General features: G+C 42.5%; 1 protein-coding gene across 1 annotated transcript; it reads left to right on the top strand.

Annotated features, from left to right (window-relative positions):
• Positions 1-108,708: 108,708 nt before the first annotated feature.
• On the top strand, positions 108,709-417,774 carry SORCS3 (sortilin related VPS10 domain containing receptor 3). The gene is given in 28 exon segments (XM_086616318.1): positions 108,709-109,302; positions 208,156-208,223; positions 254,529-254,628; positions 277,287-277,445; positions 305,187-305,260; positions 324,652-324,716; positions 331,543-331,661; positions 343,954-344,043; positions 347,017-347,196; positions 352,022-352,142; positions 352,145-352,167; positions 352,855-352,957; positions 357,084-357,160; positions 357,266-357,357; positions 362,023-362,130; positions 380,410-380,527; positions 382,072-382,205; positions 386,435-386,548; positions 388,483-388,654; positions 395,871-396,057; positions 399,420-399,553; positions 403,604-403,727; positions 406,365-406,477; positions 408,392-408,523; positions 410,405-410,504; positions 412,683-412,788; positions 416,946-417,106; positions 417,710-417,774. Coding segments are annotated over 28 exon segments (3,633 nt in total).
• The last annotated feature ends 156,188 nt before the right edge of the window (positions 417,775-573,962 follow it).

Raw genomic sequence — 573,962 nt, 5'->3', positions numbered from 1 at the left:
GAAGCTGGGCAGTGAAACCAGTGCCTGCCAGCTCTAAAGTGTTAATGACTCTTCCTGAAAGTTGGCCCATCCCAACTATCTCTACCCAAATCGGAGCCTCTAAATCATGTACATTTGTATTTAGGCACTTCAGCAATTGAGTATTATTTTCCTAGCAGGTGGTTTAGCTGTTGTGCCATCTCCTCCAGCAGAGTGTATTTTTAGTGTGTTTCTAAAAGCAGGAGCTTGATTTTGATGCTCTTTCTGTTCCCTACTTGGGCGGTTTTTAAGCAGCCCCACACACATCAGCTACTTACGCTGTTCAGCGTATAGAAAGATGTCAAGATCCCATCCTACGGGCTTTCTTGAGGAGCCTCACTTTCCAAGGGAGGGTGAAGCTGTGCCTATGGCTCGTATGAGTGCAAGAGAACAGAGTAGGACGTGCTGCACGTGGCTGAGGTGAAAGCAGCTGCCTGCTCCTTTGCTCAGCCTCACCCTTCATTTTGCTTTCTCCCTGAATTGGAGCACATATGCAGGTTTATTGAACCCATATACTTTTTAAACCCACTGAGGTCAGCAGGATTATGTATCTCATCCCAGGTGAATAGAGCCATCCAGACTGTGGGAATGCAGCTCTGGGGCTGGAATAGGTTCCAAACCTGCTGAGATCCTCCCTGCCCCTTCGCTGCCTCTCTGCTGATGAGTGCAGGGTGCTGAGCTTTCTCTTGGGGCCTGCCCTGTCTTCAGCAGCCAGGTCCTACCAGGCAGCTGCAGGAGCAAGGTTTGGAGGTGAAGCTGCAGTCTTGCCCTTGGTTCACCCCAATGTGAAGAGGCCGAGTAGGGGTCTTGAAATATTGAGCAACTGCTGTACTGTGGCCATCCCCAGGGTAGGAGCTACACCATGGCTCTGTTGTGACACAGCTGGGGAGGTGGGTGCCTCCACAGAGTGTTAAGTGGGTAGTGAGTGACCACAAGCAGGATGCCCGGGAGGGGAAGAGGCATTGATTCTTAGGGTAAAGGGAGTGTTATTGAAGGGGAGGAATCAAGTGCTAAATTCTGCAGATTGCCCTGAAACAAAGGTGAAGGTATGCTTTGCTCTTGTGGTCTACCTTGGCTAGAAGCAGCTTGTTTCTTAGGCTGTTGCATCTAATTACAGGGCTGGGATGCCCACCATCAGTGCTGGCCTTCTGCAGGTTGGCTGCTGTCAGCCAAGGCTTTGGCAGTACAGGGGGCACTTCCTGAGAGATGGCTTTAAGTTAATTTTCAAGAATTGGTACTGTCAGTGCCTTTGTACATCTGATAGCCCTTGCTCTAATTGTTGTTGGGTCTTCTAGTTTCTCTACTGCCTTGGCTTGTGTGGTGCTCGTTTCTTTTGCAGTGCCTCCTCTGAGAGGGGCAACAATGAACTCAAATCTGTAAGTCACGGGCAAATTGTGGAACTGTTTCTTAATCGGGGTATATTTGTGGATTTTCTATTTGGGATCCTTCTTGTCTTACAGCCTGAGTGCTTTCAAGGAGAATCCATGGTTTTCAAGGAGGTACTCTGTCCTCCAGGGATGATAAAAAGCTGGCCAGGCTGACCTTGTCATGGCCGGTCAGAGGTCTCTCCTAACAGTGAATATCCCAGTTGCACATCCTATGCTGGCTTTAAGGGCAGTTTTGCTCCCTTTCTGTGAATCCCAGACCAGCCATTTTCTTTACTCTTTGCTGTTTTGCAGCTATTGTCAGAATTTTCTCTCTCTCCTTCTTTCCCCTCCCCGCATCCCGCCCCCCGTGTATGTGAGCTCTTCAGCTTACCTAACATCCAGAGAGAAAAAAAGGGTGCAAAGATTGTTTTGAAGGATGTTATTTTTGCAGGCTGGATCTGGGCAGATCTGAGTTCCCCTCCAAGGCTCCAGGAGCCTCCTTTTCTGATGGTGGGCACTTTAATCTGCCCAGGTGTGAAGTGGATATAACAACTACGCTTTCAGCCAGTCTTGACTATTTAAACTTCACAGTTCTTCCCAGCAAGAACCATTTCTCAGGGCTTTTTCTTGGCAGAAGACTAAGCAGTAATTTAAAGCCATTTTAATCTGAAATGAGAATCTCTACATGGGGTTTGAATGCACTTCAAGTGAAGTATGTATTTGCAACTTTTGTTGATCCCTCTTAATTTTCCGAGTACCCCTGTAGAAGCAAGGTATGTTTGTGTAGTGGCAAAACACACTGATAGCTCAGCCTCGTTGAGAGCTGTAGGGTGATAACCCCAAAATAATCAGGGAGTGGTGTATTTGGGATCAACACTAGAATGCAGGTGATTAACCATCCCTCTCTACAGAAAACATAAAGAAACTGGATAACATGTTCTCCTGTGTTTTCTCCCCGGGAAATTTATCCTGAGCACAGAGTATTTCTGAAGGAAAAAATGCATGTTTTGTTTCAAAAGAAAAAAAAAATTAAAGTGCTGTGCCCACCTCCTGTGGGAAAGTGCAATTTTCTAGAACTGCTTTGACATTTGTGTGATCACAAGTGATCATGCCAGAGGCTACCCTGTGGCAGCTGAGCTGCAGGAATCGACCACAGGTACGTTCTCAGCTGGCCCCAATTGAAGAGTAAAATGTGTTTGCTTAAACCAGCTTTGTCACTTCAAATGAAAAGGTGCCTGAAGCAGCAGTTTAAATCAGCCTGTCTTACCGTGCAGTCAGGGCAGGCTATGAGCAAACACACGCTCAGTTACCACGTCTCACCCAAAGGGTGGTGACTTGCAAATTTGTGAACATCCTCAGAATCGCTCGGTTTTGCTCTGCAAAATCCGTGCCTCTGCAGCCCCTCGCGATGACGGGTGCGCAGAGGCACGTGGTGCAGCCGAACGGCAGGGCGAACTCTGGGGGCCGGCTGGCTAATAAATGCTCTCGCTTCCAAGTCCCAGTTCAAGCCACCTCATCCCCTGCAATTTCCGTGTTATCATTCAGATGTATTCCCTCCTGGCCAGTTAGGAAAACTCATCACCAGAGTTTTATTTTAACTGAGTGCACACGAGTCTTCCGGAAATTACCAAGTCCCTCGCTGTCTCAGATGCTGTAGAGGAGAAAGACAAGCAGACGTGAAAAGTCTCAGACCAGCCTTCTTTAGCAGCCCTGCATCGCTCTGCGTGCGTGGTGGTGAGCTATTTGCTAAGCCCTGATGCTTGCGCCAGTCCTGAACTTGGAGCAGCTTCAATGTTCAGCTTTTCTTGCCAAAGTTGCCTTCAAAATTCCTTGCAGCAATCTCTGTTGTGGTTTGGTTTCCTGCTGTCCTTGTTGCAGAATTGAGTGTTTCAACTGGTGTGTGGTGCAGCAGACGTGTTAGAGCTACACGTATCAACTGGAAGAAGTGAGCAACTAAGTGCTTTGGTTACACAAGTCAACAGATATCTGCTCAAGTACGTTAGCTGAGGGTTTAGCGTATTTCCATTGGTATCTAATCAGGTGCAATTCCTTCTTTGCTTTTAATATGATGTGTGCTTACTGGATCCAAGTCTGATTTTATTTTATTTATTTTTTTTTTTTCTCTGACTTTTACCATTGATATTGAATGTTGATGGCAAGCAAACTGTTCCCAGGCTAATTGCTGTCCTGTGGTCAGTAGTACAAGACAAAGAGCCTGATGCTCTGGATGGATACATGGGAGGTTGTCTTCAAAAATCTGATGATGCTGTCTTACAAGAGCATGGAGGCTCTGATGGTGGTGGGGTTTCTGGTGGGTTTAGTGGTTAATAGACCCCATAGTGGATCCTTCAGTGGTGAGGGAGGATGTATGTCCAAGAGACTATTTCTTTGGTACTGGGCCAATGCTTGAGCGCACACTCCCCTCTGTCTCTGCAGCTCCTGCCCAGCTCTCATGGTGTGGGGAGGTGTCAGAAACTGGCAGTCTGTGCTGGTCTGCGGGGACAAGAATGTGACTCAAAACCCCAGAAGATCTTATGTTTCTGGTGGCAAAATATGATTTCTGCCCGTCTCGTATGGGGCAGGTGAGTGTCCCCATAAGGTACCAGCTGCTCCCTGCGTGCCCAGCTCTGGCTGGGGTGTGCAAGGACTCAATGGAGCAGGGGATGAGCTCTGTCCTCCTTCCGCAGCTGTGCAGCCTCACCCCGCGGCTCCAGCCAGCAGCGGAGCGGGTGTGAGGCCACTCGTGCCTGGGGCTGTGCGCTCCCCTCCGTCTGCACGGGAACAGATGCCTGTGTTTCGCAGAGCTGTCAGTCATGCACCCTTCACAAGCACTAAAATTCAAATCTGGTGATATCAAGGGGAATTACATGCCAGCATCGCTTGTCTGATCAAGAGCTTCACCTTGTGCTCTTGAGGGATGCGTCTGGTAATTTACTTCAGGCTGAGGGATAACTGAATTTTTTTTTTTTCTATCTGCATTAGTGCAAGCTGGCAGCAAGCTATCCAAGCCCTCTGCCACCCAGCGCGTATGCCCTGTCTGTTTCCTTTGCTGGCAGCGTGCAGGTTTCTGCCGGGCTTTGATCAAGTTTTGCAGCTGCGACCTTGCGTTCTTCCCTCGCTTTTAGTCCATGCGCTGGCAACTCTAGTTTCCCCATTACCACCCCATGTCCCAGGACTCTATCTGCTTTGCCCTTGGTTGCCTCCAGCCCTGAAGCTGATGCATCCAAACAGCCCAGGGTCTGCCTGGGGGAAAAGTGGTGGCACTTGCTGCCATACCATGGGTCCTGGCCTCTGCTTTCATCCAGGTACCTGCACTGCCGGGGTTGAAGCTGAATTTGAGGAAAGCAGAGAAGCAGGAGGTGGTGGCCGTGTCCTGCCTCTGGTGCTCTGCAGGCAAAACAGGTCACAGAGGGTGTTTTTTCCTTTTGCTGGAGCTGAAGATGGGAACCTGAAACTTTGAGTGCCAAATCTTGAGCTAAAATTCACCTGAGCACAGCACAGAGGAATACTGGGGTCTGTGTTACAGCCCTGCCTCGTGCCATCAGACAAAACAGCTTTCTTCTGCTCTCGTGACACTGTAACCTGCCCGGGTCTCTCCCGTCACCTCCACCCGCAGCCCAGTGCATGCATGGACAAACCCTTCCCAGTGAGCCAGGCAGGGCTGCTGGAGCGTTTTCCAGTGTGTCTTTCTCCTACCCAATGCCCCCAGCTCATGGGAGAGGCTGGGTTTGCTGAGCAGTCGGTGGGGTTGGATCAAACAGGCCGTAAGTGGAGCGCTGGGAAAGGCTTTCTCCGGGACTGGAATAGCACGGGGCAGCTGCCCTTGGGAAACAGCCTTTGGAGCCACCTGACAGGAGAGCCAGACATTGGGAATTCTAGGGGGAAAAAATCAACCCTTCCATGGGTTTTATTGGACTCTTGGAAAAACAGTAAGACTGGGGCTTGCTGAACAATGTTTCCACTAGGAAATGCTGCTGTTTAATGCACAGTCCATGGAGTGATATGCCGTGGGCAAAACGTTGCTCAGGGAGCTGGTGAGTGTTGGGAGCAGAGATCCTTGGGGTTGCTGGGAGGCTGAAGTGTTGTCCCTAATTTAAATGTATGGTACCTTCATCCCTCTCCTCTCTGAACTCCTGCAAGGCAGAGAAAGGCAAGAGTGTGTTACCACACAAGGCTTCCAGACCACGGCTCGCATCTTCTCTGATCTTGTCCTGGGCTCACGCTGAGGCTGAAGGAGAACAGAATTAGGAATAAAGGTGTTGGGTTAATCAGCTGCTTGGAGGATGGCTCTTGCCTAAGACCGCAGCATGCTATCGCCACCAAGTTGTTCACCTGGCCCAGCAAAGTGCTTGAGCTCTGCTGAGCTTTGTCTGCCCCTCGGGTTGCCCAGGGAAACCTGCCCACCCCACTGTCCTCTGGCTCAATGGTGCTGAGATACTGTGGATTTCACAGAGCACATCTGGCTCCAGACATGGTGAGATCTGTAACAGTATTTCACCTTTCTCTAGCATGTTCCAGGTGAAGACTGCAAAGAACATGGCCAATGCTAACCACATCATAACAACCTTCCTCAGGAGAAATAACCCACATCACATCTCGATCAGGCAGCTGGAAGCACAAGGTGATTTCTTCCAGTCAAGTCTATAGCAGAGTCCCTCAGAGAAGCGTTTAAGGTGTGTGGGATCTTTGTATCGGGATCCAAGCATCTCCCAACTTTTAACCATCTCCTGGCACAGCAGTGATGGGGACAGGCCTCCCTGGTGCACAGACAGGGCAGCGGAGCAGAGCTGGGGAGGGCAGCTGGGAGATGCTTCCAAGGCAGGACCTGAGCCAGGTCCCCCATACTAAGAATCCTTGTTCTGGGCATTTTTTCTCTTCGATTTGTTCCTGAAAGAACCCACTTCCAACTCCGAGCCCTGGGCAATCCTGTTCTGGGTTAGGATATTACAAGCATAGCTGCAAATCTGCCGAGAAGTTTTTCAAGTCGCTGCTTTCCCCATGGAGCTGGCACAGCAAAAGCCATGTCTAGGTGAGATGCTTCATCCCTTTCTTGATTTTTTTTTTTTTTTTTCCTATCCAATACCCTTGTCAAAGACTTGTAGGCAGCTGCAGCTCAAATAATCCTGCATTTTTCTTGTGATTGTTTTGCCTGATATCATGGTGAGTATTTGTATCAAGTCAGGGCATGATAGATGGTTAGATTTATGCTGTATGTTGTGATCTGGAGGTATAAATGTATTTAAGTGACTTATTCAGCTTAAACATCAGCACTGTCTGCTGCTCCCTCGTCAGCATTACAGGCAGAGAGAGATGAAATAGTATTGTCACTGGCAAATAACATGAGCACAAAGACCATTTTCAGAGACAGATGGAGTATAACTCCTCTGTAATTCTCTTGAATTATTTTTAGAGCAGGACAGACTGAAAGCTTCTTGAGGACAAGGGCAGCATGAAAGGTGGGACAGGCTGGGAGCCTGAGCAAACATCAGGACTTCCAAAGAGTTTGATGCTTATTAAAAATACAAAGGCAAAGAGAGAAGAAACCTGAAAGTGAAAGATGCCGTGATCTCAGAAGCATGAGCTATTTTCCAGGGAAACTGCTCCCAGAACTGGAGCAGGTTAGTGAGGGCCATGATGATAAATGCGGCCGGCTGGATCATGGGGTTGTAACCACAGCTCAGGGCTGGGGCTGTGCATAAATCACTGTGGTGCATTTATGGCCCTTTTATGCCATCTCCCTCCTTTAAAATTAATTTACTGTGCAGATCAGGTGCCAAAGCCCCTTTGCCTTCAGCTTCACGGGCTTCCCTGCTCTGCTTGCAGAGTTTGGAGGTGGCAGAAGCTGTCTGTCCTCTAAAAGGACTTCACCCAGTATCCACCTTGCCTCCAGGCTGGTGTGTCTGCCAGAGGGGTTTGGGCCATCTGTCTTTTGACTGCCTTTAGCAGCTCTGCTGCTCCTTGCCTTGGTGCTTCCTCAAGGGCAGTGAGCTCTGCAAACTGGGGATGTTGGGAAAGGGCCTCGCTTGGTGCAGTGGGTGTGAAGCTGCCCTGGTGCCCGTGTAATGGGAAGATCTCTGGGATCCCCCTCTTTGGCTGCATGGTGGTCACATCTTGCTCCACAGAGCGCTAATAACCCAGCCTGTGGCTTTGTGCTGACCCAGGGCCAAACCTTGCACTACTGAAGTGCACTGAAGGTTTCGTTTTGGTTTGGGTTTTTTTTTGTGAGTTTAGGGTTTTGTTTTCCAAGCTATGCCTGTTGCTGTGGCTGGTGAGTACCACATGGGGAAAGTTTCTATGTGGTGTTGGTGCAAAGTTTTTCCTATGGCTCAGTGTGTATCCATGTGCTGAGAGGGTGGAGGGAGCGCATGGAGCCAGGCTGTGCAGAAGCAGCATTGGAGAACAAACAGCTCCCCAAGTCTAAATGGTGTCAATTGGGAAATTAAAATAACGAATGAGAAGGACAGGTACAATCAGTCTTTCTGGTACAGAGAGTGAGCATGAGGGAGAAAACACGTTTCCTTTGTGATACGTGGTAGCTCTTTGATAACAAAATGAAATTTTGGCTTGTTTGGTGAGCAGGGGATAGAGATAGACTAATGAGGAACTGGAAGAACTTGGGATGCAAAGCCAGAGACTCCTGGGAGACCCGCAAGGAACACTTGCATAATCTTAATGTTTTTCTTTGGCCCAAATCCCCAAAGTCTCCTTCCTGGGAACTTCACAAACTCTTCCTCTGAACACTGCTGTAGCAACACCTGCCTCTCCCCTCCCCTCCAGCCCCTCTTTGCACTTCCACAGAGCAGCAGTGTTGCGTTTGTGTAAGGGACTCTACTGCTCTGCTTGCCCACTGCTTCTCCAGGTCTGCTGGAGAGGAGGCAGGATTGTGCCTGTGACACAGCCTGGTGCGTGCTGTTGATCCAGCTGTGTGTGTTGGGATGCCAGGCTCTGGACAGGAGTGTGGAGCCAGGGCTAGTGCTGCCTTGGTGTAAGCTGGGTCTGCTGGGGTGCTCTTAGCTGTTACTGCTCCTCTCTGGAGCCTCTCGTGATGATGCTGGCAGGGTTCTGCCTGTGTGATGGGTGCCCTCACCATTACACCAGGTCCTCAGCCGCTCAAGCTGCAATCACATGGATGAGGGCAGGCCTTCACTTTGCTGGAGTCTATTGCCATTTCTGGGCAGGCAGGCATCTGGTGCAATATGATAGTTCCTGAGTTATTCCCAAGTTTATGGCACTTGGTAATACCACCTTTAGGCAGGGAGAGCTACAGCTGTACCTCTGCAATATCTGAATTTGATGGCAGCATTAGCAGGGCCATGTTATAGGAAGCGGTGGTGGAGCACTGGAAGTCCTCCCCTGGGCAGGGGGAGGAGCAGAGCATGTTGCTCAGTGTGTGATGTGCTTGTCATGGGCTGAGTTTTGAACAAAAGAGGGGCTGGTCTTCTTGCAGCCACCCTGTGCCCTCTCCCCCGTGTCCGAGCTCAAGTGTCCTGGGCTGACACCTGCAAGCACAGAGCCTGCAGCCCTGCTCACGTAATGCCAGAGCTTTCCCATCTCTGCTTAATCCACAGTGCTTTTCTTGTGATAGTGCTTATGGGCTATTATTAAAGGTTTGGTGCAAGCTGCCAGTCCCTGAGGAACTGGTTAGGAGTTTTTCCAGTACAAAACTGGGTTCCTCATTTATAGTGTGATGTGTGAGTGTAATGATTGTGTCCTGCACAGGAAAATTAATCAGTGATCTTTCTTGGGACAGAAGAGGAAGGAGGAAAGAAGTGTACAGCAGGTCTAGTGCAAAGAGTGGGCTGTCTTTCTTTGTTCTGAGACTGCAAAGCTTTACCCCATTTGTGATGTACTGGCCAAATGTACAGCTAAGGGGTAGTCTCACCCACAAGGACCTTACGGTCTCAAAGACTTAAAATTATGCTCAGGAGAGCACGGACTAAAAAGAGTGAACAACAGGTCATGGGCGATGACTGAGCCACCAGGACAGACCTTCCCTGGTCACAAGCAAGTCTGAGGTGTCCAGATGAGTTGCAAGGACTCTGCTTTTTGAGTTTGAGAAGAGCATCATCGCCCTTCTCTCTGAAAACATCAGGCTCCGGTGAGGGCTCTGACTTGCAGAATTTCTGTGGACATTAAATGTCTCCATTCCATATGGCCCTTCATTGCTGTGTCCTAACTCCCCTTCTGTGCCAGGAGGCCTCTGGTCCTGCAGGGGAGCTGTGTGAGTGATGGGACTTCGAGTGCTGGAGCATCCTCCTGGATCTGCTCTACTCTCTCGGGGCAGATTCACTGCTTTGGAGGCCTCTGCGGGTAGGAACAAATCGGCTTTTCTGCACCGCTTATCTTTGTTACTGATACACAAGCACTGTGATCCTCTCCTAGAGGGTCCTCTTTCCATCCTTCATCCAAGAGTGGCCCTACATGTAACCAGATATGATGGGATGGGAAATAACAGAGAAGTTGATTCTTGAAGCAAACAGCATCATTCTTTATCATTTGAGAAATAATATCAGTGAAAGTCCTAAATTGCCTCACATGAGAGCTGCTGTGCCAGGGCAGGCTCCTCCCTTGCTCTGGGGCTCATATCTCCCTGGTTGTTGTGTCTGGGTGAGTGGTGGCAACTGGGGACTTCAAGGCACCCAGGACCACTGTACACTCTCAGATGAGAAAGGACCTCACTCTGTTGCTATACTGACAGTACTCCTCCGCCTCGGCTGTTTGGCCAGGGACACAGCACACACTTGCTCTGAAAGTCACTTTTCTTAATTTAACCAAAAGTAGTCTTAAGAATGCAAGGAAAGCAGCACAGCTGGGCCAACGTGCTGCTCCTTAGTGCTGCTGTGTGTTCAGGAGGGGAAAGCTGCTCTGACTTACAGAGCTGAAGGTATCTTTTCCCCTCTTCTTCCTAATTTTATTTTATTTTGTTACACTTTTGCAATTATCCCCTCCGGGGCTATAATTTTTGTTTAATATTTAATTCATTTTTAAAGGCAAAGTCATTACTGTTTTGGAAATATGGGTAGGTATTATTTTTTATTGTTTTTTTTTTAATACAGCAGCCGTAAGCAATTTTAAAGCACTACTTTACTATATAAAACGATCTTCCCTTACGATTTGACGTTGATACTGCATCCTGATTTATTGTGGAAGACTGCAGCAAATGGCATGAATGCTTAAAAGATAATCATGTTGGTGATGGACGTATGGGTAGCGTGCGTGCAGCACGTTTAAATGACAGGATGGCAAGGCTAGTATTGTTCTGCTGCCAAGATTCCCTGGTGTATACGGGGTGTAGTGGTAACTACATTAGCCTGGAGGGATTGTGATCTTCCAGCCTTGATTTAGGTGCTCGACCCAAGGTCAACCTGGCACCAGACTTAAAGCAGATTGGCAAAAAATTTGAATCCCATCTCAGTAATAGGCTGTGTAGGTGGCTATAAGGGCTTAACTCAGGCCCAGATATGGAGAATCTAGAGGAAGAGATGGGAAGGGCAGAGCTGTGGGAGCATGGAGGTGCATCAGTAGACATTCAGGGCCTATGGTAGGAACCAGGGCTGCAGGAGAAACCATCCACATAAGGAGGGGTCCTGGACTTGGTCGCTCATCTCCTCCTCTGTTGCTTCCCGTTGCTGTGCTGCCTCCTGTGCAGCAAGGCTGTCGCAGAAATGCTGCACGTGTGTGAGGGGTCCCACCAGTTCTAAGGCTATGTGTAGGACCTATGTGTGACCTCTTTGTGCCGAGCTGTCTGCGATATGTTCATACCAAATGTGATGCGTTTTAGCACTGGGGGCTCAGCATGTTCCTTCTCTAATACATAACTGGAATTTGGCTTAGGGAGGGGAGCCTTTATCTCTGCATCTAAACCAATGAGGACAACTTAGCAGGTTAAAGCCCAGCAAAGTGTTTAGAAACCAAATCCTGACATCCAAAAAGAAGCAGCAGGCCTGGCTGGACAACAGAGGTTTAGGTCAGGACAACATAACTCGTTGGGGAAGTCCTACTTCTGGTGGCTATGCGAACCTCTCTGCTCCTGTAAGGGCAGGAAGGCTGGTTTTATTTCTTCCTTTTGGAGCAGGAGCCATGTCCTTGTTCTCTGGCTCTTTCGTCATTAATGCACAACAAAATGTAGTTAGTTGTGTGGAATCTGCCACAAAGAGGGTTCAGGGAGGAGAGGAAAAGAGATGGTGTGAAGTGGGGTAGGAGAGCAGAGAGGAGCACCAGGGGAAGAAAAGGGGATGAAGGTGTATTTAAGTGAGTGGGAAGGCTGCTTTATGCCTTCCCAGTCTGACTGGAGAGATGGGAGGGAGACTAGCCCTCCAACAGCACTGCGACAGGACGCCGAATATTGCTGCCCCTTGCAGGGTAGGGTTGTGCCACCGCTGTGGTTGGGAGCTGGCTGTGGACCAGCTCTGGAGGGTTTCGCTGTATCAGGTGGCTCTTGGCCAGGGGAGGGGTCAATGCTCTGCCATTTGATCCCTACTGAAGTTGTTTCTTGTGAGGTTCTGGAAGCCTCTCAAGTTGAGAATCTTAAATATATTTTTTTTATTTCCCTCCTGGTGGGTGAAATGCGGACTGGGAGACGAATGTGCTGGTGATGTGCGTGTTTGAAGTCTACATCAAACCTCTTGGTCTGGAAATCTCAGGCTCCTCTCTGGCCCTGCTTTTGCCTCTCAAGCTCCCCAGCTTGGAGCAGGGCAAACTGCACTGAGGTAAATTAGAAAGGTTTGGGTGACTGCACTCAGCTCGGCATCTCCCAGCCTCAGCTGCCTCCTGCTCTGGCATCCCCAGAGAGCCCCAGTGGGGGGAATGGGCTGACCTCTTCTTCAAAGAGCTGCACTCCTGCAGCTTTGCTGGCTCTTGTCTCCCATAACTCCATCTTGTCTCCCTGTGTTGAACACCCAGCTGCTGCACTGAATATCTTCCGAGCTTTATCTGCTACAGCCTTGTCTCCAGCTTCTGTGGTGTGATGAATTTAGCAGGGAGTTAACCTCCCCTGCCTCCACCCCAGCCCTAAACATCCCCTGAATGGAAGATCTGTGCAAGGAATTGGATATGTCTCCTGCAGCTGACATAACCCTGGGCAAAATCTGTTTTATAGCCAAAGGGCACCTTTAAAAACTTTTAATGTATGTATTCAGGGCTTTTCCATTGGTAATAGGGAATTTGCATAGGGCAGTAATGGACACTTTCCTGTCTTTTTGTAGAGGATTTATTTTTTTTTGTAATGCTTCAGACTCTTACACTATGATAAGGGGCAAGACTGTTGAAACAGAAGGACGATTTTTTGGCTGCCTCCCTGTGAGGTACTTCAGGTTCAGTACAAACTGTTTAAGTAATGGGACATCTCACACAGCTGCTTCATTTTCCTGACTCCCAATGAGGTGAGACAGCAAATACCTCACCAACCGTGGAGGCTATGGCAGTCTAACGCAACATACCTAAGGATGATTAATCCAGAGCAATAGCCTGGCTTTTTAGCTAGCTCAGGTTTCTGTTGCTGTAGTGGTTTGTCTGGGGTGTGCAAAACCCAGTGCAATGTGACCATAGGCAGGGCGGGACACTCGCCCTGGTGTCAGCACAGCTCTGCTGACTTGCATCGGTGTAAACCCCAGAGCAGAAGGATGTTGGTCAAAGAGCAGGGAATGATGGTGGTGTGGTGTCAGGAGTGGGCAACCTGCCCAGTGTCCTGCCCGAATCAGCCCAAGCCCAGGAGCCGGGGCAAATAGTGGGGAGCAGCCATGGAGGAGCTCCTCTCCATCCTCTATCAAACAGTGCCAAAGTGTGTCAGCACATCACTGTCCAGCTCTTCCAGATACCTGATTTAGCTCAAGGCACTTATTTAACCCCTATCGGACTGAAGTAAAACCTGTAGTGCTCTGTTCTGTCCTTTTTTCCTCTCCTTCTCCTGACCTGGTGCAGCTGGACTGTCCTTTCTCATGTCCTGCCCAGTATGTCCACCAAGCAGGATTTTCACAGAGGTGATGGATAGTGCTTTCTAAACAAGGCACCCGAGCCCAGGCAGATCATGAGCTTTACCCTGAAGCCGACGTATGCACGCTGGTGAACGGGTCATGAGGTGACACATCCAGGAGAGGTGCTTATGGTGTATTGCTGGAGCACCCTGAATCCTGGGCCTGCAGCAGGAGTGAGAGGCAAACAGGCACAACACGTGTTGTCCCTAGATGCTCCAGGTTTCTTTCCCCTCTGGTGACACCATGTACAAGCAGAGGGGACTGGTGCTGCAGCAGATCTGCCTGTTGCCAGGCTCAAGGCAGGTGCTGATCTCACTCCTCCAGTAGAATTGGAGTCCACCGTGCTGGTTTTGATGTTAAAGATGTGACAGGACACATCACAGGGAGCCTGGGTGCTACGGGCGCGGCAGGCAAGGAACGGCTGAGAAAGGCCGTGTGCTGGGGAAGGAAATAGCTGCTCTCTGAGCAGCTGCTGCTTTTTCCCTTCATCGCTGGCTCAGGAGCTGCTCTCCGTTGACATGTAGTGCAGCGGACATGTGCTGAGCATCCCTGTGCTGTGCTCAGCCCTAAGTGCATGGGGGGCTGAGCCCTTCTTTGTCAGGCTGAGAGGAGAACTAACTCCAAGAGGGCTCCTGTCTTCTTCTGGCTTTATTCTCTTACGTGCCTTGTAGGGGAGCTGTTGGCAGATTAGACTGAGCTGCTAAAGCAGACAATTCCATAACTCCTACAGCACCTTGCTCTTTACTTTGATTTCCTCCACCTGACCTGTCTGGGGAGAGGCTATTCAGCTGTTCGAACCACTGTTTTGATCTGTTGTGTCAATGCCTTGGCTGATAACAGTTGTTTCTGTGATATGAGCGCAGAGAGAAAGCAGAACCACTCCTCTGCTTCCCTCTGCAACCGACCCAAAGAAGCAAAATGCCTCTATCTAACTGGTAGAGATGAGTTTATTCCAGGTACTTGTGGGGGCTTGTGAACTTCTGGAGAGTCCTCCAAATGTCTGTGCACTCACAGAGACCAGGAAAGCTTAAAGCAAAACAGGAGCCAGAGAAAATGAGTGAACCAGAACAACCTGCAAACGTGGGCAAACTCTGGAGAGGAGGCTCTGCCACTAAGCTGTGTGCTGTGGTGTGAAGGAGGACTAAGCCGCTTTCTCCAAGCAGTTTGACTGTGTTGATTTGTTACTGGCTTAGCTGGAAGAGCCTGCAGAAAGCTTTTGGGTGCAGACGGGAGCTAATTGTGCTGTTTTTCTCCCCAGCCCACCTAATCTTCTCCATTGATGTTCCTGCAGCCTTCCCTTTCTCTTTTAAAATTAAAGCTATTGTTTTTCCTTTTGAGGAGCTGCCACTAAAGAATGTGATCTTGGAGGCATATAAACTTTTCTCTGTCACTTTCTAACTTAAAAATACAGACAGTCTTTATGAATGAAAAAGAAATTTTGTAGAAACGTTGAATGCTATTACAGCTGGCTGGGAGTTTTCTAACTAAATGCTTTTTAGCAGAATATGCTGACTTGTTGAAACCGAAACTCTTCACATACTTGTTTTAACAAAACTTGCGATGGCAAGTTGGTCTTGGCACCATGACAAAATTTCTGGATAGAAATGGAGGAGAAGGAGGTGGGGTAGCTATCAATGCCCTGGTACTGGGGTGTTTGCTTCTGATGGGGGATGCTCCAGCCAGACCAACCACTAACTCAGGATGCCTTGAGGAACTTACTTGGTGGTGGAAGAGAAATGTCCCCTTCGGCTGTCATTGAGCCTAAGTCCCGTCTCAGGACTTGTCTCTTCGCACAGCATCCGTGGTAACGTAAGCTGAACCAGGACACCTCAGTCCCTGGAGTCCCTGTGGGTCTTGTGGGGTGAGCAATCAGTGGGTCACGTGCAGCTGCCTTTCAACGTGCCGGTTTCTATAAAACAAAGATGCTTTTTAAGGCCATATCAGATTCCCTTGTGAAAGAGGAATGAAAAGGAGGCAGGGGGCAGCAGCAGAGAGAATGCCACCAGAAAGGCTCTTCTTTGATTTGGGGTTAAAAGCAGATTTCTGTGCATTTGGACTGTAAGCCCCATTAAGTGCAGCTCTAGGCAGTCTGGAGCTCTGTGACAAGCACTAATTTTGAGAGATTGTTCTTTGCTGGTGGACAATTACACACCGATAGCAGCAGGAATCTGAGCATGGCTAATCTAAATGGCCTGGCATTTTGCTATTCAGGAAGCAATGTTTTTTGATTTGTTAATGTTATAGAGCATTTACCCTGTACAATAAAAGTTCAAGTGTTCTCCCCAGGTTTCATTATTTCTCAGGTTTACTCAGTAAAGGCAGGAATGAAATACACGGGCACCAACGTTGTTTACAATTAGCAGAAAATTGCCATTTTACTGTAGTTAACCACTCTCAAGCTTGCCACCTATAGCACTTGGAAGCAGACAGGCTCTTGTCTGATGCCTGTTCCTGGTGGGTCTTGAATCTCTAAATCCCTGTGCTGAGCTCTGCTGAGTCTCAGAGACCAACAGGACCTGGCGATGGCTGACACCCCAAGGGACCTGCATCTCAAACAGGCTCTTTGTGAACGTGGTGTCCTTGGGACTGCGCATTTGTCATCATCAGATGGAAGCTGTAGGGTAAGTGACGGAAAAAGAAATTAAGATGTGCTGAGGCATATTTTTTTTCCCTGGTAACATAGTGTAGGAATGAGAGGTTCTGGGCAAAGATCTGAATGAGCTGTTTGCTGTCTGTCTGTCACAGCTGAGAGCAGTTTTGACACTCAGAGGTTGCTCTGTGTGCGGATAGTACTGCTGCTCTCATGGAGCAGCATTCCCCAATGGACAGTGCTATCTGCCACAAGATCTCAGCCAATTTATGATGTCGCTGCTGGGTGCTGTGAATTCAGCTACAAAGAGATCATTGATATTTGGTAGGTATTTGACTGGACAGTTGCCTGGAAATCAGCTCCCCTTCTCTCCCTCTCTCCAGAGAATTCGTGCTTGGATCAAGCATCTGAAAACTTGGTTTGAGCTGTTCCCAGCCCTGCTGAAGGCAATGATGACACTTGGAGGTGTCCCACTGCAGAATTGGCCCTGGATCCTCTGGTGGCAAGTGCAGAAGTGTTGGAGGTGTGTCTAAGGGCAGCCACTGTTGTGCTGTGCAATACAGTGCCTTATTCCTGCTGTTTCTACATCCCAGTACTGAATGAACTGGGATCCAGCATGACCATGCATGATTAAGGAGGTTAGTCGATAAATCCTTGGCTAGTGAAAAACAGCTGACTTCGAGGGAGTTGCACTTCCTTGCACCAAAGAATCCAGTCACGAGCATCCAAATTCATCTGAAAGCAGCTTGTTAGTAGCACCTAGATACTACCATAATTGGTGAGCTATAAATACCAAAGGCAGACATAATATTAAACAGGCTGTGTCATCAATTAGCTAATGACAGAAGCATAGAAATGTTGAATAAAAATAACCTGTAATAGCACAATCCTTTCTTCTTACCCCCTCCTACTCTCCCTCGCCCAGAAATGAGCAGCTCTGGGACACCTCATTTTTTACTATTAATAATTTAGGAGCTGTAACATTCTGTGATGAGCAGTGTCTGATCTGCACAACGTTCACTTTTTCAGATTGCTTTGCATTTCCAATCATTTGGAAGAAGCAAAGTCGGTAAAAACAAGAGGATTTGATGCACAGGATTCTTTCAGATAATGAGGCGATGCATGTGGCGCAGCTTCTAAACAGAGTTTGTTCAGTTCAGTGACATTATTGTGACGGCAAGAGCTGCCCATCGTGCTTCAGTGTGGCACAATAAAGAGCAGACAAAGGCACAAGGCGTGGAGGGGGCTTCCAGAAAAGAAACTTAGCGTTACATTAATTTGTAGGCTTGGATTTGTAATTGTGGACCAGACCCCACAAATGCAGCTCAGATGAATAGAAACCTTGACTAACCCTGTCAGAGGTGATGCGGTGTCAGAGTCCACCTTGTGCTTTCACTGCACGTGGTGCAGCAGAGCCCAGATCCACTGCCCGATGTCATGAGCTGGCTAATGCTGTTATGGGTGGAGAAATCTGGCTCCCTGCAGAGCACTGACAGTAGCCCCATGTTTCTCCTCACCCATGCCCCTGAGGAGAGGATGAGACTGTGGTCCTCACCGCACGTCAGCCCTGGACAGAACTGTGACAGTTTCTTGACCCGTTGAAATGCAGAGGGATCGAGGCCACTGACCTGCCCATCACAAACAAAGCCCCTTTCCCTCTGGATGTGCCTGTTGTAGGTGAGCACAGGCTTCGTGAGGCATGGATAACTGGAGTTATAACCACACGCTTTGGTAAGGGCAGAGAGCAGATTTCCTTCATCAGTTTTGTTCAAAACTGCCTGCCAAGCTTAAAAGGTCGTGGAGGAGGAGGATGCAGGGAAAGGGGGATGCAGACAGACTGACCACAGGCAGTGTGAGCATTCAAACCCTGTTCCGGAAGTTTATCAGCCTGAGAAAACCCCTTGGCAGGTTTCCAGAAAAAAATGGAAACACAGAGAGCTCCCCTGAGTCTGTGTCCCAGCTATTAGCCCCCTTATCAAGATTTTTCTTTTTGGCTAGGAAATGTTCTGGATGAGAGAGGCTGACCTGAGAGCTGGAGTCTGGGAACCTTTTTTCCCCTCTTCTGTTTCTCTCTGTGATTTAATAATAGCTCACAGGATATAGGATCCTTTATACAAAACAGCAGGACAAACGAGCCCTGACTTTCTGTAGGTTTTCAAGTGGGCACGGAGCTGACGGGCAGGTTGCTGGGTTGCTCCCCGGCTCTGCAAGCAAACATCGTGTGACACCGGGGACTGGGATTCGCGGAGGCAAACTTTCTGCCAATCTTTCCTGGTTCCTTTTGTAGTCAGAGTGCAGCCATCTCCTCTGCAGGGTGATTCAGAGAGGCTAAATTAAGCTCTCTCTCTGAATCAGCCTCCTGGGCAACTCACTTTGCAGTTCCCATCTCTACAGCAGCCTCGAGTGCTACAGCTGGGATGGAGCTCAAAGCCCAGAGAATGCTGCGACAAACAGGGGTCTTGGGATGCTCCAGCCCTGGTCCCATGGACCTGGAGTGCCCCAAGGGAGGCACCTGCCCCACAACGGGAAGGTCTCTCCACTGCCACTGTCTGTGTCATGCACTGGTGATTTGGGGAATCTGGGATTCCCTAGAAAATCTGTGATTTGGGAAAACTCCTGATAATCCTGCTTTATATCTGGAAGCAGTTATGAGGTGGGAAACCCCTGCAGAGCCTGCTGTGTGGTCTGTGCTCCCCTGAGCTTGGCGGCTGAGGAGCCAAAGGATGGCAAGAGGGAGGAATGCTGAACCTAATCTTGAGCAGAGAGGTGAAACTGTTGTGATGCAGCTCTCATTTCTGCTGAAACCACCTGCTGTTTTTTAACAAAGTCAAAACTAGTTTGTTCCTATTTAAACAACAAAATTGCATTGCAAATGTTGAAATTCAAACATTTTGAGTTTTCTGTTTTGTTTGTTTTTTTTTTTTTCAGGTTCATTTCCTGCCTTTCTGTTCACCTCACTTTCTCTCTTTCAGGTTGTGAAGATTAGGATAGGGTTTGATGGGGATATCCTGATATACCTCGTCTTTTGAAAGTGGAAATAAAATGGGTTTATTTTTTGTTTATTTGTTTTCTTCTGTGGGAAATTCTGTTAGTCTTTAGGAAAAAAAAAATCAACCTCCATATATTTCATACTAAATGCTTTGTTTCCTTTTTTTTTTTTTTTTTTTTTTTGGCAGTGACACATACCTGTGTGCAAGAAGCAATGCCCTTGTCTAGTTGCAGGGAGTTTGTGCTCACTGATGGGCCAGCTGGAAAGGCCCTAAAGAAAGGCTTTGTCTGACTTCTGCTGTTGGGGATGCCCAGGCTCACAGCAGATGAAACTAAGACAGGGAAAACAGTGGTGGACAAGTGGGAGAAAAAGAGCAGTGATGGGCACAGACAATGAGGATGAGAGGATGGAGCTGGTCTGGAGGGAAGGCTGGGAGGAGTGCCAGGGACCTGTTGGGACTCACCTCTCTGCAACAGTGGGAGCTGCAGCTCGTTCCCCAGTGAGAAGGCAGTGACTCCTCCTTCTCGCCTCTGGCTTTTGTGAAGCTCTAGAAATTGCAAGCGGGGGTGATTTAGCATGTCGCTGCTGAACGCAGGAGGCTTTGTGGTAATTAGCTTACTGATAATTAGGAATATCTTTGAGTATTTCTCTGGAAGAAAACACTGATCCATTTATAACAAGCCACCACTTGCAAAGCAGTTACCTGAAGTATGTTTTTCTCTTTTTACGTAAAGAATTAACTTGTTTTAACTTTTTAATCCAAATATGTCAAAGATGCCTGTCAAGAATGATTGGTCTTTGTAACTTAAATGTTGCGAATGTATCCTGTGAAATGTCTGCAATAGGTCTTGGTTTTGCTGGTTTAAAAAAATAATTAAAAAACTAAAACAAACCACAAAAGCAAGCATGACTGACTCCTCAGAGTATAAAAGGGACATTTAATTTTCCTAAAGCAGTGACACACTTCTGAAATTTGAAGGCCTCTGTGCACACACACACTTGCATGTAAATACTATGATACTCCTGGATTTTTGCCTCGTTCTTTTTTACTGTTGACTTCCCTGACTGGCTGCGCGTACAAGTGATGGAGGTGACTCTGGCCTCTTCCTTGCTTTGTTCCGAGAAACAGATATAACACAGGAGCTGCTCAGGTGTGATACCTGTGACCTTTGGGTGCCTGGCTTGTTGCCTGCTATGTTGGGCTGTTAAACTGTGGATGTTTTATACGGAGCCGAAAGATGGAAACAGAGCTGGTGTCAAAATTATTTTATGTGCAGTGAGTATAAATGACTTCAGTGAACTCTTACGGTAAAGCAGAAAGCAACGGTTGAAGTGAGGGACCAAGACGGATTTTAAGCAACAGAGCTTCACAGTAGAGCTGAAAACTGATCTGAGATGTCGTGTGCTCAGTGTCTGAGCCTTGTTTATTCTTAGATATCTCAGTTATGTTTCAAATGTCCTGATCGCAGAGGTCTCTGCCCTGCTAGTCAGCACGGTGCGAGGGCAGTCACTGTGCTGTGGCCACTGCCAGTCCGTGCTGTGGCCACTGCCAGTCCGTGCTGTGGCCACTGCCAGTCCGTGCTGTGGCCACTGCCAGTCTGTGCTGCCTCTTTTTTGCTGTGCATCCCCAACCCCTCTGCTTGTGGCAGCAGGTTACTATTTCTCACTTGGTTCGTGGTCTGCAGAGCCAGCCAGAGCAAGGTCCAAGTCTTTGGTACAACCCTCACCCTCTTCAAACTAAGCAGAGGAGGACAGTGTGAGGTTTGCTGGGGTCAGAGAGGTGTCTCGTGCTTCCAGCTCTGCACTGGGAGTATTGCTCCCTGTGACTTGAAGGGAGGAAGTCAAATGCCATTTTGTTTTACAAACCTATCTAACAGTGATGATGGTGAGTTTGACTGAATAAATTAGACTTGAGAGCTTTAAAGGAGGATGAAATGTTACTTGTGTTTATTTTTAAAAATACATACCACTTTTTACGATATTTTCACGGCTCATTAAGCTCTCTTTTATTTTAATTTCCTTCCTAGAAACTGTATGATGTGCTGCTCATTGCTCAAACTCAAAATGGGATTTTTATCATTGGTACTATCTGCTTAAAATATATTTGAAGGATAAATTCCTCTTATTTCCCCTTTTCTATCCACCCTAGGGCTTAAATAGCTCATAAACAACAACATCAACAAAAATTGTTTTGTTATTCAAATGAGACTTCTTTTCCCCACTGCAAATTTCTTCCTCCCCGCAAACTGTGTTTTTAACGATAACAACTGCCTAAAGCTCTCTGATTTTCTTCATAGGCAATCATTCTGGCCAAAACCAAACAAAATAGGGAGCCCATTAAGCTAGAACCTTTTTTTTGCATACACCTGTAATAATTACTTAGATATGGACATCAAAGTGAATAAGCTGTTGCAGAAAATAATTGGTTAATTTTGATTATGCAGGAGCATCATCTTACTGCATTGATAAAGGAAGCTCTTGCTTGTAGGCTGGACAGTCACCAATTAGAGATGGGCAGGGTAGTTCTCAAATACAGGACAGGTACCTGTGAGGATGGAGGGGCTTTGCCATCTGTCCGCAGACACTTTTGGTACTTTCCTACTTGCTAACCACCTGCCTGTTGCTAGAGACTTCTTGACATACTTAATTGAGAGCTGGCGCTCACAGAATTACCAGTGTTTCGCCTATGTGCGTGCATGTAACAAATGTCTAGAAGTCTTCAAGTGCATTAAAATAATTAACTAAGCCTCACTGCAACCTAGTGAGATATTAGCAACATTATTTGACAGATCATTGAATTAGATGTGGAGAGTTCCAGTGATTTGACCAATGTTGACCCACTCTTGCAGCAGACTTGAGTTCAGAGCTGTAGTGTGATGTCGAGACAGCGACTGTCTCACAGCATCTTTCTGTGCTTCTGGAGCAGAAAAAAACTGAAACAGTAAAGTGAACCTTGTGCAGATGGACTCTTCTGGTGGCCAGGTGGTGCCCTGGCAGCTGCAAAACTGAGTAGGAGAGGAAGATCTTTGCAGGCAGTGCTGAGGATTTCGGGCAGATGGGCTGACTGCTCTGCTTGCCTGGCCTCTGCAATGGTGTGTTTCGAGGGATAAGGGGTAGCACAGAACTGGTGTTCTCTAAGGGAAAACCCTGCCGATGCCATGCTGTCTGCCCTGCTATGGCCCCAGGCTGTCATAAGAAGCTGGAGTATAGCACCAGGTGGCATAAGAGGTGTCCCCTCAGGTGGTAGTTGCTGGTGTTGGAGGTGGAGAACGCAAGTTGCTGATGTGAGTCTGCACAGGGATGTTGGCTATGGCAAGGCTTGGTGCCACAGTCACAGGCAGCAGAGAGTGAATGAGTTTCATCGCAGCCAGTTGTATGAGGAGGGCCTGAGTTACTATTTTCGAAACAGGTTGAAGAGTTCAAAGTGCCTTCTGGATAGGGAAATGCTTTCCTTTACATCTACTAGTCTGAGCAGCAGGTGCTACCCACCCTGTTGTCTGCCCTTTGGAAGGATGTAACTGCCCCAGCCTTGCTGATCGAAGGGCTCGCTTGAGCTCTCACTAATCTGCTGCATGGAAAGTCTACCAGCCTGAGAAAACACAGCCACAAAATGGGCTTGAAACTCCTCAGGCTGATTTTCCTTCAATTGGGCTGAGTAAAAAGCACAGAGACTCCTCTGCTGACAGTATTGTGCAGGCAAGAGAGCTGGCAGGCAGCAACATGGCCATGGGATTGGAATCTTTTTAATCAGCACGTCTGTCTGCAGAAAGCACCTGTGTCTTTCCCTTCCGTAGCTCCTATAACCACTGCAATTCATTTCCTGGCAGTCGGAAACTCTTGAACTCAAGCTCTTAATAAGCCAAAGCAGAGCACGGCATCAGGTAAGGGGTGTTGATTGACCAAACTGTCCTTGGGGAACTGCTATATGAACAGCAACCATTGATAACAACCATGTCACCAAGAGATGGGGTGGGGGTAGCCCAACCCTGAACAAGGCAAAGGCAGTTGATACAAAAGGCGGCAATACTAAAACAGATGGTGAAATCGGTGGCTATAGTTCACTGGCGTTTGGCAAGTGAATAAAGTTTCCCATCACAGACTCATCTCCTGGGATGGAGCTGTGTGATGATTTTAGTTGCTGGCTGGTCCAAGGGTGTCATGCTGAAGCCCAGCTCTGGGCAAGATTTTGGCTGCTGCTGGGCAGAGGAGCAGATGACTCCTTTGTACCTGTGAGGGAGGTCTGGAGGCTCGATTGAACAGATCCTGAGCAGGGAGAGCTGAAGTACGTGGTTCACTTTTCCATGTGTTTGAACCCTTTTCCCTTTCCTTGGGTTTTTTTTGTTTTGTTTTGTTTCTTTTTCAGAAAAGGAGAGCTCTCCCTTGCTCTGTGGACAAATGGCTTCTGCTACACACAAATCCAGGGGCTTTTGGATGCCCATTGCCAAGGCTTTGCAGAACTGTGGGATGTGGGGACAGGCAAACACACCAAGCCACTGACTTCACCAGTACAGTGATTTTCCCTGTGCCTTTATGTCCCCAGCCCCATTGGTTGTTATGTGCTGGGACATGTGGAAAGCGTTTTTCCTGGACCCGAGGAGCATGTTTTGACCAAGAAGAATGTGATGGCATTGCTGAAAGGATGGAGAAAGGGAAATCTTTCCCTGACTTGCCATATGTGTTGCCTCAGCTGTGAGGGACACGTGGCAGTCCTCTTAGTCTGGACTAATCTGTGAGAAGAAAGTCATGCTCTGCATCCCTTTAATGTACTGGTTTTGCCCTGAATGGCAGTGGCATGGAGGAGAGGCCTGGTGGATGAGAAAGGAGGGCTTTTTGATGGCAACCCAGAAGGCAACTGCCAACTCATGTCATCTTTTGTGTTCTGGTTATTAAAGCCATATGTGGCAGTGGGGCGGATCATGAGGAGTGTGAACATCTGGGAAGAGAGTTTCCATCAGGTGTTGCACCAGCTGCTCTTGAATGTGCATTGTGGAATCTGGGAAACAAGAACTGGGAAAGGGAACTGAAATTCCCCAGTGTGCATGCTGACCCTGCAGCATAAGCATCTCTGCACAGTACTTTGAGCTTTCTCCATTGACTATTAGCACAGCCCTGGACCTTGTTATAACTCTCTTTGAGCTATTCTGTGTAAAATACCTTGATCTATGGCTAAAAAGCACTATTTAAGAGGCTAGGTATTAGCATGATGTAGTTTGGTTTTTTTATGTGCTCTAATCTAGTCTTGAAGTGGAAGATCTGAAGTATGACATGAGAAGCAGTACTGCAGGAATTACTCTCGACAAGTCTGGATTTGCAGAAGAGAGCATATCTGGATAGCTGAGCCCTGTGGGCTTCTCCAAGGGGGACTTTTAGGCTATCTGAGGTTTTCCCACCACTCGCTCGTTGGACTCCCTTGTTCACTGCATGGTTAATCAGTGAAGGTGAGTCTTTTATTTCGTTTTTGATCATTGTGCTTTCCTGCGAGGTTTGGGGTGTGTGGGAAGGTAGGACTCCAAAAACCTGCAGTAAAGGAATGTGACAGGAGGCAGGGTCTATGGTGAGAAAGTAGAGCTGACTTTGAGGCATAAGGGAGTATGGACGTGCAATCCTTGGGCATTGCTCCTGGGAGTTAGATGGGTTTTGCAGTCTGGCAGGGAGAAATGTTTGTTTTCTCTCTTCCTCAGCTGATCCTACCACTGACACTATTGCACGAGTTGTCCTGTTTTCTTGAAGGAGCTGGCTAGTCTCCCTAATTGGTGAGGGAGGGAAATGGCACAGCCTGTGACTGCTGAAAGAAAAGGTCTCAGCTCAGGCTGTGGAGTTACGTGGCCTGGGAAATGGAGCTCTTCAGCTTTATCCCTGCCAGTTGGCAGCTTTTCCACTGCTCCTTTTCTCTTTTGTGCCCCGAATCCACAAAGCACATCAGCCTGTCCATTGTCCACAGCCTCCAAAGACTGGCATGCGCACTCAAAGCGGTGCACGTAGCTGGGTGTGAAGCCACATGTGCGCTGGAGGACTTTGATGGAGCTGTGAGTCCCCAATGCCAAATGCTTGTCTGCTGCTTGGCGGCTCTCTAGATTGGCTGCAGCATTCAAGGAGCGGGTGGTGAGAGGAGAAACAAGGCTGGTGTTTATTCCAGAATTGTACAAAATAGGGCTGGAAGGGGCCTTGAGGGTCATCTAACCTTTCTTGTGCAAGATCAGTTTGACCTAAAGCACCAGCTGTGTCTGAACTGAAAACAAGTCACGTTTACATATAAAGAAGCTTGCTGAGAGCCAGAATTTCATTGTCTGAACGCAGGCAGAGACCCAGATCTACTCTGAAAAAGGCAAACTGTATTTAAAGACTTGTTCTTGAAAATTTAGGCAATTTTCTCAATGCTGTGCAATGTCTCAGTGTAACTTCAAAAATCAATTACTTTTACACTAAACAATGATTAAGCTGTTCAAATCACTTGGCAAACAAACAGCTGCAACATCCAGAAAATGAGAACTTCTGGAAGGGACCATAGTGATTGCTTAGATACTTGCCTTTGATGAAATTATAAGTATAGATTATTTTTCCCCCCCTTCTTTCCTCCAGTTCTAAAATGAGTAACGCAGGAGGCTCTGAACTTGAATTTTACATTCTGTTGCCTACCTCTGAATTCATCTTGTAATAAAAATTTGAAAGTTTGACTTAAACTGCTCCAAATGGTTTCTAGATTCCCATACGAAACACTAAATTGCATACAAGAGGAGCCTGAAGATGAAACAAACTCTGCAGTAGCAAAGCAGACCTGAAGATTATGTATTTCAGTAATTGACAAAAGTCTCACTTTTTTAGACCCTTCATAAAAGAAAGAATCTGTGTATTAAAGCCTCAGATTATCTGGGCAGACTCTGTAGCCATAGAAATCAAAGGCAAACTGTCAGTTCTCCCTGTTTCCCTCTCCTTTCTTCAAAAGGAAAAAATTTTTCCATGGGAACCTAGAAGGAAATTCTAGAAAATAGATAGAGATTATATATCCTTGATTTGCAACAGAAAAAGTGGGGTCAGAAAGCAAGATATTTAATTTATGCAAGGCTGAGTAGTCTGCAGGCAGCAGGGTGACAGTTTGACCAGACATCAGGAAAGTAATTCTTAATTCCTCACCTCATTTCTCTTGCTTTTTTGGGAGATGAGATGTGTCTCTTTTCCTTCTGCAAGAAGCTTGCCTCCCTGCATAAATCAACTCCATCCTTTTTTTGAGCGCCATGGTTGTGTTCCTTTTGGTTCATACTGGGCTACAAGCTTGGGTTGAAAGTTTAGGTAGTTCAGCTACATATATGGGAGACTCAACAGCACGTAAGAGTGCTGCCGCCCAGGGGCTGGAGCAAAGCCCGGGCTGTGCGGGGGTTTGTTTGGAGTAGTCAAGACGGGATGTGTAAGTTGGCATTTGTGTGACACGACCTGTCATTTTTAACATGCAACATGGTCTCACCCACAAACTTAATTCTCGCTAAGAGGTGGGGTCTGCTTTAGTCAGGGCGTTTTGAAAGCCCTGTTGCTGCATACGATCTTCCTAGAGAAGTGTTTGGGAGTGGTTTTCTGTTATTTTTATGATCTTGCTGGTCTCTAGCTGGGTGGGATGTCCTGGCTGTGTGCAGCAGGGGTTGAATACAGTGAGTCCCATAACACTCTGGATCCAGAGGGGTCAGCATCCCTGTGGGACTGGCTGCTTGGGACAGCTGAATACCCACTCTCTGCGCATGACAGCCCACCCGGTCCCCACACTCAGACCGTTGGTGGTTTCAGGATACCTTTGTGCCTTCTCTGCCCTGGGGTGGGCTGGAGGGCTGCCTGCCCTTCTCTGCACTTCAGAGTAACCTCAATAGCAGAGCAGAGCTGTGGTACGGAACTGGGCTGCTGTGGGAGACCCAGACCCTGTACTGCAGCTCAGCAGAGCAGTGCCCGATATCTGTGAAAGGCAAACGTGGTCTGGTTGTGTGTTACATGATGATGCGTATCCCCCGAAAGCTTATTCTTTTTGTCAGTTCTTTTTTCCCCTCTGGGTTTTAATTTTCTGGTGCTACTTAACTTTGTAAAATAATAAATGGCAAAAAATATGTTCTTAGAAATTCATGCCTGAGGCTGGGGCTTTTTCTAAGTAGTTTTGACTTTTCAGAGGGAAGCTACTGCTAAGCAAAAATTACCATAATTAACTACAGTAAACTGCCTGCCATTTGATGTCTGAGACTTAAAAGCTTCTGTTGGGATCCAGACAGTTTTTGAAAACAAGGCCTCAATGGCCTAATTAAAAAAGAAAGGAGAGAGAGAGGGGAGCAGGAAAGACTGGTGATAAATCTAAACAAATCACAATTTGCTGACAAGAGGAAAGGTAAATGCAGCCTCAGGATTTCGTCTTGTCCCAACATGCTTTTCCTCTGAAGCGAATGGTCCCTGTTGCTCTGGATTTCACACGGACTCCAGTGGCAGGAGATTTTGGATCGGGGTGCAGCGTTTCTCAGAGCGTGCAAAATAGACACATTCCCTTTAAGGTTTCCACTCTTGGGAAAACACATCAGATTTTGAGTAAGTTCAGCCCCAGGCAGCAGCAGCAGCAGCCTTGTGATGAATGTGGGCAGCACAAATATTTGTATAGCAATTAGCTGCGCAGTGCAATGATAATAACACAAATATGCTTTTAGTAAGATAGTGCTCACAGCAGTTTAAATTGGGGCTGTAAATACATTGATTTCCTGGGAAGCAGGAGGATTTACACCAGTAGAAGCGCTCTCTGAGCTTGTAAGCTGTTCTACTGGTCCTGCCTTGGTGGGGAACAAGCCGATTTCAAAGGGGCAGTGCTGATCACGCAGGCACATCTGCAGCACGGCAGAGGTCAGGCACATTGCACCAGGGAAGGGTTTTCCCTTGTTCTTCTGCATCCTCAGACTGCTTAGCTGCCCAACGAAATGAGAGGGGATGAGGCTGTTTTTCCATCTTCCTGTGCTGGAAGGAGCCTGGAAAAGGAGTCCATGTGGACAGCAACTCCTAAAAGTGTGTAGTGGACTCCTCTTGCTTTCGAGATGTTTTCCAAGGGCTCTGACTGATGAAATCAGCTCGTGTTCTGGTGTTGGAGGGGGTTTCCATTCCAATGCGGATAGAGAAGCTTACAGAGCACTTCCTGAACTTGGCTCACAGACTCCAGCCTCAGGGGAACAGTTTGTGTCTAGCTGTACAGGTATACCATGCTGGGCTGATGGTGGTGGTCTTGCATGGAAGAATAGAGCTGTTTGTACGTGCAAGGACGTCATTCCTTCTCAACAGTGGAGAGGGAAGCACTGCCCGAAGGGGCAGCCAGGACATGGCTGCCCTTCTCAGCTGCTGCACCTGGTACCTGGTCACGCAGCACACGCAGGGTTGTGCTGTGACTGTGTCATGTCCCACTGTGAGTCGGAGGCTGACACAGGTGAGCTGTATCTCCCAGGTTGAGTTCTACCTTGAGCTCCTCTTGCAGCATCCTTCGGTGCTGCTGCAAGCAAAGATGCTAGGAGGCACATGGGGCCTTTACCTCCTCAGAACTTTTGGCTGAAACAAAATTAGGAGCAAAGAGAACTGCTTGAGGGAGTTTGCACTTCTAAGAGAATAACCAGACTTTGCCCTCAAGGAGGAAGTTCACTGAATTGCAATTGCCTGCCCGCTCTGATGATGCCTAGATTTCTCAAGCTTTTTAATAAGAGTAATTGTGCTCACCTTTCTCAAAGCCCTGATGATGCTGGGTTTCCTGCCTGTCCCTTTTGGCATTTTGTGTGGCGGGAGAAGCAATTTCTTTTCCTTCTGATATTGACTCTCCTCCAGTTGCTGCTCTCTGATGTACAAATTAGCTTTTGAGTTTGGCTCCATGAATCCTGCTGTTCTCCCTAAGACCATGGATGATGCTGTAACCATGGCAATCTTCTTCTGTTGCTGCTCCAACAAACCATCAATGTGGAAGACTCTCGGTCTGACATCCTTAAAAGAAAAGCAAAGGTTTTGTTGCTCTGAGAGCTCAAAGCAGAAGAGAAGGAAGAAGTAAAGAAAGGTTTCTAGCCACTGTTTGGCTGTGGTTGCAGATGTCTAGGCTAGACATGAAGACAGTCCTGGTGGATCAGAGCAGAGATCTGCAATGATGCTGTGCTGTGACCAGCAGCAAACACCTGTGCAAGAATAGGGCGAGCAAAGAGTAATCTGCTCTCCTCACCACTGTACTGTGCTTGTGGTGATCTCAGAGACTTCCAGAACCAGATGTGGTGTGTCTGTGTGCAATAGCCCTACCATATTGGCTAAGTTACATTCCAGCTACAGCCAGTTTGCAAAAGCTTTGACAAATGCTTCAAGCCTCCATTTATCTATACACTACAATCCTGGACCAGGTTACAGTTTCTTTAAGGCTATGTAAGTCCAGTGTGATTCCACTTACTAGAACAGGATCACTCTGTCAGTCACCAGTGCTGCCACCATTACAGATGTCATAGCTGCATCCTGGCAAACTTCCTCAGGGCAAACTCCAAGCATAAATGAGAAAAAGCTACTTTTTTTGGTCAGCAGAGCCAAGATATCTGGCAACTAGAATAAACTAACCAGTGAGAATATGATTTCTTGTATCCTGTGGGCTGTAGGAGAGTTATCACCTATTTGTCTAACACAAGGAAGTCTAAAACGAGATGCTCCATGCTTAATGGAGGGTGCAGCTCGGTAGCGCAGCTGAGCTGATCCAATGTCTTCCTGATCCTGAACATTTTGACTTTCTGTTTGTATGTCTTTGGCGGTACAGCTATTGTTTTGCTAGCCAGCTCCTGCTGAGATGATTAAACTCACTAAGTTGGCAGAAAAATAAACTTGGCCGAAAGTTTTCTCCCTGGATAGAATAAAGGAAGCACTTTCTGTCAGATTAGTGAGCTGAATTGGCTCTATGAAGGTTCTGACACAAGGACAAGAGAGTGAGTGGGACCATGTGGCTGATAACCAGGGCGGGGAAAGGGAGGAGGAAGGGTAAGAAAACTAGGACCGACTTTTCTGGTGACAGAAAACTTTTAAATAATCTTGTGTGCAGCTGAAATGTGCCATTAGCTGTGACACCTAGCATTATGAGAGCTTCATCCTGTCCACAGGTTTTTGGCCACAGTGATTGGGTCAGGCAGTCTGTGTTAAATGCAGTGCAAAATCCCAGCGTAAGGATGTCATCTCTGCTTGCTGGGGAATGGATGCACTTGGAGTTATGAATGATTTGGTCTGAAATTTCTGCCAGAAAGCCTCTACAAGACTGTTTACATGATTGTGCCTTCTTTAACCTAGTTATTCAGCAGAAGCCCCACGTGGAGCTGCAGCGTATGCTAGCAGAAGCAGGCGCACTGCTGGTAGACTTATTTTACCTCCCCAAATAGCGTTAGACATGGCAAAGAAAACAGCTGTCTATGCTACAGTTGTTACAAGCTGTTACTCCCACCTCCTACATACCCTTTGAGATGACAATGTTGTCTGCAAAACACTGCAGTACATATACAGTGTTTATGTTCTATAAATTGTGATGCTTACTGTGAGATGCGCTGTGGTGATGGAACTCCCTTTTCTCATTCACTGTCTATCTGGGAGATGTATTGCATAGCTTGGTGGAAAGGCCTAGCAGCAGCTTACACCTGCAGCAGAAATTTCTCCCAGGAAGCCAGACACAGCTCCAGCTTCAGTTACAAGTGACTTGGTAGCTAGAGAAAGTACTTTGGGGTGATGGTGATGGTGGTAATCACCGAATCCTTGTGATAGCCCTTGATCCTGGAGACCACTCATCTTTTTACTGGGATGGGTCAACCCTCTAGAGCTGCCCCTAGCATTGCATGAAGAACAATGTGGTCTCCTTGTTGCATTCATGCTTCCTTGTGGTCCTGATGAGCTGTCTGGTAAAGAAGGCCCTTCCATGAATAGTAAAGTTAGTGCTTCCCATTCTGATGCCCTTGATGGCTGCAGAAATGAAGCAACAAGGAGGCCTTGCAGTGTGATGCTATTGCCTGAGGAAGGACAAAGGGAGGGATATATGCTGGTGAAAGAGCAGGCCAGGGAGCTGTACAGGCAGAAGAGGCTCAGTGTAGTTGTAGGTAATCCCGAGATTATTTGGGTGTTTTTCCCTAACAAGATCCTTGTTGTTGAAGGGAATTGGGCACAGGAGGGAGCATGGCTCTTGCTTTCTCCTATTGCCTTCTGGAGGCTGAGTACATTTCTCTGGCTTTTAGCCTGGCATGCTAACAGTCTCAAGCTGACCAGCTTGTGATGGGCAGTGTCAGGAGCTCTGTGAGATGTCTGTGTGTGATCTTGCAGAGTAGATGTTCTGTGGGTCTGCTTGTAAGACCCAAACAAGGCATCCAGGGGTGGAAATGCGGTCACCACACGTTCCACAGAGAGGAAATGGTGGGAAAGGGTCATACCTTAGGCACCTTAGTCAGGCATCTGGACCTGAATAGCCATCGTATGACTGCTCAGTATAGCAGAGTGTTAGATGTTCCTGCGAATGTAGTGCTTACCCTGTGCCTTACTGTTATGATCTGCCCATGCCTTGCATTGGAAGAGGACCTATCTTGTGCTTTGTGCCAGCAGATGCCCGATTACAGAACACAACATAAACTGCAGGTTATTAATGTCAGCTGGCTGCAATTTCACCAAATTTGAAACTTCAGGAGCCAGGTGCTGGGCTGCCATCTCCACATGGCTCTGCCAAAGCACCTGTTTCTGAGCGCCATCTCTTCCCTTCCCCCGCACCTCGTGCCAAAGGCCATGCAACCCCTGCAGCAGCTCCCTGAGATGCAGACTGTGTGTGGATCTGTCTGGACACCTCCTCTTGCTCCTCTTCTAACTTTATGCAACTCCCTACCCTTATCTCCTCTCACGCTGCTGGTCCTCTCAGCAGCTGAAATAAATAGCAGGAGTGAGTGGTTTGTGAACTCTGGCTGAACTGATGGGATCTCTTCATAACACTCCACATTTCTGCAATTAGTTGTGGGTTTTTTTTTCATTTAATTTTATTTATTTTTAACAGGCTATGCTTCCAGATTTACTGAGCTGAATGCAATTGCTTAGCATCATTATTCTGTTGTAATAGGTCTGCTGGCAAGTTTATTAAGCAATAAGGGATGAAAGGCAGCAAGTTTCTAGGTGGTTATAGTGTGTGTTGTGTAGTGTTGATAAGACACAAGGTCGAAGGCTCACAGCTTTAATCACCAGAGAAAAACACCCTGGAGAGACAGGATCTTATTGGTATAATGACATGGAAGTGAGTCATAAAAAAGGGAACTGCTATAAAAACTGTCCATTTCTCTTTGCCTGGAGAAACTGATGCTTAGGAGAGATCATTTGTAGAATTGCTCTAATGCCACATCTACGTCTATCTTCCCCTCAAGGATTAAGGACCAGGTGTGAGCTTGAAATGGAAATCCCCTGAACTAGCTCCTTTCTTTATCTGTAAGTCAGAGAAAGCTCCAGTTTTGTTGATGAAGTTCATGCTGAGGGGCTTTCTCCCCCAGCAGAACCCTGGAGCTTTCTGTGTCTGCAGGGGACTTGTGAGATCTCGTGAAGTCTGGCAAACTGCTGCTGGTGGCCCTGCCAGTGCCGTTGTAGCTTCACCCTCTGGTGCTGCTGCTTCTCACCCACCGGGTTCCCATGGTTGTTCTGCATGACTGTAAACAAACAGCATCTTCCTTGGGCCTGAATATAGCTGAAACCACACCACAGCGTGTGGACTCTGTTTTCCCTAACCACGCAGGTCATGGACTGCTGTCTCTCATTCTTTCTTATCCTTACCTACTGGTGTGATATCTAACATTAAAATCTCTGCTCATGCGTCTACTTTGTCACTGGTCATCATTGTAATGTCTGGCAAGTCAGGTCATTGCTACCAGTCTCCTGGCCTTACACATACCTTGTAAATCTGGGCTGATAGTACAACCCAGAACAATACAGTAATTTCAGGGTGAATTAACAAATTTTGGAGGATTACAGACGTATCCTTTAGAAATGCTAAGTAATAATGTTGTGTCCCTGTGGAGGCTGTTAGAAGTTGAAAGATGACGTCTGACGGAAAGATACCATTATAACAACGTAGAGTAGCCAGATGGGCAAGTGATCCACGCAGCTTATGTCAAGAAAATGGGAAGCATCTGTCTCTGTGGGGAATGGAAGAAATAATTATTGTATCCATGTACAGCCTGGGAGATTGATAGCTGTAATTTAGCAGTGGCTGTTCAGCTCTTCTATCAGCAATGATGAAGTGGCCTGCAGTGTTACCTGTTTCTTAATCAATCTCTCGATTGCAATGTGGAAGGGGCTGGAGTTACTCTCTGAAGATAGAGATCTCGCAGAGTGAAGCAGCAGTGACACACAGCCATATGGGACACCATATGTGAGGAAAACATCTGCAAAGAACTTTATCTTTTCTTTCTCTTCCTCCCTACTCCTTCTCATCTTATTTAATTACAAAGGGTTATTGGATTAATATGCAGATCAGCTCAACAGCCATAGCTGAAGAGCCCAGTACTGTGAATCAGACTCCTGTGGCAGGGAAACCTGAGCAGCAGAGTCCCGTGACATCAGAGAAGTAGCAGATTGCTGATTTAACACCCCATTGTTAAGACACAACCTAAAAGGCTTGCTGAGGACCAGCTGTAGAAGAAGCAAGGATGAAGCTCCGGCCTTCAAAATCCTATACCTGTGCTGCAGTCCATGGAGATGGCTTTGCATCTGGAGAGAGGACTTAAATGATGGGCTGAGAGGGGCTGGGCCCATTGATCTATGGGCCACGCTTCCTGATATGACAAGTGGGTTATATCTGGCAGGCCTCATCAGGCTATGTCCTTTTTTTTATGTAAGTCAGCAAATAGGAGGCTTTGCTTTTCGCCTGACACAGCCCTCAGATTTGAAATGCAGTGTGGGAGATTACTTTAAGGACAGAAAAGTGTGTGTTACTGTTTTATAAGTCTGATTCTGTTTATAGCCCTTTCTTGTTCTGTTCAACTTACTGAAACAGATTTTCATCTGGAGTAAATAATGTAACTGTTCCCTCCAGCGGAACTGCGATGATTCACACCAGCTTGGGTTTGCTTCCACTAACCTTAACTCGTCGACGTAATTAACTAACATGATTGCCCTCTCATACCCATGTTTCACATCTCTGAGACTACTGCGATGTTTTTATGTAACCTGGGATAAATTCAACCCTGATAAAACTTCTTAAAGGTCATCTTGCTTGTGTTAGGGATGGAGATGCTCCTTTGATATTCATGATTTGTCAAGCATGATTTTTGTATGACTCAAACAGGCCAAGTGCATAAGGTTTTAATCAGCATAGTGGTACCTGACATTCCTTTGCTTTAGGAGCCCGATGGCACTGGTAGTTCAGCGTGGTGCCCAGGCTTTGGCAGCGTTACTCCAGTGAGAGCCCCTAGGCAGGGCCATGGCGATGGCTTTCTGGTTAAGCTGCACCGGGGACAGGTAAGCGGAAGGCAGTTTGGAAACAGCCTCAGCACCTGCTGAGCATCTTTTCTTTTGGTGTAACGCTTTGCTGCTGTGGTTAAACTGCAGGGATTTCTGGACAGAGGTTATACAGAAATGTGGTCATTTGTCCTGCACTGATCATAGTAAGACAGCTGGAGCTAACTGAGGGTAATGGGGAAACACAATGTTTTCTGGATGCAGCTTGAACAGTAGTTGAACTACATCAATCAGTTCACTTTTCTTTAATGTCTTGAGTGACTAGACAGGAAGGAATATGAAAGAAAGAGGGAATGAACTGACGTTATTGTAATAGATACTTTATTGCCCCATCATCTGGTTCCTGCATACTGCTCAAGGTCTGGTTGCTCATACAGGCCTTTAACCAAAAGCTTGCCACATCCTAGCCTGATGGGTTTGTTGTACAGTGAGGATATACACCCAATCCTTCCATAGCTGCTGCGGCGGCTCTGGCCAGGGTGGCCCATGCCATAGCACTCTCACCCCTAGAAAAGTTTAGAGTGAGCCAGGGAGAGGCAATAAGCATCAGTAAATTGAGCCTGTGATGCACTACAGAGCTCTGTTTGAACATCCTTCCTTCACTGAGGAAGGCAAAATAGTTTGTTATGGATTTCATGGAATGGGGCACCTGAGAGTAACAGCTATTTGAGCACCGGCATGTGCTCTATGGAGAGATTATGTTATTGTTTAAGCTTGCTTGGATGTTGAGATGACAGCTGTGTAGAGATCGTGTGGACAAATGAGGTGAGAGCTAATGCTCAGCAAGAGGGATGCAAGCTTCCCAGGGGGTATGGATTTGCAGTACAACACAAAATCAGATTTCAGAGATCAGCCATGCTGAAAAGATATTGACCAAAGATAAAATGCAAGTACTTACCTGCTCATTTTCTGCAGTGCTTTATTGCTCACTTTTGTTTAGTTTTGCACTAAGTAAAGGTATCTTTGTCTTATCTCTCAGGCAGAGCTACCCTTTGCAGGCCCACAGAGCTCATCACTTTTTTGTCATATAGGAAAGCCTGGAATAAGGGAGAAGGCAAGGATTTATTTTCTGAGTACACCAACAAACAACTTTTCGTGATTTGGCCGTATCTACTGTGGACTGATGTGATCCCCTCCACCTGTTGAAGATTTTTGGCCTCATTTCCCATTATGAGGTGAGAAAAGAAATGAGGACAAGGAAATTCTGTTGACCGAGTGCTACCAGCTGTACTGTCCCTGGCAGCGTTAGGAGGATCATCTGGTCCCTCACTCAGTTCTGACCATGGACAAGCACTGTAAAGCGAGCTGCGTGGGTGCAAGCTGTTCTGTACCATGAAGGCCCTAAACGTTTAAGTTGGTTTAAATGAAAATCCAAAGGTCAAGAATTCTCAGGATGATCTGCTGAGGAACCTTTCCTATGCCACAAGTGACCACAGGCATATGTTAGCCATGGACCACTCAGCTGGTAAAGGCTGGACTGCTGGAGATTCAGAAACCAGGGGAGATGGCCTGACAGGAACTAGGGAATTTGGGCTCTCAGGTTTTTAGCCCCTCATTAATACTCAGGTGGGTGAAAATTGGAAAGTTTTTGAGATCTTCCCTGTTCCTATCACAATCTATCTGAAACTAGAGAAAACGAACTGTCTGGTTGTGTTGAGCAGATAGATCTCGTGGCCCTATGCTGCTGGGTCTCATGCATTCAGGAGTAAAAGTCACTGTGGTTTAAAGCCTTTCTGTGACCTATGCGGTCCCAGTTCAACTCTTTCTGATGAAGGTCTCCTTTCCAAACACTTCTGGGGTTGAATGGAGATGGAAATTGAGATTGTCCCCAATCTGTCAGGGTGAATGGACAGCATGGGCTAAGGTTGTCCTGTACCCCTGTTGCAAGGACAGAGATTGCTTCCTCATGCTTTCAGCAGGCACCTTCCACTACCAATAAATTCCCTTTGTGAAACACTGGAGAAAAGCAGACTTGTTGCCACTTCATATAGGCTGTGAAATCAAACTGATTCCTTTGTAAAGGAAAGCAAAGATACGGGCACAGGTGTTCAGGGGGCTGCAACATGCTCCCTGCCTCTTCCAAGGCCTCTGGGTGAGAAATGCCAGAAGGAGGACAGAAATCCAGAGCTGCGGAAGCAGCTACAAAGGAAATCATGTGCCTGTGCATGTGTGCATTTACCTCTCTGGATGTCTGTTTCCCTGGACTTTCCTTCTCTTTCTGTATTCAGAGCTGTTTTTTTTTTTAAAAAAAAAAAAATGCATAAGTGATTTGCCGATCAAAAATTACAAATTATTTATCTAGAGAATGTTATTTGTCTCTTTGTGGAGCTAGCCAAATTGCTGGAAAATGGGTTTCCCACAAAATTAGTTGACCTATCCACAGTTTAAATGCTGAGGAGACACTACTGGTGTGTGCCAGCAGGCAAGCTGCTGTGCGCTGCTGGTGAAAGGATGGTAAAAGCAAAGTAAAAAAACAAGTGAGAGGGTGTATGATGATGTGCTTAGTAAGTGATTCTCTCACTATTATACTTTCCAATCTTTTTAATGATTCCTTTGCTTGTTTAGTATATAATCCTAAGGTACCAGATATAGATAAATGAATACTGGGAAAAACAATATTAAGCTGCAGGAATGTGCCTAGAGAAACTGTGAGGCAGTTGTGTCTATAACAAAATCCAGCACATTGGGCAGAGTTCTGTCTGCTGGAAGTGTGTGGCATGCACAGCCGCAGCATCACATAACTGTGGAGTGTTCCTAGGAATGTAATAGCTTGAACTGTACAAGGGATCTGTAAATCCCCTAATGCCTTGGACAGATGAGATCTACTGGTAGCATTCCTGCCTGGGAGATGGTGAAGTGGTGGCTGACACTAGTATCAGCAGCATCCTGCCACTGGTGGCAAAGCTGAGGAGTAGTTCTATGTCTGAGAGTAGCTTCTCCCCTGGGCTACGTTGCTCTCCATCCCCAGGGAGAAAAAATGTGTTCATGAAGACTATATCACAGGGCACAGCCTTGCTTTGCACAGAGAGGGAAGTCTCTATGGCTGTCTGGACCATGAGGTCACTCACATCAGGGTTGTCTTGCAGTAGGAACTATAAGATGTTCTGGGTAGTGCAGAAGACTGGTCATCCTCCATGTGCGCATCTGGGAAGCATAAGATCCTGCCTATGTTTCTGCATTTGTTGATCTCCTTTAAGTTCCGCTGGAGCTGACAGGAAGAGAGTCATGACTCTATTTCCCTCGAAGCTAAAGGAAGGCTCCTGCTGACCCTGATAATTGTGGATCAGGTGCTTCTTTGTTCCATTCCTGCAATCAGGGCTTCCGTCTGCTTTTCCATAAATAGAAAGCACCAACCACCTCAGAAACCCCTGTCCCCACTCTCGACAGCCGGGGTCATGCAGGACTCATTAAAGAAAGTAAATAAAGGATGTGGGCAGGCCTGGCAGTGACAGCTTTCTCATGGTGCCAGCAGGCCCTCTGCCAGGTAAAGCTGAACTCCCGGCGAGAGCTTCTCGGGGCGCCTTTGGGATGTGTACAGAAGAGTTCTGTGGTGAGATGAAATATTTAAAACCGCTTTGGGTTGAAGCGAGGTAGGGGAGCAGCAGCCTCTTTAATCTGTGCACAGTTTTAAGACTGTGTGTGAATCATTGATGAGGAGGGCAGAGTGTTTCTAAAGCTCTGGCAGGTCATTAAACCTGGTGATGGACTCATTAAACAGGGAGCTGCATGGAAAGCCCTGGACAAAAGTACTGGAGTATTCCACACGCATTGCCCTGTGGAGCACCAGCACTTTCTACCTGTGACTTTCAGAGTATTTTGCAGTGTTTATTAATAAACGAAAATGTCTTAGGCCAGTGGATTGTGTTGCATAAGAGGAAATATATGAAAGAAGCTCTTTGATCTGTCAGGCAAATGCAAAAGAAGATACAATAGTTGAAATTCAGGGCTTGGGGTGTTTCTAACCACCAGATTGTGTTGCACATGGGGGTTGAGTGAATCCCTTCTGCCAACTTTTTAACTAGGACTTAACTGGGGTAGAGCAGGGGGGTGGAAAGTGTTGCAGTGTTAGTGTTCCCATGGCTTCAGTGGAGGAAAAGTAGAAAATGTCACTTTGCCAAGCAGTGTCCTCAAACCCATGTTTGTTCACAGCTTCTGCTGGCCTCAGTGCCCACACCACAGCGCTGCTGACCTCTACTGTACCTGCTGTTCTGTGCCTTAGGCTTTTTCTGACCCACCTGCAAAGATCATGCATGCTGTAGATCGGGTTGGATAATTTTTTCCAGCCATTGCAATGACAAATACAGTGTCAGATGATCCCTTCAACTGGTTTGAACTTTGTTTTCTTCTGAGACAACTTTGCTTTTCAGTAAAACTGTGCTTACAGAATTTTGCTTTTCAGTAAAACTATGCACAGTAAAACTGTGCTTAAGTTCTAGGCATAGACCTGAGTAAACCTGGCCTTACTGCTTACAGTCCCTTGTGCTCCATCTCTAATTGTTAATTACACAGACCTAGATACTTGAATGGTGTAAACTGACATTACTCTCTTGGCTTCAGATGGGTTCACAGAATTTGAGCAATATCCCCTGATTCTCTTACATTTACATAGCTGCGTTCCAAAGCACTGTGCAAATGTCACTGAAGAGATTATGATATCTGTCTTCCTCAGGGGGCTGGACATTGTCCCTCAGCTGGCAAGCAAGCAGCAAATGCCCTTTTCTGCAGAAAGGCCGCAGCTGTCTGCCCTTGCTTCCCTGGCCCTCAGGAGAGAGTGGAAACAGCTGCAAAGGAAAAGATCCTTCGAATTTGCAACGTGGAGGAGGAGCAAGGGGTTAGCATTGCAGAGGAGGCTTCTGGCTTGAGAGCTCTGAGTTCCTTTTCCCTCTCTCTCTTGGTTGGGCTGAGAACGAAAGAAGCTGGCGGCAGCAGCTTGGAGGAAGGGCAGAGGTGTGGGGATTTCTCACTTGGATGCTGGGCTCATGGCTCGGGTAAGTCCACACGTTGCTTGAAGCCATAGGTGGCAATGAGGTGGGAAACAGCTCTAATCCCTTTTGCTGGGCACAGTAGTTGTGTCTTGGTGTTTATGTTTCTACTTAAACTTTTGTTGGGACAGCTTACTTCTAAAATGCAACAGCTTCTGACAGAAAGAGAGTTGATTACCTCTCACTGTTGCTTAGGAATCCAGAAAAGAAAGTGAAGGTGACTTAAATATGAAATTTGCGTTCTGCTACACACAAAGGTATCCAAGATGCTCTAATTTTGTCCTCAAGTAAACAGTAATTGAGTTGTTCCTTTTGCTTGCTTTGGTTTATTGCTTGAAACAAATAAGCCCTCCCTTGAATGATCCATTTCCAGAAATCTTGTAAGCAGTATGCTCAGTGGAGGTGGGAAGATGGATGTGTGTGAGCGCTTGGGAATGCACAATTGGTAAGACGGAGTGCAGTGGGAAAGAACAAATGAATTCTGACACTGTAAGTGAAGATTAAGCAGTGAAGAGAGTGAGGCTTCAGCTGGCAGTCATTGCGTTAACAGCTTGGATATTTCAATAATCAGTTTAAAGTCGAGTTTATCAGGCATGCAGAAAGCTCAGCTCTTCAAGGTGTGCGGTTGTAGCTCAAAGCCACTGAAAGTCAAGCGAGATTATGATGGTGTGGTGTAAAAACGCATTAATGAGATCTCTTCCATCCATTGGAGGAAGAGTCAGAGCTGGCATAGTCAAGAGCAGATTTCTGTTGCTTGTGATCCCAAACTCCTGTTCAACTAGGAGCAGAGAAGGAGGCAGCTGGTTTTTACCCTCTGTAGAAAGCTCAGTCACTACCTGAGGCTGAACCACCTCTGGACTTTCCTAGTAGCCTGTGGCTCTCCAGTCACATGAAATGTGCCTCTTTTTTTCCTTCCAGTTGAACGAAGTGGCCTGTAGTGGACAGACACAGCAGCATGAGTTTGTTATCCTGCTCATCCTTGCCCAGATTTGCTCTGACTGGTGCATGCCAGTCCCTCCGAAGTCGGTAGCGTTGTAGGAATGACCTGTGTGACTGTGCTTTCCTGGCCAGACCTTTATCAGATATAAATCTGTACAAGCTTCTGGATTCAATGATGCTGCAGTAATTTGTGGTGTATTTTGCAATATTTCTACTTGGGCAAGTCAGCCAACAATTGCCTTGTGAAAAACTGGCTACCTTAGGAACCTCCACCTGGGGATATCCAGTGGCCATGCTGTGCTGCCTGGGTATTCCTCTGCCTGTAATTACAGGTGGCCACTGTCAGATGCTGCACTAAGAAATTACTCTTTGTACCCAACTTAAGAATTGTTTATTCAGTTCTGGAGTGTGTGATCCCTCTGTTATCATCAGTTTCTCTCTAATTTCCAGCCCTCAGACTGGAAGGCACTCTGTCTCCATTGATTCCCTTAGTGTGTAGCCAGTTTTTGGCTGTGCTTTTTGGCATCTAGTAAAGGGCGGCCTGGGCCCTGACTGCCGTCAGCTGTCCCACAAGCAATTACTGCAGCTGCTTTCCATTTCAGCACATGGAGAGGCTGAGACTGGACTCAGAGACAGTAGTGGTGCTCTGAGATCCAAACCTCTGCTGTGGCTGGCTGTAGTAATGGTGTCAATATGGAATGTGTTTGCCTGGATGTGAGGTTTTTTTCTGTGCTTATGCTTGCCTCTTTTTCTCTGTACCAGAGGTTAGCCTGAACCTTCTGCTAGGCAGGTAAAAGTGCATTCAAAGGATAGCTCTTACTGATAGAGGAGTGAAAAGCCAGCCAATCCCCTGTGCCATTGCTTCACCAGAGAAGAAAAATGTGTGCTACGTTTTCCCCTCTGGAAAGGATTTAATGCAATTGATACAATTCCGTAGTCTACTGTGTCTTTTTGTCCTATTTCTTTCAGCAACTCAGTGTGCCAGTCCGACCTTTTCAAATATGGCAGGATAGCAGAAAATAGACAAAAGTGGGAGGGAAGTTCAGGAAAAATCATCCCAAAAGAAGATACCACTTTTCCCCAAATCTAAAGGGCTGAAAGAAGATGTGTTTGGAAAGGTCGAACATGCTGAGTACATCTTACATGGCTAGAGGATAAGGAAGGATGCACACGTACATGCAGAACACGTGCTGGGGAATGGCCTACAAAGCAGGCCACGGAAGGATGCTGAGAGCAGTAACATAAAATTAAGAAAAGGGAAACTGTAGGCTGGGAAGAATTGAAACTGTCCTGGTGAGGGATCTTTAACAAGCTGTGGGTAATTTCCTCAAGAGAGGTGATAGACTCTCCATTGCCAGAGTTGTTTAAAAAGTAAACGATAAAACAGTAAGAAATATGCTCTAAGGACTAATCTTCTGTCAACTTGATGGATTAATGACCTAATTGGTCCTTTGGTTTCCTTCCATCTCTCATGCCTACTGTTTTGTGAGCAGCAGCTTCTAGTCATTAGGAATAAGACTAGGTGGAAGGAGCAGTGTTACTGGAAATACTCACTTACTTTCAGTGATTTGGTCTTCTTCCAGACCTATTGGTCATAAGAAAGCTTTGGTGCTGTAGGAGATAGAATAGGTGTGGGACTCCGAGTCTCAAACTGAAACTTGCTTTCTGCATTCCCTATAATGCCTTGAATTGTTTCTGTTTCTCAGACAGGATATTCTTCTGAGACCTGACCCAAAGCAAACTATTCTTACAAAGCTATAGTAATTCATTGTCATTCCTACGTGTATGGGCTGGGTTGTGTCAACCGACTGTTCCTGTATGCTCCTTGGGGCTTTTTTCAAGGCACAAATGGGCAGATAGATTGTTTTCACATCAGAGCTCATGGTTTTGGTCTATCTGGTGATGCAAAACAGACTGGAAGCTTTGTGAAAGTCCTTCTCCCTTCCCCATGTTTTCCATCTACCAAGTTTTCTATGCTGCTTAACTTCCCAAATGTCCCACCTAGGAATCAGGCGTTTGATTATGGAAAGAGAAAAAGCACAATGACTGTGTTTTGGTATTCGCAGTGCCTGGAAAATACTTTCCATGCATTGGAGGAAACTTCAGGATGCTCAAGATACTCAAGAGACCAGAACCTGCCCTGCACTGAGAAAATCACGGTGGTTGGAGGTAAACGCAGCAAGACACAAATACAGCTGGGTCTTGCACTTATCTCGCTTTATCCTAGTAACGATGAAGGGCATCCTTTTTTCTTCCCTTTCTCCTTGACTGTTTACCCTTCCCTGTACCTCTTTTAGGATGTATGGACCATCACTGCGTCTACTGTGCTGTTGTTCTCAGGATTTCAAGTGCTGAGAAAACTGTCCTACTGTAGTTTCCTTCTCATCCCTTTCCCTTTGTACATCTGCTGGTAAAGCAGCCTGGCAGTAGATGAAGCTTTATATACATTAGACATGTGTTTGCATTTGAAGTGGGAAATAAAATATGCACAACTCATTCTAATTCAGACTTGTAAACTGTTTTCAAATTACCAAATCAAAATTTGACTTTTTGAAATAATTTTAATCGCTGTAGGGTTTTTTTTTCAGGTTTAAATGGTGGCATTCCTAGGGCATTTATAGAACCACAGAATAGCTTGGGTTGGAAGGGACTTCAAAGATCATCTAGCTCCAAACCTCCTGCCATGGACAGAGACACCTTCCACTAGATCAGATTGCTCAAAGCCTCATCCAGCCTGGCGTTGAATGCTTCCAGGGATGGGGTAGCCACGGCTCCTCTGGGCAGCCTGTTCTGGTGCCTCACTGCCCTCATTGTAAAAATTTTCTTCCTTATGTTTAATCTAAATCTCCCTTCTTTCAGTTTGAAAGCCATTGTCCCTTGTCCTATCACTTGTAAAAAGTCCCTCTCCAGCTTTCCTGTAGGCCCCCTTTAAGTACTGGAAAGCTGCAATAAGATCACCCCAGAGCCTTCTCTTCTCCAGGCTGAACAGCCCCAACTCTCTCAGCCTGTCTTCATAGGAGAGGTGCTCCAGCCCTCGGATCATCTTCGTGGCCCTTCTCTGGACCCACTCCAGCAGCTCCATGTCCTTCTTGCGCTGGGGACTCCAGAGCTGAATGCAGTATTCCAGGTGGGGTCTCATGAGAGCAGAGTAGAGGGGCAAAACCACCTCCCTTGACCTGCTGGCCACGCTTCCTTGGATGCAGCCCAGGATACGGTTGGCTTTCTGGGCTGCAAGTGCACATTGCTGGCTCATGTTGAGCTTCTCGTCAACCAGCACTCCCAAGTCCTTTTTCTCAGGGCTGCTCTCCATACATTCTCTGCCCAGCCTGTATTTGTACTTGGAATTTCCCCAGCCCATATGCAGGACCTTGCACTTGTCCTTGTTGAACTTTGCGAGGTTTGCACGAGCCCACCTCTCCAGCCTGTCAAGGTCCCTCTGGATGGCATTCCTTCTCTCCTATGTGTTGACCACATTACACAGCTTGGTGTTGTTGGCAAACTCTCTGACGGTGCACTCAATCCCACTGTCCATGTCGCCGACAAAGATGTTAAACAGTTCCAGCCCCACTACTGACCCCTGGGGAACACTACTTGTCACTCGTGTCTGCTTGGACATTGAGCCGTTGACGTAACTCTTTGAGCGTGACCATCCAGTCAATTCCTTATCCATTGAGAGGTTCGTTTGTCAAATCTGTCCTCTCTCCAATTTAGAGACAAAGATGTTGTGCAGGACAGTGTCAAATGCTTTGCACAAATCCTCAATTGATAGAGGTGGCCTCTGGATTTCATGGTTTCTTTTCAGAGTCTTCAGATCCTGGTCCCTGTGAGCTTCTGAGCACCATCAGTCCCTTTAACCTTTGGTAGGTTACATAGGCTGAGCCTTGGTTGGAATTGGTCCCGGTGTTTTCTGTGTGCCTGACCTCACCTCAGCCCTAGTCTTTTTCTTATTTTCGATGGCTTCTCTTCTCAAACTGTTTACAGGTGTCTTTTCCCTTGGAGCTTCTTAGTAGATTGCATTTACTGCTTTTAACTTGGCCAGCACAACCTTGATAAATGCCACTTGAAGCTGCAGCTCCTCTGACTCTCCTTACATTTTACCTTTCATTATTTCAGTGCTTACGCATTCTGTTCAGTATTACCCAGTTGCAAAATTACCAGAAGGAAACAGCAGTGGAGTAGGACCACTGATATTCTGTCTATATTTCAGGCTAAATGTATGTTCATTGGCATATAGAGCACAAACTTTACACTGAAAGATTTCCGCAGACTGCATCCTTAGCTTGTTCAATGCAACTCAAGATTTATGCATGTGTGGGAAGGAATGTGATTGCGCATGTGAAGATTAGTGCAGGTCTTGGAATCCTTTGAGAGGAGTAGTGGGTTTTTTAGCAGTGAAGACCACTGATAGAGATGAAACTGGTGGATGAGTGATCTGTTAATATCAAATGCTGAAAGACTAGAGAAATAATAATGTCTTCTGAAAAAAAGTGTACTAGAGTCACTTGGAGGCGAATGGTACCTAGTCCTGGCTGTGGACGGCAATCTCAGTCTTTGTTATCTCCAAGTATCTGGGAAGGAAATTGAGGAAAGAGGTCTTGGTGTGGAATGAAAAAATTTACTTTAATAAATCTGGAAAGATTTTGAACACCCAGTTATTCAATGTCCGTATGCACTCCTTTCTCCAGCTGTTAAAACTGAGGAAAAGAAGTAGGAAGGCTTTCAACAGAGATTCATTGGCAATTAGAAGGGAAACATCCACTGTGCTGTGTCGATTTCCCTTGGCCACTTCCACTTAATGAATACCCTCAGAAGAGCAGCTCTACTATTGAGCCAAAGCAAATTCTGCACCACGTCGGTTAGTTATGTGTGCCTTGCGGACAGAGAACGAAAGTGCTAATGCATGATTTATGTGTCAAACCAGCACAGTAACATTAACTAGCTAAACTGCACAGCGTGCCTGTTGAATAGAGACTGCATCTCCATAGGCTAAAGTGCTTCTCACCCTGACCCATCTGCTTTACTGAGATTGTTGTAGCTGTTCCTCTCCCCTGCCTTTGGAGGTGAAAGCATCCTCTGTGATGCTCAAGCACAGGGAGGAAGCTTGAGGAGCACTGTGCTTAGCTACTGGGATGCAACACTACTAATCATGAGTGTCACTTAGCCGAATGTACCTGCTGAACTGGGGGATACAGAGAGGTAACAGATAGAGACTCTCTAGGCAGGTTTAGTGCAGTCAGAGCTTCAATTATGTGAATATATCAATTTTGGGGTTAATATTTTCTTTTAGAACCTCATAGCAGATTTGCGGTTCTCCATTCTGGATTCTGCTAAGGCCTGACTGAATGGGAATGAGCAAAGGGGACATGTAAATAGGCCAGATCAGAACAGTAAGCCTAAGAGGGATGGGACAGTTTGACTCAGAAGTAAAAACATTTTCCTTCTCCTGGCTTTTGTATTTTGGTGCTCTCAGCAGCAGCCAAAGGCTGATCATCGTACGCTGGAGCTGGACTCTGTTCTGAATTTGTCTACAGCTCCCAGGTCTGTGTGAAGGTGTTGCCTCTTGGAAAGGCTTCTGGGGCATGGCCAGCTGTAGGCTGTGTCTTCAAACTGTGTAGGTTTCTGGTGCAGGGGTAATAGCACGTGCGAGATGCAAGTAAATGGTATGAGTACCATATGGATAAGAGCTATTTGTTACTAATACCTATTGTCTGGCTGCCATTTGGCAAACACTACAGCTGGACTGCCCTATAAAGAAATTCAAATGACTTCTAGGAATGGAGACATTCACTTGCTCTGTGAACTTTTTGTAGAAGGCACATTACCTGCAAGGGTATGCCATTTTCCACAGATCCTTACCTCTTGTGGTTTTATTTCTATTGTTGATTCATAGTGTGAGGCTTAGGAGAGCCGTGTGTAACCCAGCAGGTGGTTGTCACCTTTATCTTGCTGGCAAGGTGTGGCAACAAGATAAAAGTCAGGAACGATCTTCTCTATTGATTTAACATAACTTCTGTTCAGCAGAGAGCACAGTTAAACGCAGATATACAGCTCTTCCTGGCTGTGTGGACCTACCACCCCCTAACATGGGTGATAGTGAACAGGAATATCAATCCCAGCTGTCAGGGTGCTTCCTCTTTTGAACCTGTGCCATTGTGCCGTGTTTTAAAGAGTGTGAAGGCAGTTCTTTAGTGTCTCTGGTACTGTGTTAGTTCAGTTGGAAATCTCAGCTTTGAGAGTTAATCCACCTGTAAATGGGGAGATTGCAGGAGAAGGGAATAGCTACAAAATGTCTTCCTCTTTCTGTGGGATGAGGATATTCTCTGCTGTGCTTGCTCACCACCCAGTGTTAAGTGGTAGACTTGTTCCCAGCTGAGTTGAAATGGGACAGCGTTGTGCAGAGCTTCTTGATCAAGCAGATCTTCTTGGTATCAATCAGCACTGGGATGTTATGTTTTGAAGCTCCCCAGTTTTATTTCCTAATGCTCTTACTATGGCTGTCCCTGCAAAAGAGCTGTGGTGTGTTTGGAACTGGCACAGTGCTTTTCATGATCTTAAGTGTGCCTATTAAAACAAAAAAAAAGGCCATACTGAAAATCAATTTTCTCCTCTCAGGTCTTGAGCAATTTTGTAAGATATAATAAGATGAGCAATCTGGTTCTGGCAGTGAAAAGAACAGATGCCAAGCTATAATTTCACTTACCAGAAAATGCTGCGGAGTCACTTTGTATTGCAGAAAGAAGAATCTGTTATTAATAGAGGACAGTTAAAACTTGGAGTTCTGAGAGCACACACTTCATCTGGTCTGTGCCATAGGGAGGATGGTAGGCAGGGACACGTCCTGGTCAGCCAGGAGAGAGATGACAAGATCTTGGAGCATAAGAGGTTGTCTGTACCTTGACTGAGCCGCAGAAACTGTTGGTTAACGCATCCCATAGCATCAAGGGGTTGCGTTTCTCACTGTAGGAACTCTTGCTTGTATTTTTTTGTAGGATCACCCTCCATGAAAGAAGGCAGAACAAAGCTGGCATTGCCCCTTTGCACAGAGCTGGTAGCTATCGGGCCCTGACCTGGGTCCTTTGAATACTACTTAGTTGAACAGATTCAAGGAATTGGCCAAAAAGAAAAGAGAAAATATCTTTTAAGAGTGCTGAAATTTGCCTGTGTGAATATATTCCTTCTCTTGTATCTAGAAACATCCTAGGTTTGTTGCCAGCACCACCTCCTCTTCAAGGTCAGACACTAACCATATTCTGGAATGATGCAACACCCCTGCCCATTTATTCTGTGGATACAGATGTGCATTGCTTTTAAAGCAGGCACTGGCTAGTGCAGAGTCACAGGTTTAAAGTCACACCTGAATTTACTGCATTTTTATATCCCTGGGCAAGCAAGCCCTAACTCATCTAAGCAGTCTTCAACTTGTTCCCTATTCTGGCCAGCCTTCTCATCTCCTTATTAAAATTAATTGTGTTAAGTATTGGGTCACAACTAACCTTTTTCTCTGGAGGCTGTGGCAGAGATAATATTGCATTCTCAGCATCATCAGATTTGTTCTTCTCCATTAACTGATGGGCTTATGCTTTTCTCTTTGCTCTCCTCTTACTTTTAATGTATTTATAGAGCCTACTTTGTTGCCTTTATGTCCTTGTTAGTTGTAATTCATCTAATGCCTTAGCCTTTCTGATTTATCCCTGCATGCTTATGCTATTCCTTTATGCTCTTTCTTAGTTGCCCGTCCTTGTTCCCACTTTCTATACAGTTGCTTTTTGATTGTTCAGTCTTTAAAGTGCTCCTAATGTAATCATGTTGGTTTCAAGCTATGTTCGCTATCTTTCCTCTGTACCAGGATAGACTGCTATTGTGCTTTTGATACAGTCCTTTTCAGCGCTACTAGATCTCCTGCATTCCCCTCTACCTTAGATTGTCTTCCCAAGGGACCATGCCTCATGGTTCTGAATGTGTTGAAGTCTGCTGCTTTTTTTTTTCCTCTTCTTTTTCTGAAGTCCATTGTCCTTGTTTTCCTGGTCTCCTTTTCCTTCCTCTGCTGTCTTATGATCACTTCCACCTGCATTGCCTTTCACCTTTCAGTCCTTAACAGTTTCTCCTTATTGGAATCAAATCTAAATGCCCACCTACTTCCTGTGGCTTTCTTCACCTTTTAAGACAAAGACAGGTCACCATCACAAAGAACTTAGTCTCTCTGTGTCTAACTGTACCGTTTCAAGTAGCAAAAATCCTCCAGGAAAGGTGATATCTCTGCTATTCACCCAGAAAAGACTGATCCATTTGCTTTTTTTTTTTTTCTGGATCATCCCACTCCTCCCTACTTTCTCTAACACAAGAGATCTGGAATAGGGCCTGAAGTTTCTCCTGTGCCTGAGCTTCAAGCAAGTGCTGCTGCCATGAAGTGCAGCACCCCTTCCCTGTTTCTATCTTGTTTTTCTCTTAAATATGCATATATATAGCATTCCCTACATTTTTTTCTGTGTGGCCTTGTTTCTGATAACATCATTTTAAATATGGAAAAGCTCCAAAGTTACAGAGCAAGTAAGTGAAAGCAGAGTAGGATCCTTTATAATCTGTTCTAGAAAATGCTTTTTCCTTCACAGTGAGCTTTGAACTACTGTGAAACATCTCACTCATTATTGAGATCCAATAGAAAAGCCAGTAAACTAATGCTGGCCTATGACAGCTTTGCTCTGAGTGCTGTCCTCTTCTCTCCTTAACATGCTGTATTAAAGATGTATTTACTATGCAATTTGAGGCCTCTGATACTACTAAGAGATAGGACAAGAGGAAATGGCCTCAAGTTGCACCAGGGGAGGCTTAGATTGGATATTAGGAAAAGTTTCTTCACCAAAAGGATTGTCAAGCATTGGAACAAGCTGCCCAGGGAAGTGGTGGAGTCACCATCCCTGGAGGTATTTAAAAGAGGTGTAGATGTGGTGCTTAGGGACATGGTTTAGTGGTGGACTTGGCAGTGTCAGATTTAGTCGGACTCAATGATCTCAAAGGTCTTTCCCTGCCTATTATTCTACTTGTTTCTCCAGAGCAGAATTAGCTGGTCAGACAACTCTGGGAATCAAGAGACTACATCAATTCTCATTTGTCTCTTCCCTTCACAGTGTCTACAGTCGGGTCTCTCCTGGCTTTCTGTGAAAATCGTTAGTCTCTTTCCTGAAGAAGGTGTATTTCCAAGCTTTGCTGGTCTTGGCTGAAGACTGGAGCCACTGGTTTAGCAGCAGGAACACATAAAAGTAGATGTGAAAAGAGGTGAGTGTTTTCAGTAGAACTGATGCACAGTTAAATCAAGGAAACAATGCAGATGCAGAACGATAATCACTTTTATTAACCTAGAGCCCCCTGCACTATTCGATATATTCATAAGTGCTATCCACCAGCATAGGACCTATTAGCTAGGTATTTACGTATGTAAGACCCCAAAGTGTTCATGTAACATCTGGAATTTTTACCACCAGAGCAGAAACATATGCCATTCCCTTCTTTGGTAGCAACAATAAGTGATTATTCTGGACCAGTGACAAAAGGTGACATGATGCACACCCTACTAACAAGGGCAAATACATTAAAATAGAAGAGATGAGGCGCTTACAAGCCTCCTATAGCCCTGTGTTTAGGGCTCAATGCTGGTGGTGTGCTTCATTTTTCAGTGAGTCAAATAATTTTCAGAATGATCCTAGTGATAGGAAGGGATTCACAACACAGTTCAGACTCAGGTCTGGAAGGTTTGCATTTTGAACTTCCTTTTCTTTTGGTTCCCTTCCAGAGTTGTTTCAGCTTGTAAGCCATTTGCCAGAAAGCAAGGGGGGAAATGTTTTTCCATTCTCTGCTCCAACAACAGAGTTTACAGATCTGCCCTGTTAGTAAAAAATTATATTTCTAGGTGTTTAAACATTTTGCATATTTCGTAATCTTAACCACAATATAAAGCCATAAACACACATTGTTCCAGTGCTGTTTATTACAATGTCTATAAAACAGCAGAATATTTAATTCAGTGTTTTGCTCATTTTGGACAATTTCAAAAAGAATCCTCTTTTATAGGTTGTGTACTATGGTTTCTTATTATCTAATTGTGAGTCATAAAGCACCCAGAATGGGTTGGTTATATAAGTGTTTCGGCTTTTGTTTCATTTGACAAAAAAAAAAAAAAATCACAGGTGCACAGAGAAGCTTGAAATTAGGAATTCTAACAGGTTCACAGGTCAGAGTAACTAGGAATGTGGGGTGTGTTATCTATTTTTGATCCCATTACTTTTGAAAGCTGCTTTTTTATTTTCCAAGTTCTTAAGCTGCGTGTATTAACTCTTCATATTAGATGATACTGCAGTCTAGCTGACTTAGGATGGTTTCCAAAAGGTTGTTTGCCTCAAGTGAGAAAGAAATGTTTCCACCATAAAAAGTTTAGCAGATCATTAGCAATCATGTTGATTGATTCAGCTAGTGCAGATCACAGACGGGCAAACCGTTTGACTGCCAGCTGGGATAAGAAGGGTAGGTTCAAGTTTCTACCCTGGTCTAGAGTTAATTCATCACCAGAATCAGAGGCGTTCAGTAACATAGCTCTGAAGAGGGGTTGGAGATGCAAGTGTTCGATTTGGACACTACAGTCTGTGAAGTCCTCACTTGTTAAAGGTGTGTGTAAATACGTCTTTCTAGTGTTTGAAGGCTGGAAACTTTAAAGGTTCTCTAGCAATAAGTAGCTGGGACAGAGTTACCTACAGAAGTAAACTCAGAGGAGGTATAGGGTATCAATTATGGGAATGAATTAGTCTCCTAAGCTCACATGAAGACCCTCATTCAGGAACACAGTGGCCTTAGGTTAGCGGAATGAGTGGCAGGGCTTGAAAAGCTTCCAGAACAATGATGTCCATTTTGGAGTTTAAAGAACTTTAACTTATGTGTGCTGCCTCTGTGTCACTTGCTGCTTTGCCTCATCTTTTCTGAGCATTCCCATGATGAAATGGGCCATGGTTAAGTTTCATACTCAATTATCTGAGCATAATCCTAAGGCTTAGATTTCCTTTGCAAACACTGATGGCAACAAATTTCAAAACCTGTTCTCCACAACTGTAACTGTTATCAATATTTCCTGTCTCTGGCAGCGTTCCTGCCTAAAGTCTCATTCCCTCCAGCTGTGCGATTCAACCATCTGTGCCAAGTCAAGAAGAATTCTTTGCATCTCACCACATCTGCGTGTCTCTGCCACACTGACATATTTTGAGCCTCATGCCCTGTCTCAGAGGGACATCCCGGTTGTACTGCACACCTAGGCTGAGAACTGCAGCAGCAGGTTGCATAGATGTTGAACTGAAGTGCAAGGCATATGTAGTGGCCTCTTCCTCAGGGAAAAATTAACAGCAAATTTGTCTTCACATGGCCTTTTGCACACCTGGTAATTTTTAACCCAGACACGAAAACAAAAGCTGCTTTCACACAGGATCTGGACAAACCAAGGTCAGCATTCAGCTCTGAAGGAAGTAATTTGTAGCACTAACAGAGAATTATTAGGGAGGCCTGTATCATTGCACCAAGTATGAGCCTGCCTTCTGTGTGCAACAAGATAACCAGCCATCCAGGCATCTTTAACCTCTAGAGTTGACAGCATGGGGATGAGAACAGAAAAGCCTTCCTGTGAGAGCAGAGGGATCAGAGGAGGCTGTGTAATTACTAGCCATTAAATAAAGTACGCTCCGATGTCTTCAAATGCCAAGGCACATATATAATTAGCTGATGAACTGCAAATAAATAATTATCCAGCAGCAAAACCCAGAGGAGTGGAGGGATGCTGTTCACCTCTCTCTTCTTGCAGGGAAAGGTGCTATGTAAACTGCTTATTTTAGTGAAAAGTTGATTGTGTGGTGTTAAATGGCACAATGACTACCTGAACTGGGAGACAGCATTTCACAGCTGGTCCCAGGTTTCGCTGTTTTATGAACTGCTGGTAGAGATTTGTGTAGTTTGGAGATGGATGGTGGTTGTAACTTCAGTTATTTCATGTGGGCTGTGTTTGGGGCCCCTCAAACAGAAGCTACTGCTGAGCTATCTGGCAGTTGCTCTGCCCAGGGACATTAGCAGCCTGGGGATGTTTGCAGGACTGAAGATCAGGTCCAGATCTGCAGGATGGAGGTTGGATTTTCAGTTGCCTTGTGCTGGTGCAGTGCTTATGATGTGAGGACGGCTCCCAAATGCTTATTTACACCACTTGTGATGTAGCTGTGAGGTATGGATCCTCACTCCAGTGTGTGCTGAGTTACTGCCCTCAGTTACTGCCCTCAGTTACTGCCCTCAGTTACTGCCCTCAGTTACTGCCCTCAGTTACTGCCCTCAGTTACTGCCCTCAGTTACTGCCCTCAGTTACTGCCCTCAGTTACTGCCCTCAGTTACTGCCCTCAGTTACTGCCCTCAGTTACTGCCCTCAGTTACTGCCCTCAGTTACTGCCCTCAGTTACTGCCCTCAGTTACTGCCCTCAGTTACTGCCCTCAATTACTGCTGAGGTGAGCCCCTGACTGCTAGGTCAAAAGAAAAATGCAATTAATTTTAATCTCCTTTCATTGCAGTCTAAGCTGTGCTAGATAATCTTACCCTTTCTGTGATGTGAGAGTGTTTCCATGGACATTTACAATACCTCAGATATGTCATCAATTAAATGTCTCTGTGAGCCTTTCCTATCTTCATAATTACTGAATCTCTAAAAATAGTTTCCTTCTATACACGTCAGTGTTTCTAGATTTGGTAAAAGTGGGAATGAAACAAATAGACACAAGGAACTGAAATCAGATTTTCTTCTAACTCCCCAATTCAGGAATCTTTGAATCAAAGATCATAGAGAGAAAGGTATTGATTGTCCTGAGTACTTCCAAATTTCAACAGGTTTAGTAATGCAAGTCTGTGTCTAATCTGAAGCATACTTATTGTTTTGTGTTCGAGGAGTGGGCTGTTAGATGGAATTACGTGTTTGCTTGCAATATGTTACTCAGCCTTTAGATGTCTCCAGCTGCTGAAAACAGTTTGGAAAGGGCACTCCATGGTTAACAAGAAAAACTCGGGATGTAAGTTCTGCTGAAGCCTCTTTCTGTTATCTTTAATGGGTGGCTTTAAATGTTTTTAGAGAAAAATCTCTAATTCTATATACCATGGCAACTAACAAGGGTGGGTAGTGATGCTTATCGTTTCCAAATCAGTTCACTCATTTCTTCCTAAAGCAGCTTTTTTGAATTTTGAAGATTACAATTAAGTCTAAATATAACACTTCAAGTAAAATACATATGTATTTCTAAAGTTTGAACACACAGAAAGTGATTAACGATCATAGAACAGCAAAGATGTTTTTTAATGTTAGATTAATTTATGATCTAGAAGAAATAGCATTGCCATGCTGGAAGTGACTTTAGAATTTGCCTCTTTAATAAGTACATACATAAAAATTATTTCATACGCATAAGCTTTTCTTCTCAAATAATCCCACAACATTTTGCAGATGGAGGTACTAAATAGAGTCAGTGAAAAATGAAACACTAAAATGCAACCTGAGAAGTGCTAAATCTCGGAAGAGTTTACAGATTTTGAAAAAAACTGAAGGTTTGCTCCAGCAATTGTTTTTAAATGAAGTGGTTTTTATTTTTCTGTCTGTCTGGTTTCCATAAAACTGTTCTCACCAAAAAGACATTTTTCTTTCTCTCTTTTTTTTTTTACAAAAATGTTCTGAGAATCTGTAGTATTTGAATTTTATTTTCTTCAGAAATACACTCGATGAGCTAATGTAAATCTGATAGTGTTGTATATGGCAGCAGCTGAACAGTGAGTGACTCCAGCACACAGATTTAACTCTGGGAATAAAGGCTATGAAGTAACAAGTCAAACTTGGAGGAAACCCAGGAGAGCTGTGGTTTTAAGGGTTAAAATCTGTTTGGGAGAGGAAGGCTTACACCCTGCTTCTTTCAATCAGTGCACTGCAGTTTTGATTACCAGGATTAATTATCTCCAATTTTAGCTCTCAATCAAAGGTCAATGTCTCCAGTGTAATTCATTTCTCCTACTAAATAGTTGGTTTAGAAGCCATTAAACTACCTTCGGAATCTCCAGTGTTGCTAGAAGCAGCTATGATTGAAGTTGGTAGATGTTTTCTGGTGGAGCTGATTAGATAGTTTCCTTATCCCACTATATTTGTAGAAAATTCCGAAGCTTTCTGCTTTGAGAACTTTCAGGATCTTTTGGTGACCGTTTTCTACAGCAGAATGACCAGTGTAACCCGGTGCAAATCGGTGTGTGTGATGGGAAGCCGAGAAAGTTCCCCTCGCAAATCATTGCAGAGTTTATGACCGGAGCCTGTGAGGCTTTAGGTCAAAGGCTTCAGCTGCCACAAGAATTCTACCCTTAGTGTCCTCCATATATGATCCACTTGTAAGGATACAGTTTCAATGTATCTCTGCTTCTCAGACTCTTTCTTCGTATGAAGAATTATATAATCTCTCTGCTGATTCTACAGGTCAGTAGTTGAAGTGTTTACCCGCAACAAAGACAACAAAGGTCCAGGTCTGAAACAGACACAGCAGAGACCTCAGCACATATTTCCCACACATTCTGCCACTGGTAGGTTATGAGGTGTGTTGGGTTGCAAGTACATCCATGTCTAGATACTGACCAGAAATCCTAGCCTTGTCAAGATAAGTTTCTTCTGAAAAGAAAAGAGGTTTGAATTGACAGTTTCTTGTGAAATACAGGTTTTCACCTAAAAATTCCTACCCTGCTTAAGTTTTCACCCTGCTTGCTTGATCAAAGTACATACCGAGGTGGCTGCAAGCACAATATACTCTGGCAAACCTTAAAGTGTACAAAAGAAAGGGAAATGAAATTCATTTTCTTCTCAGTAGGGGTCTTGGAGCACTTTAGTATGTAAAACATGACATTGTTCATAGTCACTCCTTGTATTCAAGGTGCTGGCTCAGAAATTCTGGAGGCCTTCAGAGACAGCGCACAGCACCGTTTGATAAGAGACTTCTCCTTAAAATTTTTGCCTGTGCTCCTCCTACTTATTTCCATTATCAAGTAAAATAAAAGGAAAGAGGGAAATCCAGGCACTGAATTCACTGGGACCAGAAAGGCGATAATAGGAGAAAGCTTTATTGTGAAGCCTTTTGGAACTTTTTGAACTGTGCCCAATTAGGATAGAGAATACTTGGTCTTACTCGAAAGTAGCTAAGTTAATATCCCTCTATGCTAGCATTCAGTATGGAAGAAGCCATTTGGCTGCCAGAGGGTAAGGAGAATAGAAATAGGACTGTAGTACACTGAATAATTTCACAAATTGCAGATTGTGTTCTTGGATGGTACAAAAATGCATTGTCTACTTCGTATCCACAGCACTGCAGTGAGAATTGGCTGCCTGTTACTTTCCTGTCTGCTACTCTTCTTAGGTGTTTGTTCAGTGCCACACTTCTCTGTTTATGAGAGGAAGTTAGGGACGGTACAAGGAAAGTTTCTCATGAACCTCACTGAAAAAAAAAAAAGGCAAGCAGAAATGTTTTTTATGAACAGAGGAATCATTCACTCTTACGCTCTTTCTGATGAAGTTTCCAATACCAGTCAAACCTCTGAGTCTTTATGAACCACTGAAACCATTCCAGAAAAGAAAAAGCAAGTGGAGTAAGGGACTTCTTCAAGCTCAGGAACTGAATGAAGCTGTGAAGAAAGTTCCTATTTCAAGATGTCAGTCTTCACTGGAAGTATGAAATGTTGGAAATCTTACAGGTGGGACAGTTCTTTAGAGGGCTCTGATTCAACTTTTCATTTCCAAAAGCTTTGGAAGATGACCTGTTTCTAAACAATTTGAAAGATGTGATTTTTGAAACACTTAGGAAAAATTAAGATCTATTGGGATTGGCTTAGATCAAAGTGGTCATTCCTGAGGGTACAAAAATAGATTAGACAATGTCTTTTGCTGGCTTTATCTTCTGTAATTCTTTGATTACCTCTCATTTCATACTGTATCCTAGGGTGTGAAAACATTGGGATCTTCTCCTCAGTGATTTTTTTTTTGCTCACTCGTGTTATGGCAACGTTAGCACTAAGAGGCGCATTACAAGAACATGTTACACTGAGATGTTAATCAGCTGACCTCTGCAGAAGACACAATACATGTCACTCACACTACAGTGTTGAAGTTATGCCTAAGTTTTAATTTGCTCTGAAATTAAGACTTAATAAATCAGTCTAAAGAGACATTAAATGCTAATTTTTAATCATACAAGCAGAGGAGAAAGTGCTTAAGTATTTAAAGAGGAGCTGGGTTAACCCATCATACTCCTCATGGCAGCTTGATCTTTTCTGTCACTTAGCGCTCTCTTCCTACTTTTGACTGTACTGGGAAATGGTTGTTGATTCACTTCCTGAATCTTTTCTTATTAAGAGCTTTGTACGGTTCTGAAATATATATGTAGAGAAAGGGAAGACTTCATGCTTAGAAAAACTCGCTTTAAGAAAATCACACTGTTAGATTTATCCTTGCCTTAAGGACTTAAAGGCCAGCATTCTCAGCCCAAGACTCCTAAGATCATGGACTGTATGAACTTTTTTTGATGTTACACAGCCATGAAAAATTGGGGAGTTAAAAGTGAAGATGGGACTGTATTATTCCCTGAAAGTCATAAAAATGAAAAGCTTAATGGACCTTTTAGGATTTCACTCTGAGATTGTGACACCAAGTCATTGCATAAACAAAGTGGCAGGACAGCCAAGTGCTTGGCTGATATTGTGAGCTGCATCAAGTCACATCAGGTCAACAGGATTATTTCCTCTTTAGTGTAATGCGGAACTAAGAATGAGTGTAAATGATTTTTGCCACTGGTTTTCTGTGTGATGCTGGATCAGTTAAAAGTTTTCTGTCTGTAATCTAGTGGGTGGATAATTGAAATCGCCCTTTGTGTCTCAACTCTTTGGCTAGAAAAGAGAAGCTTAGGTTTAGATCTTAACCACAGTCATGAATGTTCCATACTGCTTCCTATGTAATTCTCTTGAAGCAAAGAAGTTTCATCTGTTGGTAGATTGCCTTCCTCCCTCAAAATTGTGGACGGAAAATTACCACAAAACAAGTTTTGTCAGTTCTGGTCTTGTCAGGACCAAATTTCATTCAGGACAGCAACAAACTTTGTTGCCTTTGGCTACAGAGAGTCATACTCTAGCTGGACTGTAGCAAGCATTAGGATTGCCTGGGCAGTAAAGAGAGAAGGATGTGGAAGTTTTGGTGTTACCTGTGTGTATTTAATCATGTGTTGACTCTGTCCTTAAAAGGAAGCACTTCAGAGTTTGACTTAGGGGAAGGTGTCAAACTGCAAGAGGATGATGTCATTGCTGAATAGATTCAAGAATGCTTGGCAGCCACAGGCACTGTAAATGAGAGTGCAAACAGCTTATAGACAAGTGTCAGGGCATTAATGAGTATTGTATGTGCAGAGATGCCAACAACAGGACTCCAGAAGTTGATGGGGGCAGAATCTTCTCTTTTGTAGGTAATGCTCTACAGGGTTTCGTAAATCAAGTAATACATAAATGAGCAGTGAGAGCAAGACTGGGTTCTAAACATCTGGCCTCCTATAGGCCCCAAATTATGAAGGCTGAGAAGAAGAGAAGATTTCATCTTTCTCTTATCTCACCCTGGCTTTGTGCCACACCTAGGTCTCCTGTTTTCCATAGTGTATCTCGTTGATTTGATCATACACCACTTCACAGGCTTCAGGTCTCCTAATCTCTTTTTCTGACTGGAAGAAAATCCCATATTATTATTTTGTTCTTCATTTCTTCACCTAGCTGTAGGGACAGTCAAGCAAACTTAGCTGAGCTCAGCCTATGGTTGCTAGAAGACCTTCTAGCAGCCTTCAGTACTTAAAGGGGGCCTACAAGAAAGCTGGAGAGGAACTTTTTGCAAGGACATGTAGAGATAGGACAAGGGGCAGTGGCTTTGAAGTTAAAGAGGGTAGATTTAGATTAGATATAAGGAAGAAATCACTCTGAGGGTGGTGATGCACTGGAACAGGTTGCCCAGAGAAGTTGTGGGTGCCCCATCCCTGGAAGTGTTCAAGGCCAGGTTGGATGAGGCTTTGAGCAAGCTGGTCTAGTGGAAGGTGTCCCTGCCCATGGCAGGGGGATTGGAACTAGATGATCTTTGAGGTCTTTTCCAACCCAAACCGTTCTATGATTAAAACTACTTTCCCTTTCAACCCTAGCCTGGGGATCTCAGATCTGGCACTAAGCAGAAGATCACAGGTGAAGATGAAAGTCTTTGGAAGACTGAAATGGCTTCTTGTGAGTCCACACTAAGATGTCTTTAGAAATCAAGCCACATGAGGAAAGCAAGCTGAGCTCTCCAACACATTAAATTAACCTAAGCCAGTGCCATGCTTAGGGAATATGAATCTCTGCAAATGGTTCTACTGGAGACTGAGAAACTAGTTGCAGATAACATGATGCATTCATACGTGCACTCTGCTGTTTGCTAACACAGCAGTTTCACAGGGATGGCCCTTCACTGCCTGTCCTCCAGAGAGGCACAAACAGGACAGAAAAGCACGGCACCAAGAGCTACTCAACAGAGGCCCAAAGCTCCAGCTGCCGGAGGAGATTGTTCATCTTTGTGTTTCAGCAGAGTGAGATTTGCATTACAAGGAAAGCTCTGGGAAAGAGCAAGTCTCAGTGGCTTCAAAAGCCCTGCTTCTGTGGAGCTCCTTACAGTGTTTTCAAAGCAAGTTGTCTTAGGCTATTTCATGGGTCCTCATCAGCCTAGAGAAAGGTTTTGGAGAAAGATTTCTGCCTAAATTGCTGTCTTTGTTAGTCTTCTGATTGCAAAAGTCATGTAAGACTCTTCTTGTAAGGCTTTTCTAGAGACAAAGGAAGCCTTAAAAACTCCAAGAAAATGCAGAAATTTGTGAATGAATAAATTACCAAAGATTTAAGATAGCTGGTGTGATTGGACCCTATAAATACACTTTATAACAAGCCCCTGTTATGGCAACAAGCAATCACATACTTCTCTTCCTGAGTTTCTGAGGCTGTCTCTGGAGCTTGGTGGGAACCCATCTGGTGGCTGAATCCCTTCCGAGAGGCTGCAGTGACTCGTTTTGTGTTCGCAGGCTTTTGACCGCTACTAATGGTCAGACAGCAGGGAGTTAAGAGCAGAATGGTGAGGAGGGTGCAAAGGAAAGGTCTTTCACCCTGTGTTCCTGAGGTTATCTTAATTAAAGCATAAAGGGCAAGCAGTTTTTTTCCTCTTATACACATTAAAAACAACTACTTGTATGTGTCAAAAACATTTCATTCCCATCATGGCCTTCTCCGTGTATTGATTTACTCAATTAGTGGTGCATGACATGTTTCTCTCTTTAATAAAACGGTGTGGGATTCTTGACATTTAAAGGGTTCGACAATGCACATGAAACACAGGTGCTGTTTGAGACAGTGTACACATCCCTAGGTCTTTTCTCACCAAATACTTACAGCTTCTATAAAGCACCCCACTCTTCCTGTTTTCGCAAAGTATTTACAGTGATAGAAACATACTTTATTTCCTGTAATTGATGAGACACTTATAATGCCAGTAGCTGCAAGGAAAATAATGAATTATTTTCATTAGAGAGAAAGAAAAAAAACCCTACAACTTTAGTTTTGGGTTTTTTTTGGTGTGTGTTTTTTTTTTTTCTAAAATGTTGACATCAAATACCAGACATCAAATGAAGTGAAACAAAGCCCCTAATGTCTCGGGTTTTTTTAAAGATATAATGATCTCTCCCTCTCTAACAGGCAGTTTATTTTTGGTCAGCTTCAAAGCTCTGTTTCCTTTGCTCCTGGTAATGGCAGGATGTGCCCCTGAAATGTGCCTGTGTGGAACAAGGCTGGAGTTTGAACTGAACGTTTCAAGAAGGATAATCAAACACTTGCGCTGCGTGATGCTGTGTTTTTTCCCACTCTGCCAGCTGCGAGCCAGAGACGCTGCTGGATCAGAGCACAAGGGCCAAGGTCCGGTCTCCTTGCTGACTTACTGATTGCACTGCCATGGCGACTCGAACATGCTACCACTTTGTGCCTCTGTTTTCTCTTGTAATGTTTGGCTGCAATTTGCCATTTTTTCAGCCAGATTCCAGAGGAGCTTTCTGGGCTCCTCTATTTTTTTATTTTTTTTTTTTATTGCCCAGAGCTTGATGCTTTATAGGATTAATATGGTTTCAAACTGGAATGGGCAAAACATTTAAAGAAGCTGTAACAAATGTTGGTCACTCGTTTCTCACTGTTTGCTACATTTCCTTGCTGTATAGGTTTCTCACTTGGAAAATCATGTTAGGGGAGGAATGGAGCCTGGAAGTTTCTGCTCTGAAATGGCAGGCGCTCTATCAGACTAAAGCAGAATCTAATACAGCTCTTAGCAGTATGAGGGCTGTGACATTGCTGGTTGCAAGAAACCGTGCCACTTATGGCACTTGTCAGCTTGACATAATTCAATAGGGCTGGTCCTGTGTAGGTAAAAGTCTATGCAACTCACTAAGCAAATTTTGCCTCAAGGTTAAAGTGCCAAATTCCAATAGAATTTAAGTGTCTCTTCATGGACATCTTCGAAAATCTCAGCCTCAGTGACCTGTTCAGTACCTTCCATTTATTGCACGTTGTTTTACCTCCCGCTCTAATTATTCTACATAAATGAGGCTGACACTCATCAGAAATGAAATATCCAGTTTCTTGACAGAGATGTTGTGATCAGTGATTTAAACATCTTCCTTGAAAGAGATGGGGGAAAAAAATCGATTTTTAAATTTAGTAAGCCTTTGTTAGACACAGTACAAAAATACCGGTGTTGAGAATTTAACTAGTCTAATTTGAGTCTTGTAGGTCTCATGAGATGTTTGTTTATTTCAGGCTGGTCTATACCTGGATTGCTAGTACCTGATTTAGTACTCAGTGTTTAGTATTTGAGGTCTTAAAGATTGTTTGTTAGGTGAAGAAAATGTGAGTGAGACCAAACATTTTCCTGATACAATTATATTAATCCACACTGGCTGTATGCAAGTCTGTCTTTCAGTTAGTCTGCCCCAAAGCTCCCTCTCTCTTTTGGCATATGGACTCACTTGTAGAACCTCTCATGTGGATATACAGTCAGTCTAGTTTCCAAGTCATAACTTCTCTATCTTTCTTTCTCACTAAAGAAAGGGATGTTCCATGGCTCCCTTATTCAACGCAAGTGGAAGAAAGCTAGCAAACCAGTCTCCTGGAAAGTGATGTGAGCACCTGTAGATCAAAACCAGATAGCAGTGGGATGGAGGATATCAAGTATAACCGTATTTGGACCTTGACATGTAGAAAATGAATTTATTTCAAAGGCTTTGTTTAGGCAGCAAATAAAAAATACTCTTCCCCCCCTCAGAATACCCTTTGTTTCAGATGGTTTTTACTGTGCCCTTGCTTTTTGTCACAATATGCTGAATAATATGTGGTCCCCAGCAGAACACAGGACAGACTACTGTTGTCATATGAGCTGTGAAGGAGCCCTGAGATTAAATTTTACAGTTAGAGCTGTTACTGACTGCTGATTGATTTCTGACAGTTTGCTCAGGAAAGGAATACATTTATTGAGGTGTATTAACCTCTTCATCCCTACCTCCCTGCTCTGTTCTTTGAAAGAGTGGTCCTCTTATGACTACTGAAAGACAGGACTGTGAAACGAGGTTGTTGAGTGAGGTAGATACTTGCCCCAGCCATTCACCTGATAGTAGCAGAGCTGCTTGGCTGGGCTTCCCTTGTTCTGCACATCCCACCTCTCAAGGGGGTTCCCTTGTGAATTTGAATGCCAGCAGCTAACTGTTTAAAGTAGAAGGGCTGGAATCCTATACCTGCCACTGCTGGGGTGCTTATAGCAGGACCCTGGTCTGTGTGCAGGATTAAAGTGGCCTCAGGTATTTTACATGGACCCTGTCTTAAACTGCTGTAACTTTGAGAGTCACTGGATCTATCTGATTTATGACATGAGGATCCAGCCCACTCTGTCATCTGAGGCCATTTCTAGCCTGGTGAATGCTCAGAACACAGCAAATTCATACAGAAGCCCATTAACTGCTTCACCAGAGAAAGTCATGTTCTAAAACCAAAACTGTCCCCTGTTTAACTGGCGTACACAATGTCCCTGGTGCTCTTGGGAAGCTCCACTCAATCTTCTGCTAAAGGCAACTATTCATTCAGTCTGCAGCATAATTGCCCTATTTCAAGGCTAGAGCTGCTTTCCCTTGGGACAGGTTTCACCTTTGCTCAGCTGTGCATGTGTAGGAGTGATCCACAGGAGCACATGGAAAGCAATTTAAAGCAGCAAATTCCCTGCTGCTTTTATAAGATTTTAAATCAGGTAGTTCTAGAGTAAAGAGGAGGGTACAATGCAAGAAATTCTCCCACTCTGAATCGGCTTTCTGTTTGAGCTGACATGGTTGTTTTCCTCCAATGCTAAGTTCTTCCAGTATAAATTTTTCAACAAGGGTTTTCTTTTTCCTTAACAGCATTGATAAAAGCCCATGATAAAGGTGAGAATTTTGATGAATATGCTGTGTATTTGTAGCGTGATGTTTTGTCTAGCTGATAAAAAAGAGGTGTGGATAGAGAGAACTAATATATTTCCTACTCGTTTGGCACTGATTGATGGGCAGGCTACGTCTGGCTGTGTATTCTTTCCAGAATGACAGAAATAGGTCATGAGACTGAGTGAAGTTAATAAATGATAAAGGGTACTGGTCGAATTTCTGCATGTATCGTCCCCAGCATGAGAGTTCTAATTCAGGTAATAAACAACGTTTTGGCTGCAGTGGGCTGTGCTGCTGCTTGACCTGCAGAATCAGGCAGCTTATGCTATAGAAATGAAGGTCTTTGTTCTGGAGCCTGCTGCAAGGTGCAGTGGAAGTGATCCTCAGGCACTGCTATAGTGAACTCTGTTGCTTCAGAGTGGTTAAATATTCTTGTCCATTAGTTGAAGGCTTCAGCATCTTTCAGTTTGGGGTTGGTTTTGCAGCTGAGATTCTGCTTGCAGAATTTGAGTCCTCCACAATGCCAACTCAAACAGATCTGGGCAAAATCTCCTTTCTCTTCTATGAAGACAGGCTGAGAGAGTTGGGGCTATTCAGCTTGGAGAAGAGAAGGCTCTGGGGTGATCTTATTGCAGCCTTCCAGTACCTGAAGGTGGCCTACAAGAAAGCTGGGGAGGGACTTTTTACAAGGGCGTGTAGTGATAGGACAAGGGGCAATGGATTTAAACTGAAAGAGGGGAGATTTCGATTAGATATAAGGAAGAAATTTTTTACATTTAGGGTGGTGAGGCACTGGAACAGGTTGCCCAGAGAAGTTGTGAATGCTGCATCCCTGGAAGTGTTCAAGGCCTGGTTGGATGAGGCTTTGAGCAATTTGATGTAGCGGAAGGTGTCCCTGCCCACGGCAGGCAGGTTGGAACTAGATGATCTCTAAGGTCCTTTCCCACTCAAACCATTCTATGATCCTATGATTAAAACATCCTTCAGTTAAAAAACTGGCTTCCTAGGCCTCTTGTTTTGCTGCTTACTGTATGGGCAGCAAAGCTACAGGGCTGGTTTTGTGTATGGCCTGCTGGGTTTAATTGGTTTGATTTTCTGGGGAGCTTGGAATATTTCTACCAACATGAATTAACTCTTTCTGCTCTCTGAGACGCATAACTTTGTTGTGCTTAGGAGAAACACCCCAAATAGTTTGAAAACAGCCATTCATGGAGGACCAGTTTTGGACCAGTTAATATTGTTCATCTCTGCTCAATGGATAAACAGCATTCTGCAAGTCAGTGCTCCCTGTGCTACTTGTAGAAGGCTGTAGAAATCATCTGCTGGATTTTTTGTTTGATCTATTTTACATAAAATTCCCAGGCAATTTAACAGATATTAAACTGATAAAGTTCTGTGCAAATAAAATACCATAAATTCCTCCCAACTTTAATAGGAGAGGGAATCATATTTGGATTTTTAATTTTCTATTTTGCTAGTTGATCGTACTTATTACAGATATCTCTGCTCTAAAATTGGACAGAAGGATATCTTCTTTCAATTATTTTTAATCACACTTCAAGCTTCCATTTGTAAACAGTTTGTAAACAATTTGTTTTAATTAAATGGTTATTAAAATGTTATCTTCCTCCCCAGCAGATCAATAGGACCTTCTCCAGAGGTGTGTGTGTAGCCAGGTGTAACACACAATGTTCATGTCCATAATAGGCTTGTGCTGTCCGTAGCTCAGCTGTGCTTTGCGAGTGGTTAAAGCACACAGCAAAGATACCAGATAAAATCTGACTTGTATTCCCCAACTTGTTGCTGGCCTCCTGTCTATGCCATAATTTTCCCTGTCTTCATTTCAGAGATAAACATATTAATTAACCCTTTATAAAGAAAGCATTAGTTGAGAACTAAGGATTATTATAATAAATTACATATTACAACATTAACAAATACGGCGTGATCTTAATTTAATGAATTTTATGTTTCTCACGGAGTCATTTCTCTCTCTATGCTCCTGCTAGTTTCAGTTATTAATACACTCAAGTCGTCAGCATCTTGCAGTATGGCAGAGGAATTAGCTTGGAAAAATCCTAGCTACCAGTCAGTGGAAAGAGACAGGCACAATACTTAAATTAAGCCCCATGGTAGCTTCTCCTTCACCAATTTGAGACACTACAGTAGAACTCCAAGAATTTCTTTGGTGCTGGAGGAGATAGTATGAACTGGGGCCCATGTGACCCACTTACAAGAAGCCCACGTTATGGCAAGGAGGTGAAACTTGATCTCTCAAGTCCTTGACTGATGGGCTAATAACTGGGAACTTGGAAACGTTTGTGTCAACAACCGGCTTTGGTTGCTGTTTTCCACCGTACAGATAGGAGGAAAGGGAGGTTCACAAAGCAGAAGCCCCAAAACGCTCAAGAAGTCAATGTCAGAGCTGGCACCAGCTGCCAGCCGCAGAGAGCTTTTCATGGGAGATGTTGCCTTGCTGTTTTTAAACGGGTACAGTTAAAACTGCTCCCAGCTTAGTGCACCTTTCTCTTGTCTCCATTATGTGCAGCTTTCTGCTGTAACTGCTGTACAAATTGTCAGCCTGACCTATCCCAGAGGCGGCTCTCTTTGGAAGATGATGTTTTAAAAAAAACCTGCCAGTAAATTCATGCCTGCAAAGCCTTTGGAAACAACAGGCAGTGATACCTGCCCGTGCCTTCCAGACTCACAAACCAGGCAGCTTGTCCTCAGAAGCCCATGTGTGTTTGCGTGTGTGCTCGTTTCTTTGCATACCCAAACCCATGCTGAAGATGCACCTTTGAAATCACTCTTGCAGAAGATGTCTTAACTTTCCAGAAGTTGTACCAGGAGCAGAAGGAACGAAGACTGATTTCCAGTGGGGCTGTGACTCCCTCTTTCTGCCTTTTCCATCCATATGACTGGGGCCAGGGAGAGGAAGGGCTGAATTTTCTGATGCCTAATAGAAAGCCCTTCCCAGGAGGAAATGTTAATTTGAGGGTCTCTCCCCTGTCCTATCACTTGTACCAAAACTCTTTTGAGGGAGTTCATATCTCTGAAGCCTCTGCTGGTTCATGAAACTGGTTTGAAAATGACCAGTTAATTCAAAGGCAAGAGGGTGGCTGGGAGAGACAGCTGGCCAGGCACTCCCTAAGGGATTTTCAAATCGTAATGAGCATGTTGGAGGGCGTATAGATGGGTGAGTTAATACCACTAGCCTGTACTGCTTGGAGCAAGATTTCTATGCAAAGATTACTTTCAAGCCAGGGGATTTTCTTCTCCAAATATACTGATATTAGACTGTGCATGCAGATATTGGAGTTTACGGTACCTGTCTTTGCTTGATGCTTGGGTTTCTGCAATGCATTTACTGCAGAGGTGTTACACGAAACTAAACGGAATTCCTGAGAGCCTCTGCTTGCTGGGATGACATGAAGGCCAACCCTGGCTGTTGTCCCAGGAGATGCATGTGGGAGCAGGCTTTCCTCTATGCTTTTACTGGGTTACTTTGAATTAAGCATTAGAATTCAGTTCATCTTGCTAAAAGCAGAACGTGTTGCAGCACTGCTTTAACTGGAGATATAATAAACAGACTAACTCTCAACACTGGTTGGTTGGGAGATCCCTCCTCTGCCAGAGCAGTCTTTTACTGAGTTGCCCTGGCTGTCTTGCTCCAGAGGGCTCCTCACTGGACTGTTACACTGACTCTTCTACCCTTGGAGTTATGCACCAGACAGAGATGAGTTTGCTTTTGTGAGTATTACTGCTGGAAATGATGGGAAGCTAGGAGACAGGAAGGATGTAGTAGAAACACGTTATGCACATGACTAAACCTTCCCCCTAAAGACGGGGTTTTGGTTACGATCTAAGTAGTTACTCAGTTAATTCCATAAAGGCACTACATTGATGACTGGAGCACTGCCTTTGGTGGTGTTTATAGACTACTCCCAATGTTCAATGGATGCAACAAAAGTGAGGACCAACTTCTTCAAAAAAATTGGCCCTGCTAATCTTTTAAGAGGTGCTTGTGCTTTGGCAGCAGATGTCATCTTTATATACTCACTTTACAACTGACACCCAAGATGGGCAAGGCTGTGGGTAATCAACTTGTGGGTTTTGAAAAGAGTTTTTAAAAAGACGCTAATCAATAGTTCTCGTAGGAGTTCTCACACAGAGCAGAAAGGGACTTCTCACTTGTCTTATTCTGATAACTGTTTCTCCAAACTCTTTCTCAGAATGCTTTTCCATTCCCTACTTAAACCTAATTGGGGAAGGGGATAAGCTTGTGTTAACTAGTCATCTCTTTTTTTTTTTTTTTTAAATCTTTTCCTCATTTGTTTTATTTTAATGAGGACTCTATCTCTCTCCATTTCAATTGTTCATCATTGCTTTATAGTGATACAGCTGTTAATCAGGTGTTTAGCCAGGGGAACATCATTTCCCCCCCATATCTTTATGTTGCAACCTGTTTTGTGTTCTCTGCTCCAAATTCCTACAGCAAACTTCTCCCTCAGCGAATTTTTGCTGTGTTTTTACCTATATGACTTTTTTTTTTCTTTATGTACTAAATTTCTTGCTTAATGGAAATTCTTTTATTAGCAGCACTGAGAATTGGGTTTCTTTACCCTAGGTTAGGGACAGTATTTATTTAAAAAAAAAAATCATCCAAGCAGAAGAAAAGCAACATGTTCACACTCAAAAAGCAGAGACAGTTGGATAACAAGTTTTGCTTGGCACGTGGAGTCCTTCTGCCTGCTACCAGACTGTACTCTGCCTAGAAATAACAATCTCCCTTCCATGTTGCACCCTGATTTGGCTCTGTGACTCTGGTAAGATACTGCTGGAATATCTGACACCACTCTTATGCCTGAGACATAACGCTCCTGTGTGAAATGGCTCTTACTCCCAACTCTTGCTGTACCTGGTCTTTGCTGCCAGGCCATGCACTTGTATTCTGCAACTCACCGCTAAGATCTGTTACTAAATACAGAAAGTTCTGCTTATTGTCCCTCATATAATTATCTTCTGAGCCATTTTTCTTCAGTGCATTTCATAAACAGCATGCCATAAAAGATTAGGAGGATAAGTTTTAATCCCTACTTCCCTTAGAAGTAAAGGGTGATACTCCTAGTGGTGAACAATCCTGACTCTATTAAATTGATCCTATTTTACTTCCTACTGAGTACCCAATGGATAATGAGCACCACTTCTTGATGGCTAAAAATGAAAATTTTATGCTCACACCCTGGAGACATGTTATTCTTCAGTTTCCCTTTAAGAATGATGTGGTTATTGTGTGCCAAGTGTGTGTAATTTATGCTTTCAGAATAGAGGATTATATAAGGCATCCCAGCAGCTGTGTGTGTCCAGCCTGAAGAGACAGGAGCTACTGTAGCAGTGGGGTTTGAAGTTGGACACAACAGATGGAGGGCAAGGGTGGTTCAGATAAAGAGTGGAAACTTGTCATGGGGGAAAGAGCTACCAAGCATCTTGCAGCCTAGCAAGCAATGAGACGAGTCTATAGACTCCTATAGGCTCCTTCATAATACCATGTACTGGTAGAATGCTCCTAGAGTGAACGTAGCTGTATGGGCAATAGTGCACTTGTACAAAGAGTAAAGCAGAATCCCAGAAATGCCTCTGTGCTCAATAACATCTGTTCGCTCTACAGGTTTTTGGTGTTACTGTTATAAGGCAGTCTATGGGACTGGAAAGCCATCTCCTCCTCAGCTGTAGATATTGAAACATGGATGGATCTGCTGGACAGGCTAGCTGCAACAGCATGGCGTTAAGGAAATCAATGTGACCTTGACAAACGCGTGGCCTGGTCAGCCAGTATTGATTCACTAATGAGTTGCCGTTGCGGAATCCTCTCTTACTTGGATCTAATGGTTTCTAGAAGTGATTGATTTCAGTGTTTGCAAGGAAGCACATAACAAAGAAAGAAAATAGAAATTATTCTGTGAAAGTTGATTTTTTGAAAGTAAAAATGTTTTGGACGCTAGAGGGGTAATTCTGTAGCAAACTGGCAGATTTGTGTGTGCTATTGTCAGGCTGTGACTCTTGGTGCTAACTTAGGAACATGTGGCTGAATGGTCATAAAATCTAGTTGCTTCTAGTTATGGCAAACATTTTTACAGTTATGTGCTCTTCAAGGATGATGGAAGACCCATTCTTCCTTCCCACCACATCTCCACAAAGACTCCAATTCCTTGTCACACACTTTTGATACTAATTACCCAATTTTTGGAATTGTGTTTTGGAATGGCAAAGTACTACAAAACACGGGAGACCTCAAGGGCTTTGTTAAACTTCCGTGTGCCTGGAAAAGCCAGGAATCGAAAATGCTCAAAGGACTTCAGGATGAGGACAGCCTCTTATTTAGTGGGCAAGGGGCTGAGGAAAGAGTGGAAAGTGCAAGAGCTGAAGACTGTAAATCTCAAAGGCTTCCTTTCTATTTACTTCAGCAGATTCTAAGAAGTTTTTACCTGGGTTATTTCAAACACTGTGCAGAACTTGGCCTGGCTTAGCAGTTCTTTTCCTGCTTTGTTGCCTTGTACGGATTGAGGAAGATATGACTTGATTCATTTTCCAGGGCATATTTTTCATTCTCAAACTACCTGTCAATTTCTTAGTTTTGTATTGTGTTTTTGAGGAAACTCCCTAATTCAGACTTGTGTAGCCATTCATCAGGTACAGGACACGGATGCAAAATCTATACAGCAAATAGCTTAATGTCTTCCTTTCAGGCACCTCATTAAGAATCTGGTTCTCATACAGGCATGTTCTGCACCTCAGAATTGCTCAGATTTGTATGAGGGTGTGTTGGGAATTCTGCGAAGTTGGAAAGCAGCTGATAAGGGAATATAAAATGGAAATATGTTTGTGATTAAGTGTTTCCAGTGTAACCAGAATCTCAAAAGTGATCACATGCATTCAGTGCAGAATTTGTCTGTATCTGTAACAGCTGAAAGAGCCATTGCTTTCTCAGTTCAAGCCCCAGCCTGGACATTCTTTGACTGTATGAAACTCTTCAAAGCAAATAGGAATGGAAACGTTACATCTTGGTTTAAAAAATTCATTCAAAATGGGTTTCTATTTGTAAAATATTTAAACATTTGCCTGCAGTCACAGGAATACAAGTAAAATTGTGCTACTGCATGAAAATCTTATGAACTAGCACAGAAATGGAGGTCTGGATGCAACTGCAGTTTAGTAGATGACTCATGTACGTAACTGTAAATTATTCTCCAGAAGAATTACTTACTGACAAATACTTTATGACAATTACATAATGGTTGCATAGGGAAGAAATATATATCTCTATACACACACGTGACATTATCACACAAAATATTCTGCAGCAGATTTTTGAACCTGCCAAATCCAGCCCAGACTGCTGCTTCTACTACACCTCTCTTCGCCCTTCCATCCTCCTCCATTTATCTCTTCATCCTTCCATCCATCTCTGTCCCTTTGACCAGGACTGTAGCCTGTGTGCTCTTGTGATGTGTAAAATTTATGGTTTCTATGCTGCCAGCAAATGAAGGCACCCTGCATCCAGGAAATTATTCTATGACTACTGCCTGCCTGAACCAACCCCTTTGCAAAAGTTTCTTTTTGACCTCACTGGGTTTTTTTCCAGCTTCTTGCTTGTTTGCTACCTAAACATGAACACAAGGGAGCACTGGAGGGTCTTAAAAAAAAAAAAAAATTAGGAAAAGAAATAAATCAGTAAGTGGATGTGTTCAGGGAGAGAGTACATCCAACTCCAGAAGTCACAATCGGGGTGAAAAACGTGGCCGAGGGAGGCAGTTAAAGTCTTTTCCTTATGGCCAGGTCTCTTCAGAGCCCCTGACCCGGGCGGCTGTCGGAGGGTCGCGGCACCTCTGAGGGCCACCCCACACCTGCCACCGCCTCCGCTGGCCCCACGCAGCTCAGCGCCAGCCCTGGGCGCGCTGCCATCGTGGTGCGGCTGCTGCGTGATGCCCGCCACGCAGCTGCGGTCGTCGGGGTGGGCAGGGGTGGAACCTGCTCCATCGAGGTGTGAGGGCACGGCTGCGGAGCAGGAGTGGCATGGAGCCGGGTGTACTGATGGATTTACACGGTTCTACAACCCAAAGAAGCGAAACTAGCATGTGCTAAAGCTGCTTATCTGTTGCTTATGACTCCTGTGCCGTTTCTGTGTAATCAGCCAGAAACCTATCTTGGGAAGCCCTGCTTTGCTTCTCTTGATGTCGAGAAGAAAAATCCTGTTTACAGCGGTGGTACAGAAGCAGGAAGGAGCAGATGCTGGAAAAAATTCATTTGAACATTATCTTGAAGAGAGAGAGAGGGTGCAGAAGGGACTATGAAATAAACTTACCAGCTTTGATTAGGTATGTGACACAAAAAGAGCAGAAAAATAAGAAGCCTTTTAAGAGGGGTGCCTATGGGGCTGTAAAAACTGCAGACTAGTTCCTGAGGACCAGGGATGACATTACATAGAGGTTTGAAATACAATGCATCTGGGTCCTCTGGCAGGTGCTACTGGGAATCTGATGATTCTTCAGTGATGTTTGTCCACATAAAGGTGCCAAAGGGCTTAATGTCTTCTTCTCCCAACACATACAGGGATCCTGTGTGTGAAGTGGACAGGGAGCTCCACTAAGCATTATGGCAGGGCATTTCACACTTCACCTGCTTCAGCCTCGGACAGAAGGCTTTGGGATGGAGGTGGCTCTGTGCACAGCTATTGGGAGTGAGCACACAGTTGTCTGATATTTGTCTCCTAGCAGGTAGGTCACTCTGGAGCGGCTCACTTATCTTAGTGGTGTGGGACAGTGGTGGGCCTCCTGGAAGGACAGCTCTTGTTAAGTATGCAGGTTCGTGTCCAAGCTGCATGAGGAATGCTGCGCTCATCCTCACATGGCTCCAGGGAAGCCTCACTGTCTCAGGAGCCGCAGGACATTGCTCTAGATCTGTTTTGTGCTGACGCTGTTGTTTCTAGCTGAGAGGAGAGAGTAGGAAGGGGCCCTGGTGAACGCTACCAGACTTGTAACCTTCAGCTTGGGTCTCCGTAAGCAACAGTCTGTACCTTTTAAATAAAACTCTTGTGTTCTAGATTCAGCCTCGCAGTCCATGCTCCTATTAAAGAGGGTGTTATGAGAACTACATCAAAACAGGGTGATTAGTGGGGATGTGTTGCAGTCCCATTGCTTGCAGCCAGTGCAATTCTCCTTGGCATTCTCCAGGCTTCTGTCTGTTCTTTACTTCTTGTTTGAAAGCTTATAGTTACAGTTCCTTGACCAGGAGGCAGCCTCTGGGCACCCGTAATCATGCAGCTGCATCAGGGCAACAAAACTGGTGCTGCTGTCAGTAATGGCCTGCTATCAAGCTTATAGACTTGAGCTGGGTCCTCTGTTTTGCCTAGGATGGTGGAAGGCTGGGAATCCACCGTGTCCCTCTCCTGCTGAGCAATCTCTTATGCAGCCTGTAGGCTTGCTACCGTGTCTTCTGACTTGCTTGCATGAGACCTGCATGTAGGTAGTTCTCTGGGACTGTGACTCTGGCTTTAAAGAAGCTGGCTACTGGAACGGTTGCTCCTTTGATGCTTATCACCACACTCTGTCTTCAGTGGTATCAAACGTACTGATGCATGTAGAATCAGGTGACTGCTTTTAGCCAGATGACAGCAGCTCACACAGCGTGCGAGGTTCACAATTACACTGTGGCCTGCTGCAAGCTTGAGAGGGGCATTAACTTTGCTGTGAATCTTTTTATTGCGTGAGCGTTGTGCCCTCATCTCATCTGCCTGCTCCTGGGAGCAAGGGGCAGTCCAGCTGTATTTCTTTCACTGTCTGTATTGATTTATAGTTGACCTTTCTCAAGGCTTTTTAAATACAAGTAAAATGTAACTCCTGGGCCTTCTGGGAATACATGTCTGATTTTTCAGGTTTTATCCTTGTCATTGATTCCTTTCCAGTTACTTCAGCCAAAGGTGAGGAACTGATGTGCGAATGATGGAGCCGCTCTTTTTTGTAACTAGGCTGTATGAAAGGGTCACTGGTAAGCTGAGAATCTTACAGAAGCCCCAGAAATAGGTTCTCTCTGCTTTTGTGCAGCCAAGACAATTAATCCAGGGAGAACACTCTTCAATGCACTGAATTCGCCTTTTTGCTCCTATACTTTTTTCTGTTCTCCCCCCGGAGGGTGAACTGGACAAAGACTACATAAGGGATGTGTCCTGTGAGGTCAAACCTATTGTAGGTGTTTAGTATGGCCTCTGCAGTAAGAATTGCTCAACTCAAGTTGCAAGAAAGTAACGATAAATGATTCCTGTACAGGGTTTACTTTAAAAGCATTTGAAATTGATTCTGAGCTGACTTGAAGTAGAGCACAGAAGAGAAGAACAGCTGATGTTTAGTTCCATCTGATAAAGGTCTTCAGGTCATCATGACATAGTAAATGGGCCTATAATTAAATGATGAACATTAACAGAACAGAGAAAGCCTCCTGTCCTTAGTTGTCAGTGACGTTCTAGCATTGCTTGTAGTTACTCTGTTTCTTTTCAGATAGTTGTAACTTGGGCTGATGAAAGGTCCAGTAACTGGGTGGACCAGTTGGTGGTAGGAAATACATCTTTCATGGTGAGGACTGGAAAGGAAATGTAAGTTTTTCTAGAAGTTTTCAGGAAATATTTCCAGGACATCATTATGTTATCTGGAACTATTATCCTTCTTACATACTTCCTAGTTCAGAGAAAGGAGGTACAAGTAAACATGCAAGAAGGTTACCACGCAGTGTTAAGTTCCAGATTTGTTTGGTTAAGCAGGGACCTCACTATCTTCAATATTTTGCACAAAAGTACCTCAATATTTTGCATAAAACCATTATTTCAAATCTAGGAAACGCAACTGCCAGACTTCTGAGCACTATAGAGTGAAGCAGATGTACATAGGTGATCTGCCATCCTGCCGAGGCCAACCTTCGTAAGCAAATCTATCCTTGACAGGGAAGGATCCAGACATGTTAGTTTTCTGGTTTTTGGTGGAACAGCTGGCTCCACGTTTTTGTGCTAATAAAGAAGACCATAACCATTCTATGACCAATTGAGAGGTACAACTGTGGAAGGTCCCTGAACCCAGTGACAAGTCTTTGGGCAGCTGACAAATAGTTTTCAGAGATGCATAAAATCACGTCATGTGCACTGTTATTACCTGCTCCCTGCGTAGCACAAACAGAACACGTTTATGACAAAGCTACAGGTGTGATGTGGGTACACATTAAATCTAGTTACGATGTGGCTCTTCATCAAGTGAGTTTCTTGCAGTGCCTGGACTGCCTCATGTGTTTGATCTCAGAGGACAGCCTGCTACTGCCTAAGCAGGAAACATAATTCTGCTTCTTAAAGCAAAATTCACCACCCTCTGTCTTTGGCCTGCAGCAAACGGAGGCATACTAGTAATGGAAGCCCTTTATTAAAAGAGCTTTCTGGAAAGTATAGGCAAGGGACAACGTATTTAACATTTTTTCCCCTGTGGTGTGTGGGTGCAATGTGAACGCAGATCACACCTGAACAAGGAAGATGGCAGAGTATAATAATATAATGAGGATCTAAGTGCCACACAGTTGGGTAGAAGGGCCCGTTCCTGAGGAGATGAGATCGAGTCTGCTTTTTGCTACATGTCTTGAAATCACTTTTGCAGGTCCAGGTTTACTGGAGTGCGGATTTAATGCTCCCTCACTGAGCCTTTCTGCCAATTGATTGATGAGGTAGTTGACAGACTCTTAAGAAGGAGGTAATGAGTAGAGACGCATGGCAAGGTTTCCCTATGCCAGGTGGACTGGAATGTTGTGTGGGGCAGCAATGCAGGAGATGAGCTCTGGTGATGGATGTTTAGCACCAGGGCTTGCATCATGAGTTCAGGTTCCCTCATACACAACAGCACATGGGCTTAGGGCTTCAAGGACTCAAGGCAAAATCATGCATGCCACATGTAAGTAGGGTACTTGAGATAACCTGCTGTCACCTGTTTGGAAGATTTTTTTTCCCACCTACCCATCAAAATCCATCTTAGACTGAACATTCTGATTCTTCAATGCTTGTTAGCCTACAGAGGGTGGAAGCGGAGACAGATAGCCTGGGAGGAATACAGAGAAGCTGTAAGAGTGACCAGGGATCAAGTGAGGAAGGCTAAAGCCCTAAAGGAATTGAATTTGGCAAGGGATATAAAAAGCAACAAGAAATGCTTCTATAGGTATGTAGGGGACAAAAGGAAGTCCAAGGAGAACATAGGCCCCCTCCGGAAGGATACTGGTGCTCTGGTTACCCGGGACATAGAGAAGGCTGAGGTACTCAATGAATTTTTTGCCTCAGTCTTCACTGGTAAAGCCTCTTGTCTTACCACCCAAGCTGTGGAAAGAACTAGCAGGGACTGTGAGGATGAACCACCGCCCACTGTACTTGAAGACCAGGTTCGAGAACATCTGAGGAACTTGAAGGTGCACAAGTCCATGGGACCTGATGAGATCCATCCGCGGGTCCTGAAGGAACTGGCGGATGAAGTTGCCAAGCCACTGGCTATTGTATTCGAGAAGTCGTGGCGGTCTGGCGAGGTCCCCGATGACTGGAAGAGAGGGAACATAACCCCCATTTTTAAAAAGGGGAACAAGGAGGACCCGGGCAACTACAGACCGGTCAGCCTCACCTCTGTGCCTGGCAAGGTCATGGAGCAGATTCTCCTGGGAACCATGCTAAGGCACATGGAGAGCAAGGAGGTGGTGGGTGACAGCCAACATGGCTTCACCAAAGGCAGATCGTGCCTGACCAACTTGGTGGCCTTTTACGATGGGGTGACAACATCGGTGGACAAGGGTCGACCAATGGATGTCATCTACTTGGACTTGTGCAAAGCTTTTGACACTGTCCCGCACGACATTCTTCTCTCTAAACTAGAGAGGCATGGGTTTGATGGATGGACCACTCGGTGGATAAGGAATTGGCTCAATGGCCGCACTCAGAGAGTAGTGGTCAACGGCTCAATGTCCAAGTGGAGACCGGTCACGAGTGGCGTCCCTCAGGGGTCCGTGTTGGGCCCGGCCCTCTTCAACATCTTTGTCGGTGACGTGGACAGTGGCATGGAGTGCACCCTCAGCAAGTTCGCCGATGACACCAAGCTGTGTGGTGCCGTCGACACGCTGGAAGGGAGGGATGCCATCCAGAGGGACCTCGACAGGCTGGAGAGGTGGGCCCGTACCAACCTCATGAAGTTTAACCAGGCCAAATGCAAGGTCCTACATCTGGGTCGTGGCAATCCCAGGCATAAATACAGACTGGGTGGTGAATGGATCGACAGCAGCCCTGAGGAGAAGGACTTGGGAGTACTGGTGGACGAGAAGCTCAATATGAGCCGGCAATGTGCTCTTGCGGCCCAGAAGGCCAACCGCGTCCTGGGCTGCATCAAGAGGAGCGTGGCCAGCAGGTCGAGGGAGGTGATTCTCCCCCTCTACTCTGCCCTCGTGAGACCTCACTTGGAGTACTGCGTCCAGTTCTGGAGTCCCCAACATAAGAAGGACATGGACCAGTTGGAGAGGGTCCAGAGGAGGGCCACGAAGATGATAAGAGGGCTGGAGCACCTTTCCTATGAGGACAGGCTGAAAGAGTTGGGGCTGTTCAGCCTGGAGAAGAGGAGGCTCCGGGGTGACCTTATAGCGGTCTTCCAGTACCTCAAGGGGGCCTACAGGAAAGATGGGGAGAGGCTGTTCAGGAGGGCCAGTTATGATAGGACAAGGGGTAACGGTTTTAAAATAGAGGGAGGTAGGTTCAGGTTGGATATTAGGAAAAAATTTTTTACCATGAGAGTGGTAGAACACTGGAACAGGTTGCCCAGAGAGGTGGTGGATGCTCCATCCCTGGAGACGTTCAAGGCCAGGTTGGACAAGGCCCTGAGCAACCTGATCTAGTTGGAGATATCCCTGTTCCTTGCAGGGGGGTTGGACTAGATGACCTTTGAAGGTCCCTTCCAGCCCTAACCATTCTATGATTCTATGATTCTATGATTCTCCATTGATCTTTAGGTAGTAGTAATTATCCTGGATGCTGTATGATCATCTGCCTTGTAGAACATTCTCTGACATGAGTATGAGGGCATAGTCAAACAGAAACTTGTTTGGGAATTACAGGCAATCTGTGAAACTGAATCTGAGGTACTAGTTCAGTGTCTTGAACATTGAAGCTGGCTGGTGGGATTTCTGGCCCTTTTTCTCTCACAAAAGGGATATTTTTAATTAGGATAATTTACTTGTTCAGTTTCCAGGAGAGCCCCATGAACAACCTCATTAGCATACCTCAGAAGAAGGTGAACCTCATCAAGAACTGAAAGAAGTAGAATTGGTGGGGGAAAGAGAGGAACGTTTTGAGCCAGCATCATGCCAAAGACGTGATGCTACATCCCAGTATCTCCACAGTCTGTGGAGAGACATAGATGCTTCAAGAGATGCAGAGCGCCTTAATTCAGTGCTTACAGTAGACATCAGTAGAATGTCAACCCAAAAGAGTCTTTGACTCATTCCTTTTTTTTTAAGTATTTGTGCCTGGTTCTCTAGCTGCCCTTTCATTTTCGACTGTGCTTGAAGATGTAATTTGATTGCTAGGGCCAACTCCAATCCCTCCTGTTCTCCTTTATGTGTGTGGAGTTCTTCCACCCCTGTTTGTTCCTCCCACCCATCCCTTTGTATAGAACCAGGCGAGCAGCCTCCAACACAACGTGCCCAAAAAAGGATTGTGCAGTTGTAAGGGTGCTTGTCAGCATCACACCTTGTTCACAGCAGGGAGAACATGACTCAGCTGCCACCCTACATGGCTGGGATGTCTCACCAAGCAAATGATGACATTTTCAAATGCAGTGGAATTTGGAAGTGGAGTAGAGGGAAGAGGAGGAGTTGGGCTATGAAAAGACATTGGGGAACATTGGTGTTTCCAATAATCTGAAACTTTTAGTTAAAGAAATATGCAATTTAGAGAAATATAACAGTTACCTGAGCACATTGCAATCTGGTCTATTGTTTTATTGTACAGTGAAGGAAGGCTGTTCCAGTTGTTAGAGTTTTTGCATGTGACTTGACTAATCTAGTTCAACTCCATGTTCTGCAGTAAATATCTTGCGTTTCTCTTGCCCAAGCTCTAAAACATAGTTGAAAGTAGTGCTCCCCTCATGAGAACATGGAAGGATTTCAGTCTCAGTCTGTACACATTGTGGTCATGGAATAGATCTGATTGATGGACTCCCCCGATGCATCGGTGTTTGTGAGGCATTTGGAGCTCTTGTGATGGATAAAAGCATGAAAGTGTAAAATGTTATTTTAGCTCTTCTGGAGGAAAAAAATACATTCATTACTTGTGGTGGTGTAGTTTGGACTAAAAGTAAGTCTATTGTGTTTAGATGGTACATAGACAAATGACTCAAGGCTCACAGGGAAACTAATCCATGGAGGCAGCTTATTTTGAAAGGACAAGTTTACTTGAGTGCTTCGGATCCTAAAGATGGTGAAACAGATGTTGTTGAAACTCAAGCAGTTAGTTTAGGCTTTTGTGTAGAGATACTTTATAGGTCTGGGAGGTTTTCACTCCTATGAATAAACCTCGTATTTATTCTTCACAGCAATGGGCAGCTTTGTGAACAGCTGAAGAAGGAACAACTGGCGTATAAACTGGGGTTCAGTTCATCACAGACTTCCTTTGCTACTGTGGGGAAGTCACTTAGACACAGTGAGCCTTGGTTTATCTGTAAGTTGGGAAAAATATTCTTATCCTGACTCACAGTGGTCCTAGGTCCTAAAGCTCGTTTATCAGATTGTTTTAAAGACCATTTATGTACCATACTGCTGTCTGGGACACTAAAGAGCCTCATTTGGATGTAGCCTAAAACAAAGTTTCCTGATGCTTCAGAGACATTATGGGACCGTTTGTTGGTGTTAGACATGAAGTCCTGGCCGGAGCCCAAGTTTAGTGTAGTCCTAGCCCATCTACCAGAAATTCTCTTTTGTGTGTTCAGTAGGATATGCTCTTGTCTGTTATGCATGTCTATTGTGTGCTGTTAAAACAGCTGACACATTTCACCCTAGAGGAGCTGCATACCATAATTGGCAAATCTTTTTTTACAGTAAAGCAGTGCGTGACATTTAAGTGTTTTGAGATTCCTTTTAGGAGAAGGAAACTTCTATAAAAGAATGAAAGAGCATTCTGTTTAGATGGGAAGTGCCTAAATATGTTCTTTCTTTGGTAGAACTGTAATCCCATATTCAGTGCTTAATGAACAGATGACAATGATAAATGTTTCAAGGATATCATTATTGAACAAATGTTTCGAGCCAGCAGGTGGAAATATGGATTCAGTTAGTGTTTAGGAGTCCAGAAACATGAAAGCAAAGGTGTGGAATGAATCTCCTGTGTCAAGAAGACCAGGTCTGTGCTGTCAAAGGCATTGACTGTTCCACTAAATGTTTAAACTCACTTTAAAACAAGCTGGGGATCACTGCTACCAAAAAGTTGTTCCATAGTTCAACACTTGTGCTTAGAAATATTTCTTTATTCCCTAGCTTAATTGTCAGTGCATGTTGGTTCTTAGTGTGAAACACCTAAGATTTGTACAGAGAACAATCATAGCCCTTTTCCCTTTTGTTTTTCTAAACTAAGTTCCCCTTGTAGGATAAATTTTTCTCTTCCTGATCATACTGTTAACCCTATTTCATACCACTTCCGATCTTAGTAGATCTTTGTGACCACAGGTGACAGAAACTGTCTGCCTTGTCCCAGGGGAGAGTTCTTGTAATGGTCTAACGGCTTTCTCTCTTACTGGAAAGAAGGCACCTCATATGTTACTACACTATTTTTTCCCATTCCATTTTGTTGGTGTCACCTGCTGAGAAACTAATACAATATGCTCTGTCTTTTCTTTTGATTAGCTCCTGGCTTAAAGCCACAGTTCTTATTAGTCTTTAACTACTTGCCCTGACTGTGATCCTCCAGTGTACTCACGATGATTCCTCCATTCCTGGCATTGGCCAATTTGCATTACTTTTTAAGTGTAATTTTGTAAGTGGAAACACAGAGCAAGACTGTTCCTTATGGGAATCTGTTAGTAAACTCACTCCAACTTCATGTTTTCCTGTTCAGTACTACCTATTGCAATTTTCCCTGTCAGCAGTTCTTGCAATTCCTGACCCAATGCCCGTTTTTTCCATCTTGACTAAAAACTCCCAATTTAGCATGATAGCAGTTGCTTTACTTGGAGTCCAGGTAGATGAGATTTGCTCCGGTTCCTTTGCAGAAGAAGTGGTCACCTTATCAAACACGCTTATTGTAATATTACAGATCTAGCTTCGGGAAAGGCTGCCTTCAATTTATCTCTGTCTTGGATTATTTATTTTTTTATTCAGAAAAGATTGTAAAATCCTGCATATGGGTGAGGCCAAAATAACTGGCCTGTAGCTGTCTAGATGTGATTTTTAAAATCTCCTTGTAGCAGTTAGATTATCAAGAAACCAATTAAAATTCTTTGAAGCCAGGTCTGTGGATTCACATCTGAATTGCCTGGTCTCTCTGAGTTGCACAAGCAGAACAAGCAGAGTTCTACTTCTTTTCTGTGGAACTGGTGACTTCCTCTCCTGTGTGTGTGTATTTTCAAATGTTACTTTGACTCTATTTTCATTATTGTCATCTTTAAGAAAAACTGAGGTAGACTACTTACTCCGTTTTGAGTTCCTATCTCAAACACTGTAAATCTTCACCTCATGTTTGTTGTGAACCTGTTTCTTCCTTCCTTGCTTTCCTTTCAAACATGGGAAAACTCTTTCTGTGAAGTCCTTGGTTTCCATTTCTTTTGCCAAATCTAATCCAGTTTGATTTTGGATAATTCTTGTCTTGTGTTTCTGTACCACACAATCATGGGCTCACCCTTGTTCCTTGTGTCTTTCCTGAAGTACCTGTTCATCTAGCTGTATCCAGAACCCTTCCCTATGAGCCTTTCTCTCCTCTCTGGGGATACATGATCTAGATAATCCTTTCACTTTCAGTTTAAAAAGTAGTTACCAAATCTGATATGGATCCAAGTTCCCGAGTTATCCAGCCCTGGTTACTTTACTTGTTCTCTTTATTTCTCCAAGTAAGATGAAGAAATGTGGTTGGTTGGAAGAGAAATACGCACTGACCCAACAGAAGCTTGTGTGAGCCTGGAATATTTTGCACCTAAATAAAATAGCCTACTTGTGGAAGAAGGATAAGCCTCGTGCTGATGTGAGATCCAGTGACAGGGGAGACCATTTCATACAAGATGCCAATTCAGTACAACCAGAGAAGCCTTCTGTGTGCTCAAAGAGCTAGAGCTGGAGATAAATATTTGAGGAGAGACATGAGCTGTCCAACAGAATGAGCATACAGCAAAATGTACTGAGTTTCCCTCCAGGCATCCCAGCAGCAGTGCAGCAGAATTGCCTTAAAACCTTGATTTCTGGCAAGCTTCCACTGCCAGTCTGGTTATTTTGGGAAGTTTTTTCTGTTGTATATTTCTTTGAGAATGAAATGTGAGAGTCCTCATCTTCGTGTCCCATCAATCCATACGTTAATCTGACAGAGTGGGACCAGCCAAGGAGGAACACCAGTTCATTCTTTTCTGCCTGCAAGAATTCTGTTTGGTTGCTCCTGATTCCATGGTAGCAAACTGACCTGGATCCTGAGCTGGCATGAACTAGGAGAGGTTTGCTGAAGTCAAGGCAATTGTGCTGATTTACACTCATGAGTGTAACAGAGATGGATGTATTCATCTCTATTCGTGTTCCGTGGCTGGTCCAAACCTGCAAACAAATATTGGCCCAATGCTTATTTTGTTTGGAAAGTTTTTTTGATTTGATCATGTTGGATGATGAAGTCATATGTGCCAAATTAAGAGGGCTTAAACTCCGGCATTTCACAGTACGGGAGTACAGATACAGAGTAAAAGATCATCCCCATGTGGAAAAGCTGTAGCAGAATAGAATTCCCTGTGAAGGCAGGCGTTGTTTCCATTTGCAACCTTTTTTGCTGACCAGCCAAATTATTTAGACAAAGGAGTGTTTGTGAAGAAAGCTGATGTGAAATAGTCGTGTCATCAGTTATTCCCCACTACTGCCACGTTTAGGCTATTTCCCCTATAACCTGTCTGTGTTCACTTGTTGTCTTTGGTTTTAGGTTGCAAGGGTACCTATTGCTTGACGTCTGTACAGTGTCTTACACAGTCCACATGCAATGGCAACTGTCTCATTGCTCAAGCAAGCATGGGAGGACAGAGATGAAATATCATATTCTGTAGATTGATACAGGGAAATCTATCAGCCTAGGATGGGAGTTTTGGCCGCAGTGTATATAATTTCATTTTTCTGGTGGACAGTTTCACTTCAAATTTTGTCATAGCTGCTGAAATGCTGTCCTTGGGTTGCAAATTATGACAATGCACATAGACCCACTGAGTACTGCCATGGTTGACAAAGATGTTTCTGTGGACCCTGAGCTCAAGCATAGGATGTTATTTGATTTTGATTTAAAAAGAGAAAGATTAGAAATGATTGGCTGCAGTGCTGGCAGTTCCCTCCCTCTTTCCCCTTCCCCTTCCCTCAGTGTAAGTCACCCTGAGGTTAGGCAAGATGTGGATTTATAGAACATCAACTCCACTTTCACTGTGAGATAAACTACTTCATATCTACCACAAGGTAAAAGTGTGTAGACTGGCAGCAGCAACAGAGTAATCAATGTACAATAAATCTACATATGATAACTGACTTCTGTAGCCACCATATCAGACTCTTATCTCTTTCCCTCTCCTTGGCAAGTAGATTCAGAAATCAAATAGCTGTAATTTTGTAAATGCCCAACAGCTTAACTCAACAAAATCAGTTGTAGACACCTCCAAAGAAAAGCTGGGAGCTGCAACATCACTAATTTGGCTGCTTTAATCCGTAGACTACTCATCCTCCTAATTTATCTATGTGTTTGTCACTCACTAAGAGTGGCTTGCCTGTGGAAGAGTTCCCATCTGGATGCATTGATCACAGCACACATGATAAATTCCAGATAGGAAATTGGCACTGACTGAGAAGTTTAGGGCTTCATACTTCACTAGCAGCTCACACAGGGGAAAGCCATACTATTTGCTTGGTGTCGATGGAAAAAAAAGATGTTCAGCAGGGAAGAAAGCTTCTTTCAGCTACCCTCTTACTCCACTCACAGTGCCGTTTGCTTTCAGGAGGAGACTTGTAGTGTGTGGTTTTTTGTGCTGCATCAGGGCTGCAAATCAAGTCCCTCTGAGGAGGATGAAATTCCTCAGAATGAAGGACGATCCAGGAAAAAAACAACATTGATGACAAGTAGGCCCATTTTGGGACAAGAAATGATTGCTCATACTAAGGAAGAGCTCTGGGTTTGGTGGAGTCCTACCATATGTTCCTGCACTCCATGCTTAGCGGAGCTATTCATAGGAACAGCCCATCTCTCCACTATGGCCCTACAGACAGAAGTTATCTCAGCCTCTCAACTAGGATTGCTATTCAGGAAATGTTTCATTGACCCTGTTCTCTGATCCTTCAAATTACATGGCTCTACTACTCTGTCTGGGAGAGCCTCCAAGACAGCACTTCTGACCCATTTTGCTCTAGGTTATGCTCTCTGGCATATCTCTACTTGCAGCCTTTGCAACTCTGGTACTTCCTGATGAACACTACGGTATTGAGGGAAGCTAAAAGAAAAGGTCAGGAGGGATCCTTGATCTAGTCTACACTACTATGTCGTGCAGAAGTTCACAGTGGATCAAATCTACCTTCACTACCTTCCTGTGTATGTGAAAGTTTGCAGCCTAGTGACTCGATCACTGGGTGGAGCCTGGAAAGATCTGAACTATTTCTGATTTTTTGCTCAGGAGTCTCACCAGCCTGATGGTGACCTGGTGTAGAGCATCTCATACCCCCTTGCCTTCTACAAAATTGAGCTAATAATGCTGAAGAGTGTTTTTCTTTGAAACATAATTTGAGGTTTACTGATAAAAACTGATATTTACTGTCATCTTTGTGACTCATGGTTATTTGCTCAGTATATGTTGCCCACCAGAGTCTTTCAGTGAAGCCATAGGTGGCAGCAAATTTTTCATTCTTCTATGTCTGTCCTTTGTGCTGGCAAAAATGAATAGCCCTTTTTTTCATCACAGTGATTATTATCAGGTCATAGCAAAACTCATGAGGGAGATGGAAGCATCCAACAAACACTATAGTGGTAGAACTCTTGATACGTTTAGAATAGAAATGGCTTTGCATACAGAACAGCCACCACTGGTGGCTTACTTCATGCAGACATAAAAATCCATCTCAGGACTCAAGTAGTTAAATTAAATATAATCTTCCCACCAATTGTCTGCCAGCACCTCACTGTGTATCACTTGTTCCTAAAGACAAGACCTCTATTGGAAGGAAGCCAGTAACATGGCAATAAGTTGTTTCTCATACTGTAAAAAAAAAAGAGAGTAGAAAAAGCTATCCTGACAATTGCTGAGCAAGATTGACACAGTGTAATAATACGTAGCCCCTACTACATCTTGTAGGTTCAAAACACTTTTTAAGAAAATGTGCGGATGTGTCATCAAATTGCCTCAACACCAAACTTCGTGAGCTTCAAGCTGCACACAGCACAGTAGTAAAGACATGTCTGGGGGAGGAACTCAGGTGCTTTTGAGATCACTTAACATAGGTTTGTGTCCACGCACCATCCTGACAGTCAGACTTCAGTGGCTGCTAGTCAAGATTCTTGGAGGGAAAACTTTTTGCTGAATAGTTTTCTTCAAATTTGCTTGTGAAATTTTTAGTCGATTCTAAAAAAACATAAATAAAATGTTGTTTTTCATAAAAGCTTTTAAGTAGGTTCTCATTATCTTCTGAAAAATATGGTTTTTTAAACCTTCTGAGAGGGGCGGGGAGTGCAAGTAACTTTCATGCTTTCCCTATTTGTGTAAGTAGGAACAGACTCCAAGATGTGGTAAAAAATGGAAGCAATCAGAAAAACTTGTTGTAAAATCATTACTATTTTTAAACATGCATAGCTTAGTTTTTAATCTTCTTTATGGGAAAAACAAACTGCTAATGGTTACGAATTTGAAGTGAAAATACGCATTTTTTGTAATATTTTGAAAATACGTTTTCCCAAACCAGTTCTTCTTTTTATCAAAATTTCACATAAAAGGAAGAAAATGTGGCAATCTAGCTCGTCCAAGTAGCACACTGTGAGTTACCAAGAGGCCTGAAGTGCAGAGAGCCCTGAGAAACAGGTAGGAGAGCCTGCTCTGGAAGATGGAAAGCTGTGGTAGAGCCTGAAATCTGAGTGGTCTCTGAGATGTAGCAAGGAAAATGGTCCTTGTAGAGTCTCCTGTCGCTGTTGCAGCTCGGGCTGGCAGGCTGTGGGTTTGTGGCAGCTGTGGCTGAGACGTGCCTGTAGCACGGGGAGCTTCAGAGCTGGAAGGTGTCTCCGGCTGCAGCAGGCAGGCTGGCACAGAGGCAGTTGTGTGCCTTTGCTCTTGGCTTCATCCATGACTGGTTTCAAACTGTAGGGCAAGGAGTTATCAATAAATCTAATAGTGAAATTAATTCAAATTATTAATAATTACATAAAGTAGTTATTCATTTTCCTTCTTCAGACTTTCTAGTAGTCTATAATACTGGTCTTGGACCTCAGGAAAGGGGAGGAAATGACGTAAGTCCTGGTTCTAGAACCTCTGCTTTCTTTGTAGATCCACCACCTCTCCAGCCTTTGCTGACACCTGATGGCAAGCCACAGTGGTGCACGCTTGTAGCAGATGACTGCAAACATCTGGGAAGCGGAGACAGCTGGAGGCTTGGAGTTGCCATTTTGTGTCAGAGTTGTAGGCTGTAATTCTCTGCCTTTGAACATGTGAGTAGGCTTGTTTGGTTCCTGTTATATTCTCTTTACCTCCTTACTGGGGAGGTACAGCATCCTCCTAAGATACACGTTTTCTGAAAATGCTGTTATAGAAACAGTTGCCGTGGTGGAAAACCACTTTGTCCAGCATCCCCACCCTGCTGCTGCTAGAATCTGCCTCCCCTGCTACCACAGACACTGGGAGCTGCAGATGCAGACCTGACATGGAGGTGTGAAGTTCCTCATCCCCTGCCTTTATAGCATGTGCTGCTTAGTTTGCCTGATTGCCCTCCAGGGGTCACAATCAAAGAAGTCAACCTGAGAAGTATGATTCTCCCACCACAAACCTTGCTGACGATGTTGAAGTAGACTCAGAAACTAGTCTACAGGAGCTTAGTTTTAAAGAGTTTTGTGTTTGGATGGCTGAGAATTCACGTCTCTCTCTGATCTGATGAAAAATTTTAACTCTTGTTCTGTGTGATCTGGTATCAGACGCATGGGCTAGTGAAAAGCAGGGTTGCTGATCCTGACCTCTGTGCTGGGGAAGGTTATGGAACAGATCATCTTGAGTACCATCACATGACATGTACAGGACAATCAAAGGATCAGACACAGTCAGCATGGGTTTATGAAAGGCAGGATGTGCTTGACTAACCTAATCTCCTATGACAAGGTGACCCGCTTAGCGGATGAGGGAATGGCTGTGCATGTTGTCTACCTAGACTTTAGTAAAGCCTTTGACACCATTTCCCACGGCATTCTCCTGGAGAAACTGGCTGCTCATGGCTTATATGGATGTACACTTTGTTGGGAAAAAACTGACTGGAAGGCTGGGCCCAAAGAGTTATGGTCAATGGAGTTAAATCCAGTTGGTGGCCGGTCACAAGTGGTGTTCCCTAGGGCTCAGTATTGGGACCAGTTCTGTTTAATATCTTTATCAATAATCTGGACAAGAGGACCAAGTGCATCCTCAGTAAGTTTGCAGATGACACCAAGTTGGGTGGGAGTGTTGATCTACTTGAGGGTAGGAAGGCTCTACAGAGGGATCTGGACAGGCTGGATCGATGGGCTGAGGCCAGTTGTGTGAGGTTCAACAAGGCCAAGTGTTGAGTCCTGCACTTGGGTCACAACAACCCCATGCAACACTACAGGCTTGAGGAAGAGTGGCTGGAAAGCTGCCTGGTGGGGATATTGGTTGATAGCCAGCTGAATATGAGCCAGCAGTGTGCCCAGGTGGCCAAGAAGGCCAAGAGCATCCTGGCTTCTATCAGACATAGTGTGGCCAGCAGGACTAGGGAAGTCTGCCTGAAGGAAGTACCCCTGCACTAGGCACTGATGAGGCCGCACCTCGAATACTGCGCTCAGTTTTAGGCCCCTCACTACAGAAAGACACTGAGGTGCTAGAGAGTGTCCAGAGAAGGGCAACGAAGCTGGTGAAGGGTCTAGAACACAAGTCTTATGAGGAACAGCTGAGGGAACTGAGGTTGTTTAGCCTGGAGAAAAGGAGGCTGAGGCTTATCACTCTCTACAACTACCTGAAAGGAGGTTGTAGCAAGGTGAGTGTTGGTCTCTCCTCTCAAGTAACAAGTGACAGGACAAGAAGGAATGGCCTCAAATTGCACTAGGAAAGGTTTAAATTCGATATTAGGAAAAATATCTTCGTCAATAGGATTGTCAAGCATTGGAACAGGCTGCCTAGGGAAGTCGTGGAGTCACCATCCCTGGAGGTATTTAAAAGAGGTGTAGATGTGCTTAGGGACACGGTGTAGTGGTGGACTTGGCAGTGGCTAACGGTTGGACTCAACAATCTTAAATGTCCTTTCCAACCTGAATGATTCTGTGATTCAATGAAGACTGTGACATTTGATGCTTAATCCCACCCTGACGTGCTGGTTCATGTGCCATGCTAATATGAAGATCTTTAAGCATGGACGCATGGGACTAGGCCCACAGGTAGTGTTCACTGTATCTGATACCTGCTGCTCCCACTGTGCATGCAATATAAAGCTGCATCTCTCTTCCAGCTCTGTTAAGACAGTCCTGGTTTGGTGCCTGCAAATTACTCACATCTCTTCCTACCCTTGGTATTGTGTGCTTGGTGTAACTACAGTTTTTGGCAGTGGGAATCTCTGTACCGTGTCCGATACAACACTCCCAAATGTGGTTGCAATCTTTAAGTGCTGTTGCAGCACCTCTGCTAATCAGCTCTTGCTGCAGCTACTAAACCAAATCCTGTGGCTGTGAGCGGGTTTGTATTAGAAGGAAGTTCTCCTCCTTCTTCTGTCTTAACTCGGTTTCCTATTTCCCAAAGCCAATGCTGACATCAGGTACATGTATCCAGTCACATAGACAATGGGTCCTTCTCTAAGCTGAACTATTCCCATCTCAAAAGAATGGAGAATTTTGTGACTTACCCTGGAGCACTGTGGTGTAGCTGGCAGCAGTAAAAAAAGCTACAGCACTGAATGAAGGAAGGTCTTTTCTAGAGGATTGGGAGTTCAGGATGCAGTCACAATTGAGCTTTTGTTTGCTGTTGTTCTTCTTAAATAACTAAAAATTCAGGGAGTGTGCTGGGGGAAGCTGCTTTGGTATGTTGGGTGCTCGTCTATCCGGGAGGATGTGGTCTGAGCAGGGTGGACAGTTTCCTTCTCTGCGCAGAACAGAGCAAGGATTGTCTGAGTATGAGAAAGGCAAAGCAGTGATCCTTCAGACCACGGCCTTGTTACTCTGGGCTTTTATGTTTGGAATCAGGAGTTTCTTTAGCTCTGCAGTCTGTACTGTGCTGTAAGGCAAAATGGATGAAAACAGAGTCTAGGGAAAAGACTGAGACTTTCTTGGATTTGCACTGATGTCGTGCCCTTGGTATCTTTGGTGGTTTTTTTTCTGAGATTTGCCATTTCTGTGAAAGCGGGTAGGGAGGTCTGGGACTTTGCTTTCAGAACCTGGGAGAGACTGGGCTTTGAAGGAATACATACCATCACCCTTAATGTGTGTAATAATACTAAGCCAAATTTTTCAGCTTTTGACATCATGTATTGTTTGATTGTCACCTCGGTGATGCTCTATTCTTCCACTTAAGAGTGATGCACAACTTAGTGGGGGAGGGAGTGTATTTCCTTATGATGTAGCTGATACTGGCCTTTATCTAGGGGCAGAAGAGCAAGTAGAAGCCCTGGTAGCTTGATCTCATTTGACGGACTCCATATTCCAGTGATTTCAATGAAAAGAGACATGGAACCAGATAGCACCCCTAAATTATCTTCTGTCTATGTCCATATTCATCAGTCCAGTGAGCAAGCTCTCTCTCTCACACCTAAGGGTTGCATTGAACTGCTGCTGTGCTGAGGTCCCCATGTCTCTGTACAAGCTGTCCACCTCTGCAGGATCTCCCCTTGGTTTGCTGGTGAGTGTGTGCTCCTGACCAGTAGCTCAGCCTCAGGCCCCTCCTGTGCTCAGTTCAAATGACTATGAGAAAGGACAGTGGAATTTTTCCAGCACCTTCCTTTTGTCTGGGGGCAATCCTGACTGCAGGGATTTTTAAAGCTCTACTGTTTCTCTTTTTCTCCTGGAAGCCTCTGTGCATGTTTTTCCTGTTTGCAGGGGTTTGGATTTGCTAAATCAGTTCCCTTGATGGTGAGCACACCTTTTTGTGTTTGAAATACAAGCTGCAGGATACATATTCTATATGTTTCACCAGCTTTGTTAACCACACTGCAGGAAGACAAGCTGTGCAGGGGCTGCTGGATGAGGGTAGATGTGACAAATGGCTTTCCCCCCCCTCACATTGAGGCAAACGTTCAGGTTTATTTCATTTTCATGGAAGTAGGAGGGTATGAAGGCAGCTTGAGTGCTGCTTTCTCTTCATTATTCACCTAATTAAGCCCTTATTTTCCCTGGTTTTGCCTTTCTTGTAATTACATGTGTTCTTCTTACCTCCATGCACATTAGATGTGCCTTGACAGATTCAGGTCCTGGTGTAAATTTTGAGTAACTGCCTTGATTTATTGGAGCTGCTTTTTTTGGGGACAACTCTCTTGCAGCTCATGGCGTTAGAACAACGTAAGCCAGAAACAAATCCGGGAAAATTGTTCTTGTAGCTCTTGACCCCCCAGGAACAGACGCTGGCTCCATTGCCTTTCCTGTGTTATTGGCTTAAAGTTGCTCTATTTTACCCCTCCCAATCTGCAGGGATCAGAGCCTGACTCTTTCTGCTGCCTCTTACCTAGGGCTGTTCCAATGCCACAAAAGGGTAAATGGAGGAAAGACAGTTATATCCTGGAAAAACAGTGCGATTCTCTCCAATGTTGAACTTGAAGTCTTTTACCCATGTTTCTAATACAACTTTTAACTTGGTCCCAGCCAGTCACATTAAAGGTGAGCCCATGCCCTGCATATTACACACCCATGAGCTCAGAAGTGACACATCTTCCCGGGACCTTCCAGCAACAGAAAACACAGACCAAACAGAAGCTTATGAATGATTTATTGCAGGGCTGGGTAATGCTGTTATTGTGGCATGGGACAGGAGCATTTGATATTGTGCTGGTCACTAATTCATGTGCAAAGCCTCAAGCGTTGATCTGTGTTGAATTAAATGCATCCTGAAGATGTTTTCTGTACTGTGCCACTTGAAATTCTCTCTCCTGATGCAAAGCTTTTGAAGCAAATAATTTTCTGTTTCCCATTTGCCAGTGAATGTGTGCCGTTTAGTTTGTAATTGGAACACAGCATGCGGCGTGTGTCTTTGCTAGATCATGAAAAGTGGCCCGTTTTCTAAATTGCACAAGTATTTGTCACTTTTGTTTTAAAATGAGAGCCATAAATTCTATGGGCCATGTGAATATATATATTAGTTTTCTTACACAGGTGAATCAGTCGTATTCTGATCTAACATGGGTTTTATGACCCTGCTCGGGTTACATTCTGTACTATATTTTGTCTGTTGCTTCTATATTTAGATTTGAGCTTTGAATTTTTTTAAAAGAAACAAAAATGTGGAAAAAGTAGGCATATCAAAGAGGCTGTGCTTCTACTTGTTACTCATAAGCCAGGAGATTCAATGAGCTGTGCCAATTTGGCATGTTGAAGATGCTTGACAGTCCGTTTCTTATTAAATATGGTACATTTAAAAACTTTGATTTTACAAAACTGCAGATCTGTTTGATTAATGTGTTTTCTAGGGAGTTTTTAAATACTTGTATTGGCTGAGAAAAGTCCACTAATGCTTAATGGGGCATGACAGTAGCCTCAGCCTAGCTGTGATGTGGAATGTCACCTGACAGGGGAGACAGAAGGGGTCATGTTCCTAATGTTATGAGGGATAAAATGCAGATGAATTGATGGAACAGATTTCCTTCACACTTCTGGAAATACAACTTTTTTTCAGGTCAGCAAACATTATGAAAGCCTTGTCATCTCTGCCTCTGAAGAAACACGTGCCTTTCAGAAAGTGAGAATGAAACCCCCCTTATTGTTTTCCTTTTCTGATCCTACTTTTTCCTTGAATAAGTGGTGGGTTTTTTGTTGTTGTTGGGTGGAGGGGCTGAGGGAGGGAAATAGAGGCAGTTTGCAAACAACGTGACTTAACATGACAGGAGTTAATCAGAGATCACGTGCCAAGCCAGCATTAGTCAAAGAAAGCACTGCTGCTCTTTCTGGGAGAATAAACATCTTTGTGCTCTTTAGCTGCCTTTGTATTTTGGCAGGGAGGAGAAAAAGGGTTCAAAGAAATGCTGTAAGATTCCTGCCTGCCTATGATTTGTAATATATGTGGCATTTGTAGTGCAAGGAGGACTGCAAAGTGCAGTGCAGAGGAAAATGCTGGTACAGAGTTGAAGTGTCGCTTCGGTATCTGAAGCAATCTAATACTGCTCTCAGTGCTGCTAGCAAAAATTTTTACTGTTGCTCAAAGAAACTGAATTTAGGCCACTGACAAGAGCTGTTGAAAACCCCATCATGAGCTAAGATCTCTTTCTGAGGTTAACTCAAAAGGAGCTTTGCCATTTAGGATTGAAACCAATGAGGAAACAGGAAATACAAGGAAATCTGGAATTGCTCAGAATGATTAATGGGTCGTGACGTTGGGAGACGGATTGCAGAGGGAAGAAGCTCTCTTTTCAGTCCATTGGACTGAGTGGTGCTAAACTGAGGGTGAGTTGGTTTGCAGGACCTTGGTGTATGTTGGCTGGAATAAGTACAAGAACTACAGACACATCGACCTTGAGCTTAATTAACTTCTGTTCTCACGGACTGAGTACATATGCAGTGGGATCTTCTTCTCTTGTGGATTTGTTGGTCTATTTAAAGCATAACCCTGTACTTACTCCTCTGGGATTCACTAGTCTTACCTCAATATTGTTTTTTATCAGTGAGGAATAAACTTCACTGGAGATATGGATACAATATGCACTCTAACATGACAGCCTTTAGATCAGAATTGTATTATGTGGAAACTACGTTTACATTACATCTAAATAAAATATTGTCAGCGTCTTGCTCTGCCCACACCAGTACATTTTCTAAGATTCAGAGACAATTTCCATCCTGTTCCTATCTCTTCTTGTCACCAATAGCCAGATTTTCACAAGAGATAGTCACTCAGCAGGTCTCATTTTTACATAGACCAGTTTCCTGTGCATTGTTTAGGGTGTCATAGTATGACTGTAATTTATACCCATATTAAGGAGGCTTACGGCAGATTTAAGAAGCTTTAGGATATGGGAGAACCAGACAAACTGAAGATTTGTCTTCTCCTTTTCCAAATACACAATATGCAGAGGATTTTCTGAGCCAGGTGCCCAAGGAATGGTGAAATTCATTCAAGCAATACACCTCTTGACACTCAAAGTGTGAGTCAAGAATTCCTCCACACTCTAACTGGCTTGGAAACAAGCTGTTGTACATAATTTTTTTTCTCCATGATACAAATCAGGTTGTTCATCTCCTCACTTATCAATTAAAGAGTTGCTTCAGAGCACACGGGTCTCATTAGATCTGGAAACTTAATGCCTTGATCTATCATAAATGGTTTAAGATTAATATGGAGGAGGCCAGCTTTCTTCTAGTACTTCACAATTCAATTTAGCCTAGATATTATTTCCCAATAGAGAAGGAGTTGTTTACTCTGGAAATATAATAAAGTGATGGAGCATTGAGAATTGAGCAATCATTGCCTTGATGCTTACACACAGACATCACTGAGATGCATGGATAATTACAAAATGCAACGTTCAGGTAGAGTCACTTAGAGAAGTGGTTTGGTTAAACCTTGGCAACTAATGAAAGGTGAATCCATACCTAGCAGTTACTATGAATGCATTAGGAAGGAGACATTCTAATTTTTGTCTCTGAAACATATTGCATCATTCAGAGATATTAGAGTGTATAAGCTGATGCCACCTTTATTAACACAAAAAAACATATTTGCATGACTCACTTCCATGTGTTGCCAACATTAATTAAAAGCCCACCCTTTGACTCCTGGAGAGTTTCTTTGAAGTGGTGCAACTTAGAACAGGCTGTGGTTCCAAGTTTCTTTCATTCTTGTTTGCTTATATTGACAACCAGTATAAATCTATGAGGGCAAAGAGTAAATTTGTTCTCCCTTTAATGGGACCACTCATGCAAGGGCTTAGTATTAGATCTTAAATTGGCACCTTTTAAATCTCTGATACAGATACAGACTCAGTGAGCCATGTGGATCTCTCACCTTTCCTACAGCTAGAACTAGCTGGAAATTACTTTTCTCCTTTGTCAAATATGTTTTCCGACAAACATTTAGCCTGCGTGCTAAAAACAGTGCAAAACCTGAACAACAATAGTAGTTTAGTTGAAAATATTCAGCTTTATTTCCTTTTCTAGAGAAACAAAACACAGACAAACAAAAAATAGCTGGGAAAATGTAGATGATATCTGGGGATAAAAATCTATTGCTGTGTTTAAAAGAAAATCTTGGGAAGGGGAAGGAAGAGGAAAGGAGGACCAGATAAACAGTTTTATGCTTCTAATCACTCATATGTTTAAAGGTATACCTCCTCTTTGCACCTTCTCCAATGCAAAATGACAAGACAGACTAAAGAGTAAAAAATCTTGTCTCTCCTCTTTGTTCTCAGGTTTCCTTGCATTATCTCTTCCCTATAAGAAGGAAGATAGTCAAAGTCAGGTAGCAGATACGTCCCTACTGTAGTAGCTTTGAGATAACTCCTCTTACGATGCAAGTGTTGTAGTGACAATCTAAGCAAATGCAGTGGGTGTTCTACAAGGAAACGGAGTGCTTCAGTCTCTGATGGGTTTGTCGGGGCTTTGCGCACCTAGGAGTCAAGGTAGCTTGCATGTCTGAATGTATTGTCTCTGGAAGAGTACTTCAGAGCTTCTCCCTGTGAGCAAGGGTGGGCAAGGGGCTGGAGGTAAGTTTGGGTGGCAGGGAAGTGTGCGGTGGAGAAAGTTCATACTGCCATGGCCATGCATGCAACTTCAATAAGCGATCATGAGATGACTTAATTTTTGCATTGTACCCTGGGTCTTTGAGTTGTCAAGGTCTCGAGGCTTCGGTTGGAGCTCGTATATCATTGTGGTCTTGAAATAAATACACTTTTATGTGGAATCATAGAATCATAGAATGGTTAGGGCTGGAAGGGACCTTCAAAGGTCATCTAGTCCAACCCCCCTGCAAGGAACAGGGATATCTCCAACTAGATCAGGTTGCTCAGGGCCTTGTCCAACCTGGCCTTGAACGTCTCCAGGGATGAAGCATCCACCACCTCTCTGGGCAACCTGTTCCAGTGTTCTACAACTCTCATGGTAAAAAAATTTTTCCTAATATCCAATCTGAATCTACCTCCCTCTATTTAAAACCATTACCCCTTGTCCTATCACAACTGGCCCTCCTGAACAGCCTCTCCCCATCTTTCTTGTAGGCCCCCTTGAGGTACTGGAAGACCGCTATAAGGTCACCCCGGAGCCTCCTCTTCTCCAGGCTGAACAGCCCCAACTCTTTCAGCCTGTCCTCATAGGAAAGGTGCTCCAGCCCTCTTGTCATCTTTGTGGCCCTCCTCTGGACCCTCTCCAACTGGTCCACGTCCTTCTTATGTTGGGGGCTCCAGAACAGGATGCAGTACTCCAGGTGAGGGCTCACGAGGGCAGAGTAGAGGGGGAGAATCACCTCTCTCGACCTGCTGGCCACGCTCCTCTTGATGCAGCCCAGGATGCGGTTGGCCTTCTGGGCCGCAAGAGCACATTGCCGGCTCATTCATGGTAAATATTTCAAAGTCTGTGAGGTGGATTCCATGAGTGCTGCTGGAGACAGGATGAACCCTGGAGGGCTTTGCTGGAGGAAGGATCCTCTGCAGGATTCTGAGCGAAGCATCATTGGTGTCAGGATACAACAAGCTGTATGACCATTCCCTGATGGGCAGCTGTTTCTGACCAGGAGTCCAACATCCTAAGAGTTTCTGTGGGACTGATTTCTGCTCAACTGCATTTTGTGCATTGAAGCGTGGGCTGAATGTTAGAAAAGTATCTACTTGTACCCATCTGCTGCTACTGTAAACTACAACAAGGTTTAAGGTGAAATCATGCTCTGTCACTTTTCACAGACCTTCTAGCTGTCTTTGTTGGATTAATGAGGGGTACTGACTTATGTTGGTACCCACAGTGACAAAGATAATGTGATATAAAACCCACAGTTCGGACCTCTGAGATAGTTGCCTCGATTGCTGTTGATTTAAATAGTGGTGCTCAGATATTTAAAAAAGATCCTCGGCAACTTCCAGTATGAGACTCTTTTCTTAGTGAGAATATTGTAAAGATCCAGGCTTTAGTATTACATCTGTTGGGAGATATTGGCAAGGAATTTCTGATCATACTTGCTCTGAGTACACTCTTGTAATTGGTTGCTATGCAAAAGAGTATTAATGCTAGTCCTGCAGGTACCTCTGTCCTTCAGTCTTGGCAAGAATAGATCAATGCACCACGCAAGTTGAGGGGAGTTGTAGAATATGTGGAAAGCCAATTTGCAGGCCTAAGAATGAGTAGGACTTCTCTTCTGAGGCAGCAGATTTGGGAAAGGCAGCATATAAATAAGGAGAAACTCCCTTTTGCGATGAAGTGCAGTCTGTGCCAGAAATAAGTAAGTTTTTGACTCTTCTCAGGGCAGAGAGTGAAATGAATTAAAGATGCAGAAAACCTGACCATGCTTGTGTCAAAAAGCAGAGCAGCATCAAGGATTCTGGGCTTTTAAGTTCGCTTTGCCGTTGATACTATCTCAGTTGCCCAGCTAAGCCTGTTCTAGCTTTATATCCTTTAAATAATTTAAAAAAATGATGTATGACCTGCATTCCACTTCAAGAGTGATATAGTTTGCAAAACCCTCTGGAATCCACTGGAAAAAAGCAGTAAGAATGTCAGACGTGTTCTGTTGGCTCCTCTCGTGGCAAGGTGTATTCAGAACAATTGGGGTTGCTAACTCACGCCTTCGTTCTGGAGGTATTTGTTCAGTAACGAAAGAGGCAGAGGAGCGGACCCTGAGAAATCTGCACTCTCTGATACCCTGCTGAGTCTGCTCAGACGGTAATGTAGAATGTCTGTTCTCTCCAGGGGTGTAAAGTACACCATCAAAATGCAGAAAAACACGCCTCTTAGAAAAATTGTGCCTGTAGATACAAGGAAAATGGAGAAATGAAAAATTAAATGAAGCCAGGCTTTTTTTTCCTCAAATGAAGACAGATCTTACATTGTAAATGAAGAGAAGCCTGCAAGATAATGCACCAGTCGGGGGCTTCTGTATGGGTTTAACTGGAAAGAGGACAACTAGCAGCAGCATCCCAGCACCAGTTTGCAAGAAACTTGCTAATAATCACATCCCTGGGTCAATTGTGAGCAGTAGAAATCAGGAAAAGAAGGAAGAAGTTAAAAGTCAGCAATCTTCCTTACATCTAATGATGTCCTCTTGGACACGTGCTTTCTGCTGACATCTTCTAATACTTCCAGATTCATTCTTGCTGCTGCCGCTGTTACAGACTTACTGCTCTGTTGTTCAAAGACAGTGCCTGAGTTGGGTTTAAAAATATGAGGACTGCAAAGAAAGACAGTAAATAATCACATCCTCCAAAACCTCTTGTGAAGAAGTTAGAACAAAACTAGCTTTCTCTCCAAAATTTCCCTGACACTGCTGATGTTAAAGAAAGAAGGAAAAGAAGGAAAAGCCAGAATAACAGGCTACACTGTCAGTGCCTACTCCATTCTTCATCGAAATATCTGCTGAAATAAAATGATGTCCTCTTTTTGGCAATAGCCTGGCAAATGCGCAAACACTTTATCTGAGTGTCTGCTCAGAGTTACTTGACTTCAAGAGGATTTGATCACAAGCTTTATTTAATTGTATGGCAAGCAGCATCTAGGGCTCCCTGACCTCATGCCTGTGATGTGGAAACAGGTGACGACAGCTGGTGAGGGCTATGTCTGTAGATTCTCCCCTTAGTGAATTAATTTTGTGTGCCTGTAAGAATTTATTTTGGATTCTCATGTACTGCTTCATTTTTAACAAGGAAAGTGAACTTGGGTTAAAGTACCAGAACCAAATTTTTTTATTTTGGTAGATGAAAAACTGTACATGAGCTGGCAATATGTGCTTGCAGCCCAGAAAGCCAACCATATCCTGGGATGTATCAAAACAAGCATGGCCAGCAGATTCAGGAAGGGGATTCTCTGCCTCTATTTTGCTCTCTGAGACCCCACCTGCAGTACTGCATTCAGCTCTGGAGTCCCCAGCACAAGAAGGATATGGAGCTGTTGGAGCGAGTCCAGAGGAGGGCCACAAAAATGATCAGAGGGCTGGAGCACCTCTGCTGTAAGGACAGGCTGAGAGAGTTGGACTTGTTCAGCCTGGAGAAGAGGCAGCTTGGGGAAGGCCTGATTGCAGCCTTTCAATATGTAAAGGGGATTTATAAGAAAGATGGAGAGAGACTTTCTACCAAGGTGGGTAGTGACAGGACAAAGGGAAACAGTTTTAGACTAAAAGAAGGTAGGTTTATAAGGAAGAAATTTTTATGATAAGGGTGGTGAGACAGAGGAACAGGTTGCCCAGAGAAGGTGTGGGTGCTTCATCATTGGAAGTGTTGAAGATCAGGCTGGACAGGGCTTTGAGCAACCTGATCTAGTGAAAGATGTCCCTGCGCATGGCAGGGAGGTTGACTAGATGATCTTCAAAGGTCCCTTCCAACCCAAACCATTCTATGAAGTATAACTCTGAAGGACAATGGGAAAAAGAGACGAAATAAGGAGAATAAAACCTGTTGTAGAAAGGAATATGAAGGGTCAGTGGGCATTTCCTTCAAGAGCCTTGCCTAGGCAGCTGCACAAATTAAAAAAGCCTCCAAATAGAAGGAAGTCCTGCTCCCTCTTTCCCACGAGATGGCTTTTGCTGCACCCATGGACATCTATCTTAGATAGAGCAGGAGGAAGCTAAAGAAGAGAAATTCTTAGGGCTTTCTTTGTGAGGTCTGGCATGGAGAAGGACGTAGAGGACCAGCAGTAAACATCAAATGCAGCTGAAAGTTCAGCCGGCAGTACTAAGAGCAGATCTACATTACAGGTGTGTGTGCAGGCTCTGGTGCACAATCTGGTGAGCAAAGATTTCATCCCTCTGGTGTCAGCTCAGCCAATGCTGCTACAGATTTTTTATTTCTGGTATAGAGGGGGACATATATCAGTTGCTCTGGTACCTAAAAAGGGACACCTCTGTTCTAGCAGGTGTCCAAGACCTCAAGGAACCCTGAATTGACAATTAGAGATGTTAAAACACTTGGGTTGCTGCAGGGAGAGATGTAACCTCAGCGTGAATGGGGGTGTGTGAGCTCCCTCCTGTGTCTACTTGTGTGATAAAGGTGGACCTCAGTGAGAGACCTAGGCAGAGAAGACTCTTTAGTTGCCAGTTTAAAGTATTTCTGAATCTCCTGCGCTGATAATGCGGTGATGATGGCAGTAGAGGGGAAAGTCTAGTGAGAGGAAAAAGAAATATTCTATTCAGTCTGGGCTGGGGAAAGTTAATCACAACATAAAAATGCTATTATGGTATTAATGAGAAATTCACTTCTGGAAAGCATAGTGTCAGGCAGAACCTGCTATTTGGAAAATTTACGCAGCAATCTACTAATTCTAACATGTTTGATTTAATAAAAAACTTCAGTTTAAAAATTCTTTAAAGAAAAAATCTAAAGATTTAAAGAAAAGACTGTCTCTGTTAAAGTCTTTGTGATTTTTTTTTTTTGTCTCTCCTCCCTCTGGTTTTCACTGAGACCAGAAATCTCAGTATTTCAGAATTTCAGATCAGTAGTGTTTGAAGATCATATTTTAACCTCGTTTGTCCCTTTTTTTCTTCAGTGTGTGATAGAATACCAGAATGAATAACTTCCAGCTAGTTTCTTGTTCTGTTTCTGTGTTACTTTCATTGTTTCTTTTGCCACACTGTCAAGCTTCCAGGGGTGAAGAAGTATTGAAAAGGTGCAATGTAAGAAGAGGGAAAACACACATGCTCCACAATGGAAAAAGAACAAAAAAACCCTGAAATCTTTAGTCTCTCTGGGTTAAACTGCAAAACGTAGAAAGGAGGAAAGAGAAGAAGAACCTTTCCTTTCCTCAAAATTAGAAAAGTGAATTTGCAATGATGTGTGGCCAAATGAAGGGTTTGTGTGCTTTTAAGCTCCTCTTTTTCTCAGGGTACCTTGAGTGATCTATGAGAAGCTCCCTTTCCTTTCCAACAAACCTTGCTTTCAAGTCTCAACTGTTTGTAACTTTGAAATGATCTTAAAAAAAGAGTCAACAAAAAGCTGTGAATGGAGAACATGTTTTATCTTGGGATAAAGTGGGGTACAGGTGCCCCAATTTTTCACCCAGATCTGATTCAGTGTTGTGTGGTTGCCAGCCAGAAGGCAAGTGAGTGGCATCAGTCACAAAGTGTAGTCATCAGTCTAGTAACTAAGCTGAGATAAATCCCTCAGGTATCAAGCTTACGTTTCTCAATTCCTTACTCAGGACGCCTCTCTGAAAAAGGAGCAATAGTTTAAGCACAGCTATTGTGAGGAGCAGGAGAGTGAGTGCTTTCTGTGGAATGTATGATTGTGTAAAGGGGTAGGAGGCGTGGGATGGCCAAAACCTTGTTCATAACTTCGCCTTCGAAACGGTGAGGCAACTCCAGTTCTGTTTTACAGATGGAAAACTGGGAAAGAGGTTTTAAATGATTGCCTCCAGGCTCTGAAGGGAAAATCAGTGCTGGTTTGACCACTAGAATGATCACCTCTATCTCTGTTTGGACTACAGTGAACCCCTTACAGATTAATAACTGTAATAGTGGCTTTCATCTTTTATCAGACCCATCTGATCTGATCTAACCTGTGGATGTGAAGATGAAAGGTTAATCCCCCAGGCCATCTGCTTTCCTTTACCTTTTCTGTCTGAATGCATTGTTCCCCCATCTTGCCTGCCCACCGTTGGCATGTCTCCCGCTGTCCTGTCACACTAATACTGGTTTACGTCTGACTCTGTGCAAAGGACTGCAGCCTCTGAACAGCAGCTGCCTATTAGAGATGCTTACGAGTTTCCTTTAGTATTTCCTCTCCCCTCCTGGCAGCTCCTCTCAGTATGATTTATGAGCAGCAAGCATAGCTGAGGGTGATGCGAAGTATCAACACCTCTGAATTCCAGTGATAGGAGCCGGGGTAATTAATAATAACAAACCAGGAGTGTTTGCTTTGTATGGAGATCACGTAGCAGAGAAGTGTTTTTCTGTATTCTTTGGGAATGGGGGAAGTCAGTCCTAGCCCTTCCCAGTGCTGTTAAATCTGCATGTCATTTTCCTTAGATAATTAAGTAATTCCAGCCTTTCAAGGAGAGAGACTCCCTCCTTTTTCCCTGTTAGCTTGCAGATGTAGTACATGTACCTTGCGGCAAATCAATGCTAACTATATTACCATGCATTATTGCAGTAATGGAGTAGAGTAAGCCCAAGGAAAAATGTTCAACCCTTGCCGATTGCATTATGAACATGAGGATCCTTTATGTAGCAGACTTATTAATTGCACTTTCATTTGTGTCCCTGAATTTTAACCCTTTGGAGATTGCTCTTCAGCTCCAGAGTATCACTAAAATTGTGAGGTGTTGGACAGATTCAGAAAAGGGAGAATGACAAGAGCGGTCTCTGCGGTACTGTGCTGGAACATGGACTATCTGTTACAAAGCTGAGGAATAGATTTAAACCACCACCAAAAGAAGGCAGCTGCTAAATTCCTTAATAGAACACAGAGCAAACATAACTTGTGTTTGGAGCAACAGATGTTGTGCTTAGGTGCTCTTTTAAGGGACGGGGAGTGAAGAGTTTTGGTCCCTCACCTGTGCACCCATGGGGCTGCTGCACGATTTGCACTACACAGCGCACCTGCATAGGTTGTTCCTCCTCCCTCCCCAGGTGAACTCCCTGATTTGCCCCAGCAGTGTTTTTATTTTGTGAAGATCAGCCTCCTTATCTCTTCTCATTTAGACTTTGTCTGTCTGAAGGCAGTGACCTTGGGTGTAGTCTGCAAGTCCTAATCTAGACTTCAGAGTGGGGATGTCTCTTTGCTGTGTTTGCAGGCCTTTTCCTGGAGCCTGATAGGATCTCGAGGCATTGCTAGAGTTTAAATGATTAGTAAGTTAGTAATTGGCATTTGCACCATGGAAGTGCACAGCGCAGTGATGCCTGGCCTTTGCCAGCCCCTACTGAGCATGCATTACACTGTGTATGGGTTACGTATTGTTCTCTTCATGGGACCAGTATTCTTTTTCCTAATTTCCTGTGGTTGTGTGAAACTGCAGTTAGTTCCCTGTGAGTTGAAGCTATCAGCCAAGACAGTCTAGCAAAGGCTGTAATAGCTGCCACTTAGTTTTGTCCTACTTATCTTAGAGGTGTTGGGAGCATAACTTTCCCTCAGACTCCTCCTTTTCAGAATGCTTCAAAATCTATTTACATGAGATTTGATTCAACCTGGTTCCTGTTAGGAATACGTTGTTGCTGAATCAGTGCACAGGAGATCTGAGGGACTGCCAGGACTGGCTTGGTAAGAAACACCTGCCTACAGCCAGCTGCTTTCTGCTGTAGTTTTGTGTTATTTTGCTTTATATTTATACTTCCTTTTTGTGTTGTTCTTCCCCACTAAATATACACCCTTCCATTCATGTTGACTAGTATAGTATATATACCTCAGTGCTGTAGTTCAATTTCTCTCTTGTTTGGGGTTGTTCTTAAAAGAAGGGAAGGAAATAGCCATAGGTGAGAATCTTAAAAGGTGGTGTTTGTTGTAAGAGAGAAAACAGCACCAAGCTGTGGCAGGTTGAACATCCTCCTGTGAAGTCCCACCATCAAAGCTGGGGTCCCTGCCAGACTTGTTTCTCTCTGCCTTGCTAAGAAAATTCTGCCTTTGCACACACACACACAAATTGCTTTGGATTTAGCTTGAGCAGACAAGAAACAAAAAAAGCTCCTTCCCCTTCTAGGTCTATGTCAAGCTTGGTGGGAGGGGAGAATGAAAGAGAGAAGGATTTTTCTGGAAGAGGATACAAAGTGGAAAAAGTACCTGGGGCGAGAACGAGTCTTAATTATAGAGAGCTGTTTCTATATCACTGACCACAGCAGCTTCATTCCTTCCGTGTGGGGGTGGGAACAGGCAGTTGGTGTCATTTCTCTGTCTTATTTCTGATTTCTACAGGAGAGTTTTCTAAAACATCTCCTGTGCAGTATCTGGTTGGCTGGAGGCTATCAAGGAAATTTTCCATCCCTGTGGATTTGTGGATTGTTGCTGTTTCTTTTGCCAGTAGCCTGTGGGGACCTGGATGTGGCTGATGTTTGGTGTCCCTCTTTATTTGAAGCTAATAAGTTCTTTTCTCCATGGAACCCACGAGACTGAGGCACACCTTGGAAATGAAGGGAGACGAGGGTCATTTACTCTTTCTGAATCAGTGACCATGCATTAGTCACATTCCCTGTTTTTAATCAGATTTTCTCCAAATGGAATATCTTAGTACTCATAGCATGTTCTTGGATATTAAAACATCTTAAACCATGATTATGCCTCTCTTCTTTATACGTGGCACAGTTGGACCCAGCTTTTTAGATGAACTCTTTGAATTCAGAAGACAAAGAAGGGCTGCAGATTTGGATGTCCTGACGCAGAGCTTTCTAGGTGATGCTAAGGAGGGTACTTTCAAAAACTTGGTGAATGCTGCTGAAGATCTAAGATCTCACTGTGGTCCTGGATGATTTGAAATCTCAGAGACAGGGAGTCCTGTAATTCTGACTGGAGTCTCCAAGATAGAAATATATGCAACCTGTGGTAGATAGTGAATTCAACTCAGTGAACTTTTGTGCTGCACAACTTGTCTTTGTCTATGCTGCAAATCCATGCACTCATTCCACTCTGATAAGCTCTTTGGCATTCCTGATGATACTGATAATCAGCAGAAGGTGATTTTCTTATCTTGGCTTTAGGACCAATAGCAGAACTCAACATTAACTAGGAGCATGATGTAAAACCTGCAGAATCTCCCCAGAGCGTTCAAAACACCTCTGCCTTCTCTGTGTGTCCCAAATCCTTCACCTGTGCTGTGCAGATTGTGCACCTTTTGGGCAGCCTTTACTGTGGGTGAAGATAGTGGAGCTGTCTGAGCATTCCTGAGTGAAAGGGGCTCTTCTGTCTCTCACAAAAGGGAGAAAAAATCAAAAGGAGGGATGGAGATAGGCCGGTCACCAAACCTGGCATTGCATCTGCTCAAGCTGGTGAAGTTCTGAGGTGGAGGGTGAGATTCATAGAAGTGGTTCTTCACCATGCTAAGCTTCTGCCTGCTGCAGTTCCAGCGTGTCCTGTGGCACTTGCTCCTGCTTTGGGGCATTGTGTGGCTGGATGGTGTGGAGCAAGAGGATAGTGGTGCTGATGTGGGGAAGGGACCCATTACTCTGTGAGAACCCTGCTCCATGACTAGCTGTGATCAACTTCTCTCACCACTGCCCCATGACCCAGGATGTGTAAAACACTTTCCTTGACGTGCTGGTATGTGATGCGTGTGTTGCATGCTGTGTGCTGGGCTCCTGGTTCATCGCGTAGCGCAGGAGCTAGATTCCCCCTTGCAGCATCTGCGCAGTGTTTTTTTTTTTGCAGCCCCTGTTTATGAACCTCGCAGCAAGTCTGGCAATGCTAAAGGCTCCCTGCCATGGGCCTGCTGTGATTCAGAGGTAGCCTGCCTGCTGCACACCCCCATGGCTGTGCCAGACGAAAATCTGTCCCACAATGGGGGGTAGTACCCTACCAGAAGAAATGGTGGGGGCCCTGCCTGCAGGTGATATTTACTCTGAGGGTATAGGGACTCTTCAGCTTTTAATGATTTTTGTTTAGGTAGATGCAGGCCTTTCCTTAGTAAACAAGACAGCATTATCACAGAGCTGCTTTGTTTTCCAGTGAGTGGTCTCACACATAATAAATAGGTTAAAGTTAACTGAAGCAAGCATTGATTTTTCTCTTAGTACTTGTGAGATTTCCTCCCTTGGGAGAGTTTGAGTAGTGCGGGAGGCCTTCAGGGGAGGGTGTCTGGGTGTGAAGAGAGTGCATGTAGCTGGGGCATTACTCAAAATTTTCCTCTTATGATCTCTTCCCCAATTCCCTTCCCTCCGCTCCTTTCTTTCAGGTTCCAGCTCCCACTCAGGAATTTCCTGGGGTGATAGTGACTGAGACACACATTCTGGGCCTCCACAGAGGCCGGGGTGTGTGCAGTCCCACCGGGAGGTGAGGGACATGGAGCAACGATGGACAGAGCTGGACAAAGCAGAAGGGATGGGGGAACTGGGGAGCAGGTCTATGACCAGCAGTGGAGGTAGCAATGGTGAAGTTATTGATACGTGTGATAGGAGTTAACTCTTCAGTTTCATAATTATTTTTTCTTTTCCAAATGAAAATCACAGAATAGGAAAAAAAAATAAATAATGAAACCCCCATATGATCAATGCTGCTGTAGAAGGCTTTGGCATAAAATGATTGTCAGGCTCTGTTTCTTTCTTTAGATAATAGTGTCATCAGACTTCTTCCATCCAAATCAACCCCTCTAAACAAACATGACTCCCCCAATTATCTTTCTCTCCTTAATTGAACCAGCTCCCCCTTGGTTATAGGCATGTTCTGCTACTTCGTATTTGTGCCACAATTTGCCTTCCAGAACATTTACTTACTTGCTTACAGAAATCTACTGCATTGCCTGGTGTTATGGCATATGGTTGCCTTACATCAATTAAAAATCAACATGGTCCAACAGAATATAACACCAACCCCTGCTTCTTTGAATGGATGTTTGCAGCTGGGTAGGGATTAAAGCAGATTGTAATGGATTAGACCAGGGATTAAAACAGCCTGTAATGGATACTGTGTTGGACTATTCCATTTCTATTCTTGGATATAGACTGTGCAGATCTAGGGGCTGTCAAATGACATCCTCACTGTCACTGTGTCATGTAAGAAGCCAGGTTTTGATGCAAACCTGATATTCCTGCAACAGGGACTATAGATACAAACTGGAAAAACCCCTTTTCTGCGTGCTGGTGATGGCCACGCAGTTCGCGAATTGTGCAGGAGATGGGGGTGTTGCTCACGTTACCTTTGTCTTCTAGAGAAGGAAAGGGATTAGAGAGCACTGCTGCTTCTCTGACACTGAGGTCTCTGCTAAGCGCTGGGGGATCTGGACCAGGGAGATTTTAATAGATAGTCCCACATCATCAGTGGGACATCAGCTTTGTGTCTTATTATTTAACAGTAATAAGTAGGCACTGGTGAAGGGTTTTTAGGATTTTCTTTGGAAACATTAGCCCTTCCTGTGGATATCTGTCTGAGAAATGAGGGCCTGGGGTAATCTTGCTGACAGAGTATGAACTGAATGTCTGGGATTGTCCCTGCATGTGGCAGGTGTGGATGATCTTCACAGAGGGTGATTTTAGTTGCTAGCAACACCTTTTCAGTCTGCAGGGTAGGAAAGACCTGCTGTTGGGGTGGTGAAAGTACTGCCCTAAAGAAAGTGGTGGTGAACACACCTGTGCATGAAGCTCATCACATTCTGTGCCACGTCCAGCACAGTTGTGTTCTTGTGGTGACAAAGAGTGATATGGCGGACACAAAGCAACACCTTGTGCTGGCCCAATTTGGGAAAGGAGATGTGTTCACAAGTCCTGTATTGATGTGGGTGGGCTTTGGTTGTGAAGTCAGAGATGATGTTACACAAACAAGTGACTGATCCAGGTGTGAACAAGGATGACTAGGTCTGTCTTAAACAGTGTCCAGAAAGGCTGAGAAGGTAAACGAGACTGGGTGGACTGCACAATGGCTAAGCGGTGGCAATTGCTTGCCCCACAGTAGCTTTTACTTTGTGGTGACAGGGATTCTGGACAAGCAGAGATCTTCCGGAGCTTTAATCATAATGTAAGGACAAGTTCTGCATGTCACAGCTGCAGCCTTACTGTAGGAGGATGACATTTGGTGGGCAGCACATCCCTTCGCAGTGCATAGCAATGGCAAGACCCAGGGGTGGCATGCGTGCCGCAGATGCCGCGCACTTGGGGACACTGTTCTTGCAGCAGTCGATCTAGGGGGACAGTTGAGGTCCTGCCCCTTTCCCAAACCAGGTTGTTTCTTTACAAGCAGCAGGAGGGTACAGGCTCAGGGCTGGCCTGGCTCTGTGCCTCCAGAGCAGCACCTGCCACAGGTGTGTGTCACTCGTGCGATCCTCTCGCCCAACGTGTTACAGATCAGCTCTGGCTGAGGCCCACGTCACTGCTCCCACACAAATGAAATGTCATCTCCTAAACATTTTGGCAGCATAGTTTGAAAAAGAACCGATTCCAAGCCAGAAATAACATCCGTTGGGTTGGGGGCGGTGATTTACTTCCCCTGCCCCCACCTCCCACTCTCCCTCTCCGCGTCGGGATTTGCGGCTCACGGGCAGGGCCAGGGCCGTGCCCGTGGATAGCACACCGCCCCCCCCCGAGCTGTTAGCGCTAACCCCGGACCCTCTCCTCACTCCTGCGGGACAGCCACCGAGCGACAGCTCCCCCCGCTTGCAGCAGCCAGCGGTGTTCGCAGTCCACCCTTCCCTCCTCCAACTCGGTTCTCGCCCTCCCCAGCAGCAGCCGGGCCGCGACACCTCCCCAGCCCGTCAGGCGCTTGGCCGCGGGAGGTGGCTGAGCGCGGGGCACCGGCTACGGAACCCCACGGCTCTCCCAGCGCGGGCAGAGCCATCACCGAGCCTTCCTCTGTCCCTCTCTCCCTCCGCTCCCTCCAGGGCTGGAAAACCCGCGTTAGGCGGGAGAGACTGTTGAGCCGTCCCCGCTCCGGGACTGGCGGTGGCGGGGGGAGAGATCGCGGGGGGAGTCGTGTAGTTGGTGGATCCGTCCTTGGACGGCAAAGAATGGCTGATGTGGGAAGTGGGAGGGTGGGACGATTAACATAACTATCGGCACTTTGGAAAGGGAGGAGAACGGGGGAAGGTCGACCGTGGGTTTGATCTGAAGAGAAAGTGCCGATGTGTTGCTGCAGTGAGTCGCTCCGGAGGGACGTGGCACGGGCAGGGGTGGCTGTGACAAGTGTGATCCCCGGGACGGTGGGGGGACGCCCCGCCGCCGTGGGAGGCGGCAGCCTGCCCTCTCCCCTTCGCTCCCTGCGATTACTCGCACCTTGTCCGGGGGCTGAAGCGGCAAAGGCTCCTTGGGCTTTGCCAGCAGAAAGCAGATGTCCTGCCCGGGGGAACGTTACATCCCTGCCATGGGAGCGGGAGCGCTGCGCTGCCACGACCCACAGAAATACACATCTCCCTCGCTCCTTCTCCCGCCACAGTCCCGAGATGCTGCTGCAGTGAGCTGCATGCAGATACTGCCCGCAGATACTGCCCTTTCTTGGTTATTCGTCCTCAGATAAATCCTGCTAGCCTCCCCTCCTGGACAGTGGCAAGCTTCCCGGGATTCTCACGCACACGCGCGAGTTCCCACAGCCGGAAGGCTCCGCTCGGGACGGACACATCCACATGCCCGGAGCCGGCTCTGGAGTGGTGCTGCTGGATGGCCGAGTCCGTGGGGACGCTGTTACTCACGGGGAGTCACCCAGGAGCTACTCATCCCAGCTGCGCTGCCTTACGCCCCTTGCCCATATCCAGCCTTTGTGCATACGTATGCACGCGGATATACAGGGTGAGGAATACCTACGCTGCTGTAAATACGCGTACATGTAAACGTACATCCGGAGAAACAGTGAACGGCGGCTGCTTTGTCTCGGGCAGGAGCACACATACCAAATCAGGAGGAAAGGCTGGGTGATGCTCCAGCTGATTCGGTGCGGCGCGGTGTCCCGCTCCCGCCCCCGGCCCCGCTCCCGGCCCCCGGCGGCGCGGTGCGGCTGGTGACTCGGTGGTGTATTTCAGCGGCGGCGGCGGCTTGGCAAGGCTCGGGGCTCCTCCCCCCGTGTGGTGTTACCCTCTCACTTGATCAAATCCTTGAACGTGAACAGTTTCACTGAAAAGCACTTTTCAAAAAAAAAAAAAAAAATCCACCAACAGTAAGGAACAGAATCCAACTACCGGGGAGAGAGTTGGTTTTTTCTTTTTTCCTTTTTTCCTTCTTTCTTTTTTTTTCTTTTTTCTTTTTTTTTTCCCCCCCGGTCATCGTCTGAGAGGCTGAGAAAGAGGGAAGAGAAGGAAGGAGAACGAGAGAAAGAGAAGCCTTTTGCAAATAATAATTATTATAATTAGAATCCGGCCCCTTTCTCCTTAAAAAAAAAAAAAAGCGCCCTAAACGCAGCGCCTCGTCCCCCCTCCCTCTCCGAGCCCCCCGACTCGCTCCGCAAAGGCATGGAGAAGGGAACTAACTGCTCTCCGACCTGCCACACCGTTTTCCTCGCCTGGACATGGCTCTTACTTCTCTCCTGGTGTTGCACCGGCGCCGAAATAACTTGCGGATCCTGCTCGTCTCCATCGCCCTCCTGGCCGTCCTCCTCGTCTCGCCTTAGGCAGGAGCAGCGACAGCCGCCGCCGCGAGGATTACGGAGCTGGCCGGGCGGCCGAGCGCGGGGCTCGGCCGGGGCGGCGGCCGCCGCGGAGCCGCTGCCGGGCGGGGAGCCGGGGGGCCGAGCGGGGCCGCGGGGAGCGGCGCTCCGCTCGGCGGGGGCGGGCGGCGGCGCGCCCGGGGGCCGGGGCCCGGCGGCGCCGCGGACCCGGCGGAGCAGCGAGGGGCGCCGGGCGCTGCCGGCGGGCGGCGGCCGGGGGGTGCCCGCGGCCGAGGGGCAGCGCGGCGGCCGGGCTCAGCCCCGCGGGCCCCCGGAGGAGGGGAGAGCGGCGCGGCTGCGAGGGGCAGAGGAGCTGAGGCTGAGCAGCACCACCTTCGCGCTCACCGGGGATGCGGCGCACAACCAAGCCATGGTGCACTGGTCCGGGCACAACAGCAGCGTGAGTATCGCCCCCTCGACCCGGCCCGGCTCGGTTTGGCGGGGAGGGAACGGTGCGCACAGCCGCGGGGCGGGATGGTGCCGCGCTTGCCGGGGGCGCGGGGAGGAGAGGGGGGGTTTGGCGGGCACCTTGCTCTTATCGCCAGAAAGAGGGGGGCACGGAGCGCTGGCCGCAGAAAAAAAGAAAAGTTTTCCCGGGGAAAGATGAAGGAGAATGGGGAACACCTTTCTGCCCCCGCCTCCGAGGGCAGAGCTGCGATCGCCGGGGTAGCGCGGCCGGAGAGCCGCCCCGGGGGCCGGGCTGGCCGGAGCCTTCCCTTTGCGGAGGGGAGACCCTCGGCTCCAGCGTGTCCCATGTGCCCGCACAGCTGGGTCCCCTTTACTTTGTGCCTCTTCATATGTAATATACACCTCGGCACGCTTCGCTGTCTCTGTGCCAGGGGATGAATGATGTGCCGTGGTGGTGGGAAAGTCCTCCTGCTCTCCACCCTGCATGCTGGCGACGAGAGAGATCCCATTAATTCATTAAGGGGTGGCAAGCCCCACAGCACGTTAAGGGGCTTTGAAAGGAGGCAGGTAGTGCAAGCACAGGGAAAAGTTTATTAAAAATCGATGGCATCTCACGCCTTTTCTCTGAAGTCAAAAATAACGAGTAGCTGAGGTGTCCCTTAAAACCTGTGGGACTGTGCGGGCATGTGGGGGGTGTCCCAAATGCCCACATGCCATCGTGCCGTGATAGCACAGGGCCCTCCCTCGCACCCTGCTTTGCAACGCCCGGCAGATGGCTGTGGACAGAACTTCAATTTTCTTCTAACTTGGTATCAGAAATACTATTTCCACTCTGATGGAAAGTCTGAGAACAGGCGTAATTTAAAGGACTCCAGGAAACCTTTATGTCTGGTGACAATATTCCCATTATCCTGATGATTATAGCTTGTCACTGCCTTGAAAATGCCTCTTTTATTGTTTTGCCACTATTAGAAATGGACATAAAGCAATTAACAGCGTAAACCAGATTGGCTGGATTTTCAGACACATTCTTCATGAAACTGATTAGTCATTAAAAAGCAAATTGTCTAGATTTATCTATCTGTCCGTCTATCTATCTATGCGTCAGCTGTAGCTTCATAATGTGCAATTCAACCACCCCTTTATTTTTTTTGACTGGAAGTTTTTTTTTCTATTTGTTATTGCTTAGGCAATAATTCTGACAGCAATGTAGATGTTACTTTGATTTAACCAATTTTTAAAGGCAGTTGTGTTTGCCAGACATGAATTCCACTCTCATTAAAGATGAAAGCAAACATTCGAGAGAAAACAGCTGCATGGTATATTCTAGCACTACACTTGTATCCAGGGTTATTTATTTTAATATAACATGGCACGTAATGAAGCAAACAACCTATATGCCCTCTCTTTTGTTTCATTTCGGAGCTGAATCAAGGGGTATTGAGCAAAAGACGCTAAAATCCCCATTATCCCTTCCCAGCATGGATTTCCAATAGTTTTGACTATTTTTGGTTAAAGTAGCAGAGAAAACTCATTCTGCAGGCATTTGCAGGGGCAAGAAAGGTTATTTTTTCTAAAGTACAGGTCAGAAAGTGATTTTCACAAAATTCTCCCTCCTTCCTTGGTTTCTTTACAGAAGTATGCTATTTATATAACTAGTTTCCTTTATTCTTTAACTCCAGGTGACTGAGAAGGGTAACATAGGAAAACGTCTCGATTGTTCACGACTTTGCATTAAGATTTTGCACCTCAAGATGCCGTGCATTGAAAGCTTCCAACTCTAAAGCAAAAGCAAAAGACTGGTGTTTATTGCCAGTGTGGTGCTTGTAGGAAGGAAAAGCAAGCACGTCAATAAATAAACGTGTTATCTTTTCATGATTTTTCTGATATGAGGTTTAGCATCTGGAGACTTTTTGTCTCCTGTCTCTTGGAGAAAACACACTGCATTTAGTGATTAATTGGATTTTTTTTAAAAACAGTGTAGTGGGAAAGTTAAATACTTGAACCTGATCCTTTCATTTATTAGCAGAGAAGGCTGAATCCAATGCCTGTTTTTCTGCTGCAGTTCAGTTTTTACCTAATTCTACTGTTGGGACGGTTGTGGCACAGGAATATCAAGGAATTTGCCCAAGGTCACTCAGGGAAACAGAGTGGCTTCTTTTGCTGGCCACATTGGTTCCTAGTCTTTCACCTCAGCATATGTTTTCTTAGGTCACAGTAGACATAAAGCAGCAGGAAAGCGTATTGAAAATGGACAAAAGATATTAACTCATGTGTCATGATTATGCCAGATGACCTAGGAGAGCAGGTAGGACATGTCTGTATGCTGTTGTTTTCAGCCTGCCAAAGCGGTAAAGAGATGTTCAGCTTGCTTTTACCGATTCCCTGCTACTTGAACAGACTTGAAAACTTAAGCTTTTGCCTCTCATGATTTATGAAAAACATAATCCATCAGATTTCATGCAATGAAGCAGTGTGTTTCAAATCAGGCATTAGTGGTGGGGGATTCCGAACAACTGGATGGATTTGCAAAGAGGATGAAAGCATGGTAATAAAAAAATTGGGTTCTTACTGGGACGTGTAGCTCTACAGGCACTCCACAAAAGGGAGATCTCTGCAGCTGCTGCACGTCCTGTTACCTAGAATGTTTAAAATCTCCTGTGTTGTTTTTTTTTTATTATTTTAGGAAAAATTCCCTCTCCGTCTCCTATCTGCCTTTTCTCCCATGTCCCTCAAATCTCAATTTAACTTACTAAAAAATAATCCCTTCCAGACAACAAACTTTTGTTTTCTCCACTTGCAGATGGTGAGGTCAGGATTAGAATAGAGGCAAAAGGCTGGTGAGATTGGGGAATTTGGGTTCTCGGCTTTGTCCTGCCCAGAGGCTTTTTCTGTGACCTCAGGAAAGACAATTAACCTCTCTGGATCTCCTCTTCCATGTTAAATGAGGATAATACTACTTAGCTACCACAAAGTGGTGGTGTGGAGCAGAAATCATTTCTGCTTTGCACAATACCTGAAGATCTTCAAGTGGAAATTGTTAGGAAAATGCAAAAATACTGTTCTGTGTAGAAATGAGATTTGTGTTTTCTGTGTTCTTGGGAAGAGGACTTGTTTTTGTTCAGTGGGTCCGATGCTAGGAAAAGGAGACTTGTTACTTGGGCTTCAACTATCAATCTGTCCTAACAGACATGTTTATTGGGAGAAGTCACTGAAGCTCTTGAGGGACCTGGTAGAGATCAGATAAAATATTTTCTTGCTAAGGCCTTTCTGAAGGAAGGAGAATTTTTAGTGAAAACCGCTAATATTCCCAGAAGATCTGCAAGCTATCCTTTTTTCAAAGCCATTCCTCTCTGAACACACACTGTGACAAATATGCCATTCACTGAGCAGTTGTATCCTCTGCACTTGTTTTCTCTCTCTCTAGATGGTTATATTATTGCATGGAATTTTTCGTCGTTTTGCTCCACAGATGGTCTCTCCAACCTTCCTGTGAAGATGATCTGATGCCTTAGGTTATCTTTTCTTCCTTCCACTCTCCCTGATTTCTAGGATAAGGACCTGCAAAAATAAGTGGCAGCACCTTTAATGCTGTTACAGCTTTAAATCTCCCTGTCTTGTTTTTGGACAAGAGTTTTTTCAAGATATTTCAACAAGCTACAGTGAATAAAACACACTTAGATTGCTCTCCTGATATGATCACTAGTGGAATAGTAAATGGGGACTGTTGTCATTAGGTTTCAGAGTTGTCACTCTGATGAATGTAGCTGCTTATAGGAAGTACTTAATTCTATCCATGCTTTTTCCGTGATGGAAGTACTACAAATTCTGTGGTGTTGTGGACAGGTTTTTTCAATATGAGACGCAAAGGTGCACATTTTTAGCTTTCTTTTAACCTTTAGAAGACGTTTTCAATCCGTTATCTAGGGAGAGGCCTCAGCCTATGATCAAAGTGTGCTTCAGCTATCCCACATATACATGTCTTTGCCTTTCTAGTAACGAGAGGCAAACTTCAGACATAAAGATGAGAAAACGTACTATAATGCTGTGGTAAGAGCAGGAGAGGGCATTTGTCTAAAGCATGTGCAATACTGCAAGTTTCTTCAGCTGGGCCAAGTTCCTCTGTGTATAGCAGTATAGCGTGTGTAACTGATGTAGGTGCTACTTGTGCAGACTATGCAATTGCGTTGATGCTTATAGTATGATCCAGGCTCTGAAAGTTGGGGAAGGCAGGATGAGAGCTGGTGAGAGACTGGACTGGGGCCTAGTTTTATCTTGTCAGTCATGCTACACTGTTTTGTCCAGAGGTCTTATCAGCCTATGGCCATCATCTCTAGAGTTAACATGGTTGCAAGATTCACTCCCAGACTGGGAATATGAGATGGCTTTGCGAGAAGACTCTGATAAAGAGGAGGCTAATAGCACTACAGTAGCCTACAGCCACCTGAAGTAGAGTTAGAAGGAAGATGCAGCTTATCTTATTGGTTGAAGAGCATATGACATGTGGCAACAGCCACAACATATGTCAGATTGGACACTAGAAAGTGTTTCTTCTCAAAGAAAGTGGTGCAGCAAGGCACCAGAAAGGTTTGGGAATCTCTGTCTTTGGAGATTTTCAAGACTCATGTGGACACGATCTGATGGTAACAACCCTGCTCTGAATGGGCTGCTTTTCCTCCTGCTGCCGCTGATCCTATTCCTTTACCCTGTGCAAGCTGTGAGGGCTGGCAGTGAAAAGCAGGTTGTACGAGTTCTCGCAGTGAAGCCTGTCTCTTCCGGGAATGATTCTTCTGAATGCTGTTGGCAGTGTTCTGGTGTGATCTGCTAATGTACTGGTGGTTTGATGCTGAGACATTACTCACTCCCGTGGTGAATTACAAGCTGGGGAGGCTGATGGGCTTGCTGTGTGCCAGGTAGTTTTTCATTAAGATGCCTAGCAATGCGGTGTGTGTTGGGCAGAATGAGGTGGGCAATATTTGCAATTCCAAATAGACTGCTATGCTTGGAAGGGAGGAAAGGGAGAAAATGAAGCTTTAGGCAGGCAACACTGCATTTAGTTGTCAGCCATGGGTAACTGCTCCAATGGTCCAGTTGGATTTCAGTCTGAAATGTTTACTCCTAGAGTGCAAGATGGTGACAGAGCAATCATATTAATTACACTGCATTTGGAAGATATTTTAGTTTCTATTCTAGACTGTTTCTTTCTCAAATGGCTTTTGGTTGTGGTCTTGTTGCCATGGAAGGTAGGCTGGCTATGTCACAATGTCTTGATGCATTTCCACTTCTCCACTATCTTTGGTAATGGAGTTTGCAACTAAAGTCCTTCTCCACGTTGCCAATCTATTTGTAATTAATATTCAAATAGAAGATGAGGAAATAAAAATGAAACTCTTGCATGGCAATTGCTTTTATGGTTGTGTTGAGTCAGTAGAGCAGGAAAAAGGCGTCTGGAAAATATTTTTTGGGTTATTTCTCTCCAGATAGGTTTCATTGCAAAGTCACTTTGATGTCCAGTGGATGGGCCTTGATGTTGCTTGTGGATCCTGTGAAGCCGGCAGATTCCCCGGGCCATTACCCTGCCTAGCGCAGCAAGCTGTTGATGTTCTTGCAGCTCAGAGCTCAGTAACAACTGCTCCTGTTCTAGGTGCCTGTCAGCAGTTTCCCTTCAGGCCTCAGTGTGCAGACTTTGTCATGCTCAGAAATGAGCCCTAGGATTTGTGGCTAAGCTTTCACAGTGATTTAACTGCAAACAGAAACAGCTATGTGATTCTTTAATTAATTTTTTAATGGAAAACATTCATCCAATTAGATGACAAAGTATTTTGAAAATGGGTTTGAGCAGATAATTGATGTTAGGCAGGAGAGATTCTTCCCAAAAGAGAGGTGAGATAAGACAAATATTTTCTTAAATGCAAGGCTGTGGGAAGATGAAACTTTCAGAGAGTTTTCGAATTTATAGCTGGATTTGTAGTAGAGATTTTAGAAAAAATACGAAAGCAGTCATCTAATGTGCAAAGCGCAGGTTAAGGTGCAAAGATCTTTAATGTTGGTTGTACTGAAGGATACTGGAAACCAGTCTTGCAGTCAAGAATTTACTTAAGTCATACCATAGTGTCATGCTCCTTAAGCTCCGTGGAGGTCTGTAGATAAGGATGGAGGAGAGCAGTACATGCTTCCTGAGTCAGTGCTCTCTCACAAATCCAGATTTGTTTCAGGATTGAAGGCCAAGCCTGAGTTTATGATTGGGATTGGTTCCAGGACAATTGCAAGGAAACCTGTCAGTTATGGAGTTAAAGCTTGGGTTTGACTGGGATCTGGTCAAGTTTAGCTTCTAGTGAGAATCTGTGTTTGAAGGTGTGGAGTCCAACCTGCTTCTAATTAAGACAGAAGATTAAATGACATGTTCCTTGTGAAGCATTGAATGCTGTAAATGCAGAAAGTCCCAAAAGCAGAAAAGTGTAAGCTGATGTAGAATTGATCTAGGCCAATTTACTGTAGTTGAGAATTTGACCTGCAGTATCCTACAGCAGTGAAAAGTGCAAGGTAGGAATGAAAAATGAGTACAGAGGCGAGGAAACATGGGACAGTACAGCAAGGAGACCTGTGGGCTCTTAACATTCTCTGAATTACAGCCACAGGGCTGTGGATGGATGAGCTTCTTTCTCTGTTGTGCACAGCCCTTCCCTCTCTCTTGCTTGGCTCTGGGAGGTGGGAGTTTGACCCACACTCTAAGTCGTACTGGAGACTGGTCTGGTGATGTACCCGGCTGAGCCCTACAGGGATTTTCAGCTGAAATAAACCTTACTTAGCAAATATAGCTTTGCTGAAGCCATACCTTTGTGTGCTAGTTTCTTGGTTTGCTTAAAACTCCCTGCAGGAATCCGAGGCAAACAAATTCCCAAATCCTCATTTTCTGTTAATGCCTAGGGAAAACTGCAGCGTTGTTGTTAACATTTCCTCCATGCAAAAAGAAGGGCATGTCAGTATTTCTTTTCCTACCTGTATGGGGTGTTGCGAGACTGAAGGAACTGAATAAAGTTTGTTGCATGTTTGAAGAGCATGACTGTATGGGTCTTAAACATAATTGATAAATAATCCGCTATGGAAATTTTAGAGTCAATTCCCAGTCCTTGTGGCCAGCAGAGTCCCAGCATACAGTAAAAATCGGAAAATTGATGCCGAATGATCAAACCTCTCTTTTTTCCTCTTCCTCTCGGTCCTGAAGGAGACCGGATTGCTCTCCCACTGGAACAAGCAGCAAAGCCCTCTTCTTCCGGGAGAGTCCCTGACACGGAGGCTGTCGCTCTCTGCTCTCTCCTTCGTGTTCTGACACAGGCCACAAACGCCAGCCAGGCAGATTTGCAGAGCACCACCGTGCCCGAAATAGCATCGCTTTTAATTAGCTCCAGCGTTATTTGGACACCCTGGGGCGCAGGCTGCCCGAAAGGGTGCCGGGCTGCTGGGGTGCGGAGAGCCGAGCTGGGCACTAGAGGGAGCGTGGGCATTTGGGAAAGGAAGCAAAGTGCTGGAGTGGGGGAGCGGAGCTGGAGCCGGAGAAAGGCAGGCAGGGGAGAGAGAGGCTGCTGAAATATTGAGATGAAAACCCGCTTGGAGTCATCGGCTCTGTGAAACTTCTGCTGTCTGGGGTTCCCTCTGCGAGAGGGGAAAGTAGTCGTAGCGTGCGCCGGGCCGTGGCAGAGCACTGCACCCCCTTATCTCCCTGTCGTGTCGTCTCCAATTGCTGCCAGGCTTTTTCCTGACGATGGGAATCCCAACGCCGGGGTCTCTCATCTGCTCCCGTCCCCTCCAGCCTGAGTCATGGACCCGTAAAACCGTCAGCAAACCCCCAGCAACTGCTGGCAGCGCCTGCTGGGTTGGGTGAAGGGGTGATGTTAACCCTTACAGTGCCAGGAAGCAGCAGCCTGGATCCTGGCTGCTCCCGGCTGCGGCGGTGTGTGCTCGGCGTCCCCGCAACCGCCGTGCCCCGTTTTGCCTCCGGCACCTGCCCCCGAGGGTGGCTGTTTACGGACTCGCTGGCTGCCCATCTTCTCCCTCTCCTACACCCGCTCTAGCTGGTGGGTGAGGGCAGGGGAGTTGCGCTTCGTTCCCTCTCTCCCCGGTTCCTGATCTGCAGAGGATATGCTTGTCCTGACCAGTCCCTGCCTCTTGGGACTCCACAACGTTTTGACCAACTTGAGGATGTTGCACAAGTCTTAGTGTTTATGTTCCTCTCCCCTCTTCTTCCTTGTGAGCATGGGGGGACAGAAAGGACTGGGATTCATCCCAGCCACTGCACGGTGGGACAAAATAACATTTCTTCCTGGGAAAAGTGGTTACACTTACTGGTGTATTTGGGAATAAAATGGATATAAGAAAGCCAACCGTATCCTCGGATGCATCCAAAGAAGTGTGGCCAGGAGGTCGAGGGAGCGGATTCTGCCCCTCTACTCTGCTCTCGTGAGACCCCACCTGCAGTACTGCATTCAGCTCTGGAGTCCCCAGCACAAGGAGGACATAGAGCTCTTGGAGTGAGTCCAGAGGAGGGCCATGAAGATGATCTGAGGGCTGGAGCACCTCTCCTATGAAGAGAGGCTGAGAGAGTTGGGGCTGTTCAGCCTGGAGAAGGCTCCAGGGTGATCTTATATTAGCCTTCCAGTACCTTTCAGTACCTAAAGGGGCCTACAAGAAAGCTGGAGAGGGACTTTTTACAAGGGTGTGTAGTGATAGGACAAGGGGCAATGGCTTTAAACTGAAGGAGGGGAGATTTCGATTAGATCTAAGGAAGAAATTCTTCACTCTGAGGGTGGTGAGGCACTGGAACAGGTTGCCCAGAGGACCTGTGGATGCCCTATCCCTGGAGGTGTTCAAGGCCAGGTTGGATGAGGCTTTGAGCAACCTGATATAGTGGAGGGTGTCCCTGCTTGTGGCAGGGCTGTTGGAACTAGATGATCTTTAAGATCCCTTCCAAACCAAACCATTCAACGATTCTATGTTTGGGACTTGGGAAAACTATGACTGAGCCACAGCAAATCACTTAAGTCAATTGTGGACTAAAGGCTTCAGGATCCTAAAAACAGCTGATTTGGCACTGCTTCAGACATGACACCAGTCTATAACACATGGGTCCTGCTGGTACATTCTCAGGGGATGGTGATGGTGCTGATAATGCTCTGGAAACGTGTTGAGCCCCTTGTGGGTTTGGGCAGAGGACTCCAGTGAAGGGATAGTGGAGCAGAAGGCTTGAGCACAGAGCTCCTGCTGACTTTTATGGTGGAGAGAAAAACACGGTTTGAGTTCAGGTGTGCTTTCTTGGTGTGCCAGAGGAGAGCAGGCCATGCAAGCAGGTTGTCTTCATGTTTTTTGGACTTGCCATTGTGCCTAATGAGGGTGTGTGTTGTCCCATGCCTTGCCTTCCCTGTCTCCAAGGAAGAGTTAACTCACACGCAGGCCTGTTGCTGATGCTTAAAATGGACGGATATTTGCAAAAATTATTGAGTGGAAGAGAATGTATAAAACATGATTATTTAGCTCTTGCCAGCTGTGCTTTAAGACCTCATGGGTGCAGGGAGGAAGGAGTGGGAGCTCTAATTTGTTGTTAGCTTTTCCCTGCGGTTTGTGCCTGATTGGAAAATCCCCCCCAGCTGTGATCAATAACATCAGGTGCAGACAAACAGGGCTGCCTGCCTGCAGTCCTTACTTGCCTCTGTCAGAAGACTAGGGGGGTGTGGGAATTCTTTCTGCACAAGCCATGGATGACTGTGTATTTGTGAGTATTTCTCTGTTCTAGGCTTCTTGTCCTTTACCATCAAACCCTGCGAATTTTGTGCTTACAGGGTGACAGACATGACTGTACTCATAAAGCTCTTATGCTGCCTGCTTCAGCTGTGTATTTCAAAGGTCACCAAAAGGAAGGTCAGTAGTATTAGTCTTATTAGGTTGTGGTGTTTTTTTTTGGTTGTGTGTGTGGGTTTTTTTGTGGTTTTTTTTTTTTTTTTTTTTTGAGAAACTAAGGCATGCAAGAGAGAAGAGTTCTGCTCTGGGTTGTACTGCTGATCAGAACTAAAGTTAGAAGGTGAGTTTTCTGACTTCTGTCCCTTATTGATATGGCTTCTTAATGACAAAGGACTTATTTTACTTCAGCTGCCACAGCTCAGATGCTGGGTGTAATTTCTTTTGAAAAGAGATTGCATGAAAGGAAAAATAGGTGAGAAGAGGAGCTAAGAGGGGGAAGAACAGGACCCTCATTAACAATAGAAAAGTGGAACCTGCTCAGCTAAAATCGTTAACAGATTGATCAAGTTAAAGCACAGCAAAGTTCTGGCTGAAAGTGATGTAAGAGAATCTTTGCTGTTCTAATCTGTTTACCAACATAGCTTCCTCGATTGAGTTATTTCAAATTGCAGCTCCTTTTGAGCTGGACGAGAATTGACCCGGTGTGACTGTGGGAGCCATGAATTTGGGCTTCCATTGGAAAGACAGAGACAGGAGAAGGGTCACATCTGTCTGCTGAGGGGGTTGGGAGCAGACTCTGAATTATGTGGCTCATTTGTAATGGTTTGGAATAACTTAGGTTGATAGTCATAGCAGGGAACATGTAGGTCTGTGTGCCTGTTTGTGCAATCTTGTTATGGGATAATGTAGTAGGATGCAAAGTTCAAGAGTCTTGTTAGCTTTTTGGAATCATTGAAGTGGCTTCCCCACTCTTTGTGTTACACTTCACAACCCAAGGGGAAAAGTCTCTATCCCACACCAGGTGCAGCTGAAGGACTCTTGAGTGAGTCAGGGCAATTAAATCTTCCTCCTGCCCCACTGGGCTGGGTCTCCCCATGTTGTTCTTCTGCAAGGCGGAGGGATGGGGCAGTATGTGAAGAGTAATGTCCTTGCTCTGCCACCCACAGTGTCTGCCTAGCTTTGATCCCAATCAGGAAAATGTTGGGAGCACTTGATGCTACATTGGGAGTGTGGATGGGGGTGCAGATGGATATCTGGGGCTGGAGCCCTCCACTCCTGGACAGACCTGCTATCTGAACTGGCGTGGACTCTCCGTTTGCTGTGGGAGAGAGTTTTGCTTCTGTCTGGGTATCGAAAGCCTGGTGCAAGACACAAGTCTGGTGAGCCTGCGTGTAAAGGAGTGTGGTGACCTTGTGCATGGGAAGCCTTGCTCATAGTGTGTGGTGGGAGAAGCAGGCAGGCAGACCTGTGTATCAGGCAGGAGGTCTCTGAAAAACACATTTGCCATCTGGCCTGAAAAAAGGCTTGCATATGAGACAGTGAGATTGCAAACCAATATGATAGCCATGCTACTTGAGAGAACAGTCTCTTTAGAAGAGAGAGGATCTTTATCCAACTGTTGGAGCAACGCCAGGAGGAAGCCCTGTGCAGTCACAGTGTCTGTATCAGGTGTTACAGAGATGTAATAGAAGTGGTTCAACTATCATCGGCGAGAGTCTCCTGGGTAGCTGAGCCTTAAACAGAATGGATTTCAGAAAAGTATGGGATACGGAATATGGCAGAGAAAGATCTAGCCAGGGCACCCCACTGAATTATGATTTCTGCTGAGTGTTTTTGAGGCTCTTCCATACTGAACACTTAGTTATCTGGCCCGTGAGAGCTGCCTGCTCTCCGAAGGATCAGAAAATGAGTAAAATGCCTGTCGTTTTGTTAAGCAGCAGAAGTTAGCCATCACTTACCACTTAACTGCTTTCCCTTCTGGGACTCTTCTATCTCGCAGTGTTTTCTTTAATCTCTGTCCCAATCTCTCATTCTGTTGCCTGTTTGGAGGAGTAAATAGTGGCATGTGGTGTACTTGGCTGAGCATTACAGGTGTGCTGGAGGGCGGCTATGGTTGATACATCAATCAGCCGGAGCCCTGCCAGCCATGAGGATGGACATTGGGTGGCTTATAGTTCTGGCCAGATGTTATTTTGAGACCTTCTTCTTCACTCAGCTTTTGAGACCTGAGCTTCACTCAGAATTTACGGGAACTTGGTATCTCTGTGACTTTTTTCCATGTGGAATTCCGTTCAAATTGGTCAACAGATTCCAAGGTTATCCCTCCCATGCTAACTGACAGACAGCAGGGTCTGTTGTGCCCAAATCTGAAACTTGTTTCTTTCTGAAGGCAACTTGAAACACTGATACAGCATCAGCACTGAGGCAGCCTTAATTTACTTAATTAATATTGTTCACTGTTGTTTTTTGCCAGCCTGCCTGGAAACTCTATTGCTTTAATCAAAAGGCAACATCACTGGCAGTGTAGCATTCTCAGTTTGCTTGTACTGCATCTCTTTGTTCCAGACTCAATTCTACCCTTCCTTGCTTTTAATTAATTGAAGATTATTTTCATTACTTGTTCCTACCTCACATGCTACAAGTAACAAAGCCTGCATTTCTGAGTTGTGCTGAGGTTTTGTTCTGGTGGCTCTTGGCTTTCTATGCGCTTTTAAAAATTTATTTAATAATTCATTTACATTTTTAAAAATTATTTTTATATTTATTTATTTATTTGTGCTTCATGTAGCGCTACTGGAAACAGGCAATAAACTGGGTTGAGGAGAAGATATCTTGGTGAAAACTCACAGAAAGGGGAAAGAGGCAGATCTAACTCCAGCACTGAAGAATGAGATCAAATGTTAGATGGTAAAATAAAATATTGGATCATTTGAGAATGTTAAGTCTTCTGTACCCTTGGAAGCTAACAGATTTATCAGTACAAAACTTGCTACACCTGTGTTTATCAAAATGAGCTGCATGTGGGCACCTGAGAGGAGAATGGGGCGAAGGAGCAGAGTGGAGCTTCCTGGGCTTTTTACATCTTTTAAAATCCTGTTTCAATCACTGTGTGCTTATAAAAAAATGTGGTTTAGAAATGTAGAAGACACTATGCCTATGTTTACTTGTGTGTAATGATATGTGACCTGATAACTATAGAACTAGGTAATAACTATTTAACTAGAGAAAATGTAAGTACCATATAACCAGAGATGATTTGGGGCTGTAGCCTGATTGTGCCTGCTTTTCCTCTGTTCCCTCCCTACACCCTGCTGCTGTATAGCTCATGTGCTCTGATCCCTTTATATGGGATTGCAGGTCCCTTCCTTTTCTTTCCCTTGCCTTTGGATAGTAGTTGTGGGCCTCTGGTATCAGAGTCAGGCGTGACGGTTTTTTCTATGCCTGGCATGGTTGGATATTGGCAGCCCTGTTATAGACCAGTTTCCTCAGGTTGAACGTGGTTGTTCATGTGCAGAATTTGGAGCTGTCATAAACCATGTGCCCTCCCTGGGTTCAGTTCTGCTCTGCTCTCATCTGCAGATCGAACTGATCAGGAGGTGGGAGGGAATGGTAGCAAGGTGGAAAAGAACTGCTGATTAGTTAAGATCTGTCTTTGCAACATTACTGTCCTGAGCTAAAAGCATTTTTTCAGAAAATGCCTGTATATTTTTAGGGTTTTGAGAGATAAGTAGAAAATTGTGCTTAATGGTAAACATTTGGGAGCAAGAATGCCTTTTTTGTTTGTTTCTTTTTTTTAAACCCGGGTGTAGGTACAGCACCTTGCCTAAATCTTGTGTCTTCAATAATAATAATAATTTAGTAATAATCTTGTGTATAATAGGGATAGCATAACCTTGCTGTTTGTTTTCTCCTGCATATATGGAATTTGAACTCCCTGAAGAGGAGGCAGTGTGGGCATTCCCTGTCAGCCTGTTCCTACAGACCACAGATAATCCGTTGTGATGGGAAAGACGTGGCCTCTTCAGTTGTTTCAGTCTTTTTGACATGGGCCTGCGCTAGTCTCTGGGGTGGCATGCTGGTCAGTTTTTGCTCATTTTCTCCCTCCTGAATGTGGGGCCAGAAGATGTTTTGCTCCAGCATGATGGTCTCCTGTGGTGAATTCGTGCTGACAGACAGTGCTGGCTACAGGGAAGCTGGTAGCTATTTCAGGTTCATTCTTTATTTAAATGATCTCCCTCCAGAGGCAGGCTTGTGCTTGACTTGTACTGATGCATTTTCCTTGTGCGCTCTTCTGCTATGGCAGCTCCTGCCCAGGGCAGGGACAGAGATAGAAGCTAATGGAAGGAATTAGCACCAGAAAAAAAAAAAAAAAAAACCCAAAACACCAAAAAGTCCCTTGAGCAAGGCACGCACAACTCCTGGGAACTTCAGCAGTGTTTTGATGCTGTGCTGCTTTGTGGCTAAGTCTAACTCCCACTGGGAGAGAAGGGAGGAAAGCAATTATTTGCAGTCAGTGTCTGGGACATGGTCAATTCAGGTTAGTCATGCCATGGCTGAATGATGTTTGGAGTTGTCTCAGACAAGAACTGGGCAGAGAAATGCTGTCAGGAGGTTTTTCTCCTACTTACTTAGGTCGATGGATTTGAATGGGTCATTCTCACCTGCCAGGGTGCATAAATTGGTGTCATGCAAGCTAAAGCTTTAGACCACTGGTTAAATGGTCTGTCCTGCCATTAACTGAAGGGAGAGGAAGGATGTCAGTAAATACAAATTACCCTTTCAAGGAATGCTGTTCAGCTGATGTTCATGATCCAAAATCCACTCTGGTTTATGGCAATTTTATGCTGGTGTTGGTCCAATAGAGCTTGATTTATTCTAGTGCAAACAGGACCCTAATGTGAATATTTCTGTGTGCAGCCTTAGTTTTGCCAGTGTGGGGCTGTCTCCTTGGCTTTGTGCCCTTGATTTTTATTTTTTTTGTTTAATTCTTCTCAGGTATTTTTTTTTCCATTATCCGGAGCTTGAGACAATGGAAACGAGTTGTCTGATTGTGGGGAATATGACTAAGTCTGCAACTTGAGGGAAGATGCTTGAGGTATTGCCACAGTGTGGGCAAGTATCGCTCTCCCTGTCTTGCATGGGTGGGAAACTTGGATGTTCGAGTGCAAATTTGCTGGAGTGCACTAGCATGTGCCTGTGCTGTCAGCATTAGCAATACAAATGTTGATGTTCTTGACTACCAGTAATTTGGACCCTTTAAAGTGAGAACTGCTGAGCTGGACTTGCCAAGTCTGCGTTCTTTTGGAATACTTCTAATGAAAACCTCAGTGTGAAAATGTATTCTAAATGCTAGTGTGCTGGTTTTGGGAAAAGACGGGTGTCCATTCCTATTGCACACAGTGTCTCTCAAAGTCTTTCAGGCAACTGTGTGCTCTCAGTTCACTGCTTTGCTAAATATCCTCACTGGGGCTGTTGTTTTGAGAGATCACAACTATCTTCCTGAATGGAAGTTGGAGGGAAGGAACAGTTTGTAATAAACTAGCAAACTAGACTTTTAAAAATTGTCCTATGCTGTAGCCTTGAGCTGGGATTGCAGACTCTTCTGGACTTGCTGGAGAAACAGCTGCTGTAAAGAAAATTTTTTTTTTTTTGGCTGGGTAGATCAATAGTACACAGACTTGTCTAGACAGCCCAAGTGCTGTGAGTGATCCCTTTGCTAGACTGGAAATGGTATTCTAGATTCTTGCACGTCTGCTTGGAGTAACTTGTCACTGAAACCCTTTGGTCTCTCTTTTGCTCTCTAATGAAACCGCTGTGCTTGTTTTAAATCATTGGTATTGTTAAAAACACTTGCTTTGATAAGGACCCTAGTTTGATGAAGTGGCTTCTGTCAGAGCAGCATTTCAAGGGCTTATTTTTCATCTTCCTGATGCCAGAGAAGGGCAACAATTATACCTTCAAAGTCAGTGGTGATAAACTAATGGGGTGCCAGTGAGAATTAGACCCACGTGCCTTCCCCTTCCCTGGCTGATGGTGGGCTTGAACAGGATAGAATTTGAAAGCCTCTTCCATCTGCATGGCTGTGCTTCAACCTGTTTCATAACAGGCAGCAACCAGGAAAGCATTAATGCTACGATAAATTGCCAAGTGTCACAAGCCATTGAGCTTGCATGGTGAAGCAGAGGGTTGTCCCTTGAAGGGGTTGAGCAATTCAGGAATACAGTTCTTTAGAAGTATCTTCTAATGATGATGAGGGCTTCAATTGCAAAGTTCCACTGAGCAGTGTCCAAACAGCTTGTCAAACAAAAATGAGGCTTCTTTACTGCCTGGGTGGAGACCATCCTGGTTTGTGGTGTGGCATGTTCTCTTGCTGCATGGCTGGTTGCCTGAGCTTTGAATCACTTTTCCAAGTCCCCATGTTGGCAGTGACCATCTCTAGCTGTGCTATGCTGGTCCTTCACTGGTCCTGGGTTTAGGTTCCCCACTAGCTCAAGCCCTGCTAGCTCATTTGAGGAATACAGCCAGTGCTTTATAGGGTCTTGATGGAAGCCTAGAGAAATCATCTGGGCTTTGGTTTAGGAGTTATGGCTCCGTAGCTCTTAGATTCATAGATTTCTAGGTTGGAAAAGACCTTGTAGATCATCGAGTCCAACCATCCCTAATCCCCATTAAACCATATCCTCAAGTAGATCATCCACCCTATTCTTAAACACATCCAGGGATGGGGACTCAACCACCTCCCTGGGCAGCCTATTCCAGTGGCTGACAACCCTTTCAGAGAATAAATACTTCCTAACATCCAACCTGAATCTCCCCTGACTAAGCTTATACCCATTTCCTCTTGTTCTATCACCCAACACTAATGTAAAGAGCCCTTCACCCACCTCCCCACCATCTTTTCTCAAGTATTTGTAGGCTGTAATCAGGTCTCCCTTCAGCCTCCTCTTCTCCAGGCTAAACAGCCCCAACTAAACTAGCCCCATCTTGAGGCTGAATGACTTAAAGCGTGAACAGACGGTGCAGTAAAGGTGCTGCATTTATTAGAGTAAGTTTCTATTAACTCTTCTTCTTGACAGGTTAAATATCTCTAGCTGTTCCTGTCCGTTGTCATACCAGATCAGACTCAAAGCCAGTGAATTCTTTGCATTTCTATTGAGTTTAATGGGTTTTGGACATGCGCCCAGGAACATGGGATCAGATGTTCTGGATGAGACCAAAAGTCCATCTATTCCCAATGTCACGTATCTGACATTGCTCGGTAGCACAGCTGTATCTGACGTATCTAACACCTATCTGGAATCAAGCAGACGCAGTACACAGAGCTCTGCAAATAACTTAACTGCTCAGCTTGGTGTTTTCAAGTGTGTGTGGTCGTTGACAGAAGGGAAATAATTTGGGCTTAATCCCTCACCCCCATCTCCACCCTGATAGGTCTCCTCAGATTCTGACTCCGACCAAGCATAGACTCTTATTCTGATTTTAAAAAATTGAAGCAACCAAACACATAAAAAAAACCACATCCCCCTCCGTTATTTTTAAAGAATTGTTTAAAGGATTTTTTTTTTAAAAAAAAGCTGAGATTTTTATTTTAAAAGGTTAAAATGAAACATTTATAATTACATACTTATGAAAGCAAATTCAGCACAATTTAGGAGATAAAAAAATATGCTGGCCTTATTAAGTTGCTAGTTTACTGTAAAAAGTCACACTTGAAGACACTACGCTCTCTGATTTTCTGCACTATGCTGTGTCTTGGTATAAAGTCAGTGAAAAGAAGGTCTCAGTGTCTATGTGCTCTTGTTGGAGGAAAGCAGTGAGCTCCATGGATAAAATTAGAGATCACAGTGTCTGATGCAGGACTTGTTAGTGAGATTGTGTTACTTTGTTTTAATTACAGGAATTACCTTGCTGATGTCAGTTAGTCAGTCAGCTGGGTGGATGCTTACTCACATGCTGCTCCGGAGGTGGCCAAAGAGTAACAGTTACTTTTGAGAAGTGTGGGGTTTTTTTTGTGGAAGAAAATTTTAAACTGAAAAACGTGTGTGGTGTTTTTTTGTTTGTTTGTTTTTAAATATGGATTGGGTAACACTTTTTGCTAATAATAGCAATTGACAAAAACTGAAATCAAACTTCCTCTTCTTTGTCTTGGTTAAAAACTCACCAGTTTATGGCTGAGTAGGTTGGGAGGTTGGTGTTTGAGTGGAGCAGGAGTTGCACTTCAGACCTAGACCACTTGGTTCCATTTCTGAGATCCTAAAAAATATTTTGGTGAATGCTTCATTTTACTTAAAGAGCTGATTTTGTGGGGTTTAAATTTTTATTTTCTTTACTCCAAAGTTAAGTTGCAACTGAAATGGAGTCATGAGTGCCTTTGGAGGCAGTGGGATAGAGCTCATAGATACATTACTTGTGCATAATGGAGAAATACATATAAGCTCATCCTTTAGCCTTTACATTAACCACTGACAAGCTGTTTCCCTCTGTGCCTCAGTTTCCCCACCTGCAAGAGCAAACCGACCTCATTTGCAAAGCCCTTTGAGACTGACTGATGAAAAGCACTGGATAATCACTGTTCTCTATAACTCTTGGCAGCTGAGGTTTGGACTAAGATGCTTTTTCTTCCTTCTTCCCACAGAGAATCAGGCCTTGGCCACTGCTTAAGGCAGGCAATAAATGCAAACCATTCTGTTGTATTTTTCCAATCTTAATTTTCTGGGGTTACATAAACAGCATGACAAAGTTGTGAGACTTGTGGCCTGTTTGGTTGTGATCCCATCAGTCTGCAGGGGGTTGTAGTCTAGGAGATGCTGCATAGATGTTCCAGCTGAATTCAATTTATGGTTTGCTTTCTGAAACATAATTTTATTTCTAAATGTGGAAAGTCTATGGAGCTGAAGACTTGTCCTGCTGCTGGGATGAGAGTCCTAGTCTGATTATTTAAAATGAATTAGTTCTGATGAAATATTTAGCCTTTAAACAAGACAGGTAATACAGTGAATTGCATTTTATTTATTAATGGCGGTTGCAATGAGATTTGGAGAGGAGTTCCACTAAAGCACACTATTGTAATATCGCAAAATATAGTAATGACTGTAATATTTTGTTGAATTATTAATATCCACTGTGCCTACAGAACTACATAAGCGTTAGATTTCAAAATTGTTTTTATCCGAAGAGTGATATGTAGGCATTGTTTTGCTTATATTGATAGTTTCTAAAATATTTTTTTTTTTTTAAATTAAAGAGTCAAAACAAAAGCAGGAAGGACAGTCAGGTGTTGCTGCTGTTTAGTTCAGCTCTCTTCTTATTGTCAAAGCACCCCCAGGAAACGTGTCGAAGATTATTTCTGTCTGCCAGAGCCAGACACATTCCTTGTAGTGGAAAGATTGCAGCTAAAGGAAAAAGTGTGGGAAGACCAGGCACGGGGCTGACCGAGATCGCTGCTTTGTTAGCAAAACACCCTTGTCTTACTGCTACCTTCTCTACTGCCAACTGGCTCATTTGTCCACTTCATCCATTGCTTGGTGGTTATTGTCAAAGAAAGCCGGGCAGAGCACATTTAATTTCTGTGGACTACTTTTAATTTCTTTCATTAGGACAGACGCTCATCTGTCAAAGGTTTGGCTTCCAGACAGTGACTCTGCTCATTTCTATTTGTGGCTGTGGCCTTGTCAATGATGGCAAATTCTGCCTGTTGGCCCCCACTGCCCACCTCAGGAGGGATGCTCCTTACCTGTTTTGTTCCTCTTGGTGCCCAGGGAGAACCTGGATGTTGATTGGCCTGTGCTTGGCCTGGTGTGGGAGTGTGATGGTTTTGCCATTGATGTGCCCCCAGCACGGTTGTGAAGGACGTTTAGCCAGATGAAGGTAGACCCTGACGTGCCACGTGCTCTCTGGACCAGCAAATGGGCCCTGGCCTATTTTATTTTCTAATATGGGCATAGAAAATGAAGAGCAAAAGTGCTATGAACGTAAAGGGGTCTCTTCATTTCAGCAATTGTTTTTCCACTATTCCCTTTGAATGAAGTAGGATTTGTCTGAAGTCTCTCTGGACTATATTTGGGGTCTATAATATCAGTACAGGACGGGGAAGATGCGGGAATACGCCAAAGACTTCCCTTATCCACCTAAAACTGCTGCTCTGGAAGCATCCAGTTAAGCCACTTGTCCAATTACTCCTTGCTCTCTGGTGTGACTTTCTGAGTTGCCAAGCAACTGGTGAAAGCATGCAAGGTATACTTGTTAATTACTAGCAACCAGTATGTTTTCCTTCTCTTCCCAGCATCTTTCCTATTGTATTTCATTTCCAACTGAAGCTGTCTATCCAAAGGAAGTCTTTCTGGATATTTGAGTGTATCCTGAGGTACGTTGAAAGATTTAATTGATGAGTCTGCACCTAGAGATGTTGTATTTGGTCTGGCTGGCATGGAGTTAACTTTCCCTGTAGCAGCCCTCATATGCTGTGCTTTGTGTTTGTAGCTAGAAGGGTGTTGGTAACACACCAGTGTTCTGATTACTGCTGACCAGTGTTCGCACAGCGTCGAGGCTGCCTCCCCATGGCTCCCCCAAAGGCCAGTAGACTGGGGGTGTGTGAGAGGCTGGGAAGGGATATAGCCAGAACAGCTGACCCAAACTGACCAAACAGATATTCCATACCATATGATGTAGTGCTCGGTAATAAAAGCAAAGAGAAAGGAAGAGGAGGCATTTGTTATTAAGGCGTTTGTCTTCCAAAGCAACCGCTATGTGTACCGAGGCCCTACTTCCCAGGAAGTGGCTGGACGTAGCCTGCTGATGGGAAGTAGAGAATATGTTTGTTTGTTTTCCTGTGCTTCCATGTGTAGCCTTTGTTTTCCTTTATTAAACTGCCTTTATCTTGACCCACGAGGTTTTTTTCATCTTATTTTCTTCCCCCTGTCCTGCTGAGGAAGGGAGTGATAGAATGGCTTGGTGGGCACCTGCAGCCATCCAAGGGCAACTCACCACAGGTATATGTAATACACATATAGACTCTATTTGATAAGAAATTAGAAACTCTCTGAGAAGGAGATTCAAGTAGGAAGAAACTAAAGTCCTATCAGCATTCTGGGCTTTTGGAGTGCAGATGTTGAGGATAAACTCCTCACTACATGTCTTAGAGTAGAAATCTTTAAGGTGATTCAACAGGTTGCAATGAACAACTTAGACATGTCCAGAGTCACCTGGATTAGGATGACCAACTTTCTTAACTTTAGAAGCCAAATGCCTGAGTCTTTGTTCAGGAGCCAAAGGATACAGATTGCAGAGAACTGATGGGAGAGGGAAGACAGGAATTGCATAACTTTTTGCAGGTCCCGCTGTGAGATGAGGTTGGACTTTATGTGCAGCTCTCAGCTAGTGAAGTCAAGAAAGTAATTCTGAGGAGGATCAGGCAAAACCAGTGGGAGCAGGGGCAAAATAAGTTCAGGCTTCAATATGAATCCCAGGAAGACTGTTAAAACTTTTCCTATATTAACCATTATCTTTCATCTCATATTTGATAATGCTGCTCCTACTCTTTGGCTTCTAGAGAACACGCTTGAGTCTTTCAGCAGAGCTATGTTTATGCAAACTGAAGAACTACTCTTAAAATAGCATCTAGCATTAAACTGTCATAAAAATCTATTAAGTGGTAGTAATACTAAAATGAATAAATACACAACCTTAACCTTGTTAAGAGGGACATTAGTCTCCATGTTCTTTGTCAGACAGCCCTTTATTTGTAGGTAATCTACTGGAAAATAAGGCATTAGTCCAGTCTTGTTTCTAAAATCTTGCTGACATGTTTCCCTCTGTTCCTCCACCGGGGAGGAAGAAGCAGTAACCTAACGGCTGAGTCTGGAAAAGAGGTTTTGCATTAAGAGAGGTGCAGTTGCCCAGGCATCTGTGTTCATATTTTGTTTCTGAAGGATGGAGTAGTTCATTCTTGGACTATTTAATTATCTTTCTTTTACCTTACGTACCAGAGAGGCTTGCTCTGTGCTTGCTGTGATCTGTGGGATTGCAGTTTGTCTTTAAAATGAAAGTTTTGGAAGACATTGATAAAAGGCATAGTCAAGCAGGAGTCTGAATGGTACCAGTCTAAGCTCAATTTTCACTGTTTGCAAGTGGATCAGGAGCACAGTACCACATATCAGGGTGACTAGTTGTTGACTCATGAAGTGCAGGTAGCTCTTGACAGCAGGGTGGAGGTGAACATTTTCTAACTGTAACACCTGAGAGTGTCTATAGCCTGCGGTGTTTTCTCAGGGGATTTTTCCAAGTCAAGGACAGAGTCTCCAGAGAAGGCTTGTGAATTCAAGGCTATTTCTGTTCTAGACAAGAATGTACATTAGCTTGCTCATGGAACAGGAGCCTCCTCAGATATGGAGAACATGCATCTAATTGTGGTGGAAGCGGCAGAGAGAGGAAAATGGGACTCTTATGAGAGAATGATGTTTCAGAGTTTAAAGAATTCTGGAAGGTATATCTATATCTTCAATAGCCCAAGTACCTGGGGCACAAATCCACGATTTGCATTACCTTTGGCATTCTTGACCAAGATGTATTTTTCCTTCTGTTGGCTCTTCCATAAGCCATTGACCTCTGGAATGATTGCCCCCACCATTTCAACAATTGTGTAGATTTGTTTGTGAGTTAACACTTCATACTGTGCTAAATGCCATGAATTGAGCTGCAAAAAGAAAAGCAAATATTTCCACTTCTATAACTCTGTTCTGGTTTATAGCTATTTTTATCTCTTGTACTCCAAATGAGCATACCGGTCTCAGTGTGCGGGGCACCATCCTCTGCAGTCTTGGTCACCAACTTTGCTCTGCAGTGACCCTGCTGATGTAGATGCCGTTACCCTTGTTTATATTAATGTATTTGAAAGCAGTCTGTGGTGCAGAGGATCTCCTGGGCACTGGTGTTTTGCTCCTGGTAGAAGAGTGTGGAAGTGACACCGCTTGGTAGTTGGGAGATTAGTTTCTCTGTTGCTAAGTATCCTGGACAAAGGGGAAGGAGAGCCAGAATTAATAGAAACAGATAGAATTGAAACTCGTCCTTGCTGTGGCACTGAAGAAAATCTGCTTGGTGAAAACCAATCTTTTATTAACCTTTGGGGTCTTTGCTTAGAATGCTCCTTAGTTAGAGAGAAAACAGCAAAGAAACATGGCTTTGTCTTCCAGTGGCTGAGTCTGTGGAGGAATTGAGGACTGGTCCTAGGCAGAATTTTTCAGCCTTCATAGGTGTGCCATCTGTGCCCTGTCTCTTTGTCTACCACAATTGCAAGAAAATGACGGGAGTAGGAAGGAGACATCCAAACTTGCCTGGGAGCTGGCAAGAATCAAGCCTGCATGGGACTGGCTCTTCCTTCTCTGAAGCTCAACATACTTGAGAGATCTGCTGCCAGCAGCCAGCACAGACATCTTCTCTCCCTTGGGCCAGACAGGCCCTTCAGTTAGAGGCCAGTGTGGTCAGCAGAAAGCAGTGGGATTGCATCAGCAAGAGAGAGCTGATGGAAAGGGCAATAGTAGCAGGCAAAAATAGCTTCAGTTGTGAACACTGACAGGTAGCAGATAATTATGGGTGGTTGGAGCGGATGCATGTCCAAAACAGCACCTTTGAACTCTGAAGCATAAGCCTGCTACTTACACAAGCTACAACTGGCTGTAAATTTTGACAACATTCTCAGATGCGTCAATGCCAGCTTCCCGGGCCATGCCTGCAGACAACACAGCAGAGACTGAGCAGGGGCCTGGATTAAACAGGATGGACAGGAGCTTTCTCCAAGGATGGCTCTTAGCTTCCCCAGGGCTTTCCACTGCCTGATGAGTTGATCAGCCTCAAAGCAGTGTCTGGGGAAGAGCTGACGCTGGGCTCCCTGACGGCTGGTGAGAAGGTGCCCTGCCCCGCTGGAGGATTTGGATAAGGCTGGAAGAATGCTGGGGGGGGAGAGGAGGAAGGTGTTTTGGAGGGATAGTGGATCATTTGTCAGTGCCTAAGGGAGCTGCTCTGGAGCTGGCCCGGCGTGCTGCAGAGTGACAGATCTCGGCGCACAGGGGCTTTTCCTGAAGAAGGAAGGACACGCCAGGGGAGAGGAGATGAGGGTAGTTGGTGGCCATCACCCTCTCAGAAGGTGCTCAGCTGTGGTGTCCACCTTGTGGAAGGCCGAGTCCTCTGCACGCAGCAGGAGGGATGTGGCAGCACAGACAGAGCTCCCGCAGAGAGACGTGGCTGTGCGGGTCTTGGGCTGCGGGGAGTGCCAGAGCCTGTCCCTGGCGAGGGATGGCAGTGGTGGGAACAGCTGTTTGAGGGGGGGATCAGGTGGACGATCTGCTCAACGTGGTTGCAGAGCTGCGAGAGGAAGTGGAAAAGTTAAGGAACATCAGGGAGTCTGAGAGAGACTGGTGGTGTCAGGCTCTGCTCAACCTGAGAGAGGAACAGGAAGAGCCAAAAATAAACCCCAAGATGAAGGGAGTTCTGTATCCTCACCCCATCAGGCAGAAGGCAGTAGCCTAAAGGAAAGCCATGAATGGAAACAAGTCCATGCTTGGGGCGGCAGGCGAAGCCCCTCCTTGCCCACCTCGCCTCCCCAGGTGCCCCTGAACAACAGGTATGGAGCTCTGGAGGTGGAAGACCCATCAATGGATGATGTGGCTGATGGTCCATCTGCACTGGAGATATTGTCAGGGTCAGAAAGGACTACCCCCTGTATCACGACTGCCTCCATGAAGAAGAAAAGACGGGTAATAGTTATAGGTGACTCCTATCTGAGGGGAACAGAGGGACTGATGTGCCTGGCAGACCCTCCTCTTACGGAAGTCTGCTGCCTCCCTGGAGCCCGGGTTAAGGACACTGCTAGGAAATGTCCTAGCCTGGTACAGCCCTGAGACTACTACACGTTATTGCTCTTCCATGTGGGTGGCGATGGATGTCATGGATTTCCAGGTTGGAAAAGACCTTAGAGATCATCCAGTCCAACCGTCCCTAATCCTCATTAAACCATATCCCTAAGTAGATCATCCACCCTATTCTTAAAGACATCCAGGGATGGGGACTCAACCACCTGCCTGGGCAGCCTATTCCAGTGGCTGACAACCCTTTCAGAGAAGAAATACTTTCTGAGCTGCAACATGAAGTCCAAGGGCAATCAAGAGAGATGTCAGGGCCCTGGGAAAGCTGGTAAGGGGATCTGGGGAACAGGTTATCTTTTCTTCTATCCTTCCAGTTGCGAGTAGTGACACTGGAAGAAACAGATGTGTCCAGTCTATTAATATGTGGCTCCGTGGCTGGTGTCATCGCCACCATTTTGAGTTTTCTGACAATGGGATGGCCCACATGGCATCAGGCTTACTGGCACCGGATGGGACTTGGCTTTCTCAAGAGGGAATGAAGGTCTTGGCACAACAGCTAGCGGGGCTCATTCAGAGGGCTTTAAACTAGATCTGAAGGGAGATAATATCAAGATTGATTGAGACAAGCTGAGAATACCTGAAGAGCAGCAGAAAAGAATTCCAGCCAGGAAGTCAGATTTATCTGGGGCCCAAATTAAATGCCTCTGTGCAAATAAACGCACAAGTACAGGCTGCGTGGAGAATGGATTGAGAGCAGCCCTGAGGAGAAGGACTTGGGGGCGCTGGTTGATGAGAAGCTCAACATGAGCTGGCAATGTGTGCTGGCAGTCCAGAAAGCCAACCGTATCCTGGGCTGTATCCAAAGAAGTGTAGGATGCGCACAAACAAGACATCATCTAAATGCATTTATGTGGTGATTGCCTGTGCAAAGATACCAATTTTCTGAATTTCCAGATGATGTCTTGTTTGTTTTGTATATTTATACGCATGTTACTGGGAATGTGAAGGAATAAAATGATTCCTGCTTGCTTGTTTTCCCTACTTAGACTGTCAGGGTGTGAACACAGAGGGAAAATGGTCTGCCTGCAGGCATGAAATTGCCTGGGGAGAGGGGGAAGGACCAGCCCCTACTTTGTGTGTAGCCAGTTAGGTCTGATCCGGATCATGTGCTGGGGGATGGCTCTGTCCCTGTGCAGTCCCTTCATCTGTGGTAGAGCTGCAGCAAGCCCTGAGTGCAAAGCGTATGAAAAGGTGACTGTGGATTGTAGCATGACCTGTGCTACTTCTCATCTATTCCCCTGTAAGTTAAGCATCCTCTTTCAGTGGTGTTATCCTGCTATCACTTAAATAAATACTAATTGAGTGCAATCTGTAGAGAGTTTGAAGTATCCAACCTACTGTCTCTTTGCTTTGGTTCAAGCGAGAGCGCTGGGGGAGCTTGAGCTTCCTTGGGGGAAGTCTAGCATCGATCTCTGAGCTGACCGAGAAACGTGAACTGGATTTTGGGCAAAATAAAGCAGAATGAATTTGTCTGGCATGAGCCTGGGCATGTTCTATTGACTCTGGTGTTGACATTCATGAGGAAGTAAACTGCAGTAAGGAGCATGAATATTTTGTGAGGAAACTGCATATTAAAAATTTATGCGTAAGTATTTTCCCGAAAATCACTTGTGCTCTTTTCACAGCTGGAAGAAGAAAAGAGAAAAGGAGGAAGGCACAATGAAAAGCTATTGAAATGCTTTATTAATATATTATCTAAAGTGACTTCTCTTTCAAAAGAAGATTTTTTTCATGTTTCGGTGCTGTCGTTGAAAAATATTAGTCCTAGTAAAAATTTAATTTTAATATTTCATATTACTGTTTACTGGTTTTATGGCAAATGTTAAATTGACCAAGAATTTTTACTTAAAGATTTCAACCACATGTAGTTCTAGTTTTAAAATGAGAATAAAATCAATACCATGAGTCTCCATAAGCCTCATGGGAAAGGAGAGTGATTACAAAATACTATTGATGTGTTTTTCAATGTAATCGGTTCTCCAAGAATATTGAAAATTTCTGAAAAGTTTCAGTTTTAATCAAAGGAGTTTATGACAGAGTAGTCTGATTTATTTATTTATTTATTTATTTTAGGAAATTGCTTTGCTTTTTGGTTGCTTGGTGCGGGGCAAAAATGTTTTAAGTACTTTGAGCAATTTTAAAAATTGATAAATGTTTACAAAAATGGGGAAAATGTTGAAACTTTAAATGGGAGCACAGTTACTTTCCAATCAACTGCAGTCATAGATAAATCTGTCAACATTTATAATCTGAGCTAAGAAGTTTAAATATCAAGTATCATGTGCTGAATGTTTATATTGAACTGCCTACAATCAATCCATAGGGTCAACTTTTAAAATGTCAGAGGTTTAAATAGTACATGTTGACAAGAAGCTGAGATTTGCTCGGAGCACTCACATGCAGACCAAGAGGCCATGTTTCTCAAATTTGGTGCTCATGGCTGATTGGTTACCTGGTTCTTGCTGGCAACATTTCTTAAGTTATTGGAGCTGTCTTTAAAGATTTTTGATATGGTTGGGTTTGGGGCACTGGAGATGATTCTCTGTTAATAATATATCATTAGGAGCTTTGGCCCTTGGTACTTTTGGCCTTGGTGTGGGTTTTTTTTGTTTGTTTTGGTGTTTGTTTTTTTTTTTTCTTAATGCTGCTACAGTGGGCTGTCAGCTGGCATCAGGATCTGGTGCCATCTACTTGGTGTTTTCAGGCTCTCGTTATTGTAGATCTCAGGCTTCTCACAAGGATTGAGGCACCCTGATCCTTTGGGAATTTCGTCCACAGGTGAATACCCCCTCTGAGGCTGAGAGCTTATGATAGATCAGGCATGTTTCAGTCTGGCAATAAAGCATGATTCATTGAAAGTGAAAGCTAAAAGCTTTATGGTGAGAGGAGGGAAAAAGGAGAGGAGAAAACAATGCAGTTAAAATGTTTGCCCGTTTTTTCTGGTTATTGTCAGTATTATATTTTTTACTATGTTGGCAGTTTAAAGCTCTGACTTTGGATCCAGTCCCCTGTGCTTTACTCCTTATGGTGCTAATGATCTGTGCCCAAAGATGCCTCAAACTCAGCATCCTGTGAGTGAGAAGAGATCCCACAGGCCTCGACCACCAGCTCTCCCCAGTGCTCTACGAGGCACGATGTCCCGGGTGGTGGGAGAAGAGCTGCCATTCAGGTATTACTCAGTGTGTCGTGGGCTGTGCACTGAAGGAGTTGAACTGCTCTTCTCTGAGTATCTCGATGTTTGAGAACACGCTGATTAGGAGCAGGTAAAAATAGCAGTGTAGGAGGATGCACGCTGAAAGACTGCCTTAAGTAGGCAGGAAAAAATAGAAACTTTGCTGATTGTCTACATATACATACACACACACACACCCCCCCCACACTAGGAAACTCTGCAGGGAGTTGGAAATGCAGCAGCCTCTTGTAATCTGGAAGCAGCTGGTTGGATTATCCATGAAATATGCTTTATGACTTCAGTCATCAGCTCTAGCATGCCTGGCACTGTCTTCAGGAATTTGTTTCCTCATCTGCCTGGTCTGCCATAACCCTTTTCCCATCCCTAAAAATCTTTGCTTCAGGAAATTGTCTTCCAAGATGTTCCTCCTTCTTTAGTCTTGGAAGCAAACTGTGCAAGGAGCATGTCCTATGCCAACCTTATGCCAATTGTTGCCTATATGTGAGCCGTGTGTGCTCACATCAGCAAGGGTGGTGGCTTTTTCATATAGTGCTGAATGACGCCATGGGGCAGAGGAAGTCCAAAAATTTCAAGATGTATGTTCTTGAGGAAGGGATGTGCCTGGGCTTCTTAGGACTTCAGTGCACTTCAAATACTTCAGATTGACACCTGAACTGCAGATCATAGAATCATAGAGTGGTTAGGGTTGGAAGGGGCCTCAAAGATCATCTAGTTCCAAGCCCCCTGCCATGGGCAGGGAAACCCTCCATTACACCAGGTTGCCCAAAGCCTCATCCAGCCTGGCCTTGAACACCTCCAGGGATGGGGCATCTACAACTTCTCTGGGCAACCTGTTCCAGTGCCTCACCACCCTCAGAGTGAAAAATTTCTTCCTTATATCTAATCTAAATCTCCCCTCTTTCAGTTTAAAGCCATTACCCCTTGTCCTATCACTGCACGCCCTTGTAAAAAGTCCCTCTCCAGCTTTCTTGAAGGCCCCCTTTAAGTACTGGAAGGCTGCAATAAGATCACCCCGGAGCCTTCTCTTGTCCAGGCTGAACAGCCCCAGCTCTCTCAGCCTCTCTTCGTAGCAGAGGTGCTCCAGCCCTCAGATCATCTTTGTGGCCCTCCTCTGGACTTACTCCAACAGCTCCATGTCCTTCTTGTGTTGAGGACTTCAGAGCTGAATGCAATATTCCGGGCTGGGGTCTCACGAGAGCAGATGTTTTAAATTTTTTGGTAATGCCCCTGCTTGTTGTCTTGGGGTAAATCAATCTCTGCATGGATCTCTAGCCATCACTTTTGCTCTCTTGTGGCTGGCAGAGCAGTGTATTGAGCTACAAGGGTAGCTGGCAGAGATGATATGCTGCAAAGCATGGTTCTCCATCCATCACTACCTTCATCCTCTAATCCCTTACCCCTTACCCAGCTGCTATAGCAGCTGGCTGTTGTTTGCCAGTCTCAGCTGTTTTATAACCTAGAGCATCTACACTCCCTTGGTGGATTTTGGTCCTTGGACTCTCACTCTTGATGGGAGCTCTTCGGTAGTTAGAAGGATTCTCTTAGTATGGGTATTAATGAATTTGTCTGGCCAGGGAGGTGTTTAGAGAGAGGCACTTGAAGAGTTAACTGTATTCTAGGCAGTTGTGCTGATTCCCTGCCTCTCCTTCAAGCCTTCAACTCCATAGCAACCACATGTGCATCTCTGCCTCTTCCCCATCTCTCCTCACAGCCTGACTGAAGTGTGCCAAAGGCAGGATGTTACTGAGTGATGAATTTTGTAGAGTTGGTCCTTCTCATGTATTGCTCTAATCCCCTCTTGGGATTAGAGCTGACCCTAAAATAATGCAAAGCCAGTATTTCTGGGGATGTTTCCCCCTGCTCCCATCTGGTTGCTCTCATCTTGTAGCCAAGTATCATACAGTTGGTTTATGGTCATTTTCCTCAAAAATGTGAAATTATTTTCTAGGTAATTTGCTGCAAGCAAGGGAGGCTCTAAGTCTATTTTGACATAAACTAAAGGTATTCATATGCTCTGTATCTGTGTCTTTGAAAAGAAAATGCATACTTTCAGGCATACTTCTGGATAAATTATCTGGAGAAGGAATAATTAGCAAATAATTATGTTTTTTGCCTGCTGCATTTCTTCTCTATGTCTTCAAATAAATAGCAAGGTCTTTGCTTCTGTTTAGAATTAAACTGGTTTTGTTTCTGAAGTGAGAGTTGTTTCCTGAGGTGGGGCTGGGCAACACTGACAAACTCTAAAGATGTCATCATGGGAGTGGACTGATAACTTGTGGGTATCTTAAATCATAGATAACTGATACCTTGAGCTGTGGTAGCTGACCATGGTTGTTCTTTTACTCCCTTGCAAATAGGTAGCAAAACGTGTTACCAGAAAATACAAGTTAAACTAATTTGCTCAACTACTGGCACTAGGCTGTGAGAGTGCATATGGCCAATTACCTTTGCCCATCTGAGAAACAGTAATTTCTTACATGCGGTAACTTAATTGTTTGTAATTGACCTGTTTGTACCTTGTGATTTCAAAGCACCAGATAGATGGAAAAGCTCAAATGGCTCTTTAAACAGATGTGATCCAGACAGCCAGCAGCGGGGTTTTGCAGATAGATGGCATGTTTTACGATTACCTGGTTTGGATCCGATGGGAACAGAGAGTACCAACTCTTGTAAGGCTGCAAGACCGCTTCACTTTACTTGCTGGAGACATGACATAATAAGCCCGCTGTCCTTTAGGGCCTGTGCAAAGAGCAAAGGAAATCTCATGGCATTTCTAGTCTCAAACAAAGCCACAGCAGGCAGAAATTCTGGTGGGTTTTTTTTCTTGGTTTTTTTTTTCCAGCTATAGTAAGTTGTCGTGCTGGTTTGTTGTAGCCTCAGCCACCAGAAAGAGCTCAAAGAATCCCTTTAGATGAAAATAGGCAGCTACTGTGAGACTGTTAGGGTTAATGCTATATATACACTTAGCCTGACCTCATTCTTCCTTAGGTGTCTGGTAGTGGCTGCTGTTGCAAAGCAGGACAGTGAGCTAAACGGTCTCTTGTTCTGACTCAGCATGGTCTTCCTTATGTTTCTGTGGGACTAGTGAGATAATTTTAAAACAGCTGACATTCAGTGAATCAGCTTCTTTCCTTTAAACAAGTATTATTCTTCCGAGAAGCTCGTGATCTATTTTCTCAACCAGATCTTTTACCTCAGTGGAATCTTCCTTACTGTGAGCAGGATCTGGACTTGTCCATCAAAGGATCTGAATGGGGTAGTGGAGAGCAAGGAGGCACACTGGAGAATAACATCTGCTTGTTGGAGGATGGTCCCTTGATGGCTGGTCTGACCACTGTGCTTAGTGGGAGACTCCTGGGATGTCAGGGAAGGCCCTTCTGAGAACACGAGTGCTGGAGGTTCTCTTAGAAGAGGATGCAGGCAAGTTGGAGAAGTCTCTTATCTGATAGCTCGCTTTCTTCTAGATCTTGAGACAACATCAGGGTCTGGCAGTTGGGGCAAACGTTTTGTCAGTCAACTTTTTGGTTCAAACCTAACTTCCAGCTAAGAATGATTGTTGTATGAAGCAGTGTAATGCTCAGCTGTCACTGTCATTCCAGCCTGTGGTATGATAGTGTCTCTTCTCTCTTGAGAAGCCATAATGCTAGTGAGCAGAGCATCAGACCCTTCTGGGATTAGAGTGATGTCACCTTAATGCCTTGAAGGATTCAGTTAGAGGGATGAAGGGGAAGAGAATATAGCTTTGGAGGTGTTGTGGAGTAGAAAGGGAGGAATATGGTCCTCTTGCCTTAGTATTTGCTCTGTACCTAAGAGACTTCCTAGAGATTCAGTGTTAAAGTTGCATGTTAAACAGCTCCTTTTGTAAGGGAGACTCATAGATTCATAGATTTCTAGGTTGGAAAAGACCTTAGAGATCATCGAGTCCAACCATCCCTAATCCCCATTAAACCATATCCTCAAGTAGATCATCCACCCTATTCTTAAACACATCCAGGGATGGGGACTCAACCACCTCCCTGGGCAGCCTATTCCAGTGGCTGACAACCCTTTCAGAGAATAAATACTTCCTAACATCCAACCTGAATCTCCCCTGACTAAGCTTATGCCCATTTCCTCTTGTTCTATCACCCATCACTAAGAGGGTGATATCACTCAAGATCTTCCATCTCCTCAAGCTTATTGTATGAACTTTGCTTACCTCTGCCCAGCTGTGTGTGTTCTGCTGTGTTGTCCATCTCAAGCTGGGCTATTACTGAAAAGCACTGCAGCAAATCATCTTAATTGCCCTGGCAAACAGCAGCTTTTTTTTTTTGTCACTTCTAACAGTTTTTAAGGTGAGGTGAAGTACTGTTTGACAAATGTGACAGTCAAAGCCAATTTTTGACTTCATGCAGAGTTGGTGCTGGTGAGTGGAGTGACTTCTGATTCATGCTGGCGTTTGCACACAAGTTGATTTCCTAGTTGCAAGCTGTGGAAAAGAGCTAACCAAAAGATATGAGGGGATTCTACCCTGGCCACCTGCATCTTGGTTCCCCACGTAGGCACAGGGATGCAAAAGGAAGGAGAGTCTTTGTGCAAAGGAAGAGGCTGGGACGGGAGGGGAGGAAAAGTTTGGTGAAATCACCTAGGATCAGTCCTCAGGAGTGAGGATTTGGGAGTGAGATAAAGGTGAGCAATGTGACGAGACTTTCCAGGAGGAGTGCTATTGGTGAATTTAGGCTAGTTCTCCAAATGTTTGTGCCTGTTGTGGTGCAAGTCACTGATTGTCTTTAGTGCCTGGATTCTGTGTTTGGCAGAACTCTTCCTGCCTGGGCTGCTTTTTTGCAGCATGCTGACGTGGAAGGGGATTCTTCACACACTCAGGGAGTGTCACCAATGTTGGAGATGTGGGAGTGGAATAAGCTGCTTTGGGACTGAAATTTCACAACCCCATCTGGAGAAGGTTTCTCCCTGTTGGAAGGTAGCTAGGCTTCTGTAAAACTGACTCAGTCTCTGTTGTTCAAGAGGCCACTGTTTGCTCTGAAGAGCTAAAGGGAAAGGATAGGAAAAAAAAGAGATTCTGAGATAATGAGCAGCAGTGTAACACTTGAGAAGTATCTGCATTCTGGGTAATAGAATTGTATGCTTCAGAGTCTGTGGGCTAACAGACGTCTTACAGCCTGCTACTTTCCCTTTCTTTTCCTCCCAAAACTCCTCAGTTTGTATCTGCACAGTGTTTGAGAGCAGAGGACGCTCATCCAGATACAGCTGATGCATTGAGACCCATTCCAGAGAGTGAATCAGAGGAACCTCTCTCCTCTTCTCCCAAAAAAAAATTTTTCTGTAGTTCATATTTTCTCTGACCACTTGTTTCTTCTGCCCTGCTAACCCACAAGTCCCTAAGCTCTTGCCAGCTGCCTTTATGCATGGGAATGATCTAAGGCCTGCCTGTATGTATGATGTCCTTGGTGCCAAGATGGATTTGATATACAAGGCTGTGATTTTAGTTCATTATTCTAATGTATCTGTCTTGCTGCAGCTTGAAATTGGTTCCTGGAGGCACTAATCTTATTTCTTTGGTTTTTCAAAATGTTCCTTAATTGCTCTGTTTAAGGTGTTTCTGGTGAACCAGGCTCTATTACTGTCTTAAAAAGCAGTGGCTGCAGTAACATAACACTGATTCAATTAGAAAGTAAGACAAAACCAAAATCCCAAACGAAGCAACTTTTATAAAGTACTGAACGTGGCTTTCTTTTTCTCTCTTTGCTAGTAACAAGGATTTTGTGACATTAATGCTGTCACAAATTGGTGACTGCCTACAATTGTCATTATCTTGCAATACTCTGTGACCATTTGGATTCCACTGTGCCCACAGGGATCAAACAGCTGCAAGAAGAGAAGACGCTTAGCATAAGAGTCTCAGCGACACTAGTCAAATAGTTTTGATTTCCTCTACTGTAGAAGATGGTGGGATAGTTATGTTCTTGCTGATTCATTGTAATAGCTCCCCAGAGGAAGACTATTTTCCTAATATTTGATTTAGTGAAGGATTTGGGTATTGAACACTGAGGCTTTAGAGGTTATGAGACGTGGTCTTGCAATGTGATTTGAATGATTTAAAGAGCTACTGTCCCTCAGCAGAGACAAGGGAAATGATTTTTTTGCTGGAGCAACCTTGCCTTAACTCAGTGTCAGGTCAAACAGGTTCTCGAATCAGCTAATTAACATTGGTGTAACACTTAGCTGACTTCCCGTTGTGTTTTCCAAACAATGGTGGTCTCCAAGGTACAGTAGCTGCTTCTGGAACTCTATTGGTTGGCAAAATGAGAGTTTGTCACTTTGATGTGGCTGCTTCATGGTAATTGAAGGTGGCAGAATTGAGAATGCTCCTTTGACTCCAAGTTTAGAAATTGATTTATTAACTGGCCAAGTAGACGTGGGGAAAAAGTCCTTAGCAAAATGTGAGACTACTTTCCACTCTGGTGCGTGACAGCTAGTGCAGTAGTGTGCTGTATTGCTGCATCTCTTCTTCCTGCGGGCTGCTAACCTAAAACATATTTGCAGTTAAGCAAAGAGGGAACTTGTTTTGTGTGGGAGTTTAGTGACTGGGAATCCTAAAAGCTGGTTTTTATTGTCTACTTGTATTGCTGTTAAACCAACTGATGCTTCCAGGGAAGTTAAAAAAACTTGCTGGTTTAGGAACCATTCTGTTGCCATCTTGGGAGTGTTATTTCATCTCTCTTTTCGTTTGTGAAGATGTCTGCATCAGAATGGAATATTTTACTTACGAGTCTTACCTACTTGCTCCAACTATGGCCAGCATAATCTCTGATGTAAAGAGCCTGAAGACTTGTTTCTTCAGGCTTTGGGAGAATAAAGATGATTAATAAAGAGGGGATAAACTTGAGATTAGAAAAGTCCCTGGAAAGCTTTTTTAAAATCCTTTATGGTGCTGTTGATGCTAATTATGCAGGAGGAATATCTCTGCATTACCATATGACAGTCTGAGCTCTTGGGAAGCCCTGCCATGCAGTTGTGTGAGGACTTGCAGTATTTTCATTTCCCAGGTTGCACAGGGTTAGGGGCCAGCTGGCATGACACTCTCAAGGCTTTACCACGCTTGAGTTTTGCAAGGTGCATGACGTAGGGAGCTGCCTGGGAGCTGTGCATGTTGGAAACCTGAATAGTCCAAGCTCTGATGACTTCACTACATCATGCACTTTGCTTTGTGCCATGTGGCAGTTGATTTCTCCTGGCAGTTGGCTGAGAACTCGGAAGATGGCTTGCATTTCAGCAGAAGGCACACTGAAATAAACGTGCTTCTGCAAAACATGTTTGGTTGGTGTTTTTTTCTGGGGGGAAGCTGTCAGAAACTTTTGAGCAGCTGTAGTTGCAGAATGTGCATAAGGTAGGGATCATGTGGGAGTAGGAGTGGGGGAAAAGGAGGTTTCAGTAGTACTGGTGGAGGTTGAGTCTCTGAGTATTGAGTTCCTTGGTGCCTAATCCACTGATATTGACAGAAGCCTTGTTAACCTTGGCACTTGGTAGAATTAGTGATTTGTAGGAACACAATGAGATGATTATTCTGTGTGACCCATATAGATTGCTTGAGATTGCAGTGGTTCTACTGACTGACTCCTGCTACAGCCAGCAGATTCCCACTTGGCTATTGTGCCCAAGCATGTCTGATTCCCCTTTGCTTGCACCAGTGCTCTTAGAAGTAAATGATGTTTTTCTGATGTGGTTACACATTGAATTTTACATGTGCTTTGCTCAGCATTACAAGTTAAGGTTGTCACCCTGTGGCCTTTTTGTTTCCTTAAGGTAACCCATCTTCTCCTTATTCCCTAATGTTCACAATCATCCTAGCTGTAATAAACTACAGACATCTGATTCTGATAAGCTGTCACAAGAGGTATCACTGATGTAAAGATGGTTAATAGCAACCAGAGATGGAAAACGGAGATAAAAATAAAATGCTTTCAGGGAGCTCTTAGCACTTCCCTTGTGATCTTGCTGTTGATCTTGACTGTGCAGAAATGACAGCATGTACTGAGACACCTTTTGCAACGTGGAGAAAAGTAGAAATGACCTGTCTTCAGAGTCAACCATGGAGGAAAGCTTGAATCCTGGAGGCTAGGATGAGAGAGATTCTTGTCTCCAGAGATAGAAGGTATTGGGTCAATTAGCTGTTGAAAGCTAGGCTTCTATATCCATATTTAAGCAAACAGATCTGCAAAGAGTTCTTCAGAGACATGTCAAAATCCTTCCTAAAGAGAGATGGACAAATTCAGAGTGACTGAAGCTGTTGTTTAGATTGCGTGCATGCACACACGTATGCGCAGTCCTTGGAAACCAGAGCCCACTGCTTGGAATGGTGGGTTCAGATGTAAAACCCAAGTGAAAAGGTAGATACAGGCACCCATTGGCAGGCACCTAATCCTGTACCCTGTGCTTTATGGATTCTCTCTTTTGGTGGTGGGAGGGGGGTTAAAATAGAGCTGGATTCCTACTCTGGGTTGTTGAAGCAGCTGGTGCTTGGGAATATGTTCCTGGGCATGTGCTGGCTGGAGGCTAGAATTGATGGTTCTTCATTACCTGCCTCTTCATTTACCAATTTGAGTTATATTCTTTAGAGTGGAGATAAGACTGTGAGGCTAAGTCATTCCTGTCTGATGGAGTGATGGCAGAAAATGAGATCACTGCAAGCACCAGTTTACTTGGTGTTCTTGACGAGCATCTGTTAGAAAAGACAATGATTCCCTGCCCTGTCCCATTCTTCCATAGCCCTTCATGCATGCTTCTCATTGCACACAACAAGACCTAGGAAAATGGTAAGGCATGAGAGAAAGTGAATCGTTTCCTGCCTTATGAGGAGGTTGTTTCTCTCAGAAAATTTTGTAAGGTCTTGCAGACTCTGACTCTCCACTTGGTCTTCAAAGCTTTGAGGGAATGAATGCTCCCATCAGTGCTGGTAGTACCGTATGACGCCTTATGCACTGAGCCTGGAACAAGAGTGGCCAGGGACCCGAACTGGTTTGTGAAGGTTTGTGAGTGTTTCTTTCGGCTATTGCTGTAGTCCTGTCATGCAGTCAGGAGCAGGTCTTGCTGCCTTCTACTCAGCCTCCCCTTTTGGAAAGGAAAAGAAGAAACACAAACGGATTTTGTCACCTTACTGCTCTGAGAAGCTGTATGTTTTGGTGATCAGCTGTGTATGACCTTGGGACTGCTGATTTTTAAGATGCATCATTCCTAGAGACACAAAGGCCCTATGGGAAGCTTCATGGTTTGCAATACTTCTTACTGTTTGAGGTTATAGCTTTTTTACTGTTTCTGTTGTCCTGTTGTTGATTTTTAAGGCAGATAGGGGGGAATGCCTTTGAGTTCTTTGCCTTTTTTTTATTATTATATTTTTTTATTTAAAAAGAAGCTATTCTTCTGCAGGGCATGAGGAAATTTAAAAGGCCGGATTGGTAAATAGACACTCATTTCACCAACCATGTGTTGTTTCCATGGGTTTGAGTTATTTGCTGCTGCTTCCTTTTTCTTAACTTCTTTGACCAGTTGTACTTAAGTTATTTTAGGGAAGAACGTGTGAGGAAGTGAAAGCTTGTTTGAAATGCTGTGGGTTTTTTATTGTGGGTTGCTTGGCTGTTTTTTTTGTTTAAATAATATTTAACAAAAATGTTCTTTTGTATTCAATTGGGGGGAACCACTTTAGTTTTTCATGGCTGGAAAAAGGACAAAATGTTTAAATCAAAAGGGCAGAGAAATGTTTGCTTTTGGTCAAAGAGATATGCTATTAGAAAGATGTTTGGAAGGAAAATTATTGACAAGCTCTAATATTTAGGTACTGAAGTGTTTCTAAGTGCTTTCTGTGCTTTGTAACTCCTCACATTTATTGATCACTTGAGCTTTCTCTAACCTTAGTCCTTCCAGCAGCTCGTCAGGCAGTACATTACATGTTGTGTCCTTTTTAGAAATCTCTCACATAAAACATCTTTGGTTTGGGTGAACATATTCATAAAGCATTACAGTGGGACTGGAAAGCAGAATGAATAGTGCTGTCCCATTGTCACTCCATTGTATTTGGCAGTGACTCCAAGCCATGTATTTACTAAGCTTCAGCAAAACACAGGTTATTTGAATCCAGTGTTTATCTAAAAGTTTTTTAGCATGGACTGGATTTTAGTCCTGTTGGTCACATGGTGGTAACGTGACAGTAATAGCCTTTTCCATCTTACAGAATAGTGCATTCAGGAATGTTATGAGCAATTTAGTAGAAGGCCTTATGACCGGAATGTTTCTTAAATGGAAAAGTTAAAGACTGGCTATGCTGTTTCCATCCAACACTATGTGCTGCCAGCAGAGACTCTTGCGTTTGGCTCTGCTGCAGCCTGTTCCCATGGCTTCCTTTGGACTGGCACCGCAGCCGGTGCAGCATCAGCCAGGCCAGGGAGCATCAGGTGGGGGACCTAAATCCCCTAAAGTTCTCTGTGTAGTTTTCCGCTATCTTTTCCTCCCCCCGAAATCTATCACTCATCAGGATTGACACAAGGTTTTCAGCAGAAATGAATAGCTGGGAGTGGTCGAGGGGCATATGACTACTGTTTCTGGAGGCAACTTGGGTTTATGTTGCATCAAACTGCAGTTTATGCTGCTTGTGTGTTTTTTTGTTTTTTTTTTCTGTACTGCCCAGCCATTTATGCTGTTTAGTTTTGTTGTACTTATATTTCAAAGCTTATCCTTCTGTTCTGCCTTTATAGATCTTCCACTAATGCTTTTTTAACTGAAACATCTCTGGATGAGATTGGTGTGGTGTTTCCCACTGATTTGAGGTATGCTATGTCTCAAAAGGTGCCATTCTCTTAGTGGTAGGTAGCCAAGAGCTGATGGGAATGGAGGGGTAGGGGTGGAAATTTTAAAAAAAAAAAAAAAAAAAGAAAAAGAGTGTGAAAAAGGAAACATCTCCTGCCAGTTCCATTCATCTAGGTCTTGTTGGTGGCTGGAAGGATTGGAGTTTTCAGGCCAAAATGGTGCTGCTGCATTGTGACACCTGCTTATTCGAAGCTTTGAGCACTCCTGAAAATTGTTAGCAAGTCATTTGAAGGTCATTACTTGATGTTCTGGCCACCACAGGTAGTTTTTGTGATACCCGGCCTGCCTGTAAGGAAAACTAGTAGGGAGCTTGGGAGTTTAAGGGTAACAACAGCGATGCTTCACTTGCAGCCTGACTCAGCTGGTTAAGTGCAGATCAGCTCTTTTGATTTTGGTAAGTGTTGCTTTGTGCTTATACGAGTGCTTGGTGGTTGTAGATCTGCTTCTACTTTTTTAGTGTGTGTGTTGGGGGTGATGAGTTTCCTTTGTTTTTTTGTGGCTTTTCAGGTATTTTTCAGCTTTCCAACCTCATCAGGATCTACCTCCAGACCTTGCTTGGGCAGGAGGGGTACAGGACTACTATTATTTTAGCTGGACTGAGAACTGAGTCCCAGTCCTACTAGAGCTGTATGGCTATCAGGTGGGAGAGTTTAAGCATCTGGTCCAATAAGGTATAAATACTCTTCTCTCCTATATGTTGATAACTATAAAGTCCTTTCCAGACTGACTAAATGTTTTGCATTTCAAGCAGTGCTGTGAAAACTGATCCATTTGGCATCATGCATTAGTTGGACTGTTAGCAGATGTAAGATATTGAATGCTGACTACATTTCCTACCAATGAATCATGAGAGCCTTTAGCTAGCTGCTTTGTTACTCATTTGGGATTTAAGGGCTGGTTATACATATGGGGCCCAATACTAGAGGGATGGGTGAGTCTCATGGGAGATGGGTGCCAGTGCTGGCATGCAGAGAGGAATTATTTGAGAGGTTTTGTTTTAATTTCTTCTTGCAGGAAGATGTTCCTCTGTCTCCGATGTGGCTGCAGGTAGTCATAAAACCTACATGGTTTATCCTGAGACAGATAATGTGCTTGGCAGAACTGGAGTCAGGGACTGGTGGCTTTAAGAAGTTAATTAATAAGAACAATGTTCTTTGGCTGATGGTCAGTCTGCTGTCAATGAGCTGTGTAGCACTAAACATGGCTACAAATCAAAGAAAAAAGCTGTGCAATTGTACAGACACATCCATCCCTGTACCCACAGGTTGGCAAAAACCGTGCAGGAAAATAAGGTAGTAAAGGCACATTTGGAAGTTGGGCTAAATTTTGTTCGGCTGTGTAAACAAAATCTATTGCATGATTTGGGCTTGGGTTTCTTGGAAGAAGACTTGGGTTGGGGAGGGTTAGATATAAAAGAGCTCAGAAACATGTGATTGGGGAATATGATGTTGTTATAATGCTTTGAGTGGCAAAGCTGGCTTAGAAGATTCCTGTCCTTTCTGAAATCCCCATCACTGGGTGGTGTTCCTCTCAGTTGTGCTGTTGCTACTGTTTGTGGGACTGTACTTGTCATGAGTTGCTGACAATCAGATCAAATGCAAAATTTAAAAGGAGGGGAGAGTGAGTGGAACCTAGACCTAAACTTAGTCCCAGGAATGTCTGTGGGGATGGTAAGTCACTGTAGAGAGGGTGGGAGTGAACACAGCGGGAACTTCTTAAGCAGCCAAAGAGATTGTAAGGTGAAATCGTTTTTATGCATCCCCAAAAAGTTAGTGCTGCAGAGAAGTTGTTCATCTGTCAGTGCTGGGTTTTATTGTGTGGTCTAGAACAGGGAAGAGAGAAATAGCAAATGTGTATCAAATGTTAGAAAATGCCTTTCTTTTTTGAGCCAATATATTGTGTTTGAAACTTCAGAAATATTGGTCCTTGCTCTGAGAGATTTCGGTGTTTGGGCAAGTTTTGGTTTCAGGTAGGCAGGAGGTTATATGTTTTGATATGAGAGGGCTGAAGAAGACTCTCTTCGCTTATGCTGCTGAGACTGTCTGGGTACTTGCCTGTGGTGGGGGGAAATGGGGAAGTGTAGGCGTAAGAAACAGAACTGGTGGTGTGACTTGGTGGCTGAGCAGTGAATATGAACAAAGGATTTTCTTAAATGGGCAGTAGAACTGAGTTTTTAAATTTTATTTTCTTTTTCAGTGGAAAGGAGCTGTGAATGATTTCTCCTGATTATTAGGAAGGGACTAGGGGCATGGGGTATTTCAGCAGCTGCAGGGGCAAAGGATTGTGACTGTGTCCTCTAAGCTGGCCAAGGCCTTGGTGTTTCCCATCTCCTTTCTTTAATTAACGATGAGTTTGTGGACAGTGGCTGATTGGAATCAGGAATTCTGTTTTTCTGCTGGTGCAGAGCCCTGAGAGGAAAATGGATCAGTGTGTGGTCTCCTCGACAGGCCTGCGGTGGATGTGCGAGCTGGGGGTGCTCAGGGAAGCATCCCCCATTGGAGAAGCTAAGGCAGCTTTATTTTTGTGGCACTAGATTTTCTTCTGGGGTGTGCTTCCAGAATGTGGTGTTGATATACATTGCAGTAACTCTCATTAAAGTCAGATACACCTTTAACAGAGATTCAAATTGCTCAACTGTGACATATAGACTGCAACAGCAGCCCACAATAGATATGTTGGTGTGGCTAGAGCCATCTGACTAATTCATAGCAATTAACTTATTTTGTAAATTGAATATGTTTTTCTACTTGCATATTGCTCATTGGCAATTTGAGATTTTTCTCAGGTTTACTCATTCTTCAAAATTGTATCCTATGTATCTCCTATGACTCATTCTTTGTCCGTGGCTGACTCATGAACTCCTTCATACAAGCATTTGACACGCCGGTTAATTTGAATTAACTTCATAGGTCATTTTGCATTGGTTTGATGCCTGATTGAACGAGTCCAAATATTACGTTCAGGGTCCTTGAGAGGAGTTAATCTCAATCTGTACATAACCGTGCTCCAATATTCATATAAATTTGCTTTTTCTGTGAAATTTTAGACAGAAATGTGCTCGTTGAAAGTATTTTAAGATTATATTGAAAGATGCTGGAGCAAGATCAGGACCAGATCTGTAAGTTGTCTGGGGAGATAAGATATGCTACTACTGGACTAGATTTTTAGCAGTCTGTTGAGATACATCAAGATTGGTAAAAACTGTTCTTCAGTAATAGCTTATTCAACCTTCCCCTTGTGCTGCCTGAGCCAATCTGACTGTAGGCACATGCATGGGATGGGATGCTGTCAAGTTGCTCTGCTCTAAGCACTTGCTACCTCTCATCCGAGTCTTCAGTGCTGAATGCTGTGCATCCTTTTCGTGTGCTACTGCTGAACTTCGGAGAGACAAGCACCAGTGTTAGCTGAAGCCAGTAACTTCTGTCTCATCCTTCCTTCAGTGTGGGGTTACTCCTGTAACAGAGAGGGCAGAAGTGTGTAATCTTCTCGGCTGCTCCTCACTCAGGTTAGGCTGGTGATGTGCTCTGAGAGAGATGACATGTGTGCTATTATCTGCAAATCTAGCATGGGTTGTGTTTCACATCTTGGCATAGTAGCTTAAAAGTTATTTCAATCTGTAGATAGGCCTGTGTGGTTGAGGAGCACTTTTTGTTTTTGGTACAATGAGTGTGTCCTCTGGCAGATGGGCAGAACAAACAGCTCAAGGAAGGGAACATGTTAGAGCTGCAGGAATTGTTCAAGCTCATTCTTTCATTTGTGATCTGTTTAACTGACGCAAAAACTGACTGTGGGACAGGTTGCCCGTACTTTAGCAATTATAGTGGCCCAGGTTCAGCAGTCTTTAGTCAATATGCTTGATTCTGTTTGCAGAATTGGTATTGGCAAAAATGTAGCTTGGCTTCTGACCCCACTGAAGGTTCCTGCCAGTGTTCCTGGGGTTGTGCATCATCATGGTCCTATGGCAGAGCCGTGCTGAGGGATGCTTGGAAGGAATTGTGTCTGTGAAGAGGGAGGTGGGTAATAATGGCTATTTGCAAAAACTGATTGTATTAGTGAAATTAAATCCTGCCTGCTTGCAAACAAATCTAAAATACTGTAGCAGTGTAGTGCTCTGGAATTGTGAGACTGAGCCGGTTTCCAATGTCACAGGTGCTGGAGATGAGCTTTCTGTCCATGCAAAGCCATCCTTACTGTGTGTCATAGGCTCAGAGCTTGCCTGTAGCTGTAACTCCCTGCTGGTGGCTTGCATGTTTTTTCCTCCATTGGTCTCATCCGTCAGGGCCTCCTGCCTGGCGGTGGGAGCAGCCTGGCAGCAGAGGTGGGTTAAGCTGTCAGAGCTTTTTATTATTGAAAGCACGTTCAGCCTGTGGATGTTAATCAATGGTAAATTAGAATGCAATTGATGTATGCATATGACATGCACATTAATTTTAAATGTGTTTATTGTAATTAGTGCTGTTACAATGAATGCCAGAGGAAACAGGGAGTGATTAACCTCACATAAGCTTTGTTATAATTTGTTTTAAAAGTTCAACTTTAAAATGAGACAATCAAAACGTTGCTGGTTGATAAGGAGGAAGACAGAGGGGAATGTGTTTGAGTGGTGTTTCCCGATGAGGGTTCATATGGAGCCTTTGCCATGCTCTTCTGACTTGCCCAGGTGACTCCTTCTCTACTACCACTCTTCTTCCTGATTAAGGCTGTAGGTTTGGATCTGAAAAGTTTGCAGTGCAGAAGCTTCTCAACTCTCTGCCTTGATCATCTGCTCAGTCTGTTGCCTCTGATTTATAGGGGCCGTGTGGGGCTGGAGTGAGAAGCTATGGGGAGTATCCCACCTGGCAGGGCCTTGTGTCCAAAAGAGCCTTAGAGGATGATGTCCTCCCCTGGTAATATATAAAATTAGGTTCCCTCATGGCAATGCACAGCCACAATGGTGTGATCTCATGTAGCAAGGCAAGAGGAAGCTGTAAAGTTTGTTTGAAGCTTAAACTGCGTCCAGCAGAGGTGTCAGCTGGAGTATCCTACTGGAAGTGACAGTGTCCCTCTCTGGTATCCCAGTAATTCCCAGTAATTTCCTGGTCCAGGAAAAAAGAGATATGTGAGCCTGCCACAGATGTGGTGAACAGAGGTAGGGCTTAGCCTGCTAGGCTGAGGGAGGCCCAGGACTCCCTGGATTGTTCTCTGTTCCTGGCAGTCTGCTCAGAGTGTGATGTTAACTGTGTCTTCTGCAAGTGCTGAAAGGGGTTGGTTGCTTCATCCCCTCTGTAGCCTGTGTGGTCTTGTTTAACCCTAGGGATTAGGGAAAGGAGAAACGAAAAGCTGATGTAGAGGTCTAGCAGAAACTTGCCTCAGATAAGTGCTGTGGCTGACTCACTACATCCCTCCTCCTCTCTACCAGCCTCTGCTGCCTACATAGATTCAGTTTTGCTGATGCATCCTCATCCTAGTAAACCGAATTCATGGTGGAGGCTGTTCTAGTCCACCCGGTTAATAATAAATACACCGATAAAACTCACCGCCACTTCTGCATTGTTATATAAGTATAAACCTATAAGTAGATCAGGCTTTGTTCCATGGATAAAGAACAACTATGAGAGCAGAAATTAAGAGATTAAAGAGACTGGGTATTAGAGAGTCTTGGCTGCTATGCAAAAGTATGATTGCAGTATAGCTGTGGGTCCTTGCTATTTAACTGATAGAGGTTTCATCTTTCCTCCTTTGTTTTTCATGAAGTTCTCCTGGTTTCTGTGAAAGTATCCTGGTTTTCTGATCCTGTGTTTCTAGGCATGCATGTCCTGTGCAGAGACCCAGCTCTGGAATGAGCTGGTGGCTCCCCAGCTATGTTGGTGCTCTTGTAGAGAGCTCTTAGTGGAGTGGTACAGAAAAGATTTTCTTTTTTTTTTTTTTGCGCAGATACACCCCTGGCCCACTGTAGACAGAGTGATTTTAACACATGAGCTTGTGTCTCTGCAAAGTGCTGTGCATGTGTGTGGACTGACTGGCTGGGAGCCAGCTGTGGGATTTCTCTGCTGTAACGCTTCGAATGATGCTGCCAGGTCCCGAATGTAATGACCTGCCCTGTCCTCCCTCTTTCTACTCCTCCCCTCTGTAAAAGTTGTGCCAATCTCTATGCAACTCTAAAGAAAATATAAGTAAGGATGTGTCTGTTTTTTTTTCCTGTCTAATTCTTCTGTCTGAAAAATGATTGAAAGACAGCTCTGAGAAGGTGTATTTTCTCTCGTGTGACTGTTTGTTTTCTTCAAGAGAATATAACCCTTCAAGAATGATGGCAAAGTAATGATCAAGTTGAGAGAAGCCCTGTTAAACTTCCAGTGGCTGTATCTTGGGTAAAGGACCTTGGAATCCCACCCTGTGGTTTAATTAGCCCAAGATCGTGCTGTTTTTTATTAGTTGGGGCTCCCAAAATGCTCTTCATCTTCTCTACAACCTATTGAGAGGAAGGTTTCAACTAGCCTGTCTCCACAGATTTCAAAGGTAGAGACATTCTTCAGGATTGTCTAATCTGATATCCCCTGTGATGGAGGCCAGAGGTTTACACTGATTTCTGCCTCTGCTGCAGCATGGTTAGGTTTTGTTTGTAGGCTAAAAGCAGTGACAGCATGTGGCTTCATTAGAGGCTGCTGTTCTTGATTACACGACAGCATGTCCCTGTCTCTATTTGGGTCACCAACTGTGAGATCTTTGCTTTTGCTGGGGGGCATTTTGTTGGGGATACACTTTGCTTCCAGGACAGTGTAAATAGTTTATTGGCCAGCATCGTGGCTTTCTGAACTGAATGACTGTCCTTGTTCTGGAACTTATTTGTGTATAATGGCCGGCCTTCCAGACACCAGCTACTAATAGCTCATGTAGGAAAAGCCAATGTGTAGGAAATCCGTTTGACAATGACTGCATGATGCTGTTGCAAAACAACACTTTCCCAAATAAATTTTGTCTACTTTGTCTACTATCATTCACCTTCAGCATCCCAGGAAAGCTACTTTCTTCATACTGGGGCTTGCTTGACCTGTTCAGTTTCCAGGGGAAGACAGAAGTCACTCAATCCAGGACCCTTTGACTGATTGCTCCCAATCTACTGGGGACACTGCCTATGAGTCATGGTTAAGCAGTGGTAAATCTGCTGTCTTTTGGGGATTTTCTTGGGTATAGGCCTTTGCTATATTAGCCCTGCCTATAACACACTGGGACTGAAGAGACGGTTACTGGTATGCGCTGCTCCCTTCCTGCATTAAGCTGCCTCAAACAACTGTGGTTGCCACTGTGACATGCGTAAGTGGGTGCATCTGTCCGTTTCTGAGAGCTGTGTTCTGATGCCTGAGGTTTTGACTCTGACAGAGGCTCAACTGATTTAGCTGGCAAGGTGATACTCTGTACTTGTGCTTCAAAATGGTAAATGGCTGGGTCAGGGCATGACCTTCTCGGGCTTCTCTGTCGTGCTCACTGTGACCATAGACTCATATTGTCTGTGGCCTCTGGGTGCTACACAGAAGCCAGAGGAGGATCTGTTGTTGTTTGAACATTAGCCTGTGTTTGACACTTTCCCAGGGAGATGACTATTATGTTTATGCTTATAGGGTATACCAATCCCCTTTGCTTTTTTTTATTTTAAATTTTTATTTTATTTGATTAATTTTTATTTTTTCAATTTTAGTTTCTAAACACAGTAGCTGATTTCAGCCAAACTTGGCAAAAAAGCAGGGACATCGATGCTAGAAAACCTTTATAAGTTTCAGGACAGAAGATGGCCAGAGAAGGGAGAGAGATATCTGGACTGGGATAGCAGCTACTCTCACCCTGTATTGGACATGGGGGAATTCACATGGGGACCTCGGTGATTAGGGAGGCACTTTGTGCTGAGCAGCCGGGAAACACCGGACAGTAGGGACTAGATGTTTGCACTGCACTTGTCTCCTTTTTTAACATCTTGGTGTCAGGCGTCCACCCTTATGTCTGGATGGTGGGAGCTGGTTATGTTGGGAGCCTGGAGCTCACCTACAGGGAATATCTCACAAGTCTAAATAGAAAAGGACCCAAGGTTGTGGGTGGAAAGCAGGTGGAACACAGCTTTGGGCTCAGGGAGCGACTGGCCCAGGGCAGAAGGTTTGTGGTGAATGTCCCAAAGAAGTAGTCTCCCAAGGAGTGGGAAGCGATAGCCCTGAACACACTTGCTTTGTGTCATGTGGTGAGTCTGTGACAGAGGCAGTAAAACTGGGGTGTCTGTAATGAAAGAAGTCCTGCTGTTTAAGAGGGAGAGTTACACAGTGGAGAGTGACAGTGCTGGCTGCAACCCCAGGAAGCATCCATTGCTGGGTTCCAGATGGTTTGAAATACAGGACACCATGGTGGAGTAGAGCTCTGTGCTTTGAAGAGGAGCATAGACCAGCTTACAGCCAGCTGTGTGCTTTATCTAACTGACCACTTACTGTCCTGCCAAAGAATAGCTTTTGACTTTTCATTTTAGTCTTGGACATAATAACAGCATGTTGCATGATTCATAATTGACTGGCAGGGAACCTGAAAGTGCAATCCTGTGATCTGCTTCAGCCACGTTCTTCTGCTGCCATGGTGGGTAACTAGTTGAGAAGCTGACTTGGAGGAGCAGGAAGGGGGGCAGGCTAATATGTGAGTTCCAGATTCACAAAGGCTGGCTGTTTTTATAGCCCTCCAGACAACACAGTAGTAGTTAATGTTCACGTTGAACATATGAACCCTGTTTTTTTGTGTGATTTAAAAAGGACATTGTCAACTATTTATTTATTGCTTTTAATTTCTTTCTTGCTCTTTGCAATATACCACAGAGATTCTTGAATTACATTTCTTTCCCCACCAATTTTTTGCCCTATTCTATTTTATAAAAAACAGCAGGAATTTTTCTCTTTCCTCCCCCTTCCCCACCCCCCACCTTCACCTTTTTGTCAGGTCTCATGTACAGTTTCTGTGGGCAATTCAACCACTTCATTGTTCTACCCCTGAGGTAGCTGTATAGGAAATATATTATGACTAACTGTAGGAAAATTGTGACTAACTGAAAGGAACTATAAGAGAATAAAATGTTTTCCTGTCAAAAGGAAAACAAACCAGAAAGTCCTGGATCCTTGAAAACTTCAGTGTATCAAGTCCTGTATATCTTTAACAAGCTGGACTATAGGTTAAAAAAAAAAAACCCTGCAATGTGATCTAAAATTGTGTATTTAGCAAACAATGCCTTATATGATCTAAATAAGCAAGTGCTATGCAGTGAAGAGAACTTAAAAATACAGACTCTCCCTTGCTTTGTGCTTTTCATCAGTTATCAAAAGCATCAGTCCACATTGTGAGCTAGCTGCTGGGTTCTTTCTTGTAATGAGAGCTGAGTAAGAGTTATAGAAATGTAAATGGAGCAATCAGAACCTGCTCCTTTGCTTTTCCTACTTCTGCAGCTTCTGTAATGGGACCGAATGGAAATAAATCAGCTTAAAAAAGCCCCACCAAACAACCCCTTTCATTGCTTTTCTGAAAGCCTGCATGCTGGGGTTTGGCTAAAGCTAATTTTTTTCACCAAATTGTTAATCCTTGGCATGGGTGAGGATGGGGCTTTGTGGTGGGAAAAGCAGGAAGAGATCCTCATCTGTGACAGTGCTAATGGGTGCTATTATCGTTCTAGGTGGTGGGAGCTGCCAGAGTGAGCAAATGATGCGTTGATTTGAATATTTTATCCCAGTAGTCCAAAGATAGAGAAAAGACTTTAAGACAGAAAGGAGAAAAGGAGACCCAGAATCAACTGCGAATGTGTTCAATGAGGGAAAGAAAAAATGATGTTCAGCTCTGAACAGCCCTCTAACCTTTATGGATTGCTTCTGTAGGCCTGGTGTGGGATGTGCAGACAGGACACGGCTGGAGAAGCTGAGTCTGTTAGAATGTAGCTACTCGGTGGCAGTTGGTCTCTGGGACTGTCAGTCTGTCTCCTCTAGCACTAGCTTGACTTAAATTTTGTTAGTCATCGGGTTCCTTTCGAAAAGGGAGAAGGAGATCCATGTGTAACATTAAGACTTCTTGTTGCAGACAGATTACATTGTGGAGGGCAGAGTAGAGAAACGGTCATGGTGACAGTATCTCCTTTCTCTTTAACAGAGGCAAAGATGTAGATTGATATGCTGTTCTTTAGCATGCAAAGGTGAGACTGAAGCCAGCCTCGTGAGCACATCTTCTAATTGAATAACGTGGCGTGTAACAAACCCAGTTCCTTATTGATAGGAAGAAAGGTTTAGGTCTTGTGAAACTTCATTAAACTCTCTGTAGTAATTAACCACTGTAAAAAGGTAGCTCTCTGCGGTGCTGTCAGCTGGGCTAGTTCCAATTAGACGCACTGCCTGGACATACCTTATTGACTAATCAAGCCTGAACATCAGGCTGCTTGAGAGAAATGACTTGGAGAGAACATGCTTCTCTTCTCTCTAGTTGGGAGAAGACCAGGTAATTATTTTTAAGGCAGTAGTGAGTCTGGTTATAAGAGTCTCTTCCATGTTTCACTTGTGATGCCAGGAGGCTGAAGCCAAGGAGTTTTTCACAATGCCATGAGTGACCAGGGCTGAATGTGACAATGGCCATTTGGGACCAACCTAAAGGCTGTCTGACTTAGCATCCTGGCTTCAGGGATGATGAATAAGTAGGAAAGAAGAGAAAGGAGTGGGGCAAATTGGATTCTGTAGTTGACTTTTGGCTATCCTTGTGTTTAATTTTTTGTTGGAGTTCATTCCTGTTGAAAAGACTTGTGACCTGTAAGTAAAAAAGAGCACTGTCTAGGGAAGGAAAGGGTAATAGATGTACAGGAAGGACAGTGATGGGACCGGAGGGTATTAAATCCAAGTACCCTGGTTCCCAGATGCCTTTTCCATTGGTATATGCTAAATTTTGCTTTAGATCTACCTTTAGCATAGTTTGTCTATTGAACGCTTAAGTGCACACAGCACTCTCTTATTCAATAGACACGCTTTTCCAGTTGTGTCCTTGAGTCTCTCTTTTGTTGTGAAAATGCACTGTTTGCTCCTGCGAGCTCTGCAGGGCTAATATAGCTATAAGAAGAAGATGGATTCTGCTCACCTCATCTATCATCAGCAGCGTTGTCACCAGTGTACGCTTCTGTTGCTGAGCCCTTTATTGTAGGTATGGATGGGAGAATGCAGCTTCCTGGCTAGTAAGGATATACCGCTGGTGCCCTCTCCTGGAAGCAAAGCCGTGATCTACTAATGCTTGTAAGAGCATCCCTTGTGACCTTTTAGTCATTCATGGCTTGGAGAATATAAGGCATCAAGATGGTGACTGTAGTAGGGGATCAGAAGAATGAAGCGTGCAGTTCCATACCTTGTGACAAGTACCAGATGTTTCAGAAAAGTGCTTGGCATCTGTGTGATAATACACGCTGCAGGGAAATTTCTTCTTTATCCTAGGTTGGTACAGGCCTAGGAGTATGATGCTTTAGACTGTGTGCAATGCTGTAACGTGGCAGTGGTGTTTTAATGCAATGAGGAAAGTTTGTGTGGCTTTCTGGGGCTATGCTGGGCCAGTAGATAGCCCATGTAGGATGTGGGCTGTGGTCTGTGCTCTGCTCTGTGGGTCTGGAGCTTGGAACCTGGGTAGGGCTGAGGTGTCATTTGCTTTGCTGTTCTCAGCAGTCAGAAGGACAGTGGGAATTTGGCCACCAAAAGTCTGCAAAGCCAAATTACACCATTGAAGGGCAAAACTGAGGGACAGTTCCCATCTCAGTTAAAAGCTGTTGAGGTGGTGGGGGTAGGTGTTCTCTCTGGGCCTGTTTTTGTATGGAGGTTGGTCCAAGTGAGTCCCTGCTCTATGACTGGGCACTATCTCAGTGTGTGCCCATCAAGCCCATCTTGCTCGCTGAGTAGCCACAACCCTTCTTTCAGAGCCTTCGTTCAAAATGCAGCCCCTAGCTGTTAGTCTGGTCTATCCTTAAAACTACTAGTAATGCAGGTTATTTTATACATGTGGTCATTTTTCACCAGCACCATACTTACAGCTTTTTCTGTCTTCTTCCCCTGCAGCTCTTTTAGCTATCACAAGGATGAACAGTGTCTTGATTTCCTCTGTGAGGCTAAGGATGGGCGACCCACTGTTAAAGCATATGGGTTGAATAAAGAGAGCCTGGCTACCAGAGTCTAGCAATGCCGTGTAGCAGCCCCACTGATCCAGACCAAAAGCCTGTCTGACCCTGGATCACTGGTAGTTGAGAGATAAATACATGCTCTGAGACCAGGTTTATAAACTGCACTGGATCTGGAGCTATGAGTGCTACCAGGTACGGAACGAGGCTGGGATGAGGTATCTTGGCAGCCTAGTAAAAAGGAGGTGAGGAGCCAACAGTGTGGGGGTGAACATTGTGTAAGGAGATGGACGCAAGGGTGTAGGAGCTGGTAGAGTGCAAGGAGGCAGAAGGAGAAAGACAAGGTCGCTGGGAGTGCAGTGGAGGAGATAGAGACCAAACAGCAGCAGTTGCGTTGGCAAGAGTAAAGGAACTGATAACAGGATGAACTGGTGACAGAAATTGTGTAAGTTGCTTTAAAGCAGGTGGTCCTGTTCTTCCTCCGTCTCTTGGCTGCTTCCTTGCAGTCCCCAACCCATCCCCTGGCTTGCTCCTACACAAATCTCTATGCAGTCTTGAGATGAACAGGAGTGATGCCACTGAACAAAGCTTGTTATTCATCTGGGGTAATTTCCCAGTCTGTTTTATTGTGTGGTTGCTCACACAGAATTATTGGTAAAAGAAAGGTTGCAGATCACAAAAAATGGCCCAAACAGGGATGGGTTCCTCCAGCAGTAAGGTCAGCTCCTGCTGGCTTTGGTTGTATCAAACTAAGCCCAGTGTGTGAGTGTGAAGGTGCACCAAGACCTGAGTTTTCCCCTTGTTTTGTCTTTTATAGGGATGTGGAAATACCTTTAGGAACCTACACTGTGGAAACACAACCTGAGCGCAGAAGTTGCTACCTTAGACCCCAAGTCTGTGTTCTAGTTTTTGTGTCTCCCTTTGATCGCAGATATGGCAGAAAGGGGCTAAGTATGTACAAGCCCAAGGATGTTTAGCTTAAGGCAGTGCCTACTGCTGGACAGTGAGATGCCTCCTTGGCAGATAGTTGTAGTGCTTGTGTTTGTGAAGAGGGTATGGTGGCATTTCCAAGCTTCTCCTAGTGCTATAGGAAAGGCTGTGTTAGAGGTGGGAGTAAGGTGGTCCCATTTCGTGTTACTGAGGGATAGGAAAGCACCTGTGATGCATTATGGAAAATAGGCATATTGAGTGAAGCCATCAGCCACCTGGCAAGGCCTATATTCATTTACTCTACCAGGATGCTGAATTCTTAAAACTTAAAAACCCCACAATAATACTGAGTCTCTGTATTCCCAGCCAGCTGGCTGTGGTTGCTGTGACAGTCACCTCATTTGCAAGAAAACGGTGAGTTGCCAGGATCTACTGAACTTTGAAACATCAGCAGAGACCGGAAAGTTTTACTCTAGTGGGCTCTGTGATGGACCTGGGACAATTTGACTATTGCACCTCAAATTCTGCAGGCCCCTTGTCAAATACTTAGTCTTCTTTAGAAATAAGCTCTTTTCTCCCTTTTTTAGGTGTTTTTTTTCTTTCTTTTCTACTTTTTTTTTTGAGACTCTTTTTCTGATCTGGAATTTAAACCTTTATTTTTAGCCAAGTTTGTGCGTATATACGTAAGGGTATATTTTATACACACTGGATATTTTCTGCTTCGAAATAAAATTTTCTTCTCATCCTTTTACTTTAGGGAGCGTCTGGAAAAGGAGAGCGAGTGGGAGGGACAGGGCTGCAAGGCATATTTTGCTTTAAATCACTGATTTCTAAAGAGATTTCCCCCGTCTTAAACTATGTTGGTGGAAAGTCATTGCAATCATTTACTCTCAGAGAAGCCTGACTCTTGGGACAAATCTCTAGGGTGCATCCGAGATTTCTGTCTATTGAATTCTCCTTGCTGAATATTGATATCGTTGTCTGGGTTACAGAGAGATTTGAGCTTACAAGTTACATTAGTTCTTTATTACATCTTCTTAGTTGGGACTGTATTTCATTTGTTTCTGAAACAGCTGAAGAACCTGAGTTTGAGTTGTAAAGCCATGACAGCACTTGGGGAAGCAGGTTTTTTCTCTTGTTAGTAACAGGTTGTTGGAACCAGAGTGTACAAGATGGGAAGCTGAAGTGGTCTGCTCTGACAGTGGGGCAAAGCAATTCCTGGAAAGGAGCTCAGGGTGCTCAGCATCTCCCAGAGGTCAGTGATAAATCCCGAGTGACTCAGGGTGAAGGTGTGGTTGAGCCACTGCAGCAAACTGGTAATCAATTTGACAAGACTTGCTTCCAGATTAAATCCAAGGGATATAGGCGTGTGACTTCATTTGAGGTCTGGTCCAGTCCCTTCCTCTTGTCAGGTATTTTTGTATTTCAGAAAATCCTGCCTGGGGACTGAAAGTGGTTTCTGATACTTAGCGTGTGTGTGTGTATGGGGAAGGAGATAACATCTTGCCATTACTGTTTTTGGCGATTTGTTTTACTATTTTGTGGCCTGTAGCTAGGCTAATGTAAGCACTTTTATGCCTTGGCCGGTCCCATGTTGCTGTCAGTGCCTGCTCAGCAGCCTCATTCAAACATCCCCGTAGCTGTGTGTAGTCCTAAGCACAAGTAAGGGATATCTTCGCTGGTGTTGAATGCTTGAGCAAGCCTGTTCCCATTTGTGTCTTCTGCAAAACTAACCCCTGTCAATAATTCATAAGCACTAGGAAGATCTCATCTAGAAAATGATGTATAATTCTTGTCATCCATGTTCAAGGAAGAAGAATTGAAAATGGAACAAGTCGGGCAGAGATGGGTTACTAAGATGACTGGGGAAAAGAGATCCCTTTTCATGAGGAGACTAAAAGCTTGTAATACTGGTGGAAAGGATGACAGAGATCGGAAGTGCTTGTTCTCTATGAATGCATTAAGGTCGCAAATACTAGGGAGGGAGAAGAGCTATTGAAAACAGAGGGCAGTGTTGGTTCAGGAACAATCAGCTGTTAACTTTTAGTGAATGAGCTGAAGGTAAAATGGGAAAAAGACTTCTGTGCAGAGCAGTGACCCTGTGCAATGGCCTTCTCAGAGGTACCGTGAAGGAAACAGAGCATTTTATTAATGGGAGGTAGTTGCTGATGATACTTTCGGAAGACTTTGGCACACAGGAGGTCCTTGCCATTTGTGTTTTCCTAGACAGAAGTAGTGGAACACTTTTTGTAGATTTTTAGGCACCATATTTTTCTAGGATGAGTTTAAATGACAGTAGTCCAGTCCTCCAGGAGTTGTCACCTGATCATGCTGTTACTGTGCACGTGTGTGAACAGCTAAAGCGTTTCATTCCAGAACAGGTTGTATTTTAACCTGTGGAAGGTGTAAGTGATGCTTTTGGATAATTCTGTGTGTCAACCTTGATTACTTTCAAGGTATTTTGGAGTGAACAGTGTTACTGGAAACATAGGGAACAGATGCTTGCTTCAGGAGCAGGTGATGAAGATCGAAATAGCTCTCCTTGTTGATAGCATAAAACTATCTTCCTTTCAGAATAGAATGATAGTTGGAAAAACTTTTTTGGACATCTAGAAGGTGATCTGGGGCATTTGCATTATTAGCCCACCTTTCTGTGGAAGAGCCTTCGATTTGTCTTTTAAGGAATAGGGCACAGTGTTTGCACTGACTTTGGATGGCAGCCCAGGTATTCTTTTCTTCTTTTCTTTGCAAAGAGCAGGTGGAAGATGACAAGTAAATGATGACATTATTACGCTTGCACTTTAATAGTTTCCAAGGATCTTGCAAGTAAGCGAAGGCAACACATGAAATATTCATGGTGTCTTTGCTCTCATGCAAAAAGTTGAAAGCTTCCAGACCCCAAGTTCAGGGTACATGAAGCATATGGAAATAGCACCTGCAGCTTTGCCTGAAGGGCTGACACTGACCTTTTTTTGGAGTGATAAATACGTTTTTTCTCTTTTATCTCAATTGAAAAAAGAGATCTTGTTTCCACACCCAGGATTCAGTCTTGTTGTCTGGAGTAGACTTCCCTCTAGATCTCTAAGCTCTCTCCTCTACAGCCACCTCCGTTGTTTGAAGGTAAAATAAGGTTTTAAAGGGAAATAATTCTCTGTGCCTCCTTCCTCCCCTAGTTTATAGAAGGACCACAGCTAGAAGTGTTTTTCTGTAAATGAACAGAAGAAAATGGACATTGCAACAGCAAAACTTTTACAACTGGTTATACCCAAGAGGAAACTCTACCTTTCAGTATAATGCTGTAGATGTGTAAGCAGGAGGAATGCCCAGCTTACTCCACAGGTGTTACATGTCCTTTTCATCTAAGGGCCGTACTTCTCCCTTCTGGTAACTTAAAAGGCAATAAAAGTGTCTATATAACATCCTTGCTGTTTTCCCTTCAGGCCTTTCTCTGTTCCAGCCCTTCATTGGCATTAATTCAAGTTCCTACTGTTTCTAGTCAGCTGTAATTTACTGGCTAAATGTGGAGAGCAGGCATGTCAGATCGCGTGGCTCTGATGATGGGTGTTTGCCTCTCGAAGCACACTGTGTCCTCCTGCTCCTCAGTGCTGTCCTGCTGCCCCTGCCATAGATGGAGAGGGGTCCCTTTGACGGGATGTCAGGGAAATGCAGCAGAACTTTGAGATGGATGTAATTAAACTAATTCAGTGACCAGCACCAATGGTCTGTCGTTTAACCAGCATTAGCATCCAGCTATGACTGACTGTAATGGCTAAAAGTTAGTTGCATAGATTTTAATATTGTATTTGGTTTGCTTAAAAATAACAAATACGTTGGCTTTCAGGAAGCTGAGTTCTCAACCACAGAGTATCTGCACTTGTTGCTGAAGTCTGGATTTTTCCCATACATTTTACTTGCATAGACTGTCACTAGTTGTTTGAAAAATTCAACACCAAGTTGTTGTTCTTTGGATAATGTCGTATCCACAGAGATAAAGGTGACTGTCCAGTTCTTGGTACCTTCCTCTCTTGGTACTAGTAGTGCTCTCTAAAGGATTCCAACACCCAGCTACCCTTTTCTATGCTTCGATGGGGTTAAAGGAGACCAGTAATTGTGAAAATTTAATATATGGAGGTAAAATTAAGAGTGGAGTGAGAATAGAATGAATAGGGGAGCAGGTGGTCAGACAGTACATCCAGTCAGTGCAATACAAGAGAGAAGAGGCAAGAGAGGAACAATGATACAGAACCACTGTATGTCTCTGAAACTTTCCTACATATGGTTGTGTGGCTTGTGTTTTTCCTGTGTTGGAGAACAGAGCAGTGATGGTGACTGGCGTCAGTAGCTGAGCTGCTGTTGGTAGATACACCCAGGAAATTATCATAGCCAAGACTTGCAGAGGTTTGCAGATATTCCTCAGCACTTCAGCTGTTAGCAGTTCTGGAATTTTGTAATCCCACCTCCCTTATTAATCTCTGCTGCAAGTGATTGAATTTTTTTTTCTTCTTCTTGTGTGCATGTGCGTGCTCTCTAGTAATGCTTCATCACGCCTGCCCCACCATCCAGTGCTGCACAGCACTGGAGATGACATTTGCAGAGTGTCAGCAATCCAGCAGCTTGGAAAGGCCAGTCTGCTCTGAGAGTGGATCTCTCAGCACCGAAATGCTATAAACCAGAAGCCTGGCCTCAGAAGGGTTTCCTGAGCACTGATAAAGGGTAAGCCCAAAGACAGAAATGAATCTGTAGAGGATTTGTAACAGGTGGAAGCTGAAGCAAAGAGAAACCGACAGTGTTAGGAATAATGTGAGTCAACAGAAGGCAGTTTTTAAATGGAAATTAATTTCATTTTTCATCTGTATCTTACAATAGCCAAATCAGAAAGTTGAATGAAGTTTTTTAATTGGGGGGGCAGAAAAACATTTCTATCAAAACGCAAATGTTGTGTGAAGGCGGTTTCAGTTTTGAAAACAGCTTCCGTTTTTGAAAAATAGTTAGAAAATAAATCCATTTGAAAAGTGAGTGGAACATGAAGCAATTAGGAAATACTTTAGCTTCCTTTTGCTTCTCAAAAGTGAAAACTTAATGGAAAATATTTTTGTAGTGAAATTGAATGTTAATTTCATTAACAATTTCTTGCTCTGCCTCTCCCTGAACTAAGAGTTTGAAAGCTTTGGCAAGTAGTACTGGCAAGAGCCTTCCCGCTGCTATTCCAGTATAAGATTTCAGCACTGGGATCGCAGTGGGCTTTTCTCCCTGAAGATTTTGAACCCAGTAGTGTGAATCTTGCTGTTTCTCTTGTCAATCTTCATAAAGACTGGTTCTTCTGCATTTTTTTCATACAGTTGGGGTTTGTTCTGGAGCATGGAATTTTGTGTAGTTTGGCAAAGGAGTAGGAAAAAAAAAAGATGTGGCATGGTTTAGCTGAGATGAGTGCCTCTCAGCTTTGAGTTCTGGTTGACTTCCCTAATTTCAGGGTGGTTTCATTCTAGCAACAATGGGAAAAAAAATTAGAATATCATGTCTGCTGGCACAGCAGTTTGGTAGAAATTGCAGTTCTATCACTGGCATTTTATTCCTATAACATGTGATTGTCTAGATAAGTGAATAATCATTTGACAGTATGGCAATTGTTTGACCTATGCATTTTGTGCTCTGATTTACCACCTAAAAAGCAAAATACCTCTGCTTATTAATTTTGGTATCAATACTGAGGGTGGGAGAAGAAAAATTTCATTTAATAAGTATTTGATGTAAGCAATATTGGGCTCAGTTCTTCAGGATACTCGAGTGTACTGACGTATAGTGAAGTGTTATGCCAAATCCCAGCTGCCATTCTCCTTGGTGACAAGCAGCTGGAGGAATGGATGCTGAGTAACAGCTAATAAGCTGCAGTGAATGGTACAAGAGGGAGCACAGCAATAAACTGTGTCAGACTGACGGTAGCTCTAGCTATGAAGTATGAGAATGAGGTGCTGAACTCATCCTATCCAAAGCTGCTGGACTGAGCTGCTTCCACATTTTTTTTCTTTGAATGATCTGATGAGACTTATTTAAAGGTGAAACTGCAGATAAAGAGCTGTGGGAGGAAGCACTCGAAGCTGTGCTCTAACAGATCACAAAAGGACCCTTGAACTTGGGCTCATTCCAGACCTGCAAGTGGCGGAGGGTGAGTGAGCTGGCTCCTACTGTCATGCCTTGGTGTCCTGCCTTCCTGCCACCTCTGTTGGAGTTCTTGTGGAAAATCACAAAAGGACTTGCTTTCTGCCCTCTCGCTGCACTGCTGGGTGGTAGATGGAGAGGAATGACCAGCTCACTTCATGACTCGTGGTCTACAGTTCTTACTGTCTTTGCATACAGGCCAAGGCAGGTCACTGGCAGATCTGTGGATGTGGGAACTTGTCCATCACCTGAAAGATGTCTGTGTGTCAAGCAGCACAAAGAATACTTTCAATGGGAACTGATGAGTTTTAGGGCTTTTGTAAGCTGAGAATTTCTAGGTGCAGATACACTTTAATGCCTTGCTGTTGAGAGCTGTTATTACAGGAAGGTGGTAGGAGAGCTGGACTCTAAGCTTAGGACAGCCTGACCTGTCCTGAGAAGAGGTGCCACTTGCACACACTTCTGGTGCAAGAAGTGGAGAAAGAAACCTCTTTTGTGTCTAATCCTCCTAGTTGGTTCAGTTTTGGCCTGTATGTGAGGAGCCAGGCAACACTGTTGGTGGTACAGAGAGCTTTTCCACTTCCTGATTTCTATCTGTGTCCTGGTTTCACTGGGATAGAATCATAGAATTGGTTAGCTGTTCAGAGAAGCTACTTTTCTAAAGTAAGCTGCATTTTTAAAAAGACTGCAGCACCTGATTCAGTGAGAACAAAGTTAATAAGATGCTTTGTTTTAATTCGTAGCCAGCCGTGGAATGCAGGTATCTACAGTGCTCAAGGACTTTTCAGCTTGTTTTTTGCTGATGACTCAAAGGTCTAAGAACCTGGGGGGGAGCATGGCCAGGGTGATTGACACCTAAATTGGCAAATGGGTATTCCGTACCGTGTAACGTCATGCTCACTATAAGTTGGAAAGCTTGTACAAGACGGTCTCTCTTGCTCTCTCTCTTCAATCTCTCCATCACTGGTCATGGTCCCTGGAGGGTCTTGCCCATCATTCTGCTCCTGAGGCCTACTCTCTCCTCTGGGATTGTGGTTTTGGGACTCTCCTGCTCCCAGATCACTACCTGGGAACAGGCTGGACATTGGCCAAGGGGTGGTGAGCAGCTTCACCATACATCACTTGTCTGTATATAATAATATATTATTATTGTTATCATTATTATTTTCCTATTTTATTTTATTTCAATTATTAAATAGTTCTTATCTCAACCCATGAGTCTTCCTTCCTTATCTCGATTCTCCTCCTTGAGTGTGAAGGGGTCACTGGGTAATAGAACAGCTGGCTATTTTTTAGCCCTGGATACAGGCTAAACATAGACACAATGCGTTCTTATCACTGAAGGTAAGTGCTCCAAGAAAGCTCTGTGAACACTTTTTCTGTGGCTGATGAGCTAATAGTGAAGACTCATCTTCTCCTCCTTCCATCCCTTTTTGTATGCATCCAAGTATGTTTCCGGGGGCAGGATGGATTTGTCATTGTTGTTAAGCAATGGAAATAAGCTTAGATTCAGACTCATGCCCTGATGTCTTCTAAGAGAAGTTTCAGCATCTGTTTCCTTTGCATAATTGAAAGTGCTCTGCATTATTACAGACTTGGAGCAGTGTCTGACTTATGAAGGCATGGCAGTTTCTGTGTGGATACTTGCAGGTTGTGTGTGGTGAAGATGGGGAGAGAGGAGTAAGTTGCGCATTGTGGGAGGATGGTGGTTCTAATGACAGTGAGCAAACAGGATCAGGAGGGCTTTATTAAGGTGGGAGCAACCTCATGCTGCTGTTTTTTTGTAGTCAGTCCTGAGAGCTGGTTTGACTGTAGTACTCTCTTCTCCTCTCCAGCTTTCCAAACTTCATGTTTCTCCTATTGTTAGCAGGGAAAGGAGCTGCATGGCACCCATGTCCCCCCGCAGGATGGTCACGGTGAAAGGCAGACAGTGTGAGCAGTTATTCCTCTTGAGTGAGTGTTATACGAATCTAGAAGCTTGCTGATTAGGACTCGTCCATCTGATAAGGCTGGCCTAGGTTGGGGGGTGCTTTTGCTTGTATCCTGGCTGCAGTTCGTGGCTCTGATTTTCTGGCTTTGTGGTCGCACAGCTCTTTGGGCATCTCGCAGCGGGCTTTTACCCTTCTAGTATACCAGTGGAGTCGGGAACGGATATCTCCGCTTCACTAGGAACCAGGTCATATTTAGTGACTTGTTTGGAGTCAGACTGAGAGTTTGGCCTGGAACTGAAAGCTGGTCTCTCAAGAAGAGAGGACGGCAACACATTCATTATCGTCCTCATCTTAATGTCTAAACTTGCTTGAAAATAAGTTCCATTGTCTCTATTACTCCAGTCGCAGTAAAAATATTGTAGCCTGGCTCCTGTCTTGTGCTTTCTATCTCTCTGCAGGTGTCCAAAACCAGCTGATCTGCGTCATGATCACTATATTACAGATGAGACTCTGTGACAGCAAGATTAAGTGTCTTACTGGTATATGCACAGATCAGTGAAAAACCAGAAATCGGGCAAACTTCCAGATTTCCTGATCTGAAAACAATAGAAAAGAGCATTTGGGGAGCTGATCTATTGAGGTGTGCTCAATTTCCTCCAAACTCTCCCAGATAAACATCTCTAGTATTCTCTTAGATTCTTCCAAGAGTGTGTTTTTTGCTCCAAGGTACTTCACTGGCTGTGTCCATGGTGACGTTTTCATGGTGTCTGACTCAAGGGGTTCAGCATTGACCATTTTACCTTGATTACTGCTTTAAGCTTGAGGAGACAACAGGAGAGCATCCCTGGGCTTGCTTTCTTGGCTATGTTGCCCCCTGCAGCTGGAAGCAGATTTTTCCCAATAGCATGTATTGTCACTACTAAACATGATACAGACAGCATAGTGTCCCCCCTATAGAAGAAAACCAGTTGATAATGCATGACATCTACCTAGTGTAGTCTGAGCTGACCGAATCTCATGTTTGTTCCCATGAAGAAGGCTGCACTTGTGCTTATTAGCAATAGCTATTGGGTTCCCTTGCTGCAGTGTGCAAGCACTCCACAAACTAACAATCCTTAGGAGTCTTGCAAGGCAGGACAGGTCTTTCACAGTTCACCAATGGCTTGGCCAATGAAACTAGGAAAACTGTGCCAGGCTCTATCTCTTCTTCAGATGCGTGGGAGAGGGATGTGTACAGTCCTGGCTGAACTGCTGTGGAGCTCGAGACTGGCAATGGGTGAGGACAGAAGATGTTGAGCGAGGAGTGTTGAGCAAGCTGTGTAGGGAACCAACCTAGAGAACAGCAGAGGACAACAGACAGCTTCAGGAGGGAATGGATGCTTCTTCCCTTGTGCCTGTCTTGTGGCTACTGCTATTAATTTTCCCATGTACTAAATGATTTACTCAACTACCTTTTCTTTTTTCTTTTCTTTTTTTTTCTTAAAAAAAACCCAATTAATTGCTTAATTTCCCTTTGCCTGGCTCTTCTGTTGCATTGGGGCACAGCAGGGAGGCTCTGTGTGGAGGAAATGCCTGCTCTATTGGCTATTTCTAGGGAATTAACGACCTGAACAGCAGCTAATCAGTGTTTTAGCTGTAGTTTTCAATATTCTCTCAGTGTTAATGTTGATAATAGATAGCTGGCCCAATTAAAACAAAAAATTATCAAAGCGCGTTTGAAGTACCCTTAGGTAATTCTGCATGCGTTTTTTGGAGAGCAGCTAGGAAAACAAAATTTGACCTTCTGCAGAACAAAATCATGTTACAGAGAAGGATGGAGGCAGTGAGAGAGCAGACAGTAAAAGTTGATGTTAATAAGTTGTGGCAGAGATTTGGCTGTACTGGATTGTTTTACCTGTTAAATGCAGTATCCTGCTTATGGCACCGAGCAATAAATGGGTGTTGTGTTTGAGTCATATAATCCTCTATGCTAGTTATTCAGTGATATCCAGAGGCAAATAAGTAGGTATTTTTCTGACCCTGAAGGCATTTAATTCGCATTCTGAAGCATGAGATTTGATTACTGTTATCTTAGCTGCTGCAGTTATCAACAGTAAAATTAACCAGCTCTTTTTAAAGCCTAGGCTTCTTCTGAATATGCTGGCCATTTAATGGGGTCACCTTTCACTGATGCATGAGGTAGTGGCATCAGAAGTGAGTAGAGGGTTGGATTTCTACTCGGATCTTCACTTAGTCATGATTTCCCGAACACCCAGTGCAGTTGGGTGTTGAATTTGTGCGTGTGGTTGCTGTGGTCACAAGAGCAAAAGTGGCTGATTGCACTTTTTCCGATGACAGAAAACCATCAGACACTGAGTCAGCATTTGCTTGTGCACTTGGCATTGCTGTGTGGTGGTGTGATAATGGCATGCCCACAGGTGGTAAAGTTGCCTCATAAAATCAGGCCCCTCCAATTTAACATAGAAGTACTGATATCAAAGTTGAGACGTTCCTGCTTTGATTCTGTGTGTTAAGCTGGGTTCAAGCTAATTATTTTCTAAGAGGGTGCAGATGAAGTGCTAGATTAAAGCAGGAGAAAGTGGTGGCAATTAGGAGAGGGAGACTTCCATTTTGAAGTCAGCAGTAAGTTTTGATGCTGAAGATATCCTCTTTTGGATCTGATGTCTGGACTGTGGTTTAGCTCGTGTGTCTTGGCTGTGGTCTTAACACACAAATAGACCTCACTGAAATGAGGTAAAACTGCATTTCTCCACCTCAGGAGGAGAAACAGGAGACGAAGAGATTCCTGATCTTACAAGTTGGTGGATGACTTTAAATATAGTTTCGAATTGTCTCAGTTTGAGTTTGCTGAAGGCTGTGTAGTGCTGAGGGCTATGAAGTCTGGGTTGTTGGGGTGCTTTAGCAGTACTGGTACCAGCTATCAGAAGGTCCTGCTTGTCTACTCAAGTTTTCTATAAATGGTAAGAGCTTCTCATTCTGAGTGCTATTATTTGGAAAGGAACTGCAATACAAGTGATAAAGAGGAGGGATCAACTTTTTATTGGGTTGCAGGACCAGTTTCATTAAGGGGAGATAAAGAAGATTTTCCTCTAAATCCTGGTTTTGCCAAGACTTCCTTTATGTCACAGACCAAGACACTAGGCTCAAGAGGATTTAGGTGCCTGATGCCAGCTTAATTTCAGTGGCTCGAATAGGAGTGTGAACCTGATGTCTCAGGCCCCAGGAAAGTTGCTCAATGTAAACCAGAGGTGGTGTACAAAGAAGCTACAGTTATTTGTGAAAACACCTTCATTGGGCACAACGATTCCAGAATAAGCTTGTTCCTGTGGGATGTTGCTACACTTATTTAAGAATGCATTTCTCTCACCAATCAGTTTCCCTTTGCAGATAGCCCATGATCTCTCTGCAGCTTAATTCTCCATCTGTAAAATAGAGATAAAGTTGTCCATAATTTTTCTCAGGTCATGGTCATAAGATCTTCTGGGAGCACAGTCTGGCAATGTTCTTAAAGACCTGACAATCCATAGGTTTGATCCTGTTTGAATCTTGAAGTGCTGTTTCTGTGTGAGGAATTACTTGCAAAGGTACAGCCCAGAATATGTCCTCTTGTGCTGAACTGCTTAGCTCCCATCACGCAAGGAGAACCAATTTCTCCGAAAAACTTTGTTCCAGCTCCTCTTTCTGTGCTCTGGAGCATCAGTCTGTATGCTTGGTACAGCCAAATCCAGCACTCAGAAGAAATAAATGAAATGGCCTACATATTGAGAGAGTCTTTGAACTTAAAATCCAAAAGGGAATTGAAAGACAAAGTTTCTGAAAACCCCTTGTAGTTAACTTTCTAGATCTTCTACTCCTTAGCAAAAATGCTCCAAATTGAACTGTGAATACCAGCAAGCATTTTCCCTTGCATTAGCTCCTCTGGGGGAATGGCTTACTGGACTCAATTAAAGCTGGCGCTGGAGACTGAAGAGCAGCTGAGGTTTGCAAATCTTGGATTCTGAACTGTCCTCTGTCTTCAGAGGCTGCGTTACTGTTTGGGCTATACAACATTAAAATGCAAAGTGAAGATGTAGATGCTGCTGGACAATGCTGAGCTGCAGCTGATATATTGGCTGTTAGTAGATGCTTACTCGGCTGGCAGAGTGCTTGAAGCCATATTTGTGGCACTGCACCAAAAGCCTATGAGCTGTGCGTTATTAATGAGAAAAATTCTTGAGGAAAGGAGCGTAAAAATGCTTTTTGCTGTTCTCATTTCTGCAGAGAACTGGGAAAAACTCAGCACCTACTTGGCAGTTTGCAGAGTTGGATCCTGGATTCAGAGAGGGCTCTGCCTGGAAAACATTCTCCTTGTTAATAAAGAAAAAATGATTCGACAAGTCATGGCACAACAGTACTCCTTTCCGCTTAGTCAGGAGGCCTGGCACAGTCTGTGCTGGTGACTGGCACCAGCAAGAGTCGGTAGCATTAGCCACAATGGATGCGTCTGGAAGGTGAAGGGCTTTATGATTTGGAGATGTATGTTCAAGAGGTACTGAGGGATGTGAGAGGAAACCCAGTTAGTCCAAAACCTGGCAGCTGTACTTGAGCAGTGTTCAGAAGTCATCTTATCCTGTGGGATTCAAGAAATGTGAATTTAGGTCTTGGCTTGGCTGCTGGCTTCCCGTGTGACTTCAGGGCAGGTGTTCAAAAGGGACTTGGCCTTTACAGAACAGAGTAGCAGGTAGCAATTTCAGTCCTCTCAGGCTCTGTCTTGTGGGTTTCTGAATACTTCAGCTCCTCACTGGTAAAACAGGAATGAGCAAACTTTTCAGGACACCTGGACCAGTTGAGAACAAATGTATTAATATATAGGAGGAAGATACGATGATGATGGAAGATCATAAAATGCCGAAATCAGCATGTCAGATCAGGCATTCCTCCTTCAGTCAGAGTAGAAATAACTACAGTTTTTCAGATATGAGATACTGTCTTCCCAGACAGCAGATGTGAAACTGCATACATGTGTGTTAACAGACCTAGCTTGAGCAGTTATTTATCTGCACAAGTGGATCTAGTTTTGAACTAATAAACTCATTATGTCACTAAAGAAGGCAACACCTGGTTATCTTTTTTTTTTCTGAGCTTTGAATGTTTGTCATATCAGCTGGAATGGATCAGATTTGTGGGACGTTATATTAGTATTTGGTGCTTTCACATTGTCATCTCTTTCATTTTAATGGTGTGCAATCATTTAAAACAACAATAATTAAAAAAAACCTTGAAAATATTTTCCTCTTTTCAACCCTGAACATTGTCTCACATTTTGCCTACCAGCACCCCACCATTGCCTCTTCATTGACAAACCTGTGCAGAATCACTTGTATTGAGACATGGTGTGAAGTACTTTATGTGGGTGGTGAGATCCATGTGCTGATGATCTCAGGCTGGAGATGACTCCAGGCTTTTTAGATCAGCCCTTAAAGAAGCATATTAGAGCTATCAACAAAAAACAAGGGGGTAGTGGAACCCCTCACTCTACTGATCTTTTTTAATTTTTGGTGTAGTATGATCTATATAATTTATCTAGTGGGTCTACATTTGAGAAAGATGATGTTCACCTTGGTGCTACAGAACTAATGGCCTAAAGATCTGTTATCCTTGAAGGTTTCAGAGATCAGAGTTTCTTTGGGGAGTTGGTGACTTAGAGAACTTGTGCTCTCTCCACAACAACAACAACAAAAAAGACAGATATTGTTTTTTCTGTTGTCTTTCCTCTGAGTCCATAGAGGAATTTAGGCTGGGATGATAAATTTAGGTCTGCCTTTTGTCTACTTTGTATAATCCTTCTCTTTGTGCCTGATGCACTGATGGTGTTTAAAGTATTCCTTTGGCTCATCCCATATGTGATTATTATCACTTTTAATTATTGATGAATTAATTATTATCATAGAGTAATTTACTTTGACCTTTTCGGAGCCCATCTCTCCAAGGTGGCTGAGTTTGTGTTCCTTCTGTGTTGTGAGGAATAACAACTTATTCTGGCCAGCTGGAGAAACAGCTGTCCTTGAGTTGGAAAGCAGTGACTATTATGCACCACTGTCACTGAACAGCCATCTATAGGGTCTGGAGAGCCCAGGAAAACTATGAAGACTAGCTGTTTGTGTTTTGGTTAGATCTAGTGAAACTTCCCGTTTTGAGGATGAGGACGTTAGCCACAGAGTCAGCCAGCCTCATTTACTATCTTTGGCTACAAACTTTCCAGGGACTTCAAAACTCAGTTCTCCTCCATGAACTGGAAGGGCAAAGGTATCTAAGGACTACACTGAAGCTCTCTCTGAGGCTAACTAGCATCTTCTTCTGACAGGATTTATTGTTCTAGTAAATGGGATAAAGCTGACATTGTGGACCAACACAAGCACGCTTACTGTGAGCTGTGAATGTCTGAGAAGTTTTTTGCAAGCGGTCATGCAAAAAGAGTAGTTTTCAGTGCTGTTTGGTCTTGCCTCTGCTGACCTGCTGCCACATGGAATCAGTAGTGCTGTTCCCTGGGCACCAGACTCTTTGCTTTACTGTGGTCACTGGAAGGCAAAAATGTAAACAATCATAAGCCCTATGCTATAATAGTCCATGCATTAAAACCATGCTGGAGACCACTTTATAGCCTTCATCACAGCAGAATCAAGGCCCTAATTCTCCCTTGGAGCAGAAGTAAACAACTTCAACCCTCATGAGCATTATATGCCTTTTGGACAGATGAGCTAATTTTTGTTGTGGCAGAGCAATGTGTGACCCAGTTTCAAAGGATGTAAATTTTTCATGTCTCCTGACGCTAGCGAGTAATGCAGAGTTGGACCACTCCTTGGGCTGACTTTCTGATATTAATAAGCCCCATTTGTTTTTTCCCCAATTGGGAATGAGATGAGAATGCATGCCTTAATTGTTTCTAGGTGTGAAAGATACTACCTTATTCTTAGAAGAGCATGAAAGAAGTAAACCCCTTCCTGGTTTCTAACTGAAGACATCAAGCAGGAACCACATGGAAACCGTCGTTGAGTTTTGGAAGTCAGTTTTGGACAAGTGACTCCTATGACATTGATATTCCACAGCAATCTTTCCTCTGGGGCTGGGTGCACAGATGCTGTGCTGGTAGATTTTACTAGAAATATGTGAGTGGAACAAATGGCAGTGGCCAAGCCATGCTGTCTCCTGCTTGTTGTGGAAAAAGGTGGCTCTAGGTAGGAAAAAGGTAGCTCTAGGTAATATCACCTAATTTAGGATGTTGAAGTGTGGTGTGGCACAACACTTTGTGAGAGGAAACAGTCCCTGCTAATGGCCTTTCCTTGGGTTGAGGTTTTGTTCACCGAGACTTTTAAGGAAAAGAAGCTCCTGTTTTGGTTAATGTTAGCCCCCTCCTCATTGCCAGTAGCAAGGGCTGTGAAGTCAAGAGAGAGCATCTTCTGCTCTGGCTGTGTATTTTATTCACCCTTCTTGTAGCAAAGGCAAAGTGGGCAGTCTGCTGCCCCAGGCTCTGGTTTTGGGTTGCAGAGAGAAGCGTAACTTCCATAGTCACAGCTTGGACCTGCAATCCTGTTGGCAATGTGGGATTACTGACTGCTTGTTCCTTCAGGCCAGCAAACTTTAGAAGATTGGCTGGCATAGATTTCTGGTAGCTATCTGTAAGTCTGTCTCTTTGGTTTTATTTTGCTGAAGTAACACTGGCTTATATGAGGTGACAGGTGACTGTCTGTGGGATGCAAGGTTTGCCAGAGCAGCTGTTGCATTTATGTGTGTGTGTGAAATCCCAGTATTTTCACCCTTGAGGAGTAAAATGCTCAAGACTCCTAACCTGAATCCCCTCAAGAGTGGATCTTGCATTTACACAGCTCTCCTTGCACTTGAAATGTTTGCTGGGAAAAATCTATGTTGTTCTACTTCAGCCTCTTTTTCTGGGCACACTTGCCCACTTGTGATCTAGACGAGCATGTTCAGGAACAGCAAGTTCCTTCCATGAAAAGAGAAAATGAACGGCGCAAGAACTGAGTCACTTTATTGTTAAGATAGTGAATTATTTAAATCCATGCACATCATTAACGTATCATTCGTCACAGCAGAGTTTGACAGGTATATTAACCTTATTCAAGCTACTGTTTGCTTGTAGGAGAACAAATGGGGGTTGGTCAGCTTTGTATAGCAGAATGAAAGGCCTCAGAAACTCAGTAAGATATGAAACATTAAGGAGAATTGGACATTAAGGTGGAGTTCAGGCTGAGTTTTCTTACAAGTAGGAGTAGAAGTAATAAAATGTACTTTTATTACTTTAATGACCATGGCATGGCTTGAATTGCAAAGGTCACTCTGAGATCTAGAGGAAGAAAGAAAAGAGTATGATCAAGGGAACAACTCTTTCCATCTTCTCTGCCATTATCTGTAGCCAAGGTTAACATTATTCTTCTTGTGCCAAATCTTTATAGCACCAGGTAGGTTTGCAGTGTGATTTAGCTGTATAACTTTGTATGTACCTATGATTTTGTTTGGGAGACAGTCAAAGATATGCTAAAAGATCTGTTTTTCAGGGTGATGAATGTCCACAGTACCTCCTGGCAATAATGGAAGGACATCTAACATCTAGTGTGGAACTCTTCCATGCCTGAAGGTCCTTCATGCACTCCAGTTCAGGGTGGCATCCCTCCTTGCTGTTGGGCAGAAAGATTAGGAACCAGCACTTTCTGTAATGGTTGCATCCTGCTTGTGGTGTTATGAACACATGCAACTAACCATGGTGTCGTCCTGCTTTAGAACTGCTTAGAGTTCTTTTCTGGCCATAGTATCCCAATGTCTTCTGTTCCTTGACACACAGGATGGAGCTCAACCTCTAGATCGTTTGCACAAGTTGAAAAAGGAAAGGAGAAAGGCATCTAGTGCTGCAGGTAGATCCAGGTTCCTTTGGGATATCCAGCAGGACCTGAGATGCATCTATAAAGTAATCCTTGGAAATGTGGTTGAAGAACAGCTGGGAATTTGACTTTTTTCACCACCCCTCCGTGGCCTTTAGTGGGTTAATAGCTGGAGCAATCTTCTTTCTGCTTAGGGGGATTGCTCTGCCGTGATTAGAACAGGTTAGGAATTTGCTGATGAGCTTTGTGTTGAATGCTATTTCCAGTGTCAGGTCTATTAATTCACCTGGGTTTCCAATCTACCTGTCAGCTGCTTATTCATTATTTGAAGCTTTCTGTTCTCCAAATGGTGACCTTTTGTGTAGGAAGAGAGCTGGCTTTCCTAAAAGGTGAGTTATGCAAAGCAGAGTAAAATACGCTAAGCAAGGAGAAAGACAGTGAGGTGGAGGGGTGAGGGGAAGAGCAGAAATCCATTTTTGACATGGCAGTGGGAGAAGTCAAGAAGCTGTGCTACAAGCCTGGATTAAATGAGAAACCAGATCACATCGTGCTTACAGAAGGCACATACTAAGGTTATTACATTAGCTACACTGACAACAGAACTACTCTTGCTATTAATCTGAGGATGCTGATATCGCACTGGCTGGAATTTAGGTAAGTGTGCCTGTGGCAGATGCTTCTAAAAGTTCATGCCTGAGTGATACTTCTTGGGGAGAAAGCCTGACAAGAAATGCATTATCTTACATACAGCATTCACTTAATAGCCAAGGTCCTATACATCCATCACTTGCTACAAAGCTTGTGTTCCTGAATCTGAGTGTGCTTGAGCGCGCTCTCTTTCTCATTTTATATGCATTTTTATTTACTTGCCCACATACACAAAGATATATCTTCCTAGCCTTTACAGTTATGCAGAAAATATCAGAATGTCAACTGAAGCATTAGCTATCTCCCCAGGAGTTCAGGCAGCCAGAATGAATAATTTTCAGAGGTTTGAACAAGCTTGTTCATTAAGTGAGGTGTTAACCCTGGAATTTGCAGATGACCAAATAAGCCCCCATAATGATTCACAAGTGATGGTTTTAGCAAAAACACTGCGGATTTGTCTAGTCATGTATTTGTCCTGTGTAGCACAACAAGAAGTCTTGTAGTGCTAGAAGTCTTCTAGTAGCACAACTAGAAGTCTTTGGCTCCTTCTTTCTTATCTTTATATGTATCTTTAGTACAGCAAAACCAGAATGTTTAGAGAAAAATAAAGCCCATGCAGAACACCCTGTGAGTTCAGTGATGATCATTCGTGGTCTTAATTCACCTAGTTAGAGGGAATCTGAATGAACTGAATAATATGTGAGAGAATCCAGGGCTTTTGTCACAGAGTGCTGGTCTATCTTGCTCTAGGATGTGACTTAATCTGTTGCATGGAAACCTCTGCTTTGAATCGTCTGTCTGTGGATAAATGTCTTGACTACATGTGTGTGGTCATTTGAGGGTGAACAAGGATTGTCACAGTCCCTGTCATCCCTCTCTGTTATAATTGACACTGGACCGGAGCAATCTACAGCCAACAACAAATGCCTGTCTTGGGCCTGGCTGAACTAGAAAGATTTGCTTAAAATTTGGGTAAAATTACTCTTTTGTGGGACTGGAAAGTATAACTTAGTACTCAGAATGGAAAAGGAAGATCATCCTACTTTCTGCTTCCTCTCAGCAAGATTATTTTAACTGCCAGAAAGAAAGTATAGCTCTGAGTCTGTAACAAAATTGAAAGGAAGGCGTAAACTAAGAGGTAGGAGTGTGGTAGAGATAATGTGAATTAGGGAGGACAGAAACAACCATGAGCTTAGTGGTTGTGAGTCAGATTTTCTGACAATCTCCTCCTTATTCTAGATATGTTTTTAAACTACTGACCCAAGGCAGCAGGTATCTTGGACACAGCTGAACGTTTTAGTCAGGGAAGTAACTCTAAATGTGTTATGATGGAATGTGTTTATCCTTTTGTAGAGGATGGAGAGGATTTACTCTGGTGGAGTGCTACACATAGGTATTTGAAAGAGGAGTTTTCTTTTTCCTTTCTGAGTTTTGGAGGCAAAAGGGAACAGGACATTTAGATGAAGATTGACACACCCATTATCCAAGAGCTAGTAGTCCATTACATCAAAAGGGCTGGGGAAAAAATGGTCCGGGAGAAAATGCTGAATTCAGGTTTAATGCCAAAGCTCTAAGCTTGGTTGACTGCTCCCTGGAGGTTTTCAGCCTGGAAACAAGGGAATAAACGGGATCTATAACTTTCTGGACCACTTGCCTTCCTCAGTTTCATGATCGGATGAATTGAGTGTTGGTTAAATCCTAAATGTGTTGCAAAGCTATCTTTATTCATTTTCCTAATGGACTGCATAGGATTACTTGACTGCAGGTGTTCTGTTTTCGTCTGTTCTCTCAACTGTCTTGGAGCAGATACCTCTGCTGTCAAAGGAATTGGGAACCCGGTTCTTAAAATGTTTGCTTTAACAGTAAAGAGAATCATAAGCCTGGAAAGATCCAGTTTCTCTCTTCTTTTGCAAACACTTCCAGGTGAGCAAGAGTGGCCAAAGACAATGCCACCTTGCATTCCTGGCCCCTTACAGTCAGAATTTTGTCCTGATTGTCAGTGGGACAGGATGACACCGAATGGTGGTGTGAACGGCTGAGGAACTTCTCTTTGCACTCATAGGAGTTAACTAAGCATTACTTGTCCTTTAATTGCCACTAGAAACTTGACTAGCCAAGCTAATGTGCTAATTATATCACAGGCCAGATTCAGCTTTGGTTGAGGAGGACCCATTGCTGCTGAAATTAATTAATTACCATCCAGGTAAAATTAAATTCTCTGGAAGGTGTCAGAGCAATTGGTTCAGCAACTAATTCTTCCTTTGGCCTATTGGAAGGCACAGGTTGTGTATGCGTGTATGAAATAGGGTCACACAACATCTGCTACTCCTGAGGTCCAGGAGATGGGCTTGCCTCTTACTCAGTAGAATAAACTGCATGGGCACAGCTGCACCTTCTTTTCAGTGGTGAACTGCACAGCCTCAGCCACCTGCAGTGCTGGGGCCTGGGAAGGAATGAGTTATGAAGCTCATGCAACAGCAGCAGGTTCCACTGCTTTTCATGTGCCATTAGCAAAAAATACACAAAAACGTCTGGTGTGTTACTACCTAGATTTATGGCAATGCAGTGTTCCTCTTAGCTTTTTCTCTTTCCATCTTCACATTCACTTTGGAAGTCATATATGGGGTATTAACTTTTGCCTGAACAATTGCTCAAGAGATGGTACAAAGAGAGACTGAGAGGTTGGTGGTTGTCTCAAGGGGCTTGTAGCCTAGGTATAACAGAAACAGCATCAGCTAGGAAAACACAGGGAAAAGGATGGCACAATTAGTTCTTAGCAGGCTGGATCTGGGGATTTACTAGTACCTGCAACCCTTCGAGTTGTGAGGTATTTTAGAGACATCATGGTAGAGAAGAGGTTCAGATGAAACTTAAAAGAGTATACTGCGCAGAAGGTCACAGGAGGTTCTTTCAAAGTGCAAGGGAAAGGTGCTGAGAGGGAGGGCTCCTGCGTCTAGTGTGTGGGCAGAGGTGGCTGGCAGATGATCAAGGACAAGTGACAGAAAAGTCAAGAAGAAGAAAAGAAAGAAGTGCTACGTGTTGGCGATGTAATTTAGGAAGAAACAGTTAAGGAGAAATTGAAGGAACTGAAGAGTAAAGAGAAAGGAGTTGTGAAAAGACAGGTAGGATTTCAGGGTTGGAAGCTTTTAGGATGAAGAGTACAGGCAGTTTAAACAGTTGCAAAAAGAGAGGGGAGAGAGACAGAGGATATAAGTCCTCCAGGACTTTCTCCCAGAAGTGAAGGGAGCACGAGTGGAAGCAGCAGATGTTGAGAGTAAGGGAAAAAACAGGCATTGTTGGCAAAGTAGAGAAGGGCCAATAAGAGCAATGAAGGGCAAAACAGTTCAGAGTGCCCACAGGAAAACTGCAGAACTTCTCCCCACTACCTGGCACTGCTGTTGCAAAGTACCTGCTGTATTGCTGCCTGTTGCCCACCAGCCTGTTGTCCTTCCGAAAACATGCTCCTGCTCTCAGCAGCAACTTTTTTGAGAACTCAGACTGCTAAACTTGGTGTGATTTATCTCTTTCCATAATGTGAAGCAAAGAAGTGTATAAAAGAAGCGGGAAGGTTTCAGATGGACTCCCTCTATTATAAGCCATTTCTTACTGGCCAGGACAGCAAATAAATGCCACGTATACACTGACTTTAATGCATACATGTGGAGTCACCAACCTCAGAGTTTTGAGCAGCTTGATCTATTAGTAAATCCGTCCTGCACATTCTTCTACACAAAGTCAGATGTTAAAAATGAGACCTTTAGTACCTGTTATGGGTCCTCTATTTACAGTGGCCCTTTGCTGCTCAGAGATCACAATTTCCTTTTGCTTGCAGCTGCATAAATTCACAGGGTGAAAATTGGAGTTTATCCCCTGTGCTTTTCGATGTGATTGCCTTCTGTGCAGGGGAAAATTCAGCTAGCTGGTAAACCAGGGGCTTTTGCTAAACCATCAGCTATGCTATTATATGCCTGTGGGAAAGTTACAGCACAGAGAGGAAAGGAGAGTGCAAGAAGTATCCTATGGAATTACACTCTTAAAAATGTATTGAGAATCGGTTACAATGATGCTATTTTTTCAGGCTTCTTACTATTATGGATTTATGCGATGCCATTTTCTAGTTTCATTATGTTTTTTGTCAAGAAAAAGAAATACCTGTATTGGAACTTTAATACTTGATAAAGCCTGGAAAAAGATAACTATGATGTATTCCTTTGGATTCTTTTCTTAAATTACTTTCCTTTCTCCTCTGTTCTAAGTCTACCAACATGGCTTTTTCTCTTCTGAAGAGCCTCATTTGACAGATACATAAGTAAATACATGTTTAAAACAACAACAAATACCGTTATGCAGTTGTATGCACCCCAGGTTCTTCCGCTAGATGGATGTGTATTTGTAAAGCTATAATAGAAATATTATTGTAATAATCAAATAATTAATAAAGCCCTGATGTGCGTGTGGGAATTAAAGCATAAGTTAAGAGTTCCTTGTCCACCTCTACAGTTGAAAGATTTAATCTTTGTGTGCACTGGGTAATTGCAGCCCGGAGGGTTAAAGAATGGACAGAGCATCTGTGTGGAAAGAAAAAAATACAAGCTTTAGAAGTTGTAGTGGAAATGGAAATAAGGGAGTGTCTTAGGTTGGCTGATATGTGTAGTTTGGGTCCATTTCCTAGTGGATAGACATCCATGTGACAGAACCTACCAGTGCAGTTGGTGTAGAAATGGTTGATGTCAACAGAGAGGCCGACTCTAAACAGTCATGAAAAATTGATTTGTGCTCTTACTCTTGTAGATGGGTCCCCCCTGAGACAAGGCTGATGCATGCTGGCATGGAATGATGCATAGGCAACTTGCCTTGTGCAGCATATCTGTTGTGACAGCGAATAAATGGCTTGTTCTCTACTCTTGTCAGTCTGATGCTTTTCATGAGCACCAGAGAGAAGAAAAAAAAAAAAGGAGAACCACAATTAAAAAAAATGTGGCTGCATATGTGTCATTTCTGGATTGCTATGGAGACTGTCACATTAAGGTTAGTGTCTGAATAGCTTAAGCTACCCAGAAATGAAAAGTCAGGTACAGAAACTTGGGCTAAATTTATCACTACAAGTGACGGTAAGAACCAGAACCTGTCTAGTGACTTACAATGTCGCCTTCCTTTATGGGGATAAATTAACTACATTATAGTCCACATAAATTCCATTTATACCACACAGATGTGTTAGGGCTGTATATCAGGAAGCACTGTCTTCTCTGCTAATGACAAAGTTGCTTTGGCCTTTCCAGAGCTTGGCATATTGGAACATAATCCAGCTATTTCTCTGCTCTTTCTCCAGCATTGTCATCTTGTCTTTGATTGTTTTGCTCGCCCAGTGGCTGTGTTTTCCTGTTACTTCTTGCCTTCTTGCTTCCTTTCTGCATGAGGACAGGGTGACAGTGATTCTTGATGCCTGCCATATTTGACAGATTTGTTTAATCCCATTGCTGAAATATCTGTACAACTATGTAGCATTCAATTTGTTCACCAAAATATTCGTTGAGGACCGAAAGGGAGTCAGGTTAGGCTGGAGGAAGGCGAAGAGGAAGGTAAGTCTAAACTGGGCTCTCAGTTGCTTGCATGTGAACCTGTAAGCTTCTCTGCTTCTCTGGCTTTTCCTTTGGGCCACTTAGACCAGCAGGCTTCACTGTGTCATCTTTTACTTTTGAAACTAAGCAGGTCAGACACTAATCCAGCCTTGTTGTATTAGAAGGGGGTCAATAACAGAACCCTGTTTACACCCGGAATGCTAGGAAGTGGGCTTCCTGCTTTGCAGTTTGTTGGTCAGGCCCTTTTGCATTGTGTGTGCAGTGTACTTGATTCTCCTTTGCCTTACACACCATGAGACAGCGCAGTAGTCTTGGAAGACTTGTTCCTCCTATGTACTTAGCACACACAGCCAGTCTGGATTTGATTCTTACTCATGCTATTTGACTACTGTTGCCTCGTTTCACCTTCCTACCTCTTACTAAGCTGGTTCTTTTCTTTGTCCCATCCCAAAAGCGTGTTCATCTTTTGTTCTAACAGAAGCTCCTGAAAATCTCTCTCCCTCTGCACAGCAGTCCTGACAGTCTTACCTTCTCTAGCCTGCCAGCAAACACACAAACATATACTCCAACTTTTCCCTTCCCCTGGCTTGCTCTCACTCTTGTCAGTCACTGTTTTAGCAACTGAACACAGTGCACTGAGGATAGGTCTTGCAGAGGAGAGTGTTTCCAGGAAGCAAATCCCCTGCTGCTTCAATGAGCAGGATTATATACAGCCTGCAAGGTACACAAAGTAATTCTTGCAGTGCGCTCAGTGCAAGTACGGCCTCAGTGTTAGCTCTGTGGCCAGTCTAAGTTCACTTACAGATCATTTTGAGAGAACCTGAAAGAGAAGAACAAAGATGCTCAAACACAGGGTGACCTGGCTTACAAGGAAATCTTGAATGGTTGGGAATTGTTTAGCTAAAGAGGAGGAAACGGAAGAGGGATGATAAAATGAATGTAAAAGGCGGTTGTTAAAGGTAATAATCTTTTCTATATATCTGTGAAGGATTGGATGAGAAATTGTATACTTAAAATACAGCAAGAAAGAGAAGGTTAGTTCATATGAAAAGGTTTATAATGGTAAAGTGAATAAAATCTGGTATAGATCCTGCGGAGGTTGTAGTGTTTCTGGCATCAGAGGTCTTTAAAAACAGACTAGGCAAATATCTCTTTGGAGTGGTTCAGAGAAAGTAGATCCTGCCTGAGGAATGGAGATTGGTTAGATAGCCTCTCCAGATCTCACTAGTTCTGCTCTATGCTTCCAAACATGAATGATCCTCCAGGTTTGTTACTTCTTGCAGTAGTGGCAGCAGGTTTCAGTTCCAGCTGCATCTCTATCGGTGTCAATGACATCCTGATTTGCAAGAATTGGTGTGTAGCTTGACTTTTCCTTCAGGCTTGTTAAATAACAAGAATCTTTGGGGCAGCTTGTCACGTTTTTTCTGATACAACTACATGTAGGCTTTTGAGACAGAAATGCTATATAATTCTGACAGATAAGACCTGGTATCATTTTCATGAGTTTCTTTAAGGAAACGTACAAGTACTTTCCAATTGCTATACATATAAGTACAAGTTTTCAGTTTTTTTCCTAGAAAATAGGAAGCACTTCAAAACTGGATCCCTGTAAGCCACTGTATTAAAGCAAGTAGTTGTATTTTTGCACTCTTCCCTGTGACAAAGTAATTTCTGGAGGATAACACTGCAGCTATGGTGATTACATCTTTACTTCAGACTGTGGGAAGAATGATAAGAAAAACAAGCTTAAGTAGGCTGTGCAGGAAAAGCCACAGTGAGGACTGGATTAAGCTATGTACGTCAGGAGGAGAAACAGGCTGCTCTTGTGTGATACTGAGTGGCAGAAAGGCCTGTGGAGGGGGCAGAGGCAGGAGACTGAATTTCCAGGTGGGAAGGAGAGCTGAGCAGTGTCAAGATAGCAAGCGGTGGGAGAGCAGTGAGGGACTTCAGCTGACCTTAGTGGAGCACAGCTCAGAGATGGAGTCAGATAGGGCTCTGCTTTCTGCCTTCCCAGTTGTGCTGGCTTCTGTTCAGAGTAGGGTAATGTCTAGATGTCCATCCACAGATCTGCTGGTGTTTCCATTTGGTTGGGAGAGTAGTATCCTAGTCCAGTCTTGGTGAAGAAGGTTAACTCATTTTACTACCTTGCAGCTGGGGCAAGTAAAAGGCACTTAGCATGCCTGAACTGTTGGAAGTAACTAAGTGGCTGGGCTCAGTTTTGCTCAGGTGCCTGTTGCCAAAGCTCATTGCTGACATTCAAATGTAATGAAGCTGGAACAGTGGCAGCGCACTGTGAAATCCCCCCTTCTTTGGGAGTTCTGCTTAGTTTTGGCATACTCTGCCGTGTTTCCTCCATCTAAGGCTGTAGTTCCACACCGTCCAGGTTGTGTTATTGCTCTCTGATGTTCCTGTGAAGTCAACCAGCCACTATAGCCCCAGTGGGCTGAGCACCCAACAGTTTTGTGCAGGATAGCAATACTGCTAACTAGCAGGAAACTGATGCTGCACCTCAGGTGTTCCATTGGAAGATGATTGAGAACATCTATGTAAGAAATCAGACATGGGCAAGAGAGAGGAGTCTTCACATTCCCCTTCTAATGATGACTTTTAGAAACAACTCGGAATTGTCAATGCACTGTGTTATCTTTATGAGTATATTTGAAGCGTCCAGACTCTGCTTCTCTAGGTGCAGTATTCCTTGTAGGGTAGCCCCAGAGTAATCTTGAGTTGTGCAGCACCTGGATGACTTTAAGTATATAGTGACAAAGCAGGTGTGATCTGACTTTAAAACAAACTCACCTTATTCATTCTCAACATGGATTCCTCTTCCAACGTAGTGCCCGTGTTACGGAGCCACTTCATGGGCTCTATACAGGCAAGGCACGGCACACAAACAAATCTGTGTGCTGTCCAGGTTGTGAGTCACAATAGGTGGAATGTGTAACTGCTTCTAGGTTCAAAAGATGCTGTTTCTGATGTGTTTTGACAGGTAAGTGCTATCTCAGCCAGTCCTGGATGTTGCTGGGAGACACTTCAGGTATAAATAAGAGTGTAGGCTGCAGTTCAAAGCTGGCTATTGTTCATTTGTTCTGCTGGTATGGCAGATGGGCTTTGAGTCACAAAAACATTGCCAAGGTCTGTAGTGTCTGTCCATAGATCTCCACAAGGCATTGGTTATATGACCATGAAGCCTGCAACGGTTGATATCCATCTACCTACCTCCAAGGCTGCTTCTTGCCACATGATCCATGGCTAGTGCTCAGTGGAGAGAGAAGAACATTATGCCCTTGTAATGAAGAAGATGATGGTATTTAAGAGTGCCCTGAGGTGATAGATCTTATCCACACCTCTAATCAGGTGGCCGGTGAACTTTACTTTCTGGGCATCATGCAAAATCCACTTGCATACCAGGAAAGGAATGATAGTCTTGTGAGTGGAAAGATTTGTGATTCATAGGCTGGTTAAGTTTGTTGTTTGGCAGGTTGGCTGCCAATGAACTGTGGTGAAAATTTGGCCTTCCTGAAATTGGTAGGGATGGGTCTTTTATCTTACACACATCTCTCAATGAATCGCCCCTATGCACAGATGTCCAGATACTCGAGCTTACTGAACATATGCACTTCGCAAAGCCTCATTTATTGCACACCTTTAGCAAACTGAATTCCAGCAGCCTTTGAAAACTGTAGTATTAAATGTGATATGGGCCAGCAGGGAGAAGGAGGCACATGCTATATGTAATAAGAGGTAGTGTTTCCAAGGGTTTGTTTTCCCATGCTTAATGTTTTTGTTTGTTTGTTTACAGAAAAAAAAAATTGAATGATCTGAAATTAAATCTGCATCTGCTTGATGAAACGAGGAAACCACTTTATTTATGTTTTCCAGATTAAATTAAGTGAACGGGGGTTTTGTTCATTTTGCTTTTATATTTCAAAGACATGTTCCTGATTAAATTTCGGTGAACTTCATTCTGAAATGCAATTTTGAAACAGGAAATCCACGCTCTATAAGAAACCAGTGTGGAGGCCAGATAGCCTTATCAACTGTTCTGTAGCTCTGACCTTATCAGACCTTTTGAAGCCATCTTGCTCCCAGCCCTCCAATAGGAGCATTTATTAGGTTGGGCTGAAATTAGGACCATTTCTGTACCAGACCTAGGAAGCACCTCAGAATTTGGAGTTTTAGGATACAGTGCAGAACTTCTTCTGCAGTCTGACTCTGCAGAGGAAACGGTCCTAGCACAACCTTCGTTGCTTTGTGTGGTACTGCTGGGATGGTCCTGCCCTGTCCTGCTGGGTTGCCATATCTGGAGAGGATGTGTACAGGTGCACATGTTGGCTCCACATGGAACTGTCTGGGATCTGACAGTTCACTTGCGTTTGTCCCAAGCTGTGCTACAGCCCACTAGACTGTCTCCAGAAGTGTGTTTCTATATACAGACTGTACATTTTGACTCACCTTGACTTGTCTTTTTTCCTTTTTTTTAGGAAGAATGGTGGTAGAGGATTTTTTATTTTTAAATAGTGATCAGTTATCTTAAGCAAGTTAGAAAAATGCATTGTATGATAGACACAGGGTCGTCTGGCTTTACTGCTGCATGATTCCTTGTGCTACTCATATTGATCAATGGTGTTTCTATTTGAAGGGAGCAGAACTTGTTAAATTGTAGAGTGATTTAGATTGAGGGAGGGAGGGAGGCTCTGCAGGTCTTCTGGTCCAGCTCCTGCTCAGATCAGCTTCAAAGCTGGATCGAGCTGTGATGTTAGATCGAGTTGCTCAGAGCCTTGTCCAGTCTAGTTCTGAACACCTCCAGGAACAGAGATCCCCCAACCTCCCTGCCCCCCGATGTAGTAGCCGATCACCTTGATTGTGAAGGACTTTTTTCCTCTCTTTTATACCTCACTGGAAAATCCCTTGGTGCAGCTTGTGTGTCATTGCCTGCCAACAAGGTTTGTGCTTGTTAGTGAGACTTGATACCCCTTTTTGTGGTGGTGACTCATAAGCACAGGAGGATCATAGATAACGGAAGTCAAATAATGCATCTCTGAGCTATTACTATTTCTGAACAGGGCCAGCAGCTTTCAGTTTGAAGGCTGCACAGTGAAAGTAAGATTCATTTGCTGCCTGTCTCCCTGTTTCATTAAATTCCTGGTCTCAGCAACAGATTCACTTTGGACTATTTGCTGTTCTTGTTGCCATCTTTGTCATTGGAATGGGATATCAGCATGTTAATGCCTCATATAACCTGTGAATGATGGTAGAGCACTGTCGCTCTTTGACATTCTCAATGCTCTGTAATTTCATTATCTGGCCATTCTTCCCTTTCCCTGCAGTGTAGTGTGTCTGACATGGTGATTGCCACTTCTAATGTCTTTTTCTGCTACTACTTCCAAAGATTTTCCTCTGTCATTATGGGTGGTTCGTCTTTCCCAAAAGGAAGGTAATTCTTCAGGTTAAAAAGAACTTTCTCTTACATCCTCAAACTATATTTTTTTCTCTTGTGGCAGAAATAATCAATCACTACTTCTTTGTGATTTTCATCCTCAAGGATTTTGTAGTACCATGTTAGATATATAAGCATCACTCTTCATTGTAACCTGGTCACTTTCTGAGTGGAACAAGGGAGGTCTATAATAGACAACTGTTAGTTCTGCTCTTGTTCTTTATACACCTTATTTCTTTGGATGCCCTGATCTCTACCTGAAAATGCTAATACAAGCCAAACACTTGACAATTCTTATTGTGAAAATGCATTTTTGGAAAGCGTGTTAAAATATCAGAATGTTTAAAAAGTGTCTTCTCCTTCAACTAGGGACCAGAGAGATGCCAGGTATCTGACATGGTTTACTGCTCTCTGTGGTCCACTTCAGACAATCATCTTGGCATTTCTCAGATTTCTTCTTACTGCAAGGATGGAGGACAGTGGCAGTGCCCTTGACTCTTCTTTTCCTGTCTTCCTGTAGTACATCACAAGATTTATTTTTTATGGTATTTTGCTTGGTTTTGTCTTGGCTTTTGCAGTGAAGGTCTGAAGTTGGTTCAGAGGAGTTGAGAAGTGTCTTGGGATTTGCAGAGTGGGGACACATGAGGTTCTGCAGATTGCTCTAGACAAAATGTTGTCCCTTCTAATCCTGCTTTCCTATGACAGTGTAATTAGCTCATGGAGTGAGTGTATATAGGTGACTGATTGAAATCCTGCTTGCAGTTGTCTCTAGATATCAAAGATATTGGACATCAGGGCTTGTTTTAGAAAAGTGGTTAGGGCACTCGCTGAATGCTTACATTAAACAAGAATAATATGGCCAACATTTGCAACAATTCAGTTAATAGCAGGGAATTTTGTAGTGTGTGTAAGACTGGGAATCAAGTGATTGGGATCAAGGATGCTTACAAGAAAGCTGGAGAGGGACTTTTTACAATGGCATGTAGTGATAGGTCAAGGGGTAATGGCTTTAAACTGGAAGAGGGGAGATTTAGGTCAGATATAAGAAATAAATTCTTCACTCTGAGGGTGGTGAGGCACTGGAACAGGTTGCCCAGAGAAGTTGTGGATGCTCCATCCCTGAAAATGTTCAAGGCCAGGTTGGATGAGGTTTTGAGCAATCTGGTGTAGTGGAAGGTGTCCCTGCCCATGGCAAGGAGGTTCAAATTGGATGATCTTTAAGGTCCCTTCCAACTCAAACCATTCTGTGATTAAATGCCAGAGGGTTTGTCAGTCATGGGCATGTTAGTTTTTACAAGGCATTTTGGAAGAGTGGTAGAAGCAAGTTCAGAAGAAACTTCTCTCAATGAAATAAAGTTAGAGATGCAAAACCCAAGAATCTTGATTTGTACATGCTCTTTTCCTTTGTCCCTATCTTGGAAACTTTCTCAAAGCTGTCACTGGGGTCATTACCCATGTGCTAGTAACTGTTGTTACAGTTTGGGGGTTAAGGGGAATCTTCTCCTGAGTTCCAGTTCTGTCTCATCATGTGGAAAATCATTTCACCTTCTCATCTCTTGTTTTTTAAAAAGGAGATGATAATATTTGCTGACCTAACATGTACAGGCTGAAGACTTTTGCTTTCATTACTTTGGATCTGTTGAAGATCTAATTAGTGCTGAATGTTGCTGTTTCCACCCTTACCCAGAAATTTCTTATGATGGCATTACTGACTCTTCTGGGCATGAAGTGAGATGCCATTGTGTTGGGTGGTGGACTGTGACACTTGTAAGACTTTGGATTTAGCTTGGGATGTGGTATACTTGTTACGATTCCTATGTCTGCAAATTTCCTAATCCCTTCCCTCCCTCCTAGGCACATCTGAGTTCTTGTACACATAGTAATTTTCTGCTAGTTCTGGACTCTCCAAGGGACTGATGTGGTGCATGGAGATTTACTGAGCAGTGGAAATAGAGCTTGGTATTTGGAGCCATGACTGACACCATTTGCAGCAAGGACATTTAACCAGACACAGGCTTGTGCCTGAGCCCCTGCCCTTGTCCAGGACACAGTGAGGTGTCCCTCACACTAGAGCTGCCAGTCCTTGGGCTAGCTGTGCTGCCACGTGTCCCCATTGAGGTATAACTGAAGTGGACGTAGTGCACAGACACGTGACGGGAGCGTTTGGTGAGCTGGAAGATCTGTTTTACTGAATGAATACCGAGAGTGAAATTCATGTATGTGTATAGGGCCAAGGGATTTCTGGGATGGAAAAGGGAACATGAGTTTTACATACCTGTGTAGTGAGCAAAGGGAAGAGGTGGTCCTGAGGGTACTGTTATGGATAAGATCTGTCAAGGACTAGCTGGGTCGAGGAGAGAACTGTTTGTGAAGGCTGTTAGCGAAAGAAGGTCAGTCTCTATATACTGTTTAGTAGCAAAATGGGACCACCTCTCCCTTCTCTTGACGGACTAGAGTGAAATCCAAAGGAGACCCGAGTCCTTGGACTAGCTTTAATGTTTTTAAAGAGAGGAAACATTAAAGGTCTAGAAAAAGCTTTATGGAACTGAGTTCTTAGCCACTCTGAGTAATCTTGCTAAAGAGGCTACCTTGCTTTACAGCTTTAAATCTACTTTGGACAGAGTATTAGCAATTATCCCATAGGGAACAGTCCTGCATTTTCTGGATGAGCTAATAGGCCTCTTGCATTTGTAATTTCTATTGTGCTGTGAAGATGTGGATGATTGTTATTAAAGGCTGTGAGAAGCAACTGGTCAGCTCATTGCCAAACTGCTATAATTCATGGGTGTTACACATGGGCTGCAGTTTGCTTAACATTGCAATCCATGTATTCTAAATTGTTTCCGTAGCGCTTGGCCAATAAAATTACAGGTTTATTATGTTTCATGTGGATCTCTTGTTTAATCAAGAATGCCATGCGTGCTGTGAATGCAAAGCTGTTGCTCTAAAAATATCCTTTTTCTCTTGATGTAAGAGCATGTGAATGAAGTTGGTTTTATTTTTCCTTTATGTTTGAATGTTAATCCAGTATTCTTGAATATGAAGGGCTCAAGGCACCTGCAAGTACTAGCAATAGCTGTTCGAGTGCTCTGTGCTATTCTGACTGTAGCATTGCTAATCTGCGGCATCTAAACCATCCCGAGTCAATTTTCTGTTGTCTTTCTTGAGGGGGAGAGAAAAACAACACAATGGAGTTCAAAACCATTCTCTAGATGCATCTATAGTTAGAAACAGATATGTAGTTAGAAACAGATATGTAGCTAGAAAGTTGTCTCTACATGTGTGTTTAAATAAAAAGTATGAGATGTGCAGCATTTTGGGAAGTAGAAGTCAAAGACTTTATGAGTTCTGAGTGTATTTTAAAAGTCACTCTCTGAATTCAGAAAAGTGGGAACTGAGATTGGATTTGTTTTGGTTTTGTTGTTTTGAGTCATCGCTGGCCTGCAAGAGCTAGGGCTTTAAGAGAAGCAAAATGCAGCAATCCATGAGTGATGACTTGAGCTCTTTGATGCAGTGGAGGACTCTGTGGTTCTCTGACAGCTTGGCTCAAAGTTGAGCCCCTGATGCCTGTTCATTGTAGCGTCAATTTTCTAATGAGCTGCTGTGACTGCAGTAGCCTTGTGGGGGATCTGTGGAGCTGTTGGAATCAGTCTTGTGCTGGTGTAGTTACTGCAGAGACGTGTATCAATTGCCTTTTTGAAAGGCTGGAGTGGAGAGTACCTTCATTCCGCTGTGTTGCAGATGCGAATTTACAACAGGTTACACTGTTCCAATAGCTAGGTTTGCTGAAGATTATCTTGGGAGCACTGGCTGTTGATCCTGCTGTAAAAGGGCCCAGAGAAATATTTCTGTTTCAGGGTGTGCTTTAGAAGAAGTAGTTTTTAGATGATCACCTTTGTGAAAGGACAATCATCAAACAGCAAAGGCAAAACAAGCCTTTCGATTTGTTCTTTAGGCTGTCACAGCTACTTAAAGTGCTGCTCAATATTTCCCACCTGTGCGTCTTGCCAGGTAAGACAAAGAATCTGTACAGACTTGATATCCCGACACCATCAGCTTGAGTCAGTCCTCTGATCCACACCATGTTTCAGCCTCTTGTAACGTTCAGAGTTCTAATCCTTCGCCAGCTCAACATTTACTCAGGAAAAGAATGTTGTATTTGTCTTTGAACTTTATTCTCCTTTTGGAGCATGTACTTATTATGATGAACTTCTGCACAGTCACAAAGGCAGAACAGGAGACTTTTAAATCTGGCTTATGTTATAGTCCTCTGTTTTGGAGGCTGTTGAAGTTATAAGAGTTATTGTTAATGATGGGTTTGCAGCCATCATATCATGAAATTTGGAGTGGGGGGCGGTTTTGTTCATTGAAAGATCACAGTACAGGGAGGGAGCTTGTGGACATGACCTAGCTTTACCTGAAGAGGAATTGCCAAATTTATTCTCTAGTGCCCTATTTAAGATCTTGTGCTAATATGTAAAGCGAGAATGGGATTGAGTTTCACCTTCAGACAAGCCTTGTCACCTCTCTCTGTCCTGATTGCCACCCAAAGACAACTACATACTGTTGCTCCTTTCAAATCTGGGCTCTAATGAAACAGGACAAGCTGATGTGTCTGGCCCATCTCCAGCCCGTGTTTTCATTTCAGAGCAGGTGCCAATCTTAGATTTTATTTCATAGTCATAACAGATGGTAGAGAAACAGTATGGCAAGGAGTGACAATGGGGTGGAGAGTATCTGAAGTCCTGCTCCTGTGACTCCATGGCGTACGTGAAGACAGGACTGACTGGTGATGTGACTGGTAAGGGAGAGGAGAAGAGATTATTCCGATGGAAATCCAGGACTCGTGAGATAATAAAAGAGGAGAAAGAAGTTATCACAGACCTTGCATAATGGCCTTTGCAGATCTCGTTTAGTCAATTTGCATTCTTCCTTGGTCTCACTGCAAAGCCATTCCCTGTTATTATTCCTCAAGGGTCAGAAGGATTTTTGGAAGTTTTTCAAAACTTCTGGTGCTCAACTGAGAACATGCCAATGCAGAAATAGTCATCGGGATTATTCATGTTGTTTAGAGCTCTTCTACAGTGATGAGCAGTTTTTGGTATGTCAGTGCAACGTGCAAGAAATCCTACAGACCTTGTATGTGGGATTCTTTAAAGGTCATCTGGAGACCCTGCAGAGCTACAGAGTATTTTCATAAAATATGAGGCTCCGTTTCTTCTCCCTTTTCTGCCTCCAGGTTTTGGGTCCCAGATGTTATTGTGATGGTGAAGAGAGCCAGTGCAGTTGTTGGCAGAACAAAGCACTGAGCCTTCAGTTTGAATCTGTCCTTTGTCATGCAAGAGTGAAAGGGATCTATCTCCTGGGTTATAGCATTCCAAATCTTGATTTTAAAAGCAGTCTCAGTTGTCATGATAACCAGGATGCTTATGAGGAAGGATATAGATAATGGTTTGAAATGAAGACTGTGCTTCAATTTCTCTGTTGGCTAGAGGGCAAGAATTTTTTAGGTCCCTAGGTAAGAGAAGGAGAGCTATCCCACAAGGTCAAACCTTCTGAAAGTTTTCTACTGCAGTGAAGGTTGCAGTATGGAGTGAGTAGGTATTTTCATCTGACCAACTGCCCCTGGGCCCCAACCGACCCTAAAAGAGTTGCAAAAGTTAATAGTGCTTTTGATTTCTGCAGTGGTGATTTGCTGCTTCTTTTATACAATCCATGTGCGTAATGTATAATCTGTACTTCTGAGTTTCCCACTTTTACAGCTTTGAAATTCTCAGCCATAATGTTGCATTAAAGGAGATTTGAATTCAAGTTCCTCTAGTTTTCTCAGCTCCTTTTTTTTAAGTAACAGAACACTTAAGTCTGTAAGAAAAAATTGTCCTTGACAGCTTAACTGCGCTGTTCCACATCCCCCCGTGTAGACATTAGCACAAGGTATTTCTGAAGTGGGAAAGATATATCTTCTTTCTTACAGAGCTCAAAAACAGATGAATGGACGTTTTTTTCTTAATTTGTCCCCCAAAATTGCAGTATTGGGCAGACACCAAAAGTTACGATTTTTATTGTGTTCCTGACACATTCCTTCATGCTTCCTCCCTGTCCCAAACTTCGTGCCAGTCTTTCAGAGGACAATATTTTTTGGGGGGAGGGAAAAAACCAAAGTTGTGTGGTGTTTTGTTTTTTTTCCCTCCTACAGGGTCAGATTTTAAGCAAATATATTTTACCTGTCTTTAGGAAATACTCAGATGGGGAAAAAACATTCACTCTGTATTGTCTGTATCTTTCTTCCAAAAGTTTGTTTCCTTGGCAGGCACAGAACTGGTAACTGGCTGCTTTGGAATATGAGTCGTCTGGCTTGAGTGACAAACCAGAGCTCTGAATTGAGGGGTTCAGGTCTCTCTTCTGCCTTTACTTTCCCTATCAGGTCCTGGGTATATCCCAGGGCAAAGTCCATGGAGTTGGGGCTATTGTAGGCCCTTGCTGCCTGGAAGGATCCTTAGCCCTAAGTTAGGTTCCCATGATAGGGCATCTTGGGGCCATGCTCTTTCAGCTGACATGGAGGGAGGCATCCCACCAGTCCCTTGGATTCAGTTTTGAAGTCTGTGGCCAAGCATGGTGTATTCTTGCTGTGAGGCAGGCAGTACAGCACCCACGTATGTTTCCTGTTCCGCTTGCTGGGAGGCTGCTTTATCTCACGGTGAGGCTATTTACAGGCTATTGTGATAGAGATCATGTTCATTCTTTCTCGCCGATGTAGCTGCAATCTGAAACAGTTAAATGTCAGTTGGAGGCAGAGCTGGACCCCATGGCACCTGCCTACTGTGAATGTCCATCACCTGACTCGTGCTGTTCTTTGGGTTATCAGGCAGAATCCAAGCAGCTCTGGCCCCATGGTGCTTAGGGCTGCTCTCTGGAGGGGACAGTGTGCAAGCTTGGATGCCTCGTAAAGAAGGGAGAAGCTGAACCTTGAACCTAAGAATTCTCTATCCTCCCTTCTGTTGCATCATGGAAGCTGTTGCTAGTGTCTTGCACAGGCCAGTTTTCTGTTAGCATACCTGCTCCTCTGGACTCCATAGGAAGAAAAGAAGTTGGTTTAGTGCCCTTGGATAAAGCAGGGTGTCACATCTGACTGGCTTAATGTGGTGGATGTGCACAGAGGAATCGTTCCCAGCCCAGGTTCTGGAAATACCTAGTGAGACAGTTTTCATGGAAGTCTGCTTGATTAGGCCTTTCCAAGGGGATTACATCAGGGCTCCAGGGGTGTTTGGCATGAGCAAGTTGCTGCTCTGCACAGGAAAAAAGAAAGGAAATTGCTCAGAGAGAGTGTTTTCACAGCAACAGATGAAAATAATTTTGCTTAACTACTTAATGGTACAGCACAAAGAATACAAAAAAGCAAACTGTGTAGCTACGGCACACGGAGTTCAGGCACCGTAGTGATGACGAAACGTATGCACACAATGAATACAAAATAGAAATTAAATTAAATACAATGAAGATGATTAAAACCAAGAGTAAAAATTAGTTCAAAGGAATACCAGTAGGAAAAGAGCTGCTAGGGCAGAGTTTGACCTTACCACAGCTGAGCCACTAAATTTCAAAGTGAGTTTGGGCAACTGCAGATAGGAACTGCTGCATAAACATAGGTTCAAGGTCAGAAGAGTGCAGTCAATTTGACAGACCGCGTTTTTATTACCTTAATATATAAGATAATCAGATCATTTCATCTTTGTTAAATCTATAATAATGTAAAAAATATGTTAATTGGCTAGTTAGCACTCAAACTATTGCTTCTGACCTTTTGTCTGTGTAGAGCCCTGACTCGTGCTTGTCTGTTACCTCCAGCGCTTTCTGATCCTATATGTCCTGCGAAGCCTGACTGACCCAAGTTGCCTGTGATAGTTACTCATGTATTCCAAACTGTCACTTGGAGTTTTATCGTATTCTTTCTGTAATGATTCTCATATTTCACTTTCCCTACTATTTGATTATATTTATAAACACTCTACCTAGGCATTTTTAAAGAATTATGATTAAATTATGGGTTTATACTAATGATGTCACAGTCTTTCAAAGTTGGGTAGTAAATGTGGGGGAAAATCTAAGTATTAGACTTCGGTGCCTGCAGTAACCATAACAACAATTTGTGGTTTTACCCTTTTTCTGCCTGTGCCTACACTTGTCACCTGGCAAACTGCAACAACCCTTATTTCCCTGGGCTGTTACGAGGAATAGAATAAGCTATTCGTCGTCAGTAAGGCTCATTGATTAATAAGGATCCAGTGGCAGGAATGGAAGGTCTTTTAACTGGCCATTAAAAACAGATGCAAGGGCTTGGCTCCCAACAGGTACATCCTTCCCTTTCATGGTAACATCTGTGAAACTCCAGCTTTTGGACTGGTTCCCCTGGAGGGAGAACGATGTTTTCTCAGAGTAATATTGTTCAAAATTGAATAATATTGTCTCAGAATAACAATGCTGTCACAAATTAATCTCCCTGCAGGTGGGTTAGCTGGCATCAAAGCTGGGAATAGCGTGGGGAGGCTCCAATGCCCTTCCCCGCTCTGAGTGCCAGACCAGTGTCCAGACTGCACAGCTGGCACGGTGGCTTCTCTAGCACCCGTCTACTGCTGTCATGTTGAAGGCAAGGCTCTGTGTTTTAGAGAGCACGACGGGCATGTGTTTCTGTGGCATGGCACCTCATTCCCTGCTGCTGTGCTCCTGAGCTAACAGTGAGGCATTTTCACATGAACAAGTCAATCTTTGGGCCATAGACAGGAGGCTGGAAGGGACTTCAGCAGGTTGTCTAGTCCATCTCCTATCCCTGGGGAGAGAAGGAATCTCTTGCCTGTGCTCTTTTCAGTGTCAATTATTTGAGTTGCTAATTGGAATCTGAGTAAGATCAGTAATATTTATATATGTAAATATACATATGTGGGAGACGGAGGAGAGCGAGCGAGCGTGTGTGTGTGAGGAGTGAGAGTTCCTGAGTAGAGCCTGGAGTCTAAAATGGAAGAACAATAAGCAGTCTGAATTTTCTTGCACAATCAGCTTTATGGGAGCTTTTTTCTCTCTTCCTTTCAGAAATAGCTTAGACACAAAATTCCCCACATAGTTTAGTTTCAGAAACCCTCACCTGTCCTGGCAGTTTGACATCTCAAAGGGCTATGCTGTCTTACCTTCTGTCAAACATTTTTTTTTCCTTTTTTTTTTTTTAAGTGAGAACTGTCCTGTGAAGGTAATGTACTCACACTTGGCTTGGAGTTCAAGTCATTCCTTCTTTTCAGGTCCCCCTGTCAGAAGCTTTAAATAGCCCTTCAGCAGGTATGTGACTCCATAGAGTTAAATTGCTGCACAAAATCTGCTGGTTCGCAGGTGGTATCAGGAGATAATTGGAACAAGAACAGAGCCAGCAAAGTAACTGGGGCCTTTTTTCATTTTCTGCTTGAAGTTAGGTAGAGATGTGCACACAGCAACTTTAAAAAGAAGACAGAGAAGAGGAAAAATGATAAAATTAAATTTCCCAAGGCTTTGGTGGAGGCTTCTTAGCAAAGGGGAAGAATTGGGAGATATAATCCAGCATGGATTGCTGAATCAATAAAAATAAATTATAAGTTCTTTGCTATTGCCTCTTATAATATATGATAGGGGACCTTTAAATCATATCACTACCTGCCAGAAGAGATTGTATTTATGTTTAACTGAGTTTCACAGAGATAAAGCTCAGACTTCTGTTATTTTAAACAATCTAGATGTCATTTCTGGTGGGAATGTGTGTTTACGTGCATCCTGAAGAGCTGGGAAAGATTCTGTGGAGCACGACTGTGCCTTGTCGGGGGGTTGGATCAGATAACCTGGAGGGTCTTTTCTGTTTCTGACTTCTCTGACTAGTGCTACTGGAGAGCTGCTGATCATATTGGTGTGTCCACCGGCCTCTCCAGTGTGTTTGTTGATAAAGGTCTGGAATTCTACTTAAATGTCTCTTGTGTTTTATTGCTGTCCTTAAAAAGGTGACTAATTCACCGTGCCTTTCCTAGACTCTCTCTCCTGATGCCTTGTGGCTAATAATTCTAATAATACTTAGATTTTCTGGAGTGATTTTTTTTTTTTTTCCCTTCCCTCCCTACAAAGAGGACAGAGGCTTTTATAATCTGACCTGGTAGCTATGTTTAGGGCTCTACTGCAGCCTCTAGGGCAGAATCCAGCTGTTCTTTAAAGGCTGATAACCTTGCTGGAAGCCTTTCTTTATTTCTTTAGGAAGAAGGTGTTACGAATCTAGTTGTATTGAATCTAGTTGTATTTTTTGTTTGTGTGTATGCACTATAGGTAAGCATGTAGTTATGCAGGAGGTATATTTGCTGAAACTGAGGCAGGATTTACCTTTTTTTTTTATATATTGCCTTGGAAAAAATGTTATGTGAGAGATATCATCCAACTTTAAATGTGTAGTGGAGATGGAAGAGCAATGACTTGCAGACGCTATACAGCTCATATAGCCCCTTGTTTGGGTGATATTTGGAATCTGTGGTTTGGGAGGAGGAGAATTTGACTTCTTTTCCCATGTTGTCATAAAACATTGTATTCAGATTCCTCTTCTGAGTCCTGGAGGCATTAGTCATTGCTTTGGTGGTGTATTCAGCTGCATTCACAACCATGGCATGGACTTGTATGTGCAAGGCACCTCTGAACATAGCCTAAATTACAGTCTCTGCACCAAAATGTTTAAAGTGAAAAGGATGAGAGACCCTGTCATGTTCAATTCAAAATCCTTTCTAGATTTACGTGAGCCCAGAAAGGTAAATCCATGACACTGGAAGAGGTGTCTGTCTCAGCGTTGATGCCAACGGGTGCTTTTTTTTCTGACAGGCTGGGCTTGCCCTTGAATTGCAGAAGCAGAGAATCCTGCCCAGCTCCTGCTGGTAAATGTACTGGAGGAGAGAGTTGGGCTTTCCAGAGCTGGCTGTTTCTGCAAAGACTGTAGTAGTTTTGGTTCCCTACTCCTCCTCAGATTCTGTTCATTCACTGCAAGCTCTGTAAATGGGAATTTCAAACAGCTGCTTACATCCCAAGGGCTCTTCTGTGAAGATAATGTGATCTGTCTCCAGCATCCTAGGGGAATCTGTGGGAAGGCTTCTCCCGCTCTGGCTCCTGCTTATTCTGCTGCCTGATTTACATTGAAAGGGAGGAGGACGCGGGATAGAAAGAGCATATGTGGCAGTTTTTGTACTAGAAAGTGAAAAGCAACACAGGCAAAGGAGGATTAAAGGAGAATATCTTTCTTTTAGTTACTGGTTCTTGTTTTGAGGACAAATTTGACAGTCTCAGCTGTTTGGAGATCACAAGTTCACTGGAACATGTTTTGCTTTTGTGTGTGATCTTGGGATTTGTCTCTTTCAATTTCAGAGGGTTCTTCTGCCTGCACTGCCTCAAGCCACCCACAGATCGTTTATCTCTCTCTAGAGATTAAAAAAAAAAAAAAAAAAAAAAATAGTCCCTTGCTGCTGCTTAAGTTGGCATCACTTTACTCTTCCAAAAGTGTTGCTCTGATTTCCAGTGGGCAGGATTTGGCCTTTGTTTGTTGTTAGTACCTCTGTTGTTTTCTTATGTCTTAGGACATGCTTTGCTACTGGTATCTGGAGATATGTTTTCTTCAGCTATGCTTGCCAGGCAGGGGGGAAAAAGGTAGATTGATATTTAAAGCATATATGTTCCCTTTTTTTTGCTAATTGATCTGTTACTGTGGGTGAACTTGGATTGGTGCTTTATCTTCCAGGTGATGCTTCTTAGCTTAAATTAACTAAATATGTTGACATGGATTATTTCAGCTATGTTAAATTCCTGGATGGAGACTCTTTCTCAGAATAAAATCAACTTTAATTTGGTTTTCTGATGTATATGCAAAGTGAATTGAAGCAAACTCTTAAAGTTGAGTTGGATTCTTCTTCCTGAGTGTTCCCATGTAGAGAAACACTTAATCTCTCGCTGCTTCTGGTTCCCCATCAGTAAAACAAAGATGACATTACTTACCGTGTTTCACAGTGGTGATGCTTGCAGAATCTGTTAACACCTGTGGAATTTAAATTCCTCACCTGGGAGCATTGTAATAATGCTATATGCTTCTTACAGCTGGAGATGGCACTCTTGGGTATTGGCAACTGCACTTAGACCTCCAGGGTAAATGAATATGGTGATGTGTAGTGTGATCACACACATGCATGCATATGTTTTTAAGGATGTACTTGTGTGAAACGATTTTGCTGGGACCAGGGCTATGTAGTGGCTGTTTTTGAGAATCACCTCAATCTAGGAAAATGCTTGTGCTGGAATGGAGTTAATTTTCTTCGTAGCTGCCTGTGTTGTGCTGTGTCTTGAATTTTCAGCTAAACCGGTGTCGATAACACACCAATATTTTAGGTGCAGCTGAACAGTGCTTGAACAGTGTCAAAGTTTTTTCTGTTTCTCACTCTGCCTGCCCTAGGAGTAGGCTAGGGACAGTCAAGAGCTTGGGAGGTAGCACAGCTAGAACGGCTGACCCAAATCGGCCATGTAATATCGTCCTCAGCAATAATAACTGTAGACTAGTCGTCTTTCCAAAGTAGCCATCTTTCAGTGACTGCCTTTGCATCACTTTTTTTTTTTAATTTCTCTTTCTTTCACTTATTAAACTGTCTTTGTCTGGAATTACAAGTTTTTCCTCACTTTTGCTCTTCTGGTTCTCTTTGCCCATCCCCCTGGGGTGGGGAGAGCATGTCTGGGTGGGTACTTGCTTGCTGGCTGGGGTCAACCCGCTGCACACTTAAGCACAAATGTATCTCGAACGTGAATGATCCTTTTCCCATCTTCTGAGCGGTTATGTGTGAAGAATTGGGCTGATACTGGTGGCTTTTGCCTGAGTTAGCTTTGAATGCAGAGATTATATGAAAGACCACCTTACTTAGCAAATTTGTCACTCTGAATAACTCCACGAGTTCGATGATCAGTTCATCTTGAGCTGTTAATTTTGTGCCTTAAAAAACCTCACCACCACCACCAAAAAAAACCCAACCCAAAACTCCCCAAAAGAAACAAACAGCTGGAGACCTCCATAGAGCAGTGGGCTTTTTAGGTCCCAGAGCATTTTAAGCCAATTTGCCTTCAGCTGTGAGCAATTTACTAATACTAGTTCCCAGTTCACATTTTAAATTCATGTATTGGGTGCCATTGCTCTCATATGAATTGGGGAAAGGCAGATGAAAATTGCAGCCGAGCTTCTTGTGGCTGGTGTGTGTAGAGGGAGAAAAGGCTGCAAACATGGTAATAGGTCTGTGGGCAGGAAATGGAAACCCCAGCACGCGGGAGCAAGCAGCTGGAGAGCTCTAATTTTTCACAGGTAAATCTGTCTGCGATCTCTTTGTTGTACTGTGTGCTGCCCAGTGCTCATCTCTTTGCTCATTATTAATTACGCTCAGTAAATATGTGGACAGGGCTACTGATGAGCTGTGTTAATCTTTGTGCTGACATAGCAGGATCACTCAGAGAGGAGATGAATCTCGTGAAGTGAGTCAGTGCTGGCCTTTCAGATGTTTACCTGAAATGATCACCTATTCTCCCTGGCTGCTGTGCTCTTCTCTTTCCTGTCTGTAATAGGAGCATTGCCTGACACAGGAGCATGACTGCCTTTGATGTGGCAATTTTCGGTTGTTCTGAAGTTGGTTGTCAACCTGCTGAAGGAACGGCAATGCCTTTACACTTTAATTTGTGGAAAACAGAGTTATATATTCCACTGTGGCGTATATGCAAAGTGCTTTGCCAGTTTAGAATTGGCAAGATCTGGAGGAGGGTTTAATGAACTAAAGTAATTTTCCTTCATAGTAAAATTTTATGGGCGTGAAAAATTGTTACGCCACCAAATACTCTGAAGAGCTTCTGAGCATTTTTATAATTTATTGGCTTAGAGATTCCTAATAATTGTCTGAACAATAGGGATTTCTTCAGGGATGTATTTTCAAGATGGAATGAAATCTGGGCTACAGTTTCTGGTTATATTTTTTCTGCTTTCATGCCAGCCAAGTTGTGTCAAGACTTAAGGCTGCTGGCTTGGGCAGTCTTGGAGACTTGTTGATCTTATTTTAGAGAAGCAGTTCATCATATTGTATCTGGATTTAGTGGTTCAGTATACTATACAGTGTGATGGTGGACTTTCTCAGTGCCGGAGACTCTTAATCTGTATTGTAGTATAAGCCATTGAAGATAAGTAATTGACAAGGATTGGCATTTTTGTCATGCAAGCTTTATAGCAGAGTATTCAGCAGATGATGTAGTTTGTGCAAAACAAAAACGTACAGACTGTGGAGAGGCATGTGTATAAAATAAAGCGTATAAGGAAATTCTTGCAGAACTGGAACATCACTTGTTTCCAAAGAAAATGTGTGTTTTTTCTGATTATCCTTTCTCCATTCCCACTTCTGTCTAGAAAACCAAAATAGTTTATTGAATTATTCAGGTCATTTAGTTTTGTGTAAGCTCAGCTTCAAATTGCATTTTCCAGAGGGTTTGTATTGCCTTAAGGGAGTTGTAATTCAGCCTGACCTATTTCCTCACTTTGTCCTGCAAGCTGGTTTTCCCTTTTTTCATTCTCAACTGGCTGAACTGCTTGGTGCCCCAAGGGACACCTGCCCCTGGGGTGTCCTGGGAAGTGCTGTGTGGCTGTGTGGAGCCTGGCCCATAGGAGACAGGGAGAAACTTCACATCTGAGCATTGTTCCCTGGAGTAAGCAGTATGACCCAGAGAAAAACACAGTTCAGTATTGAGCTGACTTGAAATTAATTTTAGGGAGATTGGTTTGATGAGCAGAAACAGTTTAATTTGGCCCTATAAGGGTGTTTTCCTTATTTTGATTAAAGAATGCCTAAATGTAAGTTTTTGCTGTTTCTTAATCAATATCACTTGGTATTTTTTTCGTTTTTTTGTTTTCATCTTAATTTAGGTTGAAGAGTGGGCATTTTTCTATGGGGTGGCAATTCTAGATTTCCCTCAGTTCAGAGGAGTAAAATGTTGGGGTTTTTTTGTTTTGAAATAGTATATTAAATGTGAAATCTCAATTTTCAATTGAATTCAGCTTTTAAAATGAAAACCGTCAAGATTTTCATGCAAAATTACTCTGGCACAGAAAAGCCATGGTTATTTGTTAGTGTGGAGAAAGACAAGCTAAGCTTCTTCAACTACAAAGTAGAAATCAGAATCAAATGTCTCAGCTTGAATCAATGAGGGTGTTTTTTTTTTTGTTCGCTTGTTTTTCTCCTGTCAGAATTCAGTTTTGGAAAATATGTCCAATTTTCCTTATGCTTTGTTTCATTCTTTTCCAACTAATACATTCAGATAACAATGTCTTGTACAATGTGGTACTTGCCCACATCTGCCCCTCATATCCCTGCTTCTAGTTTCTTCTGAGCATGGTTGGGGCAACCCAATGGTGTGGAGGCCTCAGAATAGTCTCTTGAAATGCCTTGAAGTTTTTTCTGCAGAGCTGTGTCAAAAGGAACCAGCTGTGCCTTTCAGGCTTTGATTTGTGTCTTAACCACATGTGACACTTCTGTAGTAGTTACATTTGCTCCTTGGTCCCACAAGGCAGTGCTGGGGGAGAATGTGCTTTAGCAGCTTTTCTTGGGAAGGTTGTGCATTCAACCTCTCCAATCCTCTCTGGTTTTCAAACTCCAAAGCCATTGCAAGACCTGCCTTCATTGAATCTGAAGTGTCTTGTCTCAAAAGGCAGTGGGGATGGGGTGGTGGTGCAAGAGCGTTGCCTGGCCTGGATGTACATGGGGAGTGATTTTTATGGACGGGTTGCTGTAGGTGACTGTACTGTGTATTACCGGTGCCTCAGGCAACTCATCCTGTTTCCTGGGGCCTTCAGTGAGATTTAACTGCAAAGGGATGCTCATGCTTTTGCGGTCCGTGCATTAAAAACAGGCAGAGCTGGATTTCTGTTAGTCGTCCTGGGTGAAAATCCAGAAAAGCTGTGCTAAACAAAGTGCTTTTTACTTTGAATTTATACCCAGGAGCTGAGTAGGATTGGACCCACTTGTGTAAAGCTGGTGTTATCCTGCGGTTTGCAGGGTTTATCATAGATAAGTGACATCTTCAAAAATATAGGGCATAGGAGAACTGGGGAGAGGCACACAAATTGCTGGGAGAGTACAGATGCTGCCTTTAGTTGTAACTGCAATTTAAGGTAGAATTACTCTGTTGAAATTTGACCAGGACACGGAGATTTTATTTAATATGTTTAGGGCTGGATCCAGGATCCACTGAGCTCAGCAGAAGTCATCCTGCTGTCTTCAATGTGATTAGGCTCTGAAACTGGAAAACTAACTTTGTGAAACCTCGCTGCAGTTGCGAGCAATAAGAAAGGTGTCATTTCTGGCAGGGCAGGGCTTGTGCTGTGGCACATGGCTTCCTAGAGACTCTCGAGATGGGTCCTGTCTGAGAATACAGGGAACATCCTAAAAATGTCACTCTCCTCAGGTTTTAGCTGGGAGCAGGCTGCGCTGCCTCCCTCTGTTCGTGACAGGGAAAAGGTATATAAACCTTAATTGCTGCAACTTGCAGCTGGCTCTTCCCTCTTTGTATGGGAAGGTACGTGGAGGATTTAAGTTGTGATAAAAAGGATGTTGTCCTTGTTTCCCCACTGCACAGCATCGGTTTGGGCTGACATGGGCTCGCATATGCCAACTCCAATCTGCCTGGCAGGTTTCTTTTCACACCCTGCTGGAAGCAGCTTGGCTTTTATCTTCCTCCTAAAGGTCTCTGAGTGGGGAAATAAACACAAATGCAATCGGAGATGGGGAAAGTGAATCCAGTAGAGAGGAATGCTCAGAGCATCTGTTCTAAAGCCATTACGTTGGGCACTGACTGCATAGTCACGTACCAAGGTCCCTTACAATTTGAACAGGTCTCTTCCTGGTATTCTGCTGACAGAAACCGACTGCTGCAGCCGTTGTGATATTGATTAATCCTTTGGCATTTTTCTGCAAAGTTTTATACTCCTCACCCAGCAGCTTTTCAGCAGGGAAACCCAAATGAAAGGTGTGGCAGGTCCCATGGCTGTGGGAGGAGGAAGAGGGAGGGAGACACGGCTTTTGTGGTAGAATAGATCCTTGATGCGTAGGAAAATGTTAATGAACTTAACCCTTTGAGTCACATCTTTCATTTGGACGCGTGTTTTAGTCAAACTCTGAAGTACTTGTTAACATAACAAAACAAAAAACCCAAGTATTTACTAAAAGTTTCCACAGATGCTTTCACAGCCGAAGCAGATGCAAGGGAAACTAGCCTGTTCTTGAGTCCTGTGAGGAGGAAACAATACTGAAATGTTAAAATGATGCAATACAAAAATTGAGAGATGCCCTAGAGCTCTTCCTGAGGCCGGTCCTGTAGATTCCAAGGGAATGAACTGTGTGACATTAGTCACATTTAGTTATGCTAAAAAAGCAAGGAACAGATGCTCAACATTCTTAACTTCCACTGAGGAACCTCTGTTCTTTCTGCAGAAGTCCCCATCCCTTCTGAGCCTGGGAGCTTGCACGGCAGCTCACAGGTTGTCAGAGTGCATAGCTGCCTTTCTGGGAGAGAAGAGCATTGGTAACTAGGAGGATTACATTTATCTGTGAAATCTGAGGTCAGAGCACCAAGTATATCAGAGGGAAGTTATAGTCCCCAGTGGTCTCCCACGTACTGCTTAACTCCCCTTTCCTCCTGCCTCAGTTATGGAAGGATATGATTTGGGAGTGTCCATGGCTCACCGGGAAGTTGGTCAGTGGGTCCTGAAGGCTCTGACTCTTCTTAAGCACTAACAATAGAGCTGAAGTTTTGTCTTGTTCAGTGTCTAAGCTGAACGTCATGCTCTGTGTCCCTCTATTTTACCACTGCAGAAAGGTGTTAGCGTGCGGAAATTCCCATGCTCCTGGAGTCAGTGACAGCAGATGGAAAACAAAGCTCATTCTGGGCAAAAGGGTCTGTTTTTCTGGATGGGGATCTCCACAAACAAACTTGCCTATGCTTTCCAAGCAGACTCACCAATTTGTGGTAGCACCTTGAGAAACAGGAAAAGTCGACTGTAGTTTCTGATTGGGCTGTTGAGTTAACAAGGGCGCATCTTATTCCGTCTCTGGCCTTTAATAACCATAGTTGTAGAGAGGGCAGCTCGCAATGTTTGATTAATTCTTGTTGGCATGTTGTATTTCAAATGCAAAACATTTTGAGATTAAAATAAATGTTACTGGTTACATGATGCATTAAGCTAATGATTTTCTTGTTTTTTTAAAACTTACTTGATCCTATAATACCACAACTTCAATGGATAAATGCTAAACTCTCCTGTGGGTGATTTCAAATGCCTTGTGTGTTGTTACACAGTCTAAAGGAATTTTTTTTTTCTTTTCCCCTCCTCTTTCTCTTCCCTTTCTCTTCTTCCCTCCCTTCCACCTCCCTAGGTGATTCTCATTCTGACAAAGCTCTATGACTTCAACTTGGGGAGTGTTACGGAGAGCTCGCTGTGGAGGTAAGTGGATGGTAGAAATAGCAGCAACTGGCATGGAGGGGTTGCACTGTGTCTCTTGTAAAACTGGAGACTGAGCAAGGAGGATATCTGAGCTGGTTGGGGAGGAGGTGGAATGGAATCTGAGATAGCTGGAGTTGCTTTTGGAAAAAGGAACATATGATTAAGAAAACACTGCTTTAATGAAGTGGGGTCTGCAAACAAGAGGGTTTCTTGATGTAAGAGTACTTCCCTGGCACATAGAAGGGCTTGGTTTCATTCTTGCCTTTGAGTGTCCTTAGGCGAGTCTCTTTGTTCTTCAGAGTCTCTTCTGTGAGGCTGGCAATGAAAACAGTCTCTATAGATGGTACATGCTTGCTAGAACAGTGTCCAAGATGCTATACAGCACAGTGCATGATACAGTCTTAGCTGATCTTAGCCACATTCCTCAGCCCTGTGAGCTGAGATGGTCGTCTTGACAGTGAATCTGTGTTTCCTTGGGCTGTAAGAACAGTAGCCACTAAAGAACTTGAGATATCACAGTGAGGTTCTGGTGTCTTCGCTGCTATGGATAGACAGACTCACATGGTCTCATGTACCTACCACACTCCTAATCTGGTGTGGCAGATGGAAGTGTCCTGGGCTGGGGAAGCATGCTGCTGTACAGAGTTTGTGTTTGTGAGTATGTGTGTGTTTAAAATAAATAAATATAAATCCCCTCAACCCTAAAAAAACCTTCCAAACTCACCCCTATAAACAGGAAAGTTCCTTGACATCTGAAATCACCAATAGTTTCTATCTGCTGGGGATTGCTCTTCCTCCTAACGTCCTGCCTGTGATGTGGAAAGGGCATGCCTTTAACAGAATTGTTAAGTGTTTTTTACCCTAGGAAAAAAAAAAAGGCAGCCAAGGTTTGAGTGAGACCAAGTGTCTCGTGTCAGATTTACCTGGTGTATTACAGCTATTGCACAACCTGCTGAAAGCCTGGTTGGTGGAACTGTCAATGCATTGTAACCATTGCTCGAGGTGTGAGCACCTTCTTGGTAGATAGTCTCTCATACTTCTTTCTTCTGAGCTAATTGAAAAGCCCCTGTTTGGAGCAGACTTTGAGCACCTGCTGCAGGTTTATTCCTGTTAATGTGTTTAAGGGTTAATTGTTCAGTAGAGCTCTTGAAACTTCTCAATTTGCACAGTACTTCCAAAGCCTAATTGCACTGTACCGTGCTAATCTGCAAAAGTATAAATAACAGTGCACTAATAAGAGAGAACACAGTCATTTCCACTTACCCTGGTACTTTTCAAGGTATTAAAGCTTTAAAAAACTTTTGACTCTTTACCTAACAAGTACAAATGGCACTGTGATTGTACTTTAAACATAATTGCTGAGCAATCTGCTCTACATACATAATGTAACAAGCAGGCAAATCCTGTCCTAATACTGAACTCACAGCGTCACCTGAGCTCTGCAGAAAGGAAATAGCACCATCCTTTTTGGAGTTTTCCCAGAGTGATGTAAATGTAGTTAGTCATCAGTACAGCTGAAGGCATCCAGTACTTGGTCAGCTGGGGAAACACACTGATTTGTAAGTGTGTTTCAGGGTGTTCTGGGACACCTCTGCATCTTTTCTGCAGTGAAATAGGGGCCAGTGCGGAGTCTAGAGACTCAGAGATGTTGAGAAGTCAAAACCTCCTTGGTTCTCTTCCAAGGTCTGCAAGGGTAAGAGCTAGTAGGTGGAGCTTCTGGGCTCTAAACCTTAGTTTCCCACCTAGAAAATTCACGATTAAGCCATGTTATACTTCAGAGGGGAGTGTGGAGTCTTACAGAGCAGCTATGAGTTTCTTCCGAAAGGACCTTGTAGAAATGCAAATAGATACTAAGTGGCAGCAGTAAACCAAGAGAGAAACTCCTTTTCTCAGGATTTTCTGTTCTATTTGCACATCAAGGCCTCTGAATCTTTGCATTATTTAAATTGGTACTTTTCAATATTTTCTTTTAATTTTTGAGACCCTGAAAATTTCAAAAGGAGGTTCTGTCTTTGCAGAGTGAATTTAAGCCTTCTGGCAATAGGTTTGCCTGCCTTAGTTACCTTTTGTAGGCTCCTTCAAAGCCATTTTTGAGCCCCTGGAACTGATGGGTCACAAACTGAATGCAACTGTCAAGTAATCATCAGAAGGAGGTTTGGACGTTTTCAGGAAGTTTTTTTTTTTAACTCCTCTCGTTTTCCTGGGATATGAGACATCTTTTCTGCTAACTAGGAGTCCTGCTCATCTGAGCAGCAGTGCTGCGTGATCTCTCTTCTGAACGCTTGGCAAACGCAGTTACTTCCACAAGACAGGAGTGGCTTCTGTGGCAGAGAGCAATGAATCACCGGGCAGTGCTTCAAAGGATGCTGAGATAGAGCAGAGTGCAATGCAATCTCCAAATATCACCTTCCTTTTGCCTGCTTCATGCATCAAAAGCTTCTTCTCAGTTTCCCCCTGGGTTATGGCATGAGAGGCTTCTTTTAATGGAAAACTGAATTTCCATATAAGAGAAATTTCTAATCCTTGCATCTAAATACAAAGACAAGTAAATCAATAAGAAAACATCCTGAATGTAATTAAAAAAAGAGTGAGAAAAGAGGGAGAGAGAGAAGAATTAAAAGTTACGTTGGAAACTGCTCCTATATCAGGCTGATAAGAGTTTAGACAGAGGAAATGCTAGCCAACATTTGAATGCAGGAACACAGACATTGCTCTAATAAGCAAATCCATGCTTCTGGGGCAAAAAAAACCCACAGACAAGGCTACCATTGCTACTGAAGCAGTCTGCCCTGAAGGAAAAGACCTTTACCCCTAAAGTCTATTCAAGGGCTTATTTCTTCAAATGTGTGTGTTCATAACACTTCCAGAACTGACCATAGGAATTGTGATTGTGATAAATGAGTTTTGGTTTCAGGTGTATGTTGTGTTCAGTTATATTATACGGAGAGTTCTGTAGGTTGTATGGTAGGTAGCAAGTACTTTCATTAGTTAGTCTTGTTACTGCCCAGTTGTTTCGTTCTGGTGTTTGTGAATAAACGAGGAATCTATCGAGCTCCTTTTCTTATTCTGTGGGCCTTTTAGATTTCACAGGTTTTACAAGCAAAGGAAGAGCCTTGTGAATGTTTCCTTGCTTGTTGCTAATCCTGTCTCCTGTTTAAGCTGTACATTTTTGAGATAGGGTTATGTGAATGTGACATTCTGGATAAGCATTTAAAGTTGCTATTGTAACATTTAAAATGTTTTCAACTGTTTCAGCCAGTGTGGGTTGAGCAGTTACTTCCGCTAAGATAACTGGAATAAAAGGTTTTCCAACGTTGCCTTTTTTAGTATCCAGGAACAGTAATATTTATTTGGATTGCAGTAGCTAAAAAGCCTCCATCCCAAGGGAGCTTTCAATCTCAGATGAAGACAAAGAGACAGCAGGGCGATACAGCAGACAGGAGAAGCCAAAGGTAGCAGGGCGATATTTATGATAAATGCGATAGCCATGACTGCAACACATCAGCTAATTAGGCAGTGGGGAGTAGTTCAGACTTTTTTCCAAAGTGCAAGCACTTGCATGTGTCAGCTCTGAGTCCCTGCTACCATTTTACCCACCTTTGATGTGTCCCCTGGAGTTCCCCTCCTCTGCCTGTGGTCCCAGCTAAATCATCTGATGGTACATAATGACACGTAATGCTGGCCTGTGCATTAACCCGTGCTCAAAATCATGACTGACGCTTTCTGGTTAGGAGGCTAAAATATTGATGAAGGATTTTTTACATATATTCCTTCCTGTTTTCTTGTTTGTTAACCAACAAATTGTGTTTCCATAGCTGCAGTCAAAAATCCCCAAGCATTTTTTTTCACTTTTGTGGCTGCTGTGCCTGAAGAGGTTGGTCTGTTGTCTAACCTCTATGCTGAGCTAAAAAAAAACTTTTAGCTTTCTAACAGATAGGTGCAAAACACAGCAGCTACAACTTCTAGCTTGGAGCTGAGAGGAGTAGAACCTCTCAGCCTGGTTGCAAGCTGCTTTATGTCTTGCTTGCTCTCTTTCACTCAATTCTATTTAAATTACCAAAGGGCTTTACGCTGTTTCCTCCCATGTCCTTGCCTCTTAAGCCTCCCACCGCCTCCAGAGACCATCAGCATCTTTCAGTCTACCTCCTGTATTTGTTTCCTTTGCAAAGTTTCACAGCTCATGCTGATTTCTGTGCCCTAGGTTTGTGTGTTGCACATGGAGCTGGCTTCAGATAGGGCTGCTCTCTAGGTGTGAAACGGTGAATACGATGTGAAATGCCATGTCTCCCCTTTGGGAACTGGGGCTTAGTCTCCTTGCTTCAAGTGTAGCTGCCTCCAAGATAGAGGAGTAAGAAGGCAGAGATCAGGAGATTCAATAAGCCTGACTCAAATTTCTGTATCATCCTCTGTGAAACAAGCTAAACCTGAAATAGGTCATGGTGCAGCCAGAGCTTCCTTGAAAGAGTGTTTCTGTCCTGGTGGCAATGTGTTATTTAGACTGTGGTGCTGAGAATGGCAACTCCTGGTTTGTGCCACAACCTCTTGCTCAGTACTGGTCAGGCTGCACGCATTTTGCAATGAGGCATTGTAGTTTTTATGGAACTTGCTGTATTGAAATGCAGTCTCCAGACCACTACCGTAACCAGCTGACATCTCTTTGCAGTATTGTCAAATTTGATTATATTTATTGTTTTTCACTTTTATGCTGACAACGTGCATCTTAGACACATGTTATTTTCTGGAGGAGTGTATTCAGGCATAAAATTAATGGAGTTGGTTTTCAAAGTAATAATGCTTCCCATTATTACATCTTATTTGGCATTTTTTAACACTGCAAAGTGCAGAAATCCTGTGCTGATGAAGAAAAGGACTTCTCATATCTGCAATCAGGGCATGGAGAGAAGGAGCCAGCTGTGTGTGCAAGCACATCGCTGACCTTTCTTGGTTTTGAAAACCAGTGTGCCCAGAAGTTTGGCAACTCCACTGTTGTAGTTCGTTAGAATGTATAAAGAGCCTAGCTCAGTGATGGCTAGTTTTTTCAGGCTATGGGAGCCACCTGTCAAAATCTTTGTGGTTGAGAGCTGCTAGGTACAAATTATGTTTGCTGAAGAACTAAGGGAATGGGAAGTGGCAGCAGATGACTGCAGTGTGGGATAAGACTTGTCCCTCAAAGCTCCCAGCACCCTGAGTTGTAATTAGTGTGGGCCTTCAGCAGCATCCCAGGATAATGCATTTCTTAACCTCTTAGCATTCTTGCTGATTTGTCTATTTCCCCACAATGGGTGATTCAGTTTACCCTGGCTTAGCACAGCCTGACTGTCAGTCATAGATGCCATCTTGGCATGGAGACCACACTTGAGCTATTTGGGAGATACACAGTAGCTGCATGTTGGCCCATTCCTGAGCTAGCTGCTGCCAAATGAAGATCATGGACATTTAATAAAGAGAAGTTCCTTGGCTCAAAGAGCTAGGTAGTTCCTAGCTGTGAAGAATAGAAAATGCAGCATTCTTGAGCCAAGTGAAAATTTATTCTTTGCTCTCATGGTTAAATTCCTGCTTGTTTTAGAGAAGCAGGTCTTGTTCTCTTGCTCAGGCTGACATACCAGGTTTGGCAGAGGTTCCTGACATTTGTGTTTGTCCAGCTGCACAAGTGTTACAGCAGGCATCAAAAAGCGGGTTCTAGTGACGAGGAGCAAGAGAGAAGCTTTACAGGTGAAGAGTTGTTGAGGATCAGCCGGGAAGGAAATTAATGGGTAAAAGGCATTGCATTAAGTTACACTGTAAGAATGCTAAATGTTCACAAAAGGCTGTATATAAAATCGCTTTTCTGTGCTCTTTCATAACTATTAAGAGCAATAAGGAGATGACTTAGCTTTCTTATGTTTACTGGTTTAGAGAGGTATCTGCGATAAGAGTGTTGGAAGTTTCTGGTTATTATATGGTGATAACCACTGACCACCTTATCCCACTGTGTAAGTGAAACCATTTGAATTAACTAATTATGACCTGATTCAAAATGTTTTTCTGGTTTGAGGTGATTCATTATCCTTCTAGTTCTGCCTTTCCAGAGACATAAAAAAACCCTTTTATTGGGGACTTCAGGAAATGCACATAAGGGATTGTTTTGATTTGCTTAGGCTGTGTGGCTGGATGTGAAGGTCCAGTGGAATTAAAAAAAAAAAAAAGAAAAGAAAACAAGAAGAAAAAAAAAGAAAAAGAAAATTCGAGGAGTGGAACAGAATGAACCATAGGTTTAGTCCTCTTCAAATGTCCCAGACAGTCTCAGATGATATCCAGAGCATACGTTCTTTGCAGCTCAAAACAGAAGGAGATGCTGTCATTGCAACAAATTGATAATATGAGTTAAAACTGTTTTAAACATTTGTTTTGGGAACCAATAATGAAAATTAATAGACTTATCTTAAATTCACAGCTATTTTTTAGAGTTAGGTAAACTCGATAATAAAAGTAAGACCTCATTCTTTAATTCTTTATCTCATTCTTTAAGTATATGACTAACTTCTGGAGAGAAGTTTCGTTTGTCTTCTTCACGTCGCTTCCCTAGCCCTGTTATATCCCATAGGAGTTTCCCACAAGAGAATAGTAAGGTTCACACTGCTACTTTCTCATGTTTTCTTGCTTTAACAGTAAGGTTCATACCACTACTTCCTGATGGTTCCTTGCTTTAACAAACACTCACATAATATTGCCGTAGAGACAGAGGAGACCAAGAAGGTCAATGCAAAAATCATGTGAAAAGTAGTAGCCCCATGAACACGAGTCTAAAAGCCTTTCTATGTGTCTTGGGGTGGTGTGTAGTTCGAAGTCCCACCTTTGCTTATTAAGATGCCTTAGTGATCTTGTTTCATGGAGCTCATTTTTCTTTTGTGAATCAGCCTTCTGACTGGTCCATTCATTGTGTCTCTTAATTGCTCCATCAATGACCTTTCTGTAGGGATAGGGATATCATCAGACAAGGGACCTTTTGGATTTATTAATTTTTTGTTTGCCAAGAAAGCTCTGAGACTAATTGCCAAGACTTCCCAGAGGATACTAGTTTACAAATTTTAATGACACTTATGATTTATTAATGTGCTTCCCCTGCATCTGCTCATCCCTATTCCTTGGTGGAATTCCTGCTGAATCGGAGAGAATTAATAAAAACAGAACTGCAGATTGTAATGGTGTTTTAGCTAGGCTGTGAATTAAAAACTTTACCTGTATTCAGAGTGCTTTATTCATATCTGTGACTATATTCTGCCCCAGAATCTGTTTGGTGAGGGTGTTGCATGTCGGTCCATGGTGGTGGCACAGAGGTTCACATTTATGTGTGCATGTAACTCACTATTCAACGTGTGCTACACATCCCCACTCTGTGCTTCATCTACGGATCTTTTGCAGCTTGAAAGTGAAGCTGTTGTCGGCCTCCAAATGTGTGGCTGTGGGAGGGCTGGACAGGTCACTAATGATGGATGCTGCAGATATGTTTGTGTGAGGAATGTGTTTGTTAAATAGGTCTAGAAATGTCATGTGGTTGTACATCAGTTTTAATCTCGTAGGTAATTGGGTTATTGGGATGTGCCTGTTAACAAGTAGGCTTAGAAATTTTTTGATACATTTTGTTTTCTGACTGGAGACAGGGAGGCAAGAAGAAAAGGCAATTTATCAAATTCCAAACTTTTTCAGGGAATGTTCTTAGGACAAAGGTAGAATTCCAGATAAAACATAGAGAGGGCAAAACCAAGCTGTGTTTTGTTTTCATTTTCCATGTTTCAGGTAAGAGCCCCAGCCATCTCTCTTTTCCTCTCTCCCTTGTAACTGTTGAATTATTTATACTCCTCAAAAGAGCTCCAACAAGAGAGACTGAGAACCTCTCCAGGGAGAGGCTGATACTAATCTTATGTGTGGAAGATCCAAGTTCAAGCCCTTGCTCTGAATAAGTATAAAGGGAAGTGCTTTTTTATTCCACAAGTAATTAAATTGTGTAACTCATTGCTACAGGATGTTGTGAGGCAGAAATAATAAAAGCGTAAATGGGTTTCAAAAAGGGATTCAGTGAATTAATGGAGGATATTTCTACTGGTGGCTGTTAAACGTGATAGTTTGGCAGTAGCCTGTGGCTTACATTAGTTATTTTATGATATGACATTCAAGGAGCAGACAGGTCTACAGCTTTTGGATCAGTGTTGCAGAAACGTCACCCATTTTTTGTCATCTGTTCTTCAGCAATGATCTGTTCATGATTTAGGTGTTCTAATGGAAAAGCTGGGATTCTGCTGCAGACCTGATATGCCACACTATTTTAGTGGTTTGGGGATTTGGAGATCTCTAAGACCATGAAGAAGAATCATGCTGTCTTTTAGCTCTTCCTTATACTTTTCCCAGAATATTCTGTGGCAGATTATCAGGCAATATAAATTGGTGATCTGATCTACTGTGGCTGTCTTATTCAACCAAGGGATTTGAGTCTTCTACACCACAGGTAGGTTATCCATCCATTGCCCAACTGGTGGCTGTCTTGGATGCTATCACATTTTCTTAGTAAAGCTATTTTATTGGACTAAAAGTGTACTTTGTAGTTTAAAAAAAACCCCACACAATAAAACCCCAGACTATCTTTGACACAATTTAATTTTCCAGCTGGTCCTTTCAGGCACATGACTGGGTTTGATAACCCTGATAATGGAAATGTAAACCTGTCCAGATCTCTAGTCTTTCCATTTCAGAAAGCTAGATTATGGAATGGGAAATTTAGGGACTTTAATGCCAAAAGATGTTTCTGGTATTGATACAATTATGAGGGTCTCAGTGTGAATTAATGATATTTGTTGGGGGGGGAGGGGGCGGGGAAGGTGTTCTAGGGAGCTGGAAGAATATGCTTGTCTCTGTTTTTGCAGCTTATGTGTCCTATATTTAATATAGTTTTTTTGGTCCTTGTTATTGAATTTCTTTGATTATGAGCTTCTCAAGAAGGTAGACGTCCTATCTCATCAGAAAGGAATTTTGTGCTCAGGTCATTTTCCCAGGTGTTTAGTCCTGGGGCTTTGGTGGAGAAGGTCAGAGAAAGCTTTGCCACAAGTGAATGTGGTTTTGAAGCATCACCGTCTCTATGAAGTCATCTTGTCGGATGGCAGGTGAAGTGTGTTTGTAGTGCTTTGCCTACTTGTTTAGAAAAGTAGCGAAGCAGCATTCAGGAGGGACTTCATAGCTAAAAACCTGATGTTGCAGATCCTGTGGGTGTTGACTGTTGCTGCATCAGCAGAGCTGCATCTATTAACAGGAATTGGCTATTCCATCTCTTCTTTATAATTTGGAGCAGCAATTCCATTGCTCTCATTAGAGAGCTGCTCCTTTTGTTGAGTTATCTCATCTTACATTCTAATTAGATTTGGATACTGACTGCAAAACTTTTTGCAGGAAGCCACAATTAAAGATGAATTTGTTTTGACCTTGCTAATGTCTTTTTCTGATCGCTCTTTACTGTGCAGAGGAGTTTCGTTGGCACAGATTAGTAGCGGATGCATTCAACGTGGATATGTGCCAATATTAATGAAAACCACACATTAAATTAACTTATAAATATGCAAATAGATAATAGCAAAATAAGAACTTTCATACTAAATTACATAAGAACTTTCATACTAGATCAGATCTAGTAGGACTTGGAAAGTCTGAAAAGTGATGCCCAGAAAAGAGTATGGTAAAAACCTTACAAAATTATGTGGTGTGGATATGGTCTCTACTAAAGCGGGTGGGTGAAGCATCTCACGTATGAGGAAAGGCTGAGCGAGCGGGGACTGTTTAGCCTGGAGAAGAGAAGGCTCAGGGGGGATCTCATCAATGTGTGCAAATATCTGGAGGGAGGGTACTGAGAAGACGGAGCCGAGCTCTTTTCAGTGGCGCTCAGTGACAGGGCAAGAGACAGTGAATGGACACAAACTGAAACTCAGGAGGTTCCCTCTGAATATCAGGAAACTTTTTACTGTGTGAGTGACTGAGTACTGGCACAGGTTGCTCAGGGAGGTTGTGGAGTCTCCATCCTTGGACATACTCAAAAGTCATCTGGACAGGTCCTGGACAACTGGCCCTAGATGACCCAGCCTGAGTGGGAGGCTGGACCAGATGAGCTCTAGAGGTCGCTTCCAACCTCAACCGTTCTGTGATGAATAAAGGAGCATTGAACAAAGCTTCAGAACAAGTAGAGGAGTTTGGTTCTTAGGACAACAGGTAGTTAATCTGTGGTTCTCCTTGCCTGGAACATGTTTTGGTAGGTAAAGTTCACATGAGTTCAAGTGAAGTCCAGACGGGTTCCTAGAAGCAAAAAAAAAAAAAAAAAAAAATCTGTTGAGGATTATGTTACATGAAAAGACTTTGTGGCTTAGAAAGTCCCCTGGCCTCTGATCAGTGAGATGGAGAGAGGCACTGCTGCTTACTCTCCAGGCAGTCAGGACTGGATCAGGAGCCAGCAGGTTCTTGCTCTGAGCAGTTTCTGTGCTGGTGCCACTCATGGCTTGCCGCAGGACGCGGTTCCTCTAGCCACACTAAAGCTAGGCTTTCCATTAGCTTACATGATTTGTTTCTCTTTGAGTGAGCTGTTCTTTTCCTTTCTCTTCTCCCCTCCCTCCTCCCTCCACTTTTCTTTTCTTTCCAATTAGGCTTGGGACCAAGTCATATAAATCTTTGATGCTTTGTACAGCAGCTGGTAGAATTTAGTACTTTAACATGGGTTGTGTCTGTTTATATTGGTGTTTTATTATGTTGTGTTTTTTTTTTTCCCCAAATGCACTGCCATTTTATAATAGCTATAAATAATCTGAAGGATGGAGAAACATTGTTAAAAAACGTGCAAGAAATACTTCCATCTTTCTTTTAGTCTGGTCTGTGTCTCTGCTTATCTCTGTGGTACATTGATTAGGCTTCTAATGAAGTTAAGTGCCCAGTACCAAGCGGTCACTTCTCCAAATAATATTTGCAAAGGGCTACATTCCCCTAGCCTGGAATGTAGCCTTTGATTTATTTACTTACCATATGTTCTTAATCTATAAAATCTGTCAGCCTGTTCTTTTACAGTATATACCTGACCAAGTAAAAATAAAAGCTCCTGTAAACTACTAGATCATGGGAAGCTGGTGCGTTTTTACATGTAGGATGTCTGCCTCTGAATAAAAGCTGTAAAAGGTTAGTGAGGCCATTCTGTAACCAGATTATTAGGGCTTGTTTCTGGGTCTTCGATGGCCAGATACTTTAGAGAATTGCCTCTATAAATATTAGTAGGTGCTTATATCCAGTTATCCCTGAAGCTTGCTGTCCACATGCCCGAATCTAACAACAGGCTGTCTGCAGGAGCTGGGCATTCAGCATCCTGCAAGTCTGGTCAGGGATGCAAATCTGATGCTGTGTTGGAATAGCTGAGGGTTGCTACCCCATGATAAATCTAAGAATATTGTATGGCATCTGTAACAAGACTGTTACATTTTCTTTTATGGATCTTGTAGTGTAGCTCAGAGGCTCTGTGAGAAAGATGATATTAGGAGACTGGTTACAGGAAGATGACTGGGCTGTTAAGACAAGCGTTGCTGCGCAGCCTTACCCCAAAGTCGGGTAATAGTTTTGCCCAGAGGTGAGAGGTGCACTATGAACTTTCCTGAGTGAGTTCTGGTGAATTTAAGATGCAACTGTCTCTAGCTATCTGTAACTATTGCCAGGAGCATGGGGCTTCATAGCAGAGTTAGGTGGGTTGAATGGATGTGTGCAGCTCAGCTGTGCACCTTCTCAGCCCAGGGTCTTGGTACAGAGTCACGTACCTTGGGGTCTGATTTCATACACTGTGCTGTGCAGGGCAGTGGGGCAGACAAGCAATAAGCTGAGACTAATACCAGTTTGTACAAGCTCTGGGAGGTTCAAAAGCCACCTAGGGAGACGTATGCAGAAAGGAAGAACAACCCATCACTGGGACAGGGGTTCAGAACTTACGGGGGTCTGAAGCTCACACGGAGTAATCAGCCCCATGGAAAGAGAAGTATGCTTAGGGTCTGTCCCCTTGCGTCTCTTCCTCTGAAATATTAGAAATTGTAGTAGTGATTTGCTTCAAGAAAGAAACCTAGTTGATTACTGGTCCTGGAAGGGAAAGAGCAAGCAGCAGGATCAGAGCAGGTCAGGAACAGTGTGTAGGGAAAAGTAGTCTGCACACAAGGAATAGGTCTGAGGGCCTGATGTGGGAACAGGGGAATCGTACAACTTCCATCAGCACCAAGGGATGTGTGAGTTCCCTGAGGACTTCAGAGGACTATGATCCATCCATAGGTCTCGCATAATCACTTCAGGAATCACTGACAAGCTGTTGACCTTCAGGTGCCCCAGACATAGGTCTCTATAAAGCCAGTGTGTGGGAGGGCTTGTCTTTTCTTTGAGTTACTTGCAGCTGTAAGTGTGGCTGAGAAAACCAAGCAGTAAGATCATCTGTTAAAACGTAAGGTTTCAAATAGAATGTTATATTGCCATGGAGTAGTTAAAGCTACAGAGTAAGCAGTGGACCATGGTACATCATTCAGCGTGCCTGTAGCAGAGTAGAGAATAAATGTCCCACGGAAGATTAAAATCCCATTGGTTCTATTATCTGTAACCAATAAAGGTAAAAGGGATGTCTTTGAGGAATACAGAGTTAACACAGCACATTTAGCTTTGTACCCACAAGTGCACATTTTCTATTTTGTATGAGGCACAAGAAACGAAGCAAGACAAGCTTTGTTTGTTTGTTTTGTGTTTTTTTTTTCTTTTCTGGAAGAGTATGTGGCAGGGAAGACTGTGGTGGGCCATTTGCCTCTCTGAGGACTTGGAGGGTGGTCTGCACCAATGCTACCTCATTGTAGGGGCTGAAGAGTGCTAGTCACACCACCTGCAAAGTTTGTTTCTTGTCCTGTGACATTTTAATGGTGATGAGCACAAGTCTGGCTATGTAACAGGACGTGGCCCTGTTGTGTGGTGGAAGATATAGAAGAAGCCCATATTTCCTCTTTGGAAGTGTTCCTGTTGAATAGGACAGTGTTGAATAGTGACAGTGCATGTAGTTTGTTTGGGGGATAGGTGAGAGTGAAGTTAAGTAGGCTGTGGTCTAGCTAAGTTATTTAGCTATATCTGATCCAAGAAGGGTGCATGCACCCTGATGTCTGTGGTTCATCTCAAAATGTCCTCTGTTGCAGAGTTGTGACTGTGCAGACATAGGAATAGCGTTTTTCCATGGAATGTAACAGCACTGCAACAGCACACTTGTTCTTCTCATGTGTCTCTGCTTCTAGAACGTCACTGGACGTGGCGCTTTGCAAGCAGGCCCACCTGGCAAATCAGGAAATTGATTTGATGCTTGCACTGCTGGGAAGCTTTTGAGGGATACTTGGCAGTCCAATTGCCAAGTAGCTCAGGTCTAGTGGAAAAGTGAATTCTTGAATTCTTCGGTGCAGATGTTCCACTTTTCTATTGTTAAAGTCTTGATACCACTTGTGGGAAGCAAAGGTAAAATCCTTTGTTCCTAGGGCTTCTTTCTTGTGCTATGCTTATCTCTGGTTCAGTGGTCACTGTGTTCTCTCTCATACTGTGTGACAAAAACCATTACAAATGCTGCAGTAGGCCCTGTTGCAAACTCTTATCTTTAAAAATGACATTCATAAAGGTTAATAATTGAAATGAGCTCTGGCAGTTACTAATTAGCACCATTACACAATCAGCTCACATTCTGGCGGCATTAGGCATACTTAATCAGTCAATTATCATTGATCTTGGAAAGTGCTGCTCTGAAGTTAGCATAAGGTGCCTTTGTGAGTGGAGGGAGAGAATTTGACAACACCACGGTGGTCAGGTTGCTGGGAACGTGTGGTTTGAGGGACCAGTGTTGTGTACCTGATTGTGATGGGTGGATCTGAATTAGAAATCAGGTAGTATCGACTCCCCTTCAAACAGAGGTGTAAATAGGTCCTGCTATAGCTTCCCCTTGCCATTTCAAACAGTTCAAGGAGAGAGCTGACTTTGGGGAAAAAATGGGTTTAATGGCTTCAATGGATTTCAGTTAACATGATGACTTACAAGCTTTCCAAAGGACAGCTGGAATGTAAGGTATTTTTGTCCTTGTTTTTATTTTTCTTTATGTGATTAATACTTCATACTAAGAACAGTAAGGATGTTCAAAAAAGATAGGGAGGCACGGGATTTTCCTTTAGAAGTGTTGCATAAAGTGGTCTTAAATCTCACGAATCTGATTGTTAAAAGTGCTTCGTGCTCTCTCAAACTCAGAGATGTGGAGCTTTTGCTGTTCGTGCTGGCTTAGAGTGCAGAGGGAGCAGACCTGACTGCTGCGCGGAACGGCTGTGGTTTTCTAGCCAGTGCTTTGCTCCCAACTTGAGTGTGGGCAGCACATGCATCTCTTCTAAAACCATCTGTTGTTTGTTCCTGGTCAGGAAGGTGTGCAGTGATGTGTGGCCCACGCAAGCAAGGATGGTGGCTACAGTCCAGTGTGTGAAGGAGATTTTCCAGATCTCTGTACGGAAAATGAATGTGTGGAGTGGAGGTGATCAAGGCTGATGAGCTGGTTTCTGCTCTTTCTTGCTTCGCTTCTATAATTTTGTCTTTTGGCTATTTAAGATATGGTCTGCAATGGATGTAAATTCACAGGGTATTGCATACACCTCTATAGAACAGGAACATCATTGATGACATGTTGGAACATAAGGGCAGTTCGAGATACTGTGATAATAAAGAAACTTGTGTAAGTCAAAAGGCCAAGAAAAATGTGAGTTCCACTTAATTCCCCTTTGGAATTTGGCCCAGACCCTCTGTCTATTTAGGACAAGGAAAAATGTATTGTTGCGATTATTTGGAGTGCATTTTTAACCTTCCTCTCTCTTCTGCTGCTTACTCTCTGGAACTTTTCATTGTGGGCAAATGATCCAGAAAAAAGTCCGGTTAGAATCATACAGACTGGATGCTTCCCCAAAACCTTTTTGTTTCTGTGCAACAGAAATCTGAGAATACACTTTCAAGGCTGGCTGAAGTCAGAAGTACATTGAATTTTTTTTCCTGTATGTCTGAACTTTCGCCTTTGCTCTTGGCAAAAATCTGCAAGGGATCTTGGGAATAGGCACAAGAAAAAACATGCTAGAAGGTCAACTCTGGCTCCAGCTTTTGCAAAAAATTAGCCCAATGCAAAAGGCTTTGTTTAAATGTGCCCACATATCAGGAAAAGGCTCGCAGGTTATTGCTATATGTACATACTTTAAGGATTATTGCTCAGTGATTCATTGTTGTTGATGATGCAAAGCGGACGGCTAAGGTTCACTTGAGCTGCAAATGCATCTCAGAATGGTAAAGGAAGTTTGATAGAAGAGATGTGAAGAATTTGTGCATGGCTAGGGATTGTACAATGACTATTTAACCTGGAGAGAGGAAATACGTAGAGGAACCTATTTTAGATATAGGTCACTAATGTAGGATCCACATTTGGGGGAGTTGGACTAGGTGACTTTTAAAGGTCTCTTCTAACCCAAACTATTCTATGACTCTGATTCTGAGGAATTCAGAGTATTTCCAGGCACTTTTCCAGACTTTGGGTCAGGCCTTGTAAAAGTAACGAAGGGAAACATGTCTTCATGTATCAGGTTCTTAGTCTGAGAAACTCCCCTGAGCAAACCCTGGGGCAGCCCTGTGGAAATCGGTGCCTCAGGAGAAGCTGGTAAGAGATGCATGCTGCTTGGGCTGGGTGCCAAGGCAGAGCTCTGGCTTCTGGGTGCAGATGCTGTGCTACAGAGCTCAAGCAGGAATTTCCTCCCAAAACCTCCAATAATGCATAACCTGCGTGTGGTCTTCTGGAGGTGATAGATACTCTTGAGGAAATGTGCAAGAATCAGGACATGGAACTGGCAGATAGCTCCGGTGTTCTGTTGTATGACAAATGATGACTTCTCTGGTGGTAAATGACATCACCTATGAAGGTTGCCTTGATATGGCAACAAATGCTATGGTAACATTTGTAAGTGCAGCTAATTTTAGTGAAGAGGTGCCAGGCCACAGTAGCTCAGTTGAGGAAAAAACAGTTGGACACTTTATTCTTACAGCAGTCCTGTAAGTATATAAATTATATACAGCACAACCACTCCTCCCCACTACAGCCCTCAAATATCTGTTCTCTAGTTACTGAGTACTTTGCAGCAGTGCAGAGACAGGTTTTAGGAAAAACTTCCTTAAAGCTGAGTATGGATTTCTTGGCAAGGTGGGAAGTCTCCATTTTAAAAGACTTTCATAGAATTTCATAGAATTTCTAGGTTGGAAAAGACCTTAGAGATCATACAGTCCAACCGTCCCTAATCACCCATTAAACCATAGCCCTAAGCAGTTCATTGACCCTTTTCTTAAACACATGCAGGGATGGGGACTCAACCACCTCCCTGGGCAGCCTATTCCAGTGGCTGACAACCCTTTCAGAGAAAAAATTCTTTCTAACATCCAACCTGAACCTCCCCTGACTAAGCTTATACCCATTTCCTCTTGTCCTATCACCCATCACTAATGTAAAGAGCCCTTCCCCCACTTCCCCACCATCCCTTCTCAAGTACTTGTAGGCTGTAATTAGGTCTCCCCTCAGCCTCCTCTTCTCCAGGCTAAACAGCCCCAATTCCCTCAGCTGCTCCCCATAAGTTTTATTTTCCAGCCCCTTGACCAGTTTAGTCGCCCTTCTTTGGATCCGCTCCAGGAGCTCAATATCTCTCTTAAAGCGAGGGGCCCAAAACTGGATGCAATATTCCAGGTGCGGCCTCACCAGTGCTGAGTACAGTGGCAGGATCACTTCCCTGTTCCTGCTGATCACACTATTCTTGATAGACACCAGTATCCATTGGCCTTCTTGGCCACCTGAGCACACTGCTGGCTCATATCAAGCCAGTAGTCAACCAACACCCCCAGGTCCTTCTCTGCCAGGCAGCTCTCCAGCCACTCTTCCCCGAGCCTATAGCGATGCTTGGGGTTTTTACATCCCAAGTGAAGGACTCTGTACTTGGCCTTATTAAAGCTCATTCCATTGGCCCAACGATCCAGTCTGTTCAAACTTTAGTTACATGCTAGACAGCCTTCTGAGGTAGACGTCTCGTTCTAGTTAGTCTTGCCCTTAGGAGGGAGGGAGAACATTGAAGGCTTTTTCTTAACTCTGTTTCCGTGGTCCAGTGAAAGGAGAGCCTCTCACTCACGTCCTTTGGGAAGAGCAGCACAACAGGCTTCATATTAGAAGCTGTCTATGGAAGGAGCTGAGAGGGTGAATATTTTTTACTCGAGTGCATTCAGCACATTTTTTTCATCTTGTCACCCATCCTACCTTGTCTTGAAATGCCTCCATTAGAATATTATGTAAATGGGATAGTGAAGCCAGCGTGGAAACTGGGCTATGTGCAATAACAAGTGTTAACTTGAGACTGGGGCCATGCTCTCTGCAGTGCATTAGTTCCAATTGAGATCCCATCAACAAGCCAAATATTGTACTGCAGATGTGCAGTTTGATAGGTGGCGTGGGTCTGATGGCTCGAGAGCATGACAAATTGTGATCTCACCTCTTTGACCTCCGCTCCAACTATTTACACAATGGAGGTCGTAGCAGGCAACAGCTAGCTGAGTTGCAGCAATGTTAGAAACATGCAAGTGCTACCAGAGCCAACAATGTGCTGGCTGAATGGCTGGTGGAAGAGTAAAAAGATGTTTGAAATGTGGGTGATCTTGAGCAGCTCTGCATCTAGTGTTTCTTAAACAAGCATGAAGCTGTGGCAAAATCGGTGTTTAAACCTAAACAGTTGTGTTTGTGAAGCTAAGCAATGGAAGACTTTTAGGCGTAATACCAGGAAAAGAGGTGAATGCAGGCAAGGACCTCCTGATAGTGATATTTTTTTAGCTCATGGTGCTAGGATAGGAGGGATCATGCTAAAAAGAGAGTCCTCATATGACCTGGTTGACTGGAACACTGTTGCTTTGCTCTCCAGCAGTCGCCCTGCTTCACAGAGTAAAAATATCGAGTGAATAATTACTTGCTTGCAGAGTGGGATAGTATCATGGTAAGATAAACCTTAGAGAAGGAATCTTTTGACACTAGAGTCTTCCTCGGAACAGATGCTTTTTGAAAATACTGGTTTACACTGAAAGTGTAAACCTAAATAAATTAAAAAAAATTGTCTAGAAGCAGCTATGTGAATAAATTGTGAAGGAATAGCTGTGTCACTGGTGACTCGTTGTGTTACTATTAAAACAATTCCTAGGTTATAAAGGCAGGAGGAGCATTGTGCTCAGACACTGTGCAAGGTGATGAAGTAGAAGAAAATCACTTGTCACAGATACAAAACAGATTAATTTCCCAGACTAATACCTGCTTGATCAAGAGCAGAACTCTTGGGAAAACATCCCATCTTCATTGAAAAATCAGCAGGGATGAAGAATTTACCTCAGCCATTAGTATAGTGTTGCTAGAAGAATTGCCCTTCTTGTTTAAAAATACCAACACCCAAAATAGAACAAATTACCCTCTTACTCAAACTTCTCTAACCTCAGTTTATCAGGTTTTGGCTCTTGTTGTACTTTGTTGACCGAGTGGAAAGGCCCTCTAATTCCCTAGGGCAGGTACTTACACTCCGATTAAACACCAGGAGTTTTTCATAAGGCAGCAGGTTTTTCCACACTCTAATGATTCTTATTTGGATGATTCTCTTCTTGTCACATGGCACCAAATCCAATGTCCTCAAAGTTCTCATGTTCCTGTTTATAACGTGGGAAGGGAAGACTCAAGAGGGTGCACTTCATAGAAGTACAGCTCTGCACGTGCTCAGATTCATAGATTTAAAGTGCAAAGAAATAATAATGATAATCTGGTTGTGTAGTGCAGGCTAGAGAATCTTACTCAATAATTTCTATGTTGAGTCCACAGTGTAGTTTGAAGTATTGCTTGTTGGCTGGAAACATATTCAGTCTTTACTAATACAGTCTTTCAATTATGTGATCTCATTTGCATTGCTGCTAGAACTGCATTTCATTTTTGATGCTGCAGCAAATAGTCTCTGGGCTGAGTTGGCCAAATTCAGTGATGCTGAAAGACGGGCTGGTTTGCTACATGTCTGAGAGCCTCCGCACCTGTGAAATTTCAAATTGCAGCCATGATTCCTTGATGATGAATACCAAGCCTTGGAGCTCTTTTGTTCCTCACTTCCCCTTTCATAGCATTATAATTATTTGCAAAAAGAGCTGAGAGCATAAAATTCTGGGGTATGAAATAAAGCAGTGCCTCATTCACTGAGATCTCTCTTTTCTGAGCAGCTTTTTTTGGTCTTTAAAGGACCCTTGAAAGCAGGACATTTTCCTCCCCAAGACTGAGGATGGAGAAGTTTTGTGTGTTTTTTTTCTTTTTTTTCATTTTCAACTCTGCCAAATACTTCATGGCTGACGACTGCCTCTCTGGATGGGTGCTTATAGACTTACTATGTGCGTGCATCTGCAAACTCAGTGCAGCCTTCATCAGGCTTTGCAGTGCCTGGGACCTGTTATCAAACTGCAAATAGTGCTGAGTGGCCTCAACTCCTCATCACCAGCAAGGAATAGAGACGCTTAGTACATTGAATGGTAGGTGTTCAGGACACTGTGTCAGCATTGCAATAAGAAGGTCCCTGCAGATGAAGATCCTATCTGCCTTGGCAGGCAGGGATAAGGGCAGCTGTAGGGTGAAAGGCACTGTACTGCTCATGAAAATTGGGTGAGGTGCACAGCTCCTTCTTTGATTGCTCCTCCTGAAAAAAATCCTTTTGGCTTAAGGTGAACAAAATCAAAAATTCCATGGCTTTGTTCCCCAGTTATGGACTGAAATAGGAGACAGTGAACAGTAGATTAATGTTGGAGGATTTTATTTGCTGTGGGTGTAAGATCGAGGAGCTACAGATAAAGCATCCAGTTTTTCTACAGCAGGAACTGAAATACTATTTTGAAAAGGCATGGTCTTGGCTAGTCTGGCCGTTCTGGCACACAAAATATGGCTCTGCATTTTGGAACTGCGAGCTTGGCTTGTGTTTCCTCATGTTTTTAGTTACCTGAAAATTGCTCTCTGCCCATTGTACTGATGTTTTAATTTCTCTTCCCGGACTAGGATGTTTTATTGCAGCTTTGCAACTGTGTTATTTACTTTTCTAATGTATTTTCAGGTGCAGTGGTAGGATGCACACAGCACAAAATAAGGCACAGTTTATATTTCTGTTGGATTGCAGATCCCCATGCATTAAGGGGAAAAAGCTGTCTTTGATTCCCTGCCTTTAAATATGTGTTATGTTGTTTATAGGGTTTTAAAATCAAAACCTCATCTAGTCATTTCAACACTAGTCACCTTCTACCTTTCTACATCTCAGTAGAGCATTTACAAGTGTTTATATTGTGTTTTTTTCTGCCTAGCAACGTTTGTTGCAAGTAGTTTAGGAAAAAAAGCGGTTTGACATCATAAACTCAAAGCTGCAGCAAGTCTTAACAACCTTTAGTTATCCTTCCTCAGAGTTCCCTTTAGAAAGAAGGGAACTTATGAGCTATCTGATGTGATAAAAATGAAGACTTGGTGCTATGAAATCTCTATTTACGTTCTGCAAACATGACTTTATTCCATCAGAGTCTTTTTTTATGAAGCAAATTGTGACATGTCCCTCACTTCCATTTGTTTTGCTGAAATAACAGAAATGATGCTGCAGTGTCTGTAGCTGATTGCCGTGACACGCGAGCGAGCTCTGGGGCCAGCGTGTCTGATACTGTATGCTAAGGGAAGGCCCGAACGAGAGGCCAGTTGGACAAGTCACTCCGCAGATAATAGCATCTTCCCTGCATGCTTGTACTCTCTTTTTGCTGCGTAGGTGTGACATCACTGGTTAGGTTTTGTTGCATTTGAGCGACGAGATTTCTGTCACTTTCTTTGGGAGCCAGTTCTGTGGCTTAAGTGCCAGAGCTGGCCCAAACTTGAATTTTCTATCTGACAAGAAAGTGATGCTTCAATTTCTTTGTTTGTGTAGACATCTTGATGAAGTATCTCCAACCAGCACTAGTGATGATTGTGCAAATTACAGGATTTTACTGACATTTGGTCTAAAATTTCCTTTTTTGTAGTTTCAGTTTTTGTATCCATTTTGAAGAGGCAGATAATTTTTTTTTAATCCTGGCTGAATTGGATCTGACTATAGACCTTTCACAGTCTGATCATTATTACACAGCCCTCCAGTCCTTGCTTTGCCAAATTTTATGCCTGCACCTGCAAAGAATACCCTTCATTCTGGAATACTTAATTAGTTTTGTTCTGTGAATTTTGCCCAAATTCTTGTTCCTCACTACACAATGTGATTAAAAACTGGTTTTTGGTCAGTGAATTGAGAAAATATATTTGCTGGATTCATTGGAGGTCCCTAACACAGTGCAGCTAAGATCTGACTCAGATTTACTTGTCTAAGTATGGTTTTCCCAGTATAGATAAAATTTAAGAACACAACTCCCTCTTAATATTTTCCTACTTAGAAACTGTTGGTTATGCAACAGTCCGGGTGGTGGTGGTTCTCATTAAATAGAAGCTTGCTTTCAATGTTTTTGGATTAGTTTGTGTTGAAATACTGATAATCTGGAAGAAGAAGAAATATGTCACAGGGTAGATAGGGTTTCAAATGCCTTTTTTATAGAAAAAGAATGTTCTTCATGTATTGTCATTTTACCAGAGGCCATGTATGAAATCAAGTCAGATGGAGTATTTATTGAATTGTACAGATGTTTTTTGTTCTGTCTGTTGAAAACAAATATTGCAAATATGCATTTCTTTTTCTTAGTATCAATCTCTTATAACTGACTTGAGCCATGTTTCAGTCTTTTAAGACCCTATAAATCTTTCCCTGCCTTGCAGTTGGAGCAAGAGATCAGCCTGTGTGGGATACAGGAGCTTTCAAAATCCTCCAGGAGGAAGATATGGATGCTTTCCAACACTTGAAGGTTTAGCTTCAATCTGAAAAACTCAGGAAAAATCTGGGGTTTCTGGGCTTTTCTCGTTGGCAATATGGAGATGGTAGTGCTGCTCAGTTAGGAAATGTGTAAATCATTGCATTTAGACCATTACAGAAATGGAAAGTGTTGCATTATTTGTATCAGCATTACAGGTGTCTTAAGGACAAAGGTTATTTGTACCTGTGTTTTTCTCAATACAAAGTTAAACATGGACTCATCAAAAGCCTTTGTTGTAAAAAGCTCCCCAAAACCTCACGTCTGCTTCCAACTCCTAAGTTGGGTGCATTAAAGCTTTATTTTTTTGGTTAATGTCTGCAAGGATTTAATGCTATCTTACTCACCTGACTGACAGTTTTCAAAGGACAGCCTCTCATTCTTTCATGTATTGTCAACAGTAAGAGCTTTTTGCATATTTGATGTTCAGTGTTTATTGCTCAGGTTGTGTGGTTGGTTGGGGAGGTCACATGCGACAGTTTCTGCAGTAAGATTAGATGGCTGGAGGGAAGGTGCTGCTGAGAAAACGAATCTCTCGGGAACAAGGTTGGATTTTAAGAAGAAAGATATTTTAGGAGAGAGATGTAGGAAAACTTAAGATGTATTGATTGAGATTGTCAAAGCAGCACATTTAAGCTGAAGATCAACTCTTGTTAAGTTTAATTGGACATCTGTATTAGGTAGGTGGCTTTGAAAATCTGTCACTTTCTATATATCCATTCCTGGTTTTCTGTGCGGAGAATATTATCCACGAAAGTACATCTGGCTTCCAAATTTTAAAGCTCTTTTTCTTTCACTAAGAGAGAAGATAGATAAATAGTTTATTTATGGGATGAGTAGATATTTGTCCTGTTCAGTTACTAATTGTATTTATAGTAATCCGTTACTAAAATGAACATTGCTGTTCTAATATTGTCATTGGGACTCAGTATATTTTTTTTTGCATGGGAATATTTGATTAATGCCAATATCTCCCAACCAAGCATTCATGCCTGCATCTTTTCAAACACCTGAAATATGACTGCTGGAGATTGAATGCATGTTTGCAAAATCGTAATAAGACTTACAGAGAACAGTTGTTATTTTTATCTTTGGAGACTAACAGTTTCTCTAGGAGGATGATCTGTTGTTATCTGGGACCACAGTCAATAAGAAGGTAGATTTCTCCATCTTGTTTTGCTGCTGGAGATTGTTCTTTGTGGAGAGTCTCCTCTGGATTCTAGTTATGCTGTTCTGCAACATGGTAGTCATCATGACTCAGGGCAACATGTTTCTGTGAAAAAAAAAACATTTGGCAAAGTTTTGCAAGAGCATCCATGGAGCAGGAGAGGCAGGGCATAACTAGCTTTGGGTGACACATGGCAAAAGAAGAGCTTGATGCTGCACTGGCAGGGCTTGTGGTACTTGGCACGTGGTTGCAGGCCACCTGTCAGGTTGCATGCCATGCTGGGCATTATGTTTCTCTACAGACTGCAAAGCAGCCAAGAAAAAAATGGCTTTTTTTTTTTTTTTTCTGCAAACAGCTTCATCTTGGAAATGGAACAGTATGAGTGCAGAAGACTAAAGGTATCCTTGATTTGATCACTGCTCTGGCACACTTAGGCTTTGTGTGAGTTTTCTCTTGGCTGAGTGGATAAGGGAAGACCGGTGCAAAGCGAGGGAGCTGTTGGGGTGTGGTGAGAGTCATTGCCTTTGCTGTTTCCCTCCCGTCCACAGGCACCGCACCCAGTGTCTTGGGAAAACTGTACCTGGCACAGTGCCTCCTCTTGCCTCTGCATCAGTTTGTTTCTTTCTAGAAACGATTTTTGTTTGGACCAAGCGTAAGCTGACATCAAAGATGTTTTCACTTCTCTCAAAGGATATTATTTTAAAGGGCAAATAACGCCCAGAGAGGGATTTTACCGTCCCCTCCTTTTCTCTGGTGACAAGCTGATTACTTTTCCTGCTATTTTTATTTTTCTGTTTTTGCTCTTCTCCAAACTTTCAACTGCTATGAGAACTCCCAAGTGGCTTTTGCCCAAACACATACAGGTGAGCTTTTAAATGTGAATTGCTTGGTAGATAAATGAGGATTGGTTGCTATATTTAATTATGCAGTCTTCTGTAATGTGTCTCCAAAAAGCATTCATCTTGTGGATAGTAATTATTCTTAGCATGCCCATCTGAGCAAGATTATGCTTTGGTAATTGGCTTTGAATCCTATATCCATTTTATTTTAAGCAGCACTCTCTTTAATCCTTTCTATCAATGTTTGGGGATTGAAGGTGAGGTGAGCATGTGGTGGGAGCAAGGGAAGGATTTCTTTTGCTTTGTTAGGATGCTGCTGAGCTGACATGGTAGAAGTGGCGGGCGGTTGCTGGTGAGCACAGATTATGACAAATGAGGATGCTGGCTCATTTGTTCTGCACGCAGATACACTGAGCATCGAAGCAGCCCAGATGACACTGTCAGCAGGCAGCTTGTGCAGACCCTCATGCTATTGCTGGCCCTGGAGTCGCAGTGGAAGTGGGAGACTCTCCCTCTGGTGATGCAGGGCCAAACTGATAATACCACTGTCGCTCATCTGCAATGGAAGTGTGATGATTTCTCTTTGTGGCTTATGTACGGACCAATGGCCTGGCGGTCTTGGACAGCAGGTGGTCAATAGCTCTTCATGCTTTTGAAATGGAAGTTATGACTCTTCAGCTAAGGGCCTGTATTGGACAGATCTGAATGTAACCTAGAGAATTGATGGAGTTGTGGCTTTATTTTCCTTTTCTATGCTTATTTGGTCCTGTTGGTCACACTACCTGTTTTATTTTTGCAAATAAGCTCAGAAGACGCTTTCTGCAAAGATGAATTAGATATCTCCATGCTCATCTTCTGTTTTCTCTTCAGTGGGGAAACTTAAGCAGAGGAGTTGACAACAAAATGTTGTCATGGTCCTAGTGAGTGCTTCCAGCCAGAGGTAATAACTCTTATGCGGAGGGGAAAAAAACAGAATAGATGCTCATAGCCTGGTTTATGGCTGATGGCAGAACCACGTGTGAAAGCTCTTTGTACTGCCTTGATGTTTTAATACATTCCCTCAAACTCAGTGTGATGCAGCCCTTTGCTGTGCATTGTCTCCAGTATGTCTGGGTACCTTCAGAGATCTCTCCTTTGAAAGCCTGTCTGGTAACCTGCTTGTCCTTTCCCTCTCAGCACAGTCTGTCTGCTGGGCTGTGTGGAAGGACAGGGAGCAGAGCGCCCTTCATTCTCCCTAACTCCCCACCCTCTCACCTGTGCAGCATTTATGAAGGCACTAGACTTGAAGAGTTCTTGTACAAGGGAAACATGGCATCCTCTGCTAGGTCATTCCCTAGAGCAAAGGGCTTTGTGTTTACACAGTACAGGTAATAAACAGAGCTCTTGGGAGCAACTGAAATCTCTCTGCAAAGACTGGTTGCTGAAATCCTCAACTCAGCAACAAAAACCAAATCTGACATACTAAGATAACACCTTAATTCTCTGGAGGCAGAAGAGCTGCTTGCAGAGTACTCACACCACTTACTACTTCCCCATGCACTGTGCTCATGTCTGCTACCAGTAACTAGGATGTGTTCAGTCCAAAGCAAGTGTACCCTGAACTAGTTTTGTCAAACCAGATGGATCTGAGTGACTAGTTTGAGATCCCTAGTTCCATTTGGAGTCTTAAAAACATGGCAGCTGTCACATGTTATTACAGATGAGCATTAAGATGGTTTTAATATTGAGTGGCATGATGCATCTAGCTCCTGGCAGGGGAAAAAAATAACATTGTGCCAGTGAACTTTGCCATCCATGAGAGGTTATTCCTACAAGGTTTGATATTCCATTTGCAGAAAGGAATTTATAATTGTGCTTCCTCATACAACAGCAGCAACAACAATGTTCCTATGAAAGGAGTGAAAAGGGAGGTTAAGAATTCATATTTTCTGCCCAGGAGAGGTAAGATGGATACATATTTGAGAATATGTCTTTAGCTGTCCACTCTTAGAAATGAGGTCAGGAAACCCTGTGAGGTAGAAACGTGAAATAGTCACAGTATCATACAACATTTCAAAGTCAGATTTTAAAAGTGTGTGTGTGTGTTCATGTTTGTTCTGGGTTTTTTTGATTTGTGATGTTCCATTGTGGTGTTGATTTAGATTTGCGTGTTGATTTTTTTTTTTTTTTGGTGGGTTGTTTTTGTCTTCTACTTGGAAGAACAGGGTGATTTTTCACCATTAGCAGCAAGGATCTAAGGGAGTGTTTGAGCTACTTCAAGGCATGCCATGTGTTGGGAATCTCTGCAGAGAGAAGCCAAAGGCTTGCATAGACTGAGAGAAGATGGTCCTGTCTGCAGAAGATAAAACAGTGTGGCTGGGGTTGGTTAAGAGAGTCTAGAAAGAGAAAGAGTAAGGCCTGTGGTGCTGATTTGCCAGGACTGTTTGGCCCAGAGACATGGTTTTTCCTCCTCAGTTTGTTCGGTCTGATTTAGTCATGGCTCTTGAGCATAGCCTGAGTAGAAGGCTTCTCTCAGGGAAGAAGGGCCTGTATTGTTTTCCCGGGCCACTTTCCTCTGAAATCACGTATTTTTGGCCCACTGATAGTGCTTTCTTGTGTGACACTGTGTGGTGTAGGTGCAGTTGAGAGACTGGTGGCTCAGATCTGGAAGTCATGGCTGGTGAATGATGAAAAAGAAGGCATGTTGGTGTTGAGGAAATGCAGTAGTGGTTTGACTGGGCACTTTGGGCTGCTTTTGGGGAAACCAGACATCACTGGAAGTTTCTTGATATGCTACAGGCTTCCTAATGATTTCGGGTAAGTCAAAAGGTAGTCAAGGCCACACCTCCAAAACATGTCATGGCTATTTAGTTACTTAGATGTCCCATTAGTTACTTCTGTTGGCAGGGAAAGCTGTGTTCTAGCAGACATGAAATACTGGGGTGCTCTCGCATGCGGTACCACACTAACTGCAAAGATGTGGGCTCAGAGTTACAGGGTGATTCAGACCTAGCTTTTTCTCTGCTTGTGGGGTAGAGAGCCTGGAGCCAAATGTTTGAAAGTCAGCAATGTGAACATGCTCCCTTGCAGATTTGATGAAAAACATTTATGTCAGTTCCTTGTTGATCGGGCCTGATTCTTCTCTCCCCAGGAGGAAATTATCATGCTAGAATGCCTGCCTGTCCCATCTTAAGGACTTGGGAAAAGTTGGATAGACTTGAGGAATTATTTTCCACTGATCTCTGTCCTCCATCTATCTTAAAAAACGGAAAAAAAAACCCAAAAATTCTCCTTCCATCCTTCTTTTCCTTGTTCTTTGGGGGCAGAATGAACTTCCCAAGCTAGAAGATGAATTTGAAGTGGTGCTAACAGGAGAGGAGGTAACTTTTTCTTGCAAGTGTATCTCCACCAAGGGCTGAACACATGGTGAATGTAGCTGCTAGCATTAGGAATAATTGTTAACATCCTGGAGAGCTGTGATGGAGGGAGATAAGGATGGGCAAACCAGCATGCGCTGCATGCGATAGTCACACCATCAGCCTTTAGAGCCAGACAATCTTTCATTTTTATTATAATTGTGGTATCTCTTTAATTTCCTTGGCATAATGCACTTAATCCATAATTATAAAATACACAGCTAGCCCTTGGCTTTGCTGTGTTCTCGTAATGTGAGAGTGATTCTGTGCTTTTATTAATTTAACTTTCTACAAGCTAACAGATTGCCATAAAGGAAAACAGAATTTCTCAACCAGTGCAGCTAATAGCTGTATTTCAGCAAAGGCCCCATGGTACATGTTGAACAATAACTACCACTCCTGTGCCACTTGCAGTTTTTAATTGAATTTCTATCCCATGGATACCATGTCAGAGCCATTCATCTGCTCCACTAAGTCTTCTGATATTAAACAAGTTCTTCCAAGCTATTATTGTAGTACCAATACTGCTCGACGATTGATTTGCATTACATATGCACTGGTCTGGTGGAGGTAACGCAGTGCAGAAAACTTTAGTTTGCACAGGCATGAGCAAAGGAATCATTATTATGGATAGAACTATTGTACTGTACTTTTCCACTTCTGTTCTTGTTGGAGTGATGGGACCTACTCTGCCTGTCCTGCTCAGAGTGAGACACCGACATTGGGAAAATCATTTTACCTGCTTGGCTCATATTTAGAGTCTTTGTTCTCCAAGGCAGTGGCTCCTGACAACCACTATTTGCAGCATAGCAAAAGTCTTTCTTGTTCCATGGATCACCACGTTTGTGGTGTTGATGAACAGAAGTCACAGTGCTTGTGCAAGGAGTGCAGGGTAGACCAGTGCTGGGGCAGAGCTGGGAACAGGTCCTATCTCCCACTTATGTGCATGGAACAAATCACTCCCTATTTCTGAGATGGTGCTCTTGCTTAGAGGCTGTGAGTCTTGGAATTGACTCTCCTGACATAACTTGGACCAGACTGCCATGTGGTGGGGTCTAAATAGCTCCAGAATAATAAACTCTAACACTGGTGAAACTGTGCTTTCGGGTTCAGTGTGTGGAACTGAGGGGATCTATAGCTTAGACTTTGCTGTCACCTTATTCTTCCCTTTTCATTCATTACATAACCTTTTTTAAAAGATGAGTCAAAACATTGCATTTTGTGGAAAGATGTGATTTCAACTCCACTTTCTCCCTGCCAAATTCACATACTACTTATGTCTTACATTGTGTTTATGATACTGGAGCATTACAGTCTGTGACTAATGACTCATTTATGCGCTCTTCTTACTGAGCGGTAGCATAGAGTAGATGAAAGCAGGATGAGGTTTCCATCCAAATCAAGGAGTCTGCATGGCTAGACTGTTCAGGAGGCAAGGTCTGAACAGTGTTCACTGGCAGTCAGTAAGAGAGTGCAGAAAGAATTTCTTCATTCCTAGACTGGAAATGGAATACTATCTTGCAAAGTTCTTGATGGAAGTTTTCTCAGGGTTTACAACAAGAAGTGCAAGTGTGCAATGCTGAGTATTACTTACATGGAGATTCTAAAGTGCAAAATTAAAGGTGATTTCCCAGCATACTTATCCCTCTCCACTGTTTTCTATTGATTAATATATACTAATTCTATTGGGGAATTAATAATTCAGTCACCTGAGAGGTCATAGTGACCTCAAACATCTGGGCTCTGGAGTTTCTACCTCCCAGCTGAAGCTGGGGCTGGCAGAGTTAAGCCTATCTCCTTCTCTGTTCAAGTCTGAAGTGCATGCTTGGTTGCAGTATGAAAGTGCAGAGAAGCACTCAAACAGCTGGCTGGTTCTTGGTTTGATGTTGTGCAAATGCATAACGGTGGTCAGTGTCTGGCCTTCAGCATATTCACAAGAAGTTCTCAGGAACCAGGAGCACTGTTGCTTGTTTGCAGCTTAGTGGCGTGAGGGCAGGTCTGTGTGGGTTTCAGGTAGTGTCAAGTCCCCCAGGCCGTGGATATTTGAGGAGAAGTTGACCTCAATTCTCCAGCCACAGGTTTCAACTAGGAGCCATTCCATATGTTATAAAAGCATCTTGGAGTGTAAATTCTCTTAATGGTGTCTAGATTGTGCTGACAAGCTCTTAGCTGCACAGTAACTTTTCAGTGATGTAAGGACCAAAGCACATCTGGGCACCACTGGAATGGGAATTACTGGAATCTGTTTGATGTGTGATGCAGCAGCTGCCTGAGGGATATCCTTGGTGTCCAAGGAGCTGCTATCAAAGATGTAAGCCTTGCTGTAAGGACAGCATTTGCTGTATTTACATCCTGCTTTCTGGATCCAACACCATTCTGGGAGGTTCATAGGACAACCTTAGATTTAGAACTCCCTGTCTGAATTCAACCTGCTTTTAGCTTCCACGGCCCCATATGCTAACCAGGCAGCATTTAAAAGCATGCAGCAAAATCCCATTTAGAGCTTGTCTAGAAACCACGATCTGAAAAACTCTGCCTCTTTATCTTCTGTGTAAGGTTGCAACTCTGATATTAGCTTGTGACAGCAATTATTGATGGTGTCATTAAGGATGAGATCCCATTCCCAGCAATGTATTTAATATTTTTCCCCCTTTTTTTGCTGTGGTGACACTGATAAGTAGTGGAAGAATGAGATTTTTTTTTTTAAAAAAAAAAAAGGAGAGAAGGTTGGGGCTAAAGAAGCCCATGTTTATCGTTTGCCCTCATCCGTGAGGAAGGGAGAATAATTCATGAAAATATTTTGTGTACTAGAGTTATTAAAGCGTAATCTTGGCAAAATAATGACTTGCAGCAAAAACTCATCATTATTTTCTCCATTTTCAGCATCAGTTATGTAGTAAAGTATGGACAAAGAAATAACCCCTTCAGATAGCGCTCCCAACATGCATTTACTGTTGGCTTGAAATGACAGCTGCTATTTCATCATGGCACTCTGATTATTACAAGCACATTGTTTTAAAGCTTAGCAGCTGTATAATAGGTACATAGGTACATGATGTAATATCTCTTTTTGTGTTCCCTCTTTCAAGAATCACAGAACTTAAGTCTCGATATGAACTTTATTGATCTGTGATTGTAGCTTATTAACATGCAAGTATTCCCTTAAATCTAAGACAAGCACAAATAAATGTGTGTGTCTAAAATGAAGTCTGGGGAAAGGCATTTTTGACTGCATGGGCTGTGATTAATAGAAGCGTACACACCAGAGGGGTTAAAGAGGTATTGGAAACGGGGGAAGGGGAGGAACGAAATGGGGGAAGCTTGGTTAAAGCTTGGCTTTTTCCTGTAAGTGGGAGATCTTCTCGCCTGTTTGTTTATATTTTCAACTGACTAAATGATGCTGGTCCATTGTGGTACTTAGTTAAACATGGGTAATGGGGCTGCGTGGAGTGAATGTTCTAAGAAGCGTGCTGTACTGTATTGAGGCTTCCAGCTTTGGATAAGTAGCTTCTATCAGACATATACTAGCCGAGGGCCTAATGTTAAAACATGAGCAATCAAGCAGTGTACTCCAGGCAGTGGTGTGAATCCTGCAGGTTTCCCGTCCAGATGATCTCCCAGAGATGTTCTGAAGGGTCAGAGGTAGGGTAAGAAAGTTCATCTGCTCTGAAGCGTTGGCCACTCATCACTGCCCTTATTCTTTGCAATAAGCTACAGAGATGCACCACTTTCCCTACACATTCTTATGCTCAGCATGTCTGTGCTCTGCTTGCTGATGTCTCAGTCATGACTAAATGCTTTTGCTAGAAATCGTGGCACTGTGTGAACCTTCCTCTTCTGTAAGTATATTTCATTTTCTCCTCTGTCCTCAGAGTAAAACCTGTAGAGGTGTGCACACTCAAGTCTGCAGAACTGCTCCCGCACCGAGAGGTTGATCAGATCCTTGTTGACTGCAGGGGCTTGTTTTCAGAGCGTTACTATTGAGCCTGAAGGAAGATTCATTCCCAGAATGTTAAAGCTGATGTTAAAACAAACCACGTGCCTTCTGGTAAGGCAGCTAAAAAGGATAAGGAAATGGCCAATGATGAGCTGTCACTATTTCCTAATTAATCACAGGCTATTGCAATCTACCTGCTAAAAGATGGGCAACTCTTTATGCTGACAGTATCCCTGGGGGTCTTAATGGTGTCCTCCAGGAATGTAGTATCATGCTTCATTTTCTCATTGGCTTTTGAAGCATCAGGTTGGCTAGAGTAAAGAAAAAAAACCCATTTCTCTCCTGCTCTGAATAATATCACTGAAATAACTTAAGTGCCACTGCTTTAAAACTGTCCAGAGGCTGCGAGTGAATCATGCTGGGTTAGAAGACAATTAAAGATACACTGTACAATTTAATGAGTTCTACTCCAGTGTTTTGGTTTTTTTTTTTGAAGCATAGATCCATGGAGAGTGCTGTCAGAAACATGAGCAACAGTTGGTTTGTCAGCAGGCAGATATCCTGAGTGGGACTGGAGCCCAAGTTCAAGTAGAAAGCATGGCCAAAGGCCCAAACATACAGAGTCATAGACCTGAATGCTTAGATAGACAACTCTGTTGATGTACTCTGAGCTCTTGCATAGCACAGGGCACAGGACCTGACACAGTAAGTCCAATCCATCTGTCATAACTATGAAAGTGTGGATATCAGTTTACAGTCTGAAATACCTGCATCTGTGTGAACCTTTATGGGAGATGCCATACTCCAACCTAGGTGGTTGTGTTGTCCCAAAACCTGGGATTCGTTCACCTAGTGTGCAATATGCCAATCCACACACAAAGTGGAGGTGTTTTCTTTTATTACATATATACGTATATGTGGGTGCCTGTCCCAAGACAGCACGCTGAAGTTTCAAATCAACAATTATTTATATACAAAACATTAACATATTCATTATTCTAATACATGTACATTGTTATTCTATTAAATGATTGTTTAAAATTTCTTCACCTAGGATGCAAATTAGAATGCATGCTCAGTTTCCTACTTCTATTGTTCTCTTTTGAGTAGGTGGTATAGTTTGGGTAGGTGGTCAATGAGTCGGTGGCTGTGGTCTCTCTCTGCCTGAATTACCTTTCCTTTACCTTGGCAGTTTCAGGCTATTCTTTCTGGTTTGACCACACTTGGTATTCATCACTCAGGGAAACTTTGTGTATCAAACAAATCACATTGTTCAGTACAAACCACATTTCCAGGTGGTCTGCTCTTCATTTTTCTATTCTAGGTAAATCATTAATTTGTTCTAAAGGATGGGGCTTTACTGATGTCAGTTTATCAGCACTGGTTATTAAGAAAATTAACTATATTGATTTCAATATAACAGTTGGAACAACAGTGAAATATGTCACCATGTCTAACTGGCAAAAAGATTACAACCACACAAGAAGTTTGGCAAAGCAGGAACCTTGCAGGTCTCCCAAGATACCTTCCAATGCTGTTAGTACAACAGAATTCTTTCTTCAGTGAACCTCCCAGTCTGCATCTTGGGTGTTTGTGTTTGATCCTTTTCATAGGTAGTTAAATTATGATTAGATCCAAAGACATGAAGAAAATCCCTGGAGGACTTTAGCACCTTGGATCACAGACAACTTTCCCGTTCCATTTGCCTTGATAATATGCAGGTTGCTTAGCTCTTCATAGACTCAATTTAGATAAAAGTCACATCTTTAACAGGAATAAACCCCACATTTTCAGTACACCACTTAGGAGCAAAGGCATAAGAGATTTATCCTTGTATTCCAGGGCCTAAATAAACATGTTCCTCATCTAATACCTGGAGGAGACATCATTCTGCATTGTAGTACTGGAGCTAATTCTCAGTCTGAAGAAGTTTGTTAGCTTTTTCTGACTAATTCTTGAGACAGCCTATCAAGCTAGAGAGATGACTGGTCTCTTCCAGTGCTTCCTTTTCTTTCTCTGCTTCTCGGCCTAAGATATCCTTCCTCATGAGTTCGAAGGGGATGTGCATTTCCTTGTGTTCCGTTTACTATTCCTTCATTAAAATGACAATCATCCAGCTGTTTCCCAGGGGATTTGCTGAAGCTGATTGACTTTTCAAGCTGTTCCCACTTTATTGATCTTCTGTCTGAAAAAATTCCAACAGATTTATTCTCCCAAGACAAAGTGTTTTGTGTTAGATGAGCTTCTGAGTGCAAAAGATGACAGGAAAAGGAGTCTTGTCTGGGACAAAATTAAGCTTGAGCCAACTGTGGTTTGAGAGATACTAGGCAGTGAGGTCTTAAGGAATGATAGTGCAGGAGCAATCAGTTGTGTGCTGAGCTGCCTGCAACTCATAAGCAGCTGGTGGGGAAGAGAGAGATCCCCATGTTGAGCATCTGCTGTATGGATCACAATCACTTATTAACCTTGATAATAAACAGCAAGCTTACCTCTTTGGAAAGTCTGTATAGACACAAACTTAGACCTCAATGTCTGCATTTTGAAAACATGCTAACTGGAATCAAGGCTGTAAATCCTCGTACTCAGAAAATGAGTAAGACTCGCGCTAAACCAGTGCTAGTATGAAATATCTACTTGCAGTGTAGCACTGGATTTAACTGTATGATGAGAGGCTTAACCCACCTCCTGATCTGACTGTTGCCCAAGCCAAAAAACTGGGTGACAGATGACTGGTTTCTTCCATTTTTGCACTTGTATCCCTGTCCTTATGTTTCTCAACCAAAATTCTCTGCTCCGAGGAACTGGAAGATGATGTAGTGGCATAACCTTGCTGTCTGGATGAGAAAGGAAGAGTAATTTGGAATCATTCAGAACAACCTTACCTTAGTGCCCAGGGACCCAGCTGTATAACCAGGCCACGCTGCAAAGCGTGTGGTGCAACCTACATAAAGGTATTGTCAGCTGTGTAATCCAGCCTGAGAGCTTCTTTTCTGTTGTGAATTATGATGTCTGTGTTGAGATACTCAAAAACATTAGCATATGGTTCAGAAGGCTAGGGGGGTTTGAAGGCCCTGTCATGGATATTTGAGTGGTAACTGGAATGGATAAGCCTGAAAAGATTCAGAGATGGGCTGGTTTTATTTTATTTGTTTATTTATTTAGCTTATTGAAAGAGAGCTTGTGCTGGAGATTGTTCTGGTGAGAAAATGTCTTTGCAAAAATCCTGTTCAGAGCGATATTAACCCAAGACTTATTTGTATTCTTTTATGGCTCCAAATTCTCTTTGCTTCTTAAGAAAACCAAACTTGCACTATTGCTTTGTCTTGTCCGTACAGGTTTAAACTTCTAAAGTTTCTTAGAAATGCAGAATTCTCACAAATGTGAAATTGTGAAATGCTTGCCAAATGGTAGCATGTTCTTCTTGATGTTGCTATTAGTCTATATGTTTATAGATATGCATGGGTATAGTGGGTCTTGACCTTCATTGTGTAAATTGTTGTAGATTTGCCAATACTATTCATTCACCTGAATGTAATAAGGTCACATTGACTTAAACTAATTGGGGATCTGCTGCTGCCTTATTAGTTGTAAAAGAGTAACATGTAGAGGCTCTCAGTCACAGAGTGACTGGAGGTGAAGATGTGTTAAGTCTAAAAGAGACTTTTTGCATCGTCAGCCCTCAACAGCTTCAAGTAGCTGCATCTCATGAGCTTCTTACTCTTTTTGGAAACAGTAAGAGCCAGTCTTTTCCCATGAAGCTGAATTAAATACATGGGAAACCAGAGTGCTGAGGAGCCTTGCCTGGGGCCAGGCAGGATTTCTGTGGTAGTTATGTTGAGGTTGTGTGGGTGTGCTGCTGGGGGCAGTAACCTTTGTGGGCCACAAGCAGAGAAGTTGCAGGTAGACATAAGGCTTGTGGGAGAGGGGTCAGCTGAGGTAGGGAGTGGAATGTGTTGCAGGCTGACTGTAAAAGTTGATTTGGGAATTGTCTGCAATTTTTAGTATCTGTGTCTAAGGAACTGGACTAAACTACCTCTATCACTGCGCTCTTTTTCAACTACATCAGTTTTGCAAAGATTTGCTGATAGTTTGAAAAAGTTAACATGCCTTGTGTTATGTTAGAGATGACTCAGGTTCATCTAATGACCCCACAGTACTTCCTACCACTGATCCCAACACAGGCGAATGGCATGTCAAAGGTAAGTTTCTGGCTACTCCAGGCCACAGCTGCCACCCTGGGGGGCATGAGTGAACGCTGATGTTGGTATCCCCAGCTGGGAAACTGAAATTTGAGTCACTTTTCCCTCTCTCTTAGAAGAGTGAGATGACCTACTGTCAGGGTAGTTTGTATTGCCCAAAGTGTACTTATTTCTCTGAGTGGTTTGGAGGACTACTTTGTCCTCCACATCTAGCACAGAAATGCAGAGTTCAGTGATGGAGCATTTCCATAGTCTTCCCTCAACATTTTGTTCAATGCGTGTTTAAGGGAAGTTCCAGTTTAAATGCACCTAATAGCATGGATGTTAAATTGAACTTCTACAACTGAAAATCCTACATTCAAAGCGCTTTCTTTTTGCTACAAAATGATGTAAATTAAAATGATTAGCTACTTAAGAGAATCATTACAGAAGCATTTTTAGCTATAGTAATAAAAGTAGAAAAGGGTCTGGGAAGGGCCTTGTTTCTAATTATTAATCTAATTAATATCTGATTAATTAATGAGACTTTGTCATCAAAGCTGCCTTTTATCTTTGAGGCTATTAAAGTGTCCTCTAGACAAAATTTCTTGAATATGCCTTGATAAGACCATCTCTGCTGAGTCAGTCAAGTGATTCGAATCAAATCAGTGTGCTGCCTTATCAGGGATGCATAAAACACCTCTTTGGAAAATTAGAATACATCAGAATCAAGAACATGATAAATATGTCAGATCTTCTAGACAATGCAAATGGAAAGTGAGTAATGATGGATGTAGTTCTTCAGAGCTTTACAAAAGTAATGCTTTTACATAGATTTCACACTAGTGAAATGACCGGAGCAGAAAAAGGAGAGGCCTCAGTGAAGCCAGACTTTTTTAGCTCCAGATCACCCCTGTTTCACAACAACTGAACTGTGTCTTGGGTGGTGTCTGCAGGGCTAGGGTGTCCTAGTCTCAGGTCAGAAGCAGTAAGAGAATAATTCAGATTCTGACATCCTTGCTGAGGCTGCAGATGTGGATGCTACGTGATGCCTGTGTAGCTTCCATGTTTGTGCTTCTGGGAGGTACAGTTTCCACCAGTGGGCATCGGCTTTACCTGGCCATGATAAGGACTGCCAGCAGGTCATCACTGGTGTAATGGAGCAAGCATGCAATGGAGGGAAGTGCTTATCTCAGCTTTTGAGGAGAAGCTGTTTCACGTTTCCTCAGGTCTTTGTTTGCATTCTTGATTTTGCCAGCAACCATTGGGAAATCCATACCACATTTCTCTGTGTGTCTTTGCTCTCTTCACTTTGTGATGCTGTAGAATCTGTGTGGCACAGTGTAGTCCTAATATTGTTTGGCACCTACTTCTGGTAGTAATTTTTGTACGTAGCCCCATAGAATAACAACATTTAAAACATAGAGCAGTGGTACACTATATCAAATTATGAAGTTTTGATCTCGGGCAGGATGACTGAAGTCCTTCGCTTCATTTGTTCTGCCAGCTCAGGGCATGAACTTTTCTAATCCATTTAGTGTGAGATGCACCTTGCCTTGTTCTAGCCATCTAACAGTTGAGTGTGTGTGTTGGTTGCTCTGGCCTCCCATTACAGTGAAGGGAGGAAGACACCTTCATTCTTACCTGTTTTAGGATGAATGAGTCACACTCTGAAGTTAACAGTCTCTGTCTATAGTTAGACAGAAAACGCGGACAGGCTTGGGAGCTGAAGCTAAACACTCAGTTTGTAGGCAGCTAAATTTAAGATGAGATAAACAGCTATAGTATGGGGAAGATGGAGTCTTACTTATAGCTGGGGAAGCAGCTATTTAATATCACAGTAGGAGGCACCAATCTTTGTTGCTTTTGTGTCTCCTTGTTGTGGGCTATTCTGCAGCAGAATATAAAGTGATGCTTAATAACCACTACACCTGCAGCCTGCTTGCTGTAATCAGGATCCCAGGTTCTCTAAAAGCAGAGCATACTTTGCCATAGACTTTTATAGTTCTGTCTCTCGCCTGCCAGAAGGTGTTAGGATTCGTCAGTTTGGTTTATGTTTATTTCTGCTTCAGATTAAAGGTTTTGCCATCCTTTGACAGAAGCAAAATGTTGAGATGGCTTCAGAGCTGCTTTTAGCCACATCTGTGTCCCACAGCAGTTGAGGTATGCTGCCTAGAGCAGGGAATGTCAGACTCTAGTGCTAAGTGGTTCTTTGGTTTCATCTGGCAACTCCCGCTTCTGCTTTGCCAAGCATCCTTTGCTTTCTCTGCCATTCTTTTCCTGCAAGAAAACCCATTTTCTGCACACACCCCACACACTACCCTTTGTATCTCAAAAGAGACTCTTGCTAGTTGGGGTGATTCTGTGGGTTATTTTAGATCTGAAACTGTTTCTGCCTTTCCACAGAAATGATGTATCTTGAGGTAAGGGAAGACCTGGGTGCAGAGGAGGGAGGAGGTTGTGAAAGGACAACCTGTTTGCTGATGGTGAATGCTATTTAGGCACTCAATGGCACGTTTTTCTGGATAGTCAGTGATTGCAGGGGATACGCAAAGCGCCACTGTGTTTCCCACAGGACAAGTAGAACAAGAGTGATGCAAACATGGCTTTCAAGTTAGTCTCTGCCACCTCTGTAGGCTAAATATACAGAAACTGCATCTCCAGATACTGTTCATGCCCATCTGAGTAGTCATCTCTACTAAGGAATGACTAGTGTGAACAGTCCCCCTGCCTTGTGGGATGGTGATCAAATGAAATGCTGATGAGCAATCAGCCACTAGAAACGTGACAGATATTCACATCTCCTGTGTTTTATTGCCCATAAATCCAGAGGTGGAATAGAATCATAGAATGGTTAGGGTTGGAAAGAACCTCAAAGATCGTCTAGTTCCAACCCCCCTGCCACGGACAGGGACACTCTCCACTACACCAGATTGCTCAAAGCCCCATCCAACCTGGCCTTGAACAACCTCCAGGGATGGGGCATCCACAACTTCTCTGGGCAACCTGTTCCAGTGCCTCACCACCCTCAGAGTGAAGAATTTCTTCCTTATATCTAATCTAAATCTACCCTCTTTCAGTTTAAAGCCATTGCCCCTTGTCTTATCACTAAATGTCCTTGTAAAAAGTCCATATATATACATATATTTATTTTTTCTATATCCTTTTGTCCAACCTCTGAGCATCCAGAGTCCTCCCAAAGACTCATATTGAATAAACAAGAGAGGATGCCTCTCCCGTAAAAATAAAACAGAAGAGAAGAATCTGCAAGAGAAAGAGGAAGCCAGTGTTCCTAGTTAGCTCCTATGCCCTTAATTTTGAACTGCGAATCACAATGACTACTGCATCATGGCAGCTCATTTTGCCTTGCCAGTCCTCACTGTATATTATAAATTAAAATATATCAACAAAGGTCATCTTCAAGTCTTACGGATGTTTGGTGATAGGAATTGTCATTAATCAAAAAAGAAAGGGAGTGGAGGAAGCGTGCTGGTATAATATAAATTAGGGTGGATATTCTGCTGTTTAGATGACATGCAAACTAGAAGGAAAATATAAATTTTCCAAGAGAAATTACCAAATCTATGATACACTTGAACTTTTCTTTCTGCAATGGGATCTCTGGTTTTAGGTACTTTTGAGACTTTGTGAAACTGAAAGCCCTCTGGAACTGATGGATTGTGGTTCCAGAAGTACTGAGCATGTAAAACTTTAGTACAATAGCAGTTGAGTGGTTTTATTTAGGTCTTTTAAAATACTTTGGGGTTTTGCTCATATACTTGGATAGTTTTTTTTCAAGAAAGATCTTGTGTTAAAGATAGGTCTCTGAGGCATCTGTGACAAAAGATGTAATTGGACTAGAAAGAGTAGTCATAGAATGATCAGAGATATGAATAGGTTGTAAAAGGAGTGGCTAAATAAACGAGGAGTCTTCAGTCTGAAAAAAATAATCTGTGGGGACTATGACAACAATCGGTGAAATCACAAATGGCAGCATGGGGCTCCATGGTTTCATTTTTGTTAAGTGGTAGCAGTGGGCTCTGAATTATATTGTCAAATTAAAACAAAAGGGAGCATCTCTTCACACAGCACACAGTTGTGGTGTTTATTAACATGTGATAATGAAGTTGCCAAGTTTCCCTGTGGGATCAGACAGATTTATGAAACTAAAAAGCCCACTGATGGCTCTTGCACACAAAGGCATCATCTTCAATTTAGGAAGTCTGTGATATTGCTGTAGGTTGGAAAACTATACCAGGAAGCAGTGCTGTATGCTTTCTCAGTATCTGTTCACTTCCCTACACTTTCTTTGTTGTCCTTAGTTTTCTTTAGTGAGATGGAGACAAAGGCAGGCAGTTGCTTCTGTTTGTGGTTGTAAAATATTCTGACTTTATATTTATTAGAGACACTCTGAAATCATGATTGGGTAAAAGCAATCTCTAAGTGCAGCAAGTGATGTGCTCTGCTAAATAAAAGATTCACAGAGTATAGATACTTGGATATTCTTGGTTAGTAAGTAGGCACAGCCCAACATGGCTGTTGTTGTTTTGTTTGTTTGGGCTTTTTGTTTTGTGTCCATCCTCCCCCTGCTCCAAAAAAAGTGTCCTTATGTGTGACCAGGTCAGCCAGGCAGCCTTGCCCTGGTAAGAGTGGATCCTTCTGGGAACTGCCTCATTTTAAGTGAAATCAGGCCCCGTTGTCGTAGGCTGAGAGCTGGATCTGGGCTCCCCTGGTTGCCTTGAGGTTAGGCAGAGGAAAAAGAGCCCCGGGGAGCTGGGCTAGCAGCAAGTGGCACCGTGTCCACTGCTTCTGGGGCAGCACTGCTAGACTGGAACCTGTTCCCATCTTGGCAGTGGCAGTGGTCACTCTGCCTTTCCAGAGCTCCAGCTGGGGCTGGATTAGCTGCAGGGCCGACTCCATGTTTCTTTCCCAGGCATTTGGCTGTCCAAGGCAGACTCTGGGCTCATAAGCCGCCCTAAGAGAGGAAAGGTTGCTTCTCTCTGTTGTAACTAAATGTGAAGAAGGTTTTGGGAGCAGAGGATGTTTAGCCACTGGCAGCCATAGTTATCAAAAGCCAGGAACTAGTCTAAAATGTTCAACAGGGAAGAAAAGGCATAATCTCAAAAAGTTCGGAGAGGCAGGGCCAGACCTTGCTAAATGACTGATACCCTTTGGAAGAGGAGCAGCCCTCTGCCCTGCCTGTAAGTTAGTGGGAGCAGCTTTGGGACCAGCTTCCCACACGGCGTGGTGATTACTGTGTGGCTGGCTGGTTCCTGGCTTAGGGCTCTGTGTTCCAGTAAGAACCCATTTAGCCTTTTGGTGCAAAGCAGTGTGCTGGGGTCAGTGTTGAGCCGGCTTTCGCCTGAGGCTGAACCACTTATGATCACTGGGGTGGCTGGCCAAAGGGGCTTAGAGTTTGGAGGTGCCGCAGTGGTGGTCAAGCTGGACTCTGACCCAGTAGGTGTCTCTGCTCAGTGTGACGTAGCTTCAGACAGGGCTTTATCTCGGGGAGGGGAGTTTGAGGGGGAGGAAGAGGAAGGGACAGATGGAAACAAACTGTTTCACAAGCAGTGGAAGTTTGGCAGCCTGGCTTCTTGTGTTGTGCAGTTGGGTTCTTTGTAGTGTATTAATATGTGAGCAGTGTTCGAATGTTTTCCTGCAGCTGGATGTTCAGAGATATGCCTGCTCTCTTGTCTCATGGGATTTGGATTCAAGCTGCAGCTTTTCTCTGAGCGCTAATAAATTTGCTCTCCTTTTGCCGGCTGATGATTTTCATGAAACTTGTAGGAAGTTTGTTCCTCTCAGTTTTGTGGTTTTTTTTCTCTGTCAAACTGGGAGAAAATCTGCCAGTGGGTAAAAACAAGAAGTTGTTTGGGGGGTATGGAGAGACAGGCTCACTGCAGGCAGACAGTTTGCAGGCACATGAGAAGAGAAGCAGATGTTAATCTGGGCTGTGTGTTCCTGTAGCTCTCTGAAGTGCACAGAAAATTGGGATATTCTCCCGCTTATTTAAGCAGAGTTGTGCCCCCGCGCAGTTCTCAACGTGGGGCTGCGGGTGTGAGTGTAGCGGGACTCTGATCTGGAGATGAATGCATAAACTCCACTATCTCAGGAAGAAGGCTGAGAATCTAAAATCAAAATCATACCTGCGCCTTCAGACACAGTCGGGAGAGTCACAGGCACAGAGGAGAAACCCCCTGACAGGTGAGTCAATGGCACATGTACACTCCAGGAGGTTGGCTTGTCTCTCCCAGCCATCCAGTTCCAGCATTTGCGTCTCTTTTTCTCCTGAGAAACCGATATATATTTTATAGCCTATCCTCCATAGCTGAGTCGCCGAGACTGCAAACAAACAAAACCTCCTTTCTCTGCCTGTCAGAACCCTGAGATAGAAACCATCTGAGAGGAGGACTCCTCTAAAAGCTATTCAGACAGCAGTCCCTCTGCCTCTCCACACCTCTACTTCATATCCCTGGGATGAGCAAATCTTCTCATAATATTAAAGTCTGCTGGCTCAGGCCTGTTTGTCAGATTCACAGGGAAAATCAGGCTCAAACTGACAGGAACAAGATGGATTTTGTTAGCTCTGGGTGCACAGTGTCATGACCAGGTTTGGTAGAGAGAAGCTCCTCTGCCTGGGTGTGCCCCTTGAGCCCTGCTCTGCCAGACTGTGGGACAGCACTTGCAGCGATGATTAAAATGCATTGCAGCTCGTCGGGGAGGGCAGTGGAATCAAGCAGGTGATTTTCTTTCCCAGCTGTTTATAATAGAATATGATTATGGGAGAATTTGCAGTCTCTCAATAAATTAGTTACATTATAAACCTTTTTGTAAAGGTTTATAAAGGCTTTTCCAAAGGGAGTACGTAGAATTCGATGCCACAGCCTGTTCAGGGAAAGTTCACATTTATTTGGTTATATGAATATAACATTTGTGTTGCACTGGATCAAGTCTGTCTTCATGTTAACCAAGACTAGCAAAGAGATTCTTCCTCATGGCTGGTAGAAACTGCTCATTATAAAAACCAAAACGATGAATTGGATTAGGCAAAGGTCCATTCAAGACTGGGCTACCCCTTGAGTTTTATTGCTTTTCACTGTGCAGCCTTTCTTGGGGTATTGCCAGCAGCTTGGTTTGCAGGATGGAGAGCAGGATAGAGGGGACAATGAAATGCTGTAAGACCAATGTATCAGGAGGACACGTGGGACAAAATGCTTGAACTGAGCTTTCGCACGCTTTGTATGTAGAGCCAGAGCCCATTCCGTGTTGTAACGGTTTCTGTGCTGCCAGCGATGTAACGAGGTGCAACAATTTGTTTTGTGAAAGCATTATTAATAACACTTTTATGCATACACGTGTGCATGTGTGTATGTTAGAAGAAATCTGCAAATATCAACTTGAGGCTGAAGGCAATAAAAGTCTTCCAAGACGATGAGACTCTGGTGATGGCTTCAATGGAGCAACCCAGAGGAGAACCAGCTAGACAGGATCAGTCGGCCATAAAAGGTCTAAGCAAAGTAAAAGCAGGCATTTCAGATGTGACTCATGGAAAGGGCCTACTGTATCACTAAGTCTTTTGTAATTTTAATATAAGGACAACTTTTCTTCCCCTCCACTCCTTTAATAATGTGCTTTGAAGTGGATCCTATTCTGACCAGAGGAATGGGAGAAAGTATGATATCCAGTCTGTCTGTAGTGTCAAGCAACTGGAAGGACATGTGGGCTATTTAATTTGCAGTTAGGAGTCTTTGACTGCAAAGATAAGTAATTAGTAAAAGAGAAGGGTTCAAGTTAAGATTAAAAGCTGAGCCAAAGCTGTTCTGCTCCACCTATGGGTCACATATCTTCAAATGTTCAGGCTTGCATTGCTAAAATTAGGCAGCCAATATTTTTTTTTTTTTAAATAGCTGTTTTCATATTAGGCAATTTGGTGGTAGGAGGTTAGCAGGTTTGAGTATTGAGCTGAATGATTACAGAAGTTGAAATGGCTAATTGTAAATGCCCGCTTTCGGAAAAACGAACCATTACCTATGCAAGCTTTCAGTTTCTTCATCTCTAGAATAGAGATAATATTTCCTAGTATGGCCCCTGGGACTTGGTTCGTTTGAATGGATTAACACGAGACAAAAGCTTCAGATTCTTTGGATGGGAAAGTGCTATGGAAATACGGTATATTATTGTGATATCCTTTGAGATGTTTCTGTGAAGCCAGTGGTGACTGTCATGATAATAAAGAAAGCCTTAGAGAAGCTAACGAAATAATGATCCTACTTCCTTTCTAGCTATTTTTTGAAAGGGCAAATGCAATGAGTGATAATGGTTTAATGAGAAAGAGTCATTAGGGCATCCAGCCTGCATCTTTAGAAGTGCAAAGCATTTTGGGAGATCTGAAAATTACTCGGAGAACAAAACCAAAGTAGCTCTGTCAGAATATTAAACTGTTATTTGTATTCTCTTTGAATGCTGATTGAAACCAGTGATCTCTTTCCCTGGCTGGTGGCTGGTACATGTGTAGTCACGAATGGGGCTTGTTCGGAGCTTCAGTGCTGTTGGAAGGGTGAGATCAAGGAATTACCTCAGTGCTTGCCATCTGTGTGTTACCCTCTGCTTAGAGCTTAGTGTTACTTGAGGATTCCTGACCTGTTGAATTTGCATGTATAGGAGGCCTCATGTAGTGGAATTAATTGGTCTGGATTATTCAGTTTTATTAATTGGGCTGCTTCAATTTCAAGCTTAGCTGGAGGGGGAAAGCTGCTAGGTTTTTGTGTGGTATTGATACCTAGCAAGATAAGAGCTTCAGATTCTTTGGATGGGAAAGTGCTATGGAAATACAGTACATTTATTGTAATATCCTTTGAGATGTCTCTGAAGCCCGGTGAGTATCATTACCATGCACTATGTTCGCCCCATCTGAGGGGAACAGAGGGTTCGATATGCCGGGTAGACCCTCCTCTCGGGGAAGTCTGATGCCTCCTTGGCGCCTGGGTTAAGGATGTCATAGTTGTGGATGCCCTATCCCTGGAAGTTCCATAGCTGTGGAATCCCCATCCCAAGGCCATGTTGGATGAGGCTTTAAGCAGCCTGATCTAGTGGAAGGTGTCCCTGCCCATGGCAGAGGGGTTGGAACTAGATGATCTTTGAGGTCCCTTCCAACCCAAACTGTTCTATGATTCTGTCTTCAAAGAAGGAAGGTTAGTTCAACTCATTTAAGGAAAGAAGCAGTTTGCAAAACATTTAGGAATTGTGCTTGAAAGGTGGAGGGAAGCAAATGTGTTGGAGCCACATTAGTAATAAAACAAGCTTTTGACTTCATGGATCCTACTACTTGGAAGCCTGAAAACAGCCATCTGGTTTTGTGGCACAGCCCTTTTGGTGTCATTCTGAACTCCAACAGCAGCAAGGAAAGCAGTGGAGTTGGGGCAGGTTCTGGCATCGCTCAGTTTGTGCAGCCACTTGAGCGGGAGCCTTGAGCCACTGGGCGCAGTGCTGTGATGTTGTTTGCTGTGATGCCAGGAGGGTAACTTGGGCCATTTCTCTGCCAGGCAGACAAGGAGCAGGGGATTGGTCTTGGCCAGAACCACAAAGCACTGCAGATGCTGGAGGCTCGCTGAACTTAGAAAAATCAGAAAATGACTGGAGCTAGTTACTGGGAAAGGCACTGAATTGCTACATGTTCTCTAATCATCTGTTTAGTAAAAGCATGATTAGAGAGGAGGGCAGGGGCCATGAACTCTCATCTTAATAAAAACATAGGTATGTCTAGGTGGGCTTTTCGTGAGGGTCTTTCCTTGTGAACCTGATAAGGATTGTGTTTGCTCTGTCCATATGATAGAAGCTGTCTAAGGTCAGGAGCCAGGCTCTACCCACTGTTTGAATGGGGTGGGTGGGCTTTTCATGCAGGCTGTGATAGTCCTCCTAAAGAAAACTGGTGCTGACTGCTCTTCAGGTGTGGGATCCTGTGGTAGGTAGCTGTTGATTTGCTCTAGTAGGAAAAACCTTGTTTGCTAGGAAAAGCAGAGTACTAAAACAGCAGAGAAACAAGCAGGGCAAAATGAGGTTCCAAACATGCCCACAAATGAGGAGGAGGAAGCTACAGAAAACCCTCTGTGACGAAGCAGCCCTTTTCCCCAGTCACGAATGGGTAATGCCACCCCCAGATCATCTGTTCCTCCGGGTGGGATTTGCTAGTGTAGGGGCCTGAATCTGTCTCTGTAACTCAGAAAAATTAAATGCCTGGCACAGAGTAGGACGGGGGTGACTGAGGACTCAAGATGCCAGTTTAGGTACGTTTTTATCTAGACATGAGTTCAGCTGTTACAATTCTGAGCCACATTTGGATCCCCATCTCGAAGTCAAAAATCAGCCTACTTAAATAAAATTGTTGTTGATGGGTTTAATTTGGATTCTTCTGTTGGATTTGTCTGAAAAGAGAATTTGTGCTAAGCGTGCTGCTGAGATCAGAGTCCTCTCATGTAGATATCATTTGCAATCCCATAGTGGCACATGAGAGCAGAGCTTGCCCCCAAAGTCAGTCTTTACGGGCCGCACCACAGCCCCCAGGTGCATAGGATCAAGTGATGCAGAGACAGACCCTGCCCCAAAGGACTCAAGTTTTCTTCTCTTTTCTGCTGGCCACCCCAAATGAAACACAAAAGCTCAAGTTTTAAGGGAAATAACACTCAAACTGTAACTTTGGGCATCTGTTCACACAGTCGTTTCCTTCCCCTGAGCTCTAATAACCACGTAAACTCTTTTTGTCTCCTCTTTTGTCCTCCAGGTCTACAGACTATGGCACTACCTATGAAAAGCTAAATGACAAAGTAGGCCTGAAGACTGTGCTGAGCTACCTTTATGTCAGTCCCACTAACAAGAGGAAGGTAAGGAAGAGCCATCGAGCTGGTAGCTATAGAAACAAAATTACGGCATTCTGTTTGTTCTGAGAGGAATTATGATCCTAAAGTGAAATCCATTGGTAATTCACAAGAGCTTGAATTTACCATCCAAGTTGCGCTGTGCAATTCCATGGAATCCTGTAGAATTATGCCTGTTTTTGTGATAGGGATGGAGTCCTTAATCTTTTGCTGAATGTGTTAAAGAAATACAAGGGTTGCTTTTATTTGCTTCTGACTGTTACACCTTTAAAGAAGCTGAACTTGCACAAATGTTTCTGGAACTCTTGCTTACACTGGCTTTGGCTAGTACACCTCTCCCTGCCTTCTCTGTCTCATTATTAGAAATACTGGGTAAAAGGCATTTGTTTCTGCGTTTGACTCTTTTCCCCTTCATGCTTTCCCTAGCTAGAAGTTGGAGGTAAAGATGTAAACGACATTTTCATTGGTTACATCATGTAAGGGGGCTGAAAACAGAATATGCCTGAGAGAGAGTGGGCGGGAGACCTAAGATTTGATTTGAATGTGTAGGAGAGAAGATGAGGTCATAGCTTTCAAACCCCCTGCTCACGCTTCCCACGTGATGCAATTAGGGCTGCAGCTGGCTCACACAGCGCAGCCCAGGAGTTACTGCTCAGTGCCTTTTTGGTTTAAAATTATTGCCTGTGTTGATTCAAGGGAGGTGGTGGGACAAAGACGCTTTCAGCTACCCACGGAAATCAGCGTGGGAGGGCTGCAGCACGTAGCTAATTGCTGGCAGTGGAGTTGTGTTTGGATGGGGTGCAGCCCATTCGACTTGACTTCCAAACAGCCCATCTCCTGTCTCCATCAATAGGTTTCCAACTAGTATTTTGCAACTCGTACTGTTCTTATTGCTGCTATTGTGTTTTCCGTCACTGGTCAGTCTACAGAGGTTTCAGGATTGATGTTGATTTCAGTGTATGCAACCTTAAGGCAGTCATAGCTCTGATTACTATTGCCAACAATATGTGTGTGTTTGGATGTATAGAGGAGAGGAAGAATGCAGTGGGCAGAGGTCAGCTTATATTTTTTCTGACGCAGAAGTTGAATTATTGTGACAACTACCTTGACTTCTTTTTTTTTTCTGAGTAAAATGGAATGAAGTTGTTTTGTAATGAGCTCTCCGGGCCTTCACACTCCTCCCATGTCCAATATGGTGGGCACCGAAGAGTTAATTCTTCATTCTGTTTCCAGAGCAACTCTACCCACCTCAAAACAGAGGCAATATGCTCAGTTACAATTCCTACGTCATTGATGTAAAGTCTCCCTCACAAATTGGAGTACTAGGATATGTGATTATCTTCTAGCAATTTCTCAAGCTATTGAGCTTTACAGATTAGCAGTCTTTTCTTTTCTCTCCTGTTTTTGTTATTAATAACACCTACTTGTCATTATATAGTGGCATGCAGACCTATCTTTACCTGCTGTTTTCTTGTTTCAGATGAAAATTGTTTTAAATTTGTTTAGGGTCTTATGTCTTAAGGAAATGATTTCTGGCCCTATCTGTCTGTCTTCCCTCTTCTCCTCCCTTCTGAGAAATCTTTTGAAATGGAGAAACGAGCTGCAAGGAAAACCCATAAGACACCGGTTTCAGTGCTGGCTGCTATGGGAACAACTTGTTTTCATTCTTTCTACCTCTGCTAAATATATGGGCACTATTGCTGTGCATGGTTAAACAGCTGGTTTGTCTGATCCGGGAGCTGACTCTGCTTTGTTGACTGTCAAAGCAATTCCAAACATCCATGCAGCATTTGAAAAATGCCTGGAGAAGGTGTCACTGGATTGGAGCATCTGCGATTTGTCAAATTCAGTGGTATCAGGTTTATTCTCCACTCATGCCTTAGAGATTCATGAGGTTGTGCAAAATGCACTTGGGTTGTACTCTTCTCCAAGTCTCTCTGGATGAATATTGTTACAGTGGCCTGCAGAATAAATGCCATGGTTTTACTAAGCTCCTTAGGACAACCACCAGTAATGAATCAATTGCGTTCCAGCAGAGAAAGTCCACTTCCCTTGTGTTTCACCTCTAGCAGCACAAGTGCTGGCTAGTTGAACACGACATAGTGATCTCTTGTGAGCCTCAAAGCTAGGTCTTTGTTTGAGGCAATAAACAGGGAGGGAGGTACCAGAAATAACACATGCAGACCCTTTCCAGGCAAGTTATTTTCTCCTGAGGCACTAGCTCCTGGGTAGTGATCAGACTGTGTGCCTCAGCTCCTGTCGATTTTTGATGGGTTTGCACACTGTTGCTAGCCCTGTCCGCTCATTAGCGCTTAGAGGATTAGCAGTTACTTGGAGGAGGGGAAAAGCTTTCCATACATTCGTTCCTAATTGATTTACTAGTGAGAAGGATAATTACCTCTCAGCTACCCTGCAGAACTACAGTGGGAATTACCTGTCAGATTTCTTTGAAAACCCAAAATGCCTCTCTTCAGCTGTTAAATAGGAATTATGTATTCAGCCAAATGCCAGTTATATAAACATCATTTACCTGAATTGTGGCATGACCCTAGGCTCAATTATGAGACAAGAGGATTTAAATGTTGGCTTTTTTTCCTTCTTCTTTTAAAATAAAAGCTTTTTGGTCTTAATTTCTTTTTTTGAACATTTTTGGTGGGAATATGTGATTTTTTTGACAGCTGCTTCTGTATTTCTCTGCTCACTGCTGTGCCATGTCATGGTGGAACACTGATTTCTCGGTACCAGCATCTCTGCTTATTGCAATATGGGGGATCACATGTGGCCAGAGTTGAGATGCAGAGGCTGAGCAGCTGGGTGAGGCATAGGTACAACCCACAGTCTGGGAGTCTGTCATTCCTCTTCTCTCTTGGTCCCAGGAAAGCCACACCTGATGTGTGTCTTACCCTCCTGAATTATGGCACTCCAACACCCTTTTCTTACAAAGTGGACTCCTTTCTGGATCGAATATTGAGCTTATTGTAGGAATGATTTGGAGAAATTCTGGAACATGTGTTACAAGTGGAGGGCAAACTTGGTGACCTAATGGCTCTTTAGGTCTTAAAATATTTAGTTCTCTTTGGGTTTTATTCTGCCCCCATCACAGTTAATGTCTTAGCATCTGCTATGTAACATTGATGACAAAAGCAAGTCCCCAGTTAGCTTCATGTATCACTGGCCTTCCTTTTTTAAGCTAAAAACTTATGTTTCAGTTTGGGTTATATATTTAGTCAATTTTATTAATTTCATGTTCTTTTTAGGCTTCCTTCTAAGCTGCTTCTGTGTTTGTCTCCCATCCCTAACTGGTAAGCCCCAGCAGGGTGTTGAATATTACCTCTGTCTGTATTTGATGTCCTGCAGAGCATTGAAATGTCTTTCCTGACACAGCAGACTGACAAATGCTGGAGCAGCCTGGAAACAGCTGGTCCCTCAGTCCTGCCCTTTGCTGCTCAGTGAAACACGTCAGTCACTAGTGCCTATCAGTGGGCGAAATCACCATAAAGAGATCTTTTCTTTGTGCCTGAAGAGGAAGAAGGCAGCTCAGAGGGCAAGAGGTGAAGAAACACAATCTCTGTGGTTATCATGGTGATAAATCCAGGACAGCCTTGGTTCTCCCTGGGCACCTCTTGGCTATACTGGTATTTGGCACTTAGAGGCAGATTTAGTCTATGGGTGTTCCTTGGTTTTGTAAGTTGCCACTGGGAGATACCGACTCTCCACATGCAAGGTGTTAAGAAAGGCACAGAGCTTCGTAGCCAAGACTAAGCTGAGGTGGCTTTGGCTGTGACCCCACATGGTGCTTGGCAGAGGCAGGGCTGGGTCCCAGGACACCTGCTCCCAGCTGCTGACCCAGCCTGCTGCTGGCTGGTTTTGGAGCTGAGATAGGGGGTGTTCGTTTCCTAGAAGTCGCAAGAAGATATTTGGAAAACACACTTTGCCGTTGTGTAATTTGTGGTTTGCAGTTATAATTAAATCAATATAGCAACATGCAGATACCAAAGGAAGTTGCCGAGAATGCTGCTTCTCAGCTATGATTCTTCTTGCCTCTCAAGTATCATTGCTAGTGATCAGGGCCAGCATGGTGATCTGAGAGCATCCATCATTTGATATGAGGCCACCTTGGAGCGCCAACATAAGGAAACAATCAAGCAGGCTGCAGCTCATTGTGAACTCGTAGCCTCTGGCTGTACCGGAGCTGAAATGCTTCCTGCCGTGAGCCAGGACTATTTTATCTTCCTGTAGAGCAGTCATACTGCTAATTCCCTTCTCCGAAGAGCTAACAAGCTCAGGGTTTCACAACGCTTTGCAACTGTGCATACAGCCTCCACTGCTGGGAGCCGAAAGTGCCAGACTTGTATCTGCTCTCTTGCAGATGCTTGGACTGTTTCTTCTTTCATTTGCACACTAGGGACTTGTATTTGGATCAGGGAAATCTAAATTGTGTTCTCATTAATACTATGAAATTCCAGGTGATCATTAGACCTAGCAGTCAGGCAAGTCCTGGGAGCTATGGCTTTCTTAAGAGTCACTGTTTTGAGCCCTGGTGAGAAGCCAAGCGCCTGCAATTTTGACACTTCTGCCACCATGAAGATGCTCTAATAGGCAGAGCGTATTCCAGGGCACATCTTCCTCTTCAGTGCTTCTGCCCACCTGGTTGGTTGCCTGAGAGACCACATGACAAGCATCTGCTTTGCCCAGTTAACACATAGGTTGCAACAAGCCTGATAATTCTGTGGTGACCTTCAGAAAGGAGAGACTTTCATATTTGTTTAGCAGCAGCACCCCTTCTTCACAGATGAATGAGATTTAAGGGCAGATGGCTGAGTGCTCTGGAAAGCTGAGGCTTGCAAAATGCATGGCTTTGGCTTTTCTACCCTGTAGCCTCTTGTCTGTCTTTAGGGATATGATAAAAGGCTGCTTACTCTCTGCTGGGCAGAGATCTCGGTTCCCTGCTGACCTTTAATTTAATGCTGTTTTTTGGGCGTTAGTTACATTTTACTAGAGGCAGATTTTCACAGCACTCTGGGAATTAGAATTGTTTGTTCCTTCTGAAGCACTAAGGGAAAGTCTCTTCTATTTTAATAAGAACATTTCTCCTGACTTTTTAAATTCCCATTTTCTTTCTATCCCATTTTTTTTTTCCTTCTTGGTTGTTGAAAACTTTCTGTTAGAAAATTGGATGATTTCCACAAAAAAAAAGCCTATGATTCTTTGACTAACTCCCTGCACTTCAAAGTGGCGCTGTTTAGAGCTGAAGTGCTGTGAGTCCCTATTTTCTAACATGGATTAGTCTGCTGGGTAATATTCACTATCCCAAGAGCATTTGCATTCCTCTTGGTTGTCAATAACAGGATTCATTTTAGAATTGATGCCTCATAGAGGGATGCAAAGTCCTTCCAAAGGATGCAGAAAGAAGACGAGAACGGAAGTCCTCTATGTCTGAAGCACTGCTCCTTTCAGGCACTAAGGTGCCATTTTGATACTCAAGGAATTGTTGTTGAATCGTAGATTTCATGTATTACTTTTTCCGTTAAATGTTGTGTGAAGAGTGAATATTTTTCGTGAAGGCGTTGTTTAGTTGAGAACCCAGTTTTCACTATGAAACTTTTATCTCTACCCTTGGGATTCCTGTGGAGGTTGAGAGGATGGAGTTAAAAAGCATTTACAAGAAAAAGAAGAGAGGAAAAAGGAAGACAATAACAACTCTGTCAAAATCAAACCAAAAAGCACTTGCCTGTATATAGTATTGCGCAGATGATATGTGGATAAACAGGAGGTCCTGATCGCATTTAAGATTTGAGGTGCCAGTTCTGATGTCTTAAAAATACTTTCCTTCATGAATTTGTTTTGCAATTCAATTGGATACAGTTGTCTTTAGCTTCTCTCCTGCATTGTTACCATCATTGTTGCAGATGATAACTTGAAGAATTAAAAGGTCTGTAGTCTTTTATGCTTACTCTCTGCACAGGAATATCACTTGAGTGCAGTGGCTGAAATGAGGATTCTCTTCATTTTTCCCTCATACCAGAACTGAAGCATTAGAAAGTTTACTTATAGGTAGACCTTCCAGCTAAGGTATTTGAACAGTAGTTGCAAACAGCATAAAGCAGAAATAAAGTTATGGTGCTCAGTTAAAGAGCTTTGAGAAAATCCTTTTGCAGACCGGTTTCCCTGTTGTCATAAAGTCAAAAGGGAGGGGCAGTCCAAATCACTGAAGCTATAAAAGCTGAAGGCGTGTGGGCACCTCTCATGACATACCTAGTCATGTCTCTGAATTTGGCCCATCAGAATGAGAAATGTTTAGAGGTATTTGGAGAGTCAGAAGCTCTGAAAGCTAAATCTAATTAGATTTGTTTGTTTCTGTGCAGCTTCTTGGGGATGAAACGTGGCGACTGTTTATGAGCTGGCAGAGAGCAATGCTGCGTTGCAGTTCAGCTTAATGAAGGAAGAAGTTAATTGTGACTGTAATATTGAAATTGCAGAGGAGTGCATCTACCCGGCTGGAAACTAGCTAGCACATTGAGAGTGACACCTCCTGTTACAGGAGTTGGAGACCCTAAATGAGGGCAAGTTGCTCTGACCTTTTTATTTCTTGCTCACTTGGAGAGTAACTGAGAGCAAACCCGGTCCTGGCCTCATGTGTCTCCAAAGGGAGTTCCTCAGCTGTGATTAGAGCCTCAGGGCAGAACCATGGTCCAAACTGATTTTGTGTTTGGCTTTATTTCTTTGTCTATTTGATCCCAAAGGGAATTCCTCAACATTTTGTTTTCTTCTTACTCATCAAATGTGTGATAGGCTGGTGAAGCAGAGGTTCCAGCATGCACCTGATGCTTGCTACCCCAGCCTGAACTGAGCTACCATCCTTTGCCACAGCTCCCATTAGTCATCTGCTGCCTTTCCCAAGACTGCATCCCAAGTTATCTGTGAGGGACTGAGTTCTGGAGTATCCTAAAGCTATTTGGCAGATGGAAGATTTCTTTGGACCCTTTTTCCTTATTATGCTGACACTGTGATAAACAGCGTGTGCTGCAAACTGGCACTTGCTGATGGGCTCTCAGAGAACATATTTATAAGACAAAGGCAATGGGGCTAAGTTAGAGCCACAGGGCAGGAGTGATAGAACTAGTTGTTTCTACTGCCTTTTATCCCTAATCTTTTCCTTCAGCCCAATGAAATACAATTACTAACTAGCTCTTGGTTTTGCAGCTGCCATTAACAGGGTCTAATTACCTGAGCTGCAAATGCAGTTGTAACCATCCCTTCGTACACCCCTTCACTGGACCTGTTGAGCTGCATGTGATGTTCCTGTGCTCTGAGCACTCCAAAACCATGCCACTCAGTCCAGAGCCTATGTGGCAGAACCTGCCTACTGCTGTACAGGAGAGGCTGTAGCTCTAAAACATAGCATCTGGATTAGCTGAGCTCAGATTTGTGAGTTGTACACGTGACTGCGATCTGGTTAACGTGGCAGTGTGTTCCATCTCATAAATACACTTTGGGGACAGTCACTGTCCGTCTCCAGAACTGACAATTTAAATAGGAGAATAAAGGTGGAAAAGAAGTAATATTTTTCTTCACTTCCTGATGAAGCAAAGACGATTTCCTCAAGGTCACCCACAATATCCATGGCGGAATCAGAGGATATGTGACATGACGTGTTTTATCTACAAGGTGCAGTCTGGTGAGCTGTTATGCATGGGATTCTCTCTACTTGTCCAATTAATTCAGCTTCAATTAGTCACCTGAGAAAAGAGAATTTTTGTAAATATTTGCAGAACCATGACCTGAAACTCTGTGAAAGAGATCTCTTGAGTTACAGATGTGTCATAATATTTGGAGAGAGGATTTCAGGAATTTCTCCTTTTGAAGAGGTTTTTATTGTCTTTTTTGAATTCAGAAAAGTCACGTTTTCTCTGTAGGTTTCTCTGACCTTTCCTATGTAAGAAATAGTTTCCCAATGCTGGATGACTCAGTTTATTAGTGTTTTAAACATAGTTCAAGATCAATGAACGGAAGATGTTCAGATGTACAGACAAAATATGAGTTTTATTAGAATACTCTTAAAATATAGGGTCTTTTCAGTGTGCCCAAATAGGTTGGATTGATGTTTAAAAAATAATAATAATTATTACTACTATATTTGAGCACTGTGCCTCCTTGTGGATTTTTGTAATCAAGGGGCTCCTGTGATAAGGTACTCTGCCCTGCTGCAGCCTGGGACTGTGGAGCCTGGCGTGTCCAATACTCTGCTGGGACCTGACCTGACCTGCAGGCTCCTGTGCTTAACAAACAGATAGTAGTTTGTTATTTTGCAGATTTTAATTTCACTACTTCTGACTTGACATAAATCATAGAGATAAATAAAGGTCATATAGCATCCACTGTCTGGGATGTGACCATTTGTCAGCACAGAATTGAGAGCCAAGCTTATGAGAGATCCTCAATGGAAGTTTTCCCCTTTCTCAAACAGGGACAACCTGATGGTTGCACTCCAGGGAAGGCTGTCTCTCAGTACATATGAACACACTTGAGATTTCTCGGGGCTCTTTCAGTTAATTCTCTGAAAAAGCAGAAGCATTAAAAAAAACAACCAAACAAAAAACCCTAAACCCCAGTGAACCTCACCCACTGCTCATCAGCTGTTTCTAAAAACCAATGCAATTGAGATAATTAACAAAATGCTCACATATGGCATTATTTAATGGGGGTGGAGGAGAGAGGGTTAGAAGAGAGATGGGTAACTGTTTCTGTTTATACCTGTCTTAAAGATACTACATTGAAAGCTATCCTTTCAGCATTCATGAGAAAAAAAGTTCATATACATACCAAAATTAAGGTTGCCTGTGTGTGCCTTTATGCATCTGCATTTCATGTCTTTGTACTTATACATTCCAAGAACTTTCACTTGCATTTTTCATAAGTTTCTGAACTCATTTAATACATGTTTTGTTAGTGCTGAGGTAAGTGTTGAAAGTGAATGGAAGCCTGATGCAGGATTTAATTAATAAAGATAGGAAATAAAATGAGGGATGTCTAAGTTGGCTGTATGAAAAGTGTTTTGTTAAATAATTGTCATTTTAGTCTTCGCAGATGTTGCGAGTCTGGTTGATAAAAGTAAGCATGTAAACAAAAGATGTATAAGTAAACAGAAAAAAGCAGTCAGACACCCGCTATGTCATTTATCCACCAAGGACTGGAATTGTGATCCTGAAATCTCTGCTTAGATGCTGTCTGGGGCTTTGGCAAAAAAATAGTGGTTTGAATGAAAGCAGACACAGATTTTAGGGGAAAGCAAATCAGAATTCCAACCCTTTGAGCTTTACTTGTTTGCCATGCACACTTCCCTGAGGTTGCTTTGTGTGCAAGAACTGAGTGGGTGAGCAGTGTTTGTCTGGTACTGTTTGTGATGGTAAGTGTAGGTAGCTGCCACTTTAAACATACAATTCCCAGCCCCATCATTCTAAAAACCCTAAGATTGGTTGAGGAGGATATCACTGCACTTCGTTGTCTGCTGGAGTGGCTGGAGAGTCAGATCATGAGGGGGAAAGATGGGAGAAACCCAAGCCAATATGTCAGCTTTTTTTTTTATAGGATTTGCAAATAATGTTTGGAGAGAAAGGGCCAGTTATCAGGTAAGACTCAGCTTGGTAGGATACTAGTGCACGTCTGTGCCCGGGCTGCCATGTCTGTCTTCCTAAAAGTCAGCCCACCTCTCCTGTTGCTCTCTCTGCCTGCTTCACTTTGTATTGCTAGAGTCAGAGCCCTACAGAGCCTTAGGCATGGTACGAGGTTGTAAAGAGAAGAGATGGGGTAAAACTGGACAGGTCACATCCATGTTCAGACATGGACTTCCCAGAGGTGGTTGTCAGTATTTAATAAAGAGGTAGATTGCTCTAATTTAGCCAGCAAGTGTTAAAGGACAGATCAGAAGTTATCATATCCTCTAAAATAGAGCTGCAATTTTGTCACTAAGCATGGCCATTGCTTTTATGAAGTGGGCAGAGCGGACCTGTGTGAGCTTTTAGAGTGCCCTGCCTTGGTTACAGGGACAAAGAGGGACTGTCAGGATGCATCACCTTCTAAGGGGCTGCCTGTACTTAGCACCCAGCCTGTCAGCAGCCTGGACACAGCTGCGGATCCTGATGTAGGGCAGGTTTATGAGACTTCCTTCCTTTCTCCACCCTCCCTACCTCTCTATGAAACATGGCCATCTTCTTTACTGCTGCAGCTCCAATAATATATTAATTTATGAAGTATGAAAAATGAGGTAGTTTTGAATTAACGAGGAGGGGAATGGTGCTTCACAGACAGCAGGATAATCCATCAATAATAACGAGTCAGCATGTCCTGTTATTAAAAAGGAGGAAAAATAATAGAATGGGTGGAGAGCAGCTCTTGGAAAAGGGGCAGGTGGGTCTTTTTGAAGACTGCGTGTGCTCTGACCTTGATCTTCAGTAGTAAGAGCTGGTTCATCAGGACACAGTTATTTTTCTTTGAGGAAAATCCTCCCCCTTGCCAAGCCCAAGCCCACGAATCTGTGGCAAAATGCCTTTTTATTTAATTCTTTTCCAAAGTGGAGAATAGAGAAATTCAGCATTATTCATTGAGGGAATTCTCATCTTTAATATAATAGATTAGCAGAATCTGCAGGGTATGTACTGGCCACTGTCTCAGTTTCTGCCCTATATGCACATCTGCCTCTCATAGTGTAAATGCAGTAACTCTAATTTCAGCTCTGCAGTGATCAATTCTGTGTAAAATACTTTAACCCAAGCAGCACTGTGAATCCTGGAAGCCCTTGTGTGGCTGTCTTAGGAGCAATTTTTCTTTGCCATGGAGCTTGGCTGAGCTAGATCTTAGAGAAATATTTCAGTATGTCTCAGAGTGCTTGAGACTTCTTTTTGTGTTAGCCAGAGTTCATCACCCTTGACCTTACCTGTCCTAAAATGCCTTTTTTTTTCATTGTGTAGACGGATGTTGCTGGACTCTGAAAGTATTGATAGAGATTTTTCTAAGTGCTACACAAATGCGGTAAAAACAAACTCAGGCTGCAGTTTTCTCATAAATCTGGGGAATCAATGCTTATCCCAGTCCATGTGTGTCTGAGGAGAGATTGACGCTGCCTTTTGCAGTGGACCCTGCATTATTTTAATTCTGTGTTGCAACAAATCAAGTTGTCCCTTTTCTGACAAAAAAAACTTATCTGACATCTTTTACCTCACTTGGAGCCATTCGATGTCAGACCAACCTGATCCTTAAAAATGACTGCAAGAAAGCAACAAAACTTATGAAGCAGCTGTTCTCGGAGGCGTGAGTGGCAATGGAGTGGAGGCAATGAGCATAGTGCTCAGGACCTGGAAATGGGTGGAAAGTTGAAGTCAGCTTGGCAATTTTCTGACTTCTGCCAATTGATTCCTAAACCAAAGTGTCAGGGTTGTGCTTCAGCTAAAACCTTTGTCCCCTCTTCCAATTCACTTTCCTCTTACACTAGTTCTTCAAGATACTGCAGTGATCGGGGCTCATGTATGTGCATGGAAGGATATGGAAAGGAAAGTATGTTATTTTCCCAAGGCTGTGAGGTATGAGTGACCTTATGGGAATAAGACGTAGTTGCTGTGGTTCATAGTCACTGGGGAAGTCACTCACCTTCTCGGTGTGTAGTTGCAGACAAGGCTGCTACCATAAGCCTGCAAGGACTGTATCATTGGGAGCTAATTTTGTAAATGTAATGGAAAAAGTCAAAGCCAGTGAGCTGATAGTTGTGAATCCTGTTCCTAGGTCCTGAATTTTTCCATATATTAGGATCTCTGGCACCTGAGTGAGCATGTGGAGCTTGCAAGCACAGTGGATAACTTAGAGCTGACAGCTATGCCATTTTGCTTTGTAACTTTAACCTTTTAAGTTTTGGAGGCCTCAGCCTTCCATCCAGAAAATGGATAGACTTTCTCCTGCCTCCTCAGCTTCCTCCAATAGAGGAGTGTTAGGAAGAGACGTACATTAGGGACAGTGAGGGACATGAGTAATAGGTGCCAGGTAAGTAAATTGAGATAGATCATTAGCATCTGGATGTGAACATTGATAAAGCTGACTGTTGCCTATGTTCTCTCTGCAATTTGACTAAAAAGCAGAAAAATAAAGTGTGTAAGCAGAGGAGAAGCAATGAGGCATTTAAAATTGTATTCAGGTTTAATGGCCTCAAGGGAGATACATAATACAATTTTTATTTTTCTAAAGAGTAATGAAACACTCTGCTGTCCTCAAATGAAATAGACTGCTCTACACGGGCTGCAGAAGTTTACCCCCATGAGTAACTATCCATGCACATCTCTTTGTTTTCTGTAATGGGGCAACTACTGTGAGTAAACTTATTCCCACATGTGAAGTGTTCTCCCAAGTGAGACCTATAATCAGAATAGTGTTTTTATATAAATGGTGTTCTCAGTTCCAGCAGCTGTGGTGCATGCAGCCTCTCCTTCCTGATAACATTATTTTCTGTAACTATTTCTGCTTACACGGTAAGTTACCATAATGGTGAAAATTACTTTGTAGTTCTATGGAGAATAGCACAACCATGCATTTACTCAAATAACATATAATTATAACAGTGAACACTGCCTTTCTCTTTTTGTGCACACAGTTTGGGATCAGAGCTGTTCTATGTCGGTAAAAAAAGTTGGTGACCACAAAACAATGTGTCAGACGTTACAACAGTTAGGGATTTCCTGTACAGAATTGAGATGAGTAAAAAGGCATCATGCAGAACTGTGCTATGCAGAAATATCAGACTCCAGAGCAAAGCATAACACAGATCAGAAGCTTTGCGTTTCTCTTCTGCTGATTTGCTGTCTGTTTTTCCTGTGGAAGCATTGGTTGTTGCGGAAGATCACCAGCTGGGGTTCCTTCTACTTCTGGTCCAGGCCCAGTCATAGAAATGCTGGTCAAAAAAAGTAACTGGGTAAGTACAAAACCAGCCATAAGTGGTGATGGTTGTAACCCATTTGGCAGTTCGCAGAGGGGAACTATGCATGAACATGCTGTGATATGTAAAAGCCTTTGGCAAAATAGCTGAACAGTGTGTGGCAGCGAAGTGACTTCAGGAACATGGGATTACTGTGGCCCAGGACTTTGCTTTGATGATGTGTGCGGAGCTGGAGAATGTGCAGCTGTAACAAGAGTATAATGGGATGGAGTAACCTTGGGTAAGCTCTGCCTTGCTGTGACAATGAAAAGGTTTTACAATCAAGCATGTGGCTGTTGCCAATCAGTCACTCTTTGCCAGGTCAAACATGCTTTTTGGATGGCTTCCATCCCCACTGGCACCTGAAATTTAACAAGCAAATGCTTGCTGTGCCTTGTAATTAAAAGTGAAAAGTACATGTGTCCAGTGCCAAAAAGACAAGAGAAAGCGGGAAGACATGTTGTTCTGACCTGCTTAGCAGTAAAACAAAGATGAGACGTTCTGCTTTGTCAGGTCTAGTACAATGGCTTATTCCGCTCCTGTGCATGCAAATTGGATCCAGCCTGGGATTTGGCATTGTGGGCAGGTTAGGATGGCAACCTTAGAGTATCAGATTTCTTTTCCTGGCTCTGATTTTGCTTGAGCCTTACAGCCATGATATATTTTCATTTCCCACCTGCTAAGGAGGATGACAGAGTGGTTTTCCTTGAGGGCCTCTTGCTCTGTATCCAGCTTAGCCTTGATTTGCACCTGATCCTCAGGGCATCCTGCAAGGTGCATCTGTGCTCTTGTGCAGCTGCTGGAGGTGGTAATTAAATGAAGTGCTCTGTCTATAGGGGACAGGGTGTGTGAGCTTGGAATTCTGTAAAGTGTCCTGTTTTGGTATGGCAGTTTATGGCACATAAGGCTGCAATGCTAAAAGCCTGTTTTAATTTTGTACAAATCTGAACGATTAATTGTAATCGGGATATAATTGGATATGAGAAACAATAGAGGTTGGAAAGATTAACCAGGGTTATTCACTGTAAACAAGCATGGTGGGCTGATAAGCATCTCCTTAGAGAAGGCAAGGGGTGCTGGTCCTCATTTGACATGCTTTTACTAATCTCTCTTCTCAGAGTTAATCATGTAAGATCTCTCTTCTATGGATTTTCAGACAGGGGAACCATAGATAATAATTCTTTTACCACCAAACATCTCTGTCTCAGAGTGTGCCCAAAGTCTTTCTGGCATCTCCATCCTTTTTAATCTTTGTGAGAGGCAAATGAAAGAATTACTGAGATGCTATAATCTTAAATGTGTGCTCTTCCCTGACTGAGCCAACTGTATGTAGCACATGCCGGGATATATGTTCTGATTGCATGTTTAGTGTCTAAGTGTAATACTAATGTGGATTATTCATCCTCATAGGCCAAACTTATGCTCCCTTGAGCTATATGGTTCAGTTCCAAGTTCTGTTGAGACAAGGCACATTTTGGGTTGGTTGTAGCTAAACCTCTTATTTTTATTTGTGACAACACCAGGATTATGCTGAGGGGATTTTCAAGTTAACAGTGAACCTGGAGTGCTTGATCTTGATGGGCAGGATGTGCTGTTTGGACAGAAGATTTATTCTTGCATCATTTCTGATTGGCAAAATGGTCTTGATATTTATACAGAATATTGTTGTGATACAACTTGACAAAACTTATGGGGAAACTTGCTCTCTATTTTGAAGATAGGCTGTCTAAATATATATAACAAGCAGACAGAAGAATAATTACATATTGCATTTAAGAAGAGGATTTCATATTCATGAAAATGAGCAAGCACAGCAGTGATGTCCTTTTTTTTGTGTTGCAGCATCACCAGAAGACCCTGTTGTTTTAGGCTTTAAAAAGAAAAAAAAATTCATTGTATAGCTTATTACTTTGTAGTTTGTGATGGTCCTCTTCTTTCATGTACCCTCTACAAAAGACAAAATGTTCTACAAAGACATAGGACCTGCATGTCACCTGAACAGCATGATGTGCTCTGATCATTCTCTCTCAATGCTGGAAAGATGAGAAACTCACAGATGGGGTGTCCCTGACGTTAGTGTCAGAGATCTATGCAGGCTTTTCAGACCAACTTATTGGAGTAGAGAGCTGTATTCTCCGGCACAGCTGGAGGAGTCTATGGAGAAGATCTTTTACAGGTGTTGGATGCATACAGAGCTGTTTATATCCGGAAAGTTCAGTGACAGGCAATGGGATTCTGCAGAGTAGAAGTTGGTTTGTAATTATAGAGAAGTCCTGATGGGAAGGAAGTCCTGGAGAGAGGTTAGCATGAAGTGCCTGAAAGGTCTTGAGAGTGCTCTTTGGTCACAGTACATATAATGCAGACCCAATGCAAAAATCTCAGGAAACCCTATTTCATTGCTCAGTTTCTATGGGTGTCTGACTCATTTTTCATTATCCAATAATAAATACAGTAGCGAAAGTCACCTTTAACACTCAAAGATTGCTTGGATTTTATGAGATTGTATTGAAGTGAGTGCCAAGGTATAAAAGCCTTATGGTTGAGGTACTTTTACAACACATGCTTCATAAACCCTTATAAAGTGAGTGCTGTGCACTTCATCCTTTAAGATTACAGCATTATGGTTCTGAGAGATGGTGATCTGGTGCTATATTCATTAATTAAATCTGTTATTAATGTTAAATTTTGGGCAATAAGAAGTGAAGTTACATTAAGTTGAAACGGGGTAGGTCCAGACAATTTATCTCTTATGAAAGCTCACTGCACCTTTACTACTTGACTGATGCCCACAGGTTATCCTGAACATTAAGGAAGTATTTGAGCCATGGGAAGCAAGGAGGAGCCCTAAATCTGGGGTATTCTGTAACACAAGGGATTGCAATGAGTGTTTTCCTTTTGGGATGCAAAGTTAGTAATTATGTGGAAGCTGTTACCCTCTTCATGTCTTGTTTGGCTTCCCAGAGAGCAGATGTCCCTCTCTTCACAGCTGCTGATCACTAAGCAATGGGGTGGATTGCTTTACTTGAATGTAAATAATTAGGAATTCTCTCTAGAGCAGATTTTATCACTGCCATCTCCCAGTTTTTCCTGTCTGACTAAAATGCTGGTCTTGATGTCTAGAAAGCAGAGGCTGGCTTCCTTTTCCCCTGGTTATTGCAGGAGTCAGTATATCTACAGGGCAGCGAGCAGGTATCTATCCATTTCTGAGCATCTTCTGTGAAAGTTTGTGTAAAGTCACGGTGTGCTTTCCAAGCTCGTGCAAATCACACAGATGTTTTTAGCTTAACGCTGATTTATATGGGTATTACCTTTGCTGGTAAGGAGACAGTTACTTGTGACACCAGTATGTTTTTGTCTCAGGGGTTTGTGCTGATTTAATTAAACTGAAGTTTTTTAAGTGAACTGACACCTGATGAGGAAAGAATAAAAAAGGATGAGATTTTCTTTGCGATGAGTTGCATCTGTCCTCCATGGGATTGGCATAGAAGGGCTTCAGGCATACTGTGCAGCTGTGTTCTAAGAGATTAAGATAGTGTATATACTTCTGAGGACATCCTTTAGCCAGCAGGGCAAGTAAATTGCAGAAATGATGTAGGAGAGAGGAAGAACGGGAGGGGAATGAATAACCAAATATTTGCCAGTGAGAAATTTCAGATGGTCGAACATTTAATCTAAAATGCTTCAGCAGTAAAAAAAATTACTTTTCTCATAAGAGATTTCAAATTATTCATATTGAACATACTTGTGATGAACTGAAGTTTTGAAGGAAGAAAAATATTTTTGTATCTTTAAGCCTTTACATGTAATTTGATTTTTTTTTTTAATTTCAAAAGGAGGAAAGGACATAATAAGTCCAAACAAAGCAAAAATCCTCTGTTTGCATTGACATTTCAGCATAAATGGTTGAAACTTTTTGCTTTTTAAACTCAAAACCAATATGGAACTTTGTTGGGAAGTAGGCTTAGCTCCAGAGGTCTTGTGGGACAGTCCTTTAAGTGTTTTAAATCAAAATGGGAAAGCAAAAGAAAACCCAAACTTTTTGATTTTTTAGATCAGATTTGTTTATTCCTGTTGTTTATGTAGATGTAGCCTGTCTTTAGGAAGGACTTAAAGTGCTTCAGAGTTGAGGTTCTAGTGGGAAGAGGCCATAAAAAAAAAAAAAAATCAAAACCGAAAAAGCCTTTTCACGTAAGCTGAACACATTCGGTATGGAAATCACTATGAAGTTGTAAACCTTAAGCTTCTGTTTTTGCAGCAGTGTTTGTGGCAGAACTACCTTTTCAATTGCAGAAGAGGACAATGCGGTGCTACAGAGCAAATTGCTAATACTTTGCTAAGGAGCTGGGTTTCTTTTGTAGCTGTGGAGTCTTGGCTGATTTGTAGGTGTGTTTTTTTTTTTTAAAAGTTGATTTCTTTTTAGAATAGCACTTTATATAGGCGAATGAGAATGTGACTGGGACCTGTGAAAAGCGCATTAAAACGAAGAGGAAAATCAGAAGGCAGTACACAATGGTTTAATGCTATCTACTTATTTCTGGGAACAAAAGACATTTATTTTGAACCTGTCTCCTTTATTCATTTACTGGGATGCTTCCTGCTAACGTAGCTCAGTGGTACTAGTGCTACAGATATTGTGCCTATAAAACTTCTCTGTGCTGATTTTAAGAGAGGCACTTTGGTAATTTACAGTGAAAATTTATGTTGACTGAGAAAAATAAAAGGATTCAATGAAAACTAATATAAATAAAAATGCCTTTTACGTGGCATGTTTTTTCTTTTCTTTTTTTTTTTTTTTTTTTGGTCCAGAAGTTGTTTGTTAAAAGATTCAGCTGTGTACAAAACAGATCTCTCTTGTGTTGGGATAACAAGAGAGTCAGGGAGCAAGTGCGATCATAAAGCTTTTGAATCTGATGCTATGGATACAGGTAATATCGTGGGGACAGAGGTGGTGGTGGTGTTCTTGTTCCTTGGGTGCAGAAGAGGAAGGGTATTGGTGATGTGCCAAGCAGGCCTGCTAACGTGAGGGCAGAGCCATGATGGGTACTGAGAGAAGAACTGAGTGGCAAGCTATAGAAAGCCAACCGTATCCTGCACTGCATCAAAAGAAGTGTGGCCAGCAGTCGAGGGAGGGGATTCTGCCCCTCTACTCTGCTCTCGTGAGACCTCACCTGAAATACTGTGTTCAGCTCTGGTGCCCTCAACATAAGAAGGACATGAACATGTTGGAACAAGTCCAGGGGAGGGCCACAAGATGATCCAAGGGCTGGAGCACCTCTCTTATGAAGACAGGCTGAGAGAGTTGTGGTTGTTCAGCCTGGACAAGAGAAGGCTTCAGGGAGACTTTCTAGCAGCCTTCTAGTACTTAAAGGGTGCCTACAGGAAAGCTGGAGAGGGACTTTTTACAAAGGCGTGTAGTGACAGGACAAGGAGTAATGGCTTTAAACTGAAAGAGGGGAGATTTAGATCAGATATAAGGAAGACATTTTTCACTCAGAGGGTGGTGAGGCACTGGACCAAGTTGCCCAGAGAAGTTGTGGATGCCCCATCCCTGGAAGTGTTCAAGGCCAGGTTGGATGAGGCTTTGAGCAACCTGATCTAGTGGAAGGTGTCCCTGCCTGCGGCAGGGGGGTTAGAACTAGATGATCTTTAAGGCCCCTTCCAACCCAAACCATTCTGTGGTGCTGTAGGGGAGTCTTTGGCATAACTGCAGTAGGCAGATTCAGGCAGATATGAGCTCAGGCTACCTGTAGGTTCCAGCCAGTAAAGTCTGGGTATGTTGCAGTGTTGTGCCCATGAGAAGTGTGCTAGTTCGTTACCGATGTGGTTCAATATTCTACATCACAGTTGTCTTTGTGCCTGACTAGCTGGGAGTAGAGGAAGAGGAGTGTGCTGCCGTCTTGACTCATCCACCTGCACATAGCCCGTGTGAAACCAGTACTGAGGAAGGTGTTTGCATAAACCCAGTGACACACCCGGAATTTTATTCAGGGTAGTAGGAACTCAGATTCTTAGTTACAAATCCTACCTTAGTTTTTGTTGTATTAGCCCCATCAGGAGGCATGCTGTTTCAGTGGATTTGTGCAGTGATATGGTGTGGCTTTCCTTCCTCCCCACTTCAGCATTTGTTCAGAGCTTCTTTAAGGATCCTACATGCTCTCCAACAAATGTGAGTGACCCATAGGTATTTCTGTGGTTTGTGTATTAAATACATCAGGGCAGGTATAGGTATGACACCTCCCCTTCTTGTTCTTTCTGCTTTGCAGCCCGTGCTTCTCATTTCCTGGGATAAATCCCCTTGAAGTGTTAAGAGCTCGTTGTGTTTCCTGATCACAAGCTGAAGATCTCAGTCGATACATCGTAGTAGATGTTCTCGCAAGGTGGCCTCTCTGAATCATCTCCTTTCTATGTGCTTCACCGGCTGGTGTCTGGTGTTCTGCTGAACTGGAGTTCATTCAGAACAAATCTGTACATGTCATCATTGCTCCCAAAGTTCCTGCTTTAAAGGAGATACACTACATACCAGACAGCTCTCTTCCTCTGCATTCATCTCCTAAGGAGCTACCTGAAGTTCAGTCTGATTTTCAGCCTGATTTGTATTGTCTGGTGTTTGCCATTCATTGTCCACTGAATTTTGGAGGTCAGGCTATAGCCCCTAGAGGAAAAGCTAGGTAGTATAAACCACCTCATCTCAAGCATTTTTTTCAAGGACTTACCCTTAGCATTAAGCAATCCTGCCTCTCCTTCCCCTTTCCAGTTAAACTAGAGAAGACAGCAACTGCAAATAGTATTTTATATATATATGTGTGTGTGTATATATTCTAGACTATAGCAAGGTGAAATGCAATTTCCTTTTTAATAAAGGCTGCCATTTAATTTAATATTATAGAAAATGATTAGATCTTAAAAACCTATAAATTACATTTGACAACTCTCTAGTGCTCCTTTGCTATTCCTTATGGCAATTATAAATGGCAACATAGGGTGCTGGCAGAAATGCTTATTCTGACTGGAGTTTGTTTATTGGCTCCTAATGAAAAGCAATTAATCTAAATCGCTACTGGGGTGAATCCTTCTCCCTGGCCCCATAATGAGAAGTGGTGGTTTGAGGCCTTTGACAAATGCCCTGCTATTTCCCCTGCCAAAAGTTGTCCCCTCCCCCCACAGCTTCCAGCAGAACAAAGACAAGCAATAAAAAAACCAAAGCCCAGAGTCTCCCACTCTTCTTTTCCTGCTTGCCACATAGCAAAACTTTGGACCAGTCCTAGCTGCATGACTGGTGATGGCCTTCTGTTTTTCACTCTGAGCCTCCTGTTTCTTCCATCCTGCTTTATGTAGGATCAGCATTGCCTGGGAGGATGGGTGACAAACAGATGTTGGGTGTGTTGTCTGTTTGAAGAATGGGGGGTTGATATCAGAACTGGGTGAAGGGGGGTGGGCAACTAATGTGATGGCGCTTACGACAAGATATGACTGTTGTTAGACTCATCCAGCTTTCTCTCTAGCTGTTAATTTTCCTAGTTTGATGGTTTTATTATTTGATCTTGCAACCAGTGTTACGCTTCCAGAGGAACAATTTGCCTGGCTTTGTGAACCATCTGGTGAAACATCACCTTTTCCATCTCATCTGACCCACTTCCTGAACTCTCCACCCAAGCGTTGCAGATGGTGTGCGAAAGGGCAGAGTGGATGTTTCACGTTTGCACCACGTCAGGTCTATGCAACTGTTAACTGTCTTGTGCTCCTTATCCGAGGGCAGAACTCTAACAGTGACCTTTTAATATAGAGCATTATTATCTTTGTAACCTTCTGCAACATCAGGCAGAAAACCTTTTTATTCCTGAAGTATCCTTCTTTTTAAATGTAAGATCTCTCTGGAATATCTTGTCATATTGTCAATCTTACATCCTTCTTTCACTCTGCAGATGCAAAAGATTTTTACTAAAGTATGTTACGGTTCTCTGTCTGGCACTGGCAATATGCTTTAGATGAACAGGGGCATACTTGAGGGACAAAATGTCTTTGAAGCCTAAGTCACCAGTGACAGAAAAAAATATCTTGAAATAACGGAGAAACCTTTCTTGTTTGGAGCAAAGCAAAATGCCTATTTCGATCTGATTAGAAAGAAGAAATGTACCAAAGCTTCCTTCTAGGTAGTGGCCATTGGGACCTTTTGTCAAGACTAATTCCCAGGGAGTCAGTTGCCTGTGGGGGTTTCCCATTTCCAGTGCTGTGCACCAGAGCACAATGCAATTGAGCTTTTTCAGGACGTGTGGTGTGACTTTCCACGGGAACAGGTGGAGATTGCTTTATGAGGCTGGTAAGAGGTATATGTGAAGGATGTTGAAGCAGCTCTGAGCTCAAGCTGGATTCATACAGGTGGCTTCGCTCTTGGACAACGTTCGGTTCTAGTTTTAAAAACCCTTTTCATTTCTTAATGGAAAGGATCAGAAACCATTTATGTTATGTTCACTTTCCCTTGGTGACTTCATGGAGTTAATGAGGTGCTGAAGATTAAACATCGCTGAAGTTTTTTGCTTGATCAGGGCCTAACATACCAGAGGTCTTGCCATTCCTTGTAACTGATTTTTGCTGTCAAAATTAATGTGTTTCCCTGTTGTAGTCTTGAAGTTGGAGTTCTGTGAAGGTTGATAAGAAAAGTGAACATGGACATGCAAGTGTAACAAAACTGCAATGGATCTCAGCTAGCTGTTCATTCTACAGCTAGCTAAAAAAGGCAGTTCCTGCATCCGTTTTCCTGCTGAAAGGCAGTTTCTATATTTGTTTCAGCTACTGTATCAATAACCTGCTGTGTTTAGCACAGCTCTAATTTATTTCCCACTGTTTGCCTTTATTTTATGGTACTGGCATTTGCTTTAATGTGATGTCGTTTTCTCCAGATGTTAATAAGATGGTGTTAATGTTTCCACAACATTTTTCTTGATAACGTTTATGTAGAGCATGCCATCTGATAATGTGGAATCAACCCATTTTAAAATATTGGTAATAATTTTCTAATTAAAATTAGAGGCTGAGAAGTGTTTTCCTCCCTGTACAAATTGAGGTCATACACTTTCCTGTGCTTGGGGAAAATTATGTGTTCACTGAGTGAATGAACATCTCCTACTGTATAAATTGGAAACATGATATATGAGATCGTATATCAATGTTTGCGCACATGCACACGGACTGTTTTCAGATGCCAGCAGCTGATCCAGGTAGGCATTCTGTGTTTCCAGGGAGGTGATGCTCTCATTTGTAGCTCTGCAAACTGCCAAATAATGAGCCTTAAAACTCAGGTGTGCCCTGTTGTGTACTTTTGGAGAGAGTATTTCGCATTTGGGAAGAGAGGTGATAGACTGGAAAGGGACCAGGAAAGCCTGGTGTGACTGTCTGAAGTTGCAATACTCAATCAAAATCAGCTTCGATATCAATATAGCTTTTTTCATTCTTGCTTGCTTTCTGAATTTGTCAGGATAAAATAAAATGGAAAAAAAGGAATCACTGAATGAGTCTGTGAATGAATCACCAAATAAAATGGAAGTGAAACACTAAAAAAATCCCCTATTTGGGAAATCCTGTGGGCTGTTTACACTGTTGAGCAATGTTCTGAATACATCTAATAGGTATCAGTGCTGTATGACTTCACTTTTGAATGATGTTCAGTTTCACTTTTCCATTAACACTGTTTTCCCTTTGTTTTTCTATTTAGATTATGCTTCTTAGTGACCCAGAGATTGAGAGCAGCATCCTTATCAGCTCTGATGAAGGGGCTACCTACCAGAAGTACCGTCTGAACTTCTATATCCAGAGCTTGCTCTTCCACCCCAAGCAGGAGGAGTGGATCTTGGCCTACAGTCTGGATCAAAAGGTGAGCAATTGATTTAGTGTTTCAATGATTCTTGAGTCAGATCTTGAAGGGGATAATGTCTAGAACTGCGAGCTTACAGTGATGGTGAAGAAATTGTGGTGTGCTTTGCTGCTCCGACCTTGCAAGTTTAGATGTGCTCAAAACCCACCCAGTGACTCCAAAGCAAGCTTGCTAAAGGGAGTGGAATTATACAATGATCATGACAGGTATGGAAACTTTAGTAGTGGTGATGGTACAAATGATGAAAAGAATCTGAGATTTGACATGACATAGGGAGTTTCCTAAAAATCTGTTGATTTGTAGGCCTTGTTGGTCGCTGAGCTGTCTTTGAGACTCGAGCACTCAGGCTGAGTTGGGCCATAAGAGCTGGCTGTTGTGCATGATGGGGTTCTCTTTCTGCTTGCAAACTGGACTTGGTTGTCTGGAAATCAATGAGCAGCAACAGATGACAAACTCCTCTGTGTCACTTTTTAAGTCACTTTACAGTCCCTTCTGTTAGTGAGACAACTCTTAAGTCTGTTACTTTGTCCTTAGCAAGCCTGCTCTTACACAGCACTCATCTGTCTTGAAAAACGCTGAGCAGCGCAGGTGCAATGTGACTTGTTAAGTGCTACGGCTATAGAGCGTGTGCTTCAGTTCTGGAACAGCAGTCCTCTCCGCAGCCCAAAGCTGAGACATAGACTGGATGTTCAAGTTACAAATTTTAGAAAGCTTAAAACTTGCCAAGCTTTTATCTTTTCTCTCTTCTGGTTCTGTCATCCATAGGCTCTGGAAAGCAAAAACATGCTGAATAGCCACTTTAAGTTTTTCACATTAACTTACCAGGTGTGTACGTGCGTTTTGGGTGGGATCATCAATTCCTACAGTTATTTTTGAAGTTTTTTAAACTAGTCAGTCTCACATCCCAGCTATAAGGACAACATACCCAAAATATTGTGCCTCTTGTATTTGACAGAATTTCCTTTGAAAGGCCAGTGCAAGTCTTTACCCAAGTAGTTACTGAGAGTATAATGAAATAATCTACTACTGCTGTACTTCTCAAAGTAACCTTTCCCTCCGCTCGTTAACAAAATGCTATGGCAGGCACCAGGTGGTTTGCTGCTATGCTGCTGCTGCTTGAGTGACATTTGCAAGGACAAAGCTGTTGTAAATACACTCTGTTCATAGTATCAAGTCCTTACTGTGTGAAGGAGTTAGTCAAACGTCAGATAATTTCGTGCACTCAGATGTTCAGTGTAACAAAGATTTCAAAGTAGGCTAGAAAGACCAATCTATGTATTTGATGCCACTTTTAAACTGGAGGTAAAGATTTTAAATGGTACTGGTGTTTGTACAAAGAGAACCCTGAAAGAAACAGATGTCTGATGAAGCACTCATGGGTATGAGAAGCCACATATGACATGCCGAGTATGCATTTGCGAAGACATCCAGCCGTAGTGAGTGCAGAGCATCTGCTCTTGGGTTGAAACATTATACTTCTCTTTGAAGTGCTTTGTAGTCTTTCCAGTGGATAACATGTCATAAAAAGAGAAATCAAAACACAAAGTATGCAAGGTGAGATTGTGATTATACTCCCCTTGTCCAGTACAGCAGGAGTGGCTCAGGAGCGTTTTTGCTTCTGGTCCTTCAAAATAACGGATCTGAGTGCCCACCTCAGCTGTTCTGTTCTGCTCAGAAGAGAGACAAGAGTGCCTATCTGGAAACAGGAGTACTGCCACAGCTGAGTGAGAACCAGAGGTCAGCCATGACCTGTAGGATGGAGGTTAGACCAATAACAAGAAGGAAGTGTCTTTTAGGCTAAAAATCATAAATTCCTTAAGTAGCTTCCTCAGATCTTGCGCATCTTCATAAGACTGTTGTGATTGTACTGCTCTCTTGTTCTCTAGAAGCCGGATCTGGATCTCACACCTTCCCACACTTCTGTGGCATGCCTTCTCTCCTAGCTGTAGTCATGGGATCAAGCCAAGTGGCAATGATCAGTTGATCTCTCTGCTGCTGACCACAAGAGAGATATCAAAAGCCCATAAAATAAACGAGTTACAGCAGTGCTCTGCAGTTGTGAGAAGGCTGACCAAAGAGATGCCATCCTGTTGTCAGGGGCTAATTGTCCAAGTGCAGTTTGGTTCTGCTGGTACTCTATCCTCTGTTTTTGTGCCTGTTTTCTTGTGAGGCAGCATGAAGTCGCCTGGCACAAAATAGGTGGTGCTGGATCAAGTAGTGCTTGCTTTTTCACTTCGTATATCTAGGTTTTCGGGATACAACTGCTCCGAAACACTTTTGATTTAAATGCATGAAAGGGCAATAAAATAGAAAGCTTATCATTAGTCTGTAACCTGCAGGTAATATTCGTCCATAGGTACTGTGGCAAAGAAGGTGCCGATGAAAGTCGGTGGGTTGCTGGATGTTCAGTGGTGCAGCCGCTCCTACAGTGGGAGACCGTAATCTTCCACCTGTCTAAGCTCTAACAGTGTGCTTGACCTTTTAAGTGTGTTTGTAATGACTGCTTTAGAGGCAAATTTAAAAATATGAATAACTCTGAAAACAAATCAAATACATACAGTTTGACTCCCAGCAGTAGGAACTATTAAGGGAAGATCTAATCCATCCTCTTGTAACTGTGAATATGTAAACAAGTTTGCAAATTTAATTTCATTTCTTAGATTAAAAAATAGCTTTCAGATTAATATTTATTTTATTAGTTTTCTTTCAGTTAAAAATAATAGTGTGGTGTTGTAAGCAAGCTGTGGCCAACTTGGAAGTTAAGGAGAGTGATGAATTTGAAAATCCGTTTTGCCTATTATGTTGTTCCACACAGTGAAAAGAAATATCAGCAGCTAGTGCCCTACAAATAATTGTTTTGGTCACTGCCTAGATAAAAAGATTTTAAAATTGATTTGTGTACAAAAATAGAAAACAATATTGAAGTTTTTGTGTGAAATAAAAATACTTAATGTTTTGGGTCTTCCTGTTAGAAAGTTTTCCTCTGAGGCCTCCTGACCTACAGTTCCATGGCTGTGATTCAAGTCTCTTTTTTAATTGTTCTTTTATCCTGAGAATCCCTCCTTCTTTTAGCTGACTTCTGCATATCTGACAGCAATATTAGGCTATTTATCCAGTTGATTAAAAAAACCAACCAACTAAAAAAACCCAACACGTTTTGAATTCGGTCCTCTAACAGAATTATTTTCCCTTCCAAGTTGGTGTTTCAGAAGGTGTATTTGCTCTTCGAAGACAGTGGTGAATAAATGGGATAATGCAGAACTGTGACACCCTTGTAGAACCACAGTCTTTACATGTCCCCTGCAGTTTGACAGTGGCCAAGTGATAACTGTTTTCAGAATATGATATCCTAGTTAATTTTTTAGCCAGCTAATAGTAACTTCCTACAGTCTTTTAGCTTGCTTAAGAGAATGATATGAGACTTCAGCCTGTGAATGTGTGTATCCGTGATATGCAAGGGTTGTCCTCTCTATCCTGAGCAAGTGATGCCTTCCTGGGGTAATATTCTAATTGTGAATTTTCTCAGCCAGATGCTGTTATGCCACTGTAATGTGTAATTTTGATAATAATTTTATGCTTCCAGCTTTTCCTGCTGTCTCTCTCTTACTCTTGTCCTTGATGTTCAGGTGTTGCAGGACGCTCTATGGATGGACTTGTTCCTCTCACTGCTCCTCCTATAGGCTTGTTGAATAACCGCACTCCCTTAGCTTATCTCTGGCATGGATCTGGTTTGATACCTGCCTGTGGACTTTTGTTACCAGTCTCGCATGATTCTAGTTGAAAGTCCAAGCATCACAGCACTCTTATGTCCAAAAATGACTTTCCCCTCCTTTAAGAGAAGGACCCCATCTCTTCTCAACAGAACTTCTCCTTGAAATATGACTTCATAGCTGAGAAAGCTGAAGGTTTTCTGACATTATCTCTTCCATCAACTGAAATAATTAAATATAACGTCAGTTCAGTTCCCAAATCTTTCATTATCACTCCCACATGGACATTGTCCCTCTTTTTCCTTCTTGAGGCTATTCCCAGGAGGAAGGGAGAAGCTTCAGTGAGAAGAATGTAGCTCAATGGGCTTCTGAAAGATGATGTGCTGTGTGGCTGCTGATTACTTCGTTCATTTAAGGACAAATCACAGCTGCCACTATTTGCTTTCTTTTTGGAGTATCCAAAGAGTTGCTGAGGATACTTTCCTCAGTATGAGTCAACACAGCGTATCATTCCTGTTCTTACTTTTTGTAGCTGATTATGACCCTCCTCTGCCTTGCTAACTCTCTTGTATTATCAAATAAATGCAGTACGGCTGAGCCAAAAAATTGGTTTGTGTGGGCACGAACATGCAGCAAGTTCATGTCTTCTTGCAACATACAAAGCATTGACAGGAGGAATTTTTGCAGGGCTTTAGGCAAGCATGGGTGGGTGTGCTACTCCCCCCTGAGCAGCCATGTGGCATTGTGCAATTATCAGGCCCTAGGAGATTAATTGCATCTTGTGAGTTGAAAATCTTGGATCTCTTCCCAGTAGCTTTGTGTGTGTCTACTTTATTGATAAAATAGTGCAATCTGATGTGCGCACGTGTTTGTTCTGTTAATGGCCCCCTGTGGCGTTTGGCAGAAGGTGGACACTATGTAAATGTTATAGCCAATTTTGCTGCAAGTCTCACTAGTAGTGTCCATATTGGCACTTGGATATATGAGCCAATGCAAAGGGAAAATGAGGCTTCATCCTCCACTTTTCACAGGTTTCTGCAGAATATATATAGGAAGCAATTTTAAAGACCCTTGTATCAAAGTGTGATGGGAAGGGGAATATAGGAAAAAGATGTGATATTTGTTGGAAAGTATTGGAAACTGCTTTATGGAGTGCTTTGAAAGTTCAGTGCCTGCCAGCATATACATGAGGTATAGTTTTTGTTGGTGCCATTCGTAGTGGCTGAGGTTGAAGATCTTGAATTGGTCTTGCTTTTCTGATACTAATATTTCAAGTGCCTCATCACTTGTCTCATTTATCCAAGGAACCAACTAATTCTCACTAAGGTCAACTTTCCACACTCCAATACCCTTCGGGGGAATGGATCACTTTGGAGCTGGAAACAGAGGAGAGATTCTGAGAGAAATTCCACGGAGCTGGAAAGACATTGATACTTCTTTCAGAGCAGCACGCACAAACAATTTATTTAAAAGATAATTAAAAAAAACCAGAGAAAATATCAAGGAAATAGAGAGAGAGTTATTTAAATTATTTCTAATCATCATTGTTAAGCGAAAAAAAACTATGCAAAGAGATACTGTTCCACCTGTTCCTTACAGGCCAAATTGTGATTGGGAACCTGGTGGGAATAGGTGAGAGACGGAATAATTCAATAACAGACCAATTTAAATTCTCCAGCTACACCATTACAAATCTGAGAACACTGGATAAACAAGAAGTTTGGCAATCAGTGGCTTCTCCCTCTGTAGGGCTTAATCTTCAGCAGGAAGTGAACAAAAGAAAGTGGATGTCTGAATATCTCTTCAAATGAGGTGATAAATAAAATGCACAAGATAACGTTCTGCTCTATCACCAAGTTGCACCTGGCAGACAGTATCAGGTCTGACTGGGGAGATTCCTTCAGTGTTGGAGATGTGGTAAGTTATGACCTGAATATTGAATGTGGCACATGTCAGAGCCCTGACTATCTTGACTAGACACTGCTGAATTTATCAAAAATAATCACAGGTAATACTGGGACTACGTGAGAGAGGGTTTTTTAATAGCCTAGACACACTGAGCCAGAGTTGTGAAGGCAGTGCTTCTCTGGCTGCCAGGAAAAATTCTCTCCTGGAGTTTGGACCCAGGCTCCCAGTACAACACGGTGCAGTTCGGCACGTTTATTTTTTTTTTTTCTGACAGTATACAGTTGGGTAGGGAGCTGCCTAAGAAATCCAGTGGGACTTGCTGAGAGCAGGGCAAGGCTGGGTTCATGTTCTCAAAATGTGGGCACCTTATTCCAGGCAGTCATCCATCTTTGTCTGGGATTCTTTGTGATGAACGATTATATAGACTTATAGAACAACCCAGGTGGGAAGGGATCTCAAAAGAGCATCTAGTCCAGCCTTCTATGGGAAAGGGAGCCTAGATGTGAATATCACCCTGTCCAGTGATGTCTTGAACACCTCTGGTGACAAGAACTCCACTACGTCCCTTGGGGGGAGGTTCCAGTGATTGGTTGTTCTCACTGTATACAATATCTTTCTTATACCAAAGTGAAACCTCTCCTGGTGCAGCTTACACCCCTTGCTTCTTGTCCTCTCCATGTGGCTCTTTGTGAAGAGGAGTTGTATGAAGAAATTAAGTCAGACCTTTATAGGTGCGCGCACACGGAGAAAAAGACGACTCCCCATCTCCTCTTTTCCTGTCATAGTAGGTCACTGAACTGGGACACTAAGAGAGCCCTCAGTGCCCTGAAGAACTCTTGGTCCCTGTGTCAGGGGGTGCCAGTTTTATAGCATGTCAGGCTTAGCTCCCTCTCCATCTGCTCTGCTCGCCTTCACTAGCAGAGACTGGACAGTTGTATTCTCCTTCATTCCCAGCAGGTGCCCCAGCCCCTGGTCTCAGATTTTTCTGTGCCTCTCATGGAAACTTAGGCAGGTGGAGACTTCAGGGTTGTGTTCAGGTGAGGATATTGCACTTTGCATTAGAACTCCTGATGTTGGACAGTGCGATTCTAACATAGCTGCATGCTGCGTTTTAAACAGTGTGTGCTGCTACATGTCCAACATGAGACGTGACTCCAGCCCAGGCCAGCAGGTTTTCTTTCCTTAGAAACTGAGGTATGGGGCTGATAAGAGGTGGGTTGGTGGCTGTCTCATGTCTTATTTTGATATGAATCAGCAGATTCCCAGAGCTGTCACCTGGTCCTCAGCAGCACTCCTGGTCAGGGAATTTACATGTGACTGTAGCTGTCAGAAGTGCGAGCAACTTCTCCTTTTTATCAGCAGCAGCTCAAGACTGCACCTCTGGGGTAAAACTCAGCTTTTCTTAGCAAGATGTGAACATTGTCTTTAACAAGGAAAATAAGCTCCTTCTGCTCCCGCATGGATCCTCGTGGTAGAACCACCATTTCATTGCGTGATGTGAGAGAACACACTGGGGCCAATTTCTTGTCACGGCTCATCGGTATCTGAAGAGCACGATGACTGTGGTTCCAGTCCTATGGATGCAGTACTCAGCTTTCAAATTTATCTTGTACCAGTCACTTGGCATTTGAACACTCTGCAGACCAAAGCTGGAGGTACACCTACTGCATTCTTTTCTTCACCCAAAAGGGGAAGGAATTGAGGAAGCTGCCTCAATACGTAGTAGCAATTACTCCTACAGGCTTCTCCTACTGAGGGATGAAATAAAAGTGAGTATGTTGCCTAGCTAAAAAGGAACGCAATGTTTTGTGTTTAATACCAGCAACTGCTCTTAAGAGATCCTTACCACACTGACTGGTCCATTGTATTACACATTCATATTAAGAAGCAATCCCTGCCCCAGAGAGCTTGCAATTAAACGTGAAGCTGACAGAAAAAGCATTGTCCCCGGAGTATCCATCGTGTATTCAGGCACAGGTCATTAAAGTGTTTCATTGCCTAACTACCACTGAGGACTATAACAAAGTCAGAAACTGAACCCAGATAGGGTCCTGTTCCCATGACTTAACCACAAATAAGTCTTTCATCTCTTTGCCTTTTGAATGCTCTTCTGAGAACATCAGGTTCTACAAACGTATCATGTGTCCTTCGCTGGACAAGCCACCTGCCAGCAGCTCTCCCAGGCAGGCAGGGCTCCATCAAACAGATAAACTGAAATGTTAGTAAAGTTAGAAAAACCCCAACCAAACAAAAAAAAGCCTCACCAAACCCTTGAGATTGGGAATATTTAAAGGCAATTTGCAGAAGTCTCTTCTTCACTATGGTAATGAACTGAAGAATCAAAATCACTTAACTTCATTTACAAATCATGAATATGTATCAGTGTCTTTAAATGAAAGGATGACTAAAACAGATATAGTGTTTGTTCAGTTCATTAAAGGGAAGACAATTTATCAGGAGTTTTTTTGCTCTCTTAAACTAAAGCTATATGCAAATGTAGGGAAATCAAGACTTGCACTGATTCTGCTGCATGATGAATATTTTTATAATCCTAATTAGAACCAGTCATTTAGTTCAGCAATTTCCCCCAATCTAGCCAATTTGAAATTAAAATAGATGCCTTGATTACAAAACTCATTAGGAAAAGAAGCACCCTTTTTGCTAACCAGTTCATTTGGAATGCACAAACTGAATGAGATGAGGACCACTTGTGTTGTCAATTGCAGTAAGTGAAGTGAGCCTTAATCGTTAGCATTGTGAAGTATTTGTGTTGCTGCATGTTTCATTGCAGTATAATGTATCATTCATTAAATGTAACAAAAGCAGTTTTTAAATGATTTAATTAAGTGGTATTGGTGCACCAGGTAATTTTTATAAAGTCAAATGTCACAATTGTTTGCAGTTGAAGTATTGATGGGCCTTACTGTCAGAAAGAAGACGTATGACTCTGCATTTATCATTCTGATTATGGTAAGCCTGGCAGTTTTAATAGGAGATGAGAAATTAAATTATGCAGCCCTGGCTCTACTTCACAAATGCCCCATGAATTTTGTCCTAGCAAAATAGTGAACTTTAGGCTTGTGATGATTTGTGGTGGCAAAAAGAAAGTAACTGCTCGTGAAACTTGATTTAGCTAGAACAGACTTTCCTATTGCTTTTTATTTATGTTATAGATACTTCATGAACAGGTTTTACTTTGAGAAGGAGAATATAGAGATAAATGGAGCGAGACACATTCAATGTTTAAATGTGCTCTACTGCTGAAGAAACCTAGTTTATTGTGTAACAGAGCAAGGATCCTGTGGTTTATTCCTGGGACACACTAAATCATGGCTGTATATTGATTTTATCTGGAGCCTAAGTGGGGCGAGGGGTGGTTATAAATGTAGCAGATGGGAATAAACATGAAGGAATTAAGAAAGTTTAAGAACAGGAGCACGGGGGGCATGATTTATTTGGCCTGACTGTAGAGATCTAAAATGTGGCACTTTATACCTCTATTAGGTGCCGAGGCTGCACATAGTAGTTGGTGGTGATCTACTGAATGGTGTTGATTGATTTCTGGAAGCAAATGTAGGTGACTATTTTAGGATGAGGAAAATTGTACCTTAGACTCGTTTGTATTGACGAGGCCTCCCCTGACTGTCAAGAAAGTAATTTTCTTCGCTGAGATGTAAGCATTTGCTGTATTACCTGAGATTAGGGGACTTGAAACCAACCCTGCCGTCTGGATGCATGCAAAATGAATTACATGGGATATGATTCTGATATGCTCAAAGCAACAAGAAGCATTAAGTTTCCCAGTTCCTGCTGTCATGCCTACGGGTCCTAATGACACCCTGCCCTGGAGGAGAGAGCAAACATGATGTGCAAGCAAAGATGGAATTCTCAATCTTTTGTTTTTCTTTATCAAGATTAATTCGTGTAGACATGAGTTACCTGCCAGGCTGCTTCACTGAAATGAGATGAATCCAGAAGAGTTTCCTTGGACTTTTTTTCCTTTTCCTTTACTTTCTTTCTCTTTTCCTTTCTGTTTTTTTCTTTCTTTTTGTTTTCTTTCCTTCTTTCTCTTTTTCTTTGCATTCCATATTGCTTTTCAAAGCTCTTTCTCAGTACTCACCTCACCTGATGGCACCAGTAAGTCCCTTCTGAAATCCTTTAGGCAGAATTAGAGATGATAGCACCTTCAACTGAAGAAAGAGCATAATTCAGCTCTTGACTCCACTCCGATATCTGTTGATGCTGACCATGGAAAACTTCAGTTTGGTGTCCTTTCCAATCTAATTGAATTGACTCCATGTGGTACTTGAGTTTAGAAATGTGACTATTCCAGGCCAAATAACAGCAGGATTAGTTAAGCTGAAATAACAGAGAGGAACCTGTGACAATGAAAATAAACTTGTGTGAATTGTCATCAAAAGTTCATTTGAATAGCACTACATTCAAAATGTAGAGCTTAATTGGAAAAAAAAAAAAAGGCAACTCTGACCTCAGAGCAGCCAAATTAGCCTGGGCCTAATTTTAAGGTTATACATACATGCTTTTGTGATTTAAGGCCTATCAGTATGTAAGCCTTTACACATTAGGGTGTGAATTTGTTATACAGACAGGCTTTCAGTACTGCAGAGTGCCTGCAAAGTCATACAAGTCAGGTATGGGCTGTTAGGATTTTAGGTAGTTTAATTCTCTTGGATTTTGCTGTTCTCTCATCTTTCTTTAATGCTTCAGAACATTAAAGCCATAGCTTGGGAAAGATGGATCTACCAGCACCTGAAATTATGACTGTGAGCATGTAGAATTCAATAGAGAGGTACACTGTTTAATTCCCTCGGACCAAGAGTGCTTTCTGGAAGGTGATGATTAAGAAGCTGTTATGTTTTGTTAGCCAAGAAGAGTCATGCTTTATCCAGAAAGATTTGGGACCCAGCAGCTCCTATTACTGTCAGTGTTTCAGGCAGCTGAGAACTGTTGGAAGTCTGCCCAACAGGGAATATTCTTTCTGTCTTGGTAATGGTGGCATTAATTAGCATTTGCACATTGCCTTGACAATACAAGACCTTACTGTTTGGAAGCATTGCACGATAGGATGGACAGTGGGCTACGTAAGACAATACTTTCATCTTTAATGTCTTTAAAGATCATAGAATGGTTAGGGTTGGAAAGGACCTTAAAGATCATCTAGTTCCAACCCCCCTGCCATGGGCAGGGAAACCCTCCACTACATCAGGTTGCCCAAAGCCTCATCCAACCTGGCCTTGATCACTTCCAGGGATGGGGCATCCACAACTTCTCTGGGCAACCTGGTCCACTGCCTCACCACCCTCAATGTAAAAAATTTCTTCCTTATATCTAATCTAAATCTCCCCTCCTTCAGTTTAAATCCATTGCCCCTTGTCCTATCACTCATGCCCTTGTAAAAAGTCCCTCTCCAGCTTTCCTGTAGGCCCCCTTTAGGTACTGGAAAGCTGCAATAAGATCACCCCGGAGCCTTCTCTTCTCCAGGCTGAACAGCCCCAACTCTCTCAGCCTGTCTTCATAGCAGAGGTGCTCCAGCCCTCGAATCATCTTCGTGACCCTCCTCTGGACTCGTTCCAGTAGCTCCATGTCCTTCTTATGTTGGGGACTCAAGAGCTGAACACAGTATTCTAGGTGGGGTCTCACGAGAACTGATGAATGACTGGGGTGGGATAGGCCACTGTCCTTGAGCTGGATGGATGATGCTGAGGGGTGAATGTACAGTCCTTGTCCCACCATGCATGCACCTGCACATGCCTGTTTGCTATGTCATCAGCAACCAAGAACTGGAATAATCTGTGAGGGTGCTTCCTGAGGGCTGCATTTCTGTGTGCCAGACCAGGAGCTCAAAGACAGGAGTGGGAATAGCAGACAGTTCCTTGCTCTTAGTTCTGCCCCTGTGGCAGGAGTGTTTAGCTTCCTGATAGCAGCTGAATGTCTGGCGTATTTGCATAATGTAAAAAAAAACGCTAGCACCTGGGGAGAGGGCTATGTGAACCATCCAGAGATGGGAACCTTTAGGAAGTGTACAGTCCTGATCCTGACACAGAGACTTGGCTGTAGTTGACAGTGCCAAGGGCCGAAGTCTTTGCCACTGTTTTATTTCTAGCTGCTGTTGTAGCTATGCTTTCCATTGCAGATGAGGATGTCCCCAATACAAGAAGGATATGGAACTGTTGGAGTGGGTCCAGGGAAGGGCCACAAAGGTGATCAGAGTCTGGAGCACCTCTCCTGTGAAGACAGGCTGAGAGAGTTGGGGTTGTTCAGCCTGGAGAAGAGAAGGCTCTGGGGAGGCCTTCTAGCAGCCTTCCAGTACCTAAAGAAGATCTACAAGAAAGCTGGAGAGGGACTTCTGACAAGGGCGTGTAGTGATAGGACAAGGCTTTAAACTGAAAGAAGGAAGATTTTGATTAGATCTAAGGAAGAAATTCTTTCCTCTGAAGGTGGTTGCCCAGAGAAGTTGTGAGGCTGTGACAGAACTTCCAGCGCGGCTGGGGGTGACGACCCCACATGGCAATTTCACATCAGCAGGTGCTGTAGTTGTAAATGTGCCACAGGGCAGAGAGGGCCCTTTATAGCACTGCAGCATACTAAGCAGCTCATACATTTAATTTAAAATAATTTAGTGGCTATTGCGTGGAACAGTTCTCTGTAATACTGGAAGCTGGTATGTAGCCCTAGTTTTATTTCAGATTGCCCTTTGCAAATAGGTTTCTCTGTCTCTCTCTCTTCCCATTTTTGACTCACTACAAACTGTTCCTGCCTCCAGTGCTTGGTTTCAGTGGGGAAATGGACCATATTCTGATCTAATAGCACACCTCAGTTGGTTTACAAAAGATATGTGCAGTCACATATGTAGCAGCTGGAATTCAGTGTACGTCTATTGATTTTGGCAGGGAAATGCTGATTTAAATCACTGGAGGATCTGGCCTGAAAACATGTATGGTACTCTTTTCCCACAGAAAACAAAATAGATGTAGTTTACTCCTTCCAGTATACAGTTTTTTTTTTCCCCTAAAATCTGCCTGCTGGGAGATGCAGAGTCCCTGGGTTTATCTGCCTGTGTGCAAGCTATCGCTTATGTTAAGGCAGCTATTTGCTTCCATTGTTCAACCTTGACATATGAAAATTCAGCTCTTTTTTTTTTTTTTCCTCCTTTTTTTCCTGCTGATAGAAACTGCATGTAATCAATATTATACTGGGGAATAAGGTGTCAGAGGAGCAACTGTAGGTCCTTTGTCCCCACAGCAGGCACAAATGATTCGAATGCCCCTACGCTCAATGGTAACCCAGTGTATGTTTCAGCTTTTCATGCTCATTGCTTCAGTGGTGAAAAAGGAGGCCAGTGCCTGGATTTTCTGGTCTAGCACCTCAGAACTAGCAATCCCAGGCTTTTAGAAATCATGAGTTGGTCCTTTGAAAATCAAGAGTTTGGCAGAGAAAAAAATCAGGAAGATGCTTGGATAATTTTAGTTGTCCTCCCTCATATTTCTCTTGATGCTTTTGTGACTGAGGAAGGATTGGGAATCATGTTTTTCAAATGCTTCCTCACAGTTGATAAAACTAGAAGTTTTATCTTTAAAGAGAAAAAAAAAGGCAAAAAGGCCACGATTTTTGTAATCTCTTGATTCTAGCATTGTTCTGCTGCAGGCTCTTTATGCTTCTAGGTGAGATCTTTATTCATCGTTGCAAATGCAACACATCTTCAGTTGCATTTTGGTGCTTATTTCAAACTGGTCTTCTTTATAAGTTGTCTGGGAGAAGACTGGAATGGGGGTGAACACGCCTTGTGCCCATTTGAATTTTTGCAGTAGAAGCCCCACAACAGTTTTGTGGCAGTTACAAGAAGCTCTTCCAGTGTAATAAAATTCTTTAGATTTGTGTTCAATTGATTTTTATAGGACCATGGGTGGCTATAAAATGAAAGATAGGGCATGATGCAGTAAAATTTTGGCACATCCAAAGTATTGTGGGTATGATAAAAGAAGGAGCGGAGGCACCAATGTAAAGGGTGATGTTTTTGAGAGAAGGACAATTGATAAAGCAAACAACAAAACTTAAAGCTTTATAGGAAATTCTCGGGATTCTGTAGTGCAAAAGGAGGAAAATCTGATCCTTCCCACAGCCTCTTACCTTGGGCATCTCATTTCTGCCAGAGGGTCAGTGACCGTAAACCATGTGAATGTAGATTTGGTAGCATTTTATACTTGCAGTGTTCAAGAGATAACAGCACGTACAAATAACACATTAGCAGAATATACTGTACCCAAGGGGACTTTCCTGCCATATAGTCAGAGAACAGTAATGTCATCAAAAGTTTTGCTGCCGAAACAGGATTCTGGTTTTGTCCTCTGACTAACACAGTACTTGCTTCAGGCCAGTTGACTTCCTCAGATCTCGGTACAAGTCCACAAGAGTTACACACGCGTACCCAACGGCACAAATGTGACAAACCTGAAAGTTCTGCTGTAAAATTGAGTCCAATGTTCCCTAGCCAGATAAGTTGTGTTTTTTCCTCTAGTGACAGCACAGAGAAGGCTGCTTTATTTTTTCTCTGCAGCCTTCCCTTATCTTGTGAATTTTGCTGTTCTATCACTGTGAACATTGGTTAATTTCAGGAATTAAAATTGCATTATATCAGGTTTGGTGACTTGTTGATTATAGTCGTTGCCTCGGATCGTGTTTGCTTATTGCTGGTTTTGTATGGTTTTTATTTTCCTTCACCTTGCTCCACAAAGTGGATTGAAAATACCTAGAGTTTTTGAATTAAATGGGATAAGTAGCTTAAATATAGACACTTCAGAATATAGAGAAACCTAGAGAGGTGCTGAGAGAAGTTAGAAAAGATCTTCCCTTTTCTTGCATGATTTGCAATTGCAGATTCATTTATTCCAAAGGTACAATTTCCCACTGATTGATTGCAGGAACTGGGTGATGGATGAATCAGAGATGACAGTGTAAATGGTGTATACCCAGTAGCCGTAGGGGATCCCTGAAACATGCGAGTTTCTCATTTGGTGATGTTTCTGGCAGTGATGCCTCAGTGCAGTGACAGTTTCTGCTGCAACTGTCAAGCTAAATTGTTCCTGATGGTGGCTGGCATTTACAATGATGCTGTTCATTTGGGTTCTTCCCGTAAACATCCGTATGCTGGTTCGTGGGTGGTATTGTCAGTCTCCCCTGCACCTTGGATCAGGATGAACTGAATGCCTGCCTTCCATGAGACCACTTGCTGTTTGGGATGAAGGAAAGAATATTCCCCTAGAGCTCCCCAGATTTGAAACCCCTTCCTACGTGTGATCTCTAGCTTGGCTCTGTGTGTGTGGAGATAGGTGTTTGTGTAAGCAGGCTCTGCTTTTCCCTTCAATAGTTGCCTGTTGTCAGTGGACAGATTGCCAGGGAATCTGGCCAATGAGAAATTTGGCTGGCTAGAGCTGGGCTGAATTACTCCACAGGATTTTAAGAGTGTTACAATAAGAGCAGTACTGGAGAACATCTTCAAGGTAGCAGTGCCCCTCGTAAAGACCAGAGCTGACTGGGGAGCAGGAGAGTAAGGCTGAAGGGAACTGTGAGCTTCTTTATTGTATAAAATGTTCAAGCTCACGGAAGCAAGTTTGCTATGTTACTTGAGGCCAATGAATCAAGGCATGGAGGCCATTTCATCTTAAACTTTAGTTCTCTTGATTATAGGACAGGATGTGACAAGTGTGTGGTAATGAAGATGGCCTGAAAGACTGAATTGTAGAAGATGGTACAAGAGCTAGGGTGTGCGAGTTGGAGTTAATATTTGCTAAAGCTGCATATTCAACGCAATCAGAAGCTGAAGTTTTCTACCTTATTTTTGTAATCTTTTTACTTACAGAAGTTACTTAACAGTTACAGTTGTCTGATGGGCAGCATCTGTGTTCTCTTTTGGGGGACTTGACTCTCATTAGCTACAGTGGGCCTTTCTGTGTGGTGGTTTGGTCCAGTATCTGCCCCTGGTCCCAGGCAGTGTAGAGCATAGGCTGTGTGTGGGGACCAGAATTGTCCAGAGAGGGATTCCTTCTAGTGCACTTCCTAGCAGTGCCCATTCATCCGCTGTAGCTTCCAAGAAGCCTTTCAGGATGACATCGGGGACATATCCATGACCAAAACTGTTGGAGGTAGCGTGGTGAATTGTGGCAGCCTATAAATGCCTGCTATAAAGCCCAAGAAGCAGAACGGGCCTGGACTAAACGCAGTTGAAATGCCAGTTGTGCCATCTTTCCTGACTTACGGATCTCCTAACAGGCAGATGTGAGAATATGGCCCCTTGGCCCTTTTGCATACTACACTGCCATGCGAAGTAATAGACACCAGCAATAAAATGGAAAGGAAATTATTGAAAATTAGTATTTGCAATGCTTGTATTGAACTATCTTAGGAAGGATCTCTAAGGATTAGAAATGTCTGTCTCTGCCTTCTTGCCTGTGCCAGCCTTCAAAGCTTCCTGTTTCCTTGGTGTTATCCATTTACATACAAGTAGACAATTCTGTGCTTCCTTTTTACAATCCCTGGAGAAATTCTGCATGTTCACCTCTTGGAATCTCTCTCCTTGGATCACTTCTGTTGTTGCCTTTTCCCGACTTTCCTCCAAGTTATCTGGTGCCTGTGATGCATTTCTTCGTGTATGCATCTTTGCCTCAGACCCAGTGAAACCTCTGCCATGGAGAGCAAAGTGTTTAGCTGCTCTGAATGCCCAGCGCTGGCTTGTGAACCTGCTGGGCTGATGTGCTAATGCCACTGAGCAGAGCAAAACCCTCCAGCGTCACAGCTTTGTTATCCTGTGTGTATGCAGGGAGGCTGCAGGCGTCGCTGGCAGCAGAGTGGGATCAGAATGGGATTAATTGGAGCAGCCTGTATTTATTCAGTGCCCAGCCACAAGCTTCCTCAATCACTAGAAAGTTTATCTTTTGTATAGTTCAACCTTTGCTCACCCTGATTTTGGGTGCTTATAGGAAATGTGCTTGGCACAACGGGCCAGTGTAGTGCTGCTGTTCTCTCACTTTTCCTATAGATGACAAGAGCTACTTGTAAGCTTTTGAAATCTGGTAAGATCCTGGCAGAGTTCCTCTCTTAGGAAAGGTGTGATTTAGTCACTAAACATTTTGCAGCAATCTCTTCTTTGCATCATAAATCCCTGACAGAACCCATGGCCTCAGGCTGAAGGGGCACAGTGTCCTTGTAGGGTGAATAGGGTAGAAGAATGTGGACAGTTAGTGAGATTGCTCTGACTTTGTGAAGAAATCGAGTTGTACAACACCACTGTGAAGTGGGGTGCAGGTCTTAAGCACCTGTGAAGTTTGCTGCTCTTCAGCTGGTGAGATGAGAACTGTGTGAGGAGGGTGGACACCTACTCTCTGCCAGGAAGTGGGAGCAGCTTTGTTTTACAGAATTTTCACCTGTGTGACCTAGATTAGATTCAGGGTGTTGGGTGTTATAACTTGAGAACTGTCTTGAGTATCCTCCCTTGCCTGTGAAAATGCTGATGAATGGAAAACTGAAGCTGAATTGGGTGACAGCGGGGGGTGTGTGTGTTAAATAACATAAGATTTAATCTGGAGCAAAATAAGTAGCTTTTATTTTGCCAAAGTGTCACTTTCTGCTTGAGCCCAAATTAATATTTATTTCTTTCAAGCCATGTGAAATTTTTTAGATGAGCTACAATTACATCTCAGAATAAATGCTATTCTGAATGCATTATGTCTGACTGCAGTTTCAAACTCTTTTCATTAATGCCCATGTATGCGCTTCCAGAAATGTTGTTTTTTCAACATAAAGAAGTAACTCAGCAAAATCTTATATGAATTTGACAGGTGCTTTGGTGATGTGTAATCTTTCTTTCACTGGTCTGAAAAAAAGCCCTTTTCCATTACATCCTGTTCTGCATAATATAGAGGTTACCCTATAGATAGTGTCATAGGGTTTATAAAAGAAGAGGAGGAAGAGCCAGGTGTGCAATTGTAGCTCTGTGTCCTGCTCTGGCTAATGTCCGAGACTTTCCTGCTTTGCCTGTTGTAGTCTTCTGCTCAATAAACATGAAAGATTGGTCTGTAATTGCAACGAATGTACCCAGACACTTGCACTGTAATTAAAGGCATATATCACACAACAAAGCATATTTGAATGAAAAATCTTCCCATTAGATGTGTGGTTTCCATTTATTTCCCCTTATTGTTAAACTTTTGGAGCATAAGCATTGATGGAGTGTAAGAAGGGGCTGCTAAAGGGCTGCAGTGCGGAGCCCCCAGGAGCAAAAGAGATTTTCCTCTTGGGTTGAGAGGACACAGAGCTCCCTGGCACAGGCTGACCTGTACGGCCCCATTGGTTATATCCACATCGTTGGTGAATCCATCTAGCACAGATCTTGGATCAAACACCACCTAATGGTTTTCAAGCTGGAAGAAGTGGGGCAAAAGGACTGGCCTGGCTTAGAGGAAGAAAAGTCACCAGCCATTAGAGCTGATTCAGTCTTTTGTCACTGTTAAAGAGCTGATCCTAGAGAAAAAGGGGGTGAAGCAGCAGCCGGGGATGACAAGAGCAGCCTGCAGCCCTCTGCCTCTGGCTGAGCCTGTTGGATGCCAGTGGAAGAAATACTGGTAAAGATATCTCCTGGTGCACCTTGTAGAGCCTGGTAGTAGGTGGCGGTTCTGCCACCTCCATCCCATTCTGATCTCTTCACAGTCCCAGTATTGTCCCTCCTTTCCCAGTTCTGCATCCTTGCATCCCCATTCTGTGTCTAATCTTGCTCTCTGCTCTGTGTCACTCATGTGGGAAACTGTCCTCCTGCATGGCACGTTACTTAAGCCTTGTCTGTTATGTCTCAATCTGTTCTCAGGCTTTGGAAGTAGGGTTTTTTGGTTTCTGGGGTTTTTCCCCTTTTATGTATTTAGTTTTTAATAAGGCTTGTTAACAAAACACTCATCAGCAGGGGGTGAGTGGCAACATATTGCTCAACTTTAGCCCTCCCCCAGACTCCAGAGCTGATATTAAAGTGGTTAAAATGTCATGAAGAAAGGAATAAACAAGCAATCAAAAAAGTTAGCCTTCTCTCAAAATGGCATATCTATTTATAGTACCTTTTGCAAGATGCTAAAGCTAAATTATTTAGAAGTGATTGAAATGTGTTTTGATTGACCAAAGTGAACATGTTTTTCCCCAGATTTTCAGTTTAAGAAGAAACAGGAAGAAGAGAGGCTGTTTTTCACCCAGGACTGAAACACGCCGTAACTTCTTCAGTGATACTCATTTATGTCACTGCTCCTGTTGCAGCTCTATCTGGATTCTTGTTCCACTACAAACCAGTCAAGCAGTAGAAGACCAAAAGATATGCTGTGCTCTCTGCAGAAATGGCAAATTTTTTGGCTGAGTATGCTCAGTACCAATTAGGCTTAATGGAAATTGAAATGTGAAGGGTTTTGAGTGAACTTTTTTTTTTCACCAGTTTAATCCACTTTCCTCTTTTCCTGGGGATGAAGTGGAGAAGCAGAGAGAGAAAAGTCTTGCTTCGAGCACCAGGTTTAAGCAAACTGCACTGCTGTGAATGGGCCCATCAGGTGAAAGCATTTCTTTTAACTGTAAAACATGACATCAGTGCATTGTCTTAACCTGCCTTTTTTCTTTATAAACCAGGTCTAAGTTGAGCTATGCAATTACAGCATGAAGTCAAACATTTCCAAAGTGTTTGGGCTTTGTGCAAAAGATCCCTGACCAGTGTCTTATAATAGTGGGGTGTAGTTTGAGGTTTTTTTGTCTGAAGATCTACTTTGGCCAGCCAGCATGTGAAATATTTCAGTATTAGTTTTTAAAGTGCAAAGAGAAGTTCCCAACTTTGTGTATGTTTTTTTTTTTTTTCCTCTCTGTATACGGCAGATGATGGAAGTGCATTTAGTATTTAATTTCTGTTGACTAGTTTCTCATCAAAATAATCTGTTTCCAGGGCCCCTTCTACTCTTCAACGCCTGTAGGGATATGAGCAGCTCTGGTGAGTCTCAGAGATGCTGCAGTCTGTGGACACGCTCTCTTTCCGTGTCTAAGACAATCTGGCTATACCATGCTAGAGAAGAACTCTGGGCTATAATGAGATGTCTTGATGCAGCCTTTAATCACCTGGAAAGGAAATCAAAGCAGAGAGATAAACTGGTCCATTTGTTTTCATTACAATTACTAGTTTTTACAACTCTGTGTAAACAAAGCCCATAAATATGGTGCTGATAGACTTCTTTCTTGTAAGCTCAGCTCCACCAGCTGTTACACAAATCTTTTGTCTCAAGAAACAGGATTTATTTTTAGGTTCTTCAGTGTGGAGCTGACAAGGATGCCTTACCTGAATTGTGATTTCCAGCAGCTTGTGGCAAGCGAAGAGAGTAAGAAGCTCTTCTTTCCCTTCTCTAAAGGTCCAGAAGCATTTCCAAGCTTCAGATCTTGATTCCTCTGGAGCCTCAGAAGAGCAAGGTGACAAGGACTGGTATTTCCCTGGGAGGAGGTGGAAAGAACAAGCGTAGATGATACCATTGTTCTTGAGTTGATCATCAGCTTGAAGGTGACATGAGCCCTTAATGTCCTCTGATGGTAGCTGCTTCACACTCCAGAGGTGTCTTACTAAGGCCCAGACTGAGGGCAATGGTGGAACAGAGAAATTGGAGGAAGGCCCTGAATCTTTCCTTGAATGCAGCCATTCCTACTGTGAGTGATAAAGCCCCTTCTATGGCAAGGATTGCTCCTAACCCGATTTCAGCCTCCCAGTTGAAACATGTTAGACATGAGTCCTGTCCCTATTATGCTGCAAGTAACATGCCCTGCCTCACGTGAGAACCTGAGAAAGGGGGCTGCATAGACCAGACAGCTTAAACATTATACTGGTGCTGTGGAAGGTGGAGGTATCCATCTGTCCTTAAAATGGGAGGGATGGAATGTACGTAAGGAAGGTAAGATTGAAGATGTGATATAGAAAGTAGTATGTTTCTGTAGTACCAACTACTGTCTCCATGGCTACACTAAATCTGTCATGTCTGTCTGCTTATCCAATTCTTCTCGATTCTGTTGTCTTTCTTGTGTTGCTCTGCTCTGATGAGGCTTTGCAGTCTGCTCTACTTCCAAAGGCACATCATGCCTGAGGGCAACTGATGGCTGCAGGATTGTTGTAGGGGATTTCCACAAGTGGATTTAGCATGTGGGGCTACAAGAATGAGGAAAATCATGATTTTTTTGACATCTCAAATAGAAAAATTAAGGGGAAATTGCTTGTGTGTTGTGGATATTGGTTGGAAATCTTTGAGACAGTCTTGGCTGTTTGGGAGTTTACTATCCCAACTTGAATTCTTTAAGGTTTTGGGGATCTGATTACTATTTTTATGAATGAGGAGCTAGTGTCTCAGGGATTCAGCTGGAGCTGAAGGAAAGAGACACCATTTTCAAATGATGAAACAATGAAACAGCAAAAAAGAAAGAATACTTTGGCAGCTTGGAATTTCTGTGCTAAATTCAACTAGTGGAGAGCATGGTAACTAGATGGATCGGACTGTCAGGAGTAGTCTTACAGTGGTTGAGTAGGGGAAGGTGTTATTTTAGAGTCAAATGAAAGAAATATAATAGGGACAAATGCAATTATTATTCACATCCTTTCACTTGCTGGAGCAGTTTTATCCTACAGTGCAGACTTCTTTGGTTTTCTGTGTTCTTTTTTTTTTTTGCTAAGTAAGGGCAGCATTATTAAATCCTTCCTATGTCTAATTTTAGTTGTGGAAAAAAGATCTTTCTTTGCAGTGAGTGAAGACCATCTATTTATTTTATACAGAATATCGTTCCAAGATCTTGCAAAATGTTTCTCGTGCAGTGCTCAACTGCTCAGTATGACTTTAGAAAAAATGTTGAATATTTCATCTCCTGAAACATTTTCACTGCAGTTTGAATTTGTTGCACATGGCTCTTCTTCCATGTGATGAGTTGTCTCTGGCAGTTGTCAGACGTGGCTTCTCTGTTCTGTACTCTTAAGGATGAAAAGTATTGTGAGTTTTTCCTCCAGTTCATTTTCCTTCTAGGAATGAACTTTCTGACATGTTGATGGTGGCACTTTCTTCTCCTTTTGCAATTTCATGTGTAACATGGAAGTGTAGAGAAAAGATACACCTTACAATTTTCTGGGTGGTTTACTTTTTCTTAGTTTCTACATCTCTAATTTTTCTTCCAATGATTGTGGACATTTTCCCTCTGTAGAGAAGATCTAAGACCCTGCAACAGACTTGCTTTTCCAAGTTACTCTTTGCAAACCTCTTGCATGCAGTTCAATTTCCTACAGAAATGTTGACCTAATTTTATTTTTCTTTTGTCCCAGTTTGATTTTTTTTGGCAGGAGCTTTCCACGCATCTTGTAGATTTTTCCCACCAGCTCTGGCTGAGGTGGTGTTAGTTTGCTTTTGTGCTTTTCTGGGATCAGAGCCATCTTTTCATTTAAGCAATCCAGCTACTGCTTGGGATTGTGCTCTTCTGAGGACATGGCAGGCCAGGCTAGTCTGCCCCTCCTCTTCTATCATGTTACCATGTGTCAGCTGCTGCCCAGTAATTACCACTCACCCTGCTGGAATAATATGAATACATCTTTTAGTCATCAGGTGGGTGTATTGTCTGGGGGAAGTATAATTTTGTGTGTAATAAATAAATTGTTCCTTTAGGTACATATAGTCCAGCTGTTCTTCCTCACTTTATCTGACACCGTTATTTGCAAGCTCCAAATTCACTCCAGGGTTGCTTGGCAGACAGAAAACTATAGAGATTCTCTCCAGATGTTTGCTCAGGCCAATAGACCTGATTTCATACCAAGAAAGAGTATTTGATTTTATTTGGATGTGAGCTTTTTATGTATGTTCCTGATGCCCTAATTCTTTTTCTGTGTTTGAACAAGAAAGTCTATAAATATCAAAGCTCTCTGAACTTCTCCAGTTTGTTGTCTATTGCTTCTCAATCTATACGCGACATCTTCAGAGTTCCTCTTTCTGTGGTAAAGCGTACCCAGGCTATTGTGTGCTTGGCCTTTCTTCAGCACGTGCTGAACCTTCAGCCTTCTGCCTGCTTCCCCCGTGAAGACCAGACAGGTCAACCTAGGAACAGAGAACCTAACATGAGTTCCATCTCACCTACATCATCTGTCTGCGGGGGCGTTACCTCCCTATGCACCAGTCACTGTAGACTTCTTTTAGTGTCTATGGAGTGAAATGGAGGCTTCTAAGACATGAATAATAACCAGTTGTAGAAGTGTGTCTCAGTATAGGAATTGTGCTTTAGAAGTATCCGTTTCAAGCCTGTTTCTTGCCTGTCTGAAACTGACCCTTGGTGACTAGCTCGGATATCAGTGACTAACATCAGGGGGTTGAATGTCTTCCTGTGATTTCCATGTTTTTCCATTTCCTTCATTGCTTGTTCTTCTCACCTCTCTCCATAAGTGAAGTTTAAACAGGCCAGTTTCTCATGCTGCTCCGGTTCTGAGAAACTTGACTTATTGAGCAAAATCATCCTGTTGTATTTTTTTGCTAGCTCTCATTGAGAAGATAAACAAAACACCCCAAACAAATTACCCCAGCCCCAAACAAGATCATCCAAGAAAGCCAGCAGGATGTGCTGCCCTGAGAATTTGTTCTGGAGAATTGCAACAGAACGGAGATATTCTTCATATCCAACACTGTGTGCATGTGTATGTGTATAACTTCTTCCTTTCCAGCTCTGTAGTTCCGACTGCGTTTCTGGTGTGTTGCACATGTTTGTGGCATAGAATCTAACACCAGGGATATAAGGTTCCCTCTTTAAGGGCTTTCTGCTTATGTTGGAAACAATGCTGGTGTTAAATAAAATGTTGCAAGTGTTCTTAGAGTTTGAAGAAGCAGCATTCTGCCTGTAGAATGTAATAGCCCTATGATTCAGAGTTGTGCTGAGCAGGCAAACATGAGTTAAGGTTTTAGCCTGTGGTGAAATAAAGTTGTGTATCACTTGGGCTGCCAAGGTCTTTCCTCACAGATTATGCGTTCTTGGTAAAACATAGGACTGTGTTTGGTGGATGTGATATGTCTGGTGCTACAGTCCTTGAGTGTGGAGCATTGTGATGCTGTTTGGATAAACATTTGCTATTTACCTTCTTGATGTACAACCTTTTCTTTTTTTAATAGTAATTCTAAGTAGGCTCCTTAAGCATGGACAGATTTTGATCAGTGCCCGTTCTCAAAGACTACACATGTACTGCTGAGCTGGGTTAACCTCAAAGCCAGGTGTGAAATCAGAGCTACTCTTGGATCCAAAAGTTATATTTGTTTGCCATGCAATGCTAACCTCTTCATCTTTCTGAATCCCATTTGCCCTGCGGCGGTGTTGCACGCCAGTCTGAGGGCAAGCAGGAATTCTAAAGTCATGCTTAGTAAAAACCCCTGTTGTCTGCTGCAAGGGTAGATAAGATTCATAAACATCATTCTGAAGGGCTCAGTAGGGAATTTGAACATTGTGTGTTTGTTTTCAAAAGCACCTCAGCTTTCAGGAGGCTTGTGGAAACTTTCTGCTCAGCAGAGGTTGCTGGGATCGGCTGGGTGCTGTGACTGTGTTTACTGAGGTACCTCTGTGGTAGATGCAGGATTCTGCTTTTATTTTCGTGTTAAAAAATGAATTTTGTCACCCTTGCCTTAAGCCAAGACTCTATCCTTCTGTTTTGGGTCCTGCTTCTGAATCAATCCTGAGTCAAGTCCTCTGTGTGCCACTCTAGCAACATCAAGGCACAAGAGCAACCCATAAAAACATGAAGACCCATCATGGTCTTAATTTTTCATTCATTAGAGGTCAAATAACACAAGAAGGTTGCAGAAAGGGCATACCCTCACAGTACACCCTCATGATACACTGAGGTCCATCTCTCTTGAACCAATGTGTTGGAGTGCTCTGGGAAGTGGGAATGACAGAGACTCCTCGTCACTAAAGAAGCAGAGCTTTAAAAAGGGAAAATCTTGGCACCAATCAAACCTTGTTTCTTTCCATCACTTAGTATTCAGTCTTAGGACAAATTAATCTCTATTGAGATCTGCTGTACTTGCCACTAAATTTGTTGTCTCTTCTAAAAGCATCTCTTCTCCCATGAAGGGAGATGAATAGAAAATGTATATATATATTCAATTTTAATGCACGCTAGAAAACTCTTTATTGTATGTTTTATTTAATAATTTGACATTAACCTTTACATTCACATCTGTAAATAATACTCTAAAAGTGAGCTGGGCCAGAGAGACCTTTCAGGAATTTGTTCTGTCACACAGCTTTGAGACTCAATCATCTGGTTAAAATTCAAAGTGGACGCCTAGTATAAGTAAGTGAATAAATAAATAAAAGTTCTTGAACTGAATAATATCCTCCATATCTTTTTATCTGAAATCACCTAAAGGCTGTAAGTTCAATTTAATCCTTCTGCTATCAGTCAGTCTGAGCTGTAATATAAAAAAAGGAGGAGAAAAGTGCTCAGTAGCTGGTCTCTGGTTTTTAACTTGATAGAAAGAAGGATGCTTTCTGAATGAGACACTGTGGGAGAGACGAGTAGTTAGAAAGAGATTGTGCTTCTTGCCACTGAGCTGTCTGTAGCTACTGCTGTTATGCAGCTGCAAAAGAAAAGGAAATGCTAGGGGCAAAAGATAAAAGAAAATCTAAGGAAATGGATGTATTTTGCTAATCCTTTCCCCTCATGGTGAGAATGGTTAATCCATTGCAGAATACAATAAGGATGTCAGTCCCACCTGCACTTGCTTGTGAACGGGAATTAACTGAGGCTAAGCTGCCTGGAGCCTGTGTTTTGTACAGCACCGTGGCACAGTCTGCAAGTCATACCGTCAGTCAGGAAAGGGAAAGGATGGCCAAGCTGTTTGATGCAACTGATGTAATTCAGTCTGTGTGCAGAGGTCCTTGTATGTGTGAAACCATGTCAAATGACTCAAAGAACATTTCTGGAGACACCGTACTAACGTCAAGCACTGTAGAGTTTTGACACTTGGAGTGTGGATTTTCAATTATTGTTTCTAAAAATCCAGATGTTGCTTCAGAAGGATGTGATGCTGTTTGGATAAATACTTATCTTATTGATGTATGGCCTTGATGTTGAATTCATAAGCCTATCCTTGAATTTGGAGGAGGAATTTTCTTCTCCTGGCTCCCGTAGTTAAAAAAGATAAGCAATGCTTTATTTTGTATCTACGAAGAATTCCTTTTGGGTAGAGGATTCTCTGCTGTAATTTTTGACTATCACTGTGGTTGGTTGAGCAGAAAAGCAGAGCAAGCCCAGACAACGTGGAGTTTTACTTCAGTATCTTACCTTGTCTAGCAACAGTGCCAAAGAAATACTGCCAAGTCAGAACATTCAGATCGGGGCTGATCTCGTGAAGAACATGGGGCAGAAAATCTTTCCTAATATTTCTTACCACCAGCCCAGTGATATTGGATGGGTTGAAGTCTACATAACTGGTGCCCATTTTGACATAAAGATTGGAGGATACCTGCTTCCATCTCTTTTTCCCTGATGTGATTTATTTGCTGGCAGCTTGAGCTGTCATTGGCAGAAACTGGACTTCCCATTGGCAAAGGACTGATTCTCTTGTCTTTATATGTATCAGTTGCATTAGATACTTAATGGGGTCTGAATTTCAGTTTTCGAGTTTCCTTTTGCTAGCTATACAGTGGTTTGGTTGTGTAGTTGAGTACAAACATAGTAAGAATTAATCATCTGCCTTAGGATTTGGACTCTGCTAAAACAGCCTCTTCCAATCATCTTTGTAAATTGTTCTACGGTCCAGCTCTGATATGGCTGCTGGATCTCTGTGGTCAAAGATACTGCCCATTCAAGAAAGTTTAATATTCAATGTGAGCACATATAGTTTATCTTCCCAGACACACTTAGGCATCCATCACAGCTGTGCCATAGCACACATCACTAGGTTGTGAACCCTTGTAATCTGAACATGGACCTGCCTCCGATTTGTAAATCTAGTTACTCAAAATCAAATCAAATGCAGAACCTTTACTCAAATGATATCATTTTCCCATTAAGGACCTACAAACATTTGAGTTTCTCAGCTCTGTTATCTACCTCCTTAGCCTCCAGTCAACCCTTGTTTTATTAAGCCAGAATTTATTTCAGGTTAAATTTATTTGAAAGCCTGTTCAAAACACCACTTGCTATTTATTTCTCTGTGATCTAGTTGTAAAGCAGAGTAGTTATTTCTCAAAGCGTATTTTTTTTTTTCTGAAGAACCAAACTTGCTCGAAGTTGGAGAAAAGGAGCTTACATATGCTTTGATTATGAGTGAGTGGATTGTGGATGATAAACTAATTATATAAAGAATGGTGTTTGTGGTATTATGCAGAGTGCGTATGAAGTGAACCTATGTCTGAAACTTAGTTTGGAGTTTCATGGAAAATTGGTTACGTTACAGCTGAGCCTTTTGTGAGCCAGAGAGACTCAGAACGATTGTTAGATTGAAATTTAGCTTTCAAGAAGAGCTACTTCACTATCTTTAATGTCTAACTAATGAGTAGATTGATTTCTAACTTATCTCAAAATTTAGACCTTGTTCTGAACATCAAAGTTATAAATCAGGAGCAATTTCCTTTTCTTCCCCACACAGAAGTGAGTTGTAATCCACGCCATAAAAGTGAATCGCAGCATGACCTTGAGTATTGAGTCACTACCTACCACATCATAGTCACGTTAACTAATCTAATTTGTGTCTCATTCTATTTAATGTTAGGAATTTACATGTCATCAATCACCTGCTTCCTGTCAGGCTGAAAAAGGCGGGGGGACTGCCAGCTTTGTCATATGGCAATTGAAGTGAATGTGTTGACAGCTGAAATCAGGAACAAAAAAAGGTTTTGGAAGAGCCAACTTGCTTTCGAGTCTCATGAGCTCAGTATGGGTTAAATGTGAGGGAAGGAGATTGCCTTATTAGTCTTACCTGGCAGTGAGACTGATCGATAATTGTGCAGGGCATTCCTGTTCTTTAATCTCAGCTGATTTTAATACTGTATTTAGTGGCAGTCCTTCCTCAAAGACTTTTTCTGTCTCTCTGTCTTTCAGCTCTACAGCTCCATGGACTTTGGAAGAAAATGGCAGCTCATGCATGAGCGGGTCACTCCGAACAGGTTTTACTGGTGAGTTATGCCCTCAGGCTTTGATTGTTTTGGACAGGTCATGGAGGGGAGAAGGGCATCTAACTTGAAGGAATCGATTGCTTTACTTGAACATTAAGTATACTCTTGGTTTTGGTCATCATCAATGTTACGTTATCTGTCCATGGTACATATTTGCAATGCTATAGTCACCATGTTTGTACCACTTTCTTGTCTGATAACAGTAGTGTCTTGTACAGGTGAGTACAAGTCTTTTGATCTCCTGCTTCTTTGTTATATATCTACTTACAGTAACGCAGAGAAGCTGCCCTGTGCTTCAGTGACAAAGCTATGATCATTAAACCTCCTATTTTCCAACGCTTCTGAGAGCTTCTTTAGCCTACAACACAGTCTTTGTGCAGAGCCAGCCACTCTGACCAGTCTCCTTATGCAACCATTGGGGAAAAAAATGATTCAGACTCTGTTTTGAATCACTCTCTGAGGAGCGGGTTTCTTTCTACTGACTGGTGAGAGCCCAGGATTTGCAAACAGTTTGCTAAAAATCTGGTTTTATGACTGTCTTCCTTTCCATTTCTCAAGTGTCAGCCTCCAAAACTGGGAGAGTGTCTTAAAAGCAGATGATTAATCAAATTTAGTTCCTATCTCCAGGCTCCTCCATTTTAGATACCACTTTTCCAAACTTCTCTCCACTGTGTGAAGGCCCAAAAATTGACTTTAGAGAGAAAGAGAAAACCTAGCAGTGTTCTTCTGTAGTTGAATCTATGATTTGGGGCTTGAATCAGATTCTTAACACCATACTTACTACATGCCAGATGATGGTGTATGTATGAATGTGTAGAAGTGCTGATTTACAGAATCTGTGAAGAGTTAAAAGAAGTGCCTGGTCCTTAAGGCTGAATCACTATCCCTGGAGGTATTTATAGATGTAGTGCTTAGGGACATGGTTTAATGGTGGTCTTGGCAGTGTTAGGTGAGCGGTTGGACTTGATGACCTTCAAAGTCTTTTCCAACCTAAACGATTCTATGATTATATAATATTAAGGAACCAGAGGATTTTACTTTGAATGGTTAAAAATAAAAAGGACTTGGATGACTTAAGGATTGACTCCCGATTGCAAAGCATGATGTATATCTCTTACAGTCAAATTCTCATAGAAATTCTTGTGCATCATTAAAAGTACCTGGAATGCAGGCTCAAAATATCCATAGATTGGATTTGCAATATTTCCACACCTTGTAGTGGAGACAGACACCTCATGGGATTTTCAAGTTGTCTAAGCCCTTCTGCAAGTCTCTCTAAACAGCTTCAGACTCCCGTGTTTGAAACATAGCTTTTTGGCACCAAGTCTGGAGATTTCCCTCAGTGTGCCTGTGAATTTCGGACAGTGTAAGAAGGTTTTTGAACATCTAGGAAAGGAAGTTGTAAGGCTCCCAAATCACATAGACCTGCAAAATGTATCAAAGATCTAGAACCTTGTCCAACAACATTACTGTTTCACATTTCCATAGTGAAGGAAAGGTGTTTATGTTCTCCTGCTTCTGGAGGCAGGTGTTTGATTGACTTAGCTATCCAAAATCCTTTGATTTCACTGTTCATGCTAGGTGCACGTGACAAAAGTGAGTGTAGATCCTCTCCAGGTGCATCCTTCTGTGGAGCAGAATAGCAGGTCCTATCGGATAATTGTACCCTACCTTTCAAATAGCACAGCTGAGCTTAGGGGAGAGGCTTTCTTAGAGGATAAAGTGCAAGGGCTGAGCTGTCTTGGGAATAAAGCAGAACCTCTTCCTAAAGGAGAGGCTGTGTTGTTGTGGTTTGTTTTCTACTTTTATATAATAAGGTTAAAGGAAGTTGCCTGTTTGTCTCTGTCCATTTGATGCTCAAACCTGCATATTGTTTTCCACAATCTACTTCATTTTTCATGCAGTCTTTTGGCTGCGTAGTTTCAATGCTAGTTTTTAATGCTGCATTATATAAAGCCTCTGTTTCAAGTGTCTCTTTCTCTTAGAAAACTTAGAAGTCTTCTGTCGTTAAAACTTGTACAGCATAGACCTAGAAATCTTTATTCCACTCAGAAACAGTAGATTCCCATTGACAATAAACTTTCCAAGGGAGTGAATTAGGTTTTTCCCAGAGTGAGAGAGATTTGAACTGATTTGTAATGTAGGGGTCAGAGGTGTTGAAATTTTGGAACGTAATAACTCCCCTTAGCTATCTGATTTCTTTTTTCCTTTCTTTCTTTTTAAAGCTGCAAACTGTGATGGCTTAGAAGCTCTGGCTTGTAAGGTGTGTACAGAAAAAGAAATGCAAGGGGAACATTTTAGCCTTGGGAATTTGGTTATTTCTTTTTATTAGGCTATGAAAGAGAGAGAAAGTGAGTATAGCTATAAGTTTCAGAGGGACATGAGCCACCACTCTGTAGAGTTCAGCCCATCAAATACTACATTATCCAACCTCTTAATTAAAACTTCCAGGAAAGGTGAAATAATATAGGGAGATGCCAAAATCAGAGGTAAGCTGCTCGTTTGTGCTGTCTGCGTTGCTTATTAGTAGGGGCTCAGGTAAGCATCCTTCATTAAATGGGACAGTCTTCATCTGATTTGAATGCAGCTGACTTTATCTGGGGCAGCCTTTGTTGAATGTTTTTGCCTTCAAAGTGTGACTTTCATCTCTCAGGCTGCTGTGAATGGGCTTGTGAAGACTATAATCTTCACCTGGTTCATGGGATCAGTCAGCTTGACAGGCAGAGGTCTTATTTTTCTCTCTGAGACCTTTCCAAATAATTATACCTTCCCTGAGAGAGCTCAGCTGTAGAGACTTTAAGGCCATGAGAAAATTACGATTACATCAGAACTCGTGAGGTTGGGATGTGGATTTTCACCCAGCAGAGTAAGCAAGACCTCTCTGTTAGTCATGGACACACAAGTCACTCTCTGCATTTTGCTGTAGCTCTGTCAGGCAGTGTCTGTGATGGCTCTCCACTGGCCAAACCTGAAGTCCTAAGCTCCAATCTCGATCTCTGGCTTTGTACCCTGGCTCTTGCCTTCAAGTTCTTTCCTTAGTCCCAGATGTGGTGCTAATCACTGGGTTGTAGTTTTGTGTTCTCATCCCGTATGGATGATACACGTCCCGCAGTTCATGAGACATCTCTCATCAGTTCCTGCGGCCCGCTCAAAGTCTGTACATGAGCTGAGATTCACCTCTGGGCCACTTACGGTTATGAAAACTAGGATTTGAGATCTCTGCTTCTGTAGTAGTGATTCATCTGTTAGCTACACCCACTGATGGCAGTGGCAGAGCTTGAACAGAACGTGTTACTTGATGTGAGTACAGGCATTCGAATTTGGCTCCCACGTGCCTTGGCCTCAGAGATTTTAATAACTTAGGATCTTGTAAGGCTGGAAATAGGAGCTTACGCTAATGTGGTACAGAAATTCCCAGATCACTCATCACTCTGAAATTGCTCAAGATAACTGGAACCAGAATGGGTGCAAAGTTTGCTAAAGACCTACTCAATGTTCTTTTCCTTTAAAACACATTTCTGCAGCTCCCTCTGGGCCCCCTTCATTTTCTCTCACTTTAACTCAGACACCTGTGCTGTCATGTGGAGGGATATAAAAAAAATCAGTCCATATTTTGTACTGTAGAAATGTTGGGGAAGTTTCCTTGTCTGTAAAACACATGGTGTGTTCTGTGCTGACTAAATGCTGTCTCTGTTCAGATAAGAACTCAAGGAACTCAAATTGTCCTTAAGTTGCTTTACTGCCTCTACCTTGTCCTGTGGTGGGACAAGAGGACTAAGCAGGTGACCAGGACAGTTTGGTCAGCATTCACTAATCCTGTTCTGCGCTTTGTTGGACCACAGCTTGTCCATGTCATCTTGTGTGACTCAAGCTGGCTTTGCCTTGTTACCTTCTAGGTAAGACCGGAATAGGAGAGCATTTCTTTTCCTTGTTGGATGCAGTGGGTGAAGCACTCGAATATTGTGATATCAGGTGCTACAGCAATGGATTAAGAGCACTAAAGGACGTTAGAGAGTTAAAAGATGCTTTAGTGGCATATTAAGTCCTTTTATAATCTTATGGCTTGATTCTTTAAAATGTGGAGTTCCACTAGGTGATCTGTGTTTTCTGGATAATCAGCTAAATGGCTGTGAGTTTCATGCCCTGTCCCTCTGTCTTTGGAGGCCCTGCCTATTTTTGCTGAGCAAACACAGGGATCACCTTCCTGAGCAGAGGACAGAGCTATATTCCTTGGGGCACTCATCCCCTTTCTTAGGGTCTCCTCAGGCTGCTCTTTGCTGGAGGACTCATTCATGTTTCCTGCCTCCCGTCATCACTGGACAATATGAGGTGGTGGATGTGGGACCGTTTTCCTCTTTTTTTTTTTTTTTTTTTTTCCCGATACATCTAGACATTTATCCTTCTCTCTCTCTCTCATTTGTTTTTTTTTAAAACATGCTCTTTGGGACTTTGGGTGATTCTGTCAAAGCCTGGGAGTGGGAAAGCAGGGAAAACCCATTTGTGTGGAAGAGAAGGAGAAATCTGCACAGCATTTCTGATGGCTATGGGGATTTTTGGAGCACTGAAGTCAGTGCCCAGGATTAACCTAGCCAGCAAAAGACACTGAAATACACACCAGTGATGTAAGCTGGGCAGAAAACACCAACAAGGCAAGACGGGAGAGACAGCAGGAGGAGGAAAATAGGATGTGTGCTAGCCTGGCTTCAAGGAGCAATGGTTGTGTTCGCAAATAGGAAAACTGGTATAACAACCTGTTCTCAAATGCACTGCTGATTCCCTCACTGAGTCTCCTCAGAATTTTACTTTTTCTCTTTCTGTGATAACCAACCAGATTTCTGCTTGTTTTGGTATCCATGAATGCCAGCCGCAATCGTTCTGGGCTCTAGGGATTAAAAATCAGGAGAAGGGAACAGGCTATGCTTTCACTTGGAAAAGAGAAGAGACTGTGCATCCAATTTTCTCTCACAGTTGTTTGAGGTATGAGCCAGCAAATTTTGTCTGTTGAGGGCAAGGTTTTCAGTCCTTTTTATTGTGATTTTGGACAGCAACAGTGATAAAATTTAGCCAGTGTATTTCTATTTATTTGCAGTTTGAATTTCATAAAGACTATAGTGGAGGCCAGTTTGGATATCTGAGAGTAATGTAGCAGAAGATAAGGGATTTACCTCAATGTTTCAAAAGGTTATGATCTGGGTTTGGATCTGCAGTTGGGCAGAGGTTTGTGTCTATTTTTATTTCCTCATCTCTGTGACAGCACTGATATTTCCTAATCCCAGTTCCAATTTGGGTCTACACAAATTGTTTCAGCAGCAGTTCCAGAAGTGGCCTTTAGATACAGCTAAGGTTACCTTTACTTGAATAGTTTACCAGCAGTGAAATGTTTAGTCAAATATGTGCCTGTCTCTCCTGTAAATCCCACTAATCTTTAACTACCAGATGGTGTCATTGCATAGTGCTGGGGAAACATTGCCTGATTTTTTTACAGCCAAGTTTAGTGTTAAGAAAACATAGTTTCCTAAACGTCAAATTCACTATTAAGTAATCCTGCATTAGAGTTTTTCAGAATGAAAACCATACTGTACATGGAGCTGTTGATAAAAGGAATAATTCCAGTTTGGCAGCCATGGGTAACATCACCTTATAGCATCGATGAACTGTAAGTGGCATATACCCAGTGGCTATTCACATAGATGGCACATGAAGAACTGAGGAGGGATCTATTGCTGGAGGCTCCTGTGGGCTAATGACTCATTTGCCTGTGTTAAGGGGCTTGCTTCCCATGCCCTGTGGGTGGGAACACCTGGGAAAGGTTTTTCTCTCAGAGGGTAAAGCCAACATAAATCTAGAATGTGTTACTCAAGCCACCATGACCATGAACTGTACTAGACTGTGGACAAAATTTTCGAACTCTAGTCTCAAGTTCTGTAATAAGAGTTCAGAAGAGATAAGACCTTCTTAAAAGGTCTTGGCATATATTGAAAGATTTCCTTGCAAGGTCACATTAGTTAATTAAAGATCACAATGCCATGATGATAATAAGACCAATTTTATTCTCCTTTTCATTTAGAAGATGGGCAAGTGGGGGAGCTGGGGGAGATTTCAGAGATTTTCTTTTCATTTTGTGTGCCTGCAGTTAATGCAGTTGGCACTATAGATATTTAATGTTTCCAAGCATTAGGTTGTAGCTGACTAGTTTGTGATTACACAGTAACTCAGTGGCAAATATAGAAATGGAAGCTGGCTATAGAGTTGGATACTTTTTATTGGCTGAAAGACTGTTTATTTTGTTGAAAAAGTTGCAAGTCAATAAAGGTATTTTAAAATTCATGTCAACGTTTTCTCTCAAAAAATTAAACAAAGGAACAGCCTGAAATGTTTGACATTTTTTGGAAGTTTTTTGAAGTGATTTTTAAATTTGAATAAAATCTCATTTTGCAATATATGAGCTTTTAAAATTAAAGTGGGGGAAAAGTGCAGTCTGAAAGAAAATGTCTGGATAACTTGACTCCTATTGCCATCTTGATCTTTTGTCATGCAGAGCAGATATTGGTTCCTAATATCCAAATTAGATGTTCAGTATGCTTATAATATACTTTTTCATAACTGTGAGCAGTAGCTTACAAGAGGGATCAAGAAAGTTCAATAAACCTTTGCGAGTTTTATATTTTGTTTTTATCCATGAGCATGTTTTTTCTTAAACTTAATCCTATCCTGTTTTTCACCTATGGATTGCTAAGTGTTCTTCCAGGGACTTTGTGATAGATTTCATGGATGTCTAAGAGTATAAAATCCTAAATGTCCCTAAGAAAAGGAAAGTCCTTCACTTTCTGTCTCTGGGAAAACCTGCAGGACTGTTTTGTAGAGGCTGTGTAGACTCCATCCGTTCTGTTTGTGCCTATGATTAGTGTAATGTTCAGACTACCATTCCCATTTTTGAGCACAGTCCCTGTTTTTTTTCCAGTAATTTATAAGAGATTAACACAAATAGTTGGATCTGGGAAAACGTCTTTCTAGAAGATGGCCAAAACCCCCAGTACACTACTAGAGGAGTATTACAGAAAATTTTCTTGATTATCTGGGACTGAAAGCAAAGATATTTGGGTTTCTGGTGTATATTCACACTTTTTCCTGACTAATGACTTCATAAGTACAAAGGAAATTTGATTCAACTAGTCTTTTTACTATGAATTTAAGCTCTATATAGTAGCTGATGTGTTGGAAGAACTCCTAAAGGATGTTCATTGCTTGACTTTGCTGTTGTGTGATGCTCCTCTCCTTACTGCCTGCTATCAGGCTTCTTGAGCTCAAAGCTCTTTCAGCAAGAAGAAAAGAAAAGCATACCGGCTATGAGGATTGTGTATGATCTTGAAGGGAAATAATTTAAAATACTTTAAAATCCATGAACTACAAGATAAATGAACTGGAGGAAAAGAGCTGCATGATAGCAAGCTCACAATTCCTATACTACCTCTGAAATTCTGGCTGCTATCACAGCCAGAATGAGTTCTTTCGATGGGTGGTGTATACCTTCTAGGAGGGTAATTTTGGAATAAGTCGCCTTTGAGGAACTTTTCTTTCTAACCTCCTTTTGTTTGAGAAGCACAGCATATCTTGCAGAAGGGGGGATGACTTCTCCACTAATGTAACTGTGGATATCCTTACATAAATACTATCTTACTTTTAGAATTTATGATTTGTTGTGATTTTAGTACAATTTGTGATGCTAGCCATATTTATGACTTTAATGCACTGTGGTTGGCAGTGAATTTTTTATTATTTTTTTTTAAAGACTGGAAAAGTAAGGGCAGAAATATTTCTGTTCATTGGTTTTAAATTTAATGCTTACCACTAAATATCACGTATTGTACTGCAGTCAGGGCTTTCAGCCATCAAAAAGCCTTTTGCTTTGGTCTCTCGTCTGTCAGGTTTCTTTATGTCCCAGGGACGAGTCTCGTCTCTTTTATTTCTGCCATTGCTAATCTTGGATCACTTTAAAATCCCCCTCACTCTTTTATGACTAAGTGTCTGAGACTGGAGCAAACCAGATAAACCACTAGTAAGAAAGATCCAAGGAGGAATTTGTTGAATATTTCTCCCACTTAAGATTGATCTCTGGACTGGATCGCAATGCCAAGTCTGTCTGGATGATGCATGGTGGAAGGATCTGTTTCTTCCTCATGCAAGAGGGATAAGATGTCCCAAGTCTCTCGCTGTGTCTCCCAGGCCAGTGTTACAACCTTAAATGCCGTACTGCAGGCTCGTGCGTTCTGCCTGGGCTGACTTCATTCTGTCTCTCCCTGATGCACGTGAACTCAAACACAAATTAATTTCATCCTGTCAGTAACAGTCCCAGAGTAATTTTTTGTGATACTTTGTAGGAAAGAGTGATGAAAGCCAGCCCTCTAATTAATATGTTGAATAATGCATCTCCCTGAGGCGTATGGGGATCTCCCATACTGTCATAGCTTGGCAAAGCTAATCAAAAGCAAGGCTGCTAGGCTGACGGTAGCGTTGTATTTTGTGCTCTCTGGCTAGCAAGGAATATCCTCCCTCTTTTTTTTTTTGTATGGGACTTGGCTTAGGTTTTGGCCTTTGTTCTATACCACACTAATCTGTGTTTCTGGGCAAATGGGTGAACTTTCATTGTGGGAGAGAACCTTTCTTGCTCTTAGATGACTCACAGAGAAATCTTTGGAAGTTGCTTTAAAAATCAGCACTATTCTGAGTAGTTGAAGAACAACGTTTTCACATACTCTGATTGTGGATGTAATTTTCCAGCCATTTCGTTCGGTGGCAAAACACCTACTGACATCAGGGAGCTGAGCAGCTTTCCTGGACCCATCCTCCCTGCTGCCCCAGACCTCATCCCAGATCGCCTGCTTGGGTTTCCAGAGATGCACCTTTGTGTGGGTTCTTATAGCTCTTATTTCTTTACAGCAGCTGTGGCTGGAAGCATTCTTGCATTGGAGAAAGTTGCAATCTAATGGAAAATTTATCCTCAGAAAGTACATCAATACTATCAGGGACCATTTTTGCTTGAAACTAGATTTTCAGTCATATCCCAAAGCTCTTCAGGTAGATTTTCTCAAGAAGAATCAGGAAGGACCCAGATAAATTCCAGTTCATTTCCCTGAACTTACTTCAGCCTCTGAACCTTTGGAAGCTTGCCTGCCATTAAGTTGAACAAAACCAGTTGTTTTATTTAACAGAAGGAGCTGAACCCATGCTGTGCAGAAAGAACAGTCTTATCATGGCAAAACAGACAAGATGTTTCTGCATTCATTTAAACGTGAGCCATTTGTGTCGCTCAATAACATCCATTAAAGATAAGGAGGTCTCTCTTTATGCCTTCTGCCTGTTGGAAATTAACAAACTCTCTTAAAACGACAATTCATCAGCAGTTATATGAGGCAGAATTCATTCTCGGCAAGAGAAGAAATTGAAACTCCCATCCTTTCGTTCCCTGGCATTCCCCTGAGCCTCCTATGTAGAACGAGATGAGTTTAATTCTGCTATTGTTAAGCATAGTGAGCACGAAGCTGCATCAGAATGTAAGAGCGGGAAGAAGTATCTTATTAGCTGCACTACAGGTTCTTTTAAATAATGTTGATTCAGTAACTTGTCTCTTGCTGATCGTATACAGAACAAGGACGAGAATCCAGTGAGTGAGGCTGTTTTACTTGCATATTTGTAGTGAGCTAATTGGAATAGGAGGTAGCTGTGGTTATCATAGCTCTATAATTATCTCTCAGATAATTGTCCTCCATTGGGCAAAAGGCAATAAAAATGGGATGTGGACACATTTCCATGTTAGTTAAATATCAGAAGTTCTGCAGCTGAGTTTGAGAGAGAAACATTGACCTGTGACTACCAGCAAGGACTGAGGAAATAATAAATAATACCTGTAGACTTCAGAGCTGATTGCTGTAGATGTGGGTTTTTTCCTGTAGAAGAAAATCCTACTTTTTATTGGAAAAAATAAAGACAAACAAACTAAAAGCCCTGCCAAGTTTTTGGCCAAAGGGTGCAGAAAGATTCTTAGGTTTTGCTTACAATATTTTTGGCTTTCAGGTTTTGATTGAAAATCTCTGAGGGAAGGAGACATGTTCCATTATAATATTGATTTTAGGGGCAATCTGTAGTAGTGACTCCCTACAGCCATTTCTGGATCTCTGTAGTTTCTCTAGAATTATTTTTTTTCTTTCTACAAATCATTAGATTTGAACAGTACGTTGACACTTTGGAATTTGCCTCGAGGCTCGAAAACAGCAGAGTATTACTTTTCATTTGGCCTTGTACATTTCTTTCCTTTTATTGCTCATCTATAACAACAGATTAAGAACCCAACAAAGAGAAACTCTTGATTTACTTACAGCTTGACCATACATCTTTACTTCTTGACATGTGGGTAGCACAAACTCCCACTGCAGTGTTCTGCCTTGAGCATTCTCACTTGAAAAGGGTGATGCTTTGCGGATGGGGATGCTTTGGGACTCTGCTGTTGTGAAGAGCTGGGAGTGTGTCTAGTGCTCAGCCCCTTGGGCAGCCTTGTCTCCTTATTGTTGGTGCATCCATCTAACTTGAAGCAAAAGAACCCACAAAAGCCCTGTGGTTTCTCTGATCTCTCCTACTACAGTGTCACCCTTCCAGTGATGGAGAGACCTACAAGTGGCTGTGGCCATTTTATTAATTTCCTCTCCATTCTGTCTGTGAGGATGCTTCTGTTTTGAGTGCAAACCTGTCTTGTCACGAGATACATGGCGATCTGCAGACCTCCTGTCACTGTTGCTTTTACCCATCATAGTCATGCAGACTTGCTGTTTCTAGAGACAGAGCCTGTCTTTGCATATCTGTTTGCTGCCAGAATCCTTTTTGTTTCCTGCTTCTTTGTCATTTCCTCTTGTGGCTGTTGGGACAAATGAGCATCTTGCTCTCAGCAGCTAATTGAGTGTGATTTTTTTTTGGCAAGGAGACACGTTGATGCATTTATGCTTGCTGGTCCAGAACAGAGTAGTTTATTCTCTGTCTTTCTCCTCCTTCCCCTTCTTCTTTCCTCTCTCTCTCTTCCTTTCCTGCCTGATAGTTAGAAGTCAAAGAATGAAATAAGCCGTTTGTTCTCTTCAGGTCAGCATCTGAAATGAAGAGAAACAACTGTCACAAAAGGTTTGTGACAGAAATCTAGTTTTTCGCATTGCCTTTCTCCAAAATGCATGAACTGACCCACAAATTTATTTCCAGAATGTTAGATGTTATCTCAGGGTGATTCTTCACAATAATCTGCAATGGAGAACGTGGAGGCTCATCCTTCCTTAATTAATACAATGTGCAATGCCCATAGGCATATGGGGCTCATCAGCATATCCTATACGTTTTGCCTGTGCTGAGTTTCATACTGGCATCCCCTCTTTGGACAATTTAAGTTTTATTTTTATTCATCTACTGCTGCATTCGTTTATTAAATGATTCTCTCACTCTGAAGCTTTTCAGAGGCACTATATTCTGCCTAGAACTCTGTTAATAGCTGAATCACTGAGCCTTAGTGTTTCAGGCATGTCATAATTCCAGTCAGAAAATGTTCATACAAATGAGGGCAATTAAACACACTGTGAGCTGAGAATCCTTATTTTGGTGTAAAACATTACTTGAATGGGTTATGTTTAAGATAGCTTTGCTGGGAGACAAGCTCAAAGGAATGTTATGAGTCTTCTAAACGTTCCCTTTCAGAGAGGGAAACAGCAACTCCGGTAAAGTCCCTGACTGATCGGCTGAGCTGATGGTGTCTTTGAGCATGTACTTTGCCTTTCTAAAGTTGTCAGAAACAAGGCTGATTCATGTTTCCTGAAAAAACAAAGCAATACTAGAGAATTCCCCGTTTATATGACTTTCAAAGGAGAGTAGCCAAGCACTGGGCAAACGTTAATTAACTGGACTTTGTAATATAGTGGGCATTAAACTCATTTTAAACCAAACGCAGGGAGAGAGATGAAAGTCACTCAATATGCCAGCCATCAGTCTTGGAAAAGAAACAAAATCTCTGTGTTGGAGTTTTACAGATCTGTGCAAAGCACAGCTGGCTAGAAAATGTCATTTCCCTGATTTTTTTTTTTTTTTTTTTTCCCCAAAAAGCTGGAAAAAAGCACACTCCACCCCACCCACCCTTCCACTCCCCACCTCCCTGCAAACTGTTCTACTCCTGAATTTTCCATTGGGAAACAAAGATTTTTGGTTACGTAGATTTCCTCCCTCCCCAATAATTTGGCTTAGATTTTGATTACTAAAATGACTTCTGTACACAATCATTTCTGCTTTTTGTGTTTCCACTTCTTCTCTATTTTTCTGTTTTTTCCTCTCCTATTCCAAAAGAAAAAAGAAGGATGGTGGGAGAAGAAAAGGGTGAGTAAAGAGAAAAAGCTAAAAATGTGTCATTTTTTAATGTTTTCAAAAAACACTTTTATTGTTTCCTCAAAGGACTTGATATCTACATTTTTTAGTTGTTTTTTTTTTTTTAAAAAAGGAGTGTCCGGCAAAAAGTGTCCCTTCCTTCGGAAGGCAAAACGGAATCAAACCCTTATATTGGAATATGTTTGAAACTTGTCTATCATAAAGTTTGCAGACCTCTAATCCCAGGTAAATCTCCTCTTTCCTCTCTAGAAATGCCTTCCTCAAAGCACCACTGCCTGTGTGGGATGTATGTGGGACAGAGAGCTGATGTATATCATATACTGACGCTTTGAGATGTCTTCAAGACAATAATGTCTGAACTTGATGAGCTGATGCTTTATTACTTCCACCATATCCTTATGCTGGTGCTGCTAGGACTTGGCAAAAACAGGCTTCTTACTCAATTAGGATAAGCCCCCAGGGCTGCTCTTATATAGCCAGGATCATCTGTACCCTGATGAGTCAGAAGCAGCAGGCTGCATGGAGTAGCTTATTTAGTCCGTAAGTAAGCAGCAGGACTGTGACTGCACCTGGGAGCACACCCGCTACGAGTGCTGGCTTGACATGGCTGACAGATCTGCTCCCTGCATGAGTCTTGGTCCCCATGAGAAGTTATTTCAGGCACCACTGGGAAATTAAGATGCCACCTCCAGCACATGCCCTGCCTGTGCTGCTCGCCCTTTCAAACCCTGACAGGACTGTGAGTAAGGATCTTCACCCTTCTACCCACGCACTTTTGGGAGTTTGTTTCACAAAAATTCAGCTATGTTTATTGGGGTTTATATTATAGGTTGGGGAAGAGATGCCAGAGGACTTTAATGGACTAAGACTTATTAACTGAATGAGAACTAAACACAATTATTTTTACTTTCTTAGTTTTTTGGTATTAGCATACAGGGAAAAGAAAAAAACATTAATCAACAGCAACTCTGCTGTTGATAAATATCCTTTAAAGGTGTTTTCAGGTTCAGTGACATTTCTTTCCCATTGCAGTTAGTTTCTGTGATATAAAGACTCATCTTCTTTTATGTACTGGGAAGAGAAAAAAGTGTTTCTATGTGCAGGAGAGCCTGCTGTCTTGTGTGGATTCTCTAGTGATTGGTGACATGGTTGAGCCTAAAGGTCAGCTTTTCCCTCAAGGCAAGATTGATTTGGACCTCTTTCCTCTTCCTGGCTTGCTGTATCCATAGAACAACTGTGCGTAGCAAGTTTATAGTTTTGTGACTTGTAACCCACTGAGTTTACAGGTAATTGTTTTAGACATTAACTAGGTAGTGGAGATGAGATGCAGGTAGGCAGACACATGTATACATATAAAAACTGAAGTTTTTTTCCTTTGAGATGCCAGGCAGAACACCTCCTTAAAATTCATTGGGACCTTTTAAAAAGGATTGGCTCTGCTGAAAAGAAATTAGCTGAGAATAAACACTTGGCTTTTTTTTTTTTTTTATTTATCTTCCAAGCAAAGTCTCACAACAATTACTTCTGCGGATGTCCAGAATTGTAGCATCATGAAAATTAGCACTGGAAACGACATAGAAAACTCCAGGGATCTGGCTAAGACGCTTTCTTACAGTATCTTGCTGCCCAGCTCTTTTTCAAAGTTTCATTTGAAATATGCTGTGCAAAGAGATTTTGTCCATAACTCCTCAGAGGTCTCATCACATCCTACCCCATACAGCAGCGTCTCCCCCTGTTCAGCCACAGAGGATGGTACTGTATTTATGTGCTTAATAAGTGCATTTTTTCCCCCAACAGTTCAACGTTTGTATCCGTTCTTAACTAGGGTAGTTTATGGCGTGTTTTCAGCCTAGAGTGTATGCAGCTTGTGTGCACGTTGGCTGTTACATGTGCAGAGTTAATGCCTGATGGATCTAGTTTTAAGCCTGACTGCAGTAAATAACAGATTAATACACAGAATCCCTCTGACCATCCAAAGATAACTGCAGTTATTGATACCTAGGCAAACATGATGCCATGTCAGATGGAGAAGGTAGCCTCTTGGCTGTTGGCCCATGTTGGAAAGGTATGTATAATTTAGCAATGGCACTATGTGAAAAGGTTCAGATCAGTTCAGTATGAATTGTATGGACCAGATTCTGATCCCATCTGCCCATATAGACTTGGCCCTTCCGTTGCTTGGATGAGTTAGTCTCATGCACTGCCTCCCTGGTACCACACAGAAGTGTTTATTCATTTCTGGGGCAGGATACAATTAAATTTGCAGCAGACTAATTGGCATCATCCTGCAGCAAGAGGATGTATTCTTCCCCCTTTACACAGTATTGCACAATAAATGTGCCTTGCTCCTTCCCATTTCTAGCCCTTACCTACTGCACGACATCCTGCTAAGTTGTCTCCATCTGTTTCCTCTGTCTCTTTACATGAGCAGTGACAATTGCCTTCAGTCTGACATCTCAGCCTGCAAAAATGAGTTTCCAAGTTGCCATCTTGGGAAAGTCTCAATCCATTGTAGAAGTTTTGATTCTGGTTTCAAAGCCAGAGCTGGTGGATGCTGTCTTGATTGGTCAGAAACCAGGCGCGCCCCTGGCAAAAAGCTCGATCCAGCACATTCCAGACCAAGTTTGAAAGGCTGATCTCTGTGACCTGATCTTTTACCTTGTAAATCCTTGACACAAATGTTGCTGGTTTCTAGTGATAGCCATCTCCAACCCCCAGGCTAACGGGTCCAGGAGATGGAGGAACAGAACATCTCTTATACTATATTGATGGTTTAGGGAGCAAGGATCAGCAGCAGCCAGTCTGAATTGCTCAGCATTCTTGATCTAAAATGCTAGAGTAGCTAAATCTCAGTGCTGTCTTTCATCATTAAGTGCCTGATGTCTGGAAAATGCATAGAAAAAAAAAGCAAAAAAATGGTTTATTCCATGGAAAGGTGATAGAGTTGGTAGAAACTCTGAGCTGAGGTGTGCAGTAGGCAGGTAACACAGAGTCTGTGTATTTCTTTTTTCCTTTCTTTCCATACACTAACATTTTCATTTTGAATTATATAGTATCTCATATAGAAACATTTCAGGAATAGGTACATACAGTGCAGAATCCTGTGTTTTCCTTGCCCTTCTCGCTTGCTCTCCCTCCCAGTCAGAGATTAAGAACTAGCAGAGCAGCCTAGTAAACGTGCATCCATGCACAACACTCTTCCCTCAACATAGAGAGAAGGATCTTGCCAGGGCCTTATCCATCCTTCAGCTTTTAAGAACACACAATCCTCTTCTGAAAAGAAGGGAGGAAAGATCTTGTAAAAACCAAAAGGAAAAGCAGCAGCAGAAGGTAGAGAAAAAGTAGCCATTGTTTCCTTCCTAATGCGATTCAGAGGTAGTTTGAATTCTTAATTGGCCAACGATCCTGTGCCAGCTGCAATACTGGCTGCAGGCTCCACATTTCAAAAACTGCCTTTGCAGCAGTCAGGGAATGTGTCAGCAGGAAAAAATGACCTTTCCTGTCACTTCTGCCTGCATCCTCTCAGCATTTTCTCATCTGAGTGGTGATAAATGAATAAGGATGGTGGGGGATGTTAATTTAGCATGGTTTCTCACAGCATGAGTGCCCTTTTTCCCTCCCTACAGCCATCCAGGGCAGCAGCATGCTCGGGTGCGTTTTGTGGACCTTGGTTTAGTTTTTGCTGTCTGGAGTTTGTGCCTGTACAAAACACAGAGCTGAGCCATGCATGGAGCCTGAGGTGTGACCATGTGGCAGGAAAACTGTTTTCAAGCTGAGCTTGGACTTCTGATGTTGTTAAATACTCTTGTCTTTGTAAGTCTCTGAAATAGAGCTTTTTGTCAGCCAGTAAATCACAAAACCCCTTCCCAGGCAGTCCGCTCTGTGGGCTCCACTTGGTTGTAGAGAACACGCAAGGGAAAGGGTAAGGCAGAGGATACTGAAATCTCTCCCCATCATACTTCAGTTGCTCAAATAGTTTTGAGCCGTGCATCCTCCTCGTGTTCTTCAGAGAGATAATGTATGATAAAACACAAGGTGTCTCTTCCTGTTTTGTTGCTGTTCTTGTATGGCCAGACCTAGGAGATTGTTGCAGGGAGCTCTCAAGACCGTATAAATTACTACGTGGGATAAAGTATTAGCTTTACGGTCTGTATGTGCATTTTAGCAACTGTGCTCCAGGACCTGCATTCACATCTTGCTCTTTCCACTGCCTGACTTTTTTGCATTCTTCATGCAAAGCTTCTTCAGACAAACGATGAGAAACTATTTACTGAAAATACCCGTGTTCAAGAGTCAGAGCACTGCAAAGCAGAGCTGTGTTCTTTGCCAGTGGGAATAGGTGTGAGGTGAGGCGTGAAGGAACAGCATTGATTGGAGATTTGTTTTGCTATCCGAGTCTTTGATATAAGAGAACGACTTGGTTTGGGAGAAAGCAGGATGACCGATGCATTCTCTATAGGCTTGTTATCTGCCTGCAGGTAGCAGGAGCTTTTTTTGCTTTTGGGTTGCAGGAGATTGCTTTGTGAGCTTTCCCAGTTGCAGTACGGTATTCGGCAGGCAGAGGAGTACTAGGAGAGTGCTGTATGCTGATCCTTTTTTCATCATCATTGTCAAAACTAGTTAAAGAAAGAAGTAGATGTCACTGAGAAGGAACTTCAAGCTAGAATGACATGTTTCAGGAGACTCCTGTCATTCACTGGTGCTCACTTAACAAGCATTATGGGTAGATCCACAAAGCTTGTGTATGCAAACACACAATGGTAATGGGTATTTTGGATTTTATTTGGAAATACCTAGGTTCTTCTAATTACAGTCCCTTTTAAAATGAACAGTGTTGTGGAAGACTGATGTTTCTTATTTCTTGAGCCAGGAGTAGGTTTTCCCTATTGCTGTGGGGGGAGGCACGGTGTCCCCTCCGGCTGGAGGGGAGGGACCCAGGAGGGGTGGTGGGGAACAGGTGAGACAGCCAGGCATGTTGGTGTTGGGACAGTAAATGGCTCTGAGTAGAAGGCTGGTGTCTGGCTTCCAGAAGGAAGACTGGAGAGTGCAGACTCCAGAGTGAAGGCTGGATTTAAGTAGGAAGGCTGTTGGGAAGGGCTGTGAGGCAGGTCCTTAACGTGTTCCCAACCTGTACCTAAAAGTGCTGAAATCACTGCTCACTTTAATAAAGTTGTGATAGATATGTTGGTAAGCATGTATCTCTGTCCCTGTTGGCATGTCATAGGCAAGGGTCTTGATTGCTGAATAGCTGAAATTACAGTATTTAGTGCTACTTATGGGAAAAAGGCAGAAAACTTCTGCTATGGACTAGAAGGATGTGTGCCCTTCCTATATATATATTGGGAAATAATGTTGCTGCACACCATAATGTTTTTCACTGACATTTTAAAGATTCTATTTGTCCTGCCGTTTGAACTGTGTCCAGATACTTGGAAGATTTGACCCCAATAATTACATGGTCACAGGGACTCAGGCCCATTCTGGCATCCTTACCAATAACAAAAAGGGCTTTCTTCCTTGTGAGATCACTCTGAAACTGATGATCGTGATTAAGCAGCAGACTATTTCTCACTGGGAGTAGAATGATGAAAGCTCTGCCTATGCGGCTTTGTTTTGTTGTGTTGGGTTTTTTTGGCCACAATTCACAGTGTGTTGTGAATGGACTTGCTATTGATGCGATGCTCTAGTTAACAAGCAGTGCCAGTTTCAGTTACCTACACAGCGGGTCATAATGTAGTTGTTTTGGCATTTGCAGCATTGGCTGATCTTAGCTGAACTCCAGCATATACGTATGTTTGTCATTGCTTCAGTTGCTATGTTTTGTTTTGTGAGATCCATAAAAATATATCAGAGCATCTGTATTTTGTTCGTTCTTTTTTTCTTTTTTTTTTTTTTTTTAAATGTTTTAGCTGTTGATGCCCCTAGGATGAAAGCAGCAAAAGATTGTGTGATAAAAGTGTTTCAGAATGTTAGGGAATTGTGAACGTTGACTGACTCGGAGGGAATCTATTATTTACAATCTACTATATCAAATTCAGCTTCCACCAAATTAGAAACTGATTTTTGTCGTTGTCCCTTTTTAATCTAACCCTTTGGCTAGCTCAGGAGAAGCAGCTCCATAAATCACGTGGACATCTATGGATTATTTTTTTTTTCCCCTGCCAGCCATTGCTAGGACTAAATGTTCATCTCCCAGTGATTCTTATCAGTCAGGACACTAATAATAACATTTCTGTTCTGGGCTTGACTTTCCCTCTGCCAGGAGGGAAACTATCTTTGTAAAGTGCCTTGCAGAATGTTTTTAGGAAGTAAAATAACAATACATAGGAAGATTTACTTGAGTTGCTTGCGTTTCAACCATTGTGGTTAAAGAAAGTCATCATAGCTTGTTACATGATTATCAAGGACCATGGCACGGGATCATGGGGTGAATAATGAATACTTGCATTTTTTTTATCAGAATTTCACCATGCATATGTGCATCATTGTTTTGCTTTTGAAGATGAGGAGACTGAGGTAAACAGCAGCAAGTTTGCCTAGCAAACCAAGGGCAGATCAGGAAACTCAGCCTCTCATGTCACTATCCAGATGAGTAAAACCCCTTTTTAATTTGCTGTCTATAAACATGAGGCTGCTGTGCCTTCATCTTTCCTTCAGCATTAAAACAGAGCTCTGGTTTTACTGGATCTTGGAACCAGCTCGGTTTGCCACCACAGAAACAATCATCGTAGTCTTGATCTTGTAGACAAGGGGATAGGCAGGTTCATTCACCAGTGCCTGGGAAGATGTCTGAGTTAAAAGTTAGTATATGGCCCCTGAGAGCAGGCTGTGTAGAAACACAGAGCAGGTAAGTTGGTAGGAGGTAAGGACCTACATGCCAGGTGTCACAAGATAGACTTGAACTGGTTTTGCTTTCCCTCACCCTCTCTCTATCTGATTGCATCCTTTTGTCTAACTGGCTGCCTTCTCTCTCTCTCTTCCCCCTCCAGGTCAGTGACTGGTTTGGATAAAGAACCTGACCTTGTGCACATGGAAGCCCGGACAGCTGACGGACGTGAGTGCCTGCAGCCAACGCTGAAGAAGTGGGGTTTAAGTCACGAGTGGAGTGGGAATGGAAATTCACTTTATTCATTTTGTCTCCCCATTTACATTTTAATTGATAGGAAGGATGTGGGTTTGATGGGAAGCGTACCCTTATCCTTAGTCCCTGGGGAGAAATTCAGAGGCTTGTGGGGATTGTGTCTGTGGAGACACTAGGCAGAAGCACAATCTGTTGGGCTAAGGAACTATCTATTCTGTTCTCTATTTAGCTGTTTCAGTATCACATATTTTACATGAATCATAAAGAACTGGGGTACTAGTGCTGTGCACTACAGCCTCTGTGCCTTTGCAGGTGTTCAGAACAGATAGGTTGTACCTGGGAACCTGAGAAATTGCCTACAGTCAGACTTCTCCTCTGGTCTCTATGCTCCAGGTACTCTTTGTCTCATATTGAAAGGATTTTTCCGTTTCGCTTATGATGTTTGAACAGTTGCTCCATACCAAAACTTTGCAGGCCTTGAAAAGTTGCCTGGATCTAAAGTAAGAAGTAGAAAGAAAAAAAATTCTTAACCCTTAGCTGAAATGGATCTAACCACCTTTGCAGTACAATGGATATGCAAATAACCTCTAGCAAAGAAGACAATAAATATTAGAAGTAAGTTGACTTTTTCCACACTGTCTCCGAAGTGTTTTAGATATTTCACACAGGAGCTACAGCTCCTGGGGTAGAGCCACCTTTGCTCCAGCTCAGCACTAAACAGCAATGAGATATGTGTCCCTTTTAGACTACAAGGATAGCATAGAAAGACAGGATAGGGCTGAGATTGTAGAGGATTTCTGAGAGGAAAAGGTCTCATTTTCGTTAGTTGCAAGCTTTTCTGTTTTAGTCAAGTTCTGCATAGGCCAGATGCTGCGTGAACAAGCTCCTGTCTATCAGGGCAGCTTCTCTGAGGCTGTGGATCTTCTAAAATCACTCATTGGCCTCCCACTGCTATTTAGGGATGGCAGCTGAATAAATAACCAGGCAATAAAAGCTCAGGGGTGACAGCTGTTTGTTGAATATGTGGAAAAAGCAAAACAGGCTGGCAGGTGGGTGGGCAAGGTAGGGAGGCTTCTTTGGTGCCTTCGCTGCTCTATGTGCAGTTGCAGGGATGATGGGAGAAGTGGCCAAAAGCAAGTAAGTAAGCAAACAAACTGCTGATGGAGTCTGTTTTCAAACTAAGTTTAAACTTGCTCACCCAGCTATTTGAACATTGGATATGTCAAGGATATATGAAAGATGTCTCCCCAGTTTGCGGACACCTCTCTTCCTTCGGGTCTTGTTTGCTTGGAGGTTTGCTGTTTGTTCTTCTTTTAATGTATAAATTCAGCATTTTGAAATTGGCAGTTGATGGTATTGAGGTTTTCACTGAAAGTCAGACTTAAACCAGTAGTGTCAGCAAAACGTGCCCATTGCAAGCCGTTGTCCCAGCAGGCACAGGCGAGACCCAGCAGGGCTGTGCTGGCCCTGCTGGCTTGTCCCGCTGGGGGACGGCACCAAAATGACTCCTCTCCCAGCCAAGCATAGCACAAAAGAACCGTGTTGCTCCAATTAGAGTTTTTAAGGTTTAAAACTATATTAGTTTGTGTTACAAAAATATCAACTGCCTCAAAGCTATAACCTCACCTGGTGTGAAATGGTACAGCTCTGGGTACTTAGGAACAGGAGGCTGAACCTTTCTACTAGTTGGCTTTGTAGCCAAAATAGGCCTTCATGCTCTCAGTGAAATGGCTGAGGCACTTACGCCTGCTGGAAAATGGTCCCTGCACTTATTTCCTCTTGATCAGACAGTTTCTGATGAAAGTTTTCCTCAGTAGCAGAGAGAAGGAAAAGGAGGCACTTTTAATGCCTCTTAGGTTGGTCTGGTGGCTCAGTCACTTATATAATACATTAACAGACATAGATTTGAGTATTCCCATTGTTCAGCTCTATTCAAGGACAAGAAGCCCTTCCTTCAATGTCCCTGGCCACTTTAAAAGTACACAGTCCTTCTAGAGGGGCTATTTGTCTTTCTTCTTCTTCCATTTCCCTCTATGCTTTTTATTTAAAAAATGAATTTAAAAAGTGTGCATGTGTGAAATAGTATTAGGATTTTGTTCCTGAACTTACTGGTAGGTGGGTTTTTTTCTTTTTTTTTTTTCCTTTTAACAATAATGGGACTCAAGAATCTATCTAATACCAATTCAGACACTAGAGCCTAAAACACGTTCTGTGGCTGGGAACAGGTGGTGGGGCATGCTAGAGTCTCATTCATCCATAAATGAGTCAGGGCTATCAATAAGCTCATGGAGCTGGGTGGCAGAAGTCCTGTTCACTGTTCTGTCTGTTCTCCAAGACGTCTCGCCCCACAGGTTCTGTGTGTCCAGACATTAGGAATGGTAGGGTCTCTGAAAACATCTGCCCCAGTGTCTAGTCTCCTTAAATATTTGCAGGATGCTGCTAATTCCAGTGCCTAGCTGATCTCAAATTGTTCCTGTCTTTTTTTGCAGGTGAAGTTTTTCACATTTTTTCAACATCTTGGCAGAGCTATTGTAGCAGAATAATCATCTAGGTTTGCATTTTTAAATCATAAAGCATGTAGGAGCCTTGGGCACTGTACATTCTGCCTGGGTGTAAGAGACAGCAGCAAGGACAGGGTTGGATGCAAGGGAACTGTTACAAATACACTGACACAAGCACCCACTGCACTCCTGGGAAAGTGCTGGTGTTCTTTTTTTCTGGTGCTTAGCAAGATAATCTTCTCCCCACTAACAGATATGATGCAATAAACAGCATTTTAATTAAAGGGAAAAGAGGGGGTAAAAATCCTAACCAGAAAGATAAAACAGGGTAACTAATTCCTGGGAAATAATTTACAATCCTGTTGACATTCCTAGATCCTCTTTTCCTTTGGGAGAAAAATTGCTGAGGCCAGCTAGGTTTTTTTTTTTCCCCCTCCTATGGTAACCTTCACTGGCAGTTTATGATTTTAAGTCTTGCCTGGCACCAGGACCTGACTTAAGCCAATCTGCCAATGCAACTTGTTTCCATCAACTGCTCTTTTCCCTCTGAGCCATGCTGGCCACCCATGTCTGCTTTTAGCTGGCTTGTTAGCACTGCCAGGGAGGAGCAGACCTTGTTGTCCTGTGTCTCTGTACATCACAGTAACCTGCACACAGGTCTGCCCTTTGCAACCTTCAGCACAGTGACGGGTTTGACTATTCCAGCATCTCCCTTCAGGGACCCACATCTTTGGGTGTTAACGCAGCAGAGACAGACACTTGTGCTCCTGCTTTCTGCTGAAGCACCCATGACTGGCAAGCAAAGAAGAGACTTAGTAGTTCGGCTTATTTCACCAGTTTATCACTGCAAATTTCAAGAAATTGCTTCGGTTTTATCACTTCTAAAAAGGGTAAAAACGCACTCCGAGTTCTCAAGATGAGACACTGTGTTAATTAGCAATGGGGAGGTATTTTGGGCTCCTCAACTGGAAAATGACTGCACATCTGAGAAAGCCATTCCCTAATCCTAAGTGAGATAAGTTGGTGGGAAGGGTTTGTACAGAGGTATAGGTGCTGGGGATTGAGATGCAGCAAACCCTCCAGGCTCCTCGATGTCCATATTGCCTTATTCGCAGATGGGCTGAGAAAGTAGATGGATATTGAGTTATAAGCGCAAGAAGTTTTTGAGGCTGTCTAGGAAACAGGCAGCTCTTCTCAACTCCTTTTGCACTGGAACATACTAAAAAGAATCCAAAACCCCCCTAAAACTCAGACCACTGATTCTAGTGTTGCATAGGATGATATATAAATGGGAAATAATCCCTAGATAGAAGCCAACTTCCTTTAAGGTATGCATCTCCCAGTGAAAGGTAAGCAAGGCATAAAAAGGGTATAAATTAAAGGCATAGCTTGGGCACATGCCACTTGCCACTCTGGGCAAACGTCCTTTTTCTTTGTGACTGTGTGAAACAGGGCTGAAAAATTTACTCCCTTCAGAAAAGAGGGAGATAACAGCTAGGAAGTTAGGATGCCCCTTCTCTCTCAACTGGCATTTTTGTTGAGAGGCCCTGTACTTTCTATATAGGGGAAGATGTGCTCTGCAAATGAGACCATAGCTCATGGAGAGATCATACCCTTCAAAAAGCTTGAGCAGGGACTTTGGGTCGTTTCTTTCTTCCAGTCACATATGATGTTAACTGTGTCCTGTCATATTTCCACCTGACTTTAAAATATATTTAAAGGGAATTATTTCTCATTTTTGTGGGGCAGCAGGAAGCAAGGCAAGACTTGAACTTATTTTTGTGTCCAAAGGCAGACAGGTTTGAAGATTTTTTTTTTTTGCGTCTGTTTTCTTTCATTGGCCTTGTGTCGTAAAATATATGAAAACAAATAAACAAGAGCTACCCCCCTTTTCCACCACCAACTTACCGTGAATATTAATCAAGTGCCATTCTTTGAGTATATTTGATTGCTGGTGTAGCACACTCAAAATGACACATTTCCCAATAGGCAGGAAGCTAGTTGTCATGTCAACACTTGTGATTTATTTGCATTTACTCGTGATAGGATTTTATTCTTCCTCCCATTCTGTCACTCAGCAGCAGCAAATTATCCCCTTTTGGAGGGATAAGAATATCCAATGTTCTCTGTGTGGGAGAACATACCGGAGGGAATGAGCTTCTAAAAATATGGCTCCTGACCTCTCCTCCTCGTTCTGCCTAATTTTAGTGCTACCTCAAAGAATAAGTCAAGGCTGCAGAGCTCTTTGGGTAGCATGGCAGTATATAAGACCCTCTTGTTTTCTGAGAAGTTGCTTTTATACACTGCAAAGATGTCTTAGATTCCATGTTGAGGAGGTAAGTAGCACCTCTGGACCAAGTGTGTATGTATCAGTTGATGAAGAACCTCAGTTTATCCTAGCAGAGAGTCTAACCTCTTTGCTGCTGCTGGTATTTTATGCTGGGAGAAAGCACAACTCCGATACTCCAGTTATTTGGCACTGTCCCTAGGTCAGATATTTTTCACCATACGCTTTAATTGTCTCCAGGTACTCTGAGCTGGCAACAGCAACAGCTTCTGCTGCTTTAACATCATCAGTGGGACTATGTTTTCTTTGCTGCGCCAGGCCTATGCGGCTGCTCTGAATCAGCCATGTATTCCTTGTTAACCTGTAATTCCCAGCGCCTCAACCCAGAACCAGGTCTGCAGCCGTTAGACATGGTCATTCAGTCATGCGGCTGGGCATGAACCTTTTTTAGATTAAAGTTTGGTTGTAGTGTGACTTTTTTTAGACAATATCTTTTTAAAAATTATTATTCTTGTTGTCAATGCCTCTGACTTGCATTCTTTTTGCATTCTTAAGCGTCTGTTGGTGGGACAAAGCTATGGAGGGGAAACTGCCGGTTTGTGAGTCTTGTCTTTGAATCTGGGAAGGCAGTCAGCTGAGTGTCAGGATTTCAGTCATGCCCCCAGTGCTTTCCACTGAACCACATTTTGCTGTCACTGGAAAGACACAGACTAAGGATAATAGCAGGTTTTATGGGATGGAGAATCCTGTAAGCAGCTTTGCTAGGCTAGTTACTGTCTGTCCTTTTAAACTTCCCTTTTATCCTTTTGGACTCAGTTTGACAAGATCCTTGTTAAAAGGTGCAGTTTAAAAAAATCTCACACACCAGCCTCACCCCAGCCCTTATAAACTCACTGTTTTGTTCCTCCTTTGTGGTCTGTCCTCACCTTTTGTAGAGAAGTGAACAAGTGTGTGTATCTAAGAAGCCTGTAGAAGTGCTGCAGCGTTAAAGATATGACCCTTTTATCACTGTAGCAGTCATCTCAGTTGTATTTTCTTTTCTCCCTAATTTGCAGTTTTCAGAAGAGCAGTTGAAAGGCAGAGATGGCATATTTAGATTACATATATCCAGAGACACAGTGCCTTGATTGTTCTGTTTCATGAGATCCTTTCTTAGCCTGAGTGAAATAATACTTAATCCTGTATAACCTCTGCCAACTTGCTGGAGGTGAGCACGTCTCTTCTTGCCACTCCAAGCAACTTTCTATGTGATCTGTCTATGCCTTATGTCTTCTTCATGTTCTTGTCCCAGTCCTGTTCCTTTCTCAAGCAATGTCGAGGACTGACAAGGCATCCCATTAGTGTGAGGGTCTTCTCATCTTCTCTCTAGACGGAAGCATTTCATTCTTTTTGTCAGTGCATATAACTACTGTTGGAACTCTTCAGCAAGTCATGCTGTTTCATGTCCATGGCATTCTCATACCTAGCCTATGTTGGCTATAAAGACTTAATTTTGGGTGATGCTTGTCCTTTTCACAGTAAAATAAGTTAAACTTAATAGTACTGGTTTGGGCTTTTTTTCCTCCTTGTGTGTTACTATCACAATTAAAACCAGTCATCAAGGCTAGGGTATTTCAGGGGAAGGATGGGGATATAATTCCCAGCAAGACAGTGGAATTGATAAATTCTGCCTGGGTGGCTTTTGAAATCATCATCTTCTCCATGTGGTCTCAACATTGGTTTTCTGATACACTTATGATTTGTACTCTCCATTTATGGTTTGAACTCCAATCTCCTGAGGGACGTCTGCACAATGGGGAAGGGAAAGGTGGATGTGGAAGTGCGATGAATTCCTGACTCCAGAGAGCAGTTGAAGTTTTAAACACTGCAGGTAGATCATGCAATAATGTCTATCTAGTTGAAGATGAGGTTGACTTCCCTTCAGAGACTTTCTTTTGAGCTGCTGCTGCTGTTTTCAGTCAACAGGCTCCTACGTGGGCATTTCTCATGTGCATATATTCTCCCGTTACAGACACCCACTATTTGACCTGTCGGATCCAAGAGTGCTCAGAGACCAAAAGGAGCGGGCCATTTTCTCGATCCATTGACATCAGCTCCCTTGTTGTTCAAGATGAATATATCTTCATCCAGGTACGTCATCTTGATACGAACGTGACATGAATCCTTCCTGTGCAAGGTATTTGTTCTGTGCAAGAGAGGAAGCATATTCTTAGGATAAGTGCATGGGTCCGCAAGTCATAAGAACTGGGAGTGCATATCTGCCTGCTCTAGATTGATTATGCAGTCTGAAATGAAGCAGTTGATCTCTCTGCTCATCACTTGTCCGTGGGGAAACTGATATATTTTGAAAGTTCATTCATCAGTAGTCATAAGGGTCCATGAGTTTCACGGAAGCTCTGGCTTGCTATTGTCTTGGGTACTTGGAAAACACAAAGAAACTAGATATGAATTGGAGAAACCAGAGAACAAAGGAAAGGTGTGAGTGATCATTTTAACAAATGGAAAGGTTTATGCTGATATGGCAGTCAAGTAATGCTAATGGAGTGAACAAAGATTTGTAGTGGGAGATAAAATAGCAGAGAAATCGGAAAAAGATGTTATAGGGCAACTTCAAAGTGGAAGATGACTAAATTTGTCAGCTAGTTGATGATGATTTTGGAGATGAGGAGAAAGTGACAGAAATTGAATGAGAAACTACTTGGTTTTGAGATTTGCTGAGAATACATGGGCTGGATGGAACAAGGCCATATCTCCCCATTTCATACCTGTGGAAGTGTGAGAGTGAATAGTACAGTATGGAAGAACACTTCCTGAAGATGTGCATTTGAACAAAAACTGGGAGCCAGGCTGCACTGATTCCAGGTTGTAGAAAGCTCAAGAGACACAGAGATTACAGACATGATGATGTTAACTGGTTGTCACCAGTGCTGAAGAGGGGGAAGGAGATGAGATGAGATGGAGCTTGGATCCAGGTGGTACAGAAAAGACATATGCTTCCCTTTTTCAGCAAGAGTAGGTTACGTTAAACTCCTATTTTACTTTCTCGGGGGAACATTTTTCATGAATGCATCCGAATTATAAGAAAGTTCTGTTCTGTTTATTGTGAAATTGTTCTTAGAAATGGGAGTTTAAGTAGGAAGGCTATTAATTCTGCACTGGATTAGGTGGAGGACTGGATCCATATGATCTGGGAGGACTGCAATGTGGAAGCTGCATGCACTCAAGTAACATTGCAGACTTCTCCTGTATGAGTAGGGGAATCTGCTGCTCTGGAGATGGCCGATTGCTATGGGAGCCACAGATCCTCTCATTCCCCCATGAAACCCAGCCTACTACTGGCTCCTTTGACATCATGGGGAGACCCACTGCTAGAAAACACTACGAATGTAGCTTTTGCAACTTAGTAAGTCACAATATGACTAGAGGCAATGGCTTTCCGATTGGTAAATGGTCTGCTCTCCAAGGAGTGTTTTAGAGAGACTCTCTTTATCTGGTGGTTTATGTCTGTGGCTGAGGATGTTGTGGAACATCCAACTCTTTATGGCTAGCATGAGGCCTTACAGACATTTCTCATTCCACAGCTCCCAGCTGTGTTAAAACAAGGCTGCTCTGTTTAGAAATTTGTGCTTGCAGTGAGGACATCTGCCTGGTGCGTGCAATCCTCTGCCTCAAATTAGCAGTGAGTCGCTCAAGCTAATAGTTGCTAATTGCTTCAAGTTAAAAAAAGGTGTGTGTATACAAACACATGCATGTATGTATATGTAATACTTCAAGTGCCTTGACTATCCTTAGCAATGTTTTATTATAGCTTAATGGGTGTTTGAAGTGAAAATCATATACCCACACTTTTAAAAAATGCTGACTATTACACACAGAACATTGCTGCTGCTTTAGGCAGGAGGCTCTCCCTTTCGCAGGTTGTCTATCACTTTCCCTCTTTTTTGCATCACACTCACAGGATTTCTGACTGTCCAGCAGCCTGTCGTAAGTGGCTGCAGAAACTGGGCATGGATTGAGTCCATGTAATACTCAAGTAACACTCAGACACTTCAGATTCATGGCACACACATCTCTGAGCTGAAGGTGTGTTAAATCTACTGTGTCCAGCATATGGTTGATGGGCTCTGCAGAGTATTTGCTCAGTACATATGTAGGAGTGCTGATATGTCCTGGAAGTATTAGTCTCACAAGCCATGTGATGTAGCTGCCTATTATGGGATGTGTCAGATTCACTGTGTGTGCAATGTCTCACGCATATCATTCTGTCTGGATAATCTTGGACAGAAATACAGGAGCCAGCTCTTTTGAATTTCAAATATTAGACAAAGATGAATAAATAAATATCAAATTAAATGTTAAGAACCTGGTGAGGTTTAATAGCTGCATAAAGGATGGGTACATGAGTTCTGATCTGTCTGTGCTGGAACAAATCAGAAGTAATGTCATGGAGTAGAGAGAAGAACTTGTTTCTTTTAACTTTTGTCATGGAGACAGTAGATTTTTAGTCTAAACCAGTAATCTGTGTTCCTCTAAAGTGAGTGGAGAGATCAAAACCTTCAGGGGAAATTTATCTTCTCCTGTTGCACCTATTGCAGCATAAGATAGGTCTCTCTCTGAATATACCTTTCTTGTTAATATTCGAAGAAACCTAAATACAGTTTAGAGAAGACCCTTAACTTTTTGGCAGCTAAAATTAGGGAAGAGGAATCACAGCTATCGATATCAATGTTTTATTATTATCTGCATACAGTTATTTAGTAGTGAATATTGATTCTAATCAAGTTGATGAACAAGCCTGTAGTCTAAGACTCTTGGAAATTATTAACCTGTGTAACTGTGGACTCAAAGCCAATGTGATACTATTGTGCATAATGCATAGAGGAAAGAAGAATATGGAAAATGTTATAGTGCCATTATATATCAATGATTCCTTATCATGCGGAATGGTGTTGTGCAGTACGTCTGAAAGGATCTTGCAGAATTGTGGTACAAAGAAAGAAAATGAGAATGATCCAATACTTGAAAAAAACTTGCCCATGAAGAGAGTTTGAAAAGACTGGGACTGGTTACCAGGCAAAGGAGGTAAATAACATAGCACATGCTGAAAAATGTAAAAGGTAATGAAGAAGGAAGGAAAAAACAGCTACTAAGAGAGAGTAGAAGGAATTCTTATGAATAAAACAGTAGGTGATCACTCTGAATTTATTGATTGACTTTCTATTTGATTGATCAATAGTTATTTAAGGATTCCTAGCACATCACTAAGATTGGATAATTCTGCATAAACTGATACATTAAGAGAAAATCCTGCCCTCTGTTGATGTATAAGTTTTCATTCAGTTCACAAGATTGCTCTGACGTAGCTAGGAGCCAGTAGCAGCATCTTTCATGGTTAACACTTAAAATTCATACAGCTTGCAAAGCAGGTCATTTATTTGTAGGCAAAGCCTTGGAATATATCTGAATATATCCAAAATGGAGTGGATTTGATGAGCAACTTTGCCATTAAGGTCAGTGTCGATTGTGTTCAATTATATAGCTGCGCAGTAGTGAAGCCCGTGCTTTCTCTATAGCTGTACCACACCTTTCCTTATCGGTGCCTTTGAATACTCACTCCTGAGATAGTATCACTTTCTAAACTTAGGTGCAGAGATAACTTGCAAATGTCTATAAGATTTGACTTCCTGACAATTATCTGAACTGCTACAGCATTCTCATGTGCAGAGCTTACATTATAAAATGCAGGGGTCAGCGATAGTAATTTGTTTTATGTATGATTCTAGTGTATTGATATTTTGGAGAATTTCTATGGTAAAAATAAATCACAGGGAAGTCTGGGGAAAATATTTTTCAAGCAAGTCTCTTATCAGAGTTTCTAATGGAATTGCTCAGGTTGCTGAAGAGAGTCTAAAATGCAATACACTTTAATGAAAATGGGGATTATTTTTCAGGAAATTCTGTTTTGAGTGAGATGACATTGTTTGGAGAAAAACTTGTTTTTCTCTAAGTAAACTAATAACATCAGTGTACTTAGTTCTTTAAAGACTAAAGAGAAGAGCAGGAATGATCTGTGTATGTTTTGCTGCCAATTAATAGAGTTCCAATGAAAATGCAAGAACGCATGAGCAAATGTCATCACTTATTTCAAGGATTGAAGGGAGTCTGGGCCAAAAGAAGTCTAGGTACAGTGTTGCTCATTTGTGGAGGTCTGAGTACTCAGGGTATGAATATGGCAGTGCATTCACTGGAAATCAGTTTTACTCCAGGACAGTGGCTTCTGCAGAAAGCAACAATCTTGTGGATTGACCTGCAGCTACCATAGGCAGCTAATTGTTGCTAAGTTGAGGCAGTTGTTCCCAGTTACTTAAAGCAAGCTATCTTTATGTGCAAGCTATCTCAGGTGCAATAGCTCAGTGGTTCTGCTGGGTGCCTGGAGTCCTGTGTTGGACAAGCCTGGCCGCTGGCAGGGACTGATTACATTCCCAACGCACTGGTGCAGACCCACGTAAGGACTATATTTTCACACAGATCCCTATGTATCAGGACAGGGTAATAATAATGATGAAACCCTTCAGAACGTGTGACATGAAGACTGTTGGCAGCACGGCTGTTATAGCGCTTGTGGCCTAAGGAGGTAAGTGAGACAAAGTTTACAGGGAGAGGTAGCATTTTTATGAGTTTGGAATTGATAAAGTTAGAAAAGGGACAGAGAAGCTTTTGAGCATACTCACGAGATCCTAAGGGACTTGAGAAAGGATTTGGTATCTGAACGTTGTCTTTTCTTTTTTTCCTAGCTATAGGTGTAAGTCTTATAAAATGTTTCCTCTCTCTATTAATCTTGTTGTGTTTTCCTTGTGTAAACCCTTCAGTGTGTGGCTTTCCTCCCAGAGGTCATACCAGTCTAGCTCAGCATCCAGTTAACACTCTCCCCATTCCTCCTTTAAGCCTCTGTCTCTGTCAGAGCTTGAAGACCCTCAGGGTAACTTTGGCCTTTTTCATGTGAACTGGCTGTAAGTCAGCGCAGAGATGTGTGGATGGGCAATCGATACCTATCTTGATTGGGTTTTATGTCTTTATTTTTCTCTGGGATGATGCAGACTCTGACATCCCAACAGAGTGCAGTTGAAGTGTTATCTGAAGTGTAGCTCAGGTTTTCAGCACTTTGCATTGCAGTGACAAAGCTACTGGGCATGGAAAACTCCTCTGAGATTTAGAAGCTGGTTTGAATTTGGGGGTGATGCCTGTTTTCTGTAGCAGGCCAAACAAATGCCTTTGGAGATGAACACTCTCAGATCTGCCTTTGGCTGGTGGTCTCACCTCTTAAGGACAAGGAGCAACACCTGTAAGCTCTGATTGAAAAGGGCTGGCTCTTTGCTCCAGACCCTGCTCCATTTCCACTTCAAATGGGAATTTCTTCACACCATTGACCATGGCAGGCTGAGAGGCACTACATTATCACTTTCAAAGGCCTTTGAAGGGTGGGAAAAAGGGTGCCTCTTCCCTTTTCCACTCTCATGGTATAATTTATCAAGGTGTTTAACTGCAGGCTGAAATTCATAAGAGGGTCTTGTCTCCCACCTGGCCCCTCCTGCAATTTCTCCTCTTGGGAAGCTTTCTTGGCAGCTTTCTATGCCATTTCTTTTGTGATTCAGTCTCCTGGGAACTGCACTGCTCTCTCTTGACTCCACCACATTCCTTCAGGTCAGTTTGTACATGGAACATATGATGGTCCCATGTCCAAAAAGCTTAAGCTGCTCTGGTGGTTGCCCCTTTTTTTGAAGTTGATGTGATGAGGGAAGGAAGGAGTTTCAGGGGAAACTGGGGAGAGAGGGAGTCTTGGCTGTGGTTTCTAATCCTCCTGAATGAGATGTGGTCTGTGGCAGCGTCATTTAGGAGCGGGGAATGGTGATTACTCACAGCTTGCACATGCAGCAATGTGGGAGCAGCTACAGTTCTTATAGATGGCAGGAATTCCAGGTGGAAAGTGAAAAGTTTGGTCAAAATGCTCCTCTTTGATACCAGTCATGTGTCTGGCTCTCTTTCACCCTCTGAAGTAATTTTGTACTTGGAAAACTTTTGCTTAATTCAGAGTTGCACAGCAGGACAGCTAAGAATGAGCAAACCCAGAATTTCTCCAGATGTTGTGGGTGCAGCTAAGTGGGACTCTTGCAGTACACATCTGAATAATTCCTCTGGCTCAGAGGAGCAAACACTTCTGCCAAAAGCTGTTGAAGCAATTCAGTCATCTTTTGCATCAGAAAGTCTTCTTAAAACATATGCAGATGTCAGTATTCACCCACGATCATGGATAGCTTCTTATAGAACCTATGGATAATATTGCCTTTTTTGGATGCCTGGAGTCTCTTCAGAGTTTGTCCAAAAATTTCAGCTGAAGTTGTTTGATAGGAAATGGCTTTTAAGGGAAATGGCTTTTTATTTTTTTCCCAATCTGAATTGAATTCTTTTTTTATCAAAGTGGATATGTTTATGAGATTATTTTTTTTCAGACTCAGTAAAAAGAAAAATATTTATTATTTATAGCCTTAGAACTGAGGTGGGGAGGACATTTTTCGTTGAGAGTTTATGTACAGAAGAAAAAAGTTCCTAATTCTGTAAGCTAAATATGTATAAGCTTAGATCAGAGAGGTAGTTTATTACTATTACTGGTTGTTACTGTGGTTGTTTAGGAAGAGTTGAAAGTGCTTATGTAGGACATAAGTGTATGTTTCAAGTTTATTGGGTATTTAAGGCTAGGCTAAATGAGCATATTTGCTGAATTGAAGTCAGTTATCAGGTGAGTAGACTTCAACCAGCAGCTGTAGCTGAAATTATGCCAATTCATACAGATTCCTGAAACCAGTTCCCAAGCTGTCAATTTAATAACTGAAACAAGTAGTAAATTTCCCCAGGAATAAAGAAAGGAAAAGGAATATTTTTTTAATGTGAAACTTCTCAGCAGTGAAACAAGATAGGAGTGCAGAAATTAAACTTTGATTTCCTGGTCTAGAGCCTTCTCTTTATTTTCATAGAAGCTAAATACACCATGTTCAAATATAAATTTCTTTCCTCTATTTTTTAACTAGGAGCCAAAGGTCTTAACAGAAATCAATCCATGCAATTTATTTTTAACTTCACCCTGCTTAGCTACAATTGATTTTTATCTTTGTAATCGATGGTAGAGAAAACGGCTTGGCGGGACAATGGAGCATTCTCCAACTTGTAGGCTTTGGTCTTTGAGTCTTTTATTGAAGAAATCATTAAAAGCTTATTATGAAACTAATAGGATGAAGACGTTTAAATGATGAACACGATTACACCTGTTTTACTGGTGAATAATGCCTGCTACGGCTGATCTTCTCTCGCCCCTATTTAAAATGCTGGACAGCACTCCAGTGGGGGAAATTAATCCATACAGATGAAAGAAAGTGCATCCCAGGTGCTAGTTAAAAGCTGTTCTTAAAGCAAGACAGGCAGTAAGTACTTTCCTATTCACTGCTGAGTGCTTTTCATCCATTTCTAGCACTGTTTCATCTTTGCTGTGCCAAATATCAGATTTGGAACTTGAACCTAAATATCTGTTGATAAAATTGATTAACATTTTCCTTTATTTATTTATTTATATTTATTTTCTTTCTATGGCTTTTTGTGCTGTACTTTCTTTTATCACTCTCTCTCCTCCCCTCATGTTCAGCTGAAGATGTAAAGGATTACCTTGGCAGACTCATATGTTGCCTCCTAAATCCTTCAAAAGTAGATTTAATGTGTACAATTTTTTTCCTCTCTTAAGTTGGTTTCTGTGTGGGCAATGTGCATTTGCAGCTCTAATGTGGCTTGTGTTTTGTGTAACTGTGCACGTTTTCTGCAGGAGTTGCTTTTAAAACAAATCCATTATTTTCTCTCAAGTTTACTCTGTCGTATAGCTGTGCCATCATAGCTCTGAGGGGAAAGGGAAGTGAATGGAGACTGGGCCAGTATAATAAATGCTCCTTTTTAGAAATTTTCAGTGATGGATCTGACACTCTAAAAAGTGGCATGTTTTCAAAACCTGCTGAATTTACCCGGCAGCTTGAGGACATTTTGCACACAGAAACACTAATCTGTATGTCTCTGCAGCATAGAGAGACGTATCTCCCGACTCTCAGGGAATTGCATATTGTTTTAATGACTGTGCAGAGGGTATGATATTAACGAAAACCACAGGGAGACAATTCAGCCTAGATGGTACCTATCTTGATGTGATTTATGCCAGGGCAATGGAGAACCTCAGTACACAGAAATATCTGGAAGATGGTTTGTCCTGGTCAGGACAGATAATCAAGAGAGAGGAACATTACACTAGGCTCACACAGATGTGTTCTTCCTCATCTTCTGAATCTTTTGTGACCTACATTAGGGTTATGTTTCAGAGAGGACACACACGTTTTTAATCCTCATGCTGGCAAACCTGTGCAAGGCCAAGACAGTAGCTGGCTCTGCAGAATACCAAAGTCCCTCGCTACAGATGTGAGCCTAGCAGCCTGCCTACTTAACTCGTCATCACTTCTCCATGCTTTAATCCATCATCTGATTTAGGGGATGTTATGCCTACAAGGAGAAAGGGTAGGTAAGGTTAAAGCAGTGAGGAGGGAATCCAGGGAATCATGTAGAGGTGGAGAACACAGATCCAGGAAGCCATTACAATGCTGATAGTGTTTCTCAACTTTTGACTTCTACTAACTGGTTTTATGTTACTGGGAAGGAGGGAACTCTACAAGCAAAAGAAATCACCTCAGGAAAAAAGTGAATTTACTGGAGATAACATCAAAAATAACATCAAAATACTTACTATCAACAAGGAAGTTTAAAATTTGGTTCTGTAATGGACTGAGTCACAATTTACTATGCTTGAAATGGGAGGTAAATTACAGAAATCGCAAATGTCTAAACGTGTCTGGTCATTGTGGGCTGACCTGTGTTGTTATCAATTCTCTTTTGCTTTGAACACTATCAACAGTGTAAAAAATGGATGACCTGTTCCAATAATTGTGCAGGGCAAGTGATTCTTATTGTTGTAAACCACCCAGGCTGGTAAACTATGTAGAAAAGAGCCCTCCATTCTCTTTTAGCCATTAGCTTAGGAAGCATCTGCTATCTGCACACTTGTCACTGTTTCTCCACCAACATGGTGCATCTAATACATGATGTTTCATTGTCAGCATCAATGCATGTTCCTTTAGGCTTTCTGTGAGTTCTTTGAGCAGCAGGAGGAAGGTGAAATCTTGCTTAGCCCAGCATTGTTTCAGAGGTTTAATAATTCCATGTTTGTTACATCAATACCTGCCTTGGAAATTATGGATCACAGTGGCCAGGAAGATGGAAATGAAGCCTGGCACACTGTGGTCTACAGTTCCTGGTGTCACCTAGGGTGTCTTTACAGTCTGAGACCTCATAACTCATTCTGCTTGCTTTCCAAACTCTTTTAGATGATGTATTTTTTTGGTTAAGCAGAACACCTATATAAGAAAAATGAGAAACAAAACCTGCCCTTAAAAAATCATATTCAATTATTAACATGAGAAATGACTTAGGGTGTTTCTAGACATGTCACAGAAATTATGGAGATGAATGGATTCCATGATAGATTTTCTATAATAGTCTACAGCCTTTTGAACATATTTGTTGTCTTCTATGTTTAATGTGCTCTGTCCCATTGCAGGTCAGGAGAGGGGATGAGCCAGCTTACTGAAACTTTCAGGGCTTTTAAAGAGAAACTTCTCATGTTTCTGTTCTTAAGTGTTAGCTGATGTGAGACCAGACATTTGTCTTGAAACAAAATGCGGAAGTATTAAAGAAAAGTAGTAGATCATGAATGGAGGGAGGAGGAAAGAACACAGGTTAGGAAAGAAAAATGTATTTAATGACAAACACATTTGTCCAGAGAAATCATTTCCACTGGCCAGAAGCCCAATTAAACACATAAAATAGAAATCCAAGAAAACAGATTAACGAGCCAGTCATTAGCAAAGGAGGAGGAAAAAGACAAACCCAGCTAATTCTGTATTGGGCATGACAGATGAGCTCACAGCAAATAATTGGGTGACATTCATCAAATGTGAACTAAAAGGAGGCATTAGAGGGCAAAACACTATGATAATCTCTGGGATTTACAGCATTGGAGAGTTTGCTCATAGGAAAAGGAAAAGTTCATCAAAATAAATTGAGTTGGGCCTTCCAAAATTCATTCTCTATCACAGTGCTTGCCAAAACTTTATTGAAGGCTTGATCATTTTTTGGAACTGTTATAACCATGGACGTAAATCACGCAAAGATGAGGTCCTGGCTAGGAAAAGCTTCACGCAACTCCTGCCAACAGAATTGTGGGTGGCAGAGTGATATCATCTGAGGATTTGCATCTTCCACTGGAGATAAGAAATATCACCAAGAGAAGAGAGGATATTTAAATATTAGATAGTATGAGCTAGAAGTACAGGGTCCTTTGGGCAATGTTTGTACAGCTGATAGACAGACGCATTTACTGCTGATAAAACACTGGAAAATGTTGCCTAGAGAGGTGGTAGATGCCCCATCCCTGAAAACATTCAAGATCAGGTTGGACAGGACTCTGAGCAACCTGATGTAGTAGATGATGTCCCTGCTCATTGCAGGGGAGTTGGACTAGATGATCTTTAAAGGTCCCTTCCAACCCAAACGATTCTATGATATTGCAAACATGAAATTTTGCATTTGAATTGGACTGAGCATGAATCTACTACATAGACTGTTGTTTCCCGTGAAACTTGGTTTTGATATGGTAATATTAGATGGAGAAGATACCCTTCAGAAATAACACTCGCAGCTCTTTCACCATCCTCACAGCTGGAGAGCAGGACTCCCGAAATGTTACTGTGCCAGTCCACAGTGCACTTCACATGAAGTGAGAGTCAAGTGATTCATGTTTGCTCCCTGTCTCTGCCACTGCCTTGTTTTGAGACCATAAGCACACTGGTTTAGATTTTCCCATCTGTGTTTTCTCTTGACTTCAGCTATTTGTTGTCTTTATAGAGTTTGTTTGCTGTGATATGAGTAATTTTTCTACCTTCTTATACAGTGTGTGATGTGGTTGTTTTTTTTCTTTTAAGAGTGCTAAATGCAGCTGTGATAACTTTAGAAGTAAAAATAGCAAACAAGCAGAAGAGGAAGTCTTAGTGTAGCAGCCTGTCCTGTTTCTAAACTTTCCTTTCTTTTCAGTTCTTCAAACTGTCAATAGAAAAGCCTTATCTTGATCTGATTAGATATCAAATTTCAGTAATATCGTTTCCTTCGAATGACAGCTTCTTTGGGAAGAAAGCCACTATCTAGAGGTGATATCATTACTGAGAATATAATTGATGCTATAGCAATATTCCATGTAAGCTCATTCTGAAATATCACTGTCACATAAAAGGAAGTATATCTAGGAGAGAATCTAGAACCTTTCCTTTAGCTTTATTGGCAATTTAAGAAGCCAAGGAATGACATCCCATGTAGTAGACAAGTGCTTTGTGTATTGTTTTATCTTAAAACCTGCAAGCCTGCTAAAACAGCAGAATATAAGAAATTCACTGATGTAAGCCTTGCTGTAGCCAGGCCTGAAATGGTGCCAGAAAGAACACCCACAGCAGGAGTAAGTGACTAGTGACAGGTTTAAAATCCCATATTTTACAAATTATCAGAGCTAGATCACATCGAAGCATGGCATTTATGTGTAGCTTTTACAGCTCATACAGTCCATAAATCCACAGATTTGGATGTCTATCAGTTACCCCCACGTCATCGTTCAGAGGCAGTATGATTTTGGAGAAACCAGTTTTATAGTGACAAAGAGCATCTAAGAGCTTAGCTCCAGCTTTCCAAGAGCGTATTCATTGCGTTTACTGTTTGCATTAAATGGCGCTAGTGTGGATCTCTGCTGTTAGTCACTGTAAAAGGTTGTTGGAAGACAACCCTGGCCTCAAGGGACTTATAGTGCAAACAGACAAGGCTGAGAAGCAACAGAGAAAAGAGGTGTTGTCTCCTGCTTACAGGAGAGGAACAGAAGCACAGAGACTTTAAGTGACTTTCCCAAGGTAGCAGTGCTAGAACCATGTGACGAAACCAGATCATCTTCTTTCTTCCACTCAAGACCTCAAACTTTTTACTCACTTTTCCCTTTTTCCTGAGATGTTAAAATCATGCTGGATTTGAAGCATGCGAGACAAAATGGAAAGTTTGATAGCACAGCTTAAATAAATAATGCTCCAGCCCTCTCAAGTCTGGGATTTCTTCGGAGTTAGAGATGCTTTTAAGGACAGCTGTGCAGGTCATAGAAAAGATATCTGAAAGAAAGGTTGTCAAACCCTCTTTGAGGTGTCAGCTTAGGGTGTCTTGGAAGGGTCATCACTCACTTTCTTTGGTATTTTCACAGGTGACAGCTGGTGGAAGAGCAAATTACTATGTGTCATACAGACGGGAGCCTTTTGCACAGATTAAATTGCCCAAATACTCTCTTCCGAAGGTGAGTGCACCATTTATGAACAAAGACATGTAATATCTTGAACAGCATAGCCTGCCCTGTGGTGGAGCACCTCAGTGGGGTTCCTCTCTGGAGAGCTCCATTTGTTGTCCTACTTGAATGAGCTTTCTCAGATACAAATTTGGCATCTTTACCTCTTGCTGCCTTTGATTAGTGAGCATTTCAGGAAGAACAGTTTCTTTTTTTGTCTGTAAAGAGCAAATGGAAATGAACAGGTACCTCAGACAATAGAGCTTAAACCAACTTCTTGAGCGTTCTACGAACGCTTTTCCCAAGTCCTACTCTGCTCTCTGTTAGTGGTTTCCCTGTAAGCGTGGCCGTGAACTGAGAGTCCTGGAGAATGGTTAGAATGCTGAGCACTACTGCAATCTCCATACAGTGAGAGGCACACATGGTATAGCAGCTCCACTGTCCCTGTCCTATGGCTAGGCATTGCCAAGAAGTCATGGAGGTGGAGTTGGCTCCCTAAAAGTTGTTCCTTATCAGTGCTTTGAACACACAGAACCACTGTGTGATGCTGCTTAGGAGATGACTGAGATGGCCCAAAAGTAACACTGACTGGCAAAGCTGGGTGAGAGGGAAGTTAGTATTTCTCATATGACTGTGCCTGGATTTACCTTCTTAGGCCTTAGTTTTTCTACCAGATCAAAGAATACAAGCCTCAGCAAGGGGAATATGCCCCTGTACTTCTACTCAAATTCCGTAGTATAGACATTGCTTGGGATTGTGTAGAACACAAAAGATGAGCCTTTCCAGTGCCTTGGCTGGATACAAGTTTCTGGGTAGCCTAATGGGCAGCTGAGACCACTGCTGCTCTTCAGAGACTCAGAATGGCTGTTGGGGCTACTGTCATAGAGGGCTGATAATCAACAGCAATGGCCTTCCCCTTCCTTCCACAAGTGAAAGTTTTGGTGAGGTAATTGTAAGATAGTTGGCTAGATTTGCCTGTGGGCTGGATCTACCCTTCTGATCGCCCGTGGGATATCTGCATTCTAGTAGATATGGCATATTTGCTTTAACTTGTACCTGAAAACTTAATAGTTATGAGAAGTTTGAATCTCAAACTCGCAGTGTTGCATTAATCATAGTCCTCAGTGTATTGACACCTGCATAGCACAGATATAGTTTCTTTTGTTTGTCATTCCATGGTGGTGGTGTAGGATCAGAATGTCTGACCATGCACCAACTTTTGCAAACCCTGCTGCCATTTTTCAGGAGGAAAACAATATTTTTCTCCCGCCTTATGGATTGGCTTTGAAAGCTGACCCTCATTAAAGAGACAAGTAGACAGAGAGAATGACTGCCCTATGATTGTCCTGCTTTACTGACTGATGCTGTCACAGGTTGCTGGCCTGTTACAAGACAGATTTGTTGGTGGTCCTGGTTTGGAATTGCTGCATAGTGTAAAACCAGGAATACTTTTGTCATTTAAAAATTGAAAGTACTTTTAAGCTGGGTGTCATGGCAAAGTCTTCTAGCCATGTAAAGGAGGCTTGTTTATGCTGCCCTTAGTCACTAGAACAGTTTTGCTGTACAGTAATAACTATCCTGTCATCTATAGATTAATGAACTCTGCTGGAGATGATCATACATATGTGAGACTGGCAATAAAGTAAAGCAATATTTCCACTGCAACTGGTCAAAACAGATTGAAGTCATTGGGTGTTTTTCTTTATTTTTACACTACTGGAATAAATTGGGTATGTACTTAATCTTTAAGGAATTAGAGCTGCTGGGCAAGAATAAACTTCCTGAGTTATTCTTTCCTCATTGAGGGAAATGGCAAATCTCCCACTGATTGTACTCGCTGGGACAGAATTAGGCCTTCAAGTGTTTTCTCTCCCCATCCCATGCTGATAGGATATGTTAGGTCTATTAGAAATAGCCCCATCTAATCAACCCCAACTTTTCATCTAGATACCTCACACAGAAGATTAAGTAGCCTCCTGGGCAGGATGGGGATATTGAGTTGATCTTCCCCCAGGTATTATTCCCCAAAATCAGGTCACTTGGTCCTTTGGGAGACTTCCAGAATTATGGTTTCTTATGCAGAAACAGTGCAAGAAATGAATCAAGGCTCCTTGGCACCCCGGGGAAACTTTAAATAGATAGGAATAGATAATAAAGTCCCACATAACCATAGTGATTCTGCTTCTAGCTGAACCAGTGTGTGTTTGTTCAACAACAGTGGTAAGGATGAAGTGCTTAGTACTCATCACCACCCTGGAAATCATTTCCATGAACCTGCTTTAAAAGAATACTGAGAAAGTGCACTGTAAAATCTCTTTGATATTAAAACTAAATAGAGAAACCCTTGCTGGACCTTCATATCTTGGTCAGCAGCAGGAATCCAGCAAAGGTTAGTGAGTGAATTATTTGATACCTGTATATAGTTGGATAATAGATCTCATACAAACTCTCAATGGAAAAGTATGTCATTAAAAATCACTACCAGCATTAGCTCCAACTGATCCCTATACCTCAGCTTCAAATAAATGTGAACTCCCAGGTTTTTTTGAAACTGGTTCTTTACCAGTTGGAAGCACAAGCCCATTAGTTCCGCACGTGGATGGAAATTGTCACTGCCTTTAGCCTGGTGCTACACCATGCTTAGTGACTATGAGGACTCCAGGCTCCAAGGCTGTGAATCTTCCATGAGTGATAAACTGACTTTCAAATTTATAAATAAAAATGAATCTGGATGAAATTCCTTGAAGCTACCCAAAATGAAGAAAGCAAAAACCCTTTGCCCAGCTGGTGATCATTAAAAAATGAAATGCAGAAAAGTCACAATGGTGGTAATTTATTGGCTTGCTCTAACAGAAAACTGTTTAACATACCTATAATTCATGCTCCATCTCCATTCTTTCATAAGTCATGGTAATTACTACATGTCCCAAAGGGCAATGAAATACAGAGATCCTCAGTAATAGGCCTTTTGTCTTCTTTTAACAGGACATGCATATTATCAGCACAGATGAGAATCAGGTGTTTGCAGCTGTTCAAGAGTGGAACCAGAACGACACGTACAACCTGTATATCTCAGACACCCGAGGCGTGTACTTCACCCTGGCCTTGGAAAATGTGAAAAGCAGTCGAGGACTGGAGGGGAATATCATCATTGACCTTTATGAGGTATGTAGTAAAGGTCAGCCTACAAAGAACACCAACTGCTTGCTAGTTCAAGCAAGTGCAAATCTCTTTACCAGCCTTCCAGGATCTTCATTTGTTTTGTGATCAGCCCAGAGGCATTTACTGGATTTCATGCTGAGCCAATTTGTGTGAGAATAGATGCAGTGCTTTCTACTATAGGCATGACAACTTTTGTTGCTTTCAAGTCAGCGATTGGCTAGCTGTGTGGCATTTCCAAAAGCGAAAATCATTGTACTTCTCATCCTAATGTAGATGTCTAGAGAAAGACTCAAAATACTGTTTGTCTCCTTGGACAGCTAGACACCCCTGCTTGCAGGCAGAGAATGTGGATTCCACCTTTGTGAACACTGGGCGGTTTATGAATTATAAGCAAAAGTTTATAGGTGCCGTTTTCTCAGAGGTAACAACTAGATAACTTATACTCTGAGTCATCTTCCATTTTATTCTTCTGCCAGGCCTTTCAGCCTCGGACAACAACAGTCCATTCAGAGCAGTTATTCCAGTTCCTGCTTTCTTCAAAGTATTCTGGTTTTGGTGTGTCATAACTTGTTGGATGGAACATCTGCTGAGGTTCAGGGCTCAGAGCTTTGCCAGCAAGAAACAACTAATTTGTATACTAATAGTAATGGTTGCAAGCTGACTTGGGAAAGTTCTGTTGTTGCGTGGATAAATGTGTTTGCAGTTACATATAGAAGTTAGGATTATACATTTATTTATTTCAGCCAGAATAATGCCCGTTTAACCACATCATCAATTTGTTTATAAAAATCCAGGTAGTTTAAGGCAATGAGAGAAAATTTAAAAATAATGTATGGATTAGTATAAGGACAGACTTTACATTTGATTTTCACCTAGTTAAATATATATTCTTGCCTATGGAAAAAAGGTGTATTTCTTTATTGTCATAAACCGGCTAAAATAAACATGCATCACCTCCCTTTCCTTGGCAAGCTCTGTATTCCCCAGTTGTATATCGCAGAATCATAGAATCATTTAGGTTAGAGAAGACCTTTAAGATCACTAAGTCCAACCATTAACCTAGCACTGCCAAGTCCACCACTAAACTTTGTCCCTAAGCACTACATCTGCACATCTCTTAAAAGGCTCCAGGGGTGGTGACTCACCAGTTCCCTGGGCAGCCTGTTCCAATGCTTGACACGCCTTTCAGTGAAGAAATTTTTCTTAATATCCAATCTAAACCTTCTCTGGTGTAACTTGAGGCCATTGCCTCTTGTCCTGTCACTTGTTACTTGAGAGAAAAGACCGACGCTCACCTTGCTACAACCTCCTTTCAGGTAGTTGTAGAGAGCGGTAAGGACTTCCCTCAGCCTTCTTTTCTCCAGGCTAAAGAACCCCAGTTCCCTCAGCCGCTCCTCATAAGACTTGTGCTCTAGATCCTTCACCAGCTTCATTACCCTTCTTTGGATCCACTCCAGCACCTCAATGTCTGTCTCGTAGTGAGGGGCCCAAAACTGAACACAGCATTTGAGATGCAGCCTCACCAGTGCCCAGTACAGGGGGACAGTCACTTTCTAGTCCTTCTGGCCACACTATGTCTGATACAAGCCAGGATGCTCTTGGCCTTCTTGGCCACCTGGACACACTGCTAGTTCATATTCAGCTGGCTATCGACCAATACCCCCAGGTCTTTTTCTCCAGGCAGCTTTCCAGCCACTCTTCCCCAAGCCTGAAGCATTGCGTGGGGTTGTGGTGACTCCAGTGCAGGACCTGACACTTGGCCTTGTTGAACTTCATACAACTGGCCTCAGCACATCGATCCAGCCTGTCCAGGTCCCTCTGTAGAGCCTTCCTACCCTCAAGCAGATCAATGCTCCTGCCCAACTTGGTGTCTGCAAACTTACTGAGGGTGTACTGTATCCCCCGTGTCCAGATTGTTGATAAAGATATTAAACAGAACTGGTCCCAGTACTGAGCCCTGGAGAACACCACTGGATTTAACTCCATTCACCACACCTCTTTGGGTCCAGCCATCCAGCTAGTTTTTTACCCAGCAATGAGTAGGCCCATCCAAGCTATGACCAGCCAGTTTCTCCAGCAGAATGCTGTGAGAAATGGTGTCAAAGGCTTTACTAAAGTCTAGGTAGTCAACATCCACAACCTTTCCCTCATCCATGAAGTGGGTCACCTTGTCATAGAAGGAGATCAGGTTAGTCAAGCAGGACCTGCCTTTCATAAATCCATGCTGACTTGTAGATGGGTGCCACATTTGCTAACTTCCAGCCAACTGCAACCTCCCCAGTTAGCCAGGTCTGCTGATAAATGATGTGGCTTGGTGAGCACTTCTGCCAGCTCACTCAGCACCCTTGGGTGGATTCCATCTGGCCCCATAGACTAGTGTGTGTCTAAGTGGTGTAGCAGGTCACTAACCATTTCCCCTTGGATTATGGGGGCTTCATTCTTCTCCCTTCCAGCTCAAGGGGCTGGGTACTCGGAGAACAATTGGTCTTACTATTAAAGACTGAGGCAAAGAAGGCTTTGAGTACTTCACCCTTTTCCTCATCTTTTGTCACTGTGTTCCCTTTCTGCATCCAATAAAAGACGTAGATTCTCCTTACCCTCCTTTTGTTGCTAATGTATTTATAGAAACATTTTTTATCTTCTTTTACAGCAGTATCCAGACTAAGTTCTAGTTGGGCTTTGCCCCTTCTAATTCTCTCCTTGCATAACTTCATGACATCTTTGTAGTCCTCCTGAGTTGCCTGCCCCTTCTTCCAAAGGTCATAAACTCTCTTTTTTTACCTGAGTTCCATCTGAATCCCTCTGTTCAGCCAGGCTAGTCTTCTTCCCCATTGGCTATCTTTCAGCACATGGGGACAGCCTGCTCCTGTGCCTTTAGGATTTTCTTCTTGAAGATTGTCCATCCTTCCTGGATTCTTTTGCCCTTCAGGACTGCCTCCCAAAGAACTCTGTCAACCAGCCTCCTAAACGGGCCAAAGTCTGCCCTCCAGAAGTCCAAGGTAGTAGTTCTGCTGCCCTCCTTCCTTATTTCTTCAAGACTCCAAAACTCTGTCATTTCGTGATCGCTATGCCCAAGACGGCCTCCAACCATCAGATCACCCACAAGTCGTTTTCCGTTCACAAACAACAGGTCCAGTGAGGCACCTTCCGTATTGATTCACTCACCGTGTCAGGAAGTTATCTTCCACGCATTCCAGGAACATCCTAGACTGTTTCCTCTCTGCTATATTGTATTTCCAGCAGACATCTGGTAAGTTGAAGTCCCTCACGAGAACTAGGGCTAGCGATTGTGAGACTTCTCCCAGCTGCTTATAGAATATTTTGTCTGCTTCTTCATCCTGGTTGGATGTCTATAACAGACACCCATCGTGATATCTGCCTTGTTGGCCTTCCTCCTGATTCTTACACATAAAAACTTAACCCTATCATTACTGTCATTAAGCTCTAGACAATCAAAACACTTCCTAACATATAAAACTATCCCAGCGCATCTCCTTTCTTGCCTATCCCTTTTGAAGAGTTTATAGCCATCCATTACAGCACTTCAGTTGTATGAGTCATCCCACATTTCTGTGATGGCAACTATATCAGTTTTCCTGCTGCACAATGGCTTCCAGCTCCTCCTGTTTGTTGCCCATGCTGCATGCATTGGTATAGATGCACTTCAGTTGGGCTATGGATCCCGCCACCTTTTCACGGGGAGAAGCCCTAATTCCTATGTGAACGTTCTCAGGCACTTCTGTGGTTTCTAACACATCAATAACCCTTGCATCTTTGCTGCTGCATGGATCTCTGTTCCCTACCTCCACTGAGACAGCAGATGGAACGACCTTGTCAGCACCCCATCCCTCAAACACTGGCATGGTGCCCCCAGGCTTATCTCTAGCAAGCCTGGTTTTATTCCTTTCCCCGGTCAAATCTAGTTTAAAGCTCTTTCAATGAGCCCTGCTAACTCCTGTGCAAAGATCCTTTTCCCCCTTTGAGACAGGTGTACCCCATGTGTTGCTAGCAGACCTGGTGTTGTGTATCATAGACTCTTTACTGTGAAATGCTTACAGAGATTTTCACAGTCATTCCAAGGGCAGTGTCATTCAGAGGCTTTAGAGTAGGATTTGCATCCTGACTATTGCCAGGAAGTTGAGGATTTTCAGCAAATTCCTTCTTCCTGTCTCACTTCCACAGCCGTGCAACAGAGACCAGACTCAACACAAAATCTTCCTGGAGACATTTTGACAGGACTATATTCTGCTGGAATGGGTTCTGCTGACAAAAATCAAACATTGGAACAACTAGGTTGATTTTCACAGAATTTGGGAGTGGAAGGAAAGTGAAGAAATCAAGTTTGAAAAACATCAGTGTTTCAGCACATTCAAGACTTCCAGCTTTTGTGTAAAATTAAAAAAAAGACCGGCACAAAAAGATCCTACACTGCTTCTGATGTGACACGCTGTCTCCTATGTTATGGCAATCTGGGGAGGGACTGGGGCAGACCATAGCCCCTGGCTCACAGAGCTCATGTGTGACATGGTGCATGCTGGACCTTCAAGCCCATCATCAGCCTATCTGCAAGTACTCAAGGTAATCCAAAAGTGGGCTTGTTCCTAGGGATTTACTTGTGAACATCCTTAGTTTTTTCTTCCAGAGGCCTTTCAGTCATGCAGGCGTCATCATCAAGATATACTTGCAATGCATTTATAGTCTTTGAAGGCTGAATTGACATGACTTTATTGCTTTTTTAGAGACTTTCTACTCCTGAGAGTGCTCAGATGGGCCTTACTTTTGGCCTGTTCTTCCGATGTATTTTTTCATCTTTCTCCATTTTTCCTAGGTAGCAGGGATTAAAGGCCTATTCCTGGCTAACAAGAAAATAGATGACCAAATCAAGACTTTCATCACCTACAACAAAGGCAGAGACTGGCGTTTACTGCAGGCACCGGACACCAGTCTAAGAGGGATCCTGTAGTTTGCCAGCTGGTGAGTGGCAGACCTTTTCCAAAGCACAATTGACTCTTTCAGAGCTGCTTATTTTAGTTAGTAGGTTAACAAAACTTCCAGTGAAGCTGGGTGGAGGGATTCTTGTCAGTCGGAGAACTGTAGAGACCAGATGCTCCAAACTGGGGAATGATTTACAGATAAAACCTTGCGTTTGGCTTACTGCCATACTAACATTCAGTGAACAGCCGTTTTACAGGAGCTCCTGTGTTTCAAAGGAATGGTATTTCTCTGGAGTTTCACTGGTTAATATCTCTTCCTGTCTTTTTTTCTCTTGACCTGTTGGGCATCAAGTAAGTTAAGTAGATTTTCTTTTTCTATAGCTTCATAGATTTTTAAAGGAAAATTTTGACCGTCTTGATGTTTTTTTATGGAACTTAAGTCAGAATAAGAAAGTTTCTGGGGAAAGTGCTCTAGATCCGATTGTTGGGAAAAACAAATGCAGATGTACATGCTTATAATGTAGTGTTCCTGCTTCTCTTTCTCTCAGGTACTTTTATGGTGATTATTCAGAAAATGAACATATGCTGCTATTTGTAACAGTGCTAAGAACAAGAGGGGTCATTTTCAGAAGGATCGGAGCATCTGTGTGCAGCTGCCAGGGATTCCTCTGATATTTAACCTGTTGCATATCAAAGCTTCTGACTTTTGTTTGTTTTCTGTCAACAGCCTTTTTGCTCATTGCACTTACATCTGCAACTCTCAGAGAATCCGTATACTTCTGGAAGTATTTCCAGCAAAGAGACAGCTCCTGGACTGCTTGTGGCAACAGGTAAGAACATAAGTCCTTCTCACCACTCACCCATGCCTCACTGGGAGCCTAAGAATACATGAGATGTTTCCTGTTGATGTAAAAGGTTTCAGCTCTGTTTCAGCAAGGGCTGAGCTAATTCACATTAACTCCCATTTGCTATGGGCTAGGAGAAGGCATGTGGCCTCCAACTTCAAAAAAGTTAATTTCTGTGAGGTATTTGTTGCTCTGCAAGAACCCATATGCAGGTCTAAGCCCACACCTGCAAGAGATCACTGCCAACTGGCATTGCTAACTCTTCTCACCTGACATCATTCCACTCGCTAATGTAGGTCTACCCGTTTGGTGGACTTACTGTGAATGCGAATAGGGCCTCTAATCATGGCTATGCACCTGGGAGGTAACAATACATTCCACCTTTTTGAGTAGCAAACAGAGTTGTCACAAAGCCGTCCGGGTGAAGCCTGGACTTCATGACTGTTTGTCTTGTGCATGGCACCTACTTTTGACACTGTATTTCTCCAGAACTAGAAGCACTTTGTCAACACTGCATGGGTCATTGTTATTGTGGGTTGTTCTGCAAAGTAGTGCTTTGGCAGGTTGCAATTTTTTAATGACAACCTGCTACAATGCTTCACAGTGGCAATGGCTGACCCACTGTAATTAATCTGACACCATTACAGATCACAGAATCACAGAATGTTAGGGATTGGAAGGGACCTCAAAGGATCCTCTAGTCCAATCCCCCTGCCGGAGCAGGACCACCTAGATTAGATCACACAAGAACGTGTCCAGGCGGGTTTTGAGCATCTCCAGAGAAGGAGACGCCAAGAGAAGGAGATCCTGTGTGCACACATCGTGCAACCTAATCAGGATGGATGAGGCTACCAACCACACCCAGAACGCCCACAGCTCTGTGAGAGCTGCTGGACTAACAAAGTGCTCTCTGAATGGCTGGCCTCTGAAGCATGTAGGCTGTCCTGCCTTTTCACAGGAAGGCTCCTTCATGTACTCAAATATGTCCAAATAGCTTAACTGTTCTTTCTAAGCCTCATTTTTAACTCCTTTGTCTCGTTCAGCCTAGCAGTAGTTTGCAAGTGTGTCATGTTAGCATATTGCCGATATGAATTTATGCTATTTCTTCAGCTGTTTCCATTCTCATGTCCTTCTGTGCTTCCATGTGTCTGTCAGATTAAGCCAGAATCTGAGAGACAGGTTCCCTTCGTGACATTTATATCTCAACAAGGGAAACACTATGTGATTTCCAGTTCACTAATGCAGGCCAAACGGAGTGAGATAATTTAGTTTAGACCTCCAGATCTTCCTATGCATGGCTGAGTGGAGTAATCACTCCTAGAAGGTAACACTTGCTAGATGGATGCTTAGGAGCAAGCCCTACTCATGATGCTGTGATTGCAGAGCCTTTTTTCTTTAACCTTTTAGGAAGTAAATAGAGGAGGCAGGACAGTGAGATTCTAGGCATTGTTCTAAATTGTTAGTAAATGAGGATCTTTTCAGGCTGCCAGTGCATGGAAATGCTTTCCCAGTTTAACAATTAACCTTTAAAAGGAAGAACATAATTTCTGCCTTACTGCCTTGTACAATAAAACACTTAACCTGTTGGGAATATACACATCTCTTTTCACCAACCAGTTTCACAACAACAGGAATGTCTCACCATGTTGGTGAATGTGTTCCAGGATAAGCATTGCAACTTATTCTCACAGGCAGCGGCTGTTCAAACTCTCTGTGTCTTACTCTCTGATTTACAGTGGTACATTTCCAGTAATGATAGGAAATGCAGGCTCTTGATAGGAGGGCAGAGGTTAGATTCTTGCAAAGGGAAGAATTATGTTTTAGTATCTAATTGTACAGCTGCCAAGTTCTCTTGAATTGTTTGGGAGTTAGTTACGTTTGGTGGGGTTTGAACCTATGTAGCTGAAAGAAACTATGTGGAGAGAATGAAGAAAATAATGAACAGGTTTGCACAGAAAAACAGACAGGTAGAAGTGATAGCAATAGAATCTCACCTTTTTACTCTGTTTCCTTGCCACAATCTGGAAATCCCTGTTTGGAAAGCTGGTTTTCCAGTTTTGATATTTAAAATATGATGATATAAAACTTATGGTTTTGCCTTTGAGTAATTTTCTAATTCTTGAGGACTTCCACTCATGATAAGATGCTGGGCTAAACAGACCTTTGGATTGACACAGCAGATTTATCCTCATGAACCTGGATGTCCCTATAAACTATTCTTCTACATGGTTGCCCACAGCAGGTTTTACTTGTATCTTCATCTAAAGCAGTTGGTGACTCTTGCTGGTGTCAGGGAAGAAGATTAGGTAGATGAACAGTGTGATGTTTCCTACATCCTGAGGACTGATGGAAAAACCTTTATTGAATTGTCTCACTTTCCTGAGCCAGAAATATTATTTTTTGAAACAGTGTTGTCACAACACTGTGGCTAGTTGGATTCCATGATGGTGACAGGAGTACATCAACCCGCATCTGGGTTTTAATTTCTCATTTTCCAGCATTAAATGTCAGAAATTCAATTAACATTTTCATTAGTGTGTTTTTATTATGCTCTTGTTGATGCTGTAGATGTGTAAGAGTGCCACCTTTCCCCTTGATGTTTTTGAAGAAAAAATATTAGTTCTCCCTTTCTTCCATGGAAATTACACCTGCTTTAAAAACAGTCTCATTTGGAAAGATATAAGAGTGGCTCATTGGGCTAACAATTCATGGGCTTTGAATAAAGAAGTCATGGGTTTGACCACAGTGTGGTGGCTGTGGGCTGTTATCATTGGGAGGCCTTCTGATGGAGTATCTGTCAGTGTTATATCTGCTTCCTATGAGACAGACGTTCATACCACCAGAATCCCAGCTAGCACAAATTGAAGGTACTTTTGACAGACCAGCAGGAAAAATAGTTCCTGGGTGACTGTGGTAGCTTTTCCCTGAGTCATTGGGTGCTTTGGGAAGTGGCGAGGTAAGAACAAATTAATTTAGAGCAGATCTGTGTTTTTCAGTTAGCCTGATGCTTGTGGAAATTTTAACTCTGGAAGCAGAAGCAATATGCTGACCTCAGGGCAGTGTGGGGAAATAAGCTAATAAGGTCTGTTCAGAGCATGTGCAGGTTTTTCTGATATTGGGCATCTCTCTTGCAACTAACTATTGATGGATGCTCAGAGTGCTGGAGATTTAGTCCAAGTTCACAATTAACTCTGTATTAAGATATATTCCTGTAAGATTTGAGGTTCTCTCTGCTATCTTAGATGAGGGACCTTGGAAAAAACACTGTTTCGAGCTCTGAGGTAGCGTCTCCAAATGGCGTTCTGCTGTGCTCTCTCTATATGGTTGAGGTCAATGTCTGAACTTTTCTTTCCATTGCTTTGATGTGTGGCACATCCATTCCCTAATGCCTGGTAGTGGCAGAGTAGTTCACTCTGTAAGGCTGTCAGCAGAACAGTTTCCATCTTAATGGAAATTACAAGATATTACACAGTTATGCGTTTGAGCATTTTGACAGAACCTCGAGTAGACTTTCTAGCCCCATAATCATGGTCTTCAGTGGGGCCTTGGTTTTAATTTTAAACTCAGCTGTACGAATAACTTCCCTTTGGATGCTCTCCTTTACATAAGAGATAGAGACAGAGGTAATTATCTTACCTTTGACAAAGACTGGCAGATCACAGAGATGTACCTCACCAGCCAGAGCACAAAGACTCTAAGTTCAGGGAAAAATCTCTATGGAATGGAATCTCTGGTAGCCAAGCACAGCGACCACTATTCTGCTGCCGTTCTGGTGATTTGTATGCACCAGACAGGCAGGGGTCTCATACGCAGTTTTTCTAGTATGTAGGTCCTTGGCTAGAATAAGCCTGCTTGAGGTGGCTTGCAATTATGGGCAATGCTATCTGTTGGGAAAATAAGCTGGTAATACTGTTTCTCCCCAGTGTCAATTTTCAAATGGCACAGCTCTTGTAAACGAATCTTGCTACCTTACCACAGTGTTGTTTGTAGATGAGAATAGACTAAAGAACAGCAAAGAAGCACTGGTCAGGCCAAGTGCTTTTGGTTTCCTGGAAAAACACAGTTCTGTATTCATCCATACAAGAATTTCTGACACTTGCTTGTGTTGCAGGCAATATTGGCCCTGAGCTTTCCTACACTGATGTTGGTGTGTTCATCTCTTCTGATGGTGGAAATTCCTGGAGACAGGTATGTTTTGCTGAGTGATGGAAAGCGTGGAGCCTTTTGCTATTGTTCTGAATCTTCCCTTGCCAGTGGAGTGGAGCATTCATGCAGTACCTGATTCGTTTGCAGATCTTCGAGGAGGAATACAATGTGTGGTTTCTGGACTGGGGAGGGGCACTAGTGGCCATGAAACACACGTCAGTGCCTATCCGGCACATGTGGTAAGGAAACTTGTTTCTTTGAGACGTTTCCTGATGGGGATGAGCTGTCAGTGGTGCCAATATCTCTTGCATCTATCTCCTGGTCAACATCTGCTAGTGTCTACAAAATGAGCAAATGAGATCATTCTCTGCGTTTTACCATCATTTTGGTTTTGTTGATTAATACAGTGATTACCATTTTATAAATATAAAGACTATATATACATAATCACACACGTATGAATTACTCTCTACACTAGTCACGTACTGTGAGACTTTAGGTGGGGTTTCTTTCCCACAGAGGCGTATATACTGAGTTAAGAAGTCATCCTTTGTGCTTCAGGTATTTCTGAGAGGATGTGTCCCTCATTTCTGCTTTTTGTTTACAGAATTTGGTTTTAAACTGGTAAGACAGATAAAGGGAAGGAGAGGAGGGGGCAGCAGATGTTGATAAGGACAATAGAGATACATTGCTGATATTGTTGTTTCCTATAGGATTCCACTATCAATTTCCAGAGATGCAGTGGTGGTAACTGAATGGGGATGGAATAAGGCAAAATGATTTCTCAGTTAAGATACTGTTTTGCTGTAAATGGGTTATAACAATGTAAGCACTGAAGATACTGCTCAAAATCATCCTCTCCTTAGTCTTTGCCCCTCTCACTCCTGCACCAGCTAAGCATTAGAGAGGCATTCTGAAATTTAGAGCTAACCTTTACTAACAGAAAATGTGTGTATTAGCATCACCTATAGTCTCTGATCTTGAGCGAAGGAGAGACATGGCTAATGGACTGACCTACCCAGCTTCTAATGTTGTTTAGAAGTGAATTAGTTAGAAATGGCCTTCAGACACAAGTTTTGTGTTCCTATCTGCAAGACTGAGTCGTGTCTCAGCTTGATGGTGCTAAGCACATGTGTATCTTATGTTCTTCATGCAGAACAGGAAATGTGGCCTTCAGCCAAATAGAAAAAGAAAGCAACAGTGTTTGGCAGCAGTGATGAGGTGTTAAGGTCTCCTCTACCTCAGTCATTAATGTACAAAATCCTTCAGTTAAATTACAGTCATTCAGAAGCTGGATACCTCAACTAGTGCAACTAATGTCTTTACCTATCACAAGCTAATGTTCCAAACGTACCTTAAGAACATGAATGACTACTTTTTCAATATGGAAATCTTCTGGACTTTATATTCCTGACCTGACAGATAACTCTGAGATGACTGCAACATAGATTTCTATTAAAGTTTTAATATGTTGCATTTGAACACGTTTCTTTACCACCTGAGCTAAAGAAATCACTCCTTTAGCTTTGGTGTGATAGTGGATTGTTAACCACAGGATGTATGGGCTCATATTCCTAAGACTTTGTAATTTTCTGAGGGTCTTCTTGAGAAAGGGGGACCAAGTGTTCTCTAAGAGGTCTGTGCCTCCATGTGGATTACAAGCAAGTCATTATATGCAAAATGAGGGTTGCGACGTTTGTCTTGCTTTCTACTGTTCAGGCAACAGGTTGGTTGTTTTATCATAAGCAAACTTGTTGCAGTCATAACGTAATAAACTTAGCCGTACTGAATCGGGGCCAGGAGTTAGCCTAGGCCAGCATCCTCTTGCCAACAGCCTCCATAATTGGACACATAGAGGAGTGTAGTAACAGGGCCAACCCATAATGATGCTTCCAGCAGACTAGTTTTCTGTCTGTGGTTAGAATGTGTTGTTGTGTAACTAGAAACATTTGCCTCTGATAGGTAACTCAGCAGTCATGACTATACCTGAAGTGCCCTCAGGAAAGAGGACATCAAGATCATGTCCAAGTCTTTAGACCAAACCAAGTATGAACCAAGGCAAGAGAAGTGTGTACTAGCCAAGGGTTGGTGTCACCAGCAGTAGGTACATTAGGCTGTGACAAGTTGAGCTTTGGAAGAGTGAAAGGTGACCCACTTACTGAAAGAGCTATAAGTTATGTACTAACCATTTATGACTGTATTCTTCAAGCCAAGTTCAACTGCTTTAATTGCATCTTATCTTGTGAAGGCTCTGGATGTAAGAAGCACATTATGTACGAGTGCCCGTGCTTAGATGCTGGAAAAGTTTTGGTCACAGGTTGACTTTCCATAGGAGCCGAGATCCCAGTTCGCCTTTGTCTGCTTTGCAGAGGTTCCTTTCAGATATTCTCCTTTTCCACTAGGTCTCATGAAATGGCATGTGCAGTACTTTTAAGTGCCCCACCCACTCTATTAAATAAGTAGTGATTTAGAGCTGTTATCAATCAGCTCCAACAGATTTCCTCCAAAATTGTACCCTTAGGGACTTTGGAATTTGCTTCATATTGCCTCAGTAGGCACCTGTTTTATGGGCAAGAGTGGAATAGATTAAAGGGTACATGTATATCTATTAGTTCTCAGGCTGAGACATTGTACAATAAGTTTCATCCTGGAGAAAAGAGGGGCGGATAATTGAAAAGCCAAGAGAACTTTAGCTAAGCTAATGAAGCATGCTGTTCCTCAGAAATTGAAATGCTATTTAGATAGATAAGCATGCAAGCAGAACAGCATACAAATGCACAGGTGTGTGGGAAGATACATACATTTAAATAAATAGATTTGGGGCAGATAAGCTTTTTGTATGCTGCTGTAGTCCCAGCTTTCTGTCTTTGGTCTATAGTCAGCTTCCTGTTCTGACAGATGTGCATTGTGAGTCAGGTGAAGGTGTTTTGCTAGGTGCTGTGAGAGGCAGCTGTGTAGGCAATGGTGACTGCAAGCCTTGGCTTTCCATGTGAGAGATCTGAGGTTGGTGTAACTCATTGTTTGTAATACATGTTACACTGGCCTCCTGATCCTTTGGTGACATCTCAGAAAGTGTCCCTGATGCTTGGGAGTGGGGAAGATTCAGTTTCCAGCAAGACCCTCTCAGACAAACCCAGGTGCTCAGATGCATGTGTGCATATGTGCACACACACATGCATCCCCCACCCCAAACATTTCTCACCTGGAAAATAAGGCAAGCTGCTTTTTTATGCTCACTCTAAAATGAGAAGTCTTTCCTGCTGTTCAAAGAAGTTTGTGCCATGATTGTCTCTTTGGTAACATCTATCAAGAGTAATCTGTCAGCTTTCACAGCCTAGGTACCTCGCAGAATTACAGAGAACTCTAATGACCCTGCTGGGAGAGGATCAAATAATTTTACAGCCAATAAACCTTTGTGCTTCTCTGTTTGTTCTTCGTTGGCTGGTATAATTTGGAGCTGAAATTCTAGGCAGAAATTGTGCAGGAGTGGTTGTGTGGAGGGTCTGGAGGCAGAGGAAGAACCTTGGTTGCTTTCTGAACTGTTCATGAGCAGCAGCTCAGGGAGCTGGATGCTGACAGCCTGCATGTTGACTGTCTTTCCTGCTGCAGTAGCAGCTGGATGCCCACACCCTCCTCTGGCTGTTTTCTGCACTATTGTGGGCACAGACTATCAGGGTGATGTCGGGGCTGGAAGCTCCTTGAGAGCTGGGAAGCCAGGAGCTGACCGAGGGCCCTGGGACAGCAGGGCAGGATCTGGCAGCCAGTGCCCATCCCACCACCCCGGCCAGGAGTGGGGCAGCCTCAGCGCTGGGTGTCGGGCACCTCGCTGGTGCGCAGGGCCAGTCTGGGGCATCCGCCTGTGTGTCAGGGCTGTCTGCCATGACTGGGCAGGGCTTTGACAGAGCTGGAGCCTGGCACTCCTATGGTGTCAGTGGAGCTCCTGGGCCATGGATGGAGTGAGGGAAGACCATGAGGGAGGCTGGGAAGGAACACTAAGGCACAGGCCACCAGAGTACTGACCTAGTCTGTCTGCTGGTGTGGCCACTTTGTTCGTTCACCTACTCCTTTGTAGTTATCAGAGAGAGAGAGTTTGCTGGTGTGTAGCTGAGAGATGGGTTTGCTAGCCATCCTCTGCTAATTTAAAAGCCTGTGGTACCATAATTCAATCAAGACCCTGTCAACTGAAACAGGATACATGTGCTCTTTGATAAAACCAGAAGGTAAGGCGTGCAGTGGTTGTGGGTAGAGACAGATGATGAAAAGCCACTGAATTACCCTGACTGGTCACTGACAGTGTGAACATTCTCAGCCTCTAAGAAGGGAAATTCTTTAATTTTAAACCAGCATACAATTTTGCATTACATCTGTAACACTGAAAGAGCACCTAGACCAACCACTGACTGTGGCTCAGTTCAGCTTCCTTCCTCTACCCCTCTGTGAAATGGAGACCACCTCTGAGATGACATGCAAAGTATTAATAGAGTTGGAGATTGTAGCTAATGCCATATGGCAATGATACGTGCATGGGTCAAAATGTCCTGTGGTGAAGACACCAATTTTCTTGCGTTCAGGCCAGGGCTGCTTATGCTCTGAGTGAAGCCTCATGTGAGGTGTTATTGCAGATCCAGAAACAGGACTTGGCAATGCCCCTTGATCCCTTGAGGTCTGATGTGCAGCTGGATCAAGTATATCCATGTCCTTATTGCCAGTGTTTTCACTGTTTAAGGCTTTGATCTTTCAAAGTACACAAGAGCATGAATTAGTGGGCTGGGAAATGGCAAAGATTGGTGCTTGTCCATAAATCTAGCTGCTGGAGCTTGCAGACCTTAGCCAATATTTAATTGCTGCAATTACTCTAGAGGAAGTCTTTTTATGTGTATAAATCTTGTCTGCTTCTATCCCAGGGTGAGTTTTGATGAGGGAAGATCCTGGAGTAAATACAGTTTCACATCAACACCACTTTTTGTGGATGGATCCCTTGTAGACCCTGGCATAGAGACCCAGATAATGACGTAAGTATAGCAGCTCTTAACTTTTTTAAAATGTGATGGCAGAAGTGGTGCATGGAGACCCTCAAGTGCATGGTGAGCCTCATGGTGTGCAGTGCAGCATTGTGTAGCTACATGTGTAGTGTTGCATGAAGACATGGTGCTGTTTTGTGGTTTTTGCTGTTGGTCACAGACCCAGATGGATTGTCCATGCGTCATGCAGCAAACAGATGATGGAATCAAACTCTTCCCAGTAGTGGCAGGGAGTATAACAATGAGAGATGGTCCCAAACTGTAGCTAAGGAGTTCAGATAGGAGAATATGTAAATCTGCTTCTCTGGGAAGTGATGTAGCCCTGGTCAGGTTACAAAGAATTTGTGATATCACCATCCCTGGAAGTTTTCAAGCCTTGGCTAGATGGAGCCACACCTGCACTGATGTATAGTTGGTGATGGTTCTGTCTTGGAGTGAGAGCTTGGACTAGTGACATGCAGAGGTCTCTTCTCATAAATGCTGCTGAGATTGTGTTGCTTGGATCTGGTGGCCCAGAGACTGCATTGCTCTTCAGAGTATGGTTTCATCTAACGATAGTTCTGTGCTTGCTCCAGTTGTGCAGCTTGACTGTCTTTTGAGATTGCTGCTGAGTATGAATATCCTCAAACCTCGTTGTTTGCTGTCTGCATTGTGGGCTATACCTCTGGTTTTAGCTCAAGCTAAATGCGTTCTCAGTATTCATATGCAGATCTGAGCTCAGCATAACCTTTCTGGTCTGGGGTGTAGTACGCTTTGATTCACCCATACCATGGAAGAAAGAGCCTGAGCTGGCACTGAAGGTGCTTGGACCTTCCTCCTCCCAAGAGTGCTGAAGTGCTGGGTAAGGCTGGTGGAATTGCTGGAGGAATGTTGTCCCAAGAACAGGCCAGGATCTGAGTTTAACAGCCAGGGGTGAGAGGGAACTTTTTAAGTTCACAGGCATCTTCAAAGAGTTGTCTGACTTCTTGCACAAAGCAGATCAGAGCGCTCTGCTCTAGGATCCTGAACAAAGCAAGGACTAGATGTGCTGCCTTCATTGCTTGCAGAGGCGTCTTCTTACCTGTGTTTTCTCTGAGCTGGCTGGAACAGCTTTCTGAAGAGGATCGGAAAACGAGGTGGCTAGGATGCCTTTAGCTGAGGCACGCCTGCAAAGCATATCTGCAGTGGCATGAAGGAGTGCCTTTGGTTAATCACATCAGACACTGTTGCAGCACACCAACTTGGGGGCAGGAGATATGCTACAAATTTCACCTTGCAGTTGGTTTGTGTTTCCTGCTTTCTGAACCTAAAGTTTCTGCGGTTTTTCACTACTTGCAAGAGAAAAGAGATTCAGGCCCAGTGCGTTTTCTTCTAGGCTTCAGTCCATCTGCCTACTTATGTGGCAGAAATGCATAGGTAGATCTCATTGCTGGTGTTACAGGTAGTGACAGACTGAAGAGTAGACGGCTGGATATGCTTGTCGTCAGTTTCTGAGGAAGCTTGGATCAGATAACAGTTGTGTCTCTTGGGCATTTCTGCTCGTGATTTGAAATTATTCCAACTGGGTTGTGTGATTTGTGTTGGTATGCCTTTCAAAAACCAGACCTACATCAGCCTTACACAAACAGAAGCAACTCTGTGGTGAAGAGCGGTCAGCACTTGCAGCTGAGCTCACTTTAGCCGCAAGAAAGAGGCTGGGGGAAAATCCTCTTCTGGCAAAGGGTCATTTGAGCTGGTTTCTTTGCCATCTATGCCATGACAGAAGCAGCATGTTCGTGCTGTAGTCTTGACAGGATCAGGAAGGTGTAGCCAACTCCTTTATAGCTCATCTATATCTCCTGTGCTCATGTGTCCTAGGAAAGCCAGACAAAGTAATTATGATTATCCTTTATGCCTATAAAACATAGGAGCAACACCCTTAAGTTTATTTCCCAAACAGGCAGAATGAGGCAGCCTCTGTGTCTATGTCACAGGCAGCTGTTGACATTTTGTCAGAGTAGCGGTGATATCAATTCTGGCAGGGTTGCTAGTTTTTGCTTTACTCCAAAATCATGCCTTGGCTTTGTCTTTTTCTTCATAAAAGTGGAGTACTTGTTTGTGTTGAAGAATATATCTGTGCATCTGCTGCCTTGCTATCTGCAAATATTTCCCCTATTTTTGCAAAGCACAAAACACAACAACATATGATATACCTGTGAGCCTTTTCACAAGACTGCTGTGAACATCCTTTTGAGGAAATATACGCCAATCCTCAGCTAAAGATTAGAGCCTGCCTTCTATTTACTCTACACATTTTTTTCTCCAAATGCAGCAATAATGTGTCACTTTCTGTGTTGGTTAATATGGTGTTTTTTCTGTGAAATTCTTTGTGCAATGCGCGTAGTGTATTGCTTTCCAACCACACACACATGCAGACACGGACACACACACATGCAGAGAGACAGATCTGAGCTCAAATAAATCTGCACATCAGCACCTTCATTGAAATCGATGGAGCTAATCAGTTTCACCTAGCCCTGGATTTAGCCCATTTACTTTATAAATCAATGCAGTTTTCTTTCGAGGTGAAAGATGCGTTTTAAAGCTAAGGTTATTGTTGCTTATATCTCTGTAGTCTTTTGATGGAGAATGTAGGAAGTGAGTTATTTTGTTGAATATTGTATATCAGCTTTGTTGAGAGCTGACTCTTTTGAAATCTTTGCAGGTGTATTATTATTATTATAGCTATCGTTATTGGTATCATTTTTATTATTAATGTCTTCATTAGCAATTTTTAAAGCTATTCTTAAGAGTCTGTAAAAGCAATGCAAAGAAATGTCACATGATACTTGCCATAAATGTTTAGAGAAATTCCTATCTGCAGCGTTAAAGGAACTGAAGAGGAAAGAGCCCATTTATAAAGCCCGTATGCAAACCATTTCTATGCAGATCACTTAGGTATTTCTCACAATGGGAATTTTAGTGAACTCATCTATAAGGGCAGTTTAGGATCATGCTGAGCTTATGGAAGCTTTGGCTGAGAAGAAATCAATGCCTTTCTGTGGCTACTGGCCGTCCTCTGAACCAAGATAACACATGGTGGTTGGAGGTACATGGAGTTTGTCTTTGTGGGTAGAAATTCCAATGATTTCAAGAAACTGGTGACAGGAGCACAATAGCTTGGGGTTAGTATCCCCTCGCTGACGATGAGAACAATCAGAGCTGTTAGAGTAGAGGCAGGGCTGAGGCAGGCAGACCAAGACTGTGCTCATATTTGTGTACCGCCACACTGGGTAGGTTAGTGGCTTTTAAAGATTTGTATTTCATCCTGGAAAATGCAAAATATTTCATCTCATGGTCTCAGCTGATTCCTGTTAGGGGAAAATTTCTTCCATTGATTTGCATCAAACTGATCTGTGTTCAACTACTTCCAAAAAACAATATTCTGAGGGGAATGTGTATTAAATAGTCACCATACTCCAACTATTATTAACATATTGCATTATTAACAATATTATTATAATGCTATCCTATTAAAATCAGTATATCAGTAGAGTGACTATTACTCCTAGCCTTCATTTTGTGACATGTCCTGTGAGAGGCTCTCTGGGCTGTAGGAAGCAGCAGCAGTTTTAGCACAGAATTTCATACCACTTCCTGGCTGTTACGTGAGCAGTTGCAGTATCTGTCTGTATTGTATGAGCATCCTAGGCTTTTTGGATCTTCTGTGCTTTGTATACATGTCCTAAGACAGTCTTAAAGAACTTAACTAGAATGCTAAAATCTGTAGATTTGCATATAGGGGCGTTATATGATTCTGAATATCTTAAGGTATTTTGAATCAGGAGCTGCTTTTAGTGGAGAATTGGACAAGATGTCTTGCAGAGGTCTGTTCCAACCTCAATTATACAAGGATTTTGTATTTCATATGGCTATGAGAGTTCAAGATGAATTATTTCCTTACAATCACAGCTGAGTGGGCTCTGCTAAGAATGTAGTTTTGTGACGCAGAGGGGGAAGTATCACGAGACTGTGTGAGCTGGTCTAACTTGGAGCTACTGCCTAACCAAGGCGAATTCACCCTCCATTCCTGGCTGGTCATCAAATTCTGCAGTTGCTTCTGTTGTTGTTTTGACACTTGTCTCATCTAACAAGATGGTCAGTTCAACTTCTTTAGTGTCACAGCACTTCAAGAGATGTGTACCAAAGCACGTTGCAGCGTTTGGTGCAGTTGTGAGGAAAGCAGCTATAGAAAACAAAGGGTCCTTTAGGAAAATAAATCAAATACATAAGGATGATGGGTTAGGCTTGGTTTTAGATGACCCAATGGGTCCCCAAATGAGACCCTAAAAAGCACTAGTCTTTTTGAATCTACAGTTTCCCAACTTCTAGCCCTCGCTGGTGATCAGTATATTGTTTAATGATTTCACATTCTAATGAGTCACATCTAACACTTCTGTGTTGACAAGCTGTAGGCACAGCATGTTACTTGCCTGAGGTTGTCCACTAGGCGAAAGAAATCAGTGTATATTCCCCTTCTAGTCAATTGTGATATATCCAAACAGAAGTAGTATTTGCTCGAGAGAGTTGCTAATCTGTACCATTCGAATCAGAGACAAGATGATTTTGTGGATCCAGAGAAGGGCTTTATGTTGTTCCAGCTCTGACTCATAATTATTACCCCTGCCACTTCATCTCCTGTGCTAAACATCTCTCCAAACCTACATAAAGAGAAAAAACCTTTTTGTTTCACAGCCCTGCAAAGCTTTGCTATCATTTTAGCAGACTTGATACTTGTGTGTGTGTGCAGACACTCATTTATAGATGGGAATCGTTAAGTTTGTCAGTGCTGATAAATAGATATTTACGTAGACACACCCATATGTGTGTATATAAATATATATACACATTTCTATGTATGTATACTAAATGATCCATATATATCTGTGTATGCATCACCGAGTGTCAACGTTTTCAGTGAGAGGATTTAGTACAAGCTGGTCTGCCAACATTGCTGTGACTGGCTATGTGTATGTAAGATAATGTTCCTAGTTGCAAATGAATAGGTTATGAACCCTGGACCTTTCTAACACCTTCTCGTTTACATGGCCATGCGGCTTTTCCGGAGATGAAGTGGGAGCATTTTTTTTGCAGGAGACCCACAAAATTACTGGCAATCGATCACTGGGTGGCAGAAAGGTAGGGCAGAATGAATAAATAATTGAGAAATGTCGGAAAAGGTGAGATGGATGTCAAGAGAGGTTTGAGGGGAAAAAGAGAGCATTAAGAGCATAGGCCGTACTAAGTCAGACCAGAGGTCCCTCTAGTTCAGTTCCATGCTCCAAAAGTGGCAAGCAGAGGATGCTAAAAATACATATTAAAACAAATTAAAATTATGATTCCCTTGTACACTTTTCTCCTTTGCAGAGATTTGCAAATAAGGGACTTTCTTGGCCAAGTATAGTATGCTTTATATTTCTAAGACATTCATGATTTTTTCTATTTTTTGAGATTTTTTCCCCCTAAATCCCTTTAGCAGTTACATTATTGTGTGGCCAGGAGTTCCATGAGTTAACTCTTATTCCAAACAACTGTCTGACTTATGGAAGGCATGAGAAAAGTTTGTACAGGTGTGAAGGCAACGTGGACAGATTCTGATTAGTTCTTAGAAGAGATTCAGTAGATGGAGTGTGAGACAACAGCTCCGAAGGTCCAAGCTCCCACTAGCTTCAAAACTACATGGGAGCCAAGAGCCATTTTCCTGTCACTTTCTGATAAGGTGATTATCATCTTTCCTCTTTAAGGAAGGCAACATTTGCTGCCTTCTGCTCAAGTCTTGCTGTCACATTTAAAAACTGATAGAGGAAAGAAAATTACAAGCTGACACAATGTCCTTGAAAGATTCTACCCTTTGCTCAGGGGTAGGGAGCCGCAGATCTGCCACCTCTGAGTGGCTGTGCTGAGAAAGGTAAGGCGAAAACAGAGAGGTGATAGAAAACACTGCCTTTGCTGGAATGTGGTCAGAGGAGCTGGCCTTCTTCATGCTGGGCCAGCTTCGGCTGCCTTAGCTGGCACCCCTGCTGGCAGTCTCAGCAAACAAGAGAAGAGATGAGTGGAAGACAGAAACGCCAAGAAATTTTTTCCTACAAGGAATTGAGGTTCTTGTCCAACCTGCATAAAGCAAAGACACAGGCACAGTGTTGGTCAATTCCCGTGGCCCAGCAGTGGCCGTCAAACTCTCCTGCCATCAGACGGATCTCTTTTCACTTCACTCAGCTTGAGAAAAAGAGAAAGAAACCGCCTGAAAAAAGACATATTGACATATTTTCTTCTGCAACTGCTGCTGCTGAGCTCAACAGAGGATTTGGTGAAGAGGGAATCTGGAGCAAAGATTTCACCAAAGGTCTGTAGAAAGCTAAATCCAAACTGCAGCTTCCAGTGCAGAAAACAACAGAAGGAATCATGTACAGGGGCTGTTGTGGCAAAGGATTCTGGACTCTATCCTTGTATATCTTCACATCTTTTGGGAACAAGGGCTGATCAGCCAGCCTGTGAATACTCTCAAGCCTAACAAAACTGCAGGGTTTTTGAAAGATTGGAGAGCAGATTTCAAAGCCTGGTTTATCCAAATTGCGTAGGTACCATTACATACCTAGAAAGGACTGGTAGGTTTTAATTGTTGTCCCAGTTGTGGTTTTATCTCGCATTCCAGTTTTCCTTTATTTTTATGTTTGTTGCAATATCTGTTTGTGGTGTGACTGGCTTTATTATTGGCTATGGAGTTTACTGCAAGGGTCTGATATGTCCTTGTGAGTTCATTGCACTGTCCTCGCTCATGGAGCTGTGCAAACTGCAGTGTGTAAACCTACATAAGGACTCCTCAAAATAGAAGCCATGAAATTAAAATGAATCTGTGAAAATAATGACTGCATACAGAAAGGAAAGTAAAATTTAGAACTTGATCTGAGAACAAAAATTACAAATATAATTATTAAGTTAGGAAACCAAAATGATTGAGAAGATATTGGCATTTGCTGTAGTGACTTGCATTCCTGTATCATCTGATCTAATTTCAAAGCCTTCTGGAAGTAATGAATAGTTGGGACTTTGTGAGAAAATGATCAATCTGCTAATGCCATCAAGTGACTTTACAATGGACAAGAAAATGTGTGTTATAGGAATTCCCATTTTATCCCAGTAGATGATCAGTTTATACCCTGGAGTAAGACAGTTGATTACCCATATCATTATCTTTGTTTGCAAGACTTAAAAACATTATTAACGATCACAAATTAATCAGTGTCACTTCCTCCTCCCATCTCCCTCCCTGCCAGAGGAGCGCTCTATTTGTTAGCCTTTGGATCGCTGCGTGAATTCACCTAAACAGCCCACAGAGTCACAATATTGATTGTGCTGATGATACTTGCAGTATGAGCTGAAGCCTTTCTGTGACAACTGAATAGACAATAGGTGATGAGAACACCTGCTAAGAGTAATCTTTCTCAGACAGCATTATGTGATTTATTGGGACTTAGGAAGAGGGTGTTTGTGACCTGAGATCTGTTCTCGGCAGTTGCGCCGTGTACTCAGAAGATTCCTGGCAGAAGCCAAAACACATGGAGAATGTATTGGGCTCTGTGGCCTGTATTGTCTATCTTTGGTTTTCTGGGGCAAAAATTACTCTCATTGAAGTCGAGTGCTATTTACGGACAGCAGATCAAGTATTATGCTAAAGAAATCAGCATCATTAGTTGTATTTTGCAGGTAGGGAAATTGAGGCAGAATAAGGAACATGTCCATGATCAGGTTCTCAACAGGCTGTCGGGAGTGCGCGGCCTTAAATCAGACCTCCTGAGTCCCAGATGAGTACCCCACTGTGCAGACTTTTCCCATTCCTTAGAGGGAAAGAGATACTGAGTCACTTCTGTAACGCTCAAAAGGTAAGCATGTGCAGGGAGGAGGACTAGAAAAAAGGTGTGCTGACTAGAGGCGTTTATTCACTGAAGTGAATAAGAAAAGCCTTTACAGAAGGAGCCAGATTGAGCAGCAGGCTGGTGCAGGATTTCTTTTCCTAAAGTAAAAGGACAAGGTATGCCTGATGACAGTACAGTCCAGATATTCTTATCTAGAGGCTAATGTGCTTTGTTTCTCGCGCTTTTAAGTAAGGACAGGTGGACTATAGGTCCTGCACTGTCCTCCTGCTAGCAACTGGGCTGGGCTGTGCAAAGCACTCAGGCGTGGTGTGGGGTGCACAGCCAGGGGCAGGGTGCTGTGCACACAGATGTTCCTCAGAGTCTTTCACCTTTCCGTTAGAGCAAGCCATTAAATGGTCTGGTGCCCTGATCCCACCAGCCCTGAGGGGACCAAGAAACCATATAGCCTCAGCACATTTTCAGCTCAGCCTGGCCCTCATCCTGCGCAGGACAGATGGTGGTACAGCACACTCCCTTTGCTGGGGCTGGGAAGGCTCAGCGCCAGGTTGGATGCAGAGTTGACTTTTCATCTTTGGGCTGCAGTGAATGGTGAACAACTCTCCAGAGCAGCCATGCTATAGCTTGAGGCATCTCACTTAGTTCAGGTAGTGCTAGAAGCCTTTACTCGTAAGGAGAGCTTGTCATTTGATCATTGTACATGGTTTTCTTGTTTCATGATCCCTTTGACCCAAACCTGTGGAAATTCCCCTCCTATAGCTGGTCAGCCATCTCCTCATGCTGTTACCAAGCCAGGTATATATCTTATCCCCTCTTCTGAGCCACCTTCTCTCTGATACCCTGTGCCAGGCAAAGCTTGTCACCCTGATCCACCGCAAACTGTCCCTGCCACATGTGTTTGGACCTTACATGTTCTGAGCAATGGCTTCCACATTTGTGTTGGACATGTCTGGTTGGAAACCTGCTGATTCATAGGATGACAGCTTGAAATGACTGAACATGCTGTATTATCCAGCTTCTGGCAAAGGGGCAGCACCTGCCTCTGTTGGGACCGCAGACCCGTTAGTGGAGAAAAAACTCAGATTGCTGATACCTGCCAGTGTCTTTTCTAGAAGAGGGAGGCAGCATCTTCAGGTTTCAAAACTGTCAGAAACTGGTTGTCTTTCCTGAGTGCTTCGAAGAAGAGAGAGAACACATCTGAAAAACAGCATTAAAAATTAATATGCTTTCCCATCCCCCTTCCCAGGTGTCTCTCACTCCCTTTCATATCATTGGGATTTCTTTTGAAGCAATTGTCATGTAAAGTGGTTTGGGAACATTGGCAATAAATTTTTTAGAGACGAGATTTCAAAAGGTTTAGTTCTTAATTCAGTAAGTTCTTATTTTGATAGCACTTTGTATTTAAAAAAATATAATAATAAAAAAAACCCTCGTCTTCCCCGTTGCCTTGTGCAGTATTTGTGCAGCCTAATGGAGAAATTGAGCCCAAACTGTAGGGCTGCATCTTAATTACATGTTCTGCAGATTACTTACTAATTGCACTTGGCATTACTTGCTAACTAAAAGATCATGCTGTACCATGTCATTTGCAGTGGTTTTCCTCTTCTGCTGGTACTTTAAAGGAAGTGCCCATTGAGCTGATAAATAATCCCAGGATCATTTTCCAAAGCTGAGGGAAAAGGGTCTGCCATGATTGTACTGCAGGATTTTTATTGCAAGATTTTGTATTCGTATTTACAGAAACTTCCCCTGCCTCATCTCCTCTCTCCCTCCTGACCTGGAATCTGGCAGTGGTGCAGCTTTCCATGACCAGTTCAATATGGATTGCTAGTCGGTGAATCTGGTCAACACTTTGAATTTCTTTTCTGTGGAAAGTCTCCGTGTCATGACATTCAGTTTCACTTGGAAGTGGGAGTAAACCACTTCTTTCAGAACTCATCTGCATGAGAAATTCTGTGAAATTCTTGTTTGACCCTTCCCCTTGGGTAACACAATACAGACCTAGATTTTCTTGAACAAATTTGTCATCATTCAAGCAGCATGTCTGCTGTTATATTCTTGGTAGTTTCTCTGATGTTTTTCCTCTGTCTGAATAGTAGCAGTAGAACAGGGCCTTGTATCTGAGATAGTGTATGGGAATTACACTAATTTGCACCAGCTGAAAATCTAGATCCAAATGGATGGTATATTCTGTTTGGAAGAAAATGCATCTCTTCTTTCTAGAAAAAAATTGCCGTTTTTCTTACTCTGTCCACAGACAGAAGTACAACAGCTCTGAATCATCACCCAGTTGCCCTCAGGCTACGGTTTCTAGTTAACGTCCAAAAGCAACTGAATTAAAAGCTTCGAACTGGCTCTTCAAGACTGTATTTATCGTTTAGGAAAAAAATTAGACTGTTTTTTATTGACAATTGCCCACCTTTCCAGTGTCATCTTTTATGTTTCCTTTGCTTCCAGTCTCTTGTTCCCTGCATCATCTTGCCAGTCATGAGACAGGACAACTCTCCCTCTGCCTCTTCCACTCTCTCTAATTGCTGAGCTGTCTCTCTTTCAGTTAGGTTCTGCTTCCTTATCTCAGTCCCTTTCTATCCAATTTTCATGTAAGCAGTGACCTGCTTTAATGCTAATTCCATCTAAAACCTAATCAAAAACAATCAGGAGGTTACACAGTCCATTCTGTTTTCTCTAAAGTCATGATTTCTGTTTCATTTATGGGGGATTAGCTCATCTCCCACTCCCTATTCATAAAACCTAACCTCACCGGCACCATTTGCAACTGTTCCATTGCTGCTCGTGTGTTTTTGACCCTAACAGCTCAGCCGGCACGTAGGAGCTAGTTTTGCTTTACTGCTGCTTTCCTACACACAAATGGCTTCAGATACGGATTTCATAAGAGGCTCTCTTTTTTGTGTGTGCAATTGTCAGCATTTCCTTTTATTGTCTCAAAAGTTATAAATACCAACAAGCGATGGAGGTACGTTTATGTACCAAGTCCTTCTGTAAGTGTGTGCACTGAGCCAGGATCTCTAGCATTGGCTCACGATTTTCCCAGGTAATGTAGGTTCAGGATAGCCTGGCTAGTGGAAAGAAAAGTCCAAATGAAATCAAAGCAATTACAGAAGTGAGAGAACCTTGTATAGGGACACAGTTGATTCTCAGCTAGATTTAATATGTTTGCTGAGTCTTGGCTCTTTCTGTTCGGCTATGTCTGTAGTCTGGTCTATGTTAGCCAGCACTCTGGATCAGAGGAAATAACAGCGACCGGATTCTGTTGCCTCTCCATGTATTCATGCCATGTCGATGCTGAGCTAATCAGTTCTCCTGGAGCATGGAGCACTGAGGTGTAAAGTACAATACTCAGCAGCAAACCCCAAATCGGTTCTAGCTAGGCTTCTTAGCTCCATCTCAGTGCTGGTTGTATAAATGCCAGAATAGGTCTCTCAGAAGAGCTTTATTCTCCAGGCTTGCCAAGAGCCACAGGAATGGAAATACAGACCTTAAGGCTTATGTAGGCTTTACCTGGCAACCACTCAGGTCTACATCTATGCACTATGCCCAAAGGTTAAATGGCTTTAGAGCTCATGACAGCAGACCATCCAAATTTGAATAGCTCTGGTTCTTGACTTTTGCACCGATGGCTCCAAGCTGATGCTGCACGGGCCCTCCCTGGGTGACGGGGCCAGCCCATCTGATACCTATTCTAGATGCTTGTAGAGAGGAACTCTCCAGTCTGTGCTATGCCACCACATTGAGGGTGACATTGAGCAAGCTCAGCTCGTGGAAACATGTTGGTGATACTTGCTGGGAAGGGAGGTTGGCCTTGGATACTTGTTTAGCTCTTCAAATTGCAGCAGTAGGAACATGTGCTTCTGTTTGCTGGACATCAAAGAGAGAGTGAGCACTTTCAGTTGTGGTGAATTAACCACTCAGTGCTCCTGTAGCTGTGATTGCCCAGATCTGGGGCTCCCTCTGGTTTTGCTGAAATAACGTCATCCCGTCCAGGGGACTAGAAAAAACCCAACACACACTTGTTTCCCTGCCAGGAGGTGATTCTTCCAGATTGTGCTTCATGGCACTTCTTGGGTCCACCTATTACAGAGCTACTTCTGGCACTACCTATTAGAGGCACAGATGTAAATAAAGAGAGATTTTAACTGGAATCAGAGGGCAATCTTGCTTCACTTTCTCCCTGCCTACGTTCCCGCAATAAAAGCGCGGATTCAGGTCAGCTGAAACATTTACTGATTTGGGTGATTTTACTATTGAGGGTTTTTTGCTTGCCAAGACACTTCCTCTGCAAGCATTTTTCTTTTACAATAAAAGGGGAAAAAGCAAGGTTGTTTTCAGGCTTTCCTAAATGAAATGATCTATTTATGATGACACTGCAATTAGCTTTTCCTTCAGTATTATCAATTGAAGTATATATTTGGCTCTCTTTCTAGTTTTCTGTTGATCCATACATCTATCTGCTTGTGTAGTTCATCTCAAAAGGTGCTATTAAGTATACTTATATTTTTTGCTTTTATTTTATTTTTAGATATTCAAAATGCTTAAAAGTTAAACAGCCTATTCTGTAGGGCCTAATCTTGTTAAAATGAGGTACCTTTTCATCTCTCTTACCTTGTTGAAGTCCAGTGAAGAAAAAATGCTTCAGAGAGGGAGGTTATATTTGATGTTCTGTGTAGTGAAGATGACCTTATCAACTGCTTCCTTCCTTTGTATCTTCAGTCAGCTGTCTCACGAATGGGCACAGCTGAGGACAGCAGGCATTACCAGAGACTTTGACCATTATCTTCTGTTACATGCAAAGGAGCTAGCCTGACTAGTGAACATAAAAGGCATCTTTCTATATCCAGACCAGACCAGCCAAGTACAGACAGCTTCAATGCATGCTTGCTCCATATAATTCCTGTCAGTTTACTTCAGAAATGATAGAAGAGGACTTGATTTAGGCATGAGAAGATGTTTCTATTTCCATGCTTGGGCAGCTTGTATGAAACTGCCTGCAGGGATAGATCCAGATGGCTACAGCTGATGCCTTTCCTGTGAGCAATACAGGAGCTATCATTTGAGAAGATCTGTTTCTCATACCCTAGGCAGGGACAAGGATTGAGTCTATGGACCAGAGGTGGACAAGTTGTTATCTTGCGATCCTCAATTCATTCTGTTGACCTGTCAGGAACGAGCAGTATTGAATTACGTAAAAACCTCAACTATCAACAATGCAAGGATAAGGCAAAAGCAAAGCAATTTGACAAGAGAGCACTATATAAATGTAAAAAGACTTTTAAATGGTTTCTGTACAAAGTTACTCTGTCAGTATATACCACATTTGTAAGGTATTTTGTATTTTAAAAAATTAATGAAAGATATAATTATAGCAGCATTACTGAAGACCTTTTCCAAAATGACTCCGTCATGAATCTGTAAGAATTTCAGAATTGTTTTCCAAGTTTCTAGGTTTTTTTTGTAAATTAATGACATCCAGCCCTGGCAATAAAAGCCTTGCCTTGTTTCTCCAAAGAAGGGATTGGGAAGCATTTTCTGGTTTCCTAGCAATGGTTTCACTGTCAGTTTTGCATAGAGCCAGTTGAGAAGATGCTGTCCTATTAGCTAAGATTTTATTTGGAGTTTTAACTGCTTACTCTGAGAGATGGAACAAAATCTATCCCGTCTAAAGCCTGTAAATTACCATTCCGTGGCTTAGATTGGAGAACCTTTTTTAAATTGAGCTTAGAAAACTGACTCTGTCTAAATGCCGTCTGGGCTCTTGTATTTATTGCTTCTCAAGGACTTCCAGATCAGACTGCTTGCATGGGAAAAAAACAAAACATACTTTTTGTGTTGACTTCCCAGAGTTAGACCTTGAAAACCCAGCTCTTTCTATGCTTGCAACAAGCAATTAAAAGCTTTCAGTTAGACCATGGTAGACAAAGTTATTGAGGCAAAATTCATAGTACATTATGTCCCCTTTTACCCTGTATCATCTTGATAGTTTAGCTATATTTATTTTAAAAATCCACCTCCTTAATTTAGTGAGCAAAGTAGATGAGGAACAAAGGCACATGGGAATCAGATAAGATAAATTATAAGATATCTTCAAAGCAATGTGAGGACTCACCACTCGAGTAGGGAAAAATAAACTCTCACCGATCCCTTTTTCGAACTTTTTCCTTGGGACTTGTTTTATTTCTGAAACAAAAAACCCAACAAACCAGAGAGAGAGAAAACACTTCACACTGTTGAGGTAATGAACACACAACATTTTTCCATCTTCAGCCAACAAGAAATCGTCATCTCCTGTACATTGTGTTTGTCTTGCCTTTTACAGCTCTTCTAGATCAGCTTCACCAGACACAGAAATCCAGATGTACGTACTGGAGCACGTAATGCTAAGCACTTATTAATAGCTGAACACTGGCAGTTTTAAGATTTTGCAGCTCTTTGCTGTATGCCCAACCCATTCTGTTGGGCCTGGCCACCCCAAAACAGATAGCGTGGATGGGAGTTGTGCACGCACCTTAGTCTCTATGGAAAAATATCTATTGATGTAGTTCACAAAAACGATGAAAGGAGGGTTCAGCTGCAATACCTGGTTTTGCCCAGTCGGGGTTTGTTCCCTGTGATGGTTGGTTTAGCCTATTTTTAATTCCACAAAAGATGAGGGTTTTCATCGCTTCCCAAGGAAAGCTGTTTGAAAGTCCAGTGGAGCCCCACAGACAGCATAGCACTCTTTTCCATTCTTTACGTTTGCTTACTCTCGTAGAAGTTTCAAATGCAAAACAGCCATCTTGATATGTAAAGTAACCTTCATCACTTTGGCTGCTCAATCAAAAAGTGCCGTAGGTGTCCAGGTTGCATTTGTTATTGGTGAGCAGTGCGCACAGGGTGCGATTGCTTGCTAGCTGCTCTGCATATGAGCAGCTCTTATCGCTGGAGGCTGCACTGCAATGATTGATCAGGCTTAAGAAGCTTTTTATTAGCAAGGGGGGGTGAAAGTTACTACTTTAGGAATCAGGTGACCCAGAACCATCTCTGCAGCACAGAGGAAAACATCCCTCTCTGTTCACACTCCTCTAATTACATTTAGTGTTGTATTGTTTCCATCTAAATTATAGCAATTATATACAAAGATCTCCTTTGAAATCATTTAATTAAAGAGTAGCTAATGCTCTGTGCTTTTGGAATGCTAATATATTGCCTTCCACTTAGGAAGCCTTGTTTTTTCCATTAATTATCGTTATCATGGAGAATTTCAATGGCAGAGGGGTTTTTTAGCTTGTTTTAATAGATTTAACATGCAAGTGGTTCTGGCGATTTTTGTAGTTTGTAAAGCACAAAGAAGCCTTTTGCTGTCTTGTTGGACAGTTGGCTAAGGGTCAGTCTGAGGATCAACATTTTCCTTGATGCATTGGCTGCGGAAGTATTTGGTCTCTCCAGCCCTGTTATCTTCTGGGTTCAGGCAAGTCTTTATGTTTGATTATGTTCTCCTCTCCCCTCGCCTATGTTTTCTGTGTAATAAACACCCAAGTCAAATCCTGAACTGGTATAAATCTGCTGGACTAAATGATTTCTGCCTGCTGAGTTGCTGCTTTGTGGGAATGACATTTCAGTCATGCATCACATCCAGGACAAACAAGATTCATGGGAGGGCTGCCCAGCTGTGCGATAATACCGTAACAAGACATGCAGTCTGTAAGAGCATGTGCTGAAAGCAGTTGTGGCATAGGAGCTAGTGGGATTTATCCAATGCCAAGGGAAAGTGAGCAGGGGAGCTGGAGTTAGAATTCCTACTTGAGTACCGTTTTGGATGCATTGTGCGTTCCCCCTCTGTGCTATTTCCTATTCCTCCCTTCTCCATCCTTGTCTCAACAAGTGTCCTGGCATCCCATATTGCTGTGGTTTCTGTGGGTTGATTTTGGTAGAGGATGTGCCTTCTCTGTTGAGGAACAGGAATTACAGTTTATTCTGTAGCTTTGGCTGAATGTAGTGGTGTTTCCTATCACTAATACCCCACGGTTAAGACTATACTAAGAAACATTCTGAAGAGCCAGCAACAATCTACTTAATAAATCAGTTCCTACACACAAGTCCTTCCCCACCTGCTCATTTCTAACCTATGTGTGCAATTGTCACAGGTGGTTCTTGCATTGTATCCTCTCCCCTTCTTGTCAGCTTCTTGGAGCTTGCCTCTGTGAGACAGAACTCAGATATAGAAAGGTGTACGCAGCAAACCCACAACTCCAGTCTCTCGGATTTCCCCCACCCTCCTTTCTCTCCCTGATACCCATGAGCCAAGACAGGTCTAAATGAGAGAACATGACTGATTCCTGGATGATCTCTGCTTTACAAAAAACAGCACAATGTAGAGGAGTTTTGGTGAAGGCTAGAGTCTGCAGGAGTAGTTTGGGCAGTGAGAGGAGAGGAAAGCCAACAACCCTGTGTGATTACAGAGTAAATTAAAATGAAGTAAAGAATGGCAGCACACTGGGGAGACAGCAGGATCTGGACTGCAGTCAGTGCTTGGAAACGCAATAGAAGTTTTATCTTTTGTTTTCTTTTTTCTTTTTTGCTTTCATAGGGATATTTGTAAATCATCTCTCTCTTTTTTAGCCTGGAATAATTAAGAAAAAAAACCTTTAATCTCTTAAGTGGTTTGGGTAAAACTGCAGGTTAGTGAAAACTTTAGTATAAGGAAAAAATGCATTCTTTCTCTGCCCTCTAAATCTTGTAATAAGGGTGATACAATGACATTTGCGGCTTCTGACACTTCTGAGTGTCAGAAAAGATTTGGGTTTCAGTACATACAGAATTCTTAAAATCTGGAACTTGTATTTTAAATTAGTTTTTAGGTTCTTTTATATACTTGTTTGAGATAGCCAAGGAGTTGTCGTGTTATAATGACGAAGCAACTTGATCACTGTTGGTTTTTTGTTGTTTGTGTACTGAGATGTTCTCCCTGCCAATGAGAAGCTGTAGTTTTGTTAGTGGCTTTTAAAGTCTGCTCACCCATATCCCTGCCCCAATCTCCTCCTATTACACACCTCTTTGGAAATCCAGCTGCAGCTGATTGAAAAGCTGCTCCTTACTGAGAAAATCGCAGCTGGCCAAGGGAATAGGAAGCTGTTACTTGATCAAAAATTGAACACTCTGCAGAACTCATGCAACGGATGGATGGAGTTTTTTATCTGAGTAACGAGTGTTATTTATTAATTAAACCATGTTTTAAAGCTATGATTTTGCTTTCTTTGGTGAAGGCACAAGCTTCCAACATGTAGAGTCCTTTAGAATTTGTGGTGATGGTACTTTAGCGATGTATACCATCAGTCCTCATTGTTACTTTGGTCCTTCCCTTCCAGACACTTAAGCATGCACATAGCTTTCCCTGCGGGCGAAACAGTGCCATATAGTTAGTGGCATTTAGAGAGACTTGTATTCAATAACCAGCTCTGCTGCTGAAGTTCTGGTCCAAGCTTGGGCAGCAGTCTCTGGTGCTATTCAGTTTTGTATGATCTCTTTCATCACCCCATTAGTAACAGATCTGTGCCTCAATTCTAAATTACAGTCTGAGTCCTCTCACTATTTTTTGAGTGCTGACCCTTCAGCTCCAACTGTTCCTGTACACTGCCTTAGTACAAGACTTGTGGTGCCCTGGAATTTTGCTGGAAAACGTGTCATTTTCATCTTGCAAATCAACTTCTTACTTAGCTAGGTGAACCGTGGAGCGTAATCAGTGAATGCTGATTATGAGTATTCTATTCAAAAGAATTAAGAAAAAACTACTGGTAACTTAATAGTGATGATCATTTATAATTCCACTCCTACTAGCCACAGTCCAGCATTCAGCAGGTGGAACGGAGGCTGCAGTCTTTGCAGGTCACTTGCCTACAGCCCGAGTCCCAAACATGCTATTTCAGGTGTTTCTTTTACAATTCCTTAAGTAGTAAGTTTGTGCAACACTAAAGTTCAGAAGTAAAGAAACAGAGATAGCTAAGAAAGGCTTGATTTTGAGACAACCAAACCCACATATTCTTGAGAATAGCTCTGTTTACGTTAGACACATTACTTTCTAGTCCGGTTGTTTATTGTTCTGAGTGATACCTAGCTGTCTGTATTAGCCTTGGGGCCTGTTGTACTAAGTACTAGAGGCCTGGAAGACCTTCCATCACAGGCTGTGCAAGGGGTCAGGCAAAGGCTAAACAAATGCAGGATGTTAAAGGAACAGGAAAATGTTATTAATGACTGAATATAATTTTCTGGCATCAAGCTCCAAGACTATGTATTGGTTTCTGCAGCTGAGATTCGTGAGGAATTATCTGCTTAACGGAAGCATATCTCTGCCTGACTCTAGCTCTTTCTTTTTTTCCTTTCCTATGCTCAGAGTTTTTGGGCACTTCAGTCTCCGTTCTGAATGGCAGCTGGTCAAGGTGGACTACAAGTCTGTCTTCAGCCGGAGGTGTAACAAAGATGACTACCAAACCTGGCATCTGCATAATCAGGTATTCCCATTGTGTAAGGAGGGGATGAGGGGGGCTTTTTTCTCCGTACTTTGCATCGCCAGGTAGGAATGTATTTGTTCTTTTCAGCAGAGCATATGGATTTTTTGCATCCATCAAGTCACAGTTCTAACCTGTTGATGATTTACTTCCTCTGAAGCGTATGGATAAACATGGGGCCAGTCTTCTCCGGGCAAGTTAGGGAGATTGTTAACTTCTTTTTGTATGAAAGTATTCCATTGCACCAGCTGGATCTTCTTGCCCTCAGTGCAATGTAAAACCTCACCTTGTGATTGAATTGTAGGAGACATTGAACTCTTTGTAGCTCTGTCAGTGACTCATGAAAATAATTTTATTTCATTTTGCCTGTCTTTTCCCTACTCAAAAATGAAAATGAAAACATTTATTCATCCTGTAGGTCCTGCAGGTGTATGTAAAACTCTGGGGAGCCTTGAATAAAAGACACCAGAGAAGACCAAATTATTTTATTTTATTCAAGGATACATGCTTTGCTTTTCATACACTCTCGCTTATTTTCATGCTGGATATGTTTAGGTCCTGAAGCCATTTTAACTGAGAGAGCTCAGTACCCTCTGAAGATTACTTATGGGTTACTGGCCAGCAGTATGATGTCCCACTCCCTGTAAGGCAACGTAACTAGAGCCAGAACTACTGGCACTGTGATATTCCTGAATGAAATTCATGAATTAGAAATAAGCATTTATTTGGCAAGGATTTATCACGTAACTGAAGTCATAGAATTGAATAAATGAAAATAATTTAAATGAAAAACAAAGGAAGATGTGTGTAACCAGGCAGCCATCTTGGGAATCACTGTTAATGGGAATAAGAAGTGTTTCAATTAGGTGTTGTCTTTTTTTCTTACTTCTATGCAGACAAATTACTTCTGCATTGGAGAAAATTCTGTTTATAGGAACTCACCTAAATGTCAAATATTTCTTTTACATTAGCTACTCCCAGTAGTGGTTTTGGAACCTTTGTGTTCAAAAAGCCCAGTATAACACACCATCAAAGTTATTTGAGGTCTATAACAAAGCCAGGTCTGTCAAGGTAAGAGGAGGAGAGCCAGGACTCCTGGGTTCTGCACATAGATTTAGTCCCTGCCCTGGGTTTTGGGCTTGAGCACTTTTTCCCATAGTAGATTTCATCTGACATATGGAAGGAACTCTGGAGTACATCCACATTGTCTTTTCAGGATAATTTGTAGGACTAGGTAATTTGGTGGATGCCTTCTGAAATACAGCATAACTCAGTGCCTGAGATGGCTCGGGCACCTAGGCATTTTGGGCACATTGTCGTTAGTATCCCAACTCAGTGCTGAACACACTGCACTCATGGGTCCTTCCAAGGCAGCTTTTGAGTTTGCAAAGTCACAGAAGGGAGCTAAACTCAGCTCCCAACTCTCCCAGTGGTAATTGCATGCTTTCATTGCCTTTTGTGTCTTTTGACAAAATGGTCCATTCAGGGCCCACCTGCTGCTACAACTCTGTGTTTTGCTTTCTCTTCTTGTTCCTTGGCTGCTGAAGGGGGAGCCTTGTGTCATGGGAGAGAGGAAGATCTATAAAAAACGCAAGCCTGGAGCCCAGTGTTCCTTAGGTCGGGACTATTCCCAAACTGTGGTGTCTGAACCATGTGTCTGCGGTCAAGGAGACTTTGAGTGGTGAGTATGTGTCTCTGGGGAGTTTTGCAGGGACTGTTCTTCTACCATTGGCGGTGACCGAGCTACTGCCCAGACAGAAAACCTTGCAGCAAGACTGGGTCTCGTGCAGCTTTGTGGCTGTGATCGTACCATATGGCATAGAGGTGATCCCCACACCTGTGTGTGAAGGAGGTATCCTCTTCATCTGCAGGAGAGATTTATTAATCTCCATGAGAAATCCAAGTCTGGAATTCAAAAGCAGAAAATTGCAAGTGCTGATTGACTTTTTTTGTCCACCATTCCAGAAGAGTGACAGCCAGGACTCTTTTCTGGTCCCAAGCATGCCCCTTACAGGAGAAAGAGAATTCCTCTGTCCTCACTTCCAAGGTCATTGAATACCTAGGGAGCAAGCTAGCAAAATATGCCCATTTTCATCATTATTCCTTTGAATTCCTGGGAACCATTTGTGGCTTTTTAGCAATGTTTTATTGAGAAATTTCTGAAAGGGCTTCTGTGACATGACTGTACAGCCCACCCTTGTCAGATGTAGCTACTTGTTTTGCATAAATATTGGTGTTTCTAACTTAATGGGGCCATAATTTCCAAATGACTTTAAGGTCACTTTGAAAGCGGCTTAAAAAGAAAACAAGGGAAAAATGAACCACTGCTTGATATTGCTTGACAATCAGAGATAGGAGATGGGAGAATGCATAATGGTCAGGATCTCTGCACAAGGAATTCCTGCAGGGAACCTGTGATAGGCAATATTTCAAAGATTTAAGGCTGTCAATAGCTGTGATATTTGAGCTTAAATGATCAGAATGTCATTTAAATGGAGTTCAAAATACCCTTAAAGCAGATCTGCTGAGAAAACATTTTCATTTTTATAGTATGTTATCAGCATCAGTGCCTGGTTCTGTATCAGTGTGATTCCTGAAAACTTCACTTACCTTTGAACCCTTCCTGAAGATTTGTGGGACATGAGAGCTGCACTCTTATTTGGACTGAGGCCAGCCGAGACTCACCATTCTTTTGAGAACACAGACGCACTGAAATGCAACAAAAAATAATAAAAAATATAGACCAAAATGTTTTCTTGAATATTGGAGTATTTTGGCTCTAAGAGGGTTTTGGAGATATAGAGCAGAGATTTTAATCTTATCTGGATGGATGTTTAATTTGTTCCTAATGCCAAAATTACATTTGAGACTCTTTAGTGTGACTCAGGAGATCTTTCTTCTTTGTTCTCATCATGGGAGCTTGTGGGATGAACAAACTGCAGTATCTGCCCTTGGCATTGGTATATGCCTCTGAGCTGAACCAAGCACCAATCTCCAGAGATGCTTATGAATTTGCTCTTTTTTCTTTTTTTTTAAACACGTCTTTGTGCCTCACTAGCTTTCTATTTTCATAGTGAAGTTTGTCTTTTCTAAGCCTGAAGTGGAAAACTGTGGTAGCTAAATTGGCCTTAAGTGCTATTCTGCCTTGAAAAAGGTCTGCATCAGAATGCACCTTTTCAATCCATTGATGTGTTCCTTGCATGTGTTCAGTATCATTTTTGCTTAACTTTCCCACTAACATGAGAGAATATTGCTGTTAACCTTGTCAGTCCTGTAGAGGAAACGCAGTTAGAGGACAGCAAGCTGGCTTTTTTTTTTTTCCAGACTCTGCACTGCTAACAGAATTGTTAACTGACTTCCAATTGCAAAATTACTATAGCTGGTGATGGAGAATTAGAAGAACCAGCTTCAGTTTAAGGGTGAGTTTTGATACTAGTTTGCAGGGCTGACTGGAAGAAGGTGTGGGGCAATCAGTTTGAAGAAAACACTAGCAGTGCTGGAAATGGGGTGCCAAGCTTGATTATCCTGAAAGTAATTTTCAAAGAGGAAGTATGGACTCATCTGCTCTGACTTGTGACTTCTAAAGGATGAGACTGTTATTTAGTCAGTGGCAAGATACAGGTTATTCTAGAATATGATTCATCTGCCTTCTTTTGATTGTCAATATGGGAAGGAGACATGCTGAGAAGCATCTTTTCTCTCTGCTGACTGGAAGAAGGCTCTAGACAGGGAGCTTATTGAGATACATCCTCACTGTAGGTATCTACAGTTGGAAGGACAGCTCCTACTATTTCATTTGGTGCTTTTGAAAAGGAAATATGTCCACTCAGCCTTTTTTGGCTGGGTTCACAATTGCCAGTTGTTCTCGTAAGCACTGGCTGGCCTGTGTCGTGTGTGAACTGAGCAGGTCCTGCAGAGAGTCAGGGAAAGGAGCACGGTCAGCAGCTGGGGTTGTGCGAGTACACTGACAAGCAGGTCCCAACAGACAGGCCCTCTGCTGCCCCAGTAAGAAGGTTTGGATTCTTGTTCTGGTCACAGAGCATCCCATGCTACTAGCTGTGATGACGCCTGTCTCTGAGAGCTGTGCAGACAGGACAAATGACTGTAGGAGCCCTACAACACAAGCTGTGAGGGTTGTGCTCCCTCCCATTCAGTCACAGCACCCTTGCCTTTGTCTGCCTCATGCTGCAGTGCTATTTCCTATTGTTAGATATAGGGCTGATCTGAATTTCAGATGCATAAACCATGATCCAGATCCCCAGTTCAACAAATCCTCATGAGTCAAGATCAGGGGTGACTCCTGCCCATCCTCACAATCACTTTCAAAAGCAAACCCTGGCCTTTTTCTGGCAGAGAAAATGGCAGAAGGAACTCAGAAGTGTTATTAAAATGCTCACTGATCTTTCTTTTCCCTCCTCCTGCTTCTTTATTTACTCTGTCAAGACAGCTTTCTTGAGAAAGACAGCGTAGCAGCTGGACTTGATTATTTCCTTAACTTATGCAAACCCTGGGGCTTATGAGAAGGAAGGTGGGCAGCATGCGAGGTTTTAATATACATTTACCAGAAGTTAATGAACAAGCACAGAACCTTGAGGGCATACAGCAATGTTGTCTTTAATTTTATTAAATATTTATGCAGCTCTTTTCTTCTTTGGGGCAAAGTACAGCTCCTCCTGAATATTTTTAATTACCAAGTCACTGCCAGGCATTTTTAACTGTGCAGGTCGGACCCACTGAGAATGATTAAATTGAATGTTGAGAGAAAGAACATTAGGGAATCTCCAAACCTTTTAAAGTAGCTTGCAGAAATTTTGCCCTCAAAACCAGAAACAGTAGCGGCCTGGGTCACTGGGGACATAGCACAATTTTGTCTCACCAAAGCTCTTCCTAGAGACTTTCTGTTGGCAGTTCAGACTCTGAATAGGGAAAGGATATAATTCAGTGTCCTAAAGGGCACAGAGAGCTTTCAAGGCAGTGGCTTCTGTAGTGTCTGCGTTTTCACGGAGACTTGGTCTGTTGGCATTTGTTAACCTGCTTCAGGCAAAAATCCAGAATCCCTTTTTATTTGCCCCTTGAATCTAGCTGCCAATAAAGGCTATGCATAGAAACCTGATCCAGAGCCCATTAAAACTTATGGAAAGCTTTGGATTAATCTTATTGCTTCACCATTGTATTGGCATGCAAAGGCAGCTGTAAAAAGAAGTCTTGGATGTGCTTGTGTGCGCTTCCACTCTTTGGTGGTCCAAGGAAGCATTAATACCCTGGATTACCTTCCTCATGTGACACCATATCATGTAATCCTTAGACTACCAAATTGGCTGTGTTGTTTTAGTTTAGTGTTGGAAAAACATCAGCTCTTGTTTTCTATCAGGCCAGTCATAGCTCAGTCAAAGAGCACGGAGGCCATTAACATACATGAATATGCATACCTTGCCTGGTTGTTCAGAAGTGCTCCTAATGTTTTATACTCTTAACTGCTTCGTTGGAAAAAAGTGACGTTAAATCTTGGAATTGTTGTGGTTTGTTCTGAAAGCAAAAACTGCAAAAAGCAAGCCAACCAAAATAACCCATCAAGTGAAATTATTAGAGATTAATAGGAAATGAAAATTAACAACACAATTTTCTTTCTGAATCTCTGCCCATGTTTTGTTACCAAATGAAACACAAGTCCTCCAGTGCTCTGCAAGGCTGGTAGTTCTGGTGTTGTCAGGTATCACATACCTTCTGTGAACTGTTCCTGCTCAAAGTGATCAAGCACTTTGTCTTTGGATGAGCCCAATCCATGATGTTGTGCCATCCAGCAGAGAGCCACCAACACACACATGCTTTGGGGAACAGAAACATCACTTAGAACTTTGAGCTAAATGCAGTGAATAGGTACAGTGATGCATTCCTTACTTGTCTCCGTAGTGACTATGGATATGAGAGACACAGTAACAACCAGTGTGTCCCAGCCTTCTGGTTCAGCCCGTCCTCCCTGTCCAAGGATTGCAGCATTGGTCAGAGCTACTTGAACAGCACTGGGTAAGTGAATCTTGCAATCTCTCTGGTTTTGGTGACCTTGCAGTAGTCAAGAGAACCTGGATGGTTCTTTTTTCTCTGTCTCTTTCCTGGCTCATTTCCAGTCTTATTCGTGAGGTAATGTTTACAGCAGCATCTGTATGGAACATTGCCTCATCCCTCAGAGGCAGGGAGAAGCACATTAACATAAGTGACAGGTAGATATTGTATTGCTATCAAGTGATGTATGATCCCTGGAGCCTAGACGTGGAGCTCCCCTTTGCTGCAAGATTAAAACACGAATCGAGAAGGTCTATCTGAGAGACAGCTGAACATTTAAAAGGACAGGTTCAAGGTATTTCACATTGTTTTTCATTGAACCTCTTCCTATCTTACAGCTCCTATTTATAACAGCTTCTGGAGAGACTTAAATGAGCAATTTTTAGCCTCACTTTTTTTTACTCTGCCGTTTTCACTTTGTATATACAATGCCTTGAGATTTCAGACAAGCTACATGTGCTCGTTTCTCGTGGTTTTACCCAGAACAGATGGCAAGTGTTGGTTTATTACAGTAGTATTGCTTTGCAAATGCTATTCCGTTGTGCGGGGGATACTCTGAAGCTCTGGTTTCACTGCCTGGTGCAAAATTGCGATGTTCCTTCTCAGGCAGTGCAAGCTCTGAAGACTTTGCAGGGCTGCTTCTGAGTCACGGGTCCTGTCTGGTCGATCGTTGTGACAGGGTTGTTCGTGGCTGCTTGCTGCCGGTGGCTGAACAAAGTGAGGCTCCTGGGAGTCTGGAGTCAGCTTAACTTCAGAGACTCCCTTTCCACTGAAAGGTTGCTATAAGTATGGGATGTAATTACAGCAGCCCTGGCCAGTATGACTGCTTGCAGCCCTCTTATTTCAGAGAGCAATAAGAAAATAGTTGGGGTCTGTGTCTTCTTAACCAATCCTGTATTTTTACTGTGAAATTACTAGAAAGGGTTAATCTTCCTCAACAATACCAGGAATAGCCAACTGTCTTCCTAGTTAGCTAACCTCTTCCAAGAAGAGTGTCCTGGTTTTGACGGGGACAGAGTTAGTTTTTCTTTTTAGCAGCTAGAAGAGCTCTGTGTTTTGAATTTAGAATGGGATTTGAGAATGGGAATTGAGAAGAATGTTGGTAGCGCACTGATGTTTATGGTTGGTGCTGAGACAGCAAGGACCTATCAACTTCCCATGTTTTGCCAGTGTGCAGAAGCACAACAGGCTGGCGGGGGAACACAGCCAGGACAAAAGATCCACAACTCCCCTTACAATTTGAACTTAGATTTAGGTTTGAGGGCTAAATTGGCCAATGGAGTATTCCGTATCATGCTACAGTACTTTAGTCTGAATTTGATGGGCCACAAGCATGTTTCTGGAAAGTTACTATAAAATTTCATATAGATTTCATTATGTTTGTACCTCATGCTGATATATTCTCACAGTGAGAAGATTTATTAACCTGACTAATACAGAAAAACCTATTCCTTGAATCATTTGAAAACTGGACTGGACAAGGCTCTTGGCAGATCATTCCAAGTGCTTTCTAGCAGACAAGAGGCAGACAAAATGTAATAAAAAGCACAATTAAAAAGCTGGGATGCAGGGTGCAATCCTGCAGGCACAAGGAGTTGGGGGAGTTCTCTGCCTTTTAGCAGTACAGAATAATTCACCCCCACAATGTGTGTCTGTTCTCAGGGATGCTGCTGAGAATCTCTGGAGAAGGTTGGATTATTGGATTATGATTTGTTTGGCTTTCTCCAATATAATAAAGTGTTAGATTTCTTTGATTCTTCCTTTCAGTGAGGGAATCATACTGGCAGTTAGCCCTTGAAAAAACACATGCATTAATATGGAGAAACAAACCAAAAACAAAACAAAGAAACTTTTCCGCCCACCACCTGAGCCCAGTCTGCTTTTTTACTGTTCCCCAGGTACCGAAGGATTGTGTCTAACAACTGCACAGATGGCTTGCGAGAGAAGTACATGGCCAAGATGGAGAAATGCCCTGGGAAAGCACCTCGGGGACTGCACATCCTCACTACTGATGGAAAGTTGGTCATGGAGCAGGGACACAATGCCACCTTCATCATCCTTATGGAAGAGGTTTGTTAGCGGGCTCAGGAAACCTTTCACTGTGTGGCAAGACTGGTGCCCTTTTCCTAAATCTGTCAGGCTGCTGAGAGAAAAATAGCTATCAGGTGGGGTCATGAAATGATGAACACTCCTGAGATTTAGGACAATTAATGAAAGAGGGCTATATGTGAAACATACAAGCCAATCATGTTGGGTCAAGACAAAGGACTATTTGGCCGGTTATCTTGTCTACAAGAGATGATAAAGCCAATGCTGAAGAAAGATAGATCTGGTCAAAAATATATTTCCCCACTAGCTTCTTGCTACCTCCAGTGAACTGCAATTTATGAAGTTTGTGAGGCACAAACTGCGTCTTCATGCTTAATAATTCTGATTTTGGGATGAAAAGCTTTAGCTGAAGCTTTGTTGGGAAAGGTTAAGAACAGTGGGGAACATTTTCAGACCCACAAGGAGCAGTGAGGGACATTATTGTTTTGCAGTAGGAACTGAGCCTCCTCAAGCCACCTCTGAGCTCCCCAGTCCGTATGTGTTTTATTTATAATGTGGTATGATTCCCTCTGTAGCCAACAGCAGCATAAGTTATACCAGACCATGCTGGTGCCTGAAGCATCAAAATACTGAGGCACTTCTGGTGATCTCTCTGAGTCAGGTACCCGTCTGTTTGGCAAACGTGTGGTGCAGCCTGTGTCACCAAGGCTTGTGACTCAGTGGAGGCTTGGATAGCTAAGGAAGGCACTTGGTATGTATTCTGGCTGACAAGAGTGTTTTTCAAATGATCTCATGCCTCTTCAGGTCTGTGATTTGATTTGGTGTTTAGGGATATAAGTGACGGCTCCACCAAAATCCCTGCTGTGTTTGCAGCTGCTACATTCCCCTGCTGGCTTTTAACTGCCCATGGAAGGTGTCACTGGAGTTCCAACAGTGATTTTCCCACAATGGCTTGTGTTACATCTGTTTTCTGGCTAAACAGAAGGGTCAACTCAGAATCTCACTTCTTACATATTTGGGTGTCTCAGGAGGGTCAGCCAGGGAGTGAGGTGGTGTTGGAGAGACAGAAGTACACTTTGTCATCTACTCTGTCCTGTGTACTTCGTTTTGGGAGAGTACCTGGAGACAGCAGGGAGCCAGATATGTCATGGTCACAAACATAAGAATAATGACACCAAGACAAACTAGATGCCTGTCTCCTGAGTATCCTGCCTCTGACAACAAGCAACAGTAGATCTCTAAGGAAATCGTATTAGAAACAGGGGAAGCCTAGTGTCTAGTGTCCCTTCCCCTTCCAGTCCCTGGAGTAGCTTCCAGTGGCAACGAAGACATTCAGGAATACAAGAAGCTGTTTTAAGTCTGAGCATACTACCACAGAGAAGTTTTTTTCTTCTGATATCTTATTAGGTTTTTTTTAAACATACACTTCTATTAGTTTAAATTCTTATACAGTAACTAAATGTTTCATTGGGACCACACTAATCTGACAGGGCCTTTTTACATACTTCCTCAGAGGTTCATGCATGCTCTGCTTTTATACAAAGGGGATTTCTTGTCTACCTGGCTGATTCTTTTATATTCCGCAGACTTGACACGGTAAGACAATTTGTATAGACACTGTGAGTGGGAGTTCAGAAAAGCACAGACATAATCTAAAAATTAGGAATCTAGTAGTAATTTATTAAGAAACTCAAGCGGAACCGCTGCATACAAAGAATGATAAACAGGTGGGGAATAAAGCAGCAGTCAAGGTAGCTGAAGAATGGAGTCTTTATGAGGCTGTAGAGATTGAAGAGGCAGCTGAATAAATATGTGAGGGCGTTCACTCTATGTCCTTTGTTGAAAAATAAGGATAGTTAGAAAAACATTTCATTGAAACAATTTTTTTTAAGGGAAGAGGATTTTCGAGAACATGTCTTTGCGGGTGAACAGCTTATTCCACAGAGAGTTGTGTATTGAGTTTTTTCTTAAAAGAATAGATATTTTAAGAGGGGGGTGGGGGGGAAACCCACCACTGAGATTTTGGGCAAAAGCATTCCAGTCTTTCAGTGTGAACCTGAGACGAATGAATTGTCATCAAAGTATTCCTCATTAGTTGAAAGAAGTAATTTTTGTAAAAGTCTTAATTATTAAATACCTTGCTGTCATACAGATTCACTTCTGCCTCCCTCCACCTTCTCTGGTCAGTCTGATTCCTGGTGGGTTGTTTTGCATGTATGTCTACACTCACATTCTGAGCCAAACAGCAGCCTGACGAGCCCTCCTATGGATACATCTGTGTGGTCTCCATGCAGCCCTCCGACTGTTTCAGACTAACCCTGATCAGCGACTTTGTGATTAGTCATCAGTTTCTTTCTGCCTTCTAGTACACACCCTCAATGTATTGATGTGACTGACCTTTATGCTCTCCAATGGTAAATGAAGACTTTATCACAGTTAATTGAAAACTAAATTTTTCAGAATTTATAAACTTAGCTTTTGTAGTATTGTTCACAGTGGTAATTCAGAACATTTGCATCGCAATGACAACGGACAAAGAGATGCAGAATGACTGGTGATTTTGCTGCGTTTTTAGAAATATGAGGTTGGACTGTGATTTGGACTGTGTATACATGCGAGAGAACATGAGGAGATAAGAACCATTTTTTACCTTTTTTTTTCTTTTAAACCAAGTTTGAGTTTGAGCACAAAGAAATAATAGACTGCCGAATTGCTGTTGTATGGAGTTGTGTTCGGGACCAGATCTATGAATCTGTTTTTGCACCTGATGTGTGCCGTGCATCCCCCACTCCCCTCTGAAGGGTACATGCACTCCCCTCAGGCCTAAATGGTTGCTTATGTGGCCAGTCCAGTTACTAAACTGTTCAGTTGCCTTGTCTTCTGTTTATGCCATCTCATGGCTTCCCTCCTTCAGTACTTACCAGCTGATGGCAAGGCTTTGTAACAGCGTTGTAATTGCATGTGAGCTGATATAGCAGGCAGTGACTAATCAAAGAACAAGCCTGGAGCTCTGCACTTCTGTTAGAAGATTGGTAAACTGTATTTATAGAGAGCGCCACATCCATGTCATATTTTTATGCAAACAATTTGTGTGCTTCATTAGAAGAACCAAAACACATAATGCATATACACTCCACTCCCCCCAGCCCCAAGCATATGTTGGATGAAATATTGCCCTCCTGAAATCAGTGGGCGTTTGACTCTTAGCTTCAGGAGGCCAAAATTTCAACCACTGTTCTGTCTCTACAGTTTTTGTCACTTTTCTAGTGTGTCTTCCAGGCAGGAAAACTTTCCCAGGCTAGTCTTGACGGGGACATGACTTTGAATGGCTATTCCATGGCAGTACTCCTCTCCACCAATTCCACTACCCTTTGCCTGCTCACTGATTTCAGTAGGCAGAGCTCAAGTCTTTGTGAAAGCATCTGGCTTGTTCCCTTTTAGTAGTTTACAGGGCTTAAAGCAATAAAACGTGCCTTTTGAATATATATGGAAAGCAATGATTTTTTTTTTCCACTTGAAATGCCTCCACTTCATTTCTATTTCAGTTTATATTCATAAATTCCAGAATATCTGACATCATGTGTGTAACTAGTACGTTTCTTTTAGTATTATATATACTGGACACAGAGGTATGGAAAGGAGAAAGAAAACATGATTAGTGTAATGGGCAGGCTTTGCATTGAAGACCCAACTCATAATTGGGTGGAAAGATCATCTGCTACTGTTTAGTCACAAAAAAAAATGCCTTCCTGCTTCGCCACTTCAAACCTTCGCATTTCGGATAGAATTATATTGGAGAAGCAAAGAGGAAATAAAAAAGAGAATTGTAAGGCATGAGAGAGGAGCTGCCGTGATGGGTGCAAGAGATTTCAGCCTGAGGTCACCAGTGATGAATCCAGCCCAGATCAAATTTTTATCTTCTGTTCAGTGTCTTCCATATGAGATCAACTTGTGATCTTAGCAGTCTTAGTACGTTCCCTTGAGAAGTGGTTCTGAAAGGTTTAACAAGCTGTGGGAGCCTTTCTGTCAAATAACTGAATATCTCAAGAGTGTAATTTTACCCCTGCTAGAGAATTTTAGATTGACTTAAAAAACTCTCTGTCAAAAGGATGTTATTGGCTACTCAATATTATAGATAAGTTTTAGTGTCACTACTGCTCTAGTTCTCTATGTTTTCTTTCTGGTTTATACTGTATTTTTAACGTCTTAGTAGGACAGAGGTGAAAATGGTGCCCCGATGATGTCAATAGAGAAAACTCCTCTTGCTCCTGTGGAATGGGAATTATGGAGCAAGGAAGGAGACAGAGATCTAATGTACATAACTAAATATCCATATTTCAGAAACTACATATAATAACCCTGATTATATGGGTGTGTACCCAAAGATTCCAAGTGTACACTCAAGGCAAATTCACATGTGAAAAATACCCTTCCCACACTGTTAATGCAGGGATAGCCTATGAGGAAGATAAAGTCTGTGGGACATGCTGTGGTCCTGATTATCTCACAGGGGACCTGCTTCAGTGTACTCTGGCTTCTTCTCTGTGCTCTCAGGTTTCTGTCCAAAGGACAAGATCAGGTGCACTTTCAGGGCTGGGGCCAGTAGCAGAACACAGCATCCTGCCTGTGTCACTACCACCATTGGCACTTGCACAGGCTGATGGCAACTGCCAATAAGACAGCAGCTCCCATGAGTTTGGCGTTAGTGGGAGGCAAGAACTGGGATCTCTTGCCTTTCATGGATTTTTCTATCTCTGCAGCAGCCTTTGTTGTGCACCTTTTGTCTCATTTGCTGATCATTTGGGTTAGAACAGCCTGTGAGCTATTTAATCCTGATTTAAGGACCTCTTTTTCTACGATCCAGCCAATATTCTGCCTTTATCCTGACTGTCCTGGGATGATAAGAAGTCATGATCCAAAATGGATTTGTGCTGTTTATGAATGTGTTTGGAGTGTATGAAAAATTGCTTACAGATGTGAGGTTCACAGTCAGAATTTAGGCTGCAAGCCATGTGTTTTGCCACACACAGATAAACTTGAAAAACGTTGCTCAGAGGAAAGCTGATACTGTCAGCTCTAAAACTTTTGGAGATTGTCACCTGTGTGGTTGTCTCAGACTATCTTTTCCCTTCGTCTGATCTGCACAGTTTTTCTAGGAAGTCATGGTTTGTTTTGTGCAATGCCTGGCCCAGAGGCTTTAGTGAAATTTGTGAGTTCAGTGATCTTTTCCAGTGAGGCCAGTGGATGTAGGACCCAGCAGGATTTGAGCTGATTGTGAAGTGATTGGAAGTACATCAGAACTGGCAGTGAGTTACAGCGTTGCTTCTCTCCCTTAGATCAATATGTACTGGAACTGCACATAAGCTTTGATCCTGACCCAGTGCACTTACAGCTATAATGGGGTTTATGAGATGGCCATGAAATATTTCTGAATTTCCCATTTAGTTTCTTTAAAAAAACTAGTTGAATTTAGGAACAGAGATTTTTTTATTTTTTTTTATTTTGGAATCTCACTCTTATCTTCAATATATCTGGGGACTGGTTTCAGTTTTGGGCAAGGAACATCTCCAAAAGGTAGTGGTATCTTCTTAACCCATAGTGAATACAGTGGAGACCTTTCATGAAAGGAAATTACTTGGGCCAGTACATCTTATATATACATGCAGAAAGCTACAGAGATTTAATCTAAGGTGTAGTTTTATTTCAGTTTAGTGAAATCACTACAGTGAGCTTTAAATTAGCCTTGTTTTGTGTTACTTTTAGTCAGCTGGGAACAAGTGTAAAATAAGTCTCCAAGAAACTGAAACAACAGACACTTCTACAGTTCAACTACATTGGTTTAAAGCATGATTTAAATTAAAATAGTGCAGCTGCTGCTTCCAGACAATACCTGCAGTGCTGGAATTTCTTGTCTGTTGTTCCCTCCATCGTTTAATAGCTGTCATTGATAGTAATCCTAGAAGGGATTTTCTTGTCATCTACTTCATTCTCCTGTGTATCTCAGCCCTATCTCTGTGTTGACTGGCATTAGGCAAAAGCTGTCAGTCCTCAACGTAGGACTCAACCTGTACAAATTCAGCCATCCTGAAGTTACATGTCTAACTGAAACTAGTCATCTAGACTATCATCACAGAACAGGGACGGATATTTGCAGAATCCTAGAATGGTTTGGGTTGGAAGGGACCTTAGAGATCATCTAGTTCCAACCCCCCTGCCATGGGCTGGGATACCTTCCACTAGATCAGGTAGCTCAAAGTGGCCTTGAACAATTCCAGGGATGGGCATCCACAACTTCTCTGGGTAACCTGTTCCAGTGCTTACCACCTTCAAAGTGAAGAATTTCTTCCTTATATCTGACCTAAACTACCCTCTTTCAGTTTAAAGCTATTACCCCTTGTCCTATCACTACATGCCCTCTCCAGCTTTCTTGTAGGCCTCATTAAAGTACTGGAAGGCTGCTAGAAGGTGTCTCCAGAGCCTTCTCTTCTCCAGGCTGAACACCACCAACTCTCTTAGACAATATTAATAGGAGAATCACGTCACCTGTCTCAGTTATCTGAGGATGGAATGTGTTGGTCTCTTGCTGTCTTTTTTTCTCTTTTTTCCACTGACTCTACAGGAAGCCTGGAAAACTACCTTAGACTAGACTTAACAGCATCTCAGTGACTAGGTTCTGCTTTTTTGGAACATCTTGGAGAGCCACTTCAGCCATTGTCCTGTCTCCAGAGTGTCCCCGATGCTCCTATGTGCAAATGGGAATTGCTCTCCAATTAGCATCTAGCCTACCATCAGTGTAGTGCCTCCCATCTCATTGCCTCTGATGGAGTACTTGTTGGACACCACTCATTCCATGAATGGCTGTGCAAAGCCCTGGCCACTTCAGTGACATATAATTCTCAACCATGCATTGCATTAGAGGATTCAAATATGGTACCCTTGATATATGCGCGTTTGGCACTCTGCCCTCCCAAAATCTCTAAACCCAAGATGAGAGGATAACATCTCTTTACAGGTATAAACCTTCAGCAATTCTTGTGTATAATTGCTTGTGTATAATTACCTGGTGTTGATTTTGAGTCTGGCCTCTTTGGGGACTGGCAGAACAAAGCTAGGCTTCTTTGGTGAAGTTACATGAGTTTGTGTCCATGCTAATGAAATGGAACTGAGAAGTGGGATGGAGGGTAATATAAATCACTCTTATCAGCCCAGTTTCCTAATGCAACCTTCTCTGTTGCAGGGTGATCTCCAGAGGACAAACGTTCAGCTTGATTTTGGAGATGGCATTGCAGTATCCTATGCTAATTTCAGCCCTGTTGAGGATGGCATCAGGCATGTGTATAAGAGTGCTGGAATCTTTCAGGTGACAGCATATGCAGAGAACAGCCTGGGCTCTGACACTGCTGTCCTCTTTCTGCATGTGGTCTGTAAGTACCTTCAGCCGCTGGATTCCTTGGGTGAAAAACCTAATCTCACTGATAATCCCTGCAACTTCAGTGGGGCCTAAGAATACCTGCAAACCCCTCTACATACGCAGCTCATGGTCTTCGAAAGGCTTGGACTTTTAGACACTCTTCTATCTTAAGTAAACTTTATTGAATGAAGAGGAAGGGAAGTTTCTTTTAAAATAAGTGTATTTGCAGTCCTCACAGGTACAGAGAAAAGTTTGAAAATGTTTCTCAGGCTTTCTGAGAGGGTCAGAGACAAACATATGAAACAAAGTTTAAATATGTGTTTTCAATATACTTCTAAATCCAAGAGGTTTAGATTAATCTACTAAATTTTGAGTCAGTTGTTCAGGATTTGGGAGCTTACAGTGCTTATTAAATAAAACAAAAACATTATGCTGAGCATACTTCCTGGGATATGAATATACCGAGGATTAATGTGCTACTTTTCATATTTCATGTGTTTGACATACATCCTTGACTTTTCTCTCCTATTTCGTATGTCAATGCAATTTCTCTCCACTTGGCAAATGAGCAGACTCAAATATAGACCCTCCAGTTGGCTTTCTTAAAGCCCCAGGAGAGAGCAGAGGGTGTGGAACGCAGGATGAGACCAGGAAGACCCCAGCTCTTTGTCCTGCTCTCAGGCTGCTAGATCTCTTGCGCAGAGCGCTCCATCTGTGTTCTGATACACCCCATCGGTTTTGCCCCTAATGGTATTCACAGCCATGTCTGCCCTTTCCCTTAGCCTGTAAAAATGTCTTCTACCTTGCCTGTCTTTTACTTGAGCTTTTCTGCTGGAAGGAATCAAGTCAGAAATTTCCAAAACTCAAGAACTTTTTTCTTCTTTTTGATTTCAAGCTCCCTGTGTGAAGGAATAAATGTTCCTTGAAGCTTTTATTATGCTCATAATTCCCTCAAAGTCAATCATGGCTGCATTTAACAACCTGTTATTAGAGTATTAACTGTTTTTTCCTTCACCTTGGGCCATTAGCTGACAAAAGTGATGGTTACCTGGTAATAACGGCCAGCTTTGTATGGATTATCTGATTTTTCTCGCAGGAACTGCTTTTTCGTGGTGAGGATTTTAGAGCAGAATGCAACGAGGGCCAGTTGCTTGGCCAGGTTGTGCTACTCTACCCTCTTCTCCCTCAGCTTCTCAGAGCTCTCCTTTGACTTTTATGGTGTTCTTAGGTGGTCAATTTATTATCAGTATCTCTAGGGAAATATTTCGCAAGTATTTACATTCATGCTAGCACTGAAATAAGATGATACCTCAGTACTAGACTTCTAATATATTTGGATGTACTAGTCAATACAGAAGGTTTGACCTTGAAGCTCAAATGTACAGATATAAATGCCTGCTATATAAATCAGCCTTATTATACCATCTGTCTGGTGCTGAATCCTGTGCTGAAAAAAAGAAGGAAGAAGGTCCTTGGCCTCAAGCAACAGTAGTTTTCTACCCTGCAGCTTTAACAGTGATCAGTCAACTTTTCACCTTTCTGGAATCTGCTGTCAAGCTGCTCATCCCTTCATCTTAGAGGAAGTGAAAATATGAGTATTTTTTGTCTCACAAGCATTGTCATAAAAAATTTGAGAGACTCTGCTATTCTTGGGAACCCAGAGTACTCGCTATGGTCAGATTTCAGGAGTGACTTGCTGTTAGAGACCCCTTTGGAAAGGGGAAACTAAAAAGAACAAGTTCTTAGGAGCTGAAAACAATAATAGAGTCCCATACTGCTCGGAGCTGTATGTTCTGGTGGTAAAAGAACAAGTCTTGCTCTCCAAAATCCTTGTAGTCCAAGTAGGTGGAGAAATGATTAATGTTCCCATTTCATGCTTGAAAAGCTGAGAGGTAATGCAAGAAAATCGTCTCAGTTAAAATCAGCAAATTTCCTGCTTCCCAGAATTAATGTCTTATCCAAAAAAACCCCATCTCACTTCTCTCTTATTTCATCCTTTCCTTCTCACAGGGATAGTCTATCAGTTTTCTATGTTTTAAAAGATATCATTCAGAAAGACTCAGTTGTTCAGCCTGGAGAAGAGAAGGCTCCGGGGTGATCTTATAGCAGCTTTCCAGTACCTAAAGGGGGCCTACAGGAAAGCTGGAGAGGGACTTTTTACAAGGGTGTGTAGTGATAGGACAAGGGGCAATGGATTTAAACTGAAAGAGGGCACATTTAGTTTAGATATAAGAAAGAAATTCTTTACATTGGGGGTGGTGAGGTACTGGAACAGGTTGCCCAGAGAAGTTGTGGATGCCCCATCCCTGGAGGTGTTCAAGGCCAGGTTGGATGAGGCTTTGGGTAACCTGGTGTGGTGGAGGATTTCCCTGCCCATGGCGGGGGGGATGGAACTAGATGATCTTTGAGGTCCCTTCCAACCCTAACCATTCTATGATTCTATGTGCAGCAATTACCAGCTGAAATTCAGTAACAGTAAAAACAAACAATTCAACAAGAAGGAAAACAATGGAGATAGTAAAAGCTTTAAACAAACTAACAAACAAGACCAGTATTTTTTACACGTTGTTTCTTCTGGAGAGGAACTGGTGGCTTAGTTCTGAACCTCATGCACTAGACTCATTCTGGACATTTACATTTATTAGACAAAAATTTGCATTGCTATTTTCTCATTTTTTAAGTTTTTCAGAAACCAATTCTTCTGCCTGCTAAATGCTTTGATATGCCAATGCACACATCTTTCAAGTAGTTCCTACCTTTTTACTAGTGATAACTGACTTCACAAAGACTTTTCAAGGTCAGGCAAAGTTAAAAAGATACCAAGTATTTCCAAAATCATGACTCTTTCTTTTGGATACTGTCTAAAGAACTGTCAGGGAGTATTTAATCAAGTAATAAATGCCTAATATATAATCAGATTTAAATAATCTTGACTGAATTGATTTTCCCACAAATCTTGGGAGTGGATATATTTTCAAGAAAACACCTTCTTTCTCTCATGTCCTATTCCTCAAGCTTTCAATAGCAGCTTGACCTCTTCAGAGCAAAGCCAGATCATTGTTCTCCCTCAAACTGCATTTAAGAAATTCTTCTAAACACAGTGCTCACCCTGCCTGAAATTAGCACTTTGGAAAATGTGCGTTTCTGGCTCCCCTAGAATTAAGAGTGAGAAGAAAGTGTGTGATTTTATGTTTGTTAATCATGTATCTTTTTCTTTTGTTCATTGACTGCTGAAATTGTCTTGTATTGCTATTATAGAGTCTCACTGCTGACATGAGACATTTGATTTATTTAAGGAAAAGATCCTGTCTGGTTGCAACTGCATGAGGAGGATTTAACTCACAGCCTCTAATCATGAACTCTCTTTTCCCACAGGTCCAGTGGAGCATGTCCATCTCAGTGTCCCCTTTGTCGCCATCAGAAACAAGGACGTCAACATCACTGCAGTAGTTTGGCCCAGCCAGGCAGGCACGCTTACCTACTTCTGGTGGTTTGGCAACAGCACCAAGGTACAGCTGCCCTTTGGTTCGTTTTTACTTCCTAAGCTTGTTGCACCAGACAAGAACTCTGTTCAGCCCTAATAAAAACTTCTTGCCTTTGCTTGTTTTGTGTTTTAGTTTTTTCCTTATCTCAAAAGAGTTGTGATTATCTGAACTTCAGCCTTTGTGAGTTGATTTCCTCTTGTCTCGTGTTGTTCTTAGGAGTCATTACATTTTTACATTGGGTTGTTATCAGCCCTACTGAGCTTCGAAGACCACAGTTATTACCAGTGTTCACTTGCAACTTAACTGAATTATATATCACTATATATGGGAAAATACTGGCTTTCAACACCGTGTTTAAAAACTGCTGGTGTTCAAGAAACCGTGGAGGTTCCCATTATGTACCAGTATGCAGTATACAATGCTGGATTCCAAAACAGTACTTTAAAGCTGTTGGCGTTCAAATAACCAGTTGTAGTAGAATGTCAAGCTAAACTGTCAATGGATTGTTTGTGTCCGTCCGTGTCCATTGTTTGCAGTCTTGGATATATTAGAGAGAGAGAGATGAGACTTGTTTGTAGTGAATTTTCAAATGATTGGCAAAAATTTATTATAAAGAGCTTTTTTAACCAATAATTAAAGTGGTCATGCTTTCAAATGAAGAGAGCCAGATTATTTGTTAGCTACAGTTTTTATTGCAGGCTTTAGGAGAGAGACAGCTGACGCACAGGCACTATCCTCCATTATTACAGTTGTGAAATGTACAGCTGATAATTTTGCAATGTAGTATCTGCTGTTATTTACAAAAGCAGTTTAAGTCACATCATTGTCTACGTTATTGAGTTGCAACTAAAGGTGGGCACTGATATGAGATCACAGGAGAAAAAAAACAGGATTTTACATGAAATGTGGAACTTGAGATAAAAGATAGCAGGCACACAAGTATTTTATTTGAGAAAGCTGCTTGCATTTTAACATCTTACCCTAGCTACCAATAGTAGCAGGAGAAAAAAACCAAAAGAGTAAACGCTGTGTCTTCTGGGATTTTACAGCAAGTTAGGAAGCTTACTGTAAGAACTCACCTATTTTTGTGGAAGCATAATTGAGGCACCAGAAGAGCTCAGGAACAAAAACCCCTTACTGTAACGTGTCAAGTTGCTGTGCCCTAGCTGAGCTGTGGCAACCACCCACATACACACATCAAGTCCATGACAAATACCAGGTAATTCCACGTATTTTATATTGCACTAAAAGAGGGGGATGCAAAATCACATTACAGTTCAGGTATTTTTAGCTCAGTGCTCACACATGGACAGCCATTAAAGTACATCTGAGACGATTTAGGTACCGTTAACTTGATCATCTGCTTAAGCCCTCCACTGTACCCAGGTGTCAGAGTTTTCCTGCCATTGCTTTTCTTTTGAATATAGAAGTTGGTTGTGAATAGGGCCTTGAAAAACACTTTTTGAAATAGAAAGTGATCTAGAAAAGGTAGATCAAAGCAGTGGTGTTTGCTGAAGTTTTCCATGCAGCTCTCATGGTGCTTTCATCTGGGTTATAACTATGATCCATTATCTGTTTTATCTTCTAGCTTAAATTTCAAACCCATAGGCAACAGAGTACAAGCAGATACGGATGTGTTTGGGGTGGATGCTTTGCATGTAGCTGTACAGGGAGTACTTGATCCTGATGATACCCTGGAGTGATTGTACATGTTGCTAAAATATGTTGAGATCTGGATTAGTAAAGATGGTGCCACTTAGCTGTGGCCAAATCAAAGACCCAGAGCACCTTTCATGCTTTGCAAATGATTATCTCCACTACCTCGTGAAATGCACTTCAACTTCAACTCTGACAGAAGTATGACAAAAGATATAGACATAACAGCAGCCTTTTTTTTCAGGACAACAGTCTACATAAAATCAAAATTCCTTTGGGGATGTTTAATGTACATGTCAGATCCTTCTCTTTGCCCACTCACGGGCAAACTGTGGCGCGCTTAGTACAGGTGGAAGATGGGGACACTGAGTTGTGTGTGAGTTACAGATGAGGTGTGTTATATTGTGCATAGTGACTGGTATTATTAGGTGATATATTCTGGTTCCAAGCTGAGGGATTGCAGCTTCTTTTCCTCTTCAGCCTGTAGGCATCCCAGGCAGAACCAGATGTGTCTTGTGTCACTCTGCAGTCTCACTAAGGTACTCTCTGTGCTGCTGCACAGGTGAATGTTGTCTTAGACTCAAACGATGTGGCTAAGGCTCTTCTGCTGCCCTCCCCACCCTGCTGGAACCATTGTACTGAATTTCTACTGTGCTAATTTTTGCAGTATACCTGAAGGCCAATTTGCTTGGATTAACACAGGTCCAGTTTAATAAATGTGTCCAACTGTTTAATAGGTTTGAGCAAATGAACCTTAAACTACTTGATTTAATTTAGAATTAGTTTCCAGGTCTTGGTGCTTGAATTAAAATTAAGGAGTTGGCTGAACGTTGAAACTCCATGATGGAGGTGAAATCATCCATGGTAATGGAATGTCCAGCATACACACATACCAAAAGGAAAAACTGTAATTTTAAAGGCCAGAGTAGTTCCTGTTATCTGCCTTTGCACAGAATCACAACCTGTAACCTCCAGGAAGATTGCTAATATCATGCAGTTTGATTATAGGCCCATTCTGCTTGTCCAGGATGTGTCCATGTCTAACTATATGATAGGTAGGCCTCCAGGGCTAGCGCAAGCTGGCACTCTTGCTGACTTGGTCTGGGAGTCTCCTGGGGAGTCTCCTGTGATCAAACAGATATTTTTTGCTTTTGCTACTGCTTTTTCAACTCATGGAGGAGGCAGTAAAAGGCAGGTGGCATTCTGCAAGGAGGGAAATGTGTTTGCCAGCCTGGTGTATGCTGGTGGTGATTTTGATTTAGCTATGAAAATGGCATATATGGCCACTGTTGTGAAATTCAGGCTAATTGGCAGTCCAATGGGATGAAGCGTGAGAGCTGGAAGGTGAATGTTGAAGAGTTTTCCTCTGGAAACAAACTGTCAGTGTGGTGAAGGGACAATAGCAGTCGTACAATGGTTTTATCTGTGGTCTTAGACCTCTAAGTGCTTTTGCAATAGAGGCTTGTATCACCGTTTCCATTTTAATGGTTTAATCTAAACCAAGAGATTTGTCTATAGACCAGCTGTCAGATCAATGGCACTGCAAGGGCTAGACTTTTGATTTCCAATATGCAAATCTCTTTTCCCAAGCATGGTACACTTTTCTCATCTAGATGTGTATCAGTATGAGAGTCTCCTGTGCAAAGAGGAGAGCTGTAGAGCTATCAAGGGAATTTTTGTTTGAGAAGGCGCAGATAAAGCCAGCCTCCTCTGCCAGGGCTCTGAGCTGGCTAAATGTAGGTCAACTTTACTCTGGAAACCATTCAGCCACATTCAGGCATCAGTGACGGCAGGTATGACACCATGCGTTCAGCCTTGTTAGCATGATTTGCCAGCTTATGGTTGGAGCTAGCTTACAGGCTCAGAGCATGGACAGGGCAATGCTGGGTGCCCTCACTCTGTCCTGAGCAGAGCTGCTCTGAGATAGATGGATTTGTGCTCATAAGAGCAGGGGCTGGTCCTGAATCTGAACAGTAGGGATTGTTCAAAGAAGCATCTGCATCTTCAGTTATATTCAAATGCGGGTTTGAGCTGGACCCTGTGTTTTGCACAGCTGATGTAGCAACTGTGCTGAGTGTGTGTGCCTGTGTGTGTACAACACTGCGTTCTGCAGCGCGTATTCTGCAACTGCTGACTCTGCTCTACTGAGGTTCTTGTAGCATAACGGGTTGCAGTTCAGTGGAAGAATATTTCAGGAAGCGTTTACTGAAGTGAGAGAAACCTTTGCCAATGGGGCAGTTCTCACTGGGTGGTGTTTGGGCCACATTCAGGCCTTAGTAGGATATGCAAGCTCAGAGCACCATTTCTGTATCCGGGAGGAAGGATATCGTGGCGTGGTTGATTGATCGGGTGCATGTTGTGATCCTGAGCTAATCTCATCCTGATTTTGAAATTACCATCTGTGTTTACCTCTTGCAGCCCCTCATCACCTTGGAGAGCAGCATCTCATACATCTTCGCTGCGGAGGGGATGAACACTGTCACTGTGCAGGTTTCTGCGGGCAACACCCTCATCCAGGACACCAAGGAAATCGCAGTGCATGGTACCCTCAGCCTTCTACAATCAGATCTCGGGGGGTATCTAGAGGTGAAGAAGAGACAGTCACTGCTAATCCAAAATGAAGTCCCTAGTGCCCAGGGGAAACTCTAAAGACAAACTGCAAACAAAGCAGCTCAGATGTGTCATGATCACAAAATACAGAAGTGAATTGGATGGGGCAGCTAGCCAAATTTGTGAGCTCAGCACTGTAGTAAAGTGGCTGGTGTCTCCTTTGCCTATGGGTCTGTCTGTACACCCTGGCTGGACTCCTAAAAGAAAAAGCACATGTAGCTGTAGGCTGGCTGCCTTCCCTCTGCTTCCTAGCTGTGGAAGGAAGTAGTCGTAGTGCATCATTAAGGTGGCCTGAATACGGCTGGTGTTTCTCTTTATACAGTGACTGTACAAATGGAAGGGGTCTGGAAGACAAGGGGCAGAAATGACTCTGTTGTTAGTATCTCTGCCCATCTTCCATGCCACAGCTGGAGATCTAAGTGTGTCCACTGGACTTCCCTGTAGGTAATGTTTGGTATGTTCTGGCCATATCTGCATGTCATGGGCTTCAAAAATCACCCTTTGGCAGACCACAGAGCTTACCTAGTTTGGGACTTGATAAAAGCTGAGTGGAAGGGCTCTCTCAGCAGTTTAAAATTTCTCCAGAGAATAATTTCCACCCTGGGCTAGTCTTCATTTTTCTTATCCAGTTCTTGGCATCCAGCATTTGAGGGCAAGCTTTTCTTTGAATAGCAAGTTTTATTGAGAGACCCAGGCTTCAAATAACTCGAGTTGCACTGTGTAGTTGAACTGTGTGTGTCTTGTTTCAGTAATTAAATATAAATAAATGTCTTGCGGGTGACTGGAAAGCTGTATGCTCAGAGTTAACAACCAGCTAAACAGATATTTATTGATTGCCTGGCTGTGAAATGCAATAGGTTTTAATAATTTGTTAATATGATTTAGTAATACTCAAACTCGCTATTAGCAAATGTAAGTAACCTTCTCCTTGATCATTTTGAGCATTGTAAAATGCAGTGTTTGCTCCTGGGAAACTTGCATCTTTCCACTAGTTTCTGAAATAAACCTGAATCACGAATATCTGAGAGGAGTCACTGCAGGTCATCCCAAACTTTGGTCCTGGTAGGTCCCACAGAGCACTCCTCACTCTCTGTTTTTAAACACCTTGTAAGAAATTTTGACATTCTGTTTAAAAGATTCAAAGCTTTGGGCTTTATCACAAAGATAAATTGATCCACTTGGAATGTCCAAATAGTCCCATGCAGCACCATGCTGCAGACTGGCCTGGTCTAAGGAAGGAGTCCTTCCAGACCTCCCAGTCTGGTGATCAGTTCAAGTCTATGTACATAAATGAGTGACACCTTTGGGTAAACGTGCTCTGCTAAATTTGTATCCTAATCTGTGCCCTGTATTAAGTTATTATGGCTCTAGGTAGGAGGGCATAGCTTTCTGGTGTTAGCAGTGAAGGAGCTTTATTCAGGATTTTCTCAAATGGTGATTAACAGGCCAGAATTTACTCAGAAAATAAATTGGTTAAGCCTTCAGAACTTGAGAGCAATTCCCTGCTCCCTTTGATGCTTGTTTTATTTAAAAATATACTGCACCATCTAAAAAGAAAGAATAGATCTTGCAAAAGATGCAACATAAATGCTGTGCAGGCACATCCGTGCTGTTCCGTGGATTTCCTCATTTATACTCTTGCTGGTTTATCTTGATCTAAAACTGGTACCTTCTTACAAATGATTAATGGTACTTACGTGAAGTGTCTGAAGATCAGGTGCTTCCAGGTGAGCCACAGCTCATCTCCAAAAACAGAAGAGAGAGTCTTCTACCCTGAGAACTTATATCTGAGTGTGATTCCTATCCTGGATCTGTGCCTTTCACTGGCCCAAACCTATTGTGCCCAGTTATCATAAGGATTCCAGGCTTGGTCTCTGATGACACCAGAGAGGAGAGCTGGAATTGGAAAAATATTTAAATTGTGTTGTATTTGAAGTCGAGGAAGTTTTTCTTCCTCCCTGCAATCAGTCAATTAGGAAGTAATTTCAAAGTGTTTCATGAATAGCCGTTGCTTGATTAGCCACTCATTAGCACCACTGGGTTCTGATTTATTGGGGTATTAACCACTCATGGCTTCCCTCCAGGAGAGCAAACAGACTAATACCTGTTTTTGAAAACATTACTTACAGTAAGTGTTTGTTCTGCAGAGCACAATGCATGCCATTGCACAGACCTTCCAAATGCCATCCAGATGTCACCTTATTTACTGGTCAGCTTCTTTATAAGCAGAATCTGATAAAGTTGAGTGGCAAAATCACCAAAGTCCAGAAGCATCATGAAGGGAAGGCATCCTCTCCCCTCTCTCATTCTTGCTTTCATTTCTTCTGGGAACAGCCACAAGTTGGCATTAGGGCAAAACATCCTTTATAAAAACCTTTACAAGAATTCTTTCCTTGCAAGCTTTCTGTCCTGCTTAGTGTTAGCCAGCCCTTTTTCTTCCTTCAGCCTTTCCTCTCTCACTTGCTTTAAGTTAGTTTAACTATGGTTTTCCTGTTGTCTTCTGCACCGTTGGCTGTACCCTGAACACTGCCCATTTAATCTTCTCATAAGTACTGTTTTTCTTTTCCAGAGTATTTCCAATCTCAGCTCCTGTCATTTTCTCCCAACTTGGACTACCATAACCCTGACATCCCTGAATGGAGACAAGACATTGGAAAAGTCATCAAGAGAGCTCTAGCACAGGTGAGCATCTGTTTTCTCATCTGTACTAACATTGACTAGGGTGTTAAAACATGCACTTTCTCAACATGCTAGCTTAAAAGAATGAGAAAGAACAGCAGTAATGAAGCTATCATTTTAAATCGATAAAAAGCTTCTTATATGCTGGATCTTTTTACAGAGGCAAAGTATATTGGGAATTTTGAGGAAATATTATTATTACTTTTATTAATGTTTCTGTGGTACTTTTTAGCTTTTAATACCCCTGAGGACTTTACGAATTCTAGATTGTAATAGTATCATTATTATTCTTATTTTGCCAATTTTATATTACAATATCTACTGTTTTCTACTCCAAACATTTGGGTAGTGTTACTGTGTGTTGTTAAACAGGTGATCCACTTCATCTCTGAATACAGACATTGTAGTATGTTAGATGCATGAGGAAGATATTTTTACCTTTTCCCAATAGATATTTTTCCTGAAACATATTTTTACCTTTTCTTCTAACGCAGCTAAGTATAGTAACAGGTGGACCTTATAAAGCTCTACTCCCTTTCCAACTGGGGCAAAAAATGACGATTCAGAGGGAAAATAAACTTACCTTTAAATTACAGGACAAAGAGACTTCTGTGGGTGGAAGATACTGTCTGTTCCTTTGGGATTAATTAGAATATGTTAACTAGCACTCATGTTCTTGCAGGAAAGGGGACAGAATAATTTATGATATCAAATAGCCAGAGACTTTGGTTTTGTGTGAAATCAGGAGATAGATTTAGGAAAGCTTTTGTGTTTTTTTTACATTCTGCCAAAAATGTATCTTGCTTTTTTGTTGTAGTTGTTTTTTGCTTTAGCTACAGCTGTTCTTAGAAATGGAGGCTGATTATTTTTACAGGGAAACTACATTCCTGCTTATCTTTTTTCATCTGCAGCCCACTCAAAATTCGCAGTTTATAAGTTTCCTTAATTGTTTTCCCATCCTGAGAAAACACCAAGTCCTTTTGTTTAAACTGTTGTTCCCTTTTGCTATATTCAGAGTCAAGCTTGCAGAAAAAAGAAATTAATTAGGTTGTAACTATGAACAGTTACAGACAACAGTAGAAATCATGTAGAAGTGCTGCTTGCTTATCCTTTTGTGACTGTTTGGTTGGAGCCTGTGATCTATGCTTCTGTCACCAGGAATGGGCTGCCCCATTGATACATTTCATTTCAAGAATGAGGTCAAGGAGCTTGAGGTTGGGTAGGACCAGGGCGCTGATGGAGTTAGCCTCATATAGCAGAGAGTTTCTGAGGGAGGAGAGGCTTCCTGCCCTACTGAGGATGCACAGCTTGGATTTGGGGAGAGAGGACAGTATCCTCAGTGGACAGGTCATGCTGAAGGCAATTGGAGAGTCAGGTGTGGAATTGACTCTTGGTTCAGCAAACTGAGCAGTTCCTAGCACAGCCATTCCGATCAGCCCCAGGAGTAAAAAGTCTCCTACTGGAAACGTTAGTAATTCATATATAGCCAGTGTAGATCCCTGTAACCTGATATTAGAAGGTGATTGCTGGAAATTTTCTTCATCTGTCCCTGTTAGTTGCACATTTGCCAGTGGTTGCTTCAGACTTTCTGGATCTGACTTTGGCTCATTCTTTTGTAGCAAGAAGGACTATGTTGAAAATTCAGATCTGGAGACATGGTAGGTTTGGACTTTGGATAGAGATCTTTGGGTCCATGGGTGTTGTCAAGTCTACATTTACTTCTAGAAATGAAGCAGAGTGAATTGTTAGCAGGACCTCTATTTCTGACCCACCAAATAAGCAGAACAGCTCATTAGGACCGCAACACTTACAGTGGAACTGGCAGATAACAATTTGATGGGAACACAGTTTCCCGTAGTAAATGGAAATGTCAGTAACAAAATAGCAGTTAGAGACCTCCTTTTACTTTACTTTCAGGTGACCGGTATCCCTGATGAACAGATCTTGGTAGCTGTATTTCCTGGGCTGCCTACTTCTGCTGAACTCTTCATACTGCCCCATAAAAACACAACAGAGAGAAGGAAAAGCAGTGACGCAGATCTGGAGCAGGTAAGGAAAGAAGGATTCATGGAACATTCACTCCTACCATTTGCAGATAGGCCTCTTAACTTGTGCAGCATTAGATATGACTTAAAATAAGTGTGATAGAACTGGATGCATCTGGGACTGTGGCAGTATAGTTTATGGCATTAAAGAAAATTATTTTCAGAGGAAAAATGGGCTTTTCTAATACCTCACTGAGATATGTCACAGTCTACCAGCAGTGGTTCTTCGTAGATCAGTGGTATGTCCTTATTACAGTAGTTATGGCCAAAGGAACCTTGAATATGTACTCCCTCTACTCCCTGGAGGAATGCTAATAGAGGCCAAAGCAGCAAGATAATATACTGAGGTTTACTAAAAATAAATCAGGCTCTTCAGCTCGTATATCACTGGAACAAGACCTCTTTTTTCTGCAGCAGAGAATGGCGTGTGCAAACTATATTTGGAAGTTACAATATCCATCCATTTAGATAAATAGGTAATTACAGTGATGAATAGCAACAGTGATATGCAGGCAAGGGAAGAGCTAGGAACAACAGCACGAGTCTGCTGAAGCTTTCATGCTAGAATTACCAAGTGATTAAATCAGCTCTATAAAGGCAAAGGAGTGAAGTACTGCTGGAAAGGCTGCTTAGCTCTAGCTAATGTTCTTATATGCAGCATTTTTACTGTGTGCAAGCTATGTGTGAGCCCATCTCCAAGTAACTCTTGGAGGAGTAAATTCTTCTGTGATCAAACATTAAATAATTCAAAGGGCTGCTGAATTCTGTGGAAATTCTTGTCACCCACTGAGCAGAGTCATTCCCCTCTGAATAGTATGTTTGTCCTAGGAGGCTAGCAAAGCTGACCTCTTAAATTTATGGTGGTGGGTGTGCAGAAGAGGTGCATTGTGGTTGGAAGGTTTGGAAGGCTATTTGGAGAAATTTTCCTGTTCAGTAGGATCTACTTATATTAGAATTCCCTCTGAACGGGCTGTTGTGTCAATATTTCGTATATCAGTATTACGCAGACATCTCAGATTAGGTTTCTGACTAGCTGACCATGAGGCCTGAAGCTCTAGTGCTCTAAATTATTTGACAGTCTACTCAGTTGTACTTTGGCACCTGTTGTTGACTTCTGCTTAAGGAGGTTTTCCCTGGAGAGTAGGCCATCAGAACTACTCAGTAGCTATGTCCTAACTGTCAAAACTACTCTAGGGAGATCAGGCATCAGCAAATGCAGGCTCCAGTGTGACATGCCAAGTATGTGCTCTGAGGCAACCAAATAACACATCATAGTTGGGTTGCTGAGCCATGAGTAAACTCCAGTCCAAGGTCCCTCTTCTAAATGAAGGAGGAACATGGCAAGTTTGCCATTAATCTTCAAAACTGGATTGTCTCATCCCCAACAGCCTATTTAAACAGGAGCCACATGACTAGGATTGTCCTGAATCAATGTGAGCAAAGAAGTGTTACCTAACTCGGTTGCATCATCCGTCAATGAAAGGCCAATATGTCAGTGATTTCCAAGTGCATTAGATCAAATTCACAGGACCATATGGAGGGTGAAAAGATCCTTAGTTCTTTTCCCTCCTCCTCTACCCACCCCCCAAAAGGAAAAAAAAAAATACTAGATTTCTTGGTTTGCTTCCCAGGAGAGGTATAATAATGTACTCTGTGAGTCTCAAAAATCCTGTAGGGAGACTTGCATGCAATAATACATACACAGTTCTGTCTGAAGTGCACGTACATATTTCTTTCCACTTCCTCAGTCTCTCACGTTCCTTCTCTTCCTGAAGCCAGTAAGAGATGTTAGTCACTGTTCGTAGGCTACATGTATTCCTAAATGTTCTCCAGAGCTTGCTGTCTTCTATATTGTAACTACCTGTATCTCTTATTATTTCCTCAGGTGGTAGAAATCCTTTTTAATGCTCTCAATCAGAACCTGGTCCAGTTTGAACTGAAGCCTGGTGTTGAAGTCATTGTGTATGTTACTCAGTTAACATTAGGTGAGTGTGGAGTCAAATGCAGAGCTGTGGTTCTCTTGAGGCGTCAGACATCTTCGGGAGAACCAGTCTACATCAGAGCACTCACAGTTTGGCATGTGCTACTGGGATACATAGGACTGATTGTATTGAGGCGCTGTCTGTGGTAAAAGCAAGAAGTGTTAAAACCAGGATCCAGCAGTGGCACCCTGGAGGAGAGGGAGTGGCAGCGAGCGGCTGTGTGGCATTTAGTTGCCAGCTGGCCTAAACCACGGCAGCATCTTCATGCACCAGTTTGTACAAGTATTAAAAGTACCTTTTAAGAGTTCCCTCTGGCTTAATTAACTAGTGCATTGATGTTTTTCAAGCGTGTTAGAAAATCAGGTGAATGGTGTTCTATTAAGTCCTCATTGGGCACCTGTGGAATTCAGTGTGGGTATTACTAACTTTCATGGATATTGGATCAAATCCTTATTGCAAAGGGCTTGTTAATGTTACAACTAGCCCAGAAGCTTTATAGGGGCAAAGTACTCATGAAAAGAAGATCTAGGCCTCTTACAGGGAATATGTGCCTGAATATTGACTTCTACAAATTAGAACTTATTTAAATCTCAATGCTACCTATCTCCACTTTCGCAGACTAATGAATAGTTGCTTTAAGCTTCATCACCTCCTTTGCTTTAAACCACCTGAGCGTGAAGCTCTCAGCTACTGCTGAGAATTTCAGCCAGCCCAGTTTGAAGCTCTCAGCTGTTGCTGAGACAGTGATGACTACAGAGAAGACGATGGATTTATTTTTGCTCTTGCTTTTTATGACTGCCCTTGCAATTATCTGAAATGTGGGATCTTGTGCATATGACATTGCTGATAGCCTCTCCGAAAGATTGGGATTCATGTCCCAGGATAACACACTTCAGCTTCTATTTACATGAGACTGTCAGAGAGCTAAGAGCTGGGCTATGACCTATCCTACAGGTAATGCCTTTTTGCCTTCACTCTCTGACTTTTGTTTGAGGATGAGAATCGGATGTTAATAGCAGTAGGCTGGAATGAGTTAATTTGCAAAATTGGGAATGAGATCCAAATATCTACAGTCTCCAGGTCCAGAACCTGCCTTTGTTCTATAAGGCGAAGTATGGATTTAGCTTCCAGTGCTCAACTATTCTCACACCTCCCTAGTGGGGGTGCTGCATTTGTTTCATGGCCATTCCTGTAATATTTTGACTCAGGTGAAATGGCAGTCATTCTTTTCCACGAAAGATTCCATAGAATAGTAGAAGCAGAAGACTGGCAAGTTCAGGTTCTTAGGTGTGACAATTTGGCAATGGAACCGAAGAGGCGTAGACTTTTTTCCCATCTTCTGGGTAACAGAGAAAGAATAGAGAACAGTAAAAAACCAAAACCAAATGCTTATGCAGAGTGAGAAACACTCAGCAGCTACTTATAATCATTTGTGCATCGTTAGAGACTTCTCATCAGACTCTTGATTCTCAGCACAGTGCTCAGGCCATTAAGATGGTCTGCTCCAATGAGCTGTGGGAATAGCTGCATAAACAAGCTATAGTGATACACTTTATTTAGCCCACCCAAAATGTCAAGGATGAATGGATCAAATCTCCAAAATGTTATGATGTAGTGCGTGCTTGGGTTCAGGATTATTGCTTTGAACTCCTCCACATTATGAAAACTGACTCAATTAAAAACTCTGTAAGGTCCAATACAAGGATGAATCTTGAGGCTTCTCGCAGGACCAGATCCCTGTCACATGTGAGACAGACACATCTTCTTGGAAGATGAGAGTCATGCAGTTCATGGATGCTCTGAGGTAGCTTCTCCAAAGGGGAATAAATATGCATGAGGCCACACCTCACAAATTTCTTTTCCACTCCAGTCCCTGGAAAAGCCTAAAAAGAAGTAGCCCAGAGTGTTAACACAGGATTGATCAGCCATTCAGCTAAGCATGGATTGCTGTGCCTTTTCACTAGGAGATGTTGGACTGCGCTGTCTTTGAAAAAGAGCTTGGCTTTCAAAGGACAAGAGAGTCAATCCGTTTCCTACCAATTGGTCTTGCTAAAAACAGCATGCACCATGCAGTGGTGATAAAGCAGATGTGACAAAGACAGAGTTGAGCTCAAGTCTCTGGTAATTATGTGTTCCCTAACAATACCTTATAAATGTAATGCTCTGCCTTTCCTCCTGCAGCACCCCTTGTTGATTCCAGCACAGGTCATAGCAGTTCGGCAATGCTGATGTTGTTGTCTGTGGTATTTGTAGGCTTGGCTGTTTTTTTAATCTACAAATTCAAGAGGTAAGTTGAGAAACTTTGAGGGATGGGAGGAGGACACACTGGGTAGTTTATAGGCAATCTAGGCAGAGCAGTGCCTGTACTGCAGATGTTATGCTGGCCTAAGGCTTAGACCAGTATAGTTCCCTATTTCTCGTGCATAGAGAGAAGACCATCTACTGCCCTTTCACCACAAACTTGGTGCTCCGAAAGCTCACCAAGAGCTCAGAAATCAAGATGTGACCTGCTTCAGCAGAGTTGCTTGAACCACAGACCAGAAATGGAAACCCTGTGTGTGCACTGAGTACTGAGCTACAGAATGCAAACTTAGTAAAAAAATCACATGATAGATGTCTTCATATGTTCTGTATCCATCTGGCCAACTGCCTTAGTGCAAGAGTATCTCATTTGTATGTTGCAAAGTGAATACTTTAGTTTTGCAGAGGAACAGGTGTGATTATTTTAAAGGAGGGAGACTCAAAGCCAAAATGGTTTGTGGTAAGCATCAAAATGCCTTTTGGAATTTGTGCTGAGATTTTCTTTGCCGGATGTTAATATAAACCTTTTGCTTCCAGGCAGCAGGCAAGACCTCTAGTGGCCCATGGCACTTTGCTGCTGCAAGCTATGAAATAAAACATGGGATAAGAATGGCCTGTTTGCTCATGGGCTGCCTTATGAGAATGTATTTTAGGCAGATGGAGCTCCTTAGGAGGAACTTTGCATTCAATGCAGTACTTACTGTGTTAAATGGTCTATGTGTCCAGATTCTGCCCAGTGGCAAAATATTGTATGAGAAGCATAAGCTGAGTCTGACAAAAAAAAAAAAAAAAAAAAAAAAATCTGAACATGAGTAGTTCCTCAAAATTGGGAAGTAGAGCTTTTCCTGTCCAGATTCCAGCTATAGGTTTCTCTCTCCAGCTTTTCTGCAGCCCAAGATAAGGCTCGTACTCTCTAATGATGTTAGTGGGATACCAACAATGTTCAAAACGGAATGATAAGACAGGCATGTATCCTGGTCTCCAGGTTTAAAGCTTCCCTCATTTCTAACCTCTTGCATTAACCATTGTCAAAACTAGTGGGTGGCACTGCTTCTAGTGCTTGATCATCTGCACATCGAGATCTGTTACTAAGCTTCCACTGGCTTCAGTGGCCCAGGACAATTTCCAGAGAACCCATGTATGTGAATCTGCACAGGTGTAAATTTCCAGGCCTGCAGCGTGCCTTGCTTGTTGCAATCTGAAACCCTCTCCCTGCTTCTGTGAGGTGGAATAGAGCTTCCCAGATGAATGGGGAATGGGACGTGTGCTGGGGAGGCAGCTGATGATTTCTCTCACTCTCAGATGTAGGACAAGGAGGGCAAAGAAGTCTCTCTGGGAGATATGTCAAGATGTAGGTTCCGCACTTTGTAAGATGTACTTTCCTTTGTGTCTTGGTGAGATGGTTTCTTAGGTTTAGCCTAATGTCTTTGGCTCTGTGATCAGGGATCAGTTACCAGGAAGAAGGACCTGTATATTCTGGCTGCCAGAGCGCAGTAAGGAGCCTGGTAATCCACTTTGCATTCTCTTTCCATAGTAATGCTTTGGCATTACTTTCCATAGTAATGCTTTGGCAGTCTCCAGGTCATGTTATGCTACTATAGCTCATAAAACTGACTCTTGTACTACTTAAGCATCCTGAGCCTTGGGCATAGCAGCCATCAGCCTTATGCACATCCAGGGCTGGGAAGACCTGCCTTGTTAAAATCTGTCTGAAAACCGAATGTATTACAAATCAGGAGTGAGAGGGAAAGTGGTTAAAGCATTGGTTTTGCTTAGCCCAAAGCTCATCAACTTGCTGTCCCCTCTTACCTGCTTGTCCCAAAGAGGACAAACCTAAGTCAAACTGGCAAAGTTTAGGATTAAGTCAGGTACCCAGAGTGTCCTCAGCTTGATTTTTCAGAACAGAAAGCAAATTTTCAGCTCTGTCTAAAACTGCTGGCTCAATGGATCAGAAGTGAGAGCATGCAACAATTCTTAATGGAAAAAGGAGTTGAAAACAAAAGCTTTCCTCTAGCTCTCAGTGATGCAGAGGTCCATTAGCCATATGTACTTTTCTGATTAACGGTGATCCCAGCCTGAATACAGAACTGCTGCTTACAGGAAAAGGTTGTGGAGAGAGAGCATGGGCCTGCATGAATTTTTAATTCTACAACTTTATAGAATCCGTGCTTTGCTGCTTTGCACACAGACTCCTTATTATGAGTCTATCAAGTTACAGACTCAGCAGGCATGTTAAACACTGCTGCCAGGGAGATGCTTGTTGAGGAGGTCAGAGTGGAAAAGGAAGGAAGGGGAAAAGCAGGGAAATAATCTTTAAAAAGGTTGTTTCTTTTCAGGGAGACTGAGCATATAGCACGTGTATGGGTGGCGGGTAATAGTGGGGCAATGGCGCAGTCAGTGTGTACGTGTCCTGAGACAGGAGCGCAGGAGTGTGTGTGCATGCACGTGTGCTCAGAGGTGTGCGGTGGGAAGTTGTGTCCACCTGTGTCTGTGCTGGGAGGCACAGCAGGATTAGGTATGTGTGTATGGATGCACATATGCACAGCTGTCTCAGCTGCTTCTTTCCCTAGCTCTCTGAAGTATCTGGAGGGTCTCTGCCTCACGACTCTAAAGAGCTTTTCCTACCTTTCCTCTCAAAGCTCAGGAGACTATCACTTCTCTACCATTGCATTGTTTGGAAGTCTTCCAGTATCTCCAGGCATGTTCTTATGTCCACATCTCTACACACCTCTTCACGTATTCTGGGCACTTAAATCCTATTGGAATGCATTTGTCCTTTCTCATCCACTGTGTGCATTCCCTGTGTAGTGCTTATGTCTTTGAGTGATCTGTAAGGCATATCTGAAAGTTAGAAAGAAAGAAAGAAGGACATGAGGTTTGTTAACTACTGCTAAACATCTCAAATGTGTCCTGACTTGCTGCTGATTATGAACAGAATGACAAATCAAGCCAACAGCACAGGTCATTTGAGGCCAGAACTTCACTGGAGTAAAATCAGCATAGATCTATTGAATTCATGAAAGTTGAGGCAATTTCCACTGCTTTCAGTCTCTGAGATATCCAACAGCAGACAAGCTAGAATAAAGAGATGGCATTTTATATAGCCTCTTTCGAACACATCTTCTTTCTCTCTCCTGTGTGCTTTAAGGAACTGAAAAAAATTTCCTTATTTTAGCAGTGTGGACTGCAAGGCACACAGTCCTTTTAAGGCCATTAGAAAAAACAGTCAGTCACCATCCAACAGGTGACAACATACAGATAATCCTAGCCACCCCCCTGATGCTTAACATATTACTTTTCAGTTGTCTTATTTTAAACTTGCATTCCTCCAGGGATTACTATCTATCTGTCTAGGCCTATCTAAGTATCTGTCTAACTCACTGACTTTCAAGGGTATCACTCTAGCAGTCCAAGTTAACTTCTCTCAGAAGAAGGAAGAAGAAATAATCTCTTCATTTTCTTGGCTTCCTAAGCAGCAAGGGAAAATAATTCCCTGCAAACTTGCATGATCTGTAGCATGGCAAACTGTTTTTTTCAATGAAATTGTAACAAATAGACTTTGGGTGGGTGTTATGAGGTCCAAGTCCTTTCTGTACACTGAGGCAGGACCAATTCTCTATAACTCTTTCTTATGTGGCAATTCCTACCGAGTCAGTGTGGGCCTGTCAATGGAAACAAGCCTAGCAATTTTTTTCTCAGTTGATAGTAGTGCTCAAATTGATTTTTACTTTTGGTTTCCAATGCACCACTGATCATATAATAGATACTGAGAGAGTTGTCAATTGCAGCTGATTGTACTTAGTTGATTGCTGCTCTCTGAGCTGAGTGCAGTGCCCACTGTGTGCACGACTTCTCATTTAAAAGGGCAGGACCAGAACATTTAGATTTACAGCTGGAGGAGCCTTTGGGCACAGGATAGGAAGGCAGTGGCCTGAGATTTGCAGTAGCTTTAGGCTGGTTTTGGAATTAGTGAATGATAATGGCACTTTCAGAGCTGAACATCATTGTGGTGCTTTCACCATTCCGAGAGCTGATACTTTGCCTCACTGCTAGTGCTGTATTTCTGGAATTGGTCTCAGTCTATGACATGCCAAGAATCCCTGTGTTACAAAACATAACCTCTTGTTTTCCTTTCCTGTGCAGGAAAATCCCTTGGATTAACATATATGCCCAAGTTCAGCATGACAAGGAGCAGGAAATGATTGGCTCTGTCAGCCAAAGTGAAAACACCCCCAAAATTACTCTGAGTGAGTTCACAGACCCTGAGGAGCTGATGGACAAAGAGCTGGACACACGAGTGATGGGTGAGAGACAGCCCTCAACTGGGGCTTGTTTGGTAGTCTGGATGAGGATGTTGGTCACTCAGGCATTAGGAGAGGCAGTGACTTTGACCCCAAGTATAAGGAGAGCCTGAGAGAGAAATAGGGAGCAAATCTCTTTTTGCAACATGGTAACAGGGAGCTTTTCTTACAATTTTTCAGCTTTTCTCACAGTGTTACATGACCAGGGCAGGAACCTGGAAACAGCAATAGGTATACAAGAGTTAGTAATGGCTGTGGCTCATGCCTATGCCTGCTCATGACTGTGTCTCTCCAGTGGAGAGATCCTAAATTCCCTGAACCCTCAGAAGAATCAGCTGAGCCAAGTTTACACTGTTGGTGTGCTATCATTACAAATGAATACGTCCCTAATAGCTTAATGCGTTTACTGCTGATCAGCTGAGCTGCAGTAACAGGTTGTCTGCATGCTCCATGCTTATTGCAAATACAGAAAAGGATGTGTTACTTTTAAGCACCTTTTCTGTCTTTACACTTACACAAGCACATACTAAGAAGGAGTGAGAAGCAATATAGTCCAAACTTTTGAAGCCACTACACTGACTCTCTTCTCTATTTTCTCCTCCACAGGAAGCATCTCAACAATTGCCAACAGTGAAAGCACAAAGGAAATCCCCAACTGCACTAGTGTTTAATACTGAGAACCCACTTGGTCTCCAACATTTCTGACTTTTTATTTGTAATTATTATTGTTATAATTATTATTATGAAAAAAGAGAGTTATATGTCATTATTATAATTTGGGAAGGGATGGGTGGGCTTTTTCTGTTTACCAGGGCTGCATTCATAAATAGAAAGGGTTCTTCATATTTAGGAAATACTCATCAGATTAGAAAGAAAAAGAAAAGAATGAGTCAAATGTGCAAGGGGATTTGAATGCCAGCCTCTTGTTAAGTACAGAGTGGGAATTTAGTATTCAAATCCAACAGATATGTATAGTACCTTAGGCAACACGTTGCAGGTAAATTGTCCCTTTTCAGCCCTTTTCAAAAGAAGTCATGAATTAGTTACTTCATCCTGCCAGCGGGCTCAGGCTGGGTTGTTGGACCAGGCTCTGCAACATGCCAACAGCCCTCGCTTTCCAATGACATGCATGTCTCAGCTTTTTGCAGGAACTTGCCTCTTTTAATTGCTTTTAATTTCAGTCACCCTCTGGCACTGCTGACTACTGAGAAAGGAAAAAAAAAAAGCAGAGCAAACACACACATCGGTGTTCCTTGGACTGTAGATTGGCTGGAGGGGACAGCACCACAAGCGATGAAGCAGCATGCCTGAGTTTATGAATGCAGCCCAAATCCCGTGCATGTGAATAGCGAGGATGCCGAAGGCCAACTGTAGATAATTACAATGTACATAGCTTTTTATTTCTTGGGAAATAATTTAATGTTTAGTAAAAGAAGATATGTTTAAAACAGAACCTGAACCACGTACACACATGCACGCACACGCACGCGCGTGCACTCGCATCCCTGCGTGTGCTCATACACGCCAGCCAGCCAGGGACCGTGGTGAGCACTTGAATCACACTTTGGTTCCAAGCGTGTTCCAGTTGTCTGTCATATTTCAGTCTGACACTACTGTGTACAAACAGCACAGTTTATTTCTCTGTGTATAACTGTAAGCCTTTTTTTTATATAGAGAGAGTATCATTTCCTATGATGGAGCAGAAGATGATACTAGCAGGACAGACTATGAGCCTGTCATGAATATTTTAATGATGTTCATAGTCTATTCACCTCTGTCACCGTTGTGCGTTTCTGAGAAAGATGATCTTGGTGATATCCATTAGGGAAAATGAGGAAAACAAATGTGAAAGTATCACCATCTCAGTGTGGACAAATATCAGTGTCCTTGCAGTACCCAGGACAACCTCAACTCAGCAGTGGGCAAAGCTGCACTAGCTTTATTCTCAGTGAGAAATAATGCTTTTAGCAGTTAAGCCCGTGAGGTAAAGTGCTATTCAGGATGTGTAAGAGTAGTAAATTTTGGCTGAACATGATACATGTGATTAGAGACTGCTTTTTGAAGGGGGAGAATGCAGGGTCAGACCTGCGTAACTGAGTGAAGAAAGATCTTTTCTTATGAGTGCTGCAGAATGACTGCTTCCAATTTTAGATGGAAATGCCATCAGAGTAATTTCTGCATGGTGGTCTGGTGTTTTGTGATTAGAATGGGGGGGGGTTAATGAAGAAAAGGTAGTGAAAAAGCTCTTTAGGAATCTTCCAGCACACTGAGTTGAGGATAGGCCCTAGGAATGATGGAGTTTTGGGGCAGGAGTTTGAATTAGTAGTGAGTTACTTTTATCCATTTTTCTTGATGATGTTAAAAATGGACCTTATTCTGCAGAGTATTGAGTTTTAAGACCCATCAGGAGGGGAAGGAAGATTGGAGGCACATTTGGGAAGATGTTCTACTGCTTGCGTGGTAGCAGGAGGCAGAAATGAGGCTAGGTGACAATGTTTGTTACCATTTTTTTTGGATGTGAATACAGGACTCCACAGCACCTTTAATATATCTGGGCTGAAATGAGGAGATGGCTAGAATTCAGGTGTTACTTGCTACCTCTCTGCTTTGCAACATGCCAGTTGGCTACAAACCAGCCTCAGCTACGTGTGTTCACTCTGTTAATGGGCTGGAATGTCTTTCAAAGGTTGTAATCCTGATGGGTCTGCAAGTGGAGAAAAAGGTGGTTAAACACAGTTTTGCAGAAAAACACAGAAGGTATGTCAGGATTAAAACTGTAAAACCAAAATGTAGGGAAATACTGTTTTGTGTGAAGTCCTAAAGCTAAATATTCTCAATTCTTCATCTCTTCCATTTCAGTCAGGCTAACGGGCCTTTTCTGTTGATTTGAAAATAAGTCTTTTCTATTCCTTCCCTCACTTTTCTGCTCCAGTTCCTAATATAAGCCGGAGCGCGATGGCTGTGTTATTCTATTTAACCTTGACTTTCCATCTATCGCATGTGCCTAAACTGTGGCGTCACTGTCTCTGTTCTACTGAAACACCAAAGTAGCTTACAGTAATGGCCCAGTCTGGTGATAACACTTCCCGCAAGGCCATAGCTTCCCATTTAGGTATAGATGGGAGGGATGTATGTAAACAACGGTCCTGTGGGCCTTGAGCTAAATTGTGGGCAGATCTCAGTCCTTGCTCATCATTAGGATTTGAGGGACTGCTTTTGTCCCTCTGCAGAGAACAGAATGTGAAATACTCACTATTTTCCATGTCAGCTCTTTCTTTTACAAACCAGGAAATGTGAAATTGTTCATTGTTTCAAAAGTGAAAATGTTCGTTGTTGTTTGGAGTTTCCTATTTTTTTCCACAGGATTGATCTCACACTGATTTAAAAAGAAAGGCATGGAATTACAGTTTTCACAATTTCTTTTCACAATTTTTTACATTTTTTTTTACAATTTTTTCCCTTTACACTCTTAAAGATGGTTGTTCTATATCTCATAACGTATGAGAGGAAGTAAGGAGGAAAAATTGAGACTAAACTGCTGAAAAAAAATGGAAACATTTTCACTTCTCAAAAAGAAATTTAATCTCAGTGAAGGCTGAGAAGTTTCTGAACAATACAGTTAATTTTTTGAGAAACATCTGTCTAGAAAGCCATTTTCAATCCAAAATTATCTTAAAGACACTACAAAGCAAACAAACAAAATTAATGGAGCCAAAATTAAATGTCAAAAAAACTGCCTGATTCTTGAGTTGGTTCAAACTTCCATGTTCCATAAGACTTAATGGGTATCACTGCCTCTCAGGATACTTTGTCACACTATCTGGACCAGAGTATGCTCCATGCACATTTGGAAATAGCTCCCTAGGATGTACATGAGACCACATTTGCCAGATCATACCTCCTGCATTAGGGCACAACAGTGGCTGATGGGAGCTGAAAAAAGCTTGTGTTTATGACTGAAAGCTGTTCCTTTATGATGCTAGAAGGGTGACTACTGCATCCCAGTGATAATACCCAGGGCTATGTCTATCCATTGGACCTCTCTAAGGTTTGGATTGGACAACCAGCACCATCCATCTTCTTTGGAAGACACTGAGCTGTGACGTTGGCACAGACTGGAGTGTTGGCTGCTTTTGCTTGTGTATCTCATGCTGAGAAATAACAACTTGGGAATGTTGGTTTTTTTTTCTCCCCTGCGAGTTTTACCCCTGAGGAAAATGCAGTGGAAATCCTTGAAGCTGTGGATGATTATTTACCTGAGTAAAAAGGGAAAGAGCCAGTGCCATGAGTAGAACATGAATAGCTCCCACACTGTAGTTGTGTATAAAGAGGAAAAGAAAGAGAGAGCAAGAGTCTGGGTCAGTGTCCTCTATCACTGCCAGCCTTTTCCCCATGATGGATTCTGCTGTATTAACTGTACCTTAAGAATAATGCATGAGACCTGGAGACTAGGTGCAGGTTTTGGCTCTGTATGGCTGTCAATCTAATGTAAACACACAATAGATCCTCTACTTAGTTTCACCTGTGCTTGAGAACCCCAGCACTAAGCCCAGAAGGATCAGAGATGAGGCTACAGCGACTGGGGATTGCAGAGTTTTTCAGTTACTGTTGCCATCAACAAGAGCGAGTGCAGAAGAGCGTGCCGTTTTCTTCTGAAATAAGCTTTGGTTTCAGGGATGTGCAAAGATGTCCTGTTCTCCTCCCTTTCCCTTCAATCAGTTCCCACACGTGTTCCAGGTCTGACAAACCAAACCAGAATCCTCATGTCCCTTCTGATGATGTTGGACGGTGCATTAAACCCAAACCACCACCATGGTTTTGAAGGATTAAATACGGCAGACAATTGCAATACCTGTATTAAACACAGTAATACAAATGCATGAGTCATATATATACATATATATATACTGTTCTTGGTTTTATTGTTCCATTTGAATATTTCTACTGTAAAAAAGGCAGTGGTTTTGAAATTGTTGAAAATAAATGTATTTTTGTACATCAGAGTTAGCCCAGCTGCTCTTTCAGTCCTTGTTCTTCTCAAATTTCCTTGTGGCAGTCTGCTCCGTCTTCACTGGATTTCCCTTGCCACATCTACCCTCTGACCTTATCTGTCATTCAGGGTCATGCAAAATACATTCAGGGTGAGCAGAGAAATGTCATAAGGCAGGATTTTTGAGATAAAATATAAAAAACCTGCCGTTCCTTCTTACTCCAAAAATAATTTTCTTGCCTTTCCATCCCACAGGCCCATTCTCTTTGGAGCCCTGGAGATAAATAGGAGGGCAGAACTGCCTGCTTATGCAGACAAGGCCCTGTGATCCCATGCTTCCATCTAACAGACTTTAGTCTGGAAGAAGCTGTGAAGTGCCCAAGTGCCAACTCCACCTCTCTCAAAAAACAAAACAAAACAAAAAACCCACACCTTCACTACTTGACACAAGAGTCTGTTTAAAAAGGAAAAGAGAGCATGGAAACACGTCTCTTCATATGCATCAATCATCTCCCTCCATGGACATGCATACATATACACACACTCTCACCCCTTTACCCTTTCCTTTCCTTTAGCTCTAGAGTTCCATGAACTGTAGATTTCTGGAGTGTGGGAGAGTTACCTGGCAAACATCTCTCCATGGCAGTCTCCTTCTTACACTGCTTTCCAGATGTCTGCTACTGGTCACTGATGGAGGCAAGACTAATGGGTCAAATCTTTCCTCTGACCTGATGCAGCTAATTTTTTATGTACATATCACTTAAGAATGCAGCTAGTATCTGTTTATTCTCCCTTTTATAATCAATGATCCGTTGTTTCCGTTTTTCCTTTATGTCAATAAACTGAAAAGTTCAGGCAACCAAGGACTAGGTTGTCTGTCTCTGAGAGTGATGTATGAGAGACCTCCAGCATCACAGAAGACCTCACAGCATTTGAAATCTTTGAGTCTGGCCCTCTTTACAGCAATGCCAGTGTAACACTTCTATTTATGGAATCCTGAAATACAAGTTATGAGCAAGCAAGCACAAATGATGAAATTACTGTGGCTTAACGAGCTACCACTGAGACCCAGTAATTGACTATGTGTAGAAATCCAGCTAAGTGCAGCTGAGGAGGCAAATGCAGGCACTTAAACATCAGCCTTCGTCATAGTCTGGAAACATGAGCAGTAGCTCAATGTTTGCCTGAATCCAGCTGTCTTTCTGTGACAGATGGACTTAGTAGTCCCTTTATTAAAGGCAGCATAAGAATCATTTGCTACATTATGATATTGTCATAGTTGTGCCAAATACGCTGCATCATAACTACTCCTGGAGCCAGCTCTTCACTGCCTTGTTTCACTCTTCATCATGGTGCTCAACAGCACCTTTATGACCCAAGGCTGCCATGGCGGGGGTGGGACACCTGTAGTATGGGATAGAAAAGTACCATCAAGACTGTTTTCACCAGATGTTGAAAAGTTTGGCTTGCTGACTAATGATGCTCGTGTGCTCCTTGTGCAGGGAGAGCCTTTCATTGCTTGTATAATGGGAGCACCTAGAGGGCCTGGCTGAGAACACATCCCCCTTGCGCCTGCTGCTGCATGAACCACGTCGCGGTGATGTCAATGATGGAGAGCACAAATGCAGTGAGGCTTGGCTGCATCCTCACCCACATGCCGCAGTGTAGGACAGAGATGGAGGAAGGTGCATGCCTGAACTAGCCAAGGTTCTGTCTTCACAGTCTTTGGGGCACTGAGCTGGATTCTCCTGCTGTAATGCAGAATCTGAGAGGCACCTGATGGACCTTTCGTACTGTTCTGGAAGATAAGTGCCCTTCTAAACTCATCAGCCTGCAGAGGCTTATACTAGCTGCTCCCACTTGTCATGAGTGTGCCTAGCCTTGCCAAGATAGGAGCCTCTTTTTCCCTTGGTTCAGTCCAGGCCTTGGGGCAACCAGAAATACAAGTTCTCATGTCCCAGAGAATGAGCTCAAGAGAGGAGGCCTTGTGCTCCAGGGTGCCATCCTGTGAATGCTGCTGCCAAACTTCTAGTCCTTGTTCTGGGGACAAATGAGACATTTCCCATGCAGAACTCACAGCACCATGCACTTAATCAGGCATTTAGCAGCTCTCAGCTGGATTTGCCTTCTGCTCAGGTCTTCTTTTTTCCTTGGCCCTTTCCCTAGTGAAGTACTCTGGTTATTAAGTACTATCAAAGCACCATCGCATTACTGACATATTATTGTAATACATCACCTTAGTGCTGGTCTGCTGTCGTATGTCATGGTGCTACATCAGAGGACTGACGGGTGACAGGAACCCCAGACGCAGAGACGGATCGCTTTTCTAAGCTTTATGGGCTGCTTTTTTTCTCTAAGACAGCAAGCGAAGGCGAAGAAAGCAGTGCTGGACTGCTGCCATGAAGCCTTCAAAGCCTTTAAACATATTTATCTATACGTTTTTCCCTTGACCCTGAAACATTAATTAAACAAGGCTGCTGATGTTTCTATATGAGCCCATAGAGATGAGTTTATGTTGGGTCATGGAGAAGGGAACGATCGACCACTGTGAACTGTTTCATGAGTAGTGTGCGTGAGCGTCTGTGCGCGAGCAGAAGAGAGAGGTTTGTCCTTGCAAAACAAAAAGAAGGTTTGTTCCTGAATTTCAGAGAATTTATTGTTAGTAAGTCTCTTGACTATATTTTTAATGCAGTTGTGCAGGTAGAGACAGGACAGAAGGTGGTGGTTGTTGTTGGGATTTTATCCATGATCAATATAAAAGGATTTGCTTTGCTATTGCTTTATACTAGTTCTACCTGTGCAGGCCCACCGACATTAGTGAATTTAATCTTGATTTACACCATTGTGAGCCCTCATATTAAGAGGAGCTACATGCCTACTTCAAGGACAGAATAAATCCTTTTTAATGCCTCATTGTGAATGTCAAACAGTTTTCAGGCTAAAATTTAGGGGAGATTGGAATACTGCTACTAATAAAAAAACACATACAGGGACATAGTGGGGAGGAAGGAGAAGGATGTTTATTAGATGAAACAGAAATGTTATGATGATGTGTGGTTTTAAAAATGCTGTGTTGGTTACATGAACCTGGAAGGCAAAAAGGAGAGAAAAACTGGAAAACAGATGTGAAAGAGAGTGAGGAAGAACAGAGATGGACCAGGCTGGCTGAGAGCCTGTGGCTGACCAGCATGCACAGTGAGGGGGACATAGATGCTTAATCATTTAATAGTTTTAGTATGGGAAATTTCCAAAGTGTCAGGCTGGATCATACGAATCAACAAGTGATGTAGCACATCCAGTGTATATAAGATGGGGTCATCTGTGCTCTCACGTCCTGGGGCTCAGCCTTGAAATTCAAGTTTTAAGCAGCTGATTCCCTACTGAAGGCCCAGTGTTAAGCACTGAGGATCCTTCTGGAGCAGTGGTGAGTGAGTGACAGTTCAGGCAGGATTTGTAGGCCTTTTTCAGAGCTTAACTCAGAGATGCATGTAATTGTATTCAAAGGGTTGGGTGGATGCTGTGAAAAAGAAGTGGCTCCTGATGCAGCATGTAGGGAAAACAGGCCTGAAGAGGTCCACGGGAAGAAGCAGGAAGATGGGAATATGAAATGCTGTGCAATACTTGTCGGTTCATGGGACTCATTCCTTTTTTCTTAATATTAATTAGACTGTATGCTGGATGAGGGAATGAGTTAAAGTAATTTCCTGGCAGACAAGAATAAAGTTTTTCAGAGAACTGTTTAAATGGACTATCAAGAACCAACTGAGGCAATTGGCTGGGCTAAGACAAGGGATGTAGCTACCTGTCCTTGTCTTTTCCCAATGAACATCCCCTGAAGATAGCCTCAGAGAAACCAGGGAAATTAGAAAGGTTTCAAGGAGGAGCAAAGGTGGTGAAAATAAAAGTGAGACAATCTGAAAACCAGGAGAAGGCAAAGTCAGCCTGGGCAGCCGGATCTGGAAATGTTGGACTGCATTTATGGTGCCCCAAACTTGCTATACAAGCACGAGATCTCCCTCCCTTTTCCTCCTCCCTCCCCATTTCAGAGGGGTTCTGGGTTTCCTGAGAATCCACAAGGATGGCGAAAGACTGAGCTCCATACCGTCCCACTGCAGTGCCCAGGGACAGACTCTGCTGCCCGTAGAAGGAGAAATGTTTCTGTTACTTCAGGAGCTCTGCTCCACAGCATGCATATGTGCCCCTAAGTGTCTAAAACTTATTGCAGGCGAATTTGGGAGTCTAAATCCATTTGCAGCTCTGGACTTTACTGCCTAATAATATCGCTTACACTTGAAATAATCTGATATTTTGTTAGGAATACCTGTGAGACTGTGGTTTTAATCTTTTTTTAACCTTGAAATGTTCCTGTCAGTTCCACTCTTCAGGCTGCTAGAGATCTGAACACAGGTATAAGATGCTGAGGGACTTTCCTCTTTGGTTTTTGTATAAAACTTCTCTTCCTTTTGTGGGTTACACAGCAAAATCTCAGCATAAGCTTCAGCCCCCACATCCATTGCACTTTGGGACTATGAACAATTTACAATATGAAAAATATTTACAGTATGAACAATTTTTCCATTTTTAAAAGGAAAAGTCATGGAAAGGACAAGCACATGTACTCCCGTGACTTTGGTGCAGGAGAGCCTGAAGATAGTTTTTGGCATCAGTGGCCACGTTCACTGTTGGTCAGTCATTGACTCCTGCAGGCCTTGGGGCACACCTGACCCCACATGAACACTCACACAGTCTCACAACCCCTACACCTTGCCAGCAGAGGAGGAGGATCTAAGAACCACTGCAAATTATTTATTCATTCAAGATATTTTTGTCAGCTCTTGAACATTAACTGATGCTAAGTAGCGGGAGGGAGATGATCCAATTTATTTAATTATCTATTCCACTGAGGAATTTTGGACAAAGTTATTTTGAGAGGAAGGTGTGAAGACTATGGAAAGTCTAAGCAAATTAGCATAGACTGTGTTAGGCTGAGAACTGAGCTCTTGTGTGTCAGTCCAGTAGAAGTTTCTGGGCTTAGGAACTCCTGAGGCAGTTCAAGGCTGTTCCTTAAGTGCCCTTTATATGGTCTGTGGGGATGGAGGGCAAGATGGAACTGAAGAAAATGCTTAGTTCCTCACTTAAGTGGCTATTTGGACTTAAATCACTAAGGTCATGTGCCAGATTCTGGTTTGGGCTGAGGTGGATCTCTGTGTGCAGTTAAGCTCCACCATGTTTGAGTTTCTGGTTGTAGCTGTTGCACACCAACAATCTGCAAACTGGACTGAACCTTCTCTAAAGACCACCTGGCTTGCACTAGGACCTCCGACTGTGATGAAGCCTAAAAGGGACCCTTGGGTCAACGGACTGGATGGTGATGAATGTGGAAGTGAGTGGAAAAGACTTCAAAGGGAGGGTGAGGATTCACTGTGAGTCCAGAATGGTGCTAAGCTTTTTGGTGAGGTTTTTTGATTTATTTTGTTGTGGGTTGTTTTTTTTTTTTTTTTTGTGGTAAAACCCTGCCTCTAATTTTTAAATCAGAATTAATAGCTAGTCAGGAATGTTGGCTTCAGAAGTTATTATTATGTTTCCACAGATGTTCAGCCAGTCAGATTATTTAATTAGCTTCATGCTCCTTAACCTCATAAATCTGTGAAAGCTGTGACAAGGAAAAATAAAAGAAATTAATGATAATAAATCAATACCCTAGACCTTCTTAATACAGTCTAAAAAGTTTGGATCAAAGCACCACTGAAAAGCTTGGAGAGCAAACTGAATGTCTCTGTCTGGGATATAAATCTCATTTGAGCAGGTCTGGAGGAAAATTCCCAGGATTCTCATCATGGCAAGCTTTCGAAGTTGGGCGAACTTTTGTGCGTAGGGAGCTGGTGCAGCATTAGAGAGACCTGCTTACAGTCCCTAGCTCTGCTACTGACTTAAAATGTGACTTTCAGAAACTCTGCCTATTTCTTTTCCTGTCCTACTTAAACTTTGGGAATGTTTTCCGGAGCAGAGTCAGACCCTGAGAACAGCCATGTATCTCCCTGCGCAGAAAGGTTGCATCATGTCTACATCTTTGGGAAATTTAGGGAGAGAAGGGACAGTAACAAGCTGTAGCATAAGAGCAAGGAGACAGTCAAATCCAACATTTTTTCCTTTTTCTGTTCCACTGGGTCTTTGTTTTCTCATATGCTTACCTAGAAAGCAACTGATTGTCTCAAAACAAAACAAAAAACAGAGCACCCTCTTTCCACAAAAGCATTACTGCCTCCTTGCCCTTCCTTTGGCTTGTGGCTCTGTTACAGACCTGTTTGTCTCTCCTCTGATGCTCCAGAACCTTTCATTAAAAAGGAGACATATAATAATTCAGTCTCCATCAATTATCCAGTTCTACTTGACACAATTGTACGTATTCCATCTCTTTTCTTCCCCTGCATGGGAAAATACAACTTCTGCTTGGATGCCAAGGAGAAGTTGATATCCACTGGCCCAGTTATTCGATGATGTCTAGGGGCCTGGGACCATCTCCTATACAGAAAATTAGATAGTTTATATAGTAGATAACTATATATAGTTATATACACATATATCTATATGTGTGTGTGTCTATACATATATGTGTATGTATATATATACCCATATATATAAGGATTTTTCTTACGATTACTCCAGAGAAGAGGGTCATTGTTTAAGTTACTCTTTGGAAGAAAGCTTTCTTTTTTTCTCTCTTTACTTCCCATTGACAAGGAAGCCTTAAGAGACTGGCTTCTTGATTGTCATACCTCTGTTAGTTCCCTTAACTCGTGTAATAACAGTACTGCCCCTTCTCCCGCCCTTGCTATACAAAAATCCCTTTTTTTTTTACTGAGGTGGGTAGACGAATAGATGGCCTAGGGGGCTGCCAGCCCTTCTGCCAAGCAGCAAGGCCACCCAAAATCAATGAAAATGGAAAGCCAAGTGACAGCTTCGTTGCTTCTCCGTAGTCTATCAGAAGTACTTGGTGCTATTGGAAACGATAAGCTCAGCATTCAATGGGTATGAATCTGACCTTGAGAAGTAATCATCCCCTATTAGATTTCAAGCAATTCAGTGGGCAAGTCTTTCTGATGTATGGCAAGGATTAGCCATTGCCAGGATGCTGGGCTAGCCATCACCAGCAACAACACTGGTATCTCTGCATTTACTGCACTCATACTAAGTGATTAAAAGGTATACATGTCAATGAATCTAAGCGTGCAGTGACCCACTTCATCCTCAGCATGCCTGGAAGAATAGGGCTTTATTCCTATGAGTGGTATTTTAAAATGTCTTGCCCTCATCTTCATTTCAGAAAAATACTTTGTTGACAGACTTTTGGCCCTCCAGAGACCGACTTCAAACAAGAGATCATTTATAGAGGAAAAACTCCATGCACTAAGGGCTTTTTTGTACTCTCATTGGCTTCAGCAAGCCATTTTTTTAGTCTTAATTTTTCCTTCCAGCAATTTCATATAACATGTCTCACAATACGCCTGCCCTTCATAAACCAGACGAATCAGAGAGTACAGAAACCTGGGCACGACAGGAATGGATTTACTCCAGAAACTTCTGAAGGTCAGTTTTGACTTTGCTCTGAGCTGTGTGCAGTGGAATTTAGGTCAAGCACAGACAATACGGTTGTCCCCTGAGATCTACAATTAAACGTGTTTTCCCTGCGTGGACCTGGTAGCACTTGCTACACAGCGTGCACCAGTCATTGCTCCGGACTTTGTTATGCTGACTGCAGTAAATGGGTCTGCTGCTCCTGCTGTTAGTGCCATGGTAGGAACACGTCACCTATTGAGTTTGCCTATTTTTTTATAATCAGATACTTTCCAATGGCTGTATTATGTTTCATGTATTTTTTTGGTTAACTGCTTCCTTTCATCTCCAGCACCACCATCTGTTTCTCTGTCTTCCTTACTTTTCAAATGGCATCACATCCCTGCTCAGAATTCTCACCTATGAAGCCAGTTTAGCGGGTACGTGAAATTCACTCTTGTTAACGCAAAGGTAGAGAAGAGGAGAAACCTGGGTATAGAGAATGGCCATCTTTTGCATGTTTGCGTGACTGCCACAAAATTTAAATTAAAAAACATCCATGCAATGTAATCTCCCGCTTCTTTTAACCCTCCTTCTGGGGGTTAAAAAACCATCACCTGCTGCATCTGCCTGCAGCTTAGTGACACCCTTCTGTTGAAGGCATCTTTCTCAAGCCAGGCTTTGATGCAACCTGTGAAGAATGAACAGAACTCTCAGCTAATACACTGTTTATCTTGTTTTCCCTTCCCATTCTGTAGCAAAACAAAAAATGATGTTTACACTTGTTGCTTTTGTTGTCTGTCTTTAGAAACTATACTACCATTACATATGTTTTTCTCATCATTTTTTAGCACGGACAGAATTAAATATGAAATTGCAAGGGAGGAAGATGTTTGTAACAGCTCAATTTTTTCATTTGATGAGAAATACCTCCCAGGTAAAAGGAGATATTCTTCTTGGATAAATTCCATGTTTTCTGCAGAGCACGAACAGGTAGGCTGAGGTTTTGCATGGTAACCCATCATTAGTGCTGTTATTACTGCCAGTAACCAATCTTCTGTTTTCTAGCACTTAGAAAGAAACCAGAAAAATATCTTTGAGTGCAATCAGGAAGGCTTGTTTTAGAAGCTCTTCTTTTAGAAGTCCAATGCCCTTTAAAAATACAGGGTTTTTTTCTTCCCCTTTCATTTCTTTAAGTTTTTTTTAAAAAATGAAGAATACGACAGGGATTAAAATGAAAAAGGATCTGGAATCATTTTGACTGAGAGGAAAGAAATATTTGTACATTATTCATCGTACTCTCGGTTATTCATCAAAAGTTTCATTCTTCAACTAAAGTCTTTTCCTTATCTTAAAGCCACTGACATGAATATATATCACCAAGTTAAAAAGATTGAATTACACTTCTCCCACTGCTGCTAAGATTCATGGAAGCTCAAAGCCCAGCCTAGTCCCTAGGTGTACCGAGCCAGTGCATTTTATGATTTTCGGAGAACAACGCTAACAGGGTTTGTCTCTTCATTGTGATACAGAGATGATTGAAAATGTGCCGCTGTATCGCTTGATAAAAGACCTTTGCCAAAAAGGAGAGCAGCTTTGTCATTTGAGAACATTACCCATGGGGCTTAAGAGACCTACTTGACAGCAAAAGCTCTAGCAGATTTTTTTTTTAAAGCAGTCTGTTCCTCAGTGCCATTGTCAAGCAACTTGAACGAGAGAAAAGAAGGAGCTGAGATGTGATCCGTAAAATCTTCCCTGAGTATTGTGTTGCCCTATGAGTACTGGGGGAACAAGTGACATTTTCTTGCTCTGGTTCCTAGTGCTTCTTCAGAGGGAGAGTTGCTCTTGGTTTGTACCGCTCTGCTACACCAGCTCGTGGCTTCCCGAGGTGTTGGCTGTTCCTCAGGTGCCCAGCTCTAAAATGAGCAGGGGCACAGCAGTACGTTGCAGCGCTCAGAGCAGGATGACTGCCCACCCTTCCTGATTCAATTTTGCAAGTGCTGGGGAGATCTTTGCTGCCACAGTAACACTTGGAGCACAAAGAAAGGTGGCTAAAAGTGACTTTGGTGTATCTAATGTGCACAGCCAAGACGTGCCTTTTGTAGGATGCACTATGAACTGACTCGGGACCAAGACATCTGGGTGCTCTACTCCCCACTCATCTGTGTGATGGAAAATACATAGAGCTGTTTCCAGGTCCTGCACTGGGATCTGGGTCAGTTGCATGAGCACGGTAGCCCTGCGGCTGACAGGCTCAGTTGGCTGGGACATGGGACACGACACAACCTTGCTCCAAGCAGTCTCAGTTGTCGCCCCTGCCTCCTTACTACCCACTGCAAGGGAGAAGGGATAGTCCCTGGCATTGCTGCCCCAGTGCATAAACTTGGTGGCATCAAGCCCAAACTCACTGAGAAGGGAAAGTAAGAAGGTCTTGTGGGTGTCCTGAATTTCCTAGCAGGTCTTGATGACATGGGTCTTGGCTGATTTTACATTTGACACACAAGAGCTTAATTTTTTTCTTGTTCTTCTTTAAAATGAATTAAAAGAGCCATTTCACACCAAGGGGCCTCAAATGTATGACAAACAGGAGACAAATCCTGAGGCCATGCCTCACACCTGTGTTGCAGATGCTGATGCCAGAGCAAGGGTGAGGCAGGTGTTAGTGTCTCTGCAAACATCCCAGGAACAAGGAGGTGTCTCAGGGCTACCAAAAAGATGGTGTGACTTTCAGCAAGACAAAGCTCAGTGAAGAGGAATCCCCTTACTTGTCCTCATAGCCTAAGAAGTGCAACTTCAGTTTCATGACACAGACTCTAAACTCCTAAATAGAGATAACTTTTTCACTAATTTTTGGCATGCATTTCTGGATTCAGGGCTACCAAACAGTACGTAGTATCAAATAACAGCAACAAGAGCAATGCAGTAATATTGTCTAACTATATCAAATGTTATTGTACAACCATTGGTTTTAACAGAATTTCAGACCTAGGGCTATCATCAGGCATTTCATTGCAGAACTGGTACATATCGTACAAACACACAGAACCCTCCTCAGCCAACTTCTCCTGCGGTGACCCTCAAGTGCCTTTTTCTGCTTGTGCAGGTGCTTGAGTGTCCACCAGTCCTTGTTTTGCTCGCTAACAAGGACAGTGTTAGATGATCTGCACTGAGCCGTACATCATTCTGCAACAATTCGCCTTTGATGGGAAAATGGACCGCTGCAATTTGAGCAGGGCTGAGCTCTGACTTGCCAAGGGCGTGTGGCAATAACATGAACTGAGGGGAGCCTGGGAGAGAAGAACTGTAATTAAAATTCCCACTGATGTTCAGGAAAGCTGGATAAAATAATGACAAAATGGCCCAGAAAAAAATAGTGACACGGTCATTGTCATTTCGGATTAAATGGATGCAGTTTTGTGTGGTGATGGTGAGAAATGTATTTTTAGAAAAGATAAAGAGCCTTAATATACCTCTTTCTTGTCCTTGATAATTTAGCAAATGCTGATTTTGTGTTTGTCTCCCCCAAACCATAATACTTGCAAATTTTGCCCCCTCTTGCTGCTGTAAAAATCCAGAAAAGAAGGCTGGGTTTTAAACTCAGCCCACATAGCCCTTTACTTACCTATTGCAAGAAACAGACTGTGAGAGACCCAACGGGAAATCACATTTTCTGTGATTTGAATACCCTTCTTTTTCCCTAAATTATGAAGCGATGCTAGGCAAGAGGTAGCTGAGGAAGCCTGGTTCACTCTCTAGTTGGTTGAACAGCAGGGCTGAACCGGGCAGATGACCAATTAGTGAAGGCAAATAGCACAGGAGAAAACTCTTTGGAGCCAGGCTGCTGCCGTAAATGAAATGCAGGGTTATTCGGCCTCTGCCCAAAAATAAATGAGGCTGAAGTTAATCCAGCTGTCCTACCTATGCCCTCAGTATTGATATCTGTCTATACTGTGCCTATGCTAGTAAGTGCTATTTTTAACAACAGACAAAGACTATAAGGGATTTAGAGAGGTCTCTGCTTTGTTTTGAGCTCTCAAATATCTTAATTTCCAAGACTTGTGCAAAAGCCTAAGAAGATTTCTGAAGTATATATAAGAAAATACTGAAAAACCTCACTTGTGCCACTTCTGCTACCAGAGAACGTGCCGGTGGTAGCATGTCCCTGAGGTATTAAAGAAGAAGGTCACAGTCCACCAGCTACTGAAGCTGCAGGACTGGGAGAGCAGTGTAAATCAGCGCACTGCTCTGACACCAGTCACTCATGCCAACTTTCAGAGAACTGCACTGATTTACACCAGCCCTGGCTCTGACCCCTTGCAGTGCTGGATTGACGTGAGCTAGGCCAAAACCAGGGACGATCTCCTCTGCAGCTGCCTTTATTTTACAAGTTAACTTTTTTCTCTGTTTCCCCCTTCTGAACTCCGGAGCTCTCTCTTCCACATGAGCTGAGCTTTCTTGAAAACGATTGTTTAATGGGAACATCTGTTGTGTGAATGGAAGACTTATTCCTCCTTTTCCCTTCAGTAAATGCTCGTTGCATACTTTAAAAGTTGATCTTTTTTTTTCCTTTCCCAAGCAGAGAGAAAAATATGGATCATTACTTGACAGAACAGACTGTGCTCTTTCGTTACTTAACGTGTGCGGGTGTAACCTGCAAGCCATGACTTAACGGCTTTCCCCATAATTAAAAGTTTTCTGCTGTGAAGTCTTGGTTTCTGATTAAAATGTAGCAGTCCTTCCTATTGTTCAATTAGTGCTAATTAGATAGTACCTGTGCACAATAGTTCTTGCAATTCGATAACCACAATCTGGGATATTTCTTTTTTGTAAGGAAAAAAAGTCTTACAAAAAAACCCTCACAAAAAGTCCCAAGGGCTTTTACTTATGTGCTGTTTAGAACTGTGGAAAATTTAAAAAATAGACAGATAAATATATATTATTAAAAGTATTATTAACGTTCATCTTATTCCTTCCCTGCCCTTTGCTGCCCTTCGCTGCCCTGCCCTGCCCTCTTGCTGTTTGCAGTGGAGGTGCTACAGAAAGATGACCTCTGCATGGGCTTTTATAATAACTGGATCAGCGAACACCTAGTGTTGCTGGTGAATTCACAGGATCCAAAAAGCTATGTTGATGGCTTTTTGGCTAAGCCAGCTTCAGCTGAACTCCCTGCTAGCTGAAAATGATTTACGACGATCCGATGGGAAATGCATACGCCATATAGAAAGAGCGGATGTGCAAAGTTTTAGTGTAAGGTGCTGCATATAAACACAGTTGCTCTGATGCCAGTCAATCATGATGACTCCCAGCAGACTGATGCTGATTTATGTCAGCCCTGGCCCTGACAGGGGCAGTGTCAGCATGAGAAAGGTGGAGGCTCACCTTCTTGGTGTACTCAGGAATGTCTTAAGTGGAGAGCTGGTATCCCTGATTTGTTTAGGACAGGCTCATATACTTTACAGATGAGAGCAATTTCACAAACCACACCTCAAGGAAAATGGGCACAGCAGTGAACAACATCCGTCTGTGCTTTGACTTGCAGGATATTGCCATAGATCAGCCTGGCGTAGCGGTGGCACTGTCTGTAAAACTGAAGTGATGGGCATTGATTTACTTAAATGCATTGAAGCCTCCACAGAAGACAAGATAGCATCAAATTGCTACCCCTAGGATCAAAGCACTAGATAGTTTGACTAAGAGAGGGTGAGGCAAAGCTATGGCATGATGCGGCGGCTTGAGCTAAGAATCATGAAACAGAAGCCATTCACCATTCTTGTGGCAGAGGGACTTTTTACAAGGGCATATAGTGATAAGAAGACAAGGGGCAATAGCTTAAAACTGAAAGAGTTTAAGATTTAGATTAGATCTAAGGAAGAAATTCTTCACTCTGAGGAAGTGAAGGTACTGGAACAGGTTGCCCAGAGAAGTTGTGGATGCCCCATCCCTGGAAGTGTTCAAGGCCAGGTTGGATGAGGCTTTGAGTAACCTGGTGTAGTGGAGGGTGTCAGGGTGTCCCTGCCCATGGCAGGGAGTTTGGAACTAGATGATCTTCGAGGTCCCTTCCAACCCAAACCTTTCTATGATTCTATGATTCAGTATCAACCAGAGAGAAGGTGATGCCAAAGTTTTGAAAATGCCGTCCAGACCTCTCTGTGTCAGGTAGAATTATCCTTTCCTGCTAATTTGGGTCAAAACTAACAAGTAAAATTATTTAAAATGGCATGACTCATCAGCCCGTGCCTCATCCACCTGCCCAGCCAACCATCTGGGAAGCACCAGCTGAATCCAAGAGCTCTGCAGTTGTTCCAGTTCATTCCTGGTTAAGCCAAGCAAGGTATACGCACCATTTGAAACCACCTGCAGAAGCTGATTGCATGACAAGCAGAAAAGAAAACTCCAGATCAGAAACCAGAGCCTCATTTTCAATGACTGATGTGCTAGGGCACATGCAGTGCTTGTGAAGAACCCCTACCCTCCACTGGCGCTATGGGCTGGAGCAAGAAGCATCTTGTCTGTCTATTCTTGCTCTATATTTTTTTCTACTCTTCATTGCCAAAAAATCATATTTTGAATAAAGATGAGAATTTGTTACTTTTACAATCTACTTGCAGTTCCCTGCAGGGGCCCTCTGGGTCCCCTGTAAAATACCTCTTGGTCTTTTGGCCTCTATCATCTCAGAGATGATAATCAGAAAATCTGTGCCACATCACCCGGGACTTTCAAATGAACCATGTAGCACCAGGGACAGCTTACATAGGTCTGATTAAAATATATCAACCTGATAAATGAGAGCTTAGCTATCTTGAAAAACAGCCCACCTCTCTAATTTTGAGACAATGTGTCCCACTGTCTTCACTCCTGCCTGCCCATTTCTTCTTCTTCTCTGATGAGCCACTGTTCTGTGTGTACACAGCTTGGTTCCACTCCTCTTCCCCTCTACTGCTTCTCTTTAAAAAATGCAAACACTCAGCTGTGCATCAGAAGCCTGCTGTTTTCCCAGACATTTTACTATCCGCCTTGTGATACTGGCAATTTGGACCGTTTTGCTCTAAGCATATTTCATTGTGCAATTATAATATCAGGACTGTGTCAGGTGAGTTATACAAACGACACTTTGAATGCCTCTTTGGGGGTTTTGTCTGCGTGTGGTGTTGTTTTGGTTCGCTTTTATCGAGCTTCAGTCTCAGAAATAATAGACTGCTCATTTATTTTCTAGGTTTAACAACCACCATGGTAACTATCAGAAACTGCAGTTATATGATGTTACACACCTTCCTTAACTATTTGAAATCCTTCTTCTGAATTTGTCGTGGAAATGGGCTTGATCAGTGAGACGCAGATAAAAGGGGGACAGAGGGGACAAAAGCCCGGGCCACCACTGCCTGTGGTGGCCAGAAACTTCTCTTTCAGTTTGATTTACTGACATCTGCATTTGAAGTGATGGGACTTAATGACAATAGAGTGACTGAAATGCTGAAGTTTTCTGTCAGACGGAGAAGAGATGGGAAAGCTTGTTCTAACCATAAACATTGGAATTAGTGCTCCCCTAGAATATGCAAACAAGGATCATTGTCCTAAATTATGTTCAGTCAAAAACTTGGAGCAAAGGGAATGGTCTGTTTTTAGCAGGAGTTTCTCTTACAAAAAGGAACAAATGGTCTATAGGATGGACAGTATCCCTCTTGGTCTCCTCTCTCACTTTCCCCATCCCTCTGGGCAGATCTTTGTTTATATTTGTAGAGCTGAACGTTTGGCGGGGGGGGGGGGGGCAGAAATCAAACCCAAAAAACCATACCCAAATCCTTCACAACTCAATGATTTATTTCTCCAAGTCTGTGGAGCAACTCTTTACATACAGGCTTCTATTTTGCTGTTTCCCCTTAAGGGGCTATTAAGTATGTAAACAACTTCAAAACAAAGAGCCTGGGCCATTTCATTAGGGGAAACCATCTCTGCTTCCAAAGGCCCCAGGGAAATAGGAGGAGTTCATTAAAGCCAGGGTGGTGTAAAAGGCTTTGTGCACATGCAGAAATGGAACCACCATGAAACATTAATGACCTCAATGCATTAGCAAATCTTAAACTAGAGTGGAATTACTCTGTCTCTGGGGACCTGAGTGCACCTACTTGGATTTTATTTTTTTAATGCCAGGGAAAATGTAGGCTTCAAATTTTAATGTGAAGAGCAAAACACTTTGGTAGTGTGAACGGAAGAAGGCAATCAAGCTGGCCCTAGGCCAGTGATGTGTAGAAGGTAAACATTGTAGTTGTCAACTGTTGCATTTGCTCCAGTTAGTGACATTGCTGAGACATAAACTGCTTAATCCATATTGCCAAATAAAGGCTCACCTGATACTTTTTCCTTTTGATTCTCTAGGAACAAAATCTACTACTGGATCACTTTTCTGGTTTTGATAAGTAGCTATATGTCTTGCCATTTCTGAAGCACCGAAGAGACATTTGGCAATGTTACGTCAACAGCAGGCAACTGTTCAGGGCCGTACTGATCCCAATGGAAATTACTGTATAGGTCTCTCCTGTGAGTTATGATTTCTACTAAAGTTAGGTGACATTTCTCCAAGGAATACTTTGTTGAGCAATGGCAGAAAAAACACAATTTCAAATGCAGTGAAACCCTGCAGAACAATTTATGCTGAAATCTGCAAACATTATCAGCCTCAAGAAAAATATATACCACTCTGTCCCAAGAAATTTGGTTTAGAAATTATGGCTCAAGTTTGTTTAAAAGTTGCTATTGAAAAGAGGAGAACAAGTCTTTGATAAGAAGTGGTGTCTTCAGTGATTTTTGAGTTCTTTTAACTTCCCCTCCTCTTCTACCACAGAGTGCAGGGAACATGTCTCACATGGATGACAAACCTTTTAAGACTGGAGGATGTGGGGAAGCTGGGGAATGTGCCTGTGATATGGATTATTTGGGAAGAAGGCAATAATACATTTCACTGATTCTCATCCTGGGAAGTGTGTGTGTCATTGGAAGACGGAAATGATCATCCAGGGCCAAAACAAGGGACCACCTAGCCCAGGGTCCTCCTTTCCAGCAGTGACTGATGGCAAAGGCTTACAGAAGAGAAGGAATAAGGCAAATTTGTGAGACACTTTCTTAGTGCACTGCCTGCCTCCAACTATTTTTAGCTTGAGACTTTCTGAATCTGATGGGATTTTTGTAATATGTTACCCTGAAAGGATCTCTTTCCCAAGTACCTCGCCAGTCTTCCCTTGATCCCAGTCTGAGCCCACGGCATCCTTCAGCAAAGAATGCTTCTCCTTGTAGTGCTTTTTTCCGCCTGAGAACCACTAGTCTTGAAGAGAAGCATTTTGTTCAGACACACTTTCCTTGCAGTCTCCACTTAGTGATGCTGATATTTCTTTTTTCTACTGAATTGTTTGCAGTCGTTGTTTTCAGATAAACATCTATCTTCTGATCCAAATGACAATGACATTTCTACATTATAACTGTCCGTTGCCCGTGATGTATAAAGCATGTTTGGATTTCCTGACACGAAGAACTGATGTTTCAGAGTTACATCTAATGCTACTTTGCCCAATGCTAACAGAGCTGCTGTTCTCTGTTCCAGTCCTAAAGTTAACCCAAAATATTAGATCCAGCCATCAGCAAGATCTGTGAAGCACCAGCAGTATTAAATTCAGTTCCCACCTTACCATGATGGCTGAATGGCACTGGTTGGTAAGGTCAGGGTGGAGACAAAAAATTGCTGTGTATACACACCTTTGTAAGGTGGGTAGTTAACAGGCAAGAATATTAAAAATTCCTTGCTACCACAAGAGCTGAGCAACCCCAGCAAGCAGAGTATGTGTGTCTGGGGAGGGAATTGGTGGGAGTATGTTTGCACTGGCAATCATTCTGACCTCTAGTCCGGGTTCACATCTTTGTCTAGACTCAGTATTAAGAAGAAACATTCTAAAAAAAATACCCGAAACCGACCCTGGCACTGAAAAAATCAAAGCTATTGCCACGGAAAGAGTATTTTAAATTTTTAATTCACTTTTTTTGAAAAATAATGGAATTTTAAAGGTTTCTTTCTGTTGGTAGACACATGATGAGGTGCATTTCCTGTTTGTCTGAAGGACAAGTTCTTCTGGTGTGAGGCAAGGCTTTTATTCAGTGGTTTTAAACTTTAATGTTGGTTAAAAAGTAATAATGCATCTTTGTAGCATGGGTTATGGTGGTAAATATTTAACGGAATTGCATAAATCTACCCTGTGTCAGAGGCAAGAGTTCAGGAAGGATGCTGCCAAATTTGGAAAGGGAACATTTTTCTTTCTGAAGCAGATTAAATATCAGTTTCTCCTACTCTGCCTTTCCCCACACAAATTCTGTAGATCAGGAGGTACTTCTGTTCATGGTCAATGGAGGAGCTGAGCATCTGTACCATAAAGAAGCATCAAACACAGCAGTGTCATTTTCTTTCAGTAATTGTGTAAAACTGAATGATTGTTAAAAAAGGCAACTTTTCTCTGTTCTTGATTCAAGTTGATACAAACTGTTATGGGAACATGCTCAGTCTGAGCCTGCCAGCATGTGTCCTGTCAACCTTTGGGTAATTCACCTAGATTGGAAGCCAGCCATAGAGTTGGTTTTGGAAGACTGATATCACATGCAGCTCATGACACTATTAGGAAAGTCTAACTTGGGACACTCCTAGAGCAACAGGGGCATGTTGATCCTTGGATGTGCTGGTGGTGCAAACACATACTCACCTTCAGGTCTCTCAAATCCTAACCTCATCAGCTGACATAGGCAGAGCTGTAGCTACCCATCCTGGATGTCCATTTAACAATCTTCTCCCAGGGGCTGGAGGGAAGACATGCTTTTAACTAGGTGTGGTAATCTTCTCAGGTTTCAGAACTGGAGGCTTGACAGCCTCTGTTTTTCAATTCTAACCAAGGAAACTGAGATCTAAGCTTTATTTATCTTTTTAATAATAAAAGTCAGATTTTTGACTGCAAAGTAGGAAAGGGCCAGAGGGAAATCTGGGAGGTTAGTCACTAGCTAGGAGTCTGTACCAGTCCCTGGGCCAGTGTGTGCTTTGATCGCACCAAGTTAGTATTAAACAGAGCAAGGAGTTAGGATTTTCAAAGAGGCTTAGTCTTGTTGCTTGTGCAAATCACAGACAAAGGAAGATAAAAGCCCACGTGTCAAGCCTGACTACTCTCTTTGTACCCACCCGGACTTACACGGTTGTAGTATCTACTCCAGGAATAGGCCTTGTCTTTCTATGCTAAGTGGTGGGCACCACAATGTTGGCACTTATTTTAAGAGCTTCTCAGCTTGCACATTTTACTAGACTTTGTAGCCATGATCAGAAAAATTAAAGTAAGAGAGATTTTTAGTCCTTCCTGGGATAGCATTTTCCATCCAAATAATCACAGAAATCATGGCTGGAAGGGACCTGTGGAGGTCTCTGGTCCAGCCTCCCACTCAAAGTAGGACTTTCACCAGAGCTAGAGCAGATCAGCTGTGGCTTCGTGCAGCCAAGTCTAGAAAGTTGCCAAGGACAGAGATCCACCACCTCTGGTGACATTTTCCTGTGCTGCAGCAACCTCCTTGTGAGGAAATTTTGCCTGCTGTCCCACCTGAACTGCCCTAGCTGAAATCTGTGGCCATTGCTCTTTGTTTTAGTAAAAGAAGCAGCTCTAGGGATCCTTTGTAGGCTTCCTTAAAGCATTTGCGTCAAATACAGGACCTTATTTGTAGATCAGGCGCATTTTGTTGGATTACAGAGCATGTTACTCATTTCCAGATAGATCTGTGAGCACATCCTTGCCAGTCCCCCCGCTCTGATAGACTGTGGGTACAATGCACAATACAGCAGTTGGTGTCTTGCCACAGAGGATTTTTAGTGGAGGAAAAGACTTGAGGGAAAGAAAAACCAAACACGAATCAGACAGCTCTGCGGTTGCTCTGCTGTAAGTCTAGTGTTTGTAGCCCTCCTGCCTCCCTCCCTCCTGTCCCCAGTTAATTACACAGCCAGGCTGTGAAGGTAGGAGTAATATTAAAAAGCCCATGAGACAGACCTGATGCCACAGCCAGCTGCCATGCTTGCCCAAAGTGGAGGGAAGGAAACCAATTAAATGATCTTGCCTTGCGCACAGAGGCGGATGCTGCTATGGAGCAGAGAAACAATCTCATAAGTTCCCACGGAAGGAGGGAGAGTTGAGGAAAACAAGGGGGAAGGCGAGTGTATGGCAGCTGGTGGAGGGCAAGCAAGTAGCATTTTCCTGTTACAGAGCCTGACAGGGATTGGTTTATGGATCTCATTCTTTTCACATTTGGCGCCTTTCATCTGAAATCTGGAGCCCACAGGCAGCACACAAACTAAACTTGGCAACCTCTCATTCAAAGCTGCTTCTGGATGGCCACGATGCCAGTTTTGACAAACAGTCACTCCTCACTCTCCCATCCCCAGTATCCTTCCCTTGTTTATGCTAACTAATTCTTTTTCTTGCTCCCATTATGCTGCTTTGCTTGCCATAATGAGAGAGACCTGCTCATTAGCATCTGAGCTTTTGAATGCATTTCTAAGGAGACCACTGCACAAGATCATTAGCAAGGAGAAAATAAAAAATATTAAGCTCTTCAAATCAAGAGCCCTGCTCCCAAACAAACCATGAGCCTGTGTTTTCCAGTTGATATCTTGTACAGGGTGATGCTCTGGAGGATCATGAGCAGATATGGCAGTCTTACCATTACCATCTGACCACTAGTCATAGCTGTTGTGTCACCCCTGGAGCCCTGAAATGCAAGGCAAGAAGTGTGCCTGTCTGAAAGAAAGAGTCGATTGTGAATCTCATACCTTATCAGGATCACAACCGCAGCCAGAACCTTCAGGAATTTGGGGGAGACACCAGTTGCAACAGATAATGACAATTTGGCTCAGTTTGTAACAGCTGGCCAAGTGAGAGACTTTACTACATATATTATTATTTTTTTTTCCTCCAGGTTCATACAAATGGCCACAGCCACCCAACCTGTCATCAGAGCGTTTGGCTCATAATTTGAAATCGCAGCACAACACCACCAAAGAACTACTTTTATAAATGTATAGCTTGGCTTCTTGCATCTCAGGAAGCTTTCCTTAAAAACCATCATTCTGCAGAAAGCCTGAGAAAGAAAAAAGAAAATAGTCACCATCCTGTGCCTAGGAGATTAATAAATCTGGGATATAATACATGAAGAATCAAAAAGGTTAGAGGCTTTACTGGAGGGAATATCCCACTGTTAACTCATTCCTGTACAGAGTATGGTGTGTCTGCTGACACACACATATAGCTGCTGAACATGATTGTAACACTGCAAAACTAGAGGAGGTAGGCGTGCCTGCAAAATCCACTATATGCATATTCATGGATTTAAACCCTTTAAAGAATAATGTGAGGAGGTAACTAGAAACATGTTTTGATGGCAAAGCTAATAATAAAATGAAAAAGCTCTGCCAATAAAGGAAACAAGTTAAAGAAATGCATTTCATTGCAACACACAGAGAATTGGGATCCAAACTAGGCTCTGGATGGTGTCATTAGCCAATTCACAGTGATATGCTGAAACACTGAAAAGGGAGCTATCTAGTCCGGAAGTGGAATCTACCCTTTCTTTGCCCAGTATTTAGAAGATGCGGAAACAGACAAGGACTACCGGCAACCTTCCCAGGAGCACACATACTATACACAATTCTCTGCTTGGCAGCAGATCTAAGCCCATATCTTCAAAACTTCAGAACTCCCCTGGTTTAACATCAAGTGCATTTTCCTTTCCTTTGCAGTTAGAAAAAGACCACAATAATGTGGAATAGCTCGTTCTATTCTTAGCAAGGGTATGAAAAAGCCCTTGGTCAGAGTTTTCATTCAGGTATTTTGTTTTTTCTGAAACCTTAATACTAGTCTGTGCTTTCATTAGTTCTTCTTAAAAAAAAAAAAAAAAAAACAAAAAACAAACCAACAAACACAACAAAACAACAACCCAAAATGTAATTTAATTACCAATAGCACTGTGATTAAATTTGGCCTTTTGCTTTCCTTGACAGTCAGCCTCCTCAATTCCATCTCCCCGACGCCTCTCTCCATAGTATCGATTCAGTATTGTTAACCTTTCTTTATTACTTGTTTATGTTCCCCCATCAGTTTAAAAACATCAATAAGAGGCTTTTTAAAAAGGACAGAAGCAACAAATAGAGAGACATTGAGGAAAGGTCAGGGATGCAGAAGGAGGCAGTGTCTGCTTTACGGAAGGAGCAAACAGACAGTACAGAAAGGTTAGTGGTCCTGCTGCTGAAGTGAAGGAAGGATTTGTTTATTCTACAGTAATACCTGCTACCAATGCAGCTTTTGCAGCAGACACAAGTGTCTGTTCTGCCCAGTCTGGGCTTGGGGCTACTGGGAAGGGCTGGACCTTGCCTCAGAAACGGGGTTGAGATGGTCAGCAGAATTCTTCCCTTCAGGGATCAGGAAGCTTTAAGCATGTTTGAGTGTTTCTAATTTCTGTTTGAGCGTAAACTCAATCTGAGGGCATTTACTGCTCTGCACAGAGCCGTGCTGGGTGGAGATGGGTTGGTGGGCTGTGAAAAGGAAACAGAGTGGCTGCATCAGCGTGCAACTGAGTGCGTTCAGCCATCAGCATTTATATTCTCAAGCCAAGCATGACCCAGGTGCCCAAGATAGCTTTCTCTGTTTGAGGTTCCGCTGAACTAGGAAAGCACCCCTGCTTGGAGGAGCTAGCTCAGGGTCCTCTGCCTTCTCTTCCTCCTCTTGGCCCATAGAGATATGCTCTGGGCAACTTGGAGTTCACTCCTGGATCAGATCCTCTGCTGAGTGACACTGGTCCTTTTGCTTTGAAAGGGACAAAGAATTGAACCATTACAGCAATAAACTGTTCACTGATTTCAGCGGGGACCCAAGTTCTGCTCAAGGGTCTCTACCAAGGAGAGAAGCCTATTCAGGGCTTCATATTCGTGGCTCTCCAGAGAAATCACATCATCTGAGAGTATCACAGAATCACACAGAATCACAGAATGTTAGTGATTGGAAGGGACCTCAAAGGATCAGCTAGTCCAATTCCCCTGCCGGAGCAGGACCACCTAGATCAGATCACACAAGAACGCGTCCAGGTGAGTTTTGAACATCTCCAGAGAAGGAGACTCCACAACCCCTCTGGGCAGCCTGTTCCAGTGTTCTGTTACCCTTATTGTGAAGAAGTTCTTCCTCATGTTTAAGTGGAACCTCCTATTTCCAGCTTATATCCATTTCCCCTTGTCCTATCATTGAATGCCAATGAGTAGAAGGTTAGCGTAGTGGAGGAGGGGAGAGAAACCTTGGCCAGCCTCAGCACTCTGAAACCTTAGAGATTAGGCACACCTCACTGCTTGCTCTAGTGTTACCACTGTCACCAGCAGACAAGGATCACTACAGAGAGATCATATTTATACTGCTTACTGGTTAAATGAACCCTACTGACAGAGTATGTGTGCTGCATCACAGATTTAAATGCAAATGTAGTTTCCATAAGCTTTGCTGGAGAATAAAACGTGCTGTGAGAAAGCAAGAAGTAGACGAGTGATGACTAACTCAGCACTGGGCTGAGCATGCCAGTGAGCAAAGAGAACGGAAAGTAAGGGTTCTCTGGGCACACAAAGGTTCTTCAGCAATTGGACTGTGCCAGGTGTTATTTATTTTCATATTAAAAGGTGGACTGAGGAAGGAACCTGGTAATTATACGAGGTCATGATTCAGCTGTGATGAAGGACTCTGACCTTGGGACAGCTGATGTTGAGGTTACTTTGAGGGTTAGGATTTATCGACCATCCATGTTAAGAACCTCTCAGTTCAATTCCTGACAGATGTCTAATCAGATACTTCCTTTGGTCAAGAGCCAGGTCTAGAGTGGAGTGCGCTTATGACCCAGCCCTTCCCAAAACACGATTAGACCTTACCCATACATGCATATCCTGAGCATAGGAAGCCAGTCAATACAATTGTCTCCTGCTTTTGAATCTTGCCCTTCTTGCCCATGACTCACACATTCTGTCTCTGCTTAGATGAAAAGACAAAATGATTCTGAGAAGGGCTCTGCATGTGGGTGAAGAACAACCTTGGGCTGGTAATGTTAGGGATTTTGAAGGAGAAAAACACTGAAAAGTGATATTCCTGTGTCTTGGGCTGCTGAGAAGGCTCTTCAAGGTTGGCTTTAAATGTCTGTAGGGATAAAACTTGTGGGTGCAGTTAATGCATCTACATTTATATGAATAGTCTTAATATGAGCTAAAATGAAGAAACAAAACTGAGAGGAAGATTCCACTTTCATAAGATAAAAAACATCTGCAAAGATCCAAAATTCATTTAAAAGAGAGGGAACTCTGTGGTATGTTTTGGGTTCTCAACAGAAGTGAAAGAAAGTCTGTGTTCATATATTTGGCATGGAGTAGAGTCTTGAACTGGACTACTTACAACCTGGGAAGTGAAATTAACCATGTCACTCCTCTGTCTTCAGGAATGGAGCCTGGTTTCAGATTCTTCGAGTCTCCAGAAACTCTGTTTTGTGCTTGAGATGATTTTCCCAATGAAAATGTTAAACTTGATTTGTTTTTTTCTTTTCATGGAAGTCCAACAGCTGTAATACTTGTAGCTTTCAGAAAACAATCTCTTGCCCTGAAATTTTCCTTCTTTTACAGGCCAGTACAGACAGAGTGCACAAAACACTATCCGACATGGAGAAGATCTCCATTCTGTGCATTCAGTGTGTTGTTAAAAGAAGAAATGGAAGACATCTTAATTGTTAAAGGTACATTTCTTGTGACCTTTCAAGAACGGATGTAATTACATATGACCTATCCCTCTTCAACTCATAAAGTTGTGTAAATAATACATCTTTACTATCAATTTTGAGAGGTAATATTGTGGTTAGAGGAGTTCTTGAAATTTTGCTTTGAAACACAAAGGTGGTCAGCTAGCATCCTTCAACATAATTCGTAGTATTGACAAGTGAAAAAATAAAAACAAAATCAGCCCAGAAATGAAGAAACATCTTTGATCCTTATTGTAGGTGCAGTATGGTCAGGATATTGGACTTTTATTTTGCTTCTGCAAATACGATGATGTATGCAGATAAATATTGTGCATTCTCTCACACAATAATGTTAATTACTTATTATGAAAGGTCACCTGACTGAACGATTTTCACTCAAACTTCATGAACAGGTATTCCCTCCCACCTTATTCTCAGTCTTAAAAGGAGATCTTTACTAAGCACAGTATGGATATTTGTGCAGTAAGAATGACTGTTTATATTAGATCAGTGTCTTTGGTATTTAGCACCTTAGGCTCCATTTTCTATTCGAAGGAGTAAAGCCCTGGAGTTTAAATGTTATTCATTCCTAATGTTAAGCTTTCACCTAATACTACAGAAAGGCAAAGTATAGCATAGATTTCTCCTTTTGACCTCCCAGTCACCCGAAGATCTTCACAGGCAGTTGGTAAAAGTACTTTAAAACTGTCATTTTCCTTTTGTTTGAAGTTCTTTCTTCCATTATGTCAAGGATATTTTAGCCTTAGGCATGTTGCTTTGCTGCTACTTTACAATACTACTCCTCTGCTGTAAACAGTAACTTGGAATCTGATCCACATTTCAGGAGGAGCCATGTACATCTCGTACATGGCATGTTACCAACAGTTTGGATGTCGGATTTTACTAACCAAAGTTAGTTTACTTTTTCTGGTTGAGGTTGCGTTCAGGGCTGACATTGACATAGAAGTTAGTTATGAGGCTTACCACCTCAAGAATCACACTTTTGGGCAGATTTTTGGTGTGTCCTGATTCCAGCTATGATACGTAAAGAGAGGAACATTGCACCTCTTAGTCTCCCTAAAGACTTGCAGTGTACTTAAAAAAACTCAAGAGTGGCTAGGTCTACCACTTGTTTTCCATCTAACTTTTGGGAGGAACAGCGGCTTAGCTGTCAGAGGCAGAGATGATACCAGTAACATGTTGCTCATCAACAGAAGATACACTTGCAAATCACACTGCTAGATGATAGATGAGCAGAAAGCTAATAGAAAAAGAGCAGCTTGTGTGAGTCCATCTCAGAGAAATTACGACTGCAGCTTTGTCTCCTCAGTCAGGTACCTTCCTTCCTTTGGAGAATGTGCAGTTGCAGGATGAAGTCGGCATTATCCTTGCTATGGGATTTGTAGATAAAACCACTGAGGAACTGTTGCTCTGTGCTTGGTTGATGAACATAGTCACACTTTCAGGGCGACCAGTTTTACAAATTAAAATGAAAAGACGGAAGGTACTCCCAGGGCCATGTGATAAGGAGATGACCTTGCAGTAAGTCTTTTGATTCAACATAGGATCTGGGTCACAGTATCTGTTCTTTGTTGTCATGATGTGATTCCAGGAATGGGAGCTAAGTGAGAGACAGAGAAAATGTTTTGTTCTTGAAAAAGCTGGAGCCAAACTATCTTTCTAATATTATCTCAGGAACATGAGTAAAATCTTCACTGTTGTAAGTTTGCCTCAGTGAAATCAAGATGTCTATCTCCTGTTTTACCCTGGTTACTCCTCATGATTTTCTTGCAAACATTGAGATAAGAGTTTTCTGCAGCAGCACCCTTACCTACCCAATAGCGTAATCTGTGCAAGGGAGAAGAGTTTCTGCCTCAATGGCCTTTCTTGATACTCTTTATTCTCTTATTTGGAAACGAGTTTGTCAACCAATCAGGGAATGAAAATGAAGCCTAAATCAACAAGGAATGGTCTGTGGAACATATATGTCTCTTATTCCCAAGGAGTTACATGAGGGTTTCAGTCCTCAGTGACAGTTACTTAAGAATCAACCTAATATAATAGATAGACAGTAAATCTTTATTTACAAAAAAAAAAAAAACACCAAAAAAAAACAACACACAAAAAACCAACAAACCAGAAAAAGCTCTCCTTCTTGGCAGTTCTGAAGAACTGCAAGTGCTTAATCACCAGGAGAAGAGAGAGTAGAATAAATACTTTGCTCAGAGAGACAGTGGAATAAATGGTTAATGCTAGTGTGAGAAAATTCATTTCAGCAGCAGAGACAAATGACAGCTAAACCTTTCAAGCCAGTGGTTAACAGTGATTCAGAGAGGTCTAAGTATCTTCTATTTAAGGTAACTTTTTACACCAGGGAAGCCAACACATCCTCAACAAAGTCAAGATGGGTTAACAGAGGAGATGATTAACAATCACTGATGGTGTTATTAGAGAAGAGGTTTTCACCTTCTTTTTACTGACCGTGGTTCTGCCTTTCTTAGATCCCTGGTGTGCGTCACCTTAGACGTATAAGTTCAAGCTGAAAAACATTAAACTTGTGCATATAATGACCCAGCAGAGACATACACGCTATTTGAAACAAGACAGCTCTAGGACTAGAAGCAGTATCACAGAAACAGTTTCTGCCTTCAGCTATGCTGACAAACTCTTGCTGCTTTCTGGATCAAGCTACAATCTCCCCACTGTGCTGCACTCTGCAGCTGTGTGGTATTGCTATGCTGAATGTCTCCGCATCATTCTCCACTGAATGATGCAGACATCCCAGAAGAAAGCCATATACCTTCAGCAAAAACCCTCCAGAAACTGCTGGTTATATCTCAGTAGCCTGCAGATCATAAAGGAAGAAAGATGTTGAAGGTGAGTTGGGCAACATCTTAAGCACAAGGATACGGCAGTGAAGCTCATCTTTAGAAATGTATCAAAATAATTGTAACAAAACTAACTACCTTATTCTCATCAACCCAAAATTATAAGTCTGTTTCAGTCTGTTTTGTAGTTTTTTTCTTGCCAAAACTTTGCAAAATCACAATGAAGTAACCATTAATTGTGGCTGAAGAAGAGTGATGCTTTTCAGGAAGCAAACAACTCACACTGTAAGAAATCCTCAGCTCTCTCGAAGAGAAGCTGCTGAGTACAGTTTATAGACTATTCTTGCAGAGCAGACTGATCCACAAATCAAAGCTAGTGCTTGAACTAACTTATTAGCGATGGATAAGAACTCCAACTTTTTAAATCAATGCCACAAGCTTAAGAATAATAAGGCCAGACAAATTGAAACTGAAAAAAAAAAAAAGGTACACATATTAGCAGTATGGAGGAGTATTAGAGGAACAGACTAACAAGGAAAATTAAGATTCGCTATCTTGTGAAGGATGCCTCTGTAAAAGAGATGCTTGATCTAAACACGTTTTGTGTTGCTTAATTACCTATCAATTAGTAATATCAATGAAATGTCATTGTTTCAATATTCAGGTCAGCCTGAATAGGTCCTACTGATCCTGAAGAATCAATCTGTGAGGAAATCACTGAGTACAATAAGCAATGTGAAAGTAGAGTCCAGGTTCTTGGCTATACTCTGAAGAACTGGATGCTTAACCAGCTCTTGGCTTCTCAGTGAAGCACTTTTAGCCCCTCAAACATACACTAATGTAGCTCAATGCAGCCTATAAATACAGATAGATATTTTTTATCCTGTAACTGTAAGGAGCATTTTCAAGAAAGCATCCAAGTGATATAAAATGAAGTAATTTGCCATCATCGTGATTATGTGCTGTTGATAATTAGTCCAACCAAAAGAAAGAAAGGAAGGAACCAAGGAACTTTTACGAAATCAATTAAGTGGAAAGGAAAAAGACAAGATGGATAATGAGATACTCTAAATAGCAAGTTTCACTTATGTGAACTGTGCCTCAGGGTAGATGGAGCGTTTGTGTGTGGGCAGAGGATACCATGCATTGGCAGCAAGCTACCTCCTTTCCTAGAAAGACCACTGATCTCAGCGACTAAAGATCAGATTGAAGGTAAAAAGATTCGAAACATCAGGTGGGAATTAAGAACTTAGAAGAAAATTGTCTTCTCTATCGTTACACTGTAAATTAAGATCACTTCAGGTTGTGTGATAGAGGATGTTTTAAGATCATGAAGGTAATTGTTGACCATAGAAATCAAGTGATGGGTACTCTTAAATTCTGCCACTGCAAGATATTTGTTTATGTAACTTTGCAAGGACACCATGAGTGGCCAAATACTGGAACAGGTTGCCCAGAGAGGCTGTAGGGGCACCATCCCTGGAGATATTCAGAACCTGACTGGACACAGTCCTGGGCATCTTGCTCTAGCTGGCCCTGCTTTGAGAAGTGGGTTTGGACTAGCCTACCTGAGAATCCTGGGAAATTCTCAATTACTCAGTCAGGTAATTTACTTACAAATGCATGATATGAATAACTAAACAAACAGTAAATCTAAGAGAAAGAAAAAGAAAAAAGAAAAGAAAAAGAAAAATCTAACAAGGAAGATAAACAGATTAGCAATAACTAACTCCTGAATTTTAACTATAAAAACAATTAACTGTCCTTTCTTTTCAGTAGACAACTGCTAAGCTGCTGCTTCTACCCTGCTGAAGTAACCTTGCATCATAGCTTATAATTTTAAGTTTTCTCAATAACAAGATCTAATTTAAGCTGATCTGATCTGTTACCTGGTTTATTTTTTGCTAGCTGCTCCTTGCTTCACCAGCCTCTATCAGCCTTAGTTGTGCTTCACGCCATTTCTTGACTCACTGTATTCTCTCGCTGGCTCTCTGTTTTGCTGCCAGATTTTGCTACTTCAGCTCCTGGGAGAGAATGGAGAACAATGCACAAGTCACAGCTCAGCACACAGGAAATTAGGAAGTAGCTTTTTCTGTTCATACAGCTGCAAAATCTCCTGTTTCTCCCTGTCTCGTCTCTTAGCCTTTGAACCACATTGCTGGAAGCGACTGTCTGAAATTAATGGGATGCCTAGGCAGAGCTAATTAGCTTAAATTTCTGTACACTACTATTAACATAAACTTCATCTATTTTACTACATATTTTCTTCTTTGTCAAGTATAATGCAACAATGCAAAGCAGACATATTTCAGGCCTGCCCTTTCTTCCTTTCCATCCTTTTATTTTTAACCACATGTCCACTGTGTACACATTTCCTTATTTTTTTTTTCTCCTGGGTTTCTTCCTTCTGCAACTCATTAGGAAGAATGAGATACAGGAATTTTGCCTTCATTTAAGTCTTGGCCACATAACTTTTGTGCCCCTCTAAACTTTTGGCCAGTGGTGATCACAAACAGATGCTGGGCAGATCCACTTCTATCCAGACTACTTGTCTAAACTATTACTGGTTCCTAAGAACAGATTGTACCAGAAAAATATGATCTCAGTAAAAAATTGAAGTTTGAAATAAACTCCTTTGTCGTATCTTCTTGAGAAAGAAGCAATGCCTCGTATTTAACTGTACCATATTTCTTGAAACACTCTAGATTGTTTTTCCTCTTAGGAAGGAATACGTAGTCGTATGTTATGGTATTAGCTGGTAATCCTTGCTACAATGTTTATGTTTTAGTGCAACTGGTGGCACTGTACTGTCCCTATGCGTATACATAGCAAAAGAAAGTCTCCATCTCAAACAGCATACTGTTTAAATTCACAAGCCAGACAAAGGCACGAGGAGACTTTCATCATCCCCGTCTTAGAGCTAAACATTCAAAGCTTAGGGTCATTAGATAACTGTTTTGTCGCCATAAAGTGGTTTGCTACTGAACAGGGAAATGAACAGAATCTCAGGTTCATGTTTGACAACAACTAAACTAGTCTGGAAAAATTATTTGAAGGAGTGTGATCCAACAGTGGATGTTCTTCTGGATTCAACTCATTCAGCTTTGTGGGACAAGGTACCAGAAAGAAGAATTATGGAGGCATGACAGACACAAAAATATGTGCTATTAGGATAGTATGATAATGTTGTATTCTGATTCAGCTCTCAAATTAGATAGTTAGGAAGAAGGAAAATATAGACTGAAAAACCTTCAATAAATAGGAACAAAATATGTTTTTGAGATGTACATCTGACTGTGTTTGATGAAAGGATCCTGTTTGCTCCTTTGTTGGGGTATGTTGTGTATCTAACATGGTCAATAGCAACCTGACCTTCTGTAAGGAGTGCTCAGATGTGAAGACGGCTCCCTCTGGGATGCTGGTCCCAGCAATGAAAACCATCGCCACGCTGCTCCTGTCTACCACTGGCCCTCTCACACTCCCAGACAAGTCCTCCTTCTCTACCATCAGCTTCCACTGCCTGTGAATCAAATACCTATGCTGGCTCTGTTAAAAACCTCTTGGATCTGAGTATTCAGCTGCACTCCTGCAGAAACTGCAGTGATAATGCATCTGGAAGCAGCTCAGGTCTTATCCTCCAAGGCAGACCACTCAGTTTGCTTGAAGACTTGAGAAGGATCCGTATATCCACAAGATATCGTGGTTATTCTGACCATGCCCAAAGGCAAAATACTCTGGGGAGGGAGGGAGAGAGCACGGCCATCTCCAGCAATTGATGCAGATTGTCTCCTGGCTACACAGTTTAGAGAGGGCACCATCTCTACTGAAGTGGCCGTATACACAGCTGAGGACTTCTCTGATCCTCCTCTGAGCCCCAGGTTTCAGCTCAAAATGCCTGATATAATGAGAGGGCCATGCTGCAGCCTCCCAAATTGCTGTTTTTCTACTGTGATGATGAGAATGTGTTTCACATGCCCTCAGGTTGCCTGGATAGTGTTAGAAGGTTGGCTTGGGCAGAGGAAAGCAAACTTTTTTGTTATTGCCCACTGAAAATTGCTAGCTACGTTCTATATATCTAAAGACAAAGCTGCATTGGCTCTGAAGACTGTGCAGCTGAAAAGGTGCAAGTACACAATCTTTCTGTTATGGCATCCAGTCATTATTAGCCAGCTGGATTGAGTTGAATATAATGAACTACTAATTAACTACTAATTAACTAATCAACTTAAGGTACCGACCCTGCCTACAAGAGGCAGGCCATTTCCTCCTGGCTGTGGAAGATGCAACAGTGTCCTTGGTGCTGCAGCCCAGGCTGGTGAGTAACACTTTCTGTCAGAGCAATAGTTGGAAGCAGGAATGCAGTGTGAATGTTAGAGATTCCCATAGTATCAAACAGCATCATGGAAGAAAATCCATCAGAACTATGAACTACAAAAAGGCAATTTTTGCCTTAAGCAGCAGTGGCTTAGTGCAGCCTGGGAGAGCGCATCAAGGAAGTATGGCTATTTGCTTGCCCTGCTCTTATGTTCTTCCTAGGGGATCTTTTACAGTCTAATGTTGGAGATGGTGAACTGATGAGATGAAACCTTGGGGTGGAGTTTTGATGTGATCCCTTACTAAAATTTTCTCTGGGTCACCCATAGTTGTCTTTCAGAACTGAAAAAATAAACAAGTTATCCAAGAAGATTGAAGACGCTGTGACCAGAAGCTAAGACCTCACTGTAAAAAAAAGTTATAATAATAGTAGTAATAAATGATCAGCCTTGCTCCAAAAAGAGCGCAGTCTTTTTAAGAGCTTTGATTTTGACTTTTCCTTAGTGTTGGTGTAAGCTACTCAAGAGAGCTGCTGTCTTCCATCTCCCATCTAGTACACTTTAAAATGGAGGGGGGATGTTTTAACAGATGAGAAAATGTGACATCTATTCATACCTATCTCACTCACCACAAAATCACTGTGTCTACATAACTTGAACAGGCAGATGACTTCAAAGCACTTTGGAAGGAGACCTTTAGGGACTGAAATTGCTATGCTTTGCTAGCAAAGTGGGATATGGTGTCAGAGTGATTCTGTGCTCTAAGTATGTGCACAGAAACAGACACCCATTGACAAGTGCAGAATTGCTTTTGGGATCGCTTTATTATTATGCAGAAAAACTGGTGGTCTTTTTTTCTTGCCAACAGGCTCATGTGCTTAACGTTGTACAGGAGCAAACAGTTCACAGCATAATGAATCAGAGAGAAGAGCAGTGCTTAGATGGCCTTTTAATGCCGAATCATTTAAACCCGTGTTGCTGGACAGGGTGGACACAACTGGTGTACACGGCTTTCACTGGGTAGCTTCAGGAGGTGGCCACACCTGGCTTCTCTACTGGTTACAATGCTCAGCTCCCTGAAATTAAAAATCTGTGCAAACAGATTGAAGCATTTGCAACTTCCAGCCATGTCTGAATTTTAAGAGTAGCTCAGAGGAATGGATTTAAATCCACATCCCAAAGGCAAACAACGCCATAAGCTACTGAATTACCCCTAGCCCATTTTCAGTTTGTATCTAACACTGTCTCTACAAGCAAATCCTTAATGTCCTTTCATTCATGCATGCATCCAGGTGGTGCATTTAACCTGCATCATCCTCAAACCTGCTCTTCTCAGCATTTAATAATCCACCATCTGGGTCAGCTTCAGTTGTGGGAATTATTCCCACTGAGCAATGTGCATCTCTGAACTTGGGGCTCCTCAGGCCTCTTCCTCCTCTTAGAGACCACTCTTACAAACACCAAACAAGTCCATGTGGGATCAAATCAATGCTACTTTGATGTGAATAACATTTGCAGCTGCTTCTCTTGGCTGCAGTGGCTTTAGGACGACCTGTTTCATAAATGAGTATTTTTAAATATGTATATATTTAAAGTAGTTTTAGAAGCACTTTAAAGTGGATAGATGGACAGACAGATAGAGAAACAGGTGTGAGGCTTGACACATGGTCCCAGGAGAGTGGGTTTAGGAGAAGATGTGAGAGCATAACATAAGCAAACCCCAACAAACCTTCATCTGAAATGACCACAGTTCTTTTGTACTCTTTAGTTTTTCTGGTAGGAAAATACCCCAGGAAAAATTTGGTAAGCTGCAAATGCCCTTGCACCTGAACCATTCAACCAGTCAGAGAGATGAATCCATTGCCATGTGCTCCATGATGCCCAGCCAATATCTGCTCCTCCACTCCCTTCAGACACAGACAGATCTTGGCCATCAAACCTTGGATTTAAAACCCTCTGGGGAGACTCTTGTCTGAATAATGCATAAGGCTGAGGAAATCTCCACAAGCTGGAGTAAAAAAATAGAGATGAGGTTTGTCAAACTGGCACAAGTTATTTGCTCAGTGTTAATAAGGTGGTGTTGACAGCTGAGCAGAACAGTTACAGCTTTTTTCACTGCTTCAGGCTTGAAGGACTCTGTTTTAAGCTGGAATACTCCAGCTCTAAGAGTGGGAGGTCTTGCCTCTGTTTTCACCATCACACCTGGCCATCTTTTACTGTCACCACTTGCCACTGGATTCTTTGCGGCTGATTATCTGTGACTCCAGTTTTGATACGTCTGGGAGGTTCATGAGGTGAATGTTAATGAATCCCTTGTGATGGCACCTTAAAAGACTTTACGTCTTTTTGGATATCTGAAGCAACCTACCTCATCTCCCTGTGCCTCAGTTTCCTCAACTATGTTGTATTGATAAAAAATCTTAGCCATTTTTTTTCCTAGCTACAGGAGCATGTCACTGAAATCACCTTCTAAGTGGAATATATTTCACTTGAGTTATGATGGTCCTCCCAAACTACTGTTAGTTGAGATGCTTTGTGCAGGGCTTTACATTGACACAGCAAAGGAACATACCATCTCATTAAAAGTGCATCTCCAGACAGAGAGGTTGCTGTCGTTAAGTATCACACTCTGGCCATTTCTGACCTGTGTAACACGTCTCTGTCACATGGACTAAACTAAGCTCTTGCTTAACAGGCACCAGTGGAACTCTTGAGAGAAACAAAACCATCTCTGTCGCATGCGGATTCAAGCAGCAGCTGTCTCCAACTTCTGCATCGCAGAGAGTAAGGACTGCTCTGCTGAGCATTGGGACACACGTGTGCTGCTAGTCCCTTGTTAAGGAAACTTGTCAGAAATCCATTTTAAGTGAATGTGCTTTATTTTTTATCTGTGACAGATTAGCAATCTCATCAACAGAGGAACGGTAGCTTTTAAAGACACTACCTGAATTGCTTTCTATTGAATCACAAATCCCAGAAAATTCTCTGTGCCCTCCAGTCCTTCTCTACGTTTTTCTTCTCTGTCCTGTGAAGTAAGACAGAGCTATACTACTCCCATTAAAGAGATCAGATAGTACATCTCCATGATCCTCATTAACATCAGGAGTGGATCTGGGGTAAAAAAGGACATCTTTCAGCTCCCCTTCTCCAGTCCCTCAGCTCCTGCAGGCTGCACAGCTCAGCCTGAATTTCAGAGGATTATGGGCTGGAGCCTACTTTTGATTATAGTGATATAAAGCTGGAGTCCTCTGGCTTTGAGGGACAGGTCTATTGTATTTGCAAACAGACAGATGTTTTCAGAGAGTGCTTTTGCTCCCAGCCTGCTGTGCAAACTTCCCCCACCTTCCTCCCCGGCTGCCAGCTCCCTCCAATCACTCATTTTGAGAGTTTATTTGTAAATGAGCAATGAACAGGGAGAGAGTAAATGACCTGCTGAGGGAACTGGGATGAACCTCATTAATATTCTGTCGTTTTTCCCAAGTCACAGGGTAGGTGACCATAGCCCCATCAGAGAAGTCCCGCCTGCCCAGTTCTTTGGAGAAACAATTATAAAATGCAAATATTGAGAGAAGACCGCAGCATCTCACAATCTTCAATATTATTTCCTGGACACGGGTTACATGTCAGAAACAAAGCCTAATAAGCCTTTTTCTCATCCGCCCGGGGTTGCTGTTCAAATAAGATGGGGTAGGGCAGGAAGAAGGCTCTTTTTTCATGAGCTAAAACCCACTGAACAGGAGTCAGGCCAGACACAGCCCCAAACCTTCTCACTTGTACCCTTAACTGACTGCCAGGGTCACAGCTCTTCTCCCAGCTGTATCCTGGAAAAGCTTGTTCTTGTTTCAATGGAAAGACAAAGACTCGAAGAGCTCAAGTTGGGTGGGGGCGATGAAGTCTCCTCCTATCCAATCCCTTCTTCCCAGTGTACCCAGGAAAAAGACATTCAGAGCTCTCTATGCCTCAGTTTGTTTCCCAATGAAGTTGATGCCACCTTGCCTTTCTCTCCTTTCCCATGGCTGGATTTGAATTGGAGGAAAAACCCTTGTAGACCTTGGATCAGCACTAAGACTCTTGAATGAGGTGATGCATGTTAAAGTTATCAAACAGACATCCAAGGATGCTTCCCATTCTCTGGTAACACCATTTGGCAAAGAATGACATGAAGGTAGGGAGAGTTTCATGAAGAACTCAGGCCTGGACTTGCTTACTTAGCAGCTCTGCCTTTTGATGGATACTGCAAACCATGTACATCAAGCAGCAAGGAACACTCCAAATTAAAAGTGCAATGAACAAGCGTTTATTGAGAGGCAGAGTATATTCATCCAAAATAAACAAAACGAAAAAAAAAAAAAGAAAAGGAAAAGAAAAGAAATGTTAGAACGGGTCCCTGGTTTCTTTTTATGATAGGATACTACTAAAGCAGTTCCTGAGTGGGAAAAATGAAGCTCAAGTCTCAGTTATTCATCCTGACGATGGGACAGTATTTTTGCCTTGTAAATCTGTATCATGCTAATGCTATTGCTGTCATACCAACAAGGTTTACGATTTCCTCCTGAATCTTCTTGTTGTTGTTTTTCCATTTTTAAAAGCCTATTAAAATTATCAGGTTACTTGCAAAGAAGGATAGTCTTGCAGTATTCACACATGGAAATGAGACTCATGAGATCTGGATTTGACTACTGATAGTCTCACTGGTCTCCTACACAAGCTTAAGCAGAGGCTTAGGTTGTGGATATGCAAGTGGTTTAACTCAGTGCAAGACAAGCTGTCTTCATTAAAAAACCCCCAAAAATCTAAAGCCTGCAAACACAAGATACAAGCTTTAACTGTTTTAGTTATGTCCCAGGAATGACAAATTCACCCCTGGATTAATCAGGGATAAGCATTTCATCATCTAGGACATCTGCCTTTTCATACATTTTTCCTTCCTTCGTACGCAGTTGTGATGGGATGATTCATTGGGTTTTATACCCTATATTTCATTTCTCAGTTCAGATGATGCTTATTCACAGTCCATCAGTACGTTATGTCTTGAGCTAGGAGAAACGTTTTCAGATGAGCAGCTAGAGACTGAATCAACTCAGAAATTCAGGGTGTTTGGGGTGAATCATTTCCATCAAAAAAGGAAAAAATGAAAATAACTCGACAAGAGCCCTGCTGTGCTGATTCAAAGCTCTTGCAGAGGTTCCATTTCTTCTTTTGGAAGTAGCAATTACACATCTTTTGCTAATTAATCTTTACAATAAGCTCAGAAAATAAAACTTAAAAAAAAAAAACAACTATGAATTATTCTTCAGGGAGGAGATTCCAGTAAGAAACACAGAAACCCTTTTATCAGCCTAAACTGACTGATCTTTTTCTTTGTTTGGTCAGTGGTGTAAATGCTTAAAAGAAAAATCAATTGTTTCTGCAAGGTCTGTGTTTTACAAAGTGAGAGCCATACTACCTCTTGTCTGTGGGTCTGCCCACTCCAGAGGCTGTGCTTACAAAAGTGTTTCTCTTGGCAGCTGTTCTGATTTTAGCTATCCTCCTGTTCCTCCCCTAAGGACCCAGTTCCCCCTGTTCCTCCCCTAAGCACCCACTATCTTGGTATCTCCTTCCCAACCTTGGTCATGGATTTCTGCTCCCACATGGCTCTCTTCACTGTGATCCTTTAAGGGGCTATCTAGACGACAGAGTTCAGCAGGTTTAAAATAACCATTCCTTCGCTTACCCTTTTTTTAAGATTTATTTTTAATCTGGATCAGTTCCTTGAGTGACTGATCAGAGAACAACGTGATTCACCAGATGGTTACATCAATGCAGCTGAACTGGTATTTTACTTAAATGGGATTTCAGCGGTAAGAGGAGAGGTGGTGCTGGAAGAGGGGAGTTGCAGTCGTCACTGAATTAAATGCTCTGTAATGATGGCCTGCAGTCAGAGCTGTGATTGCAGCTTCCTTCAGACTCCACTGACTTTAATCTACTGCTAACTGTGTAGGTTTGTCAAGGCAGGATAAGGTTTGGTATGGACTATTAGATGAAGAATTTATCAAGTATTGATTTAGCTCCTGCTAGGTTATCCAGCCTTCCCTGACCCTTCTGCTGCTTCAGTTTCATTGTTATTCATGTCTGAACAACTGTTGGTAAAAATTAGGGTTGGTAATTTAGGTTTGTAATTGGATCTGATAACTAAATAAGTAGGAGCAAAAACAAAAATCAAAAATGTGCTAATCGTGAATAATTACAAGCCCAAATTAAAAACTCTATTACATCTTCTCCAAAACAAACATGCCCCCCCTTCAATCTTAGTTTCAAAAGCTGAAAGGTATGAGTTGCAGGTTCCTAAACAAAACCTAGAAAGAGAGATCATTCTAGTAAGAGTCCTTGGCACTGAGATCTTTCAGAACAAAGCTACTGAACTGGAAAATGTCCTTGTCCCAGGTGCACAGCACAGAAGTGGTAACTCCGGCAAAAGGCAGCACCTTGAAATTCCAGCATCTAAGGCAGGTGTGTGCTCTGCTATTTTCAGAGATCAGCAAGAGCTCAGGGGCAGAGCACAGGGGGGAAGTTTCTGCAATGCCTTTCATTCCCTGCTGCAACAGAGCAAGGAAAGTAGGATTGATCTGAAGAGTTCTTGTGAGAAGAACATATAGGCAAATGGAAAATCAACCCAAACTTCACCCTCCCTCACTGCAGCCTTCAGTTGCCATCTCAAGGTCCTACCTGTTTGTCATGCTGAGGACGTGATTTTGGGAATGCACCTTACCTTAGCTGTCTTTTACCTGTCTATAGCATAAAATGTGGCCTCCTGACAAGTTGCCTTACATACAATGTAATGTATGTTAATTGACTGATTGAGAAGAAGGCTGGGATGTATTTAGGGTGGGTCAATTTGCAGAAAGGATCTAGGCTTATTTTCAAAAATACTTTCTATGTGACTGCAGTTTTATGACCAACAAGCAGCCCTGATCAGCATGGCCGGGAAGCTGCCTGTACAGACTGGGCAAGTGAGAGGAGATTTTTGTCCTTTTGTTGAATCACAATTACGAGAATCTCATTGTAGATATTAATTCTGTATTGCAGCTAATTTGTGATTAACAACAATGGAGACAATTTCTCTTTAGAAATACAGGGATGAAAATATAGGATATCAGTAAGGTTTGTACTGCTTATCTGAGTCTCTGTCATGGAAGAATGAAGCCTGATGTATTTGCTGAGTGCTGATAAATGGCCTGTGCATTATTTAGAGTCAGATCTCATGCTTTTAGGATTGGAAGAGGCCTTTTGTGTGAAATGGTCACAATGTATACTGCAAGCCTATGAAACTCTTAGGGCTCCATGTGTCATTTAGGGACAGAGCTGTGATTAATGATTTAGAGAGAAATCCTTGTCCAAAAACTTTTGCACCATTGAGGACTGGGGCATTGCCTTCTCCCGACAGAGAAACGTTACAGTGATTTACTATGAATTTACAGATGAGAAGTGTCTTGAATGGTGCTTGGCAGCATCAAAGTGTTCTTTCCCAAAAGAAAAAAAAAAAAAAAGATATTCTGGAAATTTTGGAGCTGCCACCAATACTTCCATAGCTAGGTGAGTTTAGTAGGATACGCTTTAAGGATTCAGAAGTAGCAGTTCATTTGAAGGTACATGTCACCTTGGCTTGAGAAAATGTCTTTACCTCTGACTGATATCCTTGCATTTCTTGTCCCCAAAAGCAACAATGGACCCCTCTTTGCCCATTGCAGCATCTCAGTTTAAGCCTATGTGTGACATTTCTAAGAGTTGTCATGCAGTGGCAGATCTGATCTCTTTTCTTACATGATTGCAAAAGAAAGTTTAACTACAGTTTAGTGTGTATGACTATTCCTCCATCTTTTTCCAGCATTTTACATTACAAGCTATTGGCAAAGAGGCAAGGAAGCAATCGATAACTAGATTGTTCACCACCCTGAGCTGGGATCTAAACCGTGGAATCCTGTTACCCTCTGGGACTCGCATGTACAGTCCAGAAATACTGCAGCTGGGTGGGCATGCAGATAAAAATCATTATGATAGATGTTCCAGAGGCAGCTTTCCCTGCTATCTCCTTTTGAGAGGAAAAAAAGCATTGCTGTGAAAGCCCGTATACCTTTCTCTGAAGACACCAGCCCTCACCAAGTGTTAATTTACAATGTTGCCCATTTTTTGCCTCTCCTTTCAGGTCTCCTTTTTGCATCTCCTCATATGGACTTGGAACTGTCTCAGCTCTGAGTTTTGCAAGCCTCTGGTTATTCCATCAAAATACCTCTGCTCCTTCATGTAGAGAGGAACATTTTACTCTTTCTACTCTCCCTCCATTAATGTACACAGTGTTCATCTCTTTGCTGCATCCAGCTACAAGTAGGGAATACAACAGCTGTGTTACATCACGACACCCAGCAAAATAGGTCACCTTTTTTGTTGTCTACTTCTTAGACCAGCTTTAGCCTTTAGAAATTTGCAATCACTGTTTCTCTTTTCCCTTGGGAACATTTTGCTTTCACCTGTTGGTTCAGAATATTGTACATGTATCACATTCACTGGCAGCTTGTTACAGTAACTCTATATGTCCTTGGGCATTGTGCAAAGTCCAAGGCAGAATACAGAAAAATGAAACAAAGCTAGGATTAAAGCTCCACACATGCTTTTCTCTTGTTACCAGAGTTGCTGTCCTCCAAGAACACATAGGTCTGAAGTACTGTGCATCCCTGCATTGACCACAATAAACAACACATGCTGAGCAGGAGGTCTCATATGCCTCTATACCACTCTCTCTCTGTATATATGTCTCTATAAATGGGAAGATGGGGTTGAAGTGGTTTCTCAGTCCTCCCACCCCCCCTTTTTTTTTTTTTCTCTTTTTATGAAGCCTTTCTTCTCCTTCTTATCCTGTTCTTTGTGTCAGTTGCAAAGCATGCTGAAGCAGTCTGCACCTTGTCACATTTTAGGAGCAAAATGACATTGATATTGGACTAAATGCAAAAAGAGACTTTCCCCTAGTGAAACCTGGCTAATTGATGTCAAATCAAATAACTTAAAAGAGCTGTGATGGCTACAAATCAGATCAGAGAGGGCAATACCAGTTCATTCTGCTCCACGAGGAGGCTGTGCTTTGCAGTTTAAGCAACAGCACTTTGGCATTCAGGGCTTCTTTATAACCCAAACAAATCAAATCTCAAATCTTTTTGATCTTGATGCCTGACAATAGTTGATGATTAAAACTACTGCAGTTGAGCCTGGGAATAGATTATTATTATAAATAGCTGCAGTCTTGCCATTCTCTTCGGTGGATCTGGAAACTTGAGGCAAGAAAAGCTGGGGACAATATAATAAATGTTAAAAAGAGAGGTCAAGTGGCACTAGGAAAAAGAGTTATTTCTAACAGATTAATTTTAAGGATACCAGGCTTCTCTGTCTCTTTACCTCTGTGCTTTAGATTTCAACCTAAAAGATAATAAAACATAAAGGGTATTTTAAAAGCTAAAAGCTAGTTTCCCCAATGATGATTCTCTGAATTAGAATTTAATTATCCATTGGTCTGGATTAAAGAAGTACAGTTTTAGACAGTGTTCACTCACTGTTGCACAGAGAGATGCACTCACTCTCCACAGGCTCCTTAGGACACATGAGTTAATACAAACTCCACTCTGGGCATCAGAATACGACAACTCTTTTAGAGAATAAGAGAGAGGCTAAAAATAAGCAAAGAATTGTGAGCAGTGATGGCTGACAGAAGGAGTAAGAGGTCTATTTTTTTAATCAGGTGGCTCATCAACTAACTGATGAAGGGAACAGTTTTCCTTAAACAGGTTCATTTGGACCAAAAAGTTTTAGAGGGTCTCTGACATTTTCTAATAATTGTTGTGAATGGGTGGGACACAAGACACTTTCACCCCAGAAGCCTCATGGCACATCGTAACCCCTTGCTTGCACTAGCCAGCCTGCCTGAGAGGCCAGATACCACACAGGACACTGCCAACACACCTGTGAAGCTCTCAGGTGGAGGGGTGGCTTGTAATCAGTCAAAAAAAGTCACTTGTGTATTTCAGCAAAGAACTGTATGTTTTCAGAAGAAAAGACATGGAATGGTCTGAATATGGAATATGAATATGATTTACCATATCTTTATGAAGTTATAGTCCAGGCAAATTCTTTCATGTGGAAATGTCCTGTGTTCCTCTTAGTCTCCACCCTAGTTTTTGCTGCACAGCACAGGGCAATACTCAGACAAATTAACTCTGAAGCTGATTTGCCCTCAGTAAGTGGATATTTGCACTCAAGTAATCCTGAGGTTCAAACAAATACCATTAAGAAGGGATGCAATCTCACCAGAAACTGTCATGCTAGAAATAACTCTCAGGAAAAAAAAGCCTGCAATTGGGCCACGTTTCCCTTCCTACCATGAGCAGCAAGGGTTAGAAATCTTATCCCACAGACTGTTTCCGTCCTGTATTGGAGTGAACACAGCACCAGTAGACACATTGATAGCAAAATATTTGGCACACATCACTGCTTTCATCCTTTCCAAAGCCCTGGAAGGGACTATTAATCTCTTTTTGCAGATCTTTTATATTAATAGTATGATAAAAACATAGGAATATCTGTACGTGTTCAGATCAAGGGCTGTCAGTTTTGTCTCCAGCAGTAGCCATCAGCAGATGCCTAGGGAAGAATAACAATGAGACAAGTGACTTTTCAATTTCCCCCAAATACTCTTCCTCCTACACTATTTCGTATCAGGAGATTTCCTGAACCTGGTTTCATTTGCCTACCATGCATAGAAAAAAGGGATAATGAAGAAGAATGTTTCTGGAAAATAGGAAAATCTGCAAGAAGAAAGTTTTCTGGATATTTCTTAAGGCAGTAGACTAGATCTACAACTGGATTCAATTAGCACAGTGGAGATGAGGCTAATCAGCTGAGAGCAGTGCAGGCAAAATGATTCTTCTTCTTTCCAAAATTTTGTTCAAGTGTATATTTTACTTTTTAAAAAAAAAAAAAAATTCTTTGTTGTTTCAGATTTCTATGTATAATAAAAATATAGATGAAACTCAGTGATGAAAACCTTGGAAAATGTTCCAGTTTTTGAATAAAAGCCTTGCCTAGCAAAATTCTATTAATCTGTAAGGAAGGACAGTCCAAACTAAATCAAAACCTAAGACCTTTTGGATAGCATCACCCAGATCTCCTCTGTGGCTCTCATTTTATGCCAATTCAGTAAGAAGGTACCTGCTATTGTATTTTTTCAGGAGAAGCATGCCAGGTTTTAAAACTGGCTTTAATTTTTTCATTGTAGATTATTTTCTTTAAAAGAATAAAAATGGAAGAAAAGATAAGCCATGTGCTCAGCTGGGTTTAGTATGAATTAACATCATTCCTTGCAGCAGGGACTTTGCATATTCTAAGACAGCCAGGCTGTAGATCATTTTTTTTCTCTCTGCAGGATGATAATTAGTAATAAAGACTGAATGATTCTCAGTCTGATTGCTGACACACATTTACAATTTATCTTGCGGTGAGCTCTGGGTAGAGGACATTTTCAGAACGGATTGGGGGTTAGGCAAAGGAGATTAATGTTCAAAGACATTCCTTAAAATTCGGTTAGCAGACAAGGTCCTAAAACTAAGATTAGCCTTTCAGGTTGGTTTTAGTATTAGTGAAATGTAAAATTCAGCTGCTACATAGGAGGGTGGAAGAGAGGAAGGTTGGAGAAGAGGTATACATTTAGGCTAGAGAGAGCAAGCAAGTTGAACCAGGTGGTGAAACTTAACAGTGAGTAGAAGACAATTTCTTCACTGATTTTCCACTACTTAGTTGTGGTACTGAGAGAAATACCAGCTTGGTTTCTTTATTATGCAGCCCTAGCACAAACAGGAGCTGACCTGGCAGATCAGCTTTGATGTTGGAAACCATTTGTCTTCTAAATGCAAATGGTGAACAAATAAATAAAACTGGAAAAGAAAAGGATGCCTTTTCTGCTCTTAACATTACAACACAAAGTTGATCTGACATGTTAGCAAGAAATCTTAGGCTGGTCATGGGTGGCCAAAAGTAGATGGACAGGAAGAGCTTCAAATGATCATTAGTAACATGAACCAAGTAGAATAGCTCATAAAAAGACTTTTTTTTTTCCCCTGAAAATCCTATAGTGAGTTTGACTTTGAGGGACTCATCACAAAGAATTTAAAGGACAGCATGCTAAACCCACCTCAACCTCATACCACAGTACTGACCTAGAAGGCCCTTCATTACAAGTAAATGTTCCTACTACCTTTTATTTCCAGGCTTGTTCAGTCATCTTGACTCATTCAGTCCATGCTCCCTCTATCGAGATTATCCATGATGAGAATCACTTGATGTCTGAGTGTGGTGGTAATTTGGTGATGTGGAAATATTTTCAGCAAAAAGATCCTGAAGACATCATATTCTTTTAATAAAAATTATTCAGCCTAAAGCAAGACAAGAGTTACCATATTGCTGTGGCTTGGATGCGAAATACCAGCCTTTGAAATTCTGCAGTGCTGAGCTAACAAGCCTCTCTGGCAATGTGGTGTGAAGGGGCAGTGATTTAAAGATAATTTTAAACATTTACTCTGTTTTATTGCAGTGAAGACTTTCCCTTTCCCAAAATTTAAAATTTAAAATGTGCTTCCTCTGAGCATGAGGGCAATGCTTTTTGCTTTCTGAGATGGAACAAAGTATTTCCTTTATGAAAAAAATATGTGTTTGATTTTAAGCAGTAGGAACATTTTCCCATTGCATATTTTTCATGCTGTGGAAACTAACTGTCCACCAAATATTTCAAACATGAATTCTCAAACAGCTCTGCTGAAACACATTCTCCTTCTCATTTTGTGTTAAAGCATAGCCCTGAATGTTGTGACTCCAAACAATGCTCTCCCAGCACCCCTTCCCCCTAGATATCAGGGTATCATCACCAAATTCCCTATGCATAAAGGAAGTTTTCCACTTGTAGAACCTGAACAGCAGGAGGATAAAGTTAATGGTCTGAAAACGAACAGAGAAATAAAGGAAGTATATAATTTCATTTTAAAACCTCAAAACGAGGGAGGAAAAAAGACAGAACAAACTTAACCTAAGCATGTGGTTCATAGACATGTACATGAAAAAGTACAAGGACACAGACTCCATCTAGTGAAAAACTGAACAGGCTCCCTTGAGCTTTGGTGCATAACACTGATTTACACCTTCTAAGAATCTGGAAGATTAGTGGGGCTAATTCCTCTTTAAAGCAAAACAAAACAAAATATTGCTTTAATTCATTTAACATTCAAACATCCCATTAACCTAAATTAAACTTTTCCTGTAGGTTTTTAATTTAGCACACTGACCCCCAAAATGGAAAGGCCACTTAAAATTACAAACTCCATAGTGCAGCCACCTCACTCTTTGACTTGCAGTCATCCTTATCAGCCCAAACATGTTTCTCATCTTGGCAAGCAGGAAACCTTTTTCCGTGTGTGTGCGTATGTGCGCTTTTCTGTTAATGTTCATTAACTTACATGGCTTTGGCAAACTAATGAAGGGAAGGAAAGGGATATATGGCTATTATTTTATTTCCTGGATTCTGTAGAAATGGTCCAGAGGGAGAAAAATTATTCATGAAATATGCACCCCAAGGACAGCCCAGGAAAGTTTCCCTGCACCATCTGGCAGCTCAGGTGTGCCCTGTGCTTTGCAAGGTAAGTTAGAGTTCAGGCAGGAGGCTGCCACTGACCAGGCAGGTTTAGTTTTCTTTGAAGGTTCCACAGAAATCTCTCTCAGGCAGCTTTGAGCTCTCCTGAAAAACAAAACATCAGGGTGGTTCTCGTCATGGCAAAAGGGCTTTTTGAGTAGAGACAGAAGCAAATGCTTTCAGAATGGCCTTGCCATGTTCCTGTCGTGTGGAGCATGCAAGGAAGCTTCAGGCATGAGTATAAGCTGGAGAAACAGTCCTGAAGCTCTTGAGATACGACAACTGTTTTGTGCAACCTGTTGATATGCGTTCACTGATGGTGATATCCTGCATTATGCTGGAGAGAAAGCATTCCCTAGTTTGTTTCAAAGACAGCCCAGTGATGTTTCAATAAGGGAAGCTTAATTAACTAGAAGGTGTGTGCAGAGATAAGTTTTTAGATACCCAAATTATCTATCTGGTCTGTTTGTTTAACTCTCTGTACAGCGTATGCCTACAGCACACAGTAGTCTGCGGTGCTCAATGGGCTGCTGAGTCAGTTGAGAGATGGAAAGTGTCCTGTGTGCCCTTACCCTGCAGGTGGTACAACGATAATTGCAATTATGAAGTTGTATCTGTCAGGCAGTTCAACAGTATTTGGTGAAGCTGTGGCTGTGTGCTCACACAGGTGAAGTATCACACCAAGCTGTCCACCTACAACAGGTCTGTCCATCTCATCTGGCTCTGGGGTAACGTCAGGGTTGACCTACACAGAGTTAAATGATGAGAGTTTCTGCCTGCTGTTACAAACAAGCAAACAAACAAACAAAAAGATCAAGCACCTATTTTCTGACTAAAGGCTAAGTCTCATTTTAGGTACCTAAACCAAAAATTGAGATTAGCTCCATGCTAATCCAGGAAGAGCCAAAATTCAGCTTTTAAGTTGCATGCACACAGGTGCCTAGATGTATCTCAGTATTGCCAGGGCTGAAAACTTGTTGTTGGTCCTACATCTGAGCCTGAACAAAGTTTTCCTCTGCCTAGGGCCTCATGGACCCAAACACAAGTTATCTACTTAAGCCAAAGTTGGTTACTGATTTTTTTTTAAAAGATGGTGTGGTACTAGTGTCTGTGGGAGCCTCCTGCCTCCTTCCCTCCTCTCTGGTTCTCCCCACAGTGAAGAACATGTTCAATTCTTGTCTTTTCCTGTGAGAAATATAAACCTGACTCATTGCTAGCTCCTTGGTGAACCCCCTGCATACCTTACAAGACCAGTCTGGGCCATTTGCACCAGCTGCTACACTGTAGAAAAAAAAAAATCATTAAGCAGTTGCCTATGAGGAAGGATTATATTGAACCTCATGACACCTATCAGACAGGCAGCTCATCAGAACAAAAGTATTGTCCCTTATGTATTGTCCCTCACCACATACATCCACACCTCTTTCCAACCCCTTCCCCAGCAGCAGGTGCAAGAATACCGTGTATCTTCCCTTATCCAGGCCAGCCAAGTGATTCAGGGCAGCAGTTTAATCCATGGAGCAAAAATATGTCTATTATTTCTTAGTTTCAGCTCTCCTTTTGAAATAGAAAGGAATTCAATCCATCAAAATCCCAGTGGATCCACCAGCCTCCCAGTCATCTGTCTTAAGAGGGAATGAAATGAATTTAATCTCCATAGATCGTATTGCACACTGCATTGCCAGCTGTCTTCTAGCAGGGGCTGCCGTTGCTCAAAGGTCATAGTACAAATCCCTTGATTAAAAAACAGCAACAAACACATTTTAAATGGGTAAAACCATAAGACACTGCCATAAGGCAGATTATGTGAAGTAGATACCGTTAAAACAGCTTAAATGCCTCTTTCAGGCCTGAGTTTAGTTATCTCAAAGCATATTAGAGAGAGCAATAAAATTTAATGGCCAGCAGTAAGTGTTTATGCGTGGCCCTGAACACAGCGCTGCCCAACCGCAGAACGTGTTAATTTCACTGCATGGGTCAGTCGCACCCAGCAAACGGAGTTTGAGCCCCTGATGGAGTTGGCATTAGACCTGCTCAGGGGGAGCTCAGTGGAGAGACCCCAGAGAGCCCACAAAGGGCAAACGAGGAAACCAGTGCCTGGACAGGGGCTGCTGGGGCAGCAGCTCTGGCTTGTACCTCCTGAGGTGGTGACTCAGTTGGAAAGTCTGTTTGTTGTGTGCGTGTATGTGCTGAAGCACAGCCCTTCGGAGGATAGCGTTGAATTTCCTCTGAAAGCAACTTTTTTTCCAGTCTGGCATGAAGGCTGGAGTTCTTCCATGCTGACTCATGTAGTCAACAGAATCCTGGTTTTACAAAGTAATTGCAAGGTCCCTTGACTCTTTCCTCAGTTATGTTGTGGCGCATACTAGGACATGCCAGCATTGCGTCATGTCAGAGGTGGTGCTGATGGTCATTTGACGTCAGCCACAAACTTCTGATGGACCAGCTCTGGGAGTGTAAACCTGTCAGTGCATATGGAGACCAATAAAGACGTGGCCCAACACAAAAGATGAGGTTCTCAATCTTACAAAACAAAACAAAAAAAGTGAAAAGGAAATGTATAACATTTTGTGGGTCACATTTGCGGTGAGTATTTACAATGAGAACAGAATGAGAGGCAGATAGTAGCAGTTCATGCCACTAGCCAAGAGGTCAGGCTGGGATTCAGAAATCTGATCTTTTTGTGATCCGTCAATGACTGTCATGTACCACACCACAAAAGTCACTTTAGAAATCCCCCCTTCCCATCTGTGTTTTTATTTAGACTATTGGATTTCTGCTTTTCCATGCATTTGCGTATCATTTAAACATGATGATCTGGAGTGGAATACCTAAGCATTTCCATCATAAGAAGAAACCTTGGTCTGTCAGTGCGAAAAAACATCTGGAGTATGATTGCCTGAAAGGTGTTACATAAAGATACAGGAGATGGATTGTAATTCAAACTCTTTCCTGCAGTCATACTCCTTTAATAAATTCATCCTGTTTCCAAAGTGAGTAGATATGATTGTGGCTTTTCAATACTTCCTTTTGCCTCTTATGCCTGCAAGTCTCCCAGAACTTTTGCTTTGGACAGCAGGACAACTGGTTATACCTGGTTGCATGGTTGCCTGATGCTGCCTGTGTAGCTGCTTGACCTCTTCAAAATCCACGAGCTTGTTGAATCTCAAGGGCCGTGTTCCCTGTAACGGACAAAGCTCAGAAAAGGCTTGTAACATAGTTAGTCAAGTGACTTATTCCCAAGCGTGATTCCTGGACCTTGTGCTATTTCTGTGCTTTTTCCCTTCCCTCAGCTCTCTGGGAGCCCCGGGACCTGTGACAGGGAGAGCACATTCTGCCCTGGGAGAGCTCCTTCTGTCCTACACAGAAAGCAGTGTCCTCCCTGCCTGCAGGTCTCCAAACTAGTGTGGGATGTTGCCACATTTTTGATAGAGAGTGGGCAGAAAAGGAAAAGCAAGAGACAGTCATTCAGAGAGTCCCCTGCTCATCCCAGCTTGAGCCCTCAAAAAAGGAGAGGGAGAGGAGAGCTGAATAGCAGGCAGTGATGCATATTCAGGATGACTTGAGCAAGCAGAGATGTATGCATGAGCACAGCTTTTCCTTTTCCTCAGAGCATGCATTACAATATGTCCTTAAATAAGTTTAAAAAAATTGTTTTAGCCAGTTCTATTTGTTTTCAGCTAGGTGGTGTGGCTAGGCAGGAAGGTGAGTAAGAAGGGGGCTTGCATTTTAATTTGCAAACTGGCTAACTTTTTATGTTTCTATCTCCCTCATCTTCACTTGTCTCCCAAGACTATGCTAGCCTCTCTTGCAGAATAAAACAGGGAAGGGGTTGTGTTACACATACAACATATTTTTGCCTTCATTTTTTTGTGTGTGTTATTTATTACTAGCCAGTCTGCACAGCCCAGATGCCTGGGGAGCCCTCTGACAGGATCTGGTGATGGACTTCAGTGAGATCTGCTGCAGGTTCTTTCATGTTAAGCTGGACTGATGCATTTGCTCTTTATTGAAACGTTCTGGTTTTTATAAATATGAACAGCGATGCCTGCAGCATGTCACTGCCATGTACTGGAAATTGTTCTGATAGTATACCTTAACCTCAGAGCTCACAGGTGCTGGAGAGCACTCAGTGTACCCCCTCAAGCAGAATAAAACAATCCTTGGCCTTGCTTCAGGATACTCTGATCATGGAACTGAAGTGCTGTCATTGTTGCTTATCAATATGTTGCCTTGGACTGTGCATCTGCTGATTACCTTTAGTTATGGCTCAAACTGATTATATTTAAACTTTATTTGACATGTGCAGAATTTTGCTCTTGTACCCAGCAATGCAAGTTGCTGATTATTACACGGCTGCTGGGTTTGGCTACTTAGGAGACTGATCAACCAAGTCAACAAGTAATGAATTCTCTTTACAGCTTGCTGTCCTCATTTGGATACGCAATTGACTAAGCAAGAGGCTGTTTTTAATTCGTGCTCATAGTGCACAGCTCAGCTGTTACTCCTCATATGGTAGAGGGGAACATCTGACCTTTTCCCCATCAGTTATGCACTGCTTCTCTCTCCATCACGCCATACCTAGCTACTGCAGCAAGAGTTATTTCATTCTTTTTTCCTCATGTTTTTGGAGCAGAAACTTGTGTTCCTCTTGGCTCAGGTGGATGAGCAGTCTCCTGAAATCACCAAATCCCAGGCTCAGGAAGCAATGGGAATATAAGGCTTTGAGGCCATTCATTTAAAAGTGACCAACGTGCACTGAATGCACATCTTTTTCCTGAATTTTAGTAGCTGAGCTACAGCCAGCTTTCAGTATTAAGGGTGCTACTCCATGAGTTTCAAAAAATCTTTTTTGAATGAGTCTTAAAAAAGGCTACGCCTGGAATGAGGTCTCTGTTTACTGGCTGTATAGGAAATAGAGGCTCCTAAAGCATTAGTTAAATCAGGCATTGATTCCTCCCTATGTATTCTAATCAGCCAGACCATCAGCTAGTATAAATGAGGTAAAACTCACAAATGTCAGTAGATATTTACAGATCTGGTCCAAAGGTCTCTCCTCACAGCAACATTCACCTGTTATCTTCCTCCTTCTAGATAACAGAAAACTTTTTTTCTTTTTTGACTAAATGTGTATGCATGTGGGAAAATGTATTAGAACTTAGGAAATCACTATGGAGGAAAGGAGATGAAGTTTTTGATTGCAACGAAATTGCCTCAGCATTTGGAAAGTGGGAAGAAAAGGGAAAGTGGAGAAAGGGAATAAAAATGAAAAAGGAGGAAAAAAAAAGAAATAAAAATTCATCCTTGTTGCATAATCTACCTTGTGGGGATTTTTAAGAGCAGTGGAATTACATGTTACTTATTGGTAATCACATGTCTAACAAGGTGTTTGGTATCTGCTGACATGCATAGCTAAAGGAAGCAGGGGTATTTCTCTTATCAATATTTAAATGTCTCGTAAAATCCCTGCTAACTGGATTATCACCATGCTAGAGCTGTCATTGCGCAGGTCTAGCTGCCAGACTAGCATGAATAACAGAAGTGCGTGAGTCTGTGTGTACCTGTATTTGTATACAGTTTTGTCCCTCTTTCTCTTTGCTTTAAAGAGACATCTGGTACACTTCAACCAGCTCTGTGCAGGAGAATATTCCACAGCAAACTGGCAGACAGAAAGGCTAGGACACTTCGTCCAACAATGAGAGCAGAAGACAAGTACAAGCTTTTATTGTCTATCCCAGTGATTCCAAAAATATTTGAAACCTTGCACACATCCTAGAAAACAATAAAATGGGCAAAGAGATAATTTTAAAAATCAGTATAGAGGTTCCTTTCTGCCTAAGTCAGGCTCTGCAGCATTAGGATTCAAATTTCTTAAAAATGAGGAGCCTCAAAATCTTACTTTTTAAAATAAATTTATGATGACTTTCTAATCTAACAAGACTCCAGAAAAAGGCGATTTAAAGAAATAGAAGTACTATGCTGTTCCTAGTACAGTGGAAAAATAACTACCACTCCTTTTAAGACTAGCAACAGTGGGAGAATAAAAAATTTGTATTGATTTTAGGGACGAAAACATTAACCCACACATTATTAAAGAAAAAGAAACAATTTTCTTGCAGCTGTAATGAAGAGTGTAATCAGATGAGTTCTTGCGAGCTACTTTCAATTAGTTAACACCAGTCAGCCTCAGTTATTGGTTGTTTAGCTGAGATGAGCCACTGGGGGAGTGGGAAAAAGTATTGAGTTAGGTTGTTATCTAGCTTATTTTCTGAGCTGTGGACATGGCCCTGGAGGAGCTGCTCTTCTCAGAAACAAGAAGTATTGGGGAAAAGGGAAAGGGCACTTGTCAGGACTGAAGAGTAGAGATGGATCTTGTCATGACTCTTCACATTGCACTTTACTACTCTGATGTGTTAGCCCATCTCCCTCTGAAGTCATTAGCAATACTTGAAGCTTCCTTTCAAGTTGTAGGAACTACTAAACTAAAGGTGTCATGAGCTGCTTTAAACAGAGAGCTTTCTACTATTGAAGAGGGTGGTCTTCCTTCTTCCTCCTTCTGATTCTTTCTCTTTCCCTGTGCCAATTCATGTGACTCTTGCTGAATGGATTCAGCTCTCAAAGCAGGCAGAAAGCACCTTAATGTCCACTGCTTTTGGCTCTTCTGATTGCCTTTTGAGCAGAATCAATCCACCAAAGGTCAGGTGAGCATCAAAGCCTGTGCAGATAAGCAGAGAGACTATAGAGCCGCTCTGCCATTTTTTGGTGTCATCGAGATCAATTCTGCTTGTCTCACCTTACTGCACCTTAAAGAACAGAGAATAAGACAAGAGTGGCAAATGTGGGAGGGCTGAGGGAATAGGTTGTGGGTGGATGTAGTTGGAGTTGTTTCTGAAGGTGGCAGACTTCAGTGAGAAGAGCTGTCACACCTCAAGCTTTTGCCTAAAGGTTGCATGCTCTGTGATAGCTCTTGAGAAGGCTGTGATCATTCTTGTCTATTGCCACATAGTATAAATATTGTATCGCTGCATTATAAGATTATAAAATTATAATCATTATAGGATTAAGCTAGAAAAGAAAGTTGGCTAGATGTGAGGAAAATGGTTTAAAATTAAAAATAAATGTTCTGTCAGTGAACATTGCGAGGAGAATAACTCTGGAGTCTGAAACCTTTTTTTATTCAGGTTGGCCAACGTTGGGTGAAAACTACAGTCCACACCTCAGTACAGGCTGTTGTAACAGCTTAGAGTCATCAAAGATAAGTGAGTCCTGCAGTTTGATTTCCCTGATATCTGTAATGGATTAGCTGATGTAATGACAAACAGGGAAGGTGGCAGGATTTCAGCTGTAGATAGATGTCCACTAGGAGTGTAAATGACTCAATCTAATCCTTCTACAGAGGACTCTATCCACAGCAGAGTAATGACTTCTGAAGCTAAATCAGTTCTTGAACGACAGGTTCTCGCTTGAGTTCATGACTCCAGTGCAGCTATCCTTATTTTACACAGTAGTTCCCAATTCTGTTCACAATTAATCTAGCCTCTCTGTTGACACAAGCACACTTACTCATGCAACTTTGTAAGTAAGAGTACAGTCAGGACTCTAGAGAGAAAAATCTCTTTATTTCCTGGAGCCACATATTCCCCAGCTGCTTGTTATTTCCACCATCTTCTATTTCTCCTGGCATGAAAGTACATTTCTCACTTTAAATTGACTTTGTCCAATCATCTGTTTTTCTGCCTCTTGTACTATATTTGTTTCCCCTAGAACACACTCACTGCACCCATTACTGTAATGATTTAATGGCTATTAAATCTCTTCAGCCTTCATCAGTGAGCTTTTTGTTTTTCTGCTGCAATATTTAACACAACTGTACTGATGGAAGAGGTGGAATAAAGGGAGAAAGGACACCTTACATTAAACTGTTCTCCAGGAAAGTGACTTACATGGAGATCTATGAACTGGTCTCTTCTACCTTTCCAACTTACACAGTCAATTGTTAAATCTTTTTCCACACCTGAAAAATCTGAAAAAATAATTGTTTTAATTCAATTTTATGATCAAAATCCTATTTCTACATGGGAAAATGAAAAACCAAAGTGATCTGCCTTCAAGGAACTAATCAAAACTGAAAGTATGACTGGGGAACATATAGGATGGCAGAGATATCACCTCATCTCGAAGATGGACAGAAGTTAATGACAGTACTGTCTCTTCGTACCTTTCTCTTGGGTTCTCTCACACACATTTGTATTTTGCTTCCTTTCCCAGTGGGATCTTTATGTTTTGAGAAATTAGAAAGGCTTTTTGTGGAATAAATATTTTCTTATCTCTGTGCATGTCTTTGGCTATTTGCACATTCCTCTACAAAATACAAGCTCCCCCTTGTGCTCTCTCTCCATGGCTGTACCTATGCTGTGGGCTGACGCATAATGCAGAGGGAAATGCAAGGCATCCTTGGAGGAGTACAGGTTTTACAGGGCTGCAGTTCAAAGCTGTGTTCACAACTTACTGCATAATTCTGGTAAAAGAGATGTCCTCCACCAGCTCTTCTAGAAATCTCCAATAATCACTCATCAAGACCTTGGTACTGCAGGATATTCAAGGGACAGCCTAGCAATGCCTTCCACAGTGTTTAGGTATTGGCAATGTCTTTCAAGGGAGACTGTCTCCTGCCGAAATATCCCATTTCATAAAGACCACAAGTGTTTTTTAGAGGTATTGAAGGAGGTACTGCAGTCCTAAGAATAATATTCAGAGAGACAGCTGGATGTGCTAAGTAAAGCTGAGATCAGGAGATATAACAGGAATTCAGCAATGGGCAATGAAACCGTGTATTACCTGAGATTTATACCTTTCTGCAGCTCCTGTACTGCTTGTTTTGCTAAGAAAAAAAAAGACTCTAAGAAAAAGCACTGGGTAAGATATACAAGTGATGTGATCACACCTGGCAATTCTGAAGATGCTGCAGAGGCTGCTGCATCCGGAAAATTACAGAGGTTCGTTTAGCAGCCCTAAGCACGGGACAAGCTGTTATGTTGTCGCAAGGTAGCTTCAGGAACTTGCAGTTCCAATCAAATCTGCAGGCCTTGCTATTGGTGGTGAAAGCAGATGAAAATGGAGTGGGAATTCACCCTGCCCAGGGGAAAAGAAAGCTGCAGGGTCAGGAGAGGGTTAAAGCAAAGGTCTCCTCTCAGCAGAGGATGAGGTGTTCAGATCTCCCAGCAATATATTTTCTGGCCAATCTTTGCTGCTAGCAAGCTTGAATAATTGAAACAGGCAGTTAAATGAAGGAAAAAGTGAAAATCTTTTGGAAAGTTTTTTGGCTACTGGAAGAGATGCTCCATAGCCAAAAGCTGGAGCCACGATAAACCAGCTCCAGTCTGCATTAGTAATCGTTGCTCTACATCTGCCTTCCAGAACTCAGACTGGCCTTTTGCAGCAAGATGGTACAACGCATCATTGATCTTCCAAACCTTGCTCAAGCTATCAACACCGGGAATAGAGATATGAGCATTTTTACTCTACGAAAGGACTGCCAGAATGAAAAAATGTATTGAATGCATGCTTAAAATGGCCTACTGTTAAGGTGGATCTCATGGCTCACGGAAACAAGAGCTACTTGACCCTTATTTCCTTGTTTCACTCAGTGACTGCTCGGAGAATGCATACAAACTTGCACAAATCGCTTCATAGCGGAGGTTACTGGTATATAATGTAAGTCTGAGATCAAGTAAGCAAATTTTTAGTAGGCTCTTGTCAAAGAAAGAAGGAAAAGTTACTATTTTCTGAAATAAAGGTGCTCCTGCGGCAAATGGATTGTTCTGGCCACAAGAGATATGGATCAGATATAGAGACATGTGAAGACATCTGTGTCCTGAAGTTAAGAAAGTCAGTTCTCCTGACTTTTAGCATGCATCTCACCTAATCTATTGATGACATCTGGCTTAGGATGCCTGAATTTGGTTGGACAACCAATACAAAAGAGCTCTTCCTGACTTCAGAGGCTTACAGGGAATCCATATGCTATGCCACAGTCAACTGATAATTATGATGATGGGAGATCCAGCCCTCACAACCCACCTGTTCACAGTAGCAGAAAGAAATCCTTCTTACCAATAGTTTACATCTGTAGAAACATTCCAAAGCAACTCAGGAATGCCAAGGCACACATACTGGAAGTCAGCAACAACAATGCATTAGCAATTACTTGTGGTTTTACTGCGTTCATCAGTATAACTGAGCTCCTAACAGAATCTGTTAAAACAGTAATCTGCAGGACTGTCTGTTGTTACATTATAGGGCTTTCAGGAGGGGAAGTGAATAGTAACTTCTCTCCTTTGGGTTGCCTTATAAATTTATACATAAACAATCTTTCTAGAAACTCAATTTTTTTACTCAGAAAGCTAGAGATTGCTCTGTATTCGTGTTACTCGGTGTGAAAGCCCAGAGATGGAGTGAGAAATAGGGGAGCTAAGACCAGTCACTAATTCTGGATGATGAACTCGAGAGCAATAGCACAGGCTGTATCTGTCTGAAAATTAATATCTATGAAGTGGACTCCTGAATCTGAACTAAACACCCTGAGCCTTCTCAGGGTGAGAGGAGAGGAACTGTGTGCAATTTATCTCAACATAAAATAGACATTTAGAAGAAGTCAGATAGTGGTCCAGATGTGTATTTATTTCCCTCCACTGACTGTGAAGAAGGTATAATAACTAGCACAGGTAGAGATGTTCACACCATACACAGCTGAAGTTAGGTGAGGTGAATCACAGCCCTGGGTCTGATCCTGTGAGGCATCAGAGTTTACATATTCTATTGATACAACCTGTGGTGAGTAGGTACTTTGGAGAAATCTGGAGAGCAACAAGTGGATGCAACAAGACAAAAATGGAGACACTCTGGATAGGTAACTGTCCTTGGAAATCGTTGGCCTTAAAAAAGCACATTAAATGTTCTTCAACTCACAGCATTGCTATTAGTAGTGGAAGGTATTCACATTGTTTTGCTTGAATTGGTTAACAATATTCTCTAACCCATCCTCTTGAGAGACTTCTAGAGAGATCCCAGCATATGCATCTTCTATTTTATGTGATGTGAATGCACTTCAGGGGGAACTTTGATCCCTCTCACCATCCGCAGCAACTCATTGCAGTACTACAAGACAGCTGGGTCAGTCTCAATTACTTCATATCAGATTCAGTTGCTTAATTGGAGACTGTGCTGGAGAAACTTTGTGAACTTGCAGCAAAAATAGCCCAATTAAATACATTTTGCTTCTGAAAATGGACCCAGTATATGAACTAGCCATCTCCTTTCTCAGCAAAACTTAACAATAACTAAATGAAGCTAACATTTTCCAACTCAACAATTCTCTAATACACAGCATTTAGGTAGGGAATAAAAAAGAGTTTATTAGCTGACCCAGAAATTATGACCAGTGCCCAAGAAATAGCCCATTCCTGGCAGAAGGAGGAGATGCAAATTATTCAACTACAAAAAGAAAAAGTGATTGAAGAACTAGATATATTCAAAAGTCTTGTCAAGTGAGAAGGAACTTTTCACCACAAGTGCTCAGCAACCAAAATGTTCTGATAACTACAGATGTTATTGTATATCTGAAAAGACGGTTCTTACTCCGGTCTTAAACAAAAGCAGGGGAAAATTCAGGAGCAGCCCACTGTCTCTGCACTGATTTCAGTGAATCCAGTCAGTAGCTTGGGTACAGCATGGCTGAACATTTCAGATTGCACTGGGGCTGAGTTTAAACTTTGTTAGCACGGAAGATGGGGAACTATCACGTTTCGGTGTCTACTTGACTACCTCAAATGACAGACCTCAAATCACAAAGTGGGGTTCAAGCTTGTAAATTAGATTCATGAAGAAGAGGAACTGGGTGGCAAGAAGTTCTAACATGTTGGGTAACAAAATGAATGGAATAAAGCATATGGTCTACAGTCTCATTCACACCAACAAATGGCAAAAGAGTGGACACTGGTGAAATATCTATAATATTAAATTAACATACCCCTTATGTGGAAGTAAAGCCAGACAGCACTGAACATTTCTAACAATATTACTAAACTCTCTTACCACACAGAAATAGGATGGCTGTATCCAAAATTGCTTATTGTAACTGTCTCTGATCATCTCCCCAGAAACTAGAAATAATTTTGGAGAGTCCTAGATCACCTATGCCAAGACCAGGCCTGGGAATGTTCCTTAGCTTTCTTTAATCTGTTGGGACAGCCAGGTGCTGGAGTAGCAGGACAGATTTCCCAGAGCCTACACCAGAACTGTAACAGTTCCTTCTGGCTCATTTAATTTCTGTTAACAAAAGCTTCACGACAGAGAAAGCACAGATGCAGTGTTGTTTGCTTGACTGAGAGAAGAGATGATTGCAGCGTGATAGAGAACCCAAGCAAAACAAATTTTCGAGAAGTGCGATCTTTCCAGGACTGAAGCTTCAAGTAAGAGCTGAGAGGTTTAGAGAAAACACAGTACACCTCTACAGCAGCCTAATCCTGCTTATCTTCTCCCCAAACTACTCCCTCTATTCCTTCTCCAGAAAAAATTTAATGGGCCAATGCCACCCAAGAATTCTAAAAGAGTTTCATGCAATCGGCAACAGTGTTGGGTGACTTAAAACAACAAGGCTGGCAGCATTATGTGCTCTGAATGAATTTCTTAATTAACATTTCCCACTTTGTCTTCCTTTCTCTTCCTTTCAAATCATTCACTTTAATTAGTCCAATCCTATCCACCAGATTATTCACTCATAAGCTTCCTGTGAGGAGTATGTGGAGGTTCATTTCAGCCATTGGATGTAAAGATTTAGTTTCCTGCTCCTTGTCATCACACACTGAGGTCCTTTCTAATCCCACTCAGCCACTCCACTTTCAAAGGGGTAAACCATCCCATGCAGCCAGAGCACGGTCATCCCGCATTTACCTGATAATTTGTGGAGCCACCACGCCTGCTGACAATAATCTGTGGTGAGGATGCTTATTTCGATTTTCTGCTGTTCACTTTGGTTGGTGGGCTGGATGACAGAAAAAGCATTCAACTTCTTTTTTGTTAGTGTCTGAAACCAGACAGAAATGACGAGGAACTGGAGATTAGCACCTCATGATAATGAATAAAGATCAGCAAATGGAGAGTTAAGCATGCATATGGCCAGCTTCAGAGGTACATATTGCATTTAATTTGGTGCTTCTGTCTTCTGATTTTAAAAGGTAGATGTCAGTTTTGCTTTTCTAAATAAACTGTCTATCTAACTTTCTAGGCAAGGAAGTTGCATATGTATTGTCAGGAGTGTTCTACCAAAAAATCCTAAATAAATGAAGATGTTTGGTGGAACAGTCAGTGTTTGGAAATTTTATAAGGGAAAGCTTCCCAAGCTGAAGGAGAGAAATAAAAGGGGGATTAAATAGATCCACCCACTTACACTATTATTTTCATTAGAAGCAGAATTAGTCGTTAGCTAATGAAAGCTGACTCTGGGGTCTCTTACACTGCACTGTGACCTATTATTCAGTGAATGCATTCATGTTATCTGCTGGATAAGACAGTGTTCCCAGGAAGGTTTTTGGGGAAAGGGAAAAAGCTGGAAAAAGATCATGCAAGCTGTGATTATAATGAAGGCATCTATACACAGGCATTTCCTACCTGATGTGAAGCCTTAATGTCCTCCATGTAAGGAAGCTACATTTTCCCAATGTGATATCCTGGATTGGATTAGGGTCCTACCATCTAAGCTTATGGAACAGCCTTTTCTTACCTCGGATAATTCCTCATCTTTTGTGACAAAGCACACAAAAACCTGTCAGAGAAAACAGAGGAAGAAAGAGGTGCAAATTGTTGAAGGTCATATAAACTTCCTCCCAAATTCGTGTTTTACCCACTGAGACATACCAGCTCCTAAAAGTATGCATTAGGCCATCACACAAAACCCCTCAATCCTGCCCAAAAGAAACAATTGTTCTTCTTTCTCCTCCTGTACCTGCGTTTCTCCTTTTCTGTCCCCATTTCATCTGATATTTTAATGGCATATTTTACCTCATACTGACTCTCAACTCTCTATTTTATTTCTCCCTGGCCTAGTAACAGCATTGCAAGGCTCACATTTCAGTTTCACCCTGTGGAGAAGCAATGCTGAATTGCTTTCCTTCCAGATGTGAAGCAACCCGTTTATGTTTAATATTCACTCTTCAGTCACACAGCGGCCTGCATTTAACTACATTTTTATGCATTATAAATGCACATACATTTGAAATAATAAAATTCCCTCTACCCAACATCACTCTAAATGGAGCTGAGGTGAGCTCTTGTTTCCCTGAGGCTGCCTGACATTTGAAGATCATTTTTAACCATTTCAGCTTTGAACTGTACTTTTTCACTTCCTAGATTCTTGTTGTGTTGGTGGGTCTCCAAGCACTTCCCAAAACAGGCACTGAGTAACCCTCCGAACAGTGTGCTAAGGAATATAAATGTAACTTTTATCAAAGAAGGAAAGTGGCTGAAAAAGAAAAAAGGCAAATTTACAAAAGATCTAATAGGGATTTGGTGTCAGCTCCCATGGACGCCTGATGCCCAAGTCTCTGACCTAAGCTGTGCAGTGCATGTTCCTCATAAGCAACTGTCTCCAAGTAAAGTCTCCAAGATCTGCTTTCCTTCTCAAACTTGGATGATAGCTGATCAATCTGCTACACACACACACAAAACCACACCTCTCATCTGCTGGAACACTGTCACTGCGAGTCGTCACTCTAAGCACTTGTCAATAACAAGTGTGGGTGACTTTGCTGTGTGAGTGACTGAGTCACCCAAACGGAGCACAGGGTGGTGGCAACCCCTGGGGTATCTCACAGACTGACTGGAGGGCTCAAGATTCCTTCATTCTCAAGGCTGCAGAAAAAGCACCCATAACGCTGCAGCCCTTTGCCACCTGGTCCTTGACTTAGTTCTCTTTTTCAGTCAAGGGAAAGTCTCATTTCTAGAATAAGCCTCCGCCTTCTCATGCTACATCCACAAGTTGTAATAATTCATAGTTTAACCTGAATGTCAATGTCAAATGTCTAGGCTTCAAGGCTCTGAAGTGCCAGGGGAGCAGGAGATACCGGCTTTGTGTTTTGGGCAAGACACATCCCTTGGCATGAGTCCAAGTCCTCTGCAGTCTCTGTAATCCCATTGTGTATGGCACAATGCTCCTTTTGTCTCCAAGTGGCAGAGACAGAATCATTTTTCAAGATTCATACTACTATGAAACTCTTGCTAAAAGAAAGGGCAAAATTTTCTAAAGCAAGGCACATGTCATTAGCCTTCTTAATCTCTGTATTTATGGACAACTTGTTTCTGAATGGACCTTCCAAGTCTCATTTGCAATTCACAATACATGGTGAATAATTGCAATTACTGTCCACTTAATGAGACAATGGTGCTTTGCTTTAGAGAAAAACCCACACAAAACCAGTCTGCCTTCAAGTGTGGTTGTGTGTGTAAATATTCTCCAGGGTGGGCTGGAAAAGAATTTATGGAGTGACAGCTGCCTGACACATGATGTGAAACATGGTATTTTATGGACTGATCCTTTTAGATATTCAAACCTAAGCAAAATTTTTGTTTAATCAGAAAACAGAGTAGACCCACTACAGAGCATCAGATGGTAAAGAGGCACTGACTGCTCTCTTTCAGTCTGCTTAAAGACAGTGCCTCACCATGACAGTGCTGCCTTTGATTTTTAAAATGACGTAGAGGGAAACTGCTGACAATAGATACTGCCATAATCTAGCAAGCAAAGGCTGATTAGGAATCAGTGACACGGGTTTCAACAACTAAAGCACGGCCCGTCTTGCAACAGTGAAGGGAATCACTGAACAAGGTGACTAAGGATATGGTAGATTTACCAGCACATGAGGCCTTGAAATTCATTTGTTTTCAGCCCTAGCAGTTTGTGCAATTTACCACATGGTCACATCGCTTGGCCGCAGCATAAGGGAGTGGGAGAGACTGCACAGCCAAGGATAAAACTATCCATTTTGGCAGTGTGCTTACGTCAGATGAAAGCTTCCTGCACCCTGAGGAAGCACAGAATACTTTGCAGTATAAATAGGATTATTACTTTTAAGGAGTTTGTTTATTGTGTTCAGAATTCATCCCATACAACTCCAGATGCCTACATCTAAGATATTTACCTTAGGCTTCCATGCTATTTACTGAAGGAAACATAGACCACAACTCAAAATGTCTGGATGAATCACATCTTAAAAGTGACTGTTTCTTTCCACCAACTGTCAAGGATGTTGAGGATGGCTTAGAGCTGTCTGCTTTACAAATCTCACCCTCTGTGTCTCTCATGAACTGGTAGCAGAGACACTGAGCTGACACTAAAGAAATTCCATGCTTACTGGTGCTCTCTAGGATCCCTGAGGTCATAACTTCCCAGTTCCTACAAGGTTCTTAAGAAGGTAATTTTCTGCAAAGCTTCTGTCAAATTCTGTTGTGTTATGCAGTCAAGGAAGTGAGACAAAGCATTATCTTCTGCTGACCTCAGTTCGGCCATGACTTTAAGCTGGAGACATAAGAAGGACATGGACCAGTTGGAGAGGGTCCAGAGGAGGGCCACGAAGATGATAAGAGGGCTGGAGCACCTTTCCTATGAGGACAGGCTGAAAGAGTTGGGGCTGTTCAGCCTGGAGAAGAGGAGGCTCCAGAGTGACCTTATAGCGGTCTTCCAGTACCTCAAGGGGGCCTACAAGAAAGATGGGGAGAGGCTGTTCAGGAGGGCCTGTTGTGATAGGACAAGGGGTAATGGTTTTAAAATAGAGGGAGGTAGATTCAGATTGGATATTAGGAAAAAATTTTTTACCATGAGAGTTGTAGAACACTGGAACAGGTTGCCCAGAGAGGTGGTGGATGCTCCATCCCTGGAGACGTTCAAGGCCAGGTTGGATGAGGCCCTGAGCAACCTGATCTAGTTGGCGATATCCCTGTTCCTTGTACAAGGAACTTGTACACCTTGCTCTTGGGCAGCTGTTTCGTTCTGGAGTAAAGTCACTGTGTTCTTGATTCACTGGCTTGAAAGCAAGCCCTGCTGTATGACAGGACATCTGGATTGGATCCCAGCAGCACAGTCCATCTTAATTTCCTAGGATGTTAGAAGGGGTTTCTCTGGGATAGAGGGACATATATGGGCATATTAAGGACGTTAAGTACAACAACATGTAGTCGGAGAGCATAGAAAAGCAGAGTTGCTAGAAAACAGGCCTCAGACATCTTTGATGACCTTAGAAAAGCAATGTCTTTCCTGAACACATTGAAGAGAGGTGGGGGAAAAAAAAAAAAAAAAAAAAAACAAACGAAAAAGTAATTGGCATTTATTTCATTTTTAATCTTTCTAAAAACAGTTTCAGTATGATATGAATGATAGCAGCATGAGCAGAGATTGTTACTTTAATAGGATTATTGTCAGATGCTGGCTGTGTTTGTACTACAGCAATGAGTTTCCTGCAGTGTGGATACATTTCCATGTTTGATAAGTTACAAAGACTGCTACATTTATTTCATTTTAGATATCAGGTTGTAGCAGTCTCTATTTTTCTCCTATATAAAAGATTGTATCTGTGGACATCTCACCCACAAGGCTGAGATCCTGATTATAAGTTCTAAAGGCAGTTTGTTAAAAGTTTGTCACATGGTGTTGATTTACTAATATCAACCGTGTGTGTAAGTACCTGTCTAGAGAAACCTTTCTTACTTCTCTGGTTGGAACTGGAGACTGTGACCATGAATTCACTCAAATCCAGTGTTTGGATGCAGACACAAGCTTTGAGCTAGGCTGGAGAAAAGATGCGGCAGGACCTTGAGCCTTCCTTGCACCTTCATACAGTCACAAACGTACTCTTTCATATAGGACAGAGAGCCTGCTTGATGGCTGTGGCCATCTTTTAACATGAAGCCAGCCATGCTTTGCAATGATATGGGAGCAAGCGCCGGGAAGGGGAAAGAAAAAAAAAAACCAAACCCACAACAAAACCAAAAAACAAACCACAAGAACTTTTTCCTCAATGCCATCTGTCACAAGAGGCCATAGAAGCCACCAGGAGCTGAGCCTGTAGGTATCCAATGTAAATACAGTGTGTTTCTCTAGACTGCTCCCAGGCTTTTTCACAGGTGCCTTATTTCTAGTGCTAGATTTCATTTCCCTGAACTGGCAGGCTGCCAATTAATTATTTGCAGCCTGTATTTAAGCAACAATGATTTACAGTTAAGATGTCTCAGCTAATCATAATGTAATTAATAGTCTGTAATGTTTTTATGTCTTGGAGAAGGAAGCATTTCATACCTAGGAGTTTTGGCTGCACTGCAGTGCCAAACTGTAGGACATAATTTTATTTTTTTTTTAAAGCTATTGCCTTATTGTTTTGGAAACTGAGAATTTCAAAGAGCTTGAATGTAAACTTGACATTTTGATACACTGCTGGTTACCGCAGCATAATCAGCTCTTAGATAGGATAAGTAAATATACACCAGCTGAATTCCCTTTGCCGGCATACTGTGAAATTTCCCACTAAGAATGTAGCAGACAGTATCAAAGATATTAATTCAGCATTTTTGTATGTATACCAGAATGTAGGATAAAAAGGAACTCGCCGTACTAGGAATCAAGACAGCTATCTGTTCCTACCTATTAATGGGCTGTCCTTGTGACCTGGAGGAGCCCCATGAGCCCCAGCGTCAGGAGTTCTTCTTGAGAGCAAGAGCACAGGTGGCTTGGAAAAAGCAAGGAAAGATTACTTCAAACAGCAACAAAACCCTTATGAGAGGCAAATCTAAACTTATTATGGCCTGTGTGAGCAGGATGGGCTGCATTCACCTTTCCCTAGCAGATCTCAGCGTCGGCAAACCTTTCACAGGAGCTGCACATCTGCAAGACCATCCTTTAGTGGATCAATCATGCTGCTGCTGAAATCTTCAGAAGTTTTATGCTATAAGCAATGCTGATTATGTCTATTTTAGTAATTCACAATTCTGATGTCAAAAACACCTGTGTCCAGTAAGATCACCTGCAACACCACTGTTATGTCTTCTAGATAGAGAGGTTTGGGGAGGCTGTAGTGGAAGGCTCTTGCTAGCACAGCTGATCTGATCCTGCCCAGAAGGGGACAGAGATTAGAAACATGTCCTGAGGTACTTCATAATATCCTTTATACTGTGTGGTGTCCCAAGATGCCTGGCCAGGCTCAGGGCTGGATGTGTCAGCAGAAGACAATTCTAGCCAGCGCTGCAGGCTCAGGCTAGGAAAGTGACTCCAGGCAGACACTGCTTGAAATCTAAGCTCCAGGCCTTTGTAGCAAGCTTTGTTTGAAGAGACAAGCTTAATTGTCAAGAATACCTTTCCCTGCTGTTTGATAGTTGGCCTTTGGATTAGGCAATTGTTGCAGCCTCCCTACTGCTTATACTAGAAAGCTATCAGCTGAAATCTTGCTGCCTCATTAAAAAATGGTAAAGTGATTAAAGACTGAACTCCCTAGAACAATTTTTTTTTGAGAGAGAGACAATTAACTGAAAATGTGTAAATAGTTTTTACATTTGTGTTAGTGAAGAAAAAAAAATTTCCTGGATACTTTATATTTTCACTTCAAATAAAGTATTCTGTTATGAGTTGCAAATATTAAGAGATGGGGGTGTACATGTATTCTAAAAACATAGAATGGAAAACCCAAACATATCAAAGCAGAAAAGTTCACTATTTTCTATAGAAAATTCTGCTATGTTGTCATACCAAGCCAGTTGAAGAAATTCAAGCAATTTTTCCCTCACAAATCCCTTGATTAATACTGATAACTGAAGGGCCATGAGGAATCCTACAAATAGGTTTCAGATCAAAGCTTGCAATGTGTATAAGTAATGTAAAACAGCTATCTACAGTAGCAGTCTTCTGTCTTGCATATAAGTAGCGATTCTCTCTTTCAGGCTCCAAAGTGAATGACCACTTTTTCATTTGACGCATCTGGAGAGTACCCAGTACAGCAGGACTCTGAGAAATCATTTAATATTATTCAAAAAACTTTCAGTCCATGGGTCTCTTGGAAGCTGTATTTTCCATCTGGCTGTGGATGATTTCATTAGGAGGTACACTGGCTCAGATGAGTCACACAGCGCCTTGTAGTTTTTTTTGGGACAAATTTAGTCATTATGATAGAGAGAGAGATCACATCCCTGAGTCTTTGATTCTCTCTGGCCTGATACAAAAAGGAAAAATATAGTTTGGGCTGTTCAAAGAAATCATCAAGAAAGGACTTGCTCTTTAAGACTTTTTAAAGGGATTTTCTTTTTATTTAAGTCAGGTCTGATCTTGCTGGAGGCCTCACTACTACTTACCAAAAAAAAATTAATACTGTTACATTCAGTGCAAAGGATGACATTACTATTAACCTGTCTTTACTTCATGCAAGTGAGTCATTGGGCAAGGATATAGTCTCTGCACAGTGGTGGATGCTCCCCTTCAGGCAGCCAGGAAGCGGACACACAACCATGGCATAGGGTAATAGTTTAGGTCACTATCAATCAAAATTGTTTCTTGTTCACTCTGTTGAACTGACTACGCAGTCTTAGGACTCTCCTCCTGAGTTAACAGGCTTGACTCAGGATTAAATGGTTATCTGCGTATTTGGTCTATGGACAGGAAGGAGATGGTGATGGAGAAAGGCTCACAGATGGCAAAGTTAATCACATTATCATTTTGCCTGCAAGTAACCTCAGAAATTTGTGTACTTTAGCTACACTAAACCTATGGAACAATTAAGCTCAGGTGGACCTTTGATTAAAAGTAACAGTGTAGGAATATTTACAAATGCAAAGGGAATACTTTACATTTTTACATCATAGGTGGCAGGATTAGACTGTTTCATGATTCCAGCATGAAAAAATGTAATTAAGATCCATTTAATCAATTGCTACAGACCCAAATTAGTAGTCTGTTAGTGCCAGGAGTTTTGGTTTTTCCTTTCTCATTTTTTCCAAAGCTGTGGACTTTTCTCTCAAATACTCAATCTATTCCTGGGCAATACTGTTAAATTTACACACTAAAAAGAAGAGAATGTTAAGTAATAACTGCCAAGGGAAATTAACCCTTTCCTTTTCTCATTTACTGTGGGTCATTTTCTTCTCCCCTCTCTTTCATCATGGTATTTTTTCCTTGTGCATCATTTGTCATGGTTCTTGGGCCCAAAACTCTTACAACAGCAGGTGGGTTATGGCTCTCATTTCTTTAGGACATCAAGTACAAGTAAGCATCAAACTCACTCTCTGAACCTGGCAGACTTGGGTCTGCTGAGAACCATTTACCAACAAAATGTCTTATCCACTCATCAAATAAAGTAGCTTTTATAACTGGAATTAAAATGAATTATGCCAACACTCTCTCACTTTAACTAGAGGGTCATGAACAGAGCTCTGCTCTCTCAGGTCACAGTGATTATCTCTTTAGGACTGGTGCATAGGAGAAGACCTTAAATTTTGTGTAGGTCTCACAACCTAGGTTAGGAAGAGGAAGGTCTTGAGTTTGTTCCCAAAGAAACCAACAGATATAAAAGACCAAGAAAAAGAATTCTCTTATGTCAATAACTTTCAGCTGCTATCCTTACCCCCATGCCAAGAGTGGACATGTGTTTATTACTATAGTTCACAATCCAATGTGATGAAAAAACTGATCTTTGCCTGACATTCAAGCCAACACAAGAGAGAGAGCTGAGATGGTGAAAGGGAGCAGAGAAATGTGTGCCATTCTCTTACTCCTGTGTCATGGCAGGAAACTGAGGATGGATACGTAAGTAAGCATGATAGCATCCTAAATATCCTGTACACCAACTCTAGAAGTCAGAAGCCCTCTTGTCCCTCATTCCAGATCTGAGGAAATGTGGCAGAGGTTCGATACGAATTTATGCAACTGTGATACCCACAATAGAATATTACTGTTTAATTCACAATCACAACTCTGAAAGTCTCCAGCTGGGGGATTCCTAGTTTCTCATCAGTAAGTCCTTGCCTTTGCCACTTTACTCATTGATATTATCTGCCTGTAACCTTGGCTAAATCTCACATGTAAGAGCTAAACCTAGTAGCCACTTGAAGCACTGTATATAGTATCAGAAGTAACCAAAGGGACTCAAGGGTGCTCCTTTTATTGTAGAATAGCTCACCAGAGGCACCCATGTCAGAAATAGGAGACATGGGTTCAGTTCAGGACAGGATTTTCTCCAGGATGTCTATGTCTGTCTACACCTTTCAATTCAGCTCTTTTAAGGAAAAAGCCTGGGGAAGAAAAAATGCAACAGTTTCCAATGATTCACACAAAAAAAAGGCACAACTAGAATCACCAGGTGCCATCATTTAAAGCAGCATGGCAGAAAGAACAGCTGTACAACCCATGTTTACGACTGCAGTCAGTCTGTCCTCTCTGAGGTTTCGGTACAAGTGCTAACTGCTTGCTTCAAAAATAAATTAATCTTAGTTTCTAGCTTAAAACGTAGAGGGAGTTTTTCTGCCCTTCAGGAGGAAAGTACAAAAACAACACTAGGACGTGCTCTTGAAACTCACATGCCAACAACAAAGAACTAATGTTTATTACTTTTAAAATTATCTTTATTTAAGAAAAACAGCAACGAAGCAAGCTTAATTCAGTGGGAAAAAAACTAGTGAGGGAGCTGCCCCCAGGCTTCAGCTTCAGAAGCTGGCGCAACTAAAGAGTCCTTTTTTGAGAGTAAGGGAAAACAAAGCTGGGAAATGAAGCATTGAACACAAAGTATTGCTCATTTGCTTTTGAGACATAACTACAATATCGGATAGTGCCTCTTAGCTCTAAGTCATTTCCCAGCTACTGGATTGGAGGAAGCCATCAACAAGGTAACTGCTAGAAGGGATAGCACTCCTGTTTCATGACCCATCTTGATGGCTGAACCTCACAGGTCTCTTGGGCCAGACATCACTGGCCTAAGATGACACATGTCAGACACACTAGTAACTTCACTTCATTTAAGCTCTGCCATTAAAGTCAGTGCAACTGTCTGGAGAAATGTCCATCCACTGACGAAATTCTTCCCATTTTAGATATCTTGCAGGTAACTGTACAATGCATCCTAGTATTTAAGTAGTATGAAATAATGGCAAAGATCATCTTTTCAAGTGTGAGAAGAATAGATGTACTTGAATTCTGCAATTTGCCTTTGAAGGTACAAAAGAAATCTCTATTCCTTAAGAAGCATGGCTATGAATTTACACAGTTCATAAGTTTATTCCAGTTAGTAATCCTTATGAAATCAACAGCAAAACTCTCCTCACAAACAGAGCTACACAAACATTTAGGCTGTTGTCAGGTTAGAAACTTTAGAAGGATCATCCTCCAGGGCCTAAAGTTTTGTAGGTGATTTTTCCCCAGTACCGGGTGCCCAGCTTGAAACTCCACAAAGCAATAAAGTTAGTGATCTAAAATTCCTGATGACCAGGACCCTTAATGAAATCTTGGATTTCATGCCAATATGCTCTCTTCCTAGTATTTTTAAATACTAATTTCTCAGAAACTTTACTACACAAACTTACACAGCGATTAGTTTGTGAGATAATCTCAAAGTCAAAATGTCACTATTAAGAGGATGAAATAACCTCCTGCCTGAAGAAAAGCTTCTTCCAGCTACTCCCTCAATATTGCAGGGCCCACAAGAACTAAGGCATCATGAGCAGCTTGAGAGGAGTCAACAGTCAGTTCTTCATGCCAAGAGTTCAGTCCTTTTTTGTGGTGAAGTGATGTCCTAGCACAGGCCAGTGAAATTATTCAGCTGGGGTCATGCTGTAGAGTTTAGACAGAAGGTTATTCTCAGTTGTTTAAGCTTTAGGGTTTTGGAATCAGGTCAATAGCAATTGGGTAGTCCCTCCACTGACTTTTCTATCTGGTAAAGACTTATGCAGAGATGTATGTCCAAGTCTGTTCGAAGGGACAGGTTCTCCAGTATGGAAAGAGAATTTCTCACTCAGACTCGGAAAGAGCATCACAGAGCAGAAACAGACACAGAAACTCTCCCTGCTCCCTCCTCCTCCATCTTCTAGGACTGACTCTTCACTCACCCCCTCTGCTTACCCAAGGAGTCCCCCTCAACTTCCTGCACCCACAAACCAGGACAAGGAACGGCAGCCCCTTTCCACACCACCATCTTATCCCTACCCTGTATTTAATGCCATTGTTTCAATGCAAAGAAGGTAAACCAAAGGAAACTTTTATGCAAGAGGCCAATCTCCTAAAGAGAGGCACAGACATGCTTGCATGTCTTTCACACCTACAAGCAAAAGGATACAGTCAGTCTGTGTTTCGGGGAACACATCTGGCACATAGACATAGTACATCACAAGACAGAGATAAAAGGTACAGCACATGACACCAGTCCATTATCAAATCTCCTCTAAATATCTACAAGAGAAGGCTTCCTTTTTTCATTCCAGAATATTACATACCTCAATTGCTGATCTGTCATGCCTTGATCTGCTCTTCAGTAAAAGAGAGGAGTGGGGCAGGGCAGCTGTGTTAGCTCCCTGATTACGTTGCTGCCCACCCCTCTCCTCCTAGGAGGGAAGAGAGATATGGAATTATTCAGGAGCATGGGGCCTGGAGGCAGTACCAACTTATAAGCCATCTTTACAGGATATTAACTCAGAGTCCACACCAAGTTTAGTAACATCATCACAGGTGCCCACTGCATTTGTTTGCACAGCAGTTGCTAAAAATACCTTTTTTTTAAAAAAAAAAAAAAAAAAAAAAAAGAGATTTCTTTTCCTAGCATTAACCTATGAGAAAGAATCTGTTGCAGACTGGGAACAAAGGAAAGAAATACCAAAAGACTGGTACAAAGAAAGCACTAGAAGAGAGCACAGGAAAACCAAGCTTACCCTCTCTGTAACAAATAGCACATTTGGTTTATCTTTTTTTTTACTGCATTTGCCTCACAGTACCCCAGGTTAAATAATACCCATACATTTCTATCCAGTAAAGTAAGAGAATGCAAAACATTTATAGCAAAGGCACTCAGTTCAAGTAGCACTGCAGGTGGCCAAGTCAGCTACCTCTAAAGGCAGAGCTCTGCACTGCATCTGCTTGGCCACACAGGCTGCTGCAAATTGGTAGCATCTGCCATCAATCAGCATGTTTGTCAGGTTTCCGAACTCCATAAAGGGATCCAACTCAATTCCTGAGCATATCCAAACTGTTTAAGGGACAATATGCTCTTCTTATATAAGTATATATACACGCACTCTGATAATATATATAACATATGCTTTTATACATCTATATAATTTATGTTCTTATATATGCTCTTCAGGCTTTTCAGTGAGGAAGGTCTCCACATGGGGAAACGACTGTGTAAGAAGGCAATTATCTTTGCTTTATTCCCCTCAGGATGACTAGGACGCTAGTGTTCTGATTTCCAGCTAGGATTTCCAAGAGGATTCCCTGTCCTGCTGCAAACCTGATGTCCTCCACAGAGGGCAAATGGACTCACTCATCTCAGAGATGGGTCTTTTGCATCACGAGCTATCAGCAAAGCCATTTGGAGGAAAACAGATCTTTTCAGCCCTCGTGCTTAGGACATAAAGGACTGTAGTCTGGAACATTGGACAAGGACTTAAATCCCTTGAAAGAAATGAATTTAAGAAATGTATTTAAGGGATTCAGTTGAACTGCACCTTGGAAGCACATTTCCCAGCAATTTAACAGCTTGGACCTGGCCCAGGACTAGGATTCCTTCATGTTTGAAATTATGAGAGTCTCTTTGGTCATTCAGAAAATGACTATCAAACGACCACATCACAAAACCTCCTGAAAGAGTACCACACTTGCTACATGGCAAAGATGCAGATTACTGAGAAATGTTGCTTCCAGAGGATTTTTTTCCTCCCTCTCCAAATAGGTAAAGGCCACTGAAATTGGAACGGGACTTTCCAACTACCAGACTATGTGGCTGAAGTCCTTGGACACCTGCCCTGGTGTAGCCCACTGTGTTCCTGACATCCATAGGGGAAACTGTTTTTCGATTCAGGATGCAGGGCAGGTGAGTTGTGGCTGAAAGATGATTGCTTGCAGCCCTGCCCACCCCCAAGTCCACAGTATCAACAGCGTTAAAATAATACAAACATCATTAGTGACAAAGACAGATTTATTGCCTCCAGCCAGACCATGCTTGTTAAGGGAGCCCTGTACAGCTCCATAACTGGATATGAATTCTAATAAAGCTTGTTTAAAAATGTGTTGGTGTTTCAAACGCAACTGTACCAAATTGGCAATTCTGATTTTAACAAATCTACTGCTTGTAACTCCTCAGAGACCTACGGGTTTGCTGAGAAAGGCCTTTTGTTTTGCTTTTTTAAACACTTCTTACTGAGAATGCAGCAAGTCAGATACTTTCTTCACTCCCACTCCCCGACATTGTAGTTCTACTGAAAGGAAGGGATTGTTTATTTATATCTGCATACATTGTGAAGTTGCCCAAATAGGCATGCATGCAGAAACCACTTAGGAAATTTATTCACAGTAATGAGCCATAAACCATGCACTAATCCCAGAGGAGGAAGGTTGCTAGGGTTCCTTCACCAGAAGGGCATGTTCACTTAGAGATTCTACTGCTGGAGCTCCCACCAGTGCTAGATTTTGTTGGAAAGAAATAGAGTGACTCTGTACTGATGGATGTCCTGGGAACTCTTCCTGGCTCTACAGTACTTTTGGAAAAGTATGGCCATTTTGTAACTAAACAATTTAATCTGAATTAGCTTTCAGATGTAAAAGGAATCAGCGTAAATGGCAATTATAAAAGAAAAATTAAAAAAAGTCAAGGATACAACAATACTGAGTGCAAAGAATGTGGATAGATGGTCCACCTCTTTTTTGAAACACTCAGTCTTTGTCCCAGCCATGGATTTTATAGGAGGACAGAAACCACCACCTGGAGCTGAAAGTAAAAGTCTGTGGGGTTTGGTGTGGGATTTTTCAATAATATTCAAATTAGAGGTAAAGGGGAAGAAAAGATGTTTACAGAACGTTTAGCAGTGAAGAGCCATGTGATAACTTCATCCTGCTACCTATGGTGTTGCTTTTGGGAGCTGTAGTTTGGGAGACTAAAGCCATGGCTGAGCAAAAACTCCTATGTTTCTATGCTATCTTTAGAGATGCTACAGAAGCAATTACAACGGTAAATAAAACTATTATTAAAAACCTGATGTTTTTAACTGCTATTTGCATATAATCATGCTTAAATAAATGAAGAGATAGTAAATGTTAGGAGAATAATTTGCTGCTAATCAAGAGTAATAAAGTGATCAGCCTCATTTCCTTTCCAGACTTCTCTGACTTTAATGCTCAGAAGTTTGACAGCAGGAGGAAGCAAAAGGTGAAGTAATGTTATGATGGTGTGTATGTGCGTGGGAAGAAATTCTGGGGTCTCTGGACTCCAGGTCTTGCTCTTTTTCTTACCCTTCCTTTTGCCAGCTCCAATACAGCTCAGCTGTTTAGCTGCGCCCTTTGACAGACTGGGATGGGAAGTAACACGATGCTGAAGACCGTGCAATCCTGGATGGTTGCCTTGACCCTGAGAAATACCCTTTGCTTTCTGGAAACTGGACCCTTCTCCAATAAAAAGTTCAAAAATGTTTTGAAGGCAAAGTCTCACTGAGTTTGATATCACCCTTGCTCCCTACCTCTAGCCACCTAACTTGCAGATTTTCACTTAGCAGTGGGACCATAATCTATTTATAGAACTGTAGAAGAGGAAAATGGAATCAACCTCATTTTCATAACCCTATTTTCATTGATTTTGTTAACTGGAAGAGTGAGATTTTTTCTCCTTAGAAGCCCATATTTGGGATCTGAGTAAGAATTCTATTCGAAGGTTATAACATTAGTATAGTATCTGACACAACTAAGCAGAAATGACCATTTGGCTCAACCCTATTGAGTCCCTATAATGATATCTTCTGTGTACAGCAGTGATGAAGGCACATGATGCTGTATAACCACAGGCAAAACATTTATGGATGGGTGCTTATTATTCAGTTCTACATTGTGTATCTAATCATTTTTGAATGGAAAAGAAAATTCAATTCACTCCAATCACAATACATTGTTGCTGGTAAAATTGAATATAGCTTCAACAATGAAAAGAGAACTGCCAATAAATCTATTCTGGAGGTAAACAAGGGTGGGGGAAACTTTCACAGTTGTTACACAGTATTTTAAACAAGTAAAGTTTGATTTCGATAATGACTCTACTCTCAAAGCACCTCATTCTTTTTAATTTATCCTATCGTTAGCCCATTCAGGAAGAATAATACTGATAATAAACCAGGAAACACAGAAAGTAGATGTTTCATGAGAGTCCTACAGCACCACCTCTGAACTCCTTCCTCCCTGGTTTTCTGTACCATCTCTACACCTCTGCATTCATGCTGTTTCCAGCCAGGTATGGGCTGTGCTCACTCCAACACCAGTCATATAAGACCATCTAAGTGGGGTTCTGAAATGCATCATTATTGACTAATTTGGGTGAGACAATCCCAACCAGCCCTGAGCAGAATAGCCAATATATCTGACAACTCCGGCTCCATCTAACTACATGGAGTGCCAAAGGATTCAAACCCCTGCCTTCCGGCTCCATCTGCTCTTTTTGTCACTTGTTGCAGCCTAGTCTAAGCACTTCTCCATATAGTCCTGTTCCTGAGCTTTCCCATGGCTCTATAATTCACCTTTTCCTCCACACTTCCTCCTCTGTCTTTCACCTACATTTTTGCTGCCTTTGATATTTCTCAAGAGCTTCCTGTCACATGTCGTGTATGTCAAGGCTTGGTCCAAGGCAAGAGGCAATAGTGCTGCTAAAAGGCTAAAGAAGGCGAAGGAGAGGCTGTACTGCAACATAACAACTTCATCCTTACTCCATCCCACTGCCTAGAGAAAGGACAGTGAACAGGATGAATGGTGAGGTGGTTTTTCTCTTAGATTCCTGATTAAATCCATTTAATCTCACCTCTTCATCCAGAATTTGGTATGGGCAGAAAATGAAGCAGATGGTGGAATATTTGTTGAGGAAGTATATCACTCAAGAAATCAAACATTTTTCTGACAATTTATAATGGATAAAAAGCCCTGTAGAAGTGAGGTCCCAGCGTCCTGATTTTAAAGCTGGGACATGACCCTTGCAGGCTGACTGCCCTTAGTGCAAAGTGTTGGGAGGGCAAGCAGGGCTGAGACTCTACAACCCAATTAGCAATAGGTTTTAAAGGAAGGGGATTTGAGCAGGGGCTAGACCAGGAAACTTCCTGAAACCAGGCACTGTGGTTAGACAATGCCTCTTTGCACTTCCAGCTATGCTTTGGAGCAGCATAGGCTAATTGATCAGCTGATCAGTGCTACAATGACATTTTGCTTATTGCGTCAGTGAATGTCCACAAATCTTGAGTAGAATCCAGTTTAAAAAAGCTGTTGTTATTATTCTACTCACTCTGGTATGAGTGAGAGTGAAATAAATATACCAGATTCATATATACTGTCCTCTTGAAGGGTTTCATTCTTACCCTTCCAGAGTCCTTCCCTTGGAAGGATAAGTCAAACTAGAACAACAATATTGGTTTGTGGGAAAGACTGTGATGGGGACAGGTGGATCTAGTAAATCAGGAAACATTTCAAGCCTGGTAGCTCTGCTGGATGTGGGACCTTCCAAGAACCAGAGGCTTTCATGCAATTTGACTGTTAAGCTACCAAGGTTATGAGAGATGGAGAAGCTTCCATTACTCTTCACAAAGTGCTCACAGAGACTTGAAGTCTCTCTAATGTAACATTTTAGGCTAAACATTTTAGACTACTAAGGAATTTTGCAGTTCATCTTCCTGGAATATGTCCCCTTCCCAATGCACTTTTAAGTGAACATCAACTTCTTTGAATCATACCACAATTTCATTCTGATTTTTTCTTACAAAACAATGTTTCAAAGTCCTATCATGAGAGAAATATCAGCATGCTTTATTTTGTTTTGATTTTTTCCTTTTTTCTTTTGTTTCCTTTAAAAAAGGTTTCTCACTGGAAAGTTCTTATTGGTGGAATTTTTCTCATCTGGCTGAGTTTACTTGCAGAAACTACAAGGAAGTGTTCATCCCAACATCTTTTCTTTATTATGCCTTCACTTCTGAAATGAGAGCTGAGGCACAAAATAGTTTAATTGATTTGCCTAATATGACACAGGAAGTTTGTGGAAACTGTGTCTAAATCTATGGCACCCAGAGGCTTGAGCATAAGGTTCTTCAACCGCTTCTCCATTTTATCTTCAGTTTTCCACGGATATATTTATCAAATAAATTTATGAGAGGAAGGAATAAATTTGAAATTCCTGTTATGGAATGTTTCCAAGCAAGGATTTCATATCAATCCTATTCTAACAAGGCATTTGATGCCTCTCCAGTTGGAGCATGCAGACCTGTAACTGCTGGACCAGGGTCTGACTTTCAACATCTTGATATTTGCAAAGGATGGCTTGGGCTCTATCTGCAGATGATGAATAATACATAGAAATCGAATGGGAGACACTTATAAATGACAGCTAAATACAAGAAAGCTCCTTCTTTGAAATGGACAGTTTTCAAGGAACAGAAGAACCAAATTTTAGAGTAATAGGGAACCCAGTGTCCATGTCTGGACTAGCCCTCACTTCTCCAGAAAGTATCTCTCCCTAAACTGTTGACAGCTACCTGGGAAGTATAGGACAAAAAGTTAAAGACATACACTGTGATGATAGGCTTTCTCAGCACTGTCCTTTGCTAAATCTCTGGCATTTCTGTGTATACCTCAGGAGGGAATTTAATCTGTACAATAACTGAAATTGCTTCTATTCTGAGAAATACAGAATGTAATTGCTTTTTTTTTTTTTTTTTTTTTCTATTATTATCTCCCCTTGTTTTCTGAATTCCTATTTGGAAACTTTAATGGAAAACATTTACCCTAATTTAAAAAACAAACGCACAAAATCCAAATACTTCTCTTTTGTTCAGACTGTTTTTGGAGCTACCCATGTAGATTGCTTGCAGGGTTTAGTTCTTTTAAAAATTTCTTTGTCAATCTTGGATCAATGGAGAGTTTTTGTTAAATCAAGAGTATTTGACAAAAGGAAGAAAAGCAAAGGAGGAGGAAATGTAGCGCAAAATAAATGTCTAAGTGATGAAGCTGTGATCTGACTAGCCAGAGTGGAGGAGCAGGAGTTTGCTAAAGACAGAACGCTGGGCCAGCAGCACCAAACTGAAAAAGCATCTTTGTGTCCTTCAGATGATGCTGGCATTTGAAATCTCTACACTGAGACTGTATTTCAAAATGCAGTTCCCCTTGCATCTCAGTTTTATCTTCTCCTCTACCCTAATCCTCAAATTATTGAAGATTGTTCAACTTATCTAGCAGCAGCCTCCAAGATTGGTAATTCCTGCCGTAAACATTTAAATAAGAAATGGACACCTTTGATGGATGTAAAAGCTTCTGTGCAAGCATAGACTGAGCTTCTTGGCTCACCAGCCAGTCAAAGGAAGCCATTATAAAACACTCAAAGGTGACAGCTCTTCAGCAAATTCAGCCTCCTCTCTCGTTCTTGTGGCCATAGTACCTGTTCTTCAAATTCTACCATCTTTATCAAAGTTAAGTTTTCAGGTGTCACTCCAGCTTTGAGGCCAAGTCTAATTTTTCTGATAAATCTACGCCAGATACTTGAGTCAGAGAGACCTTCAGCCAAGGCAATGTGTGTTACTTGGAGAAATATCATAACTAGACTGTCAAAATCCTCTCATTTTTATGCATATTTTATAACCTCTCTGGCCTAGATAGGCTGTGGACAGTACACAAGGTGTCTAACTACATCTCTTATCCAAACAGTCTTTTATCCTGCTATCTCTCCTTTCTTCTTTATCAGCAATGACAAATTCCATACCTAAACTAATTTTTCTGCTGAATGTAGCTTCCTCTTGTACAAGTAGACACAGCAATACTGATATTTAAACCTGAGCCAAATCTAGGGTGAATGTCTGAGTTTGGCACAAACCTTTATGACTTTCTGCAAATATTTCAATTCTTATACAAGCAGCGCGCAAGAACAAGGAATGGTTCTTAACACAGGCATAAGCAATCTCCAGGAGAACAGCTCTGTAGCTGTGGATAGAAACTTGAAGTACTTCTGGAACAAAATCAGTAGTCATTATATGCTTTTGAAAGTGTTCTTTGCCTTCTTATTCCGTGCTGTAAGTTCTTGTCTCACTGGGTGCACAGCTGGGCTGCAAAGCAGCATTGACATACAAATAACCAACCACTATAGTTATTATTTTAACAGCACACAGATAGATTCCTTCATTTAACTGGGTTGCCGATAATTTTGGGCTTCAGACTTTCATGTTGACTGCAGAAAGAAAGCACCTTTTTCATCTCTTTCTAGGGAAAGCAGTGAGAAAAGTCCCAACCTTTCCACCAAATGGCTTAGGGACCTGCCCAAGAATTGCAAGACTTGAGTCAGTAGCCCTCCTCAGGCTGCTTGGATTTGAGCTCACATTTTTCCTAACCTGGGCTTCATCACTGGTTTAACAGACACTGAGGGAGGACTGAAGGAAGCAGCTTTGCTCTTCTTCCTTCTGAAGATGAATCACTGTGTAGCCAAGGATATACAAGGTGTAGGTCAAGCAAGAGCAATAACCTCTGTGGACTGGAGGCATTCTGAGTTTAGGGCATCTGTACATTTCAGGAGCTGCCAAGCTCCCAACACCCTGGGAAACAAATGGTGCATTTAGGCATCAAGGATGCTGAGGTACAAAGTGAATAAATAAGTAGTCTTTCTGCTGTCTTGGATACAGGTAGACAGTAGTCATTCTTCAGGTACTGTGTACTTGAGCAGTGAGAATCCTCATCATGGAAAAGTGGTTATTCAGACTGACTTGGGTTCAAAATTAACTACACAAACTCATGTATAGAAATGCTTTGAGAGCTATGAAATATGAAGATAATATTTCTGGCTCAGGGAGTGCCTGTGCTGCTGATCACTGGAAGGCAAGACTTTATGGCCAGCAGTATTCTGAGCTCATTGTTCTTATTCACACCTGGGCATTGGGATAGAGAAAAGATACTAGGTTTAATGGCCCTGTTTTCTGATCCCTTATCGTCATTCTTACATTTTCAAGTACACCAGCACTAACTCAGGTGGTATCTAGGAGCACAAAATCAATCCCATAATTAACTTGCTTAGAGCAGAGATTGGATCTGTGGAAAGCCCTTGAGACATTCTTTCTAGGTATAAAGCCAACAGGACTATGTGGGTCTCTGCTACAGTGACAGAGTTTGCTCTGGAGTAACAGCTCTGAAGGCTCTGCTGTCTTCTCTCCCAACACCCAGCCCCTCTATCAAGCTTGGCACAGCACCAGTGCTTTTGAGGAGGGTGCTTCTGGGCTTAACTCACTCAGCTGAGCTCCCTGTAGCCCAGCCCAAGAAAGTCAGTTGCCAGAAGCTCCCTTCTTGCTTTCCAAGTCTTTCCCTGCTCCTTGTTGCTTTTCCTTGGCATAGGCCTTTCAGCAGACGTGAGGCAAACACTAGACATGTGGCAACTGTGCTGGCGTAGCCAGAAAACACATCAGTGGGAGATCCAGAAGAACAGATGCAACCCAGCAAGCCTGTGTGGACTGCCTGCACAAGCCTCTCCATGCCCAAAGTAGTGCCAAGTGCCTCAGCAACATGTAATGGGCACCATGCCCTCCAAACAGACGGACACGAGCACTGACAAACCAGAGACCACATCCAAGCATTAAACATAGGCTTGTCGTGGGACACTTGTCCTCGCCAGACAAGTCAAAACAGATGGCCAGATCTGTAGATCTTTGTTTTACACATCTTAATTACACAGCATATTCACTGGCCCCGTTGGAAAGGCTCTGTTTTTTAGGATGTTCACAAGTGAGGTTTCAAAAGATATGTCAGATACATGACAGGGAACAATTGCTCTATGCAAAGAAGCAGCTCATTTGTCTGTCTTTGGTAGATGATGTTTATATAGGAGGGAACTGGACTTTAATTAATCCGATTAAATTCAGAACAGATACCTGCAAGATATCCCAGTGAGAAAGAAAAAAGCAGGCTCAGTAAAGCGGAGTGAGGAGGAGCTGACTGTGCAGCTGGGCTGCAGATCAGCTCTGAGGATTTTTGTAGGCCACAAGATGAATGGGATTCAGGAGCACACTGCTGTTAAAAAGGTAGACTGCTTTCCAGAATAGGCTCTTGGCTGCCACCAATTTGAAACTCAGGGAAGGTGGTCTTTCTGTACTTAATAACCTTCACTGGACCTTTTTCTTTTTTCTGTTGCTGAATTTGCAAGACCTGTGATGTATTTATTTCAATGACCTCATGAGGTCTTGTAGCAGGGTATAATTTTAGACATCCTACATTAACAGAGGTTTAGATGAAATTGAGAAAGTCCAGAGGAAAGCAACATGGGTAATAAGACTTTGAGGAAACACGACCTATAGAGAGAGGCAATAGAAATGAGGTCTATTTAATCTGAAAAAATAAGAGAGGCCTATAATGATAATTTTCTACACTGTCAAATGCTCTTAATGGCCCAGGCATTGCTTGGCTGTTTTTTGAAGGTGATAGGACATGATGTACTCAACTTCATTTGTTAGTAGGACATTACAATTGAAGATTGAAAATGAGGAATTTTGCATGCAAACTTGGAAAAGGATTTTAAGACATTAAATTCTAAATTACACCAAGTAAAAACACCAGAGGATTTAAGGAGACGATGTAATTAACAAGCACTATCCAACTCTGATATTACCCCACAAGACAGCAAAGGTATTTTTACATCACAGCCATGACAGAGTCATGCTGTCTGTATGGTAAATCAACACAACCTTTCAGAGGAAATTTTGGAAGTCCCTATGTCTGATATTTTCAATTTTTCTCCAGTAACTTTCTGTTGCTCACCACCACAGGTCCAAGGATATCATTGCATCTCCCACAGCCAGGAGGAAATGGCCCGCCTTTTGTAGGCAGGGTCTAAACCTTAATTAGGAAATTCAATCAATTCAACCCAGCTGGGCAATCTGGGCAATAGCCATAGTTGCAATAGCCGTAACTTTCTACAAAATCATTCTTGAAGTTCTTAAACTTTACTCAAGTAGAGTTGCAGCAGCAGGTCTCCTATGTCAAGGGGGAATATAAGCAGAATAAGATGCTTTTGAAGATGAGTAAAGGAAGCAGCTTTAATTCTAACATCTTAAGCTTGAACTTTCCTGCATGTTACTTTCTGGCTTGCTCCAGGGGTTAATGAAGCCACTTTTACAGAAAAGCAAGGTTCACAATTAGCAGGGTGCTGGATTTCCTGCATGCATATAATCTGATGTCAGAAGGGATCTTTGTGTCTGTCTAGTTTCAGAACAGACCCTTTCACTGAGTAATTTTTGCTCCACACTCCTATTTTAGGGCTTTCTGTGAATTTCTTTACTGTATTTGGCCTTGGACAGCTGCAACTTCTTTGCTGGGTATCGGATCCTTTACTTAGAGAAAGAGACTGTGCAGATATTCTTGTGTCAATATCGGGTTCATATGCGAAGTCATAGATCTTGAAGAGTAACCAACAGACATACAAACGTGTATAGAGAAACACACACACTTTCTCTCTCTCTCTGAGATCATCACGCAGAGGAAATATTCTCCCTAGTACATTAGCCACAAAGCACCCTGGTAAGTCATCGGTTCAGATGCATGAAAAATTGAATATTAAAAGTATGTCTCATATTTGAATGTAAAAAAAAAGGGCCCAAGATCTACTAAGCCTCCAGACATTTGTAATATTCTCATTTGGAAGTTACAAAGCAGGCAAGCTGGATATGTACTAAATGCAAGAACAAATAACCACGAATGAAATGTTAACAATTCAAAGCCAAAATCATTTGCTAAAAATCATAAATAGAGCATCATTTCAATTGGTCAGATGCCAAATTAAATGTAAAAAGAGACTAACAAAATAAAATTAGAGCAGAAAATGTTATTAGAAATTAAGCTAACAAAGTGCATGTGTGTATTTTCTTGCTTTCATGATTATCAGAGGCATTATTTGGGAGGGAGAGTGATAAATTTAAAGGACGGGTGATAGATTTGCATGTCAAAATAGCAGGATGCTCTGGTCAACATCTAACGAGAAGTAAGTAAATAATGTAAAACATGTTTCTCTTTCAGATCATGTCTGTAACAGAACAACTGAGCTCCCTAACCAAGTGATATTGTGGAGGATTTAAGTAGTGGTGCAGGGCATTAGATGCAGAGAGGATACCTCTATTCATATATCTGGAGCACTGTTAGAATGTGTCCTAAAACCTATCTTTTTTCATGTCTGAGTGTCGCTAGTGGAACAGTCCTGGACACGTCTGGAGAGCACTCTTGAAGCAGTCAGAACCCCTGGCCTCCGCACCGCAGTGACTTGGTAGAGCAGATGACCACTGACTATTTGCATGGACAGTCTGAGGATGCAGCAGTGGGTGACAGTCGGCCATCAGGGAGTCTGACGTGCTCCTGAACACCACCACGCTGGCACTTCATGGAGCAGATGATGCTGTCAGGTTTCACATCCCATCCTTCTCTCTGGGTGGTGCAAAGCATAGATCATATCAGAGAGCCCCATTCCTGTGCAGGGCACATGGCTGGGAACATCTTCATGTTTGCTGTCACAGCAGGAACCTCCTGGCTGCCCTCGTTTACACTGCCAGTACCAGGGAAATTGCTTTCAGGAATGAATAAAGCCATGGGGAGCAGGAAACAGTGTAGGAAAGGGGGACGATGGCATTGAGCAGAGTATCTCCATTTCGAACACAGAAGAGAGGCCTAAGAGGGACTTTGGAGAAAGGGAGCTCTTCCAGTGAAGCCCGCACAGTTGCTAAGGGGCCCAAATGCTCTCTAAAGCTCTGACTCATCGGTATGCAGGAAAGGAATGGAGGCTAACTCTGCTTTCTCACGTCAAGGAGAAGAAAAAGCTTCCCTTGTACTTTCTGTAGACTTCTTCTCCCCTCCTGTTTTAAGGCCATGTCATTAAAGAGAATTCATTTTACAGCCTGCCCTCCTACTGGACATGGAGGAAACTCCCGAGAAAATCACATCAGTGGCCCCTCTGTTCCTGTCCCTGCTGCATGAATTGTGGAGTTAACACAAGATCTGTGCAGACATGTGTAGGGCTCTCACTGAGTAAGAATATTCACACATGGTGCTATCCAGAAACAAGTGGCTGGTCCTGAATTACTTATTCCAGCACAAGTTGATGTTTCTTCAGGAAAGAAAAGAACCTGTCATCAAGGAGAGTTAAATACAGATGGCTGAGAATTTTTACTCCAAATATTTTCTTGATTAAACAGACATTTCCATTTAAATTGGATAGAAATCCAGAAAATCAAGCATTTAGTTTTCTGACACAAACTCAGCATTTTTTCATCAAAACTGTTTTGATTTCTGTTGATCAGACATTCTTCTTTTCAGTAAAATCAAGTTTGCAACCAGACGTTTTGATAGTTTCAAACAAAACAGGGGCTGGCCACTGTTGATCATAAGACTTTTTATTAAAACTTGCCTACAACATCACTAGGACACCTGCTAACAGAAACACCACTGCATATTGAAATTGTTGCAGTCACCACCACTTGTGTTTGCATCGCAAAAAAATCCATTGCAGTGCTACTGAAGGAAAACCTCAGGAAGTGATAGTGATAATTACTTCCATGCCATTTCAAATGACTGCAAGAAAGACTGTCTGTTAGGTCTCTCACAGGTTATGTTTTAGACATGCCTTCACCTCTCCCAGGCAGAGCCATCTCAAGGCTTCTCATCCATGTAGGCATGTCTGGTGGGAGCTGTGCCCAGGGTGTGTTGCCCTCAGTGTCTGCTGTGTTGACCTCGCAGCATCCTGCTATCATGCATGAGAGTCTGAGGCCACATGCCAGCCAGTGTGAACCAGGATCTATGGCCAGTTCAGCTGACAGCAGGGCCTGGACTGTAGCTAAACTGAAAAAGCAAACACTGACCTGCAAGCAGAGACAAAAAGGCTTTTGTTTTATCCTCTGTGCCCTTGCAGGGAGGCTGGGTTACTGTAGGAAGGTGGTGATACCTTACTTTGCCGTGTGGCTGGAAGCAATGCAGCTTAAGAGCATGGTTTGATTGATATGGTTTGTCTGTGCAGCTTAGATTAACTTGGAGAAAGACAAGGTTCAGCTAGTGGAGTAGCTGCAGGATTCATAGATGGCTGCAGAGCAGAACAGTAATAATGCCTTGTGAATCTCAATTTAAGAGGTCCAGAATTTGTGAGGAAGAGCAAGCCAAAAGAAAACCCCAAATCTTATTTTAAGCATGTAAGGAAACACTCTACAGCTCTGCTCATGCCATTTTGAATTAGCAAGTTGTTCTCAAATAAGGTGTAATGGGGAATCAACCCTAATGAAAGCAAACAGTACCTTGTGTTTCACAGCCTGTCACTTTGCTTGTTTGCTACCCAAGAGGAAGACACTGAAATATTTCTCACAGAAACAGTTTTAGCCTCCATGCAACTTGATACTGACAGAGATACACCCGCTAGTACCACTTCTCTCCTTTACAGATATATTATCTTTTCTGTTTTCCTTTCAGGATGAACAGGACAAAAAACATCTACTCGTTCTACACACCTTCAATCTACCTGTTGTTGTGGGACAAGACTTTCCTCTACATGCAGCAAAATGAACTTTAAATTAGGGGAGAGAAAGTAAGAAAGGGAGAGGTGTTTGTTTTCAGCAAGTAGCCAAAGCAGAGCTAAGAGAAGACCTTTCTCAGAAGATGCTGTTTCTCAGACTCGTCAGGAGGGTTCAGGCGAGGACCTGCTGGCTAAGCCCTATTCTCATTTAACACAACTGGGAGCAAATTCACCCACAGGCAACTTCTGGCTTTTCCCAGGGCTGCCACATGCCCAGCTGTCAGCCATCAGCCCAGCTTTCCACAGCACTGACATCGTCTGAGTAGACAATAACCATTTTATAACACTCTGCAGACTCCTGTCTCAGACACTTGTTTAGTTTTCTTGACCTTAGACCTGGCCTTAGATTTACTGGCAGGATTATGGAGACTGGTCCTGTCAAAGCTCATATCACTGAAGAACCTCAGGGTAACTCAATGATTTTCATAGAAACCCATCTCCAAGAGCTATGTGAATTTCATGTGAGTCACTCTTTCACAAAGTATAGACTTACTAATTCTCATGGCTTTGGGAAAAAGCTGTGAAAAAAATTTGCTCACTGCATCTTGAAGACATAAAACTAGAAGACCCATGAAATATTCCTCAATTAATCTTAAATAAAGAAACAGAATCATAGAATGGGTTGGGTTGGAAGGGACCTCAGAGATCATCTAGTTCCAACCCCTCTGCCACAAGCAGGGACACCTTTCACTAGACCATGTTTCTCAAAGCCTCATCTAACCTGGCCTTGAACACTTCCAGGGATGGGGCATCCACAACTTCTCTGGGCAACCTGTTCCACTGCCTCACCACCCTCATAGTGAAGAATTTCTTCCTTATATCTAATCTAAATCTACCCTCTTTCAGTTTAAATCCATTGCCCCTTATCCTATCACTACCCACCCTTGCAAAAGTCCCTTTCCAGCTTTCTTGTAGGCCCCCTTTAGGTACTGGAAGGCTGCTATAAGGTCTTCCTGGAGCCTTCTCTTCTCCAGGCTGAACAACCCCAACTCTCTCAGCCTCTTTTCATAGGCATTACATCATGTAATGTAAAAACATCTTACATTATGTTATGTAATGTAAAAACCACCTGAGGATTCTGGGGTACCTGGCTCATGGATGCCAAAGTGGTTATGCCGTATTTATAAAATGGGTGCTTTGTACCCACAGAGAGACAGTCCATCAGTGAGACAGGCTGAGCTGGTTCCCCAGAGCTGTGTGTTCAGCAAAGGCCTCAGCAGCATTTGAGCAATTTAGCACTTTCCAGGAAGCCAGACAAACTAACACAGCCTGTTTATTTCCTCTTTCTTTCAGTACTCCCACGCTGGTGCCTCTGAAAAGGAAAATATTGATGGATCTGAAATATGTACGACATAGGCTGGGAGTCCATGGCAGTCGTCCGCTAGCAAGCTGTTTCTGAGGCTGTTTTCTTTAGTGAGACCATGAATTATTCTCTGTCTTTCTCTTACTCTTTTTTCCCTGGGCATATGAATTTGCCACCTACCAAGGTGCTGCACAATTACAACGGCCAATGACACAGAGGAAGAAACAGCAAAGTTTGTTCTACAGTAAGATGTTTGTAGAATATTTCAAGACTCAGTAAAGGAATCATTTCCCCAGTTAAAAAAAAAAAAAAAAGGAGAATAATATTTGAGGCCAGTGTGTCAAAGTTTAAAAATGTCACTGAAATTTCTGTTGATCCATTTAACTTCTAGAAGGTGTTAGGGTTCATTTCAAAGTGTGACATGTCTCGAGATCCCTATTTATGCACTGAATACTTTTGAACCATATCCTTCATAGGGTTGCCATGAAAGACAGTGAGAAAACTGGTGAACACTGTGTAAAACCCTACTCCTTTTTTCTTGATTTGCAGACAGAACTGGGCTGAGTGGTCTCAGAGGCTGAAGATGGGGACAGGGAGCCAGAGGGGACCCAGTGGCAGCTGGAGGGAGCCCTGCAGGACACGGAGAAGTCCTGAGGTGGGGAAGTGATCAGGTGCAGAGTGTCAACTCCTCCAGCAACAGCCAAAATGAAGACATTCAAAGGTGCTGTCCCCAACTCCCACTCTCCATCCCTTCCATAAGCATAAATAAAATTGCTTTGCCTTAGTATGAAGTTCCCAGTTCCACACACTGGAACAGGGAGGAGTGATTTGCAGCTCAATTCCCTGCCTTTAACAAAACCCAAAGAGAAAAAAAACTCTTCCATGGGATGACTAATTCCCACAGATGACTTCAAAACTCGCTAGAGGGAGTTTAGTCCTCAGCGAGAAAAGCAAGGAGCCAAGAGATCGCTTAGAAAACCCAAATCGGGTGTATCTCATCCAGAAGATTTGTGCCAATGTTTTCTCTTAGCAAACACAGAATATACCCTTTGGCGGATGTGCCTGGCGCTGTGCATCATCCCGCAGAGGCCACAGCACAGTCATGCTGTAAGCGGCTTTCTAGTATGAAAATGGATCATGGCAGATGTAATAATGCAAGATGTAATGAAATAGTGAAACTTGTTTTTTTCAATGTATGCAGAGAGATGATTTATTTTGGTAATGACCAGAGGGAGGCGAGTGTTGAAATCTCTCAGCGTTAACCCGCATTCTCTGCTGAGCATTCGTTTGGTGAAGAAGAAAGAACTCAGCAGTATAAGAGAAACTGTGCTCTTTTTTTTCCTTTCAAAAATTAACCCTTTTTCACTTTTATGCAAAATTCATAGCAACCCAAAACATTTCAGAAACAGCCTTATTACTATCACTTCCTTTCCTTTCAGAAAGCACATTCCTTTGTGAAATATCCGGTAAAAATAATGGCTCCACCTTCAAGAGGTGTTAGATCACAGTTGGTAGCCAAAGATCAGACATATCCACCTGACAAACTCTTTGAAACCCAAGCAGAGATACTTTAACATCCAAAAGGGGTAGGTATTCACACAGTTGCATTTTCTTTTCCTATTGTATCCCCCTGTATTTGTCTGTTAGGCTTCTCTGTTCCACTTTACCTCTAACACCCCAATTAATTGAGACTCTGAATTTGCTCCTTTCCTGGCAAACCCCCTAAGGCAGAGTGTCCAGTAGCTTCTACAAGCCACAGATAACGATTGCTTTAATTTATATTATTTTCTGTGTTTTTAGCAGCAAGCTCACACATTTTTAAAGAGAGAACTGGGAATTTGTACACAATGAAAGCATGTCTAGCAAAAAAATTTGATTAGGGGTTTTGTATATGCTTATTGTGATAAAGCAATTTGCAAAATAATCCTCCCTTAAAAAAAAAAAAACAAAAAAAAAAACCACAACAAACCAAAATCAAAAACAAAACAAACAAAAAAAAAACAGCTCTGGGGTTTGAGTTTGTTATTTTTCTCTGCCCTGCTTCACAGGTGATTCAGTTCCTGTGCTTTCCTTTTGTCCTCTGCATTTTATGCTCCAGAATAGGATGATTTTCACCAACCATCATTCTATGTAGCCTAACCACCCTCTTCAGGAGGACAAACCACACTGTGTTGTGGGCTACAAGGCAAATTTGGCCTAGAGAGGAATTTTTTTCAGGAATTAGATCAAAGTGTTTCACTCTTTCATTTACTCATGGCTCTCTAAAAGATACTTCTTAATTTTAAAAAGTCTATGCATATCTGTTTATATAATAATTCTATTTATTTGTTTAAGCCTTTATAGAATGCTTAAAATACTATCCTTAGCAAGAAATCATCTATAACTCTTGCAAAATATTATACTGTATCAAATTTCATTCTAGCAATCAAAAGAAAATCAAAAGAAAATAAATCAAGTTATTTTTCTCCTGATTTCTATTTGTCTCATGATTTCCTCAATAAACAGGCATTAAGAAGGAGTCTGACCTTTCTCCACAATGTTGTTTATTTCTATAATTGAGACAAGTCAGCTCAGTGTCACAGCAGGAATTTAGGATTTTCGTTTAGACCAGAGGATGGAGTGATGTACTTTTGCTTAATTCCCCCTCCCATTAGAATAATGTTCCATGGATGCCTGTCTGAAGTCATCTGAATGATGAAAGTCTCTTAAGCGCAAACTTCCTAAGTATCATAAAATTGAAATGCTGTTGCGCTGTGTCCTGGTTAGGCATGGTTAGAAACCCTTGCAAAGTTTCTTTTTCCTCAAGTAATTATTTTTGTAGCTTGTTCAGCTCATCTGGAGCTCCCTGCAGAAACCCAGCATTAGAAGTAGTGTTAAGTATTTCTTTCTATTGCAAATCATCCTGTTCTTTGTATCTCTTGAGACTTCTTTCAGTCATTAAAAGAGATGAAATTATCTCAGTTTAGTTTTCATGCATTTCAGGTTTTTCTGTGTGTGGTTAGAGGAAGTTTCACAGTGATCAACATCTGTCTTTGGTCTGAATTGTCTTGACAGCCAGACATCTTCCTCAAATGTCTGCAATCAAAATTGTAAACTTCCTGATTCATATTCAGTCAATGAACGGGAGGTTGATTTTGCAGTTGGAAGGTCTAAGACTAGAGACGGGAACCTAGGAAAGGATAAAATAAAATCTGAGGACAGACTGAATGAGGAGGAAGAAAGAAGAGCTGAAGAACAGGACTTTATAGAGTACATTGTTGGGAGTGGAGGGAGAGAGAGACCAAAGGATCAGAAAATGTACAAAAGTCAGAAGTGGCAGAAGGGCATTTATGAAACTTCAAGATGATGAGAGTGAGGAGAGCAGAGAAATTTCTGAGGGAGGAAAAAAGATATATGAAGGGAAACCTCCTCTTCTCATCCTGTCCTTCTAGCTTCTGTTGCATGGAAGAAAATTGCTATGAAGGAATGTCATCTTTGAATTCTTCTCCCATGTCCCCTAAGGCTATGTGCCCATGCAAAGGGTCTCCAGACATGTTCACCCAATTTTCAGTCCAATTTTTAGTCTTCTAAGACTAATCAATCTTAGGTAGGGCTTTTGGCAGCCACTTGAGAAGAGATAATGGGCGAAAAATTTGGAGGTTCACCCTATGTGATAGTACCGATAGCAGACAGCAGAAATCTCACTGTCTTCATCTCTCTCTCCTGTTGTCTGCAGACTCAGTGGCAGTGAGGAGCTGCTGCTCTGTTCTATGCAGGTAGCATAAAGATTTCCAGCAGGGAAAGTAAAAATTTGTAGACGAATATATATCCTTGTTACTCTGAGGATATATATGAGCAAGTGAAGGGGAAAACAGGAACTTTGCAAGAATATTGCACTCAGTAGGACATATCACCACAAGGGGGTAAGAATGAAACTGTGCTGGAAAGAAACTTGAAAAAATTTCTGAAACCACAAAAAAGTTTGGTTGTGCACAAATCTAGCCCGCATCCCAGCAGTGTATTATATTCCATTGTCTTGTTTTCCCTTTGGGTGTTTATTTGCATTTAAACCAGCCCAACATCTGGTGGAGGATAGCACTGCATGTTTCAAACCCTTTGCTTGGATAGTTCAGTGATTTGTGTGGTTAGGTTTTACACATTCATTTGGAGACACAAGTGGGATTTGGAGCAGGTAACAAGGGAAGTACTGCATGTGTGGCTAACTCAACATGTACCGCATTCTGGATTTAGGAAGAAAAGTGAAAAACAGTGTGTTGCAGGCTAGATAAGAACACTTTTTAAATTATGTCTCCTTGACAAAAAGATAGCTTTGAGGAGCATTGTTGCTAAATCACAAGGAATCATACAAACAAGAACAGGTGGTGTTTGTTAATACCATGGGAAGTCTATGGACACACAGAAACCTATTTCTGATAATCTGATTTCTTGCTCTCTGTTTTCTATAAATGCAAACCAATTTGTTCAGCTTGTCTGCTGGTCTTTTGCACTGGATTTCTAACAAAATGCCCTTAGTCCTGCAAGTCAAGCAAGATGATGTGCCAGCTTCCCTGAAGCATCTTAGGGACTACTGATTGGACATCCATTCACCTGGAAATAATCCACTTACGTTTGTCTGCTGCAGACAGTGACATTCAGCTTCCCCTCACATGTTTTCCCCATAGTCTCTGGCACTCACTGCAGACCTAAAGGATGTGTTGTCTTTGGTCATGGTCTTGAGCCATTTGTGAGGCTGACTCAACACAAAAGATTTTGGCTTAGGTAGAAACAACCTGGAAGATGAGACAGCTGATTCCTTTTTAATTAAGGGAGGAGATTGAGTTGTTATGGCAAAAATAAGAGATCCAAGTGCACCGCATGGAGAGCTCTAGACAGGAGAACCTACAAGGGAAGCAATGCATGTGAGGCCCTGAAGAGCAGACAGCAGAAAGCATAGAGTTAAGAATTTAGGTTGCCAATTGCATGTGATTAAAAAAAAATAACACCTAAAGGTTTCAGTTTTTTCTTGGAAATATACTTACATGTTAAAATGTAACCTTTCCTCTCCTCAAACCTCAGAAAAAGTACCTGTTCTTCCAATATGAACAAGTTAACCCTTATTAAAAATTAACATATATCCCTTGATAGGCTTTTGCATAGATGATGTTTATATGTATTTGCTGTTTTTGAACCACCATCTGGAATGACTGATGTCCTCCTCAAGTGCTTTTTTAAGGAAATGCAAAAAGAGAAGGGAATAGCGGTGGACAGCTGTGCAGAGCTATCATAAGCTCATTCAGACAGGCTGAGAGAGTTGGGGCTGTTCAGCCTGGAGAAGGCTCCAGAAGACCTTCTAGCAGCCTTCCAGTACCTAAAGGGGGCCTACAAGAAAGCTGGAGAGGGACTTTTTGCAATTCTACAGGGCATAGAACTACAGAGACAGGAAAATCAGCAAACAGGTTTGGAATAGTGTACACCCAGGCCTTTCCTGTGCACGGGAGTTTGTGGATGACTCAACAATAAAATTCAATGGGGAAACATTTTTCACTGGAGTGTTTCTGATGCTTAGCAGTAGTTTTGCTCTCACTGTCTAAAAATGGCATGTCTTTAAATATATCCTCTACACCCCTCCAAAACAATAGGGTCACTTGTTGCTTTCTACCTTACTATTGCAGAAGTGAATGTCCCATCAGACTTTTGGTGCCAGATCTCTTTCCAGGAAAAAAACCCCAATCAAACAAAACAGCAATAAGAAAAAAAGCTCATTTAAAATAAGCACTACTAATGATCATAGGATCTCCTGGTTTGATATCTACAAGTTTATTTCTTTGTGGAAAAGGTATTTATGGGCCTGACAGCAGTTGCTTTTATTTTACTCCCATCTGTTTGATTTGAGAGAGCTTTGTGGGCAATGCTTTTCACTAGAGAGGTGCTGTATGGCCTGTATCTCAAGCAGTTAGAGTAAAAAAGATGATTGCACGAAGTTAATTCCGTGGTAGATGCGACAGATAGATGGGAAAGACCTTGAGTGTCTACACTGATAAGAAGTCTGTCATGTCAGGGAATAAGGAAAAGTGCAATATTCCTGGAAAAGCTTTAAATTACATTTTCATTCTGACCTACTTTTCCTTCAATTTTTAAGGTCTGCTGGATGATGACTTGATAAGGGTGAAGCTTAGAGCAACTGATAAGAAATCTAGCTTGAGCAAAGTTAGACCACCTTGTTCTGGTGGTTCTGACTGAAAATGCCTAATTTACTATGATTCTTCATTCATATTTATTCAGTCCTTTCACTGGAAGTCTTACTACTGTGTGGAGGCTGGCAGAGACCGCAATTAACCCTTCACCAAAAAAACCCAACACTTGTAGTAGAAGGAGTTCTCCACTTTCAGTGATGGTAATCCCCTAGAAACAGGATTATTAGAGGTACAGGCTTGTGTTTTGGGCCTGTGGGCAGTCTTGTATCAGTGACGATTGTAATGACCTACGCTAGGATCTTGTCTGACATGAGTGTCCATCACTTCTCTAACACATTGTCCAGCACACACTGCCTCAGAAGAGCAAGCTTCCAAAGTGTCCCAGCTGCTCACTGCAGCCCAGGATCATTCCATATGACTCCAGATACTTCCACAGAACTTTAGATATTTTATCTCCTGCACTGGAAGCCTGTTTCATCCCAGATTCCTTTTTCTATTTATTCAGAGAGAAAGAGAGGCATTTCTAGAAGATCTTGGCAGGCTTGGACAATGTCTCAGAACCCTTTGAAGCGCCTCCTGACACTAGAAGAAGTGAAACTCCTACGTTAGACGCTAAAGAGAGGCAGGATGAATTTAAACCTTTGGCTTCAAACCCACCACACTGTGAGACACCTCTCAGGGCCACTGTTCATTTCCAGCTGCTAGTTTGTGCTCAAGGTCAATACAAATTGCTTGTGGGAGCATGGCACATGGTATAATTCTGACTGTGAGGAAAAAATAATAGGCATCCAGCAGTCACTCATGCTGAAAAACTCAATGACAAAAAAAATCTCTTGCACATAGGATAGTCCCAGAGACAAAACTTCGTATTTAAGCTTGTAGTTCCTTGAATACTGACGAGTTTTCATTAAAGCACAGGAAAGACATCCTAGGGATAAAATAAAAACAGATGAATGGTGGACGGATCCTTAAGATGTGGCATACTAAATCCCAGTAACCAGAAAAAAAAGCAATATGTGCTGTTTCTGTTTCCTTGTCTTCTCTATGCCTAGCCATCAAATCAGTGTCTGCTGTGTGCAGTAGCTTCCTCTGTATCTCCAACATCTACAGGAACCCAGTTTCTTAAGAGCTTTTGATTCGGTTTTAAATCCTTATCACTGGAAACACTCATTTTGTACACCATCTCCATTAAACAGAGTTACATTTCAGCCAAGACTTTTCAGTTCTAGGATAGCCAAAAGTAAAAAAAACACCTTAAGTTGATGGTTTCAGACAGTTTTCAGACTACAACAAGGGGTTAGTGGGAAGCTCAATACCTTAACTTATGTAATTGCTTTTTAACTATGTTAGACTTTTTCAGGCAGAATATTCCTAGTATGTATGTCTTTAAATAATCTTTTAAAATAATCCCAGCTAAATGAGCTCTCAGGGGTATATATGAAAGTAAAAAAAAATCTTAAACTTTTTTTTTTGTATTGTTTGTTTTGCTTTTTAACTCTTCAGATAATGCTGTGTATAGGAGTGCTAAAAGAAATGAAATTGAGGCTATGAAATACTTGTGTATCATACAAATTTAATGTATGGTATAGATTTGAGTGGAGCAACATCCAAAACATTTGCTTGATCTGATTGGTAGATAGACAAGCGCTGCAAAATTAAAATACTTCCTTAAACAACTGTATTATACGGAAACATTCCTGCTGAGGTATAAATTGGCACTGTAAAAAGAGAAGCAGGTGCTAAAGCAAATCCCAGACTCATTTCTACAAGAGGAAAACTTGCCAAACCACACACATGTCAAATTTGCTGCTCCCAGTAACACTGGAGACTGTTCCATTAAGGGCTGAGTTTCCCAGACAGAGAAACCGTGAGAAACCCTGTGATGTTTTTCTGTAGTTAGGCACAGCCAACTGGACCTGCAGTAAAATGAATCTCTTCCAAGCATGAGGAGCATTGACCATTCGCTAAGCCCCATGTGGTACCAGGCACTTCTCCAGAACTAGGGAGTGTAGTAAAGTGATTATGAGATTCTGTGACTGATGGCTCTATCACATGCCTGAGATTCATGGCTCACATAGCCACGCTCCAGTGACGAGTGGTGGTGTGCCTGCAGAAAATGCAAAGGAATTTGCATTTTAATGTAGCTTAGCCAACAGCAGAAAAGGGCTAAGACTAGTCATCTGAATTTGCGCTTTCAGTGGGCAAGATAAGTGCCTAAAGACAATGGCCACAGCTTGATGTTATGTGCTGATTTAATTTGGCATCTGAGTCTCTATCATGGAAAAATCCTTAGTGGTCTGGTTAAGCCACATACCCACAGGCTCCCTAACTTTTAGGTGTGTGTTCACACTGAATCCCAGCTTTCTGCTGTTCCCTTTCACTGTTTCTTCTGTTGCCTTTGGCTATCAGCTAGCTGTGTGCATTAAAAAAGCAGCATTGCCTCTCAGGATATTTCAGGCTTTTCTTCTTTGCAAGATTAGACAGCCTCTTCTCTATTCCTTAGCTAGAGGAAAGAGAGCTACCCTTTTAGCCTTTCCATCCTTTTAAGGTCTAATATTCCCCTTGTTTCTTCATTTCTTTCCTTCCATTTTCAGTGGCCTTCAGTGCAATACTTTAAGTGCTCCCTTTTTAGAATATGATTAGGTTTTAACACCATTCATCTGGATTTTAAAAAGATGGTTCAGCCTTGGTATACTACTCATCCTGCTGCCTTATTTGACAGAGCTTGGGTTCTAGTGGTCAGGTCCTCTCACTTGCCAAAATCCTTCTGCAGGTTTCCCAAGGAAATGGTTCCCCTTGCACGTAGTACTTATTTCTTGGGTTCTGCAACTTCCATTTAGACAAATCAAATGGGATGTGCCTCTCAACCTTGTGGTCTGGTTAGCTGTGAAAATTGAACCAGAGGCCTTTGGGGAGGAGCATTGCATCATGACAAATCAGGGTTATGGCAGCTGTATTTCTGTTCTCTCTGCACAAGTAATAAATGGGAGGCAGCTACACTCTGATGATTTCAGTCATAATATTTTCATTTCTATAGATTAGACACTCAGAGTATCCCTGGAGGTGCGCATGGCCCCTTCTTGGAGGGGGAAACACGTCTACTGTTTTTTCATAGGGTAGGTGCTAAGATATGGCAAGATTTCTCTGCCTTGTTCACAGTCATAGTGAAAAAAACTGAAGCAGAGCAGGAAACAGAACCTGTGCCTATCAGACCCTGGGAATGTGTGCTATCTAGTGTCCTGTGCTTCCTCCATGTCCTGAAACCAACAAAAGCTGAAAAAGATGTCATCAGAGACAAGCACTGAACATAACAGAAGCCAACAGAATGATTCCAGCACCATTCCTCCTCCAGCATTTAAAAGACCGAGAAAAAGACAGATTTTTAAAAGCAAACTGTCCTCCTTCCCTTCCCCCTGGGCTAGTTCACATGAGGAAAAATCCCAGACCTTTGAAACTGCATGGAAGAAGGTTAATGCAAATGAATGGTTGTAGGACCAGAGGAAAGACTTTCTGAAGTCTGGTCTCTGCTGTCTCAAGTGGGAGAACTACAGAAACTCTCTCATAGTGTTATCAATATTAATTATGAAACCAGTTAGGTTTCTTCCCTTTGCTAGTCCTTCTGAGAGGCTTTTCCAGAGCTGCTCTTCTCTGCTGGTTAGCAGCTTTCTCCCAATTACCAGCCTAAATTATTATATTTATTTTGCTATTGCTTTGCTCCTGCCCGTTTTATTTCTCTTTCACAGCTTCTTCCAAATAAAACCACCATCCTGGATCTTTGTCAACTGGCAATTTGAGACAGAGATTTCATTTCAGGCCTGGTCTAGGGCCCATTTAAGTCAATGGGAATCTCTATTGAGTTCAGTATGCTTTCCAAGTGGACCTTTATAGACTATCCCTGTAGTCAGCTGGATATAAGAGGCCTGTGTTGATAAAACAATGTGCCTAACAAAATCGTACTGCAACTTACAGGCTGAAGAATCCTTCATTTACCTGGTTTTGTTTGCCACTTCAGGAAGGAAAGATAGAGAGGCAAAATATCCAACATTTCAATAACAGGTGGGATCTAACAGCCAACAGGAAAGACACTAACCTTAAAAGCAAGTGCAGTGGAACACTTCCTTATGAAGGCATTATAACAAAGCTACCTCTGGAATTATTTTACTTTCATTTGTCTTCATTTCACCTCTCTGCTCACTTGGGCACTACATGAAACCAATGCACCTGGGAAGAAAACCACTTAGAATGCTCTTTTCATGTTCCTTTCTTTTTTTTTTTTTAATCATCTGGAAGACGGAAACCTTTTAATTCTCCAAATGTGACAGTAACTTCAATGATATTTTGCTATTTCCAAAATGCAGTGCTTTTTTAATTGCCATCCAATGCATAAGGGGTTCCTCATTCTAGCTTTTTATAGTTTTTCTCAGGTACCACAATACAAAGCTGTATTTTACAGTTACAAAGCAATCATTTTACTTATACTGATGAAAACACTATACTATAAGAAGTGGTCAAAATCATAAACTGTAAGAAGTAAACAAGGTTGTTAAGTTGTCAATAGATTGATTGCCCAACTTTACAGACAGTAGAAACTCAAGTGATGATCCACATAGATAAATTAGTCACATAATATTAAGCAATAGATGTTAAAAAACTGCCAAACTAATTCTAGCTTGAGAGACAACCAACTTGTAAAAAAACAATGGTCCCAGTGACCTAAGCCCAGCATAACAGAAGTGAAATCAGAAACAGTGTAAGCTAGAACATCTTAGTAGTTAAGACCCACCAATCAGGAAGGACACAAGAGCCACAGCACCTCAAAAAAACCTCAGCAGCCTTCTCAGAAGAGCTGGGATTGTTGTTGCCTTCCTATATAAGCCCAGTCCCAGCTAAGGAGTTGATTTAACTATTTAAATGTTTGCAATCATTAACCTTTCAATAAAAACACAGCTTCAGCTTATTAAGCTCATTAGCCTGTAACAAATGAAGCTTTTGAACATGCCAAGGAGCAAAATATAACTGGAATCAGAAAGCAATTAGAGAGGATGATAGGTCTCTTGAGGGCTATTCAGCACAGAGATGTGGATATAGCCTCTGATTCAGGAGGTCCCTAGGCTGCAGACTGCAGGGTGGTTATATCAAGGGAACACCATCCATGTCTGTCCAGCTCTTATTCTCTCCATTACTCTTTGGTTCCCGGGTCAGGTGGTCCTTTGATTTGATTCACTACAGCTGTTCTTATGTACTGTTAATGCTTGGCCAGCAGCCAGCACAGAGTGTCAAACTAACTGAAATAAAGTAGTAGAAAGCATTGATTTGCACCTTATAAACCAAGCAGCCCCCATAGCAGGTCGGTGCTACAAACACTATAGCTGAACTCCTCCACAAGTCTAGCTTTTGACCAAAGAATGAATGTTATTCAGCGTGGAAGATAAAAGGCTTACTCAGTAGCAGGTGATATCGGAGTAATAATCAACCACATGCAGCTGTAATGAAGTGTTAGAAGTCTTTGATTTTTGTCCTTGCCTTTTTTGTTTTTTTTTCAGCGTATGCAGGAACATCCTTGAAATAGATGGATTTGCATTGCTGTACATTGTAAAGGACCAGTTCTCAGTGCCTCATAAACCTAGGCTGCATCAGGAAGGAATGCTTGGTTGTATCACCTTGCACTTCACATTTTCAAACCATGCATTGCTTGCTTGGAGGATCACTCTTCTTATCAAAGCTCTAAGACATTCTCAGGACCCCTCTGGGATCTCTCCTAGGACCAAAACTTCATGCATACAGATTTAAACACTGACACATCCTTCTCATGGACCTACTTGAAGTGTCACCAATATACTTACAGACTAAGCTCTCACTTGTTAGATGGCAGTTACTTGACACACTGAACACAATACTGAAAGGGCAGAGAACTATTCAAGCTACCTCTATGATTAGTGAGAGGTAAATAGTATAAATTCACTACCAACATAGTTCTTATTCCAGTTTTCATGCTTGCCATACTCTCTACAAATTTCTGTTCTTGAGTCTTGTGTGCTCCTAATGCCCAAGAGTAATTTCATTGCTCAAGTACATTCTAAATCTCAAGAAACTACTCAAAATCACTGAGCTGACTGTATATCTGTTTTATTCCAGGGAAAGTTAAGGAACGGGAAAAATGGAAACTAAACTTTCTGTTCTGGATCGTTCAACCTGAGCTGCATTTATTGAACTTCAGAGTGTGTCCTAGAAAATCTTTATTCTCTTTAATGACTGGGATTATCTGTATTGTCTATGATGCACCATGAATATGAGAGTCAGATGTAGCATTAGTGTAACGGATCTCCCTTCTGTCAGGCCAAGCATAATCAGGGGCCTGTTCATTCAGACCAATTTTTATTGGGGTCCTTGAACCACTCGTACAAAGGAAAAAGCTGTTGCTTTCAGTCTTATCTGTGTGGAATGTATCAATGCCACACATGTCAGTTGTGGTTAGAACAAAGAGCAGGCTTGTGCTCATGATCTGTTTCAAGATCATCATCTTGTGGACAGTTGTCTGGGAAACTGCCTGATTTATCTCTTGGAGGCATAGGGTTTTATGTATCATTGCATGGGTTTCTGGCTATGTCCTCGCCCAACTCTCATCACACAGAAGGTTTCAAATATACTGTAGTTTCTGTACCTGATCATCCAAATTGCCTGTATATTTTTTTCCAGTTGGAGAAGAGTCCTAAGACCCTAATATGGCATCCAGCTGGAAACATTACGATAAGCACTATACAAGCCAAGCTACAAAGACGCATTAAAGGTGGTACATAGATCTAATGGCTTCTCAAGTGAGTAGGCAGAGACCTGACTGAATATCATCATTAAAATGGGGTGGTGACACCTGATCCTTAAGAAGACCACTGCATTAAATGGTGTAGATGATGAGGGCAGGGTGTGAGGCAGTATGGAGAGACAAAATACATCAGCAGAGAAGTCTAGCCCCAGGAACTTTCTGACTATGAGCGAATTCACTCATATGTGAAATTACTCCATCTTTTAATAGGAACAAAAGTCACAGAGCAATTTACCAGTTGCAAAGATGTAAGGTTGTGTCACGTGTACACAAAGGCTTTTACAACAGAGCAGTCATGCGACAAACTACTGCACAGATGATCCTTAAGAATGATACTAGGAGCTTTGCAGTTTAGGCATTTTGGGTTTTTTTGTGCTTTGGGTTTTTTTTATTATTATTCTTTTCCCCTTTGGTTTCCTCAGCTGAGGAGACAGTGGCATTGTTGATTTTAAAAGGGCAGACTTCACAAGCAGATTAACATGCTCCATATGTCTGGTCAGTTTGTTGAAGAGCCCAAAATGTGCATCTATTAAATATAATGAACAAGGAATGATAGATGATGCCTCACACTCCCAAGCTTGTAATTAAACAGGAAGGAGAGGCTGCAGGGTAAAGAGTGGAGAAAGCATCCTTCAGTCACAAATCCTTGACACGATGTCAGTTGTTCAAAAGAGGTTTTAACATCTCCAACATGAGGACAGCAAGGGAATGGAAAAGCAAGCAAAACAAAGCACTGGAAGGGCATTTTAACACCATGTTAGGCAAATGAGAGGATAAATGATGACTGTATATTGGATGGCGGTGGGAGGGTTATAAACATTACAGAGACAATTGCCGCTAAATGAGGTGTATCCCAGGCAGCTGTCCTGATGCATTAGGAGACTGTTTTCAAAAGAAAAGATTCTCCCATCGACATTAAAACAAAACAAAACAAAAAGATCTCTTCCACACAGCACACATGCCATGAATAACTCAGCAGTGTGTGAGTCAAACTCTTCCAGAGGCAAGCTGTGTTCTGGCTGCCTCCTTCTGGGCATTATTTGAGCACGGACATGCACTCTCTGTAAGCCTTAATTATCAGAGCAACCATATGAGCAAGCTGGCCTTCCCCGTTTGTCTGAACTTCCATCTTTTATACCTCTTTGATCTACGTATTTAAATCTGAGAGCCTCCGTGCTGGCCCAGCCCCCAGTGGAGGGACTTGGTTGACTACTGTCTTTCTGTATTGCTCTGATCACAAGAATTATTGGTTTCTTTCAATGTCCATTTTCTTTTTTTCATGCCTTATGAATCTGTGACTGTCTGAACTTTCTGTATTCCTTTAATGGAAATGTCCAGTGTGCAGATGTAAATGCAGTGCGACCTGAGAATGTAATACTCATATTAAAACTAGTAGTGCTTGTTTTGTTACTGTTAATAATATATTCAGCTCTTCCAGAGCACTTTCCTTCAGTACGCTTTGGATTACATTACCATTTCACAAGCAGGGAAACTGAGACAGAGGCAAACATAGCATCTTGTCCTGGAAAACAGTGCCACAGCGGAAACGATTTAAGTCTTCTTAAGTATAGTGCAGTGACCTATCCAGAAAGCACTGCCTCTCTTTGGCCTGTGGGAAAATTATAGTCTAAAACAACTGTGGTTGGTACTTCAGTGAAATATTCTTATTTCTGAAACCGAGCTCATGTCCAATACTCTTTCATGTCCTTATTATGCTAGAAGCCTCAACAACGCTGACTCCAGGGAACGGAAAGACTGGGTCTCCCCATTACATTAACTGATGGATGCTGGCAGAAGGTTTTCAAGCCACATTTCTTTTCAAGTGGTCAGTAGATCAATAATGATCCATGGTGCAATCTCAGGTGTTCCACAGAATGATTGCAAATCCTTTTTAGCCACTCAAAAATATGTCTATGCATAACAACGCAAAATCAAAATAAAGGAAAATATATGAAGAGGTAAAGTCTACATCTAAGTTTTACTTGGTTAAATGTGAAATCTGTTCTGTCACAAGAGGGTACATGGGTTTATTTTTTAAAACTTCACTTGCTAGCGAATGAGAGTTACTTCTCTCAAAGGTTTGTAAACTGACTATCCTCTTACGAGCACTGGAAAGAAGGATGCAGAGATTCTTCCACTACACACCCTGTCACCTTAGAAAGGAATGAGAGCTACCTCCTGTTTACAGCGCTGACAGGAGAGAGCCATGTCAGATAGAATGTTGATATATCTCTCCGAAACAACAAGACGGTCTGGAGCAAAAAAGCATCTTAGTAGGATGGACTCTGTTTGCATAGACACAATATTGCTTTCTATGAGAGTTATTGCTGCTGTTTGTACTGCAATAGCAACCAGGTTTGCCTCAGGACATCAGGGCTCTGCTGCACATACTATAATCATGTCATGGAATAAGAAGCATCTCTGGCCTCAGAGCTTTGGAGCCAGGTAGGTAAAGGGAGAAATGACAGTTGAATCACAAAGAAAAGCTGGCCTCTGTTTTGGGGAAACACTGACCATTGAGGATAAAGCTCCATTCAGAATAAAATTCTCATAAAACCGTAAAATATTGCATTTTCTGACAAAAAGGTGTCAGACTGAAAAAAAGCTGGCCCAGTTGAAACGGGGAAGTGAAGTAACACAGTCATCTCCAAAGAGCTGGTCAGTGGCAACTGTGGCAGAAGAGAGAGAGAGTTAGCGTATGAGTTAGCCTCCATCACAATGGATTGCTTCCCCCTTCAGTAATGCCGTGTGCATCTCTGCAGCAAAGCCACCTCAGGGCATGGTAGGCTCGCAGCAACCTCATGGCTGGCTCCATCTCTTTGCACTTTGAGTAGTCATATAGGACTTGGGCTGTACTGCTGCAAGGATTGGGCCCAGCTGAACAGGCTGGAGAGAGCACGTGTCCAATGCTAAAATGGTACCAGAGAGGGGATGTCCACTGTTGACTTTTAGAAGTCCCTTTTGGAGAGAGATGACATAAGGAAAGCAGCAGGAATGAAAGTCTGGCACAAGCTTGGCGAGAGTGATAGTGGCAATGAAGGATAGAGAATTTAAACCTGGGGGGAGAAAAAAAAAAAGCAGCACTTTCCTTCTGCAGGGGTGTTGCCAAAGCTCACAGTATAACAAGCACATCATGAAAACTCTCCCCTCCCTGGGTAGCAGAGCAGCCATACTGCTAAGGAACAGGATGGATTTTGCTTTCACTATCTTCTGCTTTGCCACCTTGATGGGAGGAGGGAAAGGGAATTGCTTGTCCCCATGCATATCCTTTGAAAATTGTAATTTTCCTGTAGGATTGCCTCCATCAAAAAATTCCCCTGAAATAATTTTCTTTCACTGTGCCCCTCTGCCCTAGTTTTTCTCCTTTTTTCAGCAGCTGAATATGAAATCAGTTCAACATTGGAACAAAAAATGATTTTTTCTTTCTCTTATTTTGAGAAATAAAATCTCATAGTTGATTTGATGAAAGCTTCTGTTTTACAGGGAAATCAATTCCTCCTCCAACCCCACTTCATTTTATAACAGACACTAGAAAAATACCCATTCCTTCTAAACTTGACAGATGCTACCACAAGGTGAGAAGGAACTACTGTTTCTTTCAGTATAGACTTTTTTAATATGCTATGTACATGGAAACACTTCTTCATCCATCAACTGAAAAGTTCATTTCTTCCTTTTGCCCTTCACCCCACTTTCAGGTCTCCCAAGCCAACCGTGACTGTGCAACATAACTGACTCTGGTATAAATAAGAGCTGAGGAAATGGAAGAAATTAAGAACTCCTCCAGCCCTAAGGCTAAGTATCGCCCTCCTATTTGTTTTCGCTCTATACAAGGCTTAATACTTTTCTCAGCTGAGTACACGAGCTAATATACTACATAATCAGAGAGAAAATATCGCCTTATAGAAATCTCATTTCTTATCACGCTTGAGGTTTCTGTGGATACTGGAAATACTTTACCCTTTCATAGTACACAGGCAGAATAGGGAGAAACAACACAAATGAATAACTATTTTCAGCCTTTCAGTCTCAGTCGTATTAAAAAGTCTAAGCACTGAAAGTGGAGCAAGACTCAATCTTCTTCTTCCATCTCATGTGTGCTACCTTGTTGCTGAAATCCAAGTAATTTCCATGGAGGAACTCAGTTGATGCCAAATAAACTCCCGTCTTTGGAGCGCATTTAGTGATGGACATTCGCAGTCCATCTGTAGTACACATATGCCCATTATAGCAACGGTATGAAACTGGCTCTCTATCTACATTATGTGTTTTGTTCCAATGTTATATGGGGCCCACGAGTTCTGTGTGATCAGTATATCTGCAAGGACATGTCTGTCTGAGAGGCCTTGGTCTGCGGTAGGGTCTGCAGGAATTCAATCTGTGAGTAATAATCTACTCACACTGAGCCTATCTATCTAAAATGGAGCATCAGTCTAAAAGAGTGCAAGCCTTAGAGCATTCCCCTTCAGCCAGCTGTGTTTCACCATTCATCAACTCACAATTCATCTGAGGTTAAAAAAAAACCCAAAGAAATGTTTTGGTAAAGACATTGACATTAGGAGAGATGTAAGTTAATCAATATAGCTCCTATCCTTTCAGAAGTCTTTTAAAAAGCTGTAAATATCATGACATACTAAGGCAGTTTGCAAGAGAGAACATAGCTTGAATGAGATATTCATCAATATGAGCAGAAATTGATAAAACATATAATACCCACCATGTCTGTCTCCCAAACCAAGCCTCAAGCCTCCCCTTCACTTTCAGCCATGTTAAAGGGCAGACCAAGCTCAGTCAGTCACATCACCTGTCTTGTGATCAAATTCGTGTGTTAATTATCTAGTTATCTAAAATAAAATGAAAGTTTAAGAGGCAAAATGGGGTTTAGAGAGAAAGAACAAAAGCAAAGACAAGAAGTCCTCTTAATCCTTTGGTCATAAATCTCTGCATTAATTTTTGGTCTTTGGCGCTTTTGATGTTTAGCTGGTAAAGATCTACGGTGAAGACCTTCCGTGGAGCCAATTCGTGCCTCAGAGCTACACTCCAAAGTCAGGATTGTCCTCCTTTCTCCTGGAGGGACTGTATAGTGCGCTGGCTGACACCAGTGAGTTGGCCACAGCAGTGGCAGCCTCAGGACCAACCCCTCCACTGCTTCCTCCCCTAAGGAAATACAGAAAGATCCTTGCTTTACCACAACAAAACTGTGCACAGTGCTAGGCAAGCATCTCGCTCTGAAGATAGTTAAAGCAGGTTAAAATATTTGCAAAGGCTATCCACAGCTCTTACATTACCTCTACTATTTCAGTTGCCAAGAAACTCAGAGCATTGCTGGGGGGAAGAAAGGTGGATGCAATGAGAGAGGCTGAGTGCCATGCTCAGACCACCTACTGCAATGCCGGAAATAAGTCCAGTCTAGGTAAATTCATGTAGTCTGTGGACAATCCACATTTCTCCTTACCTGAAATCATACCTTACAATGCATAACACTGAATACGGCTCCTTATACTCTTGAGGAAGAAAAGTATGAGCTTTCATATCCCTATTAGACCCATCTAACTACATTTTCTTTCTTCTATTTTAAAAAGTCTGTTTTAAAGTGCCACCACACTGGTCAGAATCTGGCTGGTGATGTATCTGAGGCAGCACAGGAAATTTTAAATAAAACATAGACTTGCACTGACCCATTGCAAGTAATCAACAAGGGTCCTAAACACTTTCCACACAAGGTTCAAAAGGACCAGAATTTCTTTTAACTGTTACATCTCTCTGATCTTTCATAAAGCTGTAAAAATAGGACTTGTTTCCTAAAGTGTATATTTTAGCTCCATCTTTTATATAAATAAGGGAATTTTGAATAGTATTGTCACGTTTTCAATGTAAGATGTTCTTTGCAAGCCTTTTTTTTCTTTTTTTTTTTTTTTCTGCCCAGAAAGCTCAGTATCCTGGAGATATCTGATTTGGTGATGACTCTCAGACTTTCATTCACACACATTCTTTCTCTAGTTTCCAATATTTCAGCAAAAAAATGAAAAATTCTAATCTCCTTCTCCATTCTCCACATGAATGACAACAGAAAACAAGTGAAAAGATCACACGTGACTTTCTAAAGCCTTCTGACTACTGAGCTAATATCACGAACTGTCTGGCAAGGGTTTGACTTGGGATTTATCCCTGTCTGATCTTGGCAGTGTGCGTGCTGGTCTACTTATTATAGCAGACAGATGTAAGATCCTCAGGGCACTTAGTTGCCTGTATTTCTCCCTGAGTTGGTTAATGCTTCACAAAAGCTGGGAGCGAGAGGTACCTAAGCGTGGGTGTTGTGGAGCTGGATGCTGCTGGCAGTGCACTGCTAATGGGAGGGAAGGGAAAAGATGGATATCATCAGGCTTTCAGTGCAATCAGAACCACATGGAAGTGGTTGCATTTCCTTAAAGAATATCTTTATGGATAGTAATAAGAAAGCCAGAAAGTCCTACAGAGTGACTTTGCAGGTTATGACATGAAAAGCCATGGGCTATGAGTTTGATTAACAATAATGACTCAGAACCAGGATCTTTCCTTTGCACTGAAGTCCCTGTTTGTTGCCAGTGTACGTGACTGGTGCTGACAGGCCACCACTGGATTCACTAGGAAAAGTGCATTGCCTGCAGGTGTATCGAAATTGATGATGCACAAAAAATATCCTTGTCCTGAGTATCCCAATACACAGCAGAGACAGAGAGAGGGAGGAAAGAAAAGGGGATCTTGTACTCAGGTATGGCTGAAATGGAAAACTGTGAAGTGGGATTAGGAAGGGATAAACAGTGAATTTGTGGAGCAAATAATGCCTCACATAACTACAGAGCCAAAGTTTTTTTTTGTCTTGGGATTGCTTTCTCTCACACAGTTGGTTTGTTGGTTTCTTTGATCACTTGCTAAACCCTAATTAAGGAGACACTATGGGAAGCAGTCCCTATTCATATCTAACTGCATGACAGTCGTCCTTTTTCTTTTGAGCTGAGCCTTTCTGAAAAGCTGGCTCCTAGATCAATTACAAAACAAACACAGTTCGGTTTTTGGAAGGAACCTATTTTCTCCATCACAAGCTATTTAGCTTTCCAATCATGTGGCAGCTTCACGCAGTCTTCAAGAGGGAAGGAAGAATGCCGTATGACAAAACGGCTCGGGAGCTCTCCTAGGAAAACCTGCACCTGCTTTCTGCCTGCACATCCACGCTCATCTCCGAACGGAGCCATGAGCTGACACTACGCAGCTGCTATGAGGCATTATGTCAGAGCTTCATTTGCCAGCATTTGCGCCACTCTGGATTGCACTGGTGTCTCATAACAGCTCCCAGAGCAGCTTCATCAAGCTGCCAATGTCAACCAAGTAAATAATGCATGCTTCAACTTTGGGCTAAATATACATTTGTCTGATAGACCGTAACAGCCACCAAGTCTGTTGTGCGAAGCAATCCTTAGCTGTATATTTACCAGATCAATGGAGTGCTTACTGCTTTGACACATAAATCAGTATTTAGGTAAATTTTTAAACAATTATTAGAAGTAAAATAGCGTTGTTGTCCATATATAGCACTTACAGGGAAGGAACCTTCTTCTCTCTTATATTACTTTTTTCTCAAGCCCTCAGAGCCCTGATCTGCAGAGGTACTAAAATACAACTGAATAAGCTTAAGTTAGTGCCTGAGCTTCACTCATTTTAAGTATAACTTCTGCAGAACAGGGAAGGTTCTCACAGGACCCAACCAGCCCCTCAGTATCATTTCAGAGCAGCTGACACTATCCAAGGCACTTGAATTATGTCTTGCTTGTTGTATGAGAAGAAAGAGAAAACAGTGATACTGGCCTACTTGCTGCATCTGTTAAGGACAATAGGATGCTTCTGCAGAACCAAAATATACAAAGACAAAATATGGATGGCTTATGCACTTGAACAAGAACCGCAATTTAGTAGTCATTTCCCTTGTGGGCCCTGAGATACATCAGGTCTGCAATGTCTTGTGTCCCTCCTCTGCCTGGGAATGGGAGTTGGAGAAGGCAGCTGGCTTTATCACTCAGGCCATTGATACAGGAAAGGAGGTACTAGTGACTGTTGACCTTCTTTAAGGAAACTCTAATAAAGCCACATGGTGGATGCTGAAATGAAATTCCTTACTGCTGTGGCAAGAAATGATCTGACCTTGGAAGTGAACGAGCTCAGATTTCTTCCAGTCTTTTCTGTTGGTAACCAGGATGGTGGACGTAGGATCTCGCCTCTTGTTTTTCCATAGATATAAGGTGGAATACACATGCTTGGAGATCTTCTCAAGTTTATAAAGCCAAAGCTGTTCCTATATTTCAGGGAACAGTACTATCTATGAGGGTGATTCCTGCTTGTCCAATTTCTGGATTGAAAGGAAAGGCGAAATGAGAAAAAACTTGCATTAACTCAGGACACTATGAAGGTGGTGTGAGCATTGAGGGCCCACTGTGACCTAGCCAGCAGTAAGAACATTAACTAGATAGCTGCTTAGAGCAAAATTACTGCAAGTTGCTTTGGGTAAAAATCTATGAGGGATGCTGTGCTGAGGGAGGCTACTACTGAGATCTGCTGTCCATCGTCTAACACAGAGGAAAGGAGAAATTTCTAACTAGAGATAGAGAAATAGTTGTGCAATACACTACAATAGTCTTATTTTGAAATGCATTTACTCCAAAGTCTATTCTTTCAATTTCTGTCACCTCAGAACCAATGTTACTGCAATCCAGAAACCAGGTCTGTCTGAACTTAACTCTCAACTGCCAACACACAACATTTCACAATTAACTCTTATTACTACTGTCTCCAGAGTCCTGAGTCTAATTTTGCATGTCAAAGCATCAACTGACTGTTCCAGACCCTAACTGTGTTGGTCGTGACCTTTGTAAACTAATCTGCTACAGCCATTTGAGTAATTAATGTCTTATGCAAAGATTAGTACAATGTGAATAAATAAACAAACTAAACAAAAATAAGAAATTTTAATAAGCAGTATGTCTGGCAGCAAAATATTGGTTTAAGAATTCTAATGATGATCATGATTTATTAATGCATTTGTCAGCATCTGCTGCTGAGAGCATTATGTATGCCTCAGTAGGATTTGCCTTGATTTGTTGAATTTAAGTCAGACAGACAACAATCGTGTAATGAAAAGTATTACAGTTTCTGAATCCTATCTTTTTAATGTCTAGGGGAGAGTTGCTTCATGCCATCTCTGAATCTGCCCTTTCTGTATAACTTTATTATTAACAATGAAAAACATCTCCAAATCAATTTCTCAGTCTGTGTACCATGTTCTGTCAGCTCCTGTGATCAAGCAAATCCACCCCACCAAAGCTGATTTGAATATTGCAATGCCTGATGGTGAATTGAAGAGCAACATGTTATGTTTATATAAATCGAGAGAGAGAGAGAGAGGTGAGAGATCTCAGCAATGGGTAAACTTTAGTTTTCCTACCTAGGTACATTCACATATGTCACCATTTCTGGAGACACTGTTGATGTTAAAAGTGGATTAAAACGAGGAATGGGTACACATTGTATTTATACCATACATATCATGGTGCTCATTCAAGAGGGCTATTTTGCAGACATGACTGATATTTGCACGTTGATTTGCATTTTCTTTATTCTTTCAGCTGCCCTGTCATATATCTGAATTTTCTCTCCAGGCATTTACTAGGGATTGCTAGAAAAAAACCCAAATCCAAAAGAATCGCTGTTATTTTCCACTTGGGTGAAAAGGGGTAGCTAAATTCTGTGGAAATTAAAATTCATTCTTTATTGTAGCTTTCATTGCAAAAGATCCGTAAGTGCTTTAAGGTAGGGCTGACTGAAAATCAAATTTTTACAGCCACTTTTGAACTGACGCTTCCTATAACTATTGCAGTCTCCTCACTGCCCCTGAAATGCTGCTCTTTTGGGTGTGAGAAAGTGCAGTGGTGGAAGTTCTGGAATCTCTGGATTCCCATTCCCCACTCAAAATTTTAATTTCATGGTTTAATCACTGAACCTTAAGGCATTAGGCAGAAGTATCTTGTCCTCTTCTGGGTTTAGGTCCTCAATATCTTCAGTGGAATAGAGTCCACATCCCATTCATCCTGCTGCTCAGTATTTCCTATTAGCTGTAGGGGTTATTTCCTTTTCCAGCATGCTGGGTCTTGGTAATCCTGTTTAAACTAGGCTACTAATCTTCAGCTTCCTGCTACTTAGAAAAAGGAGACCTTACCTTGTGCCTCTTGAGCCAGGTGCAGGTAGGGAATCCATAGCAGAGTACCAAACACCACAGTGAGTCTGAGGGAAAGTGGCACCCGGTGGGAACAATTATTCCTCAAACATTTCTGTGTTGTTCCAGGCAAAGTGCCTGTAGGCTGATGGTAGTAGCATGAACACGAAACAGCAAGTGGAAGAAGCCCTAAGAAAACTGACTTTTAGATGCCTAAATATATTAAAAACCTTCATAATCCTACCCTCGTGCTCTAAACCCAGGATTAAAAGTTTGCTGTCTTTCCAGCCGCATCATCAGTGAGAATCTTAGACTGGAAAATGATGAAGAAAGTGATCCATTTATCAGAAGCTCTACAGCAAATCTAGTAGAACAGTAGAAAAGATTTTCCAATGCAGTAGAAACCTGTTCAACAGATCGCACTGGTGTACGGAAATGTCATTTTCTTAACAACACTGTAACAGATAAATAGCGGCTTAAGGACAGAGGTGGCCTTTGCTGAACCTTATACATCCTTTTGATCTCTGCTTGTGAACCCTGCTCTCTACATTTTTATCCCAGATGTTCATGCAATTCTTCTTTTTAGATAAACAAAAACAAAAATCCATCTTTCCCTGGGCATATCAGTTCTCTTGTCAGGTTTATTTCTCTATATCTTTTAAGAGGTCTTTCTTTTCAAAGGCATTCAATGAAACACCACTAGGCATGATATCAATGAGGAAATCTATTCATTTAACAGATTTAGTCTTTTAACCAGTTCAGTTCTGTATTGCACTTGACTTTTTGATCTCTTGTGCATTTAGACTCCTAGCAAGTTCATACCTTCAAATTATATTTGTTTCTTAAGGAGACATCCGAATTGTCAAGATTATGATGATTATTCATTTATTACTATTATTTTTTTTCATCCTGTGGAAGGTAAATCTGTTCTGTTAACAAAGATCTGTTCTTTAACTTGTTGGTAACTTGGTTTCTCTGTAGTAAGCAGCAGCAGAGAGATTCTTCTTCAGGAAAAAACATGAAGAACTGTACAGATGGCACTGAATCATAACACAAAGGACGTCATGTCATTGCTACACTACTCCTCTGCTGCTCCTCTTGTTCAGGAGAGTCAGTATTTGATAAAGATATGGGAAGATACAAGTAGCACTCAAACAAGAGTGGCACCTTTGCAGTTATCTCAGGGAAGAGCCACAAAGCATATGAAGCAGAAGGGGAGCCTTGCAGTTTCGGTTTCATCAGAACAAATACAATAGCTACTGAAAAGAAAAACGAAACAAGCGACAAGAACTGGCTGGCTTCATCACTGTTTTTTTAATAAAATTCCTGGCATGGAGAGGAAATGGGAAAGAGAAAGTAGCAAAGCCTGTTCAGGTAACTAAAAAAAAGCTTTAGAAAGCTTGTAAGGATTAGTGGACAGAAGTAGATAAATAATTTTTTGCATGGCATTTCTACTTGCATTGTGTTGCAACAGTTCCTAAGCAAAGTGGAAGAAGGCTTTTAATGTCATATCAGACCTACATGGTAAAATTTAATGTAATACTTGTCAGCTTTATATACTGGAAGTATCAATAAAATGTCAAATTATATTTAACTTCAATCCTAAATGGTTATAAAAATGCAATCCAAATTTAAAATCGTTTAGCTTTTCTTCCCTGCCCCCCTTTTTTTCTCAGTAAAGCTCATTATATGAGATTGTTTGGGAGGAACTAAATTTTTTTTTTTCTGCTTGAAGTCTGGTGATTTATTGGGGTTTACATCACCACTGAAACATTCTTCCCTTAGAAATCAATGGCTGAGGACTGGAGTGGGGACCCAACTTTTTAATTATGGCTTGAAGTAATGTAATTGTGGATTTTAATGGCTCATACATCTCTTTGACAGATCATCTGAGTTTGTTGAAAGTTTTGAAAGCAATGAAATCAATTTCTTGGACAGTTAGTTAGCAAAAAGAGAAAGCATTGACGTTAATTGGAGTGTAGACATAATATTACCTAATATCTCTGTATTTTTGTGAGATGTTTTACACATGGAACATTCTGGCCAGGAATGTGGTAAAGGTGAGCATAAGAAGAAATGCCTGCCGCTCCTTCTGTTCAGGAATGTTTTATGTTCCTGGTGCCTCAGTGAGCATAACAGCTCTGATTGCATGATAAATTCAGCATTGCCAGCCCCAGCTACACAGAGAGTGAGTCTGAGAAGATTTCTGAAGGTCAGGATATGTTGGCTGACGATACAGGGTATCAGAGTCATAGCACCCTATTCCAACATTTAGTGTGCTCTTATCCAATACTGTGCAATAAGGCTTTTGTCTCAAGCCTATAGCAAAATGTCCATTTAGGAAATCTGTCTAGCCAACAGGGAGCTATAATAAATAATCTAACAGTCCTTTCAGGCTTCAGATGTCCATTAGCCTCTGGTTTAAGAAATCATCACCCACATAAAGATTAAGCAGGGTCTTTTTAAATGCAATAAACACCTTTCCCAGAAGCTTTGATTGAAAGTATCTGTAAATGTCATGGCTTCAATATTAATAGTCACTAGTGATGTTTGTTAGGCTAATTCTCAGTGACACTAACCATATCCATTCCGGTTACTGTCCAGGTTATTCTATCATCCCGCAAGGAAGTGCCTGTGCCTATTAGCATCTTTTTCATTAGTGATTTTATGATTCACGTGAAATACAGAGCAACAGAACAAAACACAAGTAGGAAAGAAAGAGATTTATCTCATTTACTAAGACGAGCATGTGTTGTATATTTGTTCTGTGTGATTAGCTGTTGCAGTTGTCGAAAAACTTGGCCTAAATCTGTTCTCAAGAATCAGCACAAATCAGCAGGAACTGATCTAGAGTTATTCCCTTGTTACTAAGGGCAAAAACAGGAAATACAATGGAAAGTAGGAAATATATATTACTGAAAATATTGTTACTTTTTTTCCTAAAAAAACTCATGAAAAAAAAAAAGAAAACAGCAACAACAACAACGCATTCTGTGCAAAAGACATAGAATAGCCATATGTAGGCAATGGAGAACAGAAAGGCTCTCCATAGGTATTTCAAGAGGAAGGTAGGGTTAATCCAAAACTCCAAATAAAATAAAATCCAGCATTAAAAATCTCTTCCTGAGATGATAGAATCACTTCCTGAAGTGACCTAGTTCTTCAGTATTGATCCTCAAGAACTAAAAAGAGTTCAACTACCTAAAAAATTAAACCATCCCTGAAGTATTAATTGAAGTGGCATCACACCTGTAGTTAAGGGCCAGCCCTGACATTGCAAAATGGAGGGAGTGAAAAGGGACAATGGTAGATACTGATCTTTGCTGCCGTCCTTGGGGTAACTGTGCTTCACAACATGTTCAGTGTCCTCGGAGCCAAAATGCTGTGTGATTGTACGAAGAGAAATTGTCCAGGAAATTTGGCAGTGTAAGGCTGATTTGATAGTGAAAGCACAGGGAAGTCGTGTGACATTTTTAACATAACACAATGCTCAAAGATGAAGCAGGAAAGAGACCCAAACCTCTTCCATCTTCTGCTTCCCCTTGGCACCAAAGTCACAGCGAAGGAGCATCTGCCAACTCCAGCAGCCAAAGGAGCTTGTGGCACTTTATCTGCCCCTCATTGTAGATATATCAACTGCTCCTCACATCAGGCAGGATTGCCCAACACATGGCCACTGCTGCAATGGCTTTCTGGTGTCAAATCAATAGCATAGCACTGCTTCGGAGTGGCAGCTCAATTGGAGATGATTTCTGGCATCCGCATTTCAGAAGCAAAGACAAATCCTGCAGTAGAGAGCCACAGGAATGACTCTTGAAAGAATTAAATGGTGTTTGTCAAAGATAGCTTAGATTTTCTCAGAGATTTAACTCCTAGAAGCTGGCTTATATGGTATGCCATAAAACTGTGAGAACTTAGAAACTATTATAATTTTATTTCTCTTTTTGCCTCTCAAAAAACCCTCATTTTTGAACCTCGAAGTGCACTGGACAAACCCCATCAGATAACTAGACACAAAGAAATCTCTTTTCTGTTTCAGCTGGGTAAGAATCTGACTTCTGGTATGATACTACTTTAGGATGCATGACTGGATCGTTCCAGAGTTAAGCATTTCTGTTGTAAATGCAGTAATTCTCTCATAACAAATAATTACACAAATATACATACAGATACATAATAAAATCTGTTCACGGCTGCATGCCAACTTGATAAACAAGTAAGTAGTGATATTGTCTTTGAGAAAACTTTGCAAAACCCATGCTAGGAAAGCCTGTACCTCCATAAGTGAAGATCAGGAGTCAAGTGAAGCTTCCAGGCCTTTAGATCCAGCAACGTCACTGTGTTTCAATCTTACATCCCTGGAAGTCTCAAGGTCCAAGCTTACATCAGTTCCAAGTAGATCTGGTTATATTTGAGCTAAAAGAGAGAAAGGACAGTCAATCATTAGCTTTGAGCATTCACAAATTAGTTTTCACTGAATAATTAGATTTCTCAGGTAATTTGTAGACCATCTTGTAAGTTTTATTGGAAAGCCACATCCTTTTGGAAAGGGGACTTAAAATCACCTGCATCTCCTCTGCTCACACCTGACTGGTGGTGACAATGAGACAGGCTGAAATTTCAGGGGTCTCTAATGAAACACCAGACAGTGCTCTCACCCACAAAAAGTAGGACTTTCCTCTCTAAAGGAGACATGGAACGTACAGGTCCGAACTTTCATCAGCTCAGTGATTTCCTCTCCAAATTTAGACACAGGACTCCAAGGAATATATGACCTTGATGTTTGAATAAATCTCAGGCAATATAATTTAACTCTGGCCTGCAGAACCAATTTCTCTTCAATACCACCTTTCTGTGCTGTTTTTTGCCTTGGCTGACAAAGGGCAAAACTTTTGCCAGGACAGAGGGTGAAGAGCAAAGGTAAAGCTGATGAAGAAGCAACCTTCACAGTCCCTGAACGGCCATGTTATCACTGTGTTGCTCTCTCCTAAAAAAAAGTCAGCCCAGTCTTATTTCCTTTTTCTGCTGAAAAACAAGACTTGAATTGCAAATCATGTTTACAGGGTATAAATCAGATTTAGTACATCTCCACCACCTGAACACTGACCCCAAATTCCCTCCTATTTTGAGCATGGGATGGTGAGAATCCCCACCAGGGGCTGCTCCTTCTGACCTGCAACTCCAGAGACATGACTGCAGAGGGAAGCTATAGGTAGCACTGGAAAATGAAGGGCTTTACCCTGGTAACCTAGGAAAAACTCCTGATAATAGCAAATGCTTTGGAGAGGACCCTAGGGAATCCTAGGGCCTGTAAAAGCTTCTGTCTAGGGAAAGGAAACTAATGAAAAAAGGGAAAAGCCATCACCCTTATGAATACACCAGTACTTTTTGAGCTCCTCAAGAGAAGCCTGTCTGGAAAGACACGAGACATGTCCAAATGGGGAGGAACATAAGTCAGGTCTCTTGGGGTTTGTACCTTGCTCTGCTGTAGACTCACAGTATGATATTGGACAAGTCTGACTGAGAGTTCTTACAGAAAAAATAGTGTCCAGTGTGAAGTGCCCAGGATATAACCATCTTTCTGTTTGAAAACTGCAGTGATATGCAGTGCTACAGTTTTCCATGAAAACTGCAGTGATATGCAGTGTATAGTTTTCCACACTCTGGTTTGGAGGACAGGCAGGTTTGGTTACGGGGTTGTGGCACTACATGGGGAGCTACAGCACCTGAGCAGCAAAAGAAAGGTCTTGGAATAACAAGGCAGGCACATCGCCTGGGCACCTCTGTCCTGGTGAATTCGCAGTGTTTGTACAGATGTTTGGAAATTGAAATTGAATTGTTTGCTGCTGCCAGAATATGTAAAGAAAGAATAGATAGTAGCTAAGTTTGGTGCAATGTATAAACAAACTTTCCAGTCAGTCACACAAAGCCCAGGAAATCCACTTTCTAACAGATTAGAAGTTTTGTATTAAGAAGTCTGTCATTATAATGCTGCAGAGAAGACTCCTGAAAGGTTTCAAAAGCCAAACAAGAGCCGATTAGCTTCAATATCAAAGCAGAGGGGCTCATTTAGTCCAATGCTATTGATCTTAAATACAATCTCTGCTTAGACAGACAGCAACTTCAAAAAGAGAAATAACAATAAAAAAGAAGAAAAAATCTCACTCAAAAGCAAATCACAACATGAAAATTCTAAAGAAAATGGAAACATCTTATTTTGGTTCTTCCAAGTAACATGGGAGAAATGCTGCCCATGATTTTGCATCTAAATACACTTGGAATCAATGTTTTTCATCAGCCAGCCAAACTGCATCTTTTTAAAAGTCTAGATAAACAGAAATGCCTCCAATCTGGTCAGCTATAGTATCACCCAGTGGTTCACATAACAGGGATATTTACTAGATGGAATATTTGAAAAATGCATCTACCTTAACCCTACAGCCCCAGAAAATTCTCAGTAAGTTGGATTTGACTCTCCTTCTACTGAGAACGGGCAAAGATGAAATTGAGACTTTGAAGTTAGAGGCTTAGGGCCCACATGCTGGCTGAATTTCCAAGGCTATGAGGAACTTTCCTTTACAAATTCATCCTCCGTAGAGCAGTCTTTTGAACACTAGGCCAGTATCACTTTGGACTCATATGCTTTTTGAATGTACTTATAGGCAATGCCTTGGCCATGTTTTCATGGTCATGATATAGCATTTTTCCTTACAGAGTGAGGTGGGAAAGACACAAGATCCAGTTGTACTAGTCTAGAATAACATACTTGGTACTGGTAGGTAAAATGTTTCCGATAGAGCTCCAACATTATATATTGACTAGGCAATGGTTGCTGTTGCTGCTTTATTTATTCCTCCAAGAAAAGTGGCTGTATGACTACAGCACACATGAATATGGAGAAATTTATGCATCAGGATGAGAAAATCATACATATGGTTAGGCCACCTGAAAGTGTTATGTGTATCACAGGAATGGGACCCTTCCAAAAAGACGTGCTAGAAGTAAGAAGATATATCAACAAAGATAGTAGAGACCAAGGAGTCATCCAGGAATAAGCCCACTAAGAGACATTTGCTTCTGCACATAACAAAGGAGTGCAGATGGGGAAGTAGAAATAATTATTCAAAAATGTTTTGCAGTGGAACAATATCATCTGATCTGATCAATCAACAATATTATCTGATCTCTGCCCATCAACCATGATGATGTATTCATCTGCTTGATGTTCTTTGAGGAGACAGTGAAATCTAGAAGACAATACACTAGATGGGGATTTTTGAGATCTCCCTGCTCCTCCCATCTCAGCAGCTCTTTTTTTTTTTCTTTCCAATGTCCTAATTTTCCCCAGGATACTGGCCGTTTTTGACAAACAGCTTTGAGATCTGCTCATTAGAAATCCTTTGGAAGCCACTTCAGAACAATATAATTGAGATGTAAGTGGTGCTTTCCCCACACTGTTTCAATGATCTATCTTTTCCTCTCTTCTGAAGGATGAGATACAGTAGAGCAAAGAAGATCAGTTAGATTAAATTCTTGCTTGTTCTGGCCATTCTGACAAAACAGACTGCCACCTGGAGTGAGTTATCTGGATATTTGGAAAGGAAATATATGCAAAAAGATGTACCAGTGGAGGAGAAGATGACGTTGTGACCCAAGCAATTACTGGCTAGAAAACAGCAACTTATTTTGTACATAGCAAAGTCTTGAAGAGGTACTACATTGTGTGCTCTGAGTCAAGAAAATACTGAAGTACAGGACTGAACGCTCTGTTGAATTGAAAATATATTTTTTTTTTTCAATCAATATCATTTGGAGACGAATTCAAATTCATTTCCTTAATGTTCAAGGCTGTGGTAAAGTCCTGTTTCAGTGCAGCAGGGCACCAACAGCACCAAAGCTGAATATGATCCTTTGATACTATATATTATCTGTAACAGATGTTGCTCTTGAACAAGTTTAAAGGAACCCCATCCGGTTGCATTAGGAGTAGTTGAGTTGCTGAAGGTAGAAATTTGACCTTGCATAAAATATCTATTTTCAGACTCCCACTCGGCTGAATCTCTGCAAGTCCACTTAAGCAAAGAGATTTAAACTGTTTGGGCAATGCTAGTGGAATAGAAAGAGCCCCATATCAGGATGAGGAATGATTCAGCTTTTGAATGTCTTTCAGATTTCCAGAGGAAAAGCCCCAGCATTCACAGTTATACCTCAAATGATCTGTAAGTACAAAATACACATGAAATAAACTTTGTCCTTCAAACAAAACCCTGCAAAGTTTTGCAGCCAAGTGTTTTTGAATTAACAGATGATTGTTTTACAACAAGAAAGCAGAGCATCAGAATAATAGATTAATGGCTACAGCTACAGGAGAGGAAATGGGAAGTGTCTAACTGCCCCTGTATGGTGTGTGCATAAGTCTATGCTTAAAGCTGCACCCCGTTGACCGGGCTGTTGATGGAATATGGCTTTTTTGCAGTGGGAAATTAAAGATAGGCAGATGCAATGCTTGCTTCTTTGGCTACCAAATCCGCTAGCCTGCTGATAGTCCCAGAAGCCCACTTTGTTTGGGCAGATGTCCAACCTTGAACTTCTCCTCTAACATTTTTTTTCTTCTCTTTCTTTCTCTTACTGGTATTATTAGCATTTTGAGTTCTTAAATCAGTAAAGAAAACATCTTTAGGAATTACATGTCTGCTAAATTAATCAGAAATGTGCTTAAGAGTCTTGCAGCTGCTTGTACATGTTATCACTATACATTTGAAATGTGCATGCATAATCTTACTACCTCATCTTTCTCCAGAAGCTATCAGTGTTTATACCTGTTCTTTCCTGTCAAAAATTTAGCCAGACTTAGGCTGAAGGTGCAGTTCATATTCAGGGTTAAAATGATTAGGCATTTCTATGCTGCCATCCTTCAAGAATGGTAAAGATATGCTGGAAGTATCTGTAGAACAGAAGAAGGGAATTCCAGCCAAGAAGTCAGATCTATACCGCTGTCAGCATGGCACCAGTGCCAGCACCGAGGGTCCAGAAGCTAAGGATGGATCGCAGGTATGTTCGAACGATCTTACACTGCCGTCCAAGAGAACACCTGTCACTCCAGCCAGCGAGTCGGCTTTGTCGGAGGCCCATCTCAAGTGTATGTACACCAACGCACGCAGCATGGGAAATAAACAGGATGAGCTAGAGATGCGTGTACATGAGCAGGGCTACGACCTTATTGGCATCACGGAGACGTGGTGGGACGACTCCTATGACTGGAGTGTCAACATGGAGGGGTATAAGCTTTTTAGAAAGGACAGGAAGGGGAGACGAGGAGGGGGTGTCGCTCTCTACGTCAGCAACCGGCTGGAGTGCGTGGAGCTTCGCCTGGGGTCGGAGGACGAGCTGACAGAGAGCTTATGGGTCAAGATTAGAGGACGGGGACGGATAGGGGATGTTACGGTAGGAGTCTGTTACAGGCCACCTGGCCAGGAGGACAGAGCAGATGAGGCGCTTTATAGCCAGATAGGAGCAGCCTCGCGGTCACAAGCCCTGGTCCTCATGGGGGACTTCAACCACCCTGACATCTGTTGGAGAGACAATACGGCAGGGCACAGGCAGTCCAGGAGGTTCCTGGAATGCGTGGATGACAACTTCCTCCTGCAGGTGATAGAGGAGCCGACAAGGAGGGGTGCCATGCTTGACCTTGTGCTCACCAACAGGGAGGGACTGGTGGGCGATGTGAAACTTAAGGATAGCCTTGGCTGCAGTGACCACGACACAGTGGAGTTCAAGATCCATGGGGCAGCAAGGAAACCATTCAGCAAGCTCTGTACCCTAGACTTCAAGAAGGCGGACTTCGGCCTCTTGAAGCACCTGATGGGCAAAGTGCCGTGGGAGGCGGCCCTGGAGGGACAAGGGGCCCAGGAAAGTTGGTCCACATTCAAGGAGCACCTTCTCCAAGCTCAGCAGAGGTGCATCCCGACGAAGAACAAGTCGGGCAAAAAGACCAGGAGGCCGGCGTGGATGAGCAAGGAGCTCCTGGACCAACTGAAAATGAAGAGGTTAGCCTACAGAGGGTGGAAGCGGAGACAGATAGCCTGGGAGGAATACAGAGAAGCTGTAAGAGTGACCAGGGATCAAGTGAGGAAGGCTAAAGCCCTAAAGGAATTGAATTTGGCAAGGGATATAAAAAGCAACAAGAAATGCTTCTATAGGTATGTAGGGGACAAAAGGAAGTCCAAGGAGAACATAGGCCCCCTCCGGAAGGATACTGGTGCTCTGGTTACCCGGGACATAGAGAAGGCTGAGGTACTCAATGAATTTTTTGCCTCAGTCTTCACTGGTAAAGCCTCTTGTCTTACCACCCAAGCTGTGGAAAGAACTAGCAGGGACTGTGAGGATGAACCACCGCCCACTGTACTTGAAGACCAGGTTCGAGAACATCTGAGGAACTTGAAGGTGCACAAGTCCATGGGACCTGATGAGATCCATCCGCGGGTCCTGAAGGAACTGGCGGATGAAGTTGCCAAGCCACTGGCTATTGTATTCGAGAAGTCGTGGCGGTCTGGCGAGGTCCCCGATGACTGGAAGAGAGGGAACATAACCCCCATTTTTAAAAAGGGGAACAAGGAGGACCCGGGCAACTACAGACCGGTCAGCCTCACCTCTGTGCCTGGCAAGGTCATGGAGCAGATTCTCCTGGGAACCATGCTAAGGCACATGGAGAGCAAGGAGGTGGTGGGTGACAGCCAACATGGCTTCACCAAAGGCAGATCGTGCCTGACCAACTTGGTGGCCTTTTACGATGGGGTGACAACATCGGTGGACAAGGGTCGACCAACGGATGTCATCTACTTGGACTTGTGCAAAGCTTTTGACACTGTCCCGCACGACATTCTTCTCTCTAAACTAGAGAGTCATGGGTTTGATGGATGGACCACTCGGTGGATAAGGAATTGGCTCAATGGCCGCACTCAGAGAGTAGTGGTCAACGGCTCAATGTCCAAGTGGAGACCGGTCACGAGTGGCGTCCCTCAGGGGTCCGTGTTGGGCCCGGCCCTCTTCAACATCTTTGTCGGTGACGTGGACAGTGGCATGGAGTGCACCCTCAGCAAGTTCGCCGATGACACCAAGCTGTGTGGTGCCGTCGACACGCTGGAAGGGAGGGATGCCATCCAGAGGGACCTCGACAGGCTGGAGAGGTGGGCCCGTACCAACCTCATGAAGTTTAACCAGGCCAAATGCAAGGTCCTACATCTGGGTCGTGGCAATCCCAGGCATAAATACAGACTGGGTGGTGAATGGATCGACAGCAGCCCTGAGGAGAAGGACTTGGGAGTACTGGTGGACGAGAAGCTCAATATGAGCCGGCAATGTGCTCTTGCGGCCCAGAAGGCCAACCGCGTCCTGGGCTGCATCAAGAGGAGCGTGGCCAGCAGGTCGAGGGAGGTGATTCTCCCCCTCTACTCTGCCCTCGTGAGACCTCACTTGGAGTACTGCGTCCAGTTCTGGAGTCCCCAACATAAGAAGGACATGGACCAGTTGGAGAGGGTCCAGAGGAGGGCCACGAAGATGATAAGAGGGCTGGAGCACCTTTCCTATGAGGACAGGCTGAAAGAGTTGGGGCTGTTCAGCCTGGAGAAGAGGAGGCTCCGGGGTGACCTTATAGCGGTCTTCCAGTACCTCAAGGGGGCCTACAGGAAAGATGGGGAGAGGCTGTTCAGGAGGGCCAGTTATGATAGGACAAGGGGTAATGGTTTTAAAATAGAGGGAGGTAGGTTCAGGTTGGATATTAGGAAAAAATTTTTTACCATGAGAGTGGTAGAACACTGGAACAGGTTGCCCAGAGAGGTGGTGGATGCTCCATCCCTGGAGACGTTCAAGGCCAGGTTGGACAAGGCCCTGAGCAACCTGATCTAGTTGGAGATATCCCTGTTCCTTGCAGGGGGGTTGGACTAGATGACCTTTGAAGGTCCCTTCCAGCCCTAACCATTCTATGATTCTATGATTCTATGATTCCCTACGAAAGTCTGTGCAACCTCACATACTTTCAAGCCATGAATGTTTTTCAAAAATCAATGGCTTTCTTGAGATGTTAGTAAACTGAAGTACTATTGCAAGGTGGATCCAAAAACACTGTTGTTTTTTCCAGAAAAAGGCTCAAATATGGACAGAATATTTTTGAGTAGCTGAGGACAAAATAAATTATTTCTTCTCCGTCCTTTTTAGAAATACTTACATGTCCACTACATACATGCTAATGTACTTACAAGTGAATGTTTTCTTCTATTATCTGATTGGGACTTATCTTTAACTCGCAGAGTGTTCATGCTTTCAACATGAATTTGACATCACTTGCTTGGGCTGAATACAATGTACTTAAATGTAATTTTTCCATTCTCCTTAGGCTTCCCAACAACTCTGCCCATAATACTGTTGCATTTATGAAAATTCACAATGAAAATGTATGGGTAGGAATCCCAAGGATCCTGCTAACTAAGGAGATACATTTTAATTAAAGACTTTAAATTGATCTCTGAAATACTCGAGAGGTTCTTTTTTCTTTCTTTTTTTTTTTTTTGTTAAAATTTTCAATAAAGAAACATTATCCTTCAATAAAAACTACTTGACTCTGGGGCTCATATTACTCTGTCAGTCATTCTTCAGAGACAAAGCAAAGCATTCAGCTTCTTACATGATATTTGGAAATGGAAAATAGATATTTTTCAACTCAAAGGGAGCCAAAGACTATATGTATTTGTGGCAATCTGCCTTACTGTAGTGTTTGTATGCAGCTCCAGAATGAAAGAACACTGTGTGAATAAAAAAGCAAAGAAGGGAGCTACATGTGAAAAGTCCTTTGTTCTGAGGTCTTGATCAAAGGTAAAGAGAAAAGGAATATAGAATTATTATTGTTGTTACTATTATTAATAATAATAATAAATGAAGACATTTTGCTCAATTGGAGGCTCTGTTTATTTCTCAGACGCCACAGAATAGACCAATACAATATTATTACCTAATACAACAGAGAATTTGCATTCTTATCTAGATAGGCAACTGGCATATGACTAGTCGAAGTTGCAGCTAAACTTAAAAAGTGCTTCTGGCAAAAAAAAAAACACATTAAGACACGTTAACTCTGACAGTTGTACAGATGCCTGCAGGCACTTCTGCATAACTGAGCTTTAATGGAGATGTTCATGGTATTTGCTGAGTGTTTGCTATGTAAGTTACACACTGAGTCAGGAGAGAGATGAGAGGGGTTTCCATAACCCTAAGGTTACATGTTTATGATCTTACAGTTATAGACCGAAAAAATGCATACAACTCAGTTTAATGACACTCTTGGTTTAATAATGTAGCATATCATCGTTTGTAGACACGGAGCATCTGTTACAATCACATATCATAGTTTTTGTAGTGGTAAAGAAATAAAGAAGCAGATGGGTTCCCTAATGCCAATGGTGTTAGCGTTTATTTAGAAACCACATATTGAATCACAGGCAATCTTTCCTTTTTGTTCTCTCCCTCCATCAGCAGGGATAGCACTGCTAATTTCATCAACAGCATGAAGCCTTTTTCAAAGGGAGGGTGACTGAATTCTAGACACTCTCCTGGATGTCGATGTCACAAAAAAAAATCTAATCTCCAGGAAAAAGGGAGGGTTTGTTTTGGGAGTTTGGAGACTGTGCCTACTGTGAAATCCTGAATTTTACAGCAGTTTAGACCTTTACATACCCAAGTTAATTGTAATCTGACTTCCAAGGTACTAGTAGCCATGACAACAGGGGCTGCACAATGGACCAGATATCTGACTCCACATCAAGGAGCCCTGAAGGGTTTATACGGTGTCTGTTGTGTGCTGGTATGCTGGTGATGTGATCTCAGCGTCCATCAACTCCCAAGCTAGATGGTATACAACAAGTTCAGGTACACCTGTGTGTGAGGTAAAATTATCTCTAAGATTAAGATCGCTATCAGCTAGCTATTATCACCGATCTTTGTGATGCTTGCCAGAAATACTTTTTATTTATTCATTATTTTTCCTGGAAAAGTCAGTTCTTCCTCAAGTTTTGTCAGTCTTGCTTTCTCATAAGCTCCTCACCTTCTACTCTGCAAGTCTTTACCGAAATTTAACAACTGCTAAACAGCTAAATTCTTCCTTGTGCACATTTCTGTAGTGCGTCAGAAATTCACAACTGGAATGTCATGATCACTGAGTCACCATATCAAGTGAGATCAGGTCCCTAATATTTTATCAGCTTTGCACAGAAATTTGTATTTCACTTCACGATATGGTAGAAATTTGAGAAGTGCCTCAAGATGAATGAAATTATATTGCCACCATATAGACTAACTTGGGAATTGAACGTGGAGATGGCATTTACCTTTGCATCTCTCAGCTCCAAAAGCAAAAATGCATCTCTTTAAAAGCAATCTTATCTCTCCGTTCATCCTTTTTGGGTTTTTAGTTCCACCAGAATTGCTGTTAGTTATCAAATTCTTGGCTGCATCTCACTCTTCTAATTAAATTTGAGGTTCCTCTTGTCTGGAAACCAGCAGAGAATAGTTAAATGAGGCTTCTATAGTGACTGATGCAAAACAGCTGTATTCATGATGAAATACAATTAAAAATTCAATATATCTTATCTGCTCCAGCCAGTGATTCAGTTGGAACAAGTCAGTTGCTGCTGTCGAGTATGTCCTTGTAAACAGGTATTCAGAAAAGTAACTGCCTGTGCTGAATTATGTTCCTTTTCTTTAAAAAGACCAAAAAAAAGAGACGAAGGATTAAGGTCCAAGTTGTATAACTTTATATATTTTAATTCTATATAACTGGGGTTTTTTTTGTAGTCTGTGAAGCTAAACTGATTTATGCCACTTGAATTTCTGTCCCACAGACTGTTGGAGCAACAATCAAACATTTGTTTCCAAGTCAGACAAAGGCTGTTGAGTTATGTGTACTCGTATACAATATATATGCCAGGCTCAGAGAACAGAAATCAACACAAATCAAAGCAGGAACTACCAAAAAATTACAATGTCCTTTTTCAGTCAACATACAATAGTCCATTCCTCTCAGTAAACAAGAGAAGATAGTTGATTGTATGTGAGGAATTAATCATAACCACAAATATGTATCTTTTTCAGTCTATGGTATCTGACAGTGGCTAAATAGATTTTTAAGCCTTCACCAAAGAAAGTATGAACAGACAATTCTATGGGGAGCTCAGAAACACTAAAAGACAATTCTATGGGGAGCTCAGAAACACTAAAAGAAATTAATAAAACAGGTTTCTATTTCCCATTGAATCAATCCACACACTTTATCTCTCCTTTATCTGTACTTTTTTTATTGGCTACCTTAAGAGGACCTTTTGCCTTTCTTGGGAAACGAGGAGGGGATTCTCTTGAAAACACAGGACTACCTTTTTCTCTAAATGTGGTGGGAGATGACAGATATGTGAAACTGTTTTACAATCTCTATTGGAGTATTTAGAAAAATAACAATGACATTGAGTTGGGGCTATATGCCTAAAAGTTAGACATTTAGCTTAAGGAAGTCTTGTATGTATCATCATTCATAGCCAGAAGAGTGATTGACACCACCAGCAAGAAATTGATTTCACTCTAAAATGGATATTTAAAACAATGGGAGAAACAGCCCTCTGGAGATGCCTGTGTTTTGCCGTGGATAACAGTGCAGCCTAAGCATCTAACTTTTAGCTAAGTGAAATGAAACTCACTCATACTCTGTAGAAACCAGAGTAAAAAACATCCCTGTTTATGCCTACAATCCACAGTTTCATTAGTCATTGCAGTCAAGGGATAGCTATCAAATATCCATGGGAAATAGCCTCTAAGGCGAGGGAGCTACAGGACTCAGCCTCAAAAATGGGAGAGGCACGAGATAAGCACTGGCAGTTGGCTGCCCAGAGCCCTTCTCCTTTCTCACTTCTAGGTACTTGAGCAGGAAGTTTTCGTCTGGTAGAAAATCCTTTGTAGTTCACCCTACCATCCCTACTCCACTTACACATGCTCCCACTTTCTCACCAGTGCAGACAACTTGGAACTCGGGATATGACTTCTCAAAGCGAGAATTATGTTCGGTGCCTCAGCACTCAGGAAAGCAAGGGAAAACATTCCTTGGCAGTTCCCTTGGTACAGGCTGATTTTAGTGAGAAATAGGCAGCTTTGATTTTAAGTGTCTGGGGTGAGAATAGGAATCCTCAGCTCAGCTTTTGTAATCCATAACAAAGGCAACAAAATATTATCTGTTTTAGTACTAAGGATGGGTCCAGCCCATAATGTACCAGTATTTTTAAGCTATTATCACATCCTTCTGGATTTTGAGTTACGAACTTAAATAAAAGTCAGAGTCTGTTTGGTTGCTGTGCCTCCTTCCACTTCCACCTCCCTAGATTTCTATGCAGAAGAAGTGCTGTCGTCACTGTGCATTTACAAAAAAGAACAACATTCCTTTTCACAAACCTCCCCTGTTGAGTCCACGCAGATATATTAGCTGATGTTGTGAAGGAATGGTTTCATTGGGTTCACAATCGTGCCTCTAACAAGCCGAGTGTTTATAAATCCCTGTTTAAGCTTTCCTGAGACGTCTGCACAGAGAGGGAGAAGAAGAGGAAGAAGGAGATGGGGCATTTGGCAGGGCAACTGGAAGATGAGCTGGTGGTGACACCCACTCTTTACATTCCCTGAACTTTTGCCTGGGGTAACATCTTGGGTAACACATCAGCTCCTGCTATTCCGTATCACTAAAATCAGACTCAGTGTGCATCTTCCTTAATATTTGCATCTTCCTAGACTGAACCTTAAATATGCATCTTCCTAGACTGAACCTAAATTCCAAGTGGCTAATTCTGGTTGCTGTTAAATCTCTTTGCTTTGAACATGAATGAAGTCAGCCATTGAAGTTTCCCTCAGAAGCTGGGCTTGCAGCTGGTGACACCCTCCCTGTTCTGTTTCTATTACTAAACCCCATCAGCTAGGATTTATATTACAGCCATAACATTTGTTTCAGTACACTTACATTTGTTGCAGTGGGTTTCCAGCAGACAGCACATGAATTAGCTATTTCCAGTGACGCCTACAGATGTACAAAATGCAGACACCACACACGAAGAAGCACATAAAAATCTAAACATAGGATTTTTTTCCATTAAGATTACTCATAGGAGAGGAAGATGGGTAGACTCCAGTATTGAAATAGCACCACCTTCACTCAGCTTTGTTTAAGCCCCACTGACTGCATGAGCATCACTTGTTACAAACACTCCTCCTTGTTGCTCTTACTGAATTGGCTCCAAGTTGTTTTGTAATTTTGAACCCTGATTTAGAAAAGAAAGCTTCTAGAAACAGTCTGACTTTAGAAATTGTTCAATTAAAATAAAAAAAAAAACCAACAACAAAATGAAGTGATGGTCAAGTTTTAGATTTAGTTATAGTCAGTACCCAGCAATAGTTTTGCAAGATTCTTTCTTTTTTTCCATCATATTTAATTTTATTATGAAAGACAGGGGTAGAAGAGAGAAAAGGCTTTCTAAGGCATGTGAGCCAGGTGACAATTCATCTTTTTGCTCATGATCGTGGTTGTACCCTGACCTGATACTGGACTGGATGCCATAGAAGTGGCATCTTCAAATCTTTTTTATAAATCTGTTTTTTAAAAAAAATCAGCTCAATAAAAAAGTGTTGTTCTAATTATTTCAGAATCTGAAATTATGTTTCCAAATTACTGCATTACAAAAATCTAAGTAATTACCAAAATTAAAACAGCTTCGGACAGAAGAATCCTTAGAAATTCTCATTTCTGTAATGTAAAAATAGTAAGTTTTAACTTCATACCTTTCCTTTTGCTTTTAAAAATTTGGGTTTTGTTGAACTGAGATTTGTCAAGAAAAGAAAATATTGACTATATTATTCTTTCCTAGCTCTCAAAGGAGATGGAAACTTATTTGTTGAGCCCTGGATGAATGTTCACAACTCTTTTCCTATTAAAGTCACCCTTGTTTCAGAGCGATGTGAGGGTCTCCTTGTATTCTGCTTTGACTATAGTATATATAGGGCAGAAAATATCACTTCTTGGTTTAATTTAAATATGTGAACAATTATGTGTACAGACTACATAATTTAACTTATGTAAAACAACGTGCATCAGACAGAGGAAAGAGAATACTGTCATCTCCCATCTGACAGTGCAAGATGACTTACACATACCCAGAGAATAAAGGCAAACTTTACAGATGATACAGGAGAATCTCCCAATGGTACTTTGTGTGCTCCAGAGACAATTCAGCAATACCCCAAATGCAATTCCCAGGGATCAAAGCAATGCCAAAATATAAATATGGTTATCTCGCCAAATAATATTGAGCATGAATGTTCATGAGCCCAGCAGTCTTCTCTTAACTATATATGTGGAAAAAAAAAAAAAAAATCCATTGTGAATATATTGTCAAGCTGTACTTTTGTTAATAAAAATGTATACCAGCAGAGTGACTTTTCTGATTGGGAAATTTTTTGCCTTTACTAATATCTGTTTGATTTTGTCAGCTGTGGCTATTGGATTGGATGCAAATAATAAAACACTCTAGGGAAGCTCCTTGATCAGGCTTTAAAATGGGTAAATCATTCCTTGAGGAATACAGAAAAAAACACTTGAAATTTGCCTTGGCCTTGGCAAGCTGCATCACTCTACCAGCAACTATGTCTCTGTTCCAAAAATTTCAAATTGAGACAAAGGAGAAGAATCAAGTTACACAAATAAAATGAGATCCTTTCAGCATGGATTCATCTTTTGTTTTGGAAGAAGTGAAGAAATCAGAACTATATCCTGATTCACCTCAAAGCCTTAGTGGTGTCTACCTGGTGCATGGCTACAGACTGCAGACTCAGAAACAGGAGCTGACTTTTGAGAAGTGAAAGTTAAAAACCAAACAAGCAAAGAGGAACAACAACAACAACAACAACAAAAACATGCAGAAAAAAAACAAACCCTCCTGTGACAGATAACAGGCTGCAGCTAAACCCTGCTAAGCTCATTTTCAGTTTTGCTTCACAGACCTTGATTCAGATTATAGCACTTCAGGGACCTTAGGAAGTATTGATTGGGAAAGTTTTTGGAAGCCACTGTTTGTCTGGGGCTCTTGAGAGGAAGAGAACTGAGTCAATATAGAGTCCTCACCAGAGTAATGGAATAAAGCACGTTGAGTGAGCATGAGCAGCGGTTGCCATGCTGCAGCCAGTAACTTTGTGACAAGGAAAGAGTTATAGCAAATAACAGAAAGTATCAGAATAAAGAACTGATGATGCAGATTACCAAAAATACTATGCTAAATTCTGCTTAAGAAGCATGCAGCTGTGTCAGTTGCAGAGTGGTAAGGTCTAGTTTCTTTCAGACTCTATCTTTGAAGCCATCTTAAAATCTGAGCAGTGTGTCCAAACCCTTGGCATTCTGGTGAGAACAGGGGTTTTCCAAAATAGAAAATTTCCATAATTTTTGTCACATCCATTGCAACAATGAAATCAGCTTTCTTCTTTGTTCAGAAAGTCATATTTTTCAAACAGAGAACCAGGATATGCGAAGTAGAAAAAATTAGGACATACACTTTTGCTTCCAATTCTTTCAGATTTTGGCAGCAGGTACATCAGTTGTTAGCTGATGATAGGGCTTGAACCAGAACTCAGTCCCTAATACGGTTCTCTGCCTTACACGTCAGAACTTTGGAAGCTGAAATTGTGGAGCCATATCTGGATTCTGAGGTTTAGGCATTAGCAAAGTAACCATACCTCCAGACAGAGGCTTGGTCCTGGAGAAGGGAGCTGTAACAGATTCCTAGCTAAATTCCAGGTCTCTGCACCTTCTTACGACATCTTCATAGCTTGCCTCAATAAACCTGTAGAAGTATCACCCTCAGTAACTTCACTCTTTGTTCCTACACTTGGTGCATCCTTGGTGCATTGACTATCTCTGAATAGATACTTTGAAAGATGAAGCAAGACTCATATTTAGTACCTTTCAGAAGGGATGTACGCTAATAGTCATGGTGGTCAAGCACAACACCCAGAAGAACTTTGCCTCATGAGTTTGTGTCTGGTCTCTTTCTAGTTAATGTGACTTGAAAATCTACATGTGTTAGATTAATACTTCAAAATTACATTTGGAAATGCCTCAGTGAATTCTAGCAGAAAAAACACAAATAAATGTAGATTTATGTTATTATCAGCTTTATCAAAGCAAACAAGCAGCAGCCGGGCCATTATTAGACTTTGATAAGAGTGCATATTGAATGATTTCCCTAAGGGATTCGGTAAAACTCATCTCATTCAATTTCCTTTTATATAATAATATCAATTGTTTCATACAGGAACATCTGCACACAGTGTTGTGCGACCTATTTATTTATTTATTTAGCTAGTTTCTTGAAGGGGAAAAATGCAAGAACTGTTCTTTTTCAGTTCTATATTGTAATTCCAAAATGTAAGAAAGAGGACTTGAATAAAGGTATTCAGACAGAGGCTGAGGAAAGCAGTGTTGCAAATGCATAATCATGCATTAATAAAATAATGGCTCTGAAAAGAGAATGTTTCAGTGCCAGAGATAAAGAGGAGGCTGCAAAGAAAGAGAAGGAGGAAAAGGAGAGTGCCTAAAAACATGAATTTCTTTCCTGAGATACAATAAAATGAGGAAATTTGCTATGAAGAAATAACTTCCATGGCTTATAATACTCCAGAAGCATTTGGCAAGTAATCAAAGTTGATTTTCTTTCCATTCAAAGCCATCATCAGAATTATTATTTTTTGCAATACCTATATATATATAAAGCTCAGACATGTTTACAACTCTATTTCAGTGCTGAAAAAACTTGTCTTTAATAATACTGTACAAGGTCAGCCATGAAAAAAGATCATTCCTAGAAACAATCATATCCCTGTCTGTAAAAGGAATTCTGTGTGCATTTTATGACTGATATTAAGAAACTTTTCAGCTTTGTAGAAAATATCCTTGCAAAAGAATTAAGTTCCTCCATCTCTTCTTACAATCAGTGTTTATCTCCACAGAGGGTTTGTGAGGAATTCCAGGGGACTATTTAATGTGAGTAACAGTGATGCAGTCCAGTCCTCTGATGCTGGTTTACTTTTATACTGCCGTGTAACTCTGGCAGACTCATGATCTAGTTGGTTGGTGGGACTTCTAACAAACAGTGCTTGGTCAGTGGGATTTCTAGCAAACAGTACTTGGACTACGTTACAATTACTAATGATAATTGGCAATATAACCATTTCCTGTCACACTTAAAGGGAAAGGTGCAAACATTTGCAACTTCCTTACTCAATTAAAGGAAAATTAGAAGAGAACATTGTGACTGCAGAACAAAGAGCTGGAAAGATGTCCCTGCATCCAAGACTCTTCCACATCTTAACTAAGAAATAATTGACTCTTATTCAGAAATGTGTTAAAGCTTCGCCTTAAAGTTGACTGACTGTCTTACCTTCCTCTGATCCCTGGTGTCCCTGATCAAAATCTGCTCCTGAGTCCCAGTCCAGTAACGGAGAAAAAGTTCCTCTAATTTTGAGTTACTCAAGATAGACATATATCTATCTATTTAGGACCACATCTTCCTTAGTGGAAATACTTCTTTTTCTGAGAACACAGAAACATACATTTATAGAAATGTAAATGTTCTTGGTAGTGCCAGACAATATAGCAACGAGAAATGGTCACAAACTGCAGCTGGAGATGTTCAGGCTGGATGTTAGGGAAGTATTTTCCTGAGTGAAATGAACATGGCAATGACCACCAGAGAAGTTGTGGCATACCCATCCTAAAAGTTTTTCAAGATTTTTTTGTACAGAGTCATGATTAACCTGAGCTAATGATGGTGACAGTACTGACTCAAGCTGGGGCTACCTTCCAACAAATGAGTCTATGACTGTTCCCAAGTGCGACTTGTCATAGACTTGTCCTGTTGGACTTTGTTTCACCAGATGAAGCAAAGTGTACTTAATCTTTCCTCTGTCTTTATAACTTCCTCTCTTACAATTGCTTTGCACTCCTCTGCACATTCGCATATCCCTTCTGTATCTGTAGCCCAGTGCTAATAACATTTCTGGGATCCAGTTGACATGTCTATGCAGTTTGTCTAATGTCTTTTCCAGAGACATTACATACTTCCCTGTTTCTCCTAGAGGAATCTCACTTTATATATTCAAATTAATATTTGCTTTTTTCTTGGTCACATCATCCCAGTGGCTCTTGATCATCCTATTGTTGATTCATTTACCTTAATATTACTTTTCCTTGGTCATTTCCTAATGAGTATTCAAGAATAAATATGACTTATATTCTATAATGAACATTGACTGTAGTTTCCAGGAACATGTCCTTGAACTTTAGAGTGTCATCTGATTTCAGTTAATCCAGACATTAATGTAATCTTATTCATCGTATGGAATATTCAGATTTTCTTTAATTTTGTCTAGTGTCTCTCACTCTATCTCATAGCAAATTTCATTGGCATAGTCTTATTATGTTAAATTTCTAAAGAAATATCATCCTCATGCCAGTTGTAGGGAATTTCACAAATAACTTCCCTTCAGCTAAATATTTCTCATTTTAGCACATGCTATTGTAATCTCTTCTCTAATCATGACTTGCCTTGTAGTTATTCTACTAATAACCATTTTCTGCAATGCAACCACTATATTCCCATGCTGTACCATATCAAACACAGTTCTGAAGTCTGAATAGATTAAACTTATTGTATTTCACTTACCTGAAATTTAAAAAATGATTCCTTATCAACAGATGAATTAAGCACTAATAAAAAACAGCTGCATCCCATATTGGGAAATGAAACTAAAATGTCAGGTGGAGATCTGTCTAATTCTGCACCATACTTTCTTCTGGCTTCTGTGGACTTTACAAATGGATCCCTACTTTTTTTTTCTGGATTTGAAAGTATGAGTTTTTTTCCATCTATCAGTAATAAATTTAATTAAACACATTGTGTTGGGTTTGTGTGGCAGGGTTTTTGTAGTGAGGGAGGAGCTACAGGGGTGGTCTCTGTGAGAAGCTGCTAGAAGCTTCCCCAGCTCCAGCTCCAAGTTGGACCTGCCTCTGGCCAAGGTCAAGCCAATCAGCATCTCAGTGAATAACACATGTAAGAAGGGAAAAAAAAAAAAACCCACAACCTGTGCCACGAGGGACCTGTAGTGGAGAGAGGGGGGAGGTTCTGGCTTTGCCCCAGCCTTCCCAAGCTGGGGAGCAGTTCCCTGTAGCCTGGGAGGGTCAGCCAAGAGCCTTCATCTCTCTAAATCAAGACTCAACAGGGCTGAGATCTGAAAGAAACAACTACGCAGACACCAAGGTCAGTAAAAAAGGAGGGGCAGGAGGTGTGCTGGAGCTGAGATACCCTTGCCGCCTGTGATAAGACAGCAGGCTGCCCCCCTGCAGCCCATTAATGGTAGAGATTAATGGTAGAGCAGTGCATGAAGACCTGCAGCCTGGGGAGGATCCCATGCTTGAGCAGGTGACTGTGCCTGAAGAAGACCATGACTCTGTGGGAAGCCAGTGCTGGAGCAGTCTGCGTCTGAAGGAGTACACACCATGGGAGGGACCCACATGAGCAGTTCATGAAGAACTGCAGCCCATGGGAAGGACTCACATCAGAGAAGTTTGTGGAGAACTGTCTTCTGTGGGAAGAGACTCCAGGCTGGAGCAAGGGAAGAGTGTGAGGAATACTCCCCCTGAGGAGGAAGGAGTGATAGAAACAATGTGTGATAAACTGACCACAATCCCCATTCCCCATCCACCTGTGCCACCGAGGGGGGAGGAGGTGGAGAAATCGGGAGCAAAGCTGAGTGCAGGAAGAATGGAGGGGTGGGAGAAGGTTTTTTTAAGATTTGGTTTTGTCTCTCATTATTCTCTCTGATTTGATTGGTAAAAAATTATTTTTTTTTTTTTTTAAGTCCAGATGATTTGCCCACGACCATAACTGATGAGCAGTTCCTCCCTGTCCTTGTCTCAACCCCTGAGCCTTTTGTTATATTTCCTTCTCTCCATCCCACTGAGGTGGGGGAAGTGAGCGAGCAGCTGCGTGGTACTTAGTTGGAGGTGGGGCCTATATATTTTAAAGACCAAAAACCAGCACTGAAGAGATTTCGTATGCATACTTTGTGAATGTTAAGCTGAGATTGCTTGCAGAAATCAAGGATCCTCATCCTTACCAGCCTAGATGTGACATACCATGGGAAGGACTATGGTCCTTTTGTTTTCAGTAAGGAAACCAGAAGATGCACTTCTGCCATTAACTGTGTCACAGGTTACAATGATAGGAGAGCGCTGCTGTGCTAGACAGCATATAAAGAAATTTGGATCTCAGTTCTTGCTTAGGAGGTCATTATGAGCTCAATTTTGTTGTCTAAGCATAGGAATTTGGTGGCACTTAAGATATGCTACGGCATCATGCTTGGTCCTCAGCTACTGTTCTAGAATGTCACTGCTCTTCTATGGGTCCTGTGTTATATCTGACAAACCTATGTGAGTGCCTTGGATAACCCAAGACATCTCAAAAGGCTCTGCATGCATTCATTCAGAACACTCAATTGAACCATTACTCTCCTTGTAAAGTACATGTCTTTCACAGTACAGATTTATAGGGGCACATGGTGTTTGTTTTACTGGTGATTTAATGATGTTCACAGAATGACAGTTCCTCTTAGGAAAGAGCTGGAATTCAGTTGAGGCTTAAGAACTTTATCCTACTTATCTAGGTGTAAGCTGATGTCTGACCTGCCAGGATAGACAATAAAGAACTTGCCATGGAGGCTGGAGAGCTGCTCATTCAGCTGACCAGCCACCAGCTGCTTTAGGGAGACCTGAGTCTCTACAGACTGCAGTAGTTATTTAAACACCTGGCCTCAGTATAGGCACCCAGATGTAGATATCTCTATTTAAATGCCTTGATCTGGAGCTCATTCCTATACTAAATGCCTGTTGTCTGCAACTGAAGTGCTGGATGCACTGAATAACCTGGATATTTCCTTCCATTCCTGTTTACCTATTTACTCACCAGTAGAGCACTTCAACATTTCAGTGTTTCTCTCCAGCCTGGTTTTAAGTGACTTATTTGATGGAGCATTGAACTTGTGAGACCATTGCATCCTCTAATGAATCTCAGTTAGACCCAGGCTCATAATACCTAACTCACAATCTCTCTTTGATCAGTGTCAGTTCATTAAACTCATCTATCAGAGATCACTATGCTCAGTTTCGTGACTCTTAGGAAATTAGTAGAACATGATCATAACCAAATAGATATGCCTACTCCTTTGGGCAATGATACCATGGCCATTTTCTGGTTTGACACATCTTGCTTGTCAAAGTGATCCAGCAAGAATTTCTAAGAAAGGATATCAACTGCAGTGCTGCATTGTACTGTGAATTCATTCATTTGTGGTCCTTTCACTGATCGCTTGTATTGCTCAGCTGCAGCTGATGAAATGAGACCTTTTAGCAATACAGCATTCTCAAAGTCATTTGGCCCATTCTTCATTATATGCTTTTTAAAATTGTTATAGTAGATTAACTAACTAATGGTGGCTAGGCAGGAGCATTCATCCTGGGTAGGTTATTTCAGAAGCTGAGTTTTGCTTCTGCTACTGGGAGCAGCTGGTTCTGTTCATGGTTGGTGAGAAAGGGCTGGGCCATTAGACAGATCCAGATTAGGAAAGCCAGTGTGGCAATGTTTTCATATTTACAAAACCAATGTAATGACTTCAGAAATTGTGAGGATTCTGTGGTATATAATGGCAGGAAAACATCACGCAGCCCTGAGAATTCATGGCCTGGGGACTTCTGAATCAGAACTGTCCTTGAAATTAGTCAATAACTTCTGAAATAGATGAGGTGGTTTGATAGGTGATAATGTAAATAGCTTTTGTGCATTAGAAATTATTACCAAAAATATTTTTGAAGGATCTACAGTTTCAGAGAACAAACATGTTTGTTTCCTGGGGATATTTTGAAGTATTTTTACTGCTCCTCCCTCTTCACTTCCCTCCCTTCCATCTGCCAAGTAAAGGGAAGTGCAGAAGTAAAAGGAGAGATTTAGAGTAATATTAAAATTTAGGCACATAAAGAGTACTTCAACTTCAGAAAGTTAATTTTAAGAGCAGCCCACTTCTCTCAGTAAAGAGTCCTCTAAACTGAGTAGAAATTTAAATCTTCATATGAAACTGAGGTTTTTGGTTCTTTTCTTGTCTCCCTTCAGATGCAGCAATGCCACTTGGCCTGGAACTGGAAACTGAAGACCTTACTGGTCCCCTTGACTGTCAAACATGCAGCAAACAAAGAAGAACTTTCAGAAAGAGCCTACTCTTGATCTGGAGGCATATTTATCTAGTGTATCTGTTGTGAGATGTCTGACTATTACTAGAGGCAGCGTATTGCATAAGAGCTCCTCCCAGGTGCATGCTGTGGTGACCAGAATGAGTTTGAATCTACATCTCTTTTCCAGTCTAGATGAGATTACTCTGCCTGAAGCTTCTGTGAGTGTGGTCCTGGCACTATGTTAATTTCCCAGTTGTCTTCAGCAAATCATAAAATTGAATAGCAAATAATCCACTGAGACCCTAGGCCATGCCATAGTCCTGTTGCTCTTCTATGTAACACTGCAAAGACAATAGCCTCATACTCACCACCACTGCTGGTAGCTGGGGTCACTGAAAGGTCCATTTGAACAGCTTGTTTCTAGATGTGCCCCTCCCATCTTAGGAAAATTTAGATGTGTGTATGCCCTGTGGTATTGTCAGAAAACATTTGTCTTCTTGGTATATGGAAAGCTGTGACTGCTTTTAACTCCTTCAGCCTATTTTCAAGAGCTATCACCTTGGGGCTCATTACAGGACTGTACCAATAGACTGTGGAAACTCAAGATGATGAGCTTTAAAGTAACTCAGTTTTGCCAAACAATGCTTACAACCAAGGTTCGTCAGTCTGCTATCACCTTCACAGTATGGAGCCCAGGCCTCAGCTATGGAGAAAGTGTAACTATCTGTAGCCACAGGCTTCTAGGAAGAATGGAGATATCCTGCAGAGTCACTGTCAAATGGAGAAATGGATTTCCACAGTGCAGTGATAGAGATGTACAGCAACTTTCAGCAATCTAATTAGTTTCTTGATCAGACGAAGACAACTCTTCAAGGCAAATGAAAAGGTCATTGCAAATCCCAGAGAAGTATTCATGTCTTTTGTCATATTTGTTGACAGATATTTAAATATAACCACTCACTTTTCCTGCAGACATTGTCAGCAGATGCCAGACAGCTGACAAGCAGCAATGAATTTGTATCACTGCCCCGAGATATCAACAATGAGGAAGTGGATAAAACTTAAGTGTTCTTTTTGTGCTGCTGTGAATAGGTCTGGGTGAGCATTCACTTACAAGTCTTGGTGATGCGTAAAGGACATAGTGACTTGTCTAAAGATGGTTTAGCCCAGAGAACAATATTAGCAGGGGAAAGGAAGTGTGTTTCTACACTGGAGCACTATGAGAGGATGTAGAAGACTGGAGGTCTTCCAGGCACTTTCTGTATGACCTTAGTAAAGTCTCTTAATATGTTTCAGGACTGAAACCTAACCACATATTGATTGCAAGACTGACTTCAGGTACTGCTGTGGAGGTGGGTTTATGCTCTTTCAGTTCTCTGTCTGTCAAATAGGGACTTCCTTTCCCCACTCTTTCATTATCACTTCCTTTGTAAAAGTTTCAAGGTAAGGATAGGTCTGGATGCAATTACAATGTGAACGGACAACTGTCTGATATTATCGCACAGGATCCTGAACACAGAAAATGTTGACAGAAGAATGAAGGCTTCATGATTGGAGAAGTAACAATTTTTGTTGCATGTGTAAACTGTATAACCAGATTCCAGTACTAGTCAATATTTTTGTAGGAAAACTAAAAGAATACTAGCTTCCTCCCAGTATGGTATCTCATTCCTTCAAAGAACCTGACCCTCTTCCATGTTCAGGATTATTCTGTTCCTCATTTGTGGTTTCATGCTTTCAGCAAACTTTCCAACCTAACAGTGAAAACCGTGTATGTTGATAGGTCACATGGACATTTCTCAGAGAAAATAGATACATTGAGTCTTCTTAGATACGTTTTTTCACACAGACTGTGAACAAGAAGTTTCTTTCTGGGAAAAGATTTCGGCAATGAAGTTATGAGCTTGGAGGGGGAGTAGGGGATTTTACTTAAATAGAAACTTGTATAGTGCAGACAGGTCTTTGTCCGCACTTAGAGACTTGGTGAATCAAATCTCATGCCGCAGAGTATTAGATGATTAATGCATAAATCAGAAAGAAAAGAATTTCTCACTATTCATTCACTAATTAGGTAGAAATGTGGGTATGAAACTATAAGTTACTTTGCTTGGGAAGGTGGTGGAAGCAGGATGCATATCGTATCTTGTATTCCTGAAGGAATACTAAGCTTGTATTGCATTAACAGCATGCATGTGTTCAAATCATAAATATGTAACATGGTAGGTGCCTTTACATGCTTAAATGTAGCACCCATTGATCATCTCTTTCTAAACCAAAGGTAAGATTTTACTTTACATTGAGTTCCATGCCCCTCTAGCATATAAATGTGCAAAATAGATGTGTGAAATGTTTTTAGGTGCTCAAGAAAAAAAGAATAATAATAATATAAAGTAAAACCAAAGTCAAAGAACATAAACGTTCCCTCGGAAGCAGTGAGATTTTTTTCTTCCTTGTACTTCCAACTCCTGCATACACAGACAATATATGAAATAGAAGGAAGGGTTGCCTGTTAGTATTTATATCCTTTTGAATAAATGTTCAGACAGAATAAAACTTATAATTCTGACCCATTTTAGACTCCAACTAGGCCAATGAATTTAATTAATTTAATTAGAGAAGCATGGAGATGGTAGCCCCTCTTACCCATCAGCACTGTGCAATCTGATGGCTATGTCTAAGTCATGTGGTGCATTTGTGTCATTCACATTGTGTCTGTTTCAGCTTCTGGTACCAGTTCATAAGGATGACTGACACTTGCATTAGTTTGCAAAGTTGGAAAAAAAAAATAAATTGTTGCTTTTGCCAAATTGGGAGCTAAAGAGGACAACATGTTCAGTATTGTTTCTCACATAACATATATGTGTCTGTGTGTACATATAAACTATGTTCTATTTATATATACATATATACAGCCCATCCATTGTCACGGACAATGGCTTTTGTAGCTTTTACAAATGTTCAAGGAAAAGAAAGTGGGTTTGTACGGATATTGAAGTTCAGATTCATCACACCAAACTTAGATGGCTGAATTACAAATCTGAAAGATAGGAATATAAAGAGGGAACTTAACTTTCTTCAGATGTGATGCTTTTCTCATTTTTTCCTCTTTTTCTTTCACCAAATTTCCTACTGTATGATTACACAAACTCTAAAGCCTTGTGAATAAATTCAGCTTAAGAAATTGGCAGAAAATTAAGCTGGTAACAGTGAAAGTCACCTTTTCTAAAACTGTTTTTCACCTGATTAGTGCCTCAATCTGATTGACAGTACAGTCACCCAAATTCTTGTAGAGGTGTAGGGACAAGGACCATGCATGGAACAAGCCAGAGTTGGGACAAAGGTGGGAACTATCTTTTCCAGTGGAAGAGCTGGCTTCTCATGGCTTGAACTGACGTAGTAGGTAGAGCACTGGCCAGCTCACCTTAGGTCCTACAAGGCATAAGGTGAGATGTCAAGAGTGGTGATACTTTTTCTCTTCTGAGTATACATGTTTATAGATATGAAAAAAAGACAAGAAGATTTTAGAGCCTGCCACCAAGTTCTCCACTCTGGACAGATGATCTGTTTGAAGTGTCTACACTGCAGAAAAACTTGGATTGACAGGAAATGCATCATTTCATAGGTTAGCTTCCCCCCATCCTCCGTTTCTGATCAGAGTCTAACCAGCAAAAGACATTGTAAGCAGGTTTTGATATTAGGTCTCTTGCCTATATGCTGTAACATATTTTCTTCCTGACTTTACAGTAAAGTACAGCACACCTGCGTGCTCCTTTTTGAAGCAGGTGTGATTATTTCACTGCTCTATGTATATGGCAACTGAGGGATGTATCTACAATGTGACTCATTCAGGATGTGAATGTGCCTCCAGAAAGCCCCCTAAAGCCCTCAAATGTCCTAGGTTTTTCCTTTTGCCACAGAAGTGCATTTGCTCTGAATCAGCTAAGCAAGGAAGTTAGTTTCTTTTCATTAATTTACTTGTAGAAAAACTCCTGAAAGAAGCAATAACCATTCCTAAGTCAACTTCCTTGGATATAAATTAACATTCTTAACTCCACAGGAAAAAAAACCCTGCCCATTTATGATTTCTCACTCTGATATTTTTCATGTAAAAACTAGCACAATCAGATTATGATACTAATAAATTGGACTAAAGCTTTTTTTGAAACTGAATAAATAAATTAAAAATATAATGACATTCGAATATCAACTCTTATGGCCATTTTTTCTGATCTTTAACATTTGAACATAGGAAAAGAGAATATTAAGGAGCTTGCCTTTGTTCATTTGAGAGGACTGTGCTACTTAGGAAGCAGCATGCGGTTATACGTTTTGATTTACTTTTGACCATTACTTTCAAATTATGCTTCATTGTGCCTGCTGCAGAGTAATGATGGTGTGTGTTTTATACCAGAGGGATACACTCAAATGTGTTCCTGTTCATAGGACTAGAGCTGGTGTACTCAGGATATAGAAAGCAATATCCAATCCTTTCACTAGCAAGAAAGACAACCAATAGAGATCAGATTCAAGACCTCAGTATTAAGTAAATCTACTTACTCTAATAGATGAAGAGCTGAAGTGAGCTCACCACATACCTGAAATACTGCTGTGGCACTGAATTACAGGGAATATCATCCTCATAAGAAGGACAAGCTGCTGCTCAGAGCATTACACTGGGTATGATCAACGTGCTTGGGAGCAGAGGAAAATTGCCATTTGGTTCAATTCAGCCCTCCTAAATCAGGCAGAGATTTGATTCCAATGGTCATTGTCAGTAGTTTAAAGAGGGAAAGCAGATGTAACAATGGGATGGATAAATTTCATAGCCATTATTGTTGCAGGAAAAGTGTTTAATTTAGTTTCCAGCTAAATAAATTCACATACCTCTTAGCCTTAATTTCTAACAATGGATTCAGGTTTTAGAGAACAGCTTCTCATCTTCTCAGTGAAAATGATACCTGTACAAATAACTGACTTTCACATCGAGAAGATGAATAAAATGGAAGAAAAGGAAGATTTATTTTTTCTGGTCAACTAGAAACACTATTTCTGTGGGGTTTTTTAAACTGACCTGGAATAAAAAGGTTATATATATACATGCATACATTCAAACAGAGTTGAGCTAAGTGCTTTTTTAGGATGGAGATAAGTTTTTTATCTCCTTTTCTTTTTGATATTAAAATTAAGGAAACAAAATTAAAGCATAATGTCAAAAAATGTCAGTATAACAGAAAAATCATAATAAAAAAGAAAATGTTATTAAATGATCACTGAAATGTTTTGACTTTTTTCAAATAGGACAAGGGCCAATGGCTTTAAATTGAAAGAGGGCAGATTTAGATTAGATATAAGGAAGAAATTTTTCACTCAGAGGGTGGTGAGACACTGGACCAGGTTGCCCAGAGAAGTCGTAGATGCCCCATCCCTGGAAGTGTTCAAGGTCAGGTTGGATGAGGCTTTGGGCAACCTGGTGTAGTGGAGGGTTTCCCTGCCCATGGCAGGGGGGTTGGAACTAGATGATCTTTGAGGTCCCTTCCAACCCAAACCTTTCTATGATTCTATGAAATATCCTTCTTGATGTATTTACTTATTTAATGAAGTAATTCTCTGAAATTTAAAGAATCCGCTGACCTCAACTTTTTACTTCCATCTGAATTTTCAGGCAAAGAAAAGAATTATTCTAAAAATTATGCCACTTAGACTATCTTAACCTTACTAGTCCCAGAAAGGCTTCTCATGTGCACCTTAATTACAAAAGGTCCTACCTTGTTTTTTGATCAATAGCTGCAAAAGCAGATGACACACTCACTACCCCTGCCTTAGGCTTGCTTAGGGAATTGTTTCTGTTCCTTCAGCATTTACTTGTCCTCAGTAATGTCCAGCAATACCTTCAGACATGCATATGTATGCATGCATCTGCAGTAAGAAGCAAGGCAAAAGCCAGACTTCAAACAGTGTGGAGCTCTCTTTTCATTCCCATTTATGCTGCACTTATCTCCATGGGCATCTAAGTGCAGCTCCAGTTCATTTGTTAATCAATGAATGTCCAAATACTTGTAAGCCTATAAAATGTAATGTGTTTCCCTCTCTTTTAATGGAATCATGGCTGTAATGTCACAGTCCCACGACTTCTTCTCCTAGTGCTATTCCTTAAAACTTCACTTAAAAGAGATGATTTACTCTTCATAGCTACTGAAGACATATGTTTTGTGTGAAATATTTTCAACATGTATTTCACAGTCAAATTGGCAGAAAAAGGTCATAGCTGCCAGAAGATAAGAAGCATTTCTCTGCTTTTTGGATCCTCTTCTGCAATGATGCACATGATGGGTAATTGCCTTTTGTGCACAAGCCGAATCCTATAGTCTTGGCTAATCAAAGAACAACTAATATCACTGGACCCTGCGTAGCTGCTTCAGTAGCCTCCACAGTAGAAATTTTTAGAGCTATTTAGCTATGTAATGGTGCAAGTAGATGTCTAGAGATTTTCTAAAGCGCCTTAGAAGATTAGGTCCTTAATGCCTAGCTGCTGCAGAGGGGCCAGGATTTCACTCAACATCGTCCAGGTGAAACTATGCCAGATGTGAGAATGAGGGATTTTTCAAAATAGAAATGCTGTACTTTGAACATCACTGCCAAGCCATTTCCAACTTCCCACACGTACTGTGCTGGTTTGGGAGCACAGGCAGTTCCTTCTGCCGCAGAACAGGATATGAACATCACAACTTAACCAGCAGCATTTTTGAGGCGGAAAAAGGGGATTTCTGTTTAAATGCAAAAAAAAAAAAAAGAAAAACAACTTAGCAAGTAAAAGAATATGTGGCATTTAAAGTATATTAAAAATGGGAGAGATGGATTGTTTGCTTGTTTTTCTTTAAATATCTGTATTTTGCTTTGTTCATGTATCAGAATTGAATCTATTTTAACAGGAATCTGAGGTTAATCTAAATTGACATTTGTTTTAGTTTTAAGTCAGGAACGCAAACCAAAATCTTCCTAGGCAAAGCAGCCCACTATGTTTCAGTTTGAGTCCTGGTGGATTAAATACATTTAAAAATAAAATCTAGATACATTTCAAAGCTCACCAGAATATTGAATGTAGGAATAGCATGGGTTTTTTCCCCCAGGAAACATAAAAAAAGCCTGAAGCAAGTTAACAGTCTGAAGGCTATTTTTGCCTAATTCTTTTTGCCAGAAACAGTTGCAGCAATATTCTCCCAGGAAGTTGTGTAACACAACATGCAAACGTTTTGGATGGGAGCTGAAGAAACATTTTGTAGATCTCAAGCTGCAGAGGGAGTTCAGGTACTCATTTAAAGATTATTGGCAACTTGAGGGCCCAAATTTCTCCTTACCTGATGAAGCCTAATTACTTTATAGGAGAGCAATGGATTAAATTAGCCTCTGGAGGTACCGATCTCTCTTCATTACCTCTACAAGGAGTGTAAGGTGAATATGCCCAACAGTCTCCTGGGTATTAAGTACAGTTTTCATAAGTGAATCATATTGCTGCATCTTCCCTTTTTTCTCTCCATTATATTGCTTGTATATATACATGCTGAGGACACTGGATTTGTCTAGTTTGGAGAAAAGGAGGCTGAGGGATGACCTCATTGCTCTCTACAGCTTCCTAGGGAGGGGAAGTGAAGAGAGAGGTGCTGATCCCTTCTCCCTGCTATCCAGTGACTGGACACATGGGAATGGTTCAAAGCTGCACCAGGGGAGATTCAGACTTGACATTAGGAAGCATTTCTTTACCAAGAGGGTAGTAAAACACTGGAACAGACTTCCTAGAGAGGTGGTTGATGACTCATGCCTGTCAGTGTTTAAAAGACATTTGGATAATGCCCTTAATAATTTGCTTTAACTTTTGGTCAGTCCTTAAGTGGTCAGGCAGCTGGACTAGATGATCATTGTAGGTCCCTTCCAACTGAAATATTCTATTCTATTCTATTCTATTCTATTCTATTCTATTCTATTCTATTCTATTCTATTCTATTCTATTCTATATACATGTATGTTTCTATACACATATGTATACATATACATATGTTGCATAACTGTCACTAACACTGCAGAGCTTTCAAGATAGAGTGAGGCTCTTCCTTCATGTCCCTGGAACTCCAAGCTGCTCTGCACAGGTAACTTTGCCTGGCTTATGGAGATATATTAGATTTATTTCCACCCGATTCATGCACCTTTCATTGGTGTCTGACTGTTTCTGATCAAACATCATACACAAATTTTTCAATGTGGTCAAAATTGATTGCAAGTGGACTCTCTTGCTCCTTCTGTCCTCATGCTAACTATTCCAGGACTGAAATATTGCAGGTTTCTAAAGGGGAGTGAAAACCTGCAACCAGGAGACTCATGCCAATGAGAACAGGACCTGTTCTGCAGACGAGGAATCGCACAGAGATTCAGTACAACACAATCAAAAGAACAGTAACATCCATGGCAGATACCTTTTCAAGCCTCTTGTCTTGAAGAAGCTCCTGTGCACTGACCTTATATATGGCTTGTGACACTAAGCTGGTATACTGAGCATCAAAGGTGACAGGAGAAAGAATACTTGTCTGTCTAAAGATTTTTGTGCTTTTGGTAACAGCTTCAGTTGTGATATCTCTGAAGACCTATCTTTGTGATGATTTTGTCATTTGAGTGGGCAAAGAAAGGAGGAACCCTTTAGTGAGATTTGGCTGTGTTCAAATCACTATAACACCTGTCAGATATCTTTTAGGATGCAAATTAACAATGGCTTTAGTTAAATCCAGTCCTGCTCTTTTTTCTCTCTACTCCTTGAAGTATATAAATCCTAAACTGTTTAAACCCCAGACACAAGCATTCTCTCTCACTCACAAAGTCAAGCCTTGCTTAAAAACCCCAGCAAGAAAAAAGTCCCACTTTAATATTGAACAGAGTCAGAAAGTAAAATCTTCTTGTCTATTTACTGAAAAAAAAAAACCAGAAAAGTACAGATGTAATGTGAAGCTAAAATATGTATATATGCACACACGCACATTGGTGTTTCTGTAAATATGGATGGGAGAAGAGGTTTGGCAAGACAGATATATAGTTATGATATTCAGATACAGATATGGTATTTAAATTCGGATATATTACTGAAGGTAAAGAAAGGTCATCAGCACGGAGTTATGAGGAAACTGAAAGGGCCAGGGTTGCCCCTGTCACCACTTCTGTGACACGTAGTTTTGCTGTCTCCATCATCCGCTAACTGTAGACATGCCCTGCAGATTTACCTGGAATTTAAGAGACCCTACTGAAATGTCTCATTTTGCTCCAGCTCTTTCATATAATTTCAGGAGAGTTACTAAGGCCAGTCATTGTTTAAAACTGCACGGATTGTTCCTCCACTTCAATAACGCAGGGGATAAACAGGTCCCTGCCAGAAGTTACAGTCTCTGTCATAGTATCAGCAGAAAGAAATGCATGCCTGCCTCTGTTGACTGTTTGGTATTTTAGTATATCCAGTAGCCTGTGAGCTGCAGCAAAAGAGGAGGGGAAATTGCAGTAAACTGCTACTGATACAGTAGCTACTGATACAGTCTGCAAGTCATACAGAAATCTCCAGATAGGACAGGGAGGACTGCTGGAAAAGATAGCATATGAAATATCCACAAGTTTTATCAGAAGCCCTGATCCTTTCTTTGTCTCCTTTTTTTTAAAACAAGAAGCATTACCTTACAAGTATTGTAACAAATACGTTATAAAGATAAATTAAATTAAAAGATTTGTGATATTCAGCTGTACTATTAGTGGGAGATACAGGAGTGCCTCAGAAACATCAATCCAACCAGCAATTGTGACTTCTGACAAGGAAGGATTTTTCCCCTTCCAAAAGTCTACATCCCAAGGCAATCATCAAGATTTTAAATAGCCTGTCTAGATAGAACCTGAATTATCCATTATTAGTCATGGCAAGCACAGTCAGACTAATGTTCACAGGCATTTTTCAGCGATTACCATCCATCAACACTTCCAACTTCAAGCCAACTCTTAACCCTGCCTGGTGTTGACTGGACATGGTAGGACATGACAGTTGAACGTCACCTCTCCCACCAAAAATTACTGCTGTCTCATGAACACTGAAGTTTTAGTTTACCTAACAATACTGAAAGAAAAGTTAGTGTTACCCATTGGAGTCATAAATGTCAGCAGTGACAGTTCAGTGGGGAAAATAATCTCAGCCATTGCTATTCATTCACTCATAATGAGAGCTACAGCCAATGCAATAGTAGTGCTGGGCAGAGTGAAACTCTCTGGTATCATTACATTTTATCTCCAGAAATAAAATCATGCCCATTAGACCTTCAAGAACTCGAAGATGACAGTAGGGAGGTAAGCAAGAAGGAAGGCTAGTTCATTTTTAATTGCTAGATCATTACCTGTGAGAACTCTAATGGCTGAGATGAGGGCTCTCCTATTGATTTCAGTATTCATAGCCTCTTAGTTTTGGTAAGGGACTTCAAGTTGCTCTAATTTTTGCCTAGATACCACAAAAGTGGAGAGTGATTGATATAGTAAGTATAAGACATTATAGTTTATACGCTGAGAGTGAGGGATTATTCAGGAAGTGGTTGGTAGATAGAAGGCCACTTTTCAAAAGGAATACCTGACTTGAGCTTTCTTTATTTCTCTCACTCTGCCTGTCAGCTTCATTTACCTGTCCTCTTCATTTCCAACTTTTTTTTTTTTTTTGTCTCAGAAAAGCTGAGATTCCCTGGGTGAAAAGATACCAGAAGTGAAAGACCTCCTTTACTTGTTCCCTTTGTGATGGGACGCATCTGGTTTCCTTACAGACTCTCAGTACTGGTGTAAGGAGTAAGAGTTAGGGTCCCTGAATCACAGCAGCAGGCTAATAACCTAGACTGAAGTGCAGGGATGAAGCAAGCAACACAGATGTTGAAAGTTAAGCCCACACATTTCTTGCTTTGGCTTTTCAGGAAAAATGTGGGTATTTAGGATCTTGGAAAAATCATCTCACAGAGACATTCCAGTAGCTGTCACAAGCAGAAAATCTGAGATTTTGTAAGATAGATAGATCCTAGGAAAGTGTCTGGCAAGTTTCTGAAGCAATATCTGATCACACTGGGAAGGGAAGCATTAGCCAGTCCTAGTGCAAATATACAGATTAGAATTTGAGGAGGATGCCTGAGTTAGTAGGTTTTGCATTTACAGAGAGAATCAGGTGCAACTTAATGGGCAGCATGTCTCAGCCTGATCTGAGATCCTAGCTCAAGGCAGTCTGGCTGCAGATGGCTTGTGTCTGCCAGTAACACAAAGGGATTTGTTGTGTTTGTAGGACGGTTTAAAAAAAAAAAGCAATAGACTTGGTAAAACAGTTTCAAAAGGGTTTAACAATAACAGCAATAGACCATATGAGAAAGAAAGCTAGATTTTAGTGGAAGTGATCCTTAATAGAAAGATTACGCTGCTTGCTACTTTGAAAGAAAATGTGCAGGAGAAAAGACAGGAAAGGAAAAGTGCATTTGTCCTTTTATCATTGCAGCTTAATAGCCACAGCACTAAATGACTTAATCATTATAAGCTGCTGCTGTTCTTTTCATTTTCCCTACAGGCAGCCTCTTCCCTTGGTGCGCCTTCATCAGATGGGGAATTAGGAGCCACTTGCTGCCAGTGCTGTAGGCGACCAAATGAATGACCACTGAGCTGTTGCACAATCCGTTTGACTGGATCCAATGATGACCAAAGCCTTCGAAGAAAAGGAGGTCCTAGTGCTAGCCTGCATTACTGCCAATATTATTAAAAGGAGTAAGATTTTTTTCCACCAAGAATAGCAAAGGGGTTTAGCTGGACAAGCTTTAGGAAAGAATCGGAATAATATAGGAAATGGAATCAGGTACCTCTGTGATTCTCACTTGTGTTGAAGAGACTCACTGAATTATGGGGAGAGCTCAGCTACTGGGACTGTGGATCAGGAGGGGAAAAAAAAGTGTCTCAATGGAGGTGCATGTAGACACAGTTCTTCCCCTGAAAAATAGTGGAAGTGCTCAGTGAGGAATGGACTTAAAGTTGACATTTTCCAAATGAAAAATTATTTTGTGGAGGACTCAAGATTTCTGAGTTGACATGATTGACTGGGCCAAAGCCAAAATAAAATATTTTGTTTTCTTTTTTCTTTTTCTTTCAGTTCAGCTTTGCCTAAACTAGCAACTACTTGGATCAGTGTATTGCCTGACAGGAAGTGCATGCCTTCTACTCTCAGTCTCTTTTGTGTTGACCACCACTGTCGAACCACTTTTCTCATAGAGCACATGGTTCTCTTCTTAGCATCAAATGCCACAGAGATACTGGGAAACGTAAGCTGGTCCAGCCCAGGTCCTGGAGGACATGAAGCATCTGGATGAAAATCCTAGCAGCTACTGCAGCAGTGCAGGCAGGTGTCGATCAATGTCAAAGCAAGCTGCTATGTTTTAGAGAAACCAAATGGCATGGAGGCACCAGATTTCCCTATTTCTCTGAAACAAACAAAAAAAAAGGATGTTTTGACTTAGCATGCGCTAAGTCAAAAATGCAAGATGGAAATATCGATCTCAAGAAGGAGAAATTCCAATTCCTGACCAGCTGTAAAAAGTATTGTAAACACGAGCAAAACTATTTTATTTTACAAGAGTTTGTAGTTGCACCTGATTTATTGGGGGTGGGGGATGTACCAACTCCTCTTTGCCAATGCAAGATATTAAATAAGCAGCAGGAGATGCAGGACATACAGCCTGTTTATAACTCATATTTCAAATTGTTTCTTTTGTGGAGACAGAAGTAAGTACCCATCAGGCCTCTTGCCAGAAGGTTTAACTCCAGATATTCATGTGTATGATGACTGCCTACACAGTGGCATCAGCAGGAAGTTTCAAACCCAGCTGGCTTCTGTCTGACACAAAAAGACAATTCAATTCCATAGAAAGATAAGCTCAAACTCTGTCTCTTTGTTCCATGGCTTCTTTTTCCAACAAAATATACCAATTTTTACCATTTTTGTGGCAGATGTACATGAAAATGTTAGAAATAGGGAACAGTAGTTAGTGTGTTCTCCCAAATAGCAGAAATCTTGATTCTTTTTTCTCCCAGAATACTTATATCATCTTGACAAAATCGTAATTTCTGTGCCTGTTTTCCCCAGCTTCCACAAGGGGTAATAATGTCTTGGTATTTCAAATGTTTGTGGCGATGAGAAATACTTACTCAGAGATGCTCAGAAAGAAAATGTAGCACAGGTAGATTTATAAAGAAGTGATATCCTTGTTTTTAAGCGTCCATGAAAACAAAAATGATTAACAGACTTTACAGAACAAGGAAAATAGTTTAGCTGTAAAGCTCTGTAAAACAACATTGCGTGAACTCTAAACCACTAAGCTTAAGAAAGTAGATCTCGTTTGCTCTGCATGCCATGAAAGTGTCACCTCCCTTAATGAAGGCAGCACAATAATTGTATGACACGGAGTATCATGCAAGACATGTATATCTATTCAACCTGACTTTGACCAACATCATCCAGCATTCAGCTAAACACCCAAACCCAAGAACCTCCACTCTTCAAAGTCATTACAGATATGAGAAACAATATCACTAGAAATGTTTTTTCTTCATCTTTTACTCATGCTATTAGGTCCTACAATAGAAGCTGCAATTGTTAGGTATATTCTATATGGACCAAAAATTGCTAGGAAGAGGCTAATCTCTATATAGAGATGCCCACCACCATCTACACACACAAATTCTTTTCAACATTTGATGAGGGCAACAGAACTTTCACTGTTTCAAGAGACGCCCAGCTCTGGACTCCAGTGGAGCATTGTTTTGCAATTTGCTGCCCTCTAAGTAGTCCTTGTAGCACAGCTGATTAGAGACCTACCATTTGCAGGTGCCATTCATAAGGATATGTAAGTCTAAAATATGAAAACCTTTGCAACAAATGGATGCAGATAAGAAAGAATCGGAGGTGACGGTTTTTACTTGCTTCATTCCTGCCCCTCACAAGACAATGAAACAGTATGTTAAAAGGAAACCTCGACATTATTGTTTATTTACCAAATTCAGAAGTAGGTCTTCACGATGATGGTGAAGAATAATCAATTAAAATTTTCCATTTTCACTGTTGGTAGCTATTGTTTAATGCTGCTGCAAGCATGGGGGTTAAGGCTCAAAAATCTCTTGTATGCAAGGTAGAAGTCTAGAAGAAGGAAATGGAAAGGCAACAGATGATCAGATCAGAAATCACTGACAAGGTCCAGAAAGATAGGAGGTTTGAGCAGGGAGGAAGGGGTAAGAAATAAGATATAAGATATAAGATATAAGATATAAGATATAAGATATAAGATATAAGATATAATACATAAGATACCGTAGAGTTATGCAGCAGTCTGAATGTCAAGAAAAGAAATTGTTGTTGTCAGGGTTTTTTTCCTCTGGCAGAACCAGAGCCACAACTGAAACAAATGAGGTGAAATGCTCAAATTATAACAGATTTCCTGCTTGCTGCCATGACTGAGATGTGAGTGGAAGAAACTGAGGTGGGACCTGTGCCAGGTGAAGTCTGGGGTTTCATAGAACATAAAACAAAGATGATAAAAGACAAACCAGACTGGGTGGGTGATAAACTGTCTCCTCCATCCTAACCCCATCATTTTTTTCGGCTAATAAACGTGACAATTAACTGACAGAAATATAAAATTCACTGCTGTATGTGGAATTGTTAGTGTTTGCAGCAGGTCTGTCTACTTTATGTCACTGATATCATTCCTTCCTTCCCTAGAAAATATGAGCAATTAGCCAAGTTAAAAGTGATTCCATTGAGGCTGGGTACTCATTGTACCAGGGACTGTATATTGAGCTGGATCAAAGAAAAAAACACACAAAAAATAGAAGATGAAACCGGAAAAGACCACTATTATTTGTGAAATTGTTTCAAATTTGGTAGATAGTATGAAACCCCACCTGGAGTACTGCATCCAGCTCTGGAGTCCTCAGCACAGGAAAGACATGGACCTGTGGGAGCGGGTCCAGAGGAGGGCCACGAAAATGATCAGGGAGATGGAACACCTCTCCTATGAGCAAGGCTGAGAGAGTTGGGTTGTTCAGCCAGGAAAAGAGAAGGCTCTGGGAAGACCTTATAGTGGCCTTTCAATACTTAAAGGCTTATAAGAAAGACAGGAACAGACTTTTAGCAGGGACTGTTATGATAGGACAAGGGATAATGGTTTTAAACTAACAGAGAGTGTATTTAAACTAGACATAAAGGAGAAATTTTTTACAATGAGGTGAAACTGGAACTGTTTGCCCAGAGAGGTGACCCTACCCCTGGAAACATTCAAGGTCAGGCTGGACGGAGTTCTGAGCAACGTGATCTAGTGGAAGATGTCCCTGCTCATTGCAGGGGGGTTGGACTAGATGACCTTTAAAGGTCTCTTCCAACCTAAATGATTCTATGATTCTATCAACAGCTCTCCTCTGCACTGAAAAAAAGGTTAAAAGGTTTGAGGATAATTTATTTTTAAAAATTAAAACTGTATCACTTCACTACTGTTAAAATGAAAAATAGTATTCTGGATGCTAAAACTATCGCATTTTGTGGATTTTAAAAGAAAATGTTATGAGAGGAGCTAAATGAAAACTTAGTAACATGAAATGTATTAAAATGTATTTTTACAAAAAGAAAACACGAATTAGTAAAAGCCCAAACCAAATGAATCATTTTGGGACCGAACACAATATCTAAAGATTGCTTTTATGAAAAATAAAAAAGACAAAGAAGATATCTCCATTTTTGTTCAATCTGCAGCAATTTTTTTATGATTTTTCAAGTCAACCACTGAATAAAAGATATGCTTTTCTTTCTGATCTAGTTGTGATCTAAACAGGGTTACATGAAAATAATCATATCGCTTTTATCTTACAGATCAAAAATTAAAGCACAGAGAAAACACATGACTTTCCAAGATTACATATGAGAAGTAGCCCATAGAAGGAAGATTACCTAAACACCAGCTTAAACAGTAACCTTATTTTAACGGTACTGCATGGAGAACAGCAAATGGGCTTTCAAATTACCATATACCAGTAAGTTCCTTCTTTGTGTAAATTAAGACTTGCCTGTCTAGAAGTAATTTACATAGCATTTCAAGGTACGGGTTCCACATCCCAAGTCTCCATATTTGGTGACAAGGGCAAGTACCTGTGGATAAGACAGCCTCAAATTTATCATTATCTGTTGCAGTGACTGAGGGTGAAATACCATTTCAGACTTGCTTTTTTTCCAGCACAGCTCTGAAGTCCTTACCCTGCAAAACATCAGAGAGGTTGCCCTGGGAATGGTGTGAGCATTTTTTCCAACACAATGCAAATGAATCTCTTTGAGAACCTGATGCTTCCTAAGAGATGTGTTGCTTAGAAATCATTTATGTGGCACAAGTGCTCTAGATTCTTTCCTTATGTCCATCCAATATACTCAGAAGTTGGTATTTCCATTACTCTGTTACAGCTATAAGAATCTCAAGGTTAACAGCAAATAAGAGATGGGGTTTTGTTCTCATGAGAATTGATCCCACTTCCATTATCTCAATGACATGCTGACTAATATTGCGAGATGCTGAGCTCCTTCACTCCTTCAAACTTCAGCGTCAAGGGAAGAGCTCATGAGTTCATAAGAGTGTTCATACACTCAAAGCAGTGCAGTACAACACAGAGGTCAATGTGCAGTTGAAAAGGGAAGTTTGAACACTAATTTTCCACTGAATTCAAGAGGAAAAGGAGATGCTCTATAAGTCACTCACTGCAGGTCTACACTTTACTCAAGCCACGATTTCTTTCTGAAGAAGGTTGGCCAACTTGAGGCATATGTCAAGTAGGTAGTTGCTAATGAGCAAAAAAACTGGGACAGGAACAAGATAGTGCTTCATGGTACCATCCTAACTTGGACACTAAAGGCACCAAATAGCAAAGGGCATTCA

The sequence above is a fragment of the Tauraco erythrolophus genome, chromosome 9 (genome assembly GCF_009769465.1).
Source record: "Tauraco erythrolophus isolate bTauEry1 chromosome 9, bTauEry1.pri, whole genome shotgun sequence".
In the NCBI taxonomy this organism is placed as follows: domain Eukaryota; kingdom Metazoa; phylum Chordata; class Aves; order Musophagiformes; family Musophagidae; genus Tauraco; species Tauraco erythrolophus.
This window is presented reverse-complemented; position numbering and strand designations above follow the sequence as displayed.